We start from the raw sequence: 576,716 nt of genomic DNA on the forward strand, positions 1-576,716 counted from the left end.
TCCAGCTGACACTTCTAGACACACCCTAGGCCAGAAGGAAATAGGACCCAGTCCTGCAAGCATTCATCACCTGCTAACTGAAGAGCTCTTGGGCCTTGAATAATGCAGACATATTCAGGTACTAAATGAAGGGTCTTGGTGAGTCTCTGAGACTTGCTGGCTTCAAGTGAGACTCAGTATATAACCAGCTGTGATGGAAATGAGGCAAAACTTTTTCTTCTTGAGAACAGCAGAGGGAAAAGTAAAGGGATCTTTGTCTTGCAACTTATGTGCCAACACTGCCATGGGGAGTAGAGCTTCAAATGAGCTCTTAGGGTCCCAATTCTAAAACAATCAAATTTTACAGTCAACTAGGATGGCATTTCAAGACCTGCCCTGGGCCAGAGGGGAGCTCACTTCCGTGAAGGGAAAGTCGCAGGCCAGGCACCATTCATGACAAGCTGACTTAACTGACCTTGGGCCATAATGGAACATTGGTGGTAGTCTAGAAGTACTTCTTGGGGCATTGGATGGCAGTCACTATTGAGTGAGCATACCCTGCCTTTGGAAAGGGAAAGCAGTACATCATGTTGCTTGAATGCCAGCTCAGCTGCAATAAAAGAGAATATCAGGTAGATTTCTACGGTTTCTGACTCCAGTCCCTGACTCCTGGATGGCGCTTCTGGACATGCTTGGGGCTTAGTGGACCTTGCTGCCCTGTAGTAAAAGACTTAGGCCTGGCTGACTTTGCCATCTGCTGATTGTACAGGCCCAAGGCCTTGAATGAACATAGGCAGTAGTCAGCGACTAGATACAGCAAACCTTGGGTGAGATGCAATGCCCAGACACTGAAGAACATCTACTAGCCTCAACACTATGAAAATATGACTGCAACAAATGAATTCAACAAGACACCAGGAACAAATCCTGGAGAAACAGAAGTATGTGACCTTTCAGATAGAGAATTCAAAATAACTGTGTGGAGGAAACTCAAATTTGAGATAACACAGAGCAGGAATTCAGATTTGTATTAAAATAATTACAAATACAACAGATGGATAAATTTACAATGATGGGAAGAAACCAGCGTAAAAGGCTGAGAATACTCAAAGTCAGAATGCCTCTCCCTGTAAAGAGGATCACAGTTCCTCATCAACAAGGAAACAAGGCTTGATGGAGAACGAGTGCATCCCAGTAACAGAATCAGGCTTCAGAAGATGGATAGTAAGAAACTTCTGTGAGTTAAAAGAACATGTTGTAGCCCAATGTAAAGAAACTAAGAACTTTGAAAAAAGGTTTAACGAAATCCTAATGAGAATAGACAATTTAGAGACGAATATATGTGAATTAATAGAACTGAAGAATACAATATGGGAACTCTGAGAAGTATGCACAGGTTTAAACACTCGAATTGATCAAGCAAAAAGAAAAAAGGATATCAGAGGTCGAAGTCCAACTTAATGAAATAAAATGAGAAGACAAGATTAGAGAAAGAAGGATAAAAAGGAATGAGCAAAGTCTCCAAGAAATGTGGGACTATGTGAAAAGACCAAATTTACATTTGATAGGTGTACCTGAATGCAACAGAGAGAATGAATCCCAGCTGGAAAATATTCTTCAGGATATTATTCAGGAAAATTTTCCTAATCTAGAAAAGCAGGACAATATTCAACCCCAGGTAATACAGAGAACACCACAAAGATATTCCTCAAGAAGAGCAACCCCAAGGCACATAAGCATTAGATTCACCAGGGTTGAAACGAAGGAGAAAATACTAAGGACAGCCAGAGAGAAAGGTCAGGTTACCCACAAAGGCAAGCCTATCAGACTTACAGCAGATCTCTCAGCAGAAACTCTACAAGCCAGAAGAGAGTGGGGGCCAATATTCAACATCCTTAAAGAACAGAACTTTCAGCCCAGAATTTCATATCCAGCCAAACTAAGCTACACAACTGAAGGAAAAATAAAATCTCTTATGAACAAGCAAGTACTCAGAGATTTTATTACCACCAGGCCTGCTTTACAAGAGCTTCTGAAAGAAGCATTACACATAGAAAGAAACAACCAGTATTAGCCTTTCTAAAAATATACCAAGAAGTAAAGAGCATCAACATAAAGAAGAATTTACATCAACGAATGGATAAAACAGCCAGTTAACATCAAATGGCAGTAATACTAAATTTAAATTGACTAAATCCCCCAATCGAAAGATACAGCCAAAACCCAATGGTATGCTACATCCAGACCTGTTTCACATGCAAGGATACACAAAGACTCAGAACAAAGGGATGGAGAAAGATTTACCAACCAAATGGAGAGCAAAAATAAATAAATAAATAAATAAAAAGCAGGAGTTGCAATTCTCGCATCTGATAAAATAGATTTTAAAGCAACAAAGATATAGTGGTAAAAGAATCAATGCAACAATAAGAGCTAACGATCCTAACACCCAGATACATAGAGACTTAGACTCAATGAGACAGAAAATTAATAAGGATATCCAGGACTCAAACTTAGATCCAGAACAAGTAAACTTAATAAATATTTATAGAGCTCTTCACTTTAAATGAACAGAATATACACTCTTGTCAATGCCACATCACACCTACTGATAGGTTTAAATAAAATATTGATTGGCCATTATTAATACCCATTTTTTTTTAGAATAAAGCAACATTTCTGTTCTCTCTCCCTCTTTTTCTTCCTCTTTCTTCCTCTCCTTCACTCCTTTTTTTCTTAAATAAAAAATAAAAAATAAAAAGAATCAAGCAGAACTTCTGGAGCTTAAAAATGCAATTGGCATACAGAAGAATGCATCAGAGTTTTGTAATAGCAGAATGGATCAAGTGGAAGAAATAATTAGTGAGCTTGAAGATACACTACTTGAAAACGCACAGAGGAAACAGAAGAAAAGAATAGGCAACAATACAGCACACCTACAGGATCTAGAAAATAAACTAAAAGGAAAAATCCAAGGGTTATTGGCCTTGAGGAGGAGGTAGAGAAAGAGATAGGGGTAGAAAGTTTATTCAAAGGGATAATGAGAACTTTTCAAATGTATAGAAAGATATCAATATCCAAGTACAAGAAGGTTATAGAATACCAAGCAGATTTAACCCAAAGACTACCTCAAGGCATTTAATAATTAAACTCTGAAAGGTCAAGAATAAAGAAATAATCCTAAAAGTAGCAAGAGAAAAATTTAAAAAATCATACAATGGAGCTCCAATACATTTGTCAGCAGACTTTTCAGTGGAAACCATATGGGTCAGGAGAGACTAGAATGGCATATTTAAAGTGCTGAAGGAAAATAACTTTTACTCTAAAATTATATATCTGGCAAAAATATCCTTCAAACATGAAGGAGAAATAAAGACTTTCCCAGACAAACAAAAGCTGAGGGATTTCATCACTACCAGACATATCCTACAAGAAATGCTAAAGGGAGTACTTCATTCAGAAAGAAAAGAAATTAATGAACAACCAACATACAAAACTCACTGGTAATAGTAAGTACATTTAAAAAAAATGCAGAATAATAGAGCAATGTAACTGTGGTGTGTAAACTACTTTTATCCTAAGTAGAAAGATTAAACAATGAACCAATCAAAAATAATAACCACAATTTTTTTTCAAGACATACTCAATACAAGAGGATATTACTAGAAAGAGCAAAAAGTTAAAAAGTGGAGGAATAGTGTTAAGATGCAGAGATTTTATTAGTTTTTGTTTTGTTGTTTATTTATGCAAATAGCATTGTTTTTATCAGGTTAACATAATTGATTATAAGATGGTATTTACAAGCCTTGTGGCAACCTCAAACAGAAAAACATACAATGGAAACACAAAAAATAAAAAATAAGAAATAAAGTCACTTTCAATAGAGAAAGACTGAAAGGAAAGAAAGAAGGAATGAAGACCACAGAACAACCAGAAAACAAATTAAAAAATGGCAGAAGCAAGTTCTCCCTTATCAATAATAACATTGAATGTAAATGGACTAAACTCTCCAATCAAAAGGCATAGACTGGCAGAATGAAAGAAAAAATAAGACGCACTGTTATGTTGTCTACAAGAAACACACTTCATCTATAAAGACACATATAGATTGAAAATAAAGGGATGAAATAAAATATTCCATGCCAATGGAAACCAGAAAAAGAGCAAGAGTCACTATTATATCAGACAAAATAGATTTTGAGACAAAAATTGTAAGAAGAGACAAAGAAGGACACTATACAATAATACAAGGGTCAATTAGGCAAGTGGATATAACAATTTTATATATATGTGCACCCAACATGGAGCACCCAGATATATAAAATAAATATTATTAGAGTTAAAGAGAGAGATAGTTCCTGATACAATAATAGCAGGAGACTTAAACACCTCACTTTCAGCATTAGCTAGATCTTCCAGACAGAAAATCAACAAAGAAACATTGGACACAATCTGTACTATAGATCAAGTGGAACTAATAGATATTTACATAATATTTCATCCAAGAACTTCAGAATACACATTCTTTTCCTCAGCACATGGATCATTCTCAAGGATAGACCATATTTTGGGTCACAAAACAAGTCTTAAAACACTCAAAAACACTGAAATAATATCAAACATCTTCTTTAACCACAGTTGACTAAATCAGAAAGTAATAAAAATAGAAATATTGAAAACTCTATGAATACATGGAAACTAAACAATATGCTCCTGAATGACCAGTGGGTAAATAAAAAAATTAAGAAGAAAAGTGAAAAATGTATTGAAACAAATGATAGCGGAAACACTCACGCCTGTAATACCAGCACTTTGGGAGGCTGAGGTGGGTGGATCATGAGGTCAAGAGATCGAGACCATTCTGGCCAACATGGTGAAACCCCGTCTCTACTAAAAATGCAAAAAAATTGGCTGGGCACGGTGGCATGTGCCTGTAATCCCAGCTACTGAGGAGGCTGAGGCAGGAGAATTGCTTGAACCTAGGAGGTGGAGGTTGCGGTGAGCTGAGATCACACCATTGCACTCCAGCCTGGGTAACAACAGCAAAACTCCTTCTCAAAAAAAAAAAAAAAGATTATGAGATGCAGCAAAGGCAGTATTTAAATAAGCAGTTTATAGCTATGAATGCCTACCCCGAAAAGAAGAAAAACTTTAAGTAAAAATTTTATGATGCATCTTAAAGAACTAGAAAGACAAGAGCAAACCCTCAAATTAGTAGAATTTCTATATGCCAACCATGAACAATGTGAAAAAGAAATTTAAAAAGTAATCCCATTCACATAAAATTAAATATTTATGAATTAACTTAGTCAAAAAAGTGAAAGATCTCTATAATGAAATTTATAAAATGATGATGAAGGAAATTGAAGAGAACACCAAAAAATGGAAAAATATTCCATGTTCATGGATTGGAAGAATCAATATCGTTAAAGTGTCCATACTGACCAAAGCAATTTACAGTTTCAGTGTAATCTCTATCAAAATATCAATAATATTCTTCACAGAAATATAAAAAAATCCTAAAATTTATAGGGAACCACAAAGAAAACCCACAATAGCCAAAGCTATCCTAAGCAGAAAGAATGATATTGGAGGAATCATGTTGCTTGATTTCAAATTATAATACAGAGTTACAGTAACCAAAACAGCATGGCACTGACATAAAAACAGATACATTAACCAATTTAACAGAATACAGAACCCAGAAAAAAATCCACACAACTACTGTGAACTCATTTTTGACAAAGGTGCAAAGAACATATACTGGGGAAGGGACAGTCTCTTCAATAAATGATGCTGGGAAAACTGGATATCCAAATGTAAAAGAATAAAACTGTACCCCTATCTCTTGCCATATTAAAAATGTAAAATCAAAATGGACTACAGACTTAAATCTAAGACCTAAAACTATGAAGCTACTACAAGAAAACATTGGAGAAAATCTCCAGGACATTGATATGGGCAAAGATTTTTTTGAGTAATACCCCACAAGCACAGACAATCAGAGTAAATATGGACAAATGGGATCACATCAAGTTAAAATGCTTCTGCACAGCAAAGTGCAGCGAACCCACAGAATGGGAGAAAAATATTTGTATACAACCCCTTGACAAAGGATTAATAATCAGAATATATTAGAAGCTCAAACAACTCTATAGGAAAATAATAAAATAATTTGATCAAAACATCGGCAAAATATTTGAACAGCCATTTCTCAAAAGAAGACTTATGAAAGGCAAACAGGCATCTGAAATGATGCCCTTGTTACTGATCATCAGTGAAATGCAAATCAAAACTACAATGAGATATCATCTTATCCCATGTAAAATGGCTTTTATCAAAAAGATGCAATACCAAATACTGACAATTATGTGGAGAAAAAGGAACCCTTGTATACTCTTGATAGGAATGTAAATTAATACAAGCACTATGAAGAACAGTTTGGAGGTTTCTCTAACACCTAAAAATTGAGCGACCGTATGATCCAGCAATTCCACTGCTGGGTATGTACCCAAAAGAAAGAAAATCAGTAGATCAAAGACATATCTGCACTCCTGTGTTTGTTGCAGCACTGTTTACAACAGCTAAGATTTGGAAGCAGTCTAAGTGTCTGGCTACAGACGACGCGAAAAAGAAAATGTGGTGTACATACACAATGGAGTACTACTCAGCTATCAAAATAAATGAGATATTGTCATTTGCAACAACATTGATGGAATTGGAGATCACTATGTTAAATGAAATAAGCCAGGCACAGACAGACATACATCTCATGTTCCCACTTATGGGATCTAAAAATAAAAACAATTAAACTCATGGGCACTGGGACAGTAACCAGAGGGTTGGAAGGGTAGTGCGGGATTAGGGAAGAGGTTGGGGTAGTTAATGGGTATTAAAAAAATAGAAATAATGAATAAGACCTACTCTTTGATAGCACAATAGGGTGACAACAGTTAATAATAATTTAAGTGTATATTTCAAAATAACTTAAATAATGTAATTGGATTGTTTGTGACTCAAAGGGTAAATGCTTGAGGAGATAGATACCCCATTGTCCATGATGTGCTTATCTCTCATTGCATGACTGTACCAAGATATCTCATGTACCCCATAAATTTGTATACATCTACTATGTACCCACAATTTTTAAAAAATGGTAAAATGTCTTAGAAAAAATTTGTGGTAGAAGAACATATTTATTAATCATTTCTGGTTCTCAAATGAAAGCAACCTAAATAAAACCATCACCCATCAGGAACTCTTTAAAATTCTGATGTATTTATCTTAGAATTTATCCTGGACTTATGAGTATGATACAGGAATAATACAGAAAACAGAAGGCCATTACTAAAAATGACCGTAACAGATGCTGGGTTCCATGCTAAAACATTCTGCGCACTTTAGTCCTTTGAATTACTTTCTTTTCATGCAGTAGCTGCATCCTAATGCATTTATTCAATATAAAAAGTAAGAGTGATTTTTAAAAGTGTAGAGTCTGGGTGCCCTGCATTCTACAGACCCGATTGGTAAAGATTTTCCAAGTTTCTGAAAGGATAGAAATAAATTGAAAAGTAGTGAGAAAGGAAAAACAAAAGGAGGATTAAATTATATAAACAGAAATAAGATTATGTACAAAAATGCAAGTTACTGAGTCTATGTTCTTGCTAGGATGGTTCTCAAATTTACATAAAAGGCTTGTAACAGTAAAAGTGAGAAGACAAATGCTATACCTCTACAATGCATGGTGACCAAAGGATAAAGGCTGTCCTGTTGCTTTAGAGACTCACAGCTGCCGCTTATGCAATGTCCTGAGATATTTATCATAGGAATCATCATAGAAAAGATGATGTATATGTTGAGAACAAAACCTTAACATCATCTTATAAATGGCATTTATATTAGAAAATCTCTTTACATTTCAAGTCAAGTATTGTAGAAATCTTATTAAATAAGACCTTTTCTTGGCCTGCCTCAAAGATACTTGGTGTACTAGAAACTATTTAGAACATCATCATGAGAGCAAATAGAAGGTGACTGTGAACAAGTGACCTTAAAATCCTGAAATTTGACTGCTGAGACAGATGTCACAGCTCTCTGACAACTACAAGGGTACCAGCACAGGCCCTTGATTCTAACAACAACAAAAAATCTTTTAATAATGACAATCACTGCTGACAAGAATGCCCTTTTTTAGTCCTTCTCAGTAGTCGCAGACCTAGTGTGTCAAATTTAGAGACCTAACAGCATTGTTTGAACAGAACACAGTTCATCGCTTTCTTACTTTATAGTAGAATGCAATGAGGGAACAGACTATCACATATTTGAAGCATACAGCCTACCTGGTTCCAATTACAGTTGCTTATTAGTTGTACTCCCTTCCCCTCCGTCACTCCTTTCCTTTCGTAATTTTTCTTTTCTTCCTTCCTTTACACACCACTGATTTAACATGCGTTGAATACATAATTTGTGCCAGGGAAGTCTTTAAAAGTAAGTAGTTAGAAAAGCATATGTTGTGTTTTATGAGCTAAAAATGCAAGTATTTTGGTGAAAGTGTGGAAAAAGTGAAATTTTCTAGCTTTTTCTGTGGCCATCAAGAAAAACATGTCAGATGCATCATTGAGGATAAATAATGGCTCACCATAAGAATCAGATGGAAGAAGAAACAGACTGTGATAACTCAAGAGCTTGGAAAGAGCATATGATGTTCTGGGAACTGCAAGTATTTTCAGTGTCTGGAGAACAAGAGGCATATGTGTGATTGCGAAGGATAAACCATCTTTTACATATTACTGACCCTCAAATTTGGTTTGTTGATCATTGAAGGTGATTGAAATATTTAAAGCAGGGCGCTGACATGAGGATATTTGTCTTTTAAGTAGTGGCAAGGTGGAGGGGAAGTAGATAGGTCAAGTCTGAAGGAGGAAATTCAATTCACATGGAAACATATGAAAGGAGAGTGATGAATTAGGTGGGCGTGGTGGTGGGTGCCTGTGATCCCAGTTACTCGGGAGGCTGAGGCAGGAGAATTGGTTGATCCCAGGAGGCGAGGTTGTAGTGAGTGGAGATCGCAGCTCTGCACTCCAGCCTGGGTGACAGAGTGAGAGTCTGTCTCAAAAAAAAAAAAAAAAAGAAAAGAAAAGAAAGAAAAAGAAAAGGAATGTGATGAAGTGCAAGGAGCATAGGCTTTAAAGCAGACACCCAGGTATAAATCCCAGCAGATAAAAGTAATAACTGAGGATGATATGGCACTTCAGAAATTAAGTATTTTAAATATTTTCTCTTATTTCTTTCAAATTTTTCAACTATGTTCAAGAGGCTCTCAGCATCTTGAATGTCTTGGAATCCAGCTGTTATTTTCAATATACTGTGTAATTTTGTAGTCCAGTCAGGCAATATCCTTTCAGCAGAATTATTTTTTTTTTATGATTCAATTTGGAAAATGAATTAGCATTCCTATTGGATAAAAACATCAATTTGATGATTAAAAATCAATGTATTGATTTTCACTTAGCATAAAGAATATAAATTTGTAGAAAATACTATTGTGGTGTTTAGCTTTTTATCGTATAAAATACTTGAAGATCTTTGCATTCTACCTAGAACCATAATTACCTCTTGAATATAATACATTTTTAAAAACTCAGTAATATACATGTTGAAGTTACACAAGGGAAGATAAGTTAAACCAGAATGCTCCTCAGTGAGCAAAGAAACATAATCAGGAGGAAAGCAATTGTACTCCTCAATTATTTAATGCTGTATGAAAATAATCTGCTGAATCTATTTCCAAAATGCTCTTCTACTATTGAACTGGACTGTGTGATTTTATTTTTACATAAATTGAGATTTTCACATGATTTGGATAGAGTAGGTTTTATAATTTATAATTTAGAAAAAAAAGTTTAAGGATTTGTGGTTATGCCTCCAATAATTCTGCAATTTTATAGCTCATCTGTCTATTCGGTAAGGAATGACTTGTTAAAGCACAAAAGAGCTGGACTTCCAGTTCTAATCAAGATGGAAGAACCCCTCTGCATCTTATCTTTTCCACTAATTGTAACTTAAAACCCTGAGGAAAATACAAAAAGCAAGGTACCTGAGACTTCTGAAAAGTGATCAATTAATAGCAGGTAGATTGCAGCGGAAAGGCAAAACATTGAATACCAGTATGCCAGTTAAGAGTTCCTTGTATTTTTTCTCTGTCTTTATCTCTCAGCTTTGACCCAAGGGTAGGCCAAATTGAGAAATTATGTAGCACACAACGAACTCCAAGAAAAACTTATCTTTCTGGCCAGAGGTCTGGGAAAAAGGAAGCTGTGAGCCAGAAAGTATAAAGAGGTAAATCCTTATTTGTTTTTTCTGTATTTTCCTTAACGCCCTACCCTGAGCCCAATCTCAGTCTTTGGACAAAACTGCTATATTGCTGTGGCAATGGCCTTGGCATCTAAAACCCTATAGAGAAGGTTTTTCCCTCTGGATAGAGAAACTGAAAAATCTATCCTTTGTTTCTTAGAGTGTGAAAGGACCCCACGTTGATATTTTTTCTCTCTCTCTCTCTCTCTCTCTCTCTCTCTCTCTCTCTCTCTCTCTCTCTCTCTCTCTCTCTCCCCCTTATTGCTTCATTCTAAAGGTAGACTCTTATCATAAACAACTACCTAACGGAGTGGGAAGCTAAAAATATGATAAAATCCTGCATTTATGGGCAGCAAAACTGGTAAAGGGAGTTTCTTTCTCATTGAGAGTGAGAAAGTGTGGGAGAAATTGTGTATGAACTAATACCAATTCTGGACTCAATGCTAAGCTGTGAATAAATGGAACACATCCAAAGAATCATGACAGCAATTTTGGAATTAAAGTGTAAACTACTGTTCAAGTTCCAGACAGAATCTGAGCTGCACATGTGACAGGCTCAGCCAAATAGCATAACAAAGGCTTTGAAAACTGATCTGTAGCTAGAACCACTGCCTTTGGAATGTGCAACAGAATTTGGAGTTTAAATTCAACTGGGTTGCCTGCAAAAAAAAAAAAAAACAAAAACCAAAAACCAAAAAACAAACAAACAAAAAACATCATTCTACCCAAAGTTGCTTTAAAAACATAATACTCAAAATATTTAAGATGAAATCCAAAATTTCTCAACACATTCAAAAGTATAAAACTTAACAAATTATCAAGGGAAAAGATAATCAACATAAAGTGACCTCAAGAAAATCTAGGTATTAAAATGATCAGATAAACACTTTAAAGCAGTTATTAGTACCATGTACACAGTTTTTAAATGAATAGGAAAATAATAGTTCTCGGTTAAAAAGTAAAAAACTGTAAAAAAGGACCAAATGGAAATATTAGAACTGAAAAGTAAGAAATACATTTTTTTTTTTTTTTTTTGAAACAGAGTTTCACTCTTGTTACCCAGGCTGGAGTGCAATGGCGCGATCTCGGCTCACCGCAACCTCTGCCTCCTGGATTCAGACAATTCTCCTGCCTCAGCTTCCTGAGTAGCTGGGATTACAGGCACGCACCACCATGCCCAGCTAATTTTTGTATTCTTACGAGAGACGGGGTTTCACCACGTTGACCAGGATGGTCTCAATCTCCTGACCTCGTGATCCACCCGCCTCGGCCTCCCAAAGTGCTGGGATTACAGGCGTGAGCCACCACAAGAAATAAAAATTTTATTGGGTAGGCTTAATAGAATAAAAATCGATGAGGAAAAAGAACTATATTAGAATCTATATTAACCATAAATATAGAAAAATATAACTTACTGTATTTGAAGACTAGAAAGAAAATAATAGACAAAGCCTCAGGGATATGTGAAAAATGTTAAAATATTTAACATTTATGTTATTTGATTCTCTGAAGAATGGGATAAAGGCATGAATGAAGAAAAAATAAGAATGACTAGAAATTCCCCAGATTTGGTAAAATAAATACATTTACAAATTCAAGAAGCTTAGTAAACACAGGATAGGATAAACTCAGAGAAAACATTGTTCAAACACATTATAATCACATTTTTGAAAACTAAAGTTAGAAAAAAAATTTAAAGAGGAAAAAATTGACACATTATATATCAGAAAACAATAGCTGGAATTAATGTAAATTTCTCACCAAAAATCTATGGAGACCAGAGGATGGTGAAAAAATACAGTTAGAATGCTGGAGGGTAAAAGGATTTTCAATCTGTATTTATATCCAGTAAATACATCTGTCAGGAGTAATGGAGAAGTAAACGTTTTGCTACATTTAAGAAAAACTAAGAGACTCTGTCATCAGTATATTTGCTTTAAAACAAATGTCAAGGGAAATTTTTATGATGGAGAGAAATGATTCTAGAGGAAGCCTTGGAACTTTAGAAACGCAGAATTAACAACAGAATTGGTAATAGGAAAATTGTAAAAAAATTTTTTTCACCCATTATTTATTTAAAACATTAATGACTGTTAAAAGCAAAACTTAAAACATTGTCTGGGATTACTTTAAAGCATATAGGTGTAATACATATGACAAATATAACAAAAATTAAAAAGTGTAAATAAACTCATATGGCTGTAATGCTCCCGTATATTTATAGAGAAATAAACATTTATTCTAAGGAGACTCTGAAAAGTTAAGTATTAGATTATGTCCTTTACAAAAGCCACTAGTAAGATGACACAAAACATTATAACCTAAATGACAGTAGGGAAATTAAAGTGTAATACCAAATATGTTTAAGTAATTCAAAAGAAGGCAGGAAAGGAGGAGCAGAAACAGAAGAAACAAACAGAAAAATAATGAAATGTTCTTTATAATTACTTAAAATATAAAATAGTCTAAACACAAAATTAAATATGGAGATTTTTAGAATTGATTTTTAAAAACAACTAAATTCTGTATAACAGCAGCCCATTTTAAATATAATAATATGAATTGATTAATGTTGCAAGGTAGGTGAACATATATCACATGAAAAATAAAGATGGAGTAGCTATACTGATATCAAGCAAAATAGATTTCTGACCAAAAAAAAATTTCCAGGGAAATAAGATATTAAATAATGCTAAGAGGGTAAATTCACCGAGATGTAGCAATCCTAAATGTATATGCACCTAACAACAGAGATACAAAATAGATAAAGTGAAACATAAACTAAAAGGAGAAATACACAAATCTACAATTGAAGTTGAAAAATTCAACTCTCTACTCTCAGTAATTGACAGAACAAGAAGACCAGAAAATCAACAAAGGTATGTAAGTCATGAACAATGCTATCCATCTACTTGACCTAATTGATGCTTATTTAACACCGCTAAAAACAGCAGGTACATATTCTTTTCTAGATAACATGGAGAATTCCATCAAGACAACCCATACACTGTGCCATAAGACAAATATTAACAACTCTAAAATACTTGAAAAAATACTAATTGTGTTATCACATTAAAATAGAAATAAAAAAGGAAAAGATAGCTGTAAAATGCGCTAAGCATTCAGAGGTTTACCTTTTATTTTTTAAAGTTTTTTTATTTTTCCAGATCTTTAATTTTTTTATTCTATTTTGTTTAAAAAATTTTTTAAAATTGTACTTTAGGTTCTGGGGTACATGTGCAGATCATGCAGGATTGTTGCATAGGTACACACATGTGCTGCCTCCATCCCTCCGTCACCTACATCTGGCATTTCTCCCCATGTTATCCCTCTCCGACTGCCTCACCCCCACCCGTCCCTCCCTTAGAAGTTTATCTTTTAAATAATCTTGGTCCAAGAGGAAGTTTATGGGGAAATGATAAAATATTTGCAACTTATGAAAAATAAAAACACCATATAAAAAACACATATCAAATAATGTGGGCTACACAAACTATTCAAGGCAAATGTTCAGCATTAAAAGCTTATATTTAAAAATAAAAATTATTCCAATCAATAATCCAAGCTTCAACTTTTAGTAGAAAAAAAGAGAAAAACAAAAACATAGAAGTAAAAAGTTACCAGTATCAGAAATACAGTATATGATATCACTAAAGATTCTACAGATATTTGCCTTTATATTATTTTGAGATAACTTGAGGAAGTTTTCATATGTTTAAAGGTCATTTGTCTATATTTCACTTTAAACTTTTGTTCATATCTTTTGCTCATTTTCTATCAGCTTTCATATTTTGAAAATAATTTTATAAGGTTTTTTTATATGCTAGTGAAGAGTACTGGATCAGTGGTTTGTGTTGCCAATATTTTCTGTAAATTTGAATTTGATTTTTGACTTTGCTTTTGATAATTTTCTATGCAAATTTATTAATCTTTTTAATGTATCAAGGGTTTGAGTATTCTTTTAAAGTTCCTAACACTGGGTTAAAAAAGAATTCACCAATGTATTTTCTAGTACTACTTTTTAAATGTTTTTGCATTTAGATCACTGATACTTTTAAGTTTTTCTTTTGTGTAATGTGAGATTTGAGACCGGTTTTATCATTTACCAGTGGCTCTCCAGCTTTTCTAATACAATGAAAAATATTTATCTTTTACTCAGTGATTTTAAAATGACACCTTTATCATATTCTATCATTATGTACTTGGTTTATGTGCTTCTGGAATATTTATTCTATTCCACTGGTCTGTTTATCCATGTGCCAATATTACAAGATGTATTACAGAGACTTTAGATGTTTCAGTGTCTGATAGGGCTTGTCTCCTTTTATTGCTTATCTCCCTTTCCATTCCAGTGCTTTCCTGAGTATTATGTTATCTTTGTTTTCTATCTAAAATTTAGAAAGAACTTGATTAGTTCCCAATCAAATTAAAATTTTATTGGAACCATGTTAAGGTTGTAATAGTAACTTTGGGAGAATGGACATTATTTGATACCTACATTCCAAAACAACAATCTACTTCCATTGGTTCAAGTCTATTTTTATGTCATTCAGAAATATTTTAAGGTTTTTCTTACCAAGTTTTTCCTAATATTTGCTCCTAAATATTTTACTTTCGTTGTTGCAAATGGGTTATATTCCTTTTATTTGTGAACACTATTGGCTTTTGCATGTTAGTGTATGTTTCTGGTATTTTTTGCAGTATTTTATTGTTTGTATTGATTTGAAAGTAATTGTTAGTTTTCCTGTTAAACAAATAGTGATGGTATGGGTGATAATGAGCATTCTATGTTAATGAAAATTTACCCTAATGTTTCCCCACTTAGCAGGATGCTAGTTTTCGTATTATATAGATATAAAATCCTGTTAAATATCTATTGAATACTATTTAAATAATGTTTTTATAAAAAATTGGTGTTACTTTTTTCAAAAGTCTTTTAAACATTTATGGAGATAATCATAATTTTTCTCTTTGGTCCACTAATATGGTGAATTCTATTAACAATATCCCAATACTTAACCAATCATTAATTCTTTCAATGTCAATGATAATGCTACCTTTAATAGATGTGTTTCTTGTTTACAATAGCAAAGACCTGGAACCAACCCAAATGCCCATCGATGATAGACTGGATTGGGAAAATGTGGCACATATACACCATGGAATATTATGCAGAAATCAAAAATGATGAGTTCGTGTCATTTGTAGGGACATGGATGAATCTTGAAACATCATTCTCAGCAAACTGACACAAGAACAGAAAATGAAATACCACATATTCTCACTCATAGGCGGGTGATGAAAAATGAGAACACATGGACACAGGGAAGGGAGTACTATGTACTGGGGTCTATTGGGTAGAATAAGGGAGGGACAGCGGGGTGGGGAGCTGGGGAGAAATACCAAATGTGAGTGAAGGGGAGGAAGGCAGCAAAACACAGTGCCATGTGTGTACCTATGCAACTATCTTGCATGTTCTGCACATGTACTCCAAAACCTAAAATGCAATTAACAAAAAAGAAAAAAAAAATAGATGTGTTTCAATGTCACACTGATTAATTTTAAAAATTGGAAATTTATGCCCCCTATGATCTGAAACTTTTTTTTTTTTGAGACAAAGTTTCGCTCTGTCATGCGCAGCCTGGAGTGCAGTGGTGCAATCACGGCTCACTGCAACCTCTGCCTCCTGGTTTCAAGTGATTCTCCTGCCTCAGCTCCCTGAGTAGTTGGGATTACATGAGCCTGCCACCACGCCTGGCTAATTTTTTGTATTTTTAGTAGAGATGAAGTTTCACCACATTGGTCAGGCTGGTCTCAAACTCCTCACCTCAGTTGATCAGCCCACCTCGGCCTCCCAAAGTGCTGGAATTACAGGCATGAGCCACTGTGCCTGGACAGATTTGAAATATTTTAAGCAATTTTGCAGCATTGGGATTTCATGATCATTCAAAGTATTCATGAATTTCTCTGTGAAAGCATCTGTTCTTTGTGCTTACTACAGGATAATCTTTGACACTTTTCTCTATTTCTTCTTTGGAAATTGGCCTGGTTAAATTTTTTTTTGCAATTTTTAAACAATCCCATTGTTTCATAACTGTGTTTAGTAGTAGCAAATTTTATTTTTTCTGGGAAACTTTCTATTTTATACAGGTTTTCTAATGTATTCATATATAAATAATATAGTCTCTGAAGATTTGTATTTTTATTTTTGTTTCCTTTGTGTCAATGCACATCCAGCGTTTGGTGTGTTTTCTCATATTGTGATTCTGTTTTTGTCTTTTAACTTCAACTCCTGTTTCCTTCTTGCTTTTCACTGCCAATCTTCTAAGTGATGCCTTCCTTTTCTAACACCACTTTCTCTCAGACGAAGTGCCTTCTTAATGGTGCCATGTCTAGTCCCAAACAATTTTAATAACTTCCTTTCAACTCTCCAGCAGCTGTCACTCTGCTCTATCATGTGTGTTCTCAATAAATTAGCTATTAGGATGGAACTTTCTCTCCTTGAGGGTGACTGGTCTATGTTCCATCACCTCTGTGACCCTCTTCCCGCTTTTTTCTCCATAATATCCTAACTCTACTCTGATGTGGTCATGAATTGGCTCTACTACTTTCTGACATGCATTTCTTAAATTATGCACAATTTTACTTTGGGCCTTTGTCTGTCTTCTAGTTATTCCCTATGTGAAGATTAAGCTAGTTTAATTTGTTCTTGTTTAAGTGTTTGGTTTGCTTGCAGGATTTGTAGAGAAATCCACTTCGACAGTTGCTATTAGATTATCAGGTGCCATTTATGAAGCGATGTTTCTAAACTCTTTAAGAATCATAACTTTCCTCTGCATAAAAGAATGTTAAACCTATAAGTTTGCAGAAAAAGAAGAAAGAGTACAATGAGATATTTGCATTTCACTTACCTCTACACTCTTACATTTCTTGGGGAAAATATTTTTCAATAAATATATTGTTTTTGCGATGTGTGAACATTACTACTGTACTGAGGTCATGGTTTCCTTTTTTGAGAGATGAAATGCTCTGTGTCTTTTTTATTAAGTCTGCAAATCCCTTTGATATAACTGGAGTTGAATAGATTGCAAAACAGATGACAAATGCTGCAGAGGTCAATGTTACTAGAACAGTCTTTCTCTAAAATGAATGAGTATGGGAGAAATAAATGGAATGACCTATTCAGAATTATTGTGTATGGAATTCTGTAATTAAACATGAGAGAGAGAAGATACAATGTTTGCCCTGAATTTTGAAAACTTTTGAAACTTTAAAACTACAATTTCATTTTTTTAGACTTTTTTTTTTTTTTTGGTATATGCAACAAAGTACATGATGCAGTTTGCTGGATAATGTAAAAGCAACGTATTTCAGTAAGTGCTAAGTAACTTCAAAGGGAGTTAGTAATTGAAATAAGGAACAAAAGACAAAAAATAACTGTTATTAGATTAAAGGACAAACATGATTATATTAGAAGGTGAAGGCTGGATAAAATCAATACAAGTTCAGCTTAGATTTTACATATTAGCTTAGAGAGGCTGGATGACAATTTAAATGGGTTGCAGGTGGTTGACAGAAACAGAGTCAGCTTGGTTGTGGGTAGAATGTTGGCATTTCCAACAATCTTGCTATGTTCTGTGAAAGTAAAAGATAATACTAATGATTTCAAATTGTCTTGAATTATTTTCAAGTTGTAAGCAATGTCTTCTGGGTCATTCAAAGACAAACTCTCTTATCCATAAATAAGTTTCCATGGATTTTTTAGTAAATGGGTGAAAAATAGAGCTTCACTATATATTGAACTCAGCTCTTTATCACTAAAGAAAGCTGTAATATCTGACTTAAAGCCTCTCTTCTAAGCTTTCTGGAAAGTTTTGTACTGGGAGCTCATCAAAACTATTTACATTCTTCAAAGATCCAAAGAGCAGCATATCACCCCAAGATAGAGTTATCCTTCATAATATAAACTTTCTACAGTATTTACAGAGACATCTTCAGTCATTAAGATTGATCTATGTGACCTTATTAAAGAGACAGAAAGGAAACTTTAAATATCTACAACTACCTGCCATTAATCCTCGATAAGACATTTTAAAGCTTTTGTGATGTTTATTTTAAATAGAAATCTGAATGGCTAAAGTAACACATTGATCACTTATCAGTAATTTATTTCTGTAAATAAAGGATTAAAAATTTAATAATAGATGAAAACACCAGGGTCCTTGGGGATGGGAGGAAAGAAGTATTAGGAGCTGATGACATTATGTGTATTTCATGAAGGTTAAAGAGTTTTCAGACCAAGCCTGCCATTTAGTTTAGATAAAAATATCTAGACAAAAAATAAATTGTTGTTAGTCATCCAGTTGTTTTGACATCACAGAGGCCATATAGCATTATGAAAAACTAATGAGTATTTCATTTTTATCCTAGATATTTCTAAGTGTATAATCATAGCCATAAACATGATAATTTTTACCAAAGGTAGTTGAAATATGTCAAAGTCATTAATTCAAGTTTTTAAAATACAGAAATAAAGAGCAAGTTGAAATTATACTTGTGAGTTACGAACACATTGATTACACACATCTAATTTGGTTCCAACACTGCCACTAAACTATAACAAATCTTTTAAAGACATTTTGTGGAATATATTAAGCCACAAATAGAAGAGAAGAGGACAAACAACAGAATCTTAGAAGCTAGAAGGCAGATGAAAGAGGAAAAGCTGAATTAACAAAATGGAGAAGAAAATTCAAAATAAGCAGAGGGGAAAGCTCAAAGATAATATATATATATATATATATTTTTTTCCTGAATAATTGTCAAAAAGCTTAGACAATACCAGCCCCAAATATCTCTGAAAATTGGGGCAGGCAGGACACTAATATAAAGATGATGTCAGTAAACGATGTTTGTGTAGGAGCCCTGAAGACCTCCAAGACTTCTCACCTCTGGAATAATGCTTCCTTCCTACACTTGCACAGTTATGAAATGTTATTTCCTAAACAGAGGATAAAGTCTTTGTCCTGGGGCTCTATAGAAACAGTAAAAGCCACGGGTTTATTATTGAAACTAGGACCATCAAGTGACCTTATACATACTCAATGCTGCATCTTGGTTCTCTTTCCCCCTCTTAACTCCCAAAATGCTGACAGTCAAACTTTATATTTCACACAAGGGATAAATCTTAGAAAAATTTATATCTCTGGAGGAAATACTTAAAGATACTGATGTTGAGGTCTTTCTCCCCAAAATATTTTCAGACATACAAGTTTCAAGGAGTATCTCTCATGAACTCTTTGCCAATAAGGTACCAGGAGATGTATTCCAACAAAATAAGGTAATAAACTAAGAGAGAGCGGGTCCCAAAATACAAAAACCAGAGAACCAAAAAAGCAGAGTGGCAAGTTAAATCCTTATACTAACACAAAAGGAAAGCTCAGGTTGATAACCTATGTATCAGACATGAAGGGCAAATAGTTCAGCTTGGGGCATTCTGACTCAAAGGACATGCACATTGAGGCTACCATCACCAAGCCTTTTTCTGTGATAGCATTTTATAATCTGACAAAATTACTGTGGCATATGTTTCTGCAAAATTGGAGAATAAATGAAGACAGAAAAAAAAGAGAAATAATCTAGGGAATTCAATTTAGAGAAAAAGCAGAGAGAATTTCAAGGTAAAGTTAAGGACATCTCAAGATGGCAACTGGGCAGCAGATAGGAGAATAGACATCTCCAGCTAGGTCATACCTAAGAAAAAATGGGAAAATATGGATGGCCCAGTGTGACTGACATTGTAGAAAATTGTACTGAGGGGCTGCTGGAAGGTATGGGAAGAATTAGCAACAGATACAAATAAAATCAAGCAGGAAAAAAATTGAGTGATATTATGCAATTATAGTAAAATACAACATTTAATTATAAGTAATGTTTTCATGGATATAACATTGTAAACATCTGGCAAGATGGCTGAATAGGAACAGCTCCAGTCTGCAGTTCCCAGCGAGACCAATGGGTGATTTCTGCATTTCCAACCGAGGTACCATGTTCATCTCATTGGGACTTGTTAGGCAGGGAGTGCAGCCCATAGAGGGTGAGCAGAAGCGGGGTGGAGCATCATCATACCTGGGAAGTGCAAGGAGTGGGGGCCTCTCTTTCCTAGCCAAGGGAAGCAACGACAGACTGTGCTGTCCATCCCAGATACTTCGCTTTTCCTGTGGTCTTTGGAATCTGCAGACCAGAAGATTCTCTTGTAAGTCTATACCACAAGGGCCCTGGATTTCAAACACAAAACTGGTCAACTGTTTGGGCAGACGTCGCACTAGCTGAAGGAGTTTGTTTTTTCCCTGTACCCCAGTGATGCCTGGAACCCCAGTATGACAGAACTGTCCTCTCCCTGGAAACACGGCTGAAGCCAGGGAGCCAAGTGGTCTCGCTCAGCAGGTCCCACTCCTACAGAGCCCTGCAAGCTAATAACTACTAGCTTGAAATTCTTGCTGCCAGTATAGCAGTCTGAAGTCTACCTGGGATAATCACCATTGCTGAAGCTTGAATAGGTGGTTTTCCCCTGACAGCATTAAGAAGCCCTGGAAGTTTAGACTGGGCAGAACTCAACACAATGCAGCAAAGCGGCTGCGGCCAGACTGCCTCACTAGATTCCTCCTCACTGGGCAGAGAATCTCTGAAAGAAAGGTAGCAGCCTTAGTCAGAAGCTTATAGATAAAACTTCCATCTCCCTGGGACGGTGCACCTCTGGGAAGGGGCTGCTATGGGCACACCATCAGTGGACTTAAACATTACTGCCTGCAGTCTCTGAAGAGAGCAGCAGATCCTGATGAGGAGGGTTCTCCCATCACAGTGCTTGAGTGCTGCTGAGAGGGGAGAACCTCTCCTCTCTCTTGCTTCCTGGCCTCCACCTTCTCCTCCCCTCCAGATGGGAAGAAGAGTGAAAAAAAAAATACCAAAGAGTTGGGAAAACAACTCCCTTTTTGGTTCCCAGCGTCTCTGCTATCTGTAAGCCTTGAAAGAGTTGCAAATAAATGTTATCCTTACAGATTGGATCCTGGCACTGGGTCACACCTCCACAACTGCATGGCCCAGGCTCACTCCTGGAAACCCCTCTGTCAACTAATAATTTACTGCCTTTGTCTTGCCTCTGTAAGCCCTTTTCCCTGCCTGTTCCCGCCTGTGCTGCATATGAACTAGAAAATCGATGAAGCCAAAAGATTGTTAGATCAGACATCCAGCCAATGGACAATGACATAGTTTCACCTCAGTTTCCCCTTTACCATTGTAAGCCTATTAAAGGGGAAAGAAGCTGTTTTTCAGGGAGCTTGGTGAACAAGTCTGTAGCCCTCCATAAGTTCCAGCTGAATAGAAAGCCACTTCATTCCTCAGTTCGATGTTTGAGAGGTTTGTGTCTTCCCTTTCCTGCTTCACTGCTATGGGACAGACTGACTCCTCAATTGGGTCCCTGGATCCAGTGCATCCTGACTGGAAGAAACTTCCCAACAGGGATTAACAGACACCTCATATAGGAGTACCTGCTGGAGCTGAAAAACATAGCATGAGAACTTCTTGAGGCATATACAAGTATCAATAGCCAAGTTGATCAAGTGGAGGAAAGGATATCAGAGACTGAATATCAACTGAATGGCAACAGGCTGGGGTACTCTACTGAAACAAGGTGCCCAGAGAAAGGAGCAGGCAGCAATCTTTACTGTTCTGCAGCCTCTGCTGGTGATATTCAGGAAATAGAATCTGGAATGGACCTCCAGCAAACTAAAGCAGACCTGCAGAAGAGAGGCCTGATTGTTAGAAGAAAAAGTAACAAACAGAAAGCAATATCAACATCAACAAAAAGGACCCACACACAAAAACTCCATCCAAAGGCCATCAGCCCCAAAAATCAAAGGTAAAGTAATCTATGAAGATGAGGAAAAATCAGTGCAAAAATGCTAAAAATTCCAAAAACAGAATGCCTTTTCTCCTCCAAATAATGCAACTTTTTGCCAGCAAGTGCATAAAACTGGATGGAGAATGAGTTTGATGAATTGATAGAAGTAGGCTTCAGAAGGTGGGTAATTACAAACCCTTCTGATCTAAAAGAGCATGTTCTAAATGAATGCAAGGAAGCTAAGAACCATGACAAAAGTTCAAGGAACTGCTAACTAGAATATCCCATTTAGAGAAGAACATAAAGTACCTGCTGGAGCTGAAAAACATAGCATGAGAACTTCTTGAAGCATATACAAGTATCAATAGCCAAGTTGATCAAGTGGAGGAAAGGATATCAGAGACTGAATATCAACTTAGTGAAATAAGGTGTGAAGACAAGATAAGAGAAAAAAAGAATGAAAAGAAACAAACAAATCCTACAAGAACTATGAAACTAAGTAAGAAGACCAAACCTACATTTGTATCTGAAAGTCATGGGAAGAATGGAATGAAGTTGGAAAACACACTTGAGGATATTATCCAGGAGAACTTCCCTAACCTAGCAAAACAGGCCAACATTCAAATTCAGGAACTACAGAGAATACCACAAAGGTACTCCTTGAGAAGAGCAACCTCAAGACACATAATTGTCAGATTCACCAAGGTTGAGATAAAGGAAAAAATGTTAAGGAAAGCCAGAAAGAAAGATCAGGTTGCCCACAAAGGGAAGCCCATCAGACTAACAGTGTATCTCTTTGCAGAAACTCTATAAGCTAGAAGAGAGTGGGGGCCAATATTCAACATTCTTAAAGAAAAGAATTTTCAAACCAGAATTTCATATCCAGACAAACTAAGCTTCATAAGCAAAAGAGAAATAAAATCCTTTACAGACAAGCAAATATTGAGAAACTTTGTCACCACCAGGCTTGCTTTACAAAAGCTCTTGAAGGAAGCACTAAATATGGAAAGGAAAAACCAGTACCAGCCACTGCAAAAACATACAAAAATGTAAAGACCATTAACACTACGAAGAAACTGCATCAACTAATATTCAAAATAACCAGCTAGCATAATGACTGGATCAAATTCACACATAACAATATTAACTTCAAATGTAAACAGGCTAAATACTGCAATTAAAATACACAGATGGACAAATTGATTAAAGAGGCAAGACTCGCTGTTGTGCTGTATTCAGGAGACCCATCTCATGTGCAAAGACACATATAGGCTCAAAATAAAGAGATGAATGAAGATTTATCAAGCAAATGGAAAGAAAAAAAAGCAGGGGTTGCAATCCCACTCTCTGATAAAACAGATTTTAAAGCAACAAAGATCAAAAAAGATAAAGAAGGATATTATATAATGTTAAAGGGATCAATGCAACAAGAAGAGCCAACTATCCTAAATATGTATGGACCCAATACAGGAGCACCCAGATTCATAAAGCAAGTTCTTAGATACCTAAGAAGAGAGTTAGACTTCCACATAATAATAGTGTGAGACTTTAATACCCCACCGTCAATATTACATAAACGAGACAGAAATTAACAAGGATATTCAGGACTTGACCTCAGCTCTGGACCAAGCAAACCTAATAGACATCTATGGAACTCTCCACCTCAAATCAACAGAATATATATTCTTCTCAGTACCACATCACACTTAATCTAAAATTGACCACATAATTGAAATTAAAACACACCTCAGCAAATGCAAAGGAACAGAAATCATAACAAACAGTGTCTCTGACCACAGTTCAATCAAATTACAACTCAGGATAAAGAAACTCACTCAAAACTGCACAATTACATGGAAACTGAAAACCTGCTCCTGAATGACTACTGGGTAAATAACAAAATTAAGGCAAAAATAATGAAGTTCTTTGAAACCAAATGAGAATGAAGAAATGACATATCCAGATGGATTAAAGATTTAAACATGAGAACTAATACCATAAAAACCCAAGAAGAAAACCTAGGCAATGCCATTCAAGACATAGGCATGGGCAAGGACTTCATGACTAAAATACCAAAAGCAATGGCAACAAAAGCCAAAGTTGAAAAATGAGATCTAATTAAACTGAAGAGCAACTGCACAGCAAAAGAAACTATCATTAGAGTGAACCAGCAACCAACAGAATGGGAAAAAATTTTTGCAATCTACTCATCAGACAATGGGCTAATATCTAGAATCTATAAAGAACTTAACAAATTTAAAAGAAAAAACCAAACAACCCCATCAAAAAGTGGGCAAAGGGTATGAACAGATACATCTCAAAAGAAGACATTTATGGAGCCAACAAATATATGAAAAAAGAAACTCATCATCACTGGTCATTAGAGAAATGAAATTCAAAACCACATTAAGATACCATCTCTCACCAGTTAGAATGGCCATTATTAAAACAGCAGGAGACAACAGATGCTGAAGAGGATGTGGAAAAATAGAAACAGTTTTATACTGTTGGTGGGAATGTAAATTAGTTCAACCATTGTGGAAGAGTGTGGGGATTCATCAAAGATCTAGAAATAGAAATACCATTTGACCCAGCCATCCCATTACTGGTATATATCCAAAGGAGTATAAATCATTCTATTATAAAGACACATGCACATGTATGCTTCTCACAGAACTGTTCACAATAGCAAAGACCTGGAACCAACCCAAATGCCCATCAGTAATAGTCTGTATAAAGAAAATTTGGCATATATACACCATGGAATACTAAGCAGCCATAAAAAGGATGAGTTCATGTCCTTTGCAGGAACATGAATGAAACTGGAAAACATCATTCTCATCAAACTGACACAAGAACAGAAAACCAAACACCACATGTTCTTACTCATAAGTGGGGTGTTGAACAATGAAAACACATGGATGCAGGGAGGGGAACATCATACACAGGGGCCTGTCAGGGGGTGGGGGGCTAGGGAAGGGACAGCAGGGGTGTTAGGGGCTGGGGGATGGATAGCATTAGGAGAAATACCTAATGTAGATGATGGTGTTGGATGCATTAAACCACAATGGCATGTGTATAGCTATGTAACAAACCTTCCCATTCTGCACATGTATCCCAGAAATTAATGCATGATTAAAAAAAAGTAAACCCCATTGTCTCAGCCCAAAACTCCTTAAACAATTTCAACAAAGTCTCAGGATGCAAAATCAATGTGCAAAAATCACAAGCATTCCTATACATCAATAATAGACAAGCAGAGAGCCAAATCATTAATGACCTCCCATTCACAATTGCTACAAAGAAAATAAAATACCTAGGAATACAGCTTATAAGGGAAGTGAAAGACCTCTTCAAGGAGAACTATAAACCACTGCTCAAGGAAATAAGAGGGACACAAACAAGTGGAAAAATATTCCATGCTCATGGATAGGAAGAATTAATATCACCAAAATGGCCATACTGCCCAAAGTATAAATTACTTTTGAATAGATTCAATGCTATTCCCAGCAAGCTACATTGACTTTCTTCACAGAATTAGAAAAAAACTACTTTAAATTCATATGAAAACAGAAATGAGCCTGTATAGCCAAGACAACCTTAAGCAAAAAGAACAAGACTGTATACAAAGAGCTTTTATAGCCAAGACAATCCTAAGCAGAAAGAACAAAGGAGGCATCATGCTACCTGACTTCAAACTATACTACAAGTCCATAGTAACCAAAACAGTATGGTACTGGTACCAAAACAGATATATAGAACATTGGAACAGAACAGAGGCCTCAGAAATAACCTCACAACTATAACCATCTTATCTTTGACAAACCTGACAAAACCAATGGGGACAGGATTCCCTACTTAATAAATCATGCTGGGAAAACTGGTTAGCCATAGGGAGAAAACTGAAACTGGACCACTTCCTTACACCTTATACAAGAATTACCTTAAGATTAATTAAACACTTAAAAGCAAAACCTAAAACCATAAAAAACCTAGAAGAAAACCTTGGCAATACCATTTAAGACACAGTCATGGGCAAAGACTTCATGACTAAAACACCAAAAGCAATTGTAGCAAAAGCCAAAATTGACAAATGAGATCTGATTAAACTAAAGAGCTTATGCACAGCAAAAGAAACTGTCATCAGAGTGAATAGGCAACCTACATAATAGGAGAAAATGTTTGCAGTTTATCCAGCTGACAAAGGGCTAATACCCAGAATCTACAAGGAACTTAAACAAATTTACAAGAAAAGACAACCCCATCAAAAAATGGGTGAAGGATATGAACAGGCACTTCTTAAAAGAAGACATTTATGCAGCTAACAAACATATGAAAAAAAGTGCAACATCACTAGTCATTACGGAACTGCAAATCATAACCGCAAGGAGATATTATCTCATACCAGTTAGAATGGCAATCATTAAAAATCTGGAAAGACTAGATGCTGGCAAGGATGTGAAGAAATAGAAACAGTTTTACATTGTTGGTGAGAGTGTAAATTAGTTCAATCTGTGGGAGACAGTGTGGCAATTCCTCAAAGATCTAGAATCAGGAATACCATTTGACCCAGCAATCTCATTACTGGGTATATACCCAAAGGATTGTAAATCATTCTACTATAAAGACACATGTACACGTATGTTTACTGCAGCATTATTTACAATAGCAAAGACTTGGAACCAAACCAAATGCCCAGCAATGATAGATTAGGTAAAGAAAATGTGGTACATATACAACATGGAATACTATGCAGCCATAAAAAAGAAAGAGAACATGTCCTTTGGATGGACGTGGATGAAGCTGGAAAATATTCTCAGCAAGCTAACACAGGAACAGAAAACCAAACACCAGATGTTCTCACTCATAAGTGGGAATTGAACAATGAAAACACACGGACACAGGAAGGGAAACATCACACATTGAGGCCTGTCAGAGGGTGGGGGGCAAGGGGAGGGGGAGTATTAGGATGAATACCTAGCACATGAGGGACTTAAAACCTAGATGATGGGTTGATAGGTACAGCATACCACCATGGCATATGTATATCTATGTAACAAACCTGCACTTTCAGCACATGTATCACAGAAATTAAAGCAAAACATTTTTAAAAATGTAGAAGATATAGGCATTGAATAATAATTTAAGACAAATATACTTATTGTTAGAGTGGAAGAGGAATATCTGAGTGGGTGGCAATGCTTGCAAATTGGGTTACCAAAAATTAAAATGAGCAATTAAAAATCCCTGCTGTGACTTTGATTTGTCATTATTATTATAACAATTATGTTCTTTCCAAGAGGATTCTGATTATTTTTTGTTTATTGCCTTTACATTTAGCCTCATCATATTTGCAGTAAGAGGAAAAGAAAATTGCAATGTATTGATGAGCTTTGGTATGAGTCTGATTTATTAGTAATGAACCAAAATTTGGAAACTAATGGTTCAACCCTAAATATATTTATTCTTTTAAAATATATTGAGTGTTGGTCCCTGTTCTAGATATTGGGAAGGAAATAATACAAATATCCTCTTCTAATGAAGCTTGTATTCTAGTGAAGAAAAGCAAACTATGAGCATAAGTCGAATGCTGATAACTGCCATGAGGAGAAAAAGCAGAATAAAGATAAACCAAAAAATGGAGGATGTTGATTATCAAATTATGCTGAGTAAAGCAAACATACATAGCCTGATAAATGATCATTGATCATCAAAATAATCATGTGTTTAAATAAAGGTATAGAGTGTCTCAAAATGAGATTTGGCAGGTAAGTGTTTTCTTTATAATACATCCAAATATAAGATAAACTTTTCAAGGTGAGGAGTTTTTTTCCTTGAGGCTCAGATCTACCAGGGCCTGCATCAATTCAAAAGTGAACAGAGGCAGATGGTTTCTTCTGAAACTTGGGGTGGGCATCTATGTTAGTTTGCATGAGCTGCCACAACAAAATACCATAGACTTTGTAGCTTAAGCAACAGAAATTTATTTCTCACAGTTTCGGAGGCTGGAAGTTTTAAATCAAAGTGCTTTTGTGGCTGGTTCCTTTTGAGGGCCATGAGGAGCAGATCTCTCCTAGCCTACTCTCCTTGACCTGTGGATAGCCATCGTGTGTGTGTGTGTGTGTGTGTGTGTGTGTGTGTGTTTTCTCACATTATCTTCCCTCTGTACATGTCTGTCTTTGTGTCCAAATTTTCCATTTTATAAGGACACCAGTCATATTTAATTAGGGTACACCCAGTGATTTTATTTCAGTCGATTAGCTCTGTAAAGTCCCTATCTCCAAATAAGGTTACACTCTGAGATACTGGGGTGAAGAATCCAATTAACCTCTTTTTGGACAGGAAACAGTTTAGCTCACGATAGCATCTTAGGTCTCTCAAAGGGTCACATCTGGAATTATTGACATTTCTCTAGGCCTAGGAAATCTTGGGGTTTCTCTAACACCTGCCCTGTAATAGTTGGTCCCTGCCAGTGCATTTCCCATACTTTCTGTGATGTGGGACCTTCAGGAGAACCAGCCCATTATGGTAGAATCCTGTGCTACTCCTGGAACTTCTTAGCAGACCCTCTCTTACAGATGTGGATCTCATTTCCTGTATCAGTGATACAAGTTAGTTAGTGTTGTACAATGAGAAAACACAGATCTCTGTTTTGCTACTGACAGCCTAATGCTAATTACCTCTGGCCACAAGGCTACAACCCTCCCAGAAGACTGGATCATTTCAGATACTGGTGCTCAAAAATCACCAACTAGTTTGGGCCATAGATATTATCCGTACTGTTCTTTCACCCTCATTTGGCTTTGATTTCATCCTCACTCCCAAATAGCTCAGGAAGTTGAGATTTATGAGTACCTTAGGCCTGAGTTCATGTATGTGATTCATGCTTTGATTCCATCCTCACTCCCAAATAGCTCAGGAAGTTGCAATTCATAATTACCTTAGGCCTGAGTTCATGTATGTGATAGAATGCAATGCAAAAGTTACATAGAGATTCCATATGATATTGATTTTTAATAAATTTTAAAATCCAATATGGTAAAAGTAATTGATTTGCAGATACACAAAGCTTAGAAATATATCTAAAAATCCTGTTAGTGTGTAATAATAATTATACTCAATAGGGAGAAAAAGAAAATGATGCTTAAGAAGGAAAGTTACCTAATATGATCTAATGTTATCTAATAGTTCAAGCTGGGCTAGAATGTCCTCTTAGGTGTAGGTAAATGCCCAAGACATTCCGACTTTTCTTCCATCTGCGATGGAGAAAGTATAATATTCCTTATAGGTGGAGAAGTTATATATTTACCTCTTATTGTTTAGTTTTTATACTTGAGGTATCTTCTAGATTTCCTGAAAAAGGGATTTTATTGCCCATATTTTCTCATTTCATTTCATACCACTGTTATGAGCTGAATTGTGTCTTTCATATATAAAATTCATTTGTTGAAGACTTGAGCCCCTGTGCCTTAGAATGTAACTGCATTTGTAGAGAGGGCCTTTTATAAGATAATTGAAGTAAAATAAACTTGTAATGGTGAAGCTCGAACCCAGTATCAATGTTGACCTTCTAAGAAGGGATAGATACACCAGGGGTGTGTGTATGCGCACAGAAAAGGTCATGTGACAACACAGCAAGAAGGCTGCCATCCGCAAGCCTAAAAGAGGCCTAAAGAGGCACCAGCCCTGCTGGCACTTTGATCTCACATTTCCAGCTTCCAAAACGATGAGAAAGTAAATTCCTGTTTGTGGAGACAAAGGTCATTCCATCTTGGATGATAATCTGCCGTGTTGACATCTGATTAGCTCCAGTCTCACAAATGCCTCCTGATTCTTATTTTATTTTCTGTCCTTAGTGAAAGAACATGTCAACCTTGACGTTACTGCACAAATTATAGGCAATGACTCACAGAGCATTCTTGCCTGTTCTGGAGGGTTGCCTTTAATTGTCTCTATAGAGCACATACATACTGGTACATATGCTTTTCCTCTGTACTTCCCCCAGGGTCTGCATCAATTCAAAAGTGAACTGAAGCAGACAATTTTTTCTTGGTCTGGGGAGTAATAGTGTAGAGCTCTAGCTATCCTGTGGCCTTCCAAAACCATGCTCCTGTCTGTAAGTTCTTCTAATAAACCATCCTTTGCCAACAAATTGGATTTGTTTGCCTAACCCTAACCTTAACCCTAACTTTTATGAATAAGATGTAGCCTCAGTTCTCAGAAATTTACAGTTCAGTGAGAATGGCATATCCAGGGAGCTAAGTGCCATGGATTGCTATAGGACTGCATTGGAGAATTAATTTACTCATTCTTGGGTGGTAAAGAAAAGTTTCCATAAAAATTTAACTATGAAACTGATTCCTAGAGCTAAGCAAGGAAATCTTTGGGGAGACTTTACAGTTTGAAATGTTACTCTAAGGGGAACTATACATGTTCTGGCTCTGCAAAAACGTGGAGTGAGAGGAAATGGCTACAGAGAACTAACTGTGACAGATGAGTCTGGAGAGAAAAGCTGAACACAGACAGCAAACTGTCTTGTCTTGATGACTTTAGACTCTCTTCTATGGGTAGTCACCAAGAAGAATAGCAGTAGAATGACATAATTAGATTTTCACATAAAATTTTGACGACAGTGTAAAAAATGGACTGAAAGGACAAGACTAGAGGCACAGAGATCACTTAGAACATTGCTGTAGTTCCTCAGTGGTGGATGCTGATGATCTGAGCTAAGGGAATAAATGTGGAGGTAGAAAGAAATGGACAGACACTGAGAAAATAGATCGTCAGAACTTGGTGTGGAAGGAAGTGTCTCAAAAGGAAAGAGAAGTGAGAAGGAAAAACGTACAGATACAGACAGATTCTTGGCTTCAGAATCAATATCTGTGGGAACAATTTTCTTCTTAAGAATTAATTAAAAACTATTAAAACTGATGATGAAAAACCCAAGGGTTTGACCTATTTAGCTTAAAATGGTAAATAGCCTGGTAGTGTAAGATAATGGCATTGATAAATTAGCATGATCCATAAATATGCTTGTGAAGATAGCACTTACATAAATTACACCTTAGTTAAGTTGCTTTTATTCATTCTTCCAAGTCAATTAAGCTCTGAGTATGGGGATAACAGAATATCTGAATGCCCAGAAACAATTTCCATGAGATATCATTCGAAAAAAATAAATGATGACATAGTTGTCTCCATTTCAGAAATTATGTAAGGAAACATCATGTAGAATCAAAAGCAACTGATTTATGTATCCTTCTGTACATAAAAAGAGTTATTTTAGCTCTCTTTTCATAAATGTCATTAATTCCTTGGTTAAACATTCTGAGTGATATCATGTAGTCTTTTTCCGAAATTTAATGGCAATCAATTATTTTCATTACCATGAATTTCACACTCAGGCACCAACATTGACTGCTTAAAAGCATCTTTGATTAACTACTTCATGTTTCTCATTTCCTCACTACTCCACCTGTCCTTTCACATAGCCCTTTCACCCAACAGTAAGACTGTTCCTTCAAAACACCATCACATTATAATTTTTACAACCCTAGGTATTTTCTGGTAATCCTCCCCTTCTACTGAATTGCCTTCTACTACCACGCCTCTCACTTCACTCCCATTGGGTCTCTCCTTAAATATCCCTACTTCTTCCTTTTGTGTTACACAGGTCAGAATGAAGCACATCTTCCACTGGGCTCCCATAACAGGGTATGTGTGTGTGTGACCATTTTATAGGCTTGGTATCACTGTTTTATATTTGCTTACAGATCTGTTTCTCCTTCTTGACCTGGCATGCTTGAGCAAGGAAACACAACTTATTCAATGTGGTATTCTTAACCCCTAGTGGCTGAGCTATGGGTCTGGCATGCAATTAATGATCACCAAATGTTTGTAAATGAATTTGTGTGAGACTATTGCCTAGGATTCTTACTGGAAAACCAACATGATGATGTATAATCTGTGCAATTTATTCCCATGGCAATTTAAAAATAATATTCAGAGTGTGGAGTTATATCTTTAAGAAAAGTGATAAAGCTTGGCTTTTACAGATAAATGTGACAGAGTGCTATTTTAGGACGTCATTCTCATAGTAAAAGCTGCCCAGCTAGGACTATAACTTTATAGTCGTCTAATTGAGAGCAAGTCTTAGTCACTAGCTCTCTTATTATGCCAGCTTTCAATTTAGGGAAGTTAACATTAACCAGTCAACCATTAGTCCTTTCAATGAAAATTTTTAGCACAGATGAGGTATTCTCCAAGAAGGGCAAGAGCAGGCCTTATCTCTTCTGTGCTGTTAATGATTTTTCTTGTTAAGTTCAGAATGGTTGCAGAGTAATTGGATGTAATTATTTGCTAATTTAATTTAAGTAAACCGCTTATCTGATTCATCATTAGCATAATAGAATTTCCTCACAGCTCTGAAGAAATTGAACTAAATAGGGAGAAAGGTGTTTTTAAAAGATGGCATCAGAGGCAATGGATTGTAAGGAAGCAGAAAATTACACATGCTGATTAAATTACCTTCGCTTAAAATAACATCAGTAGGTAAAATGCTTTGTGGTGGCACCTGCCTGTTAGAAAGGGCAGCAGAGACAAGAAAATGTAGTATCTCCAGAAATTAAAGGACAGAAAAAGTTGAGAACAAGTACAACAGCTCTAAGACTGAAAGATAGATGGGCAGGAATTGATGGATTCTCAGAGAGGTTTTGAGCAGACTGGGAGTATTGTTCTCTAACTTAAGTAAAAGTTGATTATTACATGCTGCTATAAAAGTTAAAGTCCAGGTAGAAAAGCATTACAGGAAGACATTTTGGACTACATGTTTTTTTTTGAGAATATCTATAATATCTAATAAGGGGGTGCTTTGCTGCTTACTTTCTACATCCCCTTGGTTTTTCACCAGAGACTCTTCCTTATGCCAAAGCTTAAACTCTCCTGAGCACTGTGTTGGAAGTGGTTGTTAGATTCTATGACCTGCTTCCTCATGACAAGGCTGCTTTGGGAGGAAGCTGCACAGACATAGCCTCGGTGGCATGATTTCTGGGACATGGGCAAACTATCTTCATCAAAACAATTTATTTTTCCTGTGGTTGATTTTTGGCAGCATTCTTATTTCTTACTTCTTGGGAAAAACAAAACAAAAATGATAAATAACCCCTAAGAGAGAAAATGTCCTTAACATATTTTTTCAAGTTCCTCAAAATGAAGAAAATAATTGTGGAGGGCAGAGGCAGGAAAGAAAGTTGGGCTTGAGAATATAAAGAAGGGACAGTGAGCCCAGGAATCAGCAGGCATTGACATTGGCAGTCCCCCAGGGAACCTGCAAGGTGGTATTAAATATTGGGAGTCTCATGACTGGCTAAAGCCAGAGTGCTCCTCAAGAATCATATGGCCAAAGAATATCAATGGATCAAATAACAGTTGATTGACCTAGACGCTGAAAAACAAGGCAGTGTGGGTGCTAGGAAATTCAGATAAAAAAGAAGAAATAAAGTGTAGGAATAAAAGAAACTATCCTTCATTGAATCCCTAGAATAAGTCATCCATGTATTTTATAAACTAATCTTCCCAATTGCCCAGTGAGGCATAACTGTTGTTAATATACCTGTTGTATACAAGGAAACTGCTTTTCAAAGAGGTTAAGTAAATTACCCCAAAGCAAAAGGCAAATAAGTTTCAGAACCAGGATGCAAATCTAAATTGGCCTCATTTTAAAGCCAAGTGATTTATGTTATAAAGTTTTCGGAAGTAATTGGGTTACAGATTTTTAAGCGGGAAAAAGCCGAATGATGGGGCTTATCCCATCTCAGGCCTGCAAGTACAAATGGGTATATTTCACTAGAGGGAAAAAAAAGGAGTAAAGTAGATTTTTCAGTTATGGTCTATGAACAATGATACATTGGATCGGGTGCTGGCAGGAGATAAAATAGCATGAAGACATTTACCAAGTGAGATGGGGCAAGATGTAAAAGAAACACAAAGAAGCTGCCTAAAAATAACTGACCATTTTTTCCCCGAAAGTTCTCCCAAGTTAGACGTAAATGTAGGCTTATCCCAGATACGAATCCAGAAATATTTATATTAAAATAGAAATATGGGAAATGGTTTATTTTTATATTAAATACAAACATTGCTAATGATTCTAATGGGAATTCATTAAGTAAGAAAATGTGTTTTGTGACTCTGGAACAGAGGTCTTATAAGGAAGGACTTTGCTCAGTGTTAATGCAGTCGATACTTAGAACTCAAATGAAACCCTGACAGGACCTGGAGGGATCCTAATGTAAAGACACTTATTTACTGTCTTATTGGCTGAGTAAGAACCTACCCTCTACATTTTTCCTCAGAGAGCTCAGGCTGGTGCTTCACCATAACTGCTGTCTTCACTTAATATACTCCAGAAGAGACTGTGTATTGAGATTCATGGCATTTTTTCAGCCTGGAGCTGTTGACCTATGGTCATGTTTGGATCTTAATCCAACACACACTTCTGAATAGTTGATCAAATCATTTTCTCCCTGGGCAACTTCTGTTTAGTGAGCAAGCATAAAAGTGTCTCATTGCTTAATTTATTATCTCTGAGTTAAAACTGCAGTGAATGCACTGAAAAATACAAGCAATTAGAAAGTTTTTCTACAAAATTTTATATTCAAACCAATTAATTTAAATTTTTATTGTGTATCAAATTATAACAAAAGCCATTTTACTTTTCTTTAGCATTCTAATAGCTATAAACTCTTGATAATTAGGCTACTCTCATTAAGTGAATATGCTTAAAATGAACAATAAATTTATCTCAGGACACAGATAGCTGCCCCAAAATGACTTTGTTCCTAAATTCAAATTTGTTTCTTGTGAAACGTATTTTAATATGTTTTCTTCAATTTTTGCTGTCTGCCTCAGTTTTTACAGAACAATAATACTTTAGGGAATAGTATGAATGAGAATACATTTGTAATTCTCTTTTCACTCTCATGCCACAGTGGTTTACAAAGGTTCAGCCTAAAAACAATAGGGTACCTTGGCCACTTCCCTAAACCTGTGTCTTCTTATACCCAACCCTCATATCACTTTTTTTCCTGTGGCCCTGTTTGCTCAGTCAGTTCTCTCCTGAGACAGCTTCGTGGGGCTATGACAATACAAATTTAAGCCCCAAAAAGCTGGTGATGCTGACTGACATGCTCTATAAAAAATGTGAAATGGATTGGAGATTTTTACTTCCAACTATGATAGAATAATTGATGTAGTACTTGTTCTTGCACCATAAACAATTGGAAGTCTGATGAAAATAAATTGTCTGTACAAATTGAATAAGAAACAGAACAGAACATGGATTCCTTGAAAGAAAGACAACAAAAGCTATAGGAGTAAATAATAATTGCCACATTATTCTGTCTAGAGGAACTTCTGAAGTTGTAGTGCACAGAAGGGAACCCAAGCAGGACACTGCAGGCATGCTACATTAGGTAGGAAAAGAGAAGATTCAGGCAGGCTGAAATGGCAGGAATTTGTACAGCAGAGTATTGAAAAGGGCAGAGGTACAAAGAGGATGTCAAAAAATACATGGAGTCAGTTGCTGAATACTAATCCACGCTTACCTAGGATGAAAACGTATGATGCAGAGTAAATAATGACTGGGGCATTTTCACCTGAACAATTCCCTGAGTTCTCACAGTTCATTCTATTCAACCAGAGTGGAGACTCCTCACTGAACACCCAGATCATTTAGTCTACAGAGAATAAAAGATTAAAGTAATGAATAATGAAGGTGAAAAATGAGGCTTAAAGAAAAAAACTGATTCATATTTGGCTTGATTATCACCAGAAGTTGAACACTCTTTAAAGAAAACAAAAATTTCAACATTATGCTATGTAGAAAATGTTCAGCATTAATTAGCTATACTAAACATGCAAAGTAACATGAAACCATGTTCCTTATCAAGAATATCAGTCAATAAATACAGGCCCAGAAATGAGAGTGATGAAGAAATTAGCAGAAAAAACCCTTAAAAAATCTATTATAAATATGTTATGTTAAATAATTTTTTTAAAAAATTATGAACATGAGGCAAAAATCAACAAAATAAAAATTAAAAGAAATATTTGAATAAAAAATTTACTGGGTCTGCATATCAGCAGATTACAAAACATAAAGGAAAGGTTAATGAGCTTGTAAGCATAACAATAGTAAAAATATTCAAACTGTAGTAAGCAAAAAGGCTTAAAAGATATGAGCAGAGTCATAGTGAGTCCAACAGTCTAATATATGTGCAATTGAAGTCCAAAAAGGATGAAGGGCACTGAAATATCAGAACAACTAATGACCAATTTTTAAAATGTAATCAAAATTATGAACACACAGATAAATATCCTCAACAAACTGCAGCAAGAGAAAAACAAAGAAATTCAAGACACATAAAAATCATATTGCTGAAACAAATGTTAGCAAGAAAATCTTAAATACTGAAAAGTCACATCACATTCAAAAAGCAAAGATTAGAAAATCTGAATATTTCTCATTAGAAATAATGTAAGCCAAAAGATAATGCAATGACATATTTAAAATATTTAAATAAAAAATTGAATTTTATATTCAGTGAATAAATCCTTTTTAAATCAAAACAGAGAAAATATTTGACACACAAATAAACTGAAGGAATTTACCACCAGCTATATTAGTCTGTTCTCACACTGCTATAAAGATATTTGACTGGGTAATTTATTTTATTTTATTATTATTATTATTAATTGAAGAGGTCCTTTACATCCTTTGTTAGTTGTATTCCTAGGTATTTTATTCTCTTTGTAGCAATTGTGAATGGCAGTTCATTCTTGATTTGACTCTTTTTAATTCTGTTATTGGTTTATAGGAATGCTTGTGATTTCTGCAAATTCATTTTGTATCCTGAGGATTTCTGAAGTTGCTTAAGGAGATTTTGGGCTGAGATAATGGGGTCTTCTAAATATACCATCTTGTCATCTTGAAATAGAGACAATTTGACTTCCTTCTTTCCTATTTGAATACCCTTTATTTCTTTTTTTCTTGACTGATTGTTCTGGCTAGAACTTCTGAAACTATATTGAATAGGAGTGGTGAGGGAAGGCATCCTTGTCTAGTGCCAGATTTCAAAGGGAATACTTCCAGTTTTTGCCCATTCAATATGATATTGGCTGTGGGTTTGTCATAAATAATTTTTATTATAATGAGATACATTCTGCCAATACCTAGTTTATCGAGAGTTTTTAGCAAAAAGGGCTATTGAATTTTGTTGAAGACCTTCTCTGCATCTATTGAGATAATCATGTGGTTTTTGTCTTTGGTTCTGTTTATGTGGTAGATTACGTTTATAGACTTCTGTATGTTGAACCAGCCTTGCATTTCTGGGATGAAGCCTACTTGATCGTGATGGATAAGCTTTTTGATGTGCTGTTGCAACAGATTTGCCAGTATCTCATTAAAGATTTTTGCATCTATGTTCACCATGTATATTGGCCTGAAGTTTTCTTTTTTTGTTGAGTCTCTGGAGGGTTTTGGTATGAGGATGATGTTGGTCTCAAAAATGATTTGGTAAGGATTCCCTCTTTTTGTTTTGTTTGGAATAGTTGCAGAAGGAGTGGTACCAACTCCTCTTTGTATGTCTGGTAGAATTTTGCTGTGAATCCATCTGGACCTGGACTCTTTTTGTTTGCTAGGTTATTAGTTGCTGTCTCAACATGAACCCTTGTTATTGGTCTATTCAGGGTTTCAACTTCTTCCTGGTTTAGGCTGGGGAGGGTGCAAGTGTCCAGAAATTTATCCATTTCTTCCAGGTTTACTGGTTTGTGTGCATAGAGTTGTTTATAGTAATCTCTGATGGTAGTTTGTATTTCTGTGGAATTGGTGGTGATATGCTCTTTATGGTTTTTTGTTGCATCTGTTTGATTCTTCTCTCTATTCTTTTTTATTAATCTGGCTATCCATCTGCCTATTTTGTTGATGTTTTCAAAAACCAGCTCCTGGTTTGTTGATTTTTTTGAAGGTTTTTTTTTTTTTTTTTTTTGTCTCTATCTCCTTCAGTTCTGCTCTGATCTTAGTTATTTCTTGTCTTTTGCTAGCTTTTGAGATTTTTTCATCTTGCTCCTCCAGCTCTTTCAATTTTGATGATAGGGTGTCAATTTTAGATCTTTCCTTGCTTCTCATGTGGGCATTTATTTCTATAAATTTTCCTCTAGACACTGCTTTAAATGTGTCCCAGTGATTCTGGTATGTTGTGTTTTCATTCTCATTGGTTTCAAAGTACATTGTTATTTCTACCTTCATTTCATTGTTTATCCTGTTGAATGCTGATTCAAGAGCCAGTTGTTCAATTTCCATGAAGTTATGTGGTTCTGAGTTAATTTCTTAATCCTGAGTTCTATTTTGATTACACTGTGATCTGAAAGACTGTTATGATTTCTGTTCTTTTGCATTTGCTGAGGAGTGATTTACTTTCAATTATGTTGTCAACTTTAGAGTAGGTGTGGTGTGGTGCTGAGAAGAATGTTTTTCTGTGGCTGTGGGGTGGAGAGTTCTGTAGATGTCTGTTAGGTCTGCTTGTTCCAGTTCTGCGTTCAAGTACTGTGTATTCTTGTTGATTTTCTGTCTCATTGATCTGTCTAATGTTGATAGTGGAGTGTTAAAGTCTCTCACTATTATAATATGGGAGTCTAAGTCTCCTTGTATGTCATTAAGAACTTGCTTTATGTATCTGGGTGCTCCTAAATTGGGTGTGTATATATTTAGAATTGTTAGCTCTTCTTGTTGCATTGATCCTTTTACCATTATGTAATGCCCTTCTTTACCACTTTTGATCTTTGTTAGTTTAAAGTCTATTTTATCAGAGACTAGGATTGCAACTCCTGCTTTTTTTTTGCTCTCCATTTGCTTGGTAAATCTTCTTCCATCCCTTTATTTTGAGCCTATGTCTGTCCTTGTACCTGAGATGAATTTCCTGGATACTGCACACCGATGGCTTTTGAGTTTTTATCCAGTTTACCAGTCTGTCTTTTGATTGGGGCATTTAGCCCATTTACATTTAAAGTTAACATTGTTATTTGTGAATTTGATCCTGCCATTTTGATGCTAGCTGGTTGTTCTGGCCACTAGTTGATGCAGTTTCTTCATTGTGTCAATGCTTTTTATGATTTGGTACATTTTTGGCGTGGCTGGTACTGGTTGTTCCTTTCTATGTTTACTGCTTCTTTCAGGAGCTCTTGTAAGGCAGTCCTGGTGGTGACAAAATCTCTCAGCAATTGCTTGTTTGTAAAGGATTTTCTTTCTCCTTCACTTATGAAGCTTAGTTTGGCTGGATATGAAATTCTAGATTGAAAGTTCTTTTCTTTAAGATGTTAAATATTGGCCCCCACTCTTGTATGGCTTGTAAGGTTTCTGCTGAGAGATCCTCTGTGAGTCTGATGGGCTTCCCTTTGTGAGTAACCCAACCTTTCTCTCTGGCTGCCCTTAGCATTTTTTCCTTCATTTCCACCCTGGTGAATCGGACGATTATGTGCCTTGGGGTTGCTCTTCTTGAGGAATATCTTTGTGGTGTTCTTTATATTTCCTGCACTTGAATGTTGGCTTGCCTTGCTAGGTTGGGAAAGTTCTCCTGGATAATGTCCTGAAAAGTTTTCCTGCTTGGATTCATTCTCCCCATCACATTCAGGTACACCTATCAAATGTAGATTAGGTCTTTTCACATGATCCCATATTTCTTGGAGGCTTTGTTCATTTTTTTCACTCTTTTTTCTCTATTCTTGCCTTCTCATTTTATTTCATTGAGCTGATCTTCAATCTCTGATATACTTTCTTCTGCCTGGTTGATTCAGCTACTGAAACTTGTGTATGCTTTGTGAAGTTCTCGTGTTGTGTTTTTCAGCTCCATTAAGTCATTTATATTCTTCTCTAAGCTGTTTATTCTTGTTAGCATTTAATTGAAACTTTTTCAATGTTTTGAGTTTCTTTGCATTGGGTTAGAACATGTTATTTTAGCTCAGAGAAGTTTGTTTATACCCACTTTCTGAAATCTGTTTCTGTCAATTCATCTGACTCATTCTCCATCCAGCTTTCGTCCTTTGTTGGTGATGAGTTGTGATCCCTTGGAAGAGGAGAGACATTCTGGTTTTGGGTGTTTTAATCCATTTTGCACTGGTTTATTCCCATCTTTGTGAATTTATCTACCTTTGCTCTTTGTAGTTGGTGAGTTTTGGATGGGGTCTCTGAGTGGATGTCCTTTCTGTTGATGATGAAGTTATTTATTTCTGTTTTTTAGTATTCTTCTAACAGTCAGGCCCCTCTGCTGTAGGACTGTTGGACATCCACTCCAAACCCTGCTTGCCTGGGGATCACCTGTGGTGGCCGCAGAACAGTAAGGTTTGCTGCCAGTTTCTTCTTCTGTTATCTTTGTCCCAGAAGGATACCTGCCAGATGTTAGCCTGAGCCCTCCTTTAAGAGTGACTCTTTGGATATTCAGGAGTCAGAGAGCTGCTGAGGAGACAGTCTGACCCTTATGGTAGCTCAAGTGCTGAGCTCTGAGCTCCATTGTCCCATTCAGAGCTGCTGGGCAGGTACACTTAAGTCTGCTGCAGCAGAACTCATAACCACCTTTTTTCCCAGGCATTCTGTCCTGGGAAGGTGGGCTTTATTTATAAGTTCCTGATGTGCTGCTGCCTTTATTCAGAGCTTCTCTGCCCAGCAAGAGGGTAGCATATTCACAGTCTGCCAGCAGAGGCTCTTCCCAGCTGCTGTGTGAACTTCCTTGTGGTTTTGTTTATAGAGGTATAGTTAGAACTGCCTCAGCAATGGTGGTACCTTCAGGAATGGCAGACTGCCTCAGTAATGGTGGACTGCCTGGGTAATGGCAGACTGCCTTGGTAATGGTGGATTGCCTCAGTAATGGCAGACTGCCTTGGTAGTGGCAGAGTGCCTTGGTAATGGCGGATTGCCTCAGTAATGGCAGTTTGCCTCCATAACGGTGGACTGCCTTGGTAGTGGCCGACTGCCTTGGTAATGGATGGAGAATGAGTCTGATGAATTGACAGAAACAGATTTCAGAAAGTGGGTATAAACAAACTTCTCTGAGCTAAAATAACATGTTCCAATCCAATGCAAAGAAACTAAAAACATTGAAAAAAGGTTCGATGAAATGCTAACAAGAATAAACAGCTTAGAGAAAAATATAAATGACTTAATGGAGCTGGAAAAACACAATACGAGAACTTCACAAAGCATACACAAATTTCAGTAGCTGAATAAACCAAGCAGAAGAAAGTATATCAGAGATTGAAGATCAGCTCAATGAAATAAAATGAGAAGGCAAGAACAGAGAAAAAAGAGTGAAAAAAAATGAACAAAGCCTCCAAGAAATATGGGATTATGTGAAAAGACCTAATCTACATTTGATAGGTGTACCTGAATGTGATGGGGAGAATGAATCCAAGCAGGAAAACTTTTCTCCAAACCGAGCTGGACCATCCTGGATCCAGCTGCGCTTCCTGTGACACTCTCAGTCCAGAGCATTTCAGATTGCTGGTGTTTGTGGGGGTGGGACCTGCCAAGCCTGATCACCTGGCTTCCTGTTTCAGTTCCCTTTTTTTCAGTTGAATGGGTGGCTCTGTCTCCAGGGCATTCCAGGTGCCAGTTGAAATGGCCACCCAGATTTGTGTGAGTTTCTGTGGTGAGACCCACTGCACTGGCTGAAACAGCTGTGCTGGAAATTCGTGGCACTTTTCAGACTGGGAATCTCCTGGTCTGTAGGCATTAATAACTCATTTGGAAATGCAGTGTCCATGCACCCTCTGCATTGTTTTCACTGGGAACTGCACTCCAGAGCTGTTCCTATTTGGCTGTCTTGAATCTGCCCCCTCCTCCATGTCTTTTTGCTTCTGAGGAAAACTCTTCAAGACCATGCAGGAAGGGCAGAAAACTGCCTTTCTCAGGACAAAGATGAAGACAGACTATGGTTGGGGTAAATGTAAAAGAAAAGAATTCTACTTCAGAATGAGTGGCAAGATTGCTAAGAAACACCCACCTTGACACCTTGATCTTGGCTCCCCAACCTCAATAACCATGAAGAAAAAATATTTGTTGTTCATAAATTACCCAGTCTAAGGTATTTTGTTAGAAGTCTGATTGGACCAAGACAAGGTGACAGTTGAAATGGATACTGAAAAACAATAGAGTAAATCAATAAGCCCAAAGCTGTATTTTAGAAAAAAAATGATAAACTTCTGGCCATACTGAAAGGGAGAGATTAAAAAAATACACATTATCAGTATTAAGAATAAAGATGGATCATCACTACTAATCATACAGTCATTAAAAGGACAAGGAAATAATGTTACAATTTTATGTCCATAAATTTAGTGACTCAGAAACAATGGATAAATGCTTAGAGGATATAAACTGCTAAAATCATGCAAGAAGAAATTGATAACCTGAATAGTTCCATGTCACTGAAATATGAATTTGTAGTTAAAAGCCTTTCAACAACAATAACAAAAACTCCCAGACTAGATGACGTCATTGTTGAGTTCTACAAGACATTTAAGTAAGAAATATTACAAATTATGTCTAAATCTTCCAGAAATTAGAAGGACCCACTTCTCTACTATAATAAGTCAGTATTACCCCAAGACCAAAACCAAGCAAAAATATTAAAATAAAAGAAAACTAAAAATCAATATCTGTCATCAACTTACAGGCAAAATGTCTTAGCAACGTAATAGCAAATCAAATCCAGCATAGTATTAATGTAATATAGATACATAAATATTAGTAGAAGAGAGAAAATGTTTCTGAAATAGACCCATATGCATATATACATATGTATATATGCATATATATGACTAACTGATTTTGGAAAAGTTATGCCACCAATTCCATGTGGAAATTTTAGTTTTCAACAAATGGTGTAGAAGAATTGGCATTTATTTGAAAACAAAACAAAACAACTCTGACCCATACCTTGCACCTTATAAAGAATTATTTCAAAATAGATCACAAAGCTAAATGTAAAAGTCAAAATTATAAAACTTCTAGAGGACAATGTAATGGAATAACATCATGATCTTGAGTCAGGCAAGAATGTTTTAGTTAAAACCACGAAATCACAATCTGTAAAAATTATTGATAAATTGGACTACATCAAAATATTTGCTCTTTGAAAAGCACTGTCAAGAAGGTAAATGACAAGGCACAGACAGGAAGAAAATATTTGCAAAGCACTTACCTAGCAAAGGACCTGAATACATAATGTATACAGAATGTTTAAGAATCAATAAGAAAAAATATTTTAAAATGTGCAACATATTTGAATAGACATTTTACTAAAAAAGATATATGAATAACAAATAACCATATGAAAAGATGTTGAGCATCATTAATTATTAAAGAAATTTAGATCAAAACCATGATAAGATATCACTACAGACCTATTAGAATGGCTAATACAACCAAAAACAAAAATATATCCATGGCAATACTTATTTATAACACCCTATTGTCTTCATACTCCCTCTACTGAAAACACCATTTGATTGATTGATGTTCCTTGTTTGAAAGATTATTAAAGAAAAATGTACAACTTGAGGTCAACAGAAAAATGCTATATATCAAGGAATTGCTGTCTTAAAGATGAAAATAAAGAACACACCACTGAAAATTATTTAATAAAACAGACTAGAAAACTTAAAAGAAATTGAAAAAATTCTAGAATGCAGTGGACATCTTAAATGCAACATAAATATATAATTTTAATGAACGAATTCCATAAAATATAGTAAATGATCCTTTATCATTATCATGTTATTCAATCAGTACCATCATGGAAAGTAAAACTAGATATGGCACTTTGTTTTTATTTTCCTTTCTATATACTATCTAAATCACATATAAGTTCTACTTAGTTTGTGATTTGAATAAGTCAATGAACTTCTCTGGTCTTTAGTTATCCTATTTGTTAAATTGCAGGATTGTCTAAGTTCAAAATTTCTATGATTACATGAATAGGCTTTCTATTTGCATGTGTAGGCTTTTCTCTAGGCATGTAAATCTATTCATATTACACTAATAACTATTTTTTAACATTGATATTTTATAATAAAATTCTAAACATAAAGGATTTTTTAAATGTTCTTTTTAAAAATATGTGGCCAATTGTTTCTGAAAGAAAACAAAAGATACTCACTAATTTGTACCATTTATTAAGTTGATGTTCCATAAATACCAGAATCTATCTCCATCTTAGTTATCAGTCAGGAACTTTAACTGTCAAGTTGATTACTAATATATAGATGCTCCTCAATTTACAATGGGTTTGTATACTGATAAACCCAGTAAATATTGTAAGTCAAAATGTATTTAATACACCTAACCTACTGAACATCATGGCTTACCTAACATGTGTTCATAACACATTAGCCTAACTCATCTAACATGAAGTCTATTTTATAATAAAATATTGAATATATCATGTAATATTTTTGATGGTTTACTTTTTAAAATTAATCTCACTGGCTAAACCCAGTATGCCATGTATTGAATACTGTACATTGCATTAAAATTGTGATGGTTTCACACCATTGTAAAGTTAAAAAGTCAGAAATTGAGCACTGTCTTTATTCTAGTAGTTAAACTACCAGAAAGATCCTGCCATCTTTATTCTAATCTGGTTAAAATTTATTCTAAAAACATCCCTGCATATCTAGGAATTGTTCTGTTAACCGAACAATAAAAATCTTTCAGTATGTTTCAAAATTTTCTTTATTTCCCCAAACTGCCCAATTCTTGACTAAAAGTACTGCCACTGAAATTACAGAAACCATACTGTGTTGCAGTCTTATTTTTTGTAGTAGATAGTTCATTTCACATTAAATATGCTATTTGTGACCACTTGACATAAGATACAAAGTACAATTTCTATACCATTCTTCAAAATGAGCTCTTCATAATTATAACATTACATGTTTTATTTTTACTCAGTTTTAGCATTATGCTATAGTAAAAAGTGATAGGAAATCACTAGTGAGGCAAACAGCAATCACCAATTTCCTTTCAGCCACCTAAAAATGTCTAGTTAATGAGGAAAATAAATTTTGTAACTGGGCTGCCAAAAGCAAAGTTCAGTAGAATAGATATCAACACAGTGAACTGAAGTCATTTTAAGTCATTTTGTATTTAACAGCTTTTAAGAGAGCTAAACTAGCTAAGTCCTTCTGTTTATTTATTTTATTTTATTATTTTGAGACTCTGGTTCTGTTGCTCAGGCTGGAGTGCATGGTGCATTCATAGCTCACAGCAGCCTTGAACTACTGAGCTCAAGCAATCCTCCCACCATAGCTTTCTGAGAAGCTTTTTGTGGGCCACCATGCCTGGCTATTTATTTTTAATTTCTTTTTGTAGAGACAGAGTCTCCCTAAGTTGCCCAGGCTGGTCTTCAACATCTTGGCTCAAGCAATCGTCCTGCCCTGGCCTGTCAAAGAGCTGGTATTATAGGCATTGAGTCATCTTGCCCTAGACCCTAGCTAAGTCACTTTAGACATGCAGATGATAAAGTTTGTCCTCACTATACAAGGACTTGCAGACTCTAACAAAACTAAATAAAATGAGATGTGAATGAAAATTTTTATAGATGTTAGGCAAAGATTCTTTTGAACAAAGAAGAACTAAAGACTCTTTCACATCAAAGGTACAATTGTAAAGCTGAAGGTGTTAGTGGTATGAATCATGACCTTTTGATTTCTTTAAAGTACTTTTTATGGGGCTCATGATGAGATGAAAAATCAGCTTTATTTTCAGAGCTCTGAAATCAGACATCAGATTTCCTGCTATTCAAAATGACCTACTAGAACATCTTTGCCTAGTGGTCTTACATTTCTGTAAGTAAATATTACAGATTAAACTTCTTCCATATTCCTCAAAAATGTATGGGTAATTTCCTCAACTACATCAAAACTTTATTTTAAAAGAAACAAACATTTATATTTAAAGAAGCTCGTGCACTACATTTTGTTTCAGTCATCCAAAAACATCACCAGGCTGGTACTAGCAATGTAGTACTGCCACTTATAATTGTCAATTTTCCAGTTATTAAAATATTCAATTTAATTTGTAAATGAATGTTTTTCTCATTTTAATGGAAATATGCCAGCTGCTGAATTCCAAATCTTGGCACTTTCTGGAAACTACATGAAACAAGAAAGAAAACAAAACCAACAAAAATGATTTAAAAGTATGTATCTTCACCAAAACTTGGAGACAAAACAGAGTCAAAACTATATATACATGCAGCCAAAGTAAGTTAGACCAATGAAACCTACATGGGCAGTTACAAACAGTGCTCAGAATTACAGAATGTGGTGGGAACTAACATTGGCAGATCTCAAAATCCAGCGGTGAACATTCATTCACAGGAGAAAACCTAATCAGAATGCTAAGGGAGCAAAAACTGTGGATGTTACTGGGAAACAATCACTGCTAATAAAATTACAAATACATATATTTTTGAATCAAAATGTCTTTTCAATAAGTTTGGCTGTGTGTGTTTGTGTGTGTGTGTGTGTGTGTGTGTGTGTGTGTCTATATACATGTGATAGGGTCCAAGGTTGCAACATTGCAATGTTGTCCAATGTTGTCCATTGCAACATTGTCAAGAATAGCAAAATAATTGAAAATGACCTAAGTATCTGTATAATTGAGGACTAGTTCAGTAAATGATGGTAAATCCATCCATTGAAATCCTATAAAATTGTAAACAAAATATGAGGAGTGTTTTCACTTATAAGCATGATGCAGTAATTTTTTCAAACTATTCCTCTTGCTGAAAACAATTACTAAAGCTAGCTTGAAAAACAATCCATTCCAAGGCATAAAAAATCAAGTATAGCAGCCAAGAATCAAGGATCCAAAATTCTAGAGAAAAAAGGAAATATACTGTGGTGCATATTCCATATTCATCTGTGTTGTACCATGGAGGTATTTGACAAGTCACATCATGAGGAATGGAGGGGAAGCTGAATCTTTCAGTGATCCCTATGGGCTGGCAAGACAGAAGTTAGTGTTCTAGCAGCCAAGGTGGGTAAAACTTGAGAGTTTAAGACTACAGAGAATTCAGTTCTCTGGCGAACACATTTACCAGGCAATTTTTCTTCAAAGGCATCTCCTTACTCCTAAACTTCCATATGTAGAGTGAGACACAAGAAATCAAATAAAATGGATAATCTATGAGGCTAAAGATTGGAGCACAGCATTCAGCAATCTGTAGTAATACAGAATGAAGTTCAGGTCCCATTAGAGTGGAGATGACCTGGTCAACAACCCAGCTTTCATTGAGAACATAGAAAGGTGATGCCCTAGGAATAACTGTTCCAAGGCTGGGAAATAAACTAGCCCTAATACAGACAGAATCTCAGACTCAACTGGATCAAGGAAATCTGCTCATTCTACCTGCTAGAAAAAAAATATTAAGTATTCTACAACCAGGGCTTCTACCATGTTTCAGGATTTTTAAAAGTATGCATGAAATAGGATCAAATGTAGGAAAGAAAAATGATCAAAATCAAACAATAGAGATAGATTGTTTATAATGCAGATATTTTATTAATCAGCCAGGAGTATACAACACTCATTTTTAAATCAATCATATTCTGAGCCATACAGAATGCATTAGTATATCTCAAAGAATTGAAAACACATAGTGGAATTAAGCTAGAAGTCAAACAGAAAAAAATAGCTAGCAAATGTATAATTTTTTGTAAATCAGAAGTATGCTTTAAGTAACCCATGGAACCAAGAAAAATAACAATGAAAATTAAAAACAATAAACAATGATAAAATATGACATACAATTTGTTAAATGCTAAGGCAGACTTTAGACTAAAATATTATATATATACACACACCATATACATTTTAATGCAGATGTTGAAAAAGAATTAAGAATAAAAATGAATAATCAAATCACTTATTTTAGGAAGCAATAGAAAACAACAAATTGAAGTTTGTTTTATACATATAAATGCAAATATCAATGAAGTAAAAAGCACTGTCCAAGAAAGAATATTAAAAAATAAGGGACAGTGAAGACCATTATGAAGAAGGCAAATTGGGATGAGTTACACTACTGTTATTAACATTTGCTGTAGCATTATCATAATTAGTGCATGTGATATTTGCACATGGATAGGCAAATGGACCAATGGAACTGAATAGAAAATTGAGAAGCAGACTCACACATATACATTTATCTCCTTTACAATGAAAAAACCCTTACAACATAGTGGAAAAAGGACTGTCTTTTTAGTAAATGGTGCTGAATTTATATATTCATGTAGAAAAAGTCATCTTTGACTTCTACTTCACATTATATATATAAAATGAATCCTACTCAGATTGTAGACCTAAATGTGAAAGGTAATACAAAGCTTCTATAAGTTTATAGAGGAAAATATCTTTTTGGCATTAAGATAAGTAAGAATTTCTTAAATTGGGCTTAATAAGCACTATTTATACAGGAAAGATTAATTGGCTACTTTACAATTTAAATTTCTGATAAAGATGGATTTAAGAGAGTTAAGATGCAAGCCACAGAGTAAGAGAACACATTTATAACACATATAGCTAATTAAATATTTGTAATGAAAATATATTAAAAACTCCTATGCAGTTATACACCATATAAAATATTTTATTCAATGTCAGACTTCATATACAATGCTGGCCCCACAAGATTATAATAATGTATTTTACTATACCTTTTCTATGGTCAGATATGTTTAGATACTGTATTAGTTCGTTTTCACACTGCTGATAAAGACATACCTGAGGCCTCGGGAATTTACAAAAGAAAGAGGTTTAATGGACTCATAGTTCCACATAGCTGGGGGGGGGCTTCAGAATCATGATGGAAGGGGAAAGACACATCTTATATGGCAACAGACAAGAGAAGAGAATGAGAGCCAAGGGAAAGGGGTTTCCCCTTATAGAATCATCAGATCTCATGAGACTTATTTACTACCATGAAAACAATATGGGGGAAACTGTCCCCATGATTCAATTATCTCCCACTGGGTTCCTCTCACAACATGAATTACGGAAGCTACAATTCAAGATGGGATTTGGGTGGGGACACAGCCAAACCATATCACATACTTATCATTGTGTTACAATTGCCTACAGTATTCAGTACAGTAATATCCTGTTCAGTTTTGTAGCCTAGAAAATATAGGTCATATCATATATCCTAGGTGTCTAGTAGGCTATACCATCTGGGTTCCCATAAGTGGTATACTCTATGATGTTTATGCAATGACACAATCACTTAATGATGCATTTCTTAGAATCTATTTGCATCATTAAGGGCACATGACTGTGTTTTTAAAAAGACAAAAATCTAATTAACAAAAGTCCAAAAATCTTAATAAGAGTCTGCATAAAAGAGGATCCAAATTTCACTAAACATAGTACAAGTGTCTCAATATCAGGAAAATCCAATTTATAAGATCAGTGATGTTCCACTTCATAGCCAGTCAAAGTTAAAATTAACAAAACTTATAATAGCAGGTGTTGGCAAGAATGTTGGTGCAGCTGGAACACTTATACTAAGCTAACAGAATGTACATTGCTATGACCAATGTATTAGTCCATTTGCATTGCTATTATTATAAATAAAGAAAAGAGGTTTATTTGGCTCACAGTTCTCTGGGCTGTACAAGCATGGCACCAGTTTCTGCTTGACTTCTGGTGAGGCCCAGGAAGCTTACAACCATGGTTGAAAGCAAAGGGGGAACAGGTGTGTCACACAACTACTGAGTGAGCAAGAGAGAAAGGGAGGAGGCACGAGGGTCTTTTAAACAACCAGATCTAGTGTGACCTAAAAGTGAGAACTCACTATTATGAGGACTATACCAAGGAATTCATAAGAGATCTGCCACCAAGACCAAAATGCCTTCCACTAAGCCTTCCTCCAACATTGGAAGTCACATTTCCACATGAGATTTGGAGGGAACAAAGCATCCAAAGCATATCAAGCAGTTAGAAAATTGTTTGCTATTATCTACTAAAGATGAACATTCTCATACTCCGTAAGCCAGCAATTCTGCTCACATCTATAATGTCCTCCCACACTCTGCACACACATACATGCAGTAAAAGGCATTAACCAGACTGTTGACAGCAGTGCTATTTTTAATAGACAAAAACCTGAGATGGTGTGAATTCCCACACATTATAGAATGTATAAGTAAATTTGTTGGTATATGCATGCATGGATAATATAAGACAATGTAAAAGAAAAAAATTACTTCTATATGTAGCAAAATGAATGAGTCTTACATAGATTGAGAAAAGAAATTGGGTACAAAAAAGATGTAATTTACTATTTCATTCATATGAAAGTCAAAACAGCTGAAACAGTTCCTTAATGATAGAAATCATGACAGTGGTTCCCCTAAGGGTATTGACCAGGTAAAACATGAATGAGGCTTCTGGGATGCTGTTAATGTTATGTATTTTGATTTTGGTTGTGATTTCAAGGATGTGTCTAGCTCTACACTTGAGATATGTGCACTGTACTGTGGGCAGAAAGTCTATCTATATAGACTATTTCCATCTGTATAATGAGGAAATTTTGTATATACCTGTATACAAATAATCTGGGACACATTGTTAAGAAAAGAAGGTACTCAATAATGCTTATAGTATGCAACATTTGTGTAAAAAAATAAAAATAAGAATATATTTTTGTTTACATTTGTATTTTCATGAGACCCTATAAATGTGCTTAGCTGTAGAAAGTATAGGAGTGAATGGGAAACTGAGGAAACAGGATGGGGTGAAAGGACACTTTCCATGTACACTTGTAATACCATTTTGATTTTGAACAAAGCTAATACATTCCTAATTTCTTTGATATACATATGTTCCAAACATGAAATTAATTTGTTCGCTTGCTACATTGTTCCTCAAAATTGATAGAATTCAGAGTTATGTTTCCTTTTTCTGTAAAGTACTGCTTCCTTTATAATGGATTCACAGTTCCACATGGCTGGGGAGGCTTTACAATCATGGTGGAAGGGGAAAGACACATCTCACATGGCAGCAGACAAGAGAAGAGAATGAGAGTCAAGGGAAAGGGGTTTCCTCTTATAAAACCATCAGATCTCATGAAACGTATTTACTACCATTAGAACAATATGGGGGAAGCCACTCCCACGATCTAGGATAGATTGATAAGAAGGCACTGAATAATGCACCTTCCATTCAGATCATCCATTTAGGTAAATTCAACTGTGTCCATGTATGCATCAAATATATTAAATGGTTTCTCAGTGAGTTGTGTGTGCGAGTGCATTTGACTGAGAGGGAGAGAGAGAGACAGATGTTTCTTTACGAGGCAAACACCTTACACTAAATGTTTTAATGTTTTGAGATGCTTCCTTTAGTATTTATTTTAACACTACCCTCACTAACTTAGATTGCTGGAATACCTTCAGACATTTTAATGAGTGCCCAACCTTTGGTGGTGTCTTGGGGTACATGAATCACTTTTCCATCTCAGTTCTCATTCAGAGCACCACTTTTCCACAGGCCTCTCACATGCTCCATGTGTTCTGATTCAGTGGGTTGAAGGATACTCTGCTGTCATTGATTTATAGTAACTCTGTGAAAATGACACACAACCTATTTTTTTTTAAGCAGGATTGTTTTTGTCAGTGGTAATGTTCTCATTTTTGTATTTGATTAGAGTAGCTCTGATTTTTATTCACTACTTTGGCTAATGTCACTTGGCAGCACTAGGTCTTCAATGGAGGCTGTATTTGGATCATTTAATAACAAAACTGGAAAGAAATTTGAAAGACCTTAACAAAAATATGACTTTACGAGGTACTTTTCCATAATATTCCTTGCCAAAGATGAAAGTCCTTTTGCTGCTGTAGCACTTTTATTTTCATTTGGAGATGAAGAATTGAAGGACAGAGAAGATAAATGACCAGAGTTACTCCTAGAGTTAAAAGTCTGACCTTGGGTTTGTGGACCCCTCATCCAGTGGGCTCTCTGCCATGGCACAGTTGTTCTGAAAAGACATCTGGCCTGGCAGAGCTATTCAGAGGCATGGAGTGTTCCACTGACTGACCATTGTTATTTAAGAGAATTTTGGATGTGGTGGGTAAAAATAGCACTAATGACTTCATGCAAGTACTTAATTCATGCTAATAGTTAAACAAGAAGCATAGATAAGTGACTTGATGCTATTGCAGAAGGCAGATGACCTGGATGTGGCAATATGAGAAACTAAGAATTTCCTTCTTTTTGCTATCATTGCTTTGCTAACAGGTATTTCTTACCGGTACTTGTATGACTCAAATACTTATATGTAATAATTCACTTCAATTATTCTGAGCTCTTCTTTAGAGTTCAAGTGGCTTTACAATTATTTATCTTTCTTATTTTGTTAACCTGAATCTTAAGAAGAGTTGTAATTAAAGAAAGTTGTTTTTGTTTTCTTTTTATTTGGGGCACATATTTGTTTTTTGTTTTTGTTTTTGTTGACTAATGACTTTAATAATTGGATAGGTTGGGAAAATAAAGGCCTTCATTTTACACACAAAGAAAAGCATCTACAGTAATAATTAAATGTTTTATAGACATGTATGATTAATGAAGGGGAAAGGAAAGGTACAGGGTAGTGCTGATATAATCCTGAGAGGAGTAGGGCAAAGAATGTTGTAAGGCCAGGTCCTGGGAAGTCCTGCTGAGTTTATATTTCTTAATTAGTTTGCAAATAACAAAGGGAAGCTTTTATGATGGTGGCGATATCATATGGAGTCACACAGGGCAGGGAGGATATGAATAGGATTAGAAAAAGATTTGAGCTCTCAGTCGGGTTGGTTCTGCTGCCAACTAACAATGTACCCTTGGGCCTGCCACCTAACCTCTCTGACATTCATTTTCTTTATCTCTAAAGCAAGTGAATGCAGCACACTCTTAAGGCACTTTTCAGCTTTCAAGTAGAAAAATAAAATACAAGTCTTTTCATAGAGGGACACATGTCTAGCACTGATTATAATTTGCAAGATGAATTTGGGGATACTGGAAAAATAAGCCAATATTTGTAATGATACCCTGAAAACTTAAGGACATTTGGGAGTTAGTTGATCAAGGTTCTAGGACTAGTTTTAAAGTAGTCAGTTACTTTGGGCAAATTTTCAAGTTCCTCCAAGGATGTTTCATTTTTTGTATGTGCCACTTGGTTTAGATTGTCACTGAATTTTCTATCAGCAATATTTGTTATCTTCCTTGCTTTCTTTCTTCAGAATGATTGCTCAAGGGTGTAAGTTCAATCTCTAAAACATACAGTATCACAATACCAGTTTCTAAAATATTTCTGCAAGAAGTTTTAAAAATATATGCCTCCCCAATGAGTCAACATACAGGTACTTTGGCTAGGATTCATTCCAAAAAATAATTACCCCATTTGAATGATGATTTATCAGGCTTTAAGAAAACTAAACATAAATCAAAAGCCTTGGGAAAAATTAGTTCTTATTTTCAGATCTTTATCTGTTAAGAGGGGTGAAGGGTGGGTAAAAGAAGGGATGTGACGGGAGTAGTGTATACCAGTTTTACAAAATAACTAAAACAATTATGAAATGCTTACATATTCATGGCCAGTATAACTTGAATTATGAATGAACCATTAAAGACAAAGATTCTTAACCAACCATTTATCTTTTCCTTTTAAAATGCAAGGTATCAAACTTAGAAGAGCTATAACTATTTTATTTGATGGTAACATACAAACAAATGACAATTTAAATAATATTTTTAAAGTGCTATCATCATTGTAACTTTAATCAGATAAAGCATAATTATATTAACATTGTTTACATTATAGCTGATTTGTCTAAATTCTCATTACAATAAAATATGTCATGTTTTGTCCTACCAAATAGTTTTTATATTGAGAGTGAAAGAAACAGTAAAGCACTCAGAGGAAAAATTCGTGCCATATCCAAAAGTATTATTTTGGAAATTTACTTTGGTGCCGTATTTATATTAAAATATTTTATTTGTTTCCACAGTATTTCTATGAGATATTAGACTGTGTGTCCCTATATCCCTATTTTACTCATGGAGAAACAAACATAGTATGTTTAGTAAATTTTTCAAGGTCATTCACTGTGTCAGAATAGCACTGGAATATAATTTATTACTGTATTTTTTATACAATCCAGCACTTAACACAGTGCCCTAAAAGAGTAAATATTCAATAAATAGTCATTGAATGAAAGACTTACTGGACAAACCATTTTGTTCTATGAAATCCAAAAGGTATATCATATTTGCTCTTTCTTTACTCAGTAAATTGAGCAGGCTGGAGGAGCAGTTGAGCAATAAACTTTATCCACTGTCCTGCCCACAAGTTTACATTGCTACATGAAGGGGCTTTGCATGATGGTACAGTCTGGTCATTCCTGAAATTATACACTTCCTACATCCCCCATAAAGACAGTCCTTAATCTGATTCATGTAACACTGGCTTTCATGGTGTGAATGAGGTCTGCCTGCATCTGGCAGAGACCAACTTCTTTCACAAAAGTCACCAAAAATCCATTATTAGAAATGAATGCATGATTGATACATTAGCCTAATAATTTTTAGTGAAACTGTTTTGTATCTTGGTCCTAAAGAACCATAGTTAGTGGCAATCCTTGAAAATAAGTCACTTGGCTAGCCTTGGCTCTGGCTATTTCATGGCTTGCTGATGATAATTACAGTGCCAGAAAGAATAACTCAATTTATTTCCTGAGTTAATTTGTCTAAGTTCAGTTGCAACTGTAAACATGATGAAGGTCACAGAGGCATGTGTTTAGAGTTGATAAAAACAATGTAGTAAAGAACATGAGTATTTATAACACTAGGAATATGACAAAAACGTAGCAGTCATTCCCAGTGATGCACTGTCAAGTAGGTTAAAAATTGTTATCCATGTCACTGGCACTGATGACCAGTTACTTAAAATATAAGTAAGACATTTCATGAAGGCATTTAAGGCTAAAATGAATTCCTTAAACTTTGATAGCATTCATATTTTGCCATTATGAGAAAGAAAACATTTAACTCCACAGAAAGAATATATTAAAGTGAAATGAAAATATTTTTACATCTGTCAACCAAATTTAGTGATTGATCTAAAATTTCACCCTGGTGACATTTTTATTAGGACACGATCTGGAGAAATCTCAGAATTCCACATCTCATTTGCTTTTATTTTAAACAAATGATTCACCAGACATGCCTAATTAAATGGTCTATTGCCACTGGACTGAATGTCCTAATTATCATTCAAGACATATCTTAAAAATTTATCAAGCATTTACTTTCCATCTTACCATCTATTAAGCTCAGACATATTTTGAGTTCTAAAAGAGCATCACAAGAAACTTATAGCAGTCTGTAGTACAACTGGAACCAATTGTTAGAGCAAAGCCACAACTAAAATAGAAATAGACATAAATAAAAGAAAATCATTAAGCATCAACTTATTGGGTTTAGATACCCATATGTTGCAAAACAGTCACTTTTATATAAGCTTCCCTATATTTTAAACTTGAAGCATAGTCTATGTTGTCATGAAAAAAATAGCTAACTGAAGCCAGAAATTCCATTTTGTAATTGTGTCAATTATTTTGAAAATAGCATTATTAAGTAAACTTTAGTTTGTGTATGACCTTATAGTGACTGGAAACAAAATAAATACAAGCACCCCCTCCCACTGCAGCTAACACACATAACAGATTCTTGAGACTTAGACCCTTAAACTGTCTGCTCATCACTCAATCCATTTGGCCACCCTTTCTGTCCACACCAAGCTAAAGTGCAAAATGTTTTCACAGAAATTCTCTGGGTTGCATAATTTCAATTGCCTGCGCTATTGTGGACAAAACATCTCATTTCCAAAATCTTAAAGCACTTGTAAGGGTCATACATGTGTGTTTACTGTCTCTGTTGCTTCTGTCCTGGAGAATTTGCATGGCCAGAGCTCTCTTCAGGGCGGTGTGCGGGAGTGAAAGGAAACTGAAATCCATAGCCGTTGTACTCATCCAAGTAGACGCACTGGAAGAAACTGATAGGACCTAAGGAACAGAGCATGACAATTTGTTAAGACATGCAGAACATGAGCCAAAAGCACAGTGAGGCAGTACAGTGCAGCAGATTACGTCACCGATTCTGCCATCAGCCTCCGTAGCTGTTGGCAAGTTACTAAACCTCGCTGTGTCTTGGAGTCTTCATGTATAAAACCAAAACAACAAAAACCTCGCAGAAATATTATGACAGTTTAATGAGTTACATATGCTCTTAAAATTCTTCCTGATACATAATAAGCCTTTAATAAGTGATAATTAAAATGGTCTGGCAGAGAAAGTCAAAGTGCTTATCATATAGACATCTGTTGATGTGCATAGCAATCATAGAGACATAGTAACAGGTTTCAAAACATGAGCTTATCAATATGCAAAGTAACAGACTTAGTGTGTGTGAGTGTGTGTGTGTGCATTTTATAATGTCACAGAGAGGTGGCTGCCAATGTCTAGAGGTTTTATTTGCCTTTACTTTAGAGGCAAGAGCCTCCCTAAGGTGGCTTGGTTGCTCTTTCAGGCTGTACTCCCAGGTAGCAGCTCTGAGTAGAAAGCAAAACAGGAAAGTTAAGGGAGTGTGGTGCAAGTAAGGACTATGGCCAGTAAGCTGGTGCTCTCAGGTAGCAGCTTTGATAAAAGATGGCAAGTTTAGCCTCTCTTCACAATCTTGGGGGCCTACAGGCTTCCAGTGTTTTTGATCCTATCTATTTACATTCTGTCAACCAGCCGTAGAGTGTTACAGAAGGCCAGGAAAGAAAATGATAATTAAAGCTAGTGGTGTGTGGGAGATTGGGAAGATTGCCAAATCTATATGACACTAGGGGTTTATGAAGTAGAATAAAGCAAAAGATAGAAAATAGGAAGCTGCAGAAGCAACCAGGGAGTATTCTGATTCCATTTCCACGGGTCAATGGGTTTTCAGGAATGACAATAATTTGAAAAATCTTGAATTTAGTTCTCTTTTCCAGTGCATGTCATCTAGAATTATTTTCTCTTTGTTCTGTCTTCTAATTGAAGCAATAATAGAACTCCTCTCTCTTCAAATTTGTGGAGGTTATGGGAGCTTGGGGTTGGGCAGGCTATAAGGGGAACAGTAGGAAAGCAAAACATGAAATTTCAAGCGTTTGTGTGACATAGCCACAAAGTGTTACCAGTAGGTTAATAATTGTGAGTGTTGCTATATAAATTGAAAATATGCCCAGATTTACCTATAAGTCTTTTTCTTATGGATTGTATAATATTACTCGAAAGTATCATAAGACTCTGTTTATCTCCCCATATTTGTCACAAGCTTATTATATGAAGGATTATAATGAGTGTCTTATCTACTGCAGTAGTTCCAGCATCCAAAGAAGTACTTGGAACATAGTAGGCATTCAGTATCTGTTTATTGAATCAACTATTAATACAGAGTAGGAGGCATTTACTACTAAAAGTGACATTTCAGTAATTTCCTGCACAAATACACACAAGAAGCACTGGAGGACCAAGAAACATCATTTCTCCTGACAGATATCTACCTCTTTACTTTAAAAGCATTATGTGAAATAAACTTCAGTTATATTTATTTCAAAGAATTGCTTCCCTTGTTCTGTTCTGCAATGACTTTAATACATATATAAATTCAAAATGTATTGCTTTACCATTTGAACAAATATGTCTAATTTGGAAGAACCAAAATAATGAGAATCTTGGGCATTGAATTTTGTAACTGCATATGATATTGATTAAATTCTAAAATAAATGATCCCAAAGATTGAATACTTAGAGCTTACCATATATCTGGAAAAATCAAAAAGAACTTTGAATCTTAGAAGTGAGTTTCCAAGCAATTGAATTGCTAAAACCTATTTCTTAACTTTTTTCTACTTTATGTAAAAAAATTTGGCACATTACTTCAGCTGTCCTATTATAAAGCAGACAGTAAGACATATTTAAACATAGATTCAGCTACAGTACTAAGGATCAGAACTATGTAAAAGGATTTGCGATAAACGCCCCTCTGGTCATTACTTGTAATTCTTCCAACTATGTGCCTCTTACCTAACACAAAAGTGACATGCTTTTCTTTAAAATATAAATGACCTACCTACTTTAATGTTATCCTTCCTGTCTCTGCTAAAAAAATTTTTTCTTCAAATACTGCGCTTAAGAGAGTCTAACATTTTTACATAGATGTAGCATCTCTAATGTAGAATGATTTATTGGTTTTAAACTAATTATAAACTTACTTTTCTGCTTCTTTGTGGAAGACACGTCTTCAGCTTCTTCTAGTGGATACAAAAATATAAAAGTAAATAACTTGTACATTTACAGCAATTATATAAATATGTATGGGACTGAGAATATCTAAACAGGAGTGCACTATGAAAGAAACAGGAGTTACCCTTTTTATAGTATACTCCAGATTTGTACACAAATTCTATTCATATTTTCACTATAAAATTTAATAGGCAAAAGCCAGAGATAGAAGGGGAGCCCATGAAAAAAATGGCATGCTACAGGCAATTGTTTAAATAAGAAAACCGGCCCTGATATGTCAGATATTCACTAATGAGGATTGGCTGAGATGCATTCCTTTCCTGAGAAGAGATCTTTGAGGCTCAGAGTTACAATATGGTCAGGGTAAAATCTGGCTAAAGATAAACATTTTAGTCAAAAGAATTCTAAATTTGGAGGAACATATGTTTTTAGTGATCATCCTTGCCATGAAACTAGAGCAGCAGCCCAGTATCCATAGTCTTTCCTTTTCACATCTGATTCACTGACTTTATTCATTTATTTATTTTTGCTATAGTAACAGACATTGCAAGTTTATGCCATGATGGATAACTTGAAACTATTCCTTTGAATCTATTCTCCTGTTTAGAAGTTCTTAACTGGTATCCATGAATGGGGTTTTGGGGTTTTTTTCTGTAAAATACTGGTAAGAAGTTGTAAGAAAGAGAGAGGGAGGGAGAGAGAGAGAGAGAGAGAGAGAGAGAGAGAGAGAGAGAGAGAGAGTGTGTGTGTGTGTGTGTATGTGTTAGTGTGGTGTGTGCTTCATAGAAAGTTAGGTTTATAGATCTTAATCAATTTCACAATTGGTTCTAGAGCTATTCCCCTCAGAGTGTGATCTATGTACCAATAGTTTCAGTATCACTTGATTAATTTATATAAATGCAGATTTTTAGGTTCTAACTCAGACATTTCATTCCAAGGGAACCAACAGTTTTAGAAGCACTGGTCTAGGAGTTAAAAACATATGGGTGGCTATTCTTAATAATTCAATTTAAATATATAATCTATCTATCTATAAAAATATAGTATTCAGAAAAGTATCTTAATACAAGTGTAAATCTCAACTTTATTTCATAAGGTACCCATCCTGTGTGTCTTTTCTTAAAGCACAATTTTCCACATTGTTAGTTAATTTTGGGCACTGGCACAGAATTTATTCTTTGATGGCTAGAAGAATGCTGAGGCAAATTCTTATTGCCTGAAGACAAATTTAGAAGTGGATAAGAAAATATCTATCTTTTTATACAAACTATGTACCCAACAAAGGCCTAATATCCAGAGTCTGTAAGACACTTAAACAACTTGCAATCAAAAAGCATGCAACCCCATTCAAAGTGGGCAAAGGATATGAACAGGTATTTTTCAACTGAAGACATACATTCAATCAACAAGCATATGAAAAAAAAGCTCAACATTACTACTTGTTAGAGAAATGAAAATCAAAACCACAGTAAGATAACATCTCACACCAGAAAGAATGGCAATTATTAAAAGGCAAAAAATAACATATTTTGGTGAGGTTGCAGAGAAAAGGGAACAGTTATACACTGTTGGTGGGTGTTTATATTAGTTCAACCATTGTGGAAGGCAGTGTGGTGATTCCTCAAAGAGCTACTATTCAACCCAGCAATCCTACTGCTGGGTAGATACACAAAGGAATATAAACCATTCTATCATAAAGACACATACATACATATGTTTATTGCAGCACTATTCACATTAGCAAAGACATGGAATCAAACTAAATGCCCATCAGTGGTAGACTGGCTAAAGAAAGCATAGTACATATATACCATGGAATACTGTGCCCCCATAAAAAAAGAATAAGATCATGCCCTTTACAGGAACATAGATGGAGCTGGAGGTCATTATCCTTAGCAAATTAATGCAGGAACAGAAATCCATATACTGCATGTTCTTACTTGTAAATGGGAGTTAAATAATGAAAAAACATGAACACAAAGAGGGGGTAACAGACACTGGGGCCCACCCAAGGGTTGAGAGTGGAAGAAGAAAGAGGATCAGAAAAAATAACTCATGGGTAGTAGGCTTAATACCTAGGTGATTAAATAATCTGTACAATAAACTCCCATGACACGAGTTTACCTACATAACAAACCTACACATGTACCCCTAAACCTAAAATAAAAGATGGGATTTTTGGTTGCATTTTTTTTAAAGAAAACATCTATTTTAAACCAGACCCTAACTAAGAAGCCAGGAATCTTTCAGAAAAAAAAAATCAAGTTATCTGAGGTCCTCACTCTACAGATGGAGAAATTTTGTTCTGGAAATACTTTATGAAGATCATACATCTGGAGACTGATTGCAGGCATTCCTGAATGCCTGTCCTCTGGCTTGGGCTGAAAGAGTATGGGGGTTGAGTTCTGCCTTCCATTTCTCCTTCTTTCCTTCCTCCCTCCCTCCCTCTCTCCCTCCTTTCCTTCCTTCCTGAAAGAGTATGGGGGTTGAGTTCTGCCTTCCATTTCTCCTTCTTTCCTTCCTCCCTCCCTCCCTCTCTCCCTCCTGCCTTCCTTCTTTCCTTCCTTCCTTCCTTCCTTCCTTCCTTCCTTCCTTCCTTCCTTCCTTCCTTCCTTCCTTCCTTCTTGATGGTGCTGCTAATATAAGTGATGCATCTCAATTCTTCTTAATTAAATGATGGCATTCTTGTAATCATTAATGGAATAATAATTTTAAAGTATTACTCCTGTAGATTGGTCAATAAACACATCTCATAATTACTAGTAAATAAATAGCCAACTAGTGTCTTTAATATGTGAAAAGATATATATTTTCCAAATAATATTAAAAAGCTGTTTGTTTTAAAAATAAGCCTACCATGTAAACATTGCCTAGAAAAGCTAAGGACTAGATCAAGAATAGCTGGCACAGCGAGAGAGGGGAAATAAAGACAGACAAAACCTTAGAGCCTTGAAAAAAAAACGATCCAAATTATCCAAAGACAGCAAACTCACCTTTAGCCTTCTTTGAAGCTGGCACCTCTTCAACATCTTCCTCTAGAGTGCAAAAAAAAAGACATAAAATCATAGTCGTTTTTTCAGTTTTCCCAAAGGGGAAGTATTATATTTAAAGGTTTTTAAGAGTCATGAGATCCCTGAAGCCACAAACTCAGCATCTACAGTCTCCATAAACAAGAGCTTTCTGAGCAAAACAGGCACTTGTCTGACTTGGAGAGACGATGTGGAGAAAATGATTATGGGCTGCACCATGATAACAGACTGGCAAAGGTTACTTAGGGAAAAGGTGACTTCCACCACCCACCCCCAGGTATCCCTCCTCATCTGACTCCTAAAGCTCCTTCCAAAAACTGTAATCACTTATTGAATTTAGGAAAGTTAAGGTAAATAAACTCACATGTACAGACTAGATAAAGAGATCACTGTCTACCCATAGATCTCTTGATTTTATTTATCAGCAGATTGATGAGATTTTAACTTTTTTGACAATTCTAAAAAGCCCAAAAATAAACTAATCTTTGACAAAGATACCAAGAACTAACAATGGGGAAAGATAGTCTCTTCAATTCATATATGCTGTTGGGAAAACTGGATGTCTATATGCGAAAGAATGAAAGTGGACCCTTATCTTCCATCACCCCAAAATCAACTCAAAATGGATTTACAGATTTAAATGTAAAACCTGAAACAATTTTAACAGTAAACACAGGGGAAGAACTTCTCAACATTGGTCTTGGCAATGATTTTATGGATCTGACACTAAAAGTACAGGCAACAAAAGCAAAAATAAACAAGTGGAACTATATCACACTAAAAGCTTTGTGTACAGCAGAGGAAACAATGAAGAAAATGAAAAGGCATCTTATGAAATGGGAGAAAACATTTGCAAGCCACATATCCAAAAAAGGTTAATTTCTAAAATATACAAGACGTTGATACAACTCAATAGGAAAAAAAAAATACATGGGCAAAGGACCTGAGCAGACACTTTTCCAAAGACATATACAAATAACCAACAGGCACATGAAAAGATGATCTATATCATTGTCATGAAAATGAAATCAAATCACAATGAGATAATTACCTTGTATCTGTTAGAAGAGCGATTATCAAAAAGTAAAATGGTATGTGTTGGTGAGGATTTAGAGAAAAGGAAACTCCTGTACACTGTTGATAGGAATGTTAATTGGTATTGCCATTATGGAAAGCAGTATGGAGGTTCTTCAAAAATTTTTTTGTTTATTTATTTAACCACTAGACAACAGTGTCCTCAAAAAATTTGAGAAGAAGCTACCATATGATCCAGAAATTTCACTTCTGGTTATATATCCAAGTTTATATCAAGTATATTGTATGCTTGGAACTATCTAAGCATAGTAGATCTTAAATGTTCTCACCACACACACACAGAGACACATGGAATGGTGGTAACTATGTGAAGTGATGAGCATGTTAATTAGCTTGATTTTAGTAATTATTTCATAATGTATATCAAATTATCATATTGTATATCAAATATCTATATAATTTTTGTCACTTACACCTCAATAAAATTGGTGGGGAAAGTAAGACATTTCACTTGAACTAAAGCTCAAATGCATATACAATGACTGTTAAGTTGTATTATATAAATCACTGGTCTTTTCTGCATTCAACTTACAAGCACATAGTGAAATAATGTAGAAGTAATTTTAAATCAGAGGTAATTTTAATGAAATACAATTGAATGATGCTTTAATTTTTAACATTTGAAATTATCTGAAAGAAGGTCAGTTTTATATTATTTATTTAGATTTTGCATACCAGCTGATCAGTAGTAAATGAAAAAGGGGTAAGATAGGGTCATATGCAAATTTCCTCTAATAGTAAAGTAATGTGACCTTTATGGAAAAATGCTATTATGTAGAAGAACACAACAGAAAAAGAAACAAAATTACTAGAATATTTTTTACTAAATATTATTAGAGTTTTGATCAATCAGTTGGAAATAATATTTAAACATAGGTTTAACTCAATTAAATACTGGATAAAATGACCATGGTTTTGAACTGCCTAATCAACAGCTATAAATAAAGGAACAGTACAAACTGTTACATGATGTAGTGCAATAATATCGATACTTTTAAAATGATATCAGTTCATACACAAATCAAACAGTATCTTAATTCTGTAATAAGATCCTATTAATTTCTATGGAAGGTTTATACAAAAATAAAACGAGGCAAGGTTCTTGTCCACAAGGAACATATATTTTATTTTTGTAGATTATATCACACTTGAAACCTATTCTTTGGATCCATTTATTATTCCTAGAAAAATAAATACAAATGGAAGGAATAAAGACCTCAATGTCTTCTATAAGAAATTCTATATTCTGGTCCAGTATCAACTGGCTATAAGTGATAAAAGCTGGCAAGAGCTGAGTCACATGTCAATTGCTCAGGAGACAGAAGCAGAGAAAGTAAACTGCAAGCCTAGGACAGTTGCTATAGAGATGCAATTCTGTGGAAGCAACTTAGCAGCAAAAATTTACTGAACTAGGAATAATATTCAGGAAAGAAAGAAGGCACTTACAGTCCACTTTTTTTTAACAACTTGCACATTGAGTGAGTGGTAGTTTTGATGAAACAAACATCTGACTCTGAAAAGGTGGAACAATGGCAGTGAAAGGAGTGTCAAAATGTGCCAATGAAATTTTAAAGACTGACCTGCTTTTGTAGGACAGAGAGGAAAATGTTTTATGAAGGAAGTAAAATTTGAAATGGGACTTATAATATTTGGGTGGAAGAAGATGCCAAAATTAAAGTGAGGGCAGCAGTATGAAAAAAGGCTAAAGACATCAAAGGACAGAGGTATTCAGGGAGTAGGGGGAATATTCTGGAAAGGCTGAATAAGATTATCATGTGGAACATCTTATTTATCATGCTAAGTAGCCTCAACTGAATTTCATAGCTAGTGAAGTTTCCTCAAGAGATAATATTTTAGAGATGTACTTGGTAAGAATAAAACTAGAGCATGAGGAATTAATGTGGAGAATGCAATTTGGAAAGTATTCTAATAGAATAGAAACAATAAATTCTCGCCAGGCGCGGTGGCTCACGCCTATAATCCCAGCACTTTGGGAGGCCGAGGCGGGTGGATCACGAGATCAGGAGATCAAGACCATCCTGGTCAACAAGGTGAAACCCTGTCTCTACTAAAAATACAAAAATTAGCTCGGCATGGTGGTGCACGCCTGTAGTCCCAGCTACTCGGGAGGCTGAGGCAGGAGAATTGCTTGAACCCAGGAGGCGGAGGTTGTGGTGAGCCGAGATTGTGCCATTGCACTCCAGTCTGGGTAATAAGAGTGAAACTCCGTCTCAGATAAATAAATAAATAAATAAACAAACAAACAATAAATTCTCCTGGTAGGAGTCACTGAAGGAGTTGAATGCAAAAAGGGTTTTGCCAAAAGAGTAAAATATAATTAAATACAAGTAAGTGCAAGAAATCAATACTATAAAGTATACTATAATATGTTATTTGAATTTGGAGAAAGACAGTGGTGCCACTCCCAGCCACAAGGAAATCCCTAGGGGGCACAGATACTTGCTGGGGATAATGAAAAGTTCGATTTTCTGTGGGTTGAACTGTGGTGCTAGGCCAGTCATGCAGTTGCAAATGCTTAGTAGGAAGAAAGAACCATCAAGATATCTGAAAAAGTTAGAAGTGATATGCATCAAGTTAATGGGCAAAGCTGGGTAAATTGGGAGATCATCACTTTTAATTGTGGCAATAATAATTCATATTTCTTAAGACTTTCTATGTGCTGGGCCCTATTCAATTATTTTATATGTGTTAACACATTTTGTCCTGGCAACAACTGTATGACGCCAAGATTCTTTTTTTTGGAGACAGGGTCTGACCCTGTCACCCGGGCCGGAGTGCAACGGCGTCATCTCTGCTCACTACAACCTCTGAGGCAAGGTCTCTTGTATTGAATCTACTGTACAAATGGAAGAGAGACGGGTTAATCCTGCCCAAGATCACGGAACTAGTGAGTGTCAAAGGCAGAACAAGAACATAATACAGATCTGCCTACATCAGGGCCTCTTGAAAGAGGATTGAAACTTATTACACAAATAATACACCTGCTATGTTCCAGCCACTGTTCTAAGCACGTTATAAATGTTAACACTTTTCACCTTCTTTGAAAATCTATGAGGAAGATACTATTATTGTTCCTATTTAATAGGTGGGACAATTAAAAATCAGAGACTCAACGTCCCAGAGTTATAAGATGTGAAGATACTGGTATTCAGATGCAGACATTCTGGTTCCAGAGATGGTGCTGTTAATTACTAAGCCATTCTGCCTGTATTAGTTTGTTTTCTTTTTTCTTTTTGAGATGGAGTTTTGCTCTTGTTACCCAGGCTGGAGTGCAATGGCACGATCTCAGCTCACCACAACCTCGGCCTCCTGGGTTCAAGAAATTCTCCTGCCTCAGCCTCCTGAGTAGCTGGGATTACAGGCATGAGCCACTGTGCCCAGCTAATTTTTTTGTATTTTTAGTAGTGACGGGGTTTCACCATGTTGACCAGGATGATCTCGATCTCTCGACCTCTGCCATAAAGTACTGCCCAGAATGGTGAATTTATAAAGGAAAGAGGTTTAATTAATTCACAGTTCAGCCTGGCTGAAGAAAGCTCAGGAAACTTACCATCATGACAGAAGGGGAAGTCAACATGCCCTTCTTCACATGGTGGCAGGGAGAAGAATGAGAACCAAGCAAAGGTGGCAACCCCTTATAAAACCATCAGATCTCCTGAGAACAAACTCACTATCATGAGAATAGCATGGGACAACTGCCCCCTTGATTCAATTACCTCCCCCCAGATCCCTCCCACCGCACATGCGGATTATGGAAATATAATTCAAGATGAGATCTGGGTGGGGACATAGCCAAACCATATCACTTCCTTGTGAAGAAGAACTTCTAAGCTCACTTCACTCTGATTCCACTAATTCCCTTAGAATTTGATGGGGGCCGGGAGCGGTGGCTCAAGCCTGTAATCCCAGCACTTTGGGAGGCCGAGGCGGGTGGATCATGAGGTCAAGAGATCAAGACCATCCTGGTCAGCATGGTGAAACCCCGTCTCTACTAAAAAAATACAAAACATTAGCTGGGCATGGTGGCATGTGCCTGTAATCCCAGCTACTCAGGAGGCTGAGGCAGGAGAATTGCCTGAACCCAGGAGACGGAGGTTGCAGTGAACCAAGATTGTGCCATTGCACTCCAGGCTGGGTAACAAGAGTGAAACTCCGTCTCAAAAAAAAAAAAAAAAAAAGAAAGAAAGAAAAGAAAAAGGAAAAGAATACGATGGGATGCTAAGTGTGTCCCTCTGCACTTCCAACAATCTGTTCTCCCTCAGTGGGGATGAAAAGTTACTTAGTTGTCTCTGAAAATGATAATGACAATGAAGAGGTAAGCATAATATTTGTTCTGTTTGTCTAAACATTATAAGTAATGTAAGCTACTGTTATTTCAAACATTGAAGAATAAAAATGTACTATTTTGACTTTCTAATTGTAGACTTCATTCTTCACTTACATAAAAACAGATTCCAGAGGAATCGGACTTAACAATGAATCCATCCTTTCATCCAAGCAGTTGTCTGCACTATAACAGAGTCATGAAAAAATGGGTCATCTCGTCTGTATGGCCATCATTTTAATCAATGACTAGGTTTTGTATAACTCTTCAATGCTTATTGAATTGGTCGTACTCACACAGGGGTTTTTAAATAGCTATTTATTAAAAATTAGAATGATTACAATATGAAGTACTGGATTTTGTTTGGTCAAGTAGTGTCAAACAAAAAGAGCTTGTATCTTCTGGTTAACTGAAGGAATTTCTCCTTTGTCCCAGATCCATGATTTGCCTCATCTCATGTAAGTGTCTGTTTCAATACTTAAGAAAAGTATTATTCTGTGATCAAGTGGAATGTCTGAAAAAGTCAGAAATTACCTCTGTTCTCTGCCTAAAAGTTTTAATTTATCTTCAATACTGTTCCACAGCCATGGGTCAAAAAAGTTGCATGGCAAAAGGGATTTTTAAACAAGGTTCATGTAAAGTCTTCATCTCTTTGGAGTGTTAAGGGTAGCCTGGTTCTATGAGGTTGAGGACAGAGATGATTTAAAGACTTGATCTATTGGTATTTAGGAGATTGTGTGTGGGTGGACTCTAATAAATACAGACTCTAATTAAAATTGACGCTAGAAATTCCAAGTATATGAGAAAACGGAGAGCCTAGCCTCAGTACCAATGGTAGGTATGGTATATAATTACATGCATTTTTAATTATGTGGGCTTGATATGTGCATTTGCAAATTTTACACTAAAAATGAACATTCTCATTCTCAGCAAGCAATCTTATCTTGGTTCTATGTTTTATTCTCTAGAGTAGTGGCTTTTACTTTTGTCTTCACAGAATTCCTTTATAATCTTAAAATATGAGGCACCCTAAAATGTTTTTATATGGATCATATCTATTGATAGTTGCCACAATAGAAATTAAAGCAGGCATTTTGTGAACACAGGAAACTGAAGCACATATTCTCTTAGGCAGAGCAATGATATACACATTAGTTATTTAGGTTCTGGAGAAGATATAGGCAAGGAGAAAGGTAAATGGTGACTTAGTATCAGTATGTAACCTATTTCGACTTCACGGAATGCTTGAAAAAACATCAGGGACCTCAGTGATCCACAGCAATCCACCTAATTTCTACTTTTTAGTCACTTAGACATAAAACTTTGAATACTACTTTGTGTAATCACTATTGCTTGTCCTTGACCCAAATTTGGTTTCAAGTCATGTAGGGTTCAGGAGAAATCTCTGAAAAAACCTATTCTAGATAAAGAATTAGCCAACATACAACACATGGAAATAATTAAAAATAAACTTGTCAAAAGAAAAGATGGTTATTAAAAAATAAGTTTGCTAGCCATTTAAACCAATGTCAGGTCATACTATTTTACAAAACAAGCAAGTAAATGTTACTTCTTGAGAAGAAAGTTATGTTGTTTCTCTGACACAGAAATACACATAAAATAATGCAAAATATAACCAAGAACACAAACAAAGCAAAATGGGAGTCCTCAAAGTAAGAATTATTACAGGGAAAAAGCCTGGTTGTATTTCCACTTTACTTTACAGATTTTGTGGAAAAAATGAATATATAATGTCAATTACTTGCCAATTAAATAATACTAATTTTGCATTTGAAGAAAAATTTTAAGTTGATTTGAAATATACAATAACAATAACATTTTTGAGACTTGGTGCAGTGGCTCACTCCTATAATCTCAGCACTTTGTGAGGCTGAGGCGGGACGATCACTGGAGCTGAAGAGTTTGAGGCTGCAAGTGAGTTATTAAAAAAAAAGGGGTGGGCCAGTCATGGTAGCTCACGCCTATAATCCCAGCACTTTGAGAGACTGAGATGGGTGGATCATGACGTCAAGAGATCGAGACCATCCTGGTCAACATGGTGAAACCCTGTCTCTACTAAAAATACAAAAATTAGCTGGGCATGGTGGCACGCGCCTGTAGTCCCAGCTACTCGGGAGGCTGAGGCAAGAGAATTGCTTGAACCCAGGAGATGGAGGTTGTGGTGAGCCGAGATCGTGCCATAGCACTCCAGCTTGGGTAATAAGAGTGAAACTCCGTCTCAAAAAAAAAAAAGGATGTTAGGGAAAGAAGAGTAGGTATCAGTTATTAAAACCACCACTTCTAAATTTGGATAACTGGAACATGTTCATAACCCTCATCATATATTTGCAAAACAATGTACTAGAAACATATTAACAGTACTTTACATAGATGGTTAGAATCTTAGTTTCTTCTTTATATAAAAGATATAATTCAAGGGAGGACTCAAGATGGCGCTGTGAGAACAACCCAGGATTAAAGCTCTCGTTGAATCCGCAAAGAGGTGAGTCCGAGCTGCATTTCCAGACTGATCTTTGTTGCCCACAGAACGGGGAAACTCCCAAGTATAAAAAAGACACAGGACGCCAGGCAGTAAGTCTGCCTGGTGATGCCGGCAGCCGGGGTCCGGCGGCGGCCGGCCCTACCTAGCAATCCCCACAGGGTGCGCTTGTCCGGGTGCCCTGCTGAACCGGCAACCTGAGACTTGAGAGGGTTGGACTTGAGACTGAACGAGACTTGGACAGTAGGCCAGCCCAGGGGATTGCAGGGAGAGAGCATTCGGGATACCCAGTGGGACGAACAAAACCGCGATTTCAAACTATCCCGAGCAGACAGTCCGAGATGCTCTGTGGGGGAGGAGTGTCAACCACTACCAAGGAAACCCACCCCAACTGAGATACACTCCCACTGCTGACGCAGCCAGCCGTTGCCGAGGCAACCTGTCCCTACTGAGATACACGCCCACTGCTGACGCAGCCTGCCATTGCCGAGGCAACACGCTACAACGAAGAGACTCCACCGCAGGGCGTGGCGGAGACCACAGCAGAGCCTGCAGGAACAGGGCGAAGCACTCAACAGCAGGGTGGAGACTCGGCAGGCAAACAGTGGCTAGTCTGCCTCCTAGCTAGGCAGGACACCTCAAAGGACATCGAAAAATAAAGCCCGAACCCCCCAACACAGAGCATTTGAGAAAAAAAGGGTTTTTTTAATGAGCTCTGTTGCAGCAGAATCAAACATAGCAGCCTAACAGCCCTGAATGAACAACAGAGCTCACAGTTAAGAAATTGAGCTCCTAAAAAGAACAGACTGTCTCCTCAAGCAGCTCCCTGACCCCTCTATATCCAAAAGACTGACATTTGGCAGGCATCATCCTGGGACAAAGATATCAGAAAAAGAAACGGGTAGCATCCCTCGCTGCACCACAGCTGCTAGAGGTGCACCCCAGACAAGCAGGGCCTGGAGTGGACCTCAGCAGTCGTACAGCAAAGGGGCTAGGCTGGTAGAAGGAAAACCAAGTAACAGAAATACTTCATCATCAACAATCTGGGTGTCCACTCAGAGACCCAATCGAAAAGTCAGCAACTACACAGACGACAAGCGGATAAACCCACAAAGATGGGAAGAAACCAGCGAAAAAAGGAGGAAAACACCCAAAACCAGAACATCTCGCCTCCTAGAAAGGACCAAAACTCCTCACCAGCAAGGGAACAAAGCTGGATGGAGAATGACTGTGACGAAATGACGGAATTAGACTTCAGAAGGTGGATAATGAGAAACTTTTGTGAGCTAAAAGAACATGTATTAAATCCATGCAAAGAAACTAAGGAACTTAAAAAAAGATATGAGGAAATGATAACAAGAATGGATAACTTAGAGAGGAATATGAATGAATTAAAGGAACTGAAAAACACAATACGAGAACTTCGCGAAGCATGCACAAGTTTCGATAGCCGAATTGACCAAGCAGAAGAAAGAATATCTGAAGTCGAAGACCAACTCAACGAAATAAAACGAGAAACCAATACTAGAGAAAAAAGCGCAAAAAGGAATGAACAAAGTCTCCAAGAAATGTGGGACTATGTGAAAAGACCTAACCTACGTTTGATAGGTGTACTAGAAGGGGACAAAGAGAATGAATCCAAGCTGGAAAATACTCTTCAGGACATCATCCAGGAAAACTTCCCCCACCTAGCAAGACAGGCCAACACTCAAATGCAGAAAATTCAGAGAACACCACAAAGATATTCTGAAAGAAGAGCAACCCCAAGGCACATAATCGTCAGATTCAACAAGGTTGAAATAAAGGAGAAAATACTAAGGACAGCCAGAGAGAAAGGTCGGGTCACCCACAAAGGGAAGCCCATCAGACTCACAGAAGATCTCTCGGCAGAAACACTACAAGCCAGAAGAGAGTGGGGGCCAATATTCAACATTCTTAAAGAAAAGAACTTTCAACACAGAATTTCATATCCAGCCAAACTGAGCTTCAGAAGTGAAGGAAAAATAAAATCCTTTGCGAACAAGCAAGTACTCAGAGATTTTGTCACCTCCAGGCCTGCTTTACAAGAGCTCCTGAAAGAGGCACTACACATAGAAAGGATCAACCAGTACCAGCCATTCCAGAATCACACTGAATGCTAAAGAGCTTCAACATAATGAAGAATGGATAAATTCCTGGACTCCTGTGTCCTCCCAAGCCTAAACCAGGAGGAAGCTGAAACTATGAATAGACCAATAACAAGGTCAGAAGTCGAGGCAGCAATTAAGAGCCTACCACACAAAAAAAGCCCAGGTCCAGACGGGTTCACAGCAGAATTCTACCAGACACACAAAGAGGAGCTGGTACTATTCCTTCTAAAACTATTTCAAACAATCCAAAAAGAGGGAATACTTCCCAAATCATTTTATGAGACCAACATCATTCTGATATCAAAACCTGGCAGAGACCCAACAAGAAAAGAAAACTTCAGGCCAATATCCATGATGAACATAGATGCAAAAATCTTCAATAAAATATTGGCAAGCCAATTGCAACAGCAAATCAAAAAACTTATTCACCATGATCAAGTAGGATTCATCCCGGGGATGCAAGGCTGGTTCAACATACGCAAGTCTATAAACGTAATTCACCACATAAACAGAACCAAAAACAAAAACCACATGATTATCTCAATTGACGCAGAGAAGGCATTTGACAAAATTCAACAGCCCTTTATGCTAAAAGCCCTCAATAAACTCGGTATCGATGGAACGTATCTCAAAGTAATAAAAGCTATTTATGACAAACCAACAGCCAATATCATACTGAATGGGCAAAAACTGGAAGCATTCCCTTTGAAATCTGGCACTAGACAAGGATGCCCTCTTTCACCACTCCTATTCAATATAGTACTGGAAGTTCTAGCCAGAGCAATCAGGCAAGAAAAAGAAATAAAGGGTATTCAAATAGGAAAGGAGGAAGCCAAATTGTCTCTATTTGCAGACGACATGATAGTATACCTAGAAGACCCCATCACCTCAGCCCAAAAACTCCTGAAACTGATAAGCAACTTCAGAAAAGTCTCAGGATATAAAATCAAAGTTCAAAAATCACAAGCATTCGTCTACACCAATAACAGACTTAAAGAAAGCCAAATCAAGAGCGAACTGCCATTCACAATTGCTACAAAAAGAATAAAATACCTTGGAATACAACTCACAAGGAATATAAGGGACCTCTTCAAGGAGAACTACAAACCGCTGCTCAACGAAATCAGAGAGGACACAAACAGATGGAGAAACATTCCATGTTCATGGTTAGGAAGAATTAACATCGTGAAAATGGCTATACTGCCCAAAGTAATTTACAGAATCAACGCTATCCCCATCAAGCTACCATTGACTTTCTTCACAGAACTGGAAAAAACCACCATGAACTTCATATGGAACCAAAAGAGAGCCCGCATAGCCAAGTCAATTCTAAGCAAAAAGAACACAGCGGGGGGCATCACACTACCGGATTTCAAACTATACTACAAGGCTACAGTAATCAAAACAGCATGGTACTGGTACCAAAACAGAGATATAGACCAATGGAACAAAACAGAGGCACCGGAGGCAACACAACATATCTACAACTATACAATCTTTGACAAACCTGACAAAAACAAGCAAGGGGGAAAGATTCCCTGTTTAACAAATGGTGTTGGGAAAACTGGCTAGCCGTGTGCAGAAAGCAGAAACTGGACCCCTTCCTGACACGTTACACTAAAATTAACTCCAGATGGATTAAAGACTTAAATGTAAGACTTAGCACGATAAAAACCCTAGAAGGAAATCTAGGCAAAACTATCCAGGACATAGGAGTAGGCAAGGACTTCGTGAACAAAACACCAAAAGCAATGGCAACAAAAGCCAAAATAGACAAATGGGACCTAATGAAACTCCACAGCTTCTGCACGGCAAAAGAATCAGTCACTAGAGTGGATCGGCAACCAACAGAATGGGAAAAAATGTTTGCAGTTTACCCATCTAACAAAGGACTGATATCCAGAATTTACAAATAACTCAAACGGATTTACAGGAAAAAAACAAACAAGCCCATTCAAAAGTGGGCAAAGGATATGAACAGACACTTTACGAAAGAAGACATATATGAGGCCAACAATCATATGAAAAAATGCTCATCGTCACTGGTCATCAGAGAGATGCAAATCAAAACCACATTGAGATACCATCTCACGCCAGTTAGAATGGCGATCATTAAAAAATCTGGAGACAACAGATGCTGGAGAGGATGTGGAGAAAAAGGAACACTTTTACACTGTTGGTGGGAGTGTAAATTAGTTCAACCATTGTGGAAGACAGTGTGGCGATTCCTCAAGGCCTTAGAAATAGGAATTTCATTTGACCCAGCAATCCCGTTACTGGGTATATATTCAAAAGACTATAAATCTTTCTACTATAAGGACACATGTACACGAATGTTCATTGCAGCACTGTTTACAATTGCAAAGACCTGGAATCAACCCAAATGCCCATTGATAATAGACTGGATTGGAAAAATGTGGCACATATACACCATGGAATATTATGCAGCAATCAGAAATGATGAGTTTGTGTCGTTTGTAGGGACATGGATGAATCTGGAGAACGTCATCCTTAGCAAACTGACACAAGAACAGAAAATGAAACACCGCATATTCTCACTCATAGGCGGGTGATGAAAAATGAGAACACATGGACACAGAAAGGGGAGTACTAAACACTGGGGTCTATTGTGCGGAAAAGGGGAGGGCCAGTGGGGGGGGAGGTGGGTAGGGATAGCCTGGGGAGAAATGCCAAATGTGAGTGAAGGGGAGAAGGAAAGAAAAGCACACTGCCATGTGTGTTCCTATGCAACTGTCTTGCATGCTCTGCTCATGTACCCCAAAACCTAAAATCCAATAAAAAATTAAAAAAAAAAAGATATAATTCATAATGTATATTTTGGGATGTAGGCTGTATGTTTAAAATATAAAAAGTTAAATCTTCAATAAATGTTAAAAATTTCAGTCTAGCTTTATAGTCAAAGTGAATATTTCCTTGATGGTTTCCTATGATTTATTCATTAAGATAATGTTATTTTTCCAGTAACAACTATAAGAACTACAATGAGATATTTTTCTGTGCCAGGCACTCGATTAGATACTAGGTTTTACCAAAGTCTCACCAATACACCTATGAATTATGGGGAAAAGTCTGATTTTACAAGAGAACTTTGAGACCCAAAGTATTTGAAAAGTTCCCTGAAGCAACATATTTTAAATATGTTGAAAGAAGGCATGAAACTTTCCTCAACATTGAGGCCCTCACTCTTTCCACTAAAGTATTCTATCTTTACTTGCAGAACACTTTGCTTTGTGCCCCGAAGGAACCAAAAGGAAAAAGGATGCTACTTAGAAGTAACTTACAATCATGTAGAGAAAATGAAAAAGTACCCAACCAAATAGATGAGACTCTGAAGTAAGAGATAGTATATGACAATTGATAGTATAACTGCGAGGTAATTTCAAGAGTGAAATGGTCACTTCCTCTTACGTAGATCAAAGAAATTTTTATGGGTGCTCTCTCACTGGTGATGGAATTTGAAAGATCATAATGAATTGTGTAGTTAGAGGTACAAAGAATAGTTCAAGAAAAAAGAATGATGAGATCAGAGTTTAGGAGACAGCAGTATTAGGAATATGAAATGTTCAATTGGGTTAATATCTACAATAGGTATAGAAAATGATGAGACCCAAATTTTTAAATGTAGTTTATACCTGGATTATGGAGGCCCTAGACTCTTGGGCTTAGAAATGTAGAATTTATTCCAAATTTACAATGAAGAAATAGTCAGTATTTCTTACCTATGTAACCCAATCAATTTAAGGTTTTGGAAAATTTAATGTCAGTGGAAATATAAAGGAAGAATGACAAGTCAGAAAGGGACAGTTGGGGAGTGACTGCAAGGGTTTAGAGGAGAAACAGTAAAAACTTACATGACTTAAAACCAAATTAGGGTTAGGGGGACAAGGAATACTGATTAGTCAGAGTAGAATTCAAAGTTTTATGTCTAAGTGACTGGAGAGTAGATGTCAAATGGCAAGAGCAGAATCTTCCCTTGGGATACGGAGAAGGTGGAGGGATAAGGGAAAGACGATCATGATAGGAAGATCAGTCGTAAACTTGTGCAGACAAAGGGTGAAGTTAGGAATTGAATATGTGACCAGACCCAAGAAAACAGGTTAAGCTTCAGAAGAATTTTGGGTCTTATCCACAAAGAGGTGGATAATGTAGATAACAAAACTGGATGGCCCCGCTGACGATAGTGCAGAAGGGTAGGAAAGAAAGCTGAGGTTGGAAGGATTCAACCTCTGGGGAAAAACAGCAGAAGCCTAGTAGTGAGGAAACAGACTGAAAAAAAAAAAAAAAGAAAAAAAGAATCCTATCTTATGAAAGCCAAGAGAAGAAAACATTTCAAAAAGGGCAGGCAACCCGGAAAGTGGAAGGTATCAGAGAGGTTAACAATAGGGGAGAAGTGAGCAAAAGGTAATTCAGCTTTACAATTTGGAGGTCCGTGTTGAACTTGAGGTTAGCTATTTTGGGAGAGTGTTGGGCAGATATCTAGGTCATGGAAGTGAAGCTGAAAGAGTAGAAAGAAATTGCTAGGAGATCTAGTTCAGAAGTGGCTGCAAATGCAAGCACAGCAAAAGGACAACAGCTCTGAGAAGCAGAAAGGGCAAGGAAAATTTTGAACAAAGGAATATTTGAAGAGACAGGAGAAACTCTTATAGTGAGAACTGCAGAGGCATGATTGAGGGAGAAAGCAAGAGAGGATATATCAAAAAGGAATATAGAATGGTAAACCTTACGAGAAGCAATGCTTCTTGATGTGAGAATGGGAGGCTGGTGATAGGGCTGGGGAATGCAAAAGATAAAAAGAGACTGTAAGGTCTGGCATGGTGGCTCACACCTGCAATCCCAGAACTTTGGGAAGATGAGGCGGGAGGAAAACGAGGTCAGGAGATCGAGACCATCCTGGCCAATATGGTGAAATCCTGTGTCTACTAGTACACAAAAAATTAGCCAGGCATGGCGGTAGGAGCCTGTAATCCCAGGTACTTGGGAGGCTGAGGCAGGGGAATCCCTTGAACCCAGAGGAGGAGATTGCAGTAAGGCAAGATCTCGCCATTGCACTCCAGTCTGGCAACAGAGTGAGACTGTCTAAAAAAAAAAAGAGATTGTAATTTGAGCAAGAAGGCACATTTTGAAGAACCCACATATGGCATAGGTTGTTAATTTTGTTTTTCTCAGTTTTAAACATAAAATTTTTCTGTGTAGTGTCCAGTCGGCTCTGCACACTCTTAGCAAACACTATAAATAAATCAAAGCCACCTAAATAATGCATGTATATGTACCAGCACAGATACTCTATTCTCATCTCTACTAGCAGTCTATTTTGATTTGTGCAGTTTCAAGAAATTCTCATAAGTAAACATCTGGGATCCTTAGTCATAGATGCAAACGAAGCTTAGCATGAATTTTTGTATTCTTCCTCAGCCCTCTTCCTTTATTAGATTCACTACCTCTCTCTGTTTCTGCAGAGATATCCAAAGCTCCAAAATATTTTCCCAACTAACTGGCCGAGTTGTGTGAAACTGGCTTAACAGAATGTTACATTCTAAAAGTTTAGATTTTCCCAATAAATCTTAATAACCCAGAGTAGTTCAAAGCAACGTTTGGCAGCCAGTTTATTTTAGCCCTCAGGTGTGAGAGGCTCCTTCTATATGTGCTATTATTTAAAGTAATCATGAGTTTTAAAGAAAATGAACTGCTGCACTGAGAACTCACTGAAGATTCTCGAAGTTGACTCTAGGGAATAATAAACTATGCAGAGAAAGTTCACATTTGGAATTTTGTAGGCAGCACACATTGAAGCCAGGAGTGTTCAATAAATGTATGTGGCCCTTTTTTAGTGTCTGTCCCATACTCCCAGGATAAACACCGCTGTCTTGAGGTCAATGTCAGAGCAGCTTAATATCATCCTTAAATGAATGAGACCACAGTGCTCGGACCCAAAGTCTAATAATAAACAGTGAGAAACATTTCACCAAATGTGCTTTAAACACAACCTTTTTCTGGGGTCTAGCAAAGGGTGATCAGAGTGGTGGGTATGATCACTGGTACCTATTTAGGAGGATTCAGCCAAAGGTAACTGCTCCATTTTTTTTCTCCTAAAACAAAATCATCATGAATTTAATTACCCTTGCTCTATAAAGTGAGATTGTTTTAAATCCAAGAAAAAACAAGAGATATATGCTTTCTTTTTGTTTTTTTTTTCATGTAATAACTGTATCAATTTTGACACAAAAGTTTAGTAATTGAAATTTGTCCCTAGCTAGGGGATAACCAGTTATCATTACATAATCATCATCCTCGTCCTCATTCTCATAATTACCAATTAATAATCACATATTATATATTATTATATACCAATCCTTATTTATGCACCCTGCTCTTTTTTTTTTTTTTTTTTTTTTTCTGAGCTAGCTGCGATTTTATTTTGGACCAAAAAAAAAAAAGCAATTGAATTGTTTTGCAGCTGGAGGCATGAGTAAGGGGGGTCCCCAGGCAGTAAACTCCCCACCAGTGGGCTGAGGGCTAGGGCTGAGCATCAGGTGGGTCTCCTGTTCCCTGAGCTCCCGTGCACAGCAACCTCCCTCCTGGGCTCTGGGGCAGCCTCAGAAGGGGCAGGCTGGGAGGGGCTGTTGCAGCTGTTCACTTGGGCAGGACATCAGAGGACTCGGACACCAGCCTCCCATCGCGGGTCTCAATCTTCTTCACAACCACAGCCTTGGTGGAGCTGGTGCGGCTGATGGAGCTGGAGCCCATGACAGAGCCAAAGCTGGAGCCCAGGCCGTAGCTGAAGCCAGGGCTTGTGAGGCCCCCATAGGCAGAGCTCAGACCACCTGCATAGCCGCTGGTGGTCTTTGTGTGGATACTCATGTTCTTCATCCCGGACTCCAGCCGGCTCTCCTCGCCCTCCAGTAGCTTGCAGTAGGTGGCGATCTCGATGTCCAGGGCCAGTTTGACATTCACCAGCTCCTGGTACTCACGCAGCTGCTTTGCCATGTCCTGCTTGGCCCGCTGCAGGGCGGCCTCCAGCTCCTTCTGCTTGTCATGAGCATCCTTGAGTGCCTGATCCCCGCGCTGCTGAGCATCTACAATTGCGGCGTCCAGGGAAGCCCTCTGGCCTTTGAGGCCCTCGATCTCAGCCTGGAGCCGGCTGATGTTCCGGTTCATCTCGGAGATCTCAGTCTTCGTACGCCGCAGGTCATCCCCGTGCTTCCCAGCCAGCATCTGCAACTCCTCATACTTGATCTGGTATATGCTCTCCGCCTCAGCCCGGCTGCAGTTGGCGATCTCCTCGTACTGCGCCTTGACCTCGGCAATGATGCCATCCATGTCCAGAGAGCGGCTGTTGTCCATGGACAGCACCACAGACGTGTCAGAGATCTGGGACTGCAGCTCCCGGATCTCCTCTTCATACAGCTGCCTGAGGAAGTTGATCTCGTCAGTCAGTCCTTCCAGGCGAGACTCCAGCTCTACCTTGTTCATGTAAGCTTCATCCACATCCTTCTTGATGAGGACAAATTCATTCTCCATCTCTGTACGCTTATTGATCTCTTCCTCATACTTGTTCTTGAAGTCCTCCACCAGCCCCTGCATGTTGCCAAGCTCCGCCTCCAGCTTCAGCTTCTCCTGGTCCAGAGTCTCCAGCTGCCGCCTCAGGTTGTTGATGTAGTTCTCAAACATGTTGTCCATGTTGCTCCTAGCCATTTTCTGCTGCTGCAGGAGGCTCCACTTGGTCTCCAGCATCTTGTCCTGCTGCTCCAGGAACCGCATCTTGTTGATGAAGGAAGCAAACTTGTTGTTGAGGGTCTTGATCTGCTCCTTCTCCTGGGTACGCACGGCCTGGATGTTGGGGTCCACATCCACCTTAATGGGGTTCAGCAGGCTCTGGTTGATGGTGACGGCGGTGATGCCTCCCATGCCTATGCCGCTGGCCCCAAAATAGCCTGCACCCAGGCCACCCCGGAAGCCACTACTGCTCACTCGGGAGAAGCTCAAGCGGGCACTGGGCCCACTCCTTAAGGAGCGGCTGCTGAAGGCCCCGGGGCCAGAGGTGGACACCTTGTAGGACTTATGGGTCACCCTGGTGGACATGGTGGAGGCAGGAGTGGAAGCAGGCGAGCTGAACTAGGGAGAGATTCCAGAAGGAGCGGAGAAGCTGCTTCTTCGCACCCTGCTCTTTTGTCTTAATCTACCCAAAATTTCTAAGAGATGAATATTATTATTATTCAAAATTTAAAAATAAAGCTGTTGAAGCACAAGAGTGTTAAGTAATTTTTCCAAGTTATTCAGCTATTAAGTCATGATGGGAACCAGTATTTCTGAAGCTAGGTTTCCTGGTATCAGCTACTACCCTATGATACCATTTGTATGTGTATGTCTATTATGAATTTAGCGCTAATTTGTTTAGCAAAAACTACATTAATGTTGCCATTCCCCTTCAGCATGTGACCTCTAACAAAACAGAAGTCATTTTATAAAAACTATTGCTTTCAAATCATGTGTGTATGTGTGCATTTACGTATATGTATGTGTCTATATGTTTATAAACACACATATATTAAATATAAACACCCATGTATAGCCTGAAATAAGCTTTAATCCATTCACTACAAGAAGAACTTTTTTTTAGTTTGTACATGTCTGAATTAGTTGAGAATGGTTTTGCTTTAATAAAGATTAACTTTACGATTCTATGAGGAAGTACTCGCTAATTTTTTGATGACAATTAGTTTTACACAATTGTCTAAAACTAGGACTTAAGATGTTTTGGTTTTTAATTTAGAAAAAGAAAGGCAATAATCTTAGTTAAAATAAGATTTGTGGATAAAATTTTAAAAACTATTAGACACCAATACTTCTGAAAATATGAGAGACTGGATACATAACGTGCTCGCTCACAGCAACAAAAACTAATGCCTTTTGTTGAAGGGTTGGGCTTAGAGAAGGTAAAAAAAATCTTCAAATAGAATTTTCCCTCCTGTCTCAGGGAAATTAAAAACAAAAACAACCCTGATGATATATGAAAAGTGGGGCCACATTAGGACAAGTGCTTATATTAAAACTGAAATTCAGTAACTAAGTGTGCAAGGAGAAAAATGGGGTTGCAGATGCTGAGACCCTTTGTTGAGCCAGAGAGGCTGGGACAATGACAAAATTGTCCTAGGGGACTCTGAGAACATAATAGCAATATAGAACTTAAATTTCCTTCATACATCTCCACCCAAAATGGATAGAACAGGTAGAGAGCAAAAACCCTGAACAATATTTATGACAAAATTAGGTGAACCCTAAGATATCTTTGTATTGAGACAAACGGATAGTCAAAAATCTACAAGGACTCAAAGTCTGTGGAAAAGGAAGCAGAGGGAAACCATGGGGACTCTGAGAGAGTGGTGATCAGGGAACCCCAAATAGCCTATAGGTATTTCCCAAAGGGAGTCAGACTGATAAGACCATCAGCTGAACCTGTGAGAGGCTTTGTCAAGTCCAATAGCAGGTAAGCATTGAAAGCTGAAGGTGCTGGAACCATAAGATACCCTGTGACCTCGGGAAACTGACAAGCCAGGGCTCACTTTCAGAGTTGATTCCCACAAATGGTAAGGAACTGCTGGGAGAGGAACAAAAGTTGAGCAGGGCAGGGTCAGTAAAAATAAAGAAAATGATAAGGTCAGATAAGTGAGAAAAAGTAAGATATCTAGAAAACCTCAAAAAGCCATCTTTCATAAGTTTTGTGCATTATTTCTTTTTTTAAATTTGTTTTTTTTTTCAACTGTAACAGTTATTACTTTAATTTCTTCAATAGTAATACCAGAAACAGATATTAAGAGCATTTTTTAATTAGAAAAATCACTGGAACAAAATCTTTTTTTTTTTTTTAAATTTTTTATTGGATTATAGGTTTTGGGGTACATGAGCAGAGCATGCAAGACAGTTGTGTAGGTACACACATGGCAGTGTGCTTTGCTTTTCTTCTCCCCTTCACCCACATTTGGCATTTCTCCCCAGGCTATCCCTCCCCACCTCCCCCTCCCACTGGCCCTCCCCTTTTCCCCCCAATAGACCCCAGTGTTTAGTACTCCCCTTTCTGTGTCCATGTGTTCTCATTTTTCATCACCCACCTATGAGTGAGAATATGCGGTGTTTCATTTTCTGTTCTTGTGTCAGTTTGCTGAGGATGATCTTTTCCAGATTCATCCATGTCCCTACAAACGACACAAACTCATCATTTCTGATTGCTGCATAATATTCCATGGTGTATATGTGCCACATTTTTCCAATCCAGTCTATTATCAATGGGCATTTGGGTTGATTCCAGGTCTTTGCTATTGTAAACAGTGCTGCAATGAACATTCGTGTACATGTGTCCTTATAGTAGAACAATTTATAGTCTTTTGGATATATACCCAGTAATGGGATTGCTGGGTCAAATGGAATTTCTATTTCTAAGGCCTTGAGGAATCGCCACACTGTCTTCCACAATGGTTGAACTAATTTACACTCCCACCAACAGTGTAAAAGTGTTCCTTTTTCTCCACATCCTCTCCAGCATCTGTTGTCTCCAGATTTTTTAATGATCGCCATTCTAACTGGTGTGAGATGGTATCTCAATGTGGTTTTGATTACACAGTAAATTGAGTTTCTCGATGCAAACGTCTATGAATTTTAAGACACGTGTAGATCTGCATGACTACAACCACAATTACCTCCAAAAAGATACTTTTTCTACCTTCCTTTATAGTGATATTCTCCATCTGTCACTAACCTTGGGCAACTATTGAGGTGTTCCTCAATGCAAGAATCTCATATGCATGAAAATTTCCAGTATGTAACCTTTGGAGCTTAGCCTCAGAAGAAATAATGGCTTTGAATTCATGTAATTGTTCCACATATAATTTTTTATTCCTGAGTAATATTCTGTTGTGTGGATGTACTACAGCTTCTATATCCATTTGCCTGTTGAAGGACACTTGGGTTATTTCCAGTTTTGGCAATTGTGAGTATAGCTGCAATAAACATTTATGTTCATGTTTTTGAGTGAATGTAAATTTTTATTTTCCTCATCCTTCAGGAGTGAGATAATTGGGTTATAACATAAGCATGTGTTTCTCTTTCTAAGACACTTTTCTATAGTGTCAGTACCATTTTGCTTTCTCAACAGCAATGGATGAAAGTTCTGGTTGTTTCAAATGCTTGCCAGCACTTGATTTTGTTTTTCCATTGTTTTTAAAAAGTTTAGTTATTCTAATAAACGTGTGCTGTTATATAATGGTGGCTTAATTTGCATTTCTCTAATAGCTAATAATGTTAACTATCTTTTCTGGTTATTTGCCACTCATTCATTTTCCTTGGTGAAGTATATGTTAAAATCTTTTATTTTTTAAACCTAATTTTAACTAACATTGTATTTCACCCAGTTTGTAAAAATGACAAACCCTTTCTTGGATATGTAATTTCCCAAAATTTTCCCAGTCTTTCATTATTCTTCTACAGTACATACATTTTTAATTGTGAGATGGTATACAATTTATTATTTTTTATTTTACAAATAGTGCTTTTGGTGTGTTTTAACTGTTTGTCTAATGTTTGGTCTCAAAGATGTTTTCTCTGAAAAGTTTGATAATTTAATGTTTTACATTTAGAAATATCTATTTTAAATTAATTTTTGCATAGCAGTTTATTTTCAAAAATACATAGATGTCCAATTGTTTCCATGCCATTGGATAAAAAGGCTACTTATTATCCACTGAACTGCTTTCGAACTTTAATTAAAAAAAATCAAATGGCCATCTTATGTGCATCGATTTCTTGGATTTTTAATGTTACACTGATCTATGTGGCTATATTTTTGCAGATCCCATACTCCTGTGATTACTGTACATGTATGGTAAAATTTAAAATTAGGTACTATGATTATTTCAAAATTTAAAAAATGTTTTAGCTATCATAAAATAGATTAAATATATTAAGAAATTCTGTCTGAGATATTTAATGGAATTGCATTAAATTATAGATCAATTTAGGGAGCACTGACCTCCTTACTATGTTGAATCTTCCAATTCATGAATATGGTATATCTCTACTTATTTTAGATCCTCTTTAATAATTTTATCAACATCTTGTGATTTTCAACATATAGAACATACATACATTTTGATTTATGCATGAGTATTTTATATTGGCTAACATGTACTAATTTTTAAAAAATTTTGTTTCCAGTCACTTATTGTATGTGGATAATAATGACTTTTCTGTATTAACTTTATACCTTACTACCTTTTTAAACTCATTTATTAACTCCAGTTTTTGTGTTTATACAGGTTTTAGATTTGCTACATAGACAATCATATAAATAGAGATGGTTTTGTTTTTTTCCTTTCCAAATGTATTAATTTTTTCCTTGCTTTTTGCAGTGGCATGAAGGAGAAAAAATGGAAAAGAGATAGTATTTTTAAGAAATGATGGTTATGGATTCCTCAAATAGGTACAAGAAAAAGATAAATTCCTGGGTCCTGGAAGTATGTCAAAAGAAGAATAAATCCTCATTCCAACAAACTGTAGTAAAACTGCAGCGGAACAAAGGCTAAGAGAACATATTTTAAGAAGGCAGAGAGAAAAGATATATTACACAGGAAGAAGTGACAGTTAAATTGAAAACACCATTCCCCTATTCTATCATTAAAAAAGAAAACAATCGGTGGAATAATATATTAAAAGTTGCTCAAATGTGTATGCAACAAAAAAAAAAAAACATTTTTAGGCATGAAATGATATAGAAAATCTGTCAAATAAGAGAAAACTGAGAATGTTTTCTACTAATAGAACTCTACCCAAGGCACTTCTATAGAAGGTACTATTAGGAAAAATATGCTATCAAAAGAAAGTAAAAAATGAAAAAGAAATGGTAAACAATTATACTCATAAACAAATGAGTAAATATAGACATATGCTGATTAAACAAGTAATACTAATAAAATTCACATATTCAAGAAGCACAACATTAAGTAAAAAATTTCACAGTATGTTCTACAATGTGATACACACACACAGAATGGAGAGACCAATACATGTCATAAAGTTTAAAAAAGTTTTGCAGTTTACCCATCTGACAAAGGGCTGATATCCAGAATTTACAAAGAACTCAAACAGATTTACAGGAAAAAAACAAACAAGCCCATTCAAAAGTGGGCAAAGGATATGAACAGACACTTTACGAAAGAAGACATATATGAGGCCAACAATCATATGAAAAAATGCTCATCGTCACTGGTCATCAGAGAGATGCAAATCAAAACCACATTGAGATACCAGATATCTCACGCCAGTTAGAATGGCAATCATTAAAAAATCTGGAGACAACAGATGCTGGAGAGGATGTGGAGAAAAAGGAACACTTTTACACTGTTGGTGGGAGTGTAAATTAGTTCAACCATTGTGGAAGACAGTGTGGCGATTCCTCAAGGCCTTAGAAATAGAAATTCCATTTGACCCAGCAATCCCATTACTGGGTATATACCCAAAGGACTATAAATCATTCTACTATAAGGACACATGCACACGAATGTTCATTGCAGCACTGTTTACAATAGCAAAGACCTGGAATCAACCCAAATGCCCATTGATGATAGACTGGATTGGGAAAATGTGGCACATATACACCATGGAATATTATGCAGCAATCAGACATGATGAGTTTGTGTCGTTTGTAGGGACATGGATGAATCTGGAGAATATCATCCTCAGCAAACCGACACAAGAACAGAAAATGAAACACCGCATATTCTCACTCATAGGCGGGTGATGAAAAATGAGAACACATGGACACAGAGAGGGGAGTACTAAACACTGGGGTCTGTTGGGGGGAAAAGGGGAGGGCCAGTGGGAGGGGGAGGTGGGTAGGGATAGCCTGGGGAGAAACGCCAAATGTGGGTGAAGGGGTGAAAGCAAACAGAACACACTGCCATGTGTGTACCTATGCAACTGTACTGCATGGTCTGCACATGTACCCCAAAACCTAAAATGCAATAAAAAAATAAGAAAAAAAAAACAAACAACAACAACAAAAGTAATCAAGGAAATCATAAAAATTAAACTCATTGTAGTAGCTACTTCTTATAGAAATCAAGGGTTAGAATAGTGAAGGCACAGTATTTGTAGTATCCAGTTTTCAAATATATGTTATTTTGTTTTTGTCAGAACTACATAATAAAATATTTTTAAGGAAAAACTACACTGGAATAATTTGTATTTGTTAGAAGGGTAGGAATTCAAATTTTTAATATTAGCTTGCATATAAATGAAAGTTATGAAAAAAATGATACACTCTCACAAAACTTTATTTTCCAATGAATTATTTTAGAAATGGAAAGGTCTTTTTTTCTTTCTGTTTTTAAGTATACAATCAATCTCACTTGTGAAAACAATGTAAAAACCAGCCATAAATATAATTATATATTTATAGTAATGAATTTTTTTCCACAAACAATATTAACAAAGTGGTAAAAGAGACTTCAGTTTCACTTTGGTTTCAGCAATTCAGTTTATTTTTGGGAAACACTTAGTTTTAATTTTAGACAAATGAATTCAAAACATAATTGGGCATGAATAACATTATTCACTTTGTAAAGATAAGCAAACAATGTTTGAAGATTTGTTGTGTAACTACATCTGAATTAGACAATTAAATTTTCTTGTGCAGTGCTAGAAATGTTACTGGCATATATTATACAGCAATAATGTTGATTCACTTGTTTAAAAGTTAAAATGTTAATATGTCACCATTAGTTAGTTACATATTATTTTTATCAGCAACTTAATAAGTATGAGATGACATAAATTATTTGATTTTTGAGGTGAATTAACTCTGAAGTAGCTTTTAGGTTGAATTTGACCATATTAGAAAATATCATTAATTTAATCATCTAATAAAGGAAACTAAAAACGAAGCATATTCTTTTAGTGTTTTAAAATTTTTGTGTTTAAGAAAATTAGTTTTTTCTGCCATAAATTATCATTTTATAATTTGCTAACTCATTAATAGTAATATTATTATTTGACAAATTGAAGTATTTCTTCAAATGGGAATGATATTAAGAAATTCTAGTTTTCTGAAATTACTAAAAATTATCCATTTTGAAAAATATAATCAAGAAAAATAGGTTATGCTTTTATTTATTCATAATTATATACATTATAATAACAAATAAGATGCTTTAGAAAAGATTAATTATAGTCATTAAAAGAATTCTACTATATCTTCATTTCATAGTTTTACTTTCCACCCTAAGATATACTAAACATGTAAATTCAGAAAAAGACTATTAACTTTTGTATCTATGAAATTTGTATTTAATTTTATCTTATGCTTAAATTTCAGACTAATTTTCAAGATGCTTAATTCTGACATCTAAAGTATCTATTATACTTTAATATTGAAGCAATTACCTTATTTGCTTAGCATATTTATAAAGGAAGAAAAAAATGCAGAACCAAAAAAAATAGAGCAGAATATTAAAAGCTAAAAAGCTTTTGAAAAACCACAAAATATAGAAAGTTGTTTAAAAACATGGAAATCCTAACTAGTTTTCTAGCACGCTTGGTCGAAACTTCATTATAAAGCAATAAACTTCTAGAAAAGACTAAATTTTATCATTATGGCAATGTCAAATTTATTATCTTGGACCAACATTTTATCTCAAAGATTATAATGACCTCAAAACCTGGTGCATTCAGGTAATTTTGATGACGTTCTAATGGCAAAAATGCTCACCATTCAAGAAAAATAATACAAGAAAGATGGCAAAATTAAACCTCCACATTGAATAATCTTGAGAAATGTTCCTATGACATTATTTCATTTGAAATACTCATTTTGAGGATCTAACCAACCTAGCTTTATTTTAATGTTGACTCCCAGACAATAGCAACAGAACTGTATGCACCTATAAAATCTTTTTCCCTAATATATCAACATCCTTGGGATAAACATCTTGCCCGGACCACCCACCTGTCAAGAGCCTTGTGACTCATCTACTTGAAAAACTTTCCCTCAGCATCATTTGCCTTTTAAGAATGTATTTTATCATCTCTTGGTTTTATTTCACATTTTGCCTTTGGGCAAGTTTATGGAAAATAATATTTTCGGATGTATTTTTGCTTTTTTATAGAAAAAGTTTTCAAAAAATTTAAAAAGTTAATATCAGCAATAGATTGTGGTGTTAATTTAAAATTTAAGAATGTGGAATTTTTCTTGCTTTTAAGATAATAAGTACTAAATATAATACAATCTCACATATCCTCCTTCCAAAGTCTTCCTCCAAACTCCATAAGAAGCACATTATTTATCATAAATTTACCATATCTACAAAAATAAAGATGCAGAATGAAAATCTAAAGATTATTTAGAAATCAGAAAGCAAGAGGCGGATAGCAAGATGGCTGTCTAGATTCAGCTAATACGAGCCTCTTCCATGGAAAGAAACCAAAATAGCAAGTAGATATTCAGACTGAATAGATGGTCTAAAAGATTACATTGGAATTCAACAGAGAAGTGACAGGAAGCATCAAAAGCAAAGAAGGAAAAGAAAGTGTAGCAGTCTGTCTGGCTGTGACTGGCTGGGAGCCAGGAGAGGCTCTCAAACAAAGGGAAAGAGTAAGGGTGTATTTCCCAGGGCTTCAATTCCAGCCACAGACTAACAATCCTAGATATAGGAGAGTTCCTCAACGCTTGCAGGCCTCAGAACTAATATGGAGAGATGCCTGAAGATTATGCAAAGGTATTGCTCCACAGGAGGAGCTCATATTGAGCCCCACAGGCTTCTGAGCCCTAAGCAGCTGTAGTGTGGCATCATTCTGAGAACTCAGCCCCAAAAGGACTGTGTCCTGCCCTAGAGTCAATGCTGCCAATACCACCACAAGATCAAGAAGAGAGAAGAAAGGCCTGACACTTTCATGTGCCCTGAAGACAAATTTCACTGTTGCTGCTGCAGGTTGCTTCAGGAACAAGGTGCAAGAAAAATGCATGCCCCATAGTTGCCTGCCTATGCCACTCCTACTGAGAGCAGCCCCACCCTCCTTAGTGGCAGGCCCACAGCTGGCATCAGTCTGAGGGCCCAGTACCAAAGAACTGTGTTCTGCCCTGAGGCTAACACCACCATGACCACTAAGGAGGGAGAGGGAAAACAGGGCATTTTCAGATACTCAAAATCAAAGCCAAAGTACCCTATCTAAACCAACAACATATACACATCTTTAGGAAAATGTCCTCTCCTATGAAAACAAATCCATAAAACTGGAGGAAACAATTGTTACACCAGATGCACTGATAGTAACATAAGGATACAGAAAACAAAAGAAGAAAATATGATACCTACAAAGGAATACAGTAATAATCTAGCAATAGATGCCAATCAAAAAGAAAATCACAAAATCCAAGCTAAAAAATGCAAAATACTGATTTTAAAGAACTTCAGTGAGATACAAGAGAATTCTGAAAAGCAATACAGTTAAGTCAGAAAAACAATTTAGGACATGAATCAGTAATTTACTAAAGAGATAGCCGTTTTAAAATAGAATCAAATTTAAATTCTGAAACTGAGAAAGTCATTGATAAAATACAAAATACGTTGGAACCTCAGAACCTGAAAACAGATCTTTGGAAATAATCCAGTAGGTCAAAAATAAAGAAAAATGACTTAAAAATAAGCATTTTTCTGTAATAGGATGACATAAAGTGACAGAATATTTGAATGATCAATGTCCTCAAGATCAAAGAAGGTTGGAAAGGGTTAGAAAATCTATTTAATAAAATAATAGATGAAAACACCTCAAGTCTAGCAAGACACTAGGATATCCAGTCATAGGAGGCTAAAAGATCCCCAAAAAGATAAAATTCAAAAAGGTCTTATCTGTGGTATATTATAGTCAAAGTGTCTAAAGTCAAAGACAAAGAGAGTATTCTAAGAACAGCAAGAGAAAAATGTCTCATCACCTATAAAGGAAACCTCATCAGACTAACACTGGATTTTTCAGCAGAAACCTTACAGGAAAGGAGAGAAAGGGATAGCATATTCGAAGTGCTGAAAGACAAAAGCTGTCACACAAGGATATTATATCCAGCAAAATTATCCTTCATAAATAAAAGAGAAAGACAATATTTCACAGACAAGCAAACCCTGGGGGAATGCATTATCACTAAACCAGTCTATAATAAATGGTTAAGGGAGTCCTAGACATGGAAGTGAAAGCATGATGTTTATCATTTTGAATACAAATGAAGTTAGAAAACTCACTGAAAACCAAACACACAAATGAGGAAGAGAAACTACTCATTGCTATCACTACAGAAAACCACCAAAATACAATGACAAAAAATAAGAGAGAAAGAAAGGAATAATACTTGTATGGAATAACCCAGAAAACAATGAACAATATGACAGAAACATAACCTCACATGTCAATAATAATCTTAAACATAAATGAATTAAATTTTCTACTTAAAAGATATACAGACTGGCTGAATAAATGAAGAAACATAACATATAATACTTTCTTTACAAGAAACACATTCCCTGCAAGGACACATATAGAATCAAAGTAAAGGAATGTGAAAAGATATTCCATGCACATGAAAATCAAAAGTGAGCAGGAGAGCTATAGTCAGATAAAACAAGCTTTAAGTTAAAAACAGTAAGTCAGAGAAAATCACTATATAATGATACAGAGTTCAGTCAAGCAAGAGGAAATCACAATTCTAAATATACATGAACCCAACACTGACGCACTCATATTTGTAAAGAAAATATCACTAGATCTAGAGAGATAATAATAGATTCCAGCAAAATAATAGTGTGGGACTCTAACACCCTACTCTCAGTATTGAAAAGATCATCTTGACAGAAAAATCAACAGTGGATTTAAACTGGACTTTAGACCAGATGGATCTAACAGACATTTATAAAACATTTTTTCAACAACTGCAGAATACACAATCTTCTCATCAGCACATGGGACATTGTCCAGTATAGATCACATATTAGGCCACAGACATGTGGCCTCTCTCAAAATGTTTTCTTAAATCATTACCATATCTAAAAATTTTTAGATTACAATCAAATAAAACTAAAAATCAATACCAGCAGGAACACTGAAACTTTACAAATGCATGAAAAGTAAACGACATCCTCCTGAACAACCACTGGGTAAATAAAAAATTAAGAAGAAAATACAAAATTTTTGAAACAAGGTGGTCTAATAGGAATGGCTCTGGTCTGAAGCTCCCAGCAAGACCAATGCAGAAGGCAGGTGATTTCTGCATTTCCAACTGAAGTACTCAGTTCATCTCATTGGTACTGGTTAGACAATGTGTGCAGCCCACAGTGGGCCAGCAGAAGCAGGGTGGGGCATTGCCTCACCTGTGAGGCAATTAGGGGTCAGAGAACTCCCTCCCCTAGCCACGGGAAGCCACGAGGAATCCTGCCATGAGGGACAATGCTATCCTGTAAGATACTGTGCTTTTCCCACGGTTTTCACAACCCACAGACCAGGAGATTCTCTCAAGTGCCTACAAGAGTAGGGCCCTGGGTTTTAAGCACAAAACTGGGCAGCCATTTGGGCAGACACACTGATAGCTGCAGAAGTTTTATTTATTTTTTTCATAACCCAGTGGCACCTGGAACACCAGCGAGACAGAACCATTCACTGTCCTGGAAAGGGTGCTGAAGCCAGGGAGCCAGGTGGTCTTGATCAGCAGATCCCACTCACATGGAGCCCAGCAAGCTAAGATCAATGGCTTTAAATTCTTGCTGTCAGCCCAGCTGTCTGAAGTCTACCTGGGATGCTCCAGCTTGTTTAGGGGAGAGGTGTTCACCGTCACTGAGGCTTGAGTAGGTGGTTTTCTCCTCACAGTATAAACAAAGCCTCCCAGAAGTTCAAACTGGGTGGAACCGACTTCAGCATGGCAAAGCTGCTGTAGCCAGACTGCCTCTCTAGATGCCTCCTCTCTGCCCAGGGCATCTCTGAAAGAAAGGCAGCAGCCCCAGTCAGTGGCTTATAGATAAAACTCCCATCTCCCTGAGACAGAGCACCTGGGGGAAGGAGTGCCTGTGAGTGCAGCTTTGGCGCACTTAAATGCACCTGTTTGCTGTCTCTGAAGAGCAGTGGATCTCCCAGCAAAAAACTTGAGCTCTGTTAAGGGACAGACTGCTTCCTCAAGTGGGTCCCTGATGCCTGTGCCTCCTCATGGGGAGACACCTCTGAGCAGGAGAGCCCCAGCAGGCATCCGATGGATGCTCCTCTGGGATAAAACTTCCAGAGAAAGGAGCAGACAGAAATCTTTACTGTTCTGTAGCCTCCACTGGTGATACCCAGGCAAACGGTCTGGAATCAACCTCCAGCAAACTCCAGCAGACCTGCCAAAGAGGTCCCTGACTGTTAGATGGAAAACTACCAAACAGAAAGGAAAGGCATCAACATCAACAAAAAGGATGTCCATACAGGAACCTCATCCAAAGATCACCAACATCAAAGAGTAAAGGGGGATAAATCCATAAAGATGAGGAAAAACCAGTGCAAAAATGCTGAAAATTCTAAAAACCAACATGCCTCTTTTCCTCCAAAGGATCACAGCTTCTTGCCAGCAAAGGAACAAAACTGGACAGAGAATGAGTGATGTATTGACAGAAGTAGGCTTCAGAAGGTGCATAATAACAAACAGCTCATGTTCTAACCCAAGTCAAGGAAACTAAGAACCTTGGAAAAAGGTTACCAAAACTGCTAACTAGAATAACCAGTTTAGAGAAGAACATAAAAAAACTTGATGGAGCTGATAAACACAGCACAAGAATTTCATGAAGCATATGTAAGTATCAATAGCTATATCAATCAAGAAGAAAGGATATCAGAGATTGAAGACCAACTTAATTAAATAAAGTGTGAAGACAAAATTAGAGAAAAAAGAACAAAAAAGAAAGAACAAAGCCTTCAAGAAATATGGGACTATGTGAAAAGACCAAACCTACATTTATTTGCATACCTGAACATGATGGGGAAAATGGAATCAAGTTGGAAAACACACCTTAGGAAATTATCCAGCAGAACTTCCCCAACCTAGCTAGACAGGCCAACATTCAAGTTTAGGAACTCCAGAGAAACCACAAAGATACTCCTTGAGAACATCAATTCCAAGACACATAATCATCAGATTCACCAGGGTTGAAACAAAGGAAAAAAAGTTAAGGGCAGCCAGAAAGAAAGGTCGGGTTACCCACAAAGGGAAGTCCATCAGACTAACAGCAGATCTCTCTGCAGAAATCCCACAAGTCAGAAGAGAGTGGGGGCCGATATTCAATATTCTTAAAGCAAAGAATTTTCAACCCAGAATTTTATAACCAGCCAAACTAAGCTTCGTAAGTGACAGAGAAATAAAATCCTTTACAGACAAGCAAATACTAATGAACTTTGTCACCACCAGGCCTGCCTTACAAGACCTCCTGAAGGATGCACTAAATACGGAAATGAAAAACCAGTACCAGCCACTGCAAAAACATACAAAAATGTAAAGACCATTGACACTATGAAGAAATTACATCAACTAATTTGCAAAATAGCCAGCTAGGATCATAATTACAGGATCAAATTCACATATAAGAATATTAATCTTAAATGTAAAAGAACTAAATGCCCCAATTAAAAGACATAAACTGGCAAATTTGATAGAGTCAAGAACTATCTGTGTGCTGTATTCAAAAGACCCATCTCAAGTGCAAAGACACACATAAGCTCAAAATAAAGGGATGGAGGAAGATTTACCAAGCAAATGGAAACAAACAAACAAACAAAAAGCAGGGATTGCAATCTTAGCTACTGATAAAACAGACTTTAAACCAACAAAGATTAAAAAAAACAGGCATTACATAATGGTAAATGGATCAATGCAACAAGAAGAGCTAACTATCCTAAATATATATGCACCCAATACAGGAGCACCCAGATTCAGAAAGCAAGTACTTAGAGACCTACGAAGAGACTTCAACTCCCACAGATTTGTAGTGGAAGACTTTAACACCCCACTGTCAATATTAGACAGATCAACGAGAAGGAAAGTTAACTAAGATATTCAGATATTCAGAACTTGACCTCAGCTCTGGACCATGTATACCTAATTGACATCTACAGAAGTCCCCATCTGAATCAACAGTATATACATTCTTCGCAGTACCACATAGTGCTTACTCTAAAATTGACCACTTAATTGGTAGTAAAACACTCCTGAGCAAATGTAAAATAATGGAAATTATAACAGTCACTCAGACTACAGTGACTCAAATTAGAACTCAGGATTAAGAAACTCACTCAACCCTGAACAACTACATGGAAACTGAACAACTTGCTCCTGAATGACTACTGGGTAAATAATGAAATTAAGGCAGAAACAAATAAATTCTTTGACACCAATGAGAACAAAGACACAACATACCTGAATTTCTGGGACACAGATAAATTAGTGTTTGGAGGGAAATTTATAACACTAAATGTCCATATAAAAAGTGGAAAACATCTAAAATCAGCACCCTGACATCACAATTAAAAGAACTAGAGAAGTAAGAGCAAACAAATTCAAAAGCTAGCAGAAGACAAGAAATAACTAAGATCAGAGCTGAATTGAAGGAGCTAGAGACATGAAAATCCCTTCAAAAAATCAATAAATCCAGGAGCTGGTTTTTTGAAACGATTACCAAAATAGATACATCAGTAGCCAGACTAGTAAAGAAGAAAAGAGAATGAATCAAATGCACACAATAAAAATGATAAAGGGGGTATCACCACTGATCCTACAGAAATACACATGACCATCAGATAATACTATAAACACCTCTATGCAAACAAATGAGAAAGTCTTGAAGAAATAGGTAAATTCCTGGACACATACACCCTCCAGAGACTAAACCATGAAGAATTCAAATCTATGAATAGACCAATGACAAGTTCTGAAATTGAGGCAGGGATTAATAGCCTATAAACAACATCAAAAAATTTCAGGAACAGGCAAATTCACAGCTGAATTCTACCAGAGTTACAAAGAGAAGCTGGTACCACTCCTTCTGAAACTATCTCAAACAATAGAAAAAGAGGGAATCCTCCCTAACTCATTTTATAAAGCTAGCATCAACCTGGTAAAACAGAGCAGCAAGTGGCGGTCAGTTAGTTGCAGTTGCACTCTGAGGGCAGCTAATGACCTCACTAGCCCACTCAATCACTGTACTCTGGTGTGTGAAAGTGTATTTCATTCATCAGTGGCTGAGTTAGGGTCTGCAGGACAGACCTCCACAGGTAGTGATCTATGTCTCATAAATGGGGGCTAAACAATGTATACACATGGACATTAAGATGGGAATAATAGAAAAACTCATCATGATGATTTCAAAATGGGGAAGCTTTTAGAAATCAGGGTTGAAAAATTACCTGTTTGGTAAAATGTTCACTATTTGGCCACACTGGAAGCCCAAACCTCACCATTATGAAATGTATCCATATAAAACACCTGCACATGTTGCCTCTGAGTCAATAATTTTTTTAAAAAAGAATCAAGGACAAAAAAAATATGTCTTCTCAATAGACTGAAAAAGTGTTTGACAAAATTCAATATCTCTTCATGATTAAAAACTCTCAACAAACTAAGCATAAAAAGGACATACCTCAACATATACAGGTTGTATATGACAAACCCACAGCTAACATCATACTGAATGGGAAAAAACCTGAAAGCCTTTCCCCTATGATATGGAGCAAGACAAGGATGCCCACTTTTGTCACTCCTATTTAACATACAATAGAATGTCCTAGCCAGAACAATCAAGCAAGAGAAAGAAATAAAAGGCATCCACATTGGAAAAGAATTCAAACTATGCTGCTTTGCTGACGATAAAATCTTACATCTAGAAATACCTAAGGACTCCACCAGAAAATGCCTAGATTTGATCAATAAATTCAGTTAAGTTGCAGAATACAAAATCAACATAAAAATGAGTAGCATTTCTATACACCAATAATGAGCTAGCTGAAGAGGAAGTCAAGAAGGGAATCCCATGTATAGCAGCTATAAGAAAAATACCTATAAATAAATCTAATCACGAAGGATAAAGAACTCTACAAGGAAAACTACAAACACTGATTAAAGACATTGACTAGAACACAAACAAGAGACATGACAGGCTTGTGGCTGTAAAAGTTAGAGGACCTGGTCCCTGTTAGACAACAAGAGATGCGGATACGAGAGTGGAGTTAGAACATGCAAAGGGAAGAGAGTGAAGGCCTCAAAGCATAGTTATTTCATGAAGCTCCTAATTAAAGATAAACGAATGACTGAAAAAAAGTCTGAGCCCCCGGCCGGGCGCGGTGGCTCAAGCCTGTAATCCCAGCACTTTGGGAGGCCGAGGCGGGTGGATCACAAGGTCAACAGATCGAGACCATCTTGGTCAACATGGTGAAACCCCGTCTCTACTAAAATTACAAAAAATTAGCTGGGCACGGTGGTGCGTGCCTGTAATCCCAGCTGCTCGGGAGGCTGAGGCAGGAGAATTGCCTGAACCCAGGAGGCGGAGATTGCGGTGAGCGGAGATCGCGCCATTGCACTCCAGCCTGGGTAACAAGAGCGAAACTCCGTCTCAAAAAAAAAAAAAAAAGTCTGAGCCCCCAAACCCACTCCTACCACCAACGCTACAAAAATACACATAAACATAATGCTGAAAAATCATTCAGAAAAAGAATTATACTTGTTTAGTTTAAATACATATAGTATGCTCTTCTTTATAAATACCTAAGGCAGTTTTTTGATCATTGCCCATAAAAAGCATAATAAAATCAATAGTTTGTGCTATAGAGAAAATAAGCTTCATATACTCAGAAAGCCACCTTATTAAATGGAATCATTTCATGATGTCTCTGAGCATTTATTTTATTATGGTCCATAGAAATAATATATTTTAAATAATATAGTTTTCTTTCTCATATTACTGCAAAGTTACGTGTCCCAATAATTCCCCAACTTTTTACTTCCTTCTAGGAGGAAGGAAATCATAGCTTTCTGTGGCACATTGTAAAATCCTTTGGCCTTGCATCTTCTCTACCTCACAGTTTCACCCTAAATGTGCTTACTTCCCACTTCTTTCTAACACTACCCCTCAACTTCACACAATACTTCTGATGCTGTCTTTCTACATCAGCCACTTCTATCCCTTTCTCCAGCTATCCAAATCGTACCAATTCTTCAAGGTAAAAATCTTGGCATTACCTCCTTTATGAAGTCTGCTCTCATTACCTTTGGCTGTAGGGGAATGGTGTGGAATAGGGCAGCTTCCAAGGGCCTTTCCTTTTGTCTATACGTTTTGCCCTTGCCATCAGTGACACAATTTTGTGTCCTTATAAAAACTTTTCTTTTTTAAATTCCTGAAGCAAGTCTATGTGGGGTTTTATCACCTGTAATCAAAGACCTTTGAATGACATATGTGGCAAGTCCCATATTTTAGTGATTAATTTTTATTGTATTCAATATTAGCATTAGGTACGGTATAAGCACTTGATTGGACCTTCTCTGTCCAATGCTGTAGCCACTGACTCTGTGGAGATTTGGGAAACTGAAATGTGATTAGCACAAGATAAAATGTGCTGTAAGTATAAAATACACATAAGATTTCAAAATCTCGATGCGAAAAAAAAATGTAAAGGATCAATGCATTTCTATATCAAATATATATTGAAATAATATTTGTATAAAGTAAATATTTATTGTTTATATACAAATTTTGTATAAGTATTATTTACTTTATGCAAATATTATTTGTATAGAAATACAATAAGTAAAATATTACTAAAATAATTTTCACCTGTTTCTTTTTGCCTTTGAATGTATCAACTGGAAAATTAAAATTATGTATATGTCATACTTTATATTGGATGGCACTTCTTTATACTTTTTCTATAAATATGGAAATAGAAAAGGATAAATTGTTTTTCCTTGAATTTTAGGAACTTGTAAGAAAATTTAGTTATATCCTATATACACAGAATTTCTATCTGTACCTGGATTCTGATATTCTAGAGAATCTATTCTGGGAGCTGTGGTTTATACTATAGGAGATACATTCGTTCCTACCTATGCTGTTTTTCTTAGATATACAATAATATTTAGGTAAATGAACATTAGAAAACAGGAGCAAAGCATCACTGTTTGACCACTTGTGGTCTTTAGTAAATTTCTAGTGATTGACAGTTTAAGACAGGTAAAGATTTATTTATTTAAATGCAAGTTACTTTTATTTTCATACTTGAAAATATAATAGTGCATTCTGTTACAAGTTGTAATTTCAAATGACATAGTTTTTTTAAAATTTCAATAAAAGTTACAATAAAAGCTAACAAATTTCTGTCAGAGGATTTAGTTTAGAATAAACTAACTCTGAACACATAAAAATATAAATATTTTATGAATTTCATCTTAAAATTGATACTATGTATCAAAAAAACCTCATCATTAATACAAACTGTACTTACTTGATACTCTTGCAGGTTTTTCTGCTAGAAAAGAGAAAATAAATAAGTTTTGTTTAACTGAGATAAAATGCAAGGAAATTATACATTAGTGGACTTTATAAAAATATGAAATTATTTTGTTTCTTGTTTATAATTTAAGAGTCAATGAAGAATTATAGTCCTCTATTGCCTGTCAACGTGTCTTTGTTTTAATTTTTAATTGTTTTAAAATTTTTATTTAGAGATGGGCTCTCAGTTGCCCAGGCTGACATGAAGTGATACAGTCATTGCTCACTGCAGCCTCAAAGTCCTGTGCTCAAGGAATCCTCCCTCCCCTTCCTCCCAAGTAGCTGGGATTACAGGTGTGAGCCACTATGCCTGGCTGATCTTTGAATATCTTGGTTAATCTATATTATCTAAGAAAATATGTCAGCTATCGAGAAAAGCTATTCATCAAAGGGTCACAAAATATATATGCTTTTTAAATACTCTCACTAAATCAGGATCTTTGTTAAATTAAGTGTTTGGGCTCAACTATTATTATACTTCACTTGAATAAAATTATTTTGTGTTATGTAACAGCTAAATATTTTCTTCTAAATTCCCAAATCTTATAAAAGATATTATTTAGAGTTAGTTTTCTTTAGTAGATAAATAAAATAAATAATTACCAGACTATAAGTCTTAAAAAAGCAACATGCAAAATAAGTTGACTTTTTTATAATAATTTATTTAGTTCGATGAGATGTTATTCTTCTTCAAAGAAGTATGCTTTTCTATCAAACTGTATGTAGGACAAAATAACTAAGGTGAAATTATTGTTCCAAATACTAGAGCAGACATTCTAACTTCTTTAACAAGACTAGTAACATCTCCATTCTACATTAGTCTCATTTAAAGAGCCATGCTAGAAAGTATAAATTTTAAGCAACCTGCATTACATGGTTTATTTTGAGATTTGTAGAGTTTCTAACATAAACCTAAGGATTAAAAATTTATAAAAATTAGGTTATTTCTAATTTTTTGAAAAACATTTTCAGCTGGGACACATAGTTTTAGTATTATTACAGTAGTATGCTTCATGCATAAAATTATAAAATAAATAATTTAGAAAAATATTTCACTAAGACTAACATGTTATTTTTTTCTTTAAAAATACTAGCTTTGATTTCTATTAAAATGTCAGCTTTCTGCTAGATTTTCTACCTGTCCACTTCCTCTGCTACTAGAAATGTGTATCTTCTAGATTTATTTGTTTCAAAATAATTTAATATTAATATTAAGCAACAACATAATTCAGATATTTCCATAACAACATAGTACCTACGTAATTCAAGATTACCTTTTGTCACGTTGTGTGATTGAAGACTTTCTTTTCTTATTGAGACTGTCAATAAAGAAAATGTAAATTAAAATATAAAAATTTAAAGTAAATTTTCATAAAAATTTTGTCTCAATTCAGTGCTAAGCTTTAAACACATGAGGATAATTTAAGCGTTAAAATATTTTCTCAAGGTGATTTTCAAAAATTTTGTCTTCTATCCAACTGGTACTTAACAAAAATAAGTGTTAACACTAAACACTGTTTTATAAACAGAGGTATAACATGAATGTAGGAAGAATATTAACTAGAATCTATGAAAATTGGGTCATTCTGGTTAACTGGATTTGGAGATAAACAAAAAAAAGAGTGATTTTGTCATTGACAATTATTCTTACATGTCTACGAATGTTCTCCTAATGATCCAATAGATTATTTCTTTGACAATTAAGACCTTTGTAAGCTTTGTGGATAATTATACTCAAATCAGTAATTGTCATATTATACGGTGTAGTTAGCTAAATAAATAAACCCAAGGTTAAGAAAAAAGGCATCATTGTGATTCAGTTTCTACCTTTCTCATCAACAGCAAATAAATCAATGCTTATTTGCATGCGTTGGCCTACCATCCATTGCTTCTTTGACAAAGCCATTACTTCATATCCACCAATTAACTACCAAATTTCTTCTTTTAATCAGACTTGCACTCACCACATACATTAAAAAAAAAAGGGTGTTTTTTTTTTCAAATGACATAAATGCATTTTGACTTACAGTATTTTAGCTTCAGGGATTTGCATTCTATTTTTAATTCTTTTAAAAAATTACCTTTTTCTTCTTTATGATGCTTCATGTCGGCTTTTTCTGTATAGAAGAAATAGTAACAGGGTGATATATTTATTTATATATTTATCTTTTTAATTGTACTTTAAGTTCTGGTATACATGTGCAGAACATGCAGGTTTGTTACATGAATGTACATGTATCATGGTGATTTGCTGCACCCATCAACCCAACATCTACATTAGGTATTTCTTCTAATGCTATTCCTCCTTTAGCCCCATACCCCCTGAAAGGCCCCAGTGTGTGATGTTTCCCTCCCTGTGCCCATATGTTCTCATTGCTCAACTCCCACTTATGAGTAAGAACGTGGGGTGTTTGGTTTTCTGTTTCTGTGTTAGTTAGTTTGCTGAGAATGATGATTTCCAGCTCCATCCATGTCCCTGCAAAGGACATGAACTCATTCTTTTTTATGGCTGTATAGTATTCCATGGTGCATATGTGTCACATTTTCTTTATCCAGTCTATCATTGATGGGCATTTGGGTGGTTCCAAGTCTTTGCTATTGTAAATAGTTCCTAAATACACATACATGGGCATGTGTCTTTATAGTAGAATCATTTATAATCTTTTGGTTATATACCCAGTAATGAAATTACTGGATCAAATGATATTTCTGGTTCTAGGTCCTCGAGGAATCTCCACACTGTCTTCAACAATGGTTAAACTAATTTATACTTCTATCAACAGTGTAAAAGTGTTCCTATTTCTTCACAGCCTCTCCAGCATCTGTTGTTTCATGACTTTTTAATGATGGCTATTCTAACTGTCATGAGATGGTATCTCATTGTGGTTTTGATTTCCATTTCTCTAATGACCAGTGATGATCAGTTTTTTTTTCATATGTTTGTTTGCTGCATGAATGTCTTCTTTTGAGACATGTCTGTTCATATTCCTAGTCCACCTTTTGATGGGTTTGGTTGTTTTTTTTCTTGTGAGTTTGTTTAAGTTCTTTGTAGATTCAGGATCCTAGTCCTTTGTCAGATGGCTAGATTGTAAACATTTTCTCCCATTCAGTAAGTTGCCTGTTCACTCTGATGATAGTTTCTTTTCCTATGCAGAAGCTCTTTAGTTTCATTAGATCCCTGTTTGTCAATTTTTGCTTTTGTTGCAATTGCTTCTGGTGTTTTAGTCACAAAGTCTTTGTCAGTGCCTATGTCCTGAATGGTACTGCCTAGGTTTTCTCTTAGTATTTTTGTGGTTTTAGGTCTTACATTTAAGTCTTTAATCTATCTTGAGTTAATTTTTGCATAAGGTGTAAGAAAGGGGTCCAGTTTAAGTTTTCTGCATATGGGCAGCCAATTTTCCCAAAACCATTTATTAAATAGGGAATCCTTTCCCCATTGCTTGTTTTTGTCAGGTTTCTTAAAGATCAGATGGCTGGAGATGTGTGGTGTTATTTATGAGGCCTCTGTTCTGTTCTATTAGCCTATTTATCTGCTTTGGTAACAGTACCATGCTGTTTTGGTTATTGTAGCCTTGTAGTATAGTTTAAAGTCAGGTAGCATGATGCCTCCAGCTTTGTTCCTTTTGCTTAGAATTGTCTTGTATATACAGGCTCTTTTTTGGTTCCATATGCAATTGAAAGTAATTTTTCTAATTCTGTGAAGGAAGTCAATGGTAGCTTAATGAGAATAGCATTAAATCTATAAATTACTTTTGGCAATATGGCCATCTTCATGATATTGATTCTTTCTATCCATGAGCATGGAATGATTTTCCATCTCTCTATGTCCTTTCTTATTTCCTTGAGCAGTAGTTTATAGTTCTCTTTGAAGGATCCTTCACATTTCTTGTAAGTTGTATTCCTAGGTATTTTATACTCTTCGTAGCAATTGTGAATGTAAGTTCACTCATGATTTGGCTGTATTATTGGTGTATAGGAATGCTTGTGAATTTTGAACATTGATTTTGTATCATGAGACTTTTCTGTAGTTGCTTATCAGCTCAAGGAGTTTTTGGGCTATAATGATGGGTTTTTCTAAATATATAATCAGGTCATCTGTAAACAGCGACAATTTGACATCCTCTTTTCCAATTTGAATACCATTTCTTTCCTTCTTTTGCTGATTCCCTGGCCCAAACTTCCAAAACTATATTGAATAGGAGGGGTGAGAGAGGGCATTATTGTCTTGTGCCAGTTTTCAAGGGGAATGTTGCCAACTTTTGCCCATTCAGTATATTGGCTCTGGGTTTGTCATAATTAGCTCTTATTATTTTGAGATACGTTCCATCAATACCTACTTTATTGAGAATTTTTAGCATGAATGGGTGTTGAATTTTATCAAAAGCCTTTTCTGCATCTCTTGAGATAATCATATGGTTTTTGTCCCTGGTTTTATTTATGTGAAGGATTATGTTTACTGATTTGTGTATGTTGAACCAGCTTTTCATCCCAGGTGTGAAGCTGACCTGATTGTGGTCCATAAACTTCCTGTTGTGCTGCTGGATTCAGTTTGCCAGTATTTTATTGAGGATTTTTGTGTCAATGTTCATCAGGGATATTGACCTGAAATTATCTTTTTTTTTTTAAAGTCTCTGCCAGGTTTTGGTATCAGGATAATGTTGGCCTCATAAAATGAGTTAGGGAGTCCTCTTTTTCTATTCTTTGGAATAGTTTCAAAAGAAATGGTACCAGCTACTCTTTGTACCTCTGGTAGAATTCTGCTGTGAATCCATCTGGTCCTGGGTTTATTTTATTTTATTTTATTGGTTGGTAGGCTATTAATCACTGCCTCAATTTCATAACTTGTTATTGGTCTATTCAGGGATTTGACGTCTTCCTGGTTTAGTCTTGGGAGAGTATGTATGTCCAGGAATTTTTCTATTTCTTCTAGATTTTCTAATTTATTTGCATAGAGGTGTTTATATTATTCTATGATGGTAGTTTCTGTGGGATCAGTAGTGATATACCCTTTATTATTTTTTATTGTGTCTACTTGATACTTCTCTCTTTTCTTCTTTGTTAGTCTGGCTAGTGTTCGATATACTTTGTTAATTATTTTAATAAACCAGCTACTGGATTCACTGATTTTCTTGAAGCATTTTTTGTGTCTGTATCTCTTTCAGTTCTGCTCTGATCTTAGTTACTTCTTGACTTCTGCTAGCTTTTAAATTTGTTTGTTCTTGCTTCTTCTCTAGTTTTTCTAATTGTTGATTTTGGATCTCTCCTACTTTCTTCATAATAAGGTAATTTATTTATTAACAAGTCTTCTTAAGGTGAGAAATTAAATTTTGTGTAGGCAATATTCACGGTTCAGGAGTAATTATGAAAGGAACTCTATAGCTTTAATTTATTAGTAACAGGTAGAGTCTGCTTTTGGTTTTACATTCCTATTCCTTTTAGGTGTTTGATAAAAATGTAATACCTATACGTTTTGCATGATGAATTGTAATGTACTGCAATTATAATATGTGCTATAAAATCCATGTCTTCATTTTCATCAACTGTTTTTAAGTCATATAATTTGTATAACTGTATATTTTTACCCTTTGTTTTTGTGGCTAATTTGATGTACATATCTTAAAATGTCTTTACCTTTACTTTCTTTTTCAGATTTTTCAGTTTTCTTCTTCCCTGGGGGGAAAACAACAATAAGAAATCATCATTTTTAAAAACATGACTTTCTTACTAATTCTTGGAGTAAACAGTTGGAGATGTGACTTAATCCTATGAGTGGAGGGAATCATGACTCTCCCATTTCATTTTTTGTTATGCTTGGTCATTCTGCTTATGTAGTCACCTATTGGGTCATAATTTCTCCTGCTCCTCCTCCTCCTCTGCTTCCTCCTCCAAGACCTTTATTCCTCTTCTTCCTACTACTTTTTTTCCTCCTCCCCTTCTTCTTCTTTTTTTGAGACAGGGTCTTTCTATATGCCCTCAAACTCCTGGACTGAAGGGGTCATCCCGCATCACCCTCCTGAGTAGTTTGGTTACTCACAGGCATGACCCTATTTCCTACCTCCTCCCTTTTTTTTTTAACATGCTTTGAAGAGAAGCTAGAATAAGCTATGCCTTTGTTAATTAGTTTAAACTAGAAACACAGAAAAAACAATTACATGTTAAATTTTTACCTTTAGGAAATAAGAATTTGCCTGGCATGATGAATACTCAATGAGTAAACTAATGAGTAGAAGCAATATAAAGTAACATAATATTTCTGAGCAAAATGTGGATCCAGTTTTCAAAGCAGTCTTGGTAAATTGATAATTTTCTTGCTATGCTTTTTAGACAAATGTGGGAAGAAAAACAATATTTAATAGAGGCTTACAAGTTTGTATGTAGTAAGAGTGGACATGTTACATCATCTAGTCCTTCTAATAAGCCTTTTGGGAAGTCTTTATGCCTGTTCTGCAGTTCAGAATATCTGGAATTTGAGCAGCTACAGGATTTTCTAAATGTTATACAGCTAGGGACTTAAATTTACATACTGTTTTCACCACTTTATCTTATCTCCCCTGAAAATGTAAATATTTACCTGATTCTGTGACTTCTGATGTTTGCTCTTTAGAAAAAAAAAGAATGTTAAAAAAAGGAAAAAATAAATAAAAGAAAAAGTATAATTTTTTATTCGATAGCAGACAATTGAAACTTATCTTCTGATATTTCCTCCTAAATTACAATAGGCACATATACTCAAACTGGCAAAGAAATGTGCTAGTGATTAATATTTTTGATAACTGTAACTAGACATCTATTTTGAAAATAAAAGAAATTTTCAATTAATCTAAAACAATCTATTTAAATATAATAGAAGTGGTTAGATAGAATAAATAAAATCTAGTACTTAATAGAACAGGATGATTGCAGTCAATGATAATTTGGTGTACATTTTAAAATAACTAAAATAGTAGAATGTTTATATAAAAATATCATAAAAGCTGATGTGATGGACCCATTTACCTTGATTTGATTACTATACATTGTATGCCTATATCAAAATATCTCATGTAGCCATAAATATATACAATGACTATGTACTCACAAAGTTAAAAATAAAATAAAATGAAAAGTAAAACATTAAAAAACATACATGGTATAATTAATCAGTTCTAAATTCTTTGGTTGATTTTCTAAAGTACAAATTAAAAATCTGTTTCACAAATTTTTAATCTTCATGGATGCATGCAACCATTCATTGTAGAATATTTATCAAAGCATCTTCATTTATAAGATGGTGTCAGAAATGCAATTGAGTGAGGTCGTGGGGTGAGATTAAAAATATAATAAAAACAAACTTGATTCATGGTGACTACAGTGTGATAATTGTTAGAAGACATAAAATTATATTTGCTTTTTGCCTATGATAATTCAGAATCATGCTTTCTCCTTATTCCTTCAGTAAATTTACAGATAAGTATTTCTACGTATAACCTGACAAGTTTTTTTTTCAACTTTCTATCACAATTTCAAACAATAACATTTCCAGAAAATAAAAATTCTCTGAAAGATTAAGAAATATCTCTCATAAAATATCAATGTTTTCTATAAACGTGATATTAGTTTTATCAGTCTTACATAACTATTTTAGGGAGCTATTTTCAAAATTCATAAAAAGGAATTAAAGTATTTTATAACAATGATGGTATACAATGAATAATGTTTCATAAAAATACAGTATTTTAAAATGGCTCTATGGTGATGTTTCATATTAGCACTCTAGTTTTGAATTTCAATCCTTAATTTTGGTAAGAGTGTTCATATTAGTAGCAATAATACAAACTATGCTAGAGAATTTCTCCAGCCTAAAGGCTGTACTTAATGCTTAAAATTGGCATTTAATCCATTAAGAAGTAAATTGTAGCTAAATTATTAAGGAATCTGTCATATTAACAAAACAGGTGAGTTCTGGGTATTAAAACATATAAATAAAACATCCAGATATGCTTTGGATTGAAATGTTCAAGTTTTAATCCAGGAAACAATCTGAATACTTTAATAGTGTAAAATAAATAGCTTCATTGTCCACTGTTGCATTTTTATAGTTGTTTAAAATATTCAGAAAACCCTAGTGATTTTGAATTACAAAATAAAATGTACCTCAGGGCTTTAAAAAAAAGTTAGAAAATAAAAAGCTAATGTGTTAAAATTAAATAAATTGACATATATTATGTGCTCTTAATTTTTCTCAATCCACATAGTAACTGTTAGAGGGATCTTCGTACTGTGTTGATTCAATATATCTGAACAAAAAATTGAAAGTAGATAAGAGAAAGACACAATTACCTTTTTTTGCACAGGTATTAGTTATCATGGTAAATGTGTTAGTAAAACAGATAGGTCAACAGAAAGCATGATAGGCATTCCCTCATGTATCCTGGTTCAGTGTCGTATTTCTAATAGGTGCTCAATAAATACATGTTCAGGGATTAATGAGTGTAATACAAGCATACTCATTTTGTTGTGCTTCACCTAATTGCACTTTTAGGTATCACATTTTTTACAAGTTGAAAGTTTGTGGCAACCCCGTATAATTAAGTATATTGGTGTAATTTTTCCAGCTGCATTTGTTTCTTTCACATTTTCCTGTCTCATTTTGGTAATTCTCACAATATTTCAAATTTTTCATTACTATTATATCTGTTATGGTAATCTGTGATCAGTGATCTTTGATATTACTATTGTAATTGTTTTGGGGTGCCTCCAGCCACAACTATATTAGGTGGTAAACTTAATGAAAGTGTGTATTGGGACTGCCATTCACCAGTTCCCTCTCCCTTTCCTTTAGGCCTTTCTGTTTCCTGAAAACTCAATAGTTTTGAAATTAGGCCAGCTAATAACCCTACAATGGCCTCAAAGTATTCACAAGAAAGAAAGACTTACACATCACTCACCTTAAATCAGAAATTAGAAATGACTAAGATTGTGAATGCAAAGGAAAAGTTCTTGAAGAAAAGTCAAAGTGTTACTCCAATGAACACATAAATGTTAATCATTCTCAGCAAACTGACACAAGAACAGAAAATGAAATACCACATATTCTCACTCATAGGTCGGTGATGAACAATGAGAACACATGGACACAGGGAGGGGAGCACTACACACTGGGGTCTATTGCGGGGAATAGGGGAGGGACAGCGTGGTGGGGAGCTGGGGAGGGATAGCATGGGGAGAAATGCCAGATGTGGGTGAAGGGGAAGAAGACAGCAAGTCACACATGTGTACCTATGCAACTATCTTGCATGTTCTGCACATGTACCCCAAAACCTAAAATGCAATAAAAAAAAGGAAAGGGAAACAGCCTTATTGCTGAGACAAAGAGAGTTTTAGTGGGCTGAATAGAAAACCAAAGCAGCTATAACATTCCCTGAAGCCAAAACTCAATCTATAGCAAGGCCCTAACTGTCTTCAAATCTGTGAAGGCTGAGAGAAGTGAGGAAGCTGCAGAAGAAAAGTTGGAAGCTAGGAGGGTTGGTTCATGAAATTTAAGGAAAGAAGCCACCTGCATAACATAAAAGTTCAAGCTGAAGCAGCAAATACTGATATAGAAGCTGCAGAAACTTATCCAGATCTAGCTAAGACAATTGACCAAGGTGGCAACAATCAACAATAAGCTTTAAATGTAGACAAAATACCCTTCTAGGGAGGCTCACTTGAGCCAAGGAGTTTGAAGTTGCTGTGAGCTATGATCCCCCCACTGAACTCAAACTTGTGACAGACTGAGACCCTGTTGTCTTTAAAACAACAACAACAACTTAACAAATAGTCTTCTATTAAAAGAAGATGTCATCTAGAACTTTCATAGCTAGAGAGAAAAAGCCAACATCTGGCTTCAAACCTTCAAAAGACAGGCTGATTCTCCTGTTGGAGGCTAATGAAGCTGGTGACTTGAAGTTGAAGCCAAAGCTTCTTTATCATTCTGAAAATTCTAGGTCCCTTAAGAATTATGCTAAATCCACTCTGTCTGTGTTCTATCACTGGAATAACAAAATCTGGATGACAGCACATCTGTTTACAGCATGATTTACTGACTGTTTTAAGCCCACCATTGAGACTTACTGCCAAGAAGAAAGATTTCTTTCAAAATATTATGGCTCATTGACAATGCACCTGGTCACTCAAGAGCTCTAATGGAGATATACAAGGAGGTTAATATTGTTTTCATGCCTGGGAACACAACATCCATTCTGTAGCCTATGGGACCAAGGAGTAATTTTGACATTCAAGTCTTATTACTTAATAAATACACTTCATAAGGCTGTAGGTGTCATATATAGTGACTCAGCTGATGAATCTGTGCAAAGTAAATTGAAAGTCTTCTGGAAGGGAATCACCTTTCTAGATGCCATTAAGAACATTTGTGACTCATGAGGGAGTCCAAATGTCAGTATCAACAGGAGTTTGAAAGAAATTGATTTCAGCTCTTAAGAATGACTTTGAGGATTCAATAGAAGTAACTGCAGAGGTGTTGGAAGTAACAAAAGAATTAGAATAAGAAGTGGTGACTGAATTGCTTCAATACATGATAAAACTTGAACAGACGAGGAGTTATTTCTCATGGATTAGATAAGAAAATGGATACTTGAGATGGAATCTATTCCTGGTGAAGATGTTGTGAACATTGCTGAAATGACAACAAAGGATTTAGAATATTCCATAAACTTAGTTGATAAAGCAGAAGCCAAGTGTGAGATGTTTACTCATTTTGGAAGAAGTTCTACTGTGAGTAAAATGCTGTAAAATAGCTATAGGTACTATAGAGAAATCTTTTGTGAAAGAGTCAAAGTGCCAAATTTTATTGAGTCTTATTTTGAGAAATTACCACAGCTACCCTAACCTTCGGAAACTACCACATTCATCAATTAGCACCCATCAACATTGAGACAAGACCTCTCAGCAGCAAAAGTATTGCAACTTGCTGAAGATTCAGATGATGAATGTTAAAATAAAAGTATTTTAACAGCAAAATACTTTAAAAATAAGCTATGTACATTTTTAGACATAATCCTCTTGCACACTTAATAGACTACATAATAGTATAAACGTAACTTTTATGTGCACAAGGAAAACAAAAAATTGTGTGACTTAGTTTATATTCACTTTATTGTGGTGGTCTGAATGAAATCTGCAACATCTCCAGGTATGCCAGTACAATGACATCTCATTTTCCTTGAATTGCATTTTTTAAATAACTAAATATCTCTTTATGTGCTTATTGGTCTATGGCTTCTTGCTGTACCCATTTTCCTTTGGTTGTGCTTTTTTGTCTCGAAGGTATGCCTGTGCACACAATATTCTTTGTCAACCAGAATTCACGTATATGGTAATAGTATAATGGCTATTACATTAACAAACATACCATACGTTTTTAACTTCATTTATAACTCAAATAAATTACAAAGTTAAAACAATGAAATAGGACATTCTTAAAATTCTAAAATGGTACACTTACTTGGAGCTGGTTTTGGTTTGTCTAAAAAGAAAAAAAAAGAAAATGAGTGATAATTTTCTGTCTATGGGTAATATATCGCCCTTTACATTTCCTATTTTTGCTTTTTACAGTAAAAATAAGAATAAGGCTAAACATATCTACAATGAGCAGTAGGGAGTGCATTTTTAATAATTTTCAAGTCACACTCTCAAAAGAGTAAAGCTTGAAACTACGGAATCTTTTTTAGTCTCTTCTTTATTTCTGTAAAACTTCATGCTTGATTTGATACAATATTAATAAATGCTCACAATAATCTGAACTTCTTACTGTTTGTCAAATGGCATAAAATACATATTCTGTCACTGTCCTTTAGAATACATATTAATATTAATTTAGACTAACAATTTACACTCTCCCAATCCAGTATGTTGAACAAGGTTGCTTTATAAAATCTCAGAAATGAATGGGTGGTAGGTTAAAAAAAATCATAAAGACATTCTATTTTTTTTCAGTATAGCATGTCTTCTAAAATTAACTAAAAACATTAACTGTGTCATCTTACATCTAAAGTTCTATTCCTTCATAAAAGGTAGACAAGATTTGGCTATGATTGCAGAAGGTTTGAATCATCTAAAATTAAGTTGAATAATGAGTATGTTAACAGAGGGAATACAAATTGGTACATTTTTTGTAGAGAGCAATTAGGAATATCTATTCAAACTATATTTAATATACACTCTTACAAAAAATCTTTAAATAATTTTTTCCCATAAAATTAATAAAACTAGACATATTGTTAATCAATTTGTGAAATTAACAAAACTAGATAGGTATATATTATTATATATTTTTAAAGGAGACTTTTAAAACAACTTTAACATACATCATTAGAGTCTAATTAACTGTGTACAAACATAAAATAAAACACTATTTTTAGGAAATATTTTATGTACTGATATGTAAAAAAGCTTCAAGATATATTCTGAAATAGAAAACCCTAGTGACAGGATAATTTATAGCATGTTAATATTTGTGTAAGAAAAACAAAAGTGGCATATATATATGTACAGATAGAAAGATAATCCTAGAAGGATACATTAAGAAATAACTGAGAAAGGGAAGATGGACAAATAGGAACAGATCTGGAGTGCAGTTTGCAGTAAGAAGAATGCAGAGGGTGAGTGATCACTGCATTTTCACAAGAGTTTTCACTGCCCACAGACAAGGATATTCCTGTACTGAAAGGTGCCACAAGTTTCCAGCATGGCTGTATTAGCTAGCACTGTGGGTCTCCACACAAAAACTCGCACAAATCCATGTGGCTGTTTCAACAGGCACCCAGAATGCCTGGGATACAGAGCCTCCCATTCAAATGAAAAAAAAAAAAAAATGAGTGAAACAGGGAGCCAGGTGATCTGACACAGCAGGTCCCACCCACAACAAAGACCATCAATCTGAAATGCTCTGGATTAAGAGTTTCACAGCAAGCACAGCTGGACCCGGGAATGTCCAGCTCAGTGGGGGTAAGGGCATCCACCATTACGGAGGCACTCCGCCACTACTGAGGCAGTCTGTCATTGCCAAGGCAGTTCTAACAGGAAGGTCACACTGCAGCTGGGCAGAGCCCACAGTAGCTCAGTAATCCTCCTGCTGGCAGACTGTGGCTAGGCTACCACCTTGCTGGACAGGACATCTCTGAAGAAAGGCAGCAGCATGTCAGGAACTTACAAATAAAGCCCCACCTTCCCAGGACAGAGTACCTGGTGAAAGGGCGCTTATGAGTTCCACTGCAGCAGTCTTAAACATACCAGCCCAGAAGCTCTAAATGGAACAATAGAGCTCCCAGCTCAGCACTTGAGCTCCTATAAGGAATAGAATGTCTCCTCAAGTAGTTCCCTGATCCCTGTATATCCAAAGAGGCACTCATAAAGGAGAGCTAAGGCTGACATCAGCGGGTACCCTTCTGGGAAACATAACAGAAAAAGAAACTGGTAGCAACACTTACTGTTCTGCAGCCCCTGCGGGTGATCCCCAGGCAAGCAGGGACTGGAGTGGACCTCCAGCAGGCCTACAGTAGAGGGGCCTGATGGTTAAAAGGAAAACTAAAAAACAGAAAGAAATAACTTCAGCATCAACAAAATGGAAATCAACTAAGAGACTCTATCAGAAGCCACCAGCTACAAAGACTGCAGATAGATAAATCCATAAAGATGGGAAGAAACCAGCGCAAAAAGGATGAAAACAGCAAAAGCTCCTCCTCCAAGGGATCACAATTCCACATGAGGAAGGGAACAAAGCTGGAGAGAGAATGAGTCTGATGAATGGACAGAAACAGGCTTCAGAAGGTGGGTAATAGCAAACTTCTCTGAGCTAAGCAAAGAAACTAAGAACCTTGAAAAAAGGTTTGATGAAATGCTAATGAGAAAAAACAGCTTAGAGAAGAATATAAATGACCTGATGGAGATGAAAAACACAACAAGGGAACTTCATGAAGTATACACAAGTTTCAATAGCTGAATCGACCAAGCAGAAGAAAGGATATCAGAGACTGAAGATCAACTCAATGAAATAAAATGAGAAGACAAGATTGGAGAAAGAAGAGTGAAGAGAAATGAAAAAAAGGCTCCAAGAAATATGGGATTATGTGAAAAGACCTAATCTACATTTGATGGGTCTGAGTGTGATGGAGAGAATGAATCCAAGCTGGAAAACCCTCTTCAGTATATTATCCAGGAGAACTTCCCAACCTAGCAAGGCAGGCCAATATTCAAGTCCAGGAAATACAGAGAACACCAAAGAGGTATTTCTCAAGAAGAGCAACCCAAAGGCACATAATCGTCAGATTCACCAGGGTTGAAATGAAAGAAAAAATGCTAAGGGAAGCCAAGAGAAAGGTCAGGTTATCCAGAAAGGAAAGCCTATCAACTCATGGTGGATCTCATGGCAGAAACCCCACAAGCCAGAAGAGAGTGGGGACCAATAATCAACATCCTTATAGAAACGAATGTTCATTGCAGCACTGTTTACAATAGCAAAGACCTGGAATCAACCCAAATGCCCATCGATGATAGACTGGATTGGGAAAATGTGGCACATATACACCATGGAATATTATGCAGCAATCAGAAATGACGAGTTCGTGTCGTTTATAGGGACATGGATGAATCTGGAGAACATCATTCTCAGCAAACTGACACAAGAACAGAAAATGAAACACTGCATATTCTCACTCATAGGCGGGTGATGAAAAATGAGAACACATGGACACAGAGAGGGGAGTACTAAACACTGGGGTCTATTGGGGGGAAAAGGGGAGGGCCAGTGGGAGGGGGAGGTGGGGAGGGATAGCCTGGGGAGAAATGCCAAATGTGGGTGAAGGGGAGAAAGCAAACAAAACACACTGCCCTGTGTGTACCTATGCAACTGTATTGCATGCTCTGCACATGTACCCCAAAACCTAAAATGCAATAAAAAAAGAATAAATAAATAAAAAAAAAAGAAAAGAACTTTCAACCTAGAATTTCATATCCAGTCAAACTAAGCTTCATAAGTGAAGGAGAAATAAAATTCTTTATAAACAAGCAATTGCTGAGAGATTTCATCACCACCAGACCTGCTATACAAGAGCTTCTGAAAGAAGCACTAAACATAGAAAGGAACAACCAGTACCAACCACTCCAAAAATGTACCAAAGGGTAAAGACTGTCAACCCAATGAAGAAACTGCATCAACTAACAGGCAAAACAACCAGCTAGCATCAACATGGCAGTATCGAATTCACACATAACAATATGAACCCTAAATGTAAATTGGCTAAATGCCCCAATCAAAAGACACAGTCAAAAGACACAGACTAGCAAATTGGATAAAACGTCAAAACCCATTGGTGTAGTGTATTCAGGAAACCCATCTCACATGCAAGGGCACACATAGGTTCAAAATAAAGGGATGGAGGAAGATTTACCAACCAAATGGAGAGCAAAAAAAAAGTAGGAGTTGCAATCCTAGTCTCTGACAAAATAAACTTTAAACCAACAAAGATCAAAAGAGAAAGGAAGGACATTACATAATGGTAAAAGGATCAATGCAACAAGAAGAGCTAACAATCCTAAATATATATGCACCCAATACAGGAACACCCAGATACATAAAGCAAGTTCTCAATGATCTACAAAGAGACTTAGACTTCCAGACAATAATAGTGGGAAACTTAAACACTCCACTGTCAATATTAGACAGTTTAACGAGACAGAAAATTAACAAGGATATTCAGGACTTGAACTCAGATCTGAACCAAGCAAACCTAATAGACATCTACAGAACTCTTCACCCCAAATCTGCAGAATATACATACTTCTCAGCAACACATCACACCTACTCTAACATTGATCACATAATTGGAAGTAAATCACTCCTTAGCAAATACAAAAAACTGGAAATCGTGACAGTCTCTCAGACCACAGTGCAATCAAATTAGAATTCAGGATAGAGAAACCAACTGAGAACTGGACAACTTCATGGAAACTGAACAACTGGCTTTTGAATGTTGACTGGATAAACAATGAAATTAAGGCAGAAATAAAGATGTTCTTTGAAACCAATGAGAATGAATACACAATGTACCAGAATCCTTGGGACACATTTAAAGCAGTGTCTAGAGGGAAACATATAGTAATAAATGCCCACATGAGAAGCAAGGAAAGACCTAAAATTGACATCATATCATCAAAATTGAATGATCTGGAGAAGGAAGATTAATAAACACTCAAAAGCTAGCAGAAGACAAGAAATAACCAAGATCAGAGCAGAACTGAAGGAGATAGAGACACAAAAACCCTTCAAAGAAAGTCAATAAATCCAGAAGCTGGTTTTTCAAAATGATCAATGAAACAGACAGGCCACTAGCCAGATTAATGAAAAAGAAAAGAGAAAATAATCAAATAGATGCAATAAAAAATGATAAAGAGGATATCACCACTGATTCTGTAGAAATACAAACTACCATCAGATATTACTACAAAGAACTCTATGCACATAAACCAGTAAACCTGGTAGAAATGGATAAATTCCTGGACACTTGCACACTCCCAAGCCTAAACCAGGAAGAAGTTGAAACTCTAAATAGACCAATAACAAGGGCTGAAGTTGAGGCAGAAATTAATAGCCTACCAACCAAGAAAAGCCCAGGTCCAGATGGGTTCACAGCCAAATTCTACCAGATATACAAAGAGGAGCTGGCACCACAACTTCTGAAATTATTCTAAACAATCCAAAAAGAAGGAATCCTTCCCAAATCATTTTATGATACCAACATCATCCTGATACCAAAACCTGGCAGAGACTCAACAAAAAAAGAAAACTTCAGGCCATTATCCATGATGAACATAGATGCAAAAATCTTCAATAAAATACTGGCAAATCGATTGCAACAGCACATCAAAAAGCTTATCCATCATGATCAAGTAGGCTTCATGCTAGGAATGCAGGGTGGGTTCAACATATGCAAGTCTATGAATGTAATCCACCACATAAACAGAACCAAAGATGAAAACCACATGATCATCTGAACAGATGCAGAGAAGGCCTTTGACAAAATTTCACAGCCCTTTATGCTAAAAACTTTCAATAAACTAGGTATTGATGGAATATATCACAAAATAATAAAAGCTATTTATGACAAACCTGCTGCTGATACATATTGAATTGGCAAAAACTGGAAGTATTCCCTTTGAAATCAGGTACTAGATAAGGATGCCCTTTCTCTCACCACTCCTATTCAATATAATATTGGAAGTTCTAGCCAGAGCAATCAGACAAGAAAAAGAAATAAAGGGTATTCAATTAAGAAAGCAGGAAGTCAAATTATCTCTACTTGCAGATGACATGATTGTATATTTAGAAGACCCCATCATCTCAGTCCACAATCTCCTGAAACTGATAAGCAACTTCAGCAAAGTCTCAGGATACAAAAATCAATGTGCAGAAGTCACAAGCTTTCCTACACACCAATAACAGACTTAAAGAGAATCAAATCAAAAGTGAACTCCCATTCACAATTGCTACAAAGAGAATAAAATATCTTGGAATACAACTAACAAGGAACGTAAAGGACCACTTCAAGGAGAACTATGAATCACTGCTCAAGGAAATAAGAGAGGACACAAACAGATGGAAAAACATTCCATGCTCATGGTTAGGAAATATTTTCACAATATTTTAATATTGTGAAAATGGCCATACTACCCAAAGTAATTTATAGATTCAATGCTATCCCCATCAAGCTACCTATGACCCTCTTCACAGAACTGGAAAAAACCACCTTAAACTTCATATGGAACCAAAAGAGAGCCTGCATAGCCAAGACAATCTTTTTTTTTAAATTTTTTATTTTTTATTGTGTTTTAAGTTTTGGGGTACATGTGCAGAACATGTAAGGTAGTTGCATAGGCACACACATGGCAGAATGTTTTGGCATTCTTAAGCAAAAAGAACAAAGCTGGAGGCATCACACTATCTGACTTCAAACTGTACTACAAGGCTATCATAATCAAAACAGCTTGGTACCAGTACCAAAACAGATGTATAGACCAATGGAACAGAACAGAGACCTTGGAGGCAATGCCACACGTCCACAAGTATCTGATCTTTGACAAACCTGACAAAAACAAGCAATGGGAAAAGGATCCCCTGTTTAATAAATGGTATTGGGAAAACTGGCCTAGCCATGTGCAGAAACAGAAACTAGACCCCTTCCTGACACTTACACTAAAATTAACTCCAGATGGATTAAAGACTTAAACATAAGACCTAACACCATGAAAACGCTAGAAGAGAACCTAGGCAAAACCATTCAGGACACAGGCATAGGCAAGGACTTCATGACTAAAGCACCAAAATCATTGGCAACAAAAGCCAAAATAGACAAATGGGACCTAATTAAACTCCAGAGCTTAATTTCTCTGAGGCAGGAGAATTATAAAAACAAAGACAAAAACAAAACAAAACAAAACAAAAAACTCCAGAGCTTCTGTACAGCAAAAGAAACACCATTAGAGTGAAATGGCAACCAACAGAATGGGAAAACATTTCTGCAATCTACCCATCTGACAAAGGGCTAATATCCAGAATCTACAAATAACTAAAACAGATTTACAAGAAAAAAACAAACAAACAAACCCATTCAAAAGTGGGTGAAGGATATCAACAAACACTTTTCAAAAGAAGACATTTATGAGGCCAACAACAAACATATGAATAAATGCTCATCATCACTGGTCATTAGAGAAATGCAAATCAAAACCACATTGAGATACCATCTCACTTCAGTTAGAATGGCAATCATTAAAATCTGGAGACAACAGATGCTGGAGAGGATGTGGAGAAATAGGAACACTTTTACACTGTTGGTGGGAGTGTAGGTTAGTTCACCATTGTGGAAGACAGTGTGGCAATTCTTCAAGGACTTAGAAATAGAAATTCCACCTTACCCAGCAATCCCATTACTGGGTATATATCCAAAGGATTGTAAATCGTTCTATTATAAAAACACACGCATACGTAGGTTCATTGCAGCACTGTTTACAATAGCAAAGACCTGGAACCAACCCAAATGCCCATTGATGATAGACTGGAAAAGGAAAATGGGATATATATACACCATGGAATAGTCTGCAGCCATAACAAAAGATGAGTTGGCGTCCCTTGTAGGGTCATGGATGAATCTGGAAACTATCATTCCCAGCAAACTGACACAAGAACAGAAAATTAAACACCACATGTTCTCTCACTCATAGGTGGGTGTTGAACAATGAGAACACATGGACACAGTGAGGGGAGCATCACACTCTGGGGTCTGTTGAGGGGGACTATGGGAGGGACAGTGGGGGTAGGGAGGTTGATCAGGGATAACATGGGGAGAAGTGCCAGATATAGATGACAGGGGATGGAGGCAGCAAACCACATTGTCTTCTAGGTACCTATGCAACAATTCCGCATGATCTGCATATGTACCCCAGAATCTAAAGTATAATTTTATATATATATATATATATATATATATATATATATATATTTACCTATGGATAAATATAAATAAATACCTATGGATATTAAATAAATATATAAATAAATATTTATGGATATTATCAGATATTTTTACAATGAAAACTGGTAGAATTTAATAAAAGAGAGAGATTTTTGCAGTTAGCTTCTTATATGTTTCAGTTTTTGAACCATGTGAAGTATTACATACTGTAAAAATTGACATTTTAAAAGAATTAAGCTAACTTTTAAAATGAGGTAACTTCTCTTTTAAGAAAATATTTCAAGCAGAAATTCACAATTTGTGAAAATTAATCTGTATAATTTAATAGGATATTTTAAAACTATCAACAGTGGATCAACTTCATCAGTATGATATATTAACGTGACAACAGTGAAATACCGAATATTTTGTAAGGACCTTGTGAATCATAAAAGCAAATCTAATTTGTTGATTTTGCTGTATCATAATTGCACATGTTTGGCAATCTAGGTTTGACTGACAAAAATATAACCCTTGGGTTAGATAAAACTAGATTATATTACAAACCACAGGATGACACATTAACAGGAAACACAGTGAAAATCACTGGTAGACATTACTTTAATTTTCTATAATAAAAATACTGAATTCAGATAAATAGAAACCAAAAATGGTAAAATACCTGTTTTTATAAATGGAGGTTCTCTTTCTTGATGTTCAGCTTTTTCTAGAGAAAGAAATCAAAATTCACTGGCAATCTGTGGATCCTTTGTCTGGCAAACATTTCTTATTTACATATTTGCAAGTGATCCTCAGCATACCCAAGAGGTATGCCCCCAAAATTATTTTCATGTAATTTGAAACAATGAAAATATATTGCCATAAAAACACATTATAAACAAAGTTAGGTTCATTCTCAGGACACCCAGGAGAAGGCTTTTCTCTACATGTGGCTAAAAGACAGTATTAGGGTTTTATCCCTTTTGGAGCTGGGTTGTATAAGAGGATAGAATATGGTAAAGACAAGGATAAGAATATTGTTTTATATATTTGCTGAAAGTTGAGTCATTCTTTGGGGACATTTTATAGTGGATGGTAGTTGTCTTTGGCATTTTACCCACTCGTCTTTTTACCTCTCTGAATCCTAGTTACCTTCTTGCCAGTCAGAAACAATGCACTGCTGAACACTAGTGTCTTATTGAAAGTTCAAACTGTATCTGCTGTACTCCAGAGAGTACCACATTTTGTTTTTTTATTGACCTGCACCATCCTCCTTTTCCAAGTTTTGTTAAAACTCTCTTAGCTGAATCTCAGCTATTCTAGGACATGACAAATAAAATAAAAGTGTATGAGTAATCAACATCCCTCTTAGTTCTTTGAAAAATATTTGAATTAAAATTTTTTAAGAGATCATTCTCTTTCATCAAAAGTGAAATTTAAAGTCAACCATGTAGGAGGGATATCTTGAATGAGATTGAGAATATCTATAAAATGAATAAGATCCTGGAACAGACCAAATGTTACTTCTCATGACCTCTAGGGTCAGTTCTTCTGGGCTGTTCTTGATATTTACTTGTCCTTTCTTTCCCTCATTTCTGAATGTGGAATTTCTCTAAAATTACTATTTTTTCTTCAAATCATGCACCAACAGTGAAGTAGGTGGGAAGATGTGGGACTCCAGGTATCATCAGACTAAACAGATATTTGTAAATTAGGAATTGATAGCATTCAAGAATAAAGTTCTGTGAACTTAATTTGCATAAATATTATAGTAAATAAGCATGTAAAGTAAAAGAAAATGAAGAAGCCAATATTCAGTGTATTAATGTTATAATAGCATTAGTAATAAATCAAGGTAACAATAATAATATAACATATATATCCAAAATACAATTTACAGGTTGTAAAATGTGAGTATGTTCTAATTAGTGCCATGCATTTGTGCTATATATCCTAAACCACTTATATGTATTCCTAAGTTATGTCACATGTTCACCTTTGGAACTTGTGGAGCCATTTTGCATGCAAGAGCCAGAATATGTTTGACCAACAGCCACTCATGCATTTGTCTAAGCTTGTATTTCACAAATACACACCATTCAAGGACCAACATCACAATTTTGACATAATGTTGAACATATTTACCACCACAGTGGGTAAATATTATGCTTTCCTAAGTCCAAAAGTCACCGTTAAACTCTCTATTACTATACTCTCTGTGCCACACCTATACAGTGAAATACAGGATCTTCAAAGTCCACATTCATGAGGACATTTCATAATTATAATAGACAAATGGCAAAATATTGGTAATAAAATAGATTTTAACTGCCAAAGTTTACTTATGGTTTAATTAGCACAGCTTAAAGCAAGCAAATTAAAAACAGTATGAGGTTCATAATACTGACAACTGAATATCATTTCATTTTCTTTTGTTATTCATTATGTATGTTTGAAAGATTTCCCACCTATCTTAACTTATTGTGAGTGGTATTTTATAGCCTATATGGACTCCCTCTTTTGATATTAACAATAGCGACAAACTTCTAGATATTTCTTTTGTATAATTATAATGAATAATTAATTAGTAGTGAAAGTCAATAATGTTAAATCAAACATAGCAATAACATCAATTTATCACTAATAATTATATAGCAATAACATTAATTTATTATTAAAAATTATCTAGCCACAGGCAACACTAAAAATAACGACTTTAAAAAACCAAGCAAACTGTTGAAGCTGAAATGGTCAAGCAATATTTCTCAGGTGTTATTCTTTTCATCTCTTACTTGCTGGTTTGGGCTTGTCTGTGGAGAATGGAGGGAAACACATGGCATATTGATGAGCACAAATCATAAAAAAAATAACTCTTTAGCATTTGTATTTACTTATTCTTAGTTTTAACGTCTCTCCTTAGCTTGAGCTTAAACTATTTTCTTTGAGCACTAATATATCACTGTCAGCAAACGCATTATCAAATTGCAAAAATCTAGTAAGATACATGCAATGCACATAAAATTTAAAGCAATCCATATATTTGAGAAACAAGTACACTGAGTCTAGCTTCTTCATAATTTCCAAACATCCATACAACAGAATAAGACACTCAGGTGGCTATATTAATGCCTCAGGGTGCAAATTAGAGGAACATTTACTAAAAGTATAAGCTTAGGTGGTAGTTGGAGTAAAGTACAGTGGTCATATGAAGTAATGAAAACAGCCTCATGAGATTTCTTTCTTTCTACTGATATACTAGTCTATGATTTCTATAAATAATTAGATCACTCCTGAATTCTATTATATTTTTCCTCCAAGAAACTATTTAAATCCTTATTATCTGATTATCTCAGAAGAAAAAATGTTTCACAGAGTTTGTCTTTTGGAATGATTATTAGTAAGAGATGGGATTCTCTTAATGGCTGAGGTGGGTAGGATTTCTATCTTAGAATTTTTATTGTAAGAAAATTTTGATTCTAGAGGAAGTTTAGTGATTCAGATGTGAATTGATTTGAAGACTCAGAAGTTTTCTTTTTCCTTACAGGACAGTCTTCTGAATTGCAAGAGTATGTGTTCTTTCTTTCTCACATGAACTAATGAGAGATGGAGTGTTTTTACTTTAATATTGTATTCTGTTGATCATTCTTTAAGGCAGACTTTAAAGTTATGTAACCATATCCCTCTCTATGGAGCTCTCATGAAAGTAAATTATTCCAGCTAATTTATAAATAGCAGAAAGTTTCAGGCTTCAGTGATTTTAAGATTTGAGGAAATGTGCTTTAAAAATAAGATTAAACACTTAAGTATATATCAATGCATTATATAGATTTTCTCATGAATTACACATAAGCTTAGGTCAATCACTCTTAAAGTTATGCTATTCTAGTTATTATGATTTTATAAAAATATATTGAGTATATCTTTAGTAATTCACAAGAATTCAATATCTTAGAAGTTATGGTACTAAAGTCTACACACTTCCATGAAGATGTACATGTGTGTGTGCATGAACACACATGTGGGTACCATATAACATACAATGAGACATAGAAAAAATATATAAAATACCTATTTACCTGTTTTTTCTATTGGGACAGCTTTTACCTGCTTGAGAACTTTTTCTTCTGTGATAGGAAAAAATGTTAACACAAGTAGAAATTTTGAATACATCAGTGATATATTTCAACCATGGTATTTTGTATTCTTTTTGAAAAAAAAAAGCCAATGCCAAGAAAAACTTGTTTCCTCAATAAAACAGCAAATAATATCTTCTATTCAAATTGGATCAAAGCACAAAAAAAAAAAATCTGCCCAGCTGAAATGTCCTTTGCAGCTATCTTGCTACAGAATTTTCCTAACTTAAAATGTTCCCTAACGTGCCAATATAAACCCTACTTTGCATTCACTGCATTTCACTGTATTTATCTGCCCAAAGGTACTGCTTTATAAAATATATTTTCCTTTTTTATTATTAAATTAGAATAGGAAGAAGCAATTTTTGATCTTCTTGTGCCAATGCCTCCCTGGGAACCAAGGAATAGCTAGAGAACCCAAATTTCTCACAGTGTGAAGCTGGGGACCAACAAAGGTGATACATTTGTGAGATGTCCCCTGTTCTCAGCGATTTTTCATAGACAAAGACGTTTGGGTCAAAGTAAAGAGGTTATTGCCATGATCCTACGTGAAATTAAATGTTTCCAGTATTTCACACTGGGTAAGAATCAACTGATCAAATATCCTAAGTGGAAAGTTTCACTGGATAACAGAGAATTTAAAGAGCATGATGGTGTAAATGAAGTAAAAGATAGTTGTTCCTACAAGACAATGCATTTGATGTACGTTCAGAGACTAAAGCCTCTCACTTCTCTTTATTTCACCTCAAAATGGATAATATTTGATAATATTTGGGACATAAGAAAGTAACAGTGTTTCATTTAATTAGAAGGTTCTATAAGTTGTTTCTAAGGTTCTGCTTTTGTCAATACCAACAGCTCTTCTTACCTCTCCACATTCCAGCCCTGCTTTCTTTATTCCTATATTTTCTGTTGTTGGTGTCTCATTTTTTTTTTTTTTTTGAGACAAGAGTTTTGCTCGTTACCCAGGTTGGAGTGCAATGGCGCGATCCCGGCTCACCTCCGCCTCCTGGGTTCAAGCAATTCTCCTGCCTCAGCCTCCCGAGTAGTTGGGACTACAGGCGCGCACCACCATGCCCAGCTAATTTTTGTATTTTTAGTAGACACAGGGTTTCACCATGTTGACCAGGATGGTCTCAATCTCTTGACCTCATGATCCACCCGCCTCGGCCTCCCAAAGTGCTGGGATTACAGGTGTGAGCCACCGCGCCCGGCCCTCATATATTTTTAAAAAGCATAGGCAAAACAAATCAAAGAGACTAAAACCCATTGTATACATATTTTCTAGAGTACAATTTATAAAAGTAAGCAAAATTTCCTAAGCTTTGTTGAGAGAAAGTATGCTTTTCCTTTTTCAAAAATTCTGGCCTAACTATAGTCACAACATTGGATATATAATTCAGCCTGTAATGAAGAATAATATTCTACAGAATAATTGAGGCTTGGGTAGCCTCAAAACTAAATTCATGTTTAATTAGCTGAAATACAAACTCGTTTCTATTCTTGAATAAAAATTAATTCATAACCTTGTTTTGATAAATTATGTATCCTTTTTTGTTTTTTTAAAGCAGAACACATTAGCTCACTTTTACTTTTCACAAAATGCAAGACCAGGAATAAAAAGAAAAGAAGAAAGGGAAGGAACAGTGAAGAAAAGAAAGAGGCAGGAACAGAAGCAGGGAGAAATGCTGATTTCTTCAGCATTTTTGGGATTTGGAGAGTCTGAAATGATTGTATTTAAATAAGCTGATCTGAATTACAAGTCTGATTTGCCTTGCCCAAATCAGAATAAAACAGAAAGTATAGAGCCCGTTCATCAAAGTGCTGGGTGATTGCTTTTGTGCAAAGCTAACTCTCTGATGGGAAGTGAAGAGTGGCTGTTTAGTTACATCTTACTGGTTAAGTTCTCAGAATAAAATATAGTCTGGGCTGGGTGCGGTGGCTCACGCCTGTAATCCCAGCATTTTGGGAGGCTGAGGCGGGTGGATCACGAGGTCAAGAGATTGAGACCATCCTGGTCAGCAAGGTGAAACCCCGTCTCTACTAAAAATACAAAAAAATTAGCTGGGCATGGTGGTGCGCGCATGTAGTCCCAGCTACTCGGGAGGCTGAGGCAGGAGAATTGCTTGAACCCAGGAGGCGGAGGTTGCGGTGAGCCGAGATCGTGCCATTGCACTCCAGCCTGGGTAACAAGAGTGAAACTCCGTCTCAAAAAAACAAAAGTCGGAAGATGACTAAAATTGGAGATGGATGGTCTAGAAGCTGCTGACTTAAGACCTGCACGGTCCCAAATAACTTTAGATTTGGCTCTAAACTCTTCCTTCTGCTAAAATTAGAACATTAAGAGACAATTTGATACTACAAATACCACCTGCAAAATACCTGGTTTACCATGAGAAACAGTCTTTTCTGGTTTCACTATGTCTTGTTCTGAAAATAATAAAATAAAAATCTTTTTAGGTATTTAGAAGCTGGGAAAATAACTGGCAGATTTTAGCAAATGAATCCAGAAGAAAGAATATTCTGAAATCTTCTTAGCATCCTTGTTTCTATGTAAAACTTAAAGGTTTTAGTTCATGAAAACAATATGGCAAAAAAGTCTTATTTACAAAATTTTCTAAACTATAATTTTCAAAGCACAGGCTGTAATAAAGCATAAATATAAAAGCACAGATTGAAAATATGTGATTTTGAAAACGTTTCAAAATTTTCTTGTAAAAAACTCTATATAAGTATAAAAGATGAAATGAGTATATACATACTGTGTATTTGCACTTTTTCAGATACAGCTAAAAAAATAAATAAATAACAGATTAAATTACCTGCAAAATGAAGCATTTAACAATAACCAATATAATTTGTTATTGTCAATAGAACTAGGCATAACTAGCTTTAAATGGTATTGGGTTTCTGGTTAAAGAAAAGTAAAACTGGCAAAATTTAAAATGCTTATATCTGGTAAAACACATTCGCCTATAGTAAATAAATATCAGGAAAATAAATGATAAAATAATAATTAATCATAATAATATTTGTAATGTAACAAGGCTGTTATGAGCCTTGATATATTGTAAGTATATCACAAGAGCAACTATATTCAAACGTATCATCAGTTGCCCGGTAAGTTCTGGTGAGAATTCAGGGGCTGTGGTAGTATTGCATATGTGTCTAGATTTCGATTCTTGATTTATTGATATTGAAGAATCTTGCTAAGTAATCTTTTATAATGAAGAAACAGCTACCATAGAGCCTAAGGGTTTTTTTTTTTGAACTTGCCTCAGGTCAATAGCTAGTTGGTATCAAAGCTAGGATTTAAACACTAAATAACAAGGTAAACTTGAAAAGGGCACCCTTTTTTTAGGTCAATGCTACCTTCTCATAAAATAATAGCATTTTAGGGACAATCTCTTAATGGGAGGACCCAGGGTTTGATGCAAATCAGACGTGGGGCAGACCCCGAGCTCCAACATTTATTAACTTGAAAATCTTGGAAGAATAACTTATTTTCTGAACTTGATCTACTGAACTCCTTCTTCAGATATTGAGTATAGATAATAATTGCCATGCTGTTTGTTTCTCATAATGGTATGATGAAAGTAAAGATCCTATGCTAGTCCTTAGCTCACAGTAGATGCATAATAAATTTTTGCTTTCATTTCTTTCAAACCACAATAGTTTATAACCCTATGATTTTATAATTCTGATATGTTACTGGAAATACACCAGAATTACAGAAATAAAGTCATAAGTTAAACATGATTATAAATAATTTCATAAAAATGTAAGAAATGTCTCCAGAAACCTGAAATCTCTGTTGAGATTTATTTAAGGCCATTTTCTAGATGTATTTGTCTAGGGAATATTCCCATTCTCATCTAATCCAGTACTATAAAATCGTGTTGAGCCATAGAGTGGACAAAATAATGAGGAACTGGGAGACTCTGTGCATGTCTCCCTAGTGAGATGTAAGCCTCTTTTAATACTTAATAAAATAAAGGTAATGTCAGCCCTGAATCTATATAAAATAAAGCTCATGTTTCCTAGTTTTGTTTCCTTTTTTACTTGAGGCTCTGAGGGAAAGAAAAGGGAGAAAATTTAAAACCTAAAAAAATGAACTAGAATACAAATTAATTTTTAGAAATAATTTCATTTTGCTATTATAATTGGGAGGCTGAGGCAGAATTGTTTGAACCCAGGAGGTGGCAGTTTCAATGAGCCGAGATCACACCACTGCACTCCAGCTTGGGTGATGGAGTGAGACATGGTCTCAAAAAACAAACAAAAAAAATCGACCAAAATTTATTCCAGCTTTATGCTTGTTTTTCAGTGATGAACGATTAAACACAATACAGAAACATGCTTTGCACTTGTCTGTCAAGTTGTTGCTACAGCTAATTCTTTTAAATCTACTTTTTTCCAAGATGATTATTGTAGGAAATAATTCCAAAGTCAACATAAGATAAATTATTTTAACACAAGTTGGAAGAAACTCTCTGAAATAGGTCTAATTGGGTACTTATGTGATTTAGAAATTTAGATAAATAGTGTGATGGCTCAGTTGTGTTCCCCCAAACAATCTGTTGAGTCCTAACCCCCAGTACCTCAGAGTGTAAACTTATTTGGAAATAGGCTTGCTACTGATGTAATTAGTTAAGGTAAGATGAGGTCATGCTAGAGAAGGGTGGGTTCTTTATCCAATATGACTATTGTCCTTATAAGAAGAGGAGAAGAGACACAAAGAGAGAAGATGATCATGCAATAATAGAAGCAGAGATCGAAGCCATACATCTTCACTCCAAGGAACACCGAAGATTGCTAGGAAACACCAGAAACTAGGAGAAGCAAAGACGTACTCTCCTCTAGGGGTTTAAAAGGAAGTGTTGCTTTGTCAACACCTTGATTTTGGACTTTTAACTTCCAAAATTGTGAGAGAGAAAAATTTCTATAGTTTTAAGCAACACAATTTGTGGTATTTTCTTTTAGCCATCAGAGTAAACTAATCAATTTTGGTTTAGGAAAGTAGGTGCTGCTGAAACAAATCCCTATATTTATGAAAGTGATTTGAAATTGGGCAATGGGTAAAGGCTAGAATAATTTTTAAGCACTTAGTATAGAAAGCCTAGATTGCTTTGAAGAGACTAGTGGTAGAGATACTGACATGAAAGTTTATTCTGATGAGGGCTCAGAAAGAATTCAAAAGAGATACAGAGAAAGCTCTTGTCATTTTAAATGATATATTTCTGACTTAGTCCATTTTGTACTGCTATAATAGAATATCACAGATTGGATAATTTATATAGAGCAGAAATGTATTTCTCATATGTCTAAAGACTGCGAAGTTTAGGATTAAGGTATTAGCAAATCTGGTCTCTTGATTAAAGATGGTGCCTTGCTGCTGTGTCTTCCAGAGAGAAGGAATGCTGTGTCCTTATAGGGCCAAGGCAAAAGGGGAAGACAGCCAACTTGCTGAACACTGCATGAAGCCTCTTTTAGAACTGCCTTGTTCCCATTCACAAAGGAGGAGTTTTCATGGCCTAATCACCTTTTAAAGGCTCCATCTCTTAATACTATTACATAGGCAACTCCTAAATTTTGAGAAAACACATTCAAATCATAGAGATATATAATACTATAAGTAGAAGTAGAATGTTGCCAGAAATAGGAATTTTAAAGATGAGGTCTCAGAAAGGAAATGAGGAACATATTATTGGCCACTGAAGGAAAGGTAATATTTGTTATAAAGCGGCAAGAAACCTGGTTAAATTGTGTTCTTCTGTTAGGTGGAGGGTGGACGTGGTAAGTGAACAACTTAAAAATTTAGCTAAGAAAGTTTTCAAGCAAAGTATGGAAGGGGCAGACTGATTTCTCCTTGTTGTTTATAATAAAATGTGAAAAGAAACATACACATAAATTGAAGAAGAAACTGTTAGTCAAATTAGAACAGGCACTTATTGATTTGAAAAATTCTCAGCCTAGCTAGACAGTGTGCCATGGAAAGAGAGCCAAGGATGTGGTTGGACAAATTTTGCTAAAGAGATTAGATGTATGATTCATGGAGCCACTTCAATAGAAGACAGTAATAGAGATGTGGTTATCCAGGAAAGATCTGTGGAGGACCCTCTTATCTAATGGCTCACATGCCCCATGAATTGAATGTGGGACTAGTCAGGTTTTTAGATTTTTAAAAATGAAAAAACAATGCCAGCCTGGACAAAAAGGGACAGAGACATGATAAAATGAAGGAATAATGACTCCAAGAGAAGAGCCATGAATTCAAATGCCTGGATTGTTGGGACTTCCTGTGGCAGAGAAGACAGGGCTGTCAGCTCACTGAGCTAAGAGGGCAGGGCCAGTGTCCCACCAGGCACAGAGTACAGAGCACTGAGCCAGAGAGAATATTCTCAGGCTTTGAAATACGCTAGGTTTTGGATTTGCATAGGAACCAGGAACCCTTTTCATTTTCTTGCAATTTCTTCCCTTTAAAATGGGAATGTCCATCTTATACCTGTCTCCTCATTTTATTTTGGGAGTAAATAATTCGTTTCATATTTTCACAGGTTCACAGAGAAGAGGAATTTTGCTACAGGAAGAATCATACTCCAAGTTTTGTATATAACTGATTTAGATAATGAGATTTGGAACTACCGATTGATATATAGATGAAATTTTGAACTTAGAACCATGCTAGAATGGTTAGGACTTTTAGAGATGTTGAGATGGGGTAAACATATTTTGCATTTATGGAGAACATGAATTTTGGGCCAGCCAGAGAGTGGACTGTAATGGATTTAACTGCATCTCTTCAAAAGGTATGTTTACATCCTAACCTCGAGTACCTTAAAAGACGACCTTATTTGTAAATAAGATTATTGCAGATGAAATTTGTTAAGATGTGGTCATAGGACAGTAGAGTGGGTACTTAATCCAATATGACTGGTGTACTTATGAGAGGAGAAGGGTTTAAAGAGATAGAGACACAAAGGGAGAAGGTTTCCATTTGATGATGGAGGCTAAGATTGAAAGTGATGCATCTATAAGCCAAGGAACACCAAGGATTGCTAGAAAACACTACAAGATGCAAGGAAAGTTTCTTCTCTACAAATTTCATGGAAAGCATGTCCCTTGTGACACCTTCATTTTGGACTTCTACCCTCAGAACTGTGAGAGGATAAATTTCTGTTGTTTTAAGCCACCCAGTTTGTGGCATTTTACTACGGTAGCCCTACAACAATAATACAATTATGAGACATTAAACAAAATTTTAACTGTGTTCAGAATCAAACAGTTGAAGTTCCCTTTTAAAAAGTTTCTTCTGCCTACTGTAGCCTTCAGAAATACTCATCTGACTCAGAAGCCTCAAAAGAGATTAGAATGAGAGCAGATGTTTTGCTGATTGAATGTCTGTGTCCTACAATAACAGGAGAAAATTTTGGTTTTGTAGGAGTCAATTCAATTAATCAGTTACTTCTTCTGAACCATGTAAATTTCTCAGAGACTTCACCTACACAAATAGAATTTTTTTTCTAGAAATGGGTAGCATAGAGAAATGTATATTTTGTTAGTTTTATTTTTTTAAGTTGGTCAAGGATAAAATTTGATATAATATTTGTACTAGGACATGACATTTGCAAAGATATATTGTGCTATTTATTATAAACATGGAAAGCATATATGTCTATAAATAAAATATACATACGTGGTTTCTCTTCTTTTTTTCCTTGTAGTTCTAAAAATACAGATGAATATTAGTAACAATGATTATAGAAAGATATTCATCTCCTGTACTCCTGCATATTTATTTTTGTATAATTATTTTCTATGTTATTAATTGGTTTTCAATCTCATAATAACTTTGAAAAGTTAATGTCATATTAACTAATGATTGTGGCAAGTTAGTACATAAAAACCAAGATTCCCCAATATTAACCCAAATAAGAATTATTTTAAGGGCCAGGCATGGTGACTCATGTCTACAATCTTAGCACTTTGGGAGGCCAGCCAGGTGTATTGTGCATGGCTGTAATCCCAGCCACTCAGGAGGCTGAGGCACAAGAATCATTTGAACCTGGGAGGTGAAGGTTACAGTGAGCTGCGATTGTGCCATTGCACTCCAGCCTGGGCAACAGAGTGAGACTATTGAAAACAATTTTTTTGAGAAAAATATGGAAATGTGAACTGAGATTTTTAATGACAAGGTAAGGAAAGATACTTCCAATGAATAAAGGATGAAGGAAAACTTTGGCATAGCATTTTCTCAGAAATACATTTAAGAGAATGTCTACATTGTCTACAGATAACAGTTAAGCCTCTGAATTTAAGCAAAATATTCAACATGAAATCAAAAAAAAATAACAGCATGCATTTAAGGTTTGTTTTATGTATGTGTGTACATATATACTTATTTGTTTATTGAGCATGCATATAACATACGTGGAGGTTTAGGCTTGACTTCTTTGCCTAGAAAAAATTAAAAAGTCATTAAAGGGTGAGTCATAAATGCTTATTAAATTGACTTTATTAAATATGATAGAATATTATATATTTGAAAATAAAAATCAAATAATATAGACCCCACCTATTCTTTTTTATTGAAATGCTATGGAATGTGGAACTTGTGGCTAAGTTCTTTAGTGCAAGATTGGCAAAGTTTTTCTGCAAAAGTCAGATAGTATATGTTTTCAGGTTTTCGGCCATATGGTCTCTTAATTCTTCAATTGTGTGACTATAGAAGTAGCCATTGACAATAATGTAAATCAATTTGAGTGACTGTATTCCCATAAAACTTTATAAAAACTAGTGGCCAGTCTGTGGGCTACTTTGTCAGCCTCTGTTCTATTCATAGTCAGTTTTTATTTTCCCTCTTTTTTGTATCAAGAAATATTTGAATAGTTAACACTTTTCTATGATTCTGTTTTCTTATAAATGCCATCTAGTACCTGTCTGTCACTGTTAAACTCAATTTTTTAAGGAATATTATCTTTACTTGTTTTTTCTACTTCTCACTCCCATTTAATCATTAATTCATTATAATTTAGTTTCTAGCTCTACCATTCTATGTACTAGACTTCTCTGTTCACAATTGCCCCCTACTTGCCAAGACTAATGAACACATTCGACCATACTGATCACTTTCCCTTTCTTTTTAAATGCCTATTCACTTGGCTTTTTGAAAGGGTAAACATAATATAATCTACTGTAATGGGATAAATATTAATACTGCCTTCTTTTATTTCAAAAATGTCCTAGTGATTTTTTTTCTTTTAGCAAAGATAGCATAACAAGGGCCTAATTAGTCTTCATACTGAAACTAAGGAAAACTGACAAAATACACAAAACAATGGTTTTAAAGATATTGAACATCAGACAACAAAGAACAGTGATACTTGAGTGATGGGGAAACAGATGAGACATGCCCTGTGATTACTTCCACTTAGTGCTTGGAGAAAGTTACAAGGCCTTAGTGCAGCAGTGCGTTGCCCAACAACTCAGCCTAGGCAATTCGCTGAGTTTATAAGATGGAGCTGGCAGTCTGGAAAGGCCAAGACAGTTAGTGATCTCGGGACAGAGTAAAGTGGAGTAGAGACCAGCAGAGAAGAGGAAGAGAGTTCTTGAGATGAGTGGAAGGTGCTTTAAGTCATCAAAATATCACTGAACAGCATATGCATACGAAGAAACTACTTAAGGCCAAAGAAAGAAAAAATGGAAAGAATTCTAAAGCTTTATAATAAACTTTGAAGTTCAATAGTGTCAATCTTCCAACTCTGTTCTTTGTCTTCAGTAGTGTGTTCACTTCTTTGGGTCTTTTTGTATCTACATAAATTTTATATTCAGCCTTTCAGTACACACAAACTAATTTTCTGGGAATTTTTCGTAATTGCATTGACGCTATAATCAATTTGGGAAGAACTAACACCTTTGCAATTTTAAATCTTCCTATCCAAACATAGTGTCTTTCTATTTATCTAGATGTTCTTTGACTTTTTTCATCATGAGAGTTTAGTCTCCTCACTATTTTCTTTCCTTTTCTTTCTCTCTTTTTTTTTTTTTTTTTTTTTTTTGCTAACCTCTGTTTAGGGCCTAGCTTAGCTGTCTCTTTCTCAGAAGCATTTTTTCTGATACGGTAGAATTGCTTACTCCCTTTATGTGCTAATTTTACTTGGTAGATCTCTTTATCATTATATTAATCATAATCTATTGCAAATATCAACTTAAGTGAATACCTTCTCTTTTACCTTGTGAGATATTTGAGGAGAGATGTCATGTGTATCTATTACTGAATGAAGGGAATTGGTACAATGACTAATACATGGTGATAAGATAAACTCATTATTTTTTGTTCATTAGATAGACAAATGAAACAAGGTAAATAAATGGAGAAATTGAGCAAAAATGAATGTAGAAAAATGTATAAATTTAGGCATTGTACTAGAACATAAAATAAATGTTACAGTTACTGCATAGTTTCTTTGACCTGGGTTGCAATTTTACCACTCAACTTTCTGATATTCAGGCAATAACAAAAAGCACAAATGTTAAACAATTTACAATGTTCTTAAGATATAAATTCTTACTTTGTTTAAGAGAAGCAGAGCAATCACTGGTAATTCTACCTGAGATAAATTTGTTTCATGGTTTCTCAGAAAAAAAAGTTGTATAATGTAAACAACAACCTCAGCAATATTTTTACCCTAAATATGTAATTTTTTTATAGAACTCCACTTACTGTCTTAACATGCACCAGAAGTACTAATCAGAGGAAAGTTACTTTGGGCCCAGTAATTGTGATTTAAGGACATAGCTGTGTGTTCTGGCTAAATGTAAGGATAAAATCAGGGTTATAGAGATTCTATCCAGTGGTATTTTAAAGGATAAATGTTTGTATTTCTTTCTGAGAATGTAACACATGTATTGACATAATCCTCCAGGAAACAAGAACAGAAACACCAAAAAACTGTAAAACACATGTTCAATTGTGAGAAATTATGTGTTCAGTTGTGCTCTTAAACCCCAACCACATTAAGAAAATGAAATTTCATTTTCTTAATGTGGTTGGGGTTTAAGAGCACAACTGAACACATAATTTCTTAATAGTTCTATTAAGAAACTGAACACATAATTTCTTAATAGTTCTATTCATTTATAAAACCAAGTTGTGATAAATACAGGACAAATGTCAATTCCCACAAAACTGTATAATTATAAAATCTGGGTTTCAGAGTTAGTTGTCCACATGCCATCTCCTATTTCAACATCATTAGCATTGACATAACATCTCTCTAGTTATTCTGCTGTTATCTTTACACTATCTCTTACAAGTTGACTTCTGTCTCCCAAAATATATGTGGAAGTCCAGACACCCAGTATCTTATGAATAAGACCTTGTTTGGAAATAGAGGTTTCGCAGATACAATTAAGAGGAGATCATTAGGCTGGACCCTAATACAATATGACTAGTGTTCTGATCAAAAGAGGAAAAGAGATGCAGATATGGACAAACATAGCGGGAATGTAATATGAGGACACACAAAGAGAGCACTGTGTGACAACAAAGGCAGAGACTGGAGGATGGGAGTGATGAATCTACAGACCCAGTTTCAGAATTTATATAAGTATCCATAGTCAGGCGTCTATAATGAACCTGTCTATATAGTTTAGCCTGTTAACAATTCTAGCTCCGCAGTCATTACTGAATAATGTCAAAAAGGATTTTACATAATCTTCTTTATATCAAATTTCTCTCTTAAGATAATAATTGCTTAACAGTGATTAATGGTCAAATAATTTCATTTAATAATCTTTCTTATCCACATGTCTGTAAATGAATTTAACATATTTTAAAAGATATTTGTCAAATTACTATGCTAATTCCTTCATAAAAAAACTTTCTGTGTTATATTTATGTTAAACTTTCTAACTATCTCAACAATGTAAGAGAAATATATCAAAAACCAACCCAAAGTGCCCTAAAGCCTACATATTATGGGGTGGTTTAGAAATTTCATTGTAAAAGTAGAAAAAGTAAAATTTCCAAATACAAGTAAGTAACTGAACTTTCATGAATGTATTCAGAAAATTCATAATTTGGTTAATTATACCACAGAAACTGCCTTATTATTGGATCAAATGAACAAATTAGTCCTGTTCTCCAATAGAGATTTATTATGTTTTAATTTTGTTGAGACAATATAAGTGATTATCATAATATTTGACATTTGTAAAATTTATAAAAGTAGTATTATTTGGAACATATAAAGATCTTCATTGGAAAAATTTTTACTTGGATAATCTTATAAAGACTATCATTAAATAAGTCCATTAAAGTTTAATACAACATAATACTTTGATATAAGAGCAGTAGGACCTTACACATTTTTATAATGAAAAATGAAAGGATTTAAAACTGAAAGGATCCTGGAAATCATCTGGAATATTTTTTTATGATAGGCCGCAAAATCAATTGTCTTGTTTAAGTCATTTTTATTTAGTGTGTTTGTTTAGCTCTATCTATTGGCATTGTGGTATGTGTTGTTTCTAGCATGCTATGAAATTGGCTTATAAATAATAGAACACTCATAAATTAAAAAGACTATATTCAAAGCTTATTAGTTTGAAGCATTTGGAAAAGGGGAATTTGGAAAAGAAAGAGTGTATAGTTAAAAACTAGCTACAATTAAAGAAAATTATTTGTAATTAACTTTCTAAAAATGGTCTATTACCAAAACAAAAATTTCTAAAGGTATTGATTTGCTAAATTACCAGAAATTTTTATTTTCAGTTCTGCAATGTATTTCTTTTGAAAGCTACCCAGATTCACGTAACTCTCCTTCAGCATTTTTGTCAGCTCCTATTAATTTTTCTCCTCTGATTATGACTGCTGTGGTGGTCTGATGCTAAAGTGTTTTTTCCTAGAGGTCTGTGGAAGCAGTGTTTTCTCCAAATATAGCTTAATTATATGCTGTTGGTTATCTGCAATGTGTAATCTCATTTTGGCTTTTGGTTTTTGACTCTTAAATTGCTTAGTAGGGTTTTGGGGGTTGTTGGGTACCTGCCTAACTCCACTCCTTTTGGCCTCTGGATCTTGATTTTTGGTTTGTGTTAACCCTTTTGTCATGGTGTGCTAGAGGCAGTGTCAATGGCCAAGTTTTATTTTGTCCTGTGCTGATGACAGGGTGGTGTGCTGCCTACCCTGAATTCATCATGTCCCTCAGTAGGACCTTGGTGGCTGGTGCATTTGGAGTCAGGGAAATTGTAGCCAGTTGGATGTTTTGGCCTGGATCAGAGTGGAAGTAGGTGGGCACTTATTGGCCCTTGAACCCCTTTTTAGCAGTGTGGGAACCAGAGATTAGAGGCCAAGAAATGGGTTTATAAAAATAACTTGTCTATGGATTATGTGTGTTTAGCTGCTGTGGTCTTGGTTTGTAGTAATTAGCTGTACAAACTCTACTTTTCCCTTTTAGAATTTAGGTCAGGTTCAAAAGTCTCTCCAATATGAAAATAAATATTACTCTTCCCCAGAAAGGAAAAACATAGTTCCCCTATTTAACCAAGAGACTTACTTTTGCTGAAACTTGGAAAGAAGAATCCCCTGAAGATAATTTACAACCAAAATGGGAAGGCCTTTACCAGGTGTTATTGAGTACCCCCACTGCTGTTAAACATCAGGGAAAACCTAGCTGAGTACCTCTGCCCAGGATTAACCTATGTCTTATGAGTCACAGGTATAAAAGGAGGACACCACCACCTACATCTATGAACTTTTGGGGGTCTTCTGCTATTTAAAGAATCAACATCTCAGTCAGAAGTGGTAACACAATGCTGTGAGTGGGAGAGGGAGCTTTAATTTTTCTCTTCTGATTGTAGTACTTCTTTTCTATCACTTTAGCCAATCTCTTGGGAAACATCTCTTCTGTCTTTGATGGGTATAGAGGCCATGCTAAGGCACAACTGAATCACAATGTCACTGTTCATCCTATGTGCTCTCCTAGTTACCATGATCCAGTGTGGGTGAGAACATAACTGTATAGTAAACATTTCAATAATTATTGCATCAGGAAATTATCTTCACGGTTGCTGGATTTGTCATCAACAGTCCCTTTCAAGATAAACCATAAGATAGACCTCACTATCCTGGGAATGTTGATATTAATTAGGTCTGGGGTAAAAACCAGGTGAGACTTGGGAAGTCTCACTACAAGTTTCATTTCTCAAGTCTCACCTGGTTTTTACCCCAGACCTAACTAGCCATAGTGGCTGGAATACCCAAATCCCTAATGAACTCTTGCCACTTAATGGATTACACCTGATTCCTCCTGCCACCATTACCTGGACCCAGAAAATTGGGTAACTGTATTTCCAGTGCAAGAATGAGCCTATCATTTGCACCCATTGTTGTGTTGTTGACACAATAGCTGAAGCTTCCCTGTGATTCTTCAATCCAACTACAGTTGACAAGTTCCCAAGGCTGCAGTGAGGTAAATGGGATTCCACTTGTAAGTGAGGAGACCATATACAGTGCATTCTTCCAAATCACAAGATACAAGGAAAAAAATCACTGCCTAGTCTGAAAAGGTGGGAGTACCTCCCACTTCTGAAAAATAATGATTGTTCTTGTACCCCCATTGGAAGAGGGAAAAATATTTATATAGAACCAACTTGGAGGCAAATGATAAACATCACATCCTGTAGGGCTTTTGCTTCTGCCCCACTGAGCTCATTTTTGTTTCTGGTAGTGAATGGGAAAATGTCACACACTGTAACCTCTAGGAACTTCCCAGGGAGCCACCTGTTCTCTTAGGAGTAGCTTTCCCCTATACATCAAAAACTTGGAACAGAGGTGAATGTACATTGTGCAGTGTTGTTCCTGCAGGGGTAACTGTCTGTTATTCCATAAGATCCAAGAATACCAGAAGTAAGCTAGCAATAGGATTGATTCTGGCAGGAATCAGGGCAGTGATAGGACTAGCAACACCCTGGGAGGCTTCCTCTGCTATAAGTCAATCCTAAGGAGCTTGACTCAAACCCTAGAAACTTTAGCCACCAACACAGATCAGGCATTAAAGAGAATTCAAGTGTACTTAGGAACTTTGACAACTGTAGTTTTTGATAAAAGACTAATGTTGGATTATTTACCAACTGAACACACTGGATTCTGCACAGTTATGAATAAAACCTGCTGCACATATATTAACAACTGTGGACAAGTTGAGATTAACATTCAAAAGATCTGTGAGAAAGCTACCTGGTTACATAGATAGAACCAGGGCACCGACCCCAGCTATATCTGGTCAACTATCCAAAGTGCCTTCCCAAGTCTTACTTGTCTTTTACCTCTCCTAGGAACTTGGTTGCTATCTTGTTACTAATTTTTAGTTTGTGTCTTTTATATCAGTGGTCCCGAACCTTTGACACCAGGGACTGGTTTTGTGGAAGACAATTTTTCCACATACTAGAGTGGGGGGTGTGGGTAGGGGGGATGGTTTCAGGATGAAACTGTTCCACCTCAGATCATAAGCCATTACGTTCTCATAAGGAGCATGCAACCTAGATCCCTTGCACATGCAATTAACAATACAGTTTGCACTCCTATGAGATTTAATGCTGCTGTCGACAGGAGGTGTAGATCAAGCAATAATGCTCACTGGCTTGCACACCACTCGCATCTTTCTGTGCAGGCCTAACAGGCCACATACTAGTAACAATCAATGGCCGGGGGTTGGGAGCCCCTGTTTTGGGGACCCCTGTTTTAGATTACCACAATTCCAATTAAAAACAATGCTGACACAAGGCTTCCAATCAATCCCATCTACTGACCTGGAGAATGAAAGTGTCCTGCCTCTGGGCCCCTTAGAGCAGCTATCCAGAGATTTTTTACTCCTCCAGTGTTAGGCAGGGCCTACTTCCATAAACTCAGCACGAAGCAGTTACAGAAAATGAACCTCACCCTTCTGCAGTTCCCTTAAGATTAAAGAAGAGTATCTAATCTTTGAAGGGGCAGAAAATGAGCAAGGAGGCAGGACTTGACTCCAGAGGCAGGATTCAGACACTGTACCAGATTGAGGACTAGCTAAAATAGGGCGAGGGCAAAAGCAGCTGTCAATCAGACATGCCCAAAGGTGTGCCATGTCAATTAACGGTTGCCATGACAACACCCAAGAGTTATTACCACTTTCCATGGCAGTGACCCAATGATGACTACCCCTCCCCTAGAAATTTCTGCATAAACTGCTCCTTAATCTGCATGCAATTAGAAGCAGGTATAAATATGACTGTCACTGTGGTGAGATGCTACTCTCTGCCCGTGGAGTAGCCCTGCTCTGCAGGAGCAGTCACAGAGCTTAACACCACCAAAGATGTAACACTGCAGCTTCAATAAAGCTGTTTTAATGTGCCTCTGGCTTGCCTTCGTATTGTTTCCTGGACAAAGCTTGCAGGCTAAGCTTCACTGTGGGGCTCTCTGTCCTGCATCTACAATGTATTATATATTTTAAAATTGCCAAAAGAACAGATTTTTTATATTCTTACTACAAAACAATGAAAAATGGATGAGGTGATAGGTATCTTAATTAAGTTGATTGAATGTTTTTACAATACATTCATAAATCAAAGCATCACATTGTACCTCATATATATATACACAGTTATTATTTATGAATTAACATGGTAGCTCACCCTTGTAATCCCAGAGCTTTAGAAGACCAAGGCAGGTGAATCACTTGAAGTCAGAAGTTTGAGACCAGCCAGGACAACATAGCAAAACCCCATCTGTACTAAAAATACACACACACACACACACACACACACACTAGCCAGGTGTAGTGGCACATGCCTATAATCCCAGCTACTCAGGAGATTGAGACACAAGAATCGCTTGAACCTGGGAGGTGGAGATTGCAGTGAAACCAGATTGCACCACTGCATTCCAGACTGGGTGATGGTGTAAGATTCTGTCTCAAAAAGACAAAATTTAAAAAGATGAATGAATGGCAAATTAAAACTTTAGAACTTTTATTAATTTAAATCTCAGGAGTAAATTGTTTAATAGGGAGATGCAGTTCAGATAAAAATCAACCCGAAATGTTTCAGCGTTATTTTCTCCTGGATTTACTACTGCTCTTTAAGAAATCTATTTACTCAACTCCTGATAGATTTTCTGCTGTGAGAGCATGTTTAAATTTAAGGGCATATTAACAAATCTTGTTTTTAAGACCAGTGACTCTGATCCAGATATATCTATGCCTACAACTATTTAGAACAGAGCAGAGGTTGACTCTGTGACAGATATACATCTTAGCCAGAAAGAATAATCTGACAGGCATTTTATCATTTAAATTGACTTGAAGATTAATATCAAAACTTTCTACCACCTATATTCAGTAAGAAAACTACTAAGGGGATGCAAGAAAATATCATGAGGACTTTCATGGGATGCTTCAATCAGTTTAGAAATTTCATTACATTTTACTAAAAGCCACTATTACTCAGCCACAAGTTTTCTGAGATTCATGAATTTTTAATTATCAAGATTAAAATGTTAAATATATAAAATACAATACAAAACTCTAATAGAAAATGCCTTCTCATCTGTATATGAATTTGAATAAACAAATGTTCTCTTTTCTTCTTTTTCTTATAGAGGTATTCTCATATAAAGGCAGTCTCATTTATCAAATGTGCTATGAAAAGTGACTTGGATAAAATAATATAGTTTTATGTATTTAATTCTGGAAATACATTTTTAGGGATTTAATGGATAATGATGCGTGTTAATATTATTTACACAGTGCTGGAAATCAGGAAAAGAAATAATAAGTGCTTTGAAATTTTCCCTTTAGTCTTCTAAAATCTATTTGGTAAGCAAGAATTGCCTCTGACAATTAGAACAAATTTCTGGAAAAAAATTGCTTCATGTTAGGATATATAGAAGAGTGACCTGAGAGACACTCTCAGGTAAAGTAAAAATGTTATTTATGGTTTTCTTTATTTTTAAAAGCAGCAATACTTGGCAGTATGATCAGATAGTTTAGAAAGTTCTTTAACCAGAGTCATCTGTAGCAGGGTTTGTGGTTGATATGACTTTTTCATCCTTATTGGTATGCATTGGCTATGCATTATGGCAAGTTTTCTAAACACCCATTATTTTTAATGGTTTTTTTGAGCTGTACTACAATCATTTCTATGAAATATTTTTACTTGTATTTCAAGCATCTTACTGTTGATCATTTTGTTCTCACTTTTCATCTCAGACAGTTATCTTATATTTTGCCTCAAATGAGTAGTGAGAAACCCCTTGGGTCCTGCCTCTTGATGTTCAAAGGTGACTAAAGTGATCTTGAAGAGATTATTTAGAAGCAAATTTTTGTTTGCACCATGATTAACCATGAAAGATTACAGGAAATTAATAGAGAACCAATAGAGAAATAGTTGCGATTAATCAAACACATTACTTCAAATGTTTTTTTAAATGTGGATCTTGATATAATCTTGACATTATACAATGATAATTTAATTATCCAGTTATTCATTTAGTAAACATTTAGTATGTGCTAAGCACTTCAATCTCCCAAGAATTTTTTGCCAATCATGCCTTCCTATCACTTGAAACTGAATTCTTATTAAACTGAGTTTAATTCTGCTCATAGCCAGATAAAAGATTTGGTTGAAATGTCATGCTAGGTATATTTCCTTCAAAGGCCATGAAAGGGCCATGATATCCATTCCAGACATCACAAATTTCCTTGATATTCCTCAAACAGAATATCAAGGGATAAACGGACCTTTTCCACTGCTGAATCACATAGCTAACCTTCTGAAACAAAGTGGATATACCTCAGAAAATTCAAACTTAAATCCAAAATTGAACTCATGATATACTATTTCCTCATCCAAACATGTTTTCTATATTAGAATGACACCATACTTCACCTACTCTTCCAACTAGAAGGTTAGAAGTCTTCTAAGATTCCTCTCCATGCTCACAGATGTAAATAACTTCATCACAGGCTTGAGAAATAGTTTTATAAATAAACATTATATTAATCCATGAAATTGAAAAACAGAAAAACAAATTTGAGCTAAGAGCATTTTTAAAAAACCAAATAACATATTGAGCATTACAAATAGTACATAAGCATGGTCAGTTAAAAGAAAGAGGTTGGGTGCAGTGGCTCATGCCTGTAATTCCAGCACTTTGAGAGGCCAAAGTGGGCAGATCATGAGACCATCCTGGCCAACATGGTAAAACCTCATCTCTACTAAAAATACAAAAATTAGCTGGGCATGGTGTTGCATTTCTGTAGTCCCAGCTACTCAGGAGGCCGAGGCAGGAGAATCTCTTGAATCCAGGAGGTGGAGGTTGACATGAGCCAAGATCATGCCACTGTTATCCAGCCTGGTGACAAAGTGAGACTCCGTCTCAGAGAGAGAAAGAAAAATGGGATTGAGAAATAGAGACTAGGTACTAGCCATCTCTATTGTCCACAGAGTCCTGTTGATTCTATTTTGTAGAGATATCTTGAGTATGACCCCAGTTACTTATTTCTTCCTCCCTTTCTGCCTTCATTATAGCCTCAAATATAACATTTTTCCTTTTCTCATGTTCTTTCTCCTTTTTGCCACTTTTCACCATATCATGCCCATTTATTAAGACTCATCTCACTCTTCATCTCTCTCTGGAAGCCTTTCCTCATCTCCTTCTACAATAGATTAAAGATTATTTGAACTCTCGGCATCTCATGTAAGTCACCATCCCTTTACATTGTAATTGCAATAATTCATAACCATTTGCTCATTTGTCTTCCCCAAACAGATTATGAAATTCACTAGGCAGGAGACTGTAGCTATCATCTTTGTATTCTTAGCACTTGTGCATTGTCACACATAATAAACCATACATAATTGTCTTTGATAAACAAGTGAAAACACCATATAAAATGGAGAATGTCTTTACTGAGAAATTTAGTCTAAATACACCTCTGCCGACAATTCATCAAAGATGCTGCTAAAATATTGGGGGAAGAAGTTGCAAAAAGGAGAATTTCTCTGCAGCCGTTTACTGAAACATACCATTAAAGGAAATATTAACTTTTTTCTCTCTGCATAGGAACTTTGGGAGGCCGAGGCGGGTGGATCACGAGGTCGAGAGATCGAGACCATCTTTGTCAACATGGTGAAACCCCGTCTCTACTAAGAATACAAAAAATTAGCTGGGCATGGTGGCGCACGCCTGTAATCCCAGCTACTCAGGAGGCTGAGGCAGGAGAATTGCCTGAACCCAGGAGGCGGAGGTTGCAGTGAGCCGAGATCACGCCATTGCACTCCAGCCTGGGTAACAAACGAAACTCCGTCTCAAAAATAAAAAAAAATAGAGATTTTTCAAAATTATATCATGGTCATCTTCCTTTGGAATATGTGAAAACAAATATATAAGTTTATATATGAGATTTCTCATTAATATTGGTTATAATTATTTTACCTAACAAAAGGAGAAACTTATTCCATGTTTAGGTGTGACTATGGATAGTTTTGGTCTGGAATAGAAAATGCATTGGAAATAATTTTCTATTTATTAGTACCCTCGGGCACAGCATGTTTTAATTGTTAAGATTTACTAAACTCTGTCACCCTAATCACCTCTGCATCCTTTAAGTGGGTCTTGGGGAAAAAATGAGACAATATGAAATGAGCTCCTGCTATGATACAAGATCTGACAGATTCTATCCTTGTTTGGAATGTCAGGACATTGATTAGGGCATGAGAAGAGGCTGGAGGGTTTGTAAGAAAGAGAGCACAGTAAAATGTCCGAATCTTGATGGACATGGCTAAAGTAGTCAAGCACGGCCCTTGAAGGAACCAGTATTTCTCTCATGTTTTCTGTTTGTCCTATCAATATCAGCACCTGGGTTTGAGGATATTATGTTTTGAAAGAAGGAAATTAGAATAGAAGAGATGAGTAGTTATTATGTCTTTACTTGTCCACTACATTCAAACACTCCTGTTTTTCTTTCTTAGGATGTTTTGGGTTATCGAGTATCAAATTTGAGGAGCAAGTAAAAGAAAAAGGAAGATATTATATACTTGCCCACAAGAGGCATCTGAAACACTTTCCTCTGAAATATGATTCAATTATTAAATATCAAGCCTCTTTTAATTATCTCACCAATGTGAAGTACTTCGTCACAGACTTGAGAAAATTTTCCATACATAAATTTTATAATATTAATCCATTAAATTAGAAAATAGAAAAATTGAGCTAAGAGCATTGTTTTAAAAACTAGTTACAATATTGAGCATTAAAAATAGTATATAAGCATGGTTACATGAGAGAATGAATAAAGGAGATTGAGAATAGCTTCAAATAACTAATGAAACTATTTTAGAATAGTAAAGAAGATATAAACCAAGCAATATATTCACATGGAGAAAACTTGTTTCTTTTAAATTTCTGAACATTCTATCAGAGAAACTTACAAATTAGTCTAGAAACAGAATCCTTTCTGGTAGAATTGACTTCTTAACAATCAAGTGTCTTAAAAGCTTCCGAGTTTTTCATTTAGTTGAGAAGAACCACAGCATCTGCTTCCTATATGGTAATAAGGACTTCTCTAGCGAATGGCTGTGACCACTCTGAAAGATTCAGTTTAAATCTCATTACTACCACCTTCCTGAATTAGAGTTTAGTTTGGATTGAAACTGGGAAGGAAGATTTTCAGTAATTTATTTTTAAAAGAAAATAACAGAGCATTATTTTAAAATTCTCTTGAAGTACATAAGCAAGAAAATCAGTGGGAAAAAAACCTTTAAAATTTCAAATTATGGCTTTTGGAGGAGTCTAAAGTACAGAGAATTGAAGAATAACAAGATGAACTGCCTGAATAGTGGCCAATAACACTTTGTTTATAGTATATGCATAAGTAATCTTTAGTAATTTTAATGAAATTATTGTCATTCTTTTTTCTCTTAAAAGAGAGGATGTGTATATTTCCTGAGGATCCACAGAGAATGAATTTCTCTGAATTTTAAATCAGCTGAGAAAAATTGTATCTGTTATAGACTGGTTCAGAAGCAATTAATGAGACTATACTTGATTGGCTGAATTAACTAAGAAATAGTTCTTCTAACCTCCTGAAGATAAATTCAATCAGAAGAAGATTCAAGACTATAGCACTCAAGTCACATGAAATAAAAGTTGATTTCAGTTTTGTAAGCTAAATGGCTAATAATTTTGTCCTATTCAGATTTTGAAAAATGTAGCAACATTTAATTCTAGAAAGTTGTTGCCCATGTACTTATTAGTATAATATATAACTCAAATGTTAGATGTTTATTTTGTGTTCAGAACCATTCTAAGCATTTTAAAAGATATATCTTACCATTTACAGTAATCTTCACGAAGTCAGTTTTCCCACTTAACAGATTAAGAAACAGGTTTCCAGCATTTTACTATATAACTTACATATTTTTATTGCACTTGATCATTCAAAGGCATTAACTGGGCTTTTACTATGTGCCAAGAACTGTTCCCAGCACAGGAAATACGTGAAATGAACCAACAAAAATTTCTGCTCTAAGGAATATGGAGTCTATTTTCTTGATATCAGGAAAGCTTTACTTTTGGATTTCAATTCAAAATAGCCCACATTCCATACTTTTCCCCTTACCCCCTGAGAATAATTCTATTCTCGATATAAATAGAGATGAATTAAACATTCATCTCTATTTATATCGAGAATAGAATTGTAGTGGTATTTTTAAGTTCTATCTTTTGTAGCAAAATAATATGGAGGATATGTTGATAAGAGGAATATGCACTACTTTAAAGGTTAAATTGAAGTAAAAGATAACTATCTGTGACCTTGCAACTCTTTCTCTCACATCCTTGAAATCAAGTTGGCCATGTGAATAAGGTCATTGATAAGTTGAGAGAAGCCTGGCCATCTATCAACTTTGTAACCTGGACATTCGATTGAACTTTGTGAGTCCGTTTCCCTGCCTGTAATGTTTTTATGACTCTCATTTAAAATATTATGGGGTCTTTAGTTAAAGGCTTTGTTTTCCAGATTTCAAAAAAGTCTCTCTTAATCAGTTTGGTAAAATCTAGTTATATAAACAAAGATAAAAACTTTTTTTTCTTACTTAATTTCTCCAAAACTTTGAAAACTATTTGCAAATATTTTTATGGTAATATGGTTATTTACAAAAGTAAATAAAATCTGCTCTCTCTTTATAGCAAAACACAGTTGAAAACATTGCTCATATTACCAAGGTGTCAAGGCTTTGATTAGAATGTCACATTTTAAAATATGCACAAAATTCCTGACTTCAAGAGTTCTGATTCTTACAAGTAAATAAAAACTGTCACTTCTTGGCAGGCCCAGGAATCTTAAGACAATTAGTAAACTCTAAAATTTGCCTTGGTTTGGCTTCCTAGCTTCAAGAGTTTTTAAAATTTGGGGTTTCTATATGATCAATGAAAAATATGTCGACAAAGAAAAGCAATAATACACCTGTTATTCGATTGTAACTCTATATATCATTTTTGAGTTTTTGTTAGATATCTCTAAGCTAGACTAGGTCTTAAATTGTTCTAGGGTCCTCCAATTTAACTTTCTTCCATAAAGGTGGTAAAATGAGAACTGCTTTGTTCTTAAAGCCCTAGAAGGTAAACGCCAGACAAGTTTTTAAAGATCAATTCTCAGGTCTCGTATATGAAACACAGAAAGTTCTCAAAACTACCTGTTGCCATAACCAAAGACATTCAGGCTACAAACTAGGACAGAGAGTTGCTGTTTTCCACAGGAAACAACTTTCTCCCTGAGATGTTGGAACAAGGTTCCGTATTATTGATTATGAGACTCTTATACTCCTCAAGACTGCCTTTTTCATGTGGCTAGATAATGGTGTAATTAAAATTTCAGTCAGTAGCTTCTGTTGGTAACAACATATCTTGACCTAAGAAATCCTTTTAATCCATATTATGAACAGCTTTGACAATATCCCTTTAACAACCTTTTGTTCAAATTGTACTGATAGTCCTCTTTGTAAAGTTGATATGAACTCACAGGCTTGAAGGAATATGTAACAAAATGTCATTAGTAGTTTTCAATAGGTTTCAAAGTTGAGTGATTTTTTTAAAACTTAAAAAATAATTTACTGAATATTAGTCATGGCTGTAAATAATTTTGAAAGTAATCAACATTAATTAATTTAGTGTAAATATCACAAAGTCATTGCTTTCTCTTTATGCCACCTTTATGCTGCTCCTACTTTTATTTTATAGTACCTAGATTGTTATAAAAGGATTCTGGTTCAAACTCCTGATTTTTTAGAATTTCACTCTGTATGCCATTATAATACTAACAATTCTACTCTCTTCTCAATTATGGCCTCAAGAATTAAAATGTCACTTTAGTCTTCTAAGCCCTCACTCCTGGATTTAAAGAGCCACCTTCATACGGCTGTATCTTGCTACTGCAGCTTTGCCATCTTCTGCTAGCCATGTGACCCTGGAATTTCCTTAGTCCTCTCCTCACCTCTCCCACCAGTGCGGTGCTTACTCCTGTCTCTGAGCTAGCTCCTAAATATAGCTATCATACTGAAAATGAACCAAGTAGAAAGCATCCCTTCTGTTTCATGCATCAAACCTGTGAGGTGAGTATGATGAGCTTCACTCAATAGATAAGCAAATTAATGTTTGGAAACATTAAGTAATTTAAGTAAAGTTACACCCCTAAATAAGGGGCAAAGGGAGTCAAATACATGGATCTTTAGTATAAGGCCAACACTATTTCCATCATACTTTATAGTAATCTCCTTGTCTCAGCTGACTTATACAGTTGACTCTTGAATAACACAGATTTGAACTAGGCAGGTTCACTTATAAATAGATTTTTATTTCAGTAAATTCATCAGAAATTTTGAGGGAGGTTTGCAACAACTTGAAAAAACACACATGAACTGCATTGTGTAAAAATATCAAAAAAATAAAGAGATGTCGTAACTGCATAAAATATATGTTGGTACTAGTCTGTTTTGTCATATTACCATAAAATACACAAATATGCAAATCAATTATAAAAAGATAATATTTATCTAAACTTCTATAAACACTTTCAGATCATACAAGATAAAGTCAAGAGAAAGGTAAACAAATATAAAGATGCAGTATTAGATAACTGTATAAAATTAACTGTAGTACATACTGTACTACTATAGTGATTTTGTAGCCTTTCTTGCTACTATGGTGATGAGGTGAAGTTTTGTGAGAACCTGCTCCTCGCTGGAGAGGTGATGTGGTCATTTTAAGGGAGGATGGTACTCTGGCTTTTTGAGCTTTTAGCATTCTTGCACTAATTCTTTCTCATCTTTGTGGGCTTATCCACCTTCAATCTTTGAGGTTGCTGCCCTTTCAATGGAGATTTTTGTTTGTCTGTTTGTGTTTTTCTTTAAACAGTCTGGCCTCCTTTCCATAGGGCTTCTGTGGTTTGCTGGGTGTCTGTTCTAATCCCTAGTCATGTCAAATTTTCCAGTACCTGAAAGTATCACCAGTGAAGGCTGCAAAACAGCAAAGATGACAGCCTTTCCCTTCCTCTGCAAGCTGTGTCCCAGAGGGGTATGGACCTGGTGCTGGCCCCAACACACCTGTAGGAGGTGGCTTTAGGCCCTGATTGGGAGGTCTCACCCAATCAGGTGGAACAGGATCAGGGATCTGCTTAATGAAGCAGTGTAGCTATGCTTTTGTAGAGCAGCTGCGCCATGCTGGAGTACCACTTCTGCCCAGGTTGGCTTGGGCTCTCCAAAGCCTACAGGCTGGCACAGCCAAGTCACCCAAACAGCAAATATAGCAGCCTGCCTTTCTCCTGGGAACTCCATCCCAGGTATTTTTATTCCCATTAAACTATCATTGATATTCTTCACAGAACTGGAAAAACCTATTTTAAAATTCATATGGAACAAAAAAAGAGTCTAAATAGCCAAGGCAATCCTAAGCAAAAAGAACAAAGCTGAGACATGTTACCTGACTTCAAACTATACTCTAGGGCTGCAGTAACCAAAACAGCATGGTACAAAAATGGACACATATACCAAGAGAACAGAATAGAGAACCCAGAAATAAGACCACACACTTACAACTATCTGATCTTCGACAAAACTGACAGGATTCTTTATTCAATAAATGGTGCTAGGATAACTGACTAGCCGTATGCAGAAAATTGAAACTGGACCCCTATCTTATACAAAAATTAACTCAAGATAGATTAAATACTTAAATGTAAAACTTAAAAGTATAAAAAGCCTGGAAGAAGACCAAGACAATGCAGTTCAGGACATAGACACCAGTAAAGATTTTATGAGGAAGATGCCAAAAGCAATTGCAGCAAAAGCAAAAATTGACAAATGGGATCTAATTAAACCAAAGAGCTTCTGCATAGTAAAAGAAACTACTAATAGTAAACAGATAACCTACAAAATGGAAGAAAATTTTTGCAAACTATGTGTCTGACACAGGTCTAACATCCAGCATCTATAAGGAACTTAAACAAATTTACAAGAAAAAAAAAACCTCATTAAAAAGTGGGCAAAGGAAATGAACAGACACTTTTCAAAAGCAGACATACATGCAGCCAACAAGTGTATGAAAGAGGCTTAATATTACCAATTATTAGAGAAATGCAAATCAAAACCACAGTGAAATACCACCTCACATCAGCCAGAATGGCTACCATTAAAGTGAAAAAATAACAGATGCTGGTGAGGTTGTAGAGAAAAAGGAACACGTTGTTGGTCAAAGTGTAAATTAGTTCAACCATTGTGGGAAATAGTGTGGCAATTCATCAATGACCATTTAACACAGCAATCCCATTACTGGGTGTCAACCCAAAGGAATATAAATCCTTTTATTATAAAGACACATGCACACATATGTTCATTGCATCACTATCAACAATAGCAAAAACATAGAATCAACCCAAATGCCATCAATGATGGAATGGATAAATAAAATGTGGTACATATACACCATGGAGTACTATGCAGGCACGAAAAAGAACAAGATCAAGTCCTTTGCAGTGACATGAGTGAAGCTGGAGACCACTATCCTTAGGAAACTAGTGCAAGAACAGAAAAACCAAATTCCACATGTTCTCACTTATAAGTGGGAGCTAGATGATGGGAACTTATGAACAGATGAAGGGAAACAGCACATACTGGGCCCAATTGGAGGGTGGAGGGTAGGAGGAGGGAAAGGATCAGAAAAAATAACTAATGGATACTAGGCTTAACACCTGGGTGATGAAATAATTGGTACAACAAACCCCCATTGAGGGACTGTGTTCTCTTTTGGGGTCCATGAGGGGTCATAGTTTTAAAGGCAAGAATTTCCCAGTGCTATGCCCCTCTCCCATCTCTCTCCATCTGGGAGATTTAACGGTTTATGTTTGAATTTTGCAGGCTCAGGAAGAAACTAAAAGTCAATCACTCCAGTGGAAGTTCTAAGGAACTCCTTTCATTGGCCAGAGGAACTTGGGAAGGTGGGAATTTCTTCCAGGATAAATTTCCCTGCTTCTTCACCCACGCAGAATTTCCAGCTTTCTGGAATCCCCTCCCACACGGTGGGAACTCCCTTTTTTCCCCTCTCGGATTTCCCTTCTGGAATCCCCTTCCACACTTTTCGTGGAAATCTTTCTGTTCTTCTCCTTTCCTTCTCTTTTCTCTACCTAAATAAAATCACCTTTTTGCAACACTTCTTGGGTCCAATATTTACTTTTTTTTTTTTTTTTTTTTTTTTTTGAGACGGAGTTTCGCTCTTGTTACCCAGGCTGGAGTGCAATGGCGCAATCTCGGCTCACCGCAACCTCCGCCTCCTGGGTTCAGGCAATTCTCCTGCCTCAGCCTCCCGAGTAGCTGGGATTACAGGCACGCACCACCGTGCCCAGCTAATTTTTTGTATTTTTAGTAGAGACGGGGTTTCACCATGTTGACCAGGATGGTCCCGATCTGCTGACCTCGTGATCCACCCGCCTCGGCCTCCCAAAGTGCTGGGATTACAGGCTTGAGCCACCGCGCCCGGCCCAATATTTACTTTTACAAGCATACAGCACACCTGCAGTGTTCCCATCACTTATTCCTTAAGAGATTGAAGGCCAAGAACCTACAGCGTTCTCTTAGCAGAGCTGTGCCTCACCATCACCCAAGAAAAAGACCTGATTACACCATGACACACCTTTGCCAATATAACAAACCTGCACATCCTGCACATGTACCCATGAACTTAAAATAAAATTTAAGTAATAATAATAATAACATAGACATAAATACCTTGTAAACTAATAATAGAAAATTATTAGTGCATATCTTACTTTTTCTATTTCATCAGTAAAATAAAGCATAAACTACAATGTTAAGCAAATAGAAAAGGACAACTACTGCACCTTTTATCTGATTAGTGAGCTTTCACTACACCAGTAAATGTGCTAACAATAGCCAATTTTTTGTATGCAGTTTTTCCTTTCTGCAGGTATAAAGTTCAGTTGTAACTTTTTGATATAAACACTCAATATATCATTTTCTCTCTATTATGCTTTTTTCTGCAGTCTAAAATTGTTCAACCTTTTATTGATCTTCCAAAGAATGCATGTTTTAAAATCGTATAAAATTACTTTAAATGGTCATGCTCATTCACCTAAAAATAAGAAAACAACTTAAACAATTTATTCTGATCTGATAGTAGTACTCTTAAGAGAAGTGACTTTATTTAGTATTTAATATATACATAAAAGGGTGAATGAAAGTAATTGCTTAAATATAGATTAATACTTGTACAAATGAGTATATGCAAATATTTTTAGACTAACAACATGAACGTCTGCTTTTATGTAGTATCACTTCTGCTATATAGAGATATATATTTACATATATATAATTTTCTTTTACATCGATAGATATAAAAATATAAATTTCCGTATATAGATATAAAATACTTGAATTAGGATTAGCCATAGAAAGACTGTAATTGAAATTTTCCTTAAGATTTATTGTCTTTCTTTTCTACATTTCCCCTATTTTATAATATTTAATCCACTCAACTTTCATCACTTGCCTTGAGTGCCTAGCTAATCTCTTGACTTCTTCCCTTGCAAAATCTGTTTTTAGAAAGTCTGTTTTAAAAGTATTTCAATTTTCAAATTAATGACCAATAGGGCAATAGATTATTTCTCCATAAAATATTTGCAAATTTAATAGTGGGCAAGAAAAGTTTGGAATCTGTTAGGTTGAACCACGTGGAACTCCTTTTCTGGAGACCAAAAATGGTTGAAAGTAGGTAAATGTAAGTTTATAAAACTCAATCCATGATAACAATAAATTTTAGGCATTTGTTGCACTCCGTCCGGAGCTTCTGACATTTAAGTTACCCTATGAGTATTTCATAAACAGTGTTCAATTGCCCAGTAAATAAACAAAGAGCAGTATGTGTTAATGGTTCTAGTGCTTTGATAAACTTACCCAAAATCTCCTATCAGAAAGCAAGGAATTTTTGTTAACTTTGGCATATATTTAACTTTATTGCATATTACTTATAAAATATATGGCAGGTAGCATCAGTAATTTTTAATGTTTTGGATGTCTAAAGGTTTTATCCCCCTGTGAGTTTAAAACTGTAAAGCTAGCTTTGTTCTAATCTAACAGAACATCTCCTTGTATGTAAATCTTACAAAATATCCTTACCTGCTTTGGATATCTTTTCATCTTTCTTAGTTTCAGGTTCTAATAAACAAGTAAAAACAAAATGGAAAAAAATTAAGATTTGAAAAAGAATACAGAGTGTATTAATAGGTTGGCTTCACTGATTGTACTTGTCTGTTCTCAATTTTAATTATAGTTACATACTGTCATCAAACTGTTAATGGAATATGTATCTTTGCTAAATTAGAAAGTAATGTAAGCAAAAATACTTTAATTTTAAAATCCAGTTTGCAAAAAGTTTCATGCTAGTCAAGTAATTTGGCGTCTTGCCTTTAATAAAAACCAGGTTTTATAATTTATGAATTCTCTAAATATTATAAATTTAAAAAATTAATAAAAATTGCTCAGAAGAAAAATGTCAAAAATTTTCCTAATCCGACCAATTTAAGCAATTTTCTGTTTTTTGACTACCAGACCTTTAATTCATGGGGCTCCACCTGGTGGTTAATTTAATAATTTCAAAATGATATAATTCTTGTTTTGTATTTCTATCATTATTAATTTTTATAAACTAAATTAATTTTACTTCAATTTAATATATAAACAATCGGTGAAATAAAGTGTCTTGTTCTCTTATTGTCCTGAGACAATGTCTTTTGTCCAGAAATTCTGCATTCTAAAAATACCAGGATAGAATAAATTCATAGCTTTTTTAAACTATTCAAGTAATATTTACAGCACCACCGTAACAAATAAGATAGTTGACTATATTTTCATGTGGCCACTCTATTCTTTTATTTAACCAACTTTGCCTAGGCTTTATAGTTCTCTATTCTTGGCATAGAATCTTCTTGAAATTAATGGAAGAGTTCTGTTACATTATGGATTTCCTCCCTTCAAACAGCAGAAGAAAAACTGACCTCATAGTTTAATACCCACTGAGCATAAACTATGTATAAGAGATAATGCTACCAGCTTTATTTGGGTTTTAGCCTAGAAGTGTCTCATTTTCTGTAGTTATAATGTAAAAGCTAGTTTGTTTAACTGCAGAATTTTGTATAATAAAGAATGTCATAGTCTTTTACATCCTACTTCCTGTAAAAAGTGTCAGTGCTATTAATGCACTCTGACACTCTTTGGCATATATTTTCCCCCTTTTTGACACATTCGCTTAACTTGGTAGATGTACCCTATTTTAACGTTTTCTATGAGCCATAGTATTTTAGGAAATTTTGTTATTGTCTGTAACCACTCTTTAGATTTTAAGCTCCATTAAGGCAAGAACTGTGCTTTGTTTATAACTCAAATATCAGCACTGGGTGAAATATCTGATATGGGGCATATGATCAATAAACGTTGTTGAAGGAATGGATGAGTGAAATAGATGGAGTATATAGAAAGACCAAAGGCTCCCTCTTGTGTATCTGTAGTCCTAAAGGAAATTGATTCATCTTATGCCTCTAGAACTAGAGATAAAAATTCATTGTCACATGCCTGTTGTATTTATATTTTGTTTTAGAATCTTTTTAAAAAATATATAAGTGATACATTTATGTGTCCAACGATAGCAAATATGGCCTCCGATAATTGAATGATAATTTCAGTTAACAATTGAATGATATCTTCAATTATTGGGTTTCCTGATGCTATGCTTTGTCCCAATCAGTTTAGTCTAAAGTTCATTCTTATGTTATTAGTCTACAATAACACAATTCTTTTTTGGTGGTGAGTTCTGATGAGTTTTTGGCTTCATTAGAAAGGAAAAACTTTTTTCTCTAATGGTTTTGTCTTTATTGAGTCCATGCTAGATCAACAGTATAAACTTTCAAGCAAATTAGCACAATTCTAGTAATGAGAATTATTTTTTCTGGAGTACTTATTATGGCTCAAGTGCTGGTCAATTGCTAACTTGCACTATTCCATTATTCTACGAAGTACATGCTGTTTTAATCCCCATTTGGTAGATGAAGTGAATGAAGCTTGCAGAAGTTACTTTGCAGAAGCTCATCCAGCTGCCAGGTGGCAGAACCAAGATTCCATTTTCCCAGCCTATTCCCCTTCACCCGAGGTCATATCCCAAGGTCTGGATAGTATGATCTTGGCCTCCTTCTTTGTTTTGTTTTTGAAGTGTGGCTGATTTGAATATTTGGATTTCTTAGAAACAAATTCCCACAAATTTACATCTTTTCTTCCTAGCACAAAGTTCATTAGCATTTTGCACCTCAAGAATAGGTATCTATTTTAAACAGCCTTGCTTCCCACCCTGCACATAGTTCTCACCCTGTCAATCACATTGTTACTGTAATCTTGAAATGAAATCTTCTCAGCCTTAATATTTGTCAAACGATCATTTGGAAAAAAATAAAACTTGTGGAGGATATTTTTATCAGCTATGGGTACAATACAACCAGAACCAACTTCTAGTCTGTACACAGAACTTTATAAGCACCCTTATGAACATATACTATCTAACGTGTGGCTGTGAATCCTCTTACTAGAACCACTGGCTTTTTAGTGTTATGTGAACAGTAATGCTAAAGATGACCTCAGAACAGGTTCTTTTGGTGTATGAAGAGTAAGTTTTTAGGTTTTATAATCTGACTTTAAATGCAAGCCCATTTCCTAAGTTTTGTGAACTTGAGCATCATTTAAAACCTCAAGTCTTTATTCTGTCATTGCTTAAATGGAGAAAATAATGCTGTAAAATTGATGTGAGAGTTAGCAGTGATGTATATAAAGAGCTTAGCTATTTTTAAGTTATGCTCATAAACTCAAATGGCATGATCTTTCAAAGTAATTTTTCTTTTTTTTTTAAACGGAATTGGGATTTTACCCTTGAATATTCAAGGCAGGAATTGATATGTGAGAAATTGGCAACAAATTTTCTAAGTTGAGCAGCTCTTTTATTAGGCTACTTGGTTTTTAGAACTCCATGCCCTCATTTTGTAGATGGCATTTCTACTGACAGTAAAGTGTTTATTTTTTGAGCCATATGAGACTGCAGTTTCTAACTAGGATTTGTTTCAAGCCATATAAAAACAACTATATATATATTTACATATGTGTGTATATATATAAACTTTCTCTCTATATAAAATTTAATAAAAAGTGATATTAAAATGCTTCAGGAAACTAAGGACAGTCGTTAAAACTGGCCATTGGGACTGCGAGATCAGAGAGATGGAAGGTGAGCATTTATTTTTCATTCCGTTTTCACTGTTTAATCTTTTCTACCACTACCTATTGTTGTATAATATCACATCTAATTTCTATAAACATACCATTGGAGCCCTTCGTTTTGGGCTACACATACAGGCACTGCAAAAATATGGGACCAAGAAGTCCTCATGTTGTGGCAGACAGCCTGCCATTTCCTGTGCAGCACTGACTTTTTCAGGCTGTTGATTTCATTTGTGAAATGTAAATAGCTGATGGGCCTGGGGAAGGGAGCTTCATTAATGATTTTTCAATATCATCAACAGTGTTTTCAAGTAGAACAAGCAGACCAAAACTTCAGCATGCAAATGCTTAAGTCAGAAGGACAAACCCTGTTTAGGAGTCTCTGCTTTGTCTTCATAAAAGGAAAAGAAAGAAATTTATTCAATATATAAATCCCAAGAATCCACATTCTTTTCAGAATGCCTCTATTTTAAGTACTTTGCAGAGAAAAATCAAAATATTATTTTTTCTCACTTTATTTTGTATCACAGTTTCTTCTTTAGCACATAGATATCTTACATGTGCAATAAAATAATAATTATTATTATTTTGCAACCAATGACACTGCATTTGCCGTATGGTAGTCTCTAAGTTAAGTATATTGTATATGTTATCTATATATATTATATATGTTATATATATTTTTTATTTATATATTATTAAATATTCATTAGTTTATTAGCTCTCTAACCCTAATAGCACATAAACTTCATGAGTCCTGGGACGAATTTTTATTTTTCCTAATACATGAGACTGCTTAGACTGTTCTTTGCACAGAAGAGAGATCAGCAAATATTTGTTTTAAAAAAGGACAAATTACATAATCCTTACACACCATGCCTATGTGGTAAGTGTTATTATTAGATTTACTTTACAGATAGCATTACTGAGACTTAATAATACATTTATATACTCCCAAGTAAATGGCAAAACTGGGATTTGAATTCTGTTTTTGTCCCCCAATTTCAAAGTTTTAAGCACTTTAACACACTTCTGTAACTACAGTTGCTACAGATAGAATTAAAAGCTGTTAAGCATTTAATACGTAAAAACTATATAGCACACCACATTCTACATCTTATAAGTAGTCTATCTGTATTATTTATGTTGTATTATCTACACAAGCTACTAATAGTCATTAATGCTATAATTAACATATACAGTATAGTCATAGAAGTTTCTATTTTTTCAAGCCAGTCTTAAATCATGAATCAAACTATGTATTTTCTGCATTGAGCTGGTATAAAACTAAGCAGTCTGAGCATTAATAGAAAATGAGTAACGATCTCACATACTCCTGGAGTAGTATTCAATATTTAATGACATGGGAAGTTGTTATATTTAAAAGCAGGTCACAAAACCTACTCCTGTAAAATACATAAAGGAACATTAGCAGTGTTATCACTGGTCACCATAGGTGAGTTTTAGTATGAGGGGGTCTGGAAAACATGGTGGCAATGGACGTAGGTCTAAAATCAGGCTGCCAGACACCAGTTCTGGATCCACATCAGGCAACTGTGTGACCCGGGCAGGTAACTCTCAGTGCTTCAATTTTCATGTTAATGAAAACAGGATTGCTGTGAAAATTATACATGAAGCACTTAGAATGGTGCCAGGCACAAAGCAGATGGTGGATGTCAGTCATGTCACTGATATTTTAAACTACTTTTCTCACACTTTTCTAACACAAATTTAAATACAATGTATATTTTAAAATAAAAACATTTTATTTGTTATAAGCAACATTCATAAATTTATTCCAAACACATGGCTTGTCCATCATTTGGACCTTTTTAAATTCAGAATTTCTTGACTATTTGGACTTGGATGAAAGCCTGCTACTACTACTGCTACTTGCTATTACTACTACACACACACACAGATACACAGTTTCACAACTTTATTGTGCTCCTAACTCTATTATCTAAGAGCAAATGGCATGCAGTGTGTGTGCATGCACACACACAAACACACACACACTCACACTTTTCCACATTCTGTTTTCGGTATGAGAAAGTATTGCATGGAATATAGAAATATTGTCACTCTAAATAGCTTGACTTCAATATTTCAGATATTGGATAAGCCTTGCTAAATAAGTCTTAAGAGGAATGCTTATTTTGCAAAGATTCAGTCTGCTATACTAGATGGTATTTAATTTTTTTCTGCTGCAGACACATTGCTTTGTGGTCCAGATAAATATAACTGTGAAAAAGATTAGATTTGACTGCCTTTGAGTTTGATTTTGAACTTCTTCATTTCACAGATTACCAAAAGAAGAAACCGTTCTAACTTTGGGTGAAGTCACACAGCGAATCAAAACCTGACATCTGCTACTACGTAGCTTTTCATCTTATCTGGCTGTACATTTCTTTATTTCAATATTCTACTAACTGTTTAACATTTTCCTTTCTCTTATTTAGCCGTGTCCATATGGTCTTTACACTTCATGCATTCTCTATGATCCCATTTTCCCTGATTATTTTTCTAAATTAGTACCATCTTTGCTCATGAATTGAGGAATCCTTCCATGCATAATAGAGCAGCAAGGTGATGATATTCTTAAGCGATAGTTCAACCTCATCCCGGTTAAGGAGTTTCTGAGATCATTTTTGCCACTGCAGTTAAAGAAAAACAAACAGGCAAAAGCTAACCAATCAAACAATTCCTCAGTTTGAAATTAATTTCCTTTATTAACCAAATGATCTAATATGTGGTCTCTGAAACTCTCCAAATTTTCATGTTTTTACCTTTAGAAATGGGAATATTATAATTATATCAGGAATTTGTGGCTAGAATTAGTCTGAATAATTTAACAAATATTTCCTGAACATTCAAGTACTCATATTGAAATAATAGATATCCACTGATTGGATTAAAATTTGGTCTGCCTTATTGAAGGGAGCACTGACAAACACTTTGCTCTTTCTCTGTCCCAGCTCTTATCACTGTCTTGTGAGATCTTTGAGGGCAGGGAATTTGTCTTTTCATCCTTGAAGTCTCTGCCTAGAATATCCACAGAACATTATGTGAACACTGAAAAATTTTTATGGATACATAACAAAATTAAAATTAAAATGCTGCTTCAAAATGACAGGAAAATCAAAATGCTAATCTCATTTTTAGGGTGTTTAATCCAAAAATATGAAGCAGAATTCCTCTCTCACTATTAAAACCCTTATATGTGTGGAAAAGCACATTAGAACTGATTCACCAGATATTAAACCCTGGCGCACATTATTGTTAGATATTTATATTTAATCTGTTTCAGTGTGGTAGAACTATTGAGAGTGGCTACATGAACTAATTTGTTTATCACTAGTTATTTCAGGAAGCTAGAGCCTCAAACTACTGACATCAGGGCTTCTCCCATAGCACACAGTCACACACACAAGCACAACTCTATACACACATGTTCTCTGTCTCTCTGTGGCTGTCTCTGTCTCTCTCACACACCTCTCAGATCCATTAAATCAACAAACGGAAGCAAAACAAAAACAATTATGCTTGATAAGTTTCGGTAGCTATAGTTCTAAACTGGCTCCAGTTTGTAATGTAGGCGCTTAGTTCATGACTCAAAGCTTTATGCCCAAGTCCTGATTCTGCAATTCTTCCTTGGCAAAATTCCCATAGGAGTTTGATGCTCACAGAAAAGCTTTGCTGAGTGGACATTGAAAACATAAAATGGGCCATAGGGCATTCTCTCCTTGCAGGGCAGAATAAATGCATACATTGTCCCTGCCTTATTCTGTCATAATTTCATTTTCATGGTCTTTTGTCTTTTGTATATGCTAAATGCAATGTACCACACTTCTGATCGTGTCACTCTGCTTTTATCTGTTCTTTCTTTTATGCTTACTTACATGTGCCTCATTATTCTTTCCTTCCCTGAAGCTTCCCAATGTGAAGAGTGTGCATTTAAATGGGCAAGATATAATTGGAAGTGGCTGCACACATTTGTAGGTCCTGCAAAAAATAATCAGAACCAAGCTCTGTGATGTTATTTGAAGACGGCAGACAGCTGGTTGGAAATATTTCAGGTAATGAGCCTGCTGACTTTAAACCATTCAATGAGTTCAGGAAGTTGTGCAAAAGCTACTTATCAAGGTAAATAAGCAGGCATTCCTTGGTTTTCCTTTATTGAGGGGAAGTTACTAAACTCTTGCTTGTTTTTCTGGGTACCAGTATTGATTTTCTTGAATTCAAAGTGAGAATAATCAATTAAGTAAATAAAACATCATAGGTTTAAGTATGAGTCATCTTGCATTTTGTTCAAAAATGTAAAAATAATAGATAACCTCACAGTAAAAATAATATATTTTTTAAAATGTTAACAGACAGAAAGACACATGCTTACAATTCCAGGTCCTCGGGAGGCTGAAGCAGGAGGATCTCCTGAGCCCAAGAGTTTGAGGCCAGCCTGGGCCACATAGCAAGACCTCATTTATTAAAAAAAAAAAAAAGAAAAAAGAAAGGAAACGATTTCCCTTAAAGGAGAGAAGGCTATTAGAACATATGCATAAAATATGATAAGAGAGCTTGCAGTGTGATAATGACCCATTCTTTCATTCTATTTTGCCTTTTTAATGAGGGCTTACATTTAAAAATTACCAAGGAAGAAATATCGGAGCTCTACACTTTGACTTGCACATGTATTTCACATACATACAGCTGTACACATATTGTTCTTATTAACATTTTGGATGAAGAAAATAAAAATTCACAGTGCTTGGATATAATACTTTTGTAAAGACAATGCTTGCAGAGAAAATCATGGCCCCCTCAACTACTTTTAAAAATAATACATAACCTCTTTCCATCCTATCAACTTAGCATTTTGACATGGTAAACAAACAACTGTGTTAGGCTGTAAATTGCTGCTTAAAGTGAAAGTGCTACTGTTATGGGTCCAACTTTCACTTTAACAATTCTTCAGGAAATGAGTAATCATTAATTTTAAAGGCATCTTCTAACACTTCATTCTTTAGAATCCTGGTTAGTCTTTTTTTTTTTTTTTTTTTTTTTTAAATCAACAGAGTATCTGTAACCTTCCTCCATTTCTAAAAAACACAGAAAAATTTTTATAAAGACAAAAATTTTGACTATGTGTTAAGATAACTTTTGCTAATATATGCTAGTACTGAAAAAAAGAAAAGTAAGATTATTTTTAGGGTTATTAAGTCTGATGCTAGGTGGCTAATCCAGCATAAAAATCTTAAATAACCATTTAATCTTTGGGCATCAACTTCTTTACTGTTAACATGATAGTTGTAATATTTCTCCTTAAAAATACCTCAGAGCAGAATTAAATCATGCTAAGAAATTATATTAGAGACTAGGCACCAAAAAAACTCAGAAAAAGTACAGACAAATTAAAATACTAATGTTTATTACTACACAAAATATTCTAGACCCACTATTAGACTATGAAAATATTTTACTGCAAGTTCTAATATTTCTTAGAGAATGACAATGTCATGAGTGAATTGCAATACTATTGGAAAATTTTTAAAATTTAGCGTGGTGACAAAAGTATATAGATTAATCGAATCTTCTAAGGGTTATCAGTTTCAAAAGAAAAATACATTCCTGTTGTATCAGTTTAAACAGAATCAGAACACTAAATAACTTTAAAACTGGAATTTTTGAGATGAACCTTAATCTTTTTATGTTAATCACTGGACACTGGAATATCTGTGGTCTCTAGATGTAGCAAGATGAAGACATTGGTTGCGTTTACTATGGTATATGTTGAATTAACTTATTCTGAAAGATGCCTTTTGGGATAAGTCTCTGAGACCAACTGTCTTGATTCTTTTTCATAAAAGCAGACTACACAACACATAGTCCTTCAATAAATCATTGAGCTTTCCTCTGCAGGTTTGTATCTGGATAATTAATATTAAAATAGTGCATATAGAACCAACATTGGACCTTTGCAATGAGACACAAAAACCAGCGATAACTGAACATGCAAAAATACAAATTTCTGGAAAATACATGGCAAAGAGAGTGATTACTAGTGTTAGACTTCAAGTTTGTTGGTTGGACTCATGTTAAGAAGAAGGTTTTAGGTTCCTCAATTTTGAGACTTAACGTTATTGTCTACTAACTTTACTTAGAACTCTATTCTTCTTACTCTTGGTTCTTTTTATAAGAAATCTCATCCATGCATGGTATGCCTACATCTTCAAATTCAGAATACAGACTCACAAGTGTATCTCCATCCCAGATTTTTTTTTATATTCACACCCAAATAGCCAGCTTCCAGCTCTACATTTCTACTAGAATGTCCTAAAAATTCTACCCTTAAACTCAGCATGGTGTAAACCAGATTTATGGTCTTATATGCTAAGCCTGGCCTTTTCTAGTATCCCATCTCAATGTCCCATCTCACTTCAGTGTAGCATCTCATTTTGATTGAATCTGGCTTCTAACATGTTGAAGCAATTTTGAAATATATTTCTACTTTTTAAAATATTAATCAGGTCCATAACATTAAATTCTGAGTATATTAATATTTCTCCTAATATCACCCCAATTTTTATATACATATACCTATTAATGTTGAGTTTATATAAAAGTCCTATAAAAACTTTATGTACTTTAGACAGATTTCTGCTATTGTTCACTATCATCTATTTGAATAGAACTGTGTCATAGAAATAAATTGCCAGCCCATATTACAGATTAACAAAGAAGTACTGATTACAAATATCACCCCATTTTTCAGTGATTATAAATTTATTATTTTGTCATTTGTTCAATTAGCTATTTTTAAAACAAATCGAAACTGGCAAATTTTCAATTTCAAGTGTTCGCTTTCCTTTTAAAAATAAAATCTATAAATTTTTAAAATATCAGCTATTTTTCTTTGTTTGTTATATGCATTGCAATATATTTTCTCAATGTATGGCTAATCTTCTTCGGGATTTACTCTCTTTGTGTCTTAAGAAATTCTATTTTAACTAAAAGCTACATGCATATTCTCCTCTATTTTCCTGAATGTTTGAAGTTTGTCTTCTACCATCAAGTCTTGAAGATGTCTTAAATTCTTTCTACACAAATATGAGAGCGGAATTTAAAATTTTTTCTACATGAGAAGCATGTGTGGTTTTACATTTATTTTCTCAATGATGCATCTGTTATCTAATGTATTTTCCTACAGGTAGGGCTTCATTTCTGGGCTCACTATTATGTTATCTCAGTGTGCATTCCCATACCTGGGCTATTTTCATATTGTTTTAATTAAAGCACTTCTATAAAAAATAACTATGTTTCGTCAGGCAAGTCCACCTTGTTATTTTTCAAAAAAATATATTCTCATTTTTGTCCTTTCAAATTTCAAAGACATTTAAGAAAACTTTTCTCTAAATATACTGTTGATCTTTTTTTACATGAATCTATACATTACTTTAGAGGTAAATAATAACTTCCAGATAGGAAAATAAAACATTGCTTCACTTATTCAGGCCTTTAAGCCTGGATTTCAAAAATATTTTCATTATTTTTTACATAAAACTGTCATCAATATTTATATACTTTTGTTCTTTGTAACAGAGTTTGTTTCCATTGTGAATAGGGCACCCTGAACTAATAAATTTTTTAATTATTCATCCCTTATGCTTAACATTAATTTTCATAGGATGATCTTGTATCCAGAAGTTTTGCTAATTTCTCGTATTCATACTAATATTTTGTTTGTAGGTAATGCCTATCTTATCCCTGCTGCTTCAGTTCCTAAATGAGGGGCTGAGTTTATTTCTTCCATTTTCCTGGTTCTGCATTTCCTTATTCTGTAGCCCCAGAGAACTATTTACAGCAACCATTTTTCACCTTCCTTTTCTTGAGTGGGGGCTCCACTTCAGTACCTGGCTAATTGCAGTGAGACTTGCAGAAAGTCCCTGCTTATTCCAATGAATGTTATTGCCTTAATCACACAGAAACACAACTCCAGGTCAGCAACTCTGTTTAAGGATCCAGAGCCCAGCACCCATACAGCTTCATTCTGGCTTTCTACCTTGTTTTCACTCTGTTTTTCAAAACCAATTAAATGTTTCCCTCTTGATTGCACATGGTTATGTCTTTTTAAATTTATCCATCTATATTTTATCTTTCATTTTAAGTACTGAAGATGACAAAAGCCTTTAAATCTTGAACACATGCTTCCATTTTCCTGGAAAATTAAGGTTAAAAAGCCAGAGTTCTTGTCTCCAATACATGATTACTGAATCAGAATCTCTGGTCATGAGTACTGAACAATATTTTTATTTTAATTCAGCAGGAGAGTTTGGTGCATAACCAGATTTAACAGCATAAATTAGAACATGGTTCTACCTTTACTCAATAAAAATACGCTGTGACTATGTAAATACTGTAAGATTAATACACAATAGATTAATTTCTCATTTAATTGTGCATGATATCGTCATATTATGTCGGATGCTCCTTTAAGGAAATCATTTAAGGAGCTCTCTAATTGCTAAGAAGGGTTAAACCTTTAACTTAAAAAACTTTCTTTTAAAGTTAATTCCTGTTAGTAGAGATTTATTTGAGACGTGACTGTTCCGATACGTGTGAGATGGTACTGATCCCGTTTAGTGAAAGACAGCCTAAAGAGAGAACACTCCTTACAGGTGAAAGCCAAAGTCACTTTGCATGATAGGATCACACTTTGCTGATAAAATGTTCAAGAGTTGTCATTCACATTTAGCATCCCAGGTCTGAGTTTTGGCTGGTTGTTTGCAACAAAAAAGAAGAAGAAATTCAATGCATAAAATTTTAAAGTACCATTAATATTCTGGCAAATAACTAGGAGAGACCATTGTCACTCTAAATGGGAAAAATAAAAATGACTAAATCCTGACAGTAATTTAAGGGCTCAATTTTTAAAGTAATAATAATAATGCGATGAGATTTAAAATAATTATTCTGGTAATTACATTTAATTGACTTTTTGTACAAATCACTGTCTACTGCTAGTCCTCACTAAAAATTAGGAAGAAATGGTATAATGAAGTAAAACTTCAATATGATATATGTTGCCCCTGTGCCCATCACTAGTATCTCTAACAATGAACTGGCTGGTGCTAGATCCAACCACCTGGTGTGGGATTATGGAAAGCAGATATTTGGAAGAGTAGGGGAAGAAGACCCTTGAGGAGGTATTTTCAGAAATCAGAAACTAAAATGACTAAAAACTAAACTTTTAAAATAAAAATGTAGACATATATAATATTTCTGTCTGCACATTTAAAAATATTTCCACCTAATATTGGCAAAATAAATATTGTATCATTGTGTGATTAAATTACTTAATGGCATCTAATCATTTCAACTTACATTGTTATGTAATGTCCAAGTCAACCAACAGTAAGATAATGTTAAAGAAACCTAGAATTTATTTAAGATGAATTAATGTTTAGATAAGTCCAGGGTATTTTTCTTAACTTTCTCAATTAATTTAAACTTTGAATACTGAAATGTAGCACTATGTATCTGCCTGTTAGACATTTAAGATAACATATATGAATCCTCTTGCAAGACAAAATATGCTAATTTGCATATTATGCCAAAATAACAAAATAGTGTATACCAATAAAGTAACTGCCATAATAGCTGATAAAAACAAAGTTTTAGTTACAATAACATATTTCTAAATCAAGGGATAAGTGCTATGTTAAAATATTAAAAGCCACGTTGCTTTTAATATTTTTTTTAGTTTGGTATTATGGAGCTAAGAAAAAAATCATGTGCTCTTACATTTCATTAAATAACAATTATCTTTAATTTAAAATTAATTGCAAAATTAGGAAAGTACAACTTAAGGGTACAGTTTTATACACTGCTACGCTCGCTAATGGGGGCTCTTCGTGCATCCTTTGTTTCTCTGACTGATGGTTCTGTCAGCTTTCTTCTCCTGCTGATCTCCATACCACTCCCAACCCCAATCCATGCCTGTGTAAGCTCACCAGAAATCCTCTTAACAATAAATAATCCCAGTAAGATGAAACTTTTACCACTAAGTCCCTCTACTAAGTCTGGTCAATATTTTACACAGATCTTCTCTTCAGAGGATATGGGGAAACAGCTCTTATTCTAACATTCACAATAGTAAGTATATTACATGGTTTTTATAATTTCAGTGACCATTGATATAGACACAATGGAAAATTTTTTTTAGCGTGCACTGACACTAAGAAATATTAGACAACTCTGAGCACAATGCCAGAATGTACTTGGATTACTTAGAAATTAAATGTATTACATTGGATTTGGTGAGTTTATTTGTGTTTTAGGGGATGTAATTCAATGTATGGCATATCAGAATCCATCTGACTTCAAGCCTATCACAATGGAAAGGCTGGAGATGCAACATGGCACATTAGAAAAGGGACAATGCTTGATTTAGGAGATTGAAGTTCTAATGCTGTCTCTACTGCAAACTATAATAACTTTGAAAAAGTCTTGACTATTCAGGTTTCATTTGTCTGTTAGACAGGAGGATTGGACTACAGTTTCCGAGTTCCTCCACAACTTCTTTATGATTCTATTATCTATGAACTCACAGAATCACAAGGTTTCACTGCGAAATTTTTACTGTTTCATTTTATCTTAAATCTTTGGTTTCCATGGTTATTCCTGAGATTCCCCTTTGGATATCTCTAAAATGGAGATTCCACCATTTCACCACAGACCCGTGGATCAGAATAGCATCTGACTTTTTAAAGTTTTTACAGTATTTCTGACACAGCTATGCTTTCATTTTTTGTTTCACAGTACAATTTAGAATTCAATGATGAAATGGAAATCTTTTTCCTTTTGCTTCAAAACATATGAATGCAAATTAAAGCTATGGTTTTGAAAGCCTGAAAATGAAATGATTTATTACTTTCTTGCAAATAATTGAATATCTAAAGTTGGATCAATGTGGCTTCACATTTCATTATATTATATTACCTTTTTCCTTTAGGGAAGCTGGAATCTTCTCTCCTTTCTCTTTAATAGGTTCTGAAAAAAAAAGTTGGACATTTATTTGAAGCCATGACAAAGAGATTTTCAGATACCTATATAATGAAGTCAGTGAGCTATCAGTAAGCTGAAAGTAAGTGGAAATTTTCTAAAGCACTTTAAAAATGATTTTACTCATATAGGGACAACAAAACAACAGTATAGAATACAATAAGCCATAATCTGATCGTTTTTCTTTAGCACAAGCATAATTTGTTCAACAAGTTATAATCTACTTGTTCATTTAAGCATTTGGATAGAGAGGACCTTATTTATCTGTAATTTTTAAAAAATCGTATGACTTCAGCATCCAGAAGTATTCAAAAACTGTTTAATCAGCACTAAATCAGTTTATTTCTTTTAGGCTACATTTTTGTAAAAAAAAAAAATAAATAAACAACTAAATAAAAAACTTTGCATATACCATGTATGTAGTGGTGTTTTACTCTTCAGAATCAAGTTTACTTCAAGAATGAGATTAAAATAAAATTTGAAAGACGATTTCACCTATGAGACAATTTCATCAAAGTCTTCAAAATGAAGGCCTTGGTTGAAGTAACTCAAATAAAACTTTACTTATTCTGAGAGGGGACTCAAGATGGCGCTGTGAGAACAACCCAGGATTGGAGCCCGCGTTGAATCCGCAAACGGTGAGTCAGTGCTGCATTTCCAGACTGATCTTTGTTGCCCACAGAACGGGGAAACTCCCAAGTATAAAAAGACACGGGACGCCAGGTAGTAGGTCTGCCTGGCGAAGCCGGCAGCCGGGGCAGCGGCCGGCGGCCGGCCCTACCCAGCAATCCCCACAGGGCGCGCTTGTCCGGGTGCCTTGTTGAACCGGCAACCTGAGACTTGAGAGGGCTGGACTTGAGACTGAACGAGACTTGCACAGTAGCCCAGCCCAGGGGATTGCAGGGACAGATCGTTTGGGATACCCAGTGGGACGAACAAAACCGCGATTTCAAACTATCCAGGGCAGACAGTCCGAGACGCTCTGTGGGGGAGGGGCGTCCACCACTACGGGGCAACCTGCCCCAACTGATATACACGCCCACTGCTGACGCAGCCAGCCGTTGCCGAGGCAACCCGCCCCAACTGAGATACACGCCCACTGCTGACGTAGCCAGCCGTTGCCGAGGCAACCCGTCCCTACTGAGATACATGCCCACTGCTGACACAGCCTGCCGTTGCTGAGGCAACACGCTACAATGAAGAGACTCCGCCACAGGGCGTGGCGGAGACCACAGCAGAGCCGGCAGGAACAGCGCGAATCACACAACAGCAGGGCGGAGCCTCGGCAGCCAAACAGTGGCTAGTCTGCCTTCGAGCTGGGCAGGACACCTGATCGGACATCCAAAAATAAAGCCCAAACCCCTCAACACAGAGCATTTGAGAAAAAAAAAAAGGGTTGTTTAATGAGCTGTGTTGCAGCAGAATCAAACATAGCAGCCTAACAGCCCTGAATGAACAACAGAGTGCACAGCTCAGCAATTAAACCCCTATAAAGTACAAACTGTCTCCTCAAGCAGCTCCCTGACCCCTCTATATCCAAAAGACTGTCATTAGGCAGGCATCATCCTGGGACAAAGAGAGCAGAAAAAGAAACTGGTAGCATCCCTCGCTGCGCCACGGCTACTAGAGGTGTACCCCAGACAAGCAGGGTCTGGAACGGACCTCAACAGTCGTACAGCGAAGGGGCTAGACTGGTAGAAGGAAAACCAAGCAACAGAAATACTTCATCATCAACATTCTGGGTGTCCACTCAGAGACCCAAACGAAAAGTCAGCAACTACGCAGACGACCAGCGGACAAATCCACAAAGATGGGAAGAAACCAGCGCAAAAAGGAGGAAAACACCCGAAACCAGAACACATCGCCTCCTAGAAAGGACCAAAACTCCTCACCAGCAAGGGAACAAAGCTGGACGGAGAATGACTGTGACGAAATGACGGAATTAGACTTCAGAAGATGGATAATGAGAAACTTTTGTGAGCTAAAAGATCATGTATTAAATCAATGCAAAGAAACTAAGAACCTTGAAAAAAGATTTGAAAAAAGATTCGAGGAAATGATAACAAGAAAGGATACCTTAGAGAGGAATATGAATGAATTAAAGGAGCTGAAAAACACAATACGAGAACTTCGCGAAGCAAACACAAGTTTCAATAGCCGAATTGACCAAGCAGAAGAAAGAATATCTGAAGTCGAAGACCAACTCAATGAAATAAAATGAGAAACCAAGATCAGAGAAAAAAGCGCAAAAAGGAATGAACAAAGTCTCCAAGAAATGTGGGACTATGTGAAAAGACCTAACCTACGTTTGATAGGTGTACCAGAAGGGGACGAAGAGAATGAATCCAAGCTGGAAAATACTCTTCAGGACATCATCCAGGAAAATTTCCCCCACCTAGCAAGACAAGCCAACACTCAATTGCAGGAAATACAGAGAACACCACAAAGATATTCTGCAAGAAGAGCAACCCCAAGGCACATAATCGTCAGATTCAACAGGGTTGAAATAAAGGAGAGAATACTAAGGGCAGCCACAGAGAAAGGTCGGGTCACCCACAAAGGGAAGCCCATCAGACTCACAGCAGATCTCTCGGCAGAAACACTACAAGCCAGAAGAGAGTGGGGGCCAATATTCAACATTCTTAAAGGAAAGAACTTTCAACCCAGAATTTCATATCCAGCCAAACTGAGCTTCAGAAGTGAAGGAAGAATAAAATCCTTTGCAAACAAGCAAGTACTCAGAGATTTTGTCACCACCAGGCCTGCTTTACAAGAGCTCCTAAAAGAGGCACTACACATAGAAAGGATCAACCAGTACCAGCCATTCCAAAATCACACTGAATGCTAAAGAGCTTCAACATAATGAAGAATCTAAAACAACTAACAGGCAAAACAGCCACCTAGCATCAAAATGGCAGTATCAAATTCACACATAACAATATTAACCCTAAATGTAAATGGACTAAATGCACCAATCAAAAGACACAGACTGGCAAATTGGATAAAAATCCAAAACCCATCAGTGTGCTGTATCCAGGAAACCCATCTCACATGCAAGGATACACAAAGGCTCAAAATAAAGGGATGGAGGAAGATTTACCAAGCTAATGGAAAGCCAAAAAAAGCAGGAGTTGCAATTCTCATCTCTGATAAAATAGACTTTAAAGCAACAAAGATCAAAAGAGACAAAGAAGGCCATTACATAATGGTAAAAGGATCGATACAACAAGAAGAGCTAACGATCTTAAACATATATGGACCCAACACAGGAGCACCCAGATACATAAGGCAAGTTCTTAATGACTTACAGAAGGACTTGGACTCCCACACAATAATAGTGGGAGACTTTAACACTCCACTGTCAATACTAGACAGATCAACCAGACAGAAAATCAACAAGGATACCCAGGGCTTGAACTCAGACCTGGAGCAAGCAAACCTGGTGGACATTTACAGAACTCTCCACCCCAAATCCACAGAATACACATTCTTCTCAGCACCACATCACACCTACTCTAAAATTGACCACATAATTGGAAGTAAAGCACGGCTCAACAAATGCAAAACAACTGAAATCATAACAAACAGCCTCTCAGACCATAGTGCAATCAAGTTAGAACTCAGAATTCAGAAACCGACCCAGAACCGCACAGCTTCATGGAAACTGAACAACTGGCTCTTGAATGTTGACTGGGTAAACAATGAAATGAAGGCAGAAATAAAGAAGTTCTTCGAAACCAATGAGAACGAAGACACAACGTGCCAGAACCTCTGGGACACATTTAAAGCAGTCTCTAGAGGAAAGTATATAGCAATAAGTGCCCATATGCGGAGAATGGAGATATCCAAAATTGACACCCTATCGTCAAAATTGAAAGAGCTAGAGGAGCAAGATCAAAAAAACTCAAAACCCAGCAGAAGACAAGAAATTACTAAGATCAGAGCTGAGCTGAAGGAGATTGAGACACGAAAAACCCTCCAAAAAATCAATAAATCCAAGAGCTGGTTTTTTGAAAAGATCAACAAAATAGACAGACCACTAGCCAGATTGATTAAAAATAAAAGAGAGAACAACCAAATAGATGCAATAAAAAATGATAAAGGGGAAATCACCACAGATTCCACAGAAATTCAAACCATCATCAGAGAATATTACAAACAACTCTATGCACATAAACTAGTAAACCTGGAAGAAATGGATCAATTCCTGGCCTCCTGTGTCCTCCCAAGCCTAAACCAGGAGGAAGCTGAAACTATGAATAGACCAATAACAAGGTCTGAAGTTGAGGCAGCAATTAAGAGCCTACCTCACAAAAAAAGCCCAGGTCCAGACGGGTTCACAGCCGAATTCTACCAGACACACAAGGAGGAGCTGGTACCATTCCTTCTAAAACTATTTCAAACAATCCAAAAAGAGGGAATCCTTCCCAAATCATTTTATGAGACCAACATCATTCTGATACCAAAACCCGGCAGAGACCCAACGAGAAAAGAAAACTTCAGGCCAATATCCATGATGAACATAGATGCAAAAATCTTCAATAAAATATTGGCAAGCCGATTGCAACAGCAAATCAAAAAACTTATTCATCATGATCAAGTAGGATTCATCCCAGGGATGCAAGGCTGGTTCAACATACGCAAGTCTATCAACGTAATTCACCACATAAACAGAACCAAAAACAAAAACCACATGATTATCTCAATTGACGCAGAGAAGGCATTTGACAAAATTCAGCAGCCCTTTATGCTAAAAACCCTCAATAAACTCGGTATCGCTGGAACGTATCTCAAAGTAATAAAAGCTATTTATGACAAACCAACAGCCAATATCATACTGAATGGGCAAAAACTGGAAGCATTCCCTTTGAAATCTGGTACTAGACAAGGATGCCCTCTCTCACCACTCCTATTCAATATAGTACTGGAAGTTCTAGCCAGAGCAATCAGGCAAGAAAAAGAAATAAAGGGTATTCAAATAGGAAAGGTGGAAGCCAAATTGTCTCTATTTGCAGACAACATGATAGTATACCTAGAAGACCCCATCGCCTCAGCCCAAAAACTCCTGAAACTGATAAACAACTTCAGCAAAGTCTCAGGATATAAAATCAATGTGCAAAAATCACAAGCATTCGTCTACACCAATAACAGACTTAAAGAAAGCCAAATCAAGAGCGAACTGCCATTCGCAATTGCTACAAAAAGAATAAAATACCTTGGAATACAACTCACAAGGAACGTAAGGGACCTCTTCAAGGAGAACTACAAACCACTGCTCAACGAAATCAGAGAGGACACAAACAGATGGAGAAACATTCCATGTTCATGGTTAGGAAGAATTAATATCGTGAAAATGGCTATACTGCCCAAAGTAATTTACAGAATCAACGCTATCCCCATCAAGCTACCATTGACTTTCTTCACAGAACTGGAAAAAACCACCATGAACTTCATATGGAACCAAAAGAGAGCCCGCATAGCCAAGTCAATTCTAAGCAAAAAGAACACAGCGGGGGGCATCACACTACCGGATTTCAAACTATACTACAAGGCTACAGTAATCAAAACAGCATGGTACTGGTACCAAAACAGAGATATAGACCAATGGAACAAAACAGAGGCACCGGAGGCAACACAACATACATACAACTATACAGTCTTTGATAAACCTGACAAAAACAAGCAATGGAGAAAGGATTCCATGTTTAACAAATGGTGTTGGGAAAACTGGCTAGCCATGTGCAGAAAGCAGAAACTGGACCCCTTCCTGACACCTTACACTAAAATTAACTCCAGATGGATTAAAGACTTAAACATAAGACCTGGCACCATAAAAACCCTAGAAGGAAATCTAGGCAAAACTATCCAGGACATAGGAGTAGGCAAGGACTTCATGAACAAAACACCAAAAGCATTGGCAACAAAAGCCAAAATAGACAAATGGGACCTAATGAAACTCCACAGCTTCTGCACGGCAAAAGAAACAGTCACTAGAGTGGATCGGCAACCAACAGAATGGGAAAAAATTTTCGCAGTCTACCCATCTGACAAAGGGCTGATATCCAGAATTTACAAACAACTCAAGCAGATTTACAGGAAAAAAACAAACAAGCCCATTCAAAAGTGGGCAAAGGATATGAACAGATACTTTATGAAAGAAGACATATATGAGGCCAACAATCATATGAAAAAATGCTCATCGTCACTGGTCATCAGAGAGATGCAAATCAAAACCACATTGAGATACCATCTCACGCCAGTTAGAATGGCGATCATTAAAAAATCTGGAGACAACAGATGCTGGAGAGGATGTGGAGAAAAAGGAACACTTTTACACTGTTGGTGGGAGTGTAAATTAGTTCAACCATTGTGGAAGACAGTGTGGCGATTCCTCAAGGCCTTAGAAATAGAAATTCCATTTGACCCAGCAATCCCATTACTGGGTATATATCCAAAAGACTATAAATCGTTCTACTATAAGGACACATGTACACGAATGTTCATTGCAGCACTGTTTACAATAGCAAAGACCTGGAATCAACCCAAATGCCCATTGATAATAGACTGGATTGGAAAAATGTGGCACATATACACCATGGAATATTATGCAGCAATCAGAAATGATGAGTTCGTGTCGTTTGTAGGGACATGGATGAATCTGGAAAACATCATCCTCAGCAAACTGACACAAGAACAGAAAATGAAACACCGCATATTCTCACTCATAGGTGGGTGATGAAAAATGAGAACACATGGACACAGAAAGGGGAGTACTAAACACTGGGGTCTATTGGGGGGAAAAGCGGAGGGCCAGTGGGAGGGGGAGGTGGGGAGGGATAGCCTGGGGAGAAATGCCAAATGTGGGTGAAGGGGAGAAGAAAAGCAAAGCACACTGCCATGTGTGTACCTACACAACTGTCTTGCATGCTCTGCTCATGTACCCCAAAACCTATAATCCAATAAAAAATAAAAAAAATTAAAAAAAAAAACTTTACTTATTCTACCAGCTTCCATACACATCTTCAATGTGATTCAGATCATATCATGGGCTCCAGACATACATACGGGCAATGCCTTGAGCATCATTATATTCAACAGCCTAATAAAAAATAAAACATAAACACATTTTATGCTCCCTCTGCAACATTAAAGCTCAATATATATTTTATGAATGAAATGACTTTTAATGCAATTACTTATAAGGGAAATAAAGAGATCTATCATTTCAGCCCTTTTTTCTATTCCCGCCATATGATTTGGGTGAAAATACAGAGAATATGATGGTGGTGCTTGCAAATGGAGGTGCCACTCTAGCAATCACGAAGAATTAGCTGAGACCAGATAGTTTGGGATATATTAAGAATTAATTTTGAGGTTTTATTAAAAGAACTGTATCTTTCAATGCAAAATTTTCTCGTGGGGTAAACTATAGCTTTAAATATCCACTAACATACAGAATTTTTGTAATGGTTTTGGTGGCAAATAAATGTCATGTTGCTATTTACGGTGCTATGTTTAAATAGGGCTATTTTTTCTATACTTCAGCATATGAAGATGAAATCAAGAGCCATGAATTGAACAAACACACTGGGAAGCTTCATTAATTCTTTTTCAAGCTGATGAGGGTAATTTACTGCTCTTGCACTTTCTGGCTAAGCCAAAAGAATTAATGTGTTGTGAAATGAAGAGGGGTGATGGAAACAGACTCCCATTGGGGTGGGAGAGTACAATGCTTTGAGTCTCAGAATTCAAGATTCAGCATGTTGATCTAAATGGGTGAGTGTGTATGTTTGTGTGAGGTTTTTAGTAGTTATAAAATTCAGGACCTATGGTGAGAGCCCACAGAACTACATTGATTTTAGTGGAGAGAGAAGGAAAGGGTGGAATAACAGATACAGTTTTATAGGACATTCAAAGACAGTAAACCTATTGCTTTCAGCTTTGAAGAATGATCTCAGAAAATAAAAGCGATTTCTATTTCCAAGTTTGCTATGGCAAGATGCCCTCTGTTTCTAGGCTGAGGCATCACTCGCACTGACTTTCCTACAGATCATTTATTCTCAGCATCCGTTTTGTCCTCAGGGGCTTTTGTTGCAAGTTAGGAAGTCTACAGACTTCTCTGAGCAATCTCTAACTACCCAAGGGAGTGAGTGGGATATTAAATCTGACAAAAAAGTGAAGAAAGGATTACATGGAAACCCTGCACTTCTGCATTAGGAAGGAGAGATACATCAGTGGTTTGAGTCAACTCTTAAGCCACTGTTTTGACAAACTATCTTGTTTGTCAAAAGCAGCATATTAGAAAATATTGTTTAAAATACAGTAGTGTCTTTGTATTGGTCCAAGAGTCTATAGGAAGATTTATAGCTCTTGATGATTGGGGCCGATAAAGTCTTTAATGGTGCTGGGAGATAAAGTGGAATGAACTCTGTCAAAATTATTAAAGCAAGAGGATTGTGATGGAAAAATAATTCACTGAGGAATAGAAAAATGGTTTCAGATTTGCCACTGCCCCACACTACCCCCAGAGACAAAGGCAGTAATGATGAACTGGGTGAGTATTCATGACGAAGTATAGCATGGTTGTGGAGCAGTTTCAAAGTCCTCAGACAACTTACCCCAACCTAGTTCTAGCTTTAAATTGTTGAGTGGAAACGGCCAAGAAAAACATGTTGAGAACAAATAGAAGTTGGAGGATCATCAGTTGCATGGTTCTGAGCATCAGGACATAAAAGAAGGTAAGTTCTGTTGAGACTCCTCTGCCATCATATCCAAACATACACAGACCTGGAGCACACAACTAGTCAATAATTCTGATGTGCACTACGTTACTCCAATAACACAGAAACCTAAAAGTGCTATTATTGTGTTCTTAGAGGAGAAGAAATTACTTAATTACTCTGTTGCCTCTTTGGATTCAGTTGCAGTTTCTCAGTCCAGAGGCAAATCTTCCATCCTCAGATAAGTCAGACCAGCAGTTAGAAACAAGTTATCTGGGATAAGGACAAATGCCACAAGGAAGATAGTATCAGGGGTCACTAACAGGATTTTCTGTTCTCTGGTTGGTCAAGACCTCATAAGCAGGACTATGCCCCTGTGGGTTTGTTGAAAATGCTTAAGTGAGTCCACTGGTCCAGGAAAGTCAATAACTGAACCAGCAACAAAAGTTAGCAAGACATATCTTTCTCCTGTTTTTTTTTTCCTTGCAACAACCATCCCTAGAACTCTCTATATGTTCTTACATAAAGACAAAAGCCTAATAATGTATTTCTGAATGCCTAATTTACTCATGGTTATCACTACTCTGGTAAACGTGGCTCCAAATGATTTCCTTGTAATAATGCTGGTTTTAAACTTGTAGCATCACTTTAAAATGGATGTGGATGTACACATGCAGGTGAAATGTATGAGTAACAGGCAAATGTGGGCAATTTCTTAGTGGTTTAATAGAAGTAACTCACAAAATACAACTCTAATAAAATAGGTAAATTTTTAGCAAGTGAAATTGTTGCATTCACATTCTGCCAAAGCTTAGCAGCAGGCTTCAAAGAACCTCTCCAAAAATAATAACACTGCAGAGGCTTTTGAAGTCCCTAAAATCTTATAGGTAATATTATAATTTTTTCTTTGATTTTTAATAATAAATTATATTCAGAAAAAAATAAAGTTATTCTAAAACAGTATTCAAATTATATATAACAAAGGCATTTTGAGGGCTTTAATACAGTTTGAATTAAGAAGTATAGTTTATATCATCCTAAATCAATAATCATATGCTGCAAACCTTTATATACATAATTTTCTAGTGATTGAAATTCTTAGAGAAAATAGTAGATGCTTCTACATTGAGCGAAAGTTTTCAGTAAGGAATTTCAAGTGTATATTAATAACAATATTAGAAATTATAAGAACCTATTTAATGAAGTGGTCAGTATGGATTTATTTCCCCCAGATAACGCTTTCCAGGACAGTTTTTAAAAATTATTCTTCCAACTAGTTTAAGCTTTGGTGTATGTGAAAATTTTAAGTAATAGTTAAGTTTTGATAATTGTCATTGCCCAAAATATAGCTTTGGAGTTAAGCCCCAACCTTTCTTTTCAGCTGCTTTTTTAGTGAATTATAATATGTGGTCCAGATATTCCTGTGATATAAGTGTAGACTAAAATAAAGACATTAATGCCCCTCTAATGTCTTCTATATGATGATGGAATAAGAAAATATTTAGATTTACATGTTGTAAATTGCTAATTATTTATGTATATATTTTTTTCCTGGTAGTATATTTTCATGACACTTTTGGTTTTCACATAATCAAGAATGCTGTTTTTATTGATTTTCATATTACATGAGAGTGGAGGCTGGAAATGGAACTGTCCCAAAATACAAGTAATCACAAAAGAAAATAGGTGAAGCCCCTCTGTGGGAATTAAGTGGAGTTACCCCAATAGCAAAAGAACTAAGACTATTTTTCCATGGTGTATGTCCAATGCGTCTATGCCAAATAGTTTTCTTTTAGTAAAGTCTACACTCAAAGCAAAGGTCTTTTATAAATTCAAATATAAGAATCCTATTCTTAGGTGCAAGCAGTGTCAGTGTTAAAATGAAAAGATGAACTTTAAAGTGGGACAGACATGACTTTGACACTTACCTTTCCCTATTACCCACAGTGTGACACTGAGTAACTTATATTGCTAGACCTCAGGTTCCTTGTTCATAAAAATTGAGCTAGTAAGCATATTTTGCTGAAACAAATAAGTAAAGTAGGTATCAAGGTGCCTGGCAAAGAGTAGATGTGCCACTTCTGGACTCCAAGCAATTCCCACACCTTTACGGGCTAACTCTTCATCTTCTCCATTATGTTTCAAATTATTTCTTCAGGACAAAACTTCCTGATCTCACAAACTTGATCAGGATCTCCTATTACACCCTCTTATAGCATCCTATAACTCTCATTTATGATTATTATAATTTTAGTTATAGCATTAATACTGTAACTTCTCAGAGAATGTAGACTATGCCTTTCTTGCATCCTGTGTGTCTAGTGAGTATCTGAATTAATTACTGCATATTAGATACATAATAAATAATTACTGAATGTAGTACTGATCAGTCCACATAAAAAATTAAGGTGAATAGGCCGGGTGCGGTGGCTCAAGCCTGTAATCCCAGCACTTTGGGAAGCCGAGGCGGGTGGATCACGAGGTCAAGAGATCGATACCATCCTGGTCAACGTGTTGAAACCCCGTCTCTACTTAAAATACAAAAAATTAGCTGGGCGTGGTGGCGCGTGCCTGTAATCCCAGCTACTCAGGAGGCTGAGGCAGGAGAATTGCCTGAACCCAGGAGGCGGAGGTTGCGGTGAGCCGAGATCGCGCCATTGCACTTCAGCCTGGGTAACAAGAGCGAAACTCCGTCTCAAAAAAAAAAAAAAAAAAAAAAAATTAAGGTGAATAATATCAGATCTTGAAGTTTAAATAGGTGAATTTTAGTTAATTATATATACATATGAAGCACTCAATGTATATATAATAAATTATACATACGTATGAAGCACTCAATGTAAATATAATAAATTATACATTATAATACATAGATAACATACATATTTGCACTATAGAATAAATTCAGAAGAGAGGGACCTCATTGAAGGCTGAAATAGAGAAGGCTTGATGCTTTACATGGCCATTATTCTTAGAATCAGGTTAAGGATTTACATAGGTAAACAGGAAAGGCAGTTGGTCCATCCAGGAGATAGAAGTCACAAAATTTAATTAAGAATTTCATGTTTTTTCATAGCAATATAGAGTGTGACAAGACTAAAGCAGACAGAATATGAGCGCATTTGAAAATATCAGAATGCATACTCTAATTACCAAATCTTACTTCCTATTTGTAGCTTTACTATTTTAGTTGTCATCATCATCTTCAGTGTTTACCAAGTGCTTGGGATGTATTATGCACTAAATATATATTTTATGAATAGAAAGGAGAGAATCAGAGACTATGGGGGCAAATGCTTCTTAATATTCTTTACTTCCATTCTATATTTTTTACCTTTTTCATTTTTAAGGAAAATCTTTCTTTTAAAATTTTTCTTTCTTTTCTTTTTGGGAGTTGTAATCAGAGCACTTCCTAGGTAATGGTGATAAGAAATAATTTTAGGAACAGATAAATAAATGCAAGTTTTTTAAAATATGAATGTGACCACTACAGTCTGGTTTATATATTTGCAAAGGGAATGCTGCTAATGTACTATGTTCTCCATCATATATATTTCTAATAAATTTGTAATATTATATTAAATTAACTCTATTACCTTTATCTTTCAGAACTGAAGAAGTCTTCCCAGATTTTTCTTTGCCAATTTCTGCAAGAGAGAACATGACAAGAAGAGGTTACAAGGAATAATAGAGAAAAAAACTGCAAGTTTCTTCATGTTTTGTATACAGAGGCTTAAAGATCACAGGGCATCTGAGTTGATATTCACAATACAAATGTCTCTAGGTATATTTTGTCTATAAGACATTGAACTAAATATGTAAATGATAGAAAGTAAGTGCATAAATGACTAAATTACTGACACAAGTTCAGATTATGTCAGATATATATAGTACAAGTACACTGACATGGGCTTTGGGGAAGAAAGATGTACTGAGAATGATAGCTGACATTTTCTGCTTACTGTGTGTCAGGCAATGTTTTCTCATTTTGTGAGCACCATTTTCTCATTCAGTGCTCACAACAACTTTATGAGGTATATAGGTTCTGTTATTATTTCTGCTTTTCACATAAATTGATTAAATAACTTTCCAAGATCTTTACATAGGAGACCTGGGATTTGAACTGCCAGCCCCAGTAGTTGCATGATAGGCTCAGTAAAGGATGTAAGCATGTAGTACTGAGGCAGAACTAGAAGAGGGAAAGAAATTAGACCTGGAACAATAAAATGGAAACAAAGACACATTTCAGAGAAACAGAGAGTGAATAGGAAGCTTGGACAAGGCAGATCTATCAGTTTAGCTGTAGGCCATTTACAACCAACAGAGTTGGAAGTGATACTCTGTGACTTCGAAGGCTAAATCAGAAAAGGTCATGCATTATTTTACCTGTTAATCTAGTGACATTTGCTTTGGGAAATGCAGCTGCCAGGTGGTAATCTAACTAACACAACCATGTGAGAGAGGCTACATCTAGGCAGTCCAGCTAACAGCCCAAGCTGAGCTCCCAGCCAACAGCTAGTATCAACTGCCAGCCATCTGAGAGAGCCATCATGCACATCCAGGAGTCAGTGATTTTACATGACTGCTGCCCAACCTGACATCTGACTGTGATCACATGAGATAATTAGGTAAAAACTGCCTGCTTCATCCTCCTGAAGTCCTGAGGCACAAAATCATCAACAAAATGAAATCAGCTGTTGTTTTACACCACTAAGTTTTGAAATGGTCTGTATATAGAAATAGTTGTGAAAAGGTAGTTAACCAACAGACAGCAAAATATTAGACCCTGTGATAAGTTCTCCAGTAAAGTTATACAGATAATAAAGAATTTATTGATCCAAATTTTAAAATTGGGGAAGCTTTTCACTGAGAATGTGCCATTTAGGTTTAGACTTATAAATTGGGTAAAATGCCATTTTAATTACATAACTGTAAGCAGATGTATTCGTTTAGGTTTGTTTTGTTTTTGACAGAATCTCGCTCTGTTGCCAGGCTGGAGTGCAATGGTGCGATCTTGGCTCACGGTAACCTCTGCCTCCCAGGTTTAAGTGATTCTCCTGCCTCAGCTCCTGAGTAGCTGGGATTACAGGCACCCGCCATCACATCCAGCTAATATTTGTATTTTTAGTGGAGACAGATTTTTATTATGTTAGCCAGACTGGTCTCGAACTCCTGACCAAAAGTGATCTGCCCTCCTCGGCCTCCCAAAGTGCTGGGATTACAGGCATGAGCCACTGCGCTTAGCCATGTATTACAGTTTTTTTGTTTGTTAGTTTGTTTTTGTTTTGTTTTGTTTTAGCTGAGAATGGTTCTTAGATTTTTAAATTTGGTTTACAGTAGGATAATTTTCCCATACCTGAGATATGAAATATAAAATAAGAGGTCTTTGGAGGAAGGTCTGTTTTGAATATATTGTGTTTCATATGTCAACAAGACACCCAAAAAGGAAATGTCCAGCAAGCAGTTGGAAAAAACAGGTGAAGTGCAGATCATTTACAGGTGCTGCAGAAGCAAAGCAACCTATCGTATGGGTTATAAATGAAAACTATCAATATAACTAGTGGCATGTTTTTTTTAAAGGCCCCATATTAATCTTATTTGTCTTATTCATAGAGATTGACTTGACTTATTAAGTAAACTAATTATATAAAGGCAAAATAAACCGGAAAGAGAACAATTACTTTCTTAATAATATGTGACAGGTGAAAACACACCCACACACAAAGACTGGTGTTCTCAGCTATTCTTTTTAGCAGCATGTTTCAAGTCCAATCTCATATAATTTTTCTATATTGATATATCATTTATATATTGATAGAAATACCCTTAATTTTATAAATTTTGATGTGCTATTGCCAGACGTTTAAAAATTTAAAACACAGATTATGATCAAAATAGCTATTAAAGTCAAGCTTTAAATAATCTATGAGATAAAAACTACTCATTTAAAAAATAATATTCAATAGCAATGCATCCAGGAATCTTTTAAGTTATGGTACTGAATATATTTAACCAAAAGTAAATAGTAAACATCTTTTACTTTTAATTGTACTGTAAAATAGAAAAGGTATATGTCTCAATAGTGTTTCCTTTTACTTCTACAAGAAATTTTAGAAAAAGAGGCTCATGAAAAAGGCAAGGCAAGACTGAAATAATGGAAAGTCTTATAGCAGATGATATCAGCCCTAGAGTTCTTTCCTGAAACAAGCATAGACATTTTGAATCCAAACTACAAGGAAACTTATCGTTGAATCTTTACACAATAACCTAATTATCATTATGAACATCCTTCAGTTTGTAATCCTAGTGTGGCAAAGGCATAAAGTAAAACGAAATTGCCAACATCTGATAGTTTTCCTGGATAAAAAAGAAAATTGCATATATTTAAATCTAACGTTTACCTCACAATTTTACTTTTTTGTTATCTAAGAAATTTTGAGTGACTTTCCAAAGTTCAGTAATCTCACACACATGTATTATATACTTATGCCCATTTATTTTTTGTAATAACCTCTTAACATCTATTAATTTAAGATATAATATAATATTTATTTCTATAACAATCTTATTCATTATACATATTCTTTATTGTCTTTTGAACTTTTTAAAATGGAAATCCTCTCCTAAAACACATTTATGTGGGATTTCAAGAATTATTCTCATTGTAGTGTAACTGTTCAAAATGAAATTTAGTTTACAAGATGATATATATAGAAAAGTTGAAGAAATATAATTGAATACAAGAAAAAATGTTAACTAAATAATTATTAATATAGCCAAAATAAAGAGGGATTTTAATGTATCTTTCTGCTACTCATGGTATGGAATTTCAAAATATACTTTAAAATTAACTTAGTTAACTGGACTAATTATTTGAGATTTCTGTGCACTTAAAAAATTAATAGACCTTAATTTTTAGAGCAGATTTATGATTACAGCAAAACTAATCAGAAAGTGCAGATTTCCTATACACTCTTTCTGTAACAGACTAAATGTGTCCCTTCAACATTCATCTGTTGAAATCCCACTTCTACTTCCATGTGATGGTATTAGGAAGTGGCACCTCTGAGAAATAATTAGGTCATCAGCCTGGAACCCTGACTAATAAAATTAATGGCCTTATAAAAATAAAAGGAACCTTGGAGAGCTCTCTTGCCCTCTTTCTGCATGTCAGAATACAAAAAGACAGCGGTCTGCCATCCAGAAGAGGGCTCTCATAGCACATAACCATTCTAGCAGCCTAATTTTAGACTTCCAGCTTCCAGATCTTGAGAAATAAATTTTTGTTGTTTATAAGCCACCCAGTCTATGGCACTTTGTTATATCAGCCCAAACTAATACACCCTCTTTCAGTACACTCAGGCTCCCTCACCATCAGTATCCCTCAAGAGTGTGGTACATTTATTATAGTCCTAGAAACAATATTGATACATCATTATCAACCAAAGTCTATAGTTTATATTAGAGTTCACTTAGTTTTATACATCTTAAAGATTTCGACAAAAATAATGACATGTATCTGCCATTGCAGTATCACTCAGAATTATTTCATCACCCTAAAAATTCTCTGTGCTCCACCTACTCAACCTTCTCTTCTCCCCAAACCCTGGTAACCACTGTGTTTAATTTTCTCTATAGTTTTGCCTTTTCCAGAATTTCATATAGTTGGAATTGTACAATATGTTGACTTTTCAGATTGGCATATTTCACATAGAAATAAAATTTAAGGTTATTCAACTTATTTTGTGGCTTGATAGCTCATACATTTTTCACACTGAATAAACATTTTATTATTTTATTATTTAGGAAATATAAATAAAGCTGATATGAACAGTCGTGTACGGGTTTTGAATAGACATAAGTTTTCAACTTATTTGGATAAATAACAAGGAGCATAATTGCTAGACTGCATGGTGAGAGTAGGTTAGTTTTCTGAGAAACTGCCAAATTGCCTTTTTGCATTCCCAGCAGCAAAGAATGACGGTTTCTGTTGCTCTATATCCTCCCCAGCATTCAGTATTGTCAGTGTTTTATATTTTAGCTATTCTAATAGGTGTGTAGTGGTATCTCAATATTTTAATCTAGTGACCTGTTATATTGAACATCTTTTCATATGCTGGCTTGTCATCTGTATAAGTCCAACTAATAATTTTCTTCATTCATGGGACTGTGTCTTTGGTGTTATGTTTACAATGTCATTTTCAAACCCAAGATCACCGAAATCTTCTCCTATGCTATTTTCTAGGAGTTTTATAGTTTTATGTTTTACATTTAGGTCTATGATCCATTTTTAGTTAATTTTCTTGTGGAGGATGTAAAGTCTATTTTTGAGGGTTTATTGTTTTATTTTGTATTTTTGTTTATGAACATCCAGTTGTTTTAACACCCAATTGTTGAAATGCCTATCCTTTCTCAGTAAATTGCTTTTGCCTTTGTCAAAGATCAGCTGATTAACTTTTTGTGAGTGTATTTCTGAGTTCTCTATTCTGTTTCATTGATTTGTCTTTCCTTTCACTAATATCGTGCTTTCTTGATTACTGTACTTTTACAGTAAGTTGTGAATTTCAGTAGAGTCAGTTTGCCACTTAATTTTTATTTTCCAATGCTGTGTTAGCTCTTCTGGATCTTTTGCCTTTTCATATAAATCTTAGAATTTGTTTGTCAATAGCCATAGATAACTTGCTAGAATTTTTCTGGAATTGTGTTGAATCTGTAGCTCAATTTAGGAAGAACTGACATCTTGACAATACTGAGGAATCTTATCAATGAATATGGAGTATCTCTCAATTTATTTGGTTTCCATTTATTTCTTTTATGTAGTTTTCCTCACATAGACCTTATATATAATTTTAAAAGTATACCTAAGTATTTATGTTTTGGGTGCTAATACAAGCGGTCATTGTGTTTTTAATCTTGCTTATTCAATTTTTTCATTACTGATATAGGAGAGTAATTGACTTTTGCATATTAACTTTGTGTCCTGAAACCTTGTTATATTTTCTGATTCGTTCCAGGAAGTTTTTGGAATTTTCTACATAAACAAGTATGTAATTTTTGAACAAAGACAGTTTTTCTCTTCCCAACTTGTATACCATTTATTTCCTTTTCTTATATTACTTCATGCACTAAAACTTTCAGTATAATGTTGATAAATTGTGGCTAGAGCAAACATCTTTGCCACGTTCTTGACCTTAGCAAGAGAGCTTTTAATTTCTCATCATTAAATAGAATGTTAGCTACAGGATTTTTGTAGAAATTACTTACCAAGTTTAAGAATTTTCTGTCTATTCCTAGTTTGCTGAGAGTTTTTAACCATCAATGGGTGCTGGATTTTGTCAAATGCTTTTGCCATTACTACTGATAGTGTCATGTGTTTTTTTCTTTTTTAGTCTGTTGATATTATAGATTACTTAAATAATTTTCAAATGTCATGATAGACTTTCATATCTGGAATAAATCCCACTTGGTCTTGTATAATTCTTTTTATGCATTGTTGAATTTGATTTGCTATATTTTAGACTTTCATTAAATTTTTAAAGAAGTTTCCACACAAACTATATTTTAAACTTTGTGATGGATATGTACACAGAAAGAAAATTGAGGTCTGAGATGCTCAAAAAGTGTTTGGTTTGGAGTAAAATAAAAGTCGATGGCATTTTAACAAATCAGAACCTGTTCTTTGTGTTGTGCCTACCAGAGTGACAAAAGTATGTCTACTGTAGATAGAAAAGTCCAGGACCCCTTGAGTCCTTTCTCTTGAAAATGATATTATAAAAGGAGGACACAGGTTTGTTTTAAAAGATAAACTATATTGTATTAAACAGGTATTTATTGAGTGTCTCTTTTGTACTGGGAGCCGGAAAAATAAGGAAGATTGTGTGGAGTTCAGACTGTGTTGTGATGCATCCACATAGACAGATTAGATACAATGGCAGAGGGCTCAGAACTCTGGGTGCATAGCAGAAACACTGACAAACTCGATCTGAAGACTTCACAGAAACACTGGCATTTGTGATGGATTCAAAAACTGATAAAACCTGCCATGAAAAAAGAATTAGAAAGGTATTTCAAACATAAAAAGCAGCATAAGAATACCACAGAGTGTGAAAGTTCAAGTGGATTCCTGAATGAAGCAAATGGGGTAGAAGCAGTGAGCGTAAGCTGGAAAGTCACAATGAGACTTGTAGCAAAGGAACCTGTGGTACCCTCTAAGAAACTTAAACTTATATGCTTCCAGTGATAAGGATTGAAAGATCCTAAAGCGAAATGTTTTTTCCTTTCATTGTATCAATGAATGTGCAAAATTTTGTCGAGAGAATATAATATGTGCTGAAAAACTGAATGACACTACCAAGTAATTATTGCCGTGTTGTAAAAATAGTCAGAAATCACCAGTCACACATAGTTGTTATCTGTATTCTCCTATCTCCAGAGACAGTATGTTCTTCTGTCCCAGTTTTTATAGTTTGTGTGTGTGTGTGTATCAAAGGTATAATCTCTATATCCTGTGTGCCATTATTACTAATTCTCATATGTACAATCTTATTTAAAGCATCTTTATGTAATTACTTTGACATCCAACAGCATGATATGTTCCTGAGATATTTTTGGGATTTAAGTGTAATGTAACCTATCAGCAAGACTTTAAATATTATCATTCCATTTAGTAGATTTAAATAATATTTTCAGATATTTTCATTTTATAATCTAAATTGGACTTTCCTGTTGAATGATTGCATTTGTGATCAGAAGACAGTTTACTCTTTGGCATTTGGGGCAATGTTGAAATGTCTCAAACATGGAAAACATGTCTTACAAGTGAGAATTGTACAATATTAGAGATGGAAGGTCCCTTAGAGATGGCTCAATACAATAATATTTTCTTATTTAAAAAAAGGCAGTGCAAGGCAAATATCTAGCCCAGTCACAGAACAAATTATTGATAGAGCTAAACTAAGCCCGAAGTTTTATTTCAAGATAGTTCTGTGCTCTATTGTTCAAGCAGATTAATATTTTATAATTGCCACTGGCTATTATCAGTTATTTCTTCCTTGAAGACCAAAGTTGTAAGTGCTAACTCCAGGTTAAGAATTTTTGACCATGGAATGTACTGTAAAGGCTCTAAATGAGAATGTAGATGCTTTATTTGGGAAAAAAAAAATTTTCCCTTCTTTTCTGTTTAAAAATCAAGTGAAGTAAAACCAGGACTTTTCAGGTTGTGATGATAAAAAAAGTTTTAACTACTATTTCGCCGTTCCAGGATCTGAGTTAAATTCTGACTTTTAAAGCATTGCTTTACAACTAGCTTATAATGTATCATTGATCTATAAAAAATGGGACAGTAATAGTCACTAAGATGCAGGTAAATGTTGCATAGAATATTGATAAAACATTTATTTTCATTACTAAAATTATGTGATCTAAAATGTGTAACTTAATTTATAATGAGAATACAGTAACAATGGATTTTTATATAGGGTTGATGGTTTCAGATTATTTCTGCAATTTAATTTTTGAGTATGAAACTTAAACTTTATTAATTTGTTTCAGATTCTGGAAGAGCAATTGACTGTAAAGAAACTTTCTTTAAGATAGTGTATACCAATACACTATCTTAAAGAAATATGATTTTAGTGGAAAGCCAATCTGTAAATAAAAAAAAGGGAAACAAAATTTCTCAGAAAAAAATCTTTGCTCTGACCATTCAGCTTTGTAATGTGGCAGCCTGTAATATTTTCTATTAAAGATACTTAAAGGAAAAAAGATATAACCCACTTGTGGCCTCAGCGTTAAGGTAGGAGTGAAAGTAAATATTAATAGATAAAAAACAAGATTAGCAGTTCAATAATCTTCTTAAGCTTATAAAAAGTGTTTTATTGCTGTTATATGGTTACCAGTACAATGCATTTCTGATTTCTTTATATAATCTTGTCTAGAAGGTCAAAGGAACATAAAGCTGATTATTCCCTCCGGAGAACCAAATTTTAAACTTCAAATATCTACTTTAAATACTTAACAACTATTTTTTGCATGCCAAATCCTAGTGATGGCAATCACAATTCTATATAAGAAAAATAAGAGTTTTAAGAGAATTTTCCTTATATGAGAATAAAAAATGACCCATTACACATTTAAGGATATTTTAAAGAAACTTCAGTCTAATATTAAAATATAGACAGGGATCAAGGATACATAATTTGTATTGCTTTAAATTACTATAAATTATGTAAAATATTGTCAAAAGAAATCTGAAGCACACTGTCATTATATTCAGGGCTCACATGGTAATTTTCTTTATATTTACAATTAGATGTGACAGGGCTTAAAAATTGTTTGTATTGGCATTCTTCAGTTTTACATGAAGGTTGTTGGAAGTTAAATGAAGGAAAGTTTAAGAATTAAAAGAGAGGTGAAGCAAATGCACACATTTGATGTAAAAATTTTGTTACTTTAAGAACCTAAAAGATTGATAATATTGCCGTTGAGAAACTTCACTGATGAGTCCTGGAAGGGGCAGAATGCAGGCAGCATAAGCCTGATGCATTCTTCCTGGGAATGCTGTCTGATAATTAGTAATGCCAGGGAATGTAGTGAAGCCTATCTACCTACCAGTTCCTCTGACCCAAGAGTTACTGAGGGTCCTTGGGGGTAAGTGTGGTTATCACAGTATGAAGCGCAAGGGCAGTGCAGTGGGAGGGAGGCATTCCAGGTGTAATCTTGTAGTTTTCGTGTGCTTCTCTGCAAAATACCCAGTTTCTTAAAAAAAAAGTAAAGAAAAAGGAAGGAAAAAGATGAGCACAGAAGGCTATACTGGGCACAGGAATGGTTCATTTTCATAACTGAAAGGCAGAACACTTGCATGGAAACAAAATTTGGGCATTCAATTATATCTCTATGTAACCTGTATGTACCTATCATAAATCCTACATAAAATGAGGGTGATGGAGTTACACATCAGCTTATTAGACAAGATAGATCACCAATAATAAAGGAACTTTAACTTTTGGGAAAAAGGTAAAGAATTAATGCATATGTGTCTCTTAACATCACTTCCTAATATCACAAACATCATTGACATATACTGCCTATTTTCAGAGCTGAAATTCTCTTTAATGTTGAATGGCAATCCTGCCAATGTGTGAATCACATGAATCAAATGTTGCATGGCAGAAAGGAGTCCTCTATAGGAAATTAATGTAACGATACAAACTTCCATTAAGTATGTGTTCTTCTGCTATAATAAGTAGGAGTGAGATCTGTCTCTCATTAAAGGAATATGGTGAGTAGGAGGAAGGAGTTAAGACAGGAGAGACTAGAAAGAAATTTCCTATGAATGACATAAAATAATTATAAGGATAAATTGTTTTCATAGTATTAAGTAAAATAAGAGTAAGAAGAAGTAAAATGTATTATGTGATCAAGTGAGACAGTGGAGTGGAGAATTCACTTGCTAATGGTTCTTTTGAAAACATGTAAAATACATAAACAAGGAGAGTATCCTCATTTTCATGCATTGCCTTCATATAGACCATCTTGTCTCTGAAGCCCACGCCATGCCCCTCACACCCATTCCCCAGCGCCTAGCCTGTTGTGGGCGCTCAATAAATATTAAACAACCAAAGCACAAAGTATTGTCAAAATGTTTAGAATTCACAGGAATCTATAATATTGTTATTATAATTTAACATTTATTGAGGGTCAACAGTGTGACTTAGTCAACATGTGCAAATAAGTTATTTTATAAATACATATTAAGCAAATAATTAAATACAACTGTGTTAACTAAACTTCTGTTTTACTTCATTGATTTTAAATGCAAAACTGTTTCTCCCTTTTTTAAATAACTTTGATAGACCAAGAAATATACACATTAATTATATTCAAATGAATAAAATTTTCTCGGGAAAATAATTATGCTTAGATATTATTAACATTCACTTGATAGTATGGAATAAATCTACAATCAGTACACATCACAGATTTTAAAAGGACCAGAGCATACACAAAGCAGAATCTGATAAGGTGGTTGAGGACAGTGATGGATACAAAACATGTAATAGCACTTGGGTTTTGCCTAGTGTTGTGACAATTTAAAACGCTATTACAATTTACAGAATAACATCAGAAGCCAAGAAAGAAACTCTTGAAGTGACACAAATTAGCCTATTTATGAATTTTGAAGTATTTCTTAATTTAAGGCAAAGTTGAATCTTATTATAGTAAGTGAACTCTGATACACTTAAGGTCAACACTTTCCAAATTTACACTTAATGAAATCATTACTAATTGTGTTACAATTTATTCTTGATAGTTAACACACAATTAGATTTTATTTAATTTTCTAAAAATATTTTTGTTGTGTTTCTGCTTAAATGATTTTTGAAGTGATTTTTAATTGTTAAGAGGATGGAATACTATACCATTCTGTAATAAAACGTTCAACTTAATTTTGAGACATTGAAATATCCATAAGTATTTAAATCCAGAGATTCAATATACACAATTATACTTAGATCACAAAGTGTATTTAAACTCTATTAAAATTTATAAAAATCATATAATTTTTCCAAATAAAGTCCACATGTTCAAATAAATAAAAATAAGTTTTTAAAGAGGATTTAACTATATTTCAATGAATTATAAACTAGTAATAGATTATTTGTACTTTTGAAGATAACTAAAACTGTATAAGAAAGCAAAGTATACATCATAAAGCATTATGCATAAATATTAGAGTAATATGAGAAAATGTGTAGAATGTCATTATTATGTCTTCTCATACCACTTTATTAAAAGCACAAAATATTTTCATTTCAGTTATTAGTCATAGATATACTGTAATAAAAATATGAAAACTATCCAAATATGTTATTTCCTATGATTGTTATGGTTGAAAAATGTGAGGCCATTGTCATACAATATTTAAAATTGAAATGATTTACTAAGTCAATATAAAAATAGCCATTCAAAGAGCATCATTTTTTTCATGCAAGCCAGGAGCCTAAGCTTTAACAAGAGAAAATAAAATTTTAGTAGAGTATTACTATAAAATCATCTTAAGAAGTAAGATCATATCTTTAGGAATCATTTCCAGTCTCTTGTCCACTAGAGGAAATATCATAGAATTAATGAAACTGACACCATCATGCCAATAGGAAAAAAAAAACCCTATTTTGAAATCAGTTGTCTGTTAGGTACTATTATTATTGGTGTGGGTGTTTTATATTCTAGTCAATCTTCTTTTGATATACTGAGGCTATGAAAACAATCTATGAATGTCATGAGTAATCAGCAATTTTATACTAGAAGGGTGAAAGCTATAAAGATCAATGAAATCAAAGTAGTTTGATAATTTATGTCATCTGTGTTGAAATTAATTTCATAAGGAAAAATGCCTAATTATATGTTGTATGCTTATCTAAAAGTTTATACATTTTCCTATCCTTTCACATGTTTTCTTGTTTGACTTATACAAACAAAAACTTGGCCCATCTTGTCAATGGGCCAGTCTGGGATAATTATCTTTATTTTTTAGAGAATAAATTTAGTTTCACAAACATGCATAACTGAACACATTGAAATTAGGATTCAGTGCTTCCACTTTATATTTCAGAAACTAAAATTCCACACTTCTTCAAAAAGAAACTGACAGAAACATCTACTGAATTGTAAATTTTAAAAGTCCCCAGAAGCCAAAATAAATTGGAAAACATTTTCAATGCAATTATAATGGGATTTTATTTTGAAAAGCCCAAGGAAATAAATTCTTAACCAATCTTTTTACTTAACCAAATTCTTAACTTTAGTTTACTTATTTGACATGTGAGAGAAGAAGGATTTTCTTGATATATTTATGTGAAAAGTTCTTAATTTTTGATATTAGGACTTCAGAAATTTAATTCCAACTCAAATTTGGAAAAATCATTGAGACTTTGTTCTTTACAAAATTATTGCTAGTTCTAATTTAATTTATTCTAATAAATATAATATTATTATATAAAAGAAAATACATGGGGGGAATGATAATTAAAATTATTAGCACACTTGAGCTCTAAGAGAAGCCACAACATCACTTTAAATGTTTTAAGTTTAGTGTACTATAGCATTTTTCTCAGGCAGAATCTGGAGTGATCTATTTATGATATAGCTGCATAAATACAAATAAAATGTATAACTATTTTGTATCATTATGATTTATAACAGTGAAATTTTAACCCTCTTGGGAGAATGAATAGTTGAAGTCATAATATAGTATACATCATAATATATTCAACTTATTTTTGCTGTTGTTTTCTTCATTTTAACTTTTACATATATTTCTTCAAGCAACAGAAATAGCTTTTGCATATATAGGATTGGGCCATCTTTATTTTTCAAATTATGATCAGTAAGATGGTGTTAAAACCACAAATCAAATAGGAATATGTCTACCAGTTCCCCTGGATCATTGCCTTATTTCAACAATCTTCAGCATGTCGCCTGATGTAATTGAGCAGTTTGTGGAGTTTTCCTATTTGGAGCTGATACTCAGAGTTTAGTTACACAAAAGAAAGACCAACCCAGATTGCTGTCTCACATTCTCCCTGGCACAGAAAAAAATGCAAGGACAGTGATAAAGAGCAATACACTTAGAGGTTATCGTCTTCCGCCTGTCTGAATCCAGTGCTTTCCTCCGCATGTTGTTGTCTTTCTAAAGAAGATAATGTCAACCTCCTTCATTTTTTTTTACCTTGCTCCACTGTCTTCGTTGTTTTCTCTTCCTTCTTTCCAGGTACAGCTGCCAAACAAAGATAAGGTTTAAAGAAGAGATCCAGAAAAAATACTGCTTCTTCCCAAAAAAAGCATTTTGGAGTTCTTTCAACACTAAATCTTTCCTCTACAAAAGTTATTTTAAAGCTTTTTAAATATTTTTCATTTCTCTATAATTCAATTGAAATCAGATTTTATATCTAAAGAATTAGAGAAAAAAGTAATCCCTTGTATTCTTCTGTCTACATTTCTACAATCAGTATCTGCTTTATTCGTTTATACTCGGCTTTGATAAACAAGCTCTACATAGAATTCCACTTGACAGGACTGTGATTAATCTACTTACATTCCAGGTTATTGCTGGAGACACTTCGTGTCTTGTAAATGTCAACTAGATGCTCCTTTAAATTCAAGCTTAGTATGACTTAATCAACTGAAAGAATGGTGTAGTCATGCTTGAGATTCATTTAAATATTAAATGAAATCATCCCAAATCACCAGTAACCAAAAGAGGATTATTTGGGTGCGGTACCCCTTTCTCTAAGAGGTATTGCTCTCAGTGAAGTATTCACTGTTTGCCTACTTACAGTGGTTGACAGTCAAAAAGTAGAACAGTACAAATTATTCACTCAGAGTTGGTGCACACCATTGAAACAATTGACTCAATCAAGAATCTTAAGAGTTCACTAGCAACCATTAGATGAAAGATGGATGAGGCGCTGACTATTGCTATTGCACCCAAGTGTTATGTTACATAGAGCTGCAAGGGGGAAAACACAACTTTAAAATGAAGAAATATGTCTGTAGCCAACTTAACCCATTGATGCAACTTAGAAACATTTATTCATATCAGGACATCTAGACATCCTGTGCTTTCTGATGAGATACCATGTGGCATATACAGAATCTTCTCTAAAGTACTCTTTCCAAAGTATCCAACTGAAATTTATCTAAGCTAGATTTAGCTTTCAGTTTAATCAAATACCAGAAGTATAGAACATGTTAAACTATATTATGAAGAGATAATCAGACCAATCAAAATGTTTATATGGTAACTGGTCCCAATCTTTTTAAAAAGCCAATGCAATTAGGAAAGAAAAAAGGATGGAGGGAGGAGGGAAGAGAAGGAAATGAATTTTACCTTTAATTACATCTGTTGAAAAAGAAAGATATCCCAAAAAACTGACTATGTGCTGGTTAGAAGGAAATACCCTATATTTCCAGGAAAGCAACCTATTATTTTACTCAAGTATGACCCCAAAATAAAGCAAACAATATCACTGAGAAGCAAGGAAGGTATTAAACTAAAAAGTAAATGAATACGTATAAACCTCACAAATCACACCTGTAGAGAAATCTTATGTAACACAAGATATTATAGGGTGAATGCCAATGAATGCAATGCCCTTTATTTTGCTGTTTTTGTTGTATCATAGTCAGTATTAGGGTTAGGACAGAGGGAAGAGGGAAGCAAGTTGGCCTTCAATGTTGAAATAAAGACACAAGTCCCAAGGTACTCCTGAGATGACCTTCCAGAACTGAGTTATAATCAGAAAAGAACTGTGCCACAATTCTGGTTATTCTAAGGGGCATATGTCCTAGAAGAAAGAGCAATGATTATTTTAGAGGGTACAGTCCAGTTTTGCCACTGAATCGCTGCAAATTGAGTGCACATTATTTTACCTTGAGTCTTACTCTTCATGTTAAAAGCACAGGTAATGCTACAAGGCCGTTTCAAGGTCTAAGTGAAAACAGTTTGAGGAAATCAGCCTGGTGGCACCACATAAGTCAGTAAATAGAAGCTGTTATTATTTTATTTACCTCTGCCTAAAACACAGTCATCTCACTTTCACAGGTAACTCCTATTTATTCATCTAATCTAATTTAGGGCTGTAATACATTTTCCTTAAAAGGCAAATTAAATTTGAAAAATAAAGAAAATTTCTACAAAAAATTAAAACTGTTCATAGATAAGTTAGATATAAGTAGGAGTGAAGGTCAAACTAGAACTACCAATCTGAAGGAATAGCCTGGAATTCATCCCAGAGAGACAAAAAGATGGACAATATACAAGAGGTTAAGAGACATAGAAGATATAGCTCATCTTAACACAAATCTAATTGAACTTATAAAAGATTAGAGTGTGTGAGGAAAAAGCAATATTTGAAGGGATAATGGCTAAAACTTCTCCAGAATTGCAGGCACTAGCAATTGTATCCTGGAAGCACAGGAAATCTAAGTAGGGAAAGGATGGACTAATTTAATTACACTGTAACAAAAAATAAATAATTTTTTTCTTTTAAATTGCACATATCCTAATATCATCTCTCAGAAAAATATCAGTTTTTCTATGTTGTAGTATCACATTTTGGCTTTAATTTTAGTTATTCCTGATACCTGAAATACCAATAATGTCACATGCTTTTCATATACTTCGTTTAGTCTCCTATGTGGAGTGCCTTTTTAAGATTTTTGCCTAATTTCTTTATGTTTTTTAAATTGATTTGTATGCATTTGTAATATTCTAAATGAGTATTTTTGAAGATACTCTGTCTCTCTCTCTCTCTCTCTCTCTCTCTCTCACACACACACACACACACACACACATACACATATGCTGTAAATGTCTTTTTCCACTACATTTTTTTACTCTGGTTTACATTAGCAGAAGTTTTAATGTTATTTAAATTCAATTTATCAATCTTTCCTTTGTGGCTTTTTTTTTTGTATTTTATTTAAAAAGATTTGCGTCCACCATGGTTATATTTAATTATTATTCCCTACAATTTTCCTTCAGTACCCAATTCTCCAATAAAATTGACATCTCTCCCTTTTTTCCCATATCATCTATGGAGGCTCTGATGTGTGCCTTTTATTAGTAGGTAGTTTTAAATGGAGAAGTGAGACTTACTGGAGGAGAAGTATGCTAGAATAGTGGTGAGGAAGTGAAAAATGGTAAGAAAATATTGTGCAGTTTGAAGTGTCTCTCATGTGACACATACTACTTCCGAGATGTAAACCCACAGGCATAGCATGATGAACTATTATTTCCAAAGATAGAATGTTATTATTTCCAAAGATACTGCCAGAAATACAGGAACTTCTCATGATCTATTCACATTTTACAGGTACTGACTGGAGGTGTCATTGACTGAAACATTGGAGTAAATCACTATGAGAGAAAAAAATGCATCAATTTGGCCTCTGGATATTTACTATGGTGGAAAGAGGAAAGAGGTTTCTCACCAGTTCTCAGAAGACGTTAACTACTCAATCTGTTCACAAGGCCATCACTTTCTGCTCCAGTCTTCCTAGAGTTTTCTAACATACTCAGAATTATGAACATAGCATTAGGGAATTATTGTAGCATAGAAAACAAGGAATGCCTAAACATGAAGTTGGAAAAGAATATAGGAACCAGTTCTTAGGGGGACTCTATATGCCATTTTAACAAGCTTGGATTTTATCTTATGGAAAACTGGGGAACAGAGTACTAAATTTGGAGTGGTTTATTCAGTTTTATGGTTTTGCTAAATTATTGTGGCTGTTGGGATGAATATTAGTGAAATAAAAATAGAAACATGAGGGCAGTATGAAGTTATTTCAGTGGTTCTGGTAGGAGACAATGAAGTCATGACTTAGTATTGTAGTAATGGCTGCAAGTAGGAGAAAATATTCTCAAGAAACAGTAAGTTGGAGAAAGCAAATGAGAAGTTCAGGTTAAGATGGTTTGAAGGTGAAGGTGGATTTTTTTTTGTTAATTTTTATTTTAAGTTCCAGAGTACAAGTGCAGGAAGTGCAGGTTTGTTACATAGGTAAGCATGCGCCATGGTGGTTTGCTGTACCTATCAACCCATCACCTAGGTATTAAGCCCAGCATTCATTAGCTTTTGTGAAGGTGAAATTGAAGGTATTTATTGGGCAGTTGAATATACAGGCCTGAAATTCAGTGAAAAATTCTGAGATGGGGACACATGATTGGAAAAACTTCATGATATAGGACAGAGTTTCAACTTTGAGAGTGGATATCTCTCAAAAGGAAAGAGTATAGAATGAGTTCAGACAATTAATAATGAATTATGAGGAACACTAACAAGAAGCAAAAGATGAAAAAAAGTCCGGAAATAAAGGCCAGTCACATAGAGAGAACCAGGAGACTATATTGTCATAAGCCTGACAACAGAGAAGTCTGGAGTAGAGACAAAGTGACAAATGCAACTGAGAAATCTAGTAATATGAAAATGGAATGATTCTATTGGCTTAGCAATGATGATGTCATCAGCACTGGGTGGAGCTTCAGTGGTTTGGAAGGGAAAGGAGCTTAGTCTTTGTGGAAGGCCAGAGGCAAGGCAGTGTTAGGACTCCAGAAGGCTGGCTAGCATGGGAAGGAGATAAAATGGTAGAAAGACAGAGAGAGAGGTGCAAATCATGAAAAAGAAGTAATTTTGAAACTGAGAAAAAACATTTCCAATCCCAGTAACAAAAAGAGAAAATGCCATAAAATAAGATGGATGACTGATTAGGAAGGAAAAATTGAGAAACTGGTCTTGAAGAGGAAAACATTACCTCTGAGATTAAAAGAGAGATGGAGACAGGTTAGGTAAAAACACCAGTTACTATCCTATTTTTTATTCCCAGCCAACTATCTTCATCGTCATTGCTCATATACTTCACTCCCTCTTTCCTCATTCAATCTGTCACTCTTTAGCTTTTATGAGTGTCACTACCCTGAAAATTCTCTGACAGATCCCATGACCACCACCTTGCTATTGAAAGATTTTTTTTCCTGCGGTTACTGGTTATTTTAGTCTGCTTTTATCTTTGATTCTCCTTGTTCTTTTCCCCTTCAGATGCAAATGTAAATGTTACCTTATCTCATCATGACACGCTCAGGGACCCCAGGCAGAGGGCACCCATGTATACATCTCCAGCCTATCATTGTCTGGAGCTCTAGTTTTACTTCTAGAACCACCTATGTGATGCTACTTTTATGTGCTACTAGCACTTTGACTTAAATTTATCTAAAAGTAAGCTTGCCTTTCCTCTCCAAACTCTTGCTTCTCTTTTTTATTATTAAGAATATTAATATTCTTCTAGAAGCCAGTCTAAAAAAATGATATTATCATTAAATTATTTTTCTTTTCTTCCCTCCCAAAGTTTATCAATTGTGAAATTCCATTGAATCTACCTCTTTATTAGTGCTAACATAATCTCCCTCCCTTCCAATCTCATAACTAATGCCCTAGTCCAGGTCCTAATACTTGTCACTACATTGTTGAGAAAGCTTCCTAATATGCCTATTTCAAATTTTTCCTTTTTGAATTAGTTTTCCTAAAGCATATGTTTTAGTGTTATTTATATACTTACACTTTTTCATCACCTCCCTAATTGCCCATGAAATAAAGTCCAATTTTAAAATAAGGCCCTTTTATTGCATTATTAACCCAGGTTATATTAATTCCTACCATAGTCTTGAGATTCCTGTTGTTCCTCATATACATAATACAAATTTGTATCACTTTGCCTTGATCCAAAATCTGTGCCCAAGATATTTTCCTAACTCATTTACATAGCAAAACCTAGTCTCTTATTTAGGGCTTAACTCTAAAGTCATATCGTATACCTTGTCTTTTCCTCAGGTAAGATTAATTTTTAAACTTCTGTAAAACTTTATCTGTATTTATCTCTTTACCTTGATGGCTTTCAACCTTGAAATATAGTGATATAAAAAACTTTCATTGATAGTAAAACATGAGGCCAACTTACTGACTCAATAAAGATTCACATATTTTTAGTATTGCTTAAGAAAAGTCTTAATATTTAAAATTTTTCTTAATTTTTCATATAATATATAATCCAGAAATCCTTGGTGAATGAATATGTGATATTATCCTAATGATCAAATACTATGTATCTGCAAAGAAAATATGACTTAAAAGTAGGGCTTAACATAAGGCAATTTATGCTACCCATAAATTGACAAATTACAGTTAAAACCTTAAAATATTATTCTTCATCTTCAAAAATTTTAAAAAAATTACAAATATAGTAATTTTTTTTTTTTTTTTTTTTTTTTGAGACGGAGTTTCGCTCTTGTTACCCAGGCTGGAGTGCAATGGCGCGATCTCGGCTCACCGCAACCTCCGCCTCCTGGGTTCAGGCAATTCTCCTGCCTCAGCCTCCTGAGTAGCTGGGATTACAGGCACGCGCCACCATGCCCAGCTAATTTTTTGTATTTTAGTAGAGACGGGGTTTCACCATGTTGACCAGGTTGGTCTCGATCTCTCGACCTCGTGATCCACCCGCCTTGGCCTCCCAAAGTGCTGGGATTACAGGCTTGAGCACAAATATAGTAATTTTTAGTTAACATTGTACACAGTTCATAGTTTAAGCCTCAATTTAGAACAATTTCATAATGTCTTAAAAACAAAAAAAAATGCTTTCTTATTCTACTTACTTGTGAAAGGGTGGACAACTTGTAAAGTATGCTGAGTATTGCAGAATTTGGGGACTGGGTGGTAAATACATGATTAAAGCAATATATATTTTCATGCCCAGCTGATTGTCAGTGAGAGGTAGAAGATGAATGAGTTACTTAATAAAGAAAAGTCTCTTTTGATTTTTGTTTGTAATTTGTCAAGTTAGTAAAACCCTTCATGAGTTTCAAAACAGTTATAGTCACTTTGAAAAGAACACTTATTTCTGCTCGTGCTGTAATTGCAAACAAACTCACTATGTAGAATTACATTTAAATTGCAAATTAGAGTATGAGGTCTGTGATCAACTAAAAGCAAAGTTTTTGGTGTCAATAATTTATGTGAATAAATAGATAATTTATTTCCTTTCACTTCTCTCTAAGCCTGACAAGCAAGTCTACTTAACCCCAATCAAAATATTTCACCATACTCTATAAACTCAATGCCATTCTTGGTTGAGAACTCCAGTGAGTTCACTAATTGATGGTTCAATTTCAATTCTGTCTCTCTGCTAGCTCCAATTTGTCCTGATTGAACCCCATACTATGGTGAGGTTGTATTTCTACCCTAAATACTGTTCAATTAAGTTTGGCCTAAAGTTGCTTCCTTACATATTTTGAATTTGGCTTAGAGGATTCCCTGTACATAGTGAATCCAAATGGAGGAGTGAATCTACTTTTGTGCTAATCAAGTTTTGGCCAACCAAAGAAGGCCAACTGTTCAAACTGTGTCCAAATAAGGCAAATGTCAAGCTATAACTAATCTAGCTGTTGCTGTATCTCACTTTCTTTTTCTGTGTGTCATGTTCCTTGTTCTGTCCATAAATCCTTCCACCAAGGGACTGTGCTGAAGTTTCTCTGAGCCTACTCTGGCTAAGGAAGCTGCCTGATTAATGAATCATTTTTTTGCTCAATTAAACTGTTAAATATAATTTGGCCAAGGGTTTTCTTCTAACAATACGCAGGCTTCCAGTGATGCAGAGTCTGTACATGGATCAGCTACCAGGATTTCAATCTTTGCTTCTTAATTGTGTCTCCAGATTGTCTTCCCAAAACATGGATTCATTAAGGCTCTCTCTATAAAATCTAATTCCACGTGGGTGCGTTGGCTCACGCCTGTAATCCCAGCACTTTGGGAGGATGAGGCGGGCGGATCACGAGGTCAAGAGATGGAGACCATAATGGCCAACATGGCAAAACCCGTCTCTACTAAAAATGCAAAATTAGCTGGGCATGATGTTGGGCGCCTGTAATCCTAGCTACTCGGGAGGCTGAGGCAGGAGAATCGCTTGAATCCGGGAGGCGGAAGTTGCAGTGAGCTGAGATCGTACTACTGCACTCCAGCCTGGCGACAGAGCGAGACTCCGTCTCAAAAAATTAAAAAAGAAAATGAAAAAATAAAAATAAAATATAATTCTAAAAGAAACTTATCTTCTGCTGTTTGGACATCTTATTGTTTTTAGCCTTTCCTAATTTCTTAACTTGACACCACTTTTGTTCTTTCTACATAAATCAGTGCCTTGGCCTTACATCCACTTACTTAACCCATGAACTCTGTGTCTATGTCTAGGATAGTGATTTTCTCTGACTCTATATAAAGACCGAGTCTTTTCTTGTTACCACAACTACTCATTTTGAAGCAAACAAACTTAACCCACATTTCGCTTAATCTCAATGAGCAATGTCAAATCCAGAATGTGACACCACATTAATAAGAACTTCTGATAAATGACTCTACAACTTATAGTACAAATGATGTCACTGAAAGATGTATCATGATCACCCAAATGAAAAATGACATCACAAATATTAGATTATAAAAAAGAAATTACGGCCGGGCGCCGTGGCTCAAGCCTGTAATCCCAGCACTTTGGGAGGCCGAGACGGGTGGATCACGAGGTCTTAAAGCAAAATGTCTCCAAGTCAGCATTTCATATAATGCATTTCTTAATTTTATACCATTCTTGAACAAAGTGAATCTTGTTCATGTGGGTACTTTCAGTTAAAGTTTCATTTGTTTGATCCTTAATCTCCTGAGGCATTATATTGCATTTGAACGCTCACCAGATGATGAGTATCCTATGGAGTTTGAACAGTTACATTTCTATAATTTTTCAAAATTAACTTGCAACTTGACTAGCATAACCAGCTTCACTGTATGGTCCTAAAGGAATAAAACTATTGGCTTTAGAATACTAAATATAAAATCTTGTGCAAAATTGGTTTGTTTATATATCAATAAACTAGTAAAGTCAATAACTAGAGTGCTTCTATAAGCACAAAACAATATATTAAGTTAGAAACATTAGCAGAAATAAGTTATAGTCATGACATCTTTATCTTTAATCTGCATTTACCTTTTTTACTTGAAACAGCACCAACCTCCTCTTTGGCTCGTTCAGTTTCTGCAAATTCAGATATTAAAAGAATGAGAAGTGGATATTAGTGATGCCAAACTCATATCTTATACTATTGAGCATAAAACTAAACAAAAGATAAAATGTATGTGGCACATGAGAGCAAAGCAAGCTGCAGAGAAAGCCAAAATACAAAGTGCTTATATGTTTTTTTAAAATTAATAAACTTCCTTAAATAAAAACAATTATCTTCCAAGGTAAAACTGTATTATCTTAAAAATGTAGGTAGTGACCATAAAGGAAGGTGACCTATTCTATAGACTTTAGATCAATGGTTCTTAAAATTAAGGCCACATTCAATACAGTGGGATACTAATTTATTAATCTATAACTTTTTTTCTTTTTTGGAGGCAGAGATTCACTCTTATTGCCAAGGTTGGAGTTCAGTGACACAATCTTAGCTCATTGCAACCTCTGCCTCTTACGTTCAAGCAATTCTCCTGCCCCAGACTCCTGAGTAGCTGAGATTACAAGGGTCTGCCACCATGGCTGGCTAATTTTTGTATTTTTAGTAGAGACGGGGTTTTGCCATGTTGGCTAGGCTGGTCTCGAACTTCTAACCTCAGGTGATCCGCCCACCTCGGCCTCCCAAAGTGCTGGGTTTAAAAGCTTGAACCACCATGTCTGGCCATAGTCTACAAATTTTAAGTGTGTATATGAATTATAGGGAGGAGCATTTAAAAGGGCTTATTTGTTTGTTTAGCTTTTAATCATGATTGAGGCTGTTAAAAGTTGTTTAACCCTTAATACTGAATGCAGGCAAACAATATTTGACCTCATTGAATTAATTTTACATTATAAAAGATTAGCCATAATATTATAGAAAATTTCATTTGAATATTTCTTCACGAGAGAGAAAGAATAAAAAGACCAAAAGTGGCCTTTTGGTTTCTCTAAATAACTAGAGTGGAAGATATGAGAGCTGCCATGAAGCCATAGTCTGAAAAATTGGTGCTAGGACACAATACTGGACCACAAGTCAAAGCTAGTTAAAGTCAAAATTTTCTCTAGTCCACAGGAAAATAAAATGATGATAATAATAATAAGCTCATGAATTTTCACAAGGCTTTATTTACTCATTGTATAACTTTTGATTAGTTGTGGTTATTCCCCTTGGTCATATATATTCTTATTTTTATTCTTATTGGTGTTTATATGTATAACCCCCTTCACCTATGTATGTTCAGCACTGATGCTCTGGGAACAACCAAACCAAACAAGGCCAGCCTTTACACCCCTCATCATCCCTATGCCACAAAACCCTGGCTTTTGAGAGACATCAGACATCAAAAGGAGATCTTCACATCACTTTCAGGTTTTAATTCCACAATGATAAATGCCCCAAGAGTCACGATTTAAACTCAGGCAAGAAGTGGCATAAATAACCTCTTCTTTGAGTTATCTCAAGACCCTCTGCTTCAAGATTGAACAGACCCTCCCTGGCTGTTTTATACCTTTCAGGTAAAGACTTTAGATCAATGGTTCTTAAACTTAAGCATGCATCAGGGTTCACCCTGGAGGGCTACTGAAACAGATGCTGAGTGCAAAAGATCTGATTCAGTAAGTTGGAGGCACGTTCTGAGAACCTGCATTTCTAACCAGTTCCCAGGAGATGCTTATGTTCCTGATTTGGACCACACTTTGGAAAATCACTACCAAACTTCCCCTATGAATAATTGAAGACTAATCCCACTGTGAATCCTCACTCTACTTACCTCAGTTACTAACATGAGTTTCAGCCTTATAGCAGAAAACAGAGTCCATGTGGCTCCGTATTTCTCTTAGAAGCTGACCTACTTCTAAAGCCCTTCCTCTGTGTCCTCTGTCCATCAGCAGCACACACCCCTGTATCTTCAGCCTCTTCTAAGAATGTTCGTTTTACTTTCTTCCTTTAACCAAATGCTAGTTCACTAAGGGCACTGTATCCCCTCCTACAGGTAGTCTTCTAAAATGGAGAATGTTTGTTTTTCCATCCTCCACATACCAAGGTGTCTAGAAGTGATTGTATTTCTATCCTCTTTGTTTATTATTACTCTTCCTAGATTATCTCCTTGCTTCCTCCAAACCTCAGTTCTTTTGTACATGATATCAGGTTGCACCAGTCCCCACTCTTCTTCATTATTGTCATCAACCAGTCTTGTGGCCTATCCTGCCATTCATTGATCATTTTCACACACAGTTATCATCTTCTCTACTACTATGAATATTAAGAACCATTATTAACCCCGTCTGCACCTTAGAATAAGCTGGGGATTGTTTCTAAGTCTATGATATTCAGATATCTGGGGTGAGCAACAGAACTTTGAGATTCTAACTTAATGAGTCTGGGGGGAGCCTAGAGTATTGATATATTTTTGATTTCCACAATAACATTTTGCCAGGGTTGGGAGTCACTAATATACATAATTTATACAACTACATGATCTCTGACCTCCTTGGCCTCCTCAATTCAGAAAACTAGAAACCCAACTTCTCTGGTAATTCCCAACTATATTACTACCCTCAGAATTTTCCTTTACTGCCACAACATTGATTTGAAAAATTCTATTCTTTGGCATCATTTTGTCTCTTTAGAGCTCAGTTACACAAGAATGCCTGTTAAACAGTATCTGACTCCATTAATACTTCCAATCTTTTGATCTTGCCACTTTCTCATTTTTTAAGATTTTCCTCGTACCCTCACTTTACTTCTTACCAAGCTTATGCATAAATGAGCCATAGTTGAATGGCTCATGCGTTTTCTGTTGTTATGGCAATCTGCTGTATTAATTTTCTAGGACTGCTTTAAAACTGTTGGGTAGATAAAAACAAAAGAAATCTATTTTTCCAAAGTTCCAGAGGCAAGAAGTCCAAAATTAAGGTGTTGGCAGGACCCTGGAGAGCTCCTTCTAAAGGAACTTGGGAAGAATCCTTCCTTGCCTCCTCCCAGAGTCTGCTAATTGCCAGGAACCCTTGGCATTCCTTGGCTTGAAGCTGCATCGCTACAGTTTCTGGTTTTATGTTCATGAGGCAGTCTTCTATATGTGCCTGTGTGTCCCAAATTTCCTCTTCTTTTAAGGATACCAGTCATCAGATTGAGGGCCCATCTAATCCAGTATGGCCTCATCTTAACCTGATTACATCTATGAAGACCCTATATCAAAATCAGGTCACATTCACAGCTGTCAGGCTAGGACTTTGGCATATCTTTTGGTGGGAGGCACAAATCAACCCACCATGTCTTCCAGAACGCCAAATACTTTATGCCTACCACCTGAGCAAGCTGAAGGAAGACCCTCACCCTGCAGCAGACCTCACTTCAAATCGCATTTATGAGATAACTCAGCACTGGCCAGCACTCTACCACAGACCCAATAAAGTTGATCTCTCATACTCTTAACAAGTGTTTCAAATATTCTTTTCCCTCCTTAAACATCCTACAACATAGAAGTAAGCTGCTGTTGAGAAATTCATAGAGAAGAAAGAGGCAGACTAGCCTACCTCACTTTTCTACCACCTCGGCAGTACATATGCCTACATTTTTCTTTCCAGTTCTAAAAGGTTATCAGTTCCCACCTGTATTTGGTACCAATCCTTCCATTTTTTTTTTTCTAGATTCCATCTCCTTTTGCCCAGTCAGGGCCTTTGTTCTTGCCAGTATTGCTTCTGTCTGCTACCTCATCAGTTTTCTCGTTCAATGATGCTTTCACAATATCTCAGAAGCATGTCGCTCTTTAGAACCACAGACAACCACATCCTTCAATTCCATATGACATTTTCAGCTGCCTCATCTCTTTGCATTCCATGTAGCCCCTAGAGAGCTGCTGCACTCACTGTCACCACATCTATCCTCTCACTCTCTATTTTTTAAACCCGTTTTATTGTGAAAGATATCACATAAATTGAAGGCACATAACATTTGTTCACATTCTAATGAATAGCAATAAAGAATGTTCACCTTTGTAACCTCCTGCAAACCTAAGAAACAGAATATCACCAAGGCTTTTGAAACTTCTTAACTTGTCCTACTAGTACTGCATGCCTCTCTCTCTATCTCAAAGTTACAATTGGCCTATATTTTGTAATAATTATTTCCTTATTTTTCTCTATGACTTTTTATTACATGTATTTGTCTCAAAATAAAGGTAAGATGATTTTATATAAATTACATTAACTTATAATATTTAGTGAAATAACATTATATAAATTGAACTGTATAATTTAAATGGTGTTATTTTCTGAGATATAACTATGTTGATATGAGTAGCTGTAGTTGATTAACTTAACTGCTGTCTAGTGTTCGTTCCAATGTATATTCTACGAACTATAGTTTTATTCTCCTGCCAGTGGGCAAGGTCACATCCAGTTTTGTGTTTTCTAAATAATTCTGCCATCAACATTCCTGTACATGTGTCTCCTTGTGCACATGTGCAATAATTTTCATAGAAGTAAAATTGCTAGGCATGTACCCTAGATAAATGACACATTTTTCTCCCCAAATTCTACATTCACGTCAGCAGTGTATGTACGAGTTTCTTTTGCTCCATATCACTGCCATCACCAGAACGAGCCTATTCCCTGTCTTTGTAAAATTAGTCTCACTTTTAAGTACAATTCGTTTATGACTTAGAGGTTGAACATCTTTTGATATGTTTATGGAACATTTGCATTTTTCTTTTTTTTAATGCTTTCTTATATCCAGGGCTCATTTTTTCCTGCCCATTGTCTATCAAGGTCTTTGTCATTTAAAAAAAAATTTTTTAGGGTTGTTCATCTATTATTTGCTATTAATCCTTGCTATTTAAATATGTTTAAAATCTCTTTTACAAGTTATTGGCTTGTCTATTATTTTTTAATGGAATTTATTAATAAATTGAAGTTTCTAATTTTAATACAATAAAACATGTCAGCTTTTAAATTTACGACAAGAATTTGGAACATCTAGTTTTCAAATCTTTCCACATTTCAAGAAACTACATGTTTTTCTGTGGCTAAGAAAAACTAAAATGCCAGGTTTTGCCTTTATTATTTACGTTCTTGAACCATTTTGAATCGATATTTTAGAATTGTATGAAACAAGAATAAATTATGTTTTGTATTGAATACTAGATATATCACAACATTTAAAATAATCTATTCATTCTCTAACTCTCCGAAATGGCTGCTATTTTTTATGTTAGATTTTTGTTCAAGTGCAATGTATTTTAGGATTTTTTTTTCTGTCCTATTGGAAACTTTGTTTATATCTACACCAATACCATTCTACCATTTATAATACACTATCCAGGGACTGCTCTATTATTAACACTTAGGACACATAGTCCTGGTCTCAGTAGCCATGCTTTATAGTGCCATGTTGCTGTGTTCATTATTTCACTTTCATAATACTAAAATTTATTTCTGGTTTCCTATTTGAAATCCTGTCCCTTTCTCCCCTACTTCTTTATATCTTAATTGAACTTAGATTTTACTTTTGTCAGTATTCATCTGTCTAGCTTGGATCTCTTAGAGTCAACTTCAGTGAACATTCTTGAACTCTGAACTATGACGTTTTTCAACTTGGGTCTGGCACTCAGAACACCAACCTCAGCTTTACACATAGTCTTAAACAAGAAGCATGCCTTACCCTATCATCTAAGGCATCCCAAGTCTCTCAAGTCTTACGTTTCCTGGTACTTAAACCTCTTAAAATCATCACTCTAGTGCTGTATGAGTACTGTTTTGAATATATTCTGACAGCACCAGCTGTGATACTATTAGTAATTATATAACTTATTAAACAAAACTGAGCAAGTGAAAAGAGATGCTAGTAATAATTATTCTGGGAAAATATAGTAAACCAAGACTGTTATAACTGACTAAGATAGTAGATCAACCAAGATTATTTGGCATGCAGTGTATAATCTAGAGACAACACATTTTATATCAAGCATGCAGGTTCAGGCCCATAGATCTTCCCACAGACTTTTACCACCTCCATGCTAGACTACTTAAACTGAGTCCAAAAAACCATGCAATTTTGTTAAGGTCAGTTGTCTCCAAATATTCTTCTAACATATATAACTGAGTAAATTCGATGGGACTTTACTTTTATATATATATATAACATTAGAATGGAATATTTTATTTCATTAACATATTGCTTACCAATTATATTCAGCATGTCACATTTTGGGTATCCTTAAAGCTGAAAATCTATGTAGTTCACATCTGACTTTGAAGCATTTTTAAATAAATAAATCATGGAAATTTTAAATAAAATAACATACAATAACAACTATCATAATAGCAAACAAAAAAGTATGGTTAACATTGACTGAGAATTTTTAATGAGCCAGAAGTTAAGTACATTACATGTATTATCTCACTTATTCCACAGAATAACCTTAATAATACAAGCACTCCTCTTATTGTTATTTTATGGATGAAGAAACAGAGATTTGGAAGATTAAACACTCAATAAGTGTCAGAGTTGAGAGTCCGACCCATGTCAATCAGATAACAGCCTTACCTGTTGAATTCTTTTTTGTTTGTTTGTTTATATACACCTATTAATTTATTTAATTACACTTTAGGTTCTGGGGTGCATGTGCAAAACATGCAGGATTGTTGCATAGGTACGTACATGTCAATGTGGTTTGCTGCCTCCATCCCCCTGATCACCTATATCTGGCATTTCTCCCCATGTTTTCCCTCCCCAACCTCCTTACCCACCTCTGTCCCTCCCCTATTCCCTGCCAACAGACCCCAGTGTGTGATGCTCTCCTCCCTGTTTCCATGTGTTCTCATTGTCCGACACCTGCCTGTGAGTGAGAACATGTGATGTTTGTTTCCCTATTCTTGTGTCAGTTTACTGAGAACGATGGTTTCCAGATTCATCCATATCCCCACAAAGGACACAAACTCATCATTTTTTATGACTGCATAGTATTCCATAGTGTATATGTGCCACATTTTCCTTGTCCAGTCTATCATTGATGGGCATTTGGGTTGGTTCCAAGTCTTTGCTATTATAAACAGTGCCGCAATGAATGTACCTGTGCATGTGACTTTATAATAGAGCGATTTATAATCCTTTGGATATATACTCAGTAATGGGCTTGCTGGGTCAAATGAAATTTCTATTTCTAGGTCCTTGAGGAATCTTTACTTTTAAAGTTTGCATATAGGTGTCTCCTAAATCATCCTGACATATATTAGTAGATTAGATGATAGATATCTGACCCACACATTTAGACACTGAAGTGTGGTTAAGGAGATAAACACAGGCTTAGTGGCTAAACATACCACTGAATCTGTGCAGTGCTAAAATCAAGGGGTGAAAAATGCCTGATTATTAGATCAAAGTTAAAATTGACTATACTTTGGACTTATCCTGTTCTTTGGTGGTTATTTTACTCAAAAATCAAACTCACCACTGGCTGGCCTGTCACGCATGTTGAATAACATGATCCCAGTCCCAAGGTTCTTGGGGTGGATTAAAGTGACCTGGGACAATGCTACCCAACATCCTGAAAAATTGATCCTTGATGAGGTCAATGAAAAAGAAAGGAGTGATGTGTTCACCTATATTTGGTAAACAATGTCTCCTGCATTCGTTCTTGAAGATTCACCATATATATAGTGTTAAAGGCAGGAAGTGCTCTAAAATCTAAACATCTATTTGTTGGATCCTCTTCCTCCTTAGAAATGACTAATTATGTTGTTAACCTCTGTGTTGCTATTCCACGTGTGGAGAGGCACATGAAGGGAATGCAAGGAGGGGAGTTGGATGTGTTGAGATATTTCTGCTTACACGATGAGTCTTTGCTGACTTGCAGAAATTGTCAGTCTAGGTTTGGCTTCCCTACCTAGTCCAAGGTACTGTTTCTTCATCCACACCACACCCTGACACATAACTTTCAATGGGGAAGCATGAAGGGCTCTTCCTTAGCATTGCACCAGTAATCTGAAAGGTTTTCATTTTTTGAAGCTCATGTTACTATGAGACACTATGATATGATTTGGCTATGGTGGCACCCAAATCTCATTTTGAATTTGAACATGTTGTGGGAGGGACCTGGTGGGAGGTAATTAAATCATGGGGGCAAGTCTTTCCCATGCTGTTCTCATGATAGTGAATAAGTCTCACAAGATCTAATGGTTTTAAAAACAGGATTTTCCCCACACAAGCTCTCTCTTTGCTTGCCACTAACCATGTAAGACAGGACTTGCTCCTTCTTGCCTTCCACTATGATTGTGAGGCCTCCCCAGCCATGTGGGTCTGTAAAGTCATTAAACCTCTTTCTTTTGTAAATTGCCCAGTCTAGGGTATGTCTTTATCAGTAGCATCAAAACGGACTAATACATCCATTATTCTGAATTTGATGTACTTCCCAAGCTTGTCCAAGTCCTCCAGTATTTTTCCTATTTTCACGTGTTTCCTCAGAACCTAGAGTTAAAAATCCCATGCCAAAAACTCAATGCACCTTCCAGTTATGCTCTTTAATCCAGTGTTAATGACAAATCCCCTTTTACTTTTTCCTTAGCCTGGTTTTGCCCCTGTCAATCTCATCTATCCCTTTAAATTCAATACTATGTAATTGCATCACATCAATACATACTTTATGCTAATTCATCTATCTTTATCATTCTCATTTGTTCTTGCAATTTAACATACTATAAAATCATATCCCAAATGTGCAGGTCATGTAAAGAAAACTATGTGTACCATACTATATGGATGATTTAAAGGCTTTTCAAGAGTATCTATAACAATATGTAATTTTCACTTTAGGCATTAACTTTATAAGTAGCCTGCTGTATATAGCAGCTGAGTAAAAATTCTTCTGCTGTATAATTTCAATACCAAAATACATTTTTAGCTAGGGAATTGGCTGGTCATCTTGTTATCAGATAATTTAAGCTGTTTGTGTATTATGTCTAATTAATTTTTGTGTTGAAAGATAATGTCCATGTCATAATGTCCATGTCAAGTGCAAATCTCTCAACCTTATAGGGAGTAGAATATTAACTCTTTTGAAACTTATATTGGGTTTAAAATGATTTGGCAACCTAATGTGCTAATTTCCTGCAAAATATGCTGATCTCTTCAAAATCTGATTGAATAGTGTGTTTCATAGATAGCAGAACTTACAGACTTTTTAAAATTGCAAATGAATATTTTTATCTATATGTCACATTTTTCTAGGAAGAAAATATTCATGTTCAGAGCAATCTTCAATCTAAAACTCCCTTCCAGTGCTGCAAAATTATCAGATTTGTTTTATATATTTTCTTGATTATGCATTTCTACAGACGAAGTATCAGCATAATAAAGACTCCATAATATAGAGTTTCAATCAGCTTTACATTCAACTAAAATTTTTCATGGAAATATAAATGTAATTTTAGATTCATATTAAAACTCTTGTGAAGTTCTCAATGTGAGTAAATTTGAGGGGACTTTATGTATATACTTCCAACTGTAATTTTTTTAAAAAAAGACATTCCTACCAAGCTACTCAATATATCTTCCAATTATTATCTATTTATCCACTGATATAATCTGTCTCAAAAACTCATCACTAAATAAAATACGCATTTTTATGTATTAGTAACATCACCAATAAGTATTTACCATTAATACCTTAAAAATATATAAGCACATTGATGTCATGCATGGAACTGAGGAGAGACCTAAATCTTATATATGAAGCTTATGTATTTCTTCCTGAAAGAAAATACTTTCCATTATGCTTAAAATAACTTTTATTAATGACAATCAGTCAGATGTTTCATCAAATTAAGAAATACCAACAATTTCTCAGCATTTTTCCCTAAGCATATTATCAAAGCTCCTGTTGCTGCAAATGCCATGGCATGTGATGGTTATCAGACAACACTTCAGACTCTGAGAATAGAAACCTTAAAAGGGAATTGTGACATTACAAGAGAAATGGATAATACAATGTCGAGAGGCTACATTTAACTAGAGACAGAATATTCAAGGTAGACAAATTAGGTTGCCTACTGGTTTGATCAAATTATTTATCATTAGGATAATTCAGTCTGATGTGTTTAAGAAACTAAAGAGTTGACTTATTCTGCAAAATGAGAAGTAAAAATATAAGCACTTCACAAAGGAGTTACGATGTGGACAAATTACATGAAAGCTCTATAAATGAATTTTAATAATTATGACTTCACAGAAAAGACAAGGACAAGTAATTTTGCATATTACTTCAATACAACAAATAATCATACAAAGAAGCTGGTAAGCCATCCTCAAAATGAGCATTAGCATAGGCTATACTAGAAAATTCAAATGAGTAAGCTGCTAAAATATGCTCTTCTTTAAAAGTTTTGTTCAACATACTTGCTTTTACTTGTTTTTCACTTGGAACTGTTAATGACAAAAAATAATACGGTTAACAGTAATTACAAGTCTACTTATCTCTTTCCAAAATAATTTTAAGGCTACTTTAATTGTTTAAAGATCGTGTGTATAATATTGGAAGCTAAATAAAAATAAGTTCTGAGAAAGAGAAAATACAATACTGTTCCATAGAATTTTATTGTTATTCATACAATTCTCCCAACACAGAATGTTCATTCATAGTCATTCATTTCATTCATCTTGCTGTTTTTAATTATCCAAGGATCTGATTTTTTTACATACAGGCAAACACATTTTCCTCAATGTCTATAAAATTGTATGAAAAGAATGAATTTACTTGATAAATTATTCATATCAGTGGTTTTAATTTGTGAACTACAGCTAATTACTGCTAGGTTGCTGCATTGTAATCACACACTGAAATAAATAGATAACGAATTCAAGCCATTTACTATATTTTGTCAGGTTCAATATTAGACAGTAATATTTTACTATTAGAACTTTTAAAACTGGCTATACTAATAGTCATTCTGTAGGTGTCTTCATCTTTCTATAATGCATTCTCTAGCTTAGGTTTCTTCTTACATGTATAAGGGAGAAGATGTGTTATGCTTGAGGAAATGCAACTCTGAACCAATAGAGTGTTTTCTGTAAAGTAGACAAAACATTTTTTCCAAAGGTCAAATATTGTGAAAATGTGGAATGTTGAAATGTGAAATTATTGCATCTTGTAAATTATTTTAAAGTCTTCAGTTTTTAGATATATAAAAATGTAATTATTCTATTTGGTGTTTCTTCCTTCACCCAATAAGCTATTACTAAGTGCCCACGGTGTCCTGGCATTACAATAGGTGCTCTGGAAATAAAGAGAAAAAACAGTCTGCTTCTTCTAATTTCTGACTATTTAAGGTAGAAAAAAGGAAAAGATAATATGATTTTAATATCACATGAAATATTATAAAAGTAAGAAAATGATGCTCTGGGAGGTAATTGAACAAACACTTAAAACAGATCTGGGTTGTCTCAGTATATTTTATAATCTTGAAAAATGAATAGTAAATGTGGACTCAAACCTGTAGTTTGCCATGGTTTGTGGCAGGGTGAGACTAAAATTGAGCATCTTTGCATGGTTATTTAAATAAGATTGAGTAGGTGACATTTCCATTTAAATAAAATAAAATTGGAAGAATGACTGATGGGTATTACATGAGGTTATGACCATTGATATACACATGCACACACAGCACTTAATAATTCAGTGAAGCTCTTTCAGTAGGATTTAATCAGGCAAAATCAAGAGGTGATATTTTTAAATGAGGTAAATACAAATGATTTTGTAAATTATCATTTGAAATGACTAATTGGTCAGGTTAAATAGAAAACTTCAAGACAATAATTTGATACCCATACCAACTGCACTTTTAGTTTTTGTTGATAGGTTCATTTGTCTGGTTGGTTGACTCTCAAGTCAGTTTTTTCTCATCAGAAGGTAAATATATTTAGAGCAAAAATCTACTTTTACTCTCACTGCAACTCCCTTGAGCACACAGAAAATATTATTAAGTAAGATTATGGATTATGAAAAGGGAGAGAATATTGCTGGAAGTAATTATTCCACAATTTAAAAACAAAGCACTGTATAATGCATTTAAAGAAAGTGTTTTGTTCTTGTTTTCTTTTGCTTTTACACTAAACTGTAAAACAGTACTTCGCAAACACTACACAGATGAATTCACTGAGGATCTTGTGAAGGTGCAGACTCTGATTCTGTAGGTCTTGAGTGGGGCCAGAAATTCTGCATTTCTAATAACCTCTTGGGTAATCCTGATGCTACTGGTTCACAGAACACACATTGAGGAGCATGGGTGTAACATTTGGCTTTCAATTTCTAAAACTGCATTGTTATGTCCGCGTCAAGAACTTGGAAAAAACACTGTGAGATGGAAGCGTTCCCTGCCCTTTACTGGTACTGCCTTACCACCTGTCTGAGGCTACAGCATTAATAAACCCTGGACATCAGTATTTGAAGTTCAGCAACAGCAGTCTTACTCACCTGAGTGTTCCTTCTTTGGTGACTTTGCTGTATCAAAAAAAGAAAGAACATCAACATTCTATGTAATTCAATTGCAATTTAGTATTCAATTGCAAATCAAATAATATTATGAAATTGTGAGGATAGATGAATTTAAAAACAGGTACCTGGTTCCACATGTTTATCTTTCTTTTCCTGTTCTGAAACATATTATTACTGTTATTATTATTATTCCAAATTTTATGAATTCGAACGTAATTGTTTTAACATAGAGAAACATGCATGCGCTGATGCCAGATTGCAGCAACTAATAGTAGCTTCCACAGAAAGACTAAGATGTCTGCTTAAAATAATTCTTCCTTCCATTTATCTTGTGAGGTTCTTCATGGGGCAGCATCAAAATATTCTGAATATTAGAGGAATTCAAATTTTTTACAGATAATAAATTTGAGTCGAAATAGTAAGTATAAAAGATAATTATTACAACTTTAAAAAAAATTGTTTAGTTTTTTGAGACAGGTTCTTGTTCTGTTGCCCAGGTTGTAGTGCAGTGGTACAATTCTAGTTCACTGCAGTCTCTACTTCCTGGGCTTAATTAATCCTCCAACCTCAACCTCCCAAGTAGCTAGGACTACAGACACGCACCACCATGTCTAGCCAAATTTGTAGTGTGTATGTGTGTAGACAAAGTTTCACCATGTTTCCCAGGTTGGTCTCAAACTTCTGGGCTCAAGAAATCCACCCACCTCAGCCTCTCAATGTGCTGGGATTACAGGCATGAGCCCCAGAACCCTACCTTATTGCAGTTATTTTTAAAAAATTCTCAGAAAGATGAAGATAACGCATTTCATGTGGACTACCTTTTCTAAGAATCTTCTTACACTGAAGAGATAGCTGTTAAGCTAAGATGAAGGCTTTGTGAGTCACATTTAAGACACTAAAATAGAAAAAGAAGTTTCACGGTGAAACATTTGCCTTGCTTTTAGGACAAATGCTCCTTTTGGAGTCCTCTTTATATAGTGTGTCCTTTTAGGAATCTACTTTTGTCAATATTTTATGAGACAAAGCATTATCTTGTTCTCAAGAATAAGCTGACATTTACATTATAGTAAGTACTAATTTTATAAGAATTGCAAGCACTAATTTTATATGAAGTGCTATCATCTGCATTTCTATTCTTATTTTGCCTTTACAAGCTTGTCAAATTAATTTAAAAGAAGATTTTCAAAAAATACTTTAACATACACACATTTTTATCTAATATTTTAAAGAAAAATAATGGAAAGATTCTTAAAGTTTTATTTAATGAATAGATTTTGAAGACCAGAACATGTTCATGCTGAAAGAATTCTACAAACTATATTTTAAAAACAGAGAGTGTCATAGAATCTTCTATGGTCATCACATAAATTTCTCAAGTATACAATTTTGTTTGTCAGACTTGTGGTCATTTAAGTATGGCATAATGTGTAACTTATCCTCTTTTAAGATAGCATTTAAGCAGTAAAATAAAAAAATAAAACAAATGGCTTGACCAAGTATTGCAGGTCAAAAGGAAGAAGCTACAACAATTTAGCTAAACAAAGTAAGAACATTATCAAATGTTGTCTGGTAAATGAAGAGCAATTGAATGCATTGTTTAATTTATTGCTTAACTGAAGCTCTAATTATAAAACATTTCTATTAAATTTATGATGAGAGTCACAAATAATCAGTGATCACAGTCAAATCAGTACTGGAAGCATATTCAGGTATGCATCAAAATCGAATACCAGCTATACATAAGATTAAAAGTTAAAGTCCCTTCAATCTTATCAGAAAGCCATAATACAAGCTGAAAATTACCTGTGCTAATATGTTCATTGTATAGGCTAGTTCAAGATGTAATCATTGAATTACCTTAATAAATACACATTAATTTACCCTTTAATTCTATAAGGACCACAAAATCATGCTTATGGTTGATTTTTGAGGTCTCATCCTTTTATTTTTTATTTTGAAAAAAATACAGATCACACAAATTTACAAAATGTACAGGACGATCTCTTGTGCTCTTCATCCTGTTTCCCTTGCCATGATTAAAAATATCTGACATGGATGAATCTGGAGAACATCATCCTCAGCAAACTGACACAAGAACAGAAAATGAAACACCGCATATTCTCACTCATAGGTGGGTGATGAAAAATGAGAACACATGGACACAGAAAGGGGAGTACTAAACACTGGGGTCTATTGGGGGGAAAAGCGGAGGGCCAGTGGGAGGGGGAGGTGGGGAGGGATAGCCTGGGGAGAAATGCCAAATGTGGGTGAAGGGGAGAAGAAAAGCAAAGCACACTGCCATGTGTGTACCTACGCAACTGTCTTGCATGCTCTGCTCATGTACCCCAAAACCTATAATCCAATAAAAAATTAAAAATATATATATATATATATCTGAAAAATGAACAATCACTAAGTTGTGATTGTTGGAAAAGTAGAAGCAAAATAAAATATAGAATTGGAGAGTGTCACTGAATAAAGAAATCCTGAAGACAAAAAATCCAAATCAAGGAAATTTAAAAATACAACACCAGCAATAATAAAGGCAAGCCTAGATGATAAACAAGAGCAAATAAGTGAATTTGAAAAGAATTGATAGGTGTTTTGAAGAAAACTATTTCTTCTCCTTATTGCTGCCCAAGTCATGATCTGCAGACCTTCTCAAAGGGGGAAACAGTTGGGTTGTGAATGAATGTGAGAGAAGGCATGTTTATTTATTAAGTGCATCAGTGCGCTGAAGATTGCCAAGGACTGCAGTGTCTGCAGGAACTTTTAAATAATATAAACTGTAATAAAGAGTCTTAAGGCTCTCTCTATACATACTTGAATACTATTTTTTGAATCTCCAGTTGTTGTCCATTTTCCTGCCGGTGCAGTGTTTATAGAGTGGTTTCTGTATTGCTGTGCCAGTACTCATCAACAGCTCTGCACACACATAAATCTGGAACTGAGACAACTCATACCTCTCTATAGAAGGATTGCTCCCTCTGGCTGAGTTGTAGTATAATTTCACGAGTCTCTCCACACGGCATTTTAGAGCATTTTTATGACACTGAATGTCTCAGTATCTTTACTTTTTGTAGGGTCAAAACATACAATAAGTATATTGCTTAATTGGTATACATTTTAAAACATATTTTTTATAACATTAGAATCTTAAAATCCCTATATTGTTGGTAACGTGCTATATTTAATAGTAAATTGAATAACGTTAGGTGTTGGGTTTTTTTTTTCCTTTCATCTGTTAAATATATACTATTTTCTTCAGAGGAGAACATATATTTGTGAGACATACCTTTAGGTATTGAGCTTGACTGAATTGTTAGCAAACAGTCTTAATAGTGTCTTAAAGCAACTATGGATGAGGATGAATAGCAATGCTATTAGAGCTCATAGTGCCTATAGGGGGAAAATTCTGTTATGGGCAAAATGTCATTTTCATGTGAACATGCCAAAATATTTACAGATTACAAAAAGAAAGATAAGAAAAAAAGTAATAAAACTAGCCTGTAAAAGGACATCTAGTCAGTCTTTTCTAAGGACTGAGAACTAACCAGATTAGGAAGAATAAATTTACAAAAACATGTCAGTTTGGGTCAATGAAATGCAGCTTTACTTTTGTGTACAAGCCTGTCAAGAGTATTGTTAGATGATTGCATGAGTTTGAGAAAGAGCTCTAAAAATGATCACTACGCCTCTCAGTTCACTCTAACCCCAGATTGTGTATTCTTTCACTTGGACAAAATAAATAAATAAATAAACAGAGTTTACATGCATAAAACATGGGAAAGGCGGACTCAAAATTGCAGGTCTATTTACAGCAGCAGTCCAATAATAGTAGTTTTAAAAAGTACACAAATGCACTGCATGCATTTTCTTACTTTTTCCCTTGGGTTGTTCTACTGAAAGAAATATAAACAAAATCATTGCTCTAAAAGACTTTAAAAATAAAATTTACTACTCTACATATTTATTAGACTGTAATTTTTCCCACCCCTCCTCCCATGTTTCTCTCCTTAAATTTCACAGAGAGGTGAAATTTAACAGTGAGGCTCTGAGGTATTGTCAATTACTGCAGGTGCTTCCATAATTTGATTGGCAAACATATGACAATAAATTAATCCAGGATTATACTGTTTAACCATTTTAAATTATTTACACCTGATATGTGTTTCTTAAACACATGAAAACACATAAACACACTATATGCATAAACACATGTGAACAAGTCCAGAAGGTACAAGTATGCTTGGCAAATGAATTATTCAAGACTAAAAGGAACAAATCAGTTCCTAATTGATGCTGGTGTATGCAAATGTAACTGAGTATGTGCTTTCTAGTAAAATAAAGGTTTGATATTGAACATTTTTCAATATCTTGTCAAGCAAACATTTCTTTGGAAACAATTACTTTGAAAGGTAAATACGTGCAGTATTTATTTCTATTACTGCCAAATACTTCTCATAGGAGTATTGTCAGAACAGATTTTGCTCTCTCTCTCTCTCTCCCTCCCTCTCCCAATCTCAATCACTTTTTCTTCTCCTCTGTGCCACACATAATTCCTTCTTCTATGTTAATCCTTTAAAAAGGTATGCTATTTTAGGTTTCACCAAACATAAGGCAGAAAAAAAGAAATATATTCAGTACCTTCTGCAGGTTTTTTTGTTTTCTTGGAATCTGAAAACACAAAGATAAATTATTGATAAAACAGATATAATAAATCAACAGCTGATTAGCTCACAACAAATTTCTATGAACAATGAAATACAATTGATTGTTCAACAGAATTGATGTTACATGATATATTTCTAAAATATGAGACTTAGAAAATGTTCTGTTTTTTGGGAAATGAGTATTAGAATGAAGCAGGAGTGAGAAACTCTTTATAAAGTATTTTCATTATTGTATATTAATAATAATATTTTACAAAAATATAAAACATTGAAAAATACAAAGGAAAATATATTCACATATAATTTGTAAAGACATTTTGCTTTGCCTGTGTAAGTTAATAACCTGTTAATAAAATATGAAACTGAATAAATATACGGTCAATTTCCATAAAGATGCTTAGGAGTTCATGAAGTTAGCCTGAAAACTTTTCATTTGTTCAATCTAAGTCAGTCCCGGTGAATTGTGTGGCACTCTTTTTGAAAAATCAACACATTTTCAATACAGATATTCAGTTATTCATATGGTAATGGAAAAGAAATAGGTTAGTGTTTACTCATGGGTTACTGATGAATACATTATTATATTTATAGCTTTTATGTAGTAATGTATACTTAATGGTTAAAAGACATCTATTTGATTTATAGTAGATAGGCTGAATGCCTAGATCTGATAAATTTATTGTTTTATATTATTTAGGCCATGAAACTTTCTGCTCCTAAGACTTGAAAATGAAAACAAGAGGTTTTTAACCTCATTTGTTTGAAGATGAAAGTACTTTAACTTGAATTTTTGCTTAGGATATTTTATTTTTTATCTTCTTTGCCCTTTGTTTTACTGTTTCTCTAACAATTTAACAATTCTCTATTGTTGAAATTAGAACCATAATAATGAACTATGAAGTGATACCTGTAAAAGGTAGCTAAATTGTTTCCCAGCTTAAAATGATATGATTTAGAACCTTGAACAGTAGACATTCACTAATGATTTGCAATAGACATGTATGCCTTATAGTGGTGTGATGGTATCACGACTTCATTTCCATGACGAAGAAATGAAACTAAAATGTTTGACTATGAAAACAGACACATTGTCTCTTCACAAAAGGCAGTTGTATGGTCATTTAAAATTGTTTTATGTAAAAGCAATAACCAATGCCAGTAACAGTGTGACGAAGGAAATGTCCCACTTCCATAGAAGTATAAGCTAGAAACACATTTTTGGAAACAAAGTAAGAAAAGAACCCAGAAAGTCGTAAAAATGAACATAATTTTTGATGCAGTAATTCCATTTCTAGAAATCCAAAGTGAAAAATGTAATATTATTCTAAAAATACATATTTACGGAAATGCTTTTTTCACGACATTGCTTTGTGTCTCCCAATAGTGGGAATATTAAACACTGCCCTCTGAACAGTAAGAGAGCGTTGACGATTTTGTGGTATAGTCACACAATAGAAAAATACAAAATTATTCAAATGATAGTTTTGCTAATTATGCCACAATCTAGAAAATATTAACTAAAAAAGATAAATTAAACAATGCAAAATAAAAATAAAAGCATAACATAAAATGACTTTTTGTGTGCATGTGAGTGTGTATGAAGACAGATTAGAAGAAAATATGCCAACTTACTAATGGTAATTGGGGACAGATTTAAAAATAAGGCAAAGTTTTATTACCCCTCTTTCTGAATTTCAAATTTTTCTGTAACAGGAATATGTTTTATTTGTAAGGGGAAAAAACAGACCTTGATTTAAAAAATAAGAGATTCCTGAGACAAAACATTTACTTATTCATCATTTGTTAAACAGTATTGTGTCCAGCACACTACAATAAAAATACTTTTATAATAGATTTTTCTTAATAAACCTTGATACTGTTTTACACACCCAAAGGCTTAAAAGACTTTTATTTGAATGCCAATAAGAATGGGTCTGTATTTTACATAGTTCTGAAATTTGATAAAACTCTCAACAGTGTAGGAGCCCTAGGATTTTGAGAAGCTATGTTTTATTCCTTGTATCTTGAGAAAGACTAGATTAAAATTACTCTCAAAAAGTAGCTCACCATTCTGTGTGAGGTGAAGTAGAGAAAGCACATTCATGCAAAATGTATGCACATAATAGTCCAGTTATCCAAGGGGAATATAGGCAGGAGATCAGTCAAAACCCAACTCAGAATATTGGTAAATTGTTCTCACAAAAGGCTCAGTGGGATTTTGTATAAAACATACCTTCCTTCTTTTCATCCTTTTTAGCTGCTGCTGAAATAATGAAATAGCGTTAAGACATATGAAATGACCATTCTTCAGAATATTCCCCAGAATATGAGAATGTATTCCATGCATTCATAAATTCAGTGGTCACCTACAGACTAAACAATTCATCCAAATCTGTGATAAGAGTATAAGCAGAAAATATTCTTTCACACAAGAATTTTTAAAAACTTAGAAATAAGCATTAGCAAAAGAAAGAGAAAAATATATTGAGTTACACAGACAAGAAGTCAATTTTGTAAGTATATGTTTACTGTAAATTCATTTTAGATTTTTAATTGTTATATCTGAGGAAACCACAATCTCTTGTAGAATATCATAGAATACAGGTATGACTGGATTAATTAAAAAAGTGAAGTGATATTCCATAGATATTCCATTATATATGCTTAGCCACTGAAGAATTACATACCAGTCTGCAGTCTACATTTACATTTATAATAACCATGTATAAAATTCTCAATTTTAGGAAGGGAAGATAAATATTCTCCTTAAAGAAAAAGGTACAGAATACTTTAATCATCTTTGAATTCTAGTTTTCTCTGTGGTGATATTTAATTAATTCTTAACCATGAATCTAAGTCTGGATCCATGTCGTTGCTTGTGGGTATTACCAGAAATATTTGGCAGAGGTGCTCAACAGGCTTAGAATTGATCCAAGCAATATGACCCCTGGTTCTATGCAATGGTCATCCAGGAGCCAAGACCATTCAGAGATGTCTTGGGCCACATTAGTTGAATTTGAGATTTTGCACATTCCCATACAGTAACCCCACCTCAGTGGGATAGAATGTTGGGGATCACTTAGAAACAACAGCCAGAACTGCTGTGGACATCTGCTCTCTGCTACAATTGCCAAAGCTCTTTCTGGTACATCCTCTTATTGGGTCTTCCTCATGACCTTTTGAAAAAAAGGTAGCCCAGAGCAGAAAAATAAGCCTCAGAAACATTAAATTAATTTGCAGAGTGTAAGCAGCAGAATTGGCTCTAAAAATAAAAAATAAAAGACAGAAAGAAAACGTATTTTAATGTACTACAGGTTATTTTTCTCTATTTCCTAACTGTTATTGATGTACTATTACTTTTGTAGTAAGTGAATTTACAAATAAGTTAATTCTACTTTGGGACATTTGTTTCTTTTTAATGTAGTATTAACAAATAATACACAGAATGTATAGCGGATTTATATTTATTATATTTTTAAGTTAAGAAATTGGGATTTATATTTATAATGTTTTTAAGTTAGGATATTGTTTATTCCAACGATATAAGGATTATAATAAAGATAACAACTAAAGTGAAGTAAAGGATATGGATGTGGCTTGATGAATTTCAAAACCATGAGGTTTAATTTCAGTAAGTCTGTGAGTTTGACTCAATAGACTTGTTTGTTGTGGATTCTTTACATTGCAAATAAGAATTTCCTTCAAAATTTTATAATTTTCAAAATCATCCAATACTAATTTGGATGGATGAGCGTGGTAAACTCTTTAAAGAAAGACAAAATAAAACAAAGCAAAATTACCCGCTGGAAGGGGCTCTAGTCAATGACTTGTTCTAAACTCGAAATTTCATCAACTTAAGCATAAACTCACGTCCAAAGGGCAACATGATGAAGGACTTGGCCAATGCCAGAGAGAGGGCTGAGAATGTGAGTGAATACATTTAGCAAAACCATAGTTTCTTACAAATTCTACAGAAAAGAAAGCCTCTGAAACTTAAATCTCTTCCCCTAAATTACAAATTTTTTGATTTCTAAAATTATACAAGAAAGACGATAAGTACATATGCATGTAGCGATGCAAGCATGCATGTATGCAAATGCATCTTCTTTTTTCCCATTATTATATATTTGATAGTTTCAGTTTCCATTCTACAGTGACAATGGAAATAGCTGAATGAAGGAGTTGACCTATTCCATCATAACTGATTCTGGTTTCTCTTGCTGACCTGGGTTCCTTGAAGGTGCCTGGCTTTTATTTATTGACAGCTGGAGAACCATGTGATCTCTCAAACTGGATTCCAGGCCCAAAAGCTAATCAAAGCCAAGGTCCTGAGTTTCAGTTGTTTCTAGAAAGGTTTTGCAGCTTGTATTCCATGTGTCTAACTGCTGGCCCTCAATTCAGCTTGCCTGACTCTTTTTTTTTTTTTTTTTTTGAGACAGAGTCTTGTTCTGTTGCCAGGTGCCAGGCTGGCATGCAGTGGCGCGATCTTGGCTCACTGCAACCTCCGCCTCCCGGGTTCAAGCAGTTCTCCTGCCTCAGATTCCCGAGTAGCTGGGATAACAGGCACGTGCCACCACGCCCAGCTAATTTTTGTATTTTTAGTAGACGTGAGGTTTCACCATATTGGCAGGATGGTCTCGATCTCTTGACCTTGTGATCTGCCAGCCTCAGCCTCCCAAAGTGCTGGATTACAGGCATGAGCCACAGCGCTCGGCCGGCCTGATTGTAATCTGCTTAACTGTGTTATGGGATTGGATGGCTCTTGAATTTATTGAGTAGACCTGGTTCTCAATAATTGGGTTCTTGGTTTTCACGTTGTAAAAAGACTGGAATGGCTAATATTTTAGTTTTTGTTGTTGTTGTTCTATTTCTATATCCTTCCTAAAGTATCCAGGAGATAGTTAATGTTTGCTTTAATGTTTTTTCCAGAAGAAAAAGCTTGGAAATACACTAACGTAGAATGCATATGACCCCATCTTTGAAGCCGAGTTCCATTATGGCATGTGTCCTGACTTTGGCATTTTAATATTTTAATGGCGTGGTGTCTGCCTCGCCATTGCACCTAACTGAGTAAAAATAATTCCTTACCTCTCTCCTTCCTTTCCAATATGGGTCTATATTCAATTTCTTCCAATAATTTTTTTATGTAACACCTATGAATTAGATTGATCATCCATCTAAGTTCTAACTGGCTACAAAAAAATATTGCCTGATTGCTCTCCTTCTGAAGAGAACAATCAACATTAACCCTCCGAAGAGTGAATAATCTTTTCCTTTCAGCTAGTTTCTTTCCTTGAAACTTATTATTTGTGAAAATTACCATATCCTAATTACCCAGGTTCCAAAGCGCAGTATCATTTTTATTCTTTGCTTTGTTTTTTTCATATATTCTATTAAACATTAATTCTTCAAAATGTTAATGACATTTGCAGTTTTTTTCTTACGTCAATGCCACCATCCTGGTTGAGGTTATTGTCTCATGTCTTAATAGAAACAAAAGCCTTTCATAGTTGTTATTTACTCCTTCTATTTACCTAAATCTCTTAGATCTCCAAATTGGAATTTCCTACAGCAGAGAGAAATTTACTTCATAGCCTTCTCAGTGCCTCAAAAAAGGTGTTGAAATAATTTCCTTAAATTATTTTAAAATTCCAAAGAATATATACTAAATCTTAAGAGTAGTCATAAACAAATATGCACATATATACATACATATGCATGAAAAAGCAAATTTTTAATATGTCCTTTGTTGTAAAATTAAAAATAAATAAACAAACAGACCTAATCTAGCCTTTTACCGTGCCGCAAACATCATGATCAATTTTGTCACTTTATAACTCAAAAATAGGATTATTGCCAATTTCGTTTAAGTTTTGTCTCCACATGAAGTCCTTGCAAATATTGTCACTGTGCTTCATCAATCCTTTCATCCAATTTCCTTCCAAGGATAATTATAACAAGACTTTGAAACTCTAGGTTACTACTTACTCAACAAGAAATCTTTTATTCCAAAAGAATAAGTTCTGAGGTTGCCTTGTCCATTGTAGTTTAAATCTTGAATGGTTAAATGTAGTTTAAAGAGCCCAGAGCCTCAAGCTCAAATATGAAGCAAGTTTTCAGATATCTCTTCATTTTCCTTCTCTTGGCATCTCTAACATGAGGCTGAAGTAACTAACACAAATTCCTGCCTCAAGTTATAGTTCCACATCTACACTATGATCCTCAGAAGTCTCAAACAGAAGGAGCCTAAAGTGATTGTGCTTTTATAGGAGAACATATATACACTAATAGCAATGATTCCTTAAACTGATAAGCATTTGCTTATGGAACTCACCCTAACCTGCATTTTTATGTATTAAAAAATCAAAGGTAGTAATATTTGTCCTACCTTTCTACCCTTCATAATATTTACTATATGCCTTATCAGAACTTTCCTAAAGAAAAACAAGATTTTTTAAACTTGCTTAAAACTTTTTTTTAAAAAACTGGTTTCATAGCCTTTAACCATTCTTATACTTCTCACAGAAAACAACATTGTTGAGTCAAATGGCATTTAAAAAACCCATGTCACCAATATTTTGGGGACGATTCTGCATGTAGTTGGGTACAAGAATAAATATAAGAGAAAAAATTTGTGCAAATGTAATACATTTGGTCATACATCATGTGATATGCTAAGGAGTCTGCTATGAGAGCCTTCTACCCCCCAAAATTGTACTATCACCGATGTGTATCTCCTTTAGTGCTTGATATTATATAATCTAGCACAGAAGAGATGATAAAGATATTCTCCAGTAAATATTTTATCTTTTATTTTCCAAGCGTGTTCCATAAAGTTTTTCCCAGATTACTAATGTCAAAATAAGAGCATATTTGTGCTCTTCCCCTATGCTTTCGTCAAATTACTCCTCATGGTTTGAGAATAAATCACTTTTGATATCGCGAAGATATTCATAAATGATGAAACTAATTGTCATAGATGGCTCATGAAAATGGGATAATTCTTTTGCAGCCATATCTGGAACCCAATTTTTACAGTTTTGATGTTTATGAAGTAAAATTGACTTAATGAAATTCTGATTTTCTCATGTGACATAAATTACAAGGTATCCTGAAAGTAATAGGAAAGTATATATTATTTTATATCTGCATCTGTATTTCTTTATATACATCTATGGCTTATTTTTGGAAATATACATAAAGCTTAAATACTGAAACTTGGAGCCAAGACTAGTTCTTTGGTCCTTAAGCAGTTCCTCTGAAAACTGGCATTACTCTCAGTCATGCTTGCTCCAATTACTAAATAACTACTTGAACCGTGAATTTTCACGCAACGATATGTTTTTTTGCAATATCCCAGCAGATGGTGCTATTCTGCAATAAACAGCTTTGGCTTTTGTCGATAAAGTGCTATAGATGTCTTTTTTAAAAAGGCAATATTTTTAAAGTGTTTTATTGCTTACCTTGTGCCATAACTTTTGTAGTCCCTTGTTTTGTTTCAGGAGCTTTTCCTGGCTCTTAGAATGAAAAAAACATAAATTACTATGAAGTATCATTTTGGAAAAATATATAAATAAAAAAGGGGCCAGGGAGCACAAACACAAATGAGCATAAAAAGTGTTGCCTTAGACAAGCAGAATTTTTGTTAAGAAATAAATAGCTACTAGGGGAATAGCTGAGAATGGAGTTTACTGAAATAAAAACTTGACCGAAGTAATTTAAAACATAAGATAAAGATTCCAAAAACTGTTCTGTCTCACTGTTAACTGACCACAGAATATCACTTTGCATTTGTTGAGCAACTGAATTTGAAAATCTCAGAATTCATGATTCTGTATCACCAGCCCTCTGAAATTGATGGTACACGTAGAACCAAATAACAGAACTTACCTAAGGTCCCTTAGTGACTAATGTGAGAATAAAGCCTGGAACAACCAATCTCAAGTTCAAGCTGTTGACTATAAAATGACCTTCCCTAAAATGCAGTGGCACCAATCAATCAATATTTTAGTATGGCCCTGGGTAAAATATTTGTGAGAGAATGAGCGAGCTTCATTTCTAAACTTTATTCCCTTTTGTTCTAGGTTTTGCCTTATTTTGTTTGCTATATTTTCTTTCTTTGTAGAAATTTTCTTTAAAGCAACAAGATTTATTTTAAAAGTTTATATGATACATGTAAATATATTTAATCAGAATGGAAAATAATGTGTAAATAAAAATTTCAAAAAATAATGGCTCACTTCACATTTGACTTAGTATGGTTTGTGACTGTCTTTACTGTTTTCAATAATTGAATTATTATGTAAAAATGGAAAGTTTGTTTTAGATATTCACTGTCATCCATCAATCACATGTTTAGGAATAATTATGTGTGGACACAAAGTTAGGTGTATATTTAGTGGTTGATTCACATATATATTCAATCTTTCATTTAATTATTGTCAAATGTTGATTACAACTTGTTTAATGTTGTAATACTAGTTAGAGTTATAAAATGACAAGTTGCATGAGAATAATTTGGCAAAGAATCATAAGCAAAGATTCTATGATTTGGGTGAAACAAAAGAGATTGGATTTTTAATTCAAGCTTTATCTCTTGTTGGTAAAATAATTATTCATTTATATATTACCATGATCATAAAAATGCTAATTTTTATGTGTTGCTATATAAAAGAAATACTATTTGATCCATAAATAATTCTAATTACTATAGCTATTTCTTCAGACAAAATATATTTTGCCAAAACTGAATCCAGTTTACAGTTGATACTTTCATAAATAATTTTTTTTTTCTGGAGGAAAACTCCATGCCTACATGCATGCTAATGCCATCTTTGTCAAATCTAGACTAGATGGTTTCAATAAGTAATAATATATAACTGACATTTAGTAGACAAGTATTAAACAATTGTTGACTAAAACAAATGGATGAAAGAAAGAAAATAATGTGCTTAAAAATTCACCAGAAGAACACCATTCTGCTTAGATGATTTACTTACTGGAGATCTCAACATACCACAGAATTATACAGTAGTTTGTAACTAAATTTTAAAGAAAAATATTTAAAATATTAGTAGGTAAGTTACCTTAGAATTTGTAGAAATATTTGCAAAAAATTGCAGCCAATTTTTCTCCTATCTTCTCCTTTTTCTTTATATCCTCTTAAATCACTGATTTTAAACAACCCATCACACCTAAGATTCTGTTAGACCATGGAGGTCACAAACAACTGCAAATTATGTAGGTCTTTTGATGGTCCTTATCGGTTTCTCTGCTAGCTGCTTTCTCCCTCCATGGTCAGGTTCAGAAACATGCCCCTGATTGCTGAGCTTTTCCCATTTGAGTGTCCCAACAGGCTGGGGTTTACCTCTTAACAACCATAGCTTGTCCTCGGTTTGGCTGTGTGAACACTGACTGGGCATGTTTTAGGGTTTCTTACCTATGGGCTCTTCTTTCTACCAAGCCTTAGTTCCCTGCCCAAGTCTTCCCTGCACCTCACTGTCCCACCCGCCAACACATGCCGAACAAAACAGTCCAGAAATGCATACTGATGCATTGAAGATACTGTTTCCAGGTAAATGTGTATTTTAAAGAGGTCATTCTACAATGTCTACCTGAAAAAGAATGATTTTAATGGAGGTAAGTCTCAGGATCGTAGAGTATCATGTGTTTTCTTCATAACTTCCTCTCTGATTTAAGCTTTAAAGTTAATTCATTAAGTTGGAGCAAATGCAATTGCAGTTGCACCAACCTCAATCGCGTTTGCACCAATCTAAAATATCAGTTCACAAACTACTACATGATGTATATCTCAACAGAAATTAACAGTTTAAAACCAAACAACAATTTCATCCTTGAAACTGTTAAGTACACATACAAAGACGATCAGATTTGACATCTGCTTTTGCACAGCATTTTCATTTTCAAAATTGCATGACATTAGGGAAGAATTGACCCTGAGTCCATAGATGCCCAATACAAGAAGGCCCCACAACATTGTGCAACTGAAAACACATTAATCCAACAGACACATTTTTGTTATAAATAATTTTTCTGTCTCCTTTTGATTTCTGCCAACCACAAAAGAAACATTTTTATTAGGGAAAGTCCTAAACCTGTATAAAAATAAAGAAGACAGGTAATGAGCCCATTGTTTCCAACACCTACTACAGAATTTCATCTGTATTACCTTATCTACACATATTCTAATTCAAATTTCACTAAATGAAATGATTTTATTTTGTCATAGTTTTTCTTTATAGCTATGTTTTTTAAAATAAAGTACAATTATTTTAATAAAAAACAGATGACCATAAAAATATTCAAAGATTATAGTAATTCTGAAATTGATAAATAATATTTTGGGCTTTTAAATCAGAGACAGGATGGACCTAGATTATAATGTCAGCACAATTCACTTGGGGGTGTTTTAGCAGGAAATTATCAGAGAAGTCAGTGTTTGTAGATCCCTGAAACATGTTGTATTTATATAAACAAATTGTCATGAATCAGACGAGCCAAATGTTTCAATGTCTTCTGATTCCACAGACATGGAACAATCTGATTTACAAAACTGAAAAGATATTATTAGTCTGCGAACATTTTGTTAAAGGAGTCAATTTTTGTACGAAGACTTAAATATTAGTTTAATACGATTAATTTTTCATTTCTAGGACACTGTTTATATTTTGACTTCATTTAATGTAAAGTGCAAATCCATTACATTTTCAAAAATAGACTTCACATAACTTTAGTAGCAGATGGACTGCTACACTGTCCAGAATTGGTCTTTGACTAACGAACAGCAGATAAAGAAAAATAGTATTGTTGAGAATCCTACCCATATCTTAAAAGTTTTTGAGCACTCTCCCATCTCTGAAAAGAAAAAGCAGTGCATTTACTATGTTTTAATTTTAGAGTAAGTTAGTAGGGGTCAATTATTACTTCAAAAGAGAGAATAATGTTATTCAAATACCTGAATAACATATAAGTCTCTTAATTATAACAACAACAAAACAAATAAGAAAGATTCCCCCCAGCTGTAGTGAAGTGGCTGGCCATTAGAGAGAAGAACTGATACAGGCAGGAGAATGAGTACCAGCAGGTGGTAAAGCAGAGAGTGAGCTAATACCACACAGACTTTATCCTGGTCATCAACAATACCCAGCCCACTGACCTCCACAGTACAGATTTCGATTTCAGTTTCAATGTGAAATCACATAATTATTTACTGGTACAACTTCCGTTCCTACCGTCTTATAAATTCCCTGAGATCACTGATTGATTGTCACATAGTCAACTTTATAACTCCAGAGCCAACAAGCTGCTAGAAAAATTGTCTCTATGAAACATGTGAGAAATGGCACAGAAAATCTAATTATATAAAAAAAAGTCTGATTGACTGCTTTTAAATGAAAAGTTAAGTTCGGGGATCTATTTCACTTTTAGGATGATGCAAAATCTCTTTTTCTCGTTGATCACTGATTATGTGTTATTCAGAAAGTGTATTAGCTTTAAATTTTAGAGCTAGATTGTTATTAGAATTCATGGTAACCCACACTGCAGTTGGGAATTTTGCAAAATTAACTAATTCAGACAAATTTGCAAATTTTTAATTAAATTGCATGGATTTTGGTAAAAGAATAAGAGGGAAAACAAAAATGAAAATATGGGAATTCTACTTAAGAGCATGTTTGAGATAAATGATTTTTCAAGGTTCAAATTATGAATCAAATTTCTTTTGTTAATTTTCCAAAGAAACAAAAACAGCTTTAAAGCCATATCTTGCTGCTTTATCAATATTACAAGGAACTTAGACTGTTCTTATTTTCTAAGGCAAGAAAACTAAATATAGAGAAGTTAAATGGCTTTTCCACAGACCAGGAGAGAAATTCATATTTACTGATTCAGCAGCTAAAATTTGACCCAGCAATATAAAGCTTTGACCCCTCAATATACACACATCTTTTATTTTTTGCATAAGATAGTAGAAACTAATGACAAATTATCTTGCAATCCAATGACCTGCTAAATCAAATTCTAAATTATTGTTTTTTATTCCTATAAAATCCAGTGTTATTTTTAGATACAAATAGTCCTAAAACAGAGAAAGGTTAACATTGAAGCTAAAAGTTACTACATACTTGAAAGGTCTTAGGTTAAGTCTCTTGTACTTATAGCTCTAGGAAAGCATATTTCAGGGGCATTGCTTCATTTCAGTATGATAATTACCCTATTGAGATGAAATTAATCATGAAGCAGCCTTTGGCCATCCTGTGTGACCAAGGGGAGTGAAGCCTGAAAGAAGGGCCTATTTGCAGCCAGATATGCAAATTGCAAAAGGCGCACAATGCAGAAATATGAATAATTTATCAAAATAATCTGTTATTGCTAGAGGTTAAAAATCCAAATAAGTTGGCAAAATGATTTACAATAGGTAGCATAATTTTGCTAGATATTTCTTCCCCAGAAAATCTTCACCTCATCAAGCCATGGTTTTGTTTTAGAATCTAAGTAGACTCTACCTTAATAACTTAGCATTATAGAGTTTAACTCAGAAAAAGATTGATTAATCCATGGCTATTAAGTAATATAACATGGCTAATATAAATTGACATGGCTGTTAATATTTAAAAAGATTATCTCTTCCATTTAAATCATTCTAAGGATTTCTTAATTTGAAAAAGAAAGAATTTTGATTCTTTTATTTTATGTAGGTCAAAATCTACCTATAGATGTTACACATAGAATCACCTTTTTCCAAAAAATTAAGCATAGGCAAACATAAAATGAATGGGAAATATCAATCAGCATAATGAGCATTTCTCCTTCATGGCATCATCTAGTTGTCTGGATAAAATGTGTGAGAATTATAAGTTTCTTAAGTAATCAACAATTTAGAGTTGAAGACCAAGCTATCAATATATTTAAGTGTTAGTAGAATAAACTTTTTTTAAAAAAATTAAGGGAAGTTATGAGCAAGATACAGATCATTTGGCCTTTTACTCTTCAAAATATTTGACACATTAAGGGCAGATTACATTTAGACTAAGAAAAAGGCTTATTCCATGTATCTAATAAAACAACAGAATGCAATTCCATGGGAAGATATGAAGTCCAATTTATGGAGATGCCAGAGAAATACCTGTCTAAAGGGGGTCCTAAATGTTTTTGCCTTAAGCAGAGACAGCACCAGCTAGTCACTTAAGGTTCCTTTCTACCTTCTACAGCAACTTATTAAAATCAGTGATTATGAACACAGATAAAAGTAGTAAAATAATTTGCCTACATTATTTTTCATGGCAAATTTATTGATTATTCATTTTTATTATTGAGACTTATCCTGATAGTTCCCCACTACCATAAAATAAGCATTCCTTTTGCTTTGATATATTTTAAATGCAAACATTCTGACCAACAATTGGAATGATTTTCTGAGTAGATGCATACACTTTCTAGAACAGTTAAGACTCAAAAGAACATGGAGTTTGAGACCAGCCTGGCCAACATGGTAAAACCCTGTTTCTGCTAAAAATACAAAAATTAGCTGCGCGTGGGGGTACCACCTGTAATTCCAGCTACTAGGGAGGCTAAGGCAGGAGAATTGCTTGAACCGGGGAGGTAGAGGTTACAGTGAGCCAAGATCACATCGCTGCACTATAGCCTGGGAAACAGGGCAGGACTCCATCTCAGGAAAAAAAAAAATTAAAGGAGAGATAAGGTACAGAGCCACAAAGGGGAAAGGGAAAGAAAGTTGCAAAGTGACTAAGTGATAATGTATTTTGGAATTATGCATCAATCCAGCTGGAGCAGAAGAGTCTTGATTGGTGTTAATGAGAAGTAAAACATGTGAAATAAGCAGAAGGCCATTGGCCTGAGGCTGTCTTCACGTTGTGATTCCTACGTAATGAACTACGTAATCCCTACATAACCTAACTCAGTTTGTAAACAAACTGAAACCTTACTTAGGAGTATGTTTTTTGTAACAGAAAACAGTCTCAATCAATCACAACAGCTGAGCTTCAGCCAGTCACAGGCAGCCAACTGATTAGACCATGTCCAAATAAGGCGAGTGTCTAGATTTAACCAATCAAGCTCTTTCTGTACTTCACTTCCTGTTTGGGTTATAACAGCTAACTGCCCACCTGAGCAGAACTCTCTGAAACTCTTTAGTTTTGAATTCTGCAAGATTTATGAATCACTTTTTGCTCAAATAAATTGTTAAATTTCATTTGTTTAAAGATTTTATTTTAATAAAACAAAAGGTTAAAGTTCGTTTAAAAGCAAATTATGGTCAAAATAATTGACCTTGAAATCTCAGCAAATAAGGTAGACTTTTGTCTTAGTACATTGAGCGCTACTGCATTTTTGAGCAGGAAAGTTACACAGCAGTGTTTTGAAGAGATAAAAGTGTCCATGATTGTCTGGGGAAAGGGCTTCTATCCCTGTATCATAGAAGCCAGGTAAAATGTTGCAGAATGCTCTATGTAAGGTGATAATACCTTAGACTAAGTAAATGTTAATGAAAATGGAAAGAAAATAAGTTAGATACTTGAAAGACGAGCCTAATACAATTTTGAAATTTGTTTGACATATACAGAGAAAGAAAGAAGGTTGTTTGTTCAAATAAGACAGATTTTGGACCTGATAAACAGAATAGATTTTAACATAATTTAAAGCTTTTAATACATGTTAAGTTTGAAGCAATGATTGAAATTCAAATGAAAATATTGAATAGACACTTGAAGACAGGATGGTCCTTGAAAAGATATGGAGATTCTAAAGTCATGCACATAGATGTGTTAACTAAAAACAAGAGAGACGAATAAACAGAAGGCCTCAGACTACCATCCTATCAAGAAATGTATTAGTTAATAATCTATAAGAAAAATCCAAATGTTGATTTCAACAAGGCCAGGGAAGAGACTATTTTTTTAATGAACAACAAACTTCAGGGCTAAATAAAATGAAACAAAATTATAAATCTAGGAGATCCCTGGAAACCATTGTGGACATGATTTTGGAATGGAAATGAAGATAGAAGGAAGCCTGCTTTTAGAGGTCTAAGGTGAACAGTGACAAAATGGAAGTAGAGAGTAGAAACCATTCCTGTGAAAAACATGGCAGAAGGCACTAGGAAAAAAAGAAACTACAAAGGGGTTTGAAAATAGCAGGAAGATCAAGCAAAGGCTTTTTTCCTGTTTCGTTGGAAAAGAGTAAAGAAATACCTAATGGAGAGGAAAATATTGAAAAGTCTGAGAAGTGGGAAGACAATTAGGATAGCAAGATCCCAGAATGTGTAGGAAGAAATAAGAAAAAGCACAGATACAAGTATCTGCCTAGGCAGAAAAAGTACATCGTAGCCTGGAAATAAAAATTTCCCTGTTGAAATGGCAGGAATACATAGCTATTTCCTAGAAGGACAGTACTATGACCGATGATGTCGCATTGCAGAGCACAAAAAAGAGGTCCAAATTTCAAATCTCAACATAACTAAAAATGGAATTTTACTAAATAAAGTTTTCAGAATCAAAGTCAGGAATAAAAAAATATAGGAGAAAAGAGAAATTGAAAAAATGTAAGTAATACAAGTAGAAAATAGTGAGACAAAAGTTAGCAGTTGAGGGGAGAAAAATGGGATAAGATATTTGATATTCAAATTATTATTGCAATGATTCAGGTTTTATAATATATAAAATTGGGATATTATATGCTATTGGTGAATATTCTAATATATAAAGGTTATAGGGCAACTTTTCCTTCACAAACCAAAAAGGACCTCTTAATAAATAGTTAAGAAATCTCTAACAAAGATAGACAAGCAACACTTGATTACTTCCTTCCTTCTGATATTGAACTCTCAATCTTCTCCTTGGACTTTTATCAACATTTGTTAAAAGCAAAGCAAAAAGTTGGATGAAAGGATAATTAATTTTTGGAGCTATGATAGATGCCACATACTGGATGTACTTTCCAGCCTAATATATAAAAAATTTCATTTCTGTAAACATGGAAATGATTTTATATGCTGTTTGTTCTTTCTAAGACGTGTGGGAAAATATGCAGTTAGTATTTACGATGCACTGTCACTGAATGACTGAGTCATTTAGATTACAATCCATATTCATTTTTAATTTTAGAGACTGTGGACTTTTTGTAATGTGTGGTGAACTGTTCTTTTTCTTTTGTTGAGAAGTCTCTGTCACCCAGACAAGAGTACAGTGGTGCCATCTCAGCTCACTGCAACTTCCATCTCCCAGGTACAAGTGATTCTCCTGCCTCAGCCTCCCAAGTAGCTGGGATTACAGGTATGCACCACCACACCTGGCTAATTTTTGTATTTTTAATAGAGACAGGGTTGGTCAGGCTCATTTTGAACTCCTGACCTCAGGTGAACCATTCACCTCGGCCTCCCAAAGTGCTAGGATTACAGATACGAGTCACTGTGCCTGCCATGAAATATTATTTAGTTCACGTTTGTGTCATAGTTCTAAGAGTTCAAATGCTTTAACTGTCAGTTCACATGCTAATGATATAGGTAAATAAATGGGCTTCTTAATAGTGGCTTCCCTAAAAGGGAATTTCACCACTTCATTCTCTCCATCAGTGTTCAAAGGAATTATGCACACCTCTTAGGACCAGTAGTCCCCAATGTCAGGCATGCAGATCTAAACTTAAGTTAGTATTTAGCTGACAGTCTAGTGGTTCCCATAATATTAATACAAGCTAAAGTTACTGAATTGACATTGCTCCTGGAGCCCACATTTTCACATATTGCAGCAAATGTGCCACTTTCTCTGGAGAACTATTCTATAAAGCATAACGTGTTTCTTTATCAGTCAACCCAGAGGTTGCCTTTTACCATTGAATATTCAAAATCCATGCTCATATGCACAAATAAATGAGTCAATATTCAATTGCTGGAGCAGTGTGTGTAGAAGTGTTTGAGAGAAAGTGAGTGAATGCTGGTATAAAAAAAACAATTTCCTACATACTTTGGCAAAAGGTAAGGTATTGGTCTTCTAACAAATGGCTCAACTGAACTCTGCTTTTATAGCTACTAGGCTTTCCAGTGGCCCATCTTCATCATTTCACAGATGCTCTGAATTCCAACTAACCCATTAGAAGGCAGTAGAAATTTTATAAATATGAACTACACACTGAGTTTTAAATTTGATGAGTTTGGAGAATTCATTTAAGAATAAAATGTTACAATATATTTTTCTATGGAGTATATTTTTGAAGACTTTAACATCAACAAGAAATCTCAGAAGCAAACACAATTGCCTTCTGTATTACATGATGAGGCTGGAAAAGGCTAAAGGTAAGGATGCAGTAGAGGTTACATGATAAATTCTCAGACCAAAAAGCTTAGCAATTCTCATCATTCAATCAGGCTCACATGATGATGTACAATTTTTAAAGTCAATTTAATTTAAGAAAACAAATAACTGCAAATTTTTTTAATCAAAGGAGGAATATACCTTTCACCAATGGCCCCACACTAATCGTTATCCTCATGGGTACCTAATACAATACTTCAAGTACTACAAGCAGAGAATACTCATTAGATTACTTACACTAAAAAAAAAACAAAAAACTGTCATCTCTTAAAAAGTAAATGGCAGCTTAATGATAGTCCCTCAGTATTTTGTGCTATAGTGTTTTATAGTTTAATTTAGCTTGAGATCATATTTGACTCCAAATAATAGCTAAAATGTCTACTCAAATTTCTAAAAACTGCATTGATTCTTCATCCTTCATTTATTGAATTTTCTAGAAAACTAGATAAGTACAAATGTACAGATTAAAATTTTAGTCAGAAACATTTTTAAACCAAAAAAAAAAAAAAATAGCATAATGTAGGGCCAAAAAACAAGCCTATAAATATTCTAAATGTTACATTTAACAAAAATAAATTTCACAAACATCAAGACTGTATATAACACATTAAATTCAGAAAGTATCTCTAATATACTGAAAAGTTTACTCTACACTATGATTTGAATAAAATGTTGAATTTCTATGCCCAGAGTTTCTGAAGTCTTTGCATTAATTACTGTACTTGATCTGTATCATTGCCCTGCGAGGTAGGCTGCTAGGCCTGGGCTAAACTACACGCATCCTGATCTGTATCATTGCCCTGCGAGGTAGGCTGCTAGGCCTGGGCTAAACTACACGCACCCTGATCTGTATCATGCCCTGCGAGGTAGGCTGCTAGGCCTGGGCTACACTACACGCATCCTGATCTGTATCATTGCCCTGCGAGGTAGGCTGCTAGGCCTGGGCTAAACTACACGCATCCTGATCTGTATCATGCCCTGCGAGGTAGGCTGCTAGGCCTGGGCTAAACTACACGCATCCTGATCCTCGTCCAGGATGTTGCCAGTATAACAAGCATTACCACTTCTTTTCAAAATAGTGTCATTTTCCTTCCAGTTTTAAACTATACATCTTAATATAAAGCTTAAAACTTTATATTATGTAATATGTTATATATTAAATTTTATTTCTCATTATATACATGTATATAAAATGAAGAGCCAATATAATTTCTAAAAGGTTTGCTACGATTCATTGTCATAGCCATATATTACCACCGGAAAATCTTTTACATAAATGACTCTGCCTTTAAAATAAAATAACAACAATGGCAGTTATAACAACTTATTTCTATACAGCAAATTTATAGAAAATCCCATATTGTTTTACTTAAGAAGAGAATGTATTATTTCACGTAACAGGAAGTCCAACATGGAAGGGTTTCAAGGTTTACTGATTCAGAAACAAAAATTGCCTTTTATCTCTATGTTCTCCTTTTGCTCCAAGCCTGGTGAGGTTGGCCAGTGGGTTAATCAATTCTGGAGGAGTGAGTGGAGTAGGAAAAAGAGACAAGAAGCCCACAATACCTTCCCACTTTCAGGCTCCAAGCTCAGGGTGCTTGCTGAGAGGGCCCAAGCTTAGGTGCTGGTAGGTGGGGGAAATTTTTATTGGAATGAAAGTTGGGAGCTTTGATACTATACTGGATTGGATGTCTTTAAAAAAGAAAGACACCATTGTTTTACTGTCTGAGCTGTGCATGACGAGGCAAGTTATACAGTCGGTTCCCGATTTCATTGAACAGGTGAAGAGAAGCAAGCCTACAGAGTAGATTTGCGTTGGTAGTTACAGAGAGAATAAAGTTGCTTTCTGCTTATACCAACTGAAGTGAATGGAGCGTGTTTTACTTACTCTAGACATACAGAAACAGGGCCGGGGCTCTTCCCCATGCTTTTGCCCTGTCCTACTTTTCTCTTTTTCTTCACAGTCAACCACTTTTTACCCTCCAAAGTGAAATGCTTTTATTTCTTGTAAACTTTTCTAATCCCTGTACTGTAATTGTTTTTTCCCTCTTTGGAGCTACATAGTGCTTCACCAGGACTTTCTTAATGTATCTATCCCATTCTATGCTTCAGACACGTTTCAATCTCTCTTCCTAAGCTGCACATTTTCATAAAATTCCCATTTGCATCTTGTTTTTTGTGTGGTTTTTTTTTTTTTTTTTTTTTTGGTTTATGCCATCCTCTCTGTGGCTATGCAAAATGCATACTTTCTCCTTTTTTGTGTGTAAATAATGAACTGAAGGAATAAGTCTCTTGAATAAAAAATGTTTATTATTTTAAAGGACTAAAGAGAAGGGGAAAAAGTATGGCAAATTTTTTTTTGTAAAAATTAATCTTAAGGAAGGTAAAAGTAAGGCCCCTGCTTTTATAATTACTTGATTCAAAATTGCTATAAACCTTGAAAATTATAACAAAACATGAACACTTTTGTAATAAGAAGTTGTTTTTCCACAAAGACCTCTCCACAATAAATCACCTAGGAAGTAGCAATATTGTAAACACATTAAGAGCATAAGTCCTAGAGGTGCATGGTTTGGGTTTAAATCCTACTCCAACCAATTTCTAATTGGGTGGCACTGACGAATAATTCAACTGCTCTCTTCCTCAGTATCCCTAATACATCTTTAAATGTATTAACAATGGTATCTGCTTTTGTGCTGCTACTAATCAATACCCTGAAATACAATGAACCAATACACTGAAAATGCTGATAGGAGGACTTGGCAAATAGTAAGTATTAAATACCTGTGTTTAGTGCTATTTGTCTTGTTCATCCCAACACTGCACTCACATTATTTCATCATCAAAATCTCTGAATTTCATTGAAGCACCTCACTATGCATGATACAAATTAAGCCCTTGAATAAGGTCATATTTTGTATTTTCTGATATAAAGTACAATACTCTCATATCTATGTCTTAGAGAAGTAACTTAATAAGAATTGTTTTGCTATCTACATATATAAATTAATTTCCATACTCTACAATTCCAGAAGTAGCCATTCACACTCCTTGTTTAAATTTACATGGCAGAGCATTTCTTTAAGAGTAATAATTTCTGACAAGAAAAATCATTTTACAAGTGATTTGTAACACTTTAAAGTGGAATTTGTAGAATACTAGTCCAGACAGATGCTTTTCTCGGCAAAAACAGTTCAGGGTCAAATAACACTGGAGAGCAAAGCATACATAATGTTACCCTCCTAAGACTTTACAATGTAGTTAACATATTCCAGACTGAAATTCTACAGCAGAGAAACCAATTTAAGTTAACACATTGTTTCCTAAACATAATTGATGATAGAACTCTTCTTTAATGCAACACTCATTAATGAGGAACAGACTGGGTGATGTTACTCCTAGAAATGGAGATTTAAGTATTCCTTGCTTCTCTCTTACGCTAACTACAATAATAATACCATACAGCCACTTAGTGATTCATTTAACAGATGTGTCTTGAATACCTATAAAGTTCACAATACTTATGTAGAATATTTATAGTTTACAAGTCTTTTTGACATATATTCTTCCATTTAGCCAATAAGATGGGTAGTAGTCAGCAACACAGCTTTCCCAGATTCTCAAAAGCAAATGTGGATTCATGAAAAGAACATAAATATTGCAGTCGGAAAGGTCACACTTTGAATCCTGGCTTTGCCATTTTGTATTTTCCTTGAACATGTTTAAGTTTTCAAAGGCTCAAATCGCTGTGAGGATTAAATGAGGTGACATATATACAGTACCAACCATAATACTTTGAACACAATAGTATTTGCAAAGGTATGCTTTCTTCCTACTTTTGAATACTAGCAGAGAAACAGATTCCTCTGGTTATGTATTGCAGTGATTAATTCACCTTAATTTTGAACACAAGCATGACATTCACTTTTCAAAATGTGCCTGGCTCTGTTAGTTAAAACAGATAATGTAATTTAAACACACACACACACACAGACAAAACTCAGAGTCTAGTGAGAGTCAATTAAATACCCAGTATCGTATGCCATGTGCCATTATAAGGGATGGAGACTTCATGAAATTCTTTGAAACAAGACACCTGTTCATCCAGAGGACCAGTAAGGGGTGAGATTTTATGAAAATAACAGCTGGTATTCAAACAAAGGGGACATAGAAAGATGAGGATAAGGATTTGAACAAAGAAAGACACCTCTGAAAGACTCATAATTGTAAGAGAGATTGGGTTGACTTTAAACAATTGGATAGACTTTTATGTGGATGGAGCAAAGAGTGAGGAAAGAGTTATCAAGAGATGAAGCCAGAGACAGATCAGGAAAGGCATTGAAACTCTTCCATTAATATTTTATCCTAAGGACAAAGTAAAGCTTTGGCAGGTTTAAATGGAGAGGGAAGTAATTAGATATGCCTTCCGTGAAACCACTGATGCAGAATATCTGGTGCAAATTCCATATTGTGAAGGACCAGCTAAGTAGGATACAGTAGCGTTCCAGACTAGAGTAAGGATGGCCTGAACTAGGACAAAGGCTGTGGAGTCCACGAGGTTTGGGCAGATATAAGAGATGAAATTGATAAGACATTTCTATGTGCAATCACATAAAGTAAAACAGAAGGCCATGTATTTCCTCCCCTTTTGCAAGCACATAGCATCAAGACAATAAAATATTACTGTACTCACAAAAATTACCAAATAACTTTACAGCAAAACAAAAAGTGACCAACAAAGAAACAAAATGAACCAAAATATAATGTTAATCATTTCCATAACATTTATTGTATGTTTTCTTCATTTACTGAAACTAAAAGTATTTTAAGTATATATTTATTGGTATCCACAATAAGTAACTAAGGAATTTATGATAGCAACAGCAACAAACAACTACACGGTCAGTGAAAATACATGCGTGTGTTAATTAAATGTACAGGGATTGATGCATAATTTTACTAAAATGATAGATTACATCATTGTTTATACATATCTGAGCATCACAAATATTAGTATTTAAGAGTCAGCATTAATGGTGAAATAGGATGTGTAATTCTATTACAAAGAGGAAGACAGAGATGAACGGCTCAATTTTTCCCAAGGTTGTAGCCTTTATTTCTGTCCCTTAATGCGTTAATGTATTTCTAAATTTTGCTTCAAAAATACATAATAAAATAGCACTATTGACTGCCAACATATGTCAGCAGTGTGCTAGGCATTTTGAAAATTATTACACTCAATACTAATATAATAAAGGGCCAAATTTGTTATTTACACAGAGAAGAGTGTCTGGCATGTAGTTGTTATTCAATAAATATTGTTACATGTATGAATAACTACTTTATTTATTTATTTTCTGTTTTTGTATAGGAGTCTAGCTCTGTCACCCAGGCTGGAGTGCAGTGGTGCCATCTTGGCTCACTGCAACCTCCCCCTCCGGGGTCCAAGCGATGATTCTGCCTCAGCCTCCAAGTTGCTGGGATTACAGGCACTCCCTACCACACCGAGCTAATTTTTGTACTTTTATTAGAAACGGGGTTTCACCATTTTGGCCAGGCTAGTCTCGAACTCCTGACTTCAGGATTCTCCCGCCTCAGCCTCCCAAAGTGCTGGGATTACAAGCATGAGCCACCATGCCCAGCCTGAATAACTACTTTCTAAGGAATATCGATCATGGCAAACAAAGGGTCCTTCAAGCAACAGGATGACTGTGAATATCAAAAGGAGAATTTGGGAGTAGAGGCTAAAGAGAACTGAATTGCTTTGTATGATCTGCTTAGAAAGTTTGAAATTTCTGGGGGAAATTCAAAAGTCAGGGAATGAGGACAAGCTATGGGAGAAGGAAGGCACAGGAAGAGCAGTCAAAGAGATGACATGCAAGGGAGGGGACTTGAGAAAGGGCAGTGAAGAGCAGCCTGAGGATATTAAATAGCAAACATACCCAGTACTTAATCTGTGTTTATTAATATTGCCACGTAGTGAGCTCTTTCCCCATCCCTTCTATTATCCATAGATTTCTTTTTTTAAAAGTTCTATGATTTGTAAAAATGGTTTCTGAAAATGGATTTTATGGAAACTAAAGAAAAGTGCTTCTATGGCAAAAAACCAAGGGCCAGCATTCAGAGGAGAAGCCAATACATGAGCTGAACCAAGTAAGTAAGAGCAGAGCTTGCAGACAGAAGTGATTTTGGGCATGTAAACCTTAGCAACATTTAAGAAAACAAGGGAAGGATTTGAAACTTTTACAGCATATAGGTACATTAGAGACAGGTTTGCTTATGAGACCAGATGGTAAATTTTCAGAAATCTTTCCGGCTGGTTAATTTCATGTTGATAGCTTCAAATTGGCCTTAGTGAAATTATGTACACCATGGAAATCAGCAAACACTATAACCCATACTATTTGTATCTCCCCAAAATATAGCTTACCACCACACCATGGAATCTTATCTAGTTCTTAGAGGAACACAGGACCTGACCCTTGCCTTAACTAAGACCACAATTTACTTCTCAAGTCTACGTTCTTGGAAAACAAAGGAAATGGGAGGGAGCCGGGAAGGACACGGTGAATTTAAAAAGTAGACAGTGCTGTGCAGTATGGCAGCCAATAACCACACTAGGCTATTTAAATGCAAAATTAAATAATTTGAAATTAAATAAAATTGAAAATTGGATTTATCAATAACTATTCATATTTTACCAGAAAAGCCACCTGTGGCTAGTGGCTACCATATGCAACAGTGCAGACATAGAATATTTCTACCAATATAAAAAGTTTAATTGGATAATGCTAGAAGACCCTCAAATTTAGAAATAGATATATCATTTGACCCAGCAATCCCTTTACTGGGTATATACCCAAAGGATTATAAATCATTCTGTTATGAAGACAAATCCACACGTATGTTCATTGTGGTACTGTTTACAATAGCAAAGACTTGGAATCAACCCAAATGCCCATCAGTGATTGACTGGATAAAGAAAAGGTGACCATGGAATACTATGCAGCCATAAAAAAGAATGAGTTCATGTCCTTTGCAGGAACATGGATGAAGCTGGAAACCATCAATATCAACAAACTGACACAGAACAGAAAATTAAACACTGCATGTTCTCACTCATAAGTGAGTGTTGAACAATGAGAACACATGGACATAGGGAGGCAAACATCATACATGGGGCCTGTTGGGGGTTAGGGGTCTAGGGGAAGGATAGCAGGGAGTGTGGGGATTGGGGAGGGATAACATTCGGAGAAATACCAAATGTAGATGAGGGGGGGAATGGATGCAGCAAACCACCATGGCATGCGTATACCTATGTAACAATCCTGCACGGTCTGCACATGTACCCCAGAACTTAAAGTATAATAAAAAAAAAAAAAAGAAAAAAAAGAAATTTCTTATTTTTTTCTTCCTAGATTCAGAATTTCATTGTGGTGCAGCTGCCTGGTGAGATTGTGAATACTCTTCTGAGTCTCCTAATATTCCATAAGCAAGATGCCTGATCACCACTGGTTACATCACTTTATCAACATATTGTTGACTCAACTGGAAACTTATCAAACTCTCATATGTAGCTTTTAGTAACGTCTATGCACAAATATTTTGTGGTAAAAATTTTATAAATTAAGTAAAACAGTATCATTTTTAAAAAAACTTTAAATAATAGTGGTAAATCCTAAAAAGAACAAAATAATTCATATCATGTGGTAAAAATCACAAGAAAAAAGATGTTGCGTTCATTAGTAACTAGGTAACTTAGAACTTGACAACTGCTAGCAGATTGAAATGCAAAAAAAAATCTAAAATGTTCAATAATTCTCTGTGCTCTTGCATAGGAGTAAACATGCTTACTTGGAGAGGAAGGTGGTGAGCAATGAAAAAAATCACATTAAAAAGAAAAGAGCATGGAGAAAAGCAATATAATAAATCAAAATTTCATAGTACTTCTTGATTTGAAAAGTTAACACCCTTTAGAACGTTTGGAATTCATGCAATGTGATTCTGTAAAAACGTATTTAATGGTTTCGTCATTATGTTCTCAACAAATTCTCAGTGTAGGGGCAACAGTAGCAGTAATATCAATGACATCAGTATCTCAGTCTCTCAAACTGAGATTGTCCTGTGATTGTGCCCAAAGCAATGATCAAAAACACTTCAATTTCAGATACATGTATATGTCTGGACTTTCTGGCATCGAATAATCAAATTCCTACTTTAATTAGGATTACATGTGAAGTCACATCTTAGTGAAATACCAGAAAGTACTGGTTATAAAAATTAATTAAAATAGTTTTTCTAAAGGGTATAAATGTGACTATTACTCGAAATTACTTAGGAGTATTTAAGCACTTAAGGTGAAGCTTTGGTTCTTTATGGTGAGCTTGAATGGATGACCTCATAGCCTGAAAAAAGTGAATTCTGCAGGAATACATAGGATATCGTAAGAAAGAGCACTTGACAACAGAAAGAGTGGCGTCTACTACACCCAGTTGGCAAGTGAATATAGTTTCCCAAAAGGGATTCTTGAAGGTATTGTTTTACATAAAATTGTAACAAATATTATTGGCTTTGAAGATGTGCTTGCCTATTATGACAACAAAGGTGTCAAAAATCGTTGACAAATCAGGAACAGGCTTCTTACAGATAAAGAGATAGTCAACAGTGTCAAAACAAAATTTTTTTAGCAATGACTAAATCCAAAGACTCTCAAGAAGAGAGGATGAAGCCCCCTACTCTACCAGATTAAGAGTTATCCATTACTAAGAGTTGGTTAGTAAAGGTTCAAGGGTAATTAGTTGTCCCTTGCATTCAGCCCATTCTCTTACCTTTTAATCACACATCAAAAAGGCACCTTTTCAAATGCTTTGCCATACATGCATCAAGTCTACACAATGTATCTAATCTTCAAGTTATCTATCTGATAAAAAATTAAGGTTAATTTTATATGACTTCTTTTAGTTTGATGTACCAATGCCTCATCTTTGCAATTAGCATTATTCCTTTTTGGTTCCAATTAATAATACTTCCTGAAATAGTCTTCAAGGTTAACCTTTAGGTTACTAAATTTGTTTTATTGAGATTTATTTTTAATTCTAGAAACCACTGAAATATCATTAAAACACAGAATAAGTGTTACCTTATGTTTAATGAGAACTTACTCCATAGGATTTAGTTAGTAGGAATTTTCCCATTGCCATGATATTCTGAGATTCATTGCTTAAGGGAGGTTGTTCATGGACATATATTGGATATTAGTGAGCAGTTGACACTGTCCTAGAGTTCATCTGATAAATAGTAAATGCGTATATACAAATATCAGCTTTACTTTAAGGCAGGAGAAATAAAATGTTTTATTCTGCATGTTGTGCAGAAAGTTTTAGCTGAATATGAAATACATGTGTAATATGTAAATAAAGAGTTCCCAATCAAGAACTTGGAAGTAGGAAAATGGAATTGCTATTCTGAGAGTTAAGACTTAAAACACACGTTATATTTTAGGGGAAAAGCCACTATATACAAATTTGGTGATTCATATTGTAGTTGTGCCAAAATTCTTCTCTTTATTTTGCTCACCATTAGTAAAGTAAGACACAATTAGTGATGCAAGAATCTTGATTATTGCTGAAAAATGAGTATCCTAGGATTATTACTAATCTCATTCTTCTAGGTAAAAATGTAATGATAATACAATTTTGAATTTCATTCCAGTGTATATACATCTACATATAGAAACTTTAACTTATATTAAATTTTATTACATAATTACATGAGTAAGAAGTAAAACTAGACCTAGGTCTTTCTAATTCATCCATTCGGCAATATTTTATTGAGCCTCTACTCTGTGGTAGAGGCCATGCTAGGCTCTGTAAACACAATTAGAAAACACTCAGAGGCTTCTCCTTTTGTAGCGTTCCATGCTTCTTGGTAATATAAATGTTTCAAGGATGTTCCAGAGCAGCGCTTACTACAAAGAAGGAATTCAACTAAATGCTTATGGAGTGATCGGGCTAAACTATCCTTATAAGCTAGTTACTTTTTTATATTTCATTTTTCCAGGAGACATGATTTGACCTTCAGCTTATCAAATGCTATATACCAAATACATAAAATTTATAAAAATATTTACCATCTACTGGCTACTTGTAATATCCCAAGTTCTGGGCTAGCCATCTTATGTATATTTTCTTATTCAGCCTTCACAACACCACTGTAAAGTTAGAACTGTTAGTGTCTTTCCAGAAGAAGAAACTAAGGCTCATCTGTAGAACTTGCAGGTTGCTGAGGCAAGGCTCAAAGCCAGGCAGTCGCAGCAGGTAGCCCTTGAGATAAACACCTATGTAACATTAAAACACAGTTCTTTCTATCCTGTAAGTAAATGTATGTTTATTAGGTAAACACTATATAAAAGAAGTAAGTGTACCAGCCAAATAATCATAACCACAAATATCACAATAAAATGAAAATGATGTGGTCTCTCTCTGGATTTAAGAATATTACTGTTGTAGACACCTAAGAAGAAGACCTAAAAAAGGTCAGTGGTACCTCAGTGTTAAATAGACATTAGACTAATTTCAACTGAACAGCAATTTATTTATCACGTACTATACATTGCATACACTGTATAGATAAAAATAACTATTGGCCTGTAATCCCAGCACTTTGGGAGGCCAAGGCAGGTGGATCATGAGGTCAAGAGATCGAGACCATCCTGGTCAACATGGTGAAACCCCGTCTCTACTAAAAATACAAAAAATTAGCTGGGCATGGTGGCGTGTGCCTGTAATCCCAGCTACTCAGGAGGCTGAGGCAGGAGAATTGCTTGAACCCAGGAAGTGGAGGTTGCGGTGAGCCGAGATTGCACCATTGCACTCCAGCCTGGGTAACAAGAGCAAAACTCCATCTCAAAAATAATAATAATAAAATAACTATTGGGCTAAACTAAAAAATTGCTCAAAGCACAGAACAACATCAGCCAGTATTTTAGTCGAGTTTCCATATTCTAGTTTCATATGTGCTCAATAGACATATTTACCTAGGAGTATAAGTATTGCTGAAAGCTTTAGTACTGCTAGGCCTAAATGCTTTTGGTTTTGCAAATTCTCCAGGACGGAGTATGACGTGCACAACTGCGACCACCAGATGGCACTAGCCTTATCCTTTTTTGAAGAGAATTTCATAGGCAAAATTCAGTGACAACAGTGTCACTGAAGTTAAGGGGACAGAGCAAGGGGCAACTAAACAACTTTTCCAGCCAACAAAACATATGAGAAATGTGTTTATGTTACTCCTCATTGTTTTCACTTTTGTAATTGCTTAAAATGATCTGCACTCAGGCCCTTTGAAAGCATCAGACCTCACTTAGAATGATATCTTTTGTGATCCAGATCTCCCCAACTCTGTTCACCTCACCTTCTACCACTGGCTCCTCACTCACGCTATTCTGTTCCACTGCTTCTTTTCCTGTTCCCTGATCTTTGGGGTTTTGCATTTCTTCTGTGTGAAACTTGCATTTTCTCTGTGTGGAACTATTTCCACAAATGTGTGAGGAGCTCACTCTTTTCTTCATTCAAGTCTCTACGCAGATAAAAACTCCTTAGAGAGGCCTTCCCAGACCACCCAGCAAAAAAATCATCTCCCTTATTCTCTATCAACTTGTCCTCTCAATTCTTCACAGCAAGTATCATTCCCTGATATCATATTACATGCCCTTTATAATTTGTTTCTGTCGCTGGACTATGACGTTCTATAAATGCAAAAACTTTGTCTTGTCACCATTATTCTTTTCCTTTTTTTAAGACAGAGTCTCGCTCTGTTGCACCCAGGCTGCAGTGCAATGGCACCACCTCAGCTCACAGCAACCTCCACCTCCTGGGTTCAAGGAATACTTTCACTTCAGTCTCTCAAGTAGCTGGGATATAGGTGCCCACCACCACACCTGGCTATTTTTTTTTTTTTGCATTTTTAGTAAAGATGGGGCTTCACCATATTGGCCAGGCTGGTCTCAAACTCATGACCTCAGGTGATCCACCCACCCTGGCCTCCCAGAGTGCGGGGATTGCAGGTGTGAGCCACCATGCTTGGTCACAATTATTCTTTAGTACCTAGAAAAGCATCTTTCTCATATAAGGACTCAATAAGTGAACAAATGAATTAATGAATGAACACCTAAGGAGAATAAGAGAATCGTTAAATCTACATAAATCATTTCTCAAGAATATGGATTTGCATATCATCAAGGTCACGCTGAGTCTTGCATCTCCTTTTATATCTGTTTCATAAAACTATTATATTATGATCTCTTCAAATTTGAAATTGTCTAAATTAATTTGAGGTAAGCATGTTAACTATACTTTTCAGATTCAGGTATTGTTGGCCTAAACTCCTATAAGATAAAACTAATTCATTTTTACATATGTCTTTCGAAACTCAGTTTTTGATCCCTATTACCAAAATCACAGAATGCAATTTGATTTTACTTTCAGCTAACTGAGATAGGAATGGCTTTCGATGTTCAGTTCCAGGGATTCCAATTATTCTTTATATTCTAATGCATGAAGACTGGTAGCAATGTATATAAATAACATGATAAAGGGCTATTTCTGTGATTGTTTTGAAGATCAGAAATATGGTCATAGGGGCTCTTTTAATGCCTTTATAAAGCGAAATCAAAAAGGTTAGCCAATGAGAAGGGAAAAGAGGTTTTTTTTTTCCCTCATTCCCCCACGTATCCTTGCCCTTTTGTACTGTAAATTGCACAAGCTGGCATTTAAATGCACAATGTCAAAGGCAGAGCACATGCATTCAACCCGTGCAAAAGGAGAGCTGGCTAGGGGCAGAAAGAGAAAAATACTGCCCTAATGCCTTCAAGGCCAAGCTGCCAATGATACATCCCACCTCTCCCGTTTCTCATATCACAGTATTTGCCCTGTGGACAAAGAGGAAGTAGCCAAAGGAGCACTTTCCTTCCGACAGAGCAAAAGCTATATTCCACCTCTGAGACCAGTAACCCCGCCTAGCTGCCTTTGTTAAGCAAAGACGCCAGGGATGATGATCTGAACCACGTTAGCCCTTAAATCACGTTTGTAACAGTGGCTATTTTTGTTGAGGGCTAATTCCACATTTTGCTTATTTGTCTCTCACAAGGAAAATTACTTATCCAGGACTGAGTAGGTATTACACACAAATGAAAGTGGGATTCAGAAACTAATAAGAACATGTAATAATTTCAACCAGAGGCAGTTTGTCATAATGGGTAGGGTGAGTGTAACAGTTATTTCCCTGGCTTAGGAAGACACGCCAGCTGGCAAGGAAGGGTGGATGTTTGCACTATTGTCCTCCAGCAACTCAGTAGGAAAAAGACTAAAATAATCTGTTTGTGCTCACATCATCAAATATGTCTTCAGCTGTTGTTTCACACTGTGTGTGTGTGTGTGTGTGTGTGTGTGTGTGGTTAAACTAAGCATCTGAGGCAAGTTATTGAATCAAGTAGTTGCTAAATCCAATCTTTTTTTAATGTTTTGATTTAGAAATAAAAATTCAGGATCATCTACCCAAGTTTCCATTATTTCTTTTTTCCTGCTCCAACATAGCCAATGATGATACCACACAACATACTTCCATCCAAAACACTGCACTCTAAAAGCAGTGATTGTTCAGAAGAAGAAATACCTCTTCACTCACCTCCAGCTTCCATGGAGATAGGTGGCCACAAGAATCTCAGAATCTTGTGTAGTTTGACAAATTCTCATTCTTTGAGACTTTTCAAGTTACTCTTTCCCCTATGCTCAACCCCCAACCCCAACAGAAACCCGCTGACTCCATTCCATCTTCTTGGTTTACAAAGGAAAAGCAGAAGCCTGGAGCAATGAGAGTTGTGCTCAAGGTTGTTTCACTGCTAATGGCTGCTTCTTTTAAGAGTCTTGATAAGTGTTTTGCTTACTGGCAGCACAGAATCACCCAAGGATCATTTAAAAAATATAGATGTCTTTCTTATCCTTGTACCAGGCCAACTGAATTATAATCTCTGATGGGAAGAGAGATTCTGGTATTCTAAACCTCTAGAGATGCTGTTTCAAGGTAAGCAGATCTATGTAAACCTACTCGCAAAGGGCAAGGGAGCTGAGAGGCTTAAAACAGAAATGGACAGATCCATGTTTCTCTGAAAGAAACATTTCGTAGGGATTTACAAGCAGAAGCCATATCTTGGGTAGCTGCAAGGTGGTAGATCCTTGCACTGTTACCTGCACTCCCCACACCCCTGCCATCAACCCCAGAGCCATGGCTTCTATACCATAGGGAAAGGGTATAGATGTTTCAGAAGGAATTTGCCTATAAGCAAGATTTATGGTGAGTATTTGAAAGAAGAAATCTTAGAGGGACTTGGGTTAAGCAGAAGTCAGCATGGTGGATTAGTATCCATGATGGAGTTACTTTAGCCTCCACAGAAGCATAATTTTTTTAAACATATTTTTTGGTTTTAGAGACAAAGTGTCACTCTGTTACCCAGGCTGGAGTACAGTGGTGTGATAACTCACTGCAACCTCTATTTCCTGGGCTCAAATGATCCTCTTGCCTGAGCCTCCAAAGTAGCTAAGACTACAGGCATGTGCCACAGCCCCAGGTTAATTTTTTAATTGTTTGTAGATATGGGGTCTCACTATGTTGCCTGGGCAGGTCTCAAACTCCCAGCCTCAAGTGATCTTTCCACCTGGGTCTCCCACAGCACTCACAAATGCATAATTTTAAAAGCTTCTGAGATGGAGCATAATCATCCACACTGGACATCTCTGAGCATAAAAGAAAATGTGATGAACAATTTTGTCAAAGCTACAGATGCAAGCTGCTGTATATGTCACCTTAACTTTCGGTGATACTACTGAGTACCTCCTGCCTCCCAAGTGCTAATGGTCACTGAAACTTTGACAGTTGTTTTAGAACCAGAGAAATCAGATTTCAAGTCCTAATTTCTTCCTATATCTGCATTAGAAATTTTTGCTCCTGAAAACAAATGAATATTTGCTCTTCTGTGAAATGAGGGTGACAATTTTCATCAGTTTCCTTAGGCCCCAACAGAGTGATTGAAACCTTGTAAACAGAAGTGAACATTGACATGAGTGATCAAATCACAAATAAAGGGAAATCTTGAAGTTTTAAGGAGTTAATCCAAGTAAAGTGCTTGTAATTCAATAGGTAGACAACAAATGTAACAAAATTACAATGATCTAATTGCTATTTTTGCTACTTTTGGGTAGAAATCATTCTTAAAAGCTGATTTTATAATGCCGTAAGAAAACAAATGGCTTTCATAAAGTTTAGAAGTGAGTGTCCTCTGACATGCACTAATGGTAAAAGATGGCAGCTCAAATTCAAGCAGCCTTTCAAATGCTCTTTCTGGTTCTACTGTTTTCCTGGCAGAGAGGCAAGAATTATTTTTAAAACAGCAAAACTGTCTATTATTCTCTCAAAACAATTAACACAAAACTTTTGAATTCAGTGAAGGTCAGAGGATTAATAGGTTTTATCTGCAATGTGTTTGAAAAGCTAATTAAGACTACACATTCAGCAGAGGAGATTGGGAATACAATATTTAGTTTTTCTCTACATGACCACAGTGAGCAAGAGTGAATCAAGACAAAGTGAATGTGGAAATTCACAGATGGGAGGCGAATCCTTTTTGAAGAATATAAAACTAAAAATACACCTCATGTGATGGAAGATGCTTCCTTTATTTATTCAATGGGTGGATTCAGCATCTGCTTGGTCCTGGCATAATTCTAGGTGCTAGATACTCAGCGTCCAGAAAAACAGAATGGTCTCACTTACTTTTTTTTTCCCTCTGGCCTAGAGACTACTTAACTAACAAAGGAACCACATTACAAATTAATGGAAAAAAATTAATTGTTGTTAAATGCCAAAAGGAAAATGGCTTTGGGGTTCCCCAAACTATTGTTTAACAGCAACTGAAACAGCCAACTGAAGTGCTCATACGAAAGCAGTATGTTCTAAAAAGTCATCACAGCAGAAAGGTATCTATTTCCCTCTGAATCTTTTACTTTTCTAACAACATTCTTCTTCCAGTTAAAAGTGAGGAAATGGCAGAGATCACACAATTCTGTGAGCAAATTTATCTGCTAAAAAGACATTTAAATAAATACTGATGCACGTTTTCTTCTCCTTCCTTTGAGGTGCAGTTGCTATATGCTGGGTGAATTCCCTTCATAATGATTTCCGTGGCTCTCTCCTCTCAATCTGCCATGTTGGATCAGGCTCTCCTTACCTGTCGCCAGCACTGTTTTCGTTGCTCTGAGCTCTGTAATATTTATTGATATAACTTTCTAACTACTATTTCTCTTGGTCTCTTGACAAAATATTGGCAGATTAATACCTTTTAGGGATAGATATGATCTTGTCAATCCCTTTCCTTTACACCTTTACCTGCCAAATGAAGTGTAAATTACCCAGTTGTGCCCACAAGCCTAAGTACATCAGCTACGTTTCCTATCAGGATCTTGCTTCCCAGTTTCATTTCCCATTGTCTCTGCTGTTCTGTCTTCATACTTGGCCTGAGCTTTTCTTCAGCCTCTTCCCACCTAATCTCTTTTGCCTTTTTTAGGACTCTGCCATGGAAATAAGTATATACAGGTGGCCAACTCTGCACCATCAGGTTCTGCATAGGTGAGCTTCACCATTTTTTGCAGATCAGGACTATTTGGGGTCAGGTGTGGTGGCTCATGCCTATAATCCTAGAACTTTGGGAGGCCTAGGCAAGAAGGCTGCTTAAGGCTAGGACTTTGAGACCAGCCTGTTCAACAGAGTGAAATCCTTTCTCTACCAAAAAAAAGATTGGCCCAGTGTAATCACCCACTCCAGTAGTCCCAGCAAGTCAGTCCCCTGAGATAAGAGGATTGCTGGAGCCTAGGGCTTTGCAGCTGCAGAAGCCACGATAGCACCACTGCACTCAACCTACAGAGAAAGATCCCATCTCTAAAAACAAAAAATACAGTTATGAGTCCAGTGTGTTTCTTCCTTGGAGTTCAGTGCTTAATGAGTTTGTAAATCTGGCATCTACAGAAGCAATCTTGTTACCGGTGTAGAGTTTTTAACCAAAGCCTTAACTAAGCAGAAAAGCTGATGGGAGATGAGAGATATGTATGTGGAGAGAGCCATGATAATATCCTTCATAACTCTGAATCCAACATTCCTCCCATTGGACTTCCAAGAAAAGTAATCTAATACATATTTCAAAAACTAATTTGTACTAAATTAATCATGATAATTCAAAGACATAAAAGTTCCCCAAATAACAGTGGGAATTTCACATTTAAAAAATTATTGAGTGAAATCACTGTTGCTCACAATTTACACAAGGAGTAGAGTAATTTAGGTCAAAATAGTTAAATAAAATGGGGCAAGTTTATGGGACAAGACTTAGGCTTAACAAATAAAGCATTTGATGTCTTCAGTACTTACTACCTCAGGTTAAGTTCTAGATTACAAACCCCTCTACTTATCCTTGGTTTATGTCAATAATGACAACTATAAGAGGTTTTAAAACCTCCTAAGTCTACTGTAAATACAGATTATATAATAAAGAGGCTTTGTGTTTTCTTCAAGGCTCTATTAGAAAAAACATAGTGAAAAGGTATAACAGGAATAAATTATTGATTACTATGTAGCATGAAGGATAGTGGATTTTTTTCTAACTAGTTACTAGCAAAGGAAATAAATGTAACAGCATTATGGGTAGCAGCGTCTAATTTGTCTTGGGCTGTCTCACTGTGTTTATTAATAGTCTGGAGGAATAACCATGCTGCTAATTTTATACTCCAGCTAGAAAATGCCATCTTTTCACATTAAACATTTTTAAAAACAGAAGTGAAGCTCAGAATAAAATTAAAAGAAGCATTTGAATTTTGTTTCCTAATTTATTCAAAAGATAAAACCAATGAAAGTTACTCTGCTTTTAGTTTTAAAAATTTTTAAATTTACATTAGCATAATGTTTTCTGGCAAGTAAATGCTGAATGGACAAATATATTTTTCTTCCTAAGTCTCATTAAATACATATTTGTTCACTCAACCAGCTACCAAATAATAGGCATATTTAAACAATTATCAGAGAAGTTATTTTCCTCCTATAAGAAGTCATGCAGCAAGGTGAGGTTTATCAAACATAAAATCTTCTATTTAGTTTGTTATCTCACTCTCATTATTCAAGAGTTTTAAAATTGCTGTAACTATTCTAAACCTATATGGAGGTTTATTTGACTAATGAACATTTAGGTTGAAAATTACAAAATGCAAACATAAACTAACTTAGACAAAAATGAGGAATAATTAAATCATGTAATGTAATGTCAGGAGGTCAGGGGAATAGTGCTTCCCGGGGATACATGAATTATGCTCTTGAAATACCTTTAAACTTCTGCCTTAGTTTTTTTTTGTGTGTTATTATATGGGGCAGCATTACTTTTAAGATTACCACATCAAGGATGTAAACATGGCCAATAGCATTTCATGAACTCACATTTACCATCTATAAAAAGAGATCATCTCCCTTTTGTCCTTTTTTTTTTTTTTTTTTTTTAAAGCCTATGGACCAACTTGGGTCACGGGCCCACACTCATGTAGAAAGTGACAGGTGGCTCAATGACAGAAACTTGAAACCCCATTTGAGCTACAGGGTTGGAGTTTAGGAGAAGGGCCATTCACCAAATGAGCAGAATAAGAAGGAAAGAGAAATGCCAGAGGAAAATTATAACTGTTCGTTGTCAATTTTTCATTGATTTAGTCTTTCATTATGCAATAATTTGGGTTTTTAACTCATTGTATTTATATACCCTACCTATCCACATTCAAAGGCACACATGGAAAGTTTATGCCCCATGTTACCAAGGCATCAAACTGAATAAAAACTGTTTTCTAAACTGCAGTCTTTAACTTCTTCCTGCCTGACTGCCAGTTCTTGTCTCCAATTGGTTATTCTGCCCTGCGTCTTTCACAATGACATTCACACATCCATGCCTTCTCACCGAGGCCAACTCCTTTCAATTAGAGATCATTTTATAGCAAAGTTGAAGTCATGGGCTTTTCAGATGCATTATATTTTTACAGGCTCTTTACCAACAAGAAAAAGTAATTCATGCATCAATTACTTTTTTGTCTGCATTTTTTTAGTTAAAGATTTCATACATTAGTTTGTCTTGTCATTTTGATAAAATTTGAGTGAAGCTAAAATTCAGTTGCAATAGGAAATTTAATTTGGTACATACTTTTGAAATCTAAATGCAGAAACTGTAAGTTCTACTGGAAATGGAAGAAATTTGTTCAAATAACAAATGATTAGAAATGGCAAGCGTGTGTGATTAGGACCTCAGTTAAGGGCTTTGCTGCATGAGAAAGCTTCCCAGGTGTTATCTTCTCCCTTCAGTTGATAAACAGCCTATTACATCATTGTGGAGACTTTAGATTTTACTCTGAGTGAAGTGGAAGCCTCTGTAAAGGTGGAAACAGACGAAGGCGGAGCCTCCATCAACCTGGGTGCCTAAGCAGCTATGATGAGTACAGCAACTTTCCCAACTTGTCCATGAGCAAAAAAAAAAACTTTCTCATTTGTCAAAGCTGCTGAAATTTTCCGGGGCTATCATATTATTGTTACAGTATGAACTTGCCTTTAGAGGTAAGAGACTATGGTGCCAGACTTGAGGTGGGTCATAAAGGTAGCAAGAAAAGTTCAGCTACTAAACATTTCAAAGGTGAAGGTGACAGGATTTAATAATGAATTAAGGAGGAAAAATAAAGGAGTCAAGGGTGACTAGAAAGATTTATGTCAGGGGGAAAAAGTTGTAAGAATCTACTGATAAGAGGAAAATACTGAGTATAGAGCCACATTCAGATGTAGAGGGCTCTGTGTGTGTGTGTGTGTGTGTGTACATAAGGGGTTTTTGTTGTTGTTGTTTGTTTTCTGTTTTAAAAAAACATATTAACTTTGAGAAGTCTACTGGATACTTACATGGAGATGTGAATAGGCAATTGGATAGATAAGTGTGCAATTTCAGAGTTCAGGGAGAGGCCAGAGTTGAAGACATACATTTGAGAGTTATTATTATAAGAATGGTTTTAAACTCACGAGACCATGAGGTCACCAAAGAAGTGAGGATAGAGAAAGAGAGAACTGAGCCCTAGAGTTCTTCCGATTTGAGACTCCAGAAAGAAAGGGAGGAACCCAGCAGACGAAAACATGAGAGTGACCAGAGAGCTTAAAAGGAAAGTGAAGAAAGAGACAGGCTGTGAAATGCTCTTGAGAATGGAGTTCACCTTTGGACGTGGTAATGTGGAGAGTTGACAAGAACTGTGGTGGAGATGAAAGCCTGAGTACAGTGGGGATGAGAGACTGGAAAGAGAGTGTAGATAACTCTTGTTAGGAGTTTAGCTGTAAAGGGGATCTGTGAAATCAGGCAGCAACCTGAGAAGGATGTGCTATCAATACTAGGATGTTTATATAGTACACAACATGTCTGTCTATCATCTGTCTATCTATCTATCTATCTATCTATCTATCTATCTATCTATCTATCTATCTGGTTCTATCTATCTACACACACACACACACACACACACACACATATGCACACATATGATATAGCCCATTTTATGCTGCTAAGAATGACCATAGAAACCAAAATGAATTTGCAAAGATGAGAATTGCAGGAGTGATGCTCCTTAGTTAGCAGATGAGGAAGGCATCCTGTGCACCAGTGGAAGGATTTTTCCTGGAATATGAACATTGTAACCATTGTATTGTGCTGTATTCTCCCAAGAAGGCAGAGAATGTAAGGAATGCAAAGAAACAGATGAAGTACATTATTGGACTTAATGGTCAGAGATTATGGGAGATCTTTTCTAATTTTTATTTTATGAGAAAAATAGGAAGCAAAGAATGTGGCTGATAGAGAAGAAGGAAAAAAAAAGTAAAGGAGAGTTTTAAAAAGGAACAGTTTGGAGAGAGTAGTCTCAGAAAAGAGAGAGTGCACTATTAGGATTCCTTTTCTAAAACATAATGGAATCACCAGGCCTTCTTTCAAAAAACTACTTGTGATTGATGTCACAAATGTCCACTGAGCCCCTGCTGCTTGACTGGCATACTGGAGAAAATATAGAAGTACTACTTCCTAGGAATGCTGGTGTCTATACACGTTTTTAGAGGGAAAACAGCACAAGTAGTTAACCATATTCCATTGATGGGCTTGTATCACATGTTCAAGCCATGCTGTATTTTCTTCTTTGTCCTCTGATTTATGTAACCATATGTTCTCACCTCTACATCAGCGTGGTATCTTTCAAGACAATTATTTTATATGCCTTTTCTTCTGGCGTATTTTAGCATTAGCTACTTCATCTGTTACCTTTAGCTACTTCAACATGTTGACCTTATATCGTAAAATTAATATAGCAGGCAGGATATGAGCAAGTGACTAACAAAATTACTTAATTTTTTCATACTGACACATATTATTTTTTGAAAAATACTGTTTTTAATCACAGAAGTATTATATTACATGTGCTTCTCTAGCCTCCTTTACCTACAACAAACAAACTTTCTAAAAAATAATCAAAATTCTTATTTTCCAGTCTAGAAACTTGCTGTCTGACTTGTTTTCCCTAGTTTTTGCACTACAGGTAATTATTAAACTTTCTCTCCTACCTTAGGTTTATTGTCTTTCTTGAGTTTGTGGAGATGAGTTCTTGAGTTATACTGAGATGTCTCAAGATATTTCTTTGCACTGAGGACAATTAATCATTATTCCACACGTGTAATAAATTTTATCTTTTTTAGTGCCTTTGGTTTATGCAGACATCAATAAAACATTCTATTATTAGGTTCACAGTCATATTTTTTGCTGGAAGAGGCAGTCAGGAGAGATGGTGTAAACTGAGATTATAGCGACAGGCTGTGAAATGCTCTTGAGAATGAAGTTCACCTTTGGACGAACATTTACTATGGTCTTACTTCCTGGGATTAACCCTTGACGACACCATTTTTTTTTAAATAACCTTCTAGAAGAGTTAGACAAGTGGCTAAATTTAAGACAATGATAACAATAATAATAATAATGACATCATTTCAAAGTTTAAATAATCTAGACATCAGTTTCATTTAACCAGATGTTTAATTTTGAAAAAGTAGAAGCTTATAAGTCCTCTTAAATGTAACGTAATCCTTCTTCTTACAGGATTACCTCCACAAACTCAAGAAAGATACCCACTCTTCTGTTTGAAAACTTCAAATGGTAGCATTCACTGACTTATAAGATTCCCCATGTAATCTTGAACATCCCACATTGTCTACTTCTAACTTCCACCATGGAGTCTTCATTCTTAGCGATAATAAAAGGTAAGTCTACACCTAAATAGGAGAATAGATCAAAGTTAGGAACATGGCTTTGATGTTTCCTCATTTCCATATTACACATCCACATTTCTGAAGTACTCTCTCCTGAATATAATCTGGTTTGTTTCAAGCTATCTTTATTAAAATAAAGACTGTTATCCAAGTGTAATTCTAAAACTACAAAGTAGAGGGGAAGTTATATTTTAATTAATGAAACCTGCAATTTCATTTGCTTTTGTTGATCACACTACATTATTCTATATTGAGTTGCTTTTCTAAAATATTTAAGTATTCTCTCCACAGATGACACTAAAAAAGTTATCTGTCATGTTATTCTGTAAATAAAAATTTAAAAATACTATCACCTATATTTTCTCTATCTAGAAATGACTTATTCTTGAAGATAATTCTTATATTTGTTTTTTAATGTTGTAGCTACTCCATTTCATCATTTTTTTTACCCTAATCTAGAGACTAATCACAAAACCTAATTTTAGCTCAAATGTTTTGGATGAAGTTTATGTAATTCCTCTGTTGGATGGATAGGCCCTGTGGCCTAAGCTAAAACGATCAGGTTATTCTTTCACCCTCACCACAAAGGTTAGTTTGGGAATGGGCCTTTAAGGACAGATATTACTCAAGTTTTTGTTTGACCTTTCAGGACACTGATCTGTTCCGCCCTGCCCCATTTCCCAATCCCCTAGCAGGACATGAACAAGAGAGGATATAGGTCAGCACCTATGGCCAATTTACAGCTATATGGGCCAATCCCAAGGGAGTGGAGTCCAAAAGCAGAGACAGATACATCTCCAGATGATATCATGTGATCTCTGCATCAAGCTAAACTCAAAGCCAGTTTACTCCTGAATAGTAGTTGGATCAACTAATATATTGCTTGTTTTAGATCATCTGTCACTTGCAAGAGCAAGTACCTTCAGTGATGTACCACTGTTAAAAGTGCATGTGTTCCATTCTCTATCCTGATTAAAAATAAGTATTCTATGTGTCTTGTTCAAATACCTAATTACATAGGTGTGTGGTGTCCCTGTTCTAGATCTTTAACAGTCACCCACCAACCATAAAAGAGAAATAATTTCTATACTTATGCCTTGATTTTTTTGTGTAAGCCCTTGTATTTACCCTATCATAGTGTTCATAGCATAATTTTTACTTGTTTGTTTTCTAAAGTCCTTGAAGACAAGTTCTATGTCTATACACTGATCTATGTCCAATATCAAGCAGATTTCCTTGCATATATTATGGGCTTATTAGATATTTTTTGAGTGAATGAATGAAAGAAAGCATAATTTCTATAAGAAAAGTAAGAGTCAGACCTATAGGATCTCCTCTGCATTTTTCCCTCCATTTTACCACTGTCTGCAATATCATCTCAAGGAAATTAGCAAGAAAAAAAAAAAAAGAGGAAGAAAAAAATAAGACACTAAAGCAGTCTACCACCATTGTTTCCTAGAATTGGAAGACAAAGTGTTTTGGGCTTGCAAAAGACAGTGAAGCTTTATTTGGTGACTTTCATTCATACTGACTTCACTCTACTTACTGGTGATGATGGGCAAGTTATTTACCTATTCCTATTCCCTTTCTGTAAAATGTGGATTATAATGATTACCTTATAGAGTTGTAACAAATAAGAAAACAGATTTAATAACTGTTGTTATGATTACTTTAAAATCCTCCTGATGAATACATATTGGCAGAATTTGCTGTTGGTTCAAAAATATGCTTCTGAAATCTCTAGAGAGGCTGCAGTTGAGGGAGATATCACTTTGATGTTTTTAAAGCTTTACTTGCACTGAAAGAAAAATGTTATAGACTTTTAGGATGTAACAACAAAATTTGTCTGGATATTTCACATCTGCATTATTAAATATCTTAAATGGCAAGGAAATCTCAGACCATACTGTCACATTATTGCCTAACAAATGGATCAATATCTCTCCATGTTTTTAAATTGAGATTAACAGATTAAAAAATAACTTGTTTCTAACTGACATTCCACTTCCTGACTTTCTGTGTCATTTTCCCATGAAAATTTAATTTATGATATTTGCAAGAGACTATTGTATAATTGCATTATTTTCTTTTTTCAGAAAATAATTTATCTTATTAATAAAAATAAACTAGAACTTAAAGTAATTTATCTAATATGTGTGCGGGACCTGCTAAAAATATCGATATATCAATGCATACAGAGAAGAAATACGTGCAGTCTATTTACTGATATTTACTGATTCTTCCTTATATGTATTTCAATCCTCCCTGTTGAAAGAACTTAATAAAACATAACACAAGGCTGGGTGCAGTGGCTCATGCCTGTAATCCCAGCACTTTGGGAGATGGAGGCAGGAAGATTACTTTAGTCCAGGAGTTTGAGACCAGCCTTGGCATCATAGTGAGACCTCACCTCTACAAAAATAAACAAAATTATCCAGGGATGGTGACACACACCTGTGGTCCCAGCTAAAAAGGAAGCTCAGGTGTGAGTATCACTTGAGCCCAGGAGGTTGAAACTGCAGTGAAGCGAGATTGCACTACTACATTAAAGCCTGGGATACAGAACGAGACCCTGTCTCAAAATACAATAATAATAATAATAACAATAATAAAACAAAACATGACTCTCTTATATTCAAGTTTAGGGGTGATCTTGTTTTTGTCCTCAGGGAGGGTGGCCCCAAGTCCCCAAAATAAGCATTAAAAAGATTAAAAATAGTCACATGTATACTAGTCTTTTTTTGTAGGCCTAAATAATTTTTAATATAAACCTTCCCTCTTTCTGAGTTTTAAATATGTATTTTAAAATTCCTTTTTAAACCAAAATGCCTTTACCTCATTTTTGCATTCAGCCCAAGCACACTTTCGTATTGTTCAAACCTAAAGTGAATGCATAAAATGTTGTCTCAGATATTCCCACAGTAAGTCGTGGTGGTAACTTCATTTCACCTTCTCTAAAAGACATTAGCTTCCATATGCCTAATCCAGAGCTAATATCAGAGGCAATCAAATATATCATACTAAGTCAGAATACTTTCCACTATTGGAAAATCTCTTACCCTCAAAGGTATAAACAACTATCGCCTTACATAAGTTCCATGATTATAAAATATACTATCTTTCCTTCAAAGCTCTTCAAGCATAACGATGTTTTTAATACAGTCAAGCTGCCATCATCTGAATTCAGACTTGCAACCTAATCTGTTGAGGAGCAAAATGCTAACTTGAAAGGAATGTACTATTGGCTTGTAATTATGGAAACTCAGTAAGTCAAGGCTGGGAAATACTGTAAGCCAGGTCTAATTTGTACTAGATTTTCAATTATTTACTACATAAATAAATATTTAAAAATTTTATTCAAAATGTAAAATAATATAACTACCCCAATATCACTCAAAAGTGTGTGAATTATCTGTATTTTATAACTTGACAGTAACTGCTGATTACTCATAAATATTCTGAAAAAATTTAATCTAGAGTTCAGTGTCTAATAATACCAATTGGATGTATTTATTAATCTTGCCCAAATACATATTTGCAAAATCCCAGAAGAAGAAAAACAAGCGCTTTTCTTTCTTTTTCTTTTCTTTTTTTTTTTGAGACAGAGTTTCACCCTTATTGTCCAGGCTGGAGTGCAATGGGGTGATCTCTGCTCACTGCAACCTCTGCCTCCCAGGTTCAAGAAATTCTCCTTACTCAGCCTCCCAAGTAGCTGGGATTGCAGTCACGTGCCACCGTGCCTGGCTAATTCTGTATTTTTAGTAGAGACGGGGTTTCTTCATGTTGGTCAGGCTGGTCCCAAACTCCCACCTCAGGTGATCTGCCCACCTCAGCCTCCCAAAGTGCTGGGATTACAAGGGTCAGCCACTGCACCCACCATCAAGTGCTTTTCAAATTAGGAAAAAGATGTGAGTGATCAGAAAAAGCTATAATCTTCTCAATATACAAGTCTAGACAATGGAAGGATGTTCTTTTAAACTGAAATTAACATTAACATATATGAAAAATACTATATATTATTTTGTCTAATTATAAATGTACATATAAATATTTCAAGTAGGTTATTTTAGTTACATGCAAATGTAGAAATTTAAGTGATCTGTAATCTGCCATATATATTATCTTGAGCTAGAACAACCTGTTATAAAAGATACAAAAGTAAAATAGATAATGTTCTAATGTTTGGTAGACAGTAACATTTACTGATACATTCAAAGCAACAAGCTTCTATAAAGGACCTTTGCAATTTCTCAATGACAAAAGAGATCTTATAGAGAGAAAGCAAATAGCCAAAGGTTTTAGTTTGTGCAGAATTTAATATTATTTGCCCCATATAGTAATTAAAACTATTCTATGGAAATAGATATAAATGTATCATATAAACAGCACAAATTCTTTATGAGTTCTATACTAGATGACTCTTACCTGATCAATTCATCACTGCAAAGATGTTTCAGTGTAAAGTTCTAATAGGATACTGTAAATGAATGACTGATCCTTAAAGAGCTTTGCTAAAATACATCTCACAAACTTACCTCAGTGAGCACACAGGACATTTTGGATGTATCTTTTTCTAAAATTTAGGCTTTTTCCTCAGAATGTGTTTATTATTGGAATTTAGTTTTATCTCCAGAGGCTCCTAATCATATATTGTATACCTTACAAATGTATGCCTCTCTTTTAAGGCAATCTGCATAGAATCCTAGTCATAATTTGAAAACATCAGGCTTTTTATTATCAGAGCATCTGTGGTATTATATCCAAAAAAAAGAATATTTTTTACCATGTACTCATCAAACTTGCAACTGATTTGTAAATTATTTCTATTATCTTTTCACTGTCTGCTTATATATTCTGTCCCTCTGAGCATCAATCTTTATGTCCATCAAACACTAGATTGAACAATTAAAGCGAAACTAGACAAAACACAAAAGATTTACTCTTCAAAAGCCATATTCCTTTCCCCTTCCCCCCAAAATCTACACTTTAGTCTCCATTGTTGCACCTCCCATTCCAACCTGTCTTCATTCTTTCGCTCCACTGGCTGCCCCTGTATCTTCTGTTCTCGTAAAACAAACTTCTAAGTGACATTCATAAAGGTGATAACTTTTTGCTTATTGAGACATTTGTTTCTGGAACATCTGTAATACCAAACTTTTCCTTTAATTTCTCTGATAATTCCTTTCAGCCTCTCTTGCTTTATTTTCCGCTATCAAATTTTTAGGTGTTGGACTTTCCCAGGTCTTGATCCTGGATTCTATTCCCTTTTTCTTTTGACACAATATCTCTTTTTAATCTAATCTATTCCAAGAGCATTGACCATGAGCTATGTAGATTACTATACTTAAAACTTCAGGTCAATTTCCTCCATTACACTTTTAATAAAAATCCAAATACCTATACATGTTCCTGTGTACTCTGACTCCTAGTACAAACCACACTCCCCCACGCACACACCATATATATACATCACACTATGATACAGCAATCAATGTCTGAGCCCTTTCAATACATAAGATCTCAATTTAAATGTTTTCTCTCAGAGAGGCCTGCCCTCATAACCTCATCTTTTAAATGACTTCCCACCCCAACCCATTATTTTCTATCATTGCCTTAAATTTATTTTCTCCATTGCCCTTAATCAGAGTTGAACTTACAGACATTTTGTTTTTATTCACTGTGTTAGACTCCCTTGTCTAACTATAAGCTCCATTAGGGCAGGTCATGTCTGTTTATCCACTTCTGTGTACTCAGCACATAGTACAAAGCCTGGCATATAGTAGGCATTTCATAACTATTTCCTTCAAGAGGCATGCATGAGTGAATGAACAAATTCATTCTTTTCTAGTAGCTTATGTAGAAAAGCTGTGTGTTTTTTAATGTCCTTCTTGTAATTTATAGTTCTATACAGATAATTCCTGAAAAAAATCTTATTATAAAGTATGATGATCAACTATGATTTTATATCATTATCATCAATTATTTTGTCAAAATTGTTTTCAGTTAATAAGTTTATAAACATATAAGATGACAAATAATTTAACTCCAAAAAGTTTACAACTGCAACTATGAAAAGGCCAACCCAAGAGGAAAGGGTCATCTTAGTTTTGACCTGTTTCTCTTTTGTGTCTGTATATTTTGACCAGTTTATAATTGTTTTGTTAAGAGACAAGTCAACTTGTTAATTGTTCAACTATTATAAGCTAATTAAAGTAGGTGAAACATTATTTCTTCAAAAATATCGTCTTGCAGTTGAAGAGAGAAAAAGTATCTATGATTCTTTTAACTGCAGTTAAGATCAAGACCTACATAAACTTCAGGTAAGCGTGTCTTGTGAACACCTAAAATTGCCAAAGTTGATCATGTTGGTTAGTTGCATCATCCTTTTAATCTTTTGGGGAAACACAAAGATAGGTTTCATCACTATAAAGTTTAGGCCTTCAAAAACCATCTTATATTAATTTTATCATCATGGACATTTCTGAAATTGTCATTTTATAGATACAGTTGATAGCCTCTTTCAGCTTCCATTTCACCCCCACTTCTCCTTGGAAAAATTGGAATGCATCTTACAGACTCACTTGCAGCCAGGTTTGGAGACCTATCAAGTTCCACCAATTAGATATGCCTACATGAGATTGAAAGGCAAAAGTGGTTTGGCAAAGCAGACGAATGATTTGGCAAATAAAGATGTTGGTAATTTGCCAAGGCCAGCCTCAGCATTTCCAGGATGTAGTCTTTGTGGATATGAAAAGACAGCTCTGGTGAACAAAGCAGTCTCCTAACCTACTGATGTGCCCTGATACTTAATAATCCAAATTTTGATTATTGTATTTTAATTCTTCTAGTTCTTCAATAACATTGCAGGTACGCAGTTTCCTGGATAGACTGTCTTGTAGTAGTACTAACAGATTTATATCTAATCTGTTTAGTGTTAGATCTGATATCTAATACAAACCTAGAGAGATGTTTTTTAAAGTCCTTATTCCTTTTGCCGATTGCCTTTTTTTCATGGCATTTCTTGAAGTGAAAATGTACCTTATAACATTGCAAAAATATCAAGATGATTTTTTAAAATTTTATATACTGTTTTTAAGTGGTAGGTATTTGTGGTGTGTGTGTGTGTGTGTGTGTTTTAATCATGGATGACTTTAAATATATATAAGTAAGGGAGTGTTATAATTAACCCCCAATACACCAATTGTTCAGTGTCATCCCTTATTAATTAATGGGCTGGGAATTTTGTATCATATAAAATCCACCCACCCACATCTTCCCCAGATATCACTGGCAAAGTGTGATTTACCAGTGACGTGCAGTAGACGCCCATCTATCACTGAATAGAATTTAAGCCTTAGGTTCATTATGTCTGCATAACAATAAAATATAAGGGGAATACAATAAAATGACATAAATAAATGCATATATTTTATGATATAAATAATATGAACATTAACATAAATATTAAATATCACAATAACACTCATATATTAAATAAGCATGTAGGCATATCTTATGCCTTGTAAATTTCCTACTATTTGAGGCTACAGTAGTGAGATCATATGCTCTGCCATATTCCTCTATTTTAGGAAGAAATGACATATGTTCCCCAGCTCTTCAAGATTTCAGGTAATTCTCAATTTCTCTCATTATCTCTATAAAATTTTACTACTTTCATAATAAGCTTAAAACTTGCTCTTTGTAAACCATATTGCTGTGAAATATGAAATGAAAATATAAAGAATTATTAAATCCTGACAAGAAACAAGTTACAAACTAGCACTAACTGAAAGTCAATTTCTCTCTATCTCTCTGTCTCTGTCTCTGTCTGTCTGTCTGTCTGTCTGTCTCTCTCTCTCTCTCTCACACACACACACACAATTTTGAGTATTGGGGGGTTAAGGGAGTGCAAACAAACTGTTCGTATATTTTATCAGGAAGTTGAACTGATTTGGAAAACTCAATGGAATGTTGTGTAATCAAAAGTAAAAATGACAAGCATACAAACAGAAAACTGGTTCCAAGAAGGACAAACTAGCTGAGTAGTCCTGCCCAGATAGGCTGAGCAATTGCCTAGTTTGGTCTCTGCTTTGGTGGCTGAGCCCTATCCTCATAGGAAGTGATATTGGCATCATCAGTTTTCTTGCCAGTGTTGCACAACCTCACTTTGACATGACTGCTGGGCTAATAACACAGGTGCCCCAGTGGCATGGGAGTATAAGATTTTCCTATGAACCATTGCATAAAAACATGTTTTGGCCAGACACGGTGGCTCACGCCTGTAATCCCAGCACTGTGGGAGGCCGAGGTGGGTGGACCATGAGGTCAAGAGATCGAGACCATCCTGGTCAACATGGTGAAACCCCGTCTCTACTAAAGATACAAAAAATTAGCTGGGCATGGTGGCGCGTGCCTATAATTCCAGCTACTCAGGAGGCTGAGGCAGGAGAATTGCCTGAACCCAGGAGGTGGAGGTTGCGGTGAGCCGAGATCGTGCCATTGCACTCCAGCCTGGGTAACAAGAGCGAAACTCCATCTCAAAAACACAAAAACAAAACAAAACAAAAAACATGTTTTGTCATTTCCTTCAAAAAGCCAAACACACATGCACACACACATACATGTGTGAGCATACACACACCCCATTGAGTTTTACCAAAAACATTTTTTCAGATTTTGCATTTGCAAGCATGTGATAAATGCTTGAAAATTACAACTCAAAATTTTCTTCTGCAACTCTTTTAGTAAAACCAATAGCAAGGATGAAGTATCTTGGTTTATCTTCACCACTCAATCATGTAATTTTCACAGATCCACTGCTTTAAGCAAGCAGTTTCTCAGTAGCTTCATGGAGTCAAAACTATTTTTCCTTTCGGATGATAAAATATATATTTTAACAGAAAATAAAGAAAGTTTTAAGAGAAAATGAATGAATATTTAATAAAACAGTAGACTCTATTATAATACATTCCTAATATGAAACTTTGGATACAAAGGAATGGGCAATCAGCTCTCGGACACACAATGTCTGGCTGAGTCTTCCTGCTCATTTCACAAGCCATATAATCATATAATTCTTAACGTTTTACATTTTTTATACCCAATTTAGTACATGATGCCAGAGATTTCTAGACATTTCTATTTGCTGTTTGCTAATAGTAATCATTATGTAGTTTGACATCCTATGCTCTTCTCTTTAGGATCCTCACCACCATCATTTTTTCCACATACACTATTACTACCTAGAAAGGGAAAGATTTTCACTAAAATTCCATGTAACCCAGCCTGACCTCCCTAGATGATGCCCTACTCTGAAGTTCTTAATCTTCTTTTAAGCTTACCTACCACCTGATTTTCTAGGGTACCATATTCAGCTTACTATTACACAGGGAAGATCTGGAAATCTCATTTACTTTAAGTTTCTAATAGCTGAGAGGAATTAGATTTTTACCCCATATACACAAGCTCTAGAAGATTTGCATTTTAATGGGGGACAATTCTTTCATAACTCAAAGGAATGGAATGGTTCTAACGGTAGAATTTTAAGCAACAGTGTCATCAGTGGAAGAAATATTTGAGGTGAGAATGCCTATCACCAAACCATAACACTTGAGATGATTGTCTTTTCCATGAAAACTTAAGCCAACTTGAATAAAAGCCAATATTCATGTACAAGAATAGAAAGAGAACAAAATTTACAGCAAAAATCAAAACTGTCAAATAGTTGAATAACCTTATTTCTTAATGAGATGCATTATTCTCTCTCAGCTTCTTATCTTTGCAAAGTGGTATTATTGTTACTATGTAGCTCTTCTCAAGCTCAGTGTATCTTGACCAAGGTGGCCCTCACCTTGATTAAACTTTAATAGGTTTCTTTCTGACCTTTGGCAGCTCTCCCTTTTCTTAGAGCATTTACTTTAGAAAACTGGAAAACTTGTCACTGGAAATTCTTTCTCTGCTCTTTTGAGATATAAATCTTTTTTTGTTTTTTTGGTTGGGGATGGTGTGAGGAGATAGGGTCTCCCTCTGCCAGCCAGGCTGGAGTGCAGTGGTGCAGTTAAGGTGCTCACTACAGCCTCAACCTCCTGGGCTCAAGCGATGCTCCTGTCTTGGCCTCTCAAGTAGCTGGGACTTTTACAAGCCACTTTCCAGTTTTACAACCCATAAAACCTTTCTCAAGGAACTGAGAGCCATCCCTTTGAAATGTAATCATCAAGAAAGATAGTGCCCCATCTCTCCCAGTTTCCATGGAAGGATAGGAGCCTAACTTCCTTGGGCTCCTTGCTCCACATTGTGAATCTACTTTGTGTCATGGAGATGTAAGACCGAAAGTTTAGGTTTTTTGCAAATACAGATGTCCTGTGATTCCCCATACCAGCAGTTACAAACACTCCTGCGTTTTGTTTTAGTGGAATTGAGTTCAGACGCAGTTCCAATCTCTCTCTCCTATGGCAATAGCCTTGAATAACGTCTTCTTTGCCTGCTGAACTTTGTCTTGTGCAAGTTTTGCTTTTACCTTCACTTCTTGGGTAGATATAAGTAAGTGTATATTATCTGTGTATGTTGCATGAGGAGTCTTTCATGAAGCAAACATCCTGAGCACAATCCATCTAAGGAAACAAAGAAAATGCGATACCTTTTTTTTCCACATCAACGGCAGTTTCCTTCTCACTTTTCTTTTTGACGTCTTCTTTTTCTGCTGGTAAAATAAGAAAATTCTAAGTCTTTACCTGTTTAACTTGCATATATTTCAGGGCATGCACGGCTACCATTGAGGCATCCAATTCATCTTGTATAGAGGAATCCTAAATCAGCCATAAGCCATGTCAAATATGAACAAAGTAGTACATTCATAACAGACTAGTTAGCTTAGGTATAATTTCTCTTCAGGAAACAGAATTTTCTTTTTTGGCAAAGGCAAAAATGATTTAATAACAGTGATAACATTAAATGGCATTATTAATTATGGTATTATTTAACAGCTTTCATAACATATATTAAAAATAATTTATTGAATGTTCTCTGAGCTATAAGATCCCAAGAAGCATGTCAAAAGTTCTGAAATCTCTGAAGTTTACTTAGGACATCAGATTAATTATTTGAAAATAACCAGTTAACATATATATATATGTAAAACAAACCAGTCAAATATTTTCTGCCTTCTACATAAAATGACTTGATCTTCTTTTGGTAGACTTTTAAAATGAAACTGATTTAGTTAAACAGTAATTGTCATATTCACACATGTAGTTAAGTAAAGTAGTGAATTAGAGAGAACTGAGCAACTGCTCTAAAGAAAGGAAAAATTATCACAGTAGTAATTTTCAAAAAGTGTTTAGGCTTAAATTCTCTTTAAAAATTGACAATTTTAATTGTATTTGGAATACTTAGACATGTTAAGAGTGTTCATTACTAACAATGACAATACATTTATTAAGGAAATTTCTTTCCTAGAAAATAATACGTTTACCAGTAGTATACTAATTAGTAACATAGATACTAATTGATTTATTTGGTACACAGCTTTTAAATTTCCTACCTTTCTTTTTTGTTTCAGAAGTGACTTTCTTCTCAGCCTTCTTCTTTTCCCCTTCTTTTTCTAGAGAAGAAATTGAAAGTGTTTCCTTTAGGGAAATTTAGTATGAAAGCAAAACCAAGGTTGAAATGAAGGACTTTTGTTAAGTTAGTTCTGCCTCCAGCTAGCTAGCTTGGTGACTGAGCCCACAATTTAATCTCACTAAACCTTATTTTCTTCATTTATAAAATAATAATATCTCCCTCAAAGTTAATGTTTACAAAACACTGTACAAAACACTCTGGCTCACAGTAAAAGCATAAAATTGTACTGCTAATACTGTTTACACATAATGAACAAGATAGTTTGAACTTTCTGAACTAAACAGTTGTTTAGTGCCTAAAAGTATTGATATATACAGTTAAAATATATTTCTTGGAAAATATACCACAGATAAAAGAATTTTTTCTTTTTATACATTCAATTTCATTAGAAATAATATATTAGGCCATTAAAAATGAATCTATTTTGAGCTGGCTGTTTTTTATATCTGGCTCTTGTCAACAGGCATTTAAGCCTGGTGACAAGTGTCTGGCAGTGTGTTGGAGACATAACTTCCACTGTCCTTTCTGAGTGGTTGTATCAACAAGGGTGTTCAATCTTTGCACCCAGAGGTTGCAGTAAGACTGGATCCCACATCAAACTGTTTGTGGTACCTCTAAACTTCATGGACGAGCCGTGTTTCATAAATCTGAGAAAGCCTTGGTCTGAGGGGGGCAAAGACAGAGAACCACCCACACTGCCCATGCATAGCCACTTTGCAGTTGGACATCCCTGGACACTTTTCTGGTAAGCATAGTTATTTCAAATAACGAAATCTTGTACTAATACATAGTTGTTGAAATAGAACGTTCAGTGGTTTTAGATTTGAGGCAATGATAGCTATGGTTCATGTTGTAAATTTACTGATTTTTATCTTTAATTAAGAGTACTAGTTACCTTATATTTGAAATACCGTTCTCTTTGTGAGTTGTCTCTCATCTCAGGTACAGGTATATTCAAAGACTTCCATTACCCAGAACTATTATAAGATTATTATTATGCTAAAGAAATTCAATATGTAGTTCTAGAATGAATGCATAAGTTGTCTACTAGTGACTGCATCTTATTAAATATAGGAATTAACTAGTTCCTTTAGGTATAGAGCTGTTTTACCTACAAGATCAAAGACAACACTTCCTTTCAATATTAGAAGTAAAATTTATAGAAAATCCCTTTCATGACTTCTAGAAATAACCTAATGTCACAGGGAAAAATGTATTCACTCTTAGTCTAAATGTGTGTACAGCATACTGTTACAGCTCATCCAATCAGAAGTAGAAAGCCAAGAAGTCAAATTTTGAGAGCTCCAGACACAGAAATAAACCAATTGAATTCCACTTTTCCTTTTCCTAAAGGTTTAGGCATATTAAACATGTGGATCATATTTAAAATTCTGAATAAAGGTATTTTTAAGTATCACTACATTTGGCTTCTCTGGGAGAAATTTTGTGTAGTGGTAAATTTTACATCATCTCTAGATAAATGCATATGCCAGATAATTGAATGGACATTTGCTAAGCATCACCTCTCATGTCATGTATCGGAAAAAGGGTTAATGAAAATACAGATGACTTGAAAATATTTCTAAGCTCATGCTAAACACCAATGCCATAATCACCATAAGATCAGAACTCAGTATCCAAGTCTTCATATTTCATAAGGTTGATGAATAAATATTTCATTAAAAAGCTTGTGCCAATTAGTCAGTCTTACACTGAACTTCACCAAGAAAGTAGGTATCTGAACCCAGAAGATGGAAGGCATTCATTTCTTTTTCTATTTTTTTTTCAAGAGAATGCCCTTCTGCAATAAATTCTACCTTTCAAATTAATATATCTGGAATTTTATTGTGGTGATACAATATTCTTGTCTTAGTCCAAATTGAATTAATGCTCCCATTATACATTCTGCTTGTGATTACAGTCATATACTGTGAGAGTCATGAATAAGAGCAGAAGTCCACAAAAAGCAGATATAAATAATACTCTTTAATAACATTTTTATGAATTAGACCTTTAAGCTGTCATTATGAGACTTACTTTATTCATGGTGAATTTCATTTAAAATGTCAACTTCCGAAGATTCTACATTTCTTCAAGCACTATTGTCTCTGTTCTATAGGTAATTTGGCAGTAATGGAATTAATTTTTCATTTATAATAACATAATTTAATTATGTCCTACTAGATATAAAAATAACCCATGTTTCTTTTATGAAAACTTCCCTGCCCCTGACTTTTTCTTCCTCAACAGCCAACAGTACTCTTCTCTTTCTGTCTACCTGACTTTGAATCCACATAACAAAATTCCTCTTCCATCTCTTTCTCATTGGTTTCCTCCATTTTTTTTTTCAACAGCTAGAGAACAATTAGAGCATTTAAGCCTATTCATGTTCAGAAAGTTAACAATTAAATGTATCTACGGGATGTGAAAGTATCAGAATATTACCTTTCCCTGATGGAAGTATAATAAGCCCTGAAATGATGGCTGCATTCTGTCAGGGATCACAGGAGAATCTGGTTGGGAGAGAAATCTTCCCTACAATGAGCAGCTCTGAGCCACAAATATGTTATTAGCTTCTGCATAAATTAACGTCACATGAAAGAAAAATAAAACGACTTACTTTTTACTTTCTAAGCCCTCACAATGGGCTTTTCTCCTGCTTTTAAATGTTTTTAAGCCATCTCAAAGCCAGACAATGCACAATAGTTAATTACAATTGTAAAGCTTTCTAAGATGCCGGTTCCACAAAGACACAAATGCAAAATGTTTTATTTTTGTCTTACGGTTTGTTCCTCCCCTCTTTGCCCTTCTAATGTAGAGATTATCCTAATTCTGTGTGTCAGAGGGGTGCTTTTATTCTAACACTCTGGCCAGAATTGATGTATTCCTGGTTCCAGTTAAGTAAACAAGAACGTGTTTCTTTAACAACAAGGCATTCAAACATACCTCATCAGTGTCACCTTGTTTTCTTAGAGTGGCAGAGATTGACCTGGAACCCAGCTCACATTACTACCATGGAAAATTTTACATAAGCTTAAGATAAGTTCAATTGCATGAGTGATTATTAGAGTTCTTCCATTGTTATCTACAGAGGAGTGTGGAGCACGAGAGAAAGCACAGGTGCTGGCATTGACGACCTTGGACATCCATTTTGTCCATCACTCTTCCTAGTTGTGTGACCTTGAGCAATGTGCTATGGCACACTGAATTTCATTTTCCTCATTTGAAGTGTGAAGCTAATAAAATCTACCTTGCTTACTTGTGAGAAATGGAGATAACTGAGCTAAAATGCCTGAAACAGACGGCTGTTGAAAAATAATAGTAATAATGACAAGCTATTACTATATTTTGTTAATAGAAAAATCTGACCACATATAATCTTATCAGGTAATTTTTTAGGTGTGACCTTTATTGATCTCTTTAAGTAAATGCAACTTTATTCTTATTTTTCTAAATCCAGGGGGTGTGTGTCTAGAATATTTTGTATTGAGAAACTAAAGGCAAAAAATACCTATAAGCAGGACAGAAATGTTATGAAGGATACTGTGCTGCAATGAAGTGGATTCAAGTCGCAGTTTTGCTGTTAGCAGCACTCACTGCCTTATGCAACTATAGATGAATGCTGTATCTTCTGTCTTCAACCATAAGAGGCAGAGAAATGAGTAGAATGTGTTTCTACTAATAATAGAAAAATAATTATTAATTGACAATAATTATTCTATTCTAGTGAATAATTATATTCAATAATAATAGAATGTGTTTCTAATAAATAGGTGAAGTCCCCTTTCACCTATTTATTCCTTATTTAACAAGGGAAATAAATGCATCATTTTGCATTTATTTTCTGATTTTTCTGAAATTAGGTAACTTAAAAAGAGTTGCAAATAGCTGATATGTTGTCTGGTTTGAATATGGCTAAAAATTGTTTAAAGCAAGAGAAAATGAGTATGTATACATATACTATATATATGATATATAGTATATCATATATAGTATATATACTCTATATTATTCATATACTATATATATATACCATATATATAGTATATGTATATATAGTATATATAATATATAGTATGTGTATATATATATACTATATATATATATAAAATATATATATGACAGGTGATATAAAGATTACAAAAAGCAAATAGAAAAGCTTGATTGGGAGAATTAAAGCCTGAGAGTGTAGGAGGTGGCGTGATTTGTTTTAAAGGTGGATCAGGGTAAACCTTTCTGAATGAACAACTGGGAAGATTATTGAAAAAAGTGGAAGAGCTTTGGGCTATTAGGGAGAAGACTTTTCAGCAGAGGAAAAATCTCTGCAGAGACCCTGAAATGCTAGATAAATTCAAAGAAGAACTAGGCCCATTGAGGCCAGAGTTGAGGATTCAGAAGGGGAGTGCTGACTGCTGCGGCCGAGATGTAGCAGGGCTGATCTCCTAGAATCGTGTTGTTCATGGTATGAATTTTCCATTTCCCTGTGAGTCACATGGGAAACCACTGAGAGGTTTAAGAAGAGAAGTTATACAATTCTGGGTGATGGTTTAAGAAAACCTTTGTCTGTTGCTGGGTGGTATCAAGTGTCTCGTTAAATGTTGTGATCAAATTTTCAGGGAGAAGACTTAGGTAAAAAGTAATTCAGAATAGATATTCTTCTTCTATTTTTTTTTTCCAAAAATTTCCTTGGAATTGTACTTGGGACTCTGGAAGGCGTGCAACTTTATAGAAACATAGTAAGAGTTCCTCCCTTCACATTGTAATTAGGTTGCTATGACAGCAAAGCTTTTTAAATTAAGGACTTCACTTGAGTTATGTGGCATAACTAAGCTGGCCTTTCAGACTCTGAATCTGTTTTTTTTGCCTTGACTTTTCTTTAATGATAGCTGAATTATTCTCAGAAGTTCTCTCTTCTCATTATCAGCTGTTAACAACAAACAACTAACAACCAGCTGTTCTATAGCACTTTCCATTGACTACACAAGACCTTTACTAATACAATTTATTCACATAAATCAACAAATGCTTATCTAGTCTTATGCCAAAATCCTTTGCCGGTGTTTGGAGTTTTAAAAACCTCTTCCAGTAATACGAGGTCTGAGAGCGTGAAGTGAGAAAGTTCAGAATTACAATAAGGACTTTGTGAAAGAGTAGAAGTAAAGCATGTGGGAGTCAAGAGAGACATGCCACCCTGCTGAGCTGAGTGGAGTGGAAAGGTACTCCTGGAGGATACAACCTCATATTGAGTCTAAAAGGGCCTGAGGGGCCCACCCTGAACTGCACATAGCATGTTATCATCAATGCCAGTTGAAGGAACTGAGATATGGTCATAGCTCATGTCTTGCAGATACAGTTGAAAATTCAGTGGCCTAGTGTAAAGGACTCGAGGTCTCATCTGTTTAAATTCACGCTTCTTCAAGATACCATACTACAGGCAGTGACCCAAAACTGTGGCCACTACACTGCAGTCTGGGCAACAGAGAGAGATCTGTTTAAAAAAAAAAAGGCAATTGTACATTTTAGCTGTAGATCAACTACAAGAACAAACCAGCAATCCTGAGAGGACCCACAGACCCTCTGAAGGAAGTGGACTGATTCTGCAGTGCCCAAGAGACACCCCAAATACTGAGAGTGCCCCAACTGTGGAAGTGGGAAAGGGAGATCCTCTTCGTCCAAACACACACCCCCACTGTAGAAACTCAAGGTCTTTTTACAAGAGAACTTTCTGAATTTACCTGAAGCTGAGTCAATTTAGAGAGCTGAGAAAAATTAAGGGGTAGGGGAAGCAGCGGAAAGGCCCTGGGAGCTTGCTGGGTCCCCTAGCAGGCCATTCCTTCCTGGCACCACAGGAATCCATCAGGAGGGTGACCAGAGGCACAGGAGGTAAAACCACATGGAGCAAGAATTATCTAGTTGAACTTTGTGACAGTTTGAACAGGGTGAGAAGCCTCCTGGCCAGAACTTGGGAGAGGGTGCAAATCTGGTATGCAGGCTACACAGACAGGGAAAGAACCAAGCCCTTTCCTTTCGCAGCTGAGAGGTGGATATCCTGGGGCAAGTTTTCAAGCGCATCTCACCCTCCACCTGGAAACAGACTCAGGGCTGTTGGCGGGTAGGACATGGTGGGAGTGAGAATGGCCCTTTGGTTTGTATGGGAGCTGGGTGAGACCTGTGACTTCCAGCTTTCCCTCACTTCCCTGGCAACCTGCATGGCTCAGCAGAGACAGCCATAATCCTCCTAGGTACACAACTCCATTGACATGGAATCTCACCCTCAACCCCCACAGCAGCCACAGCAAGACATTCCCCCAAGGAAAATCTTGCCTACCCCCATCCCTACCTGATGGTCCTTCCCTATGACCATGGTAGCAGAAGACAAAGGGCATATAATCTTGGGAGTTCTAGGGCCTCACCCACCACTGGTTCATCTCCATACTGCTGCATCTGATACTCTCTGGAAAGCTCCACCTCCTGGCAGGAGGCCAACCAGCACAAAATACAGCATTAAACCACAAAAGCTAAGGACCCTGATAAAGTCCATTGTACTCCCCTGCCACCTCCACTGGAATAGGCACTGGTATCCTTGGCAGAGAGACCCACAGATGGTTCACTTCACAGGACTCTGTGCAGACAACCCACAGTACCAGTGCAAACCTGGGCAGACTCACTGGGTGGCTAGACCCAAAAGAGAGACGACAATCACTGCAGTTCTGCTCACAGGAAGCCACATCCATAGGAAAAGGGAGAGAGTACTACATCGAGGGAACACCCATGGGACAAAAGAATTTGAACAGCCTTCAGCCCTAGACCTTCACTCTGAAAGAAACTACCCAAATGAGAAGGAATCAGATAATGAATTCTGGTAATATGACAATACAAGGCTCCTTGACACCCCAAAATATCACCCTAGTTCACCAGCAAAGGATTTGAACCAAGAAGAAATTCCTAATTTACCTGAAAAAGAATTCAGTAGATTAGTTATTAAGCTAATCAGGGAGGCACCAGAGAAAGGTGAAGCCCAGTGCAAGGAAATCCAAAAAGCAATACAACAAGCGAAGGGAGAAATAGTCAAGGAAATAGATAGCTTTAAAAAAATCAACAACTTGGGAAACTTTGGACACACTTTTAGAAATGTGAAATGCTCTGGAAAGTCTTGGCAGTAGAATTAAACAATTAAAAGAAAAAAATTCAGAGCCCTAAGGCAAGGTCTTCAAATTAACCCAATCCAACAAAGGAAAAGAAAAGTGTATAAGAAAATATAAACAAAGCCTCCAAGAAGTCTGGGTTATGTAAAATGACCAAATATAAGAATAATTGGTGTTCCTGAAGAAGAAGATAATTCTAAAAGCTTGGAAAAAATATTTGGGAGAATAAATGAGGAAAACTACCCCAGCCTTGCTGGAGACCTAGGCATCCGAGTACAAGAAGCACAAAGAACACCAGGGACATATATTGCAAAAAGCTCATAGCCTAGGTGCATTGTTATCATGTTATCTAAAGTTAAGATGAAGGAAAGAATCTTAAGAACTGTGAGACAGAAGCAGCAGATAACCTCTAAAGGAAAACCTATCAAATTAACACCAGGTTTCTCAGCAGAAATCCTACAAGCCAGAAGGGATTGGGGCCCTATCTTCAGCCTCCTCATACAAAACAATTATCAGCCAAGAATTTTGTATCCGGTGAAACTAAGCATTATATATGAAGGAAAGATACAGTCTTTTTCAGACAAATACTGAGAGAATTTGCTATTACCAAGTCACCACTCCAATAACTGCTAAAAGGAGCTCTAAATCTTGAAGCAAATCCTAGAAACACATCAAAGCAGAATCTCTTTAATGTATAAATCACATAGGCCCTACAAAACAAAAATTTAAGATAAAAAGCAAAAACAAAAAACCCAAAATACACAGGCAACAAAGAGCACAATGAATGCAATCACACCTCACATTTCAATATTAACATTGAATGAAAATGGTCTAAATGCTCCACCTAAAAGATACAGAACCAGAGAATGGATAAGAAATCACCAACCTACTATCTGCTGCCTTCAGGAGACTCACTTAAGACATAAGGACTCACATAAACTTAAAGTAAAGGGGGGGAAAAAGGCATTTAATGCAAATGAACACCAAAAGCAAGCAAGAGTAACTATTCTTATATCAGACAAGATAAACTTTACACCAACAGCAGGAAAAAGAGACAAAGAGGGACATTATATAATGGTAAAAGTCTTATCCAACAGGAAAATATTACAGTCCTAAATATATATGCACCTAACACTGGACCTCCTAAATTTATAAAACAATTACTAATAGACCTAAGAAGTTAGTTATACAGCAACACAAAAATACTGGGGGACTTTAATACTCCACTGACAGCACTAAACAGGTCATCAAGACAGAAAGTCAACAAAGAAACAATGAATTTAAACTACACCTTGGAAAAAATCGACTTAACAGATACATACAGAACATTTCATCCAACAACCACAGAATACACATTCTATTCAACAGTGCATGGAACTTTCTCCAAGATAGATGGAAACTAAAAAATTATTCAAACTGAATGACAATAATAACACAACCTACCAAAATCTCTGAGATACAGCAAAGGTGGTGCTAAGAGAAAAGTTCATAGCCCTAAATGCCTACATCAAAAAGACTGAAAGAACATAAATTGACTTCTAAGGTCACACCTCAAGGAACTAGAGCAACAAGAAACCACCACACCCCAAACCAGCAGAAGAAAAGAAATAACCAAGATCAGAGCAAAACTAAATAAAGTTGAAACAACAAGAAAAAAAATACAAAAGATAAATGAAACAAAAAGTGAATTCTTTGAGAAGACAAATAAAACTGATAGACCATTAGCAAGATCAACAAAGAAAAGAAGAGAGAAAATCCAAATAACCTCACTAAGAAATGGAGACATTACAATTGACACTACTGAAATACAAAAGATCACTCAAGGCTATTGTGAACAGCTTTATACACATAAACAAAAAAAAAACCTAGAAGAGATGGTTAAATTCCTGGAAAAATACAACCTTACTAGGGTTGGAAGGAAGATTTAGATACCCTAAACAGACCAATAACAAGCAGTGAGACTAAAAAATTACCAACAAAAATTCCAGGAACAGATGGATTCACAGCAGAATTCTACCAGGCATTCAAAGAAGAATTGGTACCAATCCTTTTGACACTATTCCGCAAGATAGATAAAGATGAAATTCTCCCCAATTTATTTTATGAAGCTGGGATCACCCTAATACCAAAACCAGGAAAGGACATAACCAAAAAAGAAAACTATAGACCAATATCCTTGATAAACACAGATACTAAAATCCTTAACAAAATACTAGCTAACCAAATCCAACAACATATCAAAAAGATAATTCACCGTGATCAAGTGGATTTCAAACCAAGGGTGAAGGATGGTTTATCATACAAAAGTCAATAAATGTAGTACATCACATAAACAGAATTAAAAACAAAAGTCACATGATCATCTTAATCGATGCAGAGAAAGCATTAGACAAAATCCGCATCCCTTTATGATTAGAACTCTCAGCAAAATTGGCATAAAAAGGACATATCTTAATGTAATAAAAGTTATCTATGACAAATGCACAGCCAACATATACCGAATGGGGAAAAGTTGAAAGCATTCCCTCTGAGAGCTGGAAAAAGGCAAGGAGGCCCATTCTTATCACTTCTCTTCAACATAGTACTGGAAGTCCTACCCAGAGCAATCAGACAAGAGAAAGAAATAAAAGGACATTCAAATAGGTAAGGGGGAAGTCAAACTGTCACTAATTGCTGTTGATATGATCATTTACCTTGAAAACCCTAAAGACTCCTCCAGAAAGTTCCTAAAATTGATAAAAGAATTCAGCAAAGTTTCCAGATGCAAGATTAATGCACACAAATAAGTAGTTCTTCTATACATTAAGAGAAACTAAGCAGAAAATCAGATCAAGAACTCAAACCCTTTTACAATAGCTGCAAAAAAATAAAATACCTAGGAATATGCCTAACCAAGAAGATGAAAGACTTCTACACGGAAAACCACAAAAAACTATTTAAAGAAATTGTAGATGACACAAATGAATGGAAACACATCCCAGGCTCATGGATGGCTATATTCAATATTGGGAAAATTACTATATTGCTAAAAGCAATCTACAAATTCAATGCAGTCCCCTTCAAAATACCACCATCATTCTTCACAGAGTTAGAAAAAACAGTTCTAAAATTCATATGGAACCGTAAAAGAGCCCACATAGCCAAAGCAAGACTAAGCAAAAAGAACAAATCTGAAGGCATCACACTATCTGATTTGAAACTATGCTATAACGCCATAGTCACCAAAATAGCATGGTACTGGTATAAAAATAGGGAAGTAGATCAATGGAACAGAGTAGAGAACTCAGAAATAAATGCAAATACTTACAGTCAACTGATCTTTGACAAAGTAAACAAAAACATAAAGTGGGGAAAGGACACCCTTTCCAAGAAATGGTGCTGGGATAATTATTTAAACACATGTAGGAAAATGAATCTGGACCCTCATTTCTTACCCTATACAGAAATCAACTCAAGATGGATTAAGGACTTAAACCAAAGACCTGAAACTATAAAAATTCTAGAAAATAACATTTGAAAAACCCTTCTAGACATTTCCTTAGGCAAGGATTTCATAAACAAGAACCCAAAAGCAAATGCAATGAAAAGAAAGATAAATAGCTGGGACCTAATTAAACTAAAGAGATTTTGCATGGCAAAAAGAACAGTGGGCAGAGTAAACCGACAACCCACAGAGAGGGAGAAAACCTTGACAATCTATACTTCTGACAAAGAACTAGTATCCAGAATCTACAAACAAACTCAAATAAGTCAGTTAAAAAAAAATCCAGTCAAAAAGTGGGCTAAGGACATGAATAGGTAATTCTCAAAAAGAAGGTCTACAAATGACCAACAAACATATAAAAAAATGCTCAACATCACTAATGATCAGGGAAATGCAAATCAAAACTGCAATGTGATACTATCTTACTCCTACAAGAATGGCCACAATAAAAACATCAAAAACAGTAGATATTGTCATGGATGTGGTGATTAGCAAACACTTCTACACTGCTGGTGGGAATGTAAACTAGTACAGCCACTCTGGAAAACAGTGTTGAGATTCCTTAAAGAACTAAAAGTAGAACTACCATTTGATCCAGCAATCCCATCACTGGATATCTACCCAGAGGAAAATAAGTCATGATTCAAAAAACATACTTGCACGTACATGTTTATAGAAGCACAATTCACAATTACAACATTGTGAAACCAACACAAATGCCCATCAATCAATGAGTGGATAAAGAAACTGTGGTGTGTATATATACAATGGAATTCTACTCAGCCATAAAAAGGAAAGAATTAACAGCATTTGCAGAGACCTGGATGAGACTAGAGACTAATATTTTAAGTGAAGTAACTCAGGAATGGAAAACCAAATGTCGTATGTTCTCACTGGTATGTGAGAGCTAAGCTATGAGGACGCAAAGAAATAGGAATGATACAATGGACTTTGGGGACTTGGGGGAAGAGTGTGAGGAGGGGCGAGAAATAAAAGACTACATATATGGTGCAGTGTATACTTCTCGAATGATGGGTACACAAAAGTCTCACAAATCACCACTGGTAACACCTGTACCGCAATAACTTATGGAAAAATGATTTTAAAAAAGATATCATACTACATTTTTCCCTTTGAGCTTCAAAAAGGTGTGATAAAAGAATCTTAATAATCACTTTATTTTACATGGTCAGACATGGTAAAAAAATATGTTTTGGTTTGGATTGGATCCACAGTAATTCCAAGATGATAAGAAATTATACTAATAGAATAAAGTACATGACCTTACATGCATCAGAATACACTTCATCCTCAGGTGAAAGTCTACACATCCTATAACCTATGAGGAAATGGGCTCAGAAATGATGCCTAACATGGTCAACTTCACAGGTCATGTAAGTCAGAGGTCCCCAACCCCTGTCCTGCAAGTCAGTACTGGTCAGTGTCCTGTTAGGAACCAGGGCACACAGTTGAGCAGAGTGAAAGTGAGTATTACTGCCTGAGCTCCGCCTCCTGTCAGATCAGCAGCTGCATTAGATTCTCACAGACCCTATTGAGAACTGCACATACGAGGGATCTAGGTTGTGTACTCCTTATGAGAATCTAATGCCTGATGATCTGAAGTGGAACAGTTTCATCCTGAAACCATCCCTTCTGTCACCCCTTTCCATGGGAAAATTGTCTTCCAGGAACCAGATCCCTGGTGTCAAAAAGGTTGGGGACTGCTGATGTAAGTGACAGAACAAAGATTTAGATCTAAAGATGGGGGGACTGACTCAAGATGGCGTGGTGAGAACAACCCAGGATTGAAGCTCTCGGTGAACATGTGGAGGGTGAGTCAGGGCCACATTTCCAGATGGATCTTTCTTGCCCACAGAACGGGGAAATTCCCAGGTATAAAAGAGATGTGGGACACCAGTGCAGCAGTGCAGCCAGCGGCCGGTGTAGCTGGCAGCGGGTGCTATAGTGCAGGGGCGCTCCACAGCTCTCCGCACAAAGAGCACTGGTCCGGGTGCCCTGTTTAACCAGCAATCTGAGACTTGAGAGGGCAGATTGGCATATCCATCTGATTGAACAGGACTTGGACAGTGAGCCAGGCCAGGAGATTCCAGGGAAATGGCGTTTGGGCCAGGGCAGTGGGACAAACAAAACAGTGATTCCATACACTCCGGGTGGAGAGTCACTGTGGGCACAGCTGAATCCAGGACAGTGCAGCTTGGTGGGGGAGGGGCGTTTGCCATTACCGAGGCAACCCGCCCCTACTGAGGTACACTCCCATTGCTGACACAGCCTGCTGTTGCCAAGGCAACCCGCCACAACAGAGAAACTCCGCCGAAGGCTGTAGCCCATGGCAGCAAGGTGGAGACCGCAGTAGCAGGGCAGAGCCTGCAGCAACAGGGCTGACCTCACACCAGCAGGGCAGAGCCTAGGCAGTCAAATAGTGACTAGACTGCCTCCTAGCTGGGCAGGACAGTGCAACGAACACATAAAGAAAACGCCAATCCCCCGAGACAGAGCCTCTGAGAGAAAAAGGTTTTTTTTAATGAGTTTTGCTACAGCAGAATTAAACGTAGCAGCCTAACAGTCCTGAACGAACAACAGAACTCACAGATCAGCAATTGAGCTCCTATGAAGTACAGACTGTCTCCTCAAGCAGCTCCCTGACCCCTCTATATCCAGAAGACTGATATTTGGCAGGCAACATTCTGGGACAAAGATAGCAGAAAAAGAAACTGGCAGCATCCCTCACTGTTCCGCAGCCACTATAGGTGTACCCCAGACAAGCAGGGCCTGGAGTGGACCTCAGCAGTCGTACAGTGGAGGGGCTAGACTGGTAGAAGGAAAACCAAGTAACAGAAATACTTCATCATCAACAATCTGGGCGTCCACTCAGAGACCCAATCAAAAAGTCAGCAACTACTCAGACGACAGGTGGATAAATCCACAAAGATGGGAAGAAACCAGTGCAAAAAGGAGGAAAACACCCGAAACCAGAACACCACGACTCCTACAAAGGACCAAAACTCCTCACCAGCAAGGGAACAAAGCTGGACGGAGAATGACTGTGACGAAATGACGGAATTAGACTTCAGAAGGTGGATAATGAGAAACTTTTGTGAGCTAAAAGAACATCTTTTAAATCAATGCAAAGAAACTAAGAACCTTGAAAAAGATTTGAAAAAAGCTTTGAGGAAATGATAACAAGAATGGATAACTTAGAGAGGAATATGAATGAATTGAAGGAGCTGAAAAACACAATACGAGAACTTTGCGAAGCATGCACAAGTTTCAAAAGCAGAATTGACCAAGCAGAAGAAAGAATATCAGAAGTCAAAGATCAACTCAATGAAATAAAATGAAAAACAAAGAGTAGAGAAAAAAGTGCAAAAAGGAATGAACAAGGTCTCCAAGAAATGTGGGACTATGTGAAGAGACCTAACCTACGTTTGATAGGTGTACCAGAATGTGATGAAGAGAATGAATCCAAGCTGGAAAATACTCTTCAGGATATTATCCAGAAAAATTTCCCCCACCTAGCAAGGCAGGCCAACACTCAAATGCAGGAAATACAGAGAACACCACAAAGATATTTTGCAAGAAGAGCAACCCCAAGGCACATAATCGTCAGATTCACCAGGGTTGAAATAAAGGAGAAAATACTAAAGGCAGCCAGAGAGAAAGGTCGGGTCGCCCACAAAGGGAAGCCCATCAGACTCACAGCAGATCTCTCCACAGAAACTCTACAAGCCAGAAGAGAGTGGGGGCCAATATTCAACATCCTTAAGAAAAGAACTCTCAACCCAGAATTTCATATCCAGCCAAACTGAGCTTCATAAGTGAAGGAAAAATAAAATCCTTTGCGAACAAGCAAGTACTCAGAGATTTTGACACCACCAGACCTGCTTTACAAGAGCTCCTGAAAGAGGCACTACACATAGAAAGGAACAACCAGTACCAGCCATTCCAAAATCACACTAAATGCTAAAGAGCATCAACATAATGAAGAATCTACAACAACTAACGGGCAAAACAGCGAGCTAGCATCAAAACGGCAGTATCAAATTCACACATAACAATATTAACCCTAAATGTAAATGGATTAAAAGCACCAATCAAAAGACACAGACTGGCAAATTGGATAAAAAGCCAAAACCCATCGGTGTGCTGTATCCAGAAAACCCATCTCACATGCAAGGATAAACAAAGGCTCAAAATAAAGGGATGGAGGAAGATTTACCAAGCAAATGGAGACCAAAAAAAAGCAGGAGTTGCAATTCTCATCTCTGATAAAATGGACTTTAAAGCAACAAAGATCAAAAGAGACAAAGAGGGCCATTACATAATAGTAAAAGGATCGATACAACAAGAAGAGCTAACGATCCTAAACATATATGGACCCAATACAGGAGCACCCAGATACATAAGGCAAGTTCTTAATGACCTACAAAGAGACTTAGACTCCCACACAATAATAGTGGGAGACTTTAACACTCCACTGTCAATATTAGACAGATCAACCAGACAGAAAATCAACAAGGATATCCAGGGCTTGAACTCAGACCTGGAACAAGCAAACCTGATAGACATTTACAGAACTCTCCACCCCAAATCCACAGAATATACATTCTTCTCAGCACCACATCACACCTACTCTAAAATTCACCACATAATTAAAAGTAAAGCACTCCTCAGCAAATGCAAAACAACTGAAATCATAACAAACAGTCTCTCAGACCATAGTGCAATCAAGTTAGAACTCAGAATTCAGAAACTAACTCAGAACCACAGAGCTTCATGGAAACTGAACAACTGGCTCTTGAATGTTGACTGGATAAACAATGAAATGAAGGCAGAAATAAAGAAGTTCTTCGAAACCAATGAGAATGAAGACACAACATGCCAGAATCTCTGGGACACATTTAAAGCAGTCTCTAGAGGAAAATATATAGCAATAGGTGACCATATGAGGAGAATGGAGAGATCCAAAATTGACACCCTATCATCAAAATTGAAAGAGCTAGAGGAGCAAGATCAAAAAAACTCAAAACCCAGCAGAAGACAAGAAATAACTAAGATCAGAGCTGAACTGAAGGAGATAGAGACACAAAAAACCCTTCAAAAAATCAATAAATCCAAGAGCTGGTTTTTTGAAAAGATCAACAAAATACACAGACCACTAGCCAGATTTATTAAAAAGAAAAGAGAGAACAACCAAATAGATGCAATAAAAAATGATAAAGGGGAAATCACCACAGATTCCACAGAAATTCAAACCATCATCAGAAAATATTACAAACAACTCTATGCACATAAACTAGTAAACCTGGAAGAAATGGATCAATTCCTGGCCTCCTGTGTCCTCCCAAGCCTAAACCAGGAGGAAGCTGACACTATGAATAGACCAATAACAAGATCAGAAGTCAAGGCAGCAATTAAGAGCCTACCACACAAAAAAAGCCCAGGTCCAGATGGGTTCACAGCCGAATTCTACCAGACACACAAAGAGGAGCTGGTACCGTTCCTTCTGAAACTATTCCAAATAATCCAAAAAGAGGGAATCCTTCCCAAATCATTTTATGAGACCAACATCATCCTGATACCAAAACGCGGCAGAGACCCAACAAGAAAAGAAAACTTTAGGCCAATATCCATGATGAACATAGATGCAAAAATCTTCAATAAAATATTGGCAAGCCGATTGCAACAGCAAATCAAAAAACTTATCCATCATGATCAAGTAGGATTCATCCCAGGGATGCAAGGCTGGTTCAACATACGCAAGTCTATAAACGTAATTCACCACACAAGCAGAACCAAAAGCAAAAACCACATGATTATCTCAATTGATGCAGAGAAGGCATTTGACAAAATTCAACAGCTCTTTATGCTAAAAACCCTCAAATAAACTCGGTATCCATGGAACGTATCTCAAAGTAATAAAAGCTATTTATGACAAACCAATAGCCAATGTCATACTGAATGGGCAAAAACTGGAAGCATTCACTTTGAAATCCGGCACTAGATAAGGATGCCCTCTTTCACCACTCCTATTCAATATAGTACTGGAAGTACTAGCCAGAGCAATCAGGCAAGAGAAAGAAATAAAGGGTATTCAAATAGGAAATGTGGAAGCCAAATTGTCTCTATTTGCAGACGACATGATAGTATACCTAGAAGACCCCATCGCCTCAGCCCAAAAACTCCTGAAACTGATAAGCAACTTCAGCAAAGTCTCAGGATATAAAATCAATGTGCAAAAATCACAAGCATTCCTCTACACCAATAACAGACTTAAAGAAAGCCAAATCAAGAACGAACTGCCATTAACAATTGCTACAAAAAGAATAAAATACCTAGGAATACAACTCACAAGGAACGTAAGGGACCTCTTCAAGGAGAACTACAAACCACTGCTCAACGAAATAAGAGAGGACACAAACAGATGGAGAAACATTCCATGTTCATGGTTAGGAAGAATTAATATCATGAAAATGGCTATACTGCCCAAAGTAATTTACAGAATCAACGTTATCCCCATCAAGCTACCATTGACTTTCTTCACAGAACTGGAAAAAACCACCATGAACTTCATATGGAGCCAAAAGAGAGCCCGCATAGCCAAGTCAATTCTAAGCAAAAGAACACAGTGGGGGGCATCACACTACCGGATTTCAACCTATACTACAAGGCTACAGTAATCAAAACAGGTACCGGTACCAAAACAGAGATATCGACCAATGGAACTAAACAGAGGCATTGGAGTCAACACAACGTATCTACAACCATACAATCTTTGGTAAACCTGACAAAAACAAGCAATGGGGAAAGGATTCCCTGTTTAACAAATGGTGTTGGGAAAACTGGCTAGCCATGTGCAGAAAGCAGAAACTGGACCCCTTCCTGACACCTTACACTAAAATTAACTCCAGATGGATTAAAGACTTAAACATAAGACCTGGCACCATAAAAACCCTAGAAGGAAATCTAGGCAAAACCATCCAGGACATAAGAGTGGCTAGGACTTCATGAACAAAACACCATAAGCATTGGCAACAAAAGCCAAAATAGACAAATGGGAACTAATCAAACTCCACAGCTTCTGCACGGCAAAAGAAACAGTCACTAGAGTGAATCGGCAACCAACAGAATGGGAAAAAATGTTTGCAGTTTACCCATCTGACAAAGGGCTGATATCCAGAATTTACAAAGAACTCAAACAGATTTACAGGAGAAAACCAAACAAGCCCATTCAAAATTGGGCAAAGGATATGAACAGACACTTTACGAAAGAAGACATATATGAGGCCAACAAACATATGAAAAAATGCTCATCGTCACTTGTCATCAGAGAGATGCAAATCAAAATCACATTGAGATACCATCTCACGCCAGTTAGAATGGCGATCATTAAAAAATCTGGAGACAACAGATGCTGGAGAGGATGTGGAGAAAAAGGAACACTATTACACTGTTGGTGGGAGTGTAAATTAGTTCAACCATTGTGGAAGACAGTGTGTTGATTCCTCAAGGCCTTAGAAATAGAAATTCCATTTGACCCAGCAATCCCATTACTGGATATACATCCAAAGGACTATAAATCGTTCTACTATAAGGACACATGCACACGAATGTTCATTGCAGCACTGTTTACAATAGCAAAGACCTGGAACCAACCCAAATGCCCATTGATGATAGACTGGACTGGGAAAATGTAGCACATATACACCATGGAATATTATGCCGCAATCAGAAATGATGAGTTCGTGTCTTTTGTAGGGACATGGATGAATCTAAAGAACATCATTCTCAGCAAACTGACACAAGAACAGAAAATGAAATACCGCATATTCTCACTCATAGGCGGGTGATGAAAAATGAGAACACATGGACACAGGGAGGGGAGTACTAATCACTGGGGTCTATTGGGTGGAAAAGTGGAGGGCCAGCTGGGGAGGGATAGGCTGGGGAGAAATGCCAAATGTGGGTGAAGGGGAGAAAGGAAGCAAAACACACTGCCATGTGTGTACCTATGCCACTGTCTTGCATGTTCTCCACATGTACTCCAGAACCTAAAATGCAATAATAAAAAACAAAATAAAATAATAAATCTAAAGATGATTACAAACTCTGTTTCTCTCCTGCAACATGAAAAACGAAGCTTGAGATGGATATACTCTATGAAAATCTTAAAAGCTGATTGAGTCATGGGCAGAAAAAAGTGCCACCTTTTACCTCATCACTCTGTCTTATCTTTCAGCTCTCTCACCAAAGTTCTTTGACTGCATGTTTTTTTCCCCTATTTCTGAATTTAGTATGCAAAAGGAAATGCAACTAGAAAGATTATTTAATACACATCAAATTGCAAAAAAATACTTCTATGTTAATTAAACTTAACATTTAAAATGGATAAGGTAGATTTTTCCCAAACCTTTTGGAAATGATAAAGCTTTTTAGATGAGTGATTGCATTTATTTAAAATGGGTTGTGTTTGTATAGCTGAAGGGTGCCACATCTGTTCTTTCTCACTTTCTTAATAGAAGTGAAACAAAAAAAAAAAGCTACTACTCTATGTGTGTAGTGGGGGGGGGGGTGGCGGGGGAGGGGGTGTTAGAGAAACAAAGAGAGAAGAAAAGAGCAGTGAGATGGGTGAAGGAGAGGGAGATGGAATATTTTATTTTTCTACTCAGTGCTTTTGCATTTCAGAAGGCAAATGCTCAAAGTTTATTGAATTGTACTCAGGGGAGAAGCTCTCAGATCACATACACTTGTCTCTGTAGATAACTCCATAAATTACAATTGCTTTTGTTTGTTTGTCTGGTGTTGCTGACATTTGGAAATTCTTAAAAAACTCTTTTCAATTTTTATGCCGAATCATCGCTTACTCAAGATGTTTTACTGTAAGCTTTCCCAAAGTGTCTTGTAGAAATAGTAAAGAAAACATAAATATGTTTCTTTTCTAACAACTTTTCATTTGCAGTATCATGTTATTTACATAAAATTACTTTTTCCATATTTTATCTGTGTTTTTTTCTATATTTTTCTATAATTGGAAATGAATTGCAAAAGTATTTCATTACATTTAAAATGTCAAGGATGCCTAGAAACATTTTCTTTTCATGACTAAATTTTCAGCACAAGAAAAAGTTGTTTGCAACTCGAAACCAAAATATACATTACTTTAAAGTACCATTTCAAAGGTACTGCTAATTTTTATAACAGGTTTGGACTTGATTTATTAAATAAATTAGTAATAATAGCTATTTTAAAATAAGATTTGACTTTAAAAAGTTACTAGTATATTGAACAAATAGTATAAGACTGATTTTCAACTACAGCCTTTCAATTTTTAAAATTATGCCTAATGGATATCAGTTCTTAAAATAGAAGCCAGTGCCCATGTAAAGACTGCAACTTTTTAAGTTGTAGTAGTTTCAATATGCTGAATTCAGGCTTATTTGGACTGATGCGCTACATACATTTTTCCATGTCTTACAGATTATAAGAAACTAGTAACACATTATGTCTGCCACTTCTTAATATAAAATTTATTCTAGTAAATTAAAAATGTTTTTATATAAAATTCTAATTTAATCAAAGCAAGCTTTTTTTTTCTTCTTTTTTTGAGACAGGGCCTCACTTTGTTACCCAGGCTAGAGTGCAGTGGTGGAATCTCAGCTCATTGCAACTTCCGTTTCCCCGGGCTCAAGTGACCCTCCCACCCCATCCTCCAGAGTAGCTGAGACTACAGGCATGTACCACCATGCCTGGCTAATTTTTTTATTTTTTGTAGAGATGGGGTTTTGCCATGTTGCCCAGGCTGGTCTTGAACTCCTGAGCTCAAGTGACCCACCCATCCTGGCCTCCCAAAGTGTTGGAATTACAGCATTCTTTATCCTTTATTAAATGAGCAATTTGCAAGACTCTATTCCATCTATGTAAAATACTCTTGGTCTTAAAGATGGAGTCACTTTTCTCATTTGTTCTAGAGAGGGAAAGGATGATACCATTTGGAATTATAACAAGCTGGTATAATAGGAAGAAATACTTATGTCAAACAGACACAAATCACAAACAAATGTTTTATAAGGAAAAATTGGTACTTCTAAGCAAGAACACTGGAGGAAACAATTTTTTTATTAAATGTTTTATGAAAAATAATTTGCTGGCACAAGAAAGTTTCACTTAGAATTGTATAACAAGAAAGTGATAGATCAAATTCACTCAAATTCACAAACTATGTCATCCTTAATATCTTTGTCTTATACAGACCAAAATGCGGGTAAAAAAACATTTCTTTTATATTAGCATTAACAGTTAGGAAAGGTCTGTGAGGCAGGAAACCAGCCCTGTTCTCAACAGAAGGCCCTTTTCCTGTTTCCCTGTGGTGGGGAACATCCTTAGTCTTCAGAGAAAATACCTGTTGCTACTGAACAGTCAAGACAGACAGATGCCCCTAGCTATCTTGGCAAAAGTAGAAGGTAAGAAAAACAAAACTACTTCCTCTTGTGGATACGTCAGTCAGAAAAAGTTAATTCTTTTCACAAAAGGTCTTTTTAACAATCAATAATGAAAAATCAAAAACAATATAACAAAAGAAGGAAGTTATAAGTTTAGAGATACAAGTTTCTTGTCTACTAAAATATATGTATAGCTCAAAATCCATGGGAGCTCTCATTTCTTCCCATTTTCCTTTTTTTTGATGTTTTGCCACCTATTTGTTTTTGCGTTTTTTTTAAATTTTACTCAACAGTTATTAATACTTACCTACTTTTCCTTGACACTAAACTGAATTATACTTGGTCTTTCTAACATATTAACTCAAATATAACTATGTTACCTCTGGTCAAACCCTAGCTCAGTGTTTCAATTAAAAAAAAAAAAACAAGAGTCTAAAATTTTAAGAAAAATTGAAGATACGTTTAAATCATTATTAAAATCTCTCAAATAGTTAACATCACATGACACGAAACAAAATATTCTAAAGATTCTATTCTTAATCTAGGTTGCAAAGCCTCCCCCATCACAGCTGCCTCCCTAAAATTCTTTTTTCTTCCAAAAGCACTACTAAATACTACTAGTAATATTTACTAATAGTAAATGCTACCTTGCAGATGAGGAAACCCACTCTTTGAGAGGTTCAGGAAACTAATAAAAATCTTACAGTTGAATCTTTAGTTCAAACTCAGGACTACTGCATCCTCTCATTTTTATGTAGCAGAGAAAAAATTTAGAGTCAAGAGCAGATGAGCACAATTTTCTAATTGAAAATCTAAATTTTCCTGGGGGATCTTCATGTTATCCATCTCTCTGAAGCACTGGGGCCTGTTATACCCTTTCCTCTTTCATGTTCTCTCATCCTTGGCTTTATCAGTCTGTATTCTAATGATATTTGTGATAGTTAATTTTATGCATCAACTCGGCTAGGCTTTGTTAATACTTATTTGACCAAAGATAAGTCTAGATGTTTCTATGAATGTAGTTTTTAGATGTGATTCACATTTAAATCACAGACTTTGAATAAAGCAGATTACCCTCTGTAATGCGGGATGGGCCTCATCTAATCATTTGAAAGCCTTAAAGAGAAAAGATTGAAGTCCGCCTAGGATGAAGGAGTTCTTCTTTCAGACTGCCTTCAGACTGAAGATTGCAAAATAAACTCTTCCCTGGGTCCTCAGTCTGCTTGCATGCCCTGCAGATTTTGGACTTACTAGCCCCTACAGTTGCATCAGCCAATCCTTTATAATAAATAATATTTTCTCAATAGATAGATAGAAAGAGAGAGATCTCCTATTGGTTTTGTTTCTCTGGAGAATGCTGATTAGATCAGTGTGTTCTCCATTTCCTTTCTTGGGTCTACGCTGTGTTCTAGACAGCCTCAGATTCATGGCTGATGTACTCTTTAGTTATATTTGAAACTAACCTTTGTATGACAGAGTGTTTTTGAGATCATTTGCTCCTTAGGAAATTGATAAATATAATCAGAAACAGAAACATTTCTGTGATTAAAAAATGGAAACATTGGGTTTAAAAAAGTTAAAGTTTCCTTAATATATAGAATTTTTGCCTCCTTTCATATGTGTGTGTCTCGATTGTGAATGCACAAGAAAATAATATATTAAGCTGCCCAGAAGTATTTTATCATGAAAACTTTTTGTTTAACAAAGAATATAATAGAACTAGAATTTCTCATAACATACTCCAAGAAATGCTGTGCCAGGGCTAACTTGTGACTTCAGTATCTACATTTCTTTCATTTGTAAACTCCTGACTCATATATTCAGTTGCCCACTGCAGATTGTCACTGTGTGGATCAAGCTCTACATCCCACCTGACATGTGGTAGTCTCCACATTCTCTCCAGGTCCCATTTCCACCCTGACCCTTATGGGTTACATTAACCAAGCCCCGTGTCCTCTGAATGTGGGCTGTTTTGGCCTATAAGAGCAACATCAAGAGATAATAGAGTAAGACAAAGAGAGATATCTGGGCATTTATTCTCTAGTTTCCTCCCAGGATCAATGAGAATTTCACATACATCATTTTATAACCAACCATCATTGGTTGGTGTCTGTGGTCCCTACTGAAGGACACAACCTTCAGGTGTTCTGTTCGGACATCACTTCTCTAACACAATAAGGCTTTCTGGATGTCTAAACCATACTATTCCCTTGCCTCTTCAGGTATAGGAATGATAAAGGCTTCCTACTTTGACTAGCTCTGGGGTGCTGCACCATAACCCTGCAAACCTTTAACAATAATATATTTATTAAGCTCTCTTAAACTATTCATATAAGTATTCCAGGGACCCCAATACACTCAGCCATCCCCAAGTTGAACTCATTATTCTCTCTCAAAACCTGTTCTCATTCTTAATGCCATTCAATTAAACAAGTCAGATAAGAACTTTAGCAATTATACTCAGCTCTAACACTTAATTGCCATTTTACAAAATGAAAATAGACTGAGCCTTGGTAGGCGTCACCTGGCTTCCAATTCCAGTTATACCATTTTTAGAGCTGTGTTTTCTTAGGCAATTTACTTGATTTCTCCAATCTTCTCTGTAACATGACATAAATCATATTCACTGTTTGCAGTTGTTTTGAGAGTAAAACGTGATTGTTTAAAAGAAAAGTAGCATAAGTCTTCCCATGGGCAATATTCTCCTAAATTTGTCTTATAGTCCCAACTCTCAAGCTCACCCCTCACCAATCCACCCTTTCTATAGTTGACACATAATCTTAAAGACAAATCTAATCATACTACTCTCTGCTCAATTGTCTAAACAGTACCACACAGTCTGTGAGATGTAAAAGCTTTAGCTTGTGTGCACAGAGCCTTCCACAATATGGTCCCAGTCCTGTATTAAGAAACCATATTAGAGTTTTATGTATACTGACTGATGTCATGAAAGCAATCACCTTACTATCTTCTACGGAAACCAATAAAAAGCTACCATAAAATCAATGGTTTTTTATATGTATAAGAAATCTCCTGATATAAAAAAATAATATTAACAGCAACCAATGCTTGAGTAACTAAGTGTGCTGGAAAATGTGCTATGTTGTTATTAGCAACTCTCTAATTCAAATAGGTGGTAAAAGTAGTCAGGGTTATATAATTCATCATAATTTATAACTAAAGACCAATCCTATTAAAAGTCACCTAAAGATATCATTTTATTTCTCCACAAAACAAAGAAAAATATTATGTTGAACTGAAGTTCAATAAAATCTATTATGTCATAGAATTAATAAAATAAAAATTGAGGCCAAATTTCTATTTTATTATTTTATTTTATTTTTTACTTCTCACGATATATCTCACTGAGGAGCTAAGGTAATAAAAGTTCTTGGTTTAATAGAACTATAAATAAAACCTTACTAGCTCCTGTAGAATATTGTCTTCAGATGCATCCTATGGTAAAAAATTATCTTATAATAAATTTTATATAATGTTACTTTCTCCTTTGTATCTATACAAATTCAACTAACTTTCTCTTTATGGCTCAATGAAAGACTTGCAGTTTTACTTCATAACCTTGTCTCATTCATACCTCATCTTCCTCCTAACTTTGACAGCCTTTATGATCTATGTAGCTTACTTTTGGGTTTCAGTAAATAATGTTTCATAGTATTATCCATTGTCCCAACAAGTTTGACATCTCTATCATATCTATTGTGGCTATTTAACCACTAGGCAAAGCTATGTAGGGTTTACATGTAGGGTTCACTCTGTTTTTATGGCGGTTTATTACCAATCCACCAGCCTGAAAAAAAAAAATGGCATAAAATCTTTGGGTATAAAGGCACAGAGGGACTTTAGAGACTAAGTTTGGTCCCCACAGTTGATAGGTGAAGAAATGGAGGTCCTAAGAAGTCAATTGATTTGTCAAAGACCGTGCAACTCATTAGTATCAAAGCTGGGACTGAGTTGGACTCTGGTCGTCTTTCTAGAGTTCTGTTGTTAATATACAAGTGATAGCATTTATAATACTATTTATAATTGCAACACTAAGTACCAGTCATATATTTATTCAACAAGATATAGGGCACTTGATGGTAATTTACCTTTCTGTATTCAGCTTCATTCATGTAAATTGCAGGCATTTAATGGAATATTAAAAGGAATTTAAGTAGAACTTAACTTATTTCTTCCACATCTTTATTACAACAGAGGAATCCTGGTAATTATATACTAAATGTCCAATAATTACATTTAGTGGGTGAGAGTAGGGAAAAAGAAATTATCTGGTATTGTTGATTAAAGATGAATGGAATCATATGTGGCAAATTTTTGCTTATACAAGGATTTTATAAAACAGCTTTTCTGCCTTCCTTGGTAATTGGGAAGAGGATCGGCAACATTGCCTGAAATTGTTCTGTCTAACCACTAAAGAGTCTGAGAAATACAGTTCTTGGTATAAGAGGTTAGCAGGAATGCTGAAAAACATTTGATGATAAAGGACTTTCATGCTAAGAGCTAAAATTACCTATAACGTTAATATTATAAGGAACTACTTGATTTGAGGAAAACAACTCATGTAATTCAGCTCCATTCATGAAATGAATGGATAGCTACAGTGTCCCTTTGAACTTGTAGGCATTTCAGCCCCGGTAAGAGCTCCCAACAGACATGAAAATTAAAAATTTTTTAAATATGAGAATTAACATTATACTTAAATTAAGTTCATTTTAAATTAGTTTCAGTTATATCCATAATTAAATACAAATTAATAACAGGGACCAGAATGATGATGTGAAGTGGTTATTATGTAAGATCTTTTGAAAATCTATTGTTGCCAATTATTCCTGGACAAACAGATTCTAAAAAATAAAATAAGAGTCAAAGGAAATAAACAACTTAATATATAATTAATCCCTTTGTATCCAAAAATTCAAAGTAATAAAAACTTCATTATGGCAGACAAAGCATGCAATGTGGGAAAACATGGAAATCCAAGAAAGGCTAGACCAATTTCAAGGCACTAAATGAGTGGACTGAGATACGAAGTACACAGATACTTCCCAGAACAAAGCAAGTGCTGTGGGAAGTTTTGTTTCTTAAGTGCTATGGAAGCACAAAGAAGGCTTTTATATGTGGGCTCTACAGATGTGTAGTATTGGCTTTTCAGATTTATATATGTGTTGTATTCTTTTACCCATAAAGAGACCCACAATTTTTTTAGATTTCCACTAATGAAGTTTTATTAATCTCCTGTGAACAAATTAATAATCTAGTCTATACATGAGCTCTAGTTTTAAAAAACATTAAAATTGAAATATGTACATGCTCCCACATTTTGACCCATTATAATTATATTCCTCAGATCAAATAGCATACTTTAGTGCCACATGAAATTTTCTTTTATTTTCAAAAAGCCTTTTAAGAATTTCTTTCTTTCTTTTTTTTTTTCTACTTGGTTCTAAGGAAGTTCCAGACTAAAATAGTGCATCAAGAGGACTGGCATAATCAGCCTCACTAAAAACAGCTTGATTAATACTAAATATGTCCTAGCTCCTAATCAATTATGTTAATGAAGTCACAGGCAGCACATCTGCAAGCCCTGACAAAGCCCATGATCTCAGCATTGCCTGATAATATAGACTCTTGGAGCTGTTCAGGGTTAGCAGCCTCTGCGCTTTCAGAGAAGAAACTGACAAAGGCTTGTGATCCTCAAACCTTGTTGTTTTATTCACCATAACGTAGTACTAGGTTCTGGGATGAACTGTCAAATTACATTGCTCTTTAAAGGCAATAACAGAACCCAAGTGTCCTACTTAACAAATGACACATCCATTTCTAAGTGACAGATTGCTAGGCAAAATATTTGCTACTTGGTATTTTATGAACCTCTGCTAGGAGATAACTTGGCGCCAAACACTTGAATAATCTGACTATCAAAGTCTCCCTCAAGTTGGGAAATCTGAATTCCTTGCTTTATGTTCATCTGGAAACAAGAACAGAATTAGAATCCCACGAAAAATTAAGGCAATGTTATTATTTATAGGTGTTGTCTTGTCCAGTGATCATTTTGGTCAGTGAGAGCATCAGTCCTGTGTCAAATTCTCTCAAGTCATATGAACTATTATAAAATGCCAAAAGAAATGTAACTGTGATTTTTTTCTCTCTCTCTCTATTTTCTGTTTTTAGACTGGTTGTTTCTAAATCACTTGTTTACTCTCTAGGTAAGTGATACACAATAATAGCTTCTTCCTGGATGAATCCTCATTAGGGTCATCACTTAGTCTCACGGAGTGGCCAAAACCAATGGGCAGTTGTTGAACAAGCAGACTGGAGCATCCACATTGCACAAAGAAGATCCTTTCCAATATGGGATAGAGCTAGAGGTTTCTACCTTTTTGTAGAGGAGGCTGTGATCTGAAGGAGACCTCCATTTGTACTCATGTAAAAGAATTAACGAAGCTTTTAGTTTTAATTGCTGGTGTTTTTACATCTGCAAATTGAGTCTTGACAGAGAAGAAACTGTTTTCTAATCATCTCTGAATCCCCAGTAGTTTGGACAATATCCGAAATGATCCCATGGTTGGGATTTAATAAAAGTTGAAGAAATGGATGAAGACGTAAAGAAATGACTTTAAATCTCCAGCAAAATTTATTACAATGCTGATCTTGAGACATCATATTTTCAAGAATTATTAGTCGTATTAACCACCAATTGTATATAGCACTTATAAACGATACATATACATTCAACAGTGTGTATTTGTGTGTGTGTGTGTGTGTGTTTGTGAGTATATATCTATTTTTTCAATTCTCACAATAATGCTAGGAGATCAGTGCTCTGCTTATCTCATCTTAGAAATGACAAAACTCATGAAGAATTAATTTAAATAACTTCCCAAATTTATAAAGCTAGGAAAAGGTGGAGCTCAGATTCAAACCCAGCAAATCTGGCACCAGATTCTTTAAAGACTAAATTGATCAAGTTGTGGTAAATTGCAAGAGTTGCAAGGCATAGCCTTATCTGTTTGTCCCTATATATTTTTTTCCTTGATTCCCAAAGTACTAAAGTGGACATCCTTCTGAAAACTGAAGGTCACCAATATAGAATCTTAAGGGAACATTTTTGATTGTCTAAAAAGAAGCAAATTGCAATTTTAGAAAAAGTAAATTGTAATTTAGATGTACTAAAGGTATGTAAGAAAATATTGGATTTTGCTGTTTCTTTGTTACTATTTTTTATTGTTGTTTCTCTATATTATATTTTATCTACAATAGAGATCTATGAAAAAAAAAAAAGTACTTGCCTTCAAGGGCAGGTGACGCCGGAGTGGGACTGGAAGCTTTTTCTGTCAGTAATGGAGGTGGAATGGCCGGGCTTTGTCCTGTACATACAATGTAGACATTGGCATTGAAAAAAAAAGTATTAACAAATCTAATATCCACAACTAAAAAGCTAGATCTGTCCCCTACATGCATAATTCATAATACCAAGCCAATTATAAATCATATTATTATGCAATAAGAAAGCTGTTATTAAGTGAGATCTTTAAGAAGCTGCCTTCACAAATTCAGTTATCTTCAGAGCCATTTCGGAATACATTATTTTTCATAGATGCATATACAATGTTAAATATATCTACTGGACTTCAATAATGGAAAATGTACATGCACTCAAATTAAGCAATTTATTTTTAATATGCACATTAAATTATGGAAACTAAAATCCCAGAAGCTGAGGGGGAGTCTTAATATAAAAGAAATCACCATTTTTTTCCATTTAACTAAAAATTCTCAAATGTTATAATACGAGCAATAAAAGAAAGTTGAAATTCATAGGCCTTTTGATATCAAACAGATATATTTTTCCACCATAATAAATGACCTGTAGTTAAGTAAATAATGAGCCAAAGAGAAAATATATTCAGGTTTATAGAACCTTGAGAGCTTCTCTCAAGTCTCCGAGCTTATTATGAGCTATAACAAAAGAAAGAAAACCTACAATCATTTCCAAGTACTTCTTTATCCCAAGTGATTTCTTTAATTAACCAATACCATCCAGGCCATGAACTGTCAACATTAGCTATTTTATGGTCCCATATAAATTGCTTGCAAAACCTTTTATTACTACTTTTCATTCCGTAAACTTCCGCTGCGTGTTTTTTATCCAGAAATCAACATGCAACATGGGCATGTGTACCTTCTAAAATCTCACTGACAACTAGATATTATCAAATGTCAGCAGAACTGCCTGCTTACTGAAAGTTTTCCTTTTTCAGAATTCACAAAAATTAGTTCTCTATGGTGTAATATGGTTTAGCAAGCAAAGTTATTAGAGTTGCATGAACACCGCATTCCAGGTGTAGGCTCTCATGTCACATGAAGTTCTGTTCCTCATATAGCATTCTTGTAGTTGTTACACTCATACAAGTTGATTATTAAGCATGTTGAAGTATCTATAGAACCCAAACATACTGTTTAATAACTTACAGGCCATATGCCTAGAAAAATATCAATTTATAATAGTGTTAATTTTTTTCCTATGAAAGTAAAGATTTGACTTAAACATAATACAACATGGAAGTTTATTTTTTTTTAATTAGCAAAGAAAAAAATAAGGCTAGGAACACTAAAACGAAGGTTGAGCCACATTGCCTTTCCCTAGCTAACATTTATATAGTGTTTACTATGTGCCAAGGATGATCCAAATGGTTTTCATGTATTAAGTCATTTAATCTTCACAATGTTTAGGATGTGAGTATTAGTCTCATTTTATAGTTTTGAAAGCTGAGGTTAACTGAAGCTTAGGCTACTCAGCTCCTAATAAGTGGAATGGGATTTCATTGCAGGTTCTTCCCAAGTTACAGTTCTTAAAGCTTCTCTCAGACTGCATAAGCCTAACAGAAGTGTCATCTATCAGGAGTACGTGACTACAGCTGACAAGGGACAGAGAAGTGAAGCCTCTACCCTCAGTTTTCACTTTCTCAGGGTCAAAGAGTTGTATACTTGGAAAGATCTATTTCCCAACCTTGTTTGAGGGCCTTATTTATTCCTGAAAAAAATAATTCTAAGGTAGTGTTGTATTTTGTAGCTTTGAAATAAGTTATTAGGACAAAGAAGGAGTCAATTAAATGACCAAACTTTTAAAACAGAAATGTCCATAAATATATACCAATTATTTCTAAAACTAAGATATATAGATATCTTCATAGAATTGTGCCTATTGAGTTTCTTCTGCTCTCTACCTTGTCATTATACCTTGGTGAATAGTAGTGGATGTGTGATTATAGTCTTTTTGAGTTATTGAGGGACTTATTATAAAATAAAATTATTTCCCTGGAAATTTCACGTAATTTACAATATTACATATTTTTAGATTTATCTGAAGGAAGCATGAAGTTATTTTATTTTTAAAAACTTTATTGCATACTTATTATATACAAGCACAGAAGAATTATTAAACCCCAACCTTGCCTTCAAGAAGTTTCCAATATACTGGCTGAAACAGACCTCTAGACAGATCATTATATCATAGTGTATTGAAGGAAAATCATACATACAAAGGATATATTGCAGAAAGAGTCTTGAAAGAGAGTAACTGAAAAGCCTAAAAAGAGCCTGCCAGGTAAGAAAGGATAGGGAAGACAGAGGGATTCCAGGTGGATAGTATGTGGTAAATAATTTTAAAAAGGCTGGATGCCTATATATATATAGGCATATATACACACACATTTATTAAAACACACACACTGGTGCTTCTGCAGCATAAAGTGCATATCCAGTTGATATCAGAAATTCTCCACAACTATAATACACTTTTTATTCTGCTCTCTAAGATGGCTGATGGCATGGTTGTGAGGCAGTGGACCACAATTGGTACAATGGGAAAGTAGGAAGACAAGCAGAAAAAAAAAAAAGAAAGGAGAAGCCAGCTGGCTGCTTGTCTCCATGGTGACAGTGATACTAGCCCTGGCAGGGAATTACTAACTCAGGACAAGTTTTTGTTGTGTTAGAGTACACCAAAACAAATCAGATGGGTCATACTTGGTCATGACACATGACTTTGGTCCTGACTCCTATAATAAGTAATGTCAGAGAATCTTACTGAAATCACAAATTGCAGGGTGTATGAATACATTATACATAAACATATACAATAATGCGTAATTAATTGTATTAAATATATTTTATTAATAATATAATGTATTAAATATAACATTATATTTATAATCCAGTTCTACAACAGAAGCAGAGTTGCTTAGTATAAAGACTGCAGGCTTACGAGTCACAAGGGTATAAGTGATAGCTTCAGATCCGTCACTTAGAAGCTGTGTAAAATTGAAAATCTCATAACATCTCCAAGCTTCAGTTAGGGTGTTTATAAAATGAGGATAGTTGTAGGGGTGTTATACGGATTAGTGATGAAGCACCCAGTGCACGGTAGAAACTCAAAATATTAATTCTTTTCCCGATAATGTATTTACAATTTAAATCCCATCTAATTACACAAGAAGATTTGAAGCTGACTTTTGAAGTAAGAAAACAAAAACAAAGAAAATTGAACATGACAGAAATAGCAGAATTCGTTTGCAGAAAAGAGGCTTAAAATTTTATTAGGAATATATTCTTTTGGAATTCCTGAAGATTGTTACTCTCTGAAGGAAAGATTTAGACTGTTGAAATTTACATTTGAACTCTAAAGGTGCCCTTCATTTTACAAGCTATTACTTGAAAATCCCTCTGACATTCAAACACAGTAAATTGGCTTCATTTCTGTTCCTTGAGTGATTTTGGCTGGCTTATTTCCATAGTACCTGAATGGTAGGTTTGCAATTTGCTAATATTTTATTGTTTTGAGTTTTTCCCATACATGTCAATTTGATTGTTTTGGGTTTAGTCAAATTCTTTTGGGGATAGTGTACAGTGTACATTCATTCTAACGATCTAAGTTACTGATGTTTTCTTTACCTGGCTAGAAATGATGAATGAGATTACTCAGAATCTTGTCAAGGTAGGAGGCTATGAGCTGAATTTCGATTGCATGAAGGAAAAAACACTAAAGTTTAATGTATCTAGTTTCTTTATAAATGAGATTCCCTGATTGAAAACCATTTCAGAACAACTGAAGCCTACTCCCTCTATCTTGTAACAAATGTTGGCACTATTTTTTTCTCTAACATCTAATAGAGATTTTATCATTATTATTTTTGAGATGGAGTCTTGCTCTGTCACCCAGCCTGGAGTATCTTCTGGGTTCAAGCAATTCTACTACCTCAGCCTCCTGAGTAGCTGGGATTACAGGTGTGCACCACCACTTCCAGCTAATTTTTGTATTTTTAGTAGAGACGGGGTTTCACCATGTTGGTCAGACTTGTCACAAACTCCTGACCTCGTGATCTGTCCACCTTGGCCTCCCAAACTGCTGGGATTACAGGCATGAGCCACTGGGCCTGGCGGCAATCTTATTTCACAGACCCTCACTGAATTTTCCTGGAGGTATGAAAAGCTACATCCAGAGAACTCTGAACATTTTGGAAGGACCCCAAGCCTGCAAACAATGTATAGCAATAAATCCTAGGATTGGAAAGGTATGAGAACCTCCAAGTAACCATTGAGTTAAAATTTATTTACATTAAAAACACACAATATGTGAAATCATTACAAGTTCCTGTCTCAGTTTGTTCTTGAAGGTTCATAGAAGGCATTTGTAAATCTATGACTAAAAGTAAAGTGAGAAGGTGTGAATTTAATAAGGAAATTTTAGTCAAGTTTATTAAAACAATAATATTACTTAAGTATTGGTATAAGTTTCCTAGACTACTTTTGTAAGATGTAGAATATTTTCAAAGTTTGGAATTTAACAAATACTAAAATTAAACGAAAAGATGGTTTTATATTTTAGGCTGAGACATGTGACTGTGCTAAGGTCCTATGTTAATAGGGACCCCTTGACCTTCATGCTTCCTTATGATCACTTGCTTTTGCCTTGTACTTTTGGATCACTTAGAGATGGAAGGAAATGGCACCCCCCTAGGGATATGGGGTGCCAACCACTCCTTTTCTCAACCACATGTATTAAAAATAATTGAATTCGACTCATATAATCCCAGATTTTCAGATTTGCCTATGAAACAAAGACCTCTCCATCTGAGAATAATCTGAAGAAGTTGAGGAGTTTATGTGAGGTGGGCAGGCAAAGGAGGTTTTGACTTCAGATACAGACATCTCTATACATTGCATTTGTGTATTGCTATGTCACCACTATACTTTGTATTTCTTTTCTTGTCTCCAGGGGCTTCTCAACACCAAGGGCAACCATAGAGTCTAACACAATGAAAGATACAGCAGTGTGAAAGAGGCCTGGATAGAAAAACAAAGATAGAGTCCGTGAGCCAGAGCCAGAGCCCGAGAACAAGAGAAAAAGGCATAGAATGGAAAGCACAGACAGAGAAGGCAGATGCATAGAGAGAGAGAGATTCACTGGGAAAAGAAGGAAGGAAAGAAGGAAGGAAGGAAGGAAGGAAGGAAGGAAGGAAGGAAGGAAGGAAGGAAGGAAGGAAGGAAGGAAGGAAAAACGTTCTCAGCACTATAACTTCTGCCTTGTTCTCTTCCACCTTGTTCTCTTCCAGAACAGTATGAGCTCAGTTTTTTTCAGTCTCTCAATTTTCTACAACTAATAATTTGCTCTTTCAGTTAGCGGCAAAGGCTTAACAACAAAGGTTCATCTTTAAAATTAGGCACTTTTAAAATTTGTGTTGCTAATCCTTTTGTTCTGGATATGGTATGTTGCACAGATCTAGGGACTGAGATTTCAGGTGTCTTTAACCTTATTCATTTATTTATTAAATCTTTGAGTATGTATTTCTTTTTTTCTCTTCTTTTATTAGTGTGTGTTTCTTGAGTCATTATCATACAACATATATAGGTCTTCCACTGAGGATACAATAATGTATATGATGGACAAGATATGTAAAAGTGCCTTGAAGAGACTTGGTCTTGTGAGGGGACAGACAGGAAACAAGCAATTATCACCTAATTTAGGTCTATTTTTTCAAGGTAAAATAAGAATAATAACATGTGGGTTAACTGGGATGTTGTGAGTGTTTATGGAGATAATAGTACAAATGTAATTACTGAGGGACTATCATGAAGCTTACATTAGCGATGGAAGGAGACAGGTGATACAAAAGCAGGACAATATTTCAGATTTCAGAATGGCAGGCAAAATAGAGTAGTGAGGCAGAGAATGACTGGAGAAAGAGACTATGCTGAACTAGAGAGTAAAGAAAGAGCAGGGCCCCAATAAACTACAAGGAGTTTTGTGCACATTACATGAGCTCATATGGAACATTTTAGGCTGCTTTTGAAGGGCTTTAGCATGATAGGAACAAAAATAATATAAAGAAAAGGATATAAGATGTATTAGGAGATCAGTTGGAGACCATTGAAATAACTCAAGTGCCGGCCTGGACTATATTGGTGCATTGGAGAAATACTTATTGAGGCCTACTCAGTACCAGACCCTTTTCTAGGACATGGAGTTATAGCAGTGAACAATATAGAAAAAAAAAAAATTCCCTGATTCATAGCGCTAAGACTCCAGTGGGCAGAGAAAAAAAAAAAAAGCAACTACATGAGTAAAAAGGAAGAGTACCCTATAGAAATTTATCAGGGAAATGTTATAAACAATGCCATTCGGAGCAATGGGTAGTGACCTTAAATGTATGGTCAATGAAAATCAGAATTTGTGGAGATGGGGTTGAATTCACAGTACATTTTAAAGTAGACCTAATAAGACTTAATGAATTTGATGTGGCAAGTGACAAAAGTAAATCAAGAATGACTTTTAAAATTTGACTTCAGTATCTGGGAACAAATAAGTACAGTGCCCAAATAAGGGCAGAAAATTTCCCATTCACCGAGCTACTTATGAACTCATTTGCTTAGACTTTATTGCCTCTGGCATTATATGGTTTTCAGTTTGCTGGAGTGGATCTCCAGTGAAGAAGCCAGAGATGGTTGATTTGGTTATCCCAAGAATACATATAATTGCTATTGTACATATATATAATATATATAATACATCTTATTGTATTTGTATATACAAATATATAATACACATATTTGTATGTTATGTATGCAATATATAAATATATATTAATGTAAATGCATAAATATAAATGTATGTAAATATATATTAATATACATTTAATATATAATTAACACATATTACATATAATTAATATGTATTGATACATAATAAATATATAATACATACATATGTATTATATATTATATATGTAGTATATACAAATATATATTTTATTGTTAATTAACTTTCAGGGGATTTTCCATAACTTTAGAAAAGTTTTAAACAAATGGATTATTTAACAAAAATTGGATACGTGACCCTACTATAAAGTGCTGAAACACCAAAAGCTTAAACTTCTTAGATCAAAGGGCAACCTCCAGGCCAAAATGTTTCCACTGGAACGGTTTCTTTGCTTCCTGATTAGAAGCTTCTCTAATATATTTCCGTGTGCTATTACATATTTGCATATTCACTTTGATGGAAATCGAGAATAGTAGCCAAATACATATTTCATGCATTCTTTTGATTAAAAATGATAAAGGTAATATTAGTGTTTTTTCTTTCTCATCTCCAATTTATGAAGTAGAAGTAATTTTCCGTGGAACAGTCAACTAAAGAAAGGAAATAATATTAATTCAGATTATATCATTGTTCCATTTATTCTTGTACCCTGTTTATGACAGAATACCTGATGTTTGGGGCATAACAAAAACAGATGCTTAGAATCATAGAGTTTAAGAATGTAAAAGATTTTTGAAATCAGCTATTCTAACTCCCTAATTTTTAAAATAGCCAAAAAAAAAAAAATGTCTCTGGAAGGATAAATAGCCTAACCCCAAGGTCATGCATTGAGAACAACCCCAATATAAGATTAAAAAATTTTAACTCCATCTTATTTTTCTATTTAATCAACTGTCTGGACAGTCAAGATAAATGCCACTTATTTTACCTGTTACCATAAATGACTCATAACCCTTGACAAATCTAGGTATTCATTTCCAATGGTAAAAAAATACTCATAGTTTTTTTATGTGGTCATTTTCTGTTTAACCTTAGTTAGACTTTGAATGGACTTGATGTATCCTACAGAAGAGGCCCAATACTTAAAGACCATTATCCACATTAGCTGACTAATTTCTGCAGTTCTAGATAGACTGTCAACTGGGATATTTTTTAAACTTTCAGAATTACTAAGTCTTCATTTTTTTTTTTTTTTTCGAGACAGAGTTTTGCTCTTGTTACCCAGGCTGGAGTGCAATGGCAGGATCTCGGCTCACCGCAACCTCCGCCTCCTAGGTTCGGGCAATTCTCCTGCCTCAGCCTCCCGAGTAGCTGGGATTACAGGCGCGTGCCACCATGCCCAGCTAATTTTTTGTATTTTTAGTAGAGACGGGGTTTCACCATGTTGACCAGGATGGTCTCGATCTGCTGACCTCGTGATCCACCTGCCTCGGCCTCCCAAAGTGCTGGGATTACAGGCTTGAGCCACCACGCCCGGCCCCACTAAGTCTTCATTTTTAAAAAATAATTTCTTCTACTTATCTTAGCAATATCTGTTACAACGCCACAGAAAATCATATTTGCATATACGTAAGGGAAAGGGGAGATAGTGAAGACAGGAGATATAGATAAATAGGTAAATACGAATTGTTTTTTTTATTTTAGTACAAAGACTAAAGCTGGTAAGAAAGGAGATTAATGAGGCAAAGCATATGCATTGAAGTCTCAATTAAAAATAATAATATATTTAATGTATCTAGAATGCAAATGTTCTCACTAGTCATGGAATTATCCAGTGAAATGTTAGATACATGGAATTTCAAAGTTTCAGGGATAAAACTTCCTAGAACATGGCTAATTTTAGTCGATCCTCAAAGCTGAGCTCTTTGAGCTCTTCTTGGACTCCCCTCTACCCATTACCCTGACAACACTTTATGCTCTCCGCGGACTGATTGTATGCTTTATCCTCTGTTTCTCTTGTTCTTAAAACATTGTTTATTTACAAGTTTGTTTTTTTTCTTTTTAATTCTCAGTAGACAATAAACAACTTGAAACTAAAATATGGACCATTTTAGGCAATAAATACATGTGTAGTAAAGGAAAGAGCATTATTAAAAGCAAAAATTATTGCTTAAAAGAGTGAGTAAACAAATGAATATTGCTAAATGCCAATCTGTTTTACTGCTTCTGGAGTGTTTTAATGTGAATGGATGAATTATAGTATTTTTAGAGCTCTTGGTAAAATGGGAAATTGTTCCAAATATGTACAATGCAACTTTCACTTATGTACTTATGGATTTTCCCCCCAATCATTTATAGTTCTAGACCAAAGTATTTATTTCCTTTCTGGGGGAAGTTAACTAATTTATGATTAGAACACTAATCTTTCAAAGAAAGTTACACATTTTTCCATGGTTAGTGGGACAAAGGGAACTAAAGCTCCAAGATGAGGAAAGACAGCTTCATTATTTCAACAACTCTACTAACATATAGCACTGGTAATATATTCTGAATATCTATAACTCCCTGGAAGTGAAAAGACTGTGTCCATTATCTATTGTGGTATCTTTTAGCCTAATGAATTCCACACTCACATATGAAATTTGAAGAGTGTGTTAGTGCCAGAAGATGCCTTAGAGTTCACTGAGAACATTGAAACCAAAGATGGATGACTTGCCAAATTCATCCAACTGACTTACAACTAGAACCCAAGTATTCAGATTTCCATTGCAGTGCTCCTATATAACTGCATCCTGTCTTTGAGCTTGCATTTGCAGGTATCTCAAAAGAGCATAGAGAGAAGGGAATGAACAAAACATAAGACAAAATTTTAGAAAATTTGCAAAACAATTTCAATTAATTGCAGACAGATATTATATTGCCATATTATATTTTAGAATTCTAGTTTATAATTTTAGAATAATAAAGAAAACAACTTAAATGTTAACATTCCACATTACAATAGGAGGATATTATTGATGGGCATTTTAACCCTTGTTTTATTTGAGGATAACTTAAAATGCAAAGACACATGTTTTCAGCCATCAGTTATGGCAATTCAATATTCAAAGTTAGAATGACCTCAAATTTCTGAGATAATTTTTTTCAATGTCAAAAATATTTAACTTTTTTTTATCCAAATGGAGATGCCTATTCTCTGAGGTGCTGAATGGCAGAAGTGGCTATTGAATAAATATCATTCATTTCATTAGAAATCCATTTTTCTTCATGGAAAATACTTAAAATATTAGACTTATGTATAAATTATTTAGGTCCATAATTAAATATAATTTCAAAAATGACTTTCAAGAAAAAACAGAAAAGTTTAAGTAAAATTTCAAGCTGAAATCTGAGGCTTCATTTATATCCCTCTACATGTTAACATACTGGCTCACTAATAAGTAAATCATAACTTTATTCATTTAATTTAATTGGTCCATGCTATGAATACAGAAGAGATACCAGTCTTATAATGCTGTTCTTTACTAACCAAGTTTTCACAACGTATATTCCTGAAAATGGGTACATGGAATATGTCACAGCCTCTCAAGTTAAAATGTAATAGTTCAGCTTTCATATTCAGTATTACTTTTCAGAGATCCAACACACACTAGTGACTCACAGACTGAAAATCAAGTCACATCTACATATTGATTTTTGGGAGTGTGAGTGGCAAACAGAAAGGTGAAGAAATAAGAAGAAAAATGTTTCCCAGAGGAGAAATCATTACATTTACAAAACATATTAAAATAATTTACAAATAGAGTAACAAATTTGCTTCTTAAGAGGTAGGAGGCTTGACATTTTTGTAAACGACCTAAACATGGAAAATAAATAATGCTTGTTGTCTCCTATCTTTTCTGGTTGTTTGACTTAAGGATTCTACTAAAAAGGTTATTGACAGGGAGCAGCTGGCATAGTTGATTGCTAAATCAATTCCCAGACTCCTAGAATCTGTTGTTTTCATTCTTAACAACCTTAAGACCCACCAACAACTTCAGAGATAAATTTACTCTATGTTCTCTTTCATCTCAATTTGCTGTCATTCTAACCATTAAGAATACAATTTACACTTAAAAATCTAATCAGGGAACTGGATGATATTTTATCAGGCCTTACAGTCAGCTTAATGGGTACTCAGAAATGTAAAAGTAAACCATATCCAAGACTCTCAACGATTTTGGTGATAAACCATTTGTGCTTTCAAGTATGAGCTCACAGTCAACTCTGCTTGTGGTTTCTATGCCAGATTCCGTTCACTCTCCAAACCAACAAAGGCAGCTAAATGTTGTTAGCCAATTAGCTGCTTTCTTTGGCAATTATACTCACAAGGTTTAGGTGTATATGTCATATTTAAATTATAAGAGAAACAGCGGTTACGCATTTGTTTTAAATTGCAGCACTTAGAAAACGGAGTGAAGAAAAAGAAAAAATAAAATTAAACCTAAGCGACAGGGACCCTCTCTGCTTAAAAACATATTTGTAATTCTCCCTAAGTCCTGGAGACAATATATAGCCATTTGAGAAAATTCTACAATTTCCCCCCGGGTTCAATTTTCTAATTTCTGAGTTGAAGAGGTTATAACCCACCATACAAGGCTTTGTGAGAAATACATAAGATAATTCATACCTAGAACTTAGCGCAGAACCTGGCATACAATTAGCCCTCTGTACCACACGTGTTACATCCAGTTTTATAGTACTCATGCTGTCATCATGATTATCTCTAACAAACAATCTTCCAAACTTCAAAAATTCTTAAAGAGTAGATGCAGAATAATATCTTGAGAAGTACCTGAGTTTCCCTCCATTTCCAGGCTCTTTGTAAATTTCCTTTCTCATTAGCCTTAAATGCAAGGGGATAACTGTTAAAGCTATCACGTGGCATGTGAAAAAGTATTGCTTCTCTGCTAAACAGAGATCTAATTCATAGAAAATAAAATCAATTTGGCCTTTTTAATCACCCCATTAAACTATTTCCCTACTACTTGGTATTTGGCAAAAGGAAGGGTGTTGCAACTGTAATACCTCCCTTCCCCTTTGTCTCCACCTGCGGGAAAATGTCTTTCCTTTTTTCTATTTTTTGGCTCCTACACATGCAAATATTCTATGTTCACAAGAAATTCAGAGACATGAAAAGCCTAAAGCAGAGCCATAGAGCCAATTAAAAAGAAATCTTCTGCTTTTGGAGTTTATCTCAGAAGGAGAAAAAAGAACCTGAGGTTTTACTTTAGCAGAAATTTGTCTACAGGGTGCTTTAATAAAGATGAAAAAAGTTCACACATTTTCAACTATAGGCATATAACACAAACTTAAATATTTTATAGAAAAGGATAAAATGGAAACACATTAATAATTGTTATTTAATAGGCTTAACATGACAATTAAATTCACAAATATATTCTCACTTGAATGACACATTTGGAAGTCATCCAATCTCTCTTCCTGCTTTATATTGTGTATAATTGATACTATGTTGTCATTTAAAACAGCACACACTGCTTATCCAAGGTCTGCCAAGAGGGTATTTATAATCACATTAAAAAAATAATATTCCTCTGGGAGAAAATCATTATTAATGCAAACATTGTCATGAATTATAGAAAATGGAAAAGGTTTACATTTTAATGCAACCAGTATATAAGAGAATATTAAATCATCAATTTGTTTCTTACAAGGAGTTTCCTTATGACAACATTATCATAAGGAAATACTGGTACTTTTTCACATCTATTTTCACTCACTTTCTATAAGAAACTGGAATTGGAATTGTTGCAGACAAGTCTTGTGTACAAAACAAGGGCTCATTACCCAAACACTGTGGATGGTTACAATAGAAAGTGGTTTATAGGTGACACTTCTTCCCTCAGGAAAGCAGCATATTAATCACAAAGCAGAAATATGGAATCAAATAGGGCAGCAGGTATTTGTAAGCAGAATATTAATAATTAAGTGTGAATAGCTAAAGACAAACACAAGTATGAATGGTCTAATTTGGAAGAGAATACAGTGGTATATATCACATCTATGGTACAATATTTTGTTCAGTTTTTATCCTAAATTGATTTCTTATTTAGTATTATTAATTTTTAAAAACAACATCTAATTTTACTACTACTTCTTCCCTATTTGGGATGAACAAAAATGACCACATAAATAGGAAACAATACTAAACTAATTGCAAGTAAATAATAACAACCACTATAAAGCTGAAGATAAGCATTGATAAACTATGCCTGGATACAGCACGTTCTAACCACTGTGTCCCTTTCTCTGGAATTTTATAGAGAGTATAATCTGCATCATGTGATTTAGTGCTGAATTAGTACCTTCTTCTATTTTTCTCCAACAGCTGCTTTATATTGCTCACAGTTTTATTTGTAATCTCTGAATGAATTGCTATCTCCTTCTGGTTTGAAACTCTTGTTATGAGTGCTAGCATTAAGTACATACTAGGGATTCAATAACTGCTGAGAGATTGATTAATAGAACAACGTTGAGTATAGCAACTCAGATGTTGATGAGGATGTAAATAGGAGAATATACTGTCTTTTGAATGTGGAACAATTATTACTGCTGTGTAAGAATAACAGTATTATTATGTCTTAATGCAGGATACTTTAGAAACCAAAATATGAAATATGTTGAGCTAGAATAAAAGTCATAGAATTGACTAAAAACTGGTTGAATAGTATCAGTACCATGAGTATAATCATTAACACTACAATCAGTAACGTTAATGTTAACATTGCAAAATTGATGTTTTGTCTTCATCTTTTGCAAACACAAGAGCGTTCTCTACAGAAAAAAAAAAAACTATAGAAAAGAGATACTTGTTTATCAAATAGATCTCTCTGAAAATAGTCCATTATTTATATCAAAATAGTTATGGGAATATTTATTATTGTTCATATTTATAAATAAAATCTGCTTAAGAAAAGGGATAAGAACTATGCATTTATAGAAATGGTTAGAAAGAGTCCTATTCTCTATTTTTCATCCACTGGGCCACACAAATGAACCTTAGAACAGCACTGGAAGAATATAGTCATATAATTTTCTAGAATTCTTTTTCAGTCTTCACTTGTGCATATAAACTAACAGATATGATTATTAAAATACATGCTGCATTAATACATAACACCTAATTATTTCAATAATTCTTTGATTAAACCTTAATTTTCCTTCTTTCACATGCAGCAATTCAAATTACTCTGTATTATTTGTTCCTTTTCAGACTATTTTAAAACATGGTTTAAATAGTCCCAGTGGGTTACCTGAGAAGGAATTTATTCTTGTCTGACAGCAAGTTCATGCCATTAATAGTGACAAGGCTAGACCAAAAAAGCCACTTAAGGAACATTCTCTCAAAGCAAAAATATACCTATAGAACCTGCCTCCTCTTTCAAAAGCGTAGGAGACAAAATTCTAAGATTGAAAGAAAAATGAAAGCTTAAGCCTTAATTTTATTGTTTTCATTTCTGGACACAAAGGATGTAAAGTAATATGAACACTGTATTAAGGACAGATAAGTCTTATTCCCCAGCTTTTTCCAAAAACCTAAAGCATTTTGTCACAATGAAGCCGACTGAGAGAGTGGTAGCAGCTTCAGAGGAAACATCCACTCAGAGGTACGTGGATCTATTTCTATGTGCATTCCAGAGTGACTGGAATGTTTAATGGATTGATTTTGATGAATATGACAATCTGATACATTTATCTTGAATCGCTTCCACAGATTTCAAACAATCAGAAAGCAACTCTCATGAGGGTATGGCAAGTCCAGGAACTGTGTGCTTCCATAATTAAGCCTAGGCTCTCTCTCATTTTTTCTCGCTGTAGTCTAATTCTGTATGCTGTCTGTAGTTTACTCATGCATGCAGCAAACCAGTCTTTGTTAACTGTCAGCTCTGGTCTCTAGAGATACAACCAATAACGCCTTTAAGAAATCTTTACACAGGTCTATTTGCAATACTTAGACACCTGTCATTTTTTAAAATAACAAGATTATTTCCACAAATGAATAAAAAAAGCTGCACTGAAATGATCATTAATTTTTTTTCATTGAAATAAATATTCTACACCCTGAATTCAATTCAACAAACATATCAGGTTTCTGGCAAGGTATGAGACAGTGGAGATTTAAAGAGAAGCATTTATTGAAGGCATATATAAATAGCAAAAAAAATATGTTCTAAGGAGAGTAATAACACATGAAAATTAAATCATAAAGCTATAAGAAATGGGTAGAAAAATCACAATTCTGCTATACCATTCCTCACCAAACACTTAATAATGCTTATTATGGTTATTATAGTAGAGTATTTTATGTGTATGTACATGCACATTGTTTAAACTGTGCATTAACTTTATAAAGTTAAGCATATTATCCTATTTTATAAATGAGGAAAGAGGCTCAGAAAGTTAAGTAACTTGCCCACGTTCATTTGAATTTTTTCCTATATAATTAATTCCTCTTATGGCACTATTCTATTTAAGTTTTTAATCTCCTATTTATTCCATGGATCCAACCATTTTTGTCTTTTATTTGCTCCTGAAATCTTTGTGCAGTTCATTCTGTGAATGTAGTATCTCTAGTGGTTTTGTTATCAGGTAACTGAGAAATCCAAGGACCCAGGCTTTCATTCACAGTAAATTGAGAAGCAGCTCCATTTTCCAGACTGTGGTGAGTCTGATAGTCAAAATCTTTCATTATTAAATTTAAAGAGCATACAAGTGGATTTCAAACAGAGACATAAGATAACTAAAATTACAGTAAATAAAATGGACCCAAACATATTTTCTGAAAGATTTTACTCTTAGAAAAAGGTTGTATGTCTTAATGTCTCATAACATCTTGGGTTCTCTTGGTGTAAATTATTTTTTTTTAACCACTGTTGAATAGTAATATTTATGATAAGCTTATTGTGTGTTTTCTCTTAACTTGGAGACCTAGAATATTTCCTCTGTGTAAAAATGACAGTCTATATTTGCAGTCTTATTCAATAAATTCATTGTACTATAGAAGTTGCCGTTTAGCTGATAATTTTAATTCACTTATAATAAGACACTTTTCTTGTATTCCCCCTGTTCCTTCAACTAAAAGAGTTAATCTTGTAAACATCACCGGAGGCACTTGGAATAATATTCTGTCTCACAGAATCACATTTCAAGTTTGTATAAACCAAATAGAGCATTTTATTTTTATCATCTTTAATAGGGCCAATTGCATAACCTTATCAAAAATATAAGCAGATGTACAACTATAGGCATTAATCATATTAATCATTTTCTACTTTAATAATAATAATTTTTTTCTGGATGTGTGTATGTATGTTTGATAGCCAGCCACTAAGTTCTACATAAACTCTACCTGGGCTTCATGAGGGCAGGCACCACGTATATTTTGTTTACTGCTTTGTCTACAGAATCTAGCATGGTTCCTAGAATTCAGAAGACAAACTACATTGTCTAAATTCTATAGGGACTTCAGAATTTGTCCATATCATCCTCATAACACTATAAATTATGCAATATTATTACTAATCTTATACAGTAGATAGTAGAACCAAGGCTAGGAGATATCAGATGGCTACAATGGGCAAAATAGGTCTCTTATGTTATTTGTTGATGTGGTTCTGAAAAAATATTTTTCTCTCTTTTTCAAAATTCTACTTGTAATAGTCATTATATATGTGCTTAATTAGGAAGGAAGAGCCAACACTCAGCCATGTACTGTAAATGCACTTTGACCATAAATACAAAACAACAGAACTCAGCCGGAGGAAAGGAAGATATATTGCTCCATTGTATAAACAGGTCAAGTTCTAGCAGCTTCCTTACTGCACTATATTTTTAGTGGATAGTCATGCACATGTCATTGTCAGTCCTCCTTTAAGTATCCACCACATACATGAATTTAAATTGTCAGATACTTTGTAGAATTCTGAGTTGCAACATTAATTTCTTAAGTTACCCGTAGTTCTCATTACTACCCATGAATAAGGACTTCCTAAAGTTTACCCTTCCTCCCTTCAAAATTATGCTTTAGACACACCAGTTTTGGTCATATTCTACAAGTTTTTTTCTCATTTCTGATCCCTTAAACAGACTACTACCCAATCATGCTTCATGAAATGCTGCTTTCCTTCACTGTTCTGCTTAAAATCCTTCAAAGACTTCCCTTTATGCCAAATGTCAGCTCTTTCTGATTGACCAAGTGTTTTATAATTTGTCATCAAAAATATATCACTTATTATTGTCTGATGTTTTCCAATCTTAGTTTATCCTCTTTGCAGTCTGATATCCTCATTGTCTTATAAACACATCAATTTCACATGCACTGTAATGTTCACATTCATTTTCTCTTTCATTCACATACAAACAAAGCAATCCCAATGTATTCCTCAGCATTTAGTCAAGTATTATTCATCTTTCAAGTTCTAGATCCACTCCATCTTTTTTGACAGCAAGAACTGCAGATGTTTCTCCTCTGAAATTTATAACATTTAAGTTCGTATTCTACAATCTAATGCCTAAGTCTAAACCTATTCTATGATTTATGATTTTTTTTCTTCTTTTAAATAATTATTCATTTCACTTGCTCCAGCCAGGGATCATCTTTTAGTATTCTTATATCCTCTACTATGCTAAGCCTGGGACTGCTGAGCATGCGGAAGATATTTAATATTTGTACTCTGACTTATTTTACTCACTCTCCTAATGACCCCATCTCCACCTCTGACCTTTCTCCAAAACTCCACACTTGATTATCTAGCTGCTTACTTCAGTTAGAAGTACTGTGAATTATCATTGCACCATAGAGATGTCAGTTTGCTGTGGGAATTAATGAGATAAGCATACAAAAAAAATTGTAATGACCCTTGGTATTTAGCAGATGCTAAACAAATAATATTTGGATTGGAATCTTTACATACTTCCCTTTTGCAATAAGATACAATCTGTGCCTTGACAAATAGGTGGTGAGTTAAAAGTCTCCATTTCTCCCAGCCCTGTCCAGTCCAGTGAGCATTGACTCCACTGTCTTCCTATACTCCCTACTTAAGGGATCCTTTTATATTTTACAGACCAACAGCCACTACATAATATTTTACTTTCCTCTCTTTGGATATCTATAAATCCCATGACTATCCCTCTGCAATAGCTCTAAAATCATCTTAATTCTCTCCATCCCATGTTCTAGGATCAGGCTTTATTTCCTTTCCTTTGACTATTATTCCTGGTTGATCTTTTGAATTTCATTCTCTCCAACCATCTTGTACAACATTTCCAATCTTGTTTTTCTTTCTAGATTTCCTGAGTACTAACGAAAGTGTCTTGGTTTGTAATTCCCTATCTATGTCTGGGGAAGAGATAGATTTGATATTAATACTGAGGACTGTAGAATTAGACAGTCTTGGATTTGAATTTTGTCTGCTACTTTGTGCCACTTGCACAAATTACTTAAGCTCTTTGTGCCTCAATTTTTTTTATTTATAAATCAGGGATAATAGTATTCTCCTTCCAAGGTTTTATTACAATTATATAAGATTTCAAGAGCCTAGCAGAGAGTAAATATTTAGCAACTGGTACTCACAAAAAGCACTTCAATATTTTGTGATTCTGTGCTTTGATAGTATCATCTCAGCCTTATATATTTTTACCCTCAATTTCATGTAGACATATCCTACCAATATCTCAAGGTCCATTTCAGTTTTTATGCCTTCCATACTATATTCTTTGGTCTTTCACAATACGAGTACTAGTTTTTGCAATAAATATTCATAATAAAAAAGAAAGCAAAAAAGGGATTTGGGAGAACATATACATGTATTATGTCATTTAATCATTTAAACAACCTTAAGTAATAAATCTCATAAATAAACTGAGATTCAAAAAAACACAAGTGAGGCATTTAAATCTTAGCTTGTGTGACCACCGAGTTTATATTTTTCCCATTGTTTCTCATTATACTATCAGGGTCCACTGGAGCCAATCATACCTTTTTTAGTTTCATTTTAAGCAGCTCTGTTTGTAAAAATTAATATTTCTTGACTTATTTGTTTTCTTATAGGTCTTCCAAGGGACAAAAGAAACTTTATCTATTTTTTAAACAGTATAAAACCTGTTATATCTTGTAATTACCATGTAACAGCACTGGATAATTTTAAACATTCAAGGCACTTCATCATCTTATATATTTTTTCTTATATTGAGCATTTTCTATTTCATTAATGTAGGAACTATTTCATCATTACTCATCAATTGTTCCCAACAATGCTTAAAAATAAAACAATAAGGAAACAGAATAATGATGAAATTGCCTAGAAAGATGATGCAACTGTAAAATATATCATCATTACCCTATCATCGCTATGATTGTTTATTGAGTTGACTGAAACAAGGAAGGAAGATATAAAAGAAGCCTGTAGACACCTCTTTTTTGAGATACCATTTTTACAATCTGCTTTGTTTTCACTGAACACAGTTTATAATTCAGAAAAATTTTTTCCATCCATAACTGTGAATAGAAGAAAAGTGACAGAGGAAGATATTTCAAAATTATTAGATGAATTAGAAGATGAATGCAAAAAGACAGACAGCAGTAAGCTAGGCTCTAATATTAGGGTAAAATTGAAATTGATTATACAAGTGAAATCTCAGATTATGAGTCTTCATAAGATAACGAATTTTCTTAAACTTGTGAATCAATGAGTGAACAAAACACTTCAACGAGAAAAATATAAAATATACTATAGTAGTTTCCTTTATCCATAAAGAACATATTCCTGGATATCCAGTAGACATCTGAAACAACGGATAATGCTGAATTCTAGGTATACTGTGTTTTCCTGATCTGACAACCAAGATAGCTAATAAGTGACTTACAGGTAGGTAGCTTATACAGAGTGGATACACTGGACAAAGGGATGATTCACATACTGGATGGACTGGAGCGTGACAACATGACATGCTCCTTGGAATGGTGTCCAATTTAAAACTCATGAATTGTTTATTTCAGAAATTTTCCATTTGATATTTTCAGACTGTAGTTGACTGTGGGTTACTGAAACTGCAAATAACAAAATCATGGATAAAAGGACACCACTGTATTCTCATCTAGTTAGCTCTTTAACAGGAAGGACTTTATCGTGGTAATAATTTGTGACATGAACCCGAGTCATCTCATTTGGCTGAAAGAGCCTGCCACAGTACTCTTTCTTTCTAAAAGTCATGTGTCAAAATCTGTGGTTTCTAAGTGCACAAATGCTAAAGAAAGAGAAAGGCAGGCATCCAAAAGAAATGAACAGTGTGAATTTAAAAACAATTGAGGGCCGGGCGCGGTGGCTCAAGCCTGTAATCCCAGCACTTTGGGAGGCCGAGGTGGGTGGATCGCGAGGTCAAGGGATCGAGACCATCCTGGTCAACATGGTGAAACCCCGTCTCTACTAAAACTACAAAAAAATTAGCTGTTGTAATCCCAGCTACTCGGGAGGCTGAGGCAGGAGAATTGCCTGAACCCAGGAGGCGGAGGTAGCGGTGAGCCGAGATTGTGCCATTGCACTCCAGCCTGGGTAACGAGAGTGAAACTCTGTCTCAAAAAAAAAAAAAACAAAAAACAATTGAATGTATTATTGTAATCTATGTTTGTAAATACAAAAATAAAAATGTGGCTGGGCACAGTGGCTCACACCTGTAATCTCAGCACTTTGGGAGGCTGAGGTGGGCAGATCACAAGGTCAAGAAATCAAGATCATCCTGGCCAACATGGTGAAACCTCCTTTCTAAAAAATATACAAAAATTAGCTGGGCATGGTGGTGCGTACCTGTAGTCCCAGCTACTTGGGAGGCTGAGGCAGGAGAATCACTTGAACCCAGGAGATGGAGGTTACAGTGAGCAGAGATCGTGCCACTGTATTCCAGTCTGGTGATAGAGTGAGACTTTGTCTCAAAACAAACAAACAAACACACAAAAAAACCCACTACATTTTGATGATGCATATTCTAGAAAAACCAGAATTATTAATATGTGATATAACCTATTAAAGATGTATTCAAAATCTGAAACTGGTGTCTTCAAGACGAATACTCTGAAGGCTGATAGATGATAGCTAATAAGCAGTTAGTTTCTTTCTGAAGATACTTCCCACATGAAATACATACATCTTTGAAAACAGAAAATATAAGATAGAAACATTTTGTTTTGCTGTATTTAAATTCTTATCAAAACTTTCACTCTCCATTTATTTCTACTCATGTAAACTATTAGAAAAATATGAATTAAAATGTTTCTTTTCTTTTTTTTTTTTTTTTTTTGAGACGGAGTTTCGCTATTGTTACCCAGGCTGGAGTGCAATGGCGCAATCTTGGCTCACCGCAACCTCCGCCTCCTGGGTTCAGGCAATTCTCCTGCCTCAGCCTCCTGAGTAGCTGGGATTACAGGCATGCGCCACCGTGCCCAGCTAATTTTTTGTATTTTTAGTAGAGACGGGGTTTACTGTGTTGACCAGGATGGTCTCAATCTCTTGACCTCGTGATCCACCCGCCTCTGCCTCCCAAAGTGCTGGGATTACAGGCGTGAGCCACCGCGCCCAGCCTAAAATGTTTCTTAAATAATTACAAGTCCAAGTGGTTGATAAATAGAAAAAAATACTCATTCCTGGTATACTGAGATTAAAATGTATATTTTCTACATCTTTATTGTATATTCATCAAGTTATCCTTTTTTAAACAATTATTTATGTCTTAGCTTACCTGTTTTCTGGACTATCAGCTTGCTGAGCGAATTCAACAACTACTTACTGAGTAAACATTAACATTCCTAAAATTTTTGTTTTGTGAAAATAATTACATGATTGGGTTTAGAGTGAGTATGTTTTTATGGAACTGTGCCTACGGATTTTTTTAGAAGTCTAAAGCAAAGCTAAATTTTACCTAGTCTTGTCTAATACAGCCAGTGAGCTCTGAAATACATTAGATTAAACCATTAAATAACAGTGACTATAATGCAATTACATTTGACCTCTTCTCAGACAGATTAAACCAGAAATGTAGTTAAGCACCACTAAAGTTCAAGAAAAAGATCTTAATAAAATGAGAGTATTAACTTATTCCTTGAGGCTCTTTCTAGCTGTGGACCTAAAATCCATTGAATTGGAATAAGGCTACCAAAGAATACTTTGTTACAATCAGAGAAGATTTTGGTAGATGAGTATTCTCAATTTAAAGAAAATAAATGACACAAAAAGCAGAATAAATTACCCTGACATCATTCTTGGCTCAAGTAAAAGTCAGACAGTAGCTGAAATTTTAATAGTAGAATAACTTCTAAGGAATAAACTTTAACTTGTATTAAACTTTAATCATAATGGCTACAGAGATGAAAGCTAAAAAAATTATTGAAATTACTAAGCAAAAGCACACCAGCCCTAGTCCTTGTACTGGACATTTAAATTGGTTTCTTTATCTATAGTGAATATAAAGAGGTCTGTGAACCATGTGATTTCTTCCTTCCAGAAATGTGTCTTTAACTTGGGTGACTCTGCCCAGAAATCCATGCAATTTATTAAGCCCAGATAGAAGGTAGTGAAGAAGAAATATGAAAATGCCAAGCAAGATCCTGATGTGTTTTTTAAAAAATAGTCTACTTAAATGAATAAATTTATCAGTCTAGCTGTCACTTAAGAAAAATGTGCTACGCTCCCAAAAAATTAAAAAGAAAATTGGAATTACTGGAAGGTTGATAAAAATAAATAAATCTGAAGGAATACACCTTAACAATCTGTACTATCAATTTCCAAAAGAGAAAAAGAAAAAAACCCACAAATTGTGTTTCAATGTTGCAAATAATGTCTGTCTTGACCAGTTTTAATAGTTCTCTCTCATGAGTAAGTGACAAGTAGACTACTTTAAGCCCTAGGAAAAAAAGTGAAGGTTAATCAGTTTCAAGACAGCCACCATAAGACAAAATCAATCTCTTTCTTTCTCTATCAATCTCTCCCTGATCCTTCTCTCTCTATCTTCCCTAAGGCAGGTTATGAGTTATTCAAAACACATCCTATGTAATGCTGACCATTTGCACAGCCAAGGAATCTCATGGTGAAGATGTTAGGTTATCAAATGGAGAAAGTATTTCTGGAGAGAGATCTTCACTGTTCATTATATACCTAAAATTACAAAATGTAGATACAGTTCTATGCCAGTTGCCCAAAGGACCAGTCTTGATAGCATGCATTCACTTCCTAGATTTAAATCGAATTTTCTTCATGTTTCAACTTATTATAGAATGAGTCAGTACAAGGCAATTTTGATTCGATACAACCAAATGAGCTTATCCTTATACTTTGCACTGGTTTATTAAGATGGTCTCTAAAATTGAAGTGAGGATTATCACTGACCCTAGGATAGTGCACATTCACTATTCACTACAGCAAATCAGGGCCGGGCGTGGTGGCTCACACCTGTAATCCCAGCACTTTGGGAGGCCGAGGCGGGTGGATCACGAGGTCAAGAGATCGAGACCATCCTGGTCAACATGGTGAAACCCCGTCTCTACTAAAAATACAAAAAATTAGCTGGGCGTGGTGGCGCGTGCCTGTAATCCCAGCTACTCAGGAGGCTGAGGCAGGAGAATTGCCTGATCCCAGGAGGCGGAGGTTGCAGTGAGCCGAGATTGCGCCATTGCACTCCAGCCTGGGTAACAATAGCGAAACTCCGTCTCAAAACAAACAAACAAACAAACAAACAAACAAACAAAAAAACCAAGAAAATCAGAAAGAATGATTTATCTTCAGGTTTATAGACAAAATCATAGCTAAAAATTTTAAGGACATCTTAGAAGCATTTTATTTGATGGGCTAAAAGGCAAAACTTGGGACTTATGTCATAGTGTCAGCACATTTCATCAGCAAGAGTTTTCAATTTAGAACTGCGATTTGGACTGCTTTTGTGAGTGTGACAGTAATCTACAAAGGAAATAATCCCAGAGGGAAAATCAAATTATAGTTTTAAAAACTCATTACCAATAACTAATAATGAACTCTAGCTACACAATAACAGGTGTTCCACTAATCCCAAACAGAAACAGATGGAAGCACAAATGTTGTATAAATAGTGGATACATACAGAGCAATAATCTCGGCAAGCATTGTCTTACTCTTTGTCAGTCAGAGTCAATGTCTCACCACTTGCATTTTCGCTAAATTAATATGCCAAGATTAAATTTGTGTTTCTCATTCCTTATTTTTGAAAGTGCAAGTCATATTTAGTGCTTTTTCACCCCATCTTTTGTATTGCCACACTGACAAAGATAATATTCGTGAACTTTCTTTAGAAACATTTGCATAATATCATACAGTTTGTTAAATGAAACAAAAAGGTATACTATATAGGCTTCCCTTCTCTCCCTTCCTTTCCAGCTCCTGGACAAGAAATGTTTGTTTTCAAGTGTTTCTTTTATTTCTTAAACCTTCAAAATAATGAATTCAGGTAGACGAAATAAATTAAGAAATTAATTAGTAAGTCAATTAGTGGTATAAAGAAATCTAATTCTATGGAATTTGGAAATTATTTTAAGGGGTTGGAATAATCTGTAGTGTTGTAGATCTGAACTTGGGACTTCTTAGAGTATGTTTGCATATACCTTTAGAAGGGCTCTCTCTGTGTAGTCATTAACAAAATTATCTTTAATTCATACAGAGACTATTTTATTATTTCTTCTGATGTTAATCTGTAGTTAGATTTTCAGAAGGAAATGATTGGTATTGTGACTATTAAATGACTAGCATCCCTCATTGAATTTCTTAGTGCATGGTTCCCTGTGTCCTGAGACTTTCTTAGGAATTACATTTTATAATCAATAAATAACTATTATGACTAATTTCAGTGGCACAGAAAACACATTGTTTTCTTCAGATAATGAAAATTTAAAACGAATGGAATATAAAGAAAATAATGCATATTAGTTATTTATTAATTTATGCTCATCAACAACATAGATTCATCTCATCTCATGTGTAAGTAAACACCTAGTTGACCTTATAAAAGTTATGTGTAGAGTAAGACTTTCTTGAACCAACACAGGTGAAGAAAATGGTCAGCAAATCTTTGACCTAAAATTAAACTTTTTATTTTTTTGAGACAGAGTGTTGCTCTGTTGCCAAGGCTGGAGTGCAGTAGCACAATCTCTGTTCACTGCAATCTCCGCCTCCCAGGTTCAAGCAATTCTCCTGCCTCAGTCTCCCAAGTGGCTGGGATTACAGGCACTCACCACCATGCCCAGCTAATTTTTGCATTTTTAGTAGAGACAGGGTTTCACCATGTTGGCCAGGCTAGTCTCAAACACCCAATCTCAGGTGATCTACCTGCCTCAGCCTCCCTAAGTGCTGGGGTTATAGGGGTAAGCCACTGCGCCCAGCCAAATTAAAGTTTTTAATTATTTATTTATTTTAAGACAGGGTCTCACCCTGTAGCCTGGAATGGAATGTGATGATACCACATAGCTCATTGTAGCCCCAACCTCCTGGCTTCAAGCAATCTTCCCACCTTACCCTACCAAGTAGCTGGGACAACAGGTGCATACCACCATGCCCAGCTAATCTTTAAAATTTTTTTGGTTGGGCATGGTGGCTCCCGGCCTGTAATCCCAACACTTTGGGAGGCTGAGTTGGGGGAATCACCTGAGGTCAGGAGTTTGAGATAGGTCTGACTAACGTGGTGAAACCCCATCTCTAATAAAAAATACAAAACTTAGCTATGAATGGTGGCATGCACCTGTAATCCCAGCTACTTGGGAGGCTAAGGTGGGATAATTGCTTGAACCCAAAAGGCAGAGGTTGCAGTGAGCAAGATCACTCTATTGCACTTCAACCTGAGTGTTGAGAACAAGACTCCATCTCAAAAAATATTTTTCTTTTTTGTAGAGATGGGGTGTCTCTCTATGTTGCCCAGGCTGGTCTCAAACTCCTGGTCTGAGGTGATCCTCCTGCCTCAGCTTCCCAAAGTACTGGGATGACAGGTATAAGCCACCACACCCAGCCTTAACGTTAAATTTTTGATATAAATAGATTGGAACTTGTAAGTGTTGAGAGATTCTCTTCATGTAGGGAACTCACCAGGCAGGCAGTGGTAAAATGAACCAATTGAAGTTATAACATTTTTTATGTAGTCACTAGATGGTTTATCAACAATACAAGGTTTTGACTATGATCTTCATTTTGAATGTAAGGACACTAAAGATAAGATAGAATTCAATTATTTGCTCAAGGCCTAATACTATAAAAGGATGGAGTTAAGAATTATCACTGTATTTCTGTCCAAAGCCTTGTCTTTCCACTGTATCACACTACCTTCCTGAAGGTTTATTTATAATTCTGCTATGTTACTATATGCAAATATCAATAGTAATTATTTTCACCAGTTAAGTTATAATTTTAGGGATTTTCCTCCTCATTTAAATTTCCTACTGAAAATGTAGAAGAAGGAAAAGAAGAAGAGGAGGAAATTATTTCACTAGAATAAATTACTGGGATTAATGACATTTTCTGGAGAACAAAGGTTCTTGTCTAGTTTTCTAGAGCCTAGATGTGTTACCTCTTGTTTTAGATATGATATGCCTCTTTGACAACACATGCATAAATTATGATTATATATAATTATATATTTTAGACTTTCACAAAATAGTTAAGAAAATAAAAATATAGCTGGCTTTAAGCAATCAGCTTCAATTATTCTAACATAAATGAGCTCCTTCCTTAACAATACTATATTCTTGGAAAGGTTTTCCCAAACATGCACATAGTTCTGTCAGTTTTTAAATCTGCAAAAGACATAGTACAAGCAATCAAGTTACTTATTCTTAGTTCAGATGTTAGTAAAAAAATATCTTTTATACTCTATGCAACATTTAAAGATACAAGAAAAGGCAGATATATTCCTTTAACTCAAAATCCTTCCCCATTGTGTTGAACATTAATTTCAAGGTTATTTGTTTCCATCAATAGTTATTTGGAATGGCTAAACCAAGTTCATGTATAAGGGAGAAAATTTAAAAGTTTTGGAAAACAAAGTATAAATATTTGAAATGTGATGATTTTAATATGAATTGTGTTCACTACTAAGAAAAGGATACTTCCATTGTCATGGGCCTTTTCTTCTAAGTTTACTAAGAATAAAATAAGATGATTCACTGCTTCAAGACATTATTAAAAATATTAGCATTCTTTATATATAAAGATATTAGCACTTATTTTACATTTCAGCTGACTTCATTTGCAATAGGCCATGCAGTGACTGAAAGTAAAATTAAGGCTTTAATGCCAGTTATTACCACCACTTTTTATTGGTTTTATTCTAGATCTACACATGCATTATGCAATTTTTAAAAAATGAAAATACAGTTAGGTACATAAAAAACCAACAATCTTAGAAACAAAGACTATTAAAACAGACATGTACAGAATTGCTGGGAATACCTGGTTTTAAATCCCCATGGACAAACATGTCAATCATATATCGACAGAATGCATACTGATCTGATAGAGTAGAAAGAAAGAGAGCAATGAAAAAATGTCATCAACACTTCATTTTGTACAGAGAAATGATTTAACAAAACAAGCAAAATAGCACAATTCTATCTTCGTTACTACAATATTTTCTGTGAAGGAATCATTTGTACTCATATGAAAATACAGAAGGAAAGAAAGAAAGACAGTAAGTGTAATGCTTCATTTCTCCCATACAAAAATAGCTTTAAAAATTGAAAAAGACTAGTTCAGGTTAATCTTATAATGGGGTTATGTTCCAAATAAAAACCTATTTTATCAAATAGTTGATTACAAGTCATCATAGTAAAGCAATTTTTTTTTTCCATTTGTCTTTTTATAAACTTTCAATAATGAAACAGAAGTTTTACAAGAGGGAAAATGTTTTCCAACTTGGAGTGTTTCATCAAAGACTCAGTCCTAGCCCTTCTGCTAATTGTCTCTATGCAGCTGCGGAATGTATTTTGCAAAAGACCAGCAGGAGGGCTAACCTCTTTGCAACCTGTTAGGTGGCCTCTGAGTAAAAATGCTCTTTAATTGGGAGAGTAAATCAAGAACAGACTAACAGAACCAAATGATATTGTTGTTAATCAATGGAGCAATCTTCTTATGATCATCTTATGACCTTGACTAGTTTATGGCCTATGGTAAAAGTAAACAAACAAACAAAAAACATAGCATGTGAACATCATTTTGGGCAGACTTAGTCTTCAGGAGTTGAGTTTTTTATATTCCCTCTAAATTAAAGATATCGCACCTAATGTTAAATCCTCACAGAACTTTAGACCCTCCTGAGATCAATCCAACTCGAAGCTCAATTGATGAATTTTTACCATATCTTCTTTAAAGCATACATATTACTAAATGATTTACATTTCAATATTCCTTAAATAGGCATTTTATTAATCCACCAAATCCAAAGGCAGCTTTTAGGACCAAGAGAGTTTATTGGATTTAAGCAATATGATACATTCTTAATTGCTCCAAATTATGCATTGTCAAACATATGAAATAACAGAGCTTGTTACCAAACAAACACAACTCTAAGGATTTTTGTAAACCTTTCTTTTTTAAGTATAACAGCATTTTTAGAGTAATCCATTTTATTATGAAATTCTGTCAGGTCTTTAAAAAATAAATATAATTATTGTAGAAGATATAAAAATATAATCTTTTTCATTAATACCTAAATCTGGGTAGGCCAAAACTCATAACGTTCCAAAAATGTACGTCTTTTAGTTGTTGAAATTGTAGCATATTTTCCCACAGGAGAGGTAGGGAATGGGAAGGAGGCTAGTCCTCAAATCAGTCCATGCATCAATTTGCCCTTTGATGTACTGGCAGTAATAGCTGGAGTTTCTGATCCCAGGACCTGGGAACCCTATGATTGGGAGAGACATAAGTTTAAGGTAGAGGGTATTTTCTTTCTCCTAGACACAAGACTGTTTTTCTGAGCAAGACTGTAGAACTGGCAATTTGATTCTAAGACAAAGCAAGATGAAAAAAGTACATTTCCCTTAAATGGAAAGTTTCAATTTGGACCAGTGTGGACTTTCTGAAACTGTATGTTACCTGTTCTGAAACTGTATGTAAGCAGTATGTTACCTTTATTTCAGTACTTTAAGTGACTGTACTCTTTTTAGATTTGTTCTCCCTATACTCTAGGAGTAGTTCTCACAGGGTAACTTGAACATGAGAGAGGGGAATTGTCAAAATACTGATTTTTGGGCTCCATCACCAAAAAAATTAAAATGGCATGGATCTGGACTCTAGAAATATGCCTTTTATACAAACTCCTTAGATGAGTCTAATTAGAATGCATTAATTACTGATCTAAAACCTTTCATTTGTTTTCCCACAATAATTACGCCTAGAGGCACTACAGACTCCCATAACAACAAATAAGGGTCTTTGTTGTTATATATGTTGGAAGTTTAGAATGCAGGGACTATTTGTAATATAACATTCCCTCCAAATGAAGTATTATCGGCCCCAAATTGTGATGGGATAGTTAAATACATAAAATGTTAAACAGTGCACTGAATTAATTAAATCTTCACACTTCAGAGGTTCTTCTTTAGCTGAATGCTGACAGTGTAATGAAACTTTTTAGCTTTTATGTTGAAATATTATCAAAGTACAGTCAGCCCTCCATTTTCCTGGGTTCCACATCTGAGTATTCAACAAACCACACGCCTAAAATCCCAGCACTTTGGGAGGCTGAGGCGGGAGGATCACTTGAGGTCAGGAGTTCGAGACCAGCCTAGCCAACATAGTGAAAACCCATCTCTACTAAAAATACAAAACTTAGTTGGGCATGGTGGCGGGCACCTATAATCTGAGGCTTGAATCCGGGAGGCAGAGGTTGCAGTGAGTTGAGATTGTGCCACTACACTCCAGCCTGGATGACAGAGTGAGACTCCATCTCATTCATATATATATATATATATATATATATATATATATAGGCACACATATTAATAATTACGGCTACCCTGGTTGTGACTGTACTGAACATATACAGACTTTTTTTTCCCTTGTCATTATTTCCTAAACAATACAGTATAAGTATTTACAAAGCATTTATTAAATACATTGCATTAGGGATATAAGTAATCTAGAGATGATTTAATTAATAAAAGAGGATGTGCATAGGTTATATGCAAATATTAATTAGTCCACTTAATAGAAAATACTTGAACATCTGTGGATTTTTGTATCTGCAGGGAATCCTGAAACCTATCCCCCACAGATACTGTGGGACAACTGTACTTTACTTATACTTCTTATGTTTCCTAGATCCAAAAATCATTCATTTAATTAATAAACCAATAGCCCAATGAGCTTCTAATCATAAATAGAAAATTTCTTATGAATTCACAGGATATTTATTAATCTAGAAAAGTATTTGCTACAACACCTAGAAGGTTTTTGTTATATGTAAATAGTGCTGTGATCTTGTTGTGCTACATAGCCTATAGCACCAATATAACATAGGAATATGAGAAAGATGTTTTCACTCCTAACAAAGCTGATAGGGATTCTCAAATATTTTAAATTAGGAGACCCATTTCCACCTGTCCTTGGCATTGACCTTAACAATATATAAGAATTCTAGGTAGGTATGGATTGGGAAGTTTCCAGTTTATCTGCTTAACCTATCTAAGAATACAGAAAAACCAAGCCTTCCTGATTTTGGAAGATTTGTTTTATAAAAATGTTTCTTTAAACCCAACTTAAATATTACAGCAGAAAACTTTTCATAAAGAAAATCTAAATTGTCCTGCCATTCTAACTTTCATAGTTCTGAGATAATAATTTATATAATGTTAAATTTGCTCATTTAAGTACTTTTTTTCCAAATGAACATTCTTCTTGGAATAACACATGCTGTTCATTTCTCTCCTTCATGATCCTCAGGGGCAGTGATGGATGTCATTCAAATGATGTCTAGCTGATGTTCCCTGTGGAGTGGTAACCAAGGAAAACTACATTCTGGGTTCAGAATGTCAACAAAATAACAATTTTTTTTTAAAGAAACCTCTAATGAGGATGAGATACATGTGGTCCAGGGCTCTATAACTGATTCACATTAGCTATATTTTCTCTGCCTGCCACAAATATTTAAATAGTTGTTCAAAAAATAAAGAAAGAATGAGTGAATCAACAAAGTGTGGCAGCTGGAAAATTTGTTTTTCCTTCTCCTGAGACCTCCCAGAGATCATCAGAAACTAGGGAGCAACATCTGATTATGCCAACTCTTCCTACTCTATAAACAGATTTAGATGGGTTTATAAAAACTAGATTTGTGTGTGTTTGTGTGTTTTGTGTGTGTTTATGGTAGGTGTATATATACATATATATCTTATCTCTAATGCTTTAAGCAGAAAGAGAGATGTAGTATTTCCTTATATAATACTGAGAGTAACTAAATTGAATATATTCACCTATATACTATGTAATTAAATAATTACTTGTAAGTATGTGCTCCATGTAAAAATCTGCTTCCAAGTGAGTAAAGAACCTATTTCTTTAAAAAGAAATATTTAGAAATCTACATTAACAGAATGCCTCAAGCATATTAGGTCTAACTTAAGCTATGTGAATAAGTATTCTCTTGGCCAAAGAGCTAACTCAACAATTACACTAAGTAATCAATATAAAAATTTTAAAACCAAAGCTTCCCAAATTAAAAAGAAAAAAAGACACTGTATCTTTATCTTGCTTAGTTAAAACCATAATGTAATTGATTTTCTTTAATTTAAAAAATGCTCTTAATTAAATCTTTGCTTAGTAAAAAACTAAAATGACATATAAACATGTCTGACCTGCCATAGAGGTTACTTTTGATTACTCTCCTAATGATACATTTATATATTTAATGGCAACTGTTCTCAACAGTGAGACATGCTTTAGCAATTGTAATTGTTTAGCTGATAAAATCACATTTGTGCTTTTGTTTTTAACTCTAAATGATATTTGAATGTCGTTTTAATAGATAAATAGCTCTTTGTGTAGAAATAAAAATAGTAGACCAAAAATGGGTATGGTAATAACAAAGCTGTCTTTAATAAATCTGATTACTGATAGAAATGAAATACATATTTGTGACTTGGAAAATAAACATTATTTTAAAGTGTTCTGGTGATGAGTCTTTATCAATAAAAGATGGCTCCCAAATCCCCAAAGATATGAAAAATGAACATCAAAAAATACATTAATGTTCCTAGTAGCTAGATAAGTATTTTAACATTTCCAAATACAACTGGCATCAATTTTTACCTTCTATATTTACGGTTAAAAATTAGAATATAGTTGGTAGGTTTTAACTGGTTTTGTGTGATTCTTTTTCTTTTTGAACAGCAATCTAAAGTGTAAAGGGTGTTAGGGTCTAAGTAATCATACCAGTGAATTCAAAGATTAATTCTGCTGGTTTTTATTATTATATTCAGTATATTTTATCTTTACTTCATCCTTTTTGTCTACCAAAATGTTTATTAATGACATAATTTTGATAGAAGTAATAATTAACTTTTAAATTTTTTATGGAAATATAATCACCTTGAAAACTGGAAAAAGTTTTAGAGCTCCTAAGTTTTTATGTCACTTATATATTAAAATATTAAATACATTACTATTATCTAAATTAAAAAGCTTGTGGATCACTAAATAAAGAAAAAATGTTTATTTCCTATTTAAAAATATATATTTTTAAATATGTATCTTTTATCATATAAATCAGATTTGACAAATATTACTCGTGAATCAAGGTTTACAAATACAAATTCAAGAGAAAAAATAAAAATACAAAGTGGATAAAATACAAGTGGCTTGCAAATTTCATCTCTTGTACCTTATAATGAGGAAAAATTACTTTCAGTTTTATCTTCAAATAGCTTGCTCTGTGACAAAATTGTAAGATTTCTTAAACTAAAATCTGATAGAAGCCAATTCTTTGATACAGTCCTTAGGTAACCTTAGTCAAAACTGCTATAAGGAAAGAAAATTTTGGTTTTGCAATGGCTCCAAGAAACATCAATTATAGGAATAGTCCCTACATATTAGACTTCATATTCTGTGAAGTTGTCCCAGGATTATATTGCAACCTGGAGTCAGGAATGGATTTAGGAAAGGAAAGAGTCAACAAGTGCCAGAGATGTGATGCAATAAGACCCTTAGTTGCCCTCCTAAAACTTCAGCTCTGTATATTCACATAGCACCCTTCCATAAAAAATTCAGGTTTATATTCCACCTCCATATAAGTGCTATATTTTTGCAAAGCAGGGTTGTAAGTTTGACATCACTCTTGCTGAAGAGTGGCACAATATGTCACATTCAGAGTTCTCTAACATTAGAAATTTAGTCAATGGAAACTGAAAAGAATCTTGAGAGCTGTCTTCTCTATAACATCTTGCCTATTAAATGAATTTAATAATTTGATTTATATTCTAAATGATGTGCTCTTGCCAATGCAACAGTAATGTATGGATAGTTCCCACAGTATTTATATGATGCGAACATGTACCCCTGAACAAATTCCTTAGGAACTGTTGTCATTTTGGGGGACCACTTTTCTCCAAAGAGTGTGATACATGCAATCTTTATTCCACCTCTTAATAGAAATTCCTTGTCTCAAAAATTCAACATTTATCTTTAATCTTTATGTGATTCCAGATGCTAACTCCAAACCCCTTTTAAAAATACTTCAAAATGTGCCTTTAGATATGTGAACACATCTGAGTATTTTTGTAAATAAATATTAACTCCCAATTTACTGTATTTCCTTTCTGATATATTTACTTTAATATCTTTTACCCCCATTTGAAGTCTGATTTTGGTCTTTTTCAGCTTTTAATTTCACCGCATGTGCTTCTTGCCCAATATTCTTTTAGAACCTCCAGCAGCCTCTTGGTCTGAATGTTTACCTTTCTGTTCATGCTTTGACACAGTTGCTTTCTCTTTGTCCTCCTTTTCTTTGGATTTTGATGGTGTTTTCTGTACTTCTTTTCCTTTTGCAGATGTTTGCTTCACTTTCTCCTGTTTTCCACCTTTCACTTCCTTTTTAATCTTTTCTTCACTCTTTTCTGCAGTCTTAGTTTTCTTCTCTTCTGTATGAAGTTAAGAGATGTTGAAATATTTTTGTTTATTTACAAACATGATGTTTTATCTGTACTAGGTTACTAAGAAACATTGGAAAAGAAAAAGGGAAGAAAGGAAAACAATAGAAAAATACTGTTCTTAAACACTTGTAACTATTATCAGGGTTTTATACAGTTTATGAAGTGCTATATTAGACAGACTACTAAAGTTTTGTGGCTCTTAATTTGAACATGAAAACACTGTTTTTTAAGCTGATAGGAACTTAGCAGGTCAACAAGGAGGTATATGTAATATGCAGGGGATGGATATACAGGCATGTTCAGTGAAAGACAAAGTCCATAGCAAAGAGCCCAGTGAAGTCCTCTCCTTTTGTAAGTATGCAATCATTTTGTTCCATAACTGAAAAATCTTAAGGGTCATTCAAGAAACTAAAATGCCAACAAAATACTTTTAAAGACAACAATTAGGAATTCAAATGTAAAATCATCTGCATTGGTGTTGACTAATGGAAATAAACCAATGAAATCTATTAGAGAAAAACTGAGAGAGCTATAGTCTCTAATGATTTGGCTTTGGAAAGACTGAAAGTACAGAAATTGAGATACTGGCTCCTGTTTATCTTAAGTCAGTGATAATTCTACTAGTTTTTAAAGCCCTTAAACATGTCCTTGGAAATCAAAAGGGGAATAAATAAAAAGATATAAAAATACATATATAAATTAGAATGTATGTTTTTTTTACATACACATATTCTTAATTTGATATTATCTGTATTTTGGAAGAGGGAACTGGGATGCAAATGAATTAGGTTGTGGATCATTCAAGCATCTTTTAGAAAGCAGTAACAATGCAGCAAATAATTTGTGGAAAATTGTTCATAATAGATGCTTCGTATTGGACGTTACTTATTGTATGTGACTACACATAACCACTATACACCACAGCAACTCTACTGCACTGTTAGAATCCTCTATGTCAATTGCTAATGTACTATGTGGCCTTTATTGTCACTCATGTTAAAGAATTTTATGAAAAAATGGTTTCTTGACTTTGGTACCCAAATGATAATTTCAGGCTAAGCCAAGATAATATTAGAAGGTCCCACTGAGAGAATGAAAATGATAATGCCAGGTGCTGGTTAGATTGCAAAACAAAAATTATCTGTGGTACCACACTTAATTGACTATGCCAGCACTTTCCAAAACACTGTTCCTCAAATACTTCAGATACTTTACAGGAAGATGTTGATGTCCTCATGACCAAATTCATTTGGAAACAATAAGCTAACCTGGTCCTTTAGCTTGGACTTTCTCAAGGCTAAAGTGTATTGAGAATTTTCAAGAAAGAGAATTATGATACACATATTATCCAATGTTATTTAATCATAAAATTCTCATACAAATATTACCAACTTACTCCATAAACTCTCTCTCTCTCTTTTTTTTTCTGAGATGGAGTTTTGCTTTGTCATCCTGGCTGGAGTGCAGTGGCACAATCTCAGCTCACTGCAACCTCCGCCTCCCAGTTTCAGGCGATTCTCCTGCCTCAGTCTCCCAAGTAACAACAATTACAGGCACCAAGCACCATGCCTGGTTACTTTTGTATTTTTAGTAGAGACAGGGTTTCACATATCCATAAATTTTCAACATCTTTGTGGCTTCTGTGACTACAATCAGGGGATTTTCTTCTTCCTATAAATCATTTTTAAATATCCTTTGCTGGTTTCTGTTCTTTCCTATGGTAAACTCATACATTTCCATGACTGGAGCCAGCAGCTTTCTTTGGTTGACTTTAAATTGACATCATTCCAGAATGCCACACTGTAATGTTTATTAGTGTTTCTCTGGGGAGAAAGTTTCAAAAGTTTCACTGCAATAGTCAATAGCACCTCAATCTCATACAGTTAATTATGTGTTCACCCCAAAAACATTTCTAGATAGTTTATGTTGACCTGGGCTCACAGATAGTTGCTGGAGCTCTAAAAAATCGGCATAATAAAAAATATCTTAATAAATTTCACGATAGCAAAATTAAAACCCTGAAATATCTGGCTTCCTCCTATCTGCCATCTTATGGCATCTTTCCAAAAGTTTCTGCCTCTACTGGACCGCTTTCTTTCACTTGAATATTTTATGTATTTTCCATTTGTCAACTATTGTCAGACTTCATTCTCTACATTTTCTATATTTTTCCCATTTTAAAATTTTTTTTTTCTTTTTTTGAGACCGAGTCTTGTTCTGTTGCCCAGGCTGGAGTGCAATCTCAGCTCACTGCAACCTCCTCCTCCCAGGTTCAAGCAATTTTCCTGCCTTAGCCTCCTGAGTAGCTAGAGTTACAGTCACATGCCACCATGCCTGGCTAATTTTTTTGTATTTTTAATAGAGATGGGGTTTCACCATGTTGGCCAGGCTGGTCTTGAACTCCTGACCTCAGGTGATCCACCTGCCTCAACCTCCCAAACTTCTGGTATTAAATTTCTTCATGGTCAATCACATGCAAAAAAGAAAAAATGGCTTTCCCATTTGAATTAATAATGTCTTCCTCAAAACTTCCATTTGTCTGAATTTTTATTAAAGTGTACTTTTTATTATCTATTATATACCTTGTATTACAGGTGGTTGTTGATCTGTCTTCCCTACCAGAGAGTGCTTGAGGGTAGGAATTCTATTATTTGTTTTTGTATCACCATAGTGTCTAGCACAATGCTTTTGTCAGAGAAAACACAAGGTAAATAAGTACTGGATTAGCAGTTTTGATGAAGGAGAGAGTAAACGTTCCACTGTACTTGTATCATGTGTATTATATAGTGATATAGAGACTGCATATGTAAATATGTGTTTAGAAATAAACTTGCTAAACCTGTTAATTTTGCCAACTGTTTTTTTGTTATTTATACTAATTTGTGTGAAATTTTTATATTTGCTTACTCTAAATGACAGCTATCCACTCCTTGTAAGTTACAGTTGATTTATCCTTAATGCTATGGAATTAAAGTTGTGTGAAATTCATATCTATTTTTAATGCCATAATTTATAAGTGGGCAATGATTATTTTCTAAGAGGCAGAACCACATATATAGCAAACTCATTATAATTGACTTTAAGTATAAAAATAATAAAATATTTTCTACCTATTTTAGACACTTCTCAATCACCTTCACCCTTGAAAGAGATACCTTTGCCTCATACTAGAAAAAAAAATTGGTGAGAACTAAATGATATGACTATAATAAAGAAAATGTCATGAAACCAAAGCAACGCCTAACTTCTATTTACTTTTAAATTGAGCAGATATTCTTCAATTTTGCGCCAAAATATTTTTCCCGATTTTTCCCTTAGATATTTTAAGTAATACACTTTATTAAGGAATTAAAGAACAAAAAGGATTGCCATGTTGTATTCACATCACCCCGTTATTTAAGAAGGCATTTTATTCATGACTTTTGTCAAATGGAAAACAAAATATTCTAATCAAAAAATGACATCAGCATATTTGATTCAATTTCGGCCCTAACATGATCCTTTAAGCTACTGAATCAGATTCAGAATGTCTAATGCCAAAGTATTAAATAGAACAGTATCCCTCAGTAAAAATACTAACATACTATACGTTTTTGGAGTTAGAAAATAACAAATTTTATCTTTCATTTCATGAAGAACTACAAACTGCCTTATTTCTCTCTGCTTCAGTTTCTTTGCATTAAAAAAAGAATCACCACTGTATCTGCTTCTTCCTCTATGGAAGCTGTGGAGATAAGTAACACTGAGCAAAAGAATTTTGAATTCTGCAAAATAAGTATGTAAACATTGTTAATATTAAATCTGCATAATCTACATGTCTAGAGCTCTTGGAGTTTCCCTAGAACTTACCCAGAGTTCAAGGTACAGCAGGGAATACTATATCATTATTATTTTACATACGAAAAATCGAAGTATCGAAAAGCCATTTATCAAAAATGGTACAACTAAATGAGTTCGGAGTAGAAAGAGCAGAATCAGAATGCCTAACCCACTCTCTAATCGCAGTAAGTTGCATGGTTATTAATATTAATCTAAAAAGACGATACAAAAAAATGTTTTTCAAGACATGAGGGCAGATATACACATACACAAACCAAGTAAAAGTGATGTCTTCCTCAAAGTGACCAAGGCAGCAATAACCTCTCCCACTTTATCAAACACACAGACATCTGAAGGTCTGAAGGTTACACTGACTTCCACATCAATTAGCCTGACCCAAATTTGGCTCACCGCACCCAACTTCTCTATTCATTATTGTCTTCTTCTTCCCTGTCTCTGCTACTTTTAATGAACTACATAAATAGGTTAGCTTTCTCCATGACTATCGGGTCCTATACCTGTATTAAGGTAGGCATTAAAGGTCTACTCTTCCCCAGGAGGAATCCCTGAAATGTTCTAACCAATGGCTGCCTTTTGGCAAGCAGTACTTGCAACAGAGCAAGAAACATGCTGCATTCTACGCAAGTGCCTCTGGAAATCACAGCTCTTCAAAGGGCTGTTCTATTTTAATGGGTCACATCTTTCAAAGGTACTTCATAATTTTTTCTACTGTTAATGTCACATAGAAGACTTATGCCTTTTTTTATCTTATTTTGTTTTACCAGAAATCACCTATTATATAAAGAACACTTTCTATTAATTTCTTATAACACAATACATACACATATAAAGTAAAAATACAAATATATATTGTATACAAACATGTATACACACATATACATATACATGTAAACAGACACATATATACATATGCATACATATATGTATGCTCGTGTGTGAATGTCTATGTGTGTGTGTGTATGTGTAATAATGATGTAAATATGTAAATGGAAAGTCTTTATGGAAAGCTGACTCAAGATGGCCCCCAATGATTTCCAACTTGTGGCATTCATATCCTTTTCCAATCATCTTCCCTTAAATATGGGTTGGCCTAGGAATTTGCTGCTAACTCACAGTATATGGCAAAGGTGATTGAATATGACTTCAATGATTAGTTTAGATAAGATTATAATTTCAGTCTTCTTGACTGTTTCTCTCCCATTAGGTTTAATGAAGCCAGCTGTCATGTTCATGAGACTCATGTTTCAAAGAACTGAAGATGTACCCCGGCCAATAGCCAGCCAAGAACTGATTGGCTAAGAGTCCTTGAGGAAGTGAATCTCACCAACAACCATATAGTGAACTTGAAAATGATTCTTCCTCAGTTGAACCCTCAGATGAGACTGAAGTCCTAATTAACAGTTTGTTTCGCCTTGTGAGATTGTGAAACAGAGGCCTAAGCTAAGCCATGCCCAGATTCTTGATCCACAGAAACTGTGTGATAATAAATGTGCATTGATTTAAGCCTCAAATTTCATGGTAATGCTTTACAAAGCAATAAATAACTAATACAGTATTTAGCAAATTTTTTGAAAAATAAAGTGATGCTTGAAGACCTGCATTTAATTATTTTTATAAAGAAAACTCAATTTATACTCACTTCATCTGGATTTTTGTCTTAACCCAATCACATACTAGTTTTGTGACCTGGCAAAAAAATTTTTCTCTTTCTCTAGAGGTCATTTTATTCATATGTTAAAGTAGGTAATTAATTTATGTGATCTTAAAAATGTCTACTAGATTTCATACAGCTATCAAATATGATTTCATATATACATAATGAAATAAATTAAATATATATACCAAATTTATTTCATTTGCATTTATGAAACAGGGGAAACAAAATAAAATTACATTTATTTATTTTAATTTAATCTTGAAAATAAGTTCATGTTACCTTCTAAAGATGTTTCAATTTATAGTTTATACTAGCTTTAATGAAACGTTTGGTTATCTAATGGAAAATTCATTAAAACTATATCTGCTTCAACTATCTCATTATTTTACATTTAGTATGCAATCAAACCAAATCTTAAACGTAACTTCTAATTTTTACATAAATGGGTAGTTTCTTAAAAATACTGAATTGAGGCTTCTGATGACATAAAACGTATATTTTAAAAGATAAGCAATTTAAATATAGGGAATAAGATTAAATTATTGGATAAAATCAATTTTTTTCTAGTAATGACCAGATACATTTAATACAGAAAAACTGTGTTATTCAATATGCCAAATTATACAATATTAAAGTGATATACTAATAAATATATTTGGGATATTATTAAGGTACTCTCAGTTCTCAAACTTTTAAAATATTGACGAAGATTTATGCATGACCTTTTTTTTTTTTTAGACAGAGTCTCTCTCTGTTGCCAAGGCTACAGTGCAGTGGCAAGATCTTGGCTCACTGCAACTTCCACCTCCAGGGTTCAAGGGATTCTCCTGCCTCAGCCTCCCAAGTAGCTGGGATTACAAATGTGTGCTGCCACACCTGGCTAATTTTTGAATTTTTAGAAGTGACAGGGTTTCATTATGTTGGCCAGGCTGGTTTTGAACTCCTGATCTCCAGTGATTCACCTGCCTCAGCCTCACAAAGTGCTAGGATTACAAGTGTGAGCCACCATGCCCAGCCAACCCTTTCTTTTTGATACAAGAAAATCATTTACTATGCAGAAGTTGTCCATTTGACTATTTTTGCTTTGATTGTCTGTGCTTTTGAGGTCTTACTCAAGAAATCTTTGCAAATACCAATGTTCTGAAGCATTTCCCCAATGTTTTTTTCAAGAAGTTTCATGTCCTACATTTAAGTCTTTAATTCATTTTGAATTAATTTTTTTTTTTTTTTTTTTTTTTTTTTTGAGACGGAGTTTCGCTCTGGTTACCCAGGCTGGAGTGCAATGGCGCAATGTCGGCTCACTGCAACTTCCGCCTCCTGGGTTCAGGCAATTCTCCTGCCTCAGCCTCCTGAGTAACTGGGATTACACGCACGCACCACCATGCCCAGCTAAGTTTTTGTATTTTTAGTAGAGACGGGGTTTCACCATGTTGACCAGGATGGTCTCGATCTCTTGACCTCGTGACCCACCCGCCTCGGCCTCCCAAAGTGCTGGGATTACAGGCATGAGCCACTGCGCCCAGCTTGAATTAATTTTTTATATGGTGAAAGATAGGGTTCTACTTTCATTCTTCTGCATATCCAGTTCTCCTATTACAATTTATTGAGGAAACTGTCCTTTCCTCAATATATGTTCTTGGTGCTAAGTAACAAAATAAAATGACTATAGTTAACAATAATTTATTGTATATTTCAAAATAACTAGAGAGTGAATACAGAATGCTCCCAATGCAAAGTAATAGTGAACGTTTGAGGTGATGAATCTCCCTACTTTTAAAGACTCATGGTATTATATTGAGCCCACCTGGATAATCCAGGGGAACCTCCCACTTTTAGATCAATCTTCACTACTTCTGCAAAAATATTTTTTTGCCATGTAATGTAACATAACCACAGGGATGACATCAAGTGGTGAATGAGGGTTATGGGGCTCAAAATACTATCTACCACATATGGTGAAGCTCTTCATTTTCCTCTCACATTTTGAGATTCTCTGTTATTATAAGTATTCAGTTTAATTATTCTTTTAGATATTATATTTTAATGTAAGACCAAATTAACTTTTTAATGTAAATAAAATAATAAAAGTTTACAAATATCCAACTATCCATTACCCAAAAATTAATCTTTCAAAATATTCAGTTATGGAAATAATAAATTGCAAAGTTACCTTTTGCCACTGTCTTTGTTTCTGGTTTTTCTTTTTTCTCAATTTTTTCCTTGTGAGTTGCTTAAACAGAAAATTTTACATTAGTACATATTTTAATAGATTTCAAAACCAAGCTTTCTTTTGATCTCAATTTCATAAGCATTAAAATCTAATATGTAATATTTTGAAAATTCATCACAATAAGTCTAATTCATAAATAAAGAGATACCAATGTAATAACAGCTGTACAGAATTCAATGTAAAGGTATAGGCATTAAGACTTAGAAAGCACTTTGAAAATCAGTTCCACTCTTTTTCAAGTTATTATTTCAAATAAATAAAATTTTCAGGGAAGACAAACTGAGAGTGAAAACTTTTTATAAGAATTTGTCAATAAATATCATTATGTTTATTTTTAAATTTCAAATATATTAAATTGTGTGGTTTGGTAGTTTTCCAAATCATCATACGTTTTTCAATATTTACATACTATTTTTTCAAGAATAACAATGGTAATTAAACTACGAAAATTAAATAGTAAAATATGAGATTTAATTGAGTGGTTGATAAAGTCTGGATATTGAATTACTAGAGGAAAAATTAGTTCCACATCTTTTCATTTCTACAACTATGTAACAAGAATAGTAATAACATACATCAGCTTTACTTGCATCATTAAAAATGCTTAAAATATGTATTCAAAAATCTATTCTTTTTAAATACAGTTGATGAACAGTGTCCTTCAGAATCTTGGAGAGATAATTTAAGCCTCAGAAAGCCTAATGTTCAGTTGAAGACCAAGTGTCTTTGATAGATGCAGAGCTGCTGAGAGAGCAGGTGCCTCCTCCTCCAGAGTTTCAGCCTCTCCACCACTCACACCTGCCCACAGCCACCTCCACTACCACTTGGGATTATGGGTAATAGCTGAGACAATGTTAACAGAAGGAGCATTATACTAGGCTAAGCAGGGCACTAGGCACACAAGGTCACAGGACTATGTTATAATAACATATCTCCTAAAATAGCAACATCCTTTAATTGGCATACAGTAAATAAAAGAGCACTTATAATGCAGCATTTTATTTCTGCTTTTCAATTTGAATACATTTTTTTGCAGCACTTATAATTTAAAAGCAAAAAAAATCCCAAATTTTTTTTTTAACAGAAAACATTCAGCTACTGTGAAGTTTGAAAAAAAATCACAAGAAATAGCAGATTATTTCATTGAGTCAGAATATGCAGAATCTGATGCTAATAAGTTTCCTTAACACAGTAGCAGACAGGAAATGGTCACCTATTTCTAGAACAGAGAAAGGAGATGGCTGTATTAAAATTCATGGAAATTGACACAAAGTAAACATGAAGAAAAATTACAACTATTTAATTAAAATTTTCTTTTTTTTCCCATAGGTTATTAGGGTACAGGTGATTTTGGTTACATGAGTAAGTTTTTTGATGGTAATTTGTGAGATTTTGATATTTTCAAGTGTAAATATACCATAAATAATATATAAACATGTTTCAACTGATCTGATTCCTAAGTGTCATAACACAGTCTATCTAAATGGAATGTTTAACAAAACAAAAATGTTCAACAGATTATGCATACTCTGGATGCCTAAATCAGCTGAAGTCTAGCCCAGCTATCCGAGACACAATCAACTCTAAAACAATAGCAAAAGTTAAGTTACAATCTTACTTCACATCGTACATTGAAGTGGATTTTTGAGGAATTAAAGTTAAATTTAAAATATAAAACAATCTTTTTTGACTGGGCGGTAGGGTTCACACCCATAATCCCAGCACTTTGGGAGGCTGAGGTGAGCAGATCACTTGAGGTCAGGAGTTTGAGACCAGCCTAGCCAACATGGCAAAACCCCATCTCTACTGAAAATACAAAAATTAGCCAGGTGTGGTGGCGTATGTTTGTAGTTCTAGCTACTAGGGATGCTGAGCCATGAGGAACCTTGAACACCGGAGGCAGTAGTTGCAGTGAGCCGAGGTTGCACCACTGCACTCCAGCCTGGGTGGCAGAGTGAGGCTCTGTCTCAAAAACGACAACAACAACAACAAAATACAAACACACACACACACAAAAAATCTGTTTTAATCTTGAGGAAAGTAGTAGTGGCTATTGAATTGATTCTTGAATGAGAATTCAAAGCCAGAAACACCACAAGATAATATCAACATATATAACCACCTAAAAATTCAAGAATCTAAACATGTATGAACTCACACATGTCCATTCACATGGACAGAAAGCATAATATTAACTGTGAAATAAACTCGGAAAAATATTTGAAAAGAAGTTATAGGCTAAGGGGTACACATACCCAAAACACACACGCGCGTGCACACACACACACATCATTAGGAGAAATGGACAATGAGTGTGAACAGTTACACACAAAGATATATACATCACTAAAATCCATATTTGAATCTTTCCACTTATAAATAGTAAGCAGTTAATACTTTGCAGGGACATCGATGAAGCTGGAAGCCATCATTCTCAGCAAACTAACACAGGAACAGAAAACCAAACGCTGCATGTTCTCACTCATAAGTGGGAGTTGAACATTGAGAACACATAGACAGGAGGAGCATCACATACCAGGGCTTGTCAGGGGGTTAGGAGCAAGGGGAGAGAGAGAATTAGGACAAATACCTAATGTATGCAGGGCTTAAAACTACATGATGCGTTGATAGTTGCAGCAAACCACCTGGCACATGTATAGCTATGTAACAAACCTGCACGTGTATCCCATAACTAAAAGTAAAATTTAAGAAAAACTAAGAAAACATGACACATTCAAAGGAACAGAATAACAATCCAGTAACAGGCCTCTAGAAAAGGGAAATCTATGAAATGCCTGTTCAAAATAATAATCTTAAGAAAACTCAGAGAGAAAAAAGAGTACAAATAAACAATACAAAGGAAGGAGAAAAATAATCCATGATATGAATGAGAAATTCTGTAAAGAGATAAATATCATAAGAAAGACCCAAACAGAAATCCTAGAACTGAGGAATTTAATGAATAAAATAAAAAATAAAATTATCTGTGACAATAAACCAGATTATCGGGAAAAAATACAGTGGAAGAATGTACTCTCATTTAAACACCATGAAGCTTTTTAAAGAGAATGAGGAAAACAGTGATATGAAAAGATTTCTAGAATGTATTATTAAATTGTAGAAGTTGGATTACAGGATATACTAGATTTTATGTAAAAGTAGGGAGGAAATGGCATATATTATCTGGAAAACACATAATACAGCTCTGGGAGTATGCATGTAAAATTCCCATGAGTGATTTACTGTGAGTATGTGGGTTTGGCATGAAGTGGGAACCAGGAAGCTGGGAGCAAGGTAAGAGGAAGGTTTTCACAAAGTATCTTTATGTGTTAAGCAATTAGATCTTATTATCTATTCTATATAAATAAATAAAAATTAGAATTTAAAGCAGCCTAACAGATAATCAGAATATGCAAGCTACAATAATGAGATCTACTTTCTTACCTATCAAACTGCCAAGTATTTCTAATATAACATCCTCTAATATCCTCATTGCTGGCTAAGGCAGTCTCAAAACTTCCAGAAGAAAAATTGACATAATATTTCTGGTAAGTAAAGTGCTAACTGAGTTCAACAATCTTAAGTATTTTATTTCTCTCAATCCAGAAAGTCCTTTTTTTAGATTCTATTCTGAGAAAATAATCCTAATCTAATTTGTGAAAACGTGTGGTCATCTAAAATCTGAATGTAATGAGCAGGAAGTCAGGGGGAAAGGACTCAGTAATAAGAATAATAAGATAAAATATAAGATAATAACAGTAACAAGAATAACTTCATACCTTTCTTTTCAGGTTTTTCTTTTTCTCTTACTTTTTCTTTTTCTTTGTGTGTAACTGAAAAGAAACAAATAAATACTTTTCATTTAAATAACAGGAATAAATGAGGAGATGATTGGCAGTTTTTGATGTCAAAAACTTATTTGCTACTTTTAGAAATCTTCCTTGAGCTAGATTGAGATTTTATATAGACGTTTAAACTTCAAGATAATTATAGATTTATTTCTTAGTCCTATTTTTATTTCATATAGAAGCACAAACTAGTTAGTGCCCAAACCAAGTCTGATTGCAAAGATAAGAATACCCGTCAGCTTTTCCAAATCTTTAATTTAAAGAATTGAACATTTTTAAAAAAATTATCATACTACATGCCAAAGGAGCCTGGCTTTGATATTGGATGAATGCCAGAAATATGAGGACAAAAATACAGAGATAACAATTTTCTGATCTTGAAGCGAAGAACAATCAACCTGAATAGTATGTGTTAATCTTCTACAGAAACATTCCACACTAAAAGTTTTTAAAAACATATTGGAATAAGACTAGAAAATACCAGATCTTTTCCACAAAAATAAAATTTAATTTAGTATGAGCAGTAACGCCATCAATTATTACAACAGGGCTAAAATTTAAGTCATAATCTTACCCCATGCCTTAGTCATAATTCTGATTCATCATCCATGCTAGAAACATGAGACTCATCCCAATTTGTCTTTCTCTTTTATTTTTCCTTTTCATTCATTTACCAAGTTCTTTCATTGGTGCTTTTTAAATATTTCTCTTACTCGTTTTCTTTTATCCAATATTATTCTCCCTATAATTTTTTTAAACAAGAATGTAGGAAGAACACCGGCTATGTGCTAAAGACTCTGCTAAACAAGATAGAGTTCATTCCTGTCTCCATGATGTCAAGAAGCTAATGGCTAGTGGATGCTAAGCAAATAATTACAAAGGTAGGTAACTGCAGGGAGTCAAATTGCTGTGAAGAAAATATGCAGGGTGGAATGTTGATGTATAAAATGACCTAATCTAACCTGTTTGTTTGGGAAAGGCCCTTGGCAGAAATGACATTTAAGAGTGTGAGAAATGAGAAGAAATTAGCCTAGTAAGAGACTAGGAGGGCAAAGGGGAAGAGACCAAGTAACAATTCAGAAGTTGAAGCAGGATGTCTCTCTTTCGCATATTATTATACCTATCATAATATTACAATATCCTGACTTCTCTTTTGAATGTTTAGATTTTACCTTTTTATGTTTCATCGTAAGCTTTCTAACATGAAAATCTGATATCATTCACTCCTCTGTTGCAAATATTAGCACCTCCTCATTACTTAAGATGAAATCTGTCACATAGTAGGTGCTATATCAAATATAAAAATACTTTACTGCTCCAGTGATCTGACATTTGCTTACTAACCCCATGTTTACCAACCCAATGTCATCTACAAAGAATTTCTCCTTGAACTTTACATTCTCATTATAACTAAATGCCAGTAGCTCCACAAGCACACCACATGCCTTCATGATGCTTTGTGTCTCTGCCTGTATCGTCTTCCAACTAGAATTACCGCACCCACGTTTATTCATTTTCCTTTCACTATTCCATGCACCCCTTCATCTTGGTTCAAATGCCTCCTTCTCTGTAGTGTTTTCTTTGATCTCTACTTATTCCATACACCAATTTCACCGTGTACATAATTCTATTTTAGCAATTTAATAATAATCTTGATATTGTTAATCTCTGACTACACAGCAAAGGAAATCCTTAGGTGCTACACCATATTTATTTTATTTATTTTTTTTTTACATTTCCAGGTCATCACATGGTCCCATTCACATAGTAGACTTTTTGTAATAGTTTTGAATAAGTGAAATTCTGAAATATTCTAAGAGCTAGTTTTATCGTCTAGTTAAATTTTGTTTATGGATGATGTGGTACAGCTATAGTAGGCACTGCTTGTTTCCAATTATGTGAAAATTTTGACAATTCATTAAAGTTTCTCATATAATTAAAACCTACTGAGAAAAAGGAGGAAAAAACTCACCTTAGAACATTGAGATGTTGTTTTTTTCCATATATAATTGTTCTTTTAGTTGTTTCTGAGCTCCTAAATTCAATGTAAATACCTCACAAAATAGGGTGAGGAAATCACTATTCATATGGACCACAAATGGTTTATTTTGGTTCAGTTGAATCCCTATTAATTAAGCAAAAAACCAAAAGAAAAACTTGGCAAAAGCAATGCATCTTTTAAAGTTTCTCTGGGGGGAACCAAGTTTGTGTGAGATAAGCTGTGCTTTCAGAGTCCTGATTGGAAAGACCCCCCAGGGGAACACCCAATCTGAGTCTCTGCCTCTGTAAGGAATGAGAACTCACTCACCTTGGACAGCTGGTTGTCCATTCCACTAAAGGATTTTCAGATTGACGTGTGCACAGGCATAAACGGGAGAATTAACACAAAATCAAAGAGTGAAGGGATTGAATTTGGACTCAAATTAGCATATTAATGCCTCATTCCTGTTACCCTAGGGAGAAATCTAGTTCTTCCTAGTTAAAGTGTTGATTTACAGACCCTGTAAGGTAGACTAGCATTTTATCATCCCCCTCAGAAATGGCATCACACTTCTTAGTGAAGCAGCTGGACCCTTGGGCCCTAGGGAGCTGTTCATAATGGCAGACAGCCACTGAAGCTTCTTGGACAGAAACTTCAAATTTTGTCAAGACTGTGCTCAAATACCAAGTTTTGAAACGACTTTCAACACAGCAAGGCAACTATCAGCAACTGCCTCGGTAATCACTCTAAAATAAAAATGACCAGATAGAACAGCTGCATTTGCTTGTGCATCTCTTTGCTTGGAGCCCACGACCAGGAGTTTTCATAGGGAAGAAGAGTACCTCCTTGTTACCAGCCCTGTTTGACAAGTTATATCTTAGCCAGGACAGTTTTTAGCTCAGGACAGAATAAGCTTCTTGCACCTGCTAGAGTTTAATTTGTTTGTCATCCTATTTACAAGAAGTGAAAGTCCCTTCAGTATGCTGATAATTAAAAACAAATGGAATCCACCAGTTGGAATGACCCTGATGTCTGGTATCTGAATTGGCATGGTCCGGCTGTTTCTGGCCTTGCCCAGACTCTGACCTTTCCCTGCCCAGAACATTCAGCTCAACTGGACCCAAGCACATCTCTCACCCTCCCATCTGGCCCCTTTCCAGCCCTCCCAAGCTGTGCTCTGTGCTTTTGTTTTTGATCCTGGCAGCCGCCAGGCAGACTATGTCTTTTTCTCAAATATATCAGAGCTTATAATGTGACTGTGTGTGTGTGTATGTTTTATACAGGGAAAAGCAATTTATTAAGGCCAAATAATGGGAATCAGGTTGTCAGAGTTCTTTATTTGATCATCCTATTCTTATTTTGAAAATCAGAAATTGTAATGCCAAAATTTTTAAGGTGAAGTGCTGATTCATATAGGCTAATACATTCTTCAATTGATGGTTAACAAATAAATTTAACCAAAACTCTAAAACATACTTAGCTTTAGACTACTGCATAGGACTAATCTTGAGTACCCAACCAAAAAAATCAGATGGATAAGCAGGTAAGCATTACACCTTTTCATGACTAAAAAAAAAATTTGAGGAGCATCATTACCTGTAATAAATTTTACTGTTTTTTCTTTTAACCAATTCCTCTCATTGTCATATTTCTTATGCTTTTTTGGAGCGGGGGTAGGTATTAGAACTAACATAGTCCATAGGCCTTAAGTAGGTGAACATTTCCAAAAGCTTCATAAAATTCATATATATTTATGTTTTAATTTGTATTTTTTTTAATGAAAGAGCATGATACACATTCATCTTCCCTTAAAAAATTTATGTTTCAGCCGCCATTAAGAAAAAAAAGCCAGATCTCTTGGTTAACGTGTATGTCTCTGTGTGTATGTTTGTGTGTGTGTGTGTTTTTGTGTTTTTAGTTTTGGTAATTAATTTGTAGAAATTCAGTTTCGTGGCAAGCCAAAATGATCTCTATGCTTTTTAAGAGACAATCATGAACCTAATAGAAATGCAATATTGAGTTAAAAAGCTTCTTAAATATTATATTATTCATTTTTCCTAAAGGAAGAATTTATAATTTTAACTTTAATACAAGGGCACAATTTCAGAGCTGATAGGAATATAAGAGGTAACCCTACCCTGAACTCCTTTGTCCATGGAAAAGAACACACATGCTAATAAGAGATCATGACAGACCAGGAAGAGAATGTAGTTATCTAATTGCTAAACCAGTATTCTTTCTTCAAAACTATGGTGCCAGGTCTGTCCCAGGTTCTGTGCAGACTGTAAACTTGTTCTTATGAGCCAAAATGTGCTGACGGAATTCTCCAAGCACATTATCTACCTTTCAGTAGTGTACAGACTAGTTTTACATAATAAAAGCACTTTTATTTACCTATTACAGTGAAGATTTGGCAAATTACCCAAAGATGTAAAGCTAATATGCTACTTATGTGTTAAATCACAAAATAGATTTTATAATTTCAAGTTCAGTTTAATTGTATGAACAATTTCCTCTTCTCCTGGGGCTACACAGCTGTAGTGAGAACTATAATCATTTTCTCATAAGTGGACATTCACTATGGACACTGTGACACATAGTTTTATGCACACTCTTCTGGTTTCCTTATCCAGGTTTATCTTTCATCATTGCAGAGAGGGAAAAAAATATATATTTTGTACTTTAAGGAGTTAATTAAGTATAGCTGAGAGGAGACAAAAGTAAAAGTTTAAGCGGTACGAGATGAGTAAAAGGATTTGTGGACGTTAAGAGCACATTTATAAAGGGCTTCAGGGGGCCAGGCGTAGTGGCTCACGCCTATAATCCCAGCACTTTGGGAGGCCGAGGCGGGTGGATCATGAGGTCAAGAGATTGAGACCATCCTGGTCAACAAAGTGAAACCTGGTCTCTACTAAAAATACAAAAATTAGCTGGGCATGGTGACACACGCCTGTAGTCCCAGCTATTCAGGAGGCTGAGGTAGGAGAATTGCTTGAACTCAGGAGGCAGAGGTTGCGGTGAGCCGAGATCGCACTAGTGCACTCCAGCTTGGTAACAAGAGCGAAACTCCACCTCAAAATAAATAAATAAATAAAAGTAAAGGGCTTCAGGATATGTAAATACATTTTAATGGTCTGCTCTCTGACTTTTGAGCCTCACCATCAGCTAAATCCCTTGTCGGCCTATGATTCCAATCCTGCAATTGTTTCCCCCAAATTGAAGGAGTTCTAGGCAAATCAGTGTTATCATTCTGAATTATCCTTTTAAAAAAACATCCCTCTGATATGTTTGTGTGTGCCTGTGATATTGTTATGGGTTGAAGTCATTACCCTCAGACCCAAAGAATGTGACTTTATTTGGAAATAAGGTTTTTACAGAGACAATCCAAGTTTAAGTCATGAGGCTAGTCCCTAATCCAATAGGGCTGATGTCCTTATGAAAAGGGAAATTTGCACACAGAAAAGGATATGCACAGAGGGAATGCACAGCCTGTGAAAAGACAAAGACACAGGGAGAGCATCACTTGAAGATGAAGGCGGGAATTAGAGAACTTCACCTACAAGGCACCAAAGCTTGCCTGCACACCTTCAGAGGCCAGGAGAGAAGCATGGAACAGATTCTTCATCATAACCCTCAGAACTCATCCTGTGGAAAACTTGACTTTGGACATCTAGCCTCAATAAGGTAATATTAAGGCTAATATTAATATTAATACTAAAAATTAGACTTCTGTTGAGTTCCCACCTGGTTCCCTGAGGTCTAACCTCAGATTAGCTTTTGTGTCTTCCCTGTTAAGTTTCAGAGTCCACAATTGAACCACAAGCCAGTAATTCCTCTGAGATCCTTTCAGCAAGCTGCAGTCAGACTTTACTCAGCAACTGAGGTTGCCAAACCCCAAACTGCATCTCTCCTTTAGGACATTTCTGAAGTATTTACTACACAGTGGTATAAGTGTGTTTTTACTTTTGCAAATCCATCATTAACTGGATCTTATTTATCATGGAATTTTTAGTGCCCAATATGGTGTTTGGCACAAAGTAGTTACCATAAATAAATTAATGTGTATTATCATAGTGACTGCGGCCACTTTTTCTATTTACATTACCTGCCTGCCAGAATACACTGTATTCCTGCTGTCTAGCCCACTCTGAAGCTGATCATATGCTGTCTGTCCAGCATACCTTTCTGTTAAGTAAACTTCTTCCCCATTTCTGAGGTCACTTTTTCACCCAACCACCTGACAATCCAGGTGGATGTAGCAGAAACCTACTGTTCTGCCTGCCTACCAGGCTCTCCTATTGTCTAGGTGCCTTCTTGAAAAAAATCCACATATTTAGTTATATGTTTACCACTGGGTTCCTGATTTATTCTGTTCTACAAGTAAATTGACATGTTTAATAGTTAAATAGAAGTCCAAATGTTATCTAGTATCACCAATAAAATTCATAATTGCAAAAAAAGGGCAATATACAGTAAGCAAATACATGGGAGAAAAGCTAGAGGAAAATTAAAAATACATTATAATTGTTCTCCAGATAATTGGATTGTGGGTGGGGTTCCTCTTTTTTTACATTCTCCAAATAATCCATATTTATCTTTATTGTTATAATTTTTGTGTTTTGGTGTGGGTGTTTTCAGATTACATATTATAGAAAGTTTGTTTTACTATTAAATTGTTTGTTGCCACTGACCACATAAATCCAACTTAAATTACAATAGCTTAATTAAAGCAAAATGTGTGCATATATATGTATATATATACACACACACACACACACACACATACACACAGAAATGTCAAATGCAAAATTGCCTATAGGAATCCAGTAGAGATTAACAAAATAGAAGAATACCTCATTCACAAATCATTATTTCAATATTTATTGAGTGTGTTGGGTCCTTTGTTAGATATAATAATGATTTTTAATTTGATATAAACACACAGATTTAGAGCTGGTGAAAACCTGAGCGACTATGAGCCTGAATCCCTTTTCTCATGGGAAACAGAATCATAAAAGGAGTTACAAGGCTGACCTAGAACATACATGAAGACATAGTTGCCTACCTCAGTTAGTTAGATAGACATATACCCACAATTAAAATATGCTGTCAAAGTGCTTGGAAGAGCAAACGCTGGGGTATAACAGCATGGAGAAAGTGCCTAAATGTCCTCAGTGAGGAACAGCAGTGTGGACTTCTTAAAGGAACTGACATTCCATCTGAGAGTCAAAGAAATAAGCAGGAGAGACTACACAGGAAGGGCCTGATGGCAAGGGAGAAGACAGCATACAGAAGGGCACAGTTATGAGTCAGTGACCATGCCTGCTTAGGGAGTATTCAACAGCTCAGACTGCCTGCAGTACAGTGGACATCAGTGGGGTCTGGAGTGCAAAGGGTGGCAGGGACGGGGAGGTTGTATCTGTGGGAACATTGGTAAGGACGTAGCAAAACAGGGAAGACATAATAAACTATGAAGCTGGAACGTTGTAGGGGTAGCAGTGATCATACGAGGAAGGTTTTATATGCCAGGTTAGAAAATGTCACTTTTATCTCTTAGCACCGGGGCAACAGTGAATGGATTTAAGGCCATAAGTGACTTGATTAGCAGGGACCTGAGGGATTAATGCTGGGAAGTCAGTTAAGAAGTGACTGCTGCAATTTAATTGAGAGATGATTGTGGAGATGATAGCAGTTGGAGAAGAGAGAAAGTAGACTAAATTATAGTAATGAGGGGCCAAGTAGGATTGAGCTCTAGTGTTGAAATATACCACGAAATCTATGTCAGGGACCAAGCTTTGGTGTTGAAAGAGAGCAAGAAGGCTCGGTGCAGTGGCTCACACCTGTAATCAGCACTTTGGGAGGCCAAGGCAGGTGGATCACGGTGTCAGGAGTTAGAAACCAGCCTGACCAACATGGTGAAACCCCAGCTCTACTAAAAATACAAAAATTAGCTGGGTATGGTGGCATGCACCTGTAATCTCAGCTACTCAGGAGACTTAGACAGGAGAATTGCTTGAACCTGGGTGGCAGAGGTTGCAGTGAGCAGAGATCAGCCACTGCACTCCAGCCTGGGTGACAGAGTAAGATTCTGTCTCGAAAGAAAGAAAGAAAGAAAAAGAAAGAAAGAAAAAGAAAGAAAGAAAGAAAGAAAGAAAGAAAGAAAGAAAGAAAGAGACCAAGAAGTCTATGGCAGGAACTAAAATTCAGAAGCCTTCATAGATGAGGCAGGTAAATTAAATGTACCCCAGTGGCAATAAGAGATAGTGGTGGAGACTGTGGTACACAGAGGGTATAGACCCCACATAAAAGCACCAGTTGCTCGTTATCTAAAACACTGGCTGGTTAAAGGAAACCACTGTGCAATATGCTTGAACTCTAATCAACGAGTTCAGTAGACAGTGATTCTAACACTGGCTACTCATTTGAATGATTAGGGCAGCTAGGCTCAAACACTGACCTTACTTCTCAAACATTAATGGCCTCAGGATGGAGTCTGCACATTGATATATGTTTTTAAAAGCTATCCTGGTGATCTAAACTGCAGTCAGGATTGAGCACCATTCCTGGCAACAACAGCTCCTAGATGTTTAGCATGAATAATTTGGGTGGCTGATGATGTCAGTTATTAGGACAAAGAATACAGACAAATGAAGACATTTTCTGCAATAGATATTAATATGGGCTTGAACACATTGGATGAAAGAAGTCTGCTAGTTACCTGTGTAAAGTCAGGTGGGAATTTTATAAGAAGGCTCAGAGCTTTTCATATCCTACACCTTCAGCCTTTTCAAATATCAAAATTAATTAACCACATGGGCTCCTTAATTAGTTGATGTCTAAAATGAAATGCTAAGGGATTATCCAATTAAGACAATACTCAGGATATTCATGACATTCTTAAGATTTTATTTAAGAAATGTGCACATTAAAGATGCATTTTAATGAGGAATTTATATCTTAAGGGAATGATGACACTACATTGGCCATACATAAACTGTGTCCTTTTGCCAATGTGACTAAGCTCTTCACATATAGTAAGAAAAGGAAAATAAAGAAAAACCAAAATTTTAAAACCAGTAAAAAATGAAAGAACTCATCTTGCTGCCTAAAGAAAAAGCAAAAATAATAGTTATTCTGACTTGCTCTGATCTCCCAAATAATGAAATTTTGAAATTTCAGAAATTTCCATACACCTTAGTTTCATAAGATTGTAATTTTACATCTTACTTCGGCTACGCTGATACCTGAAGATATATAGAAGTCTTTGTTATAATGCTGCTGTTTTTCTACCATGAACTGTAAACTTGGTAATATTTGCCATTTTGTGGTTTTTATCTTTAAATACTTTTGTCTTTCTATTCGCACACATGAAAAATTGCTCAACATCAGTAATCATGAGAGAAATGCAACTTACAACCACAATGAGATATCATCTTACACCATTCAGAACAGTTACTATTAAAAAGTCAAAAACAATATATGTCATGGATGCATAGAGAAGGGAACACTTATACACTGTTAGTGGCAATGTAAATTTGTTCAGCCTCTGTGGAAACAGTATGTGGATAGCTCAAAGAACTAAAAATAAAACTACTGTTTGACCTAGCAATGCCAATATTAGGTTCAAAGGGGAAAAAAATCATTATGTAAAAATGACACCAGCACTCCGGTTCATCACACTATTCACAGTAGCAAAGTCATGAAACCAACCTAAGTGTCCATCAGTGGTTGGCTGGGTAAAGAAAATACGGTATATATTCACCATGGAATACTATGCAGTCATAAAAAAATGGAATTATGTCTTCTGAAGCAAAACGGATAGAGCTGGAGGCCATTGGTCTAAGTGAACTAACTCAGAAATAGAAAATCAAATATTGCATGTTCTCACTTACAATGGGTACACACGGACATAAAGATGGAAATGGCAGATAAGAGGAATCCCAAAAAAGACAGAGATTGAAATGGGGACTGAGGCTTGAAAAATTACTATTGGGTATTATGTTGAATATTTGGGTGATGGGTACACTAGAAGAGCTCAATCCCCATCATTATGCAACATACCCAAGTAACAAACATGTACATATATCCCTTGAATCTAAAATTTTCTTTAAAAACTTGTATTTTTGTATTTAATTACCAGTTCCTGTAAACTCTGACTGGCATGCAGGCTTGTCAAGACTCCTTTCTCAATGCTGGATTCTACCAGATAATTTAATTAAAGACCTTTCTAAAAGTAGGAAAAGATTATGATAATATCCCCCTTTATGAAACTCATATACTGTGATCTTAGTTTACTTATTAATTAGAATATCTGAGTATTTGCCATGGGTAACGGAAACATCCTTTAATCATCCTGACTGAGAACTTTTATTTTTGACAAATAACAACAGTCTTTCTAATTCTTTGCAGTTAGTCCATGTATAACCTTTTATTGAAAACATATGTGGACAGAGTTATTTATAATTACAAAGGATACCCAGACTGTTGACTGCTAGAGAAGACTGGTTAACATTTCTTATCATTTAACATGTGGCTCTACATCTGACCGTGGGTATCAATTGTCGGATATAACTTCAAATATGAGTGTATTCTGCAAGATCATTCTGACCTATAAAAACTTTAATTTGAAACCATCACCCTGATATGGAATCAACATTCTTGAAGCTAACTTGTACTAGAGAACTCTGCTTGGTACTCACAACTACTCCATTGGGGTTAACTCATTCTACCTGTTCCCCAGGGGCCATTGATATGAGTCACAATTTAATGATATTTGGTAACCCCCCAAAATGCTAAATTATGGTTGGAAGTTTATTCTAAGCAAATGTAATGTTCCACTTAAATTCAATACAAGGTCACAAATACATATAGTATTCTGATTATATTTATAAAATAAATTTCTACCTTTTTTATGCAGAAAAAATCCAAGGTTAATTTAGTTCAAGGTAAATCTTAACTAACATGTCAGAGCTTGTGCCCTAAAACTGTGATAAGTATTCATTGCCTGGTTATCAGTGTAAAGACATATTCTTTAGCTCCATAAACTGCTGCATTCATTCCTGATGAAAAATATCAAACAGGCCGGGCGCAGTGGCTCACACCTGTAATCCTAGCACTTTAGGAGGCCGAGGTGGGTGGATCACCTGAGGTCACCTGGTGAAACCCAATCTTTTAAAAAAAAAAAGAAGGAGGAGAGAACTCAAGATGGCAAGGTGAGAACAACCCAGGATTGAAACTCTCAGTGAATGGGCAGAGAGGGTGAGTCAGGGCCGCATTTCCAGATGGATCTTTGTTGCCCACAGAACAGGGAAATTCCCAGGTATAAAAGAGACGCAGGACGCCAGGCAGAGGTTTTGGCCAGTGCTGTAGCACAGTGGCGCTACACAGCGCTCCACACAAAGAGCAGTGGTCCGGGTGCCCTGTTAAACCAGCAATCTGAGACTTGAGAGGGCTGACTTGGACAGTGAGCCAGCCCAGGAGATTCCAGGGAAGCAGCGTTTGGGGTAGCGCAATGGGACAAACAAAATGGTGATTCCAAACGCTCCGGGCGTGGGCACAGCTGAACCCAGGACAGTGCAGCTCCGTGGGGGAGGGGCGTCTGCCACTACCGAGGCAATCCGCCCCTAATGAGGTACACACCCATTGCTGACGCAGCCTGCCATTGCCGAGGCAACCCACTACAAGAGAGAGACTCCACCACAGGGCATAGTCCGTGGCAGCAGGGTAGAGACCCCAGCAGAAGGGCAGAGCCTGCAGCAACAGGGCGAACCTCACACCAGCAGGGCGGAGCCTCAGCAGGCAAATAGTGACTAGACTGCCTCCTAGCTGGGCAGGACAACACAACAGACACTCACAAAGAAAGCCAGACACCCCCGAGACAGAGCATCTGAGAAAAAAAGGTTTTTTTAAATGAGTTATGTTGCAGCAGAATTAAACGTAGGAGCCTAACAGCCCTGAATGAAAAACAGAGCTCACAGATCAGCACTTGAGCTCCTACAAAGTACAGACTGTCTCCTCAAGCAGCTCACTGACCCCTCTATATCCAAAAGACTGACATTTGGCAGGCATTATTCTGGGACAAAGATAGCAGAAAAAGAAACTGGTAGCATCCCTCACTGTTCCACAGCTGGTATAGGTGCACCCCAGATAAGCAGGGCCTGGAGCGGACCTCAGCAGTCGTACAGTGGAGGGGCTAGACTGGTAGAAGGAAAACCAAGTAACAGAAATACTTTATCATCAACAATCTGGGCATCCACTCAGAGACCCAATTGAAAAGTCAGCAACTGCACAGACGACAGGTGGATAAATCCACAAAGATGGGAAGAAACCAGCGCAAAAAGGAGGAAAACACCTGAAATCAGAACACCTCGCCTCCTAGAAAGGACCAAAACTCCTCACCAGCAAGGGAACAAAGCTGGACGGAGAATGACTGTGACAAAATGATGCAATTAGACTTCAGAAGGTGGATAATGAGAAACTGTTGTGAGCTAAAAGAACATCTTTTAAATCAATGCAAAGAAACTAAGAACCTTGAAAAAAGATATGAAAAAAGATTTGAGGAAATGATAACAAGAATGGATAACTTAGAAAGGAATATGAATGAATTAAAGGAGCTGAAAAACATGAGAACTTCATGAAGCATGCACAAGTTTCAATAGCCAAATTGACCAAGCAGAAGAAAGAATATCAGAAGTCAAAGATCAACTCAATGAAATAAAATGAGAAACCAAGATCGGAGAAAAAAGCGCAAAAAGGAATGAACAAAGCCTCCAAGAAATGTGGAACTATGTGAAGAGACCTAACCTATGTTTGATAGGTGTACCAGAATGTGACGAAGAGAATGAATCCAAGCTGGAAAATACTCTTCAGGACATCATCCAGGAAAATTTCCCGAACCTAGCAAGACAGGCCAACACTCAAATGCAGGAAATACAGAGAACACCACAAAGATATTCCACAAGAAGAGCAACCCCAAGGCACATAATTGTCAGATTCAACAAGATTGAAATAAAGAAAATACTAAGGGCAACCAGAGAGAAAGGTCAGGTCACCCACAAAGGGAAGCCCATCAGACTCACAGCAGATCTCTCGGCAGAAACACTACAAGCCAGAAGAGAGTGGGGGCCAATATTCAACATCCTTAAAGAAAAGAACTTTCAACCCAGAATTTCATATCCAGCCAAACTGAGCTTCAGAAGTGAAGGAAAAATAAAATCCGTTGTGAACAAGCAAGTACTCAGAGATTTTGTCACCACCAGGACTGCTTTACAAGAGCTCCTGAAAGAGGCACTACACATAGGAACAACCAGTACCAGCCATTCCAAAATCACACTAAATGCTAAAGAGCATCAACACAATGAAGAATCTACAACAACTAACGGGCAAAACAGCCAGCCAGCACCAAAATGGCAGTATCAAATTCACACATAACAATATTAACCCTAAATGTAAATGGATTAAAAGCACCAATCAAAAGACACAGACTGGCAAATTGGATAAAAAGCCAAAACCCATCGGTGTGCTATATCCAGTAAACCCATCTCACATGCAAGGATAAACAAAGGCTCAAAATAAAGGGATGGAGGAAGATTTACCAAGCAAATGGAGAGCAAAAAAAAGCAGGAGTTGCAATTCTCATCTCTGATACAATGGACTTTAAAGCAACAAAGATCAAAAGAGACAAAGAGGGCCATTACATAATAGTAAAAGGATTGATACAACAAGAAGAGCTAACGATCCTAAACATATATGGACCCAATGCAGGAGCACCCAGATACATAAGGCAAGTTCTTAATGACCTACAAAGAGACTTAGACTCCCACACAATAATAGTGGGAGACTTTAACACTCCACTGTCAATATTAGACAGATCAACCAGACAGAAAATCAACAAGGATATCCAGGGCTTGAACTCAGACCTGGAACAAGCAAACCTGATAGACATTTACAGAACTCTCCACCCCAAATCCACAGAATATACATTCTTCTCAGCACCACATCACACCTACTCTAAAATTGACAACATAATTAAAAGTAAAGCACTCCTCAGCAAATGCAAAACAACTGAAATCATAACAAACAGTCTCTCAGACCATAGTGCAATTAAGTTAGAACTCAGAATTCAGAAACCAACCCAGAACCACCTAGCTTCATGGAAACTGAACAACTGGCTCTTGAACGTTGATGGGATAAACAATGAAATGAAGACAGAAATAAAGAAGTTCTTCGAAACCAATGAGAACGAAGACACAACATGCCAGAATCTCTGGGACACATTTAAAGCAGTCTCTAGAGGAAAGTATATAGCAATAAGTGCCCATATGAGGAGAATGGAGAGATCCAAAATTGACACCCTATCGTCAAAATTGAAAGAGCTAGAGGAGCAAGATCAAAAAAACTCAAAACCCAGCAGAAGACAAGAAATAACTAAGATCAGAGCTGAACTGAAGGAGATAGAGACACAAAAAACCCTTCAAAAAATCAATAAATCCAAGAGCTGGTTTTTTGAAAAGATCAACAAAATAGACAGACCACTAGCCAGATTAATCAATCTGGCTATTTTAAAAAATAAAAGAGAGAACAAACAAATAGATGCAATAAAAAATGATAAAGGGGAAATCACCACAGATTCCACAGAAATTCAAACCATCATCAGAGAATATTATAAACAACTCTATGCACATAAACTAGTAAACCTGGAAGAAATGGATAAATTCCTGGACTCCTGTGTCCTCCCAAGCCTAAACCAGGAAGAAGCTGAAACTATGAATAGACCAATAACAAGGTCAGAAGTCGAGGCAGCAATTAAGAGCCTACCACACAAAAAAAGCCCAGGTCCAGATGGGTTCACAGCCAAATTCTACCAGACACACAAAGAGGAGCTGGTACCATTTCTTCTGAAACTATTCCATATAATCCAAAAAGAGGGAATCCTTCCCAAATCATTTTATGAGACCAATATCATCCTGACACCAAAACCTGGCAGAGACCCAAAAAGAAAAGAAAACTTCAGGCCAATATCTATGATGAACATAGATGCAAAAATCTTCAGTAAAATATTGGCAAGCCGATTGCAACAGCAAATCAAAAAACTTATCCATCATGATCAAGTAGAATTCATTCCGTGGATGCAAGGCTGGTTCGACATACGCAAGTCAATAAACGTAATTCACCACATAAACAGAACCAAAAACAAAAACCACATGATTATCTCAATTGATGCAGAGAAGGCATTCGACAAAATTCAACAGCCCTTTATGCTAAAAACCCTCAATAAACTCCGTATTATCTCAATTACTTTGAGAACGTATCTCAAAGTAATAAAAGCTATTTACGACAAACCAACAGCCAATATCATACTGAATGGGCAAAAACTGGAAGCATTCCCTTTGAAATCTGGCACTAGACAAGGATGCCCTCTTTCACTCCTATTCAATATAGTACTGGAAGTTCTAGCCAGAGCAATCAGGCAAGAAAAAGAAATAAAGGGTATTCAAATAGGAAAGGTGGAAGCCAAATTGTCTCTATTTGCAGACGACATGATAGTATACCTAGAAGACCCCATCGCCTCAGCCCAAAAACTCCTGAAACTGATAAGCAACTTCAGCAAAGTCTCAGGATATAAAATCAGTGTGCAAAAATCACAAGCCTTCCTCTACACCAATAACAGACTTAAAGAGAGCCAAATCAAGAACAAACTGCCATTCACAATTGCTACAAAAAGAATAAAATACCTAGGAATACAACTCACAAGGAACGTAAGGGACCTCTTCAGGGAAAACTACAAACCACTGCTCAACGAAATAAGAGAGGACACAAACAGATGGAGAAACATTCCATGTTCATGGTTAGGAAGAATTAATATCGTGAAAATGGCTATACTGCCCAAAGTCATTTACAGAATCAACGCTATCCCCATCAAGCTACCATTGACTTTCTTCACAGAACTGGAAAAAACCACCATGAACTTCATATGGAACCAAAACAGAGCCCACATAGCCAAGTCAATTCTAAGCAAAAAGAACACAGCGGGGGGCATCACACTACCGGATTTCAAACTATACTACATGGCGACAGTAATCAAAACAGCATGGTACTGGTACCAAAACAGAGATATAGACCAATGGAACAAAACAGAGGCATCAGAGGCAACACAACATATCTACAACCATACAATCTTAGATAAACCTGACAAAAACAAGCAATGGGGAAAGGGTTCCCTGTTTAACAAATGGTGTTGGGAGAACTGGCTAGCCATGTGCAGAAAGCAGAAACTGGACCCCTTCTTGGCACCTTACACTAAAATTAACTCCAGATGGATTACAGACTTAAACATAAGACCTGGCACGATAAAAACCCTAGAAGGAAGTCTAGGCAAAACCATCCAGCACATAGGAGCTGGCAAGGACTTCATGAACAAAACACCAAAAGCATTGGCAACAAAAGCCAAAATAGACAAATGGGACCTAATGAAACTCCACAGCTTCTGCACTGCAAAAGAAACAGTCACTAGAGTGAATCGGCAACCAACAGAATGGGAAAAAATGTTTGCAGTTTACCCATCTGACAAAGGGCTGATATCCAGAATTTACAAAGAACTCAAACAGATTTACGGGAAAAAAACAAACAAGCCCATTCAAAATTGGGCAAAGGATATGAACAGACACTTTACGAAAGAAGACATATATGAGGCCAACAATCATATGAAAAAATGCTTATCGTCACTTGTCATCAGAGAGATACAAATCAAAACCACATTGAGATACCATCTCACGCCAGTTAGAAAGGCAATTATTAAAAAATCTGGAGACAACAGATGCTGGAGAGGATGTGGAGAAAAAGGAACACTTTTACACTGTTGGTGGGAGTGTAAATTAGTTCAACCATTGTGAGAGACAGTGTGGCGATTCCTCAAGGCCTTAGAAATAGAAATTCCATTTGACCCAGCAATCCCATTACTGGGTATACATCCAAAGGACTATTAATCGTTCTACTATAAGGATACATGCACACGAATGTTCATTGCAGCACTGTTTACAATAGCAAAAACCTGGAATCAACCCAAATGCCCATTGATGATAGACTGGATTGGGAAAATGTGGCACATATACACCATGGAATATTATGCAGCAATCAGAAATGATGAGTTTGTGTCGTTTGTAGGGACATGGATGAATCTGGAGAACATCATTCTCAGCAAACTGACAGAAGAACAGTAAATGAAACACCGCATATTCTCACACATAGGTGGGTGATGAAAAACGAGAACACATGGACCCAGGGAGGGGAGTACTAAACACTGGGGTCTATTGGGGGGAAAGGGGAGGGCTAGCGGGAGAGGGGGGGAGCTGGGGAGGGATAGCCTGGGGAGAAATGCCAAATGTGGGTGAAGGGGAGAAAGGAAGCAAAACACACTGCCATGTGTGTACCTATGCAACTGTCTTGCGTGTTCTGCACATGTACCCCAAAACCTAAAATGCAATAAAAAAATTAAAAAAAAAAAAAGAAAAGAAAAATATCAAACAAAATAAACCGAGGGACCAAGTAGAAATAAAATTAGCTTGATATGATAAATTAAAATCACTTAATGTGGATCCCTATAAAAGATAGCTAAGTTGTTAAGCAAAGGAGTGAGAATTGAAACTTGTTATTTGATGCTATAAAGTCAATTAGCATATTAATATAGAATTGTTTTAGAAATACATATCCTCTGGGATTATATATTCTGTGGGGTTCTTTTCTTAATCCCACTTGATGGGTGAATTATATAGGTATAGACTCCCAAGGCTCTCCCAGTGAGTTCCATGATTCTAAAAACCTTTAGAATATCATATTGTCCCTTAATGGAGAGAAAGAAAGAGAGAAATAGAATGTGATCTAGCTTCCAGCATAACCAAAATCTTTTGTCTCCCCTCCAAACACACCAGCTTGAGCATAATGAATCTTTTTAGACTCAGAAATTTATTGACTCATTTACAGTCATCACAGACTACTATTACCTTTCAAATACTGTCTCTTTTCTTCTAAGGGTTCAAAATGTTTTGATAATAATTTAAATTCCTAACATTATCACACACAATCATAACTGACATGGAGCATGGAATACAGAAGACACTATTTATCTACATACAAGATCGGTTATAAAACAAAACATTTCTTTTCACTGAACTATTCGAGAATAAAGAGCAGGCATTAGGCTACCTCATTTACAGATAGGAAACTAAGCAATAAAGTGAAATCTTTTGTTCCTATTCAGACAAGAAATTTGTGGAAAAAAATAAGCTATCTCTGGTTTCCAAGCGCAGTGTGGAAAAGCTGAAGCTCTACTTTCACTTTTTTGAGAAATAGTTACTTTTATAAAATATATTTGGTCTACCCAAGAAATATATTCAGGTTAATAATCTCCAGTTCAGTCTTTGAGAAATTTATTTTAAACTTCAGCCAAAGTCACTGTTTTAATTATGGAAGACTTGCTAGTTTAATAAACCCACTCTACAGCCCACTGCTCAAAGTCTTTGACATCAGAATTCTAATATAGTCAGGTCCAAAATGCAAATGGTGTTATCTGCATTACTACCTCCATTCCAGCAGCACTGTTATTAAATTAATAGCACAGTCTGCAAGAAAAAAAATAGCAGAGACCCAAATGGTGTGGAACCAGTTGAGTTTCTGTTTAACCTTCAGCAGATAGAAACACAGCCAGTTCAGTCATGGTTCACTTAGTCAATCCGTACTCAAGAGCTGTATCCAACCTCCATGACCAAAGGAATTAAGAACCAAAAAAAGGGAAAGAACAGTAAGAAGACATTAGTTTCCCAAGTACAAATATAAATAGGTTTCAACTGAGTGACCTTCAATATTCTGATTGTTGAAGAATTGGCTGACCAATCTAGAATGAATTCAAACATTAGGATTAAAGACATAATATCTGTAGAATGATTTGAGCCCTTCACAAAACGGAAGTATATGAAGTATAATTTAAGAACAACAGCAAGAACATGGCATTGTAATAATATAAATTCATATGCCAGTATAATTTAATTGAAACTTTCATTATTTGAAACTTTACTATCTGCAACTGTGGTACTTACTACAGATAATTTTGCATTAGCTGATTTTTGACATAGTAAATACTGGATAAAATTCCATTTTTATCTCAGAAACAAATTATCTGATTTTCTGTCTGTATTATACAAATATAGTTATTATGAGATCCTTACTTTTACCCCGTATTTTTCAAAATCATGTGAAACTGAACATTGGAAAATCCTGTGCATGCTTAGAAGAATATATTTTCAAATGTCTTGGTTCCTATTAGTTTATTCAAAGTTTTGTGATTATCTCTTCACCCCATCTTAAAAGTAATGCTTTTAAGATGAGCAAGACATTGTTGGCCTCTCAATATGCTTCTGCTGCAAGGTTGCAGTTACTGGATTCAGTTCAGTTGAAAGTGATATTAATCATCATGTTGTCACTGTCCAATTATCCCTTGAGGCTGTGCAAGAGAGCTGTGGGATTTCCTACATGACCTCTGCCATGAGGTCATATAATGACTCTGCATTTGTACACCAGATTGTAAAGATATTTATTGCATGACAGAAGAAATTCAGGTAAAAAAAAAATCAACTCTGACAAGTTACAGTAACTTCTTAAAAGAAAAAAAAGTATTTCCTCAGTAAGTCAATATGTATTTGAGCTATTCCCTTAGTAAGTAGAAACCAGTTGTAAATAATTTAAGAATTGTCACACATTTTAAAGTTACTTTGATTCTAATTATTAAATGTCACTTAAATGTTTATAACTGAAATTAACTGAGTAGTAAATGCATTATTTAAACAATATCAAAAATGTTACAAAAAGCACTAAACAGAAAAATTTTTCTTTCTCCTATATGAATACACAAAAATAATACCTCCAAATGATCTAAATGAAGAATAAACATAAAATTAAATGTTTACCTTTAGTTTGTATTTTCCTTTCAGGTTTCTCCTGTTTTTCAGTCTTATCTTTGTGTATTTCTAAGAGAAAATAAAATTTATAATTTTAAAATTTTGAAAAGGTTTAAAATTTAAGCCATAGCCATGACCTAAACATTACAAACTTACCACAAAGTTTAAATTATTATACAGGCTCTAACAAGTTTATTAGAGTCTAAAAGAAAGGAGTCTTCGAAATATATTGCTAAGCAAATCACTTATTTATAGAAATAAGGGGAAAATTAGAGTTATCTTAAAATTAGAATTATTTGGGAAAGCTTAAACATTTAATAGAGCTATGTTGTCACCATTTTCAGTGCTAAAATTGGTCACAAACTATAATTATGTTTTATTTCATTTTCTCTCAATGCAAATTAAGAATCCTTAATAAGAATGTCATTTAGATTTAGGAAGATTTAGGCTTTACATATTAAATTAAGAATTTGTGAAATGAACTGTAACAACTATCTAATAGGAAATATATCTCAGAAGTATTGACTCTAAGCTATGTTTATAATCAGCATTTGGCATTACATTTAACCAATAATTACTGCAAGCAGATATAACACATTTCATTGAATAAGTTAGTTGCACAGTTTTTCTAAATATCAGGTTTTAGCAAATATATTCAATTTGCTGCTAGCTTCAGTATACATATATTGCCAAGGCTAGGAAAATGGAGTTAATTCTGAATTTTTAGTTAATGTGGATAGAAGTAAATTTGAGATTAGAGTTTACAAATATGATTACTACCTTTGAAAAGTGACTTAATCTTAAATATCATCGTTTTTCTTAGAAAAATGCTAATGAGGTTTACTTATTTATTTATCACAACTTTATTCCACAGATGGTCTGAGATGATGCTAATTACTGTACACATTTTAAATTCTCCATTTGTAAATTTACATTTGCATTTTTGTGATTTTTCAAAAAGTCTACTAAATTGAGATCAACCATGAAAACACCCTAAATATCTTTAGAAAAGACAGCCACTGGCTGTAAAAAAAGTAACCACTATTGTAAAGATTTTCTTTCTAATTGTCCTCATTAATTAGTCATCTTAATATTTACAGGTTCACTAATCTACTCTTATCTCATACCTGACTTTGAATATGGTGATGGAAATATGAACAGGTAAGGCACCCTTTTTTTTTTTGAGACTGAGTCTCACTTTGTCACTTAAGCTGGAGGGCAGTGGAACAATCTTGGCTCACTGCAACCTCCACCTCCCAGGTTGAAGTGATTCTCCTGCCTCAGCCTCCTGAGTAGCTGCAATTACAGTCACACACCACCACACCTGGCTAATTTTTGTATTTTTAATAGAGACAGGGTTTCATCATGTTGGCCAGGCTGGTCTCGAACTCTGGACCTCAGGTGATTCACTTGCCTCAGCTTCCCAAAGTGCTGGGATTACAGGCATGAGTCACCATGCCCAGTCTGGTACTCATTCTTATATCTAAAAACAGTTCTCCAAAATGCAAGGAAATATCTTCAAATAATACAGGAAATGTCCATCTTCCTGTCTCTCTCACCATTTTGTTTATTTCTTCCCTAATGTCCAAATTTTACTCTACAGCAGGATTTCTTACCTTAGCATTACTGACTTTGAATGGGGTGAAGCATTATTTGGGGGAAGGGCTATTTCGTACATTTTAGGACATTCAGCAGCATTTCTAGCCTCTACCTATTAGATGCCAGTAGCCTGGTATCCACCTCCCAATCTTGACAATGAAGCATGTCTGCAGACTTTGCCAAATGTACCCTGTAGGGCAAAATGAATCTTGATTTTGAGACCCACTGCTCTAAACATACATAATAACCAGTGTAATCACTATCACTCTCTAGACCTATACTATCCAATGCAGTAGCCACTAGACATGTGTACATATTAAGGACATGATATATGGTTAGTCCAAATTGAGATGTGCTGTAAGTGTAAAGTATACACTAGATTATGAAGATTTAGAATAAAACATTTTGAAATGATGTTTTGGTCATATTGGTTGTGATGGTTTTATTAATGGCTCAGTTTGGCTAGGCTATTATCCCGTTATTTCATTGAACACTAATCTAGAATTCCTTGCAGGTATTCTGCAGATGTAATTAAAATAACTAATTAGTTGATTTTAAGTAAGATGATTTTGTATATTTTGGATGGGCTTCTCTGATTTCATTGGAAAGCCTTAAAAACATGCCTGGGATTTCCCAGGGCAAAAGAAGGAGTTATGCCTGTGAATGACAACTTCAGTTGACAACTTCTAGGCTCAATCCTCCCTTATTGACTGCCTGTCTTATGGGTTCAAAAACGCTTAGCCAGTTCCCACAATCACATCAGCCAATTCCTTGGAATAAATTTTTTAAAGTATAAATATATCTCCATAATCTTCTACTGGTTGTACTTCTCTGTTTAATCCCTGGCTGATACATTGAATTAAATAAGATATATTATTAAAATTAATTTTACATGTTTCATGTTTCTTTATAGTATTTTAAATGTGGCTACTAGAAAATTTTAAATTACATATGTGGCTCCTATTATATTACTACTAGACAGGTCTAATGCAGGTCTAATCCCAGGGGGAGCAAAAGACCTTTATAAAACCTTAGGTCATCCACAGAGATAAGCTGTTTTCAAGTGAACTGAAAAAACAAACTTGATATTCTCTCCTGTCAATACTGTTTTGCTTGCTCCATCCTCTCCAAACCAACACATACTATGAAGAAGATTGGTGCTTTAATTCAGATCCATAAAGCAAGTAAAATATCAAAGATTTAGAATGTTTTTTGGATATGCTAAGAAAGTTGCCTTTAAGAGATTATTCTTTACTCCTAGTAGGTATTAACTGGAATACAGAGATGGAATGACATTTTTAAAATTAAAAAATTGCACAGAATGCTACATTCACCATGTTATTAGGAGGACTTAAAATCGTCATTTAGAATATTTTTTTAGAGGTAGGGGTGCATGCATATGTGTGTGTATATACATGTGTGTCTTCCACAGACACCTGCTGACCATTCAAAACTATAAAGAAGGGATTCTGGAACTCACACAGGAGAATAAGAGGCGAGTTAGACTCTTCCGCTGGAGGTCATCTACCCTGAAAAATCCTGTCAGAGCCTCGTAGCCTAACTTAGATTTTGGAGAAAAGACTGTTTGAACAGAGTGGTGATGGTTTTGGGGACTAAGCAGACAGTCCTTGTTGGTCATAGTAGGGTTTCCTGCAAGGTAGGTGAAAGTTTGCACATCCGAGAACAGATCAAAGAAGCACTAGCAGGAGCTACCTTGCTCCTCTTAGCTCGTGTACTTAGCCATATCCTGACAAAGAGAATGAGTAGTAGCAAGAATTGAAATGAGCAAGGAAGCATCCTCAACAACAACAGAAAAATAAAGACAAGTCTCAGAAAGACTAGGGTCAAGACCACCACTCAGGAGAAGGGAAAGGCTGGGGCAAATATATTATCTCAAATACATAAAAGGGAGGTGACTCGAAAGTGAAAGGTAAATACTTTCATGTTGGATATACGTCAGAATAAGTTTTACTTAAGCAAAAATAAATAAAGAAAAATTAGACTAAAAAAATGGCAATTTATTTCAAAGCCATATTTTTCACTCTGTGGTAAGTAGGGTAGATGCAACCCAGTTCTGCAACTTAGATCAGTGTCACAGCTAAAGCCTCAATTTTTTATTTTCCTGATTCTTCACTTCAGCCTTACACCAAACTAAGACAACCTCACTGCTCTGGGCAGATGCAAGCAGTTTTCTTGTAAGCAGTATTTTTAAAAAGATACACACACAGTAAAGTCTATACAGCTCACAACAAAGTATGCAAATTTATATAGGCAGTTTTTTGTTTTATAGGTAGATTCTCAAGCTGAAATAATATTTCTACAGAGGCAAACATAGATGAACAAAGCTGAACTAGTAAAGACACACACACCTACATTTCTTTACTCAGAAAGACAAAAAAAGTATTTCTGATGTTTCAGACTTAAGGGGAAATTAAATGTTTTTCTGCATGTTTTATTGCAACATTGCATTTTCTTTGGGGACTGGATTCCATCACTGGTGTCACGGACTGTGGATATCAGATGTCAGAAGAATCCAGTAAAGCCTTCCCATAGTGTGCCAGTTCTGTCTCCTTACACTTTAGCCAGGAAATGATGATCAGTTCAAGCTCCCATCCAATTGAGTAACATGTTGCCAATTTAGAATTTGGAAAGATATTTTTCTCTTAGGCAGGCAATACCTGATTTGTTACCTTCATTTGCTCTTTCCAGCTAAGGCTATACCTGTATAAATTGGAAAATAAAATTTAAAAGATTCAAGTCATTAAAGGTAGAATTTTATTGTCCAACGATCTTAAAATAAAATTAAGTTTTCTATGTGATGTTAATACTAGCTTCTACTTATTTAATAATTTGCAAAAATAGGTGAATGTCTCCACTTAATATAACATGAGATAATGTATAATAGCATAAAATTGTACTTAAACGTCATGACACTTTTTGAGGACCAGTTCACTTAAACCTGAACCAAACCTGGATAAAGAGACTTAAGAAAAAAGGCAAGGAAGTCATTATTCACCTCCACATATATGTCCTTTGCAATTAGGTGGATGTACAGTATCTCTGAAAAGGTGTTAAGTCTCAGCACCAGATGCTAGTTTGAATCATAAACTATATTTGTAGCCAGTAAATCTTAAAAATTGTTTTGTGTCTTAGGAAGCATAGAGGTCAAACTATCTTAATCCAGGTGTGAGTCTGCCCATAAATCCTTAAAGGTATGAGTTTCAATTTGCATTTTGAGAAGTGAAGAAGGGGACAAAAAATGGAAAAAAAAGTTACAATTATCTTAATGTGTTAGGAGGCAATGAAGGAAATCCCTTTGTTCTACTGAGTCATTGGTAGCCTTAGGCCTAATAAGAGTTAGTGCTCCACTAGTGTTTCTGGTGTCAGTAATGGTTTCAAGAGCCCTGAAGAATTTAAGGGAAGGGCAAATTAATTTCAAAGACTGTAGAAAGTATATTTCTACTTCTTTTACTACTCTTGACTTTCCCCTAACATTTTTCTGGCTGCTGGTAGGGAGGTATGAGTGATGATAAGTGCAGGAAAAAGAAGATATCCCCTCTTAGATTCTATCGCTATTCATCTTTCACTCTAAAACTAAAAGCTTTTGAAATTCATAGAAAACATTATCATACTAGGATTTAAATGCATTTACAACTTTCTTTCCTCAAGGAACTCAAAGAATTTAAACTCTGACTTTCATGCTTTGTCATTCAATGGCAATAACAATAAAATATATCCTCCTCACGCAGACTGTTTTTCCAAAGTACAATGCCAAACAAAGGAGGAGTTATAATAATTTATTATGGTGCTGAGAATAAATAAAAACTAGTCATATTTTTAGATTGTTCTTTATTTCAGGATTGCAATAATCTGTAAATAATTATTTTAGTAATCATATGAAAGTTGTTATATGTCTATAGTATACTAATACAATGAAAATGTCATGCATTTTGATAGGAAAATGTAGACATAGAAAAAACTATTAAAAGATCTATACAAAAATATTTGCATCTCTGACATCCATTAAAATACAGCTTAATGTTGAAGATAATTAACACTGGAGTCAATCTGCTTGATTCAAATCTGATTTTCATACTTACTAGATGTGTGAACTTCATTTCCTCATCCATAAAATAAGATTAACAGTAGTATCTACCAGATAGGATTATACGAGAATTAAAATAGGTTTAACATATTTTATGTAAAATGTAAAACATTTAGAGCATCACTTTGTGTCAAGTAAGCATCATGTGAATGCCAGCTATTATTATTACTTGTCTCTCTTTGTCACTATAACCAAATTTTATGAGAGCAAGAATTATGTCTGTTTTATTCCACATTAAATTTTCAATGCCTGGAATATACTAGCCACTTGAGAAATGCATACTACTTGAAAACATATTCAACCACGATTACGAGTTATCAATTCTTGCATATTTTAGAAGGTAGTGATGGATCATATTTTACTTGTTTTTCTATAATACAACTCTCAAACTGCTATTTAACTACCAAAATGATATAGTTGAAAATTAAAAAAAAAATATTTCATTTCTAAATATTTTAAATTTCTTTTAAAAATACAGGAGAAAGTTGTAAGATTTTACTACTTATGGAAATAAAATAAGATATGCCAAAGGTATTTATACATTGCAACAGTTGTCCAAATGTGGTGTCTCACACATGTAATCCCAGCACTTGGGAAGGCTGAGGTGGGTGTATTGCTTGAACCCAGGAATTCAACACCAGCCTGGGCAACATGGTGAAACCCCATCTCTATAAAAATAAATAAATAAATAAATAAATAAATAAATAATAAAATGAAGAATAGCTAGGTGTGGTGGTGCACACCTGCAGTTTGGCTACTTGGGAGACAGAGACAGGAGGATCCCTTCAATCCAGGCAGTCGAGGCTGCCATGAGCCATGATAGTGACACTGTATTTTAGCCTGGGAAACAGAGCAAGACCCTATCTCAAAATAAGTAGATAAATAAAAAGAGAAAACAGAAAAACAACTGCAACAATTGTTTGAAAGTTTTTTATATTGCAGAAATTTTTTAAATACTGTTTTTTTCTGGAACACTGAAAAGCTAAATTACAATTAAATTAAGGACAGTAAGCATGTTTTTAATACATTGCTTTATTTAAAGCCTTATTTATAGATGTTCATACAAAAACTAGATAAACTTAAGTGGATATATTATCCCTATAATAAATGTTAATAAAATACCATAACTGTTTCAACAGAAAAAAATTGGGAGAGAGATTTAAATATGAAAAATACTACTTAATCAAGCTTAAAGGAAGGGGCCCAAAATATCTATTCTGTTTGTTCTGCAGGTTTGGCATAATTACATTTCTCCAGCATTTCTTATTAATAATTAGGATATTTCAGTACTATTCTACATTCTCTTTTGTCTTACAACACTTGCCTCTATATGGTATTCTATATGCAGAAATTATAAAATTTAGCCGTTTACTAAATACATCTGTGCTGGACATTTGAGAGGATAAGGATGGATTTTAATACTCCCCTTGGTAGTCCAAGTTAGAGTTTTCAAGTATAATGGAAAATTTTCTTGTTCTAGGGGTGTGTGTTGAATGTCCCGTAGGAACATACAATTACTCAAAGGGTGGAATCTCTAAAGTTTCACCAAATTACAAGTGAAGATTCACTTAATTGGTTTTCTTCTTACCCTTTAGGCTGTTAAGTTCTCTGGAAATGTTTACATGAGAACTATGTCTACCACAGAGTCAATGGTAATCATCAGGCCAATGTATTCTTCCCAGACTCTCTGAACTCAACTTCCATATGTAACTTGGGAAGAGAGGCCATGGGTACTCAAAAATGAGAACACTGGTAGTAGCAACAACCAAAGGAATCAAAATTAGTGAGTATAGGTTGTGTCAGTGATTCCTATGAATGAACTGATTCTGCTGTGATGTATTTCTAAGTTATAATGTTATCTTACCTGTGTTTTGCTTATGAAATTATCTACTTAAAATTATACCAAAGCTTGCTGTTGAGTAGATAGATAGTTTATAATTTTGTCTAAGACTTACATGACCAGTTGAAAGCAATTTTTTCTATTAATATGGTACACTGTTAATAAATTCAAAATGTTATCAATTGAAGATTTTCAAATGACAGACTCAGGAAGTTAAAAAGGATAATCTCTGTCACCAAGGCAATCATCCTGATTCTTTTAAGGTGACAATTCTTTTTATTAACTTATTATAAGGGTTGTGGATTTCCAAGAATGCCTCTTACTGTGTTTTCTCTAGGTATTTCGCAAGCACCAGACAAAATGAAATGCCTTCTTACATTATTTCCCACTTTAATATTAAAAAATAGAATTATTTATTCACTCAAACCTAGAATCTTCATTTGTAAGAATCTGCCAATTGTTATTAGGGCAGAAAGGATTAATTGTGACAGAAGAGCAAGCAATTTTGTTATCTATTTAGTGGCTAATTAAATTATGCCAAACACAGCTATTTTACTGAATTATCAATATTTTAGATAAATATACCAGATTATCTGTAGGTGTCTATGTAATCTTTGATTTTCTGATACTTTTTATGTTTGATTAGTAAACAAATATTTCTGGGGAAAGTGTACTACCCACCATTAATGAATGATATAAAGGAATATTCTCTTGCCCTTGAAGCACGTAGTGTGTGTATGACTAAATGGGCAACCACTCCAGACACCGTGACAGGAAGATATTAAGAACGTTTCTTGCAGAGATGTTGAAGCCCATAAATGTAAATTATTTTGGATCTTTATTTTATTGTGTTTGACTACTTGGTAAGATAAGCTGAACTTTTTTAAGAAAAAGTAATAACTTCAACAGTGCATACTAATGACCCTTATACATTTTCCAAATAAATATACTAAGATGATATGTACCTAATCTCATTTTTTACTTTCAATCTGTTATCTCTGGTTAATCCATTTTTCTCTTCGAATGTATTTTCTTCATCTATAAATGAGATATCATTTTCCATGTGTACATAAACAAGACAGAGGTAGAAATGATTGCAAAGAATACCTTTAATAGGATAATCACTGATGAAGTTTGCAGATTTGGGTAAGATTTTGATTTTGGCTGTGTTAGCATGTTTCATATTTGATAGTATGCTAGACAAGATCAATGTGTCTGTACATCAGAATTATCTGGGGAGATTTTAAAACATCTGGAAAGATTTTAAAACAACATTTTAGCTCAATGTTGAGCTACAACTCAAATGTTACCAATTTGTCTCTCATGGCATGGAAATTTTTAGAGATCTACATTTAAATAAATTCTCAGGTAATTTCAGAACCACAGTCCAAAGTGAAACTACTGTCTTGATCAATGTTTCTCAAATTTTAATGCGCACATGAGTCACTGGGGATCTTAAAAGGCAGATTTTGATTCATTAGGTCTAGATAGAGCCTGGATTCTGCATTTCTAAATAGGTCCCAGATGATGCTAACATTGCTGGTCCATGGACTATGCTTTGAATTTCAAAGCTCTAGCCCAGATGAAACTCTTGATAAAATTATCACTATACTTTGGGAGGCCGAGGCGGGTGGATCACGAGGTCAAGAGATTGAGACCATCCTGGTCAACATGGTGGAACCCCGTCTCTACTAAAAATACAAAAACTTAGCTGGGCATGGTGGCGCGTGCCTGTAATCCCAGCTACTCAGGAGGCTGAGGCAGGAGAATTGCCTGAACCCAGGAGGCGGAGGTTGCAGTGAGCTGAGATCAAGCCATTGCACTCCAACCTGAGTAATAAGAGCCAAACTCCATCTCAAAAAAGAAAAAAAAATTATCACTATATAGCATCACAATTTTAATCATACAATCGTAAAATATTATACTTGAAAAAGACTTGGATATCAGTAAATCCAATGGTTTTGTTTTACAGGTGTGAGAACTGAGGGCCACTGAATTTAAGTGATTTAACCATAGCCGGTTAACAGAGGAAAGGGAAACAACACAAATACCTCCTTGTTGGATTCATTCAAGCTTATCTCAGTCACGTCTAAAATTTTGATATGTTCAGATGATGAGCATCAACTATCAATAGTTATTCCAATGCCTTAGGTCAATGCCACAGTGATATATATTAACTTAGTTTGCATCCCATCACTCATTATTTCGGGATTTTCTTAACAGTAGATTTATACACACTGGTCACTGTGTGTAAATAAATTTTGTATTTATTCACTTATCCTCGACTGTCTCCCTCACTGGCCTCACGATGCATAAAATTTCGTTTTTAGAATTACTCTTTTGGGTTGTGAGGACGCTCATCCTGATTGTGAGTTAGAATAACATTATGGAGATTTTAAAAATTCAACTATTTAAGACTTGACCCCTAGAGATTCTTATTTAGCAAATCAGAGATGGGAGGTAATCTGGAACTTGGAAGTAGGAACAAAAATTAGATGTTGTAGACATTTGTGGCTTTCTTGATAGAATCCATTATTCCTGATAATATTCCTCTTAATTTTAGGAACCACTTTTTTTCCCATACTAACCCACCCTTCAGTTCCAAGGGTGGGAGCCTATTTCATAGACCTTGACAAAGTGTATGTTGCATCTCTCTGTCCAACTGATTGGTTCCAACAAAGATCTGCTACTAAATCCAGATTAATGGTAGTTAAACATTTAAATGTTTTTGCAGAGACATTTGGGAGAGAACAGGCTCTTCTACTGAGTTGCTAAGGTAAAATAATTTTGGTTCCAACTTTCTGGTCCCCATCATAGCCGCTAGGAGAGAAAAGCCTGCCTGAGATTGAGACAAATGAAACAGAAAGAAAACAGGTTCCAGAGGTGAAGAAAGAGAATTTTACTAATAACATGATACAAAAAACTGTATACGGTCATTTCTGAAGCCAATTCTACTCATGCCTTTTAATCACTTGAACAGAAAAAGTATTATTTTTTCACTAAGCCAGCGTGATTTGGATTTTGGTCTCATGAGCAAAATAGTTGTAATTAAGGCATCACTTGAATCTGACACAGAGTTGAGAACGATTAGTAAGGCTTCTGTTATGCTTTTTTGTTGTTGTTGTTCATTTTATTTTTCAATAGTTCCTTTCTAAATGAAAACCTATAATATAAATAGGTAAAACTTTAAGCCATCTTCATTTAACTAGCACGTTAGTTTCTCTTGAATCTGAAACAGGAAACATACAAAACTCCAGAGAGAAGATTCCGAAATACATTGGACCTAACAGCTTCCCCCTCACGTACTTTCTCTATGACTCATCTTAGGTACACATAGAAATTTAACACCAATGAAATTATTCTTGCTCTGAGAAGAACTACATAAAATGGCTGGGCCTGAGTTGAGCTGTCTCAGAGACTCTTTTAATTCCTTCTAATGTTGGCTTTTGCCTGTTAATTCAGGCTCTGATTTGACCCGCTATTGTTTGTTTCAGCCTGGGTTCGTTTGTCTTAACCAAGATGTGCTCTTTTAGTAGCACGAGGTACTACAGTTGCCTGAGTCAGTGGGCTCAGTTTACCCCTTAGCGACTGCCTGGAGAAGTGACTGGAGCCGAATCTCCTTTACCTCACCCTCCTCAGCCTTTTTCATTTTGAGCCAGCCTCCAAACCTACTGTCTATTCTCTCTGGGTTTTGTCCCTCTCCCACCCCCATCACACGTCTGATCCACACTGGGAAAGACAGCCAGAAGATAAAGCTTTAAGCTCCTCATGCAGCCTGAGAGCAATATTCAATGGTACAGTTATGGAGATGAGTTTTGATCTAGATTTATTTAGAGGAGACATCCAAAGATAAATGTATCTACTTAACAACGTTACTAGGGCCTACCTAGTAACCAATATTCTGAGGCTATGAATTTTAACAAGTTTAGTCATCTTTCCATTCTCCCTCCTTTTTTCATGGACCGTATTTTTCAGACACTTAATGTTCAGCCTGGTGTAAACCACTGAAGCTGCTAGCAAAGATGGATGCAATGAAAGCTCTGACACACACATATATCCATCCGTCTTACTCCCTATGACGCGATACAACCTTCTGAATGGCCTAATCCTGAAGTCTTGAATATTTATGATACTTAAATTTCCTGGCTCCTTCTCATTCACTCTGACTGCAAGAGCTATTGTGGATTTTAATAAAGTAAGAAAAATACACAATGAAAGAACTGAGTTAAAATTTACCAGGCAGCTCTTTTCAACTTGCAGAGCTTTAAGGCAATTTAAAAATGTGACTACAGGGGGAAATGTAATTTGTTTTGCTCTAAGTGAGGAGTCTCTTCCTCTGCCATTGACATGCATCAAGTACAATCTCAGGGAACATCAGCCTCTACGTTGGCTCTAGCTGGACAATTTCTTATTTCAAATAGCAAGTAGTTAGCAAGAAAGGAAATTAAACATAATGTAGATGGGCTTCTGGTGCTTTCCTCTAAGGCAAGAGATAAACCTATAACCCATAAGGCCACCATGCTCCTAAAATTAAAGATCAGTTTCTCCTGTCCAAAAAACTAAGTGTGCATAGCTCTGAAAGACTACAATTATTCTTTCTTAACTTTAAAGCTAGATGTCAGGAAAAGACATTGCAAAACCTAATTTCTTGTTAGAAGCATATTGTGTCTTCTAAAATTACATATTCCAAAAGATATAAATGCTGTAATGATTATTCTTATATGCAGATATATATATATAGAGAGAGAAAGATGGAAATTTAAGTAAGAATAAACTGTAAAAAGAAGATAGATATAGGTGTATCTGTTAAGTGGCACTTAAAGCTATTAGTACTAGTATTTTATAAATAAAATAAACAAGTAATAAACCAGCATTTTATTTCTGAACATAAAGAGAGAAAAATACGAGAGAAAAAATAAGAGAGAAAAATAAGATATCTATGCTGAAAAAACATATATTTTTAACTTTGCTTTAAGACTTTTGGATTTTTGCTTCTCTCTCTCTCCTTCCATTTTTCTTTCTCTGAGAGAGACAGAGAGAGAGAGAGAGAGAGTGTGTGAATGTGTGTGTGTGTGCGTGTGTGTGTGTGTGTGTGTGTGTGTATCTATCACAGAGCCTGGGCCTGGTTTTAACTTTAACTTTGGGTCTTTGTGAATAATTAAGCAAATTAAAATTTTATTTGCATTTCTAAAAAATAGAGTGTATCCATTTATACCATCATTACTATTATTAATAGTATCATATTCTTTCAGTTCAATTTATTTATAATAACATCATATAAAGATTTATCCTCATTTTTATCAAATATACAATGCCCCAATGATTTTATCTTATTTACTGTTTTATTTGATCATGTATCCATTAAACTTTTAATTGTGGTCTTTGCAGGACATTTTACTAAGTAAGATAATCTTTTATACCTTTTCAATTAAGCTGTAAAATACCATGTTGCATTGATTCTGATACTAGCAATATCACATTAAAACTCCATTACAGTCATTAGTGTTTTATTTAATACATTTTAATCATTAGTCTTTGGGAATGTGGTAAGCAAATAGTACATGTTCTCTCCCACCAGCTCATTGCTTAGCTCATAGAGAGCACTCAAAATAGATTAATTGAAAAATACATTTGTTTATTGAGTTTAATCCCAGAGGCATAAAACATGTCTGTATTCTGTGTTAGTGATTAGCTAAGGATACACATTGTACTGTTGTGAAATTTTAGACCTCTGTGCTTCACTGTCACTCAGAAACCTAGGAGTTACCCAGAAAACAAAATGTTTATTTCTATTACAATCATCTTCAATTTTTTTCCTTTTACATTTCTTAGAAATTTGGCAAAACTCTGCATCTCACAAGTTCTAAAATTTTTCATCATAAGTTAAAAGGTTACAAGTGATATAACTTAAAAGATTATTGTAAAGGTTGATGTTTAAAAATAAAGTTGCCTTATCCCTTTTAAAAACTGAGTGGATGGACTCCAAACACTACAATATTTTTAGACGGCATCATCGACTTAAAATATATATCAAAAAGTTCTTTCTTAACATTTGGAAATCTTTTTCTTTCTCTTTTCTTTTTGAATTTATATTTTCATTACACCTTCCTCACAAAAAAATTTATTCAAGAGCTATAGTATGATTCTCTAAGGAAAAAGGTATACCCATTGAAATTTAAAAATTTCCTTTATATCCTTTAATATATTAACCTTTAGACTATAAGAATCCAAGAATCTAAAGATCAATATATTGCAAATCTTCATAAGTCACTATTAAACCTAAAAAATAAATTTTTTTTAGAATGCCATCTAGTGAATGGAGCTTTAAAAATAGTTCACCTATCTGTGGATTAATGTATTCTACAGTTAGAATGAGACAAGGTTCATCAACAAATCTAATCCTATATTTTACTTTTAAAGATACAAGTATTGAGAAACCTTATGCACATCTGTACACACGTACACACACACACACACACACACACATCTTATAAGGGCAATGTTATTTAATTTTATGTGTCCTTCCAAGTAATATCAAATGATGTAAAGAACTAAAAACAAATTTATTTATATTTGAAGTGAAAATAGTACAGTTGTAAACTTGGGCACGTTCTCAAGAAGATCAGTTTTAGAAAAACATTAAAATGACATTTAATTCCTTTAAATCTCTCTGCACTTATTTACCCCTTAGAAAGTAAGGTGTTAACATATCCCGGATATATACCCTGGTGTGAGGAATATTACTCAAAAGCACACTTCCAGATGTGCAAAATATACCACTATACACAGCAAATAATTTTTTTCAGAAAGTATTATTTATAATACTATTTTGTTTTCATAGTTATGATTTTCAGACAATTGTGTGATAAAATCTGGTATTTTGTAAAGATTCAGTGCCTTGTGGTCTCATCATGAAGTGTTTGGTAATAGAACTTAGTATTTTAACATTTTGACGAGTTGAAAAATAACTATGCATGAAGAATATAAAGACAGTAGGTACTACATGTAATACCCTGAAGCTATATTTATATATAACAACAGATTCCACAGACTAGCAGAATCAAATATATTTCATCCATATTAATAATCTGTTTAATAGTCAATACCGCAACCCTGAGATTAGTTGACTGCACCATCATTTCATACCAAATTAAGAACTGCAGACTTCAACCATAAATAACAAGCTGGTTGAATTTTTATTTTGTTAAGAATAGCAATAACTGAACAAATAAAACTAAGTGTATTTAAATAAAATGTTTTAGATAGACATAGGACATATAAAATGCTACAGTCTGATAATTTTGGCAATATAAAATGACTAAATATTATTGAATGTATGTGAATTGAGTATTAATAAAGAGTCATTTAGATGGATGAAAATCACATTTTAAGAGACTATCATTTTATATCATTCTATATTGCCCCCAATTCCTTCTTAAAACAAAATTTTTAAATGCAAAACTAAATAAAATAACCTATAAGACAAGAATAATTTATAGAATTTCTCCCCCAATAATAATGTTAGGAGCACACTTTAAATGTAGAATGTGTATTATAAATGTTTTATAACATATTACCTACTACTTTAAAGCTCTCATTGCCTCTATACTTCTATCAAAGAAAAGCCTATACATATAAATAATAATTACAATGAAATAGATCTCCTTGAGTTCCCTTTCAACTACCGTTTATTATTATATAGCCTCTGAACCCAAGATAGGGCATATGAGAATTTTACTTAAATATCAATTTGTTTTCATGTAACTCTGTGAATAATACTATTAAAAAATATCTTCAGGTGATTTTAAGTCAATTATCCTAATTTTGAGTATGTAATCTTTAAAAGAGTACATACACTAATATATACATACATTAGTGTGTATGTGTTTAAGGACATATATGCCTTAGACTATTTTTGACTAATAAGCATTCCCAACATTTTTTAAAAGTCCCCTAAACAACTATTTAATAGTTTTTCTGTTAAAAATTTGATTTGGTCAATCAAGGTAATAATTTAAGAAACAATAGTAAAATAGCTTTTTGTGAAATTGCAGTTTATACTAATTACTCTATGAAGCTTAATTTTAAAATAATTTCAAAGAATTATTTAAATCAAAATAAGATATTTTTATGAAATAATATCAATTTATGAAAAATATGGCTTTATGATATCCTTATGGAATGCAGTTTATAAGTATAAATGAGCAAACATTATTTATCTGTTTTTCCCGCTTCCATTTCCAAAGAAAATAAACATGCATAAGCTGTTATTTCCAGATAATGACTAATACCTCACTTAAAGTTTGACTGTGTTCTAGTCACTCTTTATGAGAAATCAGCTATAAAAAGACCCTGCTCCTGATCTCTTTGAAGTTTATAGACTAATCGAGAGTCTCTAAGCCTGAATTTGATGGCTGAAGTCTGTCTTGAGTGCTTGAGTTCTTATTCTGGATTTGTAGGTGAAGAAACCCTTCATTTCTCCTTACAGAGCTTTATAAACACATTCATTTCTGGATGCCTTTGCCACAGTTGAGTTTAACTGGCTTAGCTCTTTTTTGCTGCATAAGTTACAAATTCAAAGTTTCTAAATTAACATAGACTAAGTGGATTTTACCCTACATAGTGTGGGGTAGTCATCATTTTCCCAGGGAAGGCTGAAACTGTAATCCCACTGTTTGAATCCACAGTAGGTCTTAGGAGAGAGCAAGAGAACCAATGTTATCTGCCTGGGTAAATACCCTCAACAGCTTTCCCATATGTAGCAGTAACTAAAACATTGCAATTATTTCAAGTATGGCTTAAGTGTTGGCTCTTTACACACAACCAATGTACATCAGGATGGTACGACCTCCTTCCCAGTGCCCTTCCAGGTGCAGTTCCTACTCCTTCCTGTAAAAATCCCTGCCCTGCCCATCTGACATTCTTGCCCCATTGCTATCTTCCTTTGTCCTAGTTTACCACTCTCATCATTCAGGTTGCCTTATCGGTTCCTGCAAGGAATTCCTCTACAGCACATCCAGACACACTGAGGTGACTCTACTCCATGACAATGACATGTCACACATACTGATTGGATAAGAGCCTTTGCCTCCTAGACAGTTATGTCCCTCCCCATCTTGCTGTCCCCACCCCCATAGTCATCAACTAAATTGCAAAATAATGCTGGCTAGAAAGTAAGAAGAAAAACAATAAGAATAAAAATTTTTAATCAATAAATCTAACCATGGTGAGACTAAATCATGGGTGTCATTATTTTTCGGACCATTTCTAAGGCTACAAAATTCTTCCCTCATTCCTCAAATTCTAGCTAACTTGTCTATGTATAGATGAATTCATGCAAATCTACTGAAGAAGGCATATAAAAATAATCAACAGAAAAATAGTGATATATTTTTCAATGAAGGTGTCTTCATTGGAAAAGAAATTGAGTATTTTCTTTTACTGACTATAAATCTTGACCTAATTATTAAATAAAACCTTTATATTAAAATAAATTAAGGCTACAACTCAAGGAAATATATTTGAACTATGCTGAAAACCAATATTACCATAAGAGAAAAGGAATTATTATCAAAAGTGAAAACAACCAACCTTTTTTTCTTAAGGGAGGCTCCTCTATTTCTCCTAAACAAAGATAAAAAAAAAAAGATTAGAAAATATTAAAGCACAGCACAATATGACATCACTATTTTTCCCTTTTCTTTTGTTCACTTAAAAATGTATTAGTTTTAACTGTTATAGTCTTTATATTACTTTGCTTCCTAAATACCAGTTTTTAAGTATAAACTTTATGTACATTTATTTAAGATTGTTTCATTTTTATGAATTCAATAAAATCATGGCAGTGATCCAAATTATACATTATAGGTTATATATCATGTTAATTTCAGTTCTCTATTGTTCATCTTGCACTCTTAGCGGCACCAAAACAAATATAATTTCAGGAAAAGTTATAAAAGTACTCTAATAATAAAAGCTTTCTTGGTAGTCAAGGCTGAATACATGATTTCTGATGACTAATACTGATCCTAAAAAATATTATCTAATAGATGGAATCACAATGCTTTGCTATTTTTGTACCCATTCAATGGCAGTTTTTATGTGGTTTGAATTGGCTATTTCCTTTTACTCATTTATATATGAGAGAGCACATAGGTTAGTTGCATAATTTTTATGACACTTAGAATATGTCCTTCTATTCTACACCACCATTTGGTTCAATAAATTTACTCTTTTGATTATGCTTTTAGTAAGATTACTTTCTGCTATTTGACTATAAATATGATTTATGTGTATAAACACATGTATTTTCAGTTTTACTGTTTTTATTTTAACCTTTCTAGAGATAAACTATTATTTTTTCCCAAAGAAGCATATAAATGTGAGTTTGTATCATAGTTTTATAGTAGTGCATAATGAGATTCTCTTTGCTGTAATGCTACATTAATACCAGCATTTAATTTTGACATCTTTGCCATAATGGCAGATAAGCTATAAGATGAAAATCAAATAAAGACCAATTTACTGTGTTTGGCAGCCTGTTGATATGCTTTTAGCAGTCATAAGTGTATTCATTTTGGTTTAGCTTGACTCAAATGCTCGTTTGAACTGAAACTGAGGCAAGCCATTGTAACACATATCTAATATTGGTCTTAGCAGTTAGATATGTCTCTATGTTCTTTGTACCTTTATCCGTGTCTTCATCACCATCATCATCTTCTTCATCAGCATCAGATGAGATGATGTCGGACAACAAAGAAAAGAAGCCATAGATCCAGTCCGTGGTTTCCTCCACAGCATCATGTACAAGTTTTAAAGGATCTGAGCCAATCTTGGCAATAGAGCTTGCTAAAAGTAATTTAAAAAGAAAAAAGAAAAATTTTGTAATCATTTCCAAAGAATTTAAGAAAAGCTCTTTTTACTGATTTATTCTTTTGACACAATAAATATGTCAATTTTAAGATTCTAAATATCTCCTGGGTAAAATTTTTTGCTCAGCAATAGAAATTTTATTTTGCTATAATATGCATGTGTGCCAAGAAAGAAAATGTCCTTGGGAAGTTTATAATCCAAACAAAAGTTAGCACAGGAAGAAATTAGGAATGAATTAAAATAATGTGTATTATATTACCCAAATTGCAAATAAACCCCATGTTATGGATGTTCAGGAATAGAAGAAATCATTTTGGCCCATATTGTATGGGACAGCATCATATGTATGGGATGGCTCTGTAAGTTTTCAGACAAATAACAAGTTCTCCAAGTTAAGTAAGGTAGTCGTGGCTAAGTTAAGACTGTTAGGTCCATTTATTCTAATTTGTGACACCACAGGAAGAATCTGAAATAGTCAAGGTAGTGATCATATCAAGCTCTAGTTGGAATAAATTGGATTTGTCTGTTAGTCATCCCTGTCCATGAAGTAAAAAAGTATTTGAACTGCTAGTAACTTCAATGGATAGAATCTATAATCTTCCCTTTTCTATGTCCTAGGAGATATAAATTGTTTGCAAAATGAAAGATTGAATCATAAAAAAATGCAAGCAAGTAGATTAGAAATTTCCTATATTTTGTTCTTCCAAAGATATGAAAACTGCTCTGAAGAGGCAAGCATAGCCTTTAGGATGTGATTAAAGAGGTGATCTATCTAGAAATATGGTATAAATAGCACCTGATTTTTTAAATCAATCTGTAATTAAAGTTTAGAGCTATGTTTTCTTTAATTTTAAAACTTTTAGCTTTTCAGAGACTCTTCTGTATTTGATATATTTAAGAGATGAGAATTATATCAATGTATTATACTATCTAAAGGTTAAGTATATCAAATTAGGCTTTTACTCTGATTGACATAGAAAGTCATTGAAAGATTTGAGCTCAGAGATGAAGTGATTTGACTTCCTTTGCTCTGTTGAAGACTGAAAGGGTTCCAGGCTGGAAACAGGGAGACATGGATGAAGCCAACTGAAATAATCCAAGAGAAAGATGATGGGGATTTCTATCAAGGTGGTAACAGTGTGTGTGGTGAGATGCAATTAGATTCTGAGTGTATTTGATTGACAAAATTAATAGTAGATGCTTCCAGTGTGGCTTTTTGATGTGAGAGAAAGAAATCCAGGATTACTTCTAGGTATTTGGTGTGAGAAACTGGAAGAAAGGAAATGCCCTGAAATGCGGGAGGACTGGACAAAAACAAGATTCTTGTTAGGATAGGATGGGGTTGGGAGTAGAAAAGCAGCTGACTTTTAGACTTTCAAAATTTGGTTTGCCTATTAGATACTTTCATCAAGATACAGACATTTGTATGGTGCAATGTGATCTACAAAAGAAAAGTTCTACCTGGAGACAGGTACTTCAGAATCTAACGGAAGACAGAAGGTATCAAAGCCATAACAATGAGTGACAGCACCAAGGAAGTTGACCAAGAGACACTTTAACGAATGTCAGGGAGATACGTCAGAGAGATGGGGAGGAGCCAGCAATGGATTCTGAGGAGAGATGACAAGACAGTGACAGGCAGAGCAGGAGTGAGCAAGAAAGACAGGGAGAAGGAACCACGAAAGTGTTATGCAGTAGATACCAGGTAAATAGTTTGGAGGAGGACAGAGTGAACAACTGGCAAATGCTGCAGATAGGTCAAGAAAGTTGAAGACGGAGAATGGATCTTTGGATTGGATGATAAGGATGTCACTGGTGACCTTCAAAGAGCAGTTTCGGTGGAGTACATTCAAGACGAAATAGAAAAATTTGGAGGCAGCGAGTATATTTTTTTGTATATGACAAAGATTGAGTAATACTAGAAGAGGAACTAGGATCATAATGAGTTTTTCTGTTTTTAAGCACTGTTCAAATAGGAAGAATATCCATGGTTTATGATGACAGGAAGATCTCATAGAGAGGGGAAAATTATACGAAGGAGAGGATATCTGGGGAAATTTTAAACTTTATATTCTGTTGTGAGGGATTTGTAGAGCACACAGACCATCCAGTGACCCTAAGGTATAAATTGCTGTTCTCTAGGAAGCCTGTCTCCATGACTCATTGATAATTTACTTTCACTCTTTGCACCCTATTTTACTGCATTCCAGTGAGTTTCATGTGAGCAAGAAATGGCCATTTGAATAGTGAGATTAAACCTTAGAAAAAGGAAATGAAATGGAATTTTATAATTGCGATTGAGGATTTTAAAAGAATCATATGTAAGGAACGGCATTGTTCTGGCACCATTAAAGGCATTTTTAGCACTCGTATATTTTATACCTAATGGAGAAATCTGCAAATGAGATTTTTATGATGAGAATAGATGGAGTCTATTTCTCCATTTCCCTTCTTTCTAAGTGTTAACTGAAGAACTTAATAAAATCCAAGAAAATTGATATCAGTTTAATTATCCTTATGCTTAAATGTACTACATGCACTTTGCAGACATATATATATATATATATATATATATATATATATTGCCTGGCTCTAAAATAGTCAAAGCAGGCTATTTTTGTGAAGTTATTGTTCCTAGCTTGAGATCAGCTTCTGGTTTTCTGATTTAAATAAGATAAGAGTAGTCCTGAGGTTGATTCTTACTATCTCTTTCACACCTCACATCCAAATCCAGATCATATCAATGGAAAAATATTATTCAATGTAAACTAAAACTTTTATTGATGTCTTTTTTAAGGAGATACTTAGGTAACTGTACTTTCTTAGCACTCGTGTTTTCATAAGTTTAATTATATACATGGCAGTGAGGATCATCTTAAAAATAATAGTAGTCAGACACCATCATAAAAACTTTACATGTATTAACTCACATTTTGCTCTCAATAACCCAATGACATAGGCATATTATTTTATACCTTGTTTTTAAACATAGGAAAACTGAAGCACAGATAATTTAAATAAGATACCTCAGGTTATATAGCTAGTAAGTGATGGAGCCAGGTTTTGCACCCATTTTAGGCCACCAAAGCAAGATTCTTCACTATTGCACCATATGCTGTCAAACAAAAAACATAAACTCACAATTGATTTTAGGGTTATGTTTTGGGTGGGGAGATTCTAGAAGGGGTTTTCTTTCTCTTTAAACGAACAAAGACTTTACTGATAGGAACAAAAAAGCCTGGAGCTACTGCAGTCATCTTGTTACCATGAGAACAGTAGCTGGCTCTTTGAGAAAAACAAGGATTAAAACTAGAAAAAAAAAATGAGTCCACAACAACATTGCTAAGGCCTTGAAGTATCCAATGTTGAAATCACCCTACCTTCAGCACTTCTGTTATATGAGATAAGAAGTGTTTCTCAGCATTCAAGTTATTCTTAATTGTATCCAAGGTTTCTCACAGAAAAATATACCACTGAATGCTGAGAAAACTGCTTTAGGTTACTTGTGGTCAATAATTGGAGTTTTGGCACTGATGAAAGAGTGCCAAGAGATACAAGAGAGGCCAAGAAAAGTTTAAAGTAAAATAAGATTTTTATTTGTCCTCTGGTTTTGAAACTAAACTATGCACATACTTAATTTTCTAAATGGGACTATACAAGAGAAATAGTCATTTTCTCTGCTTCCCTTCTAGAGAATCAAGTCCGTAATTTCACTGCTATCTTTGGCAATCAGCCTTACATTCTGTAGGTAATATTTGACCCTTCTTTATTTTTCATATCCTGAGAAACACCAGCAAACAATGATTATGAGCTTGGGTTCTGATTTCAGACTGATAGCATTCAAGTTCAAGCTTCCCACCCAGTGCTGTGCCAACCATATTGAAACAAAAGGAGAATAGTAATAAGCATCCTGCCTTTATTTAAAATGTTGATATTTTCTTCATCATAGGTTTTTGCATTAATTTTGAAAATTTAAATTCTGCATGAAAATATTATTTATTTTGATTATTGAGTATTTTGGAGGACTCCAATTTTGCAGCCATGGTATTTCACTCACTTTTCTCTAGTCCTGGTACTTCCCCAACCTATTAGCTGTATGATATTGAGAAGATTAACTTTTGCCATGTTTATGAAACTTATCAGTGCCTCTGCTTTTCCAAAGTCACTATTCTAAATCAAGACCTCAACCCCCTAGTGCCTGTTACTCCTCTATTCTACCTCTCTGTACTGTAATTTATAACATATTTGATTCTGGCAAACAGTATATATATAGTGGGAAAAAGGATAGTACTCTGTGCTTCCATTTGCTGAACCATAAATGACAGTAAGAATAAAACCACATAAGGATCTATAAGTATTACATGAAACAATGTAGTCAAATCAAATGGTACAGTGCCTGGTAATTAGTAAATATCAATGTGAAGAAATAAGCACAATTGTTGAATGATGAAAATGTTCTTTTGAGCTTGCTACCCAGCACTAATAGTTTCCCCTCCCCTCAACAGGAGGCCTACATATGATCTCAGTTTCTCCCAAAGTCTTCATGTGCTACACAACTGGTGTTTCCAGCATTCTCTGATGCACTTGACACCTAAATTCTGACTGCATAGCATTCAAACCCAAATAATTAACGCCAACCTTAATGCTACCCTCATGCTTTCCTTATGAAAGGAAAGAACAACTGAAAGGTGGAGTCTCTAGATTTGCCCACCTGCATCTATCTGAGCCACTCTACAGGAAGGCAAAAGAACAGGGGTCACAGGAATGTTCTGCCTTTCCGCCCAAGGCTCTGCTTGCAGCTGACAGCACTTACTGGTGTTCCTTCAAGCACAGTGTACATGAACTTTTTGGTATAAAGCATGTGTATTAGTTCGGTTTCATTCTGCTGATAAAGACACACCTGAGACTGGGTAATTTATAAAGAAAAAGAGACTCAATGGGCTCATAGTTCCACATTGCTGGAGAGGCCTCAAATCATGATGGAAGGTGAAAGACATGTCTTACATGAGAGCCAGCAAGAGACAATGAGAGCCAAGTGAAAAGGGAAAACCCTTATGAAACCATCATATCTCGTGAGACTTACCCACTACCACAAGAACGATATGGAGGAAAACAACCCCCATGATTCAATTATCTCCCACTGGGTCCCTCCCATAACATGTGGGAAGTTTGTGAGCTATAATTCAAGATGAGATTTGGATGGGAACACGACCAGACCGTATCAGCATATAGGGCAGAACATATGATTTACTACATATGAGCTAAATGATAATTTAGATAATTATCAATTTAATTTTTATAATCATTTAACTCAAACATATGACAATGCTCCGTAAATGCAGGCTGCTATCAATATTAGCCTGAGATCACTTAGTTAATATGCCCTCATAGCCAACCTTGGTAAGTAAGGTCCATGAAATCCAGATTGCTTTCACTGGAACTCATGAAACAACTAATGCTTGCCCCTGACCTCCCAGAAAATATTCAGATCCAAATATTTGGAACTAAATTGAGGTAAGAATTTTTTTAAATGTTATAAATGCTACCCAACCCAGGAACAAGTAAACTTGGAGTTGCTATATGTACTTCTGCATGGTAGTACTCAATATGAGGTTGGCTAAACAAAACAGAGATTTCTCTTTTACAACAATTATTGAGCACTGATTATATAAGATATCCTAAGTGTAATATGTAATTGTAATATGTAATATGTAATCTAGGTGGTTCTAATTTGGGTATGTGAGGAACGTTCTTCCAAAATATATAGAGGTAATTGTAAGGAAATAATTTTAAGTGACTAGCTTTTCTATTTCTGCAAGTATATATGTATATGAATACCTTTGCTTCTGTTGGTAAAATTTTTATCAAGTTAAGAAAAATTTTAGCAAATTATGTGTCATTTAATGTGTCCTGAGTTACATGTCAATTTTTTCTTAAATTACTGTAAAATTACTTAGTCTTTGTCTTGAAGGTAAACAGATTTTCTCCGAACTTGCACAGTGCCAAATGAAACTCAGATGTGTTTTCTCATCCACATCCCACCCCCTAAGATGGAAAGAAAGAAAACACAGATAGAAAAAACAAATCAAAAATGCTGTCTCCACTAAGTTAATAGGTTTCTTATAGTCAGAAATGTAGCTGAGAGAATACAAAGGACTGTGAAACAATTTGGGCAGAAGGTCTGGCATCATTTATAATAGTCAACTATTTCCTAAGGATATGGGGTAGAAATGCTAATTTAATTTGTTTCTAAAAAGAATTCATTGGAAACAAAAAGAATTAACAGTGAATTTAATAGTCTTCTGAGACTTTGGATCCTGGAGTTTCCAGCATCAACAATACTTGGAACAGATATTTAAGAATAAACAAAAATATGTGCTTATATATTCACAGTGAAACTTGCTGTCTTCATTGAAGTGATGTTTACTCAAAACATTGTTCTTTAAAGCTTTTTAAGTTCAAACAATTTCTCATAAGCTGGGCTACTTAAGTATGTTTGGTTGAATTCAATGATGTTAGAACTGCCATTTAAAATTTTTGTCACCACAGTGGAGGGGGTTTCAACCTCTTAGAGCTAAATGCCTTTTTTCCTCCCATGAATTTATTGCTTTGTTATTTTCTGTTTTATTTCAAACTGAAAGCAAAGACAAAATTAGAGACATAAGTAAAACATCCAAGGAAGTCAATAATTCAAAAATGTTTAATGCAACACCTTTATTCCTCTATATTTAACCCCTAAGATGAATTTATATCGTGCCAGTGGACATTTCTAAAGGTACACTACTGAAATTAAATATTTTTCTATTATTCTTTCTTGAAAAATGCAGGAAGAATAGCTATATTTGTACGTATTGCTTCATTTCCAGAAGCAACACTTGATATTTTGGCATCTGATAAGCCACTTTTGTGGTGACCAAAATAGTAATAATTTATATTCCATGTTTTAAAAATAGATTTTTCACACACAAACATTTTAAGAGAGGCTCGTTTTTTTTTTTTTTTTTTTGAGATCCTCTTTTTATATTTACTTATATTGACACTTTAGAATTATTTAAACTAAAGGGTTGATTCGAGAAGACCTGGCTAACTGATGGCAATTTGAGAGGAACTTAGGTAAAAATCATAGCGAAATGCAGAAGTTGAGGCCAATGAAAATTGAATCCAGCTACTGTGCTATATTCTTTGCATTTGATAATTTTATTTACAGTATATAAGAGTATTTTAAGGATCCTCACATGAATAAAAATGTGGAATTCAAGCTATGGTGTAAAATTTCTTGGAAACTAAATAGTAGATTAAAATAATTTTTTTATTTATTCAACACTTTATAATTTAGCAAGATATACAATTATTGAATAATTTGATTCCAGACTGGGTAATCAGATTGTGAAATAAATTATGAGATGCTTCTATAGAGCACCTTTCAGATACTTTTAGGAAAAGTATGAGGAAACGTCATTTTTATATATTTAAATGCCTTACATTACAAATGAGTGAATACTTTGCTATTGCCATACTTAAGAATAAATGTTCTATTTTAAAAGTAAAAGATTTAAGTTGTTGTATACTATAACCAACAATAAGTCACAATTATATAAGTGATTTAACTTCAAAACTAAGTGTGTGAATAGATTTTCATTCAATACAATTTTTAACATAGAGACATATAAAAGTTGAAATTCCCTGGAGTCTCTTATTTTTATCCTCAATGAACACTCCCCACAACATGATAACATTAAAGGTTAGGTTAATAGGCCGGGCGCAGTGGCTCAAGCCTGTAATCCCAGCACTTTGGGAGGCCGATGCAGGTGGATCACGAGGTCAAGAGATTGAGACCATCCTTGTCAACATGGTGAAACCCCGTCTCTACTAAAAATACAAAAACTTAGCTGGGCGTGGTGGCGCGTGACTGTAATCCCAGCTACTCAGGAAGCTGAGGCAGGAGAATTGCCTGAACCCAGGAGGCGGAGGTTGCGGTGAGCCGAGATTGCGCCATTGCACTCCAGCCTCGGTAACAAGAGCGAAACTCCGTCTCAAAAAAAAAAAAAAAAAAAAAAAAAAAAAAGATTAATACAATTCCTACAGTGCTTCTAATATTAAACTCAGTTGGAAGATTGATTTTACAAAATTTCTAATTGTGATAGAATTTTTTTCCTGTTCTTTTTTCCTGTTCAGTCTCCCTTTCTCTCTTTTCTCCTCCTCCTCCTCTGTCTCTTCTCTCTTCTCTCTCCTTCTCCTTCTTCCTCTTCTCTCTCTCTTCTCTCTCCTTCTCCTTCTTCTTCCTCTTCTCTCTCTCTCTCTTTTCTCTCTCTCTCATGACTTCTGGATACCACCCATATTAGATTACATGGATCAGTCTGTTTCGCTCCTGAGTTCTGTGGTCTAAATGTCTATGCCCCAACTAAATCCGTATGTTGACATCCAAATCCCAAAGTGATAGTATTGGGAGTTGTGGCCTCTGGGAGGCAATTAGGTCCTGAGGGCCAAGCCCTCACAAACAGAATTAGTGCCCTTATAAAAAAGGCCTAAGAGAGCTCACCCTTTCCATGAGGTGAGGACACAGCAAGAAGCCTATGAGCTGGAAAGCAGGTTCTCACCAGACACCAAAACTGCTGGCAACTTGATTTGGAATTTTCCAGCCTCCAAAACTGTGAATGTCTGGGAGGAACTGTGTTATAGGGACTTCCCCTTCCTTCTTTCCCTCCCTCCCTCCCTCCCTCCCTCCCTCCCTCCCTTCCTTCCTTCCTTCCTTCCTTTCCTTTCATTTGTTTTGAGACGGAGTTTCGCTCTTGTTACCCAGGCTGGAGTGCAATGGCACGATCTCGGCTCACCACAACTTCCGCCTCCTGGGTTCAGGCAATTCTCCTGCCTCAGCCTCCTGAGTAGCTGGGATTACAGACACGCGCCACCGTGCCCAGCTAATTTTTTGTATTTTTAGTAGAGACGGGGTTTCACCATGTTGACCAGGATGGTCTCGATCTATTGACCTCGTGATTCACCCGCCTCGGCCTCCCAAAGTGCTGGGATTACAGGCGTGAGCCACCGCGCCCGGCCTGTTTTCACTTTCTTGCCTCCAGCCGGCTGGGGCCCTTTGTTTTCACTTTCCCGCCTCTGGCAGGCTAGGGTGGGAGCTTTGTCTCTGATTTTCCTGCCTCTGGAGCGCTATGACTCAGGGCTGTAAAACAGTAGCCAATCCGGTAAAGGATTCAAATCAATTAATCCGGAGGAAATTTGAAAGAACCGCTCTCATTGGAGGAGAACATGAAGGGAGAGGAAATAACTCAGGGGTAAAAGCTCTAGCCCCCAGCCTGGACTGGGCGGTACCCTTTCCGGGTCCCCTTACATGGACATGAAAGCTGTCCTTTCACCCTGCCTAATAAATCGCACTATTGTACACTCTTTGGGTTCACGAGTTCTATTTATGCTGTAACACTCACCACGACACTGTTCCCCATTCTTTGGAGTTAGAAAGGTCAAGAGACTAAATTCCAATTCTAAGTCTTTTGCTTCTGTGGTGGCCCAACAGTTAAGATTCTTGGTTTTCACACAGAGGGTGCAGGGTTCAACTCCTGGTATGGGAACCAGGGAATCGGGCTACAACTACTCCTCTTGCAGTATTTTGTTATATCAGCCAAAAGAGACTAAGAGAGTGAGACACATGCAAAAGATAAAATAAAATAAAGGGTAGGATGCAAAACTCCTGAAGTACATTGGATTTTAAAAGACAAAATCCGTTTGATTTGCAATTTTGAAAAAATAAAATACTTGCATCTGCAAGTATTGTTGGATATTTAGATGCTTTTAAACCAAAGGAAAAGCTAGTATCCTGATTTAAAAGCGCTCTTGGTGAGCTAATTGTTTTATTGACTGCAGAAGGAAATGACTGTCACTTTGCTAATCTACATTTGAATAGTCATATTGTAGCTCCAATCCTTGCTTTTCAATATCTGAGGCATGGGCATTTTCCCTCTGCTTTTAAAAACTTTCTCAATTGAAATTTTTCCATACTCATCTTTGCTATTAACTTACTTCAGTAGTTTAGAAATGTGCACTTGTGTGGGACCTAATGAAATTAAACACAAGCATCCCTACTTACATATGTGGTTATTTCAGTATATAATAGTTTATGGCAATGTAAAACTAAGTTACTTCTTGCTGTTCCTCAACTGTTACCTCTTGAGGCAAAAGGAACATCACTGAATGCAAATAGATGTGCACTTCACCTCTCTTTCTCAATATGACCCCAATCAACCAATTTTTTACCAGTAAAATTGTGCGACAGATGTTTAAACCTGGAATATTTCCAGCTAACTGGAGCTTGGCCTGTATCAAGTAATGGGTACTTTATATTTCAAAGCAAAATAAAAAATATCTTTTGGCTTCTTTTACTACTGTCAAGTATCTACATGAAAATTAGGAAATCATATTATGCTTTTATTAATGAATACGTATAAAAGGTGTGACTATTGAATTTGCTTTCTCTTCTTACAAAAAGTCTATGTTAAGTATAAACAAGATTTGAATCTATGCATATAATATAATAAGAAATGGGAAACATGTTATTTTGTAGGTTTATGGATTTCCACAGATTTGTTTCCAAACTAAGATTCAACAGAAATAATTTTCTGGTAGCATTAAAGTCAAAATAACATACTATTCCAGTTGGATGATTTACTTGGATCCCTATATTGTAAATTTAACAGATTAGTGGAGAAGAGATAATATAGCAATTAACATATTCTGACTATTTAATATCTATTTCTTTCACCAAATTGAGGTTTAGTTTTGGAAACATTGTTTTTTGTGGGTTTATTTTTTTTTAGATGGGGTCTCACTCTGTCACCCATGCTGGAGTGCAATGAAGTAATATCTACTCAGTACAGCCTCCACCTTATGGGCTCAAGTGATCCTCCCATCTCAGCCGCTTGTCTTCCCAGGAGGAGTTGAGACCACAGGCTCATGCCACCATGTCTGGCTAATTTTTTGTAATTTTTGCAGAGACCAGGTTTTGCCATGTTGTCCAGGCTGGTCTCGAGCTCCTGAGCTCAAGTGATCCTCCTGCCTTGGCCTCCCATTGTGCTGGGATTATAGATATGAGCCAAAATGCCTGGCCAGTTTTGGTAACTCTTGGCTTTGTTGTCTACTCTAGCTATTCTACTGCTCAATGATAGCTGAGAAAATCATTCTAAAGTTCTTTTCATCATGTCAAAATGTATCATGTAGTGCCGTGAATTATGTTTACTGTCGTATAAGTTAACTAATTATTTCAGAATGGTTCCCTTTCTCCCTCAACATAAAATATTATATTTTAATCACTAAATTTCTATTGTGTAATTGGTAGAATTATGTATATTCACATGATATTTAAAAATTGGAATTCGTGAAATATTTTTGAAATATGCCTATTCATCCTTTTGAAGCATTAAAATATGCTTAAGATCACAAAAATTAAATCAAAATAATAGTAGTTACAATTTATCTAACAATACTATGTGCCACTCAAAGTTCTGAGCATTTTATATGTATTAACTCAGTCAATGATCACAGCAAATATATGAAGCAGGTACTACTATTACCAACAGAGACAAAACTGAGGCACAGAGAAGTAATTTGCTCAAGGTTAGGCAGCTACTAATTGGTGTAGTCAGGAATCTAGCCCAGTACTCTACCCCCTTACCCTGTGCCTGCGTTTAGCTACTTTGGTTCTGGTCTTGAAGTACATGTGTCCTTTTGTTGTTACTACTTTTTTGTGTTTTCGCTTATTTATTTTATGTTAGTGGGTATGTCTGCCATGTCGCTAAAAAAAATAGCAAATAACTTTGGTTTAGTTTATATAATTTTATTCAACCAATAAATCCAGCAGAAAGCAGGTCAATGGGAATAGTAAAATAAATAAGACAGTCCTCATTTTTGAGATGCTTATGGTCCAATCAGGGAGACAGAGTTTTAAAAGGTATTTTAAATCTGAAAGCACTACTGATGTATCATAAACTAATATTTTATAAAGTAATACTATGGGGCTGGGCGCGGTGGCTTATGCCTGTAATCCCAGCACTTTGGGAGGCCGAGGCGGGTAGATCACAAGTTCAAGAGGTCGAGACCATCCTGGTCAACATGGTGAAACTCCGTCTCTACTAAAAATACAAAAATTAGCTGGGCATGGTGGCGCGTGCCTGTAGTCCCAGCTATTCAGGAGGCTGAGGCAGGAGAATTGCCTGAACCCAAGAGGCGGAGGTTGCGGTGAGCCAAGATTGCGCCATTGCACTCCAGCCTGGGTAACAAGAGCGAAACTCTGACTCGAAAAAAAAACCAAAAAAAGTAATACTATGATTATGCTGAGCATTCAGAGTGTAAAACATACTATCTCATTTTCATTTATTAATTCGCTTACTCATTAATTCTATTATCTCCACATTCATTCAAATGTATTGGGCTCATACTTTGTGCAAAGTTCTAAGCACTAGAAAAATCAATTAAATGAAATAGACAAAGTATTTTCCATACAAACCTAACAAATCAGTGGAGAAGAGAGATATCAAAAAATTACACCCAATTAAACATATATTTTATAATAAGTTTTATAATAAAACAGTAAATAATATGATGAGAAATTAATGATAAGGTAACTTGCTTTTCATTGGAGGTTCAGGAAAGGTTTCTTTATAGAAGTACCTTTAAGCAGAGCACTACATAACACTGATTTGCAATGACCAGGCTTTCAAAAAGTAGGATATGTAACAAATATAAAAGTAGGGTATAATAACATCTGGTGCAATTTATAACTACATTAATTTTTACAGATAAATTCATAAATACCAATATGAGAGCTTATTTGTCAAGGTCCAAATGAGTGGTATAGAGCATTGATTTCAGACTTTTAGATTTCTTGACCCTGAAATCCACCACTAACCAAAATCTGGAGATGTGATATAGAACTGCCAACTTTTTATTTTGCAAAATTCACATTTAAAAACAATTATAAAAACAATATCTGGTTTTACCACAATGTCAAAAGAGAATTTTAAGATGACAGATGTAGGAAAAATATAATCTAAGAATTAGAACACTTTTTAAAAATGAATAAAATTTTTTCTTTATCTTTTTCCTCATTTCATGAAGAATCAATACACTTTTTATTAGAGTCTGGGAAATACTGAATTATAGAACTCTTTGCTTCCTTCAGGTACTCATAGACAGACTGAAGTTGGGTAGTAAAATGCATCTTTTTAGGTGTAATGACCAAGAGAACCAAATAGGCCTGGGGCAGTGAGCAGAAAATGCAGGATTTGAGATAAGATTTGAATCAGAGTAAGAAACGCTCGAAATGTGCTTCTTGAAAACTCAGTACACGTAAGAGTTGATAGAGTCTAAAATGTTGCATTTAGTGTTTCAGTCTTCCATGTTTCCTAAAAGTATTAACATATTTGTGTGTGTGTGTGTGTAAAATTAAATGTTAAATTTATACTTTCTGACTGACTTTGGGCCTTCCCTAAATGATTTTACTCTGCTAAGCTTGTAGCCTGACACACAGTGCACCTGCTTAACTGGGCTAAGTGCCAAGAAAAGAAAAAAAGTCAGGAAAATTAATTTCCAAGAGCAGTAGATAAATGGCACACCTCATTAGAAAATCTATTTAAAAGGCACATCAGGAGATGTCTGCAAGTCTTTTCATAAGAAATTGATGCTTCCTACCATCATGTCCTTGCTGGCTCTCTTCTCAGATTACTGTTGTTACTTCCTAGTAATAAGATTCAAATTCAAGTTACATTTAATGAGTCCCTCCAATGTGCAAGGCACGTTATGTTTTACATAGATTATTGTATTTAAGTCTTACAAAATTGATTTGAAATAGGTATATTTTGTGGAATGCTTGCAAAAATTACCAGATACTCTTTAAGACACAGTGGTACAACCATATAATAATGTTTTCCTCTCCTGGATGAGGGTGCTAATAAATGATGATCCTCGTACTTAGGCATGAAAAGCTAAGAGTTACCACACTCTATTGCTGTACATTCTGACCTAGAGGAAAATTATCAACATCCACTAATGCCATAGTTTGTAGTGATTTCTTTATACATCCTATTTGTTTGAACTTCTGATTGTTTAGAAAGAAAGTTGTCACTTCATAAATAAAACAAAAGAAATTTGTAAAAATTTAAACCAAAGCTTACAAATTTTGGCCCCAGAAGACCAGAATACATTATCAGGCACCCCTCCATTTTCTGAGAAGGGGGTCTTTCTGGCTGAGTCTGCAGAAGCTTGGGGGAAGATCTCCAGCAGCCTTTGTAACTCCCTAACCCCAATTACTAAGATAATAATGTTTCTCTGTCCCCCAATTCCCACTTAGGGTTTTGAAAACATTCTTCTTTGAGGAAAGAACTAAAGTCAATATGGATAACAGAGTGATTATACATCTTGGTTTGTCCCTGATATCCTGAGGTAAATCTTAATTGCTCTCCATTTCACTCTCACAAGTATCCCATTTCAGTTGTTAAATTATATAGTTGTCCCATATGAAGGCTTGTTCACCGTCAATACACAAAGCTGGAACTCTTTTCCAGAATTCCCTTACATGCATGTTTTCAGATAACAGTTGGAGACAAGAAATTGCTACAAGTTTTGGAAAGCACAAATATGGTAATAATGAAGCCATTGTTTATTAATAATGAAGCCATTGTTATCTGAAGGTTGGTGTAGGGCAGATGCTTTTGCAGCTCATGATCACAGAGAGTCTAGTTGCCCTTGTTGTGAGGCAACAGCCGCCACATCTCCAGTGCACACTGGGCTGGCTCCTTCAGCATCTCCAAATCCCGGTCAAGCGCGCCTGCAGTTCCGTGGGGGAAAGGCATCAATTTTTCCTGCAGCTCATCTGCATAATCGTAATTTGTGTTGGTAAGAGACAAACAAGTCCTCCAGTTTGTTTTTGTCAGTTTCAGTTTGTCCTTAGTCCCTCCCATTCTATCCATTTTGCCTTCCCAATTTCCACCCTGACTACTTTTCACTCAACACCAGATGCACTGCAACAGCCTTACATAGATTGATCAGCTGCCGTGAATTTGTAAACCATATAATAAACCCTTATTCTATCTAAATCAGAGTAGCTTTTGGCAACTGTGTCAAACATTGACAGATACATATCAATATTATTTGGATGTTATATTAAGTAAGAAATGTGGCATAGGTGAAATATCTTTTCCAGTCTGTTTATTTGGTGCCCTAAAATTTGTCTCATTTGATAAGAAGAATCAAAGTCAAAATTTTGCAGAATAGAGAGCAAGATGTTATCCCCATTTCACAGACAAGAAAATATAAGTTCCTAGTCATGTTAGCTTGTAGGTTCATAGAGCTGAACAATGAACCCAAATCATCTAAATGAAGCCCAAATAAAAGCCAATTCTGCATTTCCTGCACTAGTAGAAAATATATGCATAAATCAGATATAATTCTGAAAATAGGGAATGTAAAGGTTGCCCAGAAGAGAATTCTTCTCAATCCAGTATAGTACATGCTTATGAAAACAGATTTCTATTTCTCTATGAACAAACTTTTCATGGCTTCACAGCATTTACCTACTTTTCTCAAGTTTCAGAGATCAACTGAAGACCCAGTGGCAGCTGGCTTCACTTTCTGGCCTTCCAAATCATTTCTGGCACACTTTCTTCACCACTAACCTTCTTTTGTAAATATTAACAATTACATATTTCAAAGATTATCACCTAGCACTAAAGATTCATCATGACAATATTAATCCTTAGCAAAAGTTTGAATTGTGTTTATTAAAATTGACATTAAAATATGAGAGTATAATTTACATTTTGAGACTGTTATTGAAGCCATAATTTATACAGTTCTTTCATTTTTGTAATACACATATTTCAAGAATTGCATATAAATCAAATGTTTGTCAAGTTAAAAATTGTACAAGTATACTACAGAAATTATCATTGAAAGGAATTTGTTCTTATTTTATAAAATGCATGGCAACCTATAATTAGATTTTTAGATTAGATTACTTAAATATAAGGCATACTTATAGTTCCCAGTAGAGTTTCCACTGGACCACTACAATTAATTTCTCTGGACAATGCCTATGTTACTGGCATTTCATCTGACAGGGAAATAATTTAGTCAATGCAAGCTCAAGGAAAATAAAATTTCATAGAGTAAGATAACCAAGTGTTTTTTACTTAAAACTCTAGGTCATAATTTTACATTATAGACATTTCAACTATATATATATATATATTAAGAGCCTCTAACACACAATAAATTGTGTATTGCCTATTTATGACTCTGGATAAATAGCCCTTTTTCTTTTGCTGACATCATGGGACTTAGCTCTACTAGTTAGATGATGCCCATTTTAGTTCTAGCTACCAATGATCTGCTGGCAGACTCATCTCATTCACACCTTGTATTAGGTCTTTCTTGCATTGCTATAAAGAAATATCTGAGACTGGGTAATTTATAAAGAAAAGCAGTTTAATTGGCTCACAGTTCTGCAATCAATACAGAAACATGGCACTGGCATATACTCAGCTTTTGGTAATGCTTCAGGGGGCTTACAATCATGGTGGAAGTTAAAGCAAAGGGGTAGCAAGCAGATCACATGGATGGCCAGAGGAAGACCAAGAGAGATAGTGAGGGTGAGGGGGTGCTACATACTTAAAAAATCAAATCTCACAAGATCTCCTTCACTATTGTGAGGAAAGCACCAAGGGAATTTGCCAAATCAGTCATCAAAAATCCACCTCTATTAAACAATAATAGCCCAAGAGACCTCACCTCCAACACTGGGGATTACAATTTGACATGCAATTAGATGGGACATATATCCAAACTATATTATTTTATCCCTGGCTCCTCAAATCTCATTGTCTTCTTTCACTGAAAAATACAATCACCCCCTACCAATAGTCTCTCAAAGCCTTAATTCATTCTAGCATTAACTTTAAAGTCCAAAGTCGCATCTGGAAATAAATTCCTTCCTTCCATGAGCCTATAAAATCAAAACAAGTCATTTACTTCCAGGGTACAATGAAAGTACAGGCATTGGGTAAACATTCCTGTTCCAAAAAGGAGACATCAGCTCAAGGAAAGGAGCTAAGGCCTCATGTAAGTTGAAACCCCACAGGGCAGCCATTAAATCTTAAGTTTCCAAAATAAAATTTCACTCCATGACCCACATCCTGGGCACACTGATATGAGGGGTGGGCTCCCAAGGAATTGGGCAGCTCTACACCTGTGACTTTGCAGGGTTCAGCCCTGGAGGCTGCTTTCACACATTGTTAACTGCGTACAGCTTTTTTAAGTGCAAGGTGGAAGCTGCCAGTGGATCTGTCATTCTGGGGTCTGGAGGACAGTGGCCCCTTCCCACAGCTCCACTAGGCAATGCCCCAGTGAGGAATCTGCGTGTGTCCCCCAGTCACACATTTTCCCCCTGCATTGCCCTAGTAGAGGTTCTCTGTGAGGGCTCTGCCACTGCAACAAACTTCTGCCTGGGCACCTAGGCTTTCCAATATCCTCTGAAATCTAGGTGGAGGCTTCCAAGCCTCTTTTACTCTTGCACTCTGCATGGCTGCAGGTTTAACATCACGTGAAAGCCACCAAGCCTTATGGCTTGTGCCCTGTGGAGTGGCAGCCTGATCTGCATCTGTGGCCTTTTAAGCCACAGCTGGACCTAGAGCAGGGAGAATGTAGACAGCACACTTCTGGGGCTGACCAGGGCAGCAGGGTTCTGGGCCTGGCAGAGGAAATCATTCTTCTCTCCTGGACCTCTGGGTCTATGATGAGAAATACTCCTGCAAAGACCTCTGAAATCCCTTCAAGGCCTTTTTCCCATTTTCTTGGCTATCATCAGCACTTTGCTTCTTTTTATGCAAATTTCTCTAGCAAATGGTTGCTCCACAGCCTGCTTGAATTTCTCTCTCAAAAAAGCTTCCAGTCTGCTTGAGTTCCTTTCTCAAAAAAGCTTTTTCTCTTTTTGCCACATGGTGAGGCTGCAAATTTTCCAAATTTTTATACTCTTCATCCTCTTTAAAGAGAAATTCCACTTTAAGTCTTTTTTTTTTTTGAGACCAAGTCTGGCTCTGTCACCTAGGCTATAGTGCAGTGTCATGATCTTGGCTCACGGCATCCTCCACCACAAGGGTTCAAGCAATTCCCCTGCCTCAGCTTCCTGAGCAGCTGGGACTACAGGTGTGACACAATGCCTGGCTAATTTTTTTTTTTTTTTTTTGTATTTTTAGTAGAGACGGGGTTTCACCATGTTAGCCAGAATGGTCTTGATCTCCTGACCTCGTGATCCGCCCGTCTAGGCCTTCTTAAGTGCTGGGATTACAGGCATGGGATACCAAGCATGGCCCCACTTAAGTCGTTTTTTTGGTTCCCACATCTTAGATCAGGTTGTTAGAAACAGCCAGGCTACATCTTGAATGTTTTGCTGCTTAGATATTTCTTCCAGCAGATACACTAGGTCATTACGCTCAGGTTCATACTTCTACAGATTCTTAGGGCATGAACAGAATGTATCCAAGATCTTTGCTAAGGCATAAAATGCGTAAACTTTGATCTGGTCTCCAATACGTTCCTCATTTCTATCTGATACTTCTTCAGCTTGGACTTCACTGTCCATATCACTATCAGCATTTTGGTCTCAACGATTTAACCAGTTGCTAAGCAGTTTCAATCTTTCCTTCCTCTTCCTATCTTCTTTTGAGAAATCCAAACTCTTCAAACCTCTGCCCATTACGCACTTTCAAAGCTGCTTCCACATTTTCACGTATCTTTATAGCAATACCCCACTCTTATTACCAATTTTCTGTATTAAGCTGTTCTTGCATTGCTATAAAGAAATACTTAAGACTGGGTAATTTATAAACAAAAGATCTTTAATTGGTTCACAGTTATGCAGGCTGTACAGGAAGCATGATGCTGGCATCTGCTTGGATTCTGGAGGGGCTTAGCTCACAATAGTGGTGGAAGGAGAAGAAAAAGGAACAAGCATATCATATGGCCAGAGAAGAAGCAAGAGGGAGAGAGTAGAGGGGGCAGGTGCCACACACTAAAACAACCAGATCGTACGAGAACTCACAATTGTGAGGACAGCACCAAGGGGACAGTGACAAACCATTCACTAAAAGTTCATCCCCATGATCCAGTCACCTCCTGCTAGGCCTATCTCCAGCACTGGGGATTGTAATTCATCATGAGATTAGAGGGGACACATATCCAAACGATATTACACCTTTATGCCAATAAACCCATATAACAGAGTTCTATATTTTCATAATTTTATATCACATTTCTTCTTCACATCTGTGCCATAGCCATTTCCTGACACATAAACACTTGATAAGTAATTGTTGAATGAGTAAAATTCCATAATGAGAAATAGGAGATCCCTGAATATATAGAATGTAAATAATAGTATTCATAGTATCTGGGACCTACTGATTCTACTTCTGTTGGAGAAAGAAAAAAGGAGAGGGGAGAGTATATATGAAAGAACACATTAAAAGGTTAATGAAATATTTTTTGCTTGTGGTAAAAGGGTGATGAGAATAAATTCACTCATCTAGTCATTTAACATTTACTGAGCACTTGGCTGATTCCTTTCCTAAGGAATTCACTGTCAATAGAGTGTGTCGTATGTGAAAATAGATAAATACTGTTTAAAATATGTAAAATATCTTTGACCAAAAAAAATGAGCAATATACTCAAAGAGTTGGTAGGCTATAATGAACATCTGTCTTTTCTACTTTGTGTTAGTCCTATTTTACTCCAAAGTCATAAGAACATGTGGACACTGAAGATGTAATATCTCATTACATGTTATTTTGTGAAAAACTCTATTTTCAGGAACTCTATGTAGGATGGCTTGGCGGGAGAAGCAAAGAATTTGTCTAGCAAGGAAGCTTAGGACCAGATGACAGAGGGGCTTAAAAAGACCTTAAAATATTCTCCATTTGGTCAAGTTTTCTTTTGGTTTGATTTTATATTGCCAAGTGTAAAACCTACAAATTATTCCTTATTACGCTTCATAAAGTACCAGTTCCAAAATAAAATCTTCACCCAAGCTTTTTAACTACTATATGAACTGCAACATTCAGCCTTTGTTCAGCTCTTGCAATTGAGGATATCAATTTCATTGGAAGTCATAAGTACAACAGACAAACAGAATGGAAGGAAAGGGAGAAGAATAAAACAGATTTCAATGATCCTCAAGCATATATGTGCGATGCCTTCTTTCTCACACTGAGATGAAAGGGAAACCCAGCCAGAACTTAGAGGGAGCATTGTTTCTTTCAATTTAAATTACTTTTAATTTTAAAGCCAAATTTCATGGATCTTACCTGAAAAGTTTTTGTAATCCACTAAATCAAACATAACGACGGCAACAGCTGACCACGTGATTATCAGGGCAATGACCAGAAGCCAGGCTGCAGGGGAGCTGAATGTCGTCACTATGTCTTCTGTGACTGTCCTCTTCAGCACTTTTCCAGGGGATTTGGGCACAGATCCATTTTTGCTGTCTATGACAGTTGTGGTTGTAGATGCATTTCCTAATCAAACATTCAGGAAGGAAAATATAATTTAGAAATTCACGTTAAATATTGATGACAAGAAACACTAACTGTAAGAGGGTTGAACCTGTTTATACCACTTTCTAGAGCAGACACCACTCTTTTGTGGCAGTACAAAGCCTCTGTGACCACTACTAGCCCATTATCTTTTTTTCAGCATTTGCTGTTCACCTTCAAACTCATTTGCTCATATAATCAGCATTTCTCATCTCCCAAGTCCTGTGAGGGGAAAATCAAAATGAGTGATAAAATGGTTTAAATGGATAAAACTTTTGAATATTTTAACTTAATTGCATAACTGACCCATCTAGTGAGGTCATCTAATGAGGTCATTCATGTTTGTTTGTTTGTTTGTTTGTAGGGACACAGAAGATCTAAGAGAATGAGGTTAGAAAATCTTTCTATACCCAGTAACTCTTTTATTTCTGATTTTGGGTCCACATGTTCATGAGAGAAAATTCAAAAATTATAAAAATAAAATAAAGAGATAATATATATTTTTATTTTTATTATGATTATTTGTTAATTTTTTATTGCATTTTAGGTTTTGGGGTACATGTGCAGAACATGCAATACAGTTGCATAGGTACACACATGGCAGTGTGTTTTGCTTCCTTTCTCCCCTTCACCCACATTTGGCTTTTCTCCCCAGGCTATCCCTCCCCACCTTCCCCTCCCACTGGCCCTCCCCTTTTCCCCCCAATAGACCCCAGTGATTAGTACTCCCCTCTCTGTGTCCATGTGTTCTCATTTTTCATCACCCACCTATGAGTGAGAATATGTGGTGTTTCATTTTCTGTTCTTGTGTCAGTTTGCTGAGAATGATGTTCTCTAGATTCATCCATGTCCCTACAAACGACGCAAACTCATCATTTTTGATTGCTGCATAATATTCCATGGTGTATATGTGCCACATTTTCCCAATCCAGTCTATCATTGGGCATTTGGGTTGATTCCAGGTCTTTGCTATTGTAAACAGTGCTGCAATGAACATTCGTGTGCATGTGTCCTTATAGTAGAACGATTTATAGTCCTTTGGATATATGCCCAGTAATGGGATTGCTGGGTCAAATGGAATTTCTATTTCTAAGGCCTTGAGGAATCGCCACACTGTCTTCCACAATGGTTGAACTAATTTACACTCCCACCCACAGTGTAAAAGTGTTCCTTTTTCTCCACATCCTCTCCAGCATCTGTTGTCTCCAGATTTTTTAATGATCGCCATTCTAACTGGCGTGAGATGGTATCTCAATGTGATTTTGATTTGCATCTCTCTGATGACAAGTGACGATGAGCATTTTTTCATATGTTTGTTGGCCTCATATATGTCTTCTTTCGTAAAGTGTCTGTTCATATCCTTTGCCCAATTTTGAATGGGCTTGTTTGGTTTTCTCCTGTAAATCTGTTTGAGTTCTTTGTAAATTCTGGATATCAGCCCTTTGTCAGATGGGTAAACTGCAAACATTTTTTCCCATTCTGTTGGTTGCTGATTCACTCTAGTGACTGTTTCTTTTGCCGTGCAGAAGCTGTGGAGTTTGATTAGTTCCCATTTGTCTATTTTGGCTTTTGTTGCCAATGCTTATGGTGTTTTGTTCATGAAGTCCTAGCCACTCTTATGTCCTGGATGGTTTTGCCTAGATTTCCTTCTAGGGTTTTTATGGTGCCAGGTCTTATGTTTAAGTCTTTAATCCATCTGGAGTTAATTTTAGTGTAAGGTGTCAGGAAGGGGTCCAGTTTCTGCTTTCTGCACATGGCTAGCCAGTTTTCCCAACACCATTTGTTAAACAGGGAATCCTTTCCCCATTGCTTGTTTTTGTCAGGTTTACCAAAGATTGTATGGCTGTAGATATGTTGTGTTGCCTCCGATGCCTCTGTTTTGTTCCATTGGTCTATATCTCTGTTTTGGTACCAGTACCATGCTGTTTTGATTATGGTAGCCTTGTAGTATAGGTTGAAATCTTGTAGTGTGATGCCCCCCGCTGTGTTCTTTTTGTTTAGAATTGACTTGGCTATGTGGGCTCTCTTTTGGCTCCATATGAAGTTCATGGTGGTTTTTTCCAGTTCTGTGAAGAAAGTCAATGGTAGCTTGATGGGGATAGCATTGATTCTGTAAATTACTTTGGGCAGTATAGCCATTTTCACGATATTAATTCTTCCCAACCATGAACATGGAATGTTTCTCCATCTGTTTGTGTCCTCTCTTATTTCGTTGAGCAGTGGTTTGTAGTTTTCCTTAAAGAGGTCCCTTACGTTCCTTGTAAGTTGTATTCCTAGGTATTTTATTCTTTTTGTAGCAATTGTGAATGGCAGTTTGTTCTTGATTTGGCTTTCTTTAAGTCTGTTATTGGTGTAGAGGAATGCTTGTGATTTTTGCACATTGATTTTATATCCTGAGACTTTGCTGAAGTTACTTATCAGTTTCAGGAGTTTTTGGGCTGAGGCGATGGGGTCTTCTAGGTATACTATCATGTCGTCTGCAAATAGAGACAATTTGGCTTCCACCTTTCCTATTTGAATACCCTTTATTTCTTTTTCTTGCCTGATTGTTCTGGCTAGTACTTCCAGTACTATATTGAATAGGAGTGGTGAAAGAGGGCATCCTTATCTAGTGCCGAATTTCAAAGGGAATGCTTCTAGTTTTTGCCCATTCAGTATGATATTGGCTGTTGGTTTGTCATAAATAGCTTTTATTACTTTGAGATACGTTCCATCGATACCGAGTTTATTGAGGGTTTTTAGCATAAAGGGCTGTTGAATTTTGTCGAATGCCTTCTCTGCGTCAATTGAGATAATCATGTGGTTTTTGTTTTTGGTTCTGTTTATGTGGTGAATTACGTTGATAGACTTGCGTATGTTGAACCAGCCTTGCATCCCCGGGATGAATCCTACTTGATCATGATGAATAAGTTTTTTGATTTGCTGTTGCAATCGGCTTGCCAATATTTTATTGAAGATTTTTGCATCTATGTTCATCATGGATATTGGCCTGAAGTTTCCTTTTCTTGTTGGGTCTCTGCCGGGTTTGATATCAGGATGATATTGGTCTCATAAAATGATTTGGGAAGGATTCCCTCTTTTTGGATTATTTGGAATAGTTTCAGAAGGAATGGTACCAGCTCCTCTTTGTGTGTCTGGTAGAATTCAGCTGTGAACCCATCTGGACCTGGGCTTTTTTTGTGTGGTAGGCTCTTAATTGCTGCCTCGACTTCTACCCTTGTTATTGGTCTATTCATAGTTTCAGCTTCCTCCTGGTTTAGGCTTGGGAGAACACAGGAGTCCAGGAATTTATCCATTTCTTCCAGGTTTACTAGTTTATGCGCATAGAGTTGTTTGTAATATTCTCTGATGATGGTTTGAATTTCTGTGGAATCTGTGATGATTTCCCCTTTATCATTTTTTATTGCATCTATTTGGTTGTTCTCTCTTTTATTTTTAATCAATCTGGCTAGTGGTCTGTCTATTTTGTTGATCTTTTCAAAAAACCAGCTCTTGGATTTATTGATTTTTTGAAGGCTTTTTCGTGTCTCAATCTCCTTCAGTTCAGCTCTGATCTTAGTTATTTCTTGTCTTCTGCTGGGTTTTGAGTTTTTTTGATCTTGTTCCTCTAGCTCCTTCAATTTTGATGATAGGGTGTCAATTTTGGATCTCTCCATTCTCCTCATATGGGCACTTATTGCTATATACTTTCCTCTAGAGACTGCTTTAAATGTGTCCCAGAGATTCTGGCATGTTGTGTCTTCATTCTCATTGATTTCAAAGAACTTCTTTATTTCTGCCTTCATTTCATTGTTTATCCAGTCAACATTCAAGAGCCAGTTGTTCAGTTTCCATGAAGCTGTGCAGTTCTGGGTTGGTTTCTCAATTCTGAGTTCTAACTTGATTGTACTATGGTCTGAGAGGCTGTTTGTTATGACTTCAGTTGTTTTGCATTTGCTGAAGAGTGCTTTACTTCCAATTATGTGGTCAATTTTAGAGTAGGTGTGATGTGGTACTGAGAAGAATGTATATTCTGTGGATTTGGGGTGGAGAGTTCTGTAAATGTCTATCAGGTTTGCTTGCTCCAGTTCTGAGTTCAAGCCCTGAATATCCTTATTGATTTTCTGTCTGGTTGATCTGTCTAATATTGACAGTGGAGTGTTAAAGTCTCCCACTATTATTGTGTGGGAGTCTATGTCTTTTTGTAGGTCATTAAGAACTTGCCTTATGTATCTGGGTGCTACTGTGTTGGGTCCATATATGTTTAGGATCGTTAGCTCCTCTTGTTGTATCGATCCTTTTACTATTATGTAATGGCCCTCTTTGTCTCTTTTGATCTTTGTTGCTTTAAAGTCCATTTTATCAGAGATGAGAATTGCAACTCCTGCTTTTTTTTGCTCTCCATTTGCTTGGTAAATCTTCCTTCGTCCCTTTATTTTGAGCCTTTGTGTATCCTTGCACGTGAGATGGGTTTCCTGGATACAGCACACCGAAGGGTTTTGGCTTTTTATCCAATTTGCCAGTCTGTGTCTTTTGATTGGTGCTTTTAATCCATTTACATTTAGGGTTAATATTGTTATGTGTGAATTTGATACTGCCATTTTGATACTAGCTGGCTGTTTTGGCCGTTAGTTGTTGTAGATTCTTCATTATGTTGATGCTCTTTAGCATTTAGTGTGATTTTGGAATGGCTGGTACTGGTTGTTCCTTTCTATGTGTAGGGTCTCTTTCAGGAGCTCTTGTAAAGCAGGCCTGGTGGTGACAAAATCTCTGAGTACTTGCTTGTTCGCAAAGGATTTTATTTTTTCTTCACTTATGAAGCTTAGTTTGGCTGGATAAAAAATTCTGGGTTGAAAGTTATTTTTTTTAAGGATGTTGAATATTGGCCCCCACTCTCTTATGGCTTGTAGTGTTTCTGCTAAGTGATCTGCTGTGAGTCTGATGGGCTTCCCTTTGTGGGTGACCCGACATTTCTCTCTGGTTGCCCTTAGTATTTTCTCCTTTATTTAAACCTTGTTGTATCTGACGATTATGTGCCTTGGGGTTGCTCTTCTTGCGGAATATCTTTGTGGTGTTCTCTGTATTTCCTGCATTTGAGTGTTGGCCTGTCTTGCTAGGTGGGGGAAATTTTCCTGAATAATGTCCTGAAGAGTATTTTCCATCTTGGATTCATTTTCTTCATCACATTCTGGTACACCTATCAAACGTAGGTTAGGTCTTTTCACATAGTCCCACATTTCTTGGAGGCTTTGTACATTCCGTTTTGCGCTTTTTTCTCTGATCTTGGTTTCTCATTTTATTTCATTGAGTTGATCTTCGACTTCAGATATTCTTTCTTCTGCTTGGTCAATTTGGCAATTGAAACTTGTGCATGCTTCGCTAAGTTCTCGTGGTGTGTTTTTCAGCTCCTTTAATTCATTCATATTCCTTTCTAAGTTATCCATTCTTGTTATCATTTCCTCGAATCTTTTTTCATATCTTTTTTCAACGTTCTTAGTTTCTTTGCATTGATTTAAAACATGTTCTTTTAGCTCACAAAAGTTTCTCATTATCCACCTTCTGAAGTCTAATTTTGTCATTTCGTCACAGTCATTCTCCGTCCAGCTTTGTTCCCTTGTTGGTGAGGAGTTTTGGTCCTTTCTAGGAGGCAAGGTGTTCTGGTTTCGGGTGTTTTCCTCCTTTTTGTGCTGGTTTCTTCCCATCTTTGTGGATTTATCCACCTGTCATCTGAGTAGTTGCTGACTTTTCGATTGGGTCTCAGAATGGACACCCAGATTGTTGATGATGAAGTATTTCTGTTACTTGGTTTTCCTTCTACCAGTCTAGCCCCTCCACTGTACGACTGCTGAGGTCCACTCCAGGCCCTGCTTGTCTGGGGTGCACCTATAGCAGCTGCGAAACAGTGAGGGATGCTACCAGTTTCTTTTTCTGCTATCTTTGTCCCAGGATGATGCCTGCCAAATGTCAATCTTTTGGATATAGAGGGGTCAGGGAGCTGCTTGAGGAGACAGTCTTTACTTTATAGGAGCTCAATTGCTGAGCTGTGGGCTCTGTTGTTCATTCAGGGCTGTTAGGCTGCTATGTTTAATTCTGCTGCAACAGAACTCATAAGAAAACCCTTTTTTTTCTCATATGCTCTGTCTGGGGGGGTTGGGGCTTTATTTTTGAGTGTCCGTTGTGCTGTTCTGCCCAGCTAGGAGGCAGTCTAGTCACTATTTGCCTGCCAAGGCTCTGCCCTGCTGGTGTGAGGTTCGCCCTGTTGCTGCAGTCTCTGCCCTTCTGCTATGGTCTCCGCCCTGCTGCCACAGGCTACACCCTGCGGCGCAGTCTCTCTATTGTAGCAGGTTGCTTCGGCAATGGCAGGCTGCGTCAGCAATGGGAGTGTACCTCAGTAGGGGAGGGTTGTCTCGGTAATGGCGGATGCCCCTCTTCCATGGAGCTGTGCTCTCAAGGAGCCTCTCCACAGGGAGCGTTTGGAATCGCCGTTTTGTTTGTCGCACTGCGCTACCCCAAACGCTGTGTCCCTGGAATCTCCTGGGCTGGCTCACTGTCCAAGTCCCGTTCAGTCTCAGGTACAGCCCTCTCAAGTCTCAGGTTGCCAGTTCAACAGGGCACCCGGACCAGTGTGCTTTGTGCAGAATGCTGTGTAGCGCCGCTGCGCTACAGCGTGGGCTGCCGCTGCACCAGCTGCTGGCTACACCAGCCAAGACCTCTGCCTGGCTTCCTGCGTCTCTTTTATACCTGGGAATTTCCTAGTTCTGTGGGCAACAAAGATCCGTCTGGAAATGCGGCCCTGACTCACCCTCTCCACGCATGCACCGAGAGCTTCAATCCTGGGTTGTTCTCACAGCACCATCTTGAGTCCTCCTCAATAATAGATATTTTTAATGTCACCACCCAGAAATAACCACTGTTACTATTTTGCACCTATATTTCTGTACCTACATATAAATATATAAATATGATTTATTTGTTTTTGACAAATCATTAGCACATTGTCTTTTCCTTTTTTTTTGACTAGGCAATATATCAGAAGTGTGTTTTATTGCCATTATGTATTCCTCAAATTATAATTTAAGTAGCTTCATGACATGTAGTTTTATGGCTGTGCATAATTTAATGAAAAAGCTGTGCACCGTGGGAAATGAAAGAAAGAAATAATAATATGTATTGAGAAAAATGGCAGAAATTTTCGCAATACATATTATTATTTATTTCTTTAGTATAGAGTCCTAAATATAGAATTCCTAGTACAAATAACATAATCACTTTTATAGCTTTGAGAATGCATGCGTGTTTTTGAAAGTCAGTATCTTTTGAAAATTGTGTATGTCAGTAGTTGTGTTGCCTTATCCTTGGCAATACTGAGTATTACTGATGTTCAAAATTTTTGCAATGACATGAGATGATTTAAGTTTTCTGTGCAATTATTTGATTACTAGAGATGAGCTTTTTATATGTTTATTTTTTCTTGGCATTTCTTTTCTTGTGAGGTTTTGCTCCATTTTTCTATAAACCTCCTTTTGGTAGTTTATAAAATCGCACACATACACACACACACACACACACACACATACATATACGATAATAACACTTTAACCTTTATGTTGCTTTTTTTTTTGGTGGCTCTTTACTTTTTCTTTTTATGCTATTTTTATATACAGAATGTTCATCTAACAATGTTGTAACTCATTTTTCTATAAGATTGATACCATTGTATGGCTAGAAAGCCTCCTGGATGGAGAAGACATTTCAGATTATCTTAACTGCTCTAGACTAATAAAAAGTTAAATCTAGAGGTAACTTAGAGATCATCTGAAACAACTATTTCATGTTACATTTAAGAACAATTGAAGACCTACCAGAAAATTAAAGTGATGTTCATAGCACTTTAAATCCCAAATTACACAAATATGAAGTAAGTTAAATTGAACACTTAAGAGAAAAAAAAATTTCTACCAACTCTTTTTGCCAGAAGCCGATTTAAAAAAACATATTTTTGTGTATTAAAATATAGACCACATTGTCTACAATAATTTAAGAATTACATGCCAAGAAAGAAAAATTTGATTTATTATAAAATATACAATTGTTTCAATTTTACTATTTGTCTCAAAATTGCAACATTTCTATGTGATGAATTCATAAGAAAATCTAAATTTTACCCAACCAGAAAGAGCAGCTATAGTTTCTCTTACAATATGTCCAGTAATAATTGAAAGATATTAGCCTTTCTGCTCTTTGAAGACAAGGTGGAATTAAAGTGCTTCTTTCCATCAGTCTCTTGCTCTACCATCACAACTCTTCCTTTCAGCTATGTCTAGTTTTTCATGGAAACAAACAAGCAAAAAAGTTATGCCTTGGGCTTTATAGATAAGAGATTGGAATGAACTCCTGGCTTCTCTTTGCATTACCCAAATGGCTAGAAGGTCACTATTATACTACCTCTCTGAGTGAGAAGCATCTATATCTGATGAATGAAATTGGTAAGGCTCAATTTGCAGGTGTCTGATGGTGGAGAAATAACTCATGCAAATTGACACGTTTCCTGATCACGCTAGTCACTTAATAAATGACAACACAACAACTACTGAACTACATCATAATCATTATTATCATCAACACTGTTTTCATTATTACTGTCATCACCTTCATTGCTACCAGCACAACTATATTTATGACAACTACAAATATCACTCTAAGAAAAGCTAGAAAGGCAGGATTAACCTCAGAAACAAAGGCAGAAATACTGACTCTTCAATAAATCCAGGCATTTGTTTCCATTTAACAAGCACATACACTAGGCTGAGATATTTTTAGGAAATTATAAAAGGATTCTCTAACTTCCTTGGTGTTCTTTCCAATCAATTAATTTATTTTTTGTAATATAGGAAAATAGGAGCATATAGTATAATTTTTCCCTATAGGTAGAAACTGTTTTGTCCCATTAGCAAAATTAAGAAAGATCATCTATGGCAAATAGAGTTATTTCATCACAGGACAAATGTTATCACTATAACTGAATTCTTTAAATTAGAAAAATAAACTAAAACCCTTCAAACAGATATGTACACAGGATGCTTATAGTGTTAGTCCAGTTTATAATGTAATTTGCAAGTATTGGAGAAAGAAATAACACTGTCAGCAAAATTAGGTACATTAGTTAATAAAGTCTTTAATCTTCTGGTTTCTTTAGCCATAAAATAATACTATCCTTCTCTTTATAAAAATAAGATCAATAACATGAAATTCTGTGACTACTCAGGAAAGAAAATCATATGCATTCAAGAGCACATATAAATAGGTAGTAGTGACCAAACATAATTAGTTTTTTAGTCAATTTTTGAATAACAGTAACAAATCTAGCCCCATATTTTCAAAAAATTTAAAAGCCGATAAGGAACAAAAGGGGCAAAATAATGTAATTAATATAATTAAATGGCTTTGGGTAGAAATTAACAATAGTGACAACAAATCTTTGTTTCTGAAACAATCAGAAAAAAATCACTTTCCTGGAGAATCTGTGGAACTGCATATCTGAAATTCATGAACTCAATTTAGTGAACATAATAGCAAGATGGAAATATGCCTCTAAAAACCAGATTTCACAAACTGCACTTGAGGTAATGCTCAAAGAAGGAAAAATTTAAAAGAGCTTATATAATATCCTCTCATTGATTTTTGTGCCAAATTCATATCACTCCTAATGGTGGTTCTGAAAATGGATGAATGATAGGAGTGATTTGAAATGCAATTTAAGACCCAAGTGGGCTACAAGTGAATCAAACCTTTGGAATAATGATTTTCAGCAAAGTAAAACAATTATGAGTGTTTAGGACTGGCCCACCTGAAAGTTGATATGTTGTAATCTCCAGTGTTTTAACCCCTGGAAGGCTTCCTACTGCCACTAAGCAGAGAACACAAGAATTGCTTTTGCACTTCAGATTCACTTTATTAAGTTGTATAGCAGAGTATTTCTGTAAACAATATCATATATACCTGCTTTGTACACTGAAACTCAAGGAGTAATTTTACTGAGATTTGATACAAATTAGTTAAATCCTGGTCACATTTTAAAAAGGCAAAACATTGAAAACTGAACATGCATGTGTGTATATATATACTCACACACACACACACACACACACGCACATTTTCCTTTCTTTGATCAAAAGTTGAGAAAGGATATTCAGAAAGTAATGCAAGCTCTGAGTTAAAAATGCCTTTTATGTTTTTTAAACAACTGACATAATATGAATTCTAAATTTTTATTCACTTAATGATCCTGCCAATCCAATTATGGTAAAATTTTTTAAAAGATGATAAATTAATACTAAGTTTTGTTTTTCATTGTCCCTTTTTAAATCTTCACATCCTTGAAATTTCCACTTAAGAATTCATCAAGACTTAAAAGTAATGAAAATATGTTCTGAGTATACAACTGCAAAGCCATAAGCAATTTGAAAGTAATCTGAAGGTCATCCTCCTTAAAGAAAATTATGTGTTGCCCTTGTTATGAAACACATTAAGTTGTACCTTTCAATTTCCATTCAAATTTACTGCAGAAGCCACACAGAGCCAAGAGGAATAAAATTGAGAGGGAATAAATTGCCTTCTCTGACAGCTGGTCAAGAGAAATGCAAAGAACGGAGTGTGTAATCTGAGATTATCGAATGTTTGAGAAGCACTTTAAAGATGACAAGAGCTAGTTATTGTTATGGCAGAAAAAATGAGAGGTAAATATTACTGAGCAATTTGACATAGGCTATCCTTCTTGAAAGTTGGTATCTACGAATCAGAGCAAAGCAGCTAGGATATGTGAAGTGTTTTCCATGGCTACTTTTTAATTCTATTCATTTTAATTTCATACAAAATTTTGATTGTCAGACAAACAGAATCAGTTGCAAAAGAAGTAGGGATCTCACTTAATGGCTATGTGACTCTTTCCTATAGAATATAAGGAGGGGTTGCTTATATAATAGATCCAAAGACTGGCTCCAGAGTCAGGTTATACACAGACGAATAAGTCATAAGCCTCCTGATAGAATTCACTTAACCTCCTTATGCCTTATTGATCAGATGAAGAAACTGCCAAGTGCACTTGCTTATTATTATTATTTATTTTTCCTATGGGACACTGACAATACACTCTCTTTCAGGATGCTCAAGGAAGACACATGCATTCTAGAATGGTATCAATGAAACATTGCATTCTTATTACACAAAAGTATTAATTGTGAATTTTGCATTTCACCCTGTGATATGGTTTATGTAGTACTCTTACACTGTATCTTTCATTCAAGATGTATAGAGCAAATGTGACACAGGAAGTATATACTAGGTATTATATGTGTTATTCCTAAATTACATTAAGAAGATAATTTCCTATTACATGTAAGAGTGACCCTTGCTACATTGTTTGTGTTCCAAAACACATGGATGTAAATAAGAACTTTGTAGAAATACAAGCAGAAAGACACTTGGGCAGATAAAGGTCAAAAGTAACAAATTCATTATTTAACTTATTTATTTATTTATTTATTTATTTTATTTTATTTTACCAATTCTAGTGTTTTATTTATTTATTTATTTATTTATTTATTTATTTATTTATTTATTTATTTTGAGATGGAGTTTCGCTCTTGTTACCCAGGCTGGAGTGCAATGGCAAGATGTCGGCTCACCGCAATCTCCGCCTCCTGGGATCAGGCAATTCTCCTGCCTTAGCCTCCCGAGTAGCTGGGATTACAGGCACGTACCACCATGCCCAGCTAAGTTTTTGTATATTTAGTAGAGATGGAGTTTCACCATGTTGACCAGGTTGGTCTCGATCTCTTGACCTCGTGATCCACCCGCCTCGGCCTCCCAAAGTGCTGGTATTACAGGCGTGAGCCACTGTGCCCAGCCCCAATTCTAGTGTTTATAAAATGTCTATATGTATTATATACAAAGAAAGCTGTGAAGATTAAATTTTTTTCTACAAGTTTATAGAAACTGAATGAAAGTAGATTTTGAGAGAGGATAAATCATGACAATTCACAAACATTATCTTTACTAAAATAATTATATACATTCAATTGATATATAATATTAATAAACTGTAATAATAGAGTAATTTTTAGAAGAATAAATACTGGGCACTTAAACAACAAGTAACTGAACTGTTCACTCTCTTTCAAGGATGAAAATTTCTTTTGTCTCAAACTAGACACTTTTAATGAAAGCCCTAAATTGCCACATTTTCTCCCAGGTTTTTGGGATATGATCATCATAATACAATTTCAGAGACTGTTTCTGCAACTTAATCTGCCTGCTGAAATTGACAAATACATGGTTTTTCTTTTTGTTTTTTGGAGTTCTTTTGTTTGTTTTTAAAATTATCTGGCACTCCTTCCTACTCACTCACTCCATACACTGCTTCATTAAGTAAATTTCTTTTTCTAGTAGTGGGACTAGAAACTGAATCAGTCCTTGTTTCCCAGCCATAGGAATGGACATTTAAGCCACACTTAACCATTCAAGCACTTTCTTTGTGACTGTGAAGGGATGGGACAATCAGAGGCCTCCACATTTTTGTGCAGAACAATTGGGGCACATTCTCTTTCTGCTAGGGTTACCAAGCTGGTAAGATGGGAGTGGAGCCTGCAGAGCACCTGTAGCCTACCACTTGAAGAGTCAGCTACAAGATGGAGAAAGCCAGAGTCCAGATACTATTGTGTGGACTCATGGAGTCAGCTGTGCTTGGAGTCAGATGTATTTCTGGACTTCCCAGTTATATGAGGGTATGTAAGCTGCTTTAACTTGATTGTTTGTATTACTAGGCTTCCTGAGTTCTGATTGATACTCTGGCCCTGCTAGGAATAAATTATTATTATTTTCTTTCATCTCATTGCATCATGAGGAACATGATCAATCAGAACAATCTGAATATACAGCATCTTTTATAAAAATTATTTTTAGTTTTGAAAGAAAATCTCAGCTCTCACTTTTATTTCTTTCATGGTTGAGATGTCATGATCCTAAGTGAAAAAAAAAGTCTTTTGTGGTTTGCAAGGTCAATACCTGTTATTGAAGGGCTTTTTCTAGGAAAAGATTGCTTATGTTTTCTGTGAGTGAGAGACAAGATCTCCCTCCCCTAGCAGTAGATCTTCACTGCTATGGTCTGAATGTTTATGTCCCTCCAAAATACACATTGAAATCCTTACTCCTAGGGTGATGGCATTAGGAAGTGAGGCCATTGGGGAGCGATTAGGGCAGAAGGGTGGAGCCTTCATGAATGGAATGAGTGCCCTTATAAAAGAGGTCTGGGAGAGACTCTTCACATCTTCCACCAGGTGAAGTTAGACTGAGAAGACAATTGTTTATGAGAGGGCAAGCCCTTACCAGAAATGAAATCTGCCTAATCTTTTACTTCCCAAATCACCAGAACTGTAAGAAATAAATATTTGTTGTTGATAAGCCACCTAGTTTATAGTATTTTGTCATAGCAGCCTGAGCAAAGGAAGACATTTGCTGTGATTTGCTAACCTACTTCTCAACAGCGCTAATGGCAAGTAACGGATGATCCTTCTTGTTTTAACTCCTGTAAACTCAGTTTTCCCCTAACTTTTGAAGTTTGCATTTTCTTTTTTTTAAACTTTTATTTTAAGTTTGGGGGTACATGTGCAAGTCTGTTATATGTAAACTCACGTCACAGAGGTTTGTTGTACAGATTATTTCATCACCCAAGTACTAAGCCTTGTTACCCAACAGTTATTTTTTTCTGCTCCTCTCCCTCCTGCCACCTTCCACCCTCAAGTAGGCCCTAGTGTCTACTTCCCTTCTTTGCATTCACGAGTTGACATCATTTAGTTCCCACTTATAAGTGAGACTATCCAGTATTTTGTTTTCTGTTCCTGCATTAGTTTGCTAAAGGTAATAGCCTCCAGCTCCATCCATGTTCCCACAAAAGACATGATCTTATTCTTTTCATGGCTGCATAGTATTCTATGGTGTATATGTACCACATTTTCTTTATTTAATCTGTCATTGGTGGGCACTTAGGTTGATTTCATGTCTTCCCTATTGTGATAGTACTGCAATGAACATTTGCAGGCATGCGTCTTTATGGTAAAATAATTTCTATTTCTCTGGGCATAGACCCAGTAATGAGATTGCTGGGTTGAATGTGTTCTGTTTTTAGTTTTTCAAGGAATCATTATGCTGCTTTCCACAATGGTTGAAATAATTTATATTCCCGCCAACATTGTATAAGTGTTCCCTTTTCTCTGTGACGTCACATCTGTTTTTTTTTTGACTTTTTAATGATAGCCATTCTGGCTGGTGTGAGATAGTATCTAATTGTAGTTTTGATTTGCATTTACATAAAGATCAATTATATTGAGCTTTTTTCATGTGCTTGTTGGCTGCAGGTATGTTTTCTTTTGAAAAGTATCTGTTTATTTCTTTTGCCCACTTTTTAATGGAGTTGTTTGTTTTTCTCTAGTAAATTTAGAACTTTATAGATGTTGGATATTAGACCTTTGTCAGATACATAGTTTGCAGAAATTTTCTTCCATTCTGTAGGTTGCCCGTTCACTCTGTTGATAGTCTTCTTTGTTGTGCAGAAGTTCTTGTTTGATTAGATCTCGTTTGTCAATTTTTAGCTTTGCTGCAATTGCTTTTGGTATCTTTGTCATGAAATCTTTGCCCATTCCTATGTCCAGGGTGGTATTGCCTAGGTTGTCTTCCAAGATTTTTATAGTTTTACATTTAAGTCTTTAATCCATCTTGAGGTGTTTTTTGTATAAGATGTAAGGAACCTGTCCGGTTTCAATCTTCTGCATGTAGCTAGCCAGTTATTCCAGCACCACTTATTGAATGGGGAGTCTTTTCCCCATTGCTTGTTTTTGTCAGCTTTGTCGAAGATCAGATGGCTGTAGGTACGGGACCTTATTTCTGGGGCCTATATTCTGTTCCATTGGTCTATGTGACTGCTTTTGTAAAGTAACATGCTATTTTGCTCATTGCAGCCCCGTAGCATGGTTTGAAGTTGAGTAACGAGTAATGTAATGCCTCCATCTTTTTCCTTTTGATTAGGATTGTCTTGGCTATTTGGGATCTTTTCGGTTTTATATAAATTTTAAAATAATTTTTCTAGTTCTGTTAGGAATGCCATTGGTAGTTTGATAGAAATAGCATTGAATTTATAAATTGCCTTGGGCAGTATGGCCATTTTGATGATATTGATTTTCTTATCCATGGGCATGGGATGTTTTTTCATTTGTTTTGTCTTCTCTGATTTTTTAGAGCAGTATTCCGTAATTCTGATTGTAGACACTGTTTACCTCCCTGGTTAGATGCATTCCTAGGTGGTGGTGGTGGTGGTGTGTGTGTGTGTGTGTGTGTGCGTGTGTGTGTGCTGCAATTGTGAATGGAATTGCTTTCCTGATGTGGTTGTTGGCTTGGCTGTTGTTGGTGTATAGGAATGCTACTGATTTTCATATATTATTTTGTATCCTGAAACTTTGCAGAAGTTGTTTATCAGCTAAAGGAGCTTTAAGGCCAAGATTACTGGTTTTTTAGATATAGAATTATGTCATCAGCAAACAGGGAGAGTTTGAATTTCTGTCTTCCTATTTGAATGCCCTTTCTTTCTTTCTCTTGCCTGATTGCTCTGGACAGGACTTCCAATACTCTGCTGAAGAGGAGTGGTGAGAGAGCACATTCTTTTCTTGTGCTGATTTTCAAGGAAAATGCTTCCAGCTTTTGCCCCTTCAATATGATCCTGTCTTTGGGTTTGTAATAGATGGCTGTTATTATTTTAAAGTATGTTCCTTCAATACCTACTTTATTAAGAGTATTTAATATAATGTTGAATTTTATCAGAACCTCTTTCTGCATCTATTGAGATAATCATGTGGTTTTTGTCTTTGGTTCCATTTATTTGATGAATCAAATTTATTGATTTACGTATGTTGAACCAACCTGGAATCATAAGGAATGAAGACTACTTGATAGTGGTAGATTAGCTTTTTGATGTGCTGCTGGATTTCATTTACAAGCATTTTGTTGAGGATTTTTGCATCAATGTTTATCAAGGATATTGGCATGAAATTTTCTTTTTTGTTGTTGTCTCTGCCAGGTTTTGGTATGAGGATGATGATGACCTCATATAATGATTGGTGAGGAGTGCTTCTGGTGTGGTTAGGCTTTTTGTCCCTCTTCAGCTCTCATCTTAAATTGTAATCCCTATAATCCCCACTTGTCAAGGGTAAGCCAGGTGGAAGTAATTGAATCATGGGGGCCGTTTCCCCCATGCTGTTCTCGTGATAATAAATGTGTTCTCATGAGACCTGATGGTTTTATAAGGAGCTCTGCCTCCCCCGCCCACTCAGCACTGCTGTTTCCTGCTGCCCTGAAATGAAAGTGCCTTAATTTTCCCTCACCTTCTATCATGATAGTAAGTTTCCTGAGGCCTCCCCAACCATGCTGAACTGTGAGTCAATTATACTTCTTTCCTTTATAAATTACCCAGTCTAGGGTAGTTCTTTATAGTGGTATTTAAAGGCACTAATACACAATTTCAGGAGGAATGGTACCAGTACTTCTTTGTATATCAATTTGTAATAGAATTCAGCTGTGAATCTACCTGGTCCTGGGCTTTTTTTGGTCAGTAGGCTACTTGTTACTGATTTAATTTCAGAGCTCATTATTGGTCTTCCACTTTACATTTTCAACTTAGCAGGTTCTCACCATTCAGAATACTAGTTTTTCTACAAATAGTAAATTGAATTTAAAGGTGAAAAGCAATGATGAGGGCATTACTATGTAAGATCAGTAAAATTTAAAAGCTAAAATGTAAAATTTAGAACCCCACAAAAACACTTTAAGCCTTGAGAAAAATGGGACTGTGATCTGAGTTACCTATGGTTACAATTTCTCTTCTCAGATTACAGTTTAACTCACCTGCATACTTTTCTTGTTCTCTGCAATGGCTAGAGAGAATTAAATGACATCAGGGGAAAACCTCTTGCCTTCTAATAACCCTTTTTAAAAATTAACTTCCTCCTGTTGTCCTGGTTTGTTTAGAACAGATGACAGAAAACTATGATTATTATACCCTTTATAAATAATATTAAATGTACCCTCTCAAAAAGAAATTCTGCCTATCACCAATCAAATAGCTGTAAGTATGCAACAACTTTATATAAATAATGTTGGAAAACTGCTAAGAGCTCCTCTGTCTCTGTCTCTATGTAAATAAAGCCTGAATATCTCTACTTTGGAACACTGATTCCATTCCTTTGTAGTTTGTATTTCCAAGTGATATATCCTCACACTTTGTACTTGAAGAAACTCTCTTTAAATTATTATATTGTGACACTTTTGATTTATTTTAGGTTGAGGGTATTGCAATATTGCCTAGGCTGGTCTCAAACCCCCAGCCTCAAGTGATTCTTCCCTAACAGCCTCCCAGTTATCTGAGACTACAAGGAAAAGCCACCACACTTGGCTAGAATTTGTTTTTAGCCAGATATAGTGAATTCCTAACACATTACAGGTGAGGCCCATTATGTTTTACTAATTTAAATTGGCCAAGTTTCCTGATGAATCTGTATTTATTTAAAAAAAAATCTTATTAAATTTCCACTGTTTAACTTTTCTTCCAAGATTTACCTCAGATGTCAACCCCTTGACAATATTTCCTTAATCATTTGACCTGAACTCTACTGTTATTTTAACACTATAACATATTTTGATGAATACAATAATATGAACAAAATTATTCTGACTTTTCTCATAGCTGTTTGTTCTTCAGCAAGGCACTAGGTAGGGATCAAGTCATTTATTCTTTCATAGCACTTAGCACAGCACATTTTGCACAGTAAGGCTCCAATACTTATTAAATAAGAGAAACATTAGAAGTGTCGCTACAGGAAATCAGCTTTAATAAGTGTCATGTTAAATAATCTCAATATTTCTGTGGTATACAGTACATAGTGACCTGTAATCAGAGAAATAAATGAAACAACAAATAAAACTTTTATGATATGAGAAAATGTTAAGATGAGAGGTATGCTAGTGGTAGAAGTAAGAACATATCCGTTCAACACCCACCTACGAGTGAGAACATACGGTGCTTGGCTTTCTGTTCTTGGGTCAGTTTGATGAGAATGATGGTTTCCAGATTGATCCAAGCCCCTACAAAGGATTCAAACTCATCGTGTTTTATGGCTGCATAGTATTCCATGGTGTACATGTACCACATGTTCTTTGTCCAGTCTATCATTGATGGGCATTTGGGTTGGTTCCACATCTTTGCTACTGTACACAGGGCTGTAATGAACATAACGTGTGTATGTCTTTATAGTAGAATGATTTATAGTTCTTTGGGTATATACCCAATAGTGGGATTGCTGGGTCAAATGGAATTTCTATTTCTAGATCCTTGAGATATTGCCACACTGTCTTCCACAATGGTTGAACTAATTTACAATTCCACCAACTGTGTAAGAGTGTTCCTATTTCTCCACATCCTCTCCAGCATCTGTTGTCTCCCAATTTTTTAATGATCGCAAGAATCTCATAAGAACTGCAAAGTTTTGCTGGTCCAAAGAAGGCTACAACAGTGGAGGAAAGACTAGTGGGATAGAAAAAAATGACTGAAAGCAAGCATGTATTCACTAAATAATGTCAATCATTAAACAGAAACCTCTTGGTAAGGAGACAATTTCAGATGTTGTTAAAGCTTTTAAATTTCCAAGTGGCAACATCTGGGAGAGGTTTCTAAAACCAGATTGAAGAGATTAAATGTGTAGATGGCCAATCAAAATGAATCAAACTCTGTAACGTAAATTTATTCTGAACCAAATATAAGGGACCAAGGCCCGAGGCACATCTCAAGAGGTCCTAAGAACATATACAACTTTATTTTACACATTTTAGGGGACCAAAGTTACAGGCAAAACCATTAATCAATGCATTGATGGTATACGTTGGTTCAGTTAAGAAGAGTGAGACAACTTGAAGTGGGGGACAGTTCTACTAGAAAGAAGTAGGGGTAGGTCATTGCCAGATTCAAAGATTTTCTGATTGACAGCTGGTTGAAAAAGTTAAGAGTTAGGTTATTTAAGAACCTAAAATCAGTAGACAGTTGTGTCTGGGTTAAGATAAGGAGTATGGAGATCAAGGTTTTTATTAAGTAGATGAAACCTTCAGCTGGCAGTCTTCAAGAGAATATATGGCAAATGTCTCTTATCAGACCCGAAAAGGTGTTAGATTCTCAGTTACTCTCTCCTGGATCAGGATAAGATCTGGAAAAAGAGGGCATTCTTTACAGAATGTAGATTTTCCCCCAAGAGACAGCCTAACAAGGCCACTTCAAAATATGTCAAAGAAATTTATTTTGGGGGTAAAATATTTTTATTTCTTTTAGGGCCTGCTATCTGTCATATGATGCTATACTAGTCAGGTTGGAATCTGGTATCTTATTGCTACAGAGAGTCTGTTTTAATGTTAATGCTGGCCAGTTGCACCTGAATTCCAAAGGGAAGTGGGTATAAGGAGACAAGTCTGACATTTCCTTCCCATCATAGCCTGAACTAGTTTTTCAGGTTTACTTTGGAATTCCTTTGGCAGAGACCAAAGAGCCATTCAGTAAGTTAGGGGGGGTTAGATTTTTATTTTACAAAATGAATAAAAATGCTAATCATCAATTTACAAATGTGTGATGATTCATGGGTTTAGTCTGCTTGGCCTGCCATAACAAAATACTATCCACGGAGTGCTTAAACAGGAGACATTTACTTCTCAGAGTCTGAAGGCTGATTTGAGGTCAGGATGACAGCAAGTTTGGTTACTGGTAAGGCCTCTCTTCCTGCCTGGTAGATGGCTACCTTCTCTCTGAGTTCTCATACAACAGAGAGCAAAATCACTGGTGTTTCTTCTCATAAGAGCACTAATTTTAGCATGAGGGCCCTCATTACTTTATCTAAACTAATTACCTTTGAAATACCATTACCTTAAGGGTTAGGACTTCAACATGTAAGTTTTATGGGGCAGGGTTGGATGCAAATCAGTTCATAGCATGTATCTTTTTCTTGGAATGTTTAAAGAAATGCTCTAAAGACTATTTATATATGTTAATCTTGATAAACATAGCCATTTTAATAAAATAAATGTCTTTCATGTTAAAATAACAGAAATCATGGCCAGGATTCCTTATTACAACCACATGCTCAAGTAACCTAAATGAAAATGTCAGAGGGCACTATATATAGTAGGACAATTTAGGGATAAACAGTTATCAATAGGACCCATGAAAAGACCTTTTATAAGAATTAATTTGACAGGTTGAATCAGGTTCATTTTAGAAAAATTATTCATCTTCCCCTCATGAACCCAGAAAGTATCATGAGGGGAAGATAAGCCATTCCAGGATTTGTCCAACTTTGTGAGTTAGAAGTTTGGGGATGGAATCTATAGAAAATCTCCCAAATTATGTGCATTCAGTCTCATGGAAATAGTAGCAAGACCCTGGTTCTTAGTGAATATCATTTGAATAATATAAACATAAGATCCATTAACTATATTCAGTTATTTTGGAAAATTAATTCTCTGGCATTTTCTGTTTGTGTTGATACATTTTCTTCCTGGGCCAAATTTGCACAAATGAAACATTTTACCTAGCCCCAGCATCCTCCTCCTAAATTGTCCCATTGTCATTAAATTGCAAACCCACTGAAACAGAGAAGCCTTGAGTAATGACATATCATTTCAATTTGGAAAAAAAATACTAAGCTGAATAGTTCAGAATCATTAGCTTTCCATGATTTGTTGACTCTACTGTGCGTTTTTTTACTTTTTCTTTCCTAAAGATATTTTCATGGAAATCAGCTTTTCCTTAAGAATTAATCAACTCCTGCTGCTTTACCCCACATAGAGTCATAAGCATACTATTGTGTCACAATAGATTCTATTTTACTGCCTGTAAAAGAGTATGACAGCCCCCTCTTTCAAAGGCACACAAGGTAACCATAAGCTCATGCAGATGTATTCACTAATAATGATAGGTACTACATATAAAGCTCTTCTGCTTTAAACTATAGGCAGAAAATGGTAGATCCTTTATATTGCCATTAGCTACCTTCAGGAAACTTATGGAAATGCAAGAACTAAGACTTAAATTTGTTTTTTAAATTTTACTTCTCTGAACATTCAGGCAAATGTGCTGAAGCAACTTGTTTTTCAAAATATATTTAAATATAAACAAAAGTAGTCCTATGTTTTCTACTTATAAGGAAATTTCCATCCATTTGTTGGAAAAGTAATAATAATTTTATAATTGCAATGTTGAATATGTATGTGTATATGAATAGAGATTTGTTACAGCAATGAGTCCCCAAACCCCAGGCCAGGGACCAGCTAGGGACCAGGTCACACAGCGGGAGATGAGCAATGGGTGGGAAGGCAATGCTTTATCTGTATTTACAGCTACTCCCCATTGTTTGCATCATGCCTGAGCTCCACCTCCTGTTAGATCAGCAGTGACATTAGATTCTCATAGGATCATGAACCCTATCATCAACTGTGCCTGGGAGGGATCTAGGTTGTGTGTTCCTTATGAGAATCTAATGCCTGATGATCTGCTACTGTCTCCAGTCACCCCCAGATGGGACCATCCAGTTGCAGGGAACACACCTCAGGGCTCCCACCAATTCTACATTATGGTGAGTTGTATAATCATTTCATTATATATTACAATGTAATAATAATAGAAATAAAGTACACAAGAGATATAATGTGCTTAACTCATCCTGAGACCATACCCCCTGCCCTGACCTGTAGAAAAATTGTTCTCCACAAAACCAGTCTCTGGTGCCAGGAAGGATGGAGACCACTGTTTAAAAGTATATAACCAGTAAACAGAGAAATGACTGATTTTATTGAGTGCCCAAGAGCTTTGATATAAAAAAATTATAATAAAGTACACCTACTTTCATGCATATTTAATTATCAGTAATATAAATTTGTTAGTAATATAAATGGACACTTTTATGACTCCAGAATTAATGCTATTACCACAGTTATGTTGAAAACAAATCCATAGAATATTTTTTCTCTCTCATAAACTATTTAATAATTGTGTGAGAAAATTTATATTTAAATGTGGACACCATTATATTAACATATTATATTTGCTTTACTTGAACCAAAATCTCTTTATTTGTTTATTTATTTATTTATTTTGAGACAGAATTTTGCTTGTTTCCCAGGCTGGAGTGAAGTGGCACAATATTGGCTCACTGCAAACTCCACCTCCCAGGTTCAAACAACTCTCCTTCCTCAGCCTCTCAAGCAGTGGGGTTACAGGCATGTACCACCAACACCTGGCTAATTTTTGTAGTTTTAGTAGAGATGGGGTCTCAAACTCCTGACCTCAGGGGAACTACCTGTCTTGGTCTCCAAAAGTGCTGGGATTATGGGCATGGGTCACTGTGCCCAGCCCCAAATCTTTATTATTTGAAAGGTTTAGAACAGATCATGATAGTTTTGCCCAAACCTCTATCTTTCTGAATTGAGTATACATATCCCATGAAGGAAATTCACATATTTTATGAAGAAATGCAGCCTGAAAATTTAGAGAGATAAGATTTCCTATGTGTTTTGTTTTTATCATTTAATCTATGAATAAAAAAAAAAAAACCTCAGCAGCTTCCTGTGCCTTTCAAAGGACTTTTAAATGAGCTTGAATCTCCTTTATGTGCTGCTGAAAAAAACGTTAAGGTATTCATGCCCGTATTTCAAAAGAGCACGCAATTAGGTAAACATAAATAATACTTTATACAACACCTTTCTTCTAAGGAGCTCACACAGTTTTAGAAACAGGCTGAAAAAGCTGCACACATCTAGAGAGTGGGGACAAGTATTCTTTTCCTCTTTTGATATGAAAGGAAACTGAAAAAGAAGAGTTAAAAAGAACCAATTTTCTGAAGTCTACTCATTATCAGAGTTTTCAAAGTACTGTGTATTGCTTAGTCTTCAACATTCTCATCCAGTTTATCCAAAGAGACCTAAGATGGGGGTCTTAAATTTTTTGTGAGGAAGGAATGCCACTCATTGGCAACTAATAAAAGGCTTTTTCTCTGGGCAATTGCAGTGCTGCTAGAAAGTGATTTTAAAAGCAAAGATATAAACAAAATAATGAATGAACTTTTTCTATCTGGCAGCCCCTTCACACTACTTAATATTTCAGTTTTTAGTAAACAGGAGAGCAGTCATTTTATTAAGTATTCCTAAGAGAAAATTACATTCTCTGCATCTAAAGGAGTTTAAAAAATAAATGAAAAATTAGAGCCTTGTCCTCTAAGAACCAATTTGGTGTTTACTGCCGGGGGGACTCAACCTCGTATTATTAATACAGACAGGGAAGAAGCTACTTTCCTTGGAGTTAGTCCAGGGTGGACTCTAACATTGGGAGTGTCAGTATTCAAGGAACAGTGAATTCCCTATTATATCATTTCAAATAGCTTATCTGAATAGGATTTTACTTGGGAAAAAAAACAATGACAAACTCATATTTCTGACATTTAAATCACTCAGAGCAGTAATTTCTGTGGAGTGAGCTTTATAAGCTTTATTTGACTAAGCTTATTCAAGCATTGCAACTGCATTAGTATCAGCAAGCCATAGCTGATTCAGTAAAATAGGCTTTATAAAATTGTGGTTGCTTTATAGCTTGTGTTTTTGGAAACTACTAAGCAGTCTCCCTTGAGTAATGTTGATCTAGGGTTATGCTTTGCAAGATGTCTGCCATTCAATGTCTGCTTCTATCTTAGAAGAAAAGAGAAATGAAAACCAGTTTAGGAATCATTTTTTCTTGAATAAAAATCACTTTCCTTTTTAATTTGATAGCAACAGGGAAACATATTATATATTCAAATTTGAATATTAAACTCATTGGTTCAGTATTAGAGGAGGTTCTTCAAAAAATAGCATCAATTATTTTACCCATGTTACTTCCAATTAAACATGTCTTCTTTCAAAAACTACAGATTATAAAAAGAGCCAGATCATTAAAAAAGAGTTTTGCTAAGGCAGTTTTCATAAGAAAACCATAACGGTTAATATGCTAGCCTCAAAATTTATTACAATTATATTGCTATAGGCTTATATAACATCTCTCCACCAGTGAAACTGAAAATCATCACACAAGCCAGATTTCTAGATGTATATATGGCTTCCTGAGAAATGTTTCATCATTTCAGATGCCACAGTGGCTCAGAAGGAGCACTGTAGTAATAAAAGAAGGCCATTATATGAGTAGGGCTTACCAAAACTTAACTGTGGATGCAGGTTGATTTATCATTTGGCAAAAAAATAAATACTATATTAGTTTGCTAGGGTTGTCGTAACAAAGTACCGCAAACTGGGTGACTTCCAGACAACACAAATATGTTGCCGCACAGTTCTGGAGGAAGTGGAAGTTGGAAATCAAAGTATTGGTAGGGTTCCTTCTGAGGGCTGCGAGGGAACAATCTGTTTAAGCTTCTGTCTTTGGCTTGTAGATGTCTGGCTTCATGTTAACATGGAATTCTTCCTCAATGTGTTTCTGTCTCCAAATTTCCCTTTTCCGTAAGGATACCAGTTATAATGGATTAGATGACACCTTAATGACCTTATTTTAACTTGATTTCCTCTGTAAAGACATTATGACCAAATAAGGTCATCCTCTGAGGTTCTGGGAATTAGAACTTCAACATAAGGAGGTGGGAAGATACAATTCACCCCATGAAAAATACCATACTGTCCCCTCACCATACAATAAAATTATCTTTTAAAAGTTTAAGTTAAATGTATACCAAGACATTAGTATTAATGAGTTGTATAAAATAAAATTTTGATTAAATTATAGAGGAAATCGATAATTTCTCAAATTCCAGATGCAGCTAAAAGCTGTGAAATTATCCAAGGGATGGCTTCTAGCAGTAATTAGTTTGGTTGGATTAAAAATTATTTGTGTGTAGAAAAGTACATACTTTAAAATATGTATGCATGTCTGCACATACATGCAAATGCAGTAGATCAGAGAGGCACATGCCATAGACATATTTTAATGAAATGATAGAATGTCAGAATTCAAAGTATCTGCATTTAGACCAGATATTAAATGTAGCTATTTGTCTAAATTATTCATTTTTTCAATACATTGAAATGTTAGATTCTTTAAATGAGATTTCAATATTCAAATAATCCTATTCTGTATACTTTATGAATCTATGAACTGTAATGTAAATAAAGACCATATATTTTATTCTTTCCTCAAGAAATCAATATTTATGGACATTATACTTTCTGAGAAAGCTCTAATATAGGTTGTAGTGTTTATATAATTTAATTACATCATGTTATTAAAAAAATTTATTGTTAAAATATTCATAATAAAATGTTTCTCCAAAGGAAAGCCATTGTCTTCACTTATCTCAAAGAAAGAAAAATTTTATCTAATGATTAAAAAATGTCTAAAGCATAATGTTACCAAACAGAATGAAATACCGGTTACAATATTTGTTGAATGATTCTACAATAATTTATTCAACACAATCCACTACCCTCAGAACCTAAAACACAGGGATCATTTTAGAGTTAATAAACAACTGAAAAGTTATAGTGTGAGATGCCAAAAAATGCATTTTCATATATTTTTAGTATTAGGTGGCATGGCTTTAGATTTTAAAAATCAAGCTTACTAAATTTATCGGTTAATTCTGAGAAATTCTAAATTGTGAAATAATCAAATCCCATTCTCTAGCAAGAAGCACTGATAATTGAAACAAAAAGCAAACAAATAAGCAAAAACAAAAAAAAAAAATCTAAAACATAGCTCTGCCCAGAATCTGCCTCTGTGGTTTGCAAACAGCAGTAACTTGTGCCATTTTGAGACTCACAGTTCCTTATACAGAAAATAATGATAAATTTTGAGTCCTTGGAATCCATAGTAATGTTAAAGTGTGTGTTATAGCAAAATAGCAACATTTTCTGGTGTCCTGCAAATTATTTCTCATAAAATTTAAATGAGAATAATCTATAAAATCTGTCTTAATTATGTAAAGCAGAATATTTTAATGAAATCACTTATTAATATATTCCATTGTCCATTTGTACTTTTCATAAATCTTAGGAATAAAATTTTTTTAAAGCTTATTCTAGTAGTGTCCCCTATAAAATGGGACTTTATTATATTTTAAATGACACTCTATAGTCACATCCTTCTCAGACTCTGTGTGTTAAATCAAGCTACTGGTGAATGGGACAAAACCAATTTGCCCTGTAGTGGATCCTGATGAAAGACAGAGTAGTTACTAAGTGAACTTACCATAAAGAGATTTGGAAACCAAAGTGAGAAATTAAAAGCATAAAAGTAAAGGCATACGTCCTTTTATTGCCCTTCACTTTATCACATGTTGCAGATTCTGCACTTTTACAAATTGAGGGTTGTGGCAACCCAGCATCCAGCAAGTCCATTGGCATCATTTTTCCCACAGCATGTACTCACTTCATGTCTCTGTGTCACATTTTGGTAATTCTCACAAAATCTCAAACTACTTCATTGTTATTACATCTGTTACAGTGATCAGCGATCTCTGATGTTCCTATTGTAATTCTTTGCACCCATTAATTATTTATAGACACCATGAATCCCACCCATTCAAGAAGGTGAACTTAATTGGTAAATGTTGTGTTCTACCAGCTGGACATCCCTACTCTCTCTCCCTCTCCTCAGGCTTCCCTATTCCCTGAGACACAATCAAAATTAGGCCAATTAATAAGCCTACAATGGCCTCTAAGTGTTCAACTAGAAGGAAGAGTTGCAGGTCTCTTAAATCGAAAGCTACAATGATTAAGCTTAGCAAGGAAGGCATGTTCAAACTTAAGATAGGCCAAAAGCTAGGCCTTTTCCACCAAGCAGCTAAGTTGTGAATGCAAAGGAACAGTTTTTGAAGTAAATTAAAAAGTGCTACTCTGGGGAAGACATAAATGACTAGAAAGAAAAACAGCCTTATTGCTGATTTGAAGAAAGTTTGAGTGGTCTGAATAGATTAAACCAACCAAAACTCTCCCTTCAACCAAAGCCTAGTCCAGACCAAGGCACTAACTCTCTTCAATTCTGTGAAGGCTTATGGAGGTAAGGAAACTGCAGAAGAAAATTTGAAAGCTAGCAGAGGTTGGTTCATGAGATTTAGTGAAATAAGCCATCTCTATAACATAGAAGTGCAAGGTGAAGCAACAAGTGCTAATGTAGAGGCTATATGCTGCAAGGTGTCCAGAAGATCTAGCTAAGATGATTGATGAATGTGGCTACTAAACAACAAACTTTGAATGTAGATGAAACAGCCTTATACTGAAAAAAGATGACATTCAGCACGTTAATAGGTAGAGAGAAGTCAATGCTTGGCTTCAAAGCTTCAAAGGATAGGCTAACTCTCTCATTAGGAGCTAATGCAGCTGGTGACTTTAAGTTGAAACCAATGCTCATTTACCATTCTGACAATCCCAAGGGTCTGAAGAATTATACTAAATCTACCTTGTCTATGCTCTGTCAGTGTAACAACAAAGCCTGGATGACAGCATGTCTTTTGATAGCATTGTTTACTGAATATTTCAAGTCCACTGTTGAGACCTATTACTCAGGAAAAAAAAGATTTCTTTCAAAATATTTCTGCTTATTGACAATGTACTTGGTCACTCAAGAGCTCTGACAGAGATGATTAATGGGGTTTTTAATGCTTCTCAACACAAAATTCTTTCTGTAGCCCATGGATTAAAGAGTAATTTTTTTTTCAAAAGTTATTTTTTAAGAAATAAATTTTGTAAAGCTATATCTAGTGAATTTTGTTGAATCTAAATGAAGTAAATTTACAATCTTCTGGAGGATTCACCATTCTAGATGCCATCAAAAACATTTGGGATTTAAAGAAGGAGGTCAGAATATCAACATTATCAGGATTTCCTTAACAGTTGATTCTAACCCTCATGATGACTTTGAGGGGTTCGAGACTTCAGTGGAGGAAGTAAGTGCAGATGTAATGGAAATAGCAAGAAATCTAGAGCTAGAAGTGGATCCTAAAGATGGAACTGAACTGCTACAATCTCATGATTAAACTTGAACAAGTGAGGAGATATTTCTTATGGATGAGCAAAGAAATCGTTTCTTGACATGGAATCTACTTCTGATGAAGATGTTGTGAATATGGTTGAAATGACAACAAAGGATTTAGAATACTTTGTAGATTCTTAGTAGTTTAAAACACTGGCCTACTTGGATAGGATCATTTCCAATATTGAAAGAAATTTTCTTGTGAGTAAAATGCTATCAAACAATGTCACATGCTATAGAGAAATATTTTGTAAAAGGCAGAGTCCATTGATGCAGCAGACTTCATTGTGGTCTTTTGTTAAGAAATTGCCACAGCCACCCCAGCCTTTAGCAACCACCACCCTGATTGGTCAGCAGTTATCAGCATCAAGTCAAGATTCTTTAACAGCAAAATGATTATGACTTGCTGAAGGCTTTGATGATTGTTAGCATTTTTTAGAAATAAAGTATTTTTAAATTAAAGTATATATATATATTTTTAGACATAATGCAATTGTATATGTAATAGACTACTGGATGTATAATGTAGATATTTTATATGCACTGGGATACCCCAAAATTAGTGTGATTTGTTTTAATAAGATAATGGCTATATTGCAGTGATCTGGAACTAAATCTGCAGCATTTTCAAGTTTAACATTCCTATATTATTATTATTTTCCTTTGAAGATGACTTTAGTTCTTCTGAAAGAAAAGAATAATTAGAAAAGGTCTTGTCAGATTATTTGAATAAGGCATTAAGACTATGCCTTGGCTCCATAGGAAAAAGTTGTGGATGGAACAGTAAACTGGGTGCTAGAGAAAGTTCACTGAGGCACCCTAGATGTGTCACTTCATTTGTCTAGCAACTAGTCATTTTCTGCAAATATAAATCAAGGACTGACCCTCCCTACTATAGTAACCAAGATCAATGGAAAGTGAAAGCATGTATATTCTCCAAGGTAAACAGCAGTGCTCAGTTAAGTACCCTTCAGGGAATCTACCTGATAGCAAAATCCTAAGTACAATAGATATGCTATTTTGAGGTTGAAACAAATACAATAGATCCTGTCATAAATTCCCCACTTCCACATTTAAGGCCCTGTGTATAGCCTCAAAATTACAAAAAAACATAAAAGAATATCAAGGATTGCACATATTACATTTTAAGAAACCCAAGCTCCCATCACTCATCCCTTCTAGTTACATACTCCAGCAAACCCCAAATCTGTGTGAGTCTTGGGACTCATGGTGATCTCTCATGCCTTCATGAATTTGAGTATTCTACGTCATAAATCTGAAATACATTCTCCTGATTATCTACCTTGCCACCTACTCTCTTTTCAGGACTCGAGTTTGTTGGAACACAGCCACACCCATTCATTTTCATATTGCTTTTTGTCTATCATCTATGTGTTCCTACCAAAGTAGCAAAGTTGAGCAGGAGCGATATAGACCATACAGCCCACAAAACCTAAAACATTTACTAACTGGCCCTTTACAAAAAGAGCTTGCCAATTTCTGCTCTTTAAGTCTAGAAAAGTAATTGGCCTAGTAGAAACTTTTTAAAAAATTAGCGCATGTTTTTTAAATTGGGAAGTAATAATTTAAGTTAACATTTCATAAATATGAATCAGGTATAGGGGAGGCATATGGCACAGGAAATAACAGTAGTGCTAGGATGGGACAGTGCTGGGTTTCAATCCTGACTCTGTACTAGCAACTGCACCTCCATGTTCTCTATAAAACAGATCATTAAACCTACCTCATAGGATGATCATAAAAAATAGTTGCAGTATTTGGCAAGATTTCAGGCACAATAGCTGTTAACTCCTTTTCCCTCTATTGACAAACTCCCTGATAATTTATTAATTGATAACAATGATAAATATTCTTACATATAAATATGGCTTTTTACAATGTCTCTCTGGGGGAAAATTAATTCAGCTCTATCCTTTTATTCTTTGCTCTGTACATGAAATTCTAAAATACTGATATTAAACTGCTTTTTCATGCATATGATAATTGGGGTTATGTAACTGAGAATATAAGCCCTAGAGGCTTAGAGTTTTATTTATTTGAAGAGACTTTACATTGCAAAGTACACAGCTGATACTAAACTCATTCTAATAAAGCCACAAGATGTAAACAATTCAGAAATTTATTTCTTCAACCAATGTTCAGAATGCATAATGGATACAATTATGCATTTTCATTCATATAAAAATCATACTGTTTTTAATGCATTCACTACCAATTGCAAAAAAGCACACTATTGACATTTTGTTGTTAATCCCTTCCACAATTTGGTTCTATTTTTTATTCTAAACAAGCAGTATTTCCCGAAAGATTTTTTGTAAGGTGGTTATTTGGAGCACAAATGTATTTCCCTATTTTAATTAAAGAATGTATGAGGGTTGGTTATGGTCTCAGTATCAAAACCTTTTTAATATTATACAACCTATCAAAACCTTTTCAATATTATACAGCTGAATTGTCATACAAATAAAACCTTAGACATCCTCACACTTTTAGTATGTTTGCATATTATCTAGTCGAGCAAATGCTAGTCATCTCAAGCATCAGTTCTTTCAGGAAGGCTTGGATGTATGCCCCAATATGAGATAAATATTCTTCCTGGATGTTTCCAGAATATCCTTTTGTACATATTGGCATATTATATTGCAATTGCCCGTTTATGTTTCCAGATCTCCCACTAGAACATAAGCTCCTAGGAGCTTCTCATATTCATTTGTATACCTCTGGTGCCCAGCACAATGACTGACACTAGGCAAATATTATTAAATTGGTGTGCAGAGTTGAATACTGAATGCCTCATGGTCCCTTTTATGAAATAGATGCTTGGAAAATGTGTACTGTATTAGAGGTGCACCTTTGTGCCCTTTTGTGTTACCACTCCCAGGCAGTTATTCCACAAGCATATTTTGTATCTGAACCTGTATCACCAGATCATCACAGTATCTGAAGGCTTACTAACATGTGAATAAGTAGGGTACTCTTTCTTCCACTAAGTTAAGCCCCCAGAGGGTCTGCATGTGGAACACCATTGAATCTTAGCTACTGCAATCAGACCTCTGGGAGGAGGAGTTGAGAAAGGAGGAATGCCCTCCTGGGACTGGAACCTGCTTTCAGGGTATAAAGGGAAAAGATTTAGCTTTGGACAATGATGACAGGGCTGCGCAGTGGACAATGGAGAAAATCAGTGGAGTCCTGGCAGTGAGGGCCTAAAAGAAGGGAGGAAGTTTTATTACAAGAGAGGGATGGGACATTAATTTGAGGGAACAGAAATAGTGGTAGCTGTTCTCAGTTTTTCTGGGTCCTAAAGTTTTGTCCTGGTAGAGACACATAGGGATATGAAGCAAATTCAGAGTTTTGTGTCCAAAGATATTAACAGCTCTGGTTATATAGGAGGTGGAGAAAGAGGGATGAGGCAGGAGAGCATTCACCATTCAAAATCACAAATAATTATAAGTATTGTTGAAAGACATTCATAACTACAGGGATAATTCTATTATCTAATTTTTGCTTCTTATATTTAAACTCTAGAGAAAAGAATTCTGTCTTTGTCTAGCACAATTGCATCTATTGAATAGTATGCACTTTTGGCTGTTAGTAAATTGTTTTAAAAACAAAAAAATATTGTTCATATTGTGTTTATCATTTAAATGAACATAACTGAAGAGTTCCAAATATGAAAATACTTGAAAAAGCATTCATGCTCTATCTACCTAATTTCTTATTTTTTTCCCACTCTCTCACCAGCAAAAGCAGACAATTTATTTGTGTTAGTATACAAGGCTGGCTAAGAAAGGCTATTTAAAGAATACCATAATCAATTTTGTGATGATGAATATTAAATGTGCACATCAATTTTTAATAAAGATAGCAGTATTAAAGTTTTATACTTTTCTGGATGTACAGCAGAGATACAATTTAAGTAGGTAACAAAATATCCTGCCATTGATAAGTCTGACTTTTGAGGACCAAAATTTATCAACCTTTCTATGAACAGCATAATGCTTTACCCTACAACAATTTAAAGAAACTCAGAGTGATATGTTGTCATCAACACCTTTTGTTCACCCCTGTGGTATACCTACCCATAAGGATTAAGAGGGTCACGTTGCAGCCCTTTCTTTACATTGAAGAGCAGGTTTCATTGTAACAGGGACTATATTTTTCAACAGGAAATCAAGTATAATGGATAATCAATGGTGATCTTTGACATGGCTCAAGTTACTCCACATGCCCCATTGGTGCTAATTGGTAGAAGGAGTTCCTTCCTCTAAGCAGTCAGGGTTGATAAACCAGAGCTCAGGGCTTCCTGCATAGAGAATATGTCAGATTGCACACTTTCTCACTTCCTTGTCCAGGCATCCTTTTGCAACGTGTGGCAGTCCCAGTTTTGAACTATATAAACTGGGGAACTGTAGACTGGCAAGTAATAAAAAAACAGTTCAAAAGGTTTTACTTGTTTGTTAGGTTAACAATGTTATATTAATATATTTGTTCAATACTTCAGTTTGTTAGACAATTCACATATATCATATCAACTGATCTTCTTGAAGGTGTTTGGCAGCTAATCTCTTTCTCACTTGAGAAAAGAGGAAACTGAGGCCCAAACATTATGTGGTAAGTACCGGAGAATGGTGGTATAAGAGTGAGACATTGTCAATTCTATTAGCTGGAACTAAGGCATCAAAAATAATTGTAAATACCTAATGAGTGGTAACTGTGTGTCAGGCACTATTCTAAGCACTGGTAATATATTCTCTGATCTTATGATGTTTACATTCCAGTGAGGAGAAATTACATTTGAATCTGTTTTTTAAATAAGTTTGAATAAACTATACCACCAACCTAAATGCCCCTCAACCAACAAATGATAAAGAAAATGTGGTGTATATATATACCCCATGGAATACTACTCAGCCATAAAACAGAATCAAGTAATGGCCTTTGCAGCAATTTGGATGGAGTTTGGGGGCATTATTCTATGTGAAGTAACAAGAATGGAAAGCAAATATCATAGGCTCTCACCTGTAAGTGAAAACTAAGCTAAGAAGGTGCAAAGGCATTAGAATGATACAATGGACTTTGGGGGCACAGAGGGACGTGTGGGGGGGAAAGTGATGAAAGACTACATATTGGGTACAGTATACACTGCTCAGGTGATGAGTTCACCAAAAAACTCAAAAAGCACCACTAAGGAACTTAACTGTGCAACCAAAACCATGTGTACCCCAACAATTATTGAAATAAAATACAAACTAAAATAAATAAAATGAGTTTGAAGAGCAAACAGAGGTTCCCTAACTCATCTGACTCCAGGAGTTACCCTATCTCAATGTGTTCCCTTCCATGTGAAGGGCCCTGCTGACAACTTAGAGTAACTGAACTTCATGAAAATCATCTACTTAGGATAAACTTCCGTTTCTTTGCACTTATGGTGGAAAGGGCAACTTTTAAAAGGAAACTTGTTATTTCCATATGTCAGTGGACTAGCACCCACAGCCCAGGACAAAATCTCAAACCAGCAACAAAGAAAAAATCAACTTAATTACTGTGTTATTCACACATATCAATGACTTCATGCTAATACTTCAGCCAAAGGACAGTACTTTTTAAAAAAGATCAGTGTGTGATTTAGATTTGCAAGATTATGCAGCAGCACTAAATTAAATTTTAATGTTGGATGTATTATTTAATCTAGCATTAGTTTTCACTTAAATTTCTGATATTTAGAACTCAGACCTTTTTTATTCCAAAGACTAATGTATAACAAATGGATAGATCAAAGACCTATTGAAATCCAGTCACAACTATAATACTATTTATTTTTACTTTTTCTCTGTGTGTGTTTTCTAATGTAATCAGCACAAAAATAAATTAGAAAGGCATTAAAGAAGAGAAGAATGCTTGTGTTTCCGAGTTTGGTTTTTCCTGAATTGTAAACATAATCTAAACTAAGATCACAGACACATAATTAGAACCAGAAGTGAGCAGCCTTATTTAGTCTCAGAGGCCATTAGGAAAACTGTCAACACCCGATTTTATCTTTCTAACCAAACTCAAAGCATATCTTATTCTTTACTGAAAATTTAGTACTATAAATTATGTTCAGAATTATCTTCTTTTCTCTCAAAGTTTCTTTCTTTGCATATAGATCTGTTTTTTCTTTATTGAAGTCTGTGATGATTTTTCAAGACACCTTATTTTGATATTTGTTTTGTTTTTATCCCATAGCTAAATATTATAAAATGGGCTCTAATTATTCATTTGTTTATTCAATTATCCCTCCAATGTTCATGCATTTATTTTTCATACATTAATTGTTTATTGAGCACTTACTATGATGTTCCAGACATTGTTTCATCTTATGATAATGAAAAAGATGGACATAGAGGCTATGCTCCCTAATTTTTAAGGATTTGAGTTTCCTTATACTTTGCTTACTGCCATTGTCCATCTTCCATAGATCCTGAATCTTTTGCTGAAAATGATAACTGGAAATTCCCTTGAATGTTTACTTTGTAATCATTTCTTAGGAGTTAGATCTTTCCAGACATTTTTACCTTGCAGCATGCACTTCTGAAGATATCATTGGGCATAAACTGAAATTAGCAATTCACATGCATCTAATAGTCTACTTTTCTCAGATTCATCAATTCCAATAATGTACTCACCCCTGCTGATATTCTATGTTGTTTAGAAAATGTGACTAGAGTTAATTTTTTTTTATCAAAAGGAATAACATTATACTTATCTGCAAGAAATTGATGAGTTACCAAAAGATTGCTACAATGAAGACAACTGCTAAATTTGTCCCCTTTTTTTCCATTTGACAAGTGAATATTGAGCACTTGCCATGACAGTGTTGAAAACAAAAAGACAAGATCTGATCCTTCCCTCAAGGATCTTAGAGACTGCTGAGCAGACCAGAGAAGTGAACCATAATCATGGCACTGTTAATTGTGTGTCAGTGTCATGCACAGGCTGCTGTGGGAACATAGTGTGAGGAGAACAACTAAACCAGGCAAAGGGGCAGCATGTATATAAGCTTAAAGGATGAAAGAAGCCTGTATTCATGACTGTATTCATTCACATTGCTGGAGGCAAAGACACTTGTAGCAAAATGGAAAGAGAAGAGGATAAAGAGGTAGATAGGTTGGCAGAAAATACATCTACAATGCCTGGGAGTGCTGAAATGAAAAGGCTGGATTTCATAACAAACAACATGGCAAGCCAGAGCTAAATATTACAGAAGGATCTTAATCATATTTATGTTTTGGAAAGTTTATTTAAACAGCTGGGCACAGTAGTTGGGGTAAGACTCAGAAGCTAAATTAGAAGATTTTGCTGAAATCCAGGTTTTTGTGATAAGAGGCCAAACTCTCAGAATGACATGAAGAGTAGAGAAAGAGATGGAATTGAAAAATATCCAGGAAACAGTGTCTGCAGGACTTAAACTATTTGATGATTAGAGAGTGTTTGTCTTGGGGGGGAGTAATGATATGACAAATCAAGGGTGGAGAATGTCAGTGATTAGTGTTCTAGCTTTAGAAAGTAGGTAGACAGTGGTGTCATTCACCACTATGGAAAATTGAGGGGGAAAAAAAGTAGGTTTGCTGGGGAAAATTATGAATTTATAGGTACTAGAATAGATTAGTACCTAGATGGGAAAAATAATGGTCATTTCTTAGTTCTTAACATTTTATATTATTGACAAATATGCCAAACATTTAAACACACACACACACACATCTCATTATGTGCACCAGGGGATGTGATTTGCATATCATTGTTGACTAGATGCATGTAGATATATTTGTTTACAAAATAAGTTTTAATTTGAGAGGTAAGCTGTCATCATTGTGACTCTTGTAACAAGGTAGCCAGATGGTATGCTGCTTTCTATTTTCATTTTATTCTAAATGACGCTTTGTCAAAGTATTTTAATAATTGTTTCCATCAAAGCCACACATACACACATGTGTATACATATATATATGTATACATATGTGTATATATATCTGTGTATACATATGTGTATATATGTATACATATGTGTATATATATGTGTGTATACATATGTGTATATATATGTGTATATGTGTGGCTTTGATGGAAACGATGATTAAAATGTATAAAGAGTTAATGTATATGTATAATATACACATATATGTTTAAAATATACATTAACCCTTTCTAGGGCTAGGCAAAATTTCTCTGAACATATTGGAGAGAAATAAGCAGATATTTTAGAAGACAGCATCAAATAATTGACATGTCAGATATGTAAGATGACTCATAACTCAAGATGGTTTGGTGATGGCAGCCAACAGCAAATAAAAATGCTTTTTGGGTAAGGTGCAGTGGCTCACACATGTAACTCCAACATTTTGGGAGGCCAAGGCAGGTGAATCACTTGAGGCCAAGAGTTCAAAACCAGCCCAGGCAACATGTCGAACCCTGTCCCCTCAAAAAAAAAAAAAAATTAGCCAAGTGTTGTTGTGTGTGCCTGTAATCCCAGCTACTCAGGAGGCTGAGGCAGGAGAACTGCTTGAACCCAGGAGGTGGAGGTTGCAGTGAGCAGAGATCATGCTGCTGTACTCGGGCCTGGCTGACAAAGCAAGACTCTATCACAAAAACAAAAGCTTTTTAATAATAAAAGATTGCATTCCTGAATAAATTATTATTTGTAAATTAAAATTAACTTATGCCTTTTAAGTCTCCTATTTTGTTTTTGATCATTAGCACCACTGAGTAAAATTTTCAAATTTATGTTTCAGTGGCATGGGCAGAGACTGGCCTCATTATCTCTGTGAAAGAGGAAGCAAAGCTGAAGTTCATTATTGGAAAATCAATCCTTTCAAATGTGTGGTCATTCAATGTGACCAAAGTGAAGTTCATTTCCTAGTTTCCGGCGAATAAACAATTTGCTAAATATATCTATAGTGCAAGCAAGTTAAAAATGACATTTAATGAAATTATAAAGACCAAAATTAATTTAGTAGAGTGAGAAAGACTGTAAAGAGTTTTTTAAGTAATTTAAGTATCAACTTCATTATTTATAACATAACCAAGTATCACTCATATTATTTTTAATATAATCTGAAAAAATATTTTAATGTTTTAATCCATATATACATAAATTTTACATAAGTGCATACATACATCTGAAGAAATACAGACTTTTATTGAACCAGTGTGTGTTTTTCCCCTTTGTTTTCTATTTACTTTGTTTATGGCATAATTTATTGTACCATAGGTTTTGTGTGTGTGTGTGTGTGTGTGTGTGTGAATATGTCCATTTTATTAAAAAGTATATTCTAAATTTTCATTATCAGGAAGTTTCTCATCATTAGGCTTTACATATAGTTTTCTAGTTTAGTTAACACTTTTATTGTGTTGTTTTATATTTAAGATGTTAATCCTTCAGTAGTTACTCATACATGGTAGAAACAGAGGTTCACTGATTTTCTTCCTGATTTATAAACATGTCCATGCAGTATTATTAAATAATCCATTTTTAATTGTGAGCAAACGTTTCCTTGTTATGTATAAGGCTGTAATATTATTTTTTAAATTATTATGTAACAATTCAAAAAATATAGCTTCATCTAGCTAAAGTCTATAAATATTGGGTTAGATGTGCTAGTTATATTGCTTCTAATAAATATTCAAAGAAATGTGTGACTAGTAAAGTAGAAATGTTTATCTTTATACTATATGCAATTATCTTTACCATTAGTGGCACATGTTACATGCTGGCAAGCACTAGACTAGATACTGAGGTCCCCTGGGAATTTGTTGCCTCTGAGAGTGCCCCTACACATTGATAAGCCTGAGCTTTTGCCTTTAACTCCACTGAAAGAATCTGGAGGGTTCTCTTCTTACAAAAGAATTTGAAAACACTGCAAAGCTTTCAGAAACAGTCACAAGTCATTTTCAAAAAGAAACTGAATTCAATTATGGTACTGGATTATTGTATTAATTAGGGATTACTTTATTGATTCATTTTCATAAATTATTTCTTAATGAATTTCTGCTTCTATTATTAGGTACATGGTCTTTAACATTTTAATTCTGCTAATTTGGAAATGTGAAAGAAAATATGCTTCATAGGCTAAATTCAATGGGACTTATAAAAGCAGCATTGTGCTGGAAGGACATAAACTCACTATTGTTAGTAAAAAATGAAATAGGTTATAAATATTGGTATATACCTATGAAGAAACTCAGAAGAAACCTCAAAAAAGATTCAGAAACTGTGATCATATACTTCATCTCTATATACAGATTACATTAATTTAGATGATTACTGGACCTTATCATGTGTAGGTTGTATTTTCAGCATGTGGCCCTCTGCTGTGTCGAACAAGCATTTGGAGAAAGCCTCTCCACATGTGGTTTGCATTTGAATTTACAAACATGCCATTACAAAACTTGCTGCAGCAAGATTTTTAAAAAAATCATCAGGTGCTTTCCATATAGAAATAACACAACTTGCGGATGATATTTGTTTGCCATATTTATAAATTCTAATTTATAACCTGAAGATAATTTATAAAGAAAATTTTAAATCTTCTTTTCGTTACTGTTAAGCTACTCCAGGGCTTCACAGCCTACTATGTTACAGACATGTAACTTTATTAACAACACATACAGATTTATGCTTTCTTTTTCTTCCTTTTTTTTGTTTTTTATATTAGAGATGGGGTCTCATATGTTGTTTAGGCTTGTCTTGAACTCTTGGACTCAAGCAGTCCTCCCACCTTGGCCTCTCAAAGTGCCTGGATTACAGGCATGAGCCTCCAAGCCCAGCCAAGACTTATGCTTTTAAAATAGCTTTTCTTATGAAGAAATGTCAATAAGGTGGCAAATACACTTCAAAATTTATAAACTGCAAGTGAAAATAATGATATTGAACTTAGGAGCCTGAGATAAATGTGATACTTCTAGGGGCAAACTTATATACATATGATATAAACACAGACAACATGGGCTCAATTCCTTTCTGTACATCTTATTGGTTGACTGGGTAAATTATTTAATATCTCTGTACTTTAATTTCCTTATCTTTAAATTTCATTATTAATATGATCTATCTTCTAGGGCAGCTATGATCATTTAATTTAAAAATAATTGGCAATTAATTGCAATTCTATCCTGATCCCAATGGTCTTCAAAGTGTTGTTGCCAATTTCACTTTACCCTTCTTAAAACATTTTCACAAAAGTTGTGTTTATCATAAATATCTTAGTGAAAAAAATGACTAAATCAGTGAGAATTGAAAGCAACCAAGAAAAGGTCTATATATTTCAAATACATGGTTATAAGTCATTTGAATGTGGCAAAATTTATCCTGAAATGTTATAGGCAATTCACAAAGAAACGCAATTGAACAATAAATGATAAACCTCAATCTTATTATGCAACTTTAAAAATGATGTATTTTTTCTTATATGATCAGAAAACATTCAAAAGTACATTACGCAGTATTGGAAAAGGTTTGAAGAAATGAAGATTAGCATACTGAATATGGTTGTCAAAACTGGGATAAGTTTTCTGGGGAAAATTTGTCATTATGTCAAATGCTTAAAATCACATGCCTTTGAATCAGCATTTTAAAGTTTTACAAAAGAATGAATCACACTGAGTAAAGATATGATCATTTCTGCATTGTTTATATTCATGAAAAAAAAATGGAATTAGGTCGGCGCAGTGGCTCAGGCCTGTAATCTTAACACTTTGGGAGGCTGAGGCAGGTGGATCACTTGAGGTCAGGAGGTTGTGACCTACAGCCTGGCCAACGTGGTGAAACGCTGTCTCTACTAAAAATACAAAAAATAGCTAGGCATGGTGGTGGATGACTGTAATTCCAGCTACCCAGGAGGCTGAGCCAGGAGAATTGCTTGAACCTGGGAGGTGGAAGTTGTAGTGAGCTGAGATCATGCCACTGCACTCCAGCCTGGGCAACAGAGGGAGATTCCATTTCAACTAAACAAAACCAAACAAAAAATGGAAGCAATATTCAACAAAAAAGATCAGCAAAATAAATATGAAATATAATATATCCATGCATATGCTGAGTAAAATTTATATTTACTTATAGGAAATAATTCGAGAAATTTTTATGAGAGAACTCATTATAAAACATTAGTCAGCATAATCTTATTTTTTGTAAAAATATATATCATATGTGAAAAGAAATTAGATGTAGTTTTAATAAAATAATCTATCTTTTTTTCTGTTATCTGTAATTTCTTTTATAACTTAAACATATGTTATTTGCGTATTTATAAAAAAAGAAATCTATCCTGCCAATCTCAAACTGCTTGATAAACACTTGATTATTAATTACATGAGAGAATTAAATATAAGTTGGTAAAACACAGATGGAGCAAATTTAGGGAATTTATCACTTCTCTCTTTGTTCTTCTCCAAACTGACTTGAATTGGTTCTTCAAGACTTCACTCACATATTTCCTCTAAATAGAACTCATTCCTGAAAATGTTCCCACTTTTGTCCCTAGCCTATGAGCTGGTATCCTACTTATGTGCTATCATGGTATTGTGTGCATGAATTAAAATCGTTCTCATAAAAAGTTTATTATCCTACATTAAAATTCCTGACTTTCCACCCTACTTGTCTTTATTCCTAGCTCCTTCTACTACATCTAGCTAAAAAAGGAGGAACTTGGTGTATGATTGTTCAGTAGATGGATGATATATAAGAAACTTTCCAAATAATTAGAATTGAATTCATACTAGAAATCCTGAAATAAATTTTGTTTTTTCAATAAACTAAAGTTACAACTGGAGAACAACTTTATAAGGGACAACTGCAAGTGGTTTCACAAGTAGCTTTAATTTTCACTTGTCCAGTTGACTGTGAAAGTGAACAGAATGAATTCTTACATGCAATAGCTATTAAAAGTCTCCAAAATATACTGAAGTTTAATAAGTGCCATGTCTAATGATGCCTCAGTAAATGTCAGAGTATTAAAAAGTTAGAGAGAATAGAGATAAAAATTAATATACCAAAGAGCAACATGGCTCAACCATAGTAATGTACCATTCTCACTGTGAGTTTCTTTCTTCCCTAAAAACAGGTTCCAGCTTCAAATCACTGCAGCTTCTACTGCTTCCTGCTGTGTGGTAACATCAGTTATGTGGCCCAGGAAGAGCTTTGAGTTACTGATGACTCTCATTCCATGTGGACATACATTCATTCACTCAGCAATGATTTATCGAGTGCCTACTATGTATCAAGCACTCTGCCAGGTGCTTGCATTCAAAAGGTAAGCAATTTTTTTTTATAGTCTCTGCCTTTACTGGGCCAAGAGTAAGTGACAGAGATATCTATTAAATATAATCATATAAATGACAAATGCTACAAAGGAGACATATCCATTCTATGCGAGCCTATAATGTACCTTCATCTTAGCGACAGTTGGACTCTGAGTAGAAATTAATGCAAGACCAGACACCAAATGCCTCCTCTTTTTCTTTTAAGTATGGCGACTTTCTGGAAACAAGGTTAAATGAAAGTAGTCCCTCACGTTTTTCATAACATTTAACAAAAGGAAAATATTGCATTAAGTTAATTTGAGCACTGAAGTGGGACTCTGGGGGTCTAAATACATCTAGGAAAGCAGATCAGATCTTAAAAGTTTGCTGCAGATTTTAGAGACCCCGTCGTTGAAGACCCAGTTAAGTCACACCCAGACTCCTGACACAGAGAAACTGTGGGATAATCAAGACTGCTACTTTAAGCCGCTGAGTTTGTGATAACACTGTTGCACAACAAAAGAAAAATAACATGAGAGCCCAATAAGCTGAATCAACTCTGAGAAGACTCTGTTTACCTTAGTCATTTGTGTGCATTCAGAGCTGAAAGAAGTAGTTTACTTAGGAACTTCATAATTCCTGTAAAATACTAAAATGTGATTAGTGCATGAAATAAAATTGAAAAGTAAAAACTCAACGTATAAAAATAAGATTTTACCGTAAATTCTAAATCTGATCAATGCAAATGCAAATACTTTTGGAATAACCAAGAGAACTGAATTGAGTAGAACAAAACTTACACTATTTTTACAAGATATGAGAGGGGGAAAAAAAGAACAATGTAACGATTACCCCCACTATACTCTGCTTAACTTAGATGGACATTATAATCTTTACTATTATGAATAAATAAAAATGAAGTAATTTTATGTATTATTCATTTTATCTATGTATGATTCATGCATACACCTATGCAGATACATAATTCTTTAGAGCGCTCATAATGTTGTTTGATCAATGAAAGAGAAAAGAAGTAAATTAATATTTATGATGTCTATTATGCGTAAGGCAATGCTGGTACTTTCACATATATACTGTATGAACTGTCATTGTAATCTTTCTATCATAGATAAAACTGCATTTCAGAAAGATAACATGGGTATGTATGTCACATTGTGAGTACAGGATTTTAGATCTATGATTGTCTGACTTTTCACACAATTTTTTCACCAAACATTGTTGATACACAGAGCTGATATTTAGTCAGTAAGCACAAGCCCAGAATCAAGGCTGGCATTCCACCTAATTAGTTTGGTGGGGATTTTTGGATCAGTCAGAACCTTTGCTTTATCGGATAATAAATTTTGAAATATCACATTTACACATTCCCAAAATACACTATTGAGATTTGCGCATAAGAAGTAAATATGACTAAAAATCTGGAAATAATATACAGCATATGAATAAAAGTTTTTCTTGGTTCAAATCTTTCAACTTAAGTCAAAAGGTAAGAACAATGTTTAAGATTAGTGTTCTACAAAACAAAGAGTCTCTATTAAGACAGTTGTGAGTGGCTATTTTCGAGTTCAAAAAGAAGAGGGAATTGTGTTAAATTTTAGCAGGAGAGATTTAGGAGAGGACATCTTTTAAGTGCAGTAGCTGCTCACAGGCATGATCATCACGTATCACAGCCTTAACTCCCAGCCTCAAGGTATCATTCTGCGTCAGGCTCCCAAATAACTGGGACTACAGGCATGCACCACTGTTCCTGGCCTTAGATGAGGATATCTTGACAAAAGTATGGTTAGGCACAAGTAGTTTTCTAAGGAAAATGCTGAGTACCCTTGCATGGAAATATTTAACTATAAGGTAGATACCCATTTTCTTTGACTTTCTCATAGTTTAAGCATATTCCTGCCTAGGGACAGTGGAAAAACTAGTAGTTTCCAGGCACATAATTTTGTAACATGAGATTGCTTGAGGTGGTCTTCAACTCATTTCAACTCTCCTTTTCTATAATTCCACCCATTTATTATTATGACATTTCTTTCTCATCATAGAAATAAAATCAATAACAGAATACAGCACAAAAGTAAAATTAGATGCATTAAATAATAAGGAATAGTGGTTGTATCATCCTTGACTTATGCATTGAACAACTCTGAGGCTCATATTGTGTGCGAACGTGTATCCTAGAAAACAGACTCATGATTTGGGAATGGTCAGCTAATGCCAAACTTTCCATGAGCAAAATCCCAACTTACATATGAACTGGGAAACATTTCCAGTTCCAGTTAAAATAAACTTAATGGTTTGCTGTCAGTTTAATTAATAAATTCATTTAAACATATATTTGCATATTTTATATTTCCTAAATTATAAAAAAATAAAAATTTATCATTACTCAGAAAGAGAGATGAGCATACTCTTTTTCAACATGAATCCATTAAAGGTCATCAACATTATTAATTAATCAGCTATTTTATTCTGCTCAATGAATTCATTTATTCAGAGCTCTGTTGAAACTTTAAGCATGGAGACAGCTTGCAGTGCATTGTAGAAAAAAACGTGTTCAAAGTCTCAAACCTAATACGAGATACCAGATGATATTCAGTTAACATAAAATGATAGTAATTGATAATATTTAAGTGTTAAAAAGCATCAGAATCAGAATAAAATGTCTTCCAATTAACATCCATTTTAAAAATCAAAGCCTTCCAAGCAATCATTAAAGTGTCATTGAAGGGTGAAAAAATTGTTTTTAGATTTGGCAGAATTGAAACTATTGATACCACATAAACATAATGAATATGATGCCACACAAGTAACCAGTACTGTGAACTTTCCTTCTTAAAAAGGCTTATACACAGTCTTTCAAAAGTTACATAAAAGATAAATGATGAAAGAAAATTCTCTTCTGGTCCTTTCTCACAGGATATCCTTTGGTTTATTCATTTCAACTGAAAACCTAGAGACTGGAAGCCAAAGCAGAGTTATTTTCTAGTCACCCTTTAAGATGCTCTTGGATACTGATACTCAAACTGTGGTCTAAGACCAGTACCTCCTCATTTCTGGGGGGGTTACTAGGAATGCAGGTTCTCAGGCTCCATCCCAGACCTACTAAATCAGAATCTGCCTTTTGATAAGATTCCCAAATGATTCATATGCACATTAATGTTTGGGAGGCCTGGCTGTAGGGACATATAAATCACTTCCTGCTTCAAACTCCCTACCATACAATGAACATAAGAATGTTGCCACGGAATAGTGCTTCATTAAAGAAAAAACCTCAAATTGACCCTTTTAATGTGAATTCAAAGATACACAAAATGTAAATTTAGAAAACAAAGCATACTTGCAATGTTATTCTAGAATAAAAATATTAAAGCTAGCTACTGATTCTAAACTATTGTTATACTCTTACACTATTATAGATAAAATACAATTTTAGAAAATTATTTTTAATTATACTTATTAAAGAATATTTCTTTATAACAATTTTATAACTATAGAATGGTCAAATATTTTTGAAAAATAAATGAAAATGTATTTAAAAATTTAAAATTTATTTTCAAATACATTTTAATTATAATTTATACAAAACTTAAAATGGATTAACATCTTAAATGTGAGACCCAAAACCATGAATATACAAGAAAATTTAGGGGAATTCCTTTAAGACATTGATCTGGGAAAAGATTTTATGGAGAAGACCACAAAGGCACAGGACACAAAAGGAAAAACAGACAAATGGGATTATATCAAACTAAAAAGCTTCTGCACAGCACAGGAAACAGTCAACAGTAAAAAAAAAAACAACCAAATGAATAGAATAAAAGATTTCCAAACTATTTGTCCTGCAAGATATTAATGTCCAGAATACACAAGAAACTCAAACAATAGCAAAAACAAACAATAAAACAAATAGTATGATTAAAAAATTGAAACGAATTGAATTGACATTGTTCAAAAGGTATTCAAATGGGCAACAAGTATATGAAAAAAATGCTCAATATCACTAATCATCAGTGAAATGTAAATCAAAACCACAATGAGATATCTCACTCCAGTTAGAATGTCTATTATCAAAAAGACAAAAGATAATAAATAATGGCAAGGACGTGGAGAAGGGAACTCTCACACACTGCTGATGGGAACGTGAATTAGTATGGCCATTATGAAAAATAGTATGGAGCATCCTCGAAAAACTGAAAATATAACTACCATTGATCCAGAATCCCACTACTTGGTATATAGTCAAATGATTTGAATTCAGTATGTTGAAGAGATATCTGCACTTCCAGGTTTAGTGTGGTACTATTCATGATAACCAAGATATATAGTCAACCTAAGTATACATCAACAGATGAATGAAAAAAGAAAATAAATCTGTTGTGTGTGTTGGTGTGTATACATATAATGTGTGTGTGCACGCACGCGCACACACACACACACACACACACACGCACAATGGAATACTATTTGTCCTTAAAAAGGAATGAAATACTGTCATTCACAGTTACATGGATGAGCTATGTCAAATGAAATGGGCTAGACACAAAAGGCAAATATTATTTGATCTCACTCATATGTGGAAGCTATAAAAGTTGATCTCATAGAGGTGGAGAGTAGAATAGTGATTACTAGGGCTAGGAAGTGTGGGGATGTGGGGATAGCCAGAGGTTGGTTAATGAATGCAGCTTGATAGGAGGAATTACAGCTAGATAGGAAGAATGAGTTGTATTGTTCTACAGCATTGTAAAGTGACTATAATTAACATTTTTTGTCTATTTTTAATAGCTAGAATAATGGATTTTGAATATTCCCAACAAAAAGAAATGACAAATATTTGATATGATTAACATAGTAATTACCCTGATTTGATCATTTGATTTGGAATTTGAGACTGCAGTGAGCTATGATCATGCCACTGGACTCCAGCCTGGGCAACAAGTGAGACCCCATCTCAAAAAAGAAAATTATATTCATAATATACATTATATTTTATATTATTTATAAAGCAGGTTTGCAAAAAAATCAAATATTTTCTCTTAGTGCTTCATGCAGTGTCTAATATGTTGTAGGAACTCAATATTTATTAAAATCTTTAATTTTACATTTTATTCTATGCCTCACAAATCAAATATATGTATACTTCATGTTTATTTATATGCATTTACACTGTGTAAATGCTGTATAAATATGTATGTATGATTTCTTACCACTCACAATTTTGCTCTGTTAATGTTGTTTTCCTTCCTGAATGTTTTCTTTTAATACTCCTCATCAAAAGAATGTCTACATTCTGCCCTTTAAATAACATCCAGTGTTTCCAGGTCAAACTGATAAAACTTGCTTTCCTGCAAATCTAACTTTATGCTTATTTAATTTCAAATTTTTCTTTCTAGCTTTTATTATTTCACCAAATTCAATTAATCACCTTGTCATATCTTCTTGTATCCCACACTCTGATCACCTTTTTTTTTCCCTCTCTAAGTAATCTTTTTCGGAAGATGTTTAATCACAAAGATTGTTTCAGAAGTTTAAAATCTACAGGCTTTTATGCAAGGATTAGAATTCCTAGACAAATGAAAAAGTATTCCAGAGTGCAAATATAAAAGACATATTTGAGTTTGAACAACAGAGTGATAAAACATCCTTCACCTACCTCAAACAGATCATGTTTAGCTGACATGGCTATGGGTTTCATGAAATTAATCTCTGACCTGATGTTTTTTAACCACACTAGTGTCAGCTTTCTATTAATAGGCTCTTATCCAGCTGAAAATGAATATAGCTTCCTGGTGTGTGCAAGCCCAGGAAGGTGAAGGATACCCATTCCAAAGTAGGGCAAGGCGTCCCGGTCAAAGAACCAGAGGAAACCAGAGGGATCTTATTAAAAGTTCATTTTAAAATGCAGATAATGTGAATTGTTTATTATACATAGGTGACTGAATATATATACACAAACACCATTGATTGTAGAACAAGTCACGGCTTGTATTTCAGAAATGTTCATTGAATTGAATGGAAGCAGGTTCAATATCGCAATATTAAGAATAAATAAATATTGCACAAGCTACAATCTCTCTCCTAAGGTTTCCAAATATCCATTTGTGGGGAAAAAAAGTGAAGTGCCTCTCTAACTTTGCTGATTATTAGCTGGAAAATGTTACTTGATAGATAACATCATTTCTTGGAGTGAAAGTCATTGCTACAGAAAGAATAATCTTAATCGTTGATGTGTCATTAGTTGTCCCAATGATGAGCTCTGTGATCTTGATAAAGGAACTCCTTTTTAGATTCACATTCCTAATATAAAAAGGAGGCTATTTATTTTTAAAGATATGTATGTAAAAATATTTCATGAAAAATAAATTCATTTGTTTTTTGAAATGGAGTTTTGCTCTTGTCACCCAGGCTGGAGTGCAGTGCAGTGATGTCGGCTCACTGTAACCTCTGTCTCCTGGTTCAAGTAATTCGCCTGCCTCAGCCTCCCAAGTAGGTGGGATTACAGGTGCTTACCACCACACCCAGCTAATTTTTGTATTTTTAGTAGAGACAGGTTTCACTATATTGTCCAGGCTGGTCTTGAACTCCTGACCTCAGGTGATCCACCCGCCTTGGCCTCCCAAAGTGATCTGATTACAAGCATGAGCCACTGTACCCAGCTCATGAAAAATAAATTTGCAATTCTCCTATGCCAATTTTATATGGTCCTCTAAAAATTGGTCTTCTAGTAAGTAAAAGTTATAGCAATGGTATATTAGTTTTCTACTGCACCATAACACAACACCACAACCTTAAAACAATACAAAGTTACCTTACAATTCTGTACTTGGAAGTCCAATATGGGTCTCAAGGGGCTAAAATCAAAGTGTCAGCAGGGCTACATTCCTTCCTGGGGCTCTAGAGAGAATCTACCTCCTTGTACTTTCTACCTTCTATAGGTTACCCATTCCTTGGCTCATAGCTTCTTCTTCTATCTTCAAAGCCAGTAGTGGCTGACTGAGTCATTACATCACTTTTCCCACTGACCACTAGCAGAAAAAGTTCTCCCATTTTAAGGCCTTCTGTGATTTTATTGGGCCCACCCAGATAATTCAGGATCCCCTCTCCCTCTCCAGGTCCTTAATAAAATCACATCTGCAAATTCTCTTTTCTGGGTAAGGTAACATATTTACATGTTCTGGGGACTAGGACATGAATATTTTTGGGGGACAACTATTCTATATACCACAACCAATATTCTTACTATTCTTCATCAGTAGACATTGTGTGAGCACTCCCTTATGCACCGTTTTGCTTAGGCCTGCTCAGTGAAATTAAGTATTGCTTAAAATCCATGGCTCACAACCATATATCTTTTGGGCATTCTAATTTTAAAAATGCACCTTCACATTTGCAAAATCTTCAAGTGATGTGATAACGTTCGTTGAGAGTCTGCTTTTTTTCTCCTCCTCCTTCTCCTCTTTCTCCTCCTCTTTTTTCATCTCCCCACTCTCCTCCTCTACTTCCTTGTTCTTTTTGTATGAATTTCTCTCCCGTAACTAAAACATTTTATTATAATAATCAACATTTCTTAAGTATATTTACTAAAGGAGTGAATGTGTAAATAATGATGAAATTGAAGAAGTACAACAATGGTACATTGCCTAGCATCATGTTGAATTTGGCTGAAACAACTTTACACTAAATAAGTTACCATTATTCATTGGGTAATGTGGTATTATGAACTTAGTAGTAGTGTGCAAGATGCATTAGAAGTCAGGAGATTACAAAGATGCTAATATAATGTATTATCTGCTGCTGCATAATAAAAGATTCTAAAACTTAGTGGCCTAAAACAACTATAATCATTTATTTTGCTCAGAAATTTGTAATTTGGTTAGAGTTCAGCACGTGTGGCCTGTCTCTGCTCCACAGTTGTCACATGTGGTGGCTCAACTGGAGACTAGAGGATCCTTGATCAAGATGACTCATTCACATTGCTGGAAAGTTGGCGCTGGCTGTTGGCTGGAAGCTTGGCTGGGTTTGCAGGTCAAGGTCTTAGTCCCTTTCATTATGGGACCAAGCATAGTTTCAAAAGCAGATATCCCAAACAACCAACCTGGATATGTCTGGAATTTTTATGATCTAACTTTGGAAGTCATTTTCACTCTATGTTAGTTCTTGAAGCTGTTATACAGGTCTGTTGTGTGGAAGAAAAATAGGCCTCACCTCTCAACAGAGGAAGAGTCAAGGTCACAGTATAAGAAGAACACATGAGATGGGAAATCTTGCTGCAGTCATTTTTGAAAAATACAATATGCCACATACAGACATCCATATATAAAATAACAGGAGTTTAAATTAGAACAGGAACAATGAGAAGAACAAGGAAAAGCTGAACACAAGAAATGAGGACTCCAAAGTTTAGAGACTGAGAATATGGATGAAAAACAGAACTCTGCAGGTCCAGAGAAATAGCTGATTATGGGGAAAAGTTCATGAGTTTCAGTGTACCCATGTTGGGCTCTTGGCCTTCATACACTTTTGCTCTCTTCCAGGCAAATAGTTTCTTTCTTTGATTTTTTTCCTCCATCTCCATTCTTCAGATTTCCATTTCCCATGAAAAGAATCTTATTGTACATCATCATAAATTTATCATGAAAAGCATCCTCTATTATTATATGTGAGTTTCAATCCACTGTAGTACATGATTGATTTGGATCTTTATTCCTAATTAATTGGAAGCAGTAGGGAATTTTTTTTAAAAGTCTGTATGTCATTAACTAGGGTTGTGGCTCTCAAACTTCAACATGTGTCAGAATCATCTAAAAGGGTTGTTAGAGCACAGATCACTAGGCCCTACTCTCCTCTCATAGCTTATGATTCCAAAAATGGGAGATGTATCCCAATAATGTGCCTTTCCAATAAGCATCCAGGTGATGCTGACACTGCTGGTCTGGGGACTACACATTGACAAACTCTGATCTGGGAGAATAAAACTCATTTGGAATTTTCTCAAAGTTGTTATGTCCATAAAGCTCACATGCATTCATACATTTTGACCCAAATCAAAAAAACAGAAAAGAATGTCTATTGTACCCATGTTCTTCACGAATTTTTACAAATAGAATTTTTTTTCATTTTCATTTTTGGAGGTAATATAGGTAAATGGAGATAGATTATTTCCTAATCCTTCTTTTCTCACACACTGAGGCAGAGTTAGGCTTTCCACCTCAATAATACCTCCTTCCATTAAACTGAAAATTGAATAATTTTTGAGAGATTAAGCTAACAAAATAAACATAAAGTAGATAAAATTAACTGAAGTTGTCACCTTTTAAAGATGGGCACTCTTCATCTAAAAGCAGGAAGAGTAGAAGTGGAAACCTAAGTTTTGCCTGACTGTTAACAATAGCAGTATTCTAATAAATGCCAGTAAGTCTAATTAAAGATGATGTCCATTGGATAAAAGTGTACCAAGGATCCCAGGAGGAGGAGCCTCAACAAGCAAGAACTTGGTTGCACTCAGCAATGCCAGCAAGGACAGCAGAACCTGGTGACGATGAAGATTCTCATCCTAAGATGGGAAGTGTTCTAACAGTAGCAGGAAAATGGGGACCTTTTTTGCCCACTGCTCTTGGCCCAGCTCCAAGTAAAATGCTTGGCAATGAGGAGACATGATATTCAAGCAATATTAGTTGAATATCTCACTCTACATGTCAATTTTTAAATTGCTGCCTATATAGTCTCAAAAAGGGTTACTATATGGTGAGGATTACAATATCAGAGAGAAAACTCTGAGAAGTCCTTAGGATTCCATTCATTTTCTCTCTGCTCCTCCGGACATCCATATTATATATCTTGTGAGACTAGATCAATTTCCCCACAGAAACAGGGCATTTCTAGGAAATATCCACAAGGTCACCCTTTCTCCACATTTTCCAACTGAATTTAAGCAATCCAGTTTGAGTGAGCAAGGTGTCTTCTTCATGCAAAATGCACCTTTTCACCACAGAACACAGTGCCATGAAATAAACATACATTGATAATAGAATGATTGAATATTAAAACTAAAAAAATGAATATAAAAATATTGTCCATCATAGACTTCACCAATTGAAACAAACAAAAATCCAATGAGTAAACAGTGATTTTATACAATGGGACACTGTACAGAAAGAATAATAACAAACTCTAGCTACATACAACAACATAGATGACTCTTACTGATGGAATGAGGAATTCATGCAGCAAAACACAGAACAATACATGCCATGATTCTCCATTTATATAAAAAACAAACTTAGCGGAACTATATTGTTTATAGATGTTTGGGGTCATAAAACTATAAAGCAAAGAAAGAAAACCATTACCAAAGAAGTTGGTTCCCTGGAGAGGAAAGTTCAAAGAAAGAGGAGCCTTAATTGGGAAGTGACGCCACAGTGAGTCAATGGGTGGATAGATGAAGATGTGCTTCCCAGGTGCTGGAAATAGTTTCCTGATATGAATGTTGGTTATGTGGATGTTAACTTCATTACTTCTTAGTAAATGATATATAAAGACGGTTGACCCTTGAACAACATGGGTTTTAACTGTGTGGTTCCACTTAGGAACTTTCAAAAATGAAAGTTATAGAAAATGTGCCTGGCTCTCCTACCTCCCCTTCCAACTTCTTAACCTCTTTTGCTTCTGCCACCACTGGGACAGCAAGACCAATTCTTCCTCGTTTCTCTCCTCCTCACTCTATGCAATGTGAAGATGATGAAGATAAAGGTCTTTATGATGATCCACTTCCACTAAGTATATACTAAATATATTTTATCTTCTTTATGATTTTCTTAAAAAACATTTTTCTTTCCCTATCTTATTTTATTGTAATTCTCTCTCTCTCTCTCTCTCTCTCTCTCTCTGTCTCTCTCTCTCTCTCTAGCTCCACACATATACACACACAAAAAAATGAAATATATGTTAATCAACAATGTTATTGGTAAGGCTACTGGTCAACAGTAGGCTATTAATAAAGTTTTGGAGGGAGTCAAAGTTATATGTAGATTTCCAAGTGGGGAGTTGGTGTCCTTAACCTTTGCAATGTTCAAGGGTCAACCGCATATGTGAGTTATGAACCTTTGGAGACTGTATTTTATGATGACTCATAGCATTTTTTTAACACTGAACTGAGGAGGCAGCTGTTTTCTTGAAAACTAAGGAGGACAGCATTATTCAGTAATCACAGTGTCCTAATTCTTTTTATACTTGTATATAGAGTTCTTGCACATTTTGGCCCTAGCTCAGTATTGCCTGTAAGCTTAATTTTAAGTGAGTTTTTATATGATTTGAAAATACATTTGTCATCATGGTAGTATTGTGAAGGATTAAAGAAACACTGGAGGTATTCTAGGCAAACATGTAGAGTTCAACATGACACAATATAGGCTGACTCTCAAGTAAAATAAATGTAATCCACCTTGAGGTTTATTTAGCTTGCGTAAAACCCTATCGGGCAATTTTGCAAAGTACTCTCTTTCACTTTACCCATCAGACCTGCTTCCACCTGTGCCTCTCCTCAAATTATGCTGTCACTTTTCAACTCATTAGTTAGCTCAAGGACACAGAAAATAAGCCATCACCTTTCACTGATTTTTCTCAAGGGGGAAGTATGTCATTCCATTTAGTTTGTGAATCTTTTTGCCCTATACTTCCCTGAAGTTATTGGGTTTTTTTTTCTTTCTACTATAGAATTGTAAGTAGTAAATTAGGGCAAACAAATAAACTGATTGGAGAAGCAAAATGACCTTCTCACCAATCTAAATCCCCTCTGTTGACATAAAAAGAATCTTCTATATAAAATTGAAAGATAACTAAGCTTAGAGTTTCTCATAGTTGAGAATTTCAATTCCATTTCCTTTGAAACTACCACTAGCAACTATGCTTATCTTTATTTTATGTTCTTGTTAACTGTGGTGTAGTTTATCAGCTCTGATAGAAAAATTTTGGGGGTGTTTATGGAGTCAAATTATGGTGAGAGGTGCTACTTAGTACAAATTATTCTGCAATCTCTGGGGAAGATTGTTACAACAAAATTTTCCACCCCAAAAGCCAGTAAAGTTTGTCTTCTCCAGCTTTGTTCATTGAACCCAAGATCAACATATTTATTAATTTAGTTCAAAACAATCATAATTGTTTCTTAAATGAATTAATCTGGAATTTTTAGGATCTAGGGATGTTGTGTAAAACTTAATTCTTGACTTTTTCTTCTATGTCCCTGTCCTTTAATCGAGAAACATTCTTCAAGTGTTAACATAAGTTCTACCCCTTTATGTCAGCCCCTGATAAACCTAATCTGTCCATTCTCCTAGCTTCTCAGATTTTCTAGATAGTAATATCTCATAACAGTTGATTTGCTTATTTGTTTTATATTGATTCATTCCCTAATAGCTTTATACATGTAAACATTGTAAAATATAAACATTTTAAACTTGAGTGATGAGAAACCAAGAAACATATCTCACAATTTTTGTATATAATTTTTTACATACTTCTTTCAAGAAACTTTGAACTGGCAGCCCAGTGTCATAAAGTTACATATATAATTATCGTTTTGTGAGGGCTAGATTTATGAATATTTTACATTTCATTCCTAGAATTAAAACAGCACCTGGCAAAGTAGATGACAAAAATATATACAAGTAATGTTTGTTAGGTGCATGATGATCATGCTGGGTGTCAGACTTTTTGTTCCTATCCATCCACAGGAAAATGATAGAGTGATAGGAGGGAGATAAAACACTATGTCTCAAAGCACCTGGGTATTGAGAACCCATGTCCCTCACAACAGAGACCCATACCACAATGGTACAACACATCATTCTAGCCAGACCAACAAGGCACTTCAAATCCAGAAGGACTTGGCAGAAACTGAGGAGTGAAATCTGGTTGACTGAATTCAAGAAGTAGCCAAAATTTTCTGGAAACTGTAGAACTATTATTTCTAATGTAACTTTTAGTCACTATGAACAAAACCCCTAGAGAATTCTGCTGACTTACTGCTTTAATCTAGTTATCACTGCTACCCTAAATACTTTCTGCTCAAATTTTCAGAGGCTTGGTCTATGGACCCTGTCATGCTTTTATAGGAACTCTTGACAAGACCACTGGCCTGACTGCTAGTTCTCATGGTATTTAGAACAACCCTGCCAACAGATTTGGTTTTTCTTTAGCAACAGATTCTTCTTTGTTAACTTGAAGAAACTTGTTTAATTGTTACCTTTCTGACAGTTTGTACTATTTTATTATTTCTTCATGAACTGGACATGGTCTCCATACAAACAAAGTAAGCTCCGAGTAGTGGATGTGGGGATGGAAATCAGCAATAGAGGTTCAAACAAAGGGAGAACACTCAGATAGGATGACGGGGAACTAGGAAACATAACAACTAGTTAAAAATGAATCTGAAACATCCAACTTTTATAGTATTATACCAACAGTGTGCCTGATCAAAAATTGAGTATTTAAACTCGGACTTTTACCCAACTTCTTGGCTAGATAACTTGGTACCCTAGTCATCTCAGGGCAATATCCCACAGACTACTAATTCTCACCTACCTCCTGTCTCTTTTTTTGTCATTTGACCAAATGTATTCTTGATCTCCTTACTCCTTGAACAGCCATGGCACCTTCACCACAATATCACGCATACTGCAAATTACCAATGTTAAGAATAGGACAGTCCTTATTTATCCTGGATTATTTTTAACAAGTTTCAAAGTGAAATCATTAATCATAAGATTTATGAACAATAATATGACATTCTTGAACTACGTTAAACACCATCAGGCACATCTTGGAGATAACATGCAATAAGGCAAATAATGGCAACAAAGCAAATCACACTTTTCTTTGTATCCTAGAGTGTATAAAAGTTGTGTCTGCACTGTATCCTAGTTTATTAAATGTGTAATGACATCTCTTAAACACAGTGTACAGATCTTAATTTGAAAATACTTTGTTGGTGGGGATGGTTAATAGGTACAGAAATATAGTTAGAAAGAATAAGATCTAGCATTTGAGAGCACAATAGTGATTACAGTCAGCAGTGATTTATTGTACATTTAAAAATAACTAAAAGAATAATTGGATTGTTAAAGAAAGGATAAAAGCTTGAGGTGATGGGTACCCCATTTATCCTAATGTGGTTATTACTCATTGTATGCCTGTATAAATATATGTCATGTACCCCATGAATATATACACCTCCATACCAACAAAAACAAAAAATATTTTATTGCTAAAAAATACTAACAATCATATGAACCTTCAGTGAGTCATAATCTTTTTGCTTATCAAACGTCTTGCCTCAATGTTGATGGCTGCTGACTGATCATGGTGGTAGCTGCTGAAGGTTGGGGTGGCTGTAGCAATTGCTTAAAATAAGACAAAAATGAAGTTTGCCACATCAATGGACTCTGCCTTTCATGAAAGATGTCTCTGTAGTATGTGAAATTCACTGATAGTACTTTACCCATAGGAGAACTTTTTTTCAAAATTGGAGTTAATCCTCTTAAACCCTGCCATGGCTTTATCTAGTATGTTATGTTATATTCTAAATCCTTCGTTGTCATTTCAAAAATGTTCATAGCATCTCCATCAAGAGTAGAGCAGATTCCATCTCAAGAAACCATTTTCTTTGCTCATTTGCAACTCCTAGGCCAGACACGGTGGCTCGGAATGTCTAGTTGTTAGAGCAGTTAGAATAAGCATATTTATCGATGAAGTTCCCTATCTTATATAGGGGCAGCTTGTGGTGACCTAAAGCAATTATAATAGTAATATTAGAGACCAATGATCACAGATCACCAAAACAGATATAACAATAATGAAAACATTTGAAATACGATAATCACAGAATGTTGGAAGGCTAAGGCAAATGGATCCCTTGAGGCCAGGAGTTCAAGACCAGCTTGGCCAACATGGTGAAACCCTGTGTCTACAAAAAAAGAATACAAAAATTAGCCTGTCAGGATGGCTGTAATCCCAGCTACTCGGGAGGTGAGTCACACCTGTAATCCCAGCTACTCAGGGGGTGAGGCACCAGAATTGCTTGAACCTAGGAGGCAGAGGTTACAGTGAGCCAAGACTGTGCCACTACACTACACTCCAGCCTGTGAAAGAGAGAGAAACAAAGTCTCAAGGGAAAAAAATAGTCACTCCTTATCCACTCAAGTTTAATAATTAGATTGCAGCATCTTCAGGTTCCACTTTTAATTCTAGATCTCTTGCTATTTCTGACACATATAGTTACTTCCTCCTCTGATGTCTTGAACCCCCCCCAAAGTCATCATGAGGGTTAAAACCAACTTTTTACAAAATCTGGATAATATTGATATTTCGACCTCCTCCCATGAATCACAAATATTTTTAATGGCCTCTAGAATAGTGAATTCTCAAGAAAGTTGTCAATTTCCTTTGCTCAGATCCATAAGGGGAATTGCTTTCTGTCAGCTGTGACCTTACAAAATGTATTTCTTAAAAAAATAAGTCTTGAAAATCAAAAGTACTCCTTGAGCCATGGGCTGCAAAACAGATGTTGTGTTAATAGTTATGAAAACAGCATTAATCTCTTTGTATATTGCCATCAGAGTTCTTGGGTGACCAGGTGCATTGTCAATAAGCAGAAATAGTTTTAAAGAATTTTTTTTAAGCAGTAAGTCTCAACAGTGGGCTTAAAATATTCAGTAAAACATGTTGTAAACAGATGTGCTGTCATCCAGGCTTCATTATTACATTGATAGAGCACAGGCAAAATAAATTTATTATAACTCTTTAGAGCTCTGGAATTGTCATAATGGTAAATGAGCACTGGCTTAAACTTAAAGTTACCAGTTGCATTATTCCCTAACAAAGTCAGCCTGAACTTTGAAGCTTTGGATCCAGGCATTAACTTCTCCTGGCTAGCTCTGAAGGTCCTAGATGGCATCTTCTTCCGGTAGAAGATTGTTTGGTATACACTGAAAATGTGCTGTTTAGTGTAGCCACCTTCATCAGTCAATGATCTTAGCTAGCTCTTCTGGGTAACTTGCTGCAGCTTCTGCATCAACCCCTGCTACTTCCACCTTGCACTTTTATGTTATGGAGATGGCTTCTTTTCTTAAACCTCATGAACCAACCTCTGCTAGCTTCCAACTTTTCTTCTGCAGCTTTCTTACCTCTCTACATCTTCATAGAAGAAGAGATTTAAGGCCTTGGTCTGGATTAGACTTTGGCTGAAAGAGAACTTTGGCTGGTTGGATCTTTTATCCAGACCACTGCAACTTTCTCCACATCAGCAATAAGTTTGTTTCGCTTTCTTATCCTTCGTGTATTCACCAGAGTAGCACTTCTAATTTCCTTCAATAACTTCTTTTGCATTCGCAACCTGGCTCTTTGGTGCAAGAAGCCTAGCTTTCAGCCTATCTTCGCTTTTGGCATGTCTTCCTCAGTCAGCTTAATTAATTTCAGCTTTTGATTGAAAGTAAAGTTATGCAACTCTTCCTTTCACTTGAACACTTAGAGGCTATCATAGGGTTATTAATTTTCCTAATCTCAATATTGTTGTGTCTTAGGGAATAGAAAGACCTGAGGAGAAGGAGAGACAGTAGGAATGTCTAGTTGTTGGAGCAGTCAGAACACACCCGTTTATTGATGAAATTCCCCATATTATATAGGGGCAGCTTGTGGTGACCTAAAACAATTATAATAGCAATATTGAAGATCAATGATCACAGATCACCAAAACAGATACAACAATAACGAAAACATTTGAAATACTGTGAGAATTACCAAAACGGGACACAGAGACGGGAAGTGAGCACATGCTGTTGGGAAAATGGTGGTGATAGCTTTATTCTACACAGGGTTGCAACAAATTTTGAATTTGTAAAAAAATGCAATATCTGTGGTGTGCAGTATAGCAAAGTGCAATTGAAAGATGCATGCCTGCCATTTCAAATCGGAATCAGATGTTTTAAAATTGGTCCAGTCTTTATTATTTTTGCTCTTTCCTTCTTGTTTTTCAATATAGCGGGGACCTTGTATTATTCATATTTGTGTCCCCATTGTCAGGCATTCAATTTAGTACACAATAGGCATTAAAATATTGAATAAAACTGAACCTCGGTATGACATACTGCTTTATAAATCTACATCTAGGTTGATAATTAATACCATAGAGTCTAACATTTTGTTACATTTCAGATGGAGGTAACTTGCCTTTTTCTAAATGCAGTGCCTAAGATTTCTGTAGATTTAAATTTACTGACTTGGCATTTTACTATACTATAGTAACTTTTAGATTTTACAGTATACTTTTTCCCCTAGGCAATTATGTATAGGTTAAATAAGAATAACCATGGGCAAAAATAATAGCTCCCGCAGTGACTGTCAGAGAAGTGCCACTTCATATCTGTTATTTTTGTCTTGGCATTATATCAGATGTCTACCTCAAACAGAAAATTCCCTAATCACCTGATAATTTTATTTTAAAAGGAAACAATTTTTCAAGGAAAGCTTGCTAAATATGTATTTTGAACATCTATATAAATGGAAACTGAAGCTCTCACCTCCACGAGCTCACTAATGCCCTGAACCATATTAAAACTAAGTTTGAAATACTAAGAGTTTTTTCCTTCTTTTGCTTTTCTCACCACTTTAGTAACCTGTGTCAGGGAGGGGAGACTGCTGTAGCAAATGCATAGCCAAGATAAAACTGGCTTGTCACAATGAATTCAGGTTCATGCTGTCTAAATAAAACCAAGTTTCCCCTATAAAGAACAGGTTGCTCCATTTAAATTATCTTTGTTCTTATAGGTTAAAATACATGTATATCTTTAACTTGTTTGGGTGAAAAGCACATTCCCTAACCCCTGGCACAGATAACAAATTAGAAAATATCTAAACCATATATATTTAAATGTAATATTTAAAGTACATCATGAGATAGAGTCTGCAGTTTATGAGGAAACAGCTCATTTACATACCAAAGAATCTCTCAAAATTGTAAATTCTGTGTGTCTGACAGCTTCACTTCAGGCATGGAGATGTGGAGATGGTTGATGTTTAGAGAGCATAACTTGTATGGAGCAGAGTAAGACTTTATTCATTGCATATTTGCAAAGGATGCTCTTTCTGGTTTCCTTTGAAGATGAAAATTAGTATCTTTTTGGATCAGGAAGTTCATCTATCTCCACATAACCCTCACTAGGGATAATATATATTTATGTGACAATCAAAATAAGTATTCTCCATCAAAAAACATGCATGTCATTTATATTATACGGGGCAGGTGGGAACTGGGGACAGCAAAAATTACCTTGATGAATCTTCCTAGATCTTTAAAAGTAAAATGGAACCTAAATTCCATAAACTTGACATTATTGTATGACGTTAACGCATAGTTGCAAGATGAAGCTTTTTCCCTGCTTTGTTCTTTTTAAATGTGTTACATTAGACAATATGTATTTTAAAAAATATATGAAACATGTCCCCAACAGGTTTCTTTTTGTTTGAAAAAACAAAGGAATAATGTTTTAATACTGTCTTTAAGTTCCAACTAAGCATAATTATAAAACTAAAAGTTTAACTGGAAAATCTTAACCATTCTCTTTTCAAATTGATATATTCAACACAAAGGTCAATGTAGATGATTTTAAAATTGCTTAGTTGCACTGTTTTATGTTTCTCTCATATTAAATATTGTTAACTGATTAAAAATTAATGCAAACAATATTGGAGGCTTTAGGTCTCTATGGATTCCTAAACCTTTAATATAATAACTGAATAGCCTCAATTCATTTTTTCATTGTAAAAGTAGCATGAGTATTAAATTATAGTCACAATAATGACCAAAAATAAATAGGAAAAAAAAAAAAAAGAAACATTTAAGCCGATAAACAGAACATTTTCATGGGCACCATGTGCTATAGGGTGGGGAGAAAAATAGTTCCTATTATAAATAATAATAAAACAAGAAAAAGCTTCTCAGTGGAACCTAACAAGGGCTGACACTACAAAGCTATATTTTCTGCTCATTGTCACTGCAAATTTTGCAACATGGATTATTTGTAGAATTTTAAAAGCATAAACTTAATTTGCTAACTAGCATAATCTTATAAAAAGTTTTAAAAATTCCTCTGGCCATATTATTTTTAATTAACCAAGTTCATGATCCTTCTTGTGAGGCCCCATCCTCCTCAGGCCAAGAGTAGTTGAGTAGTGGAGATACTATTTGAACCCCACTCTCTGACTTCAGTCAAACTCCGTGCACTTACTACACTGTCACCCTCTGTTTTCTTAAGGCTTTCTCTTAGCTCTGCACTACATTTTCTCTCTGACTTTTAGTGAACTATACTCTCCTGGTTTTCATAATCTGAATTGCTTGAACTTGAGAGGCGGAAGCTGCAGTGAGCCGAGATCGCGCCACTACACTCCAACCTGGCGACATAGCGAGACTCCATCTCAATTTAAAAAAAATTGAAATTAAAATTAAACTATTTTTCTAAATTCAACTTGAGCAGTAAAGAAGAACAAGAAGTTTCAGAGTCAGACTACTCAGGTTTAGATGCTACCTGCCTTTCACAGTTTCTGTGATATTTCAAAGAGATAGTCATAGAAAAGCTTCGTACTTAATACCCTGTCAATAAACACAGTGTTCCAAGACATAGCCTTTTTTAGACCCATCTTCCTTGCATCATGTTGTCTCCTTAGGCGTTTGAATTGTTCTCAGCTTTTCCCATGACCTATCTCAAAAACGAACTGTTTCTAATTAATGTCTCTAATTAATGCCACCAATAATATGAAACTAACCTCCAGATTCCCATATTATAATAGTTAGGAAAAATGATTATTTCCTCATCTGCTTTTACAAACACAAGTATATTTCCAGAATACTCTGCTTAATATGAGCATATTTGTTTTCATTTCAGTAACAACAGACTGTTCAATTTAGAGAGTAATTTGCACTTAGGAATAAATTTGGTGACCAGAGAATTCACTGACCCATATATGTTACGAAAATTAAATTCTTACTAAAATTTTGTACTCTACTAACAACATCAACTCTGTTTTTTTCCTTAACTCTTTATTGTGAAGAAACTTAAATATTCACAAAATATTATGATGAAACTTAATGTACCCATCATCAGCTTCAACATAATCAACTAATGGCAAATCCTACTCCACCCATGCCCCATTTACTTTTCTCTTGGGCATATTATTTAGAAGCAAATTTCAAATATTGCATCACCTCCTTCATAAATATTTGAATGTGTATCTCCAAATAATAAGTAATTTAAAAACACAACCACAAAACAGTTATCTCACTAAAAGTATAATTTTTCAATAAGGTATATTCAATTTCCACTTATTTCATCAGAATTTTTTAAGGTCGTTTGCTTGAATCATAACCCAATCATTCCACACACTGTGATGGGTTGCTAACTTTTACATTTCTTTTCCTCTGTTCTCTAGATTTTCTTGTTCTTGTTCCCAGGAACTTATTTGAAGTAACTGGGTTGTCTGTACTGTAGAGTTTCCCATAGCCTACTGCCTCCTATAGTGTAGATTTTAGCATATTTCATCCCTCTGTTTCTTAAAAATTGGAGGCTGTGTATTTCCTTTTCCTTCCCTCCTTTCTTGCTTTTTCTTTTCTTTCTTTCTAGTCAGAGGAGTCAGTTCTAGCTATCACTGTAATGATTGGTTGGGGTTTGCCTTATATTTTTTCCAACAATGTGTCTTTTTGTGGCTTCCAAACTTTTATCCATGGGTCTGTGCATTGCCCTCAAGTGCTATATAATGAAAAAAATCCAATATTCTGCTTAAATCCATGCACAAAGCTTTTCATTTAACTGTGCCTCTCACCATTGTGGTACTCCTCTTTAGAGTAGGCTAGCTTTCTAATGTCAGTTTTAAAATGTATTTATAAGACTAAAATAATATTTATATGTGGTATGTTGCTTTACTAGGAAAATGAAGAGCATCTCCTGGAAGTGACTAGGCATTGAAACTAGTGCTACCTCCCCTTGTACCCTCAGGTCATCTCCACTTAAGCCAGAGCAGCTTCCCTTTGCTTTGACAAGGTGAATGCAGATATATAGGTTGGATCACCTCATAATTTCACCATCTGTCACACTAGATGATATTACTTGTTTGCCTAGTTGTTAAGTAGTCTGGCTGTGAATTCTTGAAAACTCAAAATTACTCACTTGAGAGCAACAGTGAGTAATCTTGTGCTGCAGAGTCTATGAGAGCCATGCAGTGCATGGAATACAAATGACCATTTTTGCTCTAAATTTTGAATATCAAATCCTCTCATAGGGTTGATTGTTACACAAGCAGTGAAATATCATTCAGCTAATGGTAAGCAAAGGATTTCACTCATAGAACAAACAATTCTTCCTCTGAAGCCTGAGGTTATGTAATAGTTTAGAAGTTGAGAGTTTGACATAAGCTCTTCTAACATTTTAAAGAAAAAGCTTTCTTGAATGAAGCATTCTAGTAAATACTAACTTAATTATATGTAGGATTCCCAGCAGCTTGGATCCATTACATTGCAAGGAAGATAGAGGACTATTTCTAGCCTAATCCTGTGTGCTGTTTGAGTCTAATCCAGTCTGGGCCAGATTCAACCTACACAATGTAACATGGTCCTAGTGTAGGCTCCAACAACAACCTAACTGACCAAGCTAATTATCAGTCCCACACAGCAAGAAGGCATAACCAATATGACACTGTGGTCAGTCATGGGTGTGAATCCTAGCTATATCACATACAGCTGTGTAAATTTTAGCACATTCTTTAAACTTTCTGAACCTCAGATTGCTATTCTCTAAGTAGCAATAATACTAGCCTTTATCTCATTTGGTGGCTCTGAAGATTAATATTTATCAAGCTTAATACAGTGCTTGACATCTTATGTCTTCAGAATAAATATAAGTTGTTACTATTGCCATTACAATTATCTTTATCATGCCAGAATCAAAGATGTTATTACCCTAAAATATTTGGGGTTCAATTTTGTCCTATTTCTTTCTCTTTTTTTTTTGACACAGAGTCTCACTCTATCGTTAGGCACCAGGATGGAGTGCAGTGGCACAATCTCGGCTCACTGCAACCTCCACCTCCTGGGTTCAAGCAATTCTCCTGCCTCAGCCTCCTGAGTAGCTGGGATTACAGGTGCACAACACCATGCACAGCTAATTTCTGTATTTTTAGTAGAGATGGAGTTTTGATCTCTTGACCTCGTGATCCACCCGTCTTGGCCTCCCAAAGTGCTGGGATTACAGGCTTGAGCCATTGCACCCAGCCTGTCCTATTTCTAATGTATCTATTGTTCTGTACCTGAAATACAATTCTATATTTAGCATTATTTCCTTTCTTCCACTAGATGAAGTAAGCTAGCTTAGAACCTGCAGTGGAAATCAATGTGAACAACTAGGTGAGGTTATAGGCACAGCATGAGCTATAGTTGAATAAGCACTGGAATAAGCCACAGAAGGCATGAAATATATCCTCAAATCTCTCCTAATTTCTTATGACCATGGGAGAGTCATATAATCTCAATGAGCCTGGTCTTTCCAAAACCTGAGATGAGGACAGTTGAGCTCATTACCTTAGAGCTCTCTAAGGTAATGAGTTACCTCTTATATTATTAGGTGACACAAACTGTGTGTGTGTGTGTGTGTGTGTGTGTGTGTGTGTGTGTGTGAGAGAGAGAGAGAGAGAGAGAGAGAGAGAGAGGAGAGAAATGTATGGCAATGGTATTTGGTAAGTGGTATAAGTCTACTGATACAGTGCTTTCGTTTCAGCAACATGTGCAAAAGTGATGGCAAGGCCCAAGCATGGTGGTTCATGCCTGTACTCCCCATATTTTGGAAGGCAGAGGCAGGAGAATCGCTTGAGGCCAGTACAGCATGGCAGTACAGTTCAAGTACAGCCTGGTCAACATAAGGAGATCCTGTCTCAGCAAAAAAAAAAAAATAATAAATTAGCCAGGCATGATGGTGAACACCTGTAGTTCTAACTACTTCTAATGCCGAGGTAGAAAGATTACTGGAGCCCAGGAGTTTGAGACTGCAATGAGCTATGATTATGCCATTACATTCCAACCTGGGCAACAGAGAGAAACTCTGTCCTTAAAAAAAAAAAAAAAGTGGTTGAAAAAGAAATATAGCAGATGAAAGAAAATAAGACTATTCTAGGCTATACCAAGGCACTGTACAAAAGTATACCTTTTATAAAAGACTGGAGGAAGGCAATTGTAGCTGGGGCACAAAAGGTGAAAAATGCAAAGATAATGTGAAACTGTAGTAAAATAGTGTTCAAAAATTTTGAATATCCTTAAAGAATGACTGTACTACCTTAAAAGATAAGTTCATTTGAATAGGCAGTCTTATTTTCATTTGAGAAATATTATTAATAAATTATTCCAGAAAAAGAAAAAAGTGCATAATTGATGTTCAGATAACATAGAGCCTAGGAACTGTTAAGAAAGAGAAATGGAAAATGACCATCATCCAGGAATTACATGGCATTTCTACTTTTCAATTTTATCACTAATTCAATTATTATTATTTATTTATTTATTTTGAGACGGAGTTTCGCTCTTGTTGGGCAGGCTGGAGTGCAGTGGCACTATCTTGGCTCACTGCAACCTCCACCTCTGAGGTTCAAGCAACTCTCCTGTCTCAGCGTCTTGAGTAGCTGGGATTACAGGCACATGCCACCATGCCCAGCTAATTTTTTTTTATTTTTAGTAGAGATGGGATTTCACCATATTGGCCAGGCTGGTCTCAAACTCATGACCTCAAGGTGATCCACCCTCTTCAGCCTCCCAAAGTGCTGGAATTACAGACGTGAGCCATTGCACCAGGTCTAATTCAATTATTTTTATGAGTAACTCCAGCAGGTCTTCCAAGATCCTTTTAAACTCCCCACAGAAAAAAAGGCAGAAACAAAAGTTCTACTTCATAGTCAAGAATTTTCCTGTAAAAAGTCTTTTGAATCAAGTCCAAGTTCTACAGAACATAATCCACAAGCAGGCCCAAGATGGTTTAGTCAACTGACTTCCTGAATCACCTGGGAGCCCAAACCCTGAACAGAGGTAGAGAAACAGAAGATTAAGACACTCATAGCTATCTTAATAACTGTGCAGAGCTAAGCAAGAAGTTTTTATAGCTAGCTTTCTTTAAGGCAAACTAAAGGCAACATGACACAAAATATCTAAGGAATAAGAAAAATTCTATTTATATTTAGTTAGAAAATTCTGAACTAAAATTGGTAAACAGTAAACCTGATATCCTCTCACAGAAAAGAAAACACACACACATACAAACTAGACTTAAAGGCACTGGCTTTAAATATCAGTAATGCTGTGGTCTTGAGCAAGTCACAGAAAATTTTAGTTACAGTTCTTTTTCTGCCAAACTGAGATAATAATGCATATTTAATTGAATTGTGTCAGTTTTAAATTAGTAAATACACATAATATTCTGAGCAAAATATCTAACACATAGAAATCTGCTAGTAATTGTTATTAATTTGAGGTGTCAGACTGAATTTCTCAGTGCAAGGTACAAATAAGGCAATTCTTCTTACAAATATTTACTGAAAATCTCCAACAGAAATCATCGTGTGTCCATATTAATTTCTACCCCAAAAGACAAAAACATATATTCTATTTTTCAGTTGTCTGATTCAAAACAAACCAGCGCAACATTTAACTTGGAAGCTGTTAAGAGCACCACCTGTCTGATTTTCTTACAGCTGTCAGAAGCAAGTTTTAGATCTACCTCCAAAATTTTGACCTCAGCTAGAACCAGACTGTGTCTGCATTCAAAGTCATTTAGTTTTGAAGGGCTCATTCATTCTAAGAAATATGTGCATATATATATTTACACACACACGAAGTATATATATGAAATATATATATATATATATAACTAGCAACCATCAAATAAAACATATGCATTGTAGTTATAGCATGTAGCCTTTAGTAAAAGCATCAACACAGAAAATAATTATTGTAACATAAAAATAGAATTCACCATTAAGAGGAAAACAAAGAATGAATTTATGGAAAGAACCAGAATTCTAACATGAAAACGAAGAATGAATTTATGAAAAGAACCAGAATGCTAACACTTAATTGCTTTATTTTAAAAATCATATTGATCCACAGTAAGTTTGTGGAATTCCAGTCTTTATCTCTGAATTTCCATTAATGGTAAACTAGATACAAATGTTGTGGGAGCATTTATGTCTTAAATTATATAAATCATATATATGCATGCATGTTTTAAATACTATAGTTGGAAAGGAAAAACACATTTAAGGTCTCCATTTAAAAATATCATAAAGCAAAAGTGCTTCAAATAATTTTTTAAGTTTAATTATTAGGTATAATATTTTAAGTTAATCATGTCTCCATTCTTGCAAACTTTGTAATTTTTGTTGGATAAGATATCAGCCTTCATGTTACATGACCATAGTTATTTATAGAGGTGTGGGTAACAACTGTTAACTAGAGGGGACTTTGGTATCACAGTTTCCACATGCAAAATTTAAGAGAAATCTCTTTGTGCTCCCTCAATATACAGATCTGGCAACCTCTCAGCTCCTAAATCCACCTCTCAGATCTTATATATAATCATTGAACAGGACAGTCACCTTAAAGCAACATTTTAAATGGACACATCGATAGTCAATGTGGCTGTCAATTTGAACATTTTTTTTCCTTACTTGATACTATTGGAAAATGGTAGCAATACCTTCAGCAGTGATCTCAGTCATGGTGGTCGTCAAAAGTAAAAGTCAGTTGAAAAGTTCCCGTCAAGTAGCACTTTGCAGACTATTTGGGGATTTGAGAACTCTGGTAGAGGGTTCTGTGTCAAAACCTGGGGGCTCTTCGTTTTCCTGGCTGTTTCTGCTGCTTCTTTGTTGTTCTGTTGAACTTTGCCTCTCCTCTGCAGAGTTCTCCCCCTGGAAACAACCTAAGCCCTTTCCAAGCAGCACTTGTGGCTCAGCTAGAAGTATCAGCTTCAAACAAAAATAGCCTCATCTCCCTAGGACTCCACAGCACTTTTTTTTTTTTTTTTTTTTGGCACTCTAGAGGAACATGCACACAGACATGCCAGCTCTCCCGCCCCCAAGAGAGACAAGCAAAAAAAAAAAAAAAAAAAAAGAAGGCAAATGAACTACAAAGTACCATCTAAGCCCCCATAGTTTCTCTAAGTTAATTACAGATCTTGGAGTCTATGTCAGAATATGTGAACTAAAGAGTTGAAAGTAATCTTATCCATGAGAGCTCAGATTTATTCTTAGTGCACTTAATGGTCAGAACATTCTTCTTTCCCTTATTTGGTTTGGGGAGGGTCCCAAATGTCTACCAGAAGCAAAGAGGAGGGTAGTCTTAAGTAATTTTCTAAAAGTTGTGTTCCTGTTGATCCAAATCCACTTAGCAAGTATAGTTATTTATATAGAGCTACACTTAAAATTGCAACTATTAAATCCTGAAACTTTCTTTTATAGTAGTCATATTATAGGAGATTAATATTTTCTGAACACTGGCCAATAAGAATTACGTAACATGAAGTTACAGTGTGATACTTTAAAACTGATGGATTGATGAATTACTATCTTTTGAATTACCTTTAATACCTTACTAGAACTAAATATCTGCATTTATCTATGCAGCAAAAGGAAGGGAAGGTAACAAAAAGTTTAATAGTTCACAGCCAATATTTTAGTAAAATATTTTAACTTTTCCTTATCTCAACCTAAAAAAAAAGTATTATAACAGCCACTAACAGCCAAATTGGCTGGTTAGCATTTCACCTTCCCACTCCTAGACAGGTATTAATGAGCAAAAAAATGTTCAATAGTTGGTGGTTGGAAGGAAAAGGAGAATCAAAAGGCGTTGATCATCATAAACTCTAGCCAATCCATTAATATTCAAGGGTTGACTATAATTTTATTTTCATATTCAACCTAATAAATGCTTGTAGTTTAATCTTTTAGCTTGATCTTGCTACCTTTTGTTGTCAGACCTCCTGAAGTCATATGGTACTTCGTAGATTATGAAGCAAAGCCATGTTTGTTATTTTTAAAGTTCAGGCTCAGAAGAGTGCTGCAACAGCTATTTCCATAGGCAATGACCTTCTCCCTTTTAGTGGTTTTGTCTTTATCTGCTGCCTCCATCCCTGGCACAATAGAAAGTTGCTCATTTATCAGCTGAATAAATAAATTAGCAACAAATCTTATTTATAAGAAGGAAACAATTACATGATCACACTCGAGATTCTATTCAAAGTTCTACATCTAGGACTGGGCCTAGAGCCTTTTAACTACAAGTTTGCTGTCTTTCCCAAGAAGTGAGGCCTTGTTGCAGATACTATGACTTACAGGTAAAGAGGCCACTACAAATTAGGCCCACTAGCAGGATGAAAAGATACAAAATCCTCAAGAGCAGCCTCCCAGTGCTCTCCGTTTGTCTAAGGAGGTATCTTAAGAGCAAAGCCCTCCTCACTTTGTCCCCACAAAGAATCTCCAGTCAGTGCTGCTGCAGCACTTCCAATTGTTTTAAAAAACACAGCACTTCCTATTTCCATTCGTCTGTCACTTTCATAATCTTTCATTATAGTTAACTGAAGGAATGACATCGTATGTAACTCATTAAGAATTTTCATGGGTCAGAGCCTAAATAAAATTAGGCTCTGGAACAGGAAAAAACTCAACTTTTCAAATTCGTCTTACTCAATAAAAAGTTAAATCAAACTCTAGAGAGGATACTAAATTCCTAGTATTGATGTTACTCTTAAGTTCCCAATCACTATTTTCACAATAAACATACTGGAAAGAAAAATAAGAGAAAACATATTCTAGCCAATAAACATGTTTTTAGAATAATAACTTTTTCAAACCTCTCTGTGAGATAAGTTGATGAATGTTATTAGACAGTAAGAAATTGGCATGGTTCTGATTTTGAAAAGTTATTAGGACTCTTTCAATTTCTCTGAAATTCAACTCATGAGGTACATCTTTGAATTCCAAATGGAATCCTGCCAAACTTTCTGAAACCAAGCAACTGACATTCTTACAAGTGTGTACACCCCACTCTTCAGGGAACTCAAAGAATAAGACATTACAAACAATTCATTTGCCCTTCTCCATTTTTAAAGGGTCTTCATTTTTAAAGAAATGCTATGAGCTCTTCCAACATGACCCAAAAGTGACAGTTTTCTTCTCAGCAATAGCTCTCGCATTCCACTTCTGCACCATTGGCACAGGTAGACTTACCATAGTTTTGCATACAGGGATACTTATAAAATTAGGACATTAGTTACTGAGCTAGTCTATATAAGTAAATGATAAACTGTGAAAATTTGTTCTCCTATTAAAATTGCATTTAGGTCAAGGGGCATCTCCAACCTGATTATACTGATCATTACCCCTTGTAATATTCACTAGGTATTCTAAATACTCAAGTTAGTAGATAAAAATATTCTTCCTTATAATTTTTTAACCTTGCTCCTGTGTCTGCTGTTATCATAAACACTCAATAAGACATGTATTGTGTTTAGCTATGAACAAAATATTCTTACCCACATCAAGTTTCAAAAATAGCAAAATATTTGGGAGACAATAAAAGACATTTTATTGATTTTTTTGTTTCCACCAAAATAAAATAAAATTAGGAAAATGTAAATCCGTACCGCATTACCTCTTTCAGTGCTGATTTATTTTTTTCTGTGGTGTGCAAGGAGAGATATAGTTGCATGTAGATTTCTGTTTACCACTAGTCACTTATTTTCTCAAGGACTGGGGATATTTGAGAGAAAGTGAATTTTAGAGTTTATTGTCAAAGTTTTCTGGTTCTTAATTTACAGACACAGATGGCTGATATATTTGAATAAACTGCAAATAAATTGATGGTAAATGGAAATAATGGAAACAAACTTTGTACAATATAGCATGTCTAAGCAGAGTGCAAATAAATTTGTAGGATATAAAATTGGGAGAAAAAGAGGTATTTAGTTGGACTTAAAATAATAATTTCCATAAATTCTATATAAACCTAAGTTTTCAGGTTCATTTTAATAGGAGACAAAAATAAATAAACAACTGGAATGACTTGAACAAAGAGAAGGAGAGGGTGGAGTGTCACGATGCAAAAAACTTTCATAATTAAAAGCAAACGAAACATAATCTACTGTTCCAGTGCCTCAGTTGAAGTAGCTTACAAGGGAAAATGGACAGAAGTTTAGTTTTAGCTTTGTAGGTGAAGAAAAACTGGCAAACACAATTTAAATTTATAAAGAATAAATGTTGACTTTTTAAACCTTGAAGAAATATAGAGGAAACTAGGGATAGTGGAAGTAAATGTGAGACTATTCACCTTCATTTGACCTTGAGATTACATCACATGATGTAGAAATTCCTCAGACACTTGCATGTAATAAACTCAGAATTCAGAATCACAAGAAAAGCCTCCATTGAACTATTATTTCATTAATCTTATTTCATCTCAGCACTGCTGTTCACTTGGTTTTAAACTGTTTTGTATTCTATTTGTGTCACGGAAAATATCGTTCTGCTGTCATTACTATCTCTAAATGGCCTGTGCTCATTTCTTTAATAAAAGTTGAAAGTCATTCCATAGGTTTGGCTTACCATCTGATTATTTAGAAACTGTGTAATCCACATCGTTTCAAATGACAGACGGCATTCCAGTGCAATTTAAAACCTTCCTCTCTTTAACTCTGACTCATGAGTAGCTGAGTCTCCAATATCAGGCTTCTTTGCTTACACACATTTGACATTGTCAAACATTCTCTTCAAAATTTTTCTGCGTCAATCTGGTTTTTAGTTAAAAAAGGTGATGACTGCCCCCTCCTTCTTAGAGATTCCATTCTCTGAAGAGCTGGCATCTGTCCACTATCATTGTCCTGTTGAAGAGGATCTGCAGTATCCTGCAGTAGTTCATCCCTGGGGAGTCCGTTATTCAGATTACCGCTTTCTCTTCTGCAGTCCATCACATACGACCTTCAGTCTGTGTTCCTGGTTGCTTTCAGAAGAAATTTATGATTTACACTTTTGGTATTTTCTTGTAAAATCACAAATACTTTTCTTATAAAAGATAAAATATCTGATGACCAATTCTTAGATACAAATTTCCTTTTATTTTAGTTTAAATGGATATTTCTATTTCTAATTTTAAAAAATATTACAATGTCATCTTGTTCTTTGAATTTTGCTATTTTACATTATCAACAATGTGATCTGCTGCATCTGGTTTATCTTACTAAATACCACCTAGAGTCACCAACTTTGTGAGTTTACTTATTAATAACAATGCTACTTATACTTATTCATTCCATTCCTCAATAAATATATATTAGCTCTTTTCTCTAGGCACTAGGCTAGGTTCTAGTGATACAAAAATTAAGACATGTTTTTTTTTTTCCCTTCAAGGAGTTTATAGTCTTGTAAGACAGTTACACATTATAATGCAGTGTGTTAAGTTCTAGGATAAACTCTATACATTTTCTGGGCAGAAAAGAAGTTTTAACTGACAAGGAAAACTTTAAGACAAAGGAAATACTGGAGTTGAGTCTTAAAGTACAGGAAACAATTTACATAAATAGTTGATTGAGGACATACGTTCTAAGTGGAGGAAACAACTCAGGAAAAATTAGAGACACCTAAGCATCATGGACTTTAAACTGTTCAGTAACATTTGGTCACAAAGTACCTGTAAGGAAGCTATAGATAAAGAAATAAGAGAATTAAAAAAGGGATGGATACTAAAGGATTGTATAAGTCATACTAGGTGTTTGGTCTCAACTCTGATTTAGAATGACAGTAAAGGGTTTTTAAGCAAGAACATGAAATGATGAAATTTGCCTTTTAGGAAGACTGAATACAGCAACAAAGTGGCCATGATAATTTCCTTAAGACAATTTCAACACAGCCTTAGATATAGAACCCAAATTGCAGGATGAAGGGCAAATGAGAGTGTATACAATGAAGAATGAAACTGAAATATAACTTTAAGGAAGCTTTTTTGAAAAGCAGGGAAGTGAAATGGATTAAGAATTAGATGGGGATAAAGGATAAATTAGGGATAATTTAGGATACAGGATACATTTTTAAAGATCAAAGACTTGATCATGTTTATCTTTTGAGGGAAGAAATATGGAAATCAGGGAGGAGAGATTTATAATATCAAAGAGAGAAAAATGAAGAAATAGAGGAGGAGCTTGAAGCAGATGGAAGGGTAAAATTAGAGCTCATATGGAGAATACTTTTAAAGAGAAATACAATTCTTCATAAATCTAAAAGAAAAGAAGTAAGATTTGGCACAAACACGGGTAATTTTTTAGTTGTGAAAGGAGAGAATTAAAGGAATTCATTCCTTGTGGCATTATTTTCTCTGTAAGTCAATGTAATCTGCTGAGAAGCAAAGGGTTAGAGTGGAAGGATACCTTGAAGAGAGTTCTGAAGGTTTCAAAAAGCTGCAGTGGTAAAGCAAGAAGCCGCTCCATAATGGCTGCACAATGCTGGGGAGAGGCCACTGGGCTTAGAGACCACACATTTGTAGTAACAAATCCAGATTCAAATTAATTAGGGTAAGTAAAGTGGCAAAACCAAGAAGACCTTTAAATATATTTCAAAAACAAAATGAAACTTACTTTCCTCTCCTGTTGACACTCAATCTGCCAAAAATGAAACCATTTCTATGATTGGATATCAGAGCATTTGACTTCCATTTTTATAAGTATTTTTAAAGCATGTTTTCATTCAAATATCTTCTCTCAGTCTCTATTTTATTTGGAGAGGGGAGTGGACTACCACCTGAATGTACTCCCACAGATTGTTTCATCAATTCAAATTAAAGATGTATTTTACAGTTGTTACAGAAGTCCAAGGAGATATTCCAGGTTCAGGGGCAGCTACTCTCTATGGTCTCATTTAGAGAAACAGGATTTTGGCACTTCTGCAATCAATTATGTGACTTCCCAAATTGCTGTGATCATTAACACTCCAGCCAGAAGAAAGGCCATGAGAAAGGCTATATGAATCAAGCCTGGAAGTGACATGAATTGCTACTGCTCCAGTCCATGGGGAAAATTTGATGCTTGGTCATACTTGAATGTAAGTGGGCAGAATCGTGGGATGGTAGTGACATCCTATTAAAACTCTATCACTAGGAATGAAGTATCCACCACAGCACTGTTTTGGGGTTCTCCCTAGCTGTGATATTAGATTAACCATGAAAATAGATCATTAGATGGTTGAAATAAAATCTTTAGAAAATTTGGCTTTCAAGAAAATTTTAGCTAAAGTTCAGCCAAGGCCAGGAAATGGGAAGAACAGTACAGATATGAGAGTTTGAGAGAAAATACATAATCTAAAGGGCTTTATTTAAAGTAGTATCTAAGGATTACAGTGCATATATATAAATCAATCCTTTTGCATTCAGAATGTGGATTATCCTTCACTTCTAAATACATGAAGAGCTGTGGAAGCCTATGAATATTCATGTGAATGAAGAACAAAGACATACCGACCAAGAATAAAATCATTTCTATGATTGGATATCATGGCATTTGACTTCCATTTTCATAAGTAGCTTTTAAGCATTTCTTTATTCAAATCTCTCTTTCTCTCATTTTATTTGGAGAGGGGAGTGGACTGCCACCTGCATGTACCCCTGCAGAGTGTTTCATCAATTCACATTAAAGATGTATTTTACAGTTGTCACTGATATATGACTTTGAGAATATGAACTGCTGTATAAATGTTAAATGTTCCCATCCTCATGAAGATCACATTTCACCTCAGAGCCGTGTCTGGTTTTGCCATTCATTATTCATCTGCCATCAGAACTTTTCATTTTCAATATTATAATTAATTTGAATATTTTTAAATGTTGTCACAACTAGAGGATTGTCAGCTTTCCTTGACCTCCTAACATGTATTTACTCTCATTTTAAATGCTTTATTTTGATTATTAATCTCCTTCAAAACAAACCAGAACCATTTACTCTGTCTCTAAAAATTCCATTTAACAACACATATCTGCTTCTCTTTCCTCACTTCTTACCCTTTTATTTAACAGGAGTTATTTTCTGTCTTACACACCCCCAACAGTGTCAGCATGACTACCACAAAGTCAATGCATGTAAGATTTGCATTAGGAAAAATGTACGTGATTTGTCAACTTTACATCCCACATAGAAATCGTGGGCTCTAAGTTTAGAATAGAATTTCAAACCAATATAAGTGATATTTCACACTGGAAACAAATTGGACTTGTGAAAGACATTGAGGATATAAATCCATGCTGTCCTAGATGGTCAGTAAGCAGAATAGATGGTTGGATATGAAGACGAATGTAGAAAGCACCCTTGTCCCAAAATGTGTCACCCATTAGGGAAGCCTGTTGTATATCAAAGATTTGTCCTATAATTTAAAAATTAAATTTGAAAGCTACTTTTAATCAAAAGGGGAATAACATTTGGGATACAAAATTAGGTTAGCAACTGTATGGCAAGTATCCTGCCACAGAAGCCCTGATTTTCAGGCTCGTGCCCTTTACAAATATTGCTTATATATTGTAGCATCCTCTCTCAAGAGCCTGGATACAGTCTTGAAACCCTGTCCAATGTCATAGTCCCTGCAGCCACTACAGCCTACCCAGGTGGCCCTTATGATGAATTGCAGTGCCATGAGCTTGAAAAGGAAGTCAGAGGGACTGATTGAGAAGGCTGAGATCTCACTCAAGAGACAAACAGGGGCATTGCCAATGCTAAGCTTCACAAACCTCTGAATTAGGGGAGGAGCTTCTGTCTCTTTATGTACATAAGTGCTCAGCATTATAAGCTGCAGAGACAATTCTGATAATTCACTATTTCATTGGAACTATAAAAATCAGCAGTTACTTCAGCTGGTTCAAATTAGAAAGATCTATAATTTTGTTTTTGCTTTGGAAATATTGTGGACTACAGACACGTTTGATTTAGTCACTGATTGCATTTACATTCCACTACATTAATCTAGCAGCATCCTACTTTATTTTTTTATAAAAACAGAAAGCTTAAAAGCAAGGGATATGAAAAAAAAATAAAGTATTATTTAAAAAAATCATTAAATTTCTATCTACTCACAGGTGGTCCTTATTTCAAAGTATGATTAGTTCAGAGATGTTTAGAATATGCACATTTACAGTTTTAAGGATATTAGAAATAGTTAAAGCTAACTTTGGCATTTTACAGAGGAAAGAATTAATGCTTGTAATGGCTAAGTGATTTACCCACATTTATATAGATTATTAAAGAGCCTAAACTAGAATCTCAGCCAAGTGATCTTTACATTACTCCTTGCTGGGTTTCTTACCCTCTTATCCAGATGTTCTGGATTTTAACAAGAATCCCATTTATCATAAATACCAAACCCATTCTGTCTACTCTGAATCCTAAAAAGAGGTGGGTGGGCTTAGGTATCGCTGAAATAAAGGATGTGAATAATATCACCGGTTCTTTCTCCATTTTCAGCTCTGTTTCTATCTATATATTTGCTTCAATCACATTTTTTAAAGACGTTTTCCATGTGATGGGGCCAGTTATGGGCCTGGCTACAGATAGCTCCAAGTTGATTCAGATCAATCAAGATTATTATTTCAGAAGAAAGAGATGATTATCTTTCCCCAGTCTCTGTATATAAAAATTATAGAAATGGGGCCTTAGAAATGGTCTGGTTTAAAATACATGCACATTTTCCAAACAATATCTTGACCAGGGAATGGAACACTTTGATAGGCCCAAGCCAGTCAAATCTCATGGCCTGTAGGGCTCAGCACAATGATTGGCAGCCCCTCAGAAATCTCCAGGATAGGGGTATGAGGGAAGAGCAGCATCCCAAGGAGGAAGATGTTATAGCCAGAAGATTGTGAAAAGGAGTACAGCTAACCCTTGATCATGAAGTTTACGGGTACCAACCTGCATACAGTTGAAAATCTACATGTAACTTTGTCTTCCCAAAACCCAATTACTAATAGCTTACTGTTGACTAGAAGCCTTCCCAATAACATACAGTTGATTACCACATACTTTGTTCCGTGTTTTAGATCCTGAATTCTTACAATAAAATAAGCTAGAGAAAAGAAAATGTTACTAAGAAAATTATAAGGAAGAGAAAGAATATTTACTATTTACTCAGTGAAAGTAGATCATCAAAAAGGTCTTCATCTTCATTTCCTTCATGTTGAGTATGCTGAGGAAAAGAACAGAGGGATTAGTTGAACTTACTGTCTCGGGGTGACAGAGGTGGAAGAAAGTCCATATATACATGGACCCACACAGTTCAAACCCATGTTCTTTATGGGTCAACTGTACCAAGCCGATAAAACAGATGTTCCCTCTTGATTGTGTATATGAGAAAACACACACACAGTCGTGCATACATTTTTCAGTCATATATATATGAATGTCCTGTCCTTCCAAAACAACTATTCCGCATACAAGTAGGACACATTCATCTCCTCCCCAAAAGGCTGAAACATAAAGTCATATCAATGAATTCATCTCTGGATAATGGACAAAGCTCTTGATGTGGTCTAGATGTTTTTTACTTTTGTAATCCTGAACCTAGAGTTAAAGGATACATTTAATTGATGTATAGTCACTTACTAAGAAGTACTATTTAGCTGTTCCTGGTTCAGAATGTCATACATAGTTTGAAAAGAAGCAAGGACTGATTGGTTGTTTTCATTTTCCACAAAACTACACATGAAAGGTACCACAGTACCATCTTAAAATTATAGTGTATTAGTTTGTTTTCACGCTGCTGATAAAAACATGCCCAATACTGGGTAATTTATAAAGAAAAAGAAATTTAATAGACTCAGTGTTTTACATGGCTGGGGAGACCTCACAATCATAGCAGAATGCAAAGGAGGAGCAAAGATACATCTTACAAGCCGGGCGCTGTGGCTCAAGCCTGTAATCCCAGTACTTTGGGAGATCGAGGCGGGTGGATCACGAGGTCAAGAAATCGAGACCATCCTGGTCAACATGGTGAAACCCCATCTCTACTAAAAATACAAAAAATTAGCTGGGCATGGTGGCGCATGTCTGTAATCCCAGCTACTCAGGATGCTGAGGCAGGAGAATTGCCTGAACCCAGGAGGTGGAGGTTGTGTGAGCCGAGATCGCGCCATTGCACTCCAGGCTGGGTAACAAGAGCGAAACTCTATCTCAGAAAAAAAAAAAAAAAGATACATCTTACATGGAGGCAGGCAAGACAGCATGTGCAGGGCAGCTGCCCTTTATAAAACTGTCAGAGTTCCTGAGACTTATTCACTATTACAAGAACAGCATGGAAAACCACCCACATGATTCAGGCTCCCTCCCACGACATGTGCAGGTTATGGAAGTTACAATTCAAGATGAGATTTGGATGGGGACATAGCCAAACTGTATCAAATACTCTTCTCCATAAAAGTCTCATTCTCTGTGTTCTCTTTACTATTACACTTTTATGTAGGACTGACCATTCCTTGAGTATACATTTTCTCATGCAGTCTGTCAAGCAAGCAATATTTTATCTTGTACCTTAATGCCTAGAGGTATATTGTGGAGTCTGTCTTACTTCTCATTATCTTTTTAGAAAGGTTTCTCTCCCCTTCTCCAAAATTCATGTATTTACTAAACATACTCATCTCGTCACTGCCATCTTTCTATGTCCCAGCAAGCCCCCTCATTCACTGGAAATGTTAGCACCCATCAATGTCTCCTCCATTTCTCTTTTCATCAGTCAGTCATATCAGTGCTGTAGAGAGCCATATTGGAGCTTCAGGCAAAATAAAAACGTGCTCCTCTATGGACTTAAAAAACATCCTCCCCTACTGTTTTAGTCTATCCAGGCTGCTATAATAAAATACTGTAGAGTAGGTAGCTTATAAACAATGAAAACTTATTTCTCCTAGTTCTGGAGTGAGTGTGGGAAGTCCAAGATCCCCCTTTCCTTGTTCATAGGTAATCTTCTCTCACTGTGTCTTCACTTGGTAGAAGGGGCAAGACAGCTTTTTCTGGAGCAGTTTTTATAAGGTACTAATCCCATTTTGTAGGTTTCTGCCCTGTTATGACCCAATCACCTCCCATAAGGCCTCAACATCACTTTGGGGTTCAACACATGACTTTGGAGAAGACACAAACATTCAGACCGTAGCATGTATTTTGAACCAAGTAGAAAAGTTAATAAATGTTCACAATCAAAACACATGAATACATAGAGCCCTCCCATTGCCTAATCTGTTTGCACATTGTTGTTCATTCCCATAAATTACTCAGTAGGGATACAGGTCCACAGGGGCCTAGATATTGTCAGCTCTTTGGAAATGGTTATGCATACTGATACATAAAAACAGTGTTTGAGTATGTACTACATGCCCTGAACTGTGCTGAGAAATTTTTACCAGTTATCTCATTTAATCCTAGATGTTTTTGCCATATCTCTCTAAACTCCCTTTTTTTTTTTTTTTGGAGACAGTATTTCTCTGTTACCCAGGCTAGAGTGTGGTGGTGCAATCTCTGCTCACGGCAACCTCTGACTCATGGGTTCAAGTGATTCTCTTGCCTCAGCCTCCCTAGTAGTTGGGATTACAGGTGCTCACAACCACACCTGGCTAATTTTTGTATTTTTTAGTAGAGACAGGATTTCGCCATGTTAGTCAGGCTGGTCTTGAATTCCAGACTTCAGGCAATCCACCCTCCTCAGCCTTCCAAAATGCTGGGATTACAGGCATGAACTACCATAACCAGCCCTCTAAACTTCTTTAGAACAACAGCTTTGTCTATTTTGTTTACACAGCCACATTGTGTCTCTATACCTAGCATAGTTCCACAACCTTGGTATGAGTTATAATAGCAACAATACAAATATTTAAATAGAACTGAAAATGAACTAAGAGAAAACCTTTCAAATGACATCTCTTTTCCAATATTTGCCAGAATCCTTTAAGACTGGATAGTTTTTTAATGGTTTTGTGTTTGTAAAAAGGCTTTCCTAATTAAGTTAGAGTTTTTCTGTTAAATAAGGCCTCAATAAATTTGATTCAGTTTCAGTGGCTTTAAACTGTGTAGATATTTTTCCTTATCTGGCATAATGGGTTTATAAAGGAAAAGTAATTCCACTTGTAGTAATGTCAGATGAGGTAATTTGCACCAATTCTCCTACCAAAGACAAGAAAAGCTTGGATGACCAAGAACAAATTTTTTTTTATACGTATATTTTAGAACTAATGAAACAATAATTAATTGGCAGTGATCCAGTGACAATGGAAGCCCAAGTTATGAGCTTCTCTTCCCTTGGGGTATTTATTTCAGAAGGAACAGCTGAAAGTTGAGACAATGAGTGGCACTTTTGACAGTCTTCATGCATGAGAACGAGGAGTTGGAGTACAGGTCCTCACAAAAGAGAATGGAACTACCAAGCATTTCTCACCAAAAGGTTGTACTCTAGGAGTAAACTTGAATCAAAAAACAGACAGGCTCCAGAGATATATAAACAATCCCCCCTGAATAGATGAGTGAATGGATAAAGAAATTATAGAAATGGACCCTTAGAGATAGTCTGGCTTAAAATACATGCACATTTCCCAATCATTATTTTGACCAGGAGAATGGAACACTTTGATAGGCCCAAGCCAGGTGTCTGTGTGTGTGTGATTATATATATATAAACCAATATTATTAATCCCAAAAAGAAGGAGAGCCTGCCATTTGCTACAACATAGATGAACTTAGAAGGCATTATGTTAAATGAAATAAGCCAGATGAAGAAAGAAAATAATGGATAGTCTCACTTTCAAGTGAAATCTAAAAACAATACATATTGAATAGAAAGAAACAGTAAAACAGCAGTTAGGCAGACAGTAGGAAAGGATGAGAAGTTGTAGGTCCAAGAGTATAAAACTGCAGTTATATAGGCTACATAAGTATAGAGTTCTAATATATAACATGAGAACTGCAGTTAATATTATCGTATAATATGCTGATAATTGGCTAAGAGATGTTAGGTACTCTTTTTTTTTTTGGAGACAGTCTCACTCCATCACCAGGCGCCAGGCTGGAGTACAGTGGCGTGACATCTGCTCACTGCAACCTCTGCCTCCGGGGTTCAAGAGCTTCTCCTGCCTCAGCCTCCCTAATAGCTGGGACTACAGGCGTGCACCACCATGCCAAGCTAATTTCTTTGTATTTTTAGTAAAGACAGGGTTTCACTATAATCGCCAGGATGGTCTCAATCTCTTGACCTCGTGGTCCACCTGCCTCTGCCTCCCAAAGTGCTGTGATTACAGTCGTGAGCCACCGCACCTGGCCGAGATGTTAGGTACTCTTAGCACAAGAAAAAAAGAAAACTAATTATAGGAGATGAAGGGTATGTTAATTAATTAATTTGTTTATTTATTTAGAAACAGTTTCCCTCTGTCACCCAGCCTGGAATGCAGGGTTCAAAGACTCTCCTGCCTCAGACTCCAGAGTAGCTAGAACTACAGGTGTACACCACTATGCCCAGCTAATTTAAAAAATAATTTTAGTGGAGATAGAGTTTCGCCATATTGGCCAGGCTGGTCTCAAACTCCTGACCTTGTGATCCACCCGCCTCGACCTCCCAAAGTGCTGGTATTATAGTCATGAGCCACCGAACCCAGCTGGTATGTTAATTTACTTGACTTTAATAATCACTTTACTATTTATATCTTTGGTATACGTAAGTATACCAAAATACCATGTTGTATACCTCAAAAATATACAATAAAAAAGTTACCAAACCAAAAGAAAGAGAAGAGGAAGAAAGAAGAAGAAGAAGAAGAAGAAGAAGAAGAAGAAGAAGAAGAAGAAGAAGAAAGAAAGAAAGAAAGAAAGAAAGAAAGAAAGAAAGAAAGAAAGAAAGAAAGAAAGAAAGAAAGAAAGAAAGAAAGAAGAGGTGGAGGAGGAGGAGGAGGAGGAGGAGGAGGAGGAAAATAGCCTCCCACAAGAATGGCAGCTCAAACTCACATAATATTTAATCCAGAAATTATATTAAGATAATTTTGAAAAGCTGTTTCCCTAAGATACCTGTCCAAAGCAATAATAATAAAAAATATAAATCATCTCTGGAGGAAGATAATATTCTATGCCAGAATTTGATCTTACCAAATGCTAGCAAATACTGTTCAAAGACACAGTTTAAAAATACTCGGGCAATAAAGACACAAGATAACATGAACACACAGAAGCAGAAATAACAGGCAGTGGAAAAAGTCTCTTAAAGTCTCTGATATTGAAAATATAAAAAATTGATTTTAAAATAATTACACCCACTATGTTCAAAGATATAAAAGGTGAGAGGGAGAATTTTGAGGGAGAATTTTTAAAACTACTGAATTAAGGGAATCCTAGAACTGAAAAAGTCAATAATTCAAATAAAGGATTCATTGGTTAGCTTTAATAGAAGATTAGGCTCTGCCATAGATAAGTAACTTATATATCTCTGGACTAAAGCTGAAAGAATCAGCTGGAAAATACACATGATGGGATACAAGACAAAGGTGATCGAGAGAATATCTATTACGTATAAAATTGGAGACAGGTGATATTTTAAAATATAATGACTAATAACTTTAAAACTGAAGAAGGTCATCAAGTCATGTATTCATGAAGAATGAGAAACTGTCCAGAATAAATACAAAGAAATCTCTCCCAGGCATATCAGTAAAAGCACTGAAAACCAAAGACAAAAAAAAAAAAAAAAAAAAATGTAAATACCACAAGAGAAAACCAGAAAGGTTATCTTAGAAGGAGCATCAGCTAGATTTAAAACTGAATTTTAAGCAGGAAAAGATAAGCCACACAAGTATAAAATAACTCCTTTAGAATGTTGAAAGAAAATTGATAACCCAAAATTATATTCCAAACTATGAATATCTTTCACAAATGAAGTTAAAATTAAGACATTTTCAGGAGCACAAAATGTGAAGACTTAATCGTGAGCCTGCCTATAATGAAATGAAATTCTAAAAGCCACTGTTAAATTGCATTAAAAAAAGAGCATTTTGAAAAAAATTTAAGAAGCAACAAAAAAGGTAGACATTTGAGAATATCTCAGTGATACTGAACCTATAAAACAATGACAGTGATGCTTTGTGGCCTTCAAAGTATAGAACATAATTAAATTACGTAAAAACAATGGCATAAGTGTTCCAAATTCCTTGAGTTGTTCAGAATCAGGGTGAAAATAACAATTAGTATGAGACTTTGGTAAGTGAAGAATAGTTTTCTCTAGGGACTACTACAAGAATCTTAAGACTGCATATCATCCAAGCTAACAGGAGATGAAAAGGAATATTTAAAAATTCAATCTAAAAGAAGGCCATTTGGGAGAATAAACCTAAAACAGAAAGGACAAATAGAAAGGGCAGAGTAAGATGGCAAAGTTAAAAGATACTGGTAATGACTTAAATGTAAAAAGAACTAAATGTTCTGTTTTAAAGATAAAAACTGATTAAAAATGCAAAACTCAACTATATACTCTATAAAACCCTCATCTGAAATATGATACAGAAATATGAAAAGGTAACAGATGAAAATGTTATACTTTGTACTATCAACCAAATAAGACATGTGTGACTATGTTAATATCAGACAAATACAGCTCTTAAGGCAGAAAGCATGGCTAAAAATAAAAAGGACACTTCATAATGGAAAAAAGTTAAAATGAACCAGGAAGCTACAATATTAAATTTATATGCACCTAATTACACAGTTTTGAAGACTATAAAGCCACAATCTACACACCTTTATGGGAAAGATAGGTAAACCCCCACATCTCTCACTAGTTGATCAAATAAAAAGACAGAATCAGAAAAATACAGCAATATAGAATATTTGAACACCATAATTGGATGTCTGCACTACCGTGTACTCAAAGCTACAGAAGAAACATTGTTTCTAAAATGAAACATAATGGTAAAAATTGATTATATGCTAAACTATATATAAAACAAATCTCAAAATCTTTTGGAGAACTAACATAATACAGAATATATTATGTGTTCACTAAATGATTAAGCTAGCAATAGCAAAAGATAACTAGAAACTGATACAGTTTAGATATATGACCCCACCAAATCTCATGTTGAATTGTTATCCCGAATATTGGAAGTGGGGCTTGGTGGGAGATCATGAGATCATAGGGGGAGATTTCCCTTGAATGGTTTAGCACCATTCCTTTGGTGCTGTGCTCATGATAGTGAGTGAGTTCTCATGAGATCTGGTCATTTAAAATTGTGTGGCAAATACCAGCCCCATTTTTTTCTCTTTTGCTCCTGCTTTCACCATGTGATGTGCCTGCTCCCACTTTACCTTCTGCCATGAGTAAAAGCCTCCTGAGGTCTCCCCAGAAACCAAGAAGATGCTGGTACCATGTTTGTATAACCTACAGGATCATGAACCAATTAAATCTCTTTTCTTTATAAATTACCTAGTCTCAGGTATTCTTATAGAAATGCAAGAACAAACCAGTACACAAAACTTCAAAAAAAAAATACAAATCATAAAAACTAACAAAAGAAGATCTAGAAACTATCGATATCTGGAAAAATAAATTTAAATCCATACTTTTAAATTTTCTCAAAGAAAAAACTCTAGACCTGGATATCTTCACTTGTAAATTCTACTAAATATTTAAGAAAAAATGAATGCAAGTTTTAACACAAAATCTTCTACAAAATAGATAATCAATGCTCTAAAATATGTTTTAACAGTTCATAATAACCTCAATAAAAAACCAGACATAAAAATTGCAAGAAAAAAATTGCAAGCCAGCCAATCTCTTTATAAGTATAGACATAGAAATCCTAAGAAAAAAATAGAAAACTACTCCAGAATATATTAAAAAATGCTACATCCATGTCTAATTCAGGTTTATCCCAGGCATATGTTTGGTTTAACATTAGAAAATCATTAATATAATGTATCACATTAACCAAATAAGGGAGAAAAATTATATGACCATCTCAACAGATGTAGGAAAAAATTTTTATATAAGACAACATTATTTGATATATGTATATGGGTGTTTAAAAACATCAAGGACCTTTCTTAATCTGACAAATGGCCCTTACACCAATGTTATAGCAAAGAACTCATCTGATTATTGATTATGAAATGTCAAAAGCTTTCCTTGTGAAACTGGGAACATGACACAGACTTTTCTAATCAACATGTCATGGAGATGGTGGTCTTATTACAATAAGGAAATAATAAAATGTTGAAATATTTGAAAGGAAGAAATCCAAATGTCACTAATCACAGGTAACATGATTATGTACATAAAAAATACAAAATAATTTCCAGATAAACTGTTATATTAAAAAATCGTTTAATAGGTAAAATCTGGTAAAAACCTTTTCAAAAAACCAGCATTAATACTAATTCCACTCTCAAGCACGTACTTAATATAAATGCAAGTACATATATTATATGTGCCTTAAGAGACTTATTCAAGAGTGGTCATAGTAGTATTGCTAATAGTAGCCAAACATTGAAAACAAAACCAGAATTCATCAATGTTAAAATGAATAAATTGCGATATATTGATAAGCTGGATTCAGTAAGGAAATTATGAACTACAGCTATAATAACATATGTAAATCTCACAACCTAATTTAAGTAAAAGAAAGAGACATAAAAGAATACACATTGTATGTACATCTTTCTATTAGTATTATTTTTATAAATAGACCAGGTAAGATACTATCGGAGAATGCATTCTTAGACAGATGGCAATCAAATAAGCAGTGGAAGCAATTATCAGAAAGGTTAGGAAACAATTCAACCTTTCAGAAGGAGAAATGGATCTTTATTGGGAGGGAGCATGAGATGCTGGCAGTGTTTCCTTCTTCATCTCGGTGGTGGTTACACAAGAATTTACTTGCTTTATATCAAAACTTCAAGATGTATACCTTTATTAAGATACATTTTCTACATGTCCTATCTTTTCACAATTTAAATTGTCAAAACAAAACAACCCCTTTTTTTTTTTCAAATTTGACCAGAAACATCAAGAAAGCTAGTAATAATAATAATTTAGGAAATAGGGCAAGGATTAGTATGAAAATAGCAATTTTCATTTCACCTTGGGTGTGAAATTTAATAGACTGAAAAAAACTCAGTAATCAAACAAAATAATATTTTAATGGGATATTTTAAAATATTATAATAAAATTTGAAAGGATCAGTAGGAAAGCAGAAGTAAGAAGACAGGATTAATATGGACCAGGCATGTTTGAGTGATTTACAAATATTAATTGTTTAATTGTTGTAAGAACCCTATAAGGTAGGGTTCATTATTCCCTATTTGACTAATAAGGAAACTGTGGCACAAAGGAAAGCAGTTCAAGTCTCAAGGTCACCCAGCCAGTCCATGCCAAAGCCTGAGTGCAGACCCAAGCCATTGAATACAGAGACCATGCTCTTTCACAGGGCACTCATCCTATCCATTTGCAAGAGAAGCCAGTGCAGTCAGGTTGTAACAGCCAGAGGTCTCCTTTAATGTTGCTCTCATTATGTCCATATCAGATACTAATATTTGCCAGAGATTATTGTTTTGGGAGGGGAGATAAAATTAAAGGAAATATTGATGACACCACTCTCATCTTGAATAAATCTGATTCCCATAGTGTGAGATATGACACGTAGCCAAGAACACCTCTTAGAGTTCTCCAAGTCCGTAGGCTCTATCTCACTGCCATAACTCATGCTGCTCTAGGACTCCTGAAAGAGTTGTTCTGAAAAGGTAATATGTGATAAATATAAGTGAGTAAAACGTACAAGTGTATAGCTATTAATTTGAAAACTATACCAGAATATATTGGTATATTTTAAAAGCAGCATAGAAAGCTATGAAAAATTTGATATCTTTTTTAATAAGGATGAGGGCCTGGGAAAAGAGTATGTGGCCTCAGTTTAACCTACCTTCACAAATAACAAGTTATTAATCAAACAACATCATTAATATCTTGTCTTCTGTTAAAATAAGCTCGGTCTGGTCCAGGAAAAAAAAAAAAAGGCAGAGAATCAGTTTGATAAAAATGCACAAAGCAGCTTAAATTTAAAAGGTGGCTCAAAAATGAATGACTCTTAGTTTCCCCAAGGTGAAACAGTATGCTTAGAGAATGAAGAAAGAAACAGGGGAAAAATTAGGGAACTAAATAATTCCAATAAATAATAATGAGAGGCGCTTTTCAGCAGAGCTTTGTACGTAGAAAGGAAATAGAATTTGTGAGAAGGCAAATTTCAATAAACAGTTATTTAGAGATACAGGAAAATGAGTTTAGCTGAATTTAAGTCATTTTTTTTGTTTTGTTTTTTTGTTTTTTTTTTTTTTGAGACGGAGTTTCGCTCTTGTTACCCAGGCTGGAGTGCAATGGCGCGATCTCGGCTCACCGCAACCTCCGCCTCCTGGGTTCAGGCAATTCTCCTGCCTCAGCCTCCTGAGTAGGTGGGATTACAGGCACACGCTACCATGCCCAGCTAATTTTTTGTATTTTTAGTAGAGATGGGGTTTCACCACGTTGGCCAGAATGGTCTGTGATCCACCCCACCCGCCTCGGCCTCCCAAGTGCTGGGATTAAAGGCGTGAGCCACCGTGCCCAGCAAGTCCCTCTTAAACTATGGCAATGTCCATTATTTTTCTCAAACAAGTCGAACTTTTTCAGAAATAAGGTTTGCTATAGACTGCCAATATATCTCACTGGAAGGTGAAAAATCCCATTAAACAACCACTTTTTAAAATCTTTCCTAAATTGCTACTTCGATGCTTTCACAGGACTATAACTCAGTCTATTTCCTGAATCTTAAAGACTGTCAGTTTTTCACCTTCTTGATTTCTGATTTTTTTTTTTTTGTCAAACTATGGCATAAAATATCACTTTTAAAAAATGAGAATTCTGTTTCAGGAAAGCTCTGTAGACAACAATCACAGTAACAGAACTCAAAAGTGAAACTGAAAGGCTGCAATAGAACTCTTAAGTAGTGCGCTAGGAAGGTGGTGAAAGAGTTAAGGTAAGACCCAGAGTATCGATCACAGTTGGAAAACTTAGAATTAAATATTTTAAAGTGCGATTGTGAGAAAGTTACATTCTCCATTCTAAGCTTAAATTAGCAACCTGCAAAGCAAATTTCTCTGAGGCGAATTTTGAAAATTTTAGAATGAAAATTAGTAGACAAAATGTCAGGTCCAAAACTTTAGAATAATGTTTGTGATACCCAGTTGGGTCCCAAAGCCTTTCAATTCATCTCCTTCTCATTATTTTTTATAACAAAAGGAGTTATTTTTGACTGTGTTTCCATGCAACCATCTTTGACTATTAATGTCAGAGATGGATCTGTCAGAGCTGTCAATATCCTCTGTGTTTGGGATTTCAGGCTTTCATCTGAACGTAAATGTAGAGCTCTTGTGGTTTGCAGCTTTGTTTTTTAGTGAGCATGAATGCAAAAGAAACTGAGCTTAGAATGGTAGCTACAACTTTTCTGACAAAAAAATACGAAGATAATGCAAAAAGTGCCCATTTTTTAAAAAGGAAAAATGTTTCGGGCATTAGAGGTTTTGTGACTCTAGCAATATGTTTCTCTTTTCTGAATTGTTACACATTACTGTCAATCACCACTCTGTCCTAGAAGTCTAGATCCTGTCATTTGAATTTCCAAATGTAAATGAAAAAATATATGCCTCTTTAATCCAAGTGAACATCTTCAAGTTCACTTTAATAAAGGGTTTGTTTTTGTTTGTGGGATCTAAGTATGTAGGGATCTAAGTAAACTTAGGCAATATGGAATTCCAATCTAGTCAAGGTTAGAGGAATGAAAGCTCAAATGTTCCAAGGAGACATGATTTTTTGTCCTATGAAGAGTTAATAATTGTGTACAGAGAACATTAAAATGCTTCGTTCTACCTCCATAAATTCTCCTTCCTTCAACAAACAATAGATAAGTCCTATTCAGGTACTGTGCACCTGGGCATGTAATGGCGAACAAGTCATCACTGTAGCTTTAATTATGGACAGTTGGATGGATCTGAGATGACCAAATAGGACAGCTCTGGAGTGCAATTCTGGTGAGAACAACACAGAGGGTGAGTGAACACCGCATTTCCAAACGAGTTATTGCCACCAACAGACCAGGAGATTCCCAGACTGAAATGTGCCACAATTTCCACCAAGGCATGTCAGCCAGCCCAGAGCATCTCTGCACAAATACGCACATGAATCTGGGCAGCCATTTCAACTGGCACCTGGAATGACTGGGAGACAGAATTGCCAACTCAACTGAAAAAAAAAGGGGCTGAAACAGGGAGCTAGGTGATCTGGCTCAGCAGGTCCCACCCCTACAAAGACCAGCAATTTGAAACACTCTGTACTGAGAGTTTCACAGCAAGCATAGCTGGACCCGGGATGGTCCAGCTCTGTGGGGGGAAGGGCCTCAGCCGTCACTGAGTCAGTCTGCCATTACCAAGTCAGTCTGCCATTACTGAGACAGACCACCGTTCCTGAGGCAGTTCTAACTATACCTCTATAAACAAAACCACAAGGAAGTTCACACAGCAGCTGGGCAGAGCCCACAGCAGCTCAACAATGCCTCTGCTGGCAGACTGTGACTAGGCTACCTCCTTGCTGAGAAGGGAAGCTCTGAAAAAAGGCAGCAGCACATCAGGAGCTTACAAATAAAGTCCCACCTTCCCAGGACAGAGCACCTGGGAAAAAAAAAACAGTTATTAGTTTCACTGCAGCAGACTTAAATGTACCTGCCCAGCAACTCTGAACAGAAAAATGGAGCTCACAGCTCAGCACATGAGCTCCTATGAGGGACAGACTGTCTCCTCAAGCAGGTCCCTGACCACCCCCATCCCATATCCAAAGAGTCACTTCATAAAGGAGAGCTCAGGCTGACATATGGCAGGTATTCTTCTGTGACGAAGATAACAGAAGAAGAAACTGGCAGAAACCCTTACTGTTCTGCAGCCAACACAGATGACCCCCAGGTGAGCAGGGTCTGGAGTGGACCTCCAGCAGTCCTACAGCAGAGGGGCCTGACTATTAGAAGGAAAACTAAAAAACAGAAAGAAATAACATCATCATCAACAAAACAGACGTCCACTCAGAGACCGCATCCAAAAGTCAACTACAAAGACCACAGGTAGATAAATCCACATAGATGGGAAGAAACCAGTGCAAAAAGGATGAAAACACCCACAACCTGAATGTCTCTCCTCCTCTAAGGGAACACAACTCATCATCAGCAAAGGAACAAAGCTGGTTGGATAATGAGTTTGATGAATTAACAGAAACAGGCTTCAGAGGGTGGGTAATAACAAACTTCTCTGAGCTAAAATAACATGTTCTAACCCAGTGCAAGGAAACTAAGGACATTGAAAACAGGTTTGAAGAAATGCTAATGAGAAAAATGGCTTAGAGAAGAATATAAATGACTTAATGGAGCTGAAAAACACAACACAAGAACTTTGTGAAGCAGACAAAAGTTTCAATGCCAAATCGACCAAGCAGAAGAAAGGATATCAGAGATTGAGGATCAACTCAATGAAATAAAACAAGAAGGCAAGATTAGAGAAAAAAGAGTGAAAAGAAATGAACAATGCCTCCAAGAAATATGGGATTATGTGAAAAGACCTAATCTACATTTGATAGGTGTACCTGAATGTGATGGAGAGAATGAACCCAAGCTGGAAAACCCTCTTCATATATCATCCAGGAGAACTTCCCAACCTAGCAAGGCAGGCCAATATTCAAGTTCAGGAAATACAGAGAGCACCACAAAGGTATTTCTCAAGAAGAGCAACACCAAGGCACATAATTGTCAGATTCACCAGGGATGAAATGAAGGGAAAAATGATAAGGGAAGCCAGAGATAAAGGCTGGCTTACCCACAAAGGGAAGCCCATCAGACTCATGGCAGATCTCTCAGCAGAAATCATACAAGCCAGAAGAGAGTGGGGACTAATATTGAACATCCTTAAAGAAAAGAACTTTCAACCTAGAATTTCATATCCAGCCAAACTAAGCTTCATAAGGGAAGGAGAAATAAAATCCTTTATGAACTAGCAATTGCTAAGAGATTTTGTCACCACCAGGCCTGCCTTACAAGACCTCCTGAAAGAAGCACTAAACATAGAAAGAACAACCAGTATCAACCACTCCAAAAACATACCAAATGGTAAAGAGCATCAACACAAAGAAGAAACTGCATCAACTAATGGGCAAAACAACCATCTAGCATCAAAATGGCAGGAACAAATTCACACATAACAATATTGACCTTACATGTAAATGGGTTAAATGCCCCAATCAAAAGACGCAGACTGGCAAATTGGACAAAAACTCGAAACCCATCAGTGTGCTGTATCCAGGAAATCTATCTCACATGCAAGGACACACATAGGCTCAAAATAAGGGGATGGAGGAAGATTTACCAAGCAAATGGAGAGCAAAAAAAAAAAGAAGGAATTGCAATCCTAGTCTCTGATAAAATAGACTTTAAAGTAACAAAGATCAGAAGAGACAAAGAAGGGCATTACATAATGGTAAAAGGATCAATGCAACAAGAAGAGCAGGGGTCCTAAATATATACACACCCAATACAGGATCACCCAGATACATAAAGCAAGTTCTTAATGACCTACAAAGAGACTTAGACTCCCACACAATAATAGTGGGAGACTTTAGACTCCACTGTCAATATTAGACAGATCAACGAGACAGAAAATTAACAAGGATCTCCAGGACTTGAAGTCAGATCTGCACCAAGCAAACCTAACAGACATTTACAGAACTCTCCATCCCAAATCCACAGAATATACATTCTTCTCAGCACCACATCACAACCTACTCTAAAATTGACCACATAATTGGAAGTAAATCCCTCCTCAGCAAATGCAAAAGAATGGAAATCAACAAACAGTCTCTGAGACCACAGTGCAATCAAATGAGAACTCAGGATTAAGAAACTAACTCATAACTGCACAACCTCATGGAAACTGAACAACTGTCTCTCGAATGTTGACTGGATGAACAATGAAATGAAGGCAGAAATAAAGATGTTCTTCAAAACCAATAAGAGCAAAGACACAATGTATGAGAATCTCTGGGACACATTTAAAGCAGTGTCTAGAGGAAAATTTATAGCAATAAATGCCCACATGAGAAGCAAGGAAACATCTAAAATCAACACCTTATCGTCAAAATTGAAAGAGCTAGAGGAGCAAGATTAAAAAAAAAAAAAAAAAAAACCCAAAAGGTAGCAGAAGACAAGAATTAACTAAGATCAGGGCAGAACTGAAGGAGATAGAGACACAAAAAAACCGTACAAAAAAAATCAAGAAAACCAGGAGCTAGTTTTTTGAAAACGTCAACGAAATAGACAGAGCACTAGCCAGATTAATAAAAAGGAAAAGATAGAAGAATCAAATAGATGCAACAAAAACTATAAAGGGGATATCACCACCGATTCTGTAGAAATACAAACTATGATTAGAGATTACTACAAATAACTCTATACAGACAAACCAGTAAACCTGGAAGAAATGGATAAATTCCTGGAAACTTGCATCTTCCCAAGGGAAGAAGTTGAAACCCTGAGTAGAACAATAAAAAGCGCTGAAGTTGAGGTAACAATTAATAGCCTACAAACCAAAAAAAGCCCAGGTCCAGATGGCTTGACAGCTGAATTCTACGAGACATACAAGGAGGAGCTGGTACCACTCCTTCTGAAACTATTCCAAACAATCCAGAAAGAGGGAATCCTTCCCAAATCATTTTATGAGACCAACATCATCCTGATACCAAACCAGACAGAGACTTGAAAAAAAATAAAACTTCAGGCCAATATCCATGATGAACATAGATGCAAAAATCTTCAATAAGATACTGGCAAACTGATTGCAACAGCACATGAAAACTTTATCCATCATGATCAAGTAGGCTTCATCCCGGGGATGCAAGGCTGGTTCAACATACACAATTCCATAAACATAATCCATCACATAAACAGAACCAAAGACCAAAACCACATGATTATCTCAATAGATGCCAAGAAGGCCTTCGAAAAAATTCAACAGCCTTCTTGGCATAAAGTCTCAATAAACTAGGTATTGATGGAACATATCTCAAAATAATAAAAGCTATTCTTGACAGACCCACATCCAATATCATATGGAATGGGCAAAACCTGGAAGCATTCCCTTTGAAATCTGGCATTAGACAAGAATGCTGTCTTTCACCATTCCTTTTCAATATACTATTGTACGTTCTAGCCACAGCCATCAAGCAAGAAAAAGAAATAAAGGATATTTAATTAGGAAAGGAGGAAGTCAAATTATCTCTATTTGCAGATGACATGATTGTATATCTAGAAGATGCATCGTCTCAGCCCAAAATCTCCTTAAACTGATAAGCAACTTCAGCAAAGACTCAGGATACAAATGAATGTGCAGAAATCACAAGCATTCCTATACACCAATAACAGACTGAAAGAGAGCCAAATCAAGAATGAACTGCCATTCACAATTGCTACAAAGAGGATAAAACACCTAAGAACACAACTAACAAAGGATGTAAATTACCTCTTCAAGGGGAACTACAAACCATTCCTCGAGAAAATAAGAGAGGACACAACAGATGGAAAATAATTCTATGCTCATGGTTAGGAAGAATCAATATTGTGAAAATGACCATACTCCCAAAGTAATTTATATATTCAACACTATCCCCATCAAGATGTCTATGACCTTCTTCACAGAATTGGAAAAAACCACCTTAAACTTCATGTGGAACCAAAAGAGAGTCTGCATAGCCAAGACAATTCTAAGCAAAAGGAACAAAGCTGGAGGCATCATGCTACCTGATTTCAAACTATACTACAAAGCTATAGTAATCAAAACAGCATGGTACTGGTACCAAAACAGGGATATAGATCAATGGACCAGAACAGAGGCCTTGGAGGCAACACCGCACATCTACAACCATCTGATCTTTGACAAACCTGACAAAAACAAGCAATGGGGAAAGGATTCCCTGTTTAATAAATGGTGTTGGGAAAACTGGCTACCCATGTGCAGAAAGCAGAAACCGGACCCCTTCCTGACACCTTACACTAAAATTAACTCCAGATGGACTAAAGACTTAAACATAAGACCTAGCACCATAAAAACCCTAGAAAAAAACCTAGGCAAATTCATTCAGGACATAGGCAGAGGCAAGAACTTCATGACTAAAACACCAAAAGCAATGGCAACAAAAGCCAAAATAGACAAATGGGATCTGAATAAACTCCAGAGCTTCTGTACAGCAAAAGAAACACTCATTAGAGTGAACTGGCAACCAACAGAATGGGAAAAAATTTTTGCAATCTACCCAACTGACAAAGGGCTAATGTCCAGAATCTACAAAGAACTAAAACGAATTTACAAGAAAAAAACAAACCCATTCAAAAGTGGGCAAAGGATGTGAACAGACACTTTTCAAAAGAAGACAGACATGAGGCCAACAAACGTATGAAAAAATGCTCATTACCACTGGTCATTAGAGAAATGAACATCAAAACCACACCAAGATACCATCTCACACCAGTTTGAATGGCGATCATTCAAAAATCTGGAGACAACTGATGCTGGAGAGGATATGGAGAAATAGGAACATTTTTATATTGTTGGTGGGAGTGTAAATTAGTTCAACCATTGTGGAAGACAGTGTGGCAATTCCTCAAGGACCTAGAAATAGAAATTCCATTTGACCCAGCAATCTCATTACTGCATATATATCCAAAGGATTATAAATCATTCTATTAGTAGGGCACATACACACGTATGTTCAATGCGGCCCTGTTTACAATAGCAAACACTTGGAACCAACCCAAATGCCCATTGATGATAGACTGGACAAGGAAAATATGGCACATATACACCATGGAATACTATGCAGTTATAAAAAACAATGAGTTAGTGTCCTTTGTAGGGACATGGATGAACCTGGAAACCATCATTCCCAGCACACTGACACAAGAACAGAAAATCAAACACCACATGTTCTCACTATAGGTGAGTGTTGAACAATGAGAATACTTAGACACAGGGAGGGGAGCATCACACACCGGATCTGTTGTGGGGGAATAGGGGAGGAACAGTGGGGGTTATGGAGGTTGAGGAGGGACAGCATGGGGAGAAATGCCCGATACAGGTGATGGGGGGATGGAGTCAGCAAACCACCTTGCCATGTATGTACCTATGCAATAATCCTGCATGCTTTGAACATGTACCCCAGAACCTAAAGTGCAATAAAATATATTTTTTTTTTAAAAGAAGAAGATTATGGACAGTTAAGGAGCACCAGATTAACACTGGGAAACAAAGTTAGGTTTCCAATGCTACTACCCATCTTTGGCCCTAGAAGACTGGGAGTCTATTAATATAATGATGCAGCAGAGTCCATTTTTGAAAGGCAACCAGAAATTGCAAGATTTGTGTTTTAGCTGTTTCATTTTTAAGACTCTGAAAGACCCTGGGCTTCACCCATGCATTGACTGTATGAAAGAAATTCATTTGTGAGAACATGTGAGTCCTCTCATCTCACAGGAACAAATGAACCAGTGACCAAACTGGATCACTGTTCTGTTCAAATCCTCCATGTTTTCCCACTGCAACCAGAATAAAATCTAATCTCCTTCTATGCCTATAAGGCCTTGCACAGCGTGGCCCTGAAAACCTCTCTGATCTCCTCTTTTCATCTCTCCAACTAATGCTGCTGTGACAAGACCCTCATTTCTTCTCATGCCAAACTTGATCTCAAGTCAGGACATTAGTATGTTCTTTCGGCTTGAAATTATCTTCCTGCAGATGATTGCATAGGTGTTTTTTCACCATTCAGCTCAATTCACAATTGCCTAAAACAGTGACCTCATCTTGCCCCTTTCTCTCCTTCAACTGCTCAACCTAGCTTATCTGCCACAGCTTCTTGTTTGACTGCTTTTAGCATTTACCTGCAATCTCAAATTATGTATGTGTTTGTGTGTTTATCGAATGTCTTACAATCCTGTAGGCCTTCCAATGTTTTCATCTATCCACTCATAGAATCCAAATTATTGCCTGGCATCAAAGTAGGTCATCAAAAATATATTTTCTGACTGATGCACTGCCTTGTTTCAAGGATTTTTAGAAATATTAATGGGAGAATGGGCAATACAGTTTCTGTTGGTACAAGTTGTGGGCAAAAAGACAAAATTTGCATTACTGTCAATATTAAGTTAATTTGTAGGTACAGACTACAGAAAGTATTCACATAAGACATATGCAATTCAGTATGAGTGCTATTAAGGAAATAAGTCAGAATTTGAGAGGTAAGAAATACCCAGGAAGTAGTAATATTTGAGCAGGTATCTCAAGGATAATAGGATATAGCTAGTTTCCAGAAGAATGGGAGATGAATGGATAAGGATGTTCAAAAAATCAAAACCCAAAGATGTGTGAACTCTACAAAAAAAAAATTAAAGAGTTTGAAAAGTGTAAAATGAAAGTAACAGTAGCATATTTGTATTATAGATAAATAAGGTGAGATTAAACACAGGGAACTGAATTAGAGAGCTGCTAAGCAATCCAGGAGAGAGAAGTGATGGTGTTCTTAAATTTGTGGGGTAGATCACCAGGGGATGAATGGAATCAGATAAATAAAAAGATTTAGAGGTGATATAGAATCAATAAGACTTGGCTAATTCGTTGGGGGCATGAACAAAGGGTGTATTTTTTAATCTAATTTTCCTTATTAAGCATTTGGATGCATGGTGGCTCCAGTAAATAACATAGAGGGTTTTGGGGGAGATTTCAGGTTTCAGTGGACAAGATGATGTTATTATTGAGCTTAAGTTGTTAGAAGAGCAGCTAGGTGGAGATATCCAGGAGGCTGTTGGAAATACGTGCCTAGGAGGATACATTTGTGAATCATCAGAATATAGATGACAATTAAGTCATGCGGGTGATTGAGGTCATGCAGTAATAGAACACAAAGGGAGAAGAAAATAAAACCTCAAGCGAAACCCATAATATGTAACACATAAAAAGAAACCAGCTATCACATTTACTTAGAGCAGCCAGAAAGATAGGAGAAAAACTAAGTGTGAAAGCCACCAGAACCAACAAAAGAGAACATCTCAGTAAGAATAACAATTCGACAGTATCAAGTATTAGGGGGAAAAAATCAAATTAGATTACGTTTCCAACATGCCCTTGAGATTTAGTGAGGTTTCTGATTACAATCACAAGGTTTTGTTGTGGTGGTTGTGAAGGTGGGTTCCAGACTGCAGAAATCTTAACAGAAAATGGAAGATGAGATATAGTCATAATGATTGGAGATAACTTTTTTGAGACGGAGTTTCGCTCTTGTTACCCAGGCTGGAGTGCAATGGCGCGATCTCGGCTCACCGCAACCTCCGCCTCCTGGGTTCAGGCAATTCTCCTGCCTCAGCCTCCTGAGTAGCTGGGATTACAGGCACGCGCCCCCGTGCCCAGCTAATTTTTTGTATCTTTAGTAGAGACGGGGTTTCACCATGTTGACCAGGATGGTCTCGATCTCTTGACCTCGTGATCCACCCTCCTCGGCCTCCCAAAGTGCTGGGATTACAGGCTTGAGCCACTGCGCCCGGCCTGGAGATAACTTTTAAAGAAATGTAGCCGTCGGTGGGAGAATAATGAAAGATTGGAGCAGAGAGGTGAGGAAATATTGAGGTTATGATGGAAATAATGCATAAATGCAGATAGAAAAGAGCCAATAAGGAGAGTGACCATTAAACTACAAGAAAAAGAAGAGATAATTAATGAAGCAAGATTGCTGAGGAGGAATGATTGTATAATACGGAGACAGGCAAATTATAAGAAGAGACACTTCTTCCCATGAGAGGATTATAATAGGAAGAATATATGTAGAACAAGTAAATTATATATGTTTAGAATAGGAGAGACAAATAACAAGGAAAATGCAGGGAGAATGACAGATGGTATTGATGATACGAATTTTTCAAGGCACCAGTCTATGTAAGTCTGTGATTTCCTTCAGCACTGCTCAACTGCTCAATTATAGAAATGAAAAGGTGGTAGTTATATTGGTCAAGATTTGGGGGGCTGTTGGGATTTCAAGTGAAAAAGTAAGATAGCAATAGAATTAAACTGATTTGAAACTATGAACATATGATCTAATATGAACAGGAAATAAAGATAAGAGGTATTCAGAGCCCAGCTGATAGAATTCCAAAGAGCTGAATATTCTGACATATTTTCCTTTCATTCTTTTTTAACTGATTCCAATAAGACTTTGTCTCAAACACACCACAGAAATGGTGCCTGTGAAGAATATTCATAATTTCCATCATGCCAAATACCAATGAAGAATTCTCAATCTTCATCTTCCTTGGTCCTTAGCAGCAAGATTAAGAAGAAACAGGGGATCACTTCCTTTCATGAAATTCTTTCTTTCCTTGGATTCCTGACAATCATTTATCTTTGGATTTACTCCTACCTTCCTAGTCACTCCTTAGTCTCAGTCTCCTGTTCCATTTCCTCTTTCCGAATCATAATTTTGAAAGCACCCAGCATGGACTCAGGAATTTTCCTTATTCCCTGAGTGATCTCATCCAATTTCAAGGCTTTAAATATCATCTATTTTCTGACAGCTTCAACATCAATCTCTTCTGTTCCTACTCTCCCACCACTTAACATCTCCATTTGGATGTCCGAAAAACATATCACACTTCAGTTATGTAAAACAAGTTTTCCACCCTTACCATCAACCCCATTCTTCCCTCAGCCATTTCCACTTAATAAATGCCATGCCAATTACCAAGTTATTCTGACTAAAAATTTAGCAGTCACCTTTGATTCCTCTCTTTCTCTCACATTGCATATCCAAGCCATCATCATATAATATTGAAATGGGAGAGTTCCTGCAGGGTGTGAGACAAGGGTGTGGCTGCCCCTCTGCTCAAACCCCTAGGGAAGCATGCAGATGGGTGTGGAGCACTTTGGGTGTCTAGGGTGAGTGTTGACGACTCCCAAAGCCCAAGTGGGCATATGGTAAAGTGTGCTCTTTAAACTTTGTTGTCTGCAGACTGCTTGTGTTAGCTCAATTGGACACTCTACCTATTGCAAGGGCAGGGGGCTTTCTGTATCCCAATTTCTTGATCAGTGTACTAGAAAAATCAGATTACACATGGGCTTGCAGGATAAGTGCAAGTTTTTATTGAGTGGTGGAGGTGGCTCTCAGTGAGATGGATGGGGAGCAAGAAGGGGGATGAAACGGGAAGGTGGTCTTCTTCTGAAGTCCAACCACCCAGTGGCTGGACTTTCCTCCAACCATTCCTGGTCGAATTCTCCTTGGCATCCGTGTCATTCTGTCATTGCTGATCTGCAGGTGTCTGCTGGTGTGTTCCTCTGCTCCTTTCAAAGTCCAGCTGCTTGTGTCTGCACCCGCTAGGACTTGGGTTTTTCTGGGCACAAGATGGGGGCTGTGGTAGGCCAGAGCAGTCTTGGAAAATGCAACATTTGGGTATGAAAATAGGAGTACCTGTTCTCACTTAGGTCTGTGGGCACAGGCCGAAGGTGGAGACCTCGCCAGGGATCTCACTTTTGTCTACCCAGCACTTCCCTGCTCCCCTCCAATATTAATACAGTCCTGCCAATATCCTGCATCTGTATCCAGAATTCTACTTTTCACCACCTCCACCATTAATATCGTAGTATGAGTCATAATCTCCTCTCCCTAGTATTTCCACACAAAGAATCTCTTGAGTGATTGCTCTGTTTCATTTTTGCCCTCACTACAGTCAATTCTCTACATAGCTGCTTGTGATCTCTTAGAAACAGAAATTTGATTTTATACACACACACACACACACACACACACACACACACACACACATTTCTGCTCAGAGCATTCCAAAAGCTTCCAATATACTTATTTAAAAATTCAAATTTTTTGGATTTAAAGATCTGCTAAAATCTTATCATCAAATATCAACTGACTTCATCTTCTACTACTATTCCTTCATTCATTCCATATTTACCACAGCAAACAAACTGTTGTTTCTCTAACTTGTCCCTACTTCTCAGTCTTTACATTTGTTTCCACTACCTGGTATGTTCTGTTCTTAGTTATTCACATCACTACTTTAATGCCTTATTCAGATCTTAAATGAAATATCAATGAAATTTCCCCTTTTTACTCAGAATGATAGATTGAATAATTGGTCACAACTCTTCACTCCTCTGCATTAATTTTATATAACTCCAACCTTTCATGGCCTTTTGTACATGTGGGCAGCATGTACTTCTTTGATCCTTGATTTGGGACCTAGCCATGTGACTTATTTTAACCAATCAGGTATTTGTAGACTTGACAAAACAAAGGCTCAAAATGTGATTACCCAATTTGTCTTTCCCTCTTATTCTGACATTTTGCCATGAAAAGAACATGCATGGGTGGCTACTGACTTAAAGCAGTTGAGAAAACAGGTGGAAAGGTGCTGAACTCCACCTATAGCATGGAGCCAAGTCAAAGTAAGCCCAGCCTAAATCAAACTTTAGCCAGCCTGCAGATACATGTGTTGTATTGAAATTTTGAAGTTACTTTATTTTGCAGCAATATTGTGCCAAGAGCTAATTATTACACTCTTTAAAAGAGCCACATATATTCCATCACTTTTTATTCTTTTTTCAGCTAAATTTTTTATATTCATCTCTACCCAAATAATAATATGCTTTTTAAATTGATCTCCCTCTCTAAAATATTACTGTCTTTGAGAAAATGCCCTGTATGTCTTTTTACCATCTTATTTCCAGTGCCTACAACCTGGTTCTGTACAGGCTAGGCATTCAATAGACAGTTGTGATCCAATTAATAAAAAGGTAGAGGAAGACAGATACTAAACATCATAATAAAGTTAGAAAAAATCCGCTGAAATTAACCAGATGAATGAAACGGAATGTTACATGGCTGAAGTCAGCATGTTCAGATCTATAGGTCCATAGATCATATGACAGAAAAACAGTGTGAGTAAAGCCTGTGAACCTATACAGATAAATCTCTCTCCCCTCCCTGCACTCCTGACATCCATCAAAACGTCAAACAATCATACTCTGTATTTCTTAGGCCCTTTTTATAGAGAATTGGATATAATAACTTTGGAATTTGAATAGGCAGGGAAAAAAATGTCAAACTATTAAAGTCACCACAAGTAGAAAGCAGTATAACAGATGAGTAAAGACAATCTTTTATAAGAGAAAGGGGGCACTTGAAACTCTAAGTACTAAAATTATACCAGAATTATTTGAATTCATCAATTAATAATTAATAAGCAATTTTGAGTTGAGAAAGACTTCCTTTTCCTATGTCTTAACTTTTTTTAAAGCTACCACCTCAGAACATCTGTTTGCATAATGGTCTTCCAGTGTTCTTGAACTAAAATGTCAATTGGCAAGTAACATTTAACATTTTTAAAGCCTGTAAACTTGGGATCTGTTAATTATTTCTCCATTTTTCTGTGATGTCACTATTTTCTATTTAGAATGCTTCATATCTTGAAGGCTATCTAATTAGTGGTCAGGAAATGATTACATGCTTAGCACTGGAGTGATGCAAAGTCTATTAATCCCGACAGTAACTCCCTAATATTTTTATGCCAGTGCTAATGAGAGCAGGTTGCATAAATTGGAAGCTGATAAGAGTGCTTATTCCAAGTTTCAGCACTCAGGAATCTGATTGTGCTGGGTTTCAGTCTATTGGCTTTCAATGTATTATGATGGGAGAAAAACGATGCCTTTTATTTTGTTGATGAAACACAAGTATTGCAAATATGTTTAGAATTTTGTCTCAAACCCAGTATGAGAAATAAGTAGTTTATGTAATGTATAATTTAAGGTAGTTGGTTGCAACCAATTGAAATTAACTGGGCTAAGTTGGGCCGATAAGAAATGTATTTATTTAGGTTTGCTTACCTAATGGGTAGAAAATTAGCTAAAGGATCAGGTTCTTTAAAAGGGCAGGAACCAGAGTAGCTCTAATGGTACAGGGCACAGGAAATTCTGAAATCTGGCTATGGTTGGAATGAATGAGCTCCTACCCTTTTTATGGGGACGGGGTGAGGGAGTTTCTGTCCTTCTCATCAAGAGTTAAAGTACCAGAACAGAAGTGCCAGCTGTCCGAGTTTTGGTCAGATGTCAATTATGCTGGAAGAAAACAGGGTACAGACTACACGTAATAAAATAGAGAAAAGCCCCCAAAATACAGCATACAATAGTATGCTGCTATTGAAAGATGCAACGAATGACCAAAAGCAATGAATATCTATCATTCTCATGAAACTTGCAATCGTGATTGAGGAGTAAATATTGATATCAGACTTTAAAGGATGCAGATTGTCAGGTTTCACTTACTATTTGGTCATCCGAATCTTGATTTTCTTTTTAAAGTGGGTACAAGCAGTTAAACTCTCAGATACAGGTGTAAAATATTTTCTTAACTTGTGGTTTTTATGAAGATAAATTTCTTAAGAAAGAGTAAAAAGTAAAACTCCAGCTTTATACAATTTACTTTTTGATATGGTTTGGTTGTTTTCCCACCCAAATCTCATTTTGAATTGTAAATTCTGATAATCCTCATGTGTTGTGGAGGGGCCTGGTGGATGGTAATTGAATCATGGGGGCGGTTACCCTCATGCTGCTGTTTTTGTTACAGTGAGTGAATTCTCAGGAGATCTGACAATTTTATAAGGGGCTTTTCCCTTTGGCTCAGCTCTCATACTTCTCTTTGCTGCTGCCACGTGCAGAAGGACGTGTTTGCTTCCCCTTCTGCCATAACTATAAGTTTCCTGAGGCCCCACTAGCCCTGTAGAACTGTAAGTCAATTAAACTTCTTTCCTTATACATTACCCATTCCTGGTTATGTCTTTCTTAGCAGGGTGAGAACAGACTACTATACTCTTCTTGTAAGCAAAGGAAATTATGGAGTTCTGTGTGTATGTTGGGTACCTTACACACATATATGTAAATATGATTCTTACATTTTTCATCTGTAAGTTGGTATAAATCCTATAAATCAGTGTAAATATTATTTAATGGAGCTATGACATATGCTTTTTTTCTTCTTTATTAATAATAGGATAATGTTAATAGTTCTTAAACAGAGCAGATCAGTGTTCTCTCTTCTGATTCAATTAGGGCTTTTTGTCTCTTTTCTTTGCCTTGTTCTGATGCTCCTATTTAGTGAATCCCCAGCAGTGACCCCACCCCAACCCCACTTCTGCTTTGCAGTTGGATATCATTATACTCTGAGCCCAGATGGTAAGTCACAGTCTTCTACTCAGTTTATTTTAAATACTGGTTCTTTATGAACAGAAGTACAAGAAAAGCTTTGCTTTTTTTTCCTATTCTCTCATAAATTGCTAGGCACTTGTTTTATTTCCTATCAGGAATCAATCCGTGATGCCACACAGCTCTGTCTTTCTCTCTAGCCTGAGCAACCAATGGTCAAGAATTCATCTTGGGTAGTATGGGTAGAGCATTTCAAACTCTTTTTTCAGTAGAATCATCATTTCAACTTAAGTTCCAGATTTAAAAGTAAATGCATTATTTGGCAATGGTATGGTACTTCCAATAAATAATTTTATTAATAGTACTTATCAGTAATGCTGGTTAATTAATTTCAAACAATATTAATTATAGCACTGATGATAGTATCTGATTATAGTACTCACTAGTAATATTGGCTAATTAATTCTTTCCCAATATTGAATGTCCTATAAATAGTCTATTATCAAATACTATTTTAATGGACTAAAATATAAAGGTATATTGGGCATTTCTCAGATTCTTTCCACTTTTGTCCTTCAGCATTCCTTTTGACTGTTAATAAACCTGTCAAAATCAACTACATAGCAATTAAATTCAAGACATTCGGTTTGTAAGTAAATGATAAAACATTTGATTATATCATTTTTTTCTCAGACACGACAAGGAAGTTAGTGTATAAGACATGTTCCTTTTTTTTTTTTTTTTTTTTTTTTTTTTTTTTTTTTTGAGACTGAGTTTCGCTCTTGTTACCCAGGCTGGAGTGCAATGGCGCAATCTCGGCTCACCGCAGCCTCCGCCTCCTGGGTTCAGGCAATTCTCCTGCCTCAGCCTCCTGAGTAGCTGGGATTACAGGCACGCGCCACCATGCCCAGCTAATTTTTTGTATCTTTCGTAGAGACGGGGTTTCACCATGTTGACCAGGATGGTCTCGATCTGTTGACCTCGTGATCCACCCACCTCGGCCTCCCAAAGTGCTGGGATTACAGGCTTGGGCCACCGCGCCCGGCCTATTTTTTCCTTTTATACTCACACCACTCTCAATATTTGCACACTGGTCACCAAAACATGGGATGATTTTGCCCATACCAAGTGTATTAGACCATTTTCATACTGCTATGAAGAAATACTCAAGTCTGGGTAATTTATAAATAAAAAGAGGATTAATGGGCTCACACAGTTCCACATGGCTGGAGAGGCTCCACCATCATGGCACAGGCAAAGGAGGAGCAGAGGCACGTGTTATGTGGCAGCAGGCAAGAGAGCGTGCACAGGAGAACTGCCCTTTATAAAACCATCAGATCTTGTAAGACTTACTAACTTGAACAGCACAGAAAAAAACTCACCCTCACGATTCAATTACCTCCCACTGGTTCCCTCCCATGACACGTGGGGATTATGGTAGCTATGATCAAGATGAGATTTGAATGGTGACACAGCCAAACCATATTACCGAGAAATTCTCCAGTGCTCAGTGAAGAAGAACTGGGTGTGCTACAATTTAACTCAACTTTGACACTATCTACCTAGAGATAACCTCAGATCCTACAGTTTAAGAGCTTGGTTTCACAAGACTGACTCCCACTTCAGAAGTCAAGCACAAGTATTAAATCATCAGGTTACCACAACTTCTGTCTCACGTGGCTACAAATCTAAGGTTCCCACAGTCCCCTTCTCAGGTTCAATAATTTGCAAGAGTGGTTCATAGAGCCCAGAAAAAAATAGTTTAATTACTATTGCTGGTTTATTGCAAGGATATTGTAAAGGATACAAATAAACAGCCAGATACAGATTTTTATATATAGGCTAAAGTTTGGAAGGGTATCAGGTGCAGGAGCTTCTGCCTCATAGAGTTGGGGCATACCACCCTTCTGACATGTATGTGTCTTCTTGTTCACCAACCCGGAAACCATCCTAACCTTTTCCTTTAAGTTTTTAATACAGGTTTTATTATATAGACATGACCGATTAAATCATTAGCCATTGGTTATTTACTCAAACTTCAGCTTTTCTTCCCTCCCCAGAGTCAGGGATCCCACTCAAAGTTCCAAGCCTTTAATCACATAGATTTTCCCCCTGGAGACTCCCTATCATTAGCGGCTTTCCAAAGGTCATCTCATTACATAAACTCAAGTGTGGTTGAAAAGGGTTTGTTAAGATTCACAAAAGACCCTCCTTTCACCTTTATGGATCTTATCGCTTAGGAAATTTCAAGGGGTTTAGAAGATCTGTGCCAAGAATGGGAATGAAGACCAAATATATCTTTCTTATTCTAAATCACAATATCACAGATATACAATCTCATGTACATAATGTAACTGGCTGTATCAGCTGTAGTGTGATTTGCCATATGTTTTAACCTACTTTTTAAGGAAGCTGATATTGATTAAAAAATTCATTTAAATTATAGCATATGGTTTAGCTTATTCTATTACTTTGCAAATATTAAGGTTACTATTCGGTAAGCTCTTAGAGCCTACTTGGAAATTGTAGTATGTGACAGCATTTGAAACTTACTGGTATCAAACGAAAATTATAGGCGGCCGTTGTTTTGGGCTGTTTCTCTGCTAGGCCCAATACAACAAGCTAAAAATCAATGTCAAGTCTCCCATGCTAAAGTTTCAGGTCACCAAAGCCAAACTAAATTGTTATCTGATATTCTTAGAAATTAGGAGAAAGATACCAACAGCCAATTTCCCAAACCATCCAGTTTCAATCTTTAATCAGCATGATAATGAGATTTTGCCTGCTTTAATTCTTACACAAAGAGATAGCCTGAAGTGACCTGATATTAACTATTTATTCATTTTTCTATTATTATGTCTCCCTGTCCCCACCTTATAAGAAAAATAACTTTAAAGAACTAATAACACTTAGTTACAAATAATACAATAGTACAAAGCCAACTCTTTATGCTCAGTAGTTCATCAGAACATTTATTCTATTTTATAGAATTAACAGTTGCCTAATTCTAGAATCAAAAATAAGGCAAATGAGGTCTATAAACTACATTTGTAAAATGCAAATCCATGACAAATTTTGCATATGTTCAGCATGGTGTGGTTTGTAAGAAAATATTAAATGTAATAATGGTCTAAAATAGATATAAATTATTGCTAGGATTAGATGATATAACACAACGAATTCTGATACACACCATTTGCAATTTTTATCAAAAGAAAACAATAGTGGAAGTAGTTAAAAGCAAAGCATTTTTGTCAATTATTTTTTTACAAACAATGATGTTTATTGCAGCATTAATATTATAGGAAAGATGACTGTACCCAGACTGAAGAGAGTGTTCTTGTATCTCAGGCAAGAAAAAATTTGGGGCAAGTTCACAGAGTAAAATGAGAGCCAATTTATTAAGAAAGGAAAGCAATAAAAGGAAAACAATGGATACACCATAGGCACCGCAGCTCTGAGACGCTGGATGGCTATTTTTCAGGTTATTTCTTGATTATATCCTAAATGTAAGGTAGACTATTCATGAGTTTTCCAGGAAAGGGGCAGGGATTTCCTGGAGCTAAGAAGTCTTCTTCCTTTTAGACCATGTAGGGTAACTGCTGGATGTTGCCATGGCACTTGTAAACTGTCATGTTGTTGGTGGTAGTGTCTTTCAGAATGCTAATACATTATAATTATTGTATACTGAGCAGTGAGGACCACCAGCAGTCATTTGTCTTGCCATCTTGGTTTTGGGCAGCTCCTTCACTGCATCTTGTTTTATGAGCAGAGTCTCTATGTCCTGTATCTTGTGATACCAGTTCCTCTGGTCTCCTATCTCTTCCTGTGACTAAGAATGCCTAACCTCTTGGGAATGCAGCTCCATAGGTCTCAGCCTTATTTTACCTGGCCCCTATTCAAGATGGAATCATTCTGGTTCCAACATCTCTGACATTTATACTCAAGATTAAATAAATGTCCAGTATCAGTGGCATTCATAGAACAAAATCTTTAAAATATTGATTGCTTAGAAATAATACTAATAATATAAGAATAATAGAAGGCCAGGCATGGTGGCTCATGCCTGTAATCCCAGCACTTTGGGAGGCCAAGGCAGGTGTATCACTTGAGGCCAGGAGTTCAAGACTAGCCTGGCCAACATGGTGAAACCCCATCTCTACTAAAAGTTAAAATGCATATATATTAGCCAGAGATGGTGGTGCATGCCTCTAATCCCAGCTACTTGGGTAGCTGAGACATGAGAATTGCTTTAACCGGGAGACAGAAGTTGCTGTGAGCCAAGATTGTGCCACTGCACTCCAGCCTGCGTGACAGTGCAAGCTTCTGTCTCAAAAAAAAAAAAAAAGAATATTCACAAATATATTGTGTCAAATTATTATTAAAATTATTTCTACAATGCCAATAGTTTTCAAATGGATATACACATTCACATAAAAATGAAAGCTGATGGAAAATATATTACTTATTTAAAATATGAATCTCTCTGTGAAAAAGGTATAGATGACTTTCTCTTAATTTCTACTATTTTAGTTTTCTATAATGAGTATATGTTTCTGCTATGAAAAGAAAACTACAGAGAGCATTATAAAGTAAATAAATCATGCCAATTTTAATTCCTTAGGGCTTTACCTATATATTATGGTTTACATAGTGTTCAATAAAATATATTAAACTACCTGTTAAATAAACTCAGTCTTTAAAAGATATATATTTTACATCAAATTAGAATTTCTTTATCATACAAAGCAGTTTATTACACTTGTAAATAATATCAATGTTAGCACTTAAAATTCTTTCCCCTTCCTCCCCAAAAAGCTAGCTGAGAATACCATTCATTATCTGCTGTATGAAGGATAGAATGTATTTTTTAAAAAATGTATCTGTTACTTTCCCTACGGAAAACTAGTCAACAGACAAACCCCCAGGATATTATTAGGCAGATTATTTAGTTTTTTATTTAAAAAGTTTAAAACAGAATGTAGACTTTCTCAAGATTATTGGCAAAAGAAAATTAATTTAAAATTGTTTTCATAGTTCTTTGAAATAAACATTTCTTCTCCAAAATATAATTGTTTCAATCTAGGGATGTTGTAGATGTGATTAAATGAAGGCTCTTGAGATGGAAGATTATCCTGTATTAGGTACATTTATTCACATCTATAACCTCCCTTTTGCCACATACTTTTGGATTCAAGTGTAGGCATATTTGAGGGCTGTTGTTTCACTTACTGTATTAGTCTGTTTTTATGCTGTTGATAAAGACATACCAAAGACTGGGCAATTTACAAAAGCAGAGGTTTACCTGACTTACAGTTCCACATGGCTGGGGAGGCCTCACAGTCATGGCACAAGTTGAAAGGCACATCACACATGGCAGCAGACAAGAGAAGAGAATGAGAACCAACTAGAACAGATTTCTCTTTATCAAACCATCAGATCTTGTGAGACTTACTCACTACCATGAGAACAGTGTGGGAGAAACCACCCCCATGATTCAATTATCTCCCACTGGGTCCCTCCCACAACATGTGGGAATTATGGGAGTATAATTCAAGATGAGATCTGGTTAAGGACACAGAGCCAAACCATATACTTTCACCCAACCCCTCCCAAATCTCATGTTCTCACATTTCAGAACCATTCCCACCCTCCCAACAGTTCCCCAAAGTCTTAATACATTTCAGCATTAACTCAAACTCCACAGTCCAAAGTCTCATCTGAGACAAGCCAAGTCCCTTCCACCTATGAGCCTGTAAAATCAAAAGCAAGTTAGTTACTTCCTAGATACAATGGGGTTATAGATATTGAGTAAATAAGAGAAATTGGCTGAAAAAAAGGGCTAAAAGCCCATGCAAGTCCAAAATCCAGCAGGACAGTCAAATCTTAAAGCTCCAGAATAATCTTTTTTGACTCCATGTCTCACATCCAGGTCATGCTGCTGCAAAATGTAGGTTCCCACAGCCTTGGGCAGCTCCAGCCCTGTGGCTTTGCAGGGTTAAGCTCTATTTCTGGCTACTTTCATGGGCTGCTGTTATCAGTGGCTTTTCCAGGTGCACAGTGCAAGCCATCAGTAGATCTACCATTCTGGGGTCTGGAGGATGGTAGCCCTCTTCTCACAGCTCCACTAGGCAGTGTCCCAGTAGGAACTCTGTGTTAGGGCTCCAACTGCACATTTCCCTTCCACACTGCCCTAGAAGTTCTCCATGAGAGCCCCATCCCTGCTGCAAACGTCTGCCTGGACATCCAGGCGTTTCCATTCAACCTCTAAAACCTAGGTGGAGGTTCGCAAACCTCAATTCTTGATTTCTGTGTACCTGCAGGCTCAACATCACATGGAAGCTGCCAAGACTTGGGCTTCCACCCTCTGAAGCAACAGCCCAAGCCATACCTGGGCCACTTTTAGTCATGACTAGAGTGGCTGGGACGCAGAGTACCAAGTCCCTAGACCTGGGACCCTGGGATGGCCCACAAAACCATTTTTTACTCCTAAACCTCTGGGCCTGTGATGGGAGGGGCTGCCACAAAGGTCTCTGACATGACCTGAAGATATTTTTCCCAATTGTCTTGGTGATTAACATTTGGCTTCTCATTACTTATGCAAATTTCCACAGCTGCCTTGAATTTCTTCTTAGAAAATGGGACTTTCTTTATCAAATTCTCAGGCTGCGCATTTTCCAAATGTTTATGCTTCATTTTCCTTTCAAAACTCTATGCCTTTAAAAACACCAAAGTCATCTCTTAAATGCTTTGCTGCTTAAATTTTTTTACCAGATACCCTAAGTCATCTCTCAAAGTTCCACAAATCTTTAAGGTAGGGGCAAAATGCTGCCAGTTTGTTTGCTAAAACATAACAAGAGTCACCTTTGCTTCGGTTTCCAAGTTCTTCATCTCCATCTGAGACCACCTCAGCCTGGACCTTATTGTTCATATCACTATCAGCACTTTGGTCAAAGCCATTCAACAAGTCTCTAGGAAGTTCCAAACTTTCCCACATTTTCCTGTCTCCTTCTTAGACCTCCAAACTGTTAGAACCTCTGCCCCTTACCCAGTTCCAAAGTTGCTTCCACATTTTCAGGTTTCTTTTCAGCAGCACCCCACTCTATTGGTACCAGTTTATTGTATTAGTTTGTTTTCATGATGTAGATAAAGACATAACAAAGACTGGGCAATTTACAAAAGAAAGACATTTATTGGACTTACAGTTTCACATGGCTGGGGAGGCCTCACAATCATGGCAGAAGGTGAAAGGTACATCTCAAACAGAGGCAAACAAGAGAAGAGAATATGAGCCAAGTGAAATGGGTTTCCCCTTATCAAACCATCAGATCTGGTGAGACTTATTCACTACCATGAGAATAGTGTGGGAGAAACTACCCCATGATTCAATTATCTTTCCCCAGGTGCCTTCCACAATACATAGGAATTATGAGAGTACAGTTCAAGATGAGATTTGGTTGGGGACACAGAGCCAAACCATATCACCTATCGTGTATGTTTAGTAACTCATTTCTTAGCTAACCTGTACGGTATATTTATGACCTCTTTCTACAATCATCATATTTGATTTCTATCTTGGTATCTATAGCTTCACCTCAATTATTGGTATATCTTGGTAATATCTACATCTTCACCTCAATTATTTTTTTGTTCTACCAAATGCAAATATTTAATTCAAACACCACAACCAAAAAAAGTCCCACAAAACATGATTAAATGCAACACTGCCATACATAATTTCCCATTATGGAACAGTTGAAAATATCCGCAAACTATTTTTGTCTAAGTATTCAATTGTTTTATATTGTAAAATACAAAAACTTCTACAACTAGCTTAATCCATTTCTATTATTCAATCTCATATTTTTTCTATTTTATTATTTTTAAATTGCTTATGAATGTTTATCTTTTTTACATATGTAATAATCTCCATATTCTTATTTAACTAATAAAGCTGTAGTTTTAAACAAAAATTATAATAAATTCAAAAACCCCAGTCTCAAAAGTCTATCCTGTAGGTATCTCTGTAACCCACAAGTTAAAAAATAATTTGTTAAGAGTTAGCAGAATAATTCTCAAACATTTCAGTAGTTTTCTCTTACAAGAACTACTCCAAAAAAGAAAAGAAAATGGTGATTAAAGTCCATAATAGCCTGTATGTGACATATAAAAACTGTGACATACTGTACAAAGAGCAATTTGAACAAGTGATTATTCCTTTCCTATCTTTTCTTCCAAAAATATTGCAAGTGCCTCAAGAATTGTGTTGGGAAGATTTATGGCATACAGGTGATGCAATACTTGGGTAAATGAACAAACTTTCAAAATAGCATCAGACTTAGAATGTTCTTGAGAATTCCTTGGGTTTGGATCTTTAATTCTGCCAAATTCTTCAATGTCTGTGTATATATTTAATACTTATGAAAGAACAAAATGATCATTGCATTTTTCTGGAAATTAATATTTGTATCCACCTCAGAGACATTTTCTTCACCACAGAAAACCATTTGCTGACATTTGGATTCAGAGATTTGCAATTACAGACAATTGGTATCTAAAGGAGTTGTGACAACTGGAAGAAAAATTACTGTTTAAAGATTTTCTTTCATATGTCAAATCATTTCATTACTTAATTTTCAATGACAAATCTAATGGCATTTTTCATTATGATAAAAGTAACACAATCCAGAAACTTTTTTTGACATGCAATGCATTTGGACATAAATCAAAAGACCTATTAAGTTTTTAAATCACATTATGTTGTGTGTATCTTGTTTATTGTTTCTCTATTACTAGATATCTACTATATATAAGGTCTATTGAAAGAATCTGAAAATGCTCTGATTTTCTAAGAAAATATATTTGATGGTTATTTATTTTGTAGAGAAGTTCATTCACTAGAATTCCCTGGAGATAGGTAGAGAGTGTGGACAGTTGAAGAGTCCCTCTGGCAGCAAGTTTTTCTGTAGTGGGAATTAATTGCAATACACAAGCTCGACTACAAATTCTAGTATGATGTAGCAAGAAAGTTTCCATACCAGGAGTGGGGCTTTTGTATGGTTAGAAATATGATGAAGAGACAAGCCATGATAAAGAGAAAAAGCAAAGTTGGATTCAACTAGAGGAGCAAATTGACACACTTTGTAAGTTACTCCACCTGTTACCTGATCTTGCAAATATTCACTTAAATCACTAAAATCACAATGTGTTTTGAGACGGAGTTTCTGATGAGGACAGTAAAAGGCATGATCCAGTCAGTCTATTTAAGCTAAGGGGTGGAGACACCTGGGGAGCTGAGGCAGTAAGATGAAATTGGTGGACTTAAGTGAGCCCCTACATACCATGTGCTGGTGGTGCCTGTGAAATGGCATGTGGCCGAGGGATATTGAGGGGATAAAATCAGCAAGAAGCCATGTGCCCTGACTCAGCACTGTGTCAGCCTGCTACAAGAAGAAACCATTCTACTTCTGGCTTACATTTGGTGGCTCCTCTAGGATTTTCGAACAAACTACCAGAATTAGGAATTAAAATAACCAATTTACAGCTATTTCAAGAGTTCACCTACCTCTTTGTTTAATGTATAGTCCTTGGAATACTACTTATAGTCAGCAAAGTTGTTGGAGTTATTCTGAGAGTATTATAGAAGTACAGCCTTTGGCAGATGAAATATTTTAGATGAAGTGATTCAGAGAAGTAAGAAAGTTTATTGTATGACTTCTGAAGTGAGACATCAACTAGAAACCTTCATAATGGACATTAGATTTCAATCCATCCTTAACTGACATAAACCTCCTTAAGAAATTAGAGTCTTTCCTGGAAGGGGAATATTAGTTCATCATAGCAGGCAATGATTTTGGACTAATAATGATCTCTGTGCCACTTCACGTGATAGGACAGTGGTCCCTTGAGGCTGAATAGCTAAAATATAGCTGGACACTGGGACAATTTTTCAGAGTTAAAAACTTTAAAAACTCATAGGAATCCTAGCAGGGAATTCAGTGCCAGAGATCAGAGAATGCAGGATTTAGAGTCATAGTGGTAACAAACTCCTAAAATATTAAAGGGTAGTTCTGAGAAATGGAGAAATAAAATGATTATGGTGGTCAACAGACAGCTCTGAATACTCTAAAAGCCATTGAATTGTTCATTTTAAATGACTAAATTGTATGGTGTATGAATTATATCTTAATACATTTTTTAAAAGTGAAGAAGCAATGGCCATTACTAGTGAGCTGCAGGATCTGGCAGTAGTATGTGTAGACTTAAAGCCTTGAGATATGCATTAAATGATGTTTAAAGAAAATAAAATGTAGTAACATCAAAAAATTAAGGCCAAGAGAAAAAAGTGCTGCAGGATAAATACATAGGAAAAATTTACCATAGAAAAATATGAAGTAATAACACTTATATGGTACTTATTTTATGTCAGACTACTAAATGCTTTATATGTAATAAATTATTTAATGCTAATGGCAATGCTGTGAATTAGATACCATCATTATTTTCACTTTAATGATGAGAGAATTAAGGCTCAGAAGGGTTAAGATATTTGTTAAGAATATACAGAACATGCAGATATTTTTTAAGAACATACAAAGGGATGCTAAGCATAATATTTGCTTAGCAAGTAGAGGAGCTAAGACTTGATCTCTGAGAGTCTAGGTCTAGAATCTTCCTTTTACCACTGTAAGGTAACACTAGGTGCTATATAGACAAAAGGCAAAAGTTTAGTAGCTTGACATAATAGAAATTTATTTCTCACTCATATAAAATGTAATATGGGTTTTCTTTTTTTAAGATTTATTTTTTTATTGCATTTTAGGTTTTGGGGTACATGTGAAGAACATGCAAGATAGTTGCATAGGTACACACATGGCAGTGTGATTTGCTGCCTTCCTCCCCATCACCTATATCTGGCATTTCTCCCCATGCTATCTCGCCCTAACTCCCCACCCCCTGCTGTCAGGGGTTTTCTTATTTCAAGGCAGCTTTCCTTCTCACGCTTCTTTGATCTTGTGGCTCTGCAGTCTTCAGCATTTAGATTTCAAGGTGTTTGTATTTATCTTCAAGCCAGAGAGTGGAAGGAACAAGGAGTATGGCACATGCATGTTATTATGAACCAACTGTGGAAGTAACATCACTTTCATTCACATTCTGTTGGCATTCAGTCACATGACTGTATTTTACCACAAGACAGGTTGGAAAGTATGTACTGCCCGTAGACAATGATCAGGTACTCAACCTAAAGTCTCTTTCACTGTCCTAAACTTTGACTTGAGACTAAAAATCTACCTTGAAATATGCCTCTTCTTTGAGAAAATCTCTTTCCCTTGTCTCAAAATTAGGCTCAGGCAATTAGAGATTCTAGAAAGACCATTTTAGTTCGCCCTCAGGATCTGGGATTTTCCATTTTAAAACTGGGATAGTTTCAGGCCAATCAGTTCCAAGAAAGATGAGGCTAGTGTTTACTTCTTCCTCCTTGGTATGAGTAGATTCTTAGTGGAAGCAAAAAACAAGGCAGAGTTTTGCCTTTTGCATGGTAGAGAATGACACTAGCTGGGCGTTTTGTGTAGGCATGGGAATGGAGTCAGAGGGTTTAATAATGGAGCCATTTGTGAGACATAAATCTCACTGACTGAGGGCCAGGTAACTCTCAGTAAACACCTCCACCCAAAGGGATTCCACTCATGGGTTCCTTTTGTTTTATTTTGCCAAATATTTAAGTAATTTCAAAGCAGTTGTGAACCGTCTTATTTTTTCAATCCTAGGGTCTCAATTCCTTGTATTCACCTATTTTTATACTAAGCTGTCAACAAAACAGAAATTAAATCTATACATAATAAATCAAAGTGAAATGAAAACAACAAATGTGAAGTGAAGTAAGACATTAAACAGTCCATGTTATTCCTCTTTGTTTTTGGGTAATTTTTTAAGTCATCTGAAACAAAGTTGACATGATTGGTAAACCATTAAAAGTACAAAAAAATAATTATTCTAACTAGCTTTTGGAAAATACAGAACCTATCTCCATCCTCATTGGAATGGTTCTTCTATGTGCCCTCAAAATGATGAAATTTGATTTCCTAGATTTCTGAATAAACCTCTTGTCACCAAGCCTCAGTCAGTAAAGATTTATTGAACATCTATATGTAATCTCTGTAATGTGTACATCTTTTTAAATCAAAACACACTCACATGTTATTAAATATGTAATTTTACAATGTATTTTGATAAGATAAAGCATTTACTAAAGTATAATTCTCCTTTCTGAAGATTACCATGAAACATAGTGCCATTTCAAGATTTTGTAAACAGTATTTGAAACTATTATTTTGAGTACTTTAAAATGTATATTTTGACACTTGTTTTCAACATATAAATCTTTTTATTAGTTTTTCCCTTATAACTGTGAATTATGTTTTGTCAAGTATTTAGCTGTTACCTAAATGCACTGGGTTTTTCAGACACACATGTCTGCAAGGTATAAGATATTCTGAAGTATTAATATACCAATAAATTATTTAAAAGATTCATGTAGGATTTTATTCTGAAAAACAAATGTATTTGCAGAGTCCTTCCTAGAGCCATTAATCTTTTAGTCTCTGACCACTCTGGAAAAAGAGAATTCCATTATATTGTAAGTTTGTAAGGTTCTGGGTATAAAACTTAATTTGCACGTCCATCAGCACTATTCAGTAAGCTCCAGGAAGAGTCATAACCTAGTTAGAAGTACTCAGTAGAAAAAAAAATTCAAACCATTTTTGATTAACACTTAATCTGCCTTTTATACCACATAAAGCTAAACTTGAGAACTATAGATCATATGAACCTTCAAAGTAAACAAAGATTTACACTTAAAAGTATATATATATGTATATATGTGTATGTATATATATGTATATATGTGTGTGTATATATATATGCACACATGCATAAATATGCATACACACACTTATATTTACAAAAAGAAAAGCATTGGTGCAGTATTTGGAAGTTGAGAGGTTGACAGAAAAAATCAGACATGCCAAAACCATCGTATGTCCAAGAACAGTAAGTTTTAACAGTGTTCATGATTTAAAAAATAGTGTGGAGTACTCAAATCTCTCAGGTACTTTGATATACTATTTTGGAGGAAATATATATATATATATTATATATTCTTGGTACAAAACATAGAATCAAAATACATCTCTAACCATATCTGAAAATAAATAACAATTGATATGTCCAGAAACTCAGGAGTACAATTACTCTTTTATAATTTCTTAAGAGTATTTCTTTATGTTATGATGAATTTCTACAGTTCTGTTGTTCTCACAAAATTATCAAGGTCCATAACAAACTGAAATCAGCATTAATCATCAGAGGCTCTTCAGAAATTTTGACTAACATCAAAGTAAGTTCTTTTGAAAACCAAAGTAGTTACTAGGCTTACTGTTTGCTAATAAGAAAAGGGGGTTGCAACTTCATTTGTTCTACTTGCATTTTTCTTGATGGTAGACTTGAAATAACCACAGGTGAGAATGTATTGTTTTCAAATTAAAATAGGCAGGTGAACCATATCTTCTTCATCTAATAGTCATTCTATTTCTTTATTGACATCTCTTTTTAAATAGCAAGTCACATTAGTGTCTCTTTTCCCTCCACAAAAGATAGGCTTTCAACTGTCAGAAACTTACTGCTGATCTATAACCCTCAGAGAGCAGAGCCCTGGTAACTTGGAGGCAGGGGTTTTACACCTGTCTCTAATTTAATCACCTACTGTGACTGTTGCTCAACACCAAAATAACTCAAGTAGTCTTCATCTGCCAGGGGGAAAAAAAATTGAATTCTTAAAAAGGAAGCTTACTAGGGGAATTTCAACCACTCTGACACATCTCTAAGAAAAAAAAAGGAACCTAAAAGCTATTTTTCAAGTGATTAACATTGATTAATTCACAACTAAAAAGATCATTTGCATAATTTTAGAATATATAATTAACACTATGATTTCTCTGAACACTTCAGACATAAAGAGTTTAGTTTTTTGAGGTTTTCTCCCCCTGAATCAATTTACTATTTATATCTATACTTAAGGTAGCTAAATCAAGATGGTGGTGGTCTGAGCAATGATGAAGGCTGGAGAGTGTGGATGTTAAATAAAGGGCTTTGGAGTCACATATCTGAGTTTTAAATTTGACCCCACACCTATGTGTAACCTTGTATAGGTCCTTTAATCTCTCCAAGACTTTCTTTCCTTATCTATAAATTAGGGCTACACTTCCAACCTCAGATAGTTTACTAATTACTAAATAACATAATCTAGGTTATCATTTAGCCTATGAGTACCTCAGTCACTAGTTCTCCTATGATTATTGCTGTAATGCTACTAATTTTTAATGTTTTTATCATTGTCTTTAGATTTCAAGGTCATGCTACATTTACAGAGCACTTAGTATTTTATTGAGTATACAAATGGTAAACTGTAGAGGGAGTGAGGGATGAGATGGGAATAGCAACTAGAAAGCATGTCCTCTTTCCAGAATTTCTCCTCACGTCTCAAAAGCCTGTGCCTAAACATAGTGGTAATAAAAATGTATACATATATTATACCTCACACTTGAGGAAGTCTTTCGTATACCTATCTCTGTTTAAGTTAGCATATAACTAGGGGGAGCCTTAAGGAGAAGATTGGGTCAACAACAGAAAATCCACAAAAGGTACATAGAGCTGACAAAGCAGAGAAGAGATGGGGTGGCAGGGAAGTTACTACCTCAGCACAAACTCTATAAATATTATGATTAGCAATAGTAAATGGGTGCTGACAATAATAGGAGCTAACACTTATTGATGGCCTATCTGAGGCAAATCCAGGTTTAGCGAGCCCTAAAATTCACATGATTTGTGGGGCTAAATAGCCCCTTTTTCTTACAAATGTAAGAAAAAGAACACAAAAATATAAACACAATTTTAGAGTTTTGAAAGGTGTCCATACAGTTGAGGGTCCTGATGTTTCAGTGTCATTAGTTTTTTAGGAAATTCACTTCTGGTGCTTACTAGATGTACAGTCCTGTTTCTACTAGTCAGTGAAGAAGACTGTAGCAAATGATACAAAGTAAGACAGCCTAAGTCCAAATCCTGGCTCTGTTCCATGGGCTATCTAAATTTGGGCAAGTTTTATTCTTTCTTTTATTTTTGTCTTTGAGCCTAATTTACTTATTTCAAAGTGAGGATAATGATTTGTGGGTAACTATGCTGTGATTAGGTTAAAAATAATTACAAAAGTGAGTGATAAGTAAATTTCATCATCATGACTATTAATAATAGTTGTTTGTTTGTTTTTTGTATTTTGAGATGGAGTCTCGCTCTGTTGCTCAGGCTAGGGATCAGTGGTATGACGTCAGCTCACTGTAACCTCCACCTCCCAAGTTCAATCGAGTCTCCTGTCTCAGCATATTGAGTAGCTGCAGACACCTGCCAAGGATTACAGGCACCTGCCGAGAATTACAGGCACCTGCCACCATGCCTGGCTAATTTTTGTATTTTTAGTGGAAATGGAATTTCACCCTATTGGGCAGGCTGGTCTTGAACTCCTGACCTCAGTTGAACCACCTGCCTTGGCCTCCCAAAGTGCTGAGATTACAGGCGTGAGCCACCATGTCAGGCCCTATTAATAGTTTTTAATCATAATTTTATTAATAAATGAAATAAATTACATGACTTGAACATTATCAGATATACAGAATGCATCAGATTCCATCCAAAATTTGTTAGAGATGAAAAGTCCATGCTCCTAACTACTAACACTCTATTACCTTCAAACTTAGAGTAGAAATGGATTTTCTGAAAATATCTAAAATTTTGAAAAGAAATGATACCTATAGGGTTATTTTAGCATTATTTCTTGTTAATGTATAGTTTCCAAAAAGAACTAAACCCTAGAGAGCATAGCAAATGCTAATTTACATTCTCAATTCGAGAACAAAAGCCAATTCCATATACAAAAAATATATACCTATAGACATGCTTACAGAAAAGTCAAATACTGTACTACCACTGCGGAGGTCATCTTGAATCTCTGTGTATTTCTAAATTCAATAAGGTCCAGGACACTTCTTCAACATTTTTTCCCATGAAGGAAAATAGTTATAATCCTAAATATGCTTGCTTAGAAAATTGGCATAAAATATTTAAAATTTTAAAAATATTAAAATTTTAAGATTTCTCCATCTTGATATTTATGCAAAGAAAGTGTGAAAATGTATCTGGCTGTTGTATAAAAAAAAACACCTTGCCCCATTCAAATCCAGTAAAGAATTTTGCATTCCCAAACTTCAATATTGATTGTCAAATAGACCAAAAGTAAATACCCTACATGCTTGTAAGATTATATGACCTATTAGGAAATAAAGAGTGAGATTTATGAAGTATAGATGCTTTCACAAAGTCTGGGATAGTTGTAAGTATCTGTTAGACAGTCACAAACTCATCTTGAAATCTATAGCTTGAAATGATTTAAAGCTGTCCAATTTCCGTGCCTTGTTTCTGTATTCAAATTAACCTTATTTCTGAAGTTTGATTATATATCTGTATACATAGACTTCATCACAAAATTATTGGAATATTGGTCAATAAAAAACAGCTACCAGTAAATCTAAAGAGAAATTCAGCATGAGGCTCATTTCCTTTGATTCTAGAGGGATAGGAAGGTAGATGGCAGCATAAGATGTTGGAATGAGACTATGTGAGTTCAAATCTGGACTCCACCACTCTCAAGACCCCTTACTCTTTACTAGTTATGCAAATTGAGAACGTTATTTAATGTCTCTTTGTGATCTGGTTTTTTTGATCTCTAAAATAAAGCTTATAGTAAATGGACCTCACTGAGTTGTTCTGAGGGACAAATCAGTAAATTGATGTGACATGCTTAGAGCAGTATCTGTCACAGGGCTGAACACTCAATAATTATAAGCTCTAGTGTCTATCTTGCTACTTTAAGTATACTGTTTCCATAAAATATCCTACAATGAACAAATAAAATGTAGTTTTATGATCAACACTCCTGGTTTTTGCTTTCGATGGTTCTGGGTTTATCCTCTCTCTATTTATAAGAGGCTACGTATAAGAAAAAGAACACAAAATAAATACAATTTTAGAACTTTGAAAGGTGTCTATGCAGTTGAGGGTCCTGACACTTAAGTGTTACCAGCTTTTTGATAAATTCGCTTCTGGTTCTTACTGTATGTAGTCTTATCTATACTAGCCAGTAAAGAAGACGCAATAGCAAGTAATAGAAAGTTAGACAGCCTCCATATCTTCTTGATTATCTTGCTTCTAGGTTTTCAGACGCTCTTAACCTACTTCCATATCCTGGAACAGCACATTTAGCTTCTGATCTTGGCTTCCAAATCAACTATAGTTGTACATTTTCACCCAATTTTGATTTTATTCCCCCAATGTCTCTTAAGGAATTCTGATGGCACAGACCCCAATCTGACTTTCCAGGTGTTGTAATTCTTAATAAGTCTCTATCTATCTATTGCACCTATCACCCCTAACCAGAAAAGCTTTAAGTATGTTTTTAAAAACACAAGGTTGATTAAGACCTCTTACTGCAAAAGCTCAATTTAAGAGTACCTGAGGAAGACAAAAACAGTTTATTCCCCAAATGCAGATTATACTAGAAGAGAGAAAAACCTCCTTAGATATAGAGCTCGAAATATTTTGAGTTCTGTAATTATGAATAATGACCACTCTAGAGTACATAACCATCTAGCAAGGAGTAGTAACCATCTAGCAAGGAGAGCATGGTATGCAGACCGAAGGTACATAAAGAACAAATGTAAAATATACGTCCAAAGGAGGATGAAATCAAAGGACTAGCTATTCTTGGATTCAGTGCTTAATATATAACTGTAGTAATCAAGACAATTTTCTACTGGTGAAAAGGTAGCTATATTGCAATAAAACAGAGTAGAGTGCAGAAATAGATTCATACATCTGTGGTCAATTATATTATGACAAAGTATAGGCAATTCAATGGGAGAAAGGAATGTCTTTTCAACTAATGGTGCTGGATTAACTGTATGTATATGTACAGTTTTAGAAAGAACATCACTCCAACTTCACATCATACTTAGACTTGAAAAAGATTTTCTAGAAGAAAACGTATTAGAAAATCATCAAGATCTAGGGACAGGCAAGATTTTTTATAACAACAACAAAAAAGCATGAGCCACAAAATAATAATATATTGAATTTTTATCAAAAAACTATTGTTTTATTTAATGGTGTCTTCAAAAGACACCATTAAGAAGATAATGCACACTGAAAAAAATTCATAATACATCTATCACACAAAGTACCTGAATGCAGAATATATAAAGAATCCTTATAACTCAATAATATGAAAAAAAGCAACCTAAATAATGGCCCAGAAATTTGAGCACAGAATTTGCAATAGAAGATACACAATAGGCACAGTAAAGCATCTTTAAAAGTATTAGTCATCATGTAATTCAAATTAAAATTACAATAAAATATCACTACACTACTATTAAAATGATAAAAGAAGTGATCACACCAAGTGCTGGCAACATGCAAGTGGCTGGGAATGCCAAATAACCAACCAAATAATCAACATAAACCCTAAAGCAAGGGAACAACTGGTCTGACCAGAATGCTCATCACTTGGGTAGAACCATCACACCACCTGAGCCTTAAAACTTCACCCTGCTATGGTGTGAGTAGATCACCTCCTGATTGATCCTCTGGGTCCAACAAGCCACACTGCTGGGCTTCCTCCAGTAGTCATATTCCTATCATATCCCAAGATGCTTACAAATGCCCTAGGAATTGTCGGGCAGGTATCACGGTGGTGGAAAAGAAAGTTTAAATTCTTGTCTATTAGGACCAAACTGGGAAAATCCAGGAGTATTCTAAACTTAGAGAGTTCACAGATTGAATCAATATTTAAAATAAACTGTATAAAACTATATATATTTTTTCAATACAGGAACAAAAAAGACAAATACTGTATGTTCTCACTTATAGGTGGGAGCTAAATGATGAAAACACATGGACTCAAAGGGGAACAACTCACAGTGGGGTCTTTTTGAGGGTGAAGGGTGGGAGGAGGGAGAGGATCAGGAAAAACAACTAATGGATACTAAACTTAATACCAGGATGATGAAATTTGTACAACAAACCCCCATGACACAAGTTTACCTATGTCACAAACATGTACTTGTAACCCTGAACTTAAAGGTTAAAAAAAAATGAAACTATATATAGGTTTTCAACCTGCAGTGTCACTTCATTTCTAGTTGATATTTCTGCTGTCTTCATAACTACTGATTTAGGTAGATGTCTGGATCAGACAGACTTATTCAACTGGCCAACTGAAATTAAGAATCCAATGGTCCAAATGGCCTAACCAGGTAATCAGCATAGTTGAAGATTCCTGTGTAATGAAGACTTATTCCAGTCTCATTCCATTTCAGTTCATATTTCACCACTGCACAAATTTTCTATCTTTTAAGCTACAGAGCACTCATTCTTCTGGGTTAAAGTTATTTTGCTTAAGTATTTGGAAGATTCTATTTTCAGTAGGATTAACTTTTACTTTTTTATTATTCTATCTTTGCAATGAAAACACACATGCACACATGTACACACACACACACACACACACACCCCTAAGAAATTTTCATAGAACAAACTGATGGGATGAAATACAGAAAAACACCCATCATTCATAAAGAAATATACACGTTGCAGTAGGTGAAAAAATTTAAAATTTGAATTCTTGATTAACAAACCATGGAAAAGGTAGAACATACTGTTTCTGTGGTTTAACCTCTTCTGAACAGTAATTTCATACTTTTATTTCATTTTATGCTACTATGGGTTTGTGTTGAAAGGACTATTAGAAGTTTCTTATCACAAAAGTTAATATAAATAAAAATACAAAACACAGTAATAATCCTACATTTATATCAAAATTCTACTGGCTTTGAAGCATAGTTGAAGTATTATTTTATATTCATTAAATAAAGTATCACTTAAATGTGGTTTTCAAAACGGGGCTAAAGTGCTGTTGCCCACTCAAATTCACTCATGATAGAACATTGTTTTGAAAAATGCATGGGGATTTAGGTGTATACAAAAGTGGTCATTTTAACTCTAAATTTCATTGTATGAACCTGGGCAAATTCATTATTTTTTTTGAATCCCATTCACAATACTAAGATATTAACACTTATATTATGAGCTTTGTGAAGTTTTAAAGTGATAACAGGAAGAGAGATCCAAGAGGGCTGATTAGCAGCAGCTCAGGCTTGTAGCTTCCAGTGAAAGCGCAGAGAGTGAGTGGACGCCACACTTCCAGATGAATTTTTGTTGCCCACGGACCAGGATATACCCAGCGGAGGAGCCACATGGGTCACCAGCGTGACTCTTTTGGCCGGTGCCGCTGTTTTGCCAGCACCCTGGCTCAGCGGTTCTCAGTGCAGACTGTACAGGACTGGGTGCCCTTTCAGTTCGCATTTGGAGCTCCAGGAAGGCAGAGTCGCCCATTCAGCTGATTGAAGGTGGGGACTGAAGCGGGGAGCCAGACTGGGAGATTCCTGGGCAGAAAAGCGCCTCGAATCTCAGCGCTGCTGTTTCAGCTGGTGCAGTGCCCCCACAAAAAAACAGCAATTGGAAGCGCTGAAGACTGAGAGTTTCACAGCAAGCACAGCTGAACACTGGAAGGTCCAGCTCTGTGGGGGAGAGGCGCCTGCCAAAGGAAAACTAAGAAACAAAAAACTTCATCACCAACAAACTGGATGTCCACTGAGAGACCAATCTGAAAGTCAGCAATTACAAAGACGACAGGTGGGTAAATCCACAAAGATGGGAAGAAACCAGCACAAAAAGAGAGTGGGGGCCAATATTAGATATCCTTAAAGAAAAGAACTTTCAACCCATAATTTCATATCCAGCCAAACTAAGCTTCATAAGTGAAAGAAAAAGAATATTTTTTGCAAACAAGCAAGTACTCAGAGATTTCATCACCACCAGGCCTGCTTTACAAGAGCTTCTGAAAGAAGCATTACACATAGAAAGGAACAACTAGTATCAGCCATTCCAAAAACATACCAAAAGGTAAAGAAGAGCATCACCATAATGAAGAATTTACATCAACTAATGGGCAAAACAGCCAGCCAGCATTAAATAGCAGCATTAAATTTATATATATCAATATCAATTCCAAATTTAAATGAACTAAATGCCACAATCAAAAGACACAGACAGGCAATTTGGATAAAAAGCCAAAACCCCTCAGTGTGCTGTATCCAGGAAACCCATCTCACATGCAAGGATACACAAAGGCTCAAAATAAAGGGATGGAGGAAGATTTACCAAGCAAATGAAGAGCAATAAAAAGCAGGAGTTGCAATTCTCGTCTCTGATAAAATAGACTTTAAAGCAACAAAGACCAAAAGAGAGAAAGAAGGGCATTACATAGTGCTAAAATGATCAATGCAACAAGAAGAGCTTAACGATCCTAAATATATACCTACCCAATACAGGAGCATCCAGATACATAAGGCAACTTCTTAATGACTTACAAAGAGACTTAGACTACCACATAATAATAGTGGGAGACTTTAACACTACATTGTCAATATTAGACAGATCAATGAGACAGAAAATTAACAAGGATATCCAGGACTTGAACTCAGACCTGAAATAAGTAAACTTAATAAACATTTACAGAACTCTCCACCCCAAATCCACAAAACATACATTTTTTTCAGTATCACATCACACTTATTCTAATAGTGGCCACATAATTGGAAGTAAATCACTCTTCAGCAATTGCATAGCATTTCACAGGTTTAAATGAAATATTGGTTGGCTGCTTGTTTGTTATTTTCCTCCCTTATTCTTCCCTGTCTCCATTGTTAAGCAGATTTACTGGCATGAAAGAGGTTTTTAATACCCATTTATAGACTGCATTCTAGCCTAGGCAATAGAGCAAGATTCCCATTCTCTCTCCTTCTTTCTCTTCCTCTTTCTCTCTTTTATTCTTTCTTTCTTTCTCTCTCTTTTTCTTTCTTCCTTTCTTTTTTCCTCTAAAAAGAAAAAAAAAGAAATACATATAGGACATAAGCCCATGTCTTTGTGTGCATTTCAACATCTATTCGTCCTTACACTTTGTTCTGACCACCTCAGTATAGGCAGTAGCAGTAACTGGTGGAGGATCATGGAGGAACTGTGCAAAATTAACTATAGTGGCAAAGGTTGCATGAACATCTTACTATATTTGCATCAAGCAAGGACTTCCAAGTCGTGATTACAGAAAATGTGGATTGGCCTTTTTTAATTGTTGATCCAGAAGGCCCAAAGCCTTATTTTGTAAAACTGCCATTTCCAAACTTTGTAGGCCCTAGGAGGAAATTCCCAACTTTGATTCTGAAACCTGTATGAGATTACCTAGGGTAGCTTTGCTAGGATATCCTCTTAGTCACTTTTTTTTTTTTACCAGTGGTTGATAATATAAAAGACATTTCTATTTCTTTCATGAGAAGAGCATAGGATGCCATATTTGAAGTATGTATATCACAAATATCCTTACTGTTTTTCTTTTTAATTCCACCTAGTAATCTATTGAAAATCACACAGGGATTTGTGAGAACTATTATAAAACCTAGTTGCTTTTTTCCTTTAATAATAAATGTCTAAGAATTTTATTGTTATATTGTAATTTAATATAGAAACTAGGATAAAAATTGGATTCCTTGATGCTTGTCTAAAGTAAGGTTTTGGAGAACCATGCTAAAAAATAATTTTGATGTTGAAGCGTGTATAAAGTAATGCATAGCATATGCAATTCCTATTTTGACTTATCTCTTTGTAGAATTTGCATTTAAATTTAAATAGTAGATGAACTGGCATTTACTAGTGAGATGTGATTTGCTTTCCATTAATAGATAATAAAATATTGATAGCAATATAATCAAGAAAATTCAGAATACTACCATTTTAATTAATACCAATATGAGGTGAATTAAAATATGTTATCAATATACTATTATTTACCAGTTTCATATTGCTTTTTGATTGAAATGATTTGGCAGTTTTGATTATGTCTGTATATATAATACTTCTCAGATTTATAAGATAATGACTCAATGTGCAATATTAAGACTGATTAGTAAAAAAACCTAATGAGTTGTGTCATATAATGAATGCTTAGAAATTGCTTTAGGAAGCAGATAACAATGTATTAATTTGGAAATATAATTTTTATGCATTGGGAAAAAAATAAAGTGATAACATATAAAAAGTACACCAGGTGTTGCCTTCAACACCCAGAATTCAGATTTTTGTTTTTAGAATATTTGTTGAGGAATTTTTATGCTGGAGAATTAGAATAAATTTATTTTTGGAGACAATAGAAAGACCAGCATGTGTGGTTACCTCTATCATTCATCACCAGATGCCAATGAACATTTGTGTTCTTTTCTATTGTCTTAGAAATTAAGTGTCTATGTCGTGTCTGTCCTCATAATTTGAATGGTAGAAATAGGCATTCTTCTACTATTTCTAAAACAGCACCAAGATGGTAAGAAATACACAGATATTTCTAGTGGTAAAATCTTAGCCTCTAAAACTGGCAGCCTGGAACTGAAAACAGCTACACCATGTATTAACTCTGTGACCTTGGGCAATGTTATCAGTGCCTTAGTTTCTCATCTCTAAAATATGTAAGATTGTTTTTGGGTTAAATTTGTTAACATATGAAGAACAATGCCAGGCACTGAGCAAGTACTCCAAAAATAATTGCTATTATTATTTCTCTTGTAGATTTCTTACCCTCAAGCCAACAATTAGCTTTCACTTGAAAAAGGAATCTAATATCCTGTTCCCATTATTGATATTAGAAACATTGATGTAGAGAGGGGTTACTAAGTGTGCAACTCTCTGCCCTCAAGCTTCATTATTCATTCATTGGGAAAGAGGAGAAGCAAAATAGACTTTCAAAGGGAAAACATGTTGAACACAAACAGTATTTTTGCCACGATAATGTGGAAATTATTATATTTTGCTTGCTTCTTTTTTAGTTTTATGATGTTCAGAAACGAAGAGAAAGGACCATGGGGACCAGTTTGAGAGGGATTGAAACGTGGAGAGAGGGGAGGGAAAAGCTGCTTCTCTGTATTTAACAAAACAATATTTCTAGGGGTAAAAGGTGAGGAAGGAGTGAGGTGACTAGTTGCGATTCTTCTTTTGTACAGTCTATTTTCTACCCATTGGTATGTTTTGTCAGCTCTTCCTCCAAATATATTCCAAATTTGCACCTTTTCTTTGTCTTTGTTAACTGGATCTGTGGTCCTATTCTTTATAATCCTTCTGTGGATTTCAGTAGCTCCACTGAGCTGTTCTTCCTGGCTATTCTTGCCCCCAGAGTATATTACCACACAGCAGCCTGAATGATCTGTCTCAAGCATACATTAGGTCACTTAACCACCCTTTCAAAAACTCCAGTGGCTACCAGTTACTCACAGAACAAAAGTCTAAATTGTAAAATTCTGTTTCCTGAGTGAGGGCTTTTGCACGTGCTGGCCTTCTTACTTGCAACCCACTCTCTTAGCTCATACAGCATCCCATGTCTCATTATTTAGATCTTTGTTGCAATGCACCATGTCAGAGAGGATTTTTCTAACCATCCTACCTGCTATTTTTACCTTCCTCTGAATACTTTTCTGTACCTGAAATCATCTTATTTATTTTCAGGTTCACCTTCCTCCCTCTTTAACTAGTCAGGCTGCTTGGAGAGAGGGCTAGTCTGCTTTATTCTTGTATCCCCAGCACTTGGAAACAATAGCTATTTGTAGCTTGATTTACTCATACCCAGGTACCAGGAGCCTGGGACTGATCACCTATCAAGGTTAGCACTATTACATCTTTGCTGGCCAGGCTCCTTTGGGCTTTACCGGCTCTTCCACTCTTAGACGTCATTTTATAACCTAATAATTACTTTTAAAATGAATGCTGTATCACTTGTATGGAGATAAATTAAAATAGTACATATTCTCTTAAAAGCTATGCAAAAGACTGTAACACAAATTAAATGGATCTCAATGATTCTGTATCCCTGACCTACTAGTTACCCCTCTTCTTGACTGCAGGCTTATGACAGAGGCATGAAACATTACATTGAAACATGCCTGTAAGACAAATGTATTTTCAGAGATTACAAAGGGAATGTTCAGATGATAATTAAATTTTTCCCAAGATATTTTATTGTCTTTTTATCAATAAACACCATATCTGTTTTCTGTATCTACCTAGGCAAAAGTAAGCATAAAATGATATATGGTGCAAGTGTGTGTGCTTGTGGTGTGTGTGTATCTTTCCCTTGAAATCATCAAACTGTCAAGGCAGTACACACAAACACACATACACACGTATAGGTATACATATTAAAATTATAAAATTCTACTTAAACTTAGAACATACACTGTCACATAACTAGTGACTATATTACTGAGCCATTCTTCTTTTATTTATTTTTTTTTTCAGATGAAGTTTTGCTGTTGTTGCCCAGGCTGGAGTGCAGTGGCACAATCTTGGCTTACTGCAACTTCTGCCTCCCAGGTTCAAGTGGTTCTCCTGCCTCAGCCTCCCAAGTAGCTGGGATTACAGGCTTGTGCCACCATGCTTGGCTAATTTTTTTTGTATTTTTAGTAGAGACGGGGTTTCTCCATTTGCCCAGGCTGGTCTCAAACTCCTGACTTCAGGTGATCCACCCTCCTCCCCCTCCCAAAGTGCTGGGATTACAGGTGTTAGCCACCACGCCCGGTCCATCAGCCATTCTTCTTAAGTAAACACTGTGCAAAGACAAAACTGTGTCACTCCTGTTTCATAGATTTTTTTTCTTTCTTTTTTTTTGAGACAGAGTCTCATTGTTGCCCCAGATGGATTGCAGTGGCATGATTTGGGCTTAAGCAATACTCCCACCTCAGCCTCCCGAGTAGCTGGGATCACAGGTGTGCCCCACCATACCTGGCTAATTTTGTTGTTGTTGTTACTTTTTGAGTTTCACTATATTGCCCAGGTTGGTTTCAAACTCATGAGCTCAAGTGATTCACCTGCCTTGGCCTCCCAAAATGCTGGGATTACAGGCTTGAGCCACTGTGCTCAGACTTATAAAAATATTTTTAGTTATGTAACATTTAAAGCAGTTTTGTTTTCTTTATTTGTTTTTAAAGAAGTGAAGTCTCCCCATGCTGCCCAGGGTGGAGTGCAGTGACTATTCACAGGCATGATCATGGCACATTACAGCCTTGAATTCCTGACCTCAAGGGATTCTCCTACCTCAACCTCCCAAGTAGACTACAAAGCTAATTTTATTTTGTACTATTGTGCCTTTCTCAAAACAGTCTTTCTAACCCATTATTGCCCACTAGATACTTGCATCCCCTACTTAGAATGTATGGATCTGAATCTCTGACAAATAGATCTCTTACTTTTATTAATTACTAATTATATTTCTCATTCTTATTACTGCCGAATGACAAATATATACCCAGAAAATCACAGACCCTTTGTTTGAGGTTGTAGAATACAGTTACTTACTAATTTCAGGTGAAATTAAGACAATTTTGGATATCATTGAATAGTTAAACTTCAAGAATTTGCTGTATAAAAATAATTCAGATTGTGTGGGAAAGTACACTCTTAGAAAACAAGAAATTTCTCTGGGAAAAAGGATAACAGAAGACTAACGGGAGGAAACTGATTTGAAGAAAAGCAGCTGTATCTTCCATCTGCACTCTCACAGAGAGAAGTCTAAACATTACATCGCAGCAGATTTTTTACCTCTCAATTGTGAATAAACAAAAAAGCAAATCCTGCTTCTGTAGTTGGTTTATAAACAGCATTCTTTCTGATTTTAATGAGAGGATTTCAGGAAGAAAGGATCAGACAATATAATTTTGCACCCAGAAGCAAGGTTACCAAGAGGCTGGAGAGGGTCTTCTGCAAATGCATACTGATAACAGTACCAGGCAGCAGAGAGGCCCTCAATAATAATGACCCTATAATTTGAGATACAGTTTTTAAAATGAAGCAATATAAGAGGGATATTCCATTAACTATATGAGGGAAATCCAAGGAAAATGGTATATTACGTGCTTTCAGATAGAAATAGTATTTGTTAGGCAAGTGCAATATTTAATAGGCTTGTAAATTGGATGGTGGCATTTACTGGAATTAAAAGGAAATAAAGTGATTAGGTAGCCTGGATTGCTTAGATTTTTCTTCTTATCCGAGGGATTTTATTATATTTGGGGTGGTGAATTAGTCATGAAACAATGTTTCTAGCTTCTGGTTAGCAGCACCAAAATGACAGAATAGAACATTGTGCCCTTAGTCAAAATGTGGTAGAAGAGATAGATGTTTTAAAATATGATGTTATATGTGTGATGGGAATGAAACGAACAATGCCATATCATACTGAAGGATCCCTCTTAATTAACCAGAATTGACCTAAGTCAGAGACGTTTTGGTAGAAAATGAGGCAGCTTGTTATACACATTTTAGTTTGAAGTGTCAGTGGAGATTTCAAATTGTATGTTCAGAAAGAGATGGAAATTTGAAAATGAGCTTCCTTAGAAGAAAAAAAATCAGCAAGGAAATATTTTGAATAAAGATATTGGATTGCTTCACACATAGAATATAACATAGCTACCATATGTGAGCATAATGTAGACCAAAGCTAATTTTATTTTTTTATTGTCACAAGCATCCTTTAAGTATTATCCCTATGTCACAGACAAAAATAGGGCAGAGTGAAATGAAAAGCCCTTCTTCAACTACAAGAAACAGGATCAAGAGTTAAGATCAGGTTTTCTGATTCCAAGTTTCCTGCTCTTTCATTTATACAACAGTTCATCTGGAACAAACAATAAAGAGAAAAAAGATAGGAAGGTCAAGGAAAAACTATGGACAAATTTATGACTCAGAATCAAGTTAGCATGAATTTTCAGTCAGCATAATTTTGAGAGTTTATCCAGCAAAGTCCAGCAACCTGGGAATACAACCTGCAAAACAGATGGTAGAGTGATTCACTGTTGAACACTGGCAAGTTGACACTGTGCAAGGTTAAGTATGCAAGCATTTTTTAAGGTGGTGATGAGTACATCACTGGAAAGTGGGGCCATGTTGGCAGCTGAAGCCAGAAGGTGACTCATAGACGAAGAGTTTGAAAAAGACTGGCTGCCTCCCTGCCACTATCAAAGCTCAAGATGCCAGATTTGCATTTCCTCAGACTCTTTTGGTTCTAGAACATAGGTGCACTGGAGATTTCTAAAGCTGGTTCTGCAAGACTTGGAGCAATATCCTTTCAACAGATTCCACTTCATCTTAAGTTAATGAGAAGAGTTCCCCCCCCTTTTCTTACTAATACAATATTTGATTAATTTTGGTTATATTTTAACTGCCCTTTCTCTCTTCCAAATTCCTTAAAATTACAGAATATGTGATCCAGCATCCAAAGCATTTGGGAGAAACTCTTAGAAGGTAAAAATAGATGGCATTGGTTTGACATGAATAGAGAACCCCGTTAGCTTAAAACACACTCATGAAGAAGCTACTGGAAAGATTCAAACTAAGAACAGTTCCAGTGATGTTCATAGATCAAAGTGTACAAATGGAAGAGAACTGGCTTCCAAACACAATCATTAGGGCAGCTAATGAACTGCATTACTCACAGCATAACTGGTAAGCCAAGCAGTGTTCTTCCTCTCTTCTCATATACGGAATACTAGCTATTAGGAGTTGCATTCATGACCAGGATAAAAAATTAGAACCGCACTCTAACAAAGTGAAACCCCTTCCTAGGGATGCCTTCTTAGAAGATGTAAGGAGCTGGGAGAGAAGCAGAAGAGAGCTTGGCAGAATGCTGAATGCTCAGGGACGAAACTACCTTAGATCTTCAAGCTGAAGAAGTGGGAGGTCATCGCCTTTTCTACTTATTACAGGCTCAGCCTCCTGGAAGTGAAGTTGGGTGGTCCACATTTTCCATCCAACTATACCAAGTCCATAGTCAGTTCTTCATCTTCTCCAGAACAGCAGTCTGGCTACTTCAGCTGCATTTAGCCATAGCAAAACTTCAAAGAAAGTAAAACATGTCTTTGGATTATTTATATGTTTGTACTCTACCATTTTGGTTTGCCTTAAACTAAATTATTCATAAAATAATCTGATACCAGTTACTTATACTTTATATATAACTGCTGAATAAATAACCCTTTATAAAATAAATTCTGTAAATACAAACAGGCTTTTTGATGGAAAGATCTTTCTAATTTCTCTAAAATCACCCAAGATATTGTTTTCTATATTTTTCTTACAGTGTGGAAAGACAAAATAACAACAAATTTAATGTCAGATTCTAATCAGCTTATTTTGGTGATTCTAGAATAAGGCAAAATCCCATTCTATAAAGGATAATGAATGATCTGATAAGGTGGTTGGAGGAAGTGGGTTTTATAGGCAGAAAATAGCTGAAGAAAGTAGAAACTGGGAACACCAAGAGGGTTGGTTGTTTCAAAGTTCCTTTTCTTGTAGGGTAAATCAGAATAGACTTCCTTATGCTGGGTCAGGAAAACTAGGCACCTTCTGATTGGCTGCTGTCAATTTCCTGTTTCTTGGAAAACTGGTCCATTTTGAAGCTCAGCATGATTAGGCAGCACTTAGCATGGGTGACGCTATTCTCGTTTGGTCTGCTCTATTAAGGCTAGTGCTTAATCTTGGTTCAAAACAATGGAACCCCAGAAATTATATTTAACAGTAGTAATCACCTATGGAACGTGTGCGGAAACACACACACATTCCTGAATCCCACTCCAGACCTACTGAATCAAAATCCTCTTTTTAAGCCCATTGAGGGACTTGGAAATCAAAATCTTAAAGAAGTAAGCCAGGTAATCCTGTAATCTTACACATATGGGGAATACTACTGCATATGGAACTATGCATAACCACAAACATACTCATTTACCTGCCCCCTACACACCTATACACAAAGTATTTATGGTTTATTACAAACCACCTTTCATAAACTTTTTCCATGTTCACTTTTCCTAGTCTTATAAACTGAAAGCTGAAAGTGTTTAAAAAGAAGGAATAATAATTTCTAAAGAGACCTGTTAATTCTTTTGTTGGCTAGTGTTGTTGTTCTCAAACTTCAGGAGGTAGAGGATCATCTCAAAAATGATTAACGTAGAGGTTCTTAGCACCACCCTGCCTCTTTACCCCGGCAGAATCTCTGATCCAGTTGGTTAGGAAGAGACAGAAATATTCATATGTAACAAGCATCCCTAGGTAATTTCATCGCTTTGACGAACACTTGCCTCCTCTCTTTCTAATTTCTCTGTGTCTCTTAGCCCACTCCTCACACCACTTTTTATCTTCTTTGCCTCATTTCCTCCTCCACTTTCCCTGCCCTCTTTAAGTGACTGGAAATATGATATAATTAATAAGTGTCATACCTATTTGGGTGAAGATTATCAATACTACTTGCAAATGCCATATGTGTTAGCACCAGAAAAAATAAAAACACTTTTTATTAGTCTGCTCTCACACTGCTGTAGAGAATACCACCTGAGACTGGGTAATTATAAAGAGAGGAAGAAATCAATTAAAATGAACAGGACTTTCCCAATACCTGCTAAAAAGTAAGTGGAGTTTAAGTTGAATTGAAGGTAAATATTTTAGATGAATTAGAAACAGATGAGGTAAGAGGAACATTTGAATGCTTTGTACTTTATTTAAAAAGGGAGAGATTAGAATCAACTCCTCTTTTCTGAGCAAAAGGTGTAGCAAGAAGTATTTTTATTTTTATGAATGCCTATATGAAGAGTGAGGGGGAAGTGACGGATGAAAACTTTGAAATAATCTTGAAGTTCAGAATTGATAGGGGCAACTTAACCAATATCAAGAGCAAAAATAATAAGAAGAAAAATCACTGTCAACAGTATTAAGCCTCAGAGGCCTCTAGACAAGTCATAGAAGGTTTACATTAAGCATAATCAGAAGCAAAACAAAAAGACAAATGGAAAGGTTTGCACTGCCAGAATAAATGGTGATTAGAAACTCTTGTTAGGCATGCACAAAGGATGTTACCCAAATGTGGAGGCTTTTTTTTTTTTTTTTGAGACAGAGCCACTTTGTCACCCAAGCTGGAGTGCAGTGGTCCAATCTTGGCTCACTGCAACCTCTGCCTCCCAATTTCAAGTGATTCTTCAGCCTTAGCCTCCCAAATAGCTGTACAGGTGCCCGTCACCATGCCTGGCTAATTTTTTTGTGTTTTTGGTAGAAACAGGTTTTTACTATGTTGGTCAGGCTGGTTTCAAACTCCTGACTTCGTGATCCACTCGCCTCAGCCTCCCAAAGTGCAAGGATTACAGGCATAAGCCACCATGCCTGGTGGAGGCTATCTTTTGTTTCAACAATAGAAATTTATCTAAATTGGCTTGTTATTAAATATAAAATGACAGCAAATGTACAAGTTATACTGAAAATCCACACCAAAAAACTCTGAAAGATAACAAAACCTCATTTTCAGAAAAAAAAAAATGTAGTTAGGAGGAGGGGTCAGGTATGTCAACTTATTTTCTTTATGTAGAAAGGTAAAAAGATTTATTTTAAATTCACTCACATGACACTGAGGAAAAAACATCGACTCCTCAATACAGAAAAATGCAACTCCTCCAAACAAGTCGACCTGAGATGACTCTCCCAGAACAAAATTTTAATTCTAAATTAATCACACTCTTTAATGCAATGAAATAATGGCGTGTGTGTGCACACCACATTTACCTTAGGTCAAAATCCACACCCTTTTACCCTAGGTCAAAACCTTTTTTTCTGGTCCCCACCATCTCCTTTTCCTGTATTACAGAGCCTAATATCTGAAGAGAGAGTATTTGTAACAATTTAAAATGTAATAAAACAAAAATATATCAAATGAGCTCTATAAATTATGACACATATGCTATTGTTCTATTTGTTTTCTGACTGTAAAAAAATTTTCATCAAGGTAAAAATATAATTAGAAAATAAATTAAAAATTAGTACATATTCTGGAGAAACATACCACTACCCCATATAATTTTATGTTTCCACATGTAATCTTCTTGCTGGAGACATCATACTATTGAATGAGAAGGATTAAACACATGTGGGGAAGAGCTTGTGAATTTCTCTACCTGTATAATACTTCTTCTTGGGCTTTCCTCTGTTGTCTGTGCTTGGAAAAATCCATGGGTTAACTTTAAGTGGACCTCTTACTTCACTGATGTGAAATCCAATCAGATTTATTTGAGCATATCCTGGTTCTCCAACACTGGCTCCATTTAAAGCACATCTTAACTATCTTAATGGCTGTAACCCAGTTCAGGTCTGAAGGCCTGAGAAGCAGGGGAGCTGATGTTATAACTCTCAATCTGAAGCTGAAGGCCCAAGAACTTGGGGGATGATTGGTGCAAGTCCTGGAGTTCAAAGGCTGAAGAACCGAGAGTTCTAACATTCAAGTATAGAAGATAGGAACTCCAACCAAGGAAGAGAGAGCAAATTCATCTTTCCTCTGCCTTTTTGCTGTATCCAGGCAGATTGGATTAGATGGTGCTCACCAATATAAGGTTTGGGCAGATCTTTCTTACGCAGTCCACTGAATCAAATGCCAATCTCTTTCAGAAACACTCTCAGAGACACACCCAGAAATAATGCTTTACCAGCTATCTTGGTATCCTTTGACCCACTCAAGTTGACACCTAAAATTAACCATCACAGCTGGTGACTGTTAAAATGCCAAAACTAAGGAAGGGTTATAAAAAGGTGGTCTGGACTACCAGGACATGTGAAGAAAATTACTAAAATAGGACTTGCTGCTCTTGGCAGTAAGAATCTGCAGGTGGCCAGTGATACAGGAAGGTAACTAATAATTAGTGATTGTGTAAATGGCAGATGTCACAGCAGGTGGAAGTAAAGACCCATAACAGACAACCATAAGCACCAAAACAGAATCCAGGACATCAAAGTAAGGCTATAAAAAGGCTTTGTGGGAGTTTGTTCCCCTATGCCTGCTGAGTAACCCAGATTCCTAGACTTACTAGCTTTGTTAACTTGCTCTAAGTTAGACTTGGTTAGCTTAGACTTTTGACAACCTGCTTTGCCTCTTTCTGGTTGTTTTTTGTCGTTGTTGTTAGTTTTTTGAGACGGAGTCTCACTCTGTCACCCAGACTGGAGTGCAGTGACACAATCTCAGCTCACTGCAACCTCTGATTCAAGGTTCAAGCAATTCTCCCATCTCAGCATCCCGAATAGCTAGAACTACAGGTACTGGCCAACATGCCCAGCTAATTTTAGTATTTTTAGAGAGATGGGGTTTCACCATATTGGTCAGGCTAGTCTCAAACTCCTGACCATAGGTGATCCACCCACCTCAGCCTCCCAAAGTGCTGGGATTACAGGTATGAGCCATCGTGACTGGCCCAGGTTGGTTTTTATCTTTACTTTTATAGTGCTCAGTTCTGCCTTCACCCTTGTTTCCTTCTGTTGTCATAACCTTATTTTATGTTTCTGAACACTTGGAGGCTGGAGAAGTTTACTACCAGGACAGAAGCTAGGTGTGGATGTCATCCGGGGACATGACACACTATGATGCAAACCAGAGCAAGAGTTGGATGTAACATAGTAAAGAGACAGAGCACATTCAGGAGCTGAGTACTTGTGACATAGTGGTTCTACAGACATGACATAATTATGTTAGTGTACATGATCTCAACAATCAATAAGATCCAGAAGTGACTGCCAGGGAGTGTTGCTCCCAGAGATGCTTCTGCTACGAATGTGCTAAGAAGAGCCTTTTCTGGGAGGAAGGAAGAGCTTTCATGGGAACTCTTAGGCATATCAAGATTTGATTCTTTTTATCATCATTTTATCCTTTTCTGTCAAATAAATCACAGTCCACAGGAATTTGGAATTGCATTTTTATTCTGTAAAAGCCTTGATGTCCTTCAGTGGGAAAAGATAGAATCATTTACTCATATCAGATTCTCTTACATGTAGTTGTTAGTCTGGCAAGCCGCTTTAAGCTAATATCATGCAGATATCCTTCTCTGGGTGAGTCTTTGGTTTTCTGATCTGTATTTGAAGTGAAAACAGGCCAAAAAAAAAAAAGAATTAAGTATTTGGATGGCAGAATATGCATTCTAGAATTAAGGAGCATATAGATCTTTAAATGTTTAAATTCTGTATTGTGGCCCAACTCTTGCTATCTGATTTTAGGAACTGAATCTATTTGGAAGGCAAAGTATGCTTGTACAACATTTTAATTTGGGGGTATATATTTGTATAGATCAATTTGCAATTTTTGTTTATTCATTAAAGTGTAAAATATCTATTTATATTCTTTTAAGTGTTAGGAATTAAAGATGAATGAGATTGCTTCTGCCAATGTTGATCACATAGTCTGGTATTAGAGGGATAAGTTTGGGGTAAGGGGAGTGGACTAGTTGACTACCATGTTAAAGGGAAAAGTACATAGTAATATACATAGTCATATATAGTTAATCCTAGCCATCAAGATGTCCTTAGCTGATTTTGATTGTAAATCAAGTTTATTTTCTTTTTTTTGGTGGTGGGGAATGGAGTCTGGCTCTGTTGCCCAGACTGGAGTGCAATGGCATGGTCTCAGCTCACTGCAACATCTGCTTCCCAGGTTGAAGTGATTATCCTGGCTCAGGCTTCCCAGTAGCTGGGACTACAGGTACATACCACCACTCCTGGCCAATTTTTGTATTTTTAGTAGAGGCAGGATTTCACCGTTTTGGAAAGGCTAGTCTTAAACTCCTGGCCTTTCCAAAGGTGAAAGTGATCCAAAGGTGATCCACCCCACTCGGTGTTCCAAAGTATGGTGACTATAGACCTGAGCCATCGCGCCTGGCCCAAGTTACTTTTCTGATTGGTTTTTCTTGCCCCAGCTAAATGTAGTCGCATGTCAATGTGTCTGTAAGTTATGAGCTGTTAGCTACTAAAAGTTTAATAAAGAAAGAAATATTTCCTAGCTGGAATTTGTGTTACACAGTTCTAGTATTTGTCAAAATTTTCCTGAAATGAATACTTATGATCTGAGTATTTTCTTGTATGTAAATTTTACCTCAAAAGAAGAAAATAGAATGGTAAATAAATATTAAATTTCAGCTGATGATTAAATTTCAGTGTTATGTCTGTAAATCACCTTGAAATGCATCCAAAGATAAGGTGAATTGTTGCATGGAGAGAGAGAGACATGTGTGTGGCAAGTCAAGTATAGTAAATATTAATTTTATTATCTTATTGATAGAATTTTACATTTAAAATTTGTTATGCTTGAATTTTGTGAGAAAAAAAGCCCAGCCCTATTAAGGTTGGAAGCTAAGGAGAATTATAATGAAATGTAGCATAGTAAAATATAATAGACTGGGCGGGCGTGGTGGCTCATGCCTGTCATCCCAGCGCTTAGGGAGGCCAAGGCCAGAGGATCACTTGAGCCCAAATGATTAAGACCAGCCTAGACAACATAGCAAGACTCTGTTTCTAGAAAAAATAAAAATAAATAGCTGGGCATGGTGGCATGTGCCAATAGTCCCAGCTACTCAGGAGAATGAGGCAGGAAGATCACTGGAGCCCAGAAGGTTAAACCTACAGTTAACCATGATCATGCCTGTACACTCCAGCCTGGATAACAGAGTGACATTTTGTCTCAAAAAAATAAATAAGTAAAATCAAATAACAGACTGAATTCAGATACCAAGCAATTAAGTAGACAAAATAAGTTATCATAAGATTAATGTGAAACTCAGATTCCAACATGAAGTCTGAGTTTAAAGCAATAAAGGCAAAAACAGGAATAGTCCACAGTCCACAAAAATACTCATTACTGTCATTAGTTTTTTGGGTTTTTTTTTTTTTCTTTTGGCCTTAGACTTTCTTAGATGTTGTCCCTGCTAATATGTCTTTGTCAATTTTGAATGCAAGGTCTTTTAAACCCAGCATTTCATAAACATACTTGCACAGAATTTACTTGATTAACATATATTTTCTGATTGTATATAATGCATTAAGACATGCAATCATGCTTCATAATAAGCTTCCAATTGGAAAAGACTCAATCACACTCTATCCTTAAAAGAAATCATTTCAATTGGGTAATAAGTGCTCACAACAAGCAGTTTTCCATGATTACAAAAAAAAAAAAAGTTATGATTGGGAAAATATGCTTACTATAGCAACCTCTCTGTAGCAGTTACATAAATTTTCTTTACTTTTTATTCGTAATATACAATTTTTTTTAGCTTTCTACACTTTCATTTGGTTATAGGTCCTTGTCCAAATGTAGAAGGACCTGGGTAACTCACAACGTGGACAATAAAGGGAATAATAAGAACTGTGCCCAAAAGTCTATTACCCTTAAGTATCTTCTAGCTATTAAAAAGCTCTAGTATCATTTAGATTTAATACAATTTTTAATACACTTACAAATAATTATAACATGAACTTTTCCAGGGAATAAATTCATGTTATATTCATTTCCTTATGCCAATTATTTGTCTGGTATTAAGTCAATTTCCAGTACATGTGGTTAAATGAATGACTGGTTGTCTTACTCCATTTGTGCTATAACACAATACCTGAGACAGAGTAATTCAAAAATAATAGAAACTTACTTCTGCAATTCTAGAGGCTGGGAAGTCCAAGATTAAGGCACCAGCAGGTTCAGTGTCTATTGAGGGTCTTGTCTCTCTGCTTCCAAGATGGCCCCATATTGCTGAGTCCTCTAGAGAGGAGGAAAGCTGTGCCTTTACATGGTAGAAGGTAGAAGAGCAAAAGAGCTAAGCTATTTCCCTCCAGCCCCTTCATAAGGGCAATAATCCCATGCATGAGGGCTCTTCCCTCATGATTTAATCACCTCTTTAAGGCCTTGCCCTTTACTACTATGACAATGGGGTTTAAATTCAACATATGAATTTTGGAGGGACACATACATTCAAACTGACATAAGTTGTAACACAAGCATTTGAAAGAAGTGTTTGTGTTTTCACATAGTGGAAACATTTGAAAGAAGGAGTAGACTCCAAATTATGGGAGGAATAATGCTGAGATTAATAGACAAATATATTAATTAATATAAAAAAATAAGAGAAGTATGTATTAACATGTCTATTGTAAGGCAGGAAGGGAGACAGTTAAAACTGAGCAACATTTAGCTGATTACTAGAAATAGTGTTAAAGATTTCAAGGAGGGGTGTGCAATTTCAACATGTTGAGGTTGAGTGTCCCTTATCTGAAAATCCAATATGCTCCCAAATCTGAAACTTTTTGAGTGCCCACATAATGTCAGAAGTGGAAAATTGCTCACATAAGTACTTAACATGAATTTTATTTCAGGCACAAAATTACTTAAAACATTACATAAAATTACCTTCAGGCTGGATGTATATGAAATGTAAACAAACTTTGGGTTTAGATTTGAGTCCTGTGTCCAGGACACTTTATTATGTATCTTCAAATATTCCAAAATCAAAAAAAAAAATGGAATTCTAAAACACTTCTTGTTCCAAGCATTTCAGATAAGGGCTATTCAATGTGCACCTTTTTCCCCCACCTAATGCTGTTACCTACTTCTTCCTCCCAACATCACGTTGAAGTGAACAAAGAAATGAGTAAAATCTTAAGATGCTTATCTGCAGGAACAGCAAAAACTGGAAAGGGTTTTTCAACAGGCCTGAAAATGTGATTAACTTCTGAGAGATATGAGGCTTAGGAGCCTTGTAAGATTAAATTGTTGTGCTGTCAGCTCATTACGCAACACAAGTAAAAAGCTGTCCAGTAAAAAAGTAGGCTGGTTTCACCTAGGAAGTATCTGTGTCAGGGTCCTCCTTGAAGCAAGCTATGAGACAAAATTGGGAGACCCAAGTTAGGAGGGAAGAGCCATCAGATCACGATTCAATGTGACCCTGAGTGAAGGAGAAATGAAAGGAGGGAAGCAAGATTGATTGATGTTCAGAGGAAACCTCAGCAAGATCATTGGAAAGCCAAAATTGCTGTTGGAGTGGACTTGATTCTCCTAGGACCATGCCTGTCTTTAAATCCCTGCCACACTCACTCATTGGCAAGAGCAGTCTATGGAGCATGTGGCATCCATTAATTAACATGTGGCAACAATGTCGGATCACAGCAGCTAGGTGTCTCAGAGAATTCTGCTCATTGCGGTCTGAGACCTGAGGAGGTACAGCCTCATGACCACAGCATCCATCTCCTCCCTGCTGTGATATAAGACACACTCCTCTGTCAATCCCGTGGGCCTCTCTTTCTGAGAGAAATTGCAAGTAGGAAAGGCACAGGGTGAAGGATGAACTATACAGTCCCAGTTGTGGTAGCTCATTTAAGGGTTGCCATTGTTTCTTATCTCTCTTTCTTCCACTATTTGTTTCAAATCCTCCCCTCACGTGACGTTGGCTCTCACACTGGCAGATAATGGTGCTTACATGGTGATGTGACCCAAACCTTCATTGCACAGGGCATTCAACTCTTGACAATAGTACCCTTCTTAGACTAGGGTTGAGGCACATGTTTATTCACAGTTACAATGGACCAAGGGAACAGAAAGAGGTGCCCAGGGGATCACCTGGGTTCTATACATATGCTTCCCTGACTCCATTGTGTAAGAGCAGCCCTACCTCTTCCTAGGGATCAGCGTCGATTTTGCCACTGGTATGGCGACTCCTCGTTACCTGCTGGTTTGTGGGAACAAGGAGGCCAAAGGGCCCTGGCGGCAGCTGTAACATATACCTTAGTGGTGGTACCCTCCTAATGGTGCAGCATCTCTCCAGTCAGGATCTATCGCTTCTTGCTAGATGAGAGAACAGCTTCTGATACAATAACATGTATTTCTTTTGTAATATGTTTTTGACTACTTTTTAATTTGAATCTTAGTGCCATGAAATCACTTTGGAGTGACTGTAACTGTTTCCTTCTCCCAATGCACACTCAGATTGTTGTAAGAAGCAAAGGAAATAGTGCATGTAAAAGAGATTAATGGAAAACTTGGGAAAAGGTGGGATCAGATAAATATTGAATCTTTATCCAAATCTTATCCAATGATAAGCGATAAGGTATACATTTTAAACATTATTAGAGCATCAGTTATTAATTTAACACACAATAATTGAGGACCAGTTTGTGCCATGCATAGCACTAAGCATGGGCGTGAAATAGATGGGGTTGATTTAAAACATTTGGAGTTGACCCTATGTTCTTTTGTTCCTCTCTTAAACGCAGTCCATACAAAATGTCACAGTGGCTCCTTTCTTACACAAATAACTTAAACATTACCACATAACAGTTAAGCTCACTGGTACCGAAATGATAGCATTAGTTTTTTTCAGGGGAAATTACAAAAACAGTGCATTATCTCTGTCATTTTAATATATTACTTGTAGCTTAGTAAGTAGCACTCTTTTCAACTAGTTCTTAATAGGTATACATATGTTTTGTCATTTTTTTTGCCTTAAATTTGCATCTAGGTATTACTCATATTTTTGGATATCTAGTAAAGCAAACAAGTTTTCATCTTCCTGCCACTTTCTCTACAAAGCTGGGGTGTTTTTACAGTATTTGGTTTCTATGGCTGATTAAAACTGTTCACAAGACAGCCTCTGTGGTTTACACTACCTGATATTCATTAGCATGTAGAATTTGTTTTAAAAAATAGTGAATCATACATCTCAATGAAAAATCTGTACCATCAGTAGGAACACCAAATTTTCATTTCTCAGAGGCAGAAAAACATTATATTCTTTCTTTGGTATCTTCTTTTGTTCTGTCACAATGTCTTGAATATTTTGCTCTGAGTACTGTTCCTACCATGGTGTTCTGTACAACCACAGTCAAGGCTCTATGCTTATCAAAAATGTCAGCTTTGCAGCAATGTTTAATTTACTGAAAAAAATAGACTAGTTGGGCAATGGAATTTTTTCTTTAAACAATGAAAGAAATGTTTAAGAAAAATATCATAAGAATTTTAAATCTTTGTAATGAAAAAGTGAGCCAAGTAAAGGGAGTCAGGGGAAGAAATATAAAAGAATGAGCATGGGAACAAACAATAAGAGAATCAGGAATGTAATTATCACGAGATATACAATGTTGAGAACATTGTTCAAAGAATTTTGATTCCATGTTATAGTTCAAACTTAGCATATAAATAGCAAATTCCAAAAGTGGAATTTTAAATCATTTTCTCAATTACCGGTTTTGGATTTTGAACAGATGCAATTTTGAGATTGTTTATACTGACTAAAATATAGAAAAGGCCAAGACAAAAGGTTCCTGGAGATTGACTTCAAAGTATTTGAAATGTTTTTGTCACTTTTGAAATGGATATTTTTATAATTATTCTTCTAGTCCTCCAGAAATATTGAAATTTTAATTTATTTTATTCTATGTGGCACGTTATTTTCTGTGTAGAAAAATACTGCTCATAATTTCATGATCATAAAATGAGGTGATTTATGCTACATTATAATAGATTAGGGCCAGCTCTGGGGACAGAGGCAAAAAGCACAAGCTTTATGAGTGACCTAAGCTGAGAGGCTCCAAGATCTCACTAATGAACACATTTCCCACGTCAGCTGCATGGAACCTGAAACTCCAGATAGAGTCGTTGTTAAAGTTAAGCTAATGATTCCAGAAGGCCTCAGTACTAATGCAAATGTTTCACCAGTAGTAAAAATATTAATCTATTATCATTAATTTTTAAAATTATAAATAGCTAGCTGCTGCTTCTTAAAAACTGTGAATTACTGAAAAGAAATGACAGGGCAATGCTGAGAGGAGGTGGAAGGAACATAGTATTTCAGGTATGTGGACTCAGAATGTGACACTGTAAGATGAGCTTTTTTTAGCTGGGAAAGTTAACAAACAAATTTGTTTTAGGTATTGCTATCTGTCACTCAATGGAACATTCTACCTGCTTTGTATTTCATGCTCCCACTCCTTGTATCAAAGAAACAATATGGCTAAAAACTAATTTCCCAGATGCCATTGTGATTACTTGACTGGATGAGATTAGCTTCTACCATTGAGATGTACTCATTCAAGTTTGGAAATAGAAAGGGTAGGGGTTATTCTTCATTATTTTAGTGGAATAGACAAATAAGCAGGACACAGCAGCTGTTCCATGTGCTGGATCCAACTTGTCTGCTCTCACCAAAAAAATAAACATAGGTGAATGGCAGCTGTAAGGTTGCTAGTGGTGGTAACTATTACAGCAGAACTTTCCTGATCACTGGATGGCAATAGCATTTTTTGACCTCTGACTTCTTCTCTCACACAATTTTGCAAGCACCTTAATCCTGGTATTGAATTATTTTCTGCTTGAAAACATTGGGTGATTTTTATTCTCTGCCATGAATCCTGATGTACAAGATCCAATGTCAGGAATCAGGAAAATAGATGCTGAGGTCCTATAGCAATGCTAAATAAGAGTGGCCTCAGACAGAGAATTTATATGTGTGACTTAATCAGAAAGTAGCCAGTCCCCATGACATATATGAGAATCCCTAGGATACAGTGAGAAGTGTGAGGAGTGTGGGAAAGGCTGACTTTGTCACAGGTCAGGATCTGACGAGCTACCTAAGGGAAGTTGATTGAAGTGGAAGAGAACAGCAGCCTGGTAGAAGAACAGCAAGTCTGTAACTCATTTCCTTCATATGGATCTTGTAGCTTACTTGTATAATTTGCAAAATATTAGAAAAGTTTGGTGATGGGCAAGATTTTTGATTCATATCTCTGCTTTGGCAATTCAGCATTTATGGCACAAATTAGTATCAGTGTCTAGATTATTTTTCAAACCCAGGACATTTTTATGAAAATAGAAGAGAAAGAAACATTTCATAAGAATTTGGGGTCAAGATGGCTCCCAACAAATCCTTGATAAGAAGCGGCAAGAGCCCTGTGGAAAATTCTTTGGACAAGTCTTACCAATTGGCATTGGTGGAAATAACCCTAGAGAAATTAGGTAAGTGGATTAGACAGAGAACTCTAAGCTGCTACTGGCATCGTTGGTGAAAATGAAATCTCTAAAGGGTCAACTAGAAATGTGGAAAAGAAAGAAATTGAACCATTTTTTCCCTGGTTACCAGAAAGCCTTTTCATGTTACTATGGCTACCTGATTAGATATTATATTCATTTACAATGTAATTTGCTTATTATCATTGATCACCGAAAAAGACTATAGTTAAATTCAAGGGCCATGGCCAGATGTCCAGGACATCCACAGGGTAGGCTGTATATTAAAGAGCAAGGCCACTTCATGGAGAAATTTTGCAGAAGGCTAATGAATCCTGGTTAAGTAGATCCCCAGAATAAATGATTAGGGGACCCCACCAATAATTCTAATTCTGCTGAATGGAAGAAATTACTTGGGTTTACCACAGAAAAGCAATGAACTGCAAATATTTATGACCAGGCCTATCATGATGGTTTGACAACTAACATGATTCAGTGGGTAAAGAGGAGAGTTGGGAAGACTTATTGTGAGAGCATAACACCATACAGACCCACTCCTTCCCTGGTTAAGACTCCTTCCAAAGCACAGGAATATGTGAGTACAGATGTTCTTAGATTGGTTGCATGATGATAAAAAATTGATGCCCAATTTAATGCTGGTAACTGATTATAATACTAGCTATGAAAAAAAATTCTCCAGTCCCAGGTATCTTATATATCCAACCTCTGGAGGCCAGGAAATCATTCAGATAACAGAATATGATTTACTAGACCCGATTTCACTAAAGGAACTTAGTGAAGAGAAGACTTGTCCTATCCAAAGTGAAGTTGAGACTAAGTATGGGGTGGAAGAGGAAACAAGAGAACAAAAATCTACTTAGCCAGGTGGGCTTTTTAGAAGGCTGTTGAAGAATGGAAAGAAAAAGGGAGAAATTGAAAAGATTCTTACTAGAGGATTCATAACACAATATCAACCCTTGGGAGCTAAAATAGCATCTTCAAATCTATCCTTGATCCTTATACCTTCAAAAAATTCCTGCCGGATTTACTTTATATGTCCTGGCTTGAAAAACTCAGATCTGCCTATTCCATTCAGAGTAGGAATGCTATATCTGCCTTATCAAATAAGATATATCAAAGCCTACACTTTACCAGGTTTAAATTAGGCATTGATCCAATTTAACTGATGAAGAAAGTTGATATTGCTTGAATCCTCCTTGGTAATAAATATCAAGCACTATAGAACTCTAGGAGGGCAGCAAGAAATTACTACTTTGAATATGGAAATGGTTGAAACTAGAGTAAGAATTTCCTTTAACTCCTTTTTAAACAGTCCAATCTGACCTACGAAGAAGGCAGTCTTGGGACCAGCATAGGGTCTGACACTAGGCTAGCAGAGATTAAATGAAGAATTCCCCTTTGTATGAAACCTTGGGAAGAAAAATACATTAAAATATTTATGAATGCTTGTGTCCCAGGCATTATTCCTCAAATATTTTAACTCAAATGCTCAGTTGATTTTTAACGTGTCTGCAAATACATCACATTACATTTGGAATATATGGCAGAAACTGAATACTGCTCTTCGGATTCAAAAGCAACCTGATCAGGGTTCTTCATAGAGTCCTTATGAAGGAGTATAGCTAGCTGGGTTTTGTTAGGACTGCTCTCACTGTGGAAGAACATCAGACAATCCTGAGATTAAAATGACCTATCAAATCTTGAATAACATCAGATAAACAGTAAATAAACAGAGAGGCCAGGTATAGAAGCCCACACCTGTAATCTTAAAAGTTTGGGAGGCCAAGACTGGAGGATTGCTTGAAGTCAAGAGTTCAAAACCGGCCTGCACAATATAGTAAGACCCCCATCTTTACAAAAAATAGAAATAAATTAGCCCAGCCTGGTGGCACATATCTGTAGTCCCAGCTGCTTGGGAGGCAGAGTTTGAGACAGCAGTGAACTCTGATTACCTTGCATCCTGGGAGAAAGAGCAAGACACCATCATTAAACAAATATTAAAATTTTTTAAAAAAAGAAACAAAGAGAATAACACAGCCCTTTGGTAAAATACAAATGGTGCATTTAAGAACTTGCAACAGGGTGGATAAGAATAAACAGGTTGCTTCATTGCTGATGATAGAACTCACTGAGGATTTAGCTATTCCCATCACTCTGTGGTCTGAATTCTGATTCTACCCCAACCAAGGTAAAAAAGGCTGCTTGGTTCACTGAGGACAAAGGTCTAAACAAATCTTGCAAGTGGACCATATCAGATCCTTATGGGTAACCCCAGGGGTGTGTAAGTTTATGTTAAAGGACACTGACTCCTGTGATGGATGTGTCATACATCTACTGAAGTGTTATCTGCAGGAATTGCCTCAACTATAAAGAACTGCCTCAACAATAGTGCCACACTTCCCAGAGAGGCCCACAAGCAATGAGTGATCAAGGTTGATATATGAGTGTCTGATCATTTTGGCCCAGTTTGGTAAACTCTGACAGTCCAGTTTAGTTCCACAGGTCACTTTGAGGTTGGCCAATGCATTATTATTTTCTATCACAGCTTGACTTCTCATTATGACAAATTCTGCTTCCTTCCCCTTCTTTTCATGTATATTGATCCCAAGGACATTCCCCAGTAAATCCAGTAAGTTGTAAAATCCATCTAGAATCTGCTTATCAGAGAACGGTACCTATGATGATATCAAAAGAGGAACTCTGGAGGAGAATCAATCTCCATGATAACCTAGTTACTAATGAGGTCCTCAACACTAATTGTAGGTGGAGAACAAATTAGTTGACTAATGGCAATCAATTGATAAATCTCTTCTATAGTGAATTGAAATTGTATACTTGAGTAAGGAAATTCATAGGTGGCATTTATCAGGTATTGACACATGTGAGGGAAATTGTAACTAAAGGATCTATACGGATATTGCCCAGCTCTATTGACGTTTTCAGAAAACATCGGGAAAAAACTTCGAGTGATTAATATGTAATTGAAAGCCAAATGTGAAAGCCAGAGAGCCTTCCTGGTAGCATACGAACAAGGAAGAGAAAATAGAAAGCTAAGGACCAGGGCCACTAATCCCCAGACTCCCTGAGCCTGCAAAAGTGCCAACTCCTCTGTCTTCACAATTAGCCCTTCCTTCTTGCCCAGCCCTCTCTCCTTTTAGTAGCATGTCTTATTTCCCCTCCTAAACACTAGGCCTATCACAAAAGGTTACAGCACAGCAGAACCCAGGTGAAAGGCATACCCTATCCTGTACCAGCAAGAACCCAAGGTAATATAAATGGAGCAGATTCTGAGAATGTCTGATCAAAGGAGAGGGAAAACAAGATTCAGTAAGAAGAGTTTATTGAGTTGAGTCCAACCTCCTAAAGTATAGAATTCAGCATCCTAGCCAAAACACTCATGAGAGATGGTGCAAAGTCCCTACTAGGAAGGGTCGAGTTATGGAAAAAGATAGCTCTTGCTTAATGAGGCTGAATATCAGAAACGCAGAGGCAATGGTGTAGGAAAGGATTAAGGGCACGGAGGAGCACGCCTGCTGGAGTTGATGGTCTGTCTTAGGCTGGAAAAGTCACCAAATAATTATGTTCCACTGCAAGGTCCAGAAGATATGCCATTTACTAAGATTTTAACAATATCCAGAATAGAGGAGGACCAGCTATCACTAAGTTCAGTGTGGGCTCTCTTCCCTAGGTCAGGGCTGTCAATGGGATAAGCAAACTTGCTGTAGAACTAAGATCTCTAAAAACAAAGGCAATGGTAGGATACTAAAACAGTAGAGGCAAGGTGGATCTAATTTTCCCAGTGAAGCAAGGTTGGAATAGCAGGCAAAATCTGACCTGCAAACAGTTGTGCAGATAATCAATATACACAAGGTTTTTAGGGACCAACTAGAAACATGGGCAACCAAAAACTATTTAATTTATATCATCAGAACAGACTGGGAATGAATGATCAGAAAGCTGAGGGCACTCAATAAATTGTCATGATCTCTTGAATTGAACAAGTTGTCAGATCTGGAAGCCACTGATTGAAAAACAGTCTTTGTTCCAAATAGATCACTGTTCTTACAGACTCACTCATTAGTTATTTTCCAAGTCTCTGCTATATAATTTTGAGATATATTTGGCTGTGAGCTGAAACTTCACATTAGGTCCTTTCCTCAAGGGGTAGGGGTTATCAGATGGAGAAGCCAGAGCAGATAACATGGAAACATCTTTATATGAATAAGACAAGAGAATGACAAAAACAATGTTGCGTCCTGAGTGGATAGTGGAAAATAGTACCACCTTTAAGCATCTAAAACAAGAGTTGGCAAACTATGACCCACATGCTAAATTCATCTCACCATCTGTTTTTTGTAAGTAAAGTTTTATTGGAGTCCATCTGTTCATGTGTTACATGTTATAGCTGCTTTCACATGACAACAGCAGAGATGAATACTTGCAATAGAGACAATATAACCTTAAACTATTTGTTATATTTACCTTTTCAGAAAAAGTTTACCAACCCCTGTTCTAAAGGGTACAAGGGCAGTAATCTTCATCATAACTCAATTTAATTCACCAGTGTGGCTTCTGAAATCAGACAGATGCAGAAGAGTCACAGGTGTAGTATTGCCAATTTCAGCCATCTTGAGAGATACACTGCTCTTACTGAAGCAAAGTAATATGGTCTCCGGTATATGACATGCAACCATTGATTTGGCAAATGCGTTCTTTCCATTGCCTGTTATAAAAGAGGATCATAAATAATTCACATGAATATGGGATGAATAAAATTATGTTTATAGTTGCTATGCAAACTTTCCTACCTCCTGTTGAAAGATAGCATGAAGAGATCTGGATCATCAGAACGATTCAGAAATCATCACATCCGTGATGTACATAAATAACACCATGCTAATCGGGCCAGAGGAGCATATGACAGGCCTTGGTAAGACATTGGTGCTTCAGAGGGAGTGAGATAAATCCCATAAAGATTTGGGGGTCCTCCACATGAGTAAAACTTTCTAAGGACCGGTATTTAGAAACAAGCTGGGATATCTCATCCAAGGCAAAAGTTATGTTATGTAATCTTGTCTCACACACAATGAAGAATATAGTACAATGCCATACAGGCCTCTTTGCATTCTGGGGGTAACATATTCTATCCCTAAGAACACTGCTCTATCTCATATCCCAATGATAAAAAAGGATGTTGGCTTTCAATTTAACCTAGAGCAGGAAAGGTCTCTGCAGTAAGTCCAGGCTGCAGAACAAGCAGCCCTGCCTTTGGGCAATACAACCAGAGGACCCTAAGATATTAGAATATATTAATAGAAAATATAACCAGAAGACCCTAAGGTATTAGCATATATTAATAGGAAAAGTACAAAATGAGGAATTTATATTAAATCTCAGTGGGAGAATCCAAATTCAGACCTCTGGAGTTCTCGTGGACTTGACATCCTCAGAGGGAGATTACTTTGGGACTCAGAAAGCAATACCCCAAAATGAAGGCCTCAGCAGCGGCCTCAGAAACAAGAGTTTTTCTCTGACTTTCCTCTGTTCCCTCTCTCTCAGTCCCATTCTTCTTGAGGCTAGCCACACAAACTAGAATCCGTCTTCCAGAAGGTGGTTTATAGAAACAAGAACCCCTTTTACCCCAAAGCCAGTTATAAAACTTAAAATATTACTCTACCTTTCCCTCTGTCCTATCTGTGTAAAACTTGGCCATAAAGAGATGATCTGACTTACCTTATTTGACTGTAGGTCATAAGACCCCCATTCCAGAGAAGTCATGCCCCACACCCAGAAGGAAGGAATGCATGCCCAGAGAGGTCAAGAAGATTCTAGACTGGCAAGCCTTGCTGGGCTTCCCCCACTCAACATTCTATTAGCATTAGAGCACATCTTTCTGTCCAATCATATTTCTATATGGCTGTTTATTGAACCTAAGCACTAAAATGAACAATTTCCCTTGTGTCTTTGGGTCTTCATTCTGAAGATATCATTCTGTGTGTACACATTAAATAAATTTGCATAACTTTCCTCCTATTCATCAATCTGCCTCATATGAGTAATTTTCAGCAAAGCTTTAAGGGGCCAAACTCTTTGGCCCTGATATAACTTTTGAGAAATGACTTCTTTTGTTCAACAGTGCCATGGAGAGAGGCCTTAGCATAGCAAATGTTACAGTCTGGTTTTTGAGTAAGTGGTACTGTTGAATCAAATTCTCCCACCAGGGAAGAAGATTTAGGATAAAATGGGTAATAACGGGAAGCAATAAAGATTATGGCAAGTAGAAAGGAGGCACAAATGAATCAAAACTCCGGGAAAGGATGTGATCATATTATTCCCACAAGAGCATCTTAAAACAAGAGAATAATACTCTCAGCTATTTCTGTCAGTTTATATTTTGATGAATGGCCAATGCTGGGAGAAATCACCTGATCTGTTTTCTGCAGAGAAGAAAAATTAAATTCATGCTTATTTACAAGCTCTTGCCTGGACTCCACCTAAGTTCAGAAAAGATGTAATACAGTGCCCCCTGGTGACTCAACTGACCAATAGCCAATTAGAACTGCTAATTAATTGTAGCTACCATTTGACTATTTGTGGACTATATTTACTACTTGGTTCTTGTTCAGATAACCAGAGAACTAAATCACCTGTGAATTACAGAAAGCATGGGTTGATGAAGAGTTTAGCATCTGCATACTGTGTGTCAGTTAATCAAGATGGCGGCACACTGCTAAAGGAGTTGCCTGGGAATTATAAGAAGCACATGCTCTTGGCTACCTCTTGAGCCAGAGCTAGCTTTTCTCTTTTGACCATATCAAGTGTGAAGATAGATTGGATAACTTTTGGGAAAGTAGAAATAGAACCAAGAGAGCCCTGAGGAGAATGAGAAACAGGAATAACATAGCTATATACCGTAGAACATGTCCATCTGAAGTTTTACGAAACACCCAATATTTTGGCTGTTTATCATGTATCTAAATTGTGCCCATGCTACAAATGCATAAGAGCAACAACATGTATGGTGGCCAAATCAGCATGCATCCCCATCTAGCCAGACATAATATGGGAATGTCAGAAAGTAGTCACTGATAACTGGGTCTGGCAAAAATATCCTTTCTGAAGGCTCGTTATTGTGATGAAAAAGAGCTGCTAATCCAAATGCATATTGCATTTCAAGAAGGCCAATAGTAAATTTGGAAAGAAAATGAAGTGATTCGTGAGTAGACTAGAAGTATCATCAAGCTAGCAGAACATCGTACCCATTATCAATGCTAAGTGAGGACTTACTCTCTCTTCCAGTGTTTCAGTTATCTATTACTGCACAACAAACCACCCTAAAACAGTCACTTCAACATCAATGCTTACCTCCAGTGGTTCTGTGTGCTGCCAGGGCTCAGCTGTGAAATCCAATGTGGGTCTCGTAGGTGGTTATAATCAACTGGTGGCTGAGGCTGGTGTCTTTTGAAGACTAGACAGGGCTGCATGCTTAAGATAAATTTTTACTGCCATGGCAAGCACCTTAACTGGGATGAATAGAATAAATCAGAACTACCCGGGGGGTCTCTCTGCAGGATAGCTATACATAGTTAACTCAGGCTGTCTCACAGCATGGTAGTCTCAAGGTAGTCAGACATGATACATGAGGCTGACTTTCCTCAGTATAAACATTTCCGTTGATAGCTACAAGTTTTCTTATAGCCTTAGGAGTCACAGAATTTTCACATCTACCACATTCTGTTGCTCAGGAGTGTGTCACTGGCACTGACCTGGACAAATGAAAGACTATACTGTGCTGTCTTCAGACAACCTGAAAGTCTTACTCCAAACAGCTGCATATTATGTCAAACGTTATTTTAATCCCTTTGATGCAGTCATATGATTTTTGTTTTTACTAATATAATTAAATAAAAATCAGTTGATAATCCTCAGGATAGGAAATACTAATTTGAAGCATGCCACTAGTAGAATATCTATGAAAGTTGACTTGATGAAAAGCAAATAAATGTGTAAAAAATTACACACATGCTTTAATAAGTACATATAAAGAAGTTCAAATCACTTTCAATGACTGAAAACTAGTAAGAGTATCAATGGGGATATGGTCATAATAAATATATTTTATAAAGGTAATTTCAACTCTCTATTGATGGTTCACATTCTGGTAATTATTGGGATAGTCATAGACGCATGTATTTGTGTTAAAAACTGCAGACATTTATGTAAGACTTTAAAACGAGATTCCTGATAAACATGAAGGAAGGAGAAAATGATGCAGGTCAGAGGATGGCCTGGGAAGGAAAGATTTCACAGGAGGTCTGAAACTATCTCCTCAGAGACATTCAAAGCCTGGATTCTCAGCTGGGGAAGGGATAAATTTGCAGGACAAAAAAAATAATCTTACTCTTTTTATATATAAAGTACAACTATACATATAGTATACAACATAATAACAATGATGGCATAAAAATTTCCTGGGTTACAATTAGAAAAAAATGTATAAAAAGTTTCTGTAGATGGGGAGTAATGACAAAAAGATTGAGTAATCAGGTCTTAAGTCAATTTTTCCTTGGAAAGACAGCCTTGTATATATTCTAATGGTGTTTACTATCTGAAAAATAGCTAAATTTCTGATCTATGGGGCTTTTTAGCATAATATTCCCATTTTGTCTAGACTGCTAATTGTTAATACCAGAAACTTGTAAATTTATGGAGTTCAGTTGGCTAGAAAGTGGAAGTTAGAAAATAGGCCCTTTAATTTTTATTTTATTTTATCTTTTATGCTAGTTTTGAGAGTTCTTCATATGCCCTGGTTACAAGTCTTTTACCAGATATGTAATCTACACTTATCTCAGTCTCTGGGTTTTTGGTTTTATTCTCAGCAATGTCTTCCAAAAATCAGAAGTTTTTAATTTTGATAGTCTAATTTGTACATATTTTCTTATATGGATCATGCTTTTAATATTGTATCTAGAAAGTTTTTTTCCAAACCCAAGGTGAGAAAGATTTTCTATTATGCTTTCTTCTGGAAGGTTTGTCATTATGATTTACATTTAGTTCTATGACACATTTTGAGTTAATTTTTATACATTATGCAAGATGTGGATCAATATTCAATTTCTTGCATATGAATATCTAGTTGTTCTAACATTATTTCCCTGAAAAGCTGTCTCTTTTTCCACAGAGTTGTCTTTGTACTTTTGCCAAAAATCAATTGACTATGGCTATATAGACCTATTTCTAAGCTTTCTGGACAGTTTGTTGACCCACTTGCCTATCTTTAGGCAAATTTCACACTGCCTTGATACTGTACCTTTACACTAGGTTGTCCTAGTCTGTTTTGTGCTGCTGTAACAGAATATCTTATGGTTCTAGACTCTGTGAAGTCCGAGGTCAAGGTGTTGGCAGGTTTGGTCTCTGGTTACATGGGGTGTCAGTGCTGCATCTTCCAGAGAGGAGAAATGTATTCTCACATGGCAGAAGAGCAGGAAAGGGAAATCCACTCCCACAAGCCCATTTTATAAAGTGGTATTCATCCTTTCTTGAAAGGAGAGCTTTCATTGACATAGACACTTCGCCAAAAGCCCAGCCACCCAATAATAACACATTGGGCATTAAATTTCCAATACGTGAGTTTGGGAAGGAAATAAAAACATTTAAAACATAGCATAGTCCTGTGAAAGGGTCAGGGAAATATCCTGCTTTAATTATAGCATTTGTAAATGAAGACTTTTGTTAGCTTCTTGTTCAAACTGGATGCCTTTTATCGCTCTCTCTCTTTCTCTCTCTCTCTCAACTAATTGCATTGGCTATTACTTCTAGTACAATATTGAACCAAAGTATTGACTAGAGATCTCCTTGTCTTTCTTTCTGATTTTGAGAGTAAGCATTCTCTTTCACTATTACGTATGATGTTCATTGTAAGATATTTCTTAACATGTTGAGGAATTTATCTTCTACACTTAGTTTACTGAGGGGTTTCATCTAGAATGACTTTAGTTTTTTAGAATGAATTGTCACTATCTATTGGGCTTTCATTTTGCTTTGTTTCAGTTGCTAAATGTAGCAAATTACATTGATTTTTAATTTTAGACACCTCGCATTCCTATGATAAACATGCTTCATCATAAACTTTATTTTATACAAAGTTAAATTAAATGTGCTAAAATATTGTTTAGAATATTTGCATCTATGTCTCTGAATGACAGCAATTTGAAATTTTATTTTGTAATATTTTTGTCCAGTTTGGTCTCAGGGAAATACTGGCTCGATAGAATAAATTGGAAAGTATTCCTTCCTCTTCAATTTTCCGGAATAGTTTTTAGTAAAATCAGTATATTTTCTTTCTTAAACATCTGACCTAATTACCAAGAGAAGCCATCTATGCCTAGAGGTTTTTTTGAGAGAAGGTTTTCTAACTAAAAAATTTACTTATTTAATAAATGTAGGACTACTTGAATGATCTCTTCTTGAGTAAGCTTTGGTAGTTTGTGTCTTTCAAGTAATTTATCTTCTTTTTTTTTCTTACTAATCTGACTAATCAGAATCCTGGAAGAAACAACATGCAAGATCAAGTTAAGGAGGTTGGATTAGATATATGGTGATGAACCTGCAGGAGTAGCTGCAAAAGTGAGATATTTGCATATTTGTGTAACACATTAATATACACCAGAAAGAAGCCCCTGTACCAAGAAAATTAAACATCTAGTCACTGTAGCCACCTCAGGGCTTTGGCATTTGGGTCATGAATGGAATAGCCATAGTGACAGAGATTGAAGCTATGCATGAGCCCACCAGCATAGGCTCCTCCACTCACTAGGTCTAATCTACTTTTACCTCCTATTATATATCCAACCTATCAGGAGAAGAGAGAGTCCAATGCTGAGTCCCCAGTATAGTATCCACCCACAAGGAGACTAATCAGACATTTTGTGGAAAAATGATGACACTGAACCCCTTCTAACCATAAAAGGGCAACGTTTCTTTGTGATCAAAATTGATTCACCTTCTGGATGTATTCACCTTTCTCCCTCACAGTGATTCAGCAAGCACTGCTCCCAAGGTTTCACAGAGTTTTTATATCCTAATATAGTATCCTACATATTAATATCCTACATGATAATATCTCCTCAAACGAAGGGATCTTTTTATTTTAAAAAAGAAATATAACCATCAAATCAATTAGTCCTACCACGTAATACACAGTTGGAAACCACCAGCCCAAGAGAGCAATGAAATAGCATCTTTTAGATATAGCTGAGGTGCCAGCTTGGAGATGCTATCCCCTGCAAGCATAGGGTGCTACCCTTCTCTGTGTGGTATATATTTTATACCAATTGTCATTTTATGGTTTTGATACACAATAGGTAGATAACATAGGTTTAGTAACCAAAGGGGGATGTAGGAGTGGTCCTGTTCATCATCATTTATTCCTAGAGACTTACTTGGGGAATTTGTGCTTCCTGTCCCTACAAGTTTAGGCTTTGTCAGTCTAGAGTTTCTGTTTCCCAATGGGTGTATTATTGTGCCAGGATACATAGTTACAGTCCCTCTAGATTTAAAAATATGTCTACTGCCTGGTCATTTTGTATACCTCCTGCATTTAGAGCAATAAGCAGAGAAATGAGCTCTCATACTAGCAGGGGAAATTGATTTTGGTCTTTCTGAGGAGTTAGGGCTGCTGCTACATAATAGAGATAGGGAGAAATATATTTAGTAATCAATCGGGTGGCTCTTGATAACTTATGCACAGTTATAACTATAAAAACACAAGTGCAGCTTTAAGGCTTGATAGGACATAGTAACCAGGAACCAAGCAACTTATAGGTAAGGGTCTTATTTAGCCTCCTAGGCAAGCCATATAAACTAGCATAAAAGCTAGTCAAAGGGAGGAAGAATCCAATGGAAGAGTGATATATTAATTACAATCTTGAAATCAACTGATGCTGTGGCAGCTGTAATTTAATGCTGCACTTATCAGTTTTCTCAGAAATTTTGACAAACGAGAATACTAGCAAAGCTGTATCTGGATGCAGAGAACATAATGTGACCAGCAAGCGGATCTGAGTAGAGCAGGAAGGGGATTGTAGTGGTACTATTGATGTCTGCCCAAAGATTCATTAAGGTGAGCAGTAGCTCACCCAGCTATTGCAAGTGTTGGCTGATAATTTCCACCTACTCCCCTGTCTAAATCATTTCCCTCAGCTAAATGAGTGCCATTCTGACTGGGTAGCTACACCCTACTTCCCTCCAGGCCCCTGGAGTTGAATTTCACCAAAGACTGAATTGAATGTTCCACCTGCCTTTAGTTTACTAAATCTATTGTACATTTCTCTCCAAATTTCATTGTAGGTTGAGAATGGACACCCTAAGACCAAATTATTTTTCCCCTACCATATCCTGCTTCCTTTACTCTCTCCTAAGAGCATTCCTACAATAAACACATGAGTAAGAAGCTCTATATCAAGTTTTTGGAAGTGCAACCTAAAAGTCTTTGGAACCAAATCAACATAGGAGACTAAGTGTGGAACCAAAGGCAAATGTAGGCAGACAAGAAGCAAATTTCCTTTATTTTGCACTTTTTTATGGGTTTTCTGTACATAAATTATTCATATATATATATATATATATATATCCAGTGGGACTAACTCTAATATATATATATTTATATGAACTGATTATATGTATAGATACACATATATGTATACACACACACATATATATATCAGTCCTACAAATATATACAAAATATATACCAAATTTACTGAATATATATATATATGCAAATATATACAAAAATTACTGAAGAAATAAGTGAACTGGATTCATAGCAACAAACTACTATAAAAGTAACATGGATACCTTCATTGTATTCAGAGCGCTGTTGAGAGATCTTCCAGAGCAACCTGTCCTGGTGTTCAAATACTGCTCAGAGATCATCACAATTTCTGTGGTTCACTGGATTAAATGGCCCTGGATTAAATCCCATTCAAGGATCTGTTCACACATGTGTATTCCTTATAAAGGGATGTAGTAGATCTTTCCCATACATCCTAAATAAAAATGCTAAGAAATATATAGAAAATATGTAATATTGAATTTTATGAAATCATCTTTATTTTTGAGACAGATTCTGGCTCTTTTGCCCAGGTTGAAGTGCAGTGGCATGATTTCAGCTCACTGCAACTTCTGCCTCCTGGGCTAAAACCATCCCCCACCTCAGCCTTCCAAGTAGCTGGGACTCCAGGAATGCACCACTATGCCTGGCTAATTTATATATTTTTTGTTGAGATGGGTTTTCCTGTCTGTTTTTCCAAAGACTACAATCTATATTTTTGAATCAGCTTTGTTTTACTCCACACTGCAAGTCTTTATCTGCCTTTTAGACACAAGAGGCCTTGTCTACTGGCCAAAACCCAATGTTTGTTCAATACTATAGCCTGATAAATACCACTATGCCTGGTGTTCTCTTGTAGACCCCATTTAACAGCTTTCCATGACTTCATTTTTATATTATATCACAATTAAAGTTGCATGTTGAAAAAAATGCAAGTACAGCTATCTAGCTATTATTCAACATAGATTTGCAATATCTATATAATGTATTCTATATAATGATAAGGTGCATTTGATTGATTATTTCCGTAAGGCATTCAAAGATTATCAAATTTCCATTATAATAAAGTAAAATATGCATAATAGCATCATTACCATTTAGTATTTTATGTTGATAGATTTAGTTCAGATTCTGAAAGCCCTCAATTTAAACTGCTATTGTTAACTTCATTGATTACAGAACTTTAGATGTGTGGTTCCACTTGACAGAATGTCAGATGTCAGATAATTTGCTATGTTATTGTAACTCAATTAAAATAATGACTCATTAGATTCCATAACCAAGCTACAGGACTGGAGAATGAACAAGACTCCAGAGTTCTGGCTTCATTCCCAGCTCAGTCAATATCCATTACAAATAAATAATCTCACCTGCCTATTTTGTTTTCTCCGTCTATAAATCAGAAATGCTAAGAGTTACCACATTAAGCCCTCAGAGCAAGTTGTAAAGATTAAGAAGGTAATGGTTGAAAAGCTGTTTTTAAATCTTCAATTGTAAATTATTATGCAAGGGGTTATGATTATGTGGTTACTATTTAAATATAAATGAAAAAGCTGAGCAGTTAGAAATGCCAATATCATATCCCCTATACACATTCATAAATGCTAGCCCTTTTCATATTTCTAAAATATGTATGACAGATACAGTATTATTACAAAAGGCAATAATTTCCATATGTTAGAACAAAGGTAAAAATTAGAGTAAATTTACCATTTGAAAGTTTGAGGCTGCTACCTCATACAATAAATTTAGTTTTACATAAGTCAAAATCAAAGACCGAATTTAGGATTTGTTTGCAGAGTCAGTGTTTTAAACTATCTACCAATTATCCCATATCAGTTCTACTTCTCTTAGAAAAATGTATTCTTGTTTCCATAAAACACTTTAACAATTATTCAAATATATATCTTTTATATTCAGTTTCCCAAATATGAAATCTCTGACTTCTTTTTCTTTAGACCTGGGATCACATATCTCCTTACATTCCAGCATCATTTATTAAACAGGGTGTGCTTTCTTCAATATAAGTTCTTGGCACCTTTGTTGAAAATGAGTTGGCTATAAATGCACAGATTCATTTCTGGATTCTTTATTCTGTTGCATTGATCTATGTGTCTGTTTTTATGACAGTACCATGCTGTTTGGTTACTATGGCTCTGTAGCATATATTGAAGTCAACTAGTGTGATGCCTCCAGATTTGTTCTTTTTGCTCAGTATTGCTTTGACTATTCAGAATCATTTGGGGCTCTATACAAATTTTATGGCTTTTTTTCTATTTCTGTGAAGAATGTAATTGTTATTTTGGTATGGATTGCATTAAATTTGTAGATTGCTTTAGATGGTATTGACATTTTAACTGTATTGATTATGCCAATCCGTGGGCATATCTTTTCATTTACTTGGGTCCTCTTCAATTTCTTTCATCCATATTTTATAGTTTTACACGTAGAGATATTTCACTTCTGCTGTTGAATTTATTCCTAGGTATTTTATATTTTTTTGTAGCTACTGTAAATGGGATTGCTTTCTTGATTCCTTTTCTAATTTCTTCAGTTTGCAGTTATAAATGCTATTGATTTTTGTATGCTGATTTTGTATCCTGCATATTTACTTAATATTTTCATCAGTTCTGTTTTTTGGTGGGGTCTTTAGATTTTTCTAAATATAACATCATGTCTGCAAACAAAGAAAATGTGACTACTTCCTTCTCAATTTGGATACCATTTATTTCTTTCTCTTGCCTTATTGTTCTGGCTAAAACTTCCAATAATATGTTGAATAAAGTGATAAAAGTGAACATCTTTGTCTTGTCCCAGATTTTAGAGAAATCTGGCTTTCAACTTTTCCCCATTCAGTATAATGTTATGAAGTTAACTGTAGGTTTGTGGCCTTTATTGTTTTGAGGTATGTTGTTTCTATAACCAGTTTGTTGAGAGTTCTTATCATTAAGGGATGTTTAATTTTATTGAAGGTTTTTTAATTAAAAAATGAAATGATCTGTTTAAATAATCATATGCTTTTTGTTCTTGATTCTGATAATATGATATATTACATTGTTTATTGATTTGTATATGCTGAACCATTCTTACATTGCTGGGATAAATTCCACTTGATCATGGTGAGTAATCTTTTTAATGTATTGCTAGTATCCTTCCTTCCTTCCTTCCTTCCTTCCTTCCTTCCTTCCTTCCTTCCTTCCTTCCTTCCTTTTTTCCTTCCTTCCTTCCTTCTTTCCTTCCTTCCTTCCTTCCCTCCTTCCTTTTCTTCTTTCTTTATTTCCTTCTTTCTTTTTTCTGCTTCCTTCCTTCCTTCCTTCTTTCCTTCTTTCTTTCTTTGAGACAGGGTTTTGCTCTATCACTTAGGCTGGAGTGCAGTGCCATGATCTCGATTCAGTGGAGTCTCAATCTCCTGGGCTCAAGTAATCCTTCTGTCTCTGCCTCCTGAGTAGCTAGGACTACAGGTCCACACTACCACGCCAGATTAATGTTAAAAAGTTTTGGAGGGGAAAGGAGAAGATGGCGCTGTAGGACCAACTCAGGATTGCAGCTCCCAGTGAATCCGCAGATGGTGAGTGGATACCGCATTTCCAGTCGGATCTTTATTGCCACAGACCAGGAGATTCCCAGGTGTAGGAGCTGCACGGGCCACCAGCCCGGCTGTTTGGCCGGCGCAGCTGTTTGGGCCGGGGCTGCAGCACAGTGGCACTCCGTACAAAGTACACTGGTTTGGTTGCCCTGTTAAACTGGCAATTGGAGATTTTGGAAGGCAGATTAGCACATTCATCTGATTAAATGGGACTTAAACAGAAAGCCAGGCCAGGAGATTCCCAGTCAGCAACATGATTCCAGCTGGCGCAGTGGGTTGCTGCATGGGAAATCACACAGATCCCGGCGCCCTTTCAGTAGGCAACTGGAACACCTGGGAGGGAGTCAACCATTCAACTTAAAAAAAAAGGGGGGCTCTAAGGCAGGGATCCAGGTGATCAGGCTTGGTGGGTCCCCACCCCCACAAAAACAAAACAGCAATTGAAAACACTCAGGGTTGAGAGTTTCATGGCAAGCACAGCTAAACCCAGGATGGTGCAGCTCAGAGGGGGAGGGGTGTCCGCCATTACCGAGACACTCGACCCCTATGGAGGTACACTGCCATTGTTGATGCAGCCTGCCATTGCTGAGGCAACCCATCATAACAGGGAGAGTGCGTACTACAGAGGCAGGCCATCATCACCACAGCAGCTCTAACCACACCCATATAAACAGGATTAAGGGAATTACACATGGCAGCAGGGCAGAGCCCACAGCAACAGGGCGGAGCCCACGGCAGCAGGGTGGAGACCATGGCAACAGGGCAGAGCCCACGGCAGCTCAGTATAACTACTACAGTCAAGCAGTGATTGGACTGCCTCCTTGCTGGGCAGGACAGTGCAATGGATGCTCATAAAGAAAGCCCTAACTCCCCGGGACAGAGCACCTGAGGAAAAAAAGGGGATTTATGAGTTCTGCTGCAGCAGACTTAAAAGTACCTGCCTAGCAGCCCCGAATGAACAATGGAGCTCACAGCTCAGCACTTGAGCTCCTATAAAGTACAGACTGTCTCCTCAAGTATAAAGTACAGACAGTCTCCTCAAGCAGCTCCCTGACCCCCATATATCCAAAGAGTCACCTCACAAAGGACTGATCAGACTGACATTTGGTGGGCGTCATTCAGGGACAAAGATAGCAGAAGAAGAAACGGGAAGCAACCCTCACAGTTCCGCAGCTGCTACAGGTGTACCTCAGGCAAGCAGGGCTTGGAGTGGACCTCAGTAGTCCTACAACAGAGGAGCCAGACTGTTAGAAGGAAAACTAAGAAACAGAAATACTTCATCATCAGCAATCTGGACGTCCACTCAAAGACCCAATTGGAAAATCAGCAACTACTCAGACACCAGGTGGATAAGTCCACAAAGATGGGAAGAAACCAGTGCAAAAGGAGGAAAATACCCGAAACCAGAGCACCTCACCTCCTACAAGGGACCACAACTCCTCACCAGCAAGGGAACAAAGCTGGAAGGAGAATGAGTGTGATGAAATGACAGAATCAGACTTCAGAAGGTGGGTAATGAAAACTTCCGTGAGCTAAAAGAACATGTTCTAACTCAATGCAAAGAAACTAAGAACCTTGAAAAAATTTTGAGGAAATGATAACAAGAATGGACAACTTAGAGAGGAATATGAGTGAATTGAAGGAGCTGAAAAACACAACACGAGAACTTTGTGAAGCATGCAGAAGTTCAACAGCTGAATTGACCAAGCAGAAGAAAGAATATCAGAAGTTGAAGATCAACTCAATGAAATAAAACGAGAAGGGAAGATTAGAGAAAAATGTGCAAAAAGGAATGCACAAAGTCTCCAAGAAATGTGGGACTATGTGAAGAGACCTAGTCTACGTTTGATAGATGTACCTGAATGTGACGAAGAGAATGAATCCAAGCTGGAAAATACTCTTTAGGATTTTATCCAGGAAAATTTCTCCAACCTAGCAAGGCAGGCCAATATTCAAGTCCAGGAAATACAGAAAAAACCACAAAGATATTCCACAAGAAAAGCAACCCCAAGGCACATAATCGTCAGATTCACCAGGGTTGAAATGAAGGAGAAAATGCTAAGGGCAGCCAGAGAGAAAGATTGGGTCACCCACAAAGGGAAGTCCATCAGACTCACAGCAGATCTCTCGTCAGAAACCCTACAAGCCAGAAGAGAGTGGGGGCCAATATTCAACATCCTTAAAGAAAAGAACTTTCAACCCAGAATTTTATATCCAGCCAAACAGAGCTTCATAAGTGAAGGAAAAATAAAATCCTTTGCAAACAAGCAAGTAGTCAGAGATTTTGTCACCACCAGGCCTGCTTTACAAGAGCTCCTGAAAGAGACCCTACACATAGAAAGGAACAACCAGTACCAGCCATTCCAAAAACATACCAAATGCTAAAGAGCATCAACAAAATGAAGAATCTACATCAACTAATGGACAAAACAGTCAGCTACCATCAAAATGGCAGTATCAAATTCACACATAACAATATTAACCCTAAATGTAAATGGGCTAAATGCACCAATCAAAAGACACAGACTGGCAAAGTGGATAAAAAGCCAAAACCTATTGGTGTGCTGTATCCAGGAAACCCATCTCACATGCAAGGATACACAAAGGCTCAAAATAAAGGGATGGAGGAAGATTTACCAAGCAAATGAAAAGCAAAAAAAAAAAAAAAAAAAAAGCAGAGTTGCAATTCTCGTTACTGATAAAAATAAACTTTAAAGCAACAAAGATCAAAAGAGACAAAGAAGGACATTATATAATGGTAAAACTATTGATACAAAAAGAAGAACTAATGATCCTAAATATATATGGACCCAATACAGGAGCACCCAGATATATAAGGCAAGTTCTTAATGACTTACAAAAAGACTTAGACTCCCACACAATAATAGTGGGAGACTTTAACACTCCACTGTCAATATTAGACAGATCGACCAGACAGAAAATTAACAAGGATATCCAGGACTTGAACTCAGACCTGGAACAAGCAAACCTGATATACATTTACAGAACTCTCTACCACACATCCACAGAATAGACATTCTTCTCAGCACCACATCAAACCTACTCTAAAATTGACCACATAATTGGAAGTAAATCACTCCTCAGCAAATGCAAAACAACTGAAATCATAACAGTCTCTCAGACCATAGTGCAATCAAATTAGAACTCAGAATTCAGAAACGAACTCAGAACCGCACAGCTTCATAGAAACTGGCTCTTGAATGTTGACTGGATAAACAATGAAATGAAGGCAGAAATAAAGAAGTTCTTTGAAACCAATGAGAATGAAGACACAACATACCAGAATTTCTGGGACACATTTAAAGCAGTCTCCAAGGAAAATAAGCTATAAGTGCCCACATGAGAAGAGTGGAGAGATCCAAAATTGACACCCTAACGTCAAAATTGAAAGAGCTGGAGGAGCAAGGTCAAAAAAACTCAAAACCTAGCAGAAGACAAAAAATAACTAAGATCAGAGCAGAACTGAAGGAGATAGAGACACGAAAAACCCTTCAAAAATCAATAAATCCAAGAGCTGGTTTTTGAATAGATCAACAAAATAGACCACTAGCCAGATAGATAAAAAAGAAAAGAGAGAATAACCAAATAGATGCAGTAAAAAACGATAAAGGGGAAATCTCCACAGATTCCACAGAAATTTAAACCATCATCAGAGAATATTACAAACAACTTTATGCATATGAACTAGTAAACCTGGAAGAAATGGATAAATTCCTGGATACTTGTGTCCTCCAAAACCTAAACCAGGACAAAGCTGAAACTATTAATAGACCAATAATAAGGTCTGAAGTTGAGGCAGCAATTAAGAGCCTACGACACACAAAAAAACCCAGGTCCAGACGGGTTCACAGCCGAAATCTACCAGACACACAAAGAGGAACTGTTACCATTCCTTCTGAAACTATTCCAAATAATCCAAAAAGAGGGAATCCTTCCCAAATCATTTTATGAGACCAACATCATTCTGATACCAAAACCTGGCAGAGACTCAACAAGAAAAGAAACCTCAGGCCAACATCCATGATGAACACAGACGCAAAAATCTTCAATAAAATACTTGCAAGCCGATTGCAACAGCACATCAAAAAGCTTATCCACCATGATCAAGTAGGATTCATCCCAGGGATACAAGGCTGGTTCAACATACACAAGTCTATAAACATAATTCACCACATAAACAGAACCAAAAACAAAAACCACATGATTATCTGAATTGATGCAGAGAAGGCCTTTGACAAAATACAACAGCCCTTTATGCTAAAAACCCTCAATAAAGTCGGTATCGACAAAACGTATCTAAAAATAATAAAAGCTATTTATGACAAACCAACAGCCAATATCATACTGAATGGGCAAAAACTAGAAGCATTCCCTTTGAAATCTGGCACTAGACAAGGATGCCCTCTCTCCCCACTCCTATTTGATATAGTACTGGAAGTTCTACCCAGAGCAATCAGGCAAGAAAAAGAAATAAAGGGTATACAAATAGGAAAGGAGGAAGCCAAATTGTCTCTGTTTGCAGATGACATGATAGTATATCTAGAAGACCCCATTGTCTCAGCCCAAAAACTCCTGAAACTGATAAGCAACTTCAGCAAAGTCTCAGGATATAAAATCAATGTGCAAATATCACAAGCATTCCTATACACCAATAATAGACTTAAAGAGAACCAAATCAAGAATGAACTGCCATTCACAATTGCTACAAAAAGAATAAAATACCTTGGAATACAACTAACAAGGAACGTAAGGGTCCTCTTCAAGAAGAACCTCAAACCACAGCTCAATGAAATAAGAGAGGACACTAACAGATGGAGAAACATTCCACATTCATGGTTAGGAAGAGTCAATATCATGAAAATGGCCATACTGCCCAAAGTAATTTATAGACTCAACACTGTCCCCATCAAGCTACCATTGACTTTCTTCATGGATCTGGAAAAAACCACTATGAACTTCATATGGAACCAAAAAAGAGCCCGCATAGCCAAGTCGATTCTAAGCAAAAAGAACACAGCAGGAGGCATCACACAGAAGTAATATATTGTATTACTATACTACAAGGCTACAGTAATCAAAACAGCATGGTACTGGTACCAAAACAGAGATATAGACCAATGGAACAAAACAGATGCATCGGAGGCAACACAACATATCTACAACCATACAATCTTTGATAAACCTGACAAAAACAAGCAATGGGGAAGGATTCCCTGTTTAATAAATGGTGTTGGGAAAACTGGCTAGCCATGTGCAGAAAGCAGAAGCTGGATCCCTTCCTGACACCTTACACTAAAATTAACTCCAGATGGATTAAAGACTTTTACATAAGACCTGGCACCATAAAAACCCTAGAAGAAAATCTAGGCAAAACCATCCAGGCCATAGGAGTAGGCAAGGACTTCATGAACAAAACACCAAAAGCATTGGCAACAAAAGCCAAAATAGACAAATGGGACCTAATGAAACTCCACAGCTTCTGCATGGCAAAAGAAACAGTCACTAGAGTGAATCGGCAGCCAACAGAATGGGAAAAAATGTTTGCAGTTTACCCATCTGACAAAGGGCTGATATCCAGAATTTACAAAGAACTAAAACAGATTTACAAGAAAAAAACAAACAAGCCCATTCAAAAATGGGCAAAGGATATGAACAGACACTTTACAAAAGAAGACATACATGAGGCCAACAAACATATGAAAAAATGCTCATCATCACTGGTCATTAGAGAAATGCAAATCAAAACTACCTTGAGATACCATTTCACGCCAGTTAGAATGGCGATCATTAAAAAATCTGGAGACAACAGATGCTGGAGAGGATGTGGAGAAATAGGAAAACTTTTACACTGTTGGTGGGAGTGTAAATTAGTTCAACCATTGTGGAAGACAGTGTGGCAATTCCTCAAGGACCTAGAAATAGAAATTCCATTTGACCCAGCAATCCCATTACTGGGAATATATCCAAAGGACTATAAATCGGTCTACTATAAGGACACATGCACAGGAATGTTCACTGCAGCACTGTTTACAATAGCAAAGACCTGGAACCAACCCAAATGCCCATTGATGGTAGACTGGACATGGAATATGTGGCACATATACACCATGGAATATTATGCAGCCATCAAAAACGATGAGTTCATGACCTTTATAGGGACATTTTATAAATATATATAGTTATATATATACTGTGTGGAATCATATGTATACATATACACATATATATAGAGAGAGACATGTGCATATGTATATGTACACACACACACACATATATATATATATATAGTTTCACAGTTTCCTGTGGCATGAATATAATAATCTTCAAGGCACCAATCTTGATGCAAAAAGTTGTATAATTCAAATTTCTCCCTACAATATGTGAGAGTTCAATCCCATTGAAAAATTATTTGGGCTTTCTCATTTTTGCATATTTGTGATTACTGAATTGTCTACTAAAATATTTTAGCATCAGTAAATGCAGATGAACATAAAGTAAATACCAGCAAGGTATAAGAGGGTATTTTATGCACACTACATTAATAACACTCCTAAAAACTCAAAGATTTTATGCACATAAGAAACATAAAGAGGTGGTAGAAAAATTGATAAGCAGTTTATGTTGACTGACATGTCAATATTTTATGCAAACAATATATATATATTTCTTCTTTAAATTTTAGATCTGTTACTATTTTAAGAAACTGTAGATTGGCCGGGCACGGTGACTCACACCTATAATCCCAGCACTTTGGGAGCTCTAGGCGGGTGGATCACGAGGTCAAGAGATTGAGACCATCCTGGTCAACAAGGTGAAACTCCGTCTCTACTAAAAATACAAAACTTAGCTGGGCATGGTGGTGCGTGCCTGTAGTCCCAGCTACTCCGGAGGCTGAGGTAGGAGAATTGCTTGAACTCAGGAGATGGAGGTTGCGGTGAGCCGAGATCGCACCATTGCACTCCAGCCTGGGTAACAAGAGCGAAACTCCGTCTCAAAAAAAAAAAAAAACTATAGATTTTAATCCTTACCACCCCACTAATTGTCAGTTACTCTTTAGAAAGAATAGTACTCTACACAGTTGACTTATTAAAATTATATTATGCTGTGGTTTTGTCAAATTAAAAATTATTTATATAAAATTTAGTTTGAAATCAAACAAAAACAGAAGTCAAACCCATAAAAGCCAATAGTGTAAATATCAACCAGTAATATTGGTATCAAAATGTATGATAACATTCCCAAAATAAAAATCACATTTTTAAAGTATGTGTCACCAAAATTTAAAAGCAAAATATGTATTCTGTGCATTCATTTCCAATCTAAATGTTAACTGGTATTTGAGGACCCCAGCATCTATGATGCTGCTTTTGGAGATTATCACATAATCTCTTCCCAAAATTAAATTTAACTTATTTTATTTTGTTTTATTTTATTTAATCTTATTTAATTTTGAGATGGAGTTTCCTCTTGTCATCCAGGCTGGAGTGTAATGACACGGTCTCTACTCACTACAACCTCCATCTCCTTGGTTCAAGTGATTCTCCTGCCTCGGCCTCCCAAGTAGCTGGGATTACAGGCACCTGCCACCACACTGGCGAAATTTTGTATTTTTAGTAGAGACGGGGTTTTTGCCATGTTGGGCCAGGCTAGTCAGGAACTCCTGACTTCAAGTGATCCACCCCCTTCGGGCTCCCAAAGTGCTGGGATTAAAGGCATGAGTCACCGCGCCAGCCATTTAACTCTTATAATGATGTATTTAAATAAACAGAAATGTATTACACTTTATTAATGATTGATTGTTTGATTGCATAGTTACAAACCCAAAGTAACTGAAACTAGTTTAAGAAAAGAATATGGATAAAAGTTACTTTATGGAATACAAAAGCAAATTGTGGAATTTCAACTCACTGGATATAATTAGGGACACAAAAAGTCAAGAAACAAGTCTACTGTTATTAGTGTCACTCTTTCCATCATTTCCCTACCATAGTCTACTCTATAGCCTTTTTTTTTTTTTTTTTTTTTTTTTTTTTTTAAGACGGAGTGTTTCTCTGCTGCACGGGCTGGAATAGAGTGGTGCAATCTTGGCTCATGGCAACCTCTGCCTCCTAGGTTCAGCGATTCTCCTGCCTCAGCCTCCAGAGTAGCTGGGATTACAGGCAGGCACCACCACGCCCGGCTAATTTATGTATTTTTAGTAGAGATAGTTTCACCATGTTGGTCAGGCTGCTCTTAAACTCCAGACCTCGTGATCAGCCCACCTCAGCCTCTAAAGGAAGGAAAGAAGGAAGGGAGGGAAGGAGGAAGGGAAAAAGGGAGAATGAGAGGGAGGGAGGGAGGGAGGGAGGGAGGGAGGGAAAGTAGGAAGGGAAGAAAAAAATGGAAGGAAGGAAAGAAGACGAAGGAAGGAAAATTAGATCTCTAACTTGTACCATAGAAAAATACCAATCCAAGATAAATTTATCATTCAAAGGTAATTACAAGACCTTTAATTTTTTATAAGAAAAGATTTCTGACTTTGACATTGTGAAAAAAGTGGTTACCATAAGAAAAAAATGCTCAATTGGATCAAATTAAAATTGATAATTTTTATCTTTTAACATTTAAATAAATAGATATCATTAAAAATGAAAAACAAAGCCATAAATTGGCCAAAAATATCTGGAACACCTATAACTCAACCTATGTTTATTAATTATTTAAGGAATTTCTACAAATAGGAAAGAGACAATTAGTCTAATATAAAATGTATAAAAGATATAAAGGCATTTCAGATAATGAAAACATATGGTCAATAAACATGGAGTGAGGTTCAACTGCCCTAGTGATCAGATAAATGCAAATTAATATCATATTGAGATAGTTTTTTAAACTTAGTATATAAACAGTGTTAAAGTGAATTAAAATGGAAACCAGGCCTGAAGAGTCGCTGAGCAAACAAAGTCAGTTAGGCCTCATGATTGACCTTGACCTTGCTTGATTTGCAAATATAAGTGAAATTTGAGCTATTTCTGATAAATGCCTATATTAAAGAAAAATGAAACAAGATTAATGAATCAGAAGCCACTAACTTACAGTTAGTTATATAACCAGGAACTTACAGCAGGATAGACCAAGTGAAGCACATGTGTACCTGTAACTTATTAAATATTTTCTTTATTTTAATTCCACATTTGTCCTATGAAAGCCTTCCCTTGAGTTTCCTTAGTGAAGCCTCCCAAACACTTCTGCTTTTCAGCTGACCGATTCATGAATTGCCGTTTGCTGAAAAAAATGCCTTAAAATTGTTTGATACTTCAGTTTAAATTTTACCAGCAATAAATCAAAACTTTGACAATATCAACTACTTTAGAAGGTATGGATGAATAGGGACATGGCTAGTAGATGAGTGAGCTTAAACAACCACTGTGGGAAATGAGTTAGCATTACTCTGTAAGGTTGATATTCATCCACTTAATAACCAGAAATTCCACATCTAGATATGTGCCATAGGAAACACCCTCTCATATGCATCAGGGTTCATGCACAAGAATGTTCACAGAAGCACAAATTGTAATGTCCACAAACTAGACATAATGTCTGCATATATTATACTAGTTTAAATAACATTAGGTATAGTCCCACAGTGGAATATTATCAACAATGAAAATAAAATTAAATGAATATTTAGATGAAATATGACTTTTGTTATTTGAGATCTCTGTTCTTAAATCGATATTACTTGTTATCTTAAACAGATATAACTTAACTAGTCCTTAAATGAAAATTACAAACTGTGTTTGTGGTCTGGTGCAGTGGCTTATGCCTGTAATCCTAGCACTCTGGGAGGCCAAGGCAGGCAGATCACCCGAGGTCAGGAGTTCAATACCAGCCTGGCCAACATAGTGAAATGCTATCTCTACTAAAAAATACAAAAAATTAGCTGGGCATAATGATATGCACCTGTAGTTTCAGTAACTCAGGAGGCTGAGGCAGGACTTGAATCTGGGAGGCAGAGGTTGCAGTGAGCCAAGATTGTGCCACTGAACTCTGGGTGACAGGGTAAGACTCAGTTCAAAAATAATTTGTAAAAATATGTGTATGTTTGTGTGAATATTCTTGTGTATGGACCCTGATATGGTTTGGCTGTGTCCCCACCAAAATCTCATCTTGAATTATAGCTCTTATAATTCCAACTTGTTATGGGAGAGACCCAGTGTGAGGTAATTGAATCATAGGAGCAGGTCTTTCCCATGCTATTCTCATGATAGTGAATAAGTCTCACAAGATCTGATGGTTTTATAAATGGGAGTTTCCCTGCACAAATCCTCTTGCTTGCCACCATGTAAGACGTGACTTTGTTCCTCTTTCTCTTTCCACCATGATTGTAAGGCTTCCCCAGCCATGTGGAACTGTGAGTCAATTAAACTCTTTCCTTTATAAATTACCCAGTCTCAGGTATGTCTTTATTAGCAATCTGAGAACAGATTAATACAAACCCTGATGCATTTGAGAGAAAGTGTTTCCTACAGCATGTACCTGGATGTGGAATTTCTAGTTATGAGGTAAATGAATATCAGCCTTACAAAGTAATGTTAACCCAAAAATAAAGTCACATGTCTTACAGCCAATTGAACTTTGACAAAGTTGACAAAAACATACACTGGGAAAAGGACACCCTTTTCAATAAATTGTGCTGGAAAAATTGGTTTGCCATATACACAAGAATGCAACTGAACCCCCATCTCTCACCATATACAAAAACATACACTGGGAAAAGGATACCCTTTTCCATAAATTGTCCTGGAAAAATTGGATTGCCTTATACACAAGAATGCCATTGAACCCCTATCTCTTACTATATACAAAGTCAGTTCAAGATGGACTACAAACTTAAATGTAAGGCCTAAAAAAAGGCTAAGTACTTTTGTAAGTACTAAAATAACACCTAGAGAAAAATTAATCTTAGTATTGTTCTATGCAAAGAATTCATGACTAATACCTACTTCAAAAGCACAGGCAACAAAAAACAGACAAATAAGATTTAGTTACACTGTAAAGGTCTGTACAGCAAAGGAAATAATCAACAACGTGAACAACTTGCAGAATGGGAAAAAATATTTGCAAACTCTGCATACAATAGGGGACTGATGTCCAGAATTTACAATAAACACAGACAATTCAACAACAACAACAACAAAAGCCAATAAAACCATCACCAAGTAGGAAGAGGACATGAATAGATAGTTTTTAAAAGAAGACACAGAAATGACCAACAGCATATCAAAAAAGGTTCAATATCATTAGTTATCAGATTATGCAAATTATAATCATATTGAGATATCATCTTACAAGAATCAGAATGGCTGATCTTAAAAAGTAAAAAATTACATATATTGACAAGGATGTAGAGAAAAGGAAACAATTATACACTGTTGGTGGGAATATAAATTAGTATAACGTCTGCAAAATAGTATAGATATTTCTCAAAGAACTAAAAATAGAACTACAATTCAATCTGGGAATCTCACTACTAGATATCTACTTAAAGGAAAAGAAATTATTACATAAAAAGATAACTGCACTCGTGTTTATCACAACAGTATTCACAATAGCAAAGATAGGGAATCAATCTAAGTGTCTATCAATGGACAATTGGATACAGAAAATGTAGTATATCTATACAATGAAATATTATTCAGCCACGAAAAAAGAATGAAATCATTTAATTAGGCTTTTTTATTTTGACTTTGATGATTTTGGCAGTCTTGTAGATTACTGGTCAGGGATTTTGTAAAAGGTTCTCCAATTGGTATTTACCTTTTTTTGTGTGTGTGTGTGTGTGTGATCAGACTGCATTTGTGGGCTTTTAGGAAGAAGACCACAGAGGTAAAGTGCCATTATCATCACTTTATATCAAGAAGTCTTAATGTCAATATGACAATCACTGTTGAAGTTAAACTTGATACCTGGCTGAGGTATAGTTTGTCAGATTTCTCCGCTGTTAATTTACTCTTTTTTTTCTCCCATTAGAAGGAATTCACTATGCACAGCTCACAACTTAAGGAGTGGGTTATGTTCTACTTCCTTAAATGTAGCAATTATAAGAAAAAATTTAGAAATTTTATATAGGGGAGATTTGTCTATTCTCCTCTATTAATTAATTTGATTATATACTCATAGAGGCTTATTTCACACTTTGGGTTATAATCCATGCAATAGAGTAAATGTTTGTGTTATTCCCAGATTTATATACTGAAATCCCTCAATGTAATTAACATTGGGAGGTAGAGTTTTTGGAGGTGATTAGGTCATGAGGGCTCTGCCCATTCACGAAATGGGAATAATGACCTTGTACAAGAGACCCTGGAAGACTCCCTCAGTCAGACCTTCTGCCATGTGAGGACACAGCATGATGATATTTATCCATGAACAAGGAAGCAGGTCCTTACCAGACACCAAATCAGCCAGTGCCTTGATCTTGATTCCCAGTCTTTGGAACTGTGAGAAATAAATTTCTGTTGTTAATAAGCTACCCAGTTTACAGTATTTTGTCACAACAGCCCAAACAGACTAAGGCAAATACCTTGTAGGAAACAAAGACTGTTCAGAGATAATAAAATATATTGCCTCGATGACAAAGGAGCATGAGACAAAAGAGGCACATTCAAAGAAAAAAACAAAAATATGCCTGGAAATTAAGATTATAATAACAGAAATAAAAAATAAAAACATTGAAAGACAAAGTTGAGGCATTATTGCATCAAATATAGCAAAAAGATAAGGAGATGTAAAATGAGAGAGAAGATTAAAAAAAGAAGAAGAATGAGTCCAAAGATCATACTTTGGAATAAGAAAGTCTCAGTATAAAAATATTTTGAAAAATCTACTGGCACTTTAGACTTCCAGCCTCCAGAACTGTGAGAAATTAATTTATGTTGTATAAGCCATCGAGTTTATGATATTTTGTTATAGCAGCCTGAGCTAAGACAATCCAGTACTACTTTATTTTGTTGCTAAAATTTTCCAGCTGTGGCCATTGGGAAGTCTTTCAGTTGGCTCCTATGTCTTTTGAATATACCCTCACCAATGTAGGGATTTTTCCAAGTACTTCCTTACTTTCTGGCACCAGAAGATGCTCCAGACATCTTGTATATTTTGTACCCAGTCCTAGAATCAGCCAACTCTGCAAAGAGTTAGTTTTTTAAATCAGAGCATGGTGTTAGAAACAAGATATAGGTACCAGGTTTGCTCATTGCCACTAGGGTGTCATTGCTTCTAGGCTTTCTCAGGTGATAGATAAATGAGATGTATTAATGTTATAACCTATATACATATATACTTAGCCGTAAATATGTACATATATTTATAAATATTTATATAAGAAACAATATCTGTATTAAGCAAATTAATTCACTTTGATATATCCAACTTTAATTGATTACCAAATGGATCATTTCAGCCTTGTCCCTGGCTTATCTGTAAAATTCCACTCTAACAGTGAGAAACCTGCTGTTCATTTACTCAGTTATCCAATTCCACCATATGTACAGCATACTTAATGGTTTCAGAATTGCTAACCCATACACCCATGGAAAACAACTTTATCAAGTAGACTGTGGTTTTATGTGGCATTCTCTTTGCCTTTAGCCTTAAAGACTTCACTCCCTTCCAAAGTTACTTAGTTCAACTTTTTCCTCCCCCAGTCTTTTCAGTGAGATTGTTTTATACAGCTGTAATATAGTTATATCATTTTGTCACATTGCGTATTTCATTTTGGGATCCTTCAGCTTCCCAAATGACATTTAAAAAATTTTGATGCATAAAGTTTTAATTTTTATGCTTTAACAGCCTATATATTCTGAGACTACAAGTCTTATATTAGGTAAATGCAAAAGTTATTGTGGTTTTTGCCATTATTTTCAATGGCAAAAGCTGCAATTGCTTTTGCACCAACTTAATATCTTGAACTCTCTTTTACAGTATCATACAGAATAGTTTGACTACCTCAAA

The 576,716-nt window shown here is 35.6% G+C and overlaps 1 protein-coding gene, 1 long non-coding RNA gene and 1 pseudogene across 52 annotated transcripts; 1 reads left to right on the plus strand and 2 right to left on the minus strand.

Annotated features, from left to right (window-relative positions):
• Window positions 1-53,789: 53,789 nt before the first annotated feature.
• Window positions 53,790-468,998, minus strand: TRDN (triadin). 50 transcript variants are annotated; one of them, XM_078370024.1, is made up of 40 exons: window positions 468,764-468,998; window positions 401,336-401,545; window positions 380,792-380,953; window positions 379,697-379,729; window positions 362,571-362,630; window positions 342,564-342,617; window positions 338,725-338,784; window positions 330,863-331,045; window positions 324,369-324,428; window positions 297,113-297,190; window positions 268,637-268,696; window positions 267,734-267,793; window positions 224,815-224,868; window positions 219,585-219,611; window positions 217,326-217,355; window positions 216,560-216,577; window positions 212,804-212,836; window positions 212,658-212,684; window positions 210,584-210,610; window positions 200,188-200,235; window positions 191,336-191,383; window positions 178,203-178,253; window positions 165,824-165,874; window positions 151,688-151,726; window positions 130,400-130,426; window positions 129,666-129,695; window positions 124,732-124,758; window positions 124,352-124,399; window positions 121,913-121,960; window positions 120,629-120,646; window positions 118,519-118,563; window positions 109,835-109,855; window positions 104,921-104,947; window positions 103,981-104,019; window positions 100,431-100,466; window positions 99,624-99,668; window positions 98,303-98,326; window positions 61,645-61,686; window positions 58,621-58,659; window positions 53,790-56,386 (listed from the first exon to the last, which is right to left on the minus strand). In XM_078370024.1, exons 1-40 carry the CDS (start codon window positions 468,783-468,785, stop codon window positions 56,247-56,249), a joined length of 2,151 nt encoding a protein of 716 aa, XP_078226150.1. In that variant the 5' UTR covers window positions 468,786-468,998; the 3' UTR covers window positions 53,790-56,246. The 50 variants fall into 50 exon arrangements, with proteins under 50 accessions (XP_078226150.1, XP_054110358.2, XP_054110357.2 ...); XM_054254383.2 differs by having other exon boundaries at window positions 216,560-216,580; XM_054254382.2 differs by having other exon boundaries at window positions 219,585-219,614.
• Window positions 78,144-79,922, minus strand: LOC108591292 (keratin, type II cytoskeletal 8 pseudogene; annotated as a pseudogene). Its single transcript, XR_013534521.1, has one exon. The product of XR_013534521.1 is annotated as a keratin, type II cytoskeletal 8 pseudogene (transcript).
• Window positions 269,266-336,926, plus strand: LOC128931815 (uncharacterized). The gene is made up of 2 exons (XR_008480815.2): window positions 269,266-269,461; window positions 336,102-336,926. It is a non-coding gene; the product is annotated as an uncharacterized LOC128931815 (long non-coding RNA).
• Window positions 468,999-576,716: the final 107,718 nt, after the last annotated feature.

The sequence above is a fragment of the Callithrix jacchus genome, chromosome 4 (assembly GCF_049354715.1).
Source record: "Callithrix jacchus isolate 240 chromosome 4, calJac240_pri, whole genome shotgun sequence".
In the NCBI taxonomy this organism is placed as follows: Eukaryota; Metazoa; Chordata; class Mammalia; order Primates; family Cebidae; genus Callithrix; species Callithrix jacchus.

Excerpts from the sequence above, each read along its gene's own strand:
- TRDN (XM_054254377.2), bottom strand. The coding sequence starts at position 468,785 with ATGACTGAGATCACTGCTGAAG. Across the intron at positions 380,954-401,335 it reads GGATTACAAAAACTTTTCAG|CAAGCTCTATTGCCAAGATT; the intron begins GTAAGATCCATG and ends AATTACTTTTAG. Across the intron at positions 217,356-219,584 it reads AAAGGATGAAAAGAAGGAAG|ATTCCAAGAAAACAAAAAAA; the intron begins GTATGTTTTATA and ends TTGTGTTTTCAG.